Raw genomic sequence first — 442,880 nt, forward strand, 5'->3', positions numbered from 1 at the left:
TCAAGCAGGTGCCTCCCCTTGCTCCCCTTTCACCCCAGAGCCTCCTGCCCCACCACTGCCCTGGCAGCCCCATGGACCCATGACCTCCCCACTCCCCCCAGTGCCTATTGCTCCCAAAGGCAAACCTGTGGCCTCAGACCAGCACATCCCAGAGCTGCGTGGCTCCATGTACACCTCAGCCCAGCCAGCACCTTCCTCCCATTCCCCAGCTTCTCCTGCTGCCCTCCTGCAGCAGGAGGAAAGGGAGAGCACAGCACATCTGCTATGCATCGTTCCTGCCGTACATCTTTGGAGCACCATCCTAGAGAACAAGGGAGGGTTGGGGCAAGCACAGCCACCCCACTGAATGCCCCGAGAGCATCCCCTCCTCTCTGGCAACAGAGACATCAGTGCAACCCTCTTGCAGAGGACAACCTGCTGTCCCAGCTCCATCAGTCCCACTGCAGACTCCTGCATGCCCTTTGGCTTTTCCCAGCTGCCTGAACCGTGTCTCTGCTGGCACTAGTGGCCCTGTGCTGAGGTGGGCTTTGCAGAGCTGCTCTCCAGAGAGAGGAGTGCTGGGCTGGGATAGCCCAAGACGGATGTGCTGCCAGCACTGCTGTACAGCCCCCGTCTCCCCACCCCTGGGCTTGGTGTTGCTCTTCAGGATCTGGATCAGCTTTCCTGGCAAAATGCAAATGCCACAAATCTTGGGACTATCCTCAAGAGTGCGTTAGGGACAGGGACACATGCTGGCATGTTGCTTTCCAGCACATGCAGGGCCTCTGCTCTCACTGAGTTGGTGATGCAATTCCCCCTGCACCAGCACAGAGCTGGGTGCTCACTATGCAGCTGATGGGTGCTGAGCATGGCTCACCCACCCAGCCTGTGACAGGAGGCATGGGGTCCCAAAGGTGGCCAGGGCCTGGCAGGGAGCATCCTGGCCATGTTTCGCTCCTTCGCTGTGTTTCAGGAGCTGCGTAAGCAGAGGGTTAACGATTCCCACATTAAGTGGCTGCAGATGTGTGGGAAAGTCTGGGGCGACCGGACGGCATCCCTATTAGTATTCACCCAGGAGCCTGCCGCTGCCTCCCGGGGCTCTGCGGAGCACATTTAATACCGAGGCTCATCATGGGGGTTAGGAAGAGTGCGTGGGACGGGGGCGGAAAGGCCCCAAGGCAGGGAAAGGCAGCGGGCTAGCATCCTCTGCCACTGGCTAGTGCCTCCTCCAAACGGCCAAACCCAGGGGATGTAGGGGACGGGCCAGCATCTGTAGGGTCCCAGCACTGTATGGCATATGGTGAGTGCTACCTCCTGACACCACTGTCACCCTGCGGTGTCCGTGGCTGGCATTCACAGTGCTGCAGGATGCTCCCCAGCCCAGGATGCTCCCCGGCATATTGGTCACTTTGGAAGGAGCCCAGCACCTTCTGCCTCCCCTTCATCCCTGGGCCCCCCACTGCCACCCTGGCGAAGCAGGACCATGCACAGGGTAGCCGTTCCTCTGGAGGCCAGGTCAGAGCCCTGGAAAGGGCTGGATGAAGCCTCCATGAAGCTCTCCCCAGGGCCCAAGAGCTGGATCCAGCCAGGAGCAAGTGTTGGCAGCTGCCACACCGGGTGGGTTGCCCAGATGTGGTGCTGTGCTCCCTGGCACCCGCCGCTCCTCTCTTGTGGTCTGTGGCTTGACACCACACCAGAGCGATGCTGAAATTCCTGAGCTGACTTGGAGTTGGTAGAGGCTCAGAGGAACCGAAGCCAGGGGCAAGTCTAGCCCTTGTTAAACCTTTGGAGATGTGGGGAAAGCCAGCATCTGCTTCTTCTTTCCTACCTGCCTCCCTGCTGGCACATGGGACCCATTGCTGGCTCCAGCGTGGCCATTCCCAACATTGTGTTGGGTCACCTGGCTCTGGTGTCTCTTCTCCATGTCAAGTGCAGGATATGGGCTTTTCCCCGTGGTCCCAGCTCCACCTGGGATGGGGCAGGAGATCAGAGAGCTGCTTTGATCCAGGTGATGCCAGAACAATCCAAATACTGCAGTGTCCCTATCTCAGTGGCTGCTGTCCCCTCCAGAGACGTAGCACTACGTGACCCCAGTTTCCCACTAGCACTTAACGGTGCTTATTGAGGCTGGAAATCTCAGCTGAGAGTGGCTCTGGCAGCCCACACTGCAGCTGTCCCAGCCTTGGGGGAATCACTAAGTCCTGCAAGCGCCACAAACAGGGGTGCAGGCACCAAAAATAGAGGTGAGCAATGAAGGGGGGATGAGGCAGAGGTAGCTGAGCTGCTGCACTCCACCCACGCACTCACACAGACGAGTCCCTCTGGCTTCGCTGCTTCCTCTGAGCTGGCCTTTCCCAGGAGCTGCCGTAACCCCGATGTGCTGTTCTTAAATAAAGTGCAAGCCCTGGATGCTCCCTGGGGACATACAGCACGGGCCGCCGTGTGCTTGCTGGGATGCTGTCGGCTTTCCAGGGCTCCCCCAGCATCCCAAAACAATGAACCCTGCTGGCCTTTGCAGACAACTTCTGGGAGAGTGTTTTGTTTGCCCAGGTTGTCTCTGCTCCCAGCCCGGGAGTAGGCATTGGGGTGACCCATTTGCAGGGGGGAGACAGGGGAACATATCCCACCTTGGGATCAGGATGCACTGCCCTCAAGCGGGGTCCATGCTAGGTTTTCCACCCTCTGCCCACCCCAGATAGCCCGTCTCCAGTGCGAGGGGCCCAGCAGGATTGTACCAGTGGGTCTCTCCATCTCCCGCTGGGTTGGGAGCAGTGATGCTGTCCTTGGCACGAGGATACTACCAGGAAATAGCTCTGCTGGGCTGTTCCCAGCAGCCCACATGTCCCTGCACAGCGACCCGTCAGACACATCTTTATCCCTTGGGAAAAGTGTTGGGAAAAGCCATGTGCGCAGCACGTCCCCTCTGACGTCTGCCCCCCATATGAACTGCTCTCACGCTTGCTGGCTCCTTTTCAGCACTACAGCCCATCTCAGCTCTGGGGGGGCTGCCAAGGACCCCCAACACGTGGCCACCACCACACCTGGAGTAAGGGAATCTGGCCGGCCCAGCACAGGGGAGCAGCGGGGTCTCACCCAGCCACCACTGCTTCACACCCTCTCTGCCCCAGCCCAGTGTAGGAGCCCCTCCATCTCCCAGGGGGCTGCCTCTCAGCATCCTTCCTTTCCCCAGCCTCCCTCTCCTGCCCAGGCTCAGCCAGACCCGCATGTCCCCTGCCCTGCATGCAGCTGTACCTGTGCAGCGGCAGGGGTGCCACAGCTGTATCTGTGCAGCTGCAGGGGTGCCGCAGCCAGGCTCTCCTCACCTTCCGCGGTTGCACAGAACAAAGGCTTTCCCCTTTGATTTTTGGCAGTGCAAAGAAAACACTGAGATAAAGGATGATAAGTAGCAATCTCTTGGTATCATCCAGCTGGGGAATCATTAGCTGTGCCCATTGTGCAGGCATTCGTTAGTGAGGCAGAAGGGGATGAGTCTGCCTTGCAAACAAGCCAGGAACATAGATTTCAGTGATGTTGTCCTTACGGGAAGGGCTTTTTAATTCTTGGAAAGGAAAAGAAAGAAAGATAGAAAAGCATCTTTTCAGGGGAGTCTCCTTTTTCAGGATAGCCAGTGTATTTTTGCAGTTTTTCTTGTCTGGATCAGACAAAAGCACATCCCCAAGATGGAAATGGTGACAAGAACTGATGAGTCAAACAACAATTTTGATCCAAAGAGCTTCTGCACCTCATTACAGTCCTGAAACAAATCGAAAAAAATAATACTCTTTTGGATAAACAATAATGCTGTGCCTCTTGAGAGACTCTCAGAAACTATTTGGACTCATCAAATGACTCAGCATGTTCCTCAGCTGGCTTCCACCCTGCCAGAGCAGGAGGGGTGCAGGACATCTGAGATGATGGCATGGCTGAGGTGGAAACTCCTGCTGCCTCTCCCAGCTCCATGCCCCTCGGCAGCCCAAACGGCCCTGAGTCCACAACCAAACCACCGTCTGCTGCAGCATCCCAGTCGCACAAGACCTTTTATTCCCCTTTCCAAAAAAACAAAAGGGCTGGGAGGGCGCGTTGGCGGTCCCCGAGCGGCCGTGGCCAGCCGGGGGTCAGCGGGGCGGGAGGCGCAGTGCCGGCACGGCACGGGGAGGCGTCCGGGGGGAATATGCGGAGTCGGTTCAGTACAGGCCTTCTTTAATAAAAACATGAGTCAGCTGCTGGCGTGGGCAGCGGATTTTCTAAACATCCCCTCATATCCTGAGAAAGGGAGGAAAAAAAAAAAAAAGAAAAAGGGGAGGGGGGCTTGAAGCAGGGGTGGGGGGGGGTGGGGGGGGGTGGGGGGAAGAAAAGAAAAAAGAAAACAGGGAAAAAGGCCAGAATTGAAAGCAGACACAGGGAGAGAGCAGCTCCTTTCCTCCGGTTTAAGGAGGCGAGAGCCGGGCTGGTCTGGGCTCCTTTTGTTTCCCGTTAGCCAGGCCCTCACTTCTCGCCGTCATCGGCAGCCTGCAGCAAAACTCCCCTCTCTTGCAGCCCCTTTGGCTTCTCCTCCTTTCTCAATTTTTTTTTTTTTTTCCCTCCCCTCACACTCATCTGCTGGGCTTTAATCGCAAGTTTTGCTCTGCAAAGGGTCCCCGCAGAGGGTGGAGGGAGGAAGTCGGAGGGACTCCGCTCCTCATTGGCGAGGCAGCCTCCCCCCTTCTCCTCCTCCCGAGGTCTCTTTTATTTATACACGCACACACACACGCGTGCACACCCCTCAGCCCGGGGCTTTGCTCCACGCTGGGGTTCGAGGTGGCTGGACCCCCTCCCAGGTGGGCTGGGGGCTGCCCAGGGTGCTGCTAAGATGCACTAGAGGAGCAGAGCAAGGGCTTGGCTGCAGCCCAGCCCTGGCACAGCCTTGCCTCTCCTTTTGATTTTATTTTATTTTTTTTCCCCTCCTCCCCTCCACTTCATTTCTTCCCTTCCCTCTTTTTCTCCTTTAAGTGGAAAAGCCTTGCCAGCTGGGGAAAGCTGGGAGGGCAGGGAGAGCTTCGGCAGGCAGCAGATAAAGAGTGCGGAGGAGGAGAGGAAGGAATTTCGGGGCGGCCAGCGCCCGTGGGACGTGCGGCACAGGCATTTGCCGGTGAGACCCTGCCCAAGGTAAGCCCTCGTGTCACCCACCCAGGGGTCAGCTGGCCCTCCTGCTCTGCTCTGGCTCTCTGGCCAGGGAGCCGCGCGCTGGAGGTGGTACAGACCCCAGGGATCCTCTCCTCGAGCTAGCCTAGTTGCTCTGGAAGGGGCTTTGCTCGCCTGCATGGGGCTGGCACCACAAAACACCCTGCCAGGCCCTGGGGAGGTGGTGGTTGATGAAGAGCAGCTGAGCTCTGCGGCATCCCGCGGGAAAAGCCATCCCATCCACTCTCTCCAGGTCCTAGGCTGGGAAAACTGCAGGGAGCCGAGGGACTGGAGGGGTATAGTGCTGCAGCGGGAGCAGGGCCCAGTGGATCTCTGCTTCTCCCTGGGGAGCTCTCGGTCCTTCCCTGGGTCAGAGGGTTACCCTGGCTCTCGCAGCCTGGTGGCTGTGGGAGGGCTGGGATGTGCATGGGGAAGGGACTGCTCGCCACCCCTAGCAAGACATCTTCTAGAAGTGTAAGTGTACCCCACTGCAGAGCAGCATCACCGCAGCATTAGACTGTTTGAACATACCCGTGGTCATCCCTAAATGCAGGGTCTCCTAGGACCATGCTGCTTCGGTCTGTGCCCTTGGTGGGACTCCTGTCCTCGTGGACCAGGCCAAAGTGGAGAGGGATGTCTGCAAGCCCTGCTCAGGGCCTGCACCCTGGAGTGCCGTGTACTGGAGGGGCAGAGCCTTGTAAAACCCTTCTAGGCATGGATATGGGCAACCGCTCTGCTGTCGCAAGTGCCCAGGAGCTGAGGATCTCCAGCAGGCTGGAACTGGTGTGGAATAAAGCTGTGCTGACTCAGGCAGCCCTGACAGTCCAGGGACAGGGGCTGCATGACCTGTGGGGCTTTGGTGCTCATGCTGGGACCACTGCGGGCTCAGGGCATCCAGTTCCTGCACTCATCCGCCAACAAGGAGACTTTCAAAGTAGGACTTGTGGTGGAAAGGGATGTTGTGCTGCTCCATCCTTGCCCTGTTTGCAGGGGCTTGGCAGTCCCAAATCTTTTCAGAAGGTCTTCTATCAATGGCAAGGACTGGTAATGCTGAGCCCCAGTGCTCCCCAGGGGTCATTGGGGCGTTGGTTGAAGGGTCATTTCCCCCTCAGCACTCTGCAGGACAAGGTGACTGTGCATCCCATACTCTTGGGAAAGGGGCACGTTTCGTTCAGGCAACCGGAGCCAGTGGCAAAGCCATAGGTCTGCCTGGCAGAGGCCATGTGCTGGCTTGGAGAGGGAGTCGCCAGGTAGCCGCCTTGGTTGACAGTTAACTCTGGGCATGGTCTGACATGAGGCTTGAAGTTGCTCCTTGACATTGATGTCACCCAGGCTTGGGTGAGATGTGGCAGTCACCAACCCCTGACAATGTCCCTGGGTCCAGGAAACACTTCTAAGTCAGTTGGTGCATCAAGAGGGGTCAGGGGTTTGGAGAAGAATCAAGCCACAGCCACCCATTTGCAGCATGCAAAGGGATTTTCTCTCTCCCTAAAAACCAGCTGCCCCTTTCTCCAGCTCAACAACGTGGCGGGTCCTCGCTGAAGGAGCAGGCGGAGGGACTGTGGCCACCCGATCACCTGCCCTCAGCTCCTCTCCTGCATCCCCACACAGGGCTGCAGGTTCAGGCTGCCCATAGTCCGAACGGGCAGCATGATCTGAATACAAGCACGTCCAGCTGTGATGCTGCAGTCAGGGAGAAGTTAGCCATGGCTTGTTGTCCAAAGTCCTGGTCATTTCTAGTGGGGTCCCACAGGGCTCTGACTTGGGCTTGGTCTTCTGCAATCTCTACATTAACTGCCTGGGCAACAGACAAGCACGCGTGCTAAACTCTGGGCTGGCACCAAGCTGGGTGGGCAGCTGGTGTGCAGGCAGATCAGAGTGCAGGAGGATCCCAAGGGCACTGGGATCAGCAACAGCAAGCTATGACAGCACGCTGCCATTAGGAAAGAAATACTAGATGTCTGTGTGTCATCTTCGGAGCTAACAGCCCAGGCAGCTCATGCAGTGGGAAAGGATCTGGGGGCTATAGTGGACACAAACCGGATTGCAGCGTGGTGTGGGGAAACCCACAGCTCTTCCCATGGGGTGTGCCAAAAGGCGCGTGGCTGGGGGCGTCATGAACAGGCAGGGTGGGGGGAGCTAGTCCCCCCAGCAAATGATGCCAAGCACTTCATCAGGGATAGAAAAGCTCCAGTCCACAGAGTGGAAAGGCTGGGGAGAGCAGAGAGGGATCAGAAGCCCAGAAGAGGATGCAGAGGGCTCGGGGAGGGGTTGATGGGGCTCATTGGTCACTGGATGTTGTGGGGATGTAGTGCACAGTCTTCATGCAAGGGAAAGGTCACTGCAAAGAAACAAGTTAGCTTTCAGGGGAAATGTCTGTAGGTTTAAAGGTGAGAGGCTGGGTGCCTTCAGCCCTACCGGCTTTAAAAGACATGTTGGGCAAACCTCTGGCTGGGGAGATGGGGGCACTGCAAGCAGGGCAATGACCCCATGATCTCTTTCAGCCTCATTTTTGATGGGTCTGTGACAGGATTTCCAAAGCGTTCAGAACAACACTGTTAGAGAGAGGAGAGCACTGAGCCCTTCTCCAGGACTAGGGCAAGACAAAATTGCCTTGGTGAGTACTGGAGGAAAGCTGAGGTTAAGAACCTATCTCTAGCTGCGATAGTGATGCTGTACAAAGAAAGACCATGTTGGCTGGCCGAAGCATCACCCAAATGACAGGCAGGTGTTGCGGGCCGCTGCCAGAGGGTCCGGGCAGGGACTCCTGTGCCCTGCTCCACCCTGGGGCCAGGAGGCCCTGAGGTCCCACTGGCCCCAGTGCCTGATGCCGCACTGGAGTGGGATGGGATTGCAATGGTGTTCATAGGGTCAGGCTCCAGCAAAGTGTCTTCCCAGGATGCAGCAGCAAAGGGCAGGGAGTGGAGGAGCTACATGGTGGCCAAATCCCACAGGAGCACAGCTCTGGTGCTGGCAGTGGGGGCTGCCTTTGGCCCAGAGCTGGGGGGAGCTGGGGACCATGCAGGCTTGGGGCTGGTGGGATGCATCCTATCCCTGCAAGGGAGGATCTGAGCTGAACACTTCATGGAGTTTGTTTGTTTGTACTTCAACCAAGGCAAAGAAATCCCCTGGAGAGTAGTTGCAAGGGGAGGGTATAGACTGGGTATTGTTTCCTCAGAGGCTGGAGCAGCTCCAGGAGGCTCCTTCCGCTCCACCAGTCAAATTGGACATAACCAGGCTTGTTTTAGGGGTGGCTGTTTCCCCTCCTCCTCTCCCTGGTTGCCTAATTAGGCTCCCCAAGCCAAGTGCACCTCTGCCCTGCTCTGCTCCCACTGGGACAACTCCTCCTGGAAGTGCAGTGCTTTCCTGACACCATGGGGGACACTGAGCAGACCCAGCTGGGACAGGGACAGGAACACATACCAGAGATGCACAGAGGGGTGCTGGGATGGATCACGTGCTTACAAGGGTCCATTGGCCCTCCAGCCTGGCAGCAGGAGACGTACAGTGATGCGCTGCCCCTCACACCCTGCTTTTTCATTGTTCCTGGGTGCACACCTGGCACACAGGCTGTGGCATGCCCTGGTCTGTGTTTGTGCCCTTCTCTTGCAACCACCAGCCTGCAGAGCCAGAGGATCACGGTGGGGAGAGCCTGTGCAGAGAGCAGGGAGCTCACAAAAGCTCCCACAGAAAGGCTGCTACCAGGAAAGCCAGGCTGGTGTAGTGCAAATGGTGTATGTCTTGCGCCCATGGCTGGACTCATCTTCTCCAGGGCATGCCTGCAGGGGCATCTGCTCATCTGTCCAGGTCCCTGCCAACAGCCACCCTATGTTCTTCTCCAGGCTCAATGAGAGCTGGTGTGTCATGGAGCTTGCAGGATGCTGTGGGGTGCAGGAGCAGGGAAGAGCTGGAGAGTGCAGGGATTTAACTAGGGCACTGTGCTGGCCGTCAAACCCTGGGCTGCAGACTAGGAGACAGATTGAGTAGGAGGGACCACCTACCCATTATGGAAAGGGTCTTCTCAGCATGTCCCCATGGGTAGCACCAGGGCTGCTCGGAGGGATGAGGGTCCCAAAGCAGGCAGGGGACCCCATCCTGCTGGTCCCTCTGCCTTCCCCCTGTGGGCCCATCTACCACGCGGAAGGGTCTGTGACTGAAATCTTAATGCTACAGAGACACAGTAATTGGCACCAATTAAATTGCTACATTCATGTTTGAATTGCTTTAACTGGCGAGACACACTGTCTTATTTATACAAAAAAATATGTTTGCTTGTGGGTTTGTCTGAACTGGGGCCAGCAGAAAATACACCATTTCGAGCTCCACTCTCTGCAAGCGCATTCTCTGCTCGCAAACTGGAAGTCACCTCGGTTTCAGCCTTTGCTGAGCAAATGGTTGCAGAACAGAAACCCTGCTTTCCTCGGGGCCAAGCACTGCCGGCATCGTGACAGGGGTCCCCTCCGCTCTCCTGCAGGCAGCTGCCAAGTTTCACTCTCCAGCCTGGGAGCTGTTTGGGAGAATATGGTTTGATTCAGGAATTCCTTGTGCAGGGAGCAGGACTCGGCGCCCATTTTAAAGCTGTGCTCAGGGGAGGGCAGGGGGTGATGGCAGCTGCTAGCCCTGACACAGAGTCCTGTCTTAGCTTCTCCTCCAGAGGATCTGTGAGGTTTGGGGGGCAGGGGCTGTTTGCAGAGCATGGGTGCACAGGGAAGCTGATTTTTGCTCCATGACTGAGGGGAGAGGAACTGCTGGAGGTTATAGAGGACCCTGCAGGCAGGATGGCAAGAGCCTGGCCAGAGCACATAGGAGAAGGTTATCCAAGAGGGAGGCATCCCCTGTGCAACCTGCAGATACATAGGGAACGTGTTGGATTTCTGCACCCCCTGCTCCAGAAAGCTCCATCGTTGCCCCCAGGTCCTGCTGTTATAAGGAGGTGGGGGCCAGACCTACATCATATGCAATTGCCTCCTGGGGGTCTGACCCCAGCTTGCCAGCAGACAGGAGAGGGGGGATGGGATGAGGGTGGCTGCCCCACCACTATGGTTCAGCCCTCTACTGTCCTGGGTGCCACCACCCTGGTCCTCCTGCCCCACAGGTGAGCTTATGGAGGAGGGGGCAGGATCAGTCCCCAGCACCAAGAGCTGCACCAGCAGCTGCATTTTGCTTCCTCCCAGGAACCTAGGAGCAGCAGGGCCAAATTAAACACAGCTCCCCTCTGGAAGCAGCCTCTGCCCTTCACACCCCAGCACTACCTGGCGCTGCACTCTCCCACCCCAGCTACAGTGCCAGGCTCCTCTCTGGGTCCCACAGATGGGCAAAGGGTGCCCTGACCACAGAGCTGATGAGTGCCTAATCCCAGATACGAGAGTTTAAAACTCCAGAACAAAGCGATTAAGCTCGGGTCCCTCACAGGCAGCTGAGAAGAGCTGATGCATCTACAGATTATCTCCTCCTCCCTGGTAGATCTGTGTCTCAGGGAAATTGTCAGAGAAGGATCAGGTTGCTCATCCTTCACTGTTGTGTAGGACTAATAAGACCACAACATTCTGACTGCTCCTGGGACTTTGCAAAGCCCCTACATCCTACCAGGGCTCAGGATGGCTCTCTTTCTCCTGCCTCCATCACCCTCCCCTCCCAGCTGATGATTAGTGGTTAATTAGAGCAAGCTGGGACCTTTGGCTCTAGCCCTGGCCCCATCATAGCAGCCACCCTCAAATAGCAACTCTGAGCAGGTGATAGCGATGCTGACATGCTGGGGATTATTTTCCTCCTCATGTATACCTTAGCAGAGCGCTTCCCTTGCATCTCATCTCCGTGGGAAAGCAGACGCAGCTTTCTGGCAGCCAAGGTATGTGAGCAGGGAAAGCCCTGGGGGTGCCAGGACATGAGACCAGCAGCCAGGATGGTGCCTAACCCTTGGTCCCACATCCCCTGCTTGCCCCCTCCACTCCACCAGTGGTGGGGAAAACCAGCAGGCAAACAGGTGGGCTCTGCTCGGAGAGGCAAGCCCCATCCAGCCCCACGTGCTTGGGAGCTGGGAGCCCTCAATATGCCACTTCAGGGGTGGAGGGGCCAGAGAGCTCTTTGAGTCACTGCTGCCAGCCAGCCCTGAGGTGCTGCTGCTTGGTTGGAGGGGCCAGCAGTGAAGCAATGCAGGGAGCTGTGTGGGTACTGAGCCGTGGTTTAGGTGCCCTGCAGCTACGTTCATAACTCGCGTGATGCGTTCTCCTGAAATGTCTTTGCTGTCGGGGCAATGGGGAAGTTGGGGGACGGTAACGGACAGCCAGCTGGGCTCTGTTGCATCCTTTAGAGCATCTTGCTGGAGAAGGGTGCTGGGAAAGGCTGAAATGCTCCCAAGGGGCACATTTGTGCCTCCCCAGGGGATCACTGCACTGCATTGGGCCAGCCCCAAGGCTGAGCAAAGCCCTGCTCCCCACACCCGGTGCGAGCATCCCTTGTCACACACAACGCCAGACTTCGGGGCTGTGCTCCGAAATGCTGGCCAGTCCCCAGCACCACCATGGACCCGTCGTGGCATCACCATGGCCCTGGCACTGATTGGCTGCCCTAGGGAGGGTAAGGGAGACAGGATTTGTCTGGGGTGAGGAGCAGGGTATGCAGCAAGGGACAGCCAGGCACTGCCTCAGCTTTGCCTGGCACGTGGCAGCCGTTCTTCCTAACACCCCCATTCCTCCTTCCCCGACCCCAGGTGAGCCCTGGTCCTCACCCAGGGTTTTCCCACAGCCTGGGCCAAGCTCGCAGGCTCTGGGGAGCAGCCCTGTCAGCCCTGGGGCATGGCCTTTCCTCCGAAAGTGGAAGCAGGGGAGCATATGCAGCTGAAAGGGCCACAAATACCAGCACTCGAGGCTGGGGGATTATTTGTAATGCTGGCACGTCTCCAAACAGATGTTTTGTTTTATTTTGAACTTACACTAAATAGGTCGCTTTTTTCCTCCATCTCCCATGGGCTTAAAATGGAGTGGGAAAGCTGGGGGGGGATTAAAGCTGAGAGTGCAGGGCTCACCATGGTCCCATGTCCCCCTGTCCCAGGTCCTCGCAGCGAGAAAGCCCATGGCTTGAGGTTTTCTGGATCGCATGCGTGCACGTTACAGTCACCCCACACTCGGATGGGGAGGGTGGCCACAGCTGAAATGGGGCTGCATGGGGCTCACCACCCCACCCCATTCCTCACATGGCTGACCCCAGGGCTGCTGAATCATACCGCCAGGGCTCAATGCGGACTCATCATCCTCCCCGGCAGCTTCCCTCCCTACTTTGGAGTCATGATCCTCATTTTCAGCTTTCTGACAGATGCTGTCAAAGCCTGCAATAGCCCGTGGCAGGCTGGCCCGGAGAAGGCTGCCTGTGATAGCTCATGTCCTGCCATCTGGCTGCAGGACCAGTGCCCTCATGACCACACAACCACCTCCTCCAGGTGCCACTGAAGCAGGGGACCAGGATCTGAGGTCCTGGGCAGGGTCTCTGGTCACACTATCCCTGCTTTCTGCAGCAGAGGCAAGCAGGAAAGCTGTCCCCACCTGTGGCTATGTGGTGGCCCTGAGCTCATACTGCCCTGGAGGTGGCATATGCCCCTGCTTTGACCATCTCCTAAGAGCGTGGTCCACACCAGAATTGTGGCTTTAATCACATCTTCACAGACCAAAGAGCTCTGGCAAAACCACTCGGAGGGTTCAGGCGTTAGCAGTGCTGCCTCTAAGTGCTTGCAAAACCTCACCTCTGCAAGGAACCCCCAAACTCAGGCATGCTGCAAACAGGCACCCAGGGCTCTCAGCATCCCTTGGTCTCACCGGTGCCTGGGTAAAGCCTCAGAACTCCTTGGTGCTGGCAGGTGGTTGGGTGAGGCGGGTTTTGCCCCCAGATGTTCATCCCTTGGGCAGGGATGGCCTGTGGGACCCCAGGGACTCCCCTCCCCTCTGCCCCTCAGCCTGGTTTCAGATTTCCTACCTCTGTGTTTTATCAGCAGCTGTTTATGGGCCTTGGGACGGCAGGCTCCCCATGTGTGTGCCCTGCCTAATTCTAGCCATGTGCTGGGAAAAAGAAAAAGGACTCTGTGATGATAATCTGGCCTGTGAGTAAACACGGTGTCATGAGAGCCAAGGGACCCCAGAGGAGAGATGTTGCAACTCCGGATGGTTCCAGCCAAATGGAAAAAAAAAAACCACCACCAACCACTCAGTTTTATTTAGATTAAAGGGTGGGAAAGAAGCAGTTGCAGAGGCCAGAGGGAGGGTGGCAGAGGAACACAGGACAAGCCAAAGAGTTTCACTGCCAGACAAGCAAAGCTTGGGTTTCAGGAGTCTCCAGCCTTTGCTCAGGGAGCTTTTTGCTGTCGAAAGAGGGGGACGGTGCTCCCTCCAGCCAGGAAAAGCCCTCGCTCCCTGGCTGCGAGTAGCACTGATCATGGGATCCATACGGGGCTGCTTTTTTTATTGCATACGGGCACCCACGATCTCACTTAATGACTCAGATGCGCTTAGACAAAGAAGAAATAAAGTATATTTTATTTCCCGCTAATTTGCACCAGATGTCCCTCGCCTGCTTGGCAGGACGGCAGGGCCAACAAGCATTGTGGGAGCGCCTGGAAGCACAGCCCCAGCAAGAAAAGTTGCTAGAAATAGAAAGCCAGAGGAAGAGAAAGGACCAGAGGCTGTGCGAGAGGCCTGGCTTTGCTTCTCCACTCCCTCTCTCACCGCGGTCGTCCTGTCGCCAGCCGAGATGCCCTGGCAAACCGGGCTGGCAGCCAGCACCTCTGCCCAGCATTGCAGGATGAGGGAGGCTTGGGGCAGGGGAGCACAGTGAGTGTAGAAAAGCAATGTGGGGCAATGGGTGCAGGAATTGCCCTGGTAATGTAAATTTGCTGAGCTGGGTCTGTGCACCCTGATTTCCAGCAGATAGCACATCCCCTTGCTGGTGTGTAGGGACCAGAGCTCCTCCCAAGGTGGCTGTCAGCACAGCTGCGGCTGCTCTCCCCCTCCCTGGCACGCCGAGCCATCTCCTTCCCCATGCACTAGCTTTAAGGCTGGTTCCGGCTCCCACGGCACTGGAGGTGCTCGCAGGACCCCCATACTGGTTCTCCACAGGACGTTAGTGGTTGTGGAGGAAAGGCAAGAAACATAGGCTAGGCATGCTTGGGAGGAGGGCAGTGGCCTGGGAGGGCCCCCTTGGTGTGGACGCTCATGGTTTAAGACATTTGCAGTGCTGGAAATGTCCCCATCCTACATGATCCATGCTTGGGCACGGGCAGTGTCATGCGATGCTCGTGCCAGTGCTGCCATACGTGCTGTGGTGCTCTGCCAGGAGCACTGCCCCGTACACATGCTGGGAGCAGCAGCAGAGGGAAGGGAGCTCAGAGGTGTGGCAGGGCATGCTGAGCTAAGTCAAAGGAAATTCTCGCCTCGTTTCCCAGGAATAGTCAAGACTGAGCCCACACAACATATTTTGGGCATTAGCAAAGGCATCTTTGGCTTACTAGCATCATTAAAGAAGAGATAGGTCTGAAGTGCGGGAACAGTAATAAATCAATAAGGTTTGGTGATGCCTGGTCTGCTGAGCAAGGCACTGTGAAGTGGGAAGAGTGGCAGAGATGGCTGGAGGGATGGTACTTACTAAATAAAGATGTGACCACCCCCAGAAGAGGCTGGATACAGCATTTCCTCATATCCAAGACCCTGGGTGTAGCCCTGCTCCCGCTGCAGAAATTCCTCTCCAAGTTCATTAGCCACAGAGGCATCAGCCCCTGGCCACCACTCGCAGCAGCAAGCTGGGGAGTGGGAGAGGAGGTGGAGAAGAAAGCTCAGCTGTCTTCATATTTGGGATGCAGGAGAAATGAGAGGGGGCTGCTCTGGAGAAGCTGTGAAGTCATGATATGGGGAATTGGGAGACTTGAGTACTGGTCCTGGCGCAGCCGTGGCCCTGACACATGGCCTTGGCCGTGCCGTCTGACCTCTTTGCTCTGGCTCTCTCTCCTGTGTCCCGTCTGTGAGGGCATGGCTCCATGGGCCATCAGAGCCCAGGGTGCCTTCTGCACAGCGCTGCTGCTGCTGCTCAGGGATGTTGGGGTGCCCCCATTTATCCCATTGCCCCATGCAACATGCTGCAAAAGCATGAGGGTAGAGCTGCTCAGACAGGCTCTCAGCGGTGCCTGGCCACAGCCAGCTCTGGGATGCTGCCCCTTTGCCAGTGCGGCAGCGGGCTGGGAAACCCGGCAGCCCGAGCTGGCTCAGCTCTCCCATCTCGCCAGCAAACCCGCTCGCCACTCCTGTCCGGAGGAGGAGCGGCCGCATTCCTAAAGCCACACGTGCAGCACCGCTGGGCTGATGTGATTACAGAGGACAGATAAGGACAGACAATGTGGCCCTGTCACCGGGCAGGGACAGTCGCCTGTATCTGTGTCTCATTTGGACTCGAAACCCTCCCAGATATTCACTGTCCTGAAGTGCCCAGATCCCAGCCTCGCTGGGCAGCAGCGCAGAGGCGAGCAGGGACGTGGTGTGCAGGCTGGCAGGGAGCCATCCTCCCCCATGGCACTTGGCAGAGCCCCAGCATGGCCCCAGGGACCCCAGACTCCGGGAGAGCGCGGCCACCCCACAGGCATGTGGGCCTGAATGTGGGCACAGAGCTGCATTGCCCAGCCAGCCCAGCCTCCCTGCGAGCCAGCTGACCTCCTGTCTTCTCTCCCAGCCAAATTCCTCTTTTAGAATAATAAACACTGCAGCTTAACAGAAAAGCTCCCTGCCCTGCTGGGCCAGGGACAGCTTGCCCTCACATCACAGTGCCAGAGAGGGGCAGAGGAAGGTCTGTACCTGTGCTGGCAGGGAGGAGAGGATGGTGAGGGGTATAACGTGGGGATGGAGAGCTCAGACTTCACCTTGGCAGCTGCAAGGTGGGAGGCTGCTGCAGAGCCGCAGGGCTGAGGGAAGGGCGCTGGAGGTGGCATTGCTGCAGGACCTCCCTGGCTTCCAGGCATGTACCAGGATGGATGGAAGAAAGTAGTCCCATGGCTTGAAAATCCTCAGGTCCTGGCTGATGGGAAGGTTGTAGGAGTCTAAGGGGTCCATGGCACCCTGCTAACCCATAGTGTTTGGGTCTCTGGGTGGGAAAACATCTGGGACCCTGCTTTCGGATCACTGAATGGGGCTGTACCCACCTCAGCTCTTCCTTGTCTGGCACTCATAGGGTGTATCTTATTGCTCTTGCTGAGAACAAAAGCTGAGATTGAGGAGCAGAACAAGTGCTCTCAAGGCTGGCAGTGAGCTGGGGGTATTTGCATCCCTTGTGAAATGCCTGTGTGCACATGACAGGGAGAAAAAGGTTTGTCCTTCTGCTAGCCATGTTCTGCGTGCATCCTGCAGGACGGGCAGAGCTCAGCACCTCCAGGCATACGTCTTGCCCTGGCCAGAGCAGACAAACAAGGGAGAGCTCACCACTTCTTGCGAGATGTTGCCACCCTCCCACTTTGCTTGGGAAGTGTCTCCAAGAGAAATGCTTTTCTGCAAAACCAGCAGCTTTATTAAAAACAACTATGAACACAGGGGAAGCAGCCAGAGGCAGCAGGTGAAGGCTGCAGGGCTCCCACTGCTCGCTGAACCAGCAGCCATGCTAGCCCAGCATCAACATGCACCTGCAGCCAGCTCTGGCAGAGCCATGGATTGCCCTATCAGTTATCCTACAGAGATCACTGGTGGAGTGAAGGATCTGTCTTTGTGGGAAGAGGAATCCAAGATCTCACCTGGAATAGGACCAACAGTGACAGCCATGAAGATGGTGGACAGGCAGCTAAAAGCTGGGCATGAGTTTGGGAAGACCTTAGGTGCTGTCAGGAGATACTTTGGGAGGGGTCGAATGCAGCCTGGCTTGTGCATGCAGGCAGGGAGGGGTGAAAGAAGAGGATCCCAGTGGTCCTTAAAACCTTGGACATTGAATAATAGATGAATCACAAACCTCTGCAAGGGAGAATTGGGAAAAAAATCTAACTGTTCTCATGGCAGTGCCTTGGAGGGCATTGAGATTAGGTTGTCCATCATCCTCCTCTCTCCTGCAGGTTGGTGCTCTCTGAGGGTGGGTGCAGTGAAGTCATGTTCGTTTACAGCCTGAATTTCACCTTGGTCCTTTCATCCTACGCACCCCCAGCTCTTCCCTGTAAGTTCTCTTATCCCCTCTGGCAAATGCAGAAGAGAGAAGGAATCACAGAAGGGTTTTTCTGGAGGGGGGACAGGGAAGCTGCTGAATAAGCTGGAGACCTGGAAGGATTTGGTGGTAGATCAGCCTTTTGTTGAGCCAAAGCAAGAGAATAATAAAAACATCTGACAAGCTCACGTCATTTAAAAAACATTTCCTCCTTAACATCAAGCAGACCAAGAGGCCACTCCAGGGCCAAGAGGCAGCAGAGCCGCTCAGTAAGAGACAGTGCCTGGGGCCAGGTCAGCAAGTCCAGATTGCCACTAGCTGCCCTCATGCCTGGCGAGCAGCTCCGCAGAGCAACGTACCAGTGTCATGGGGGCTTCTCCTCGGGGTCTGCCTTGGGAGCAGGTTCAAAATGTCTCTTGCACTGGGAGAGGGGAGGTGGTCCAGAGGCAGGGCAGGAGCTCAGCCCTAGATTGCAGTGTGGCTGAGCTGTGAAGTTGAGCTCCATGCAGGAGCATCCCCAAGTTCAGGACAGCTGAACTCCATTTCCCCCCCAGGTTCGCCCAGGCACAGAGGAAGCCTTTCCCCTTACTTTTCCCCTTGTTAGCTTCTTCATTTTGCTTTTCAGAAATACTCATCCCCATTCCTGAGGCATGATGAGGAGGGTTGCCTATCACCCCATTACATAGGGGACAGACCCCACTGTTCTTAGAGACCTCTGGCTTCATCTTTTCTGGGCTCTTGGTTTGCATCTGGGAGGGCTAAAAATGCTCTCAGGAAGATTTCTTGAGAAATGTTGATGAAAGGGATTTTTAACCAAAAAGCTCTCTTAAATATTCCCTTTATATATATATATATATATATATATATATATATGTATATATATATATAAGAAACTCAGGTTTTTGTGGAATTTCTTTGGCCTTGCTTTATTTCATTGGAGGGAGCAGAAAATGTGGGAGGGTTGGAGGGGAATCTGCTTTCTAGCAAGTTTTATCTCACTGGGACTGAGGGAAGCAAAAACTAAGGGAGAAAAAGGCTAGCGGTAGAGCAGAGGGAGGGAGAAAGGCAGGGCTCTGCAGTGCGGGGAGCGGCAGTTCGAGCAGAGATGAGCAAGAGCTGACACAACTGCTGGAGCCTCCAGCAAAACCCCTGTTTACCAGCGGGAGATGCCTTAGAAACAGCTCCTTCTGCAGATTCAGCGTGAGGGGGAACCAGCCACCCCGCTGGGAGGGAAAGGCTGGAAACTGGAAAGAGATGGGAGGTTTCTGAGGTGGAGAAAGAAACCTGGGGCTTGGGTAGGGGCTCCGGGCCCCCCCCTGCCCGGGGTAGCCAAGGGAGCCCTCCTCTGCTGGCAGTGCTGTGCTTATCCCGCTTTGTTCTTGGCAGGATTCAGCCCCAGAGCCCGCCATGCTGCACCCCTCTCTGAAGACATCTCTCTGGCTCCTCATCCTCACTGGTGAGTACTGTGGCCAGGGAGGCGTGTGCAGGATTGGCCCCTGCGTGGGGATGCTGCCCTGGGATGCTCACTTTAGGGCGAGGGGGAGGAAAAGGCACTGCCGTGGGGAGGCACTGGGGTGCACAGCATGCTCCAGGCACATCTGTCTCTCCTAACGACTTGGGTCCATGGGCTAGTGCCACCCCAGTCCCATGGCAGGGTGGATGTAAAGATGACATGCAGCTGCGTGGAAGGAGGAGACCTTTGCAGAGGCAGTACTGCCAGGTGTGCTCAGCCCGTAGCAGACACCTAACAACCTGCATTAGGTGGACATTACCGACACCCCCACGGCAGGAAGGATTCGATCAGACCCCATGTATATTATAAACCCCCGCAGCAAAGCAACAGGACGTTTGGCTGCATCTGGGCTGTTTACAGCAGTGCTTCGAGTACCTGGGGACTGTCCCCAGCTGCCCTGCCCACCAGTGGGGACACCAGGGAGGAGCACGTGTCCCAGCCCCACTGGGACATCCAGACAAAGGGTGAAGCAAGGAAGCTGGGAGAGACATGGGGAGCCATTCAGGAAGACCTTGCCTGCTCTATTGCTTCCAAAGGATTTCCTGCAAGGTTTTGCTTTCATTCCCTTTTCACTTTCTTGTAAACTGACATTGTTTCAGCCTAGTCTGTGCCCGTCTGACACTGTCCCTGTGGAGAGGCAGCCAGCAGAGCAGGGAGTTTCATCATCTCCTCTCCCCCTTGTTTGCTAAATGCATGGCCTTTGAAGGTGCATCTGAGACCTACCTCTGCCTTTACAGGGACAGGCTCATTTAGAGGTTGGCAGTACTATCTGTACTGTACTGTCAGCTCCCTGAGCCATCTACACCAACTCACAGGATGCATAAAAGCCAAGAATGTAAGCAAATGTGGGGAAAGCCCAGGTCACCCCCCTTTCCAGCCCCATCCTTACCAAGGATGTCCCTTGGGCTGTTGCAGCGGCACCACAGCATGGCTGCGTCCCAGCGCAGCTCTGTCTACACCCACAGTTTCGGCAGCTGCCCCAAATCCCTCCTGAGCCAGCCTTCTGCTCCTCACCGCCTGATGACACTGGGCAGCACTGAGGATGCAGTTACCTCGCAGAAAGGTTGGACAGGGACAGATGGAGTTAAAGCTTAAGATGGGGGGTTCTCCACCCAGAATTGCCAAGGACAACATGGGCAACTTTGAACGTTGCTAAACCCCGTGATGTCTTATTTCCTCTCCAGTAAGGGTTTCAGGAGGTACAGGGAATGAAGGGTGACCCAGCAAGGTCTAGGTTGACAGGACAGTTTTGAGGAGAGTATGTCTGTGAGTGGTGGCTATGCCAAAGAGGACAAATCCAGCAAGGTTATTTTTCAGTGTAAAGGCTAACACAACAAACCAAATACATTGGCATGAGGTTGTGCTCTAGCATACTTCTCCTTGGACTTCAGAGGAATCCAATTCCAAAAAACAAATCCTCTCTCCCTCCTCTCCCAGGTCTGCCGGAGGTAACGTCGGGGGGCAGTGGGCTGCACATCGAACCCAGAGACACTGAGCTTGTCCTCGGCCTCCACAGCACCTTCTCCCTCTTGTGCTATGGGGACAATGTGCTGGTCTGGGAACGGGAGGGGCAGCCCCTCGCTGCATCCCTGGAGCAAAGGGATGGTGTCTTCTTCAGCAATCTCACCCTCAGGAACGTGACGGGTCGTCACACCGGGGAGTACACGTGCACCTACAGCCCTGACCATGCTCCAGAGCCAGCAGAGAGGAAAGCCCTGTACATCTATGTTCCAGGTAGGGGACAGCATGTCCTTGTCTCTGCATTCCCACACAGTTTAGCCAACAGGAGCAAGAAGGATTTGAACTATCATGCTGTCTCTAAGCACCTGGCTCCCCAAAATCCTTCCTCCCGTTGTAGGAGAGCCCTCATGGCAGGTCATCTGGCTGTGGCATGTCTTTGGTATGCCAGTTCATGAGAGAGGCCCATGGGTAGTGTGTTGGGACAAGTCAGGAGGGAGGCAACGGTGCTAGGTGGCAGTGTCTGGGTCTCTCTCACCCTCCCCAGGAGAGGTTTGGCAAACCCACAACATGGCAGCTCTACTTTTCCATGGGGAGTAAGAGAAGAAGCATCCCACTAGTCTGGAGACAGAGCCCTGTGTTGTAGTCCTGGAGGAGCACAGGGAAGCCCTGGTTCAGCTTCAAGCAGCTTTCTGTAACCAACGTTCCTTCTCTCCCACAGATCCCTCCCTAGTCTTCCTCCCTGCAATCACCTCTGAAGAGCTCTTCATCTTCATCACGGGCTACACAGAGGCCATCATCCCATGTCGTGTGACCAACCCACAGATGCAGGTGACGCTCTATGAGAAGAAGGTGGAGAACCCCATCCCAGCTGCTTATGACCCACAACAGGGATTCAAAGGCTTCTTTGAGGATAAGACCTATTTCTGCCGGACAATTGTGGATGACCAGGAGGTGGATTCAGACACCTTCTATGTCTATAGGATCCAGGGTGAGCTGCCATTGTCATAGCATACCTGTACACCTGCTGTGGCTGTTCCTTCAGCCCAATGGCAGGGCACAACAAAGCTCTCCCCCTGCCTCCTTAGTGATGCCCCTCATCAATTTGCAGGCTGAATTTAGTTTTGTCTCCATTAGAGAATGGGTTCTGCTGAAGTGCCAACTCCATCCACCAGGGAAAAGACTTCCCAGTGGACCAGTCCACCCAGGATAGATGGACTGCATGCCCACTTCATTATTCATTCCTTTCTTTCACCTTTCCCACAGTGTCATCTGTGAACGTCTCCATCAGCGCAGTGCAGACCATAGTGCGTCAAGGAGAAAATGTTACCCTGATGTGCACTGTGAGCGGCAATGAGCTAGTCAACTTCAACTGGGATTATCCCCGCAAGCAAGTGAGTACTCCAGCCCCACAGGCTCCGGGCAGCAGCTCCAGCCTTTGCCCAGATGTCCCATGACAATCATTCATCAATATCCCCATGGCAGAAACTGTGGGATACTGCTGCTGCCATACAGGGAGGCTTGATGGGGTTATCCTTGGATTAAGGCTGTTTGTCTCAGTGGCCTCTGATCAGCACATGTTCCCTGTCCCTGTGGCAGCCAAACTGGGGTCCTCTACCCCCTCCTCCTCCCTCCCTGTGAGCCTGGCTTTGCAGCTTCAATGGCAGAACATGCTCTTGACTTCTTAGACCGTATCTTCTGTCCACATTGTGCAGGCAGGGAAGGCTGTGGAGCCAGTGACTGACTTCCTACCTGGATCCACTCATGAGATCCGCTCCATCCTCATCATCCAGAACGCAGAGCTAGAGGACAGTGGGACCTACGTCTGCAATGTCTCTGAGGGCTACCATGAGAAGACAGACCGGAAAGACATCACCATCCATGTGATCGGTGCGTTGCTGCCCACATGCCCAAAGCCAGCAAACCACATGGCGTCCGGGCATGATGCCCCAGAGTGACACCCTCTTCTCTCTGCATGGCCTCCAGCTCTCTCTCCTACTCCCCTCTGCCCTAAATAACCATGACAAAAAGCCTTCCCTCACCCCACATCACCGCTGCCCACTTCTTGGCTTCAAAACATCCCAAATTTCCCACTATAGCTTTTTGTGACCCTTTAAGTCACATGAGGGTACGGGTAAGAGCTCTTCTGCACAATGCAATGCCAAGGTGATGTGAGGCCATATTGTTATCTCCAGTCTGTCCTACTTTTGTGTAATTTGAGGGAACTTGCCCCATCTCCACAAAGTAACAGCCTTTCCCCTGCATGCTGCCTGCCCCGTGAGCTCCTCTGCAGCTCTGCATCTGCACTCCTCTCAGACACAAGCCTGAAGCCTTGAGAGATGGATCTGGAGCTGCCCCACCATTTCTGGGTGTTCACAGCATTTTTCTGCAGACCCATGTTTGTCCAAAGGGCTGGAAAGGGGGTTGCTTCTCTCTCTGACCCCCTTATCCCTCCTACCCCCTCTCAGAGCGTGGCTTTGTGCGCTTCCACACCCACCTACCCAACACGGTGTATGCCGAGGTCCACAAGAGCCACACCATTCAGGTGGAGGTGGAAGCCTACCCACAGCCCAGCATTGTATGGCTGAAGAACAACAAGACTTTGACCATGGAGAGCAGCAGCGAGTTCACCATCACCAGCAGGAACCTGTCAGAAACCAGGTGAGGGCCCATCGTTCCTCACCAGGGGGGGTGTGTGTGTATAATTCACAAAGCAACCTTCAAATTGTTGGTTGGACACGGTTGGTGGTTGAATGCCTTTCCATGAGTGGATTTCAAGCATGCCTCAGATGGGTAGGAGCTGGTTGCCTCTGAGCATTGTCAGTCCCCGGGCACCTTCCCATACAAATCACTGTCTCCTCCACTCCTCCAGGTACCAGACAGCTCTGGTGCTTGTGCGGGTGAAGCAGGAAGAAGGAGGATTTTACACTATCCGGGCTTCCAATGAGGATGATGAGCAGGAGCTGTCCTTCCATCTGCAGATAAATGGTGAGGATGGGCATGCAGACATGGGGCTGAGGAGTGTGTGGGGATTTTCAGGAGGTGGCTCCATCCTTTGCTGCAGGACTCTCAGACTGAAGTCCTTACTCCTCTAACTACACAGCTCCAGAGTGGTTTTGTTTAAAGGTAGAGCATTCGAGCAAGACACATGCTCGTTTGCAATATCTCACACTTGGTCTCACAGCAAGGGGGACAGGGAGGCAGTGCAGACACCAGCAGTTTGGCCTTCATGCCCTTGCACAGGGTAGTAAATGCAGAGATGATTGTGCAGCTCTGATGTCCAGGACTTTTCTCTGTGCTTGCCTGTGTTCTCCAAGCAAGCTAGATGGGGGCAGGTCTTCTCCATAGTTCCCTCAAATCTTTCTCTTTTTGCTGTTAGCTTTCAAAAATAAAACACAATTGATATGCTGAGTCCTACCTCACTGTCTCCTAACCCCCAGGCCATGTTAGGGGTATAGTGGAATCAAGTTCTGCTTCCATCCTGCAGTCAGAAAGGAGAATTCACTGCCATCGTTCTTGGTTTCAGTGCCAGCCAAAGTGGTGGACCTCAAAGAGAACAGCAGTGCCAGCAGTGGGGAGCAGACTGTAACATGCTCTGCTGAAGGCATGCCCCTGCCAGAGATCAGCTGGTCTACTTGCAGTGACATCAAATGGTAAGTGGAGTGATGGAGCCCATGGGAATGGCTGGACCCTTGCATTTATTAGAATAATAAACTATTATTTTATTGTATTCTGCTGGCCTACACTCCCAGGCATCCCATGGTGGTACATGGTCCCAACTCTCAGGTGCCTTTATCCTCCCTCCAACCAGGTGCAGCACCAAGGGGCAGCCCACCCGGCTGCTAGGGAACGAGTCCACAGAGATTGGTCTGCAGACCAACGCCACGTACCACGCGGAGCTGCAGGTGTACCGCGTGAACAGCACCCTGCAGCTGCACAGGGTGGATGAGCCCCTGCTCCTGAGATGCACCGTGCAAAACTTCCTGGGCACCAACTCCCAGGACATCACTCTGGTCCCACATGGTGAGGCCTGAGGGGACGGTCTGGGTCAGTGGTGCGGAGCTAGACTTTTCTCTCTGTGTCTCCAGGCCAGAGGTGCTGGGAGCCAGGTCTGTCCTCTGATGACAGCAGTCCTTGAAGGCAGGAAAGCTGGGTATTTCTGCCCAAAATGAAGCCTCCTTTGGGTTGAGCAGGAAAGGCTGCTCCAGGAGGAGTCTGGAGCCCTTATGTCCACTAGACATGGACATCCTCTTGCCACCACTGGCAGGGTCATTCCCTCAGGGAGGCGAGATCAGAGTGCCAGAACAGGTCCCCGGTGCCTTGTTATGAGCCTGCGGGTCACTAGATGGTGCCACGGACTCGAACATCCATGCACTGAACATCCCAAATAGGAGGAAGGATGCTCTAACCCCAGGCCCGGAGCTTCCAGCCCTCCCCCAAGCAAACCAGCCCCTCTAGCTCCTTACACTCTACCATGGCCAAACCTCTCCCAAGGCAGCAAGCCCTCTAATGGGCTGTCAAAACCCATCACCCCAGTATCTCTGGGGTGCTGGCCCTGCCAGTACTGGGCAGGTCTGCCCAGGAGGAGAGGACAAGGACTGTCCCCATGCAGAGGAGAGCTCAGGGCCAATGTTTTTTGAGGGGAAGGTGTGTAGCAGGAGGGGGGACAGTGGCTAGAGGGGAGAAGGGGAAGGGTGCAGGGACCCTTCTGCGTTGCTGTCCCCTCCTTTGCCCAGGGTACTCAGACCATGCAGAGGTGGAGGAGTCTGACTGCTGTCCCTGTTATCATTGTAGCCTTGCCATTCAAGGTGGTCATCATCTCTGTCATCCTGGCCCTGCTGGTCCTCACCGTCATCTCCCTGATCATCCTGATCGTCCTGTGGCAGAAGGTAAAAGAGGAGAGTGCTCCCAGGCTGCCACAGTAGTATCCTTGTGTCAGTGTGGCTGGGAAGAGCAAAGCTGTGAACTCCTGCTGGCATGGGCTTGCTGATGTCCCACCTGTGCCAGGAACCATGGGACTCCATCAGTCTCTGCATGCCCCTGGCATCTGTAGGCTAGGCGTGGAATGAGGCAACAGCTGCAGGGACCAAAGACTCCCTCACAAAGCCCATCCACATCCCCCATGCCCTTTCTGACTGTCAGCCTCTCAGATATCTTTTTTCCCCTTGCTCCCCTTTCCAGAAACCTCGTTATGAAATCCGCTGGAAGGTGATTGAGTCAGTCAGCTCTGACGGGCATGAGTACATCTACGTGGATCCCATGCAGCTCCCTTATGACTCCAGCTGGGAGGTGCCCAGGGACAAGCTGGTATTAGGTAAAGGCTCTGTAGGTCCCTCTGATGGACCCCTGGGGTCCTGGCTGTCTGGGAGTGATAGGTTTGGGCTTGGGATCTCTAAAACAGACCAACCCTGAAAAGGCACAGAGATCCCTGCAGATACGATGTGATCCTGGGACCGGGGGACCATCTGAGGCCATAGTGGGAGGCCAGCTGCTCCCTTTTGCATGAAGTACTGGGTTATTCCTGGCCATCTTTTCTTGCAGCTGAAGGATCCTTCTCTTCCTAGTCAGATGTAAGCCAGCCCTAGCCCCAAACATCATAGTTCAAGACTGCCTCCGTGCCCACCAGAATGACTTTAGCAAGGCTGGTGGGGTTCCAGACAGGGGACTTTACCAAGCTCCCCTCCTCACCTCTCTGCGAGGACCAACTTTGTCTCTTTGCTGTTTCTTTGCAGGACGCACTCTCGGCTCCGGTGCCTTTGGACGTGTTGTGGAGGCAACAGCCCATGGCCTGAGCCATTCGCAGTCCACCATGAAAGTTGCAGTCAAAATGCTCAAGTGTGAGTTGCCCCCACACCACCTTTTTCCCCCACCCAAAACCCACAAGGCCAAACAGTGCCCATGCACAGCACTCCTTGTGCTCCCATTCACACTGGGCTTTCCCCAACAGCCACTGCCCGGAGCAGTGAGAAGCAAGCCCTCATGTCCGAGCTGAAGATCATGAGCCACCTGGGACCTCACCTCAACATCGTCAACTTGCTGGGGGCCTGCACCAAAGGAGGTAGGGGAGCGCTGGGTGCCTTGTCTCCTCTCCCGGCTTCCCAGGACTGTGTTAAGGAAGAGGACTGTCCTCAGAATAATTCCTGTTTTCTGGGTCAGAATGATTTACCTTTCGTCTAGGAAAGCCTTGTGGGGCTCTGAAAGCCTTTCTTTTCAACCTGTTTGAAACAGAGAAGGCATGTTTCTGTTAGCCCCCACCTCCCTCCCCAAACACAAATTTCAAATTGCAAAAACTCTTGATACCAGAAAGGTGGCTTTGCCCCCTGGCCCTGCCCAGACATCTGCAATCTGGTAATGTCCATGTGGGGTGAAGTTCTCTGCCCTGGGGAGCAAGCAGGGACAAGGCAGGGCTGATGTGGGTGCTCTCTCCCACCAGGGCCCATCTATATCATCACTGAGTACTGCCGCTATGGGGACCTGGTGGACTACCTGCACCGCAACAAGCACACCTTTCTGCAGTCCTATGGTGAGAAGGCACGGCGAGAGGCAGAGTTGTACGGGAACACCATCAAGGAGGACCATGTGCAGAGGTACCTGGAAAGCAGCACCCTCCCCTCTGGTGCCTACCCCATCCTAGCCCCCATCCACAAGGGCGACTGGTACTGCCAGGAAGAATACCTACATTTCCTCCAGACCAGTAAAATAAACTCTGGCCCAGCACTGGGACACAGCTGGCCGCTCTGTTACCTCATGAGACCAGCCCGTGTGCCAAGCAGCCACCTCCAAACAGCTCCTGGCAGATGGGGAGTTAGTGGAGGCAATCTGTGTGTCCTGGAGGCTGAGTTTGCTAGCACACATGCTGGCTGCTCCATGCCAGTTGGGAATATTCCCTGGCATCATTAACTTTATTTGCATAACCATAGCTATGCATTGAGTACAGAGGTAAAGGGTTTCCCAGCATGTCTTAACCCTTGGAGACCTCAGCTTTGCATTTTCAGGACAGGTTGCATGGCTGCCAGGCCTAAGGGAGAAGTGCTAGAAGGACTGCCTTTGCACAAGAGGTGCTACAAGGAAAGGGAAATGGTCCTTCGTCCAGTTGCCAGCTGTAAGGGATGCAGGCACATCGGCACAGAGAAACAGTCCCATGGGAAGTTAGAAAGCAGCGTTTCCTTTCAGCACGCCAAAACAATAGTAAAATAGAGCAGTGTTAGGACATCAGCACAGCTGCCCCCTCCACTTTCTGCTTGAAGGCAACTCAGATCCTAAGCACTAAGTGCAGTCTTCCAAGCCCATGGGGACATGCCCTACAGCTCTGGTCCTGCAGCAGGTTTCCCTTGCCCAGCATCAGCACATGGAAGGCCTCAAGGTGCTCCTTCCCAGATGCAGTTGTTGCTAATTCAAGGGAGAGGTGCTCAGGGGTACAGATGTTTGCTGATCCAAACAGGCGAGGTTTAGCTGCGGACAGAGGGCTGTGTTCTGCCTGCTCAGTTCAGCCGTTCAGCCTTCTCCAGGCCAGTCCTGACTAACCTGGAAACATGCACAGCCAAGGTGTAGGGGTTTGCCTGCTCACTCTGCCTTGGGTCTCATGTTCTGCTGCCCTCTGGGCACCTGGGGAGCTGTGTGGCTCTGGTTCCTCTTCCTGCCCTCTCCAGTGCCCAGCTTGTGATCCAAGCTTATGCTCTGCCAGGCAAGGTGAGCATAAGAAGTTTCAGCCTGTGGGCAAGGACACCTGGAGACCCACAAGGGAATATGGCAGGGCTGTTTAAGCTAATGCTGAGGACACCTGAGCTGTTACAAGGTGGTAGAAGGAGGTCTCTGGTGCCATTTGCACTTCTCCCATGTGTGATGTATGACTTCTTTCCCTGCTGTGTGGGACATTTCAGTGCCGGGGTTCAGCAGCTGCAGTCCCACAAATCATTGCCCCATCCCCTGTGTCTCCTCCTCTCCTCTGTATCTGAACAGCCTCTTTGCTACCCTCCACAGTCACCTCTCCTTGTCTGTTGAGAGCGATGGGGGCTACATGGACATGAGCAAGGACGACTCCCTGGATTATGTGCCCATGTCCGACATGAAGGGTGAAGTCAAGTATGCTGACATCGAGTCCTCTAACTACGGCACCCCGTACGAGCTGGACAGTTATTCCCCATCAGGTAACAGCTCAGCCACGGCAGGAGGAAGAGGTGCTTGCACTTGGGGCGCTGGATGGCTTTGCTTGCAGAGGGAGCTGGTCCATATTGCAAAGGTCACCTTTGGGACGAATCCAGCAGTGGTGGCAGATGCCCTCATACGGGAGCTCCCAGCTCTCTCCCTTTGCTGCTGGAGGCAGAGCACTCCCCAGTGGGTCCTTCTGCTGGCTGGCAGCCCATGAGTGTGCTGAGTAACACCAACATCCATCTCCGTTTGCCCTCCAGCTCCTGAAAGAACAGACCGGGTAACACTGATAAATGAGTCTCCGCTCCTCAGCTACATGGACTTGGTGGGCTTCAGCTTCCAGGTGGCCAATGGGATGGAGTTCCTGGCTTCCAAAAATGTACGTATGCTGGCTGGTCCATGGTGCCTGTAGTGGTGGAGGCCAACAGTGCTCTGCCATGTCCTGTGGTCAGCTTCTACTCACTGTCCCTCTGTCCATGCCAACATCCTCACGGGAGAAGTAGTCGTGCAGTTGAAGAGCTGCTGACCACTTCTCTCTGGAAACACAGCCCTGGGGATCAGCATGACTATATTTGCACGTGATAGCAAACCCTGGCTTAGATCTAGCTTCAGACCTCAAATTTTGTGACTCTGGGCTCCTCCCAAGCCATGTGCGGCACAGCTGTGGTGTTATATCATCCCTATTAACCAGGATGACCGAACAGTGATAGCTTCCCTGTGCTAAAGCACAGGGCAGTCTGCAGCAGAGCTACTACTCTCCATGGACACCCCTATTGCACCACATGCTCTGAGCCCCCCAGGCCTCATCAGAAGTGCTTGTTTAGTGGAAATTAATCCTCTCCACTGCAGAGGACTTGACTCTGGGATTTCCTAAGGTCTGGCTTAGCCCAGGGCAGGCAGTAATGTAGTTGGACCATGTGAAACATCACACAGGGTGGGGCTAAGAGAAGAGATAGGGATAGCATCAATGATGTGTGGAGAGAAATTCCTGGCTCTCTGCCTCCAGCCAGCCAGTCTGATCCCAAAAGTGTATGGTCAGCGCTCCCCTATAGAGCACAGAAGAGGAGGTCCCGGCTTCCCACAGTCACACTTTACAGTGGCGAAATTACCATGCTTGCTAGTAGTGTCTGGCAGGGTCTTGAGCAAACCTCGGGGCTGTTCATATGGAAAACACCCAACATGCTGGCAAACCAGGAGGCACAAGCTAGGCTGGTGTAATTCTGATGTCTTCAGACTGCTGGATTGGGCCATCCAGACATGGAGACATCCCCTCTTTGCCAGCCCACCAGCCCCCTTGCTTGGTCAGGCCCTGGCAATCCCCCTTCTGCTGGGTTTTTCAAATTACCATTGCCAGATTTGTATGCCTGTTGCTGTCACAGGGGTAGCAGTCCAGATGAGCAGTGAAAATGTGGTAGCATTGCTAGTGGCTTTGAGCCATGGCTGTCCCTAGAGATGGAGGAGATGATGTGAGGTGACTCCTGTTCCTGCAGCCCCAGGAATGTGCTAGCGCTGGAGCTGGGCTGCTTCCTTGGGCTGCATGGGGCCCCTTGCGGTGACAGTGCCTTGTCTCCCCCCTACAGTGTGTGCATCGTGACCTGGCTGCCAGGAACGTCCTCATCTGTGAGGGAAAGCTGGTGAAGATCTGTGACTTTGGCCTGGCAAGGGACATCATGAGGGATTCCAACTATATCTCCAAAGGCAGCGTGAGTACCATGAGCAATCAAGCCCCTCCTTCCTGGTGCTTTGGGCCTGGCACCCCCTACATGCTCTCCTTGTGAGTTGTCTGTTCATCATTGTGCCCAAGGGTGGTCGCAGGGCAGAACTCCCAGGAGATGGTGTCAACAGCCATCCATCCCGCACCTGATGCGCTCTGCATGCTGTGGAATAGCAGTTGCATGACCATATCTCCAGGCTCTTACAGAAGAACTTGGGCAGCAGCAGCAAAACTAAGGATCATCCCCTGTACAGCCCATCACTGGCAGCAGTGCTGCATCCCTTCCCTGCACAGCACTGAGTCCTGTCCTGAGCTGCGGGCAGGAGGAATGCAAGGTTAGGCAGCTTGACAGTGCTCCAGTGAGTCACTGGACACTCTGGGAAGAGGTTCACAGACTTCTGCTCTAACCACTAGACCACAGGGTAAGAGGAAGTGTTTTCCTGCGAGCAGCTACTTTCCAGAAAGACAGCTCCAATCTTTCTAGGCAGGAGAGGATGAGGCTTTAATTGAGCTTCCCCAGAACCTCCCCTGTGACTTCAACAACAACATGTCCATTCCAGCCCTGGGGCATTTGGGAATATACATCCCAGCCAAGCAGGCCATGTGATTCCCAGAGAAACGGAGTCTGGGGGAGCTGAGAGCAGAGCCAGGCCCCTCAAATCCCGATATTTATCTACACTATGAACTACTTGATTTCACTCATGCTTGCTTCCCTTTGCACAGGATGGCAGACAGGTACTTAGTGCCTGGGCAGGGAGACCTTCCTGCAGAGGGGCTGGGTTCCCAGTCCAGCCTTGGCGTAGCTGTTTTTCCTTCCAAAACAGGAAATGAAACTGGGCCCCTTTGCAATCCTTCCTGGAGATTATTTTGGTATTCATTGTGCAAGCAAATCCCAGGAACAGCACAGCCAGGGCTGCATACAAGCTGGTCAAGTGAGGCTCCTTTTTGTGTATCACTCTGAGTAAGAGCACAGAAAAGCTGGATGTGTCCTTCAGCTCTTTTCTGGTCACCCCATAGCCCTCTCCAGCCTGGTCTCAGGTTTCCATAATCCAGATAGGCTTGGACTCCCTTCAGGAGTGCTGTGATCATGTTGTGCCAGCCAGTGATGGGCTTCCCAAGAACTAGAGAACAGAGAATGCACACCATGACAGCTCATCATGGCAGACAGTGATGGAAATGGTTGTGGCACACACACTCTTTCCTCCTGCCTGCTGAGTTCATCCTGCACAAGGAAAGAGGAAACTGATCCTTTTGAGAAGTGGCTGACAGCAGATGTCAGCACATGTGTTCAGCTGATGGGCAGCTCTGAAGGGTCTTCTCTTCTTGTAAATTGGGTGTCAGGTCTCACCTGTCAAAACAAGTGCTGTAGATGCAACTGACTCTCTTTTTCCATTTTTTATCTCTTAGACCTTCTTGCCTCTTAAGTGGATGGCTCCAGAGAGCATCTTCAACAACCTCTATACCACCCTAAGTGATGTGTGGTCCTTTGGGATTCTCCTCTGGGAGATATTCACTCTAGGTAAGTGTCCTGGAGATCATGGTGGTGTCTATAGGTCTGGTAACGTGTTAGCAGGGATCCCTTCCCAGAGACAATAGAATTTAACTTCTAATCCACAAGTCCCAGTCCCAACCTTACCAGTCAGAGTAGCACTTCATTCCCTGTCTCCTTCTTTCCCATGCTGACATTGCCATTTGGAAGTGAAATGAAACGGAAAAGGTAATGAAAAAAGGAAACCATGGTGTGAAATGCATGTTGGCATGGGGGTGGCAGACAATGCACCAGCCTGATTTCATGCTCTCCCTTTACACCCAGGGGGGACTCCGTACCCCGAACTGCCTATGAACGAACAGTTCTATAATGCCATCAAACGTGGCTATCGGATGTCCAAACCCACCCACGCCTCTGATGAAATGTAAGTGCTGTTCATATACATTTGCCCTGGGCCTGCCCTACACAAACTGCAGAAGCTTTTCTGCCTCTGTTTTCCCCACTGCTAAGTCACCAGAGTACCCTCTCTCTTCCTTCTTGCTAGCTATGATATCATGCAGAAGTGCTGGGAGGAGAAATTTGAGATCAGACCATCCTTCTCACAGCTGGTGGTGCTTATGGGAAACCTCTTGGTGGATTGCTACAGAAAGGTATGTTCAAAGGACCCTGTGCTGGAGGTACAGAAGAAGATTAGTGCTCTGTGGAGGATGCCCCCTTAGTTAAGGCCATGGATCAGGGTTTGAGACCAGTGTTTAGTGCTGCTGTGCAAGCAGATTTTGCTGTGACTAAGGCTGCATTAGTTTGAACAGCCAGTGGAGATGGTTTGGGCATCCTGGGAACGTTGCTGAGACGACTGGCATCACTAGACAGACAGCTGGCATCTCAGCAACTGCAGAAATCAGAACTGGCAGGAGATCAAAAACCTGCCTCCAACTGTTTAGTATTTTGGAACCGTGGAGTTGTGCCCCAGATCTCTCCTTTAGGAAATGTTCATGATCTGTCTTTGGTGGAGTCAGGGTAGTTGAACCCAGCTAGAAGATGCCAGCCCTTCCAGAAAAAACCTAGCAGACAGGGAAAGCAAATAAAGCACAAGTGCGTTTCCTCCACTTACGAGACCTTCCTGCTTCTTTGTTAACCTGCCCTGCGAGAGCAGAGGTACCACCAGGTGGATGAAGAGTTCATGAAGAGTGACCACCCTGCTGTTGTTCGTACAAGACCCACAATCCCTGGGCTGAACAACACCAGGGCTGCTGCCAGCTCCCCCACTGGCAGCATCCTTTACACAGCCGTGCACCAGAACGGGGGTGAGAATGATTATATCATCCCTCTTCCCGACCCGAAACCTGAGACAATCTGTGATCTTCCTCAGGAGGCCTCCATCAGCCGGGCCAGGTAAAAACATTGCTTCTGAATGTTATCCCTTCACCTGACTGCCCAAATCTGAAAACAGGGGCCTCAAGGAAATGGGGATGCTCTGCTGAGGGATAGACCAGAGGTGGGTTTAGCAGGAGAGGAGGGAAGTGTCACCTCCATCTGAGGTGCTGTGGCCTTGCATGGGCCCGCAGGGATGGACAGGAACCAGAAGAGCTGGGACATGAGCTAAGATAGGGTGCTGTGTCACAACCTTGTACATCAGCCAGCACAGCTGGGGACTAACGAACCCACTCCTAAGGAGAAGGGCACACAGGGGCCCATGGTCTGCAGAACCCAGCTGGCTGTGTGTTGTGTTTGACGGCTGAATAGATCCAACCGATAATGTCTGTTCTTCTGTGGAAAGCTACTCGGAGTGGGGCTGCTGGGAGCCTGACACACTTCTCAGCTGTTGGGAATCCTCTCCCACCAGGACAATTGGGACAAGGCACTCATTTCTCTCTCCCTCTTGTCTCCCTTCAGCTCTATGCTGAATGAGGCCAACACATCGTCTACAATATCCTGTGACAGCCCACTGGGCCTCCGGCAGGATGAGGACCAGGATTCTGACCCACACCCAGGCTGCCAGGAGCCAACCACCAGGCACCAAGAGGTGGAGGAGAGTTTCCTGTAGTCAGAGCTGGGCTGACTCTGCATCTCCCTACGGAGAGGCCAGCTGAGGGGCTGACCCAGATGTCACAGAGCGTCATGCTTTGGGCTTGTACATTGGGACATCCCCACCTGTCCCACCATTCCTCCTTCCTTCCCGTTTCCCAGTGTTGGATGGGGAATGAAAGACTTTTCCCCATTACCATCCCCTTCTTCCTTACAAAGAAGTGGCTTAGTGCCAGCAACCTTCCAGATCACTGCCACATCCTCCTCAGTGATCAAACCACTGCAGGAGGGAGACATCTCACAGACCAACATCTTCTTTTCAAGTGGAAGATGTGGGTTGAATCTCCATAAGAGATGACACTTTCTGCATTGCTACAGATGATACTCCAGCCTCTTCCCCCTCTATGGCAGTGAGTTTCATCTCCTCTGCACCAGCACTTCTCTGATGGTTTCAGCACTAGCCACACCGTGGTTCTGTGAAATGCCACTGGGACTTGCTTGGAGCCTATTGCTGGGGTGTAGAGAACCTGCAACACCAACCTGCAGCTGCTTCAGATCAAGAGTACATTGGTAGATTCTTCTCCAAGCACAGCCAAGTCCTGGAGAGACCAGCCAGCGTCTCAGAGATCCTGAATCACCGTTCTCTTTTCTTGACAGCTCTTCTATGGTGGATAGAGTGTCACAAGCACTACAGGTGCCCCTGGCTCTGGGGCACAGCTCTGCACCCACCTAGAGGGGCTGTCACGCCCTGAACCCTTTTGTGCCCAGAAAGGCACCAGGAGCCCCGAGGGCACGCCAGGAACTCCAAATGCTCTCACAAGGACTCTGTTGCAGTAGCAAAGAGGGCAGTCCAGTGTTGTTTGTGTAGTCTGTGTGGACAGTAAGCTAATTATTCTCCATTGAAGATTTAAAGGGAAAAAAATATACTATTAATCCACTAGCCAGGGCCAGTATAAGGAAGCAATATGGCTATTCATTAACCTACTGCCACTAAGCCCAGCTCATCTGCTGGGAAATCATATAAACCTGCCAGCTGCAAAACCTTTGTGTCTTATTTTTGGGAAGCATGTGCTCCCTTTTGATAGACTGTTCACCTGAAGACCCTTTCTCAGGATGGGAGGTCCCACCGGTCCCTCCTGAGTCTTAGCAAGGCTATGGGGAGCAATAAGGATGCCAGAACACTAACCCAGGGACACCTCAAAAGAGAGAGAGGGAGAGAAGCTGGGAAGCTGTTTGGTCACAGCTGAGCTGTATCTCACACTTGCTACTTTCTGAGGGCCAGGCATAGCCACCTGCAGCCTGCCAGGGCTGTGGATGAAGCATCATGGGGAACCAAGCAGAGCAAGAGGAATTGGGGAGGATTCCTCTCTCTTGGAAAGAGTTTGGAAGAATGAAAAGGCAGAAACCTTCCTCCTGCTTCTCACCTCCTTACTTCGCACAGACAGGCCTGGGAGCTCTTGTGCTCTCAGCTGGCATTTGAATGAGGAGACTCAAAGTAGGAGGAACATCAGGCTTTTGAAATCAGTGAACCCAGCCTCCACAGAGATGAAAGCTGGACCCCAAAAAACAACAGGTCTGACACCATAGAAACTAGCAGGTTTTTTTCTGAAAGGAGAAGTTTCACAGAGTTTGCACAGAGCTCTGTTCGATGCATACCCACTGCTCCCATTAACCCTTTCATTGCCCTACTTTAGGCACATCTCTCTGTGCATCCTACGAAAACTGCAAAGGCAGGTTTAAAAATTCAGAAATTCAATCAGCATCTTTCTGGGCTTCTGCCATCTCAGAGCCACTGAGAATTTTTCTTTTCTTTCAAAAATATTAAATGTCTTCCAGAAATCCCCAGCAAAACAGCTTCTGTTTTAAGTTGTCTACTGTTGCAGTGTTGCCATTTATGCAGCTAGAAGAGGAGTAGGTGTTTTGTGGGCTGACGTCCTTGGTAAAATGTGAACAGAAGAAATAGCACTTTTATTGGCAGCCGGTGGAGTATATTTTCAGCCCATGTGGTCAGATTCTGCACCATCCATAGGAAACACACTGTGAATGACAACTATTTTTCCATGCTCTGTTCCTCCGGCTTGTAATGAAGGAGCCATTTTCTATGGCCGCAGTTCAGAAATGATCCTAACTGTGGAGAAGCAGTAACTTATGAGACCGTAGGGTCAGACCACTTTATTATTCTAACGTGTAAGGTGCTTGGTAGGATCCATGTCGCTGCAACTTGAGCCCATAGGATGGCACATCAGATCATCCTAATAGCCCCTGTCTGCACCAGCTCCATTAAATTGTCATCCTCTGTCTAAGATGACCAGAAGTACCCAGTACTCCAGGTGAGGTCAAGTCTAGACCTCGCATAGGGCATTAATAGTTCTGGTTTGTACTGGATTTGACTTGCCTGGTGTGGGTTTGGGTAATGTTGGCCTTTTCCCAGGCACAACAGAGTGGTAGTTTGGAGTCATCCTCTGACCAATCTAAGCACCTATGTCTTTCTCCTCTTCCAGCATTTCTAACCAAGATACTCCCTGCTGTTCCAGACATTGGGTCATCAGCACATTTTGTTAACAAACTTTTATTTTTGGGCTGGACTGACTAATACAAATATTAAATACTTCTAGCATCAGGAGCAACCCTAGAGAGCTACTTTTACTACCTCTGTCCAGGCCAAAAGTTTCCCCATCAATTAACCCCTTCTCACCCTCCTTTTGGCCATTTGCTTATTAACTTCACAAATCCCATACTAAACTTCACCTTGTACAGATTAATTACTAATCGAATTACTAATTCCCCACTATCAGATAGTTTCCACAGTCCTGAAAGAAGAGATCTATTTCATCTCCCTGCTGGGGGACCTCAGGTACTCTGTCCTATTATTTAGGCATTAGCTACACTTGGATGCCTGTTGCATTTTGTCCCATTTGTAGATTTCTTGCAATTATTTTTTGCACCAAAACCTGTTCTGGCTGCGGGTGGGGTGCTAACCCCACCTCGCTCTTCCTTCTTAAAGTAGGTACGCCGGACTGTCTGCACAATGGTACCATTCACCACTCCAGAGAAATATGACCAAATATTTGCCTTTGGCCCAGCGATTGCAAGGGCCTAGTCTTGCACTTTGTGGTACTTTCCTGTCCTTACTCAATTATTCCCATCACCATTCTGTGAGGTCATGCACACCCACTGCAGCAAGCAGATCTTCTCAACCAGGAACAGGCTGGCAGCTGGGCAAGGCCAACGTTGTGCCAAGCATCCCTGCAACTCTCCTCAAAGAGAGGGCTTGGCAGGGCTGGGGCTTGCAGCAGCCCCCCAGCTAAGCTCCCCCTGCTCGGGGAGCCAGCTCCAGCCCCCTGCTCCCTCTCTCTCTGCTGCCGACATTCCAGTCCCTGCCTGGCCCAGTGGGTAAGGGCCTGGAGAAATGGTCAGTTGTTCTGTGCCCATCAATTATGTAGCCATAAATTCTCCGGTGAGACTCTGAAAGGAACCGGTCCCTCTGGGTTTTTAATTTCAATGATCAGTATTTTTGTTTGGTTGTGGTTTTGTGTTTAGAGGTGGACCCAAACTGAGCCTTCCAAAAAGGGACACATGCCACAGCTTGGGCCCATCTCTAGTGCAATATCTTTTATTTGTAGATTATATTTTATTCTACAGCTGTTATGTCATTATCAGCACCAGTATATGCATAATCCTACTGCCAGTCACTATTTCATACATACCTAAGTGTATCCCAGAAACTAATGCGACACTCTGGTGTCTCCTTCCACATTTAAGATGCTTCTCAGACTGATGTGTGCACAGGTTTTAATCCTTTTGTCCTTCTCGGTTTGAGCGTGTTATTATTTTTTTAAGTGAGAATGTCACGTTTAGTGTTTGTGTTGTGTTAAGAAATCTAGAGCACAGCGGACTTTACTTGTAACTAAATTGTCTCTGTTCACCTGCCAAGGGGATTGTGGTAGAGTCCCATGGGGACGGGAGGCAGAAGTGCAGTGCAGATGTGCAGCCAGGAGGAAGTCATCCAGAAGTGAGAAATGGCTCTTCCCCTTCTTCCCAGTCAGGGCTCTGAGCTGGGGGAGAGACAGCACCGCAGATACAGGGTGCTGGGCAGTGGGTTAGGTTTGGGCAATGGGGAAGCCCAAGGTCTGCCTGTGTAAAGCTGGGCAGATCTGGAGAAGGGGATTTCACAGATGTCTCCTTTTGGGGGCTTTTTCTAAAACAAGATGTCAGCTAATGTGCTAAGGAAGCAAACCCCATGCTCCAACGCGCAGGCACGAGGAAGGGCTCTGGTTGGGCTCAGTGCTTAGCTCAGGTCCTAGGATCAGTGTTCCCAGTTCCCAGTGCAAACCACGGGATCTCCCATACAAACAGGAGAGCAGTGGGCTGCCAAGCCAGACCCAGGGAGCCCAGATGCAGCCTGGTTGCCCTCCCACTTGGAAACGTGAAGGTTGCCCTTTGGCAGCCCTCGGCAGTCTTTTGGCAGCCTTTGCCCTAGGTTGTTGCATAGGCAGAGAGCAGCCAGGGCAGCTGCAGGTCCTCACTGGGTACCCAGCAGCTCCCAGGCCATGCATAGGTCTTTCCCGCAGCAGATCCCAGCCCTGCCTGGATGATGGGTGGTCAGCGCTGACTGTAACAGTGGCAGCACCATGATGTCTACAGGACTTGCCTGGGGCAGGCCAGGTATTCTTAAAAAGTCAGATTTCATGGGGCAGCACATGGGTTGCTGGGGTCCCAGCATAATTCCCATGTTTCACCCGAAGGGCTGAAGTCTCTGGGACATGCCAAGATGGATCCAGTTGGCTTTGGCAAAGGCTGGGGAATTGCTCCAGTTCAGCTCCAGCAGCACTTTGGAGAAATTACTTTTGCAGGGGTGGGAGGAGGCAGAGAAGCCAACTCCTGCTGGAAGGCCTGCAATGTCCCATCGTTCCTGTCCTTTCCTCCTCCATGGATTGCACCAGAACTGCAAAGCTTGCCCAAAGCGTGCCGTCTGCCCTCTCCCATTCCTGCTGCGACGGCTTGCTGCATCGCACTGTTACTCTGCAGCATCTCTGAACAGAATCAGCCCCTGCCTCCATGCTGTCTTGTCATCCTGAGGGCAAAGGAAAAAACAGAGTTCAGACTAAGGTACCAAAGAGTTAACATTTTCCTAGGTTTACAGATGTATTTGTAGGATTTGTACTATGTCACATCTATAGCCATGAGATATTATTTTTATGCTGTAAACTTTTACAAATACATTTTTAAAGAAAGAGTCTAAAAATAAAGGTGTTTTTCTTTTTGCAAAGTTCCATCTCTTCCTATGTTTGCCTGGTTTTGGTTGCTCCCACTCAGATGGGGCTGGGAATACAGCTTAACCATGTCGTGGTGGAAGGTAAGCATGTTAATACGCTGTGCATGACCCCAACGCTTAGCAAAAGCTAAGCTGGGAGCCAGGCAGAGAGAAGCACAGCAAGGCAACAGCTGAGCCCAAGACGTGGTAAGGAAAAGGGGCTGCAAACAGGGCAGGGTCTGCTCAAGTGTCTCTAGTAGCTGGCCAGCTTGTGGGTTGTGTTGCATTGGGAGGAGGCAGGTGGAGGGAAGGACACCGGGAGCAGTTCCTATGTGTATTCCTAGTGTTTGAGGTTTGGGCCAGTAGCCCCAGACAAGGGCTTGCACGCTCCTTGGGAGCATTGCTGTGTTTGTCCTCACATCAGGGTAGGGATGTGGGAGATGCCAGACTGAACAGTGTTGGGCTGAAGGAAATGGGATACACCACAGAGCTGCTGACTTTTCCACATAGTTTAGTAGCTCAGGGTGGTGGGAGAGACTGGAGGTAGCAATGGGGAGGACACCAGCAAGAGCCACACAACAGTGCACAGGGCTCACCGTGTCCAGCCCTCCTCTGAGCCGGGCTCTCCTCCCCTCCGTCTGGGATGAGGAAGTTGCTGATACTCTTTAAAGATGCAACTCCAAAATACTGGCTCCCCACACTGCCACTCCCTTAGGTCCTCACGTCCCTTTGCTTTCCTCCTGCTCCCCTCACCTTTCCCCAGTCACATCTGCAGAAGTGCTGGGGTCCCCCAGTGCCTTGAGAGGCAGGCACCTCTGAGTCCAGCCCTGTTTTCTCCTCTCTGGCTCCAGTGAAACTGCTCCTCCTGGAAATGCCCCCGGCTGCTGAGTGGAGCTGTTTGCAGCCAGCTCTGAGCCACATGCTTGGAGAGCCTGGGGTTGCTGTGAAGAGGGGATTTTGAACTGAGGTTCAAATATATTTATGTTGACCCTGTTTTCAGGCTGCATGATGCAGCCCTGGTGCAAGTCACCACTGGCAGCAGACGTGCCTCCCTCAGCAAACCCCTTGTGTACCCAAAGGCTGAAGGCACTGGCTGCAGCAGCAGACAGGTCCCAGCAAGGCTCCCCCTTCCAGCATGGTCTGCTCTGGGCTCCTGACTTTGCTCAGTTTGCCGGAGAGGAGGTTTGCAGACCCCCTGACGAGCTCAGGCTGATTCTTCCCAGATATGTTCTGAGTCACCTGGCACGGTTCAGCCACAACAGGCAGACAGGGCATTTTTGTCCAGGAGCTGAATCAGCCAGGGAAAAAAAATCACCTTGTCTCCAGAGAGGCTGCGGCAAAGGCTTGGGAGGAAGGAGGGAGGGGGAACTGGTAGACCTCAGCCCTGAACCCAGCTGGCTCCCACTGCCCTATCCCTGCCTGGCAGGCCTTTTGCTTGTCAGGATGCACCAAAGAGGGGTCATGGCGCTGGGAATGAGTAGCCAGACATGGGAACTCCCAGCAGGACATTTTCCCTACTCTCAAACAATTCTCTCCAGTGATGAGACAGACACCTCATGGAAGAGCTCAGGGAAGCAGAAAAACTTGGACTGCAGATAAAAACCCTGGCCTGCTGCAACCAGGGTTTTTAGCTGTTTGGGTACTACCAGTTCACTGGGTACATGGGTGTCCCGTGTGTCCCCAGACTGCTGCAGGGCAGTTCAGACAGGCATGACACCATGGCCAGCTATACTCAGTGCAGGGGTCCTGTAGGGCTGGAATGATCCAGCCCTGCTCCCAGCCTGGGAAACAAGCCTGAAATCCCAGTGCTCCCAACCAGTGCTCACAGCAGCCTCCATTCTCCCCTCCACAGCCAGCCTGCAGCTAGCCAGGCACTGAGCAAATCTCATGCCATCTCTCAGCAGGCCTTCCTGGCCATCAGGGCCTCCACAGACATTCCTGGGCTTCAAGTTACTCAAAGTAAGGCTGCAGCTCCTCTGAGAGCATCTCTGCCCCTTGCTCAGAGCTGTTTGGGCATGCGAGCCCCAGCAGCACTCCTGTGGCTGAGCTGCTGTTTGCAACCACAGAATGTGGGGTGCAGCCTGCAGGCAGGAAGAGATGGCCACTAATGAGGGAGGAACCTCAGCAGACAGCTTGTCCCACTGAGCATCCCCAGTTGTGCCCAGCCCAGCTTGGGGACTTGTGTGTACAGGCTGTGACTTGTCACCTGTGGACCACTGCCATCAGAGATGCTCTGCAAGGGGCCCCCTCAAAGAGAAGGGAGGCTGAGAGATTGTTTCCCTTCTTTGTATTAAACCTGTCTGGTTTGATACTTGTTAACACTGGTGAGTCAGTTCTCTCTGAGCTGGCATTTGTTCCTGGAAAAAAAAACCCAACAAAACCAAACTTAAAAAGAAGAAGGAGGGAAACAAACATCCTTTAAAAAGCCCCTTTGGCTCAAAAGGAGGAAAGGATAATCAGGCAGACATCTCCTGTGGCCCAGCCACTTGACAGCCCCCCAGCTCTGGGCAGGAGCCCCCCAGTGCACCATGCTGCCTTTACTTCATGTTCTTCTTCCCCACATCCTGCCAGGAAAAACTGCTGAGAGGAAATCTTCTCTGGCCAAAAGCTGCCTTTCCTTCTCTTGGACTCCCTCATGTTCTCCAGCCATCCTTCTGGCCAAAACCAAGAGCTGTCTCCCTGTTCCCATGACTTTTAGTCATCTCCAGCAGTCAGCCATGCTCTCATCTCTTGGCCCAAGACCTTGCCTTGCTGGTACCTCTTTGATTGCCCCCTTTGGAGAAGCTCATTCCCCTCCGGTGTGCAGAGGCAACAGGGGCACTTCTCTGCTTGGCACCTTTCCATTGCAAGTGCAGGCTCAACAGCCACCTCCGTGCAGACATTTTGGAAAAGGTCATCTCTTTCTGCCCACATTTCACAGCCGGCGTCCCTGTCACCCCCTCACCGAGGTGGCTGTAGCTGGGTGCAGCTAAGGCAGAGCTGGCTGGCTCACCCCAGGCAGAACCTTCCCCCCCCCCCGTGCTTCCCAGTGCTGTCAGGTGGTGGCCACAACTTCCCACTCCATTGCTGCTGTGAACTTCTGCTGCAGCCTGAGGTTACCCAGAGATAGAGCAGAGAGCAAGGGGCACCCTGTGTCTGACTTGGTCTGCTAGCATCTTGCTGACTTGAGCATCCTTAGGAGAACTGTTCTGCTGCAAGCCTCACCTCCTGTTTTGGAAGAGGCATGGTCCAGGGAAGGGTTAACAAAGTGCCTAATTACTGCTCCCAGGTGCCTGCCAGGTTGTCAATTAGGAAACAGCTTCAAATAGCCTCCCCACCAGCAAGGCAGTATGACTGTGCAGAGGGGCTCCTGGGGAGGAAAGGGTCTTTGCTTGAGCCTGGTGCCTGCCTAGTGGTGACTGGGTTGCTGTGAGCTCCAGGCTTGGAGGTACTGGGAGAGGAGGAGACCTGGGATCCCCCTGTGTCCCCCAGCCCAGCTGGGGACAGGGAAAGGTCTGCAGGCTGCACCCCAACATGTCTCCCTGCTGAGGAGGGTGGTGAAGGCAAGTGTGCAGCTGGCTGGGCTCAACCCTGCCTCTGCGTGGGGCTGGGGGGACCCTGTGTGGCCACAGGACCCCTCTCTGCACCAGGGTGGTTAAAACAAGGTAACATATTGTCTTCAATTCTTCTCACCTGGGTGCTACCTCAGGCTGAATCATCCTTGTGGACCTGTGGTGAGGGAGTCAGCCATGTTCCTGTGTGTGCCCTCAGGACGAGGAGCCAGCAAGGTCCGCCAGCCCTGAGGTAAAATGGAGTCTCCTGCCATCAAGGCAGGTCCCAGCCAGGCTCTTTGTGTCCCCAGGCAAGAGGAGAGAGTATAGAAGTCCCTGGGGGGCTTGGGTGGCAGCAGCCAGGGCCCACAGGGTGGGTTCAGACCCCAGCTGCTGGGCAGTGCCTGAGGCTGAGCCCCTCTGAGGTGGGAGGGTGGCCCTGCAGTGGGGTGCATGCCCGGTCCCACCTCTGCCAAGGCCCTCTGTCACCAGTGACGTCTCAAAACATTGCTTCCCCCCCCCCCCCCCCCCCTCCCATTTCAAAAACAAACAACAAAAAAAAGGGAATTTCTTAACTTGTGGTCATCTCAGAAAGGAGAAGCTCCCACCGAGGGAGTGCTGGGGACGGTGCCCACAAGGAGAGGTGCTCGCTGCTTGAGAGGATCCTTCAGCCGCCTCCCTGCTTCGCGCTGGGGGCACGGTGGTCCCTGGGGACATGGGCCCTGCTCTCCTCCTGCTGCTCACCACAGCTGGCATCTGGCATGGTAGGTCTATTGGCCCACCTCAAAGCCCTCTGGTGTCTCCACATCACTCTGGGGCAGTTTTGTGGTATGGCAAGGGGTCTTCTGGGTGTGCGGTGCGAGTGCTCGGTCCCTCCTGGGGCGAGGATGGGTGGTAGCCTCGGTGGGGATGGGGCAATGCTGAAGTTGGGTTAATGGACACTCAGCTCTTGGTGGTGGAGGGTGAAGCCTGGCTCCCACTCATGTCTACCAAAAGCCTGCCGTAGGCTGGGATGGTCCCTGTTTCTGGAAGTTGCTGCATAAAGTAGCTACTGCTGCTGTGGGCAGGTTCAAGGAACTTTGGTGTGGGTAGGGAGTTGGCAAGAGAACGTGTCTGCTCCATGGCACAGCAGGGAAGGGACACCGGCTTGGCATTTAGTGCAGACTTGGCTGTAGCAGATTTCTGAAGACAATCAAGAGTTTCTGTCACTATAGAGGGATGACAGTGGTTGAAAGAGGGTGTGTTGCTAGTCCGAGCTGGCTCTGGAGCCCAGCGGTGCTGAGGGCTTGCTCTTGGCTGCCTGCAGTGCTGCCAGGGTAAGGCCAAGGGCTGTGGAAAGGTGCATGTAGCGCAGGAAGACCCTCAGCAGTGGGGAGATGGGAAAGGGAAGCTTCCCACTGTTAGGGTCTGGGCAGGGATTAGGAGGAAGGAGAGGTTCAGTGGGGTCTCCTGAGGGAAGCAGTCTCTGAAATAACGCTTTGCCCAAATGGGGCAAGAGCTGGAGGTGCTTGGCCTGCAGGTGAGAGAGTGGGGAAAGTCTGCTGCACCAGTCCTTCCAATGTACCTCATGCCCAGTTGGAGATGTTTGACAACTGCTGTTTTCGTGTGCGGCTGGCACACATGACAGGGTATAGAGCCAGGATGTGGTGGAAACTGACCTCAGGCAGCCAAGGGTAACCAAAGGAACCAAGGGAAAGGTGAATACGCCTGGTTTTTGAGGCTGCGGGGATGGCCAAGAGGCAATAACCCATCAACCTCAAGAAAGAGTCACTAAACCTGTTTTGAGGTTTTCAACCAAACAGACAGAAACCAGTATTACTAATCTTACGTCAAGTGCTGGCAGCCTCTCAGGTCTTTTGTGGCACTTTCTTTCATTTTCCTCTGGAGTTTGCTTGGGGACACAACGAGACTCTGGTGTGAAGTTCCCCCTGAAAGGGGGCAGCGTTGGGGGGAAAGCATTCAGTATGTAACAGATGTAACGGGGAGGCGGTGTCTGAGCCACTCTTGAGCCACTGCAGTGTTTGTATTTTCAGCCCAGGAAATTTGTATCCCTCTTGCTGTTGCACTGCATGGTGTTTCGCTTCAAGTCACATCATTGACGTGCTGAGCAGGCTTTTTCCAGGTCTGCTGTGCTAGGATCTGGATTGTGAAGGCTGCAGGATTTTCAATTTCATACGGTTTTTTTTAAGATAATAGAGGCTAGGCAGGTCTGACAAATCTGCAAGAGATCATAACAATAGCTGATAGGATCTCTCAGAAGGTTTCTCGAGGCACTGAGCACTGCAGGTGACTAGCTGTGACATGCTCATCAGGCCTGTCTGCCATGTCAGGGTGTTAAGACACACATTTGTCCGAGTACCACGCTGTTGGCCATCTGCAGCATGTCAAGGTTGCCCAAAGCAACAGCCTCTAGTCAAGCAAGAGCCTGACTTCCTTCTCATACCTCTTGGATTGCAAGTGCATCTTCTGAGAGTTCCCAGGGTGACGTGGTATGACCAGTCTGATGGGGGCTCTTGCTGGGGGAGTGTCAGGTGCTCAAATCTCAGCTTCAGGTCAAGCAGAGCAAAGAGTTGAAACCTGATCAGCTCACATCTGTGTTCTTGGCCATCTTGAGAGGTCTTCCTGGGTTTCTTTTGTTTTCTTATTGTGGATTAATCTAAACTTTTGAGGTAGAAGCCCCAGGCAGAGATGTGATGAGCACCCTTGTCCCCACTCCTTGCCCCCCTGATACTGTAGGTGATGGCTCTGGTGAAGGTATGTGTCCTCAGAAAAGAAGTTTTTCCTTGCCATCATTGAGAGGAGAGCTCAGGCCTGGTATGGGTCCCTCACGGGGCCGGATCTTAGGCTGGTTATCCCCCAGGATCATGTCAAGGTCCTGATGACTGGATTTTGTGGTAAGATTCTTGATCATCTGTCTTACCAGCCTTCAGGTCTCCTTCCTCACCATTTCCAAACCCTCAGCAGAGGAAAGTATGTTTTGACGGGCATGGAAGAGGCAGGGACAGAGCCTGCAGCTGTAACTAGAGGTCATGGTTACACAACCAAAGTGTGGTAAAACCTTTGGCCAGCAGTTACTGGTAATGCTGCGGAAGCTGCTGGAGAGCAGCAAAGAGACATCCTTGGGCTTCGTGCAAGATTGCACACTGGTCAGCAGGGAGAAAGCCTCCTCCAGCAGCCCTGCTTCCCCATTCTGGAAAGGGACATGCTGGTCTGTCTCATCCCCCAGCACACATGGCGCACATGAAGGTGTGGATGCTTGGGTGACCTTCACCTGGCATTGTCCTGCACTTAGTGGCTCTGCCCTGTCTGTCCTCACTCTGCTTGTGTGGTGGTTGTGCCATTGACAGGAGTCTCCAGTGATAATCTGAAGGCTGCTGGCTTCTGCACTGTTATGGAGAGTACCTATCCTGAGCCTTTTCTGACCATAGCATCTCAGTAGTAACCAGAGTTGATGACAACAAGGATGCAGAGTGACATGACTCTTGTTTTTCTTGTCCTGTTGTGGACAAACCAAGGACCAGTTATAACATGGTCTTTCCCTGAGCCAATCTGAACACAGTTCTGAGTCACGGAGCTTGGCTGCCCCATCAAATGGTGCTGAAACCTTGGATGTGGAGGGATAGCTGAAGTGGAGAGTAGGTGAGGGAAAAGCGTCCAGTGACAGAGTTATAGCAACAGAAATGTGTCAAGCCCTGCTACAAGATGCAGCTTAGCAAAAAGGGAGGAACATTGTACCTCAGACGTGTGGAAAATGTGGTTTTAAAGGATTCTGGGATATCTTTTTCTCTGCTATGGGAATAAATGAGGCTTTTAATCTTTCCACAGAAAGATAGAAGCATCACAAAAAAAACCCCACCCCACAACATGGAGATAAAATGTCAAATATTCCATACTCTGAAGCTCCCTGTCCTCTGTTTCTTCCAACAGGGTTTGAGAGTTGATCCAGGCCTTGTTTGGGTTTCCTCTGGGCAACTATATTGTTGTCATGCACCTGCAATGCTCTCCAGGGTCTTGAGTCTCATTCTTGACCCTTTGTTAAGTGGAGGGAGGCATCAGCTCAGGACCGCTTAAAAGATGCTCTTTGAGTTCTGATGGATGGGCTCTGGTGTTACAGCCCTGAGCACAGCTGGTAGCACAGGACATATGTTGGTACCTTAGACATAGTCTTCCTCACTAAATGAGCTGTGAGCAGGGGTGCATGAGGATAGGTGTGTTCTGCTTCTGCTGGCTGTGTTACAGGGACAGTGTCCAAGGCAGCACCTAGGCACAGATTTGCTTTAAACAGTCTTTGCTACCCATGACCAGAAGTAGCAGCTTTCTCTTCTCCCTGTGACCAGGGCTGCATCATCTGGCCACTGCTCCCCTTCCCTTTGAAGGATATGCAAGTGCAGCTGGACTAGTGGTGCCGTTATAGGGTGCTTTACCCTCTCCTGCTTCCTGAAAAGTTAGAGCTTTTATGTTCATTTGGACAACAAATCTTTCAACTAAAGAGCTCCTGGGAGTCCAGAGCTGTCTACTGCAGAGTTTGAGGCATCGCAAGACCAAACTCAGCCCTTGTTTCTGCTGCTGCCACCCTGGAGGAGCACTGCCTATGGTGACCTTCTCTGCAAAAAGCAACAAATTGGTAAATTGGTCGGCTACCTTTATATTTAGTTTTATTTGAACCTGTGTGTGTGTCCCTTTAAGATGTGTGGATGGGTTAGCAACTGGGAGGAAAAGCAGAAGTGGGAGAATAGCCCTGGAGAGGGGCCGGAGGGGGATGCAGAGCCCCCCGAGCACAGATAGCCATTTGCAATGTGTTTCCTGTCCTCCCCAAAGGCCTGGCGTGGGGGTGGTAGTACCACTTCTTCCCTAGCCCCGCGGCACTGATTCATTTCTCACTTCCCCCCCCCACCCTAAATATAGGTAGTGACTCAAAGAACTCGCTGATGCGGCAAAACAGGAAAAAAAATATTTCCTTCTGACACAAAAGGCTGGACTGGGGACCCTGGTTCCCCTTTATTCAGCCAGCAGAGAAGCCATCTTCAAAGTAAAGATGGCATCAGAAATCCAGCTGCGTTGAACTGCCAGTGTCGGCATGGCCTGGTGTGCTGTATGTACAACTGCAGCTGTGGGCTTTCACGAGCCTTGGTTTCCTACCCCCAAATAGGGATAGTAATGCTGACTCACTTCGTAACATTTTGGTAATATCTGCAAGGAGAATGTACTGTGTGACTGTGGTAAGGCATAAGTAGGTGTCCTTCAAAATCCAGTGCCTGGCACCCAAAAAGCCAAGGGCATGCACTGACCTCCTGCTCTGATCCTTTCAGACATGAAAGAAGCTTTCCGTGTCTGCTGTATCTCATCATAGTGCCATCATACTAACAGAGATTAAATTTAAACTTCACCAAATGGTGTTATGGGCTAACCAAGTTCATATAGTAGCTCCAGCTCTGCCACAAAAGGAAAACCATTGCAAGAAGAGGCAAAACCTGACAGGAAAATTTTCCAGGCCAACATCTGACCTAATTGGCTCCAGATGATTGCTTTTCCTGTCCCAGTGCTCTATGTTCACTTGTGGGGTTTTCTCTCTTCCTGGAAATTCATTCCTTGGAGTATCAGGCCATATTGGTCTGGTGGTATTGGGAATGGCTGGAGTGATATGAACTGAAAAGCTTGTCTGAATCCTAAGCTCAATCTCTTCCTGATGTTGAGCTACTCCATGCTCCAGACTGAAATCCAACAGAGCATCTTTAAGGATCATGTTTGCATCCTCTCTTTTTCTTTTGTAGGCTCAGCGTCCCCCTTGATCAGCCCTGACCTCCCTGCTCTGGTTGTCAACACGGGTGATCCAGTCATCTTGCGCTGCTCAGGAGAGTCTGAAGTTGAATGGAAAAGCCAAAAGGATGCATTCAGCAACCACACCAGCAGCACACTCAGTATTCTCAAGGCCACTTACAGGGATACAGGCACCTATAAGTGTGCTTATGTCAACAGCAGTGACAAGGGCATTGCAACTGTGCATCTGTTTGTGCGAGGTAGACATGCGTTCCTCTTCTGCTGGCACAATGGCCTCCTTTCAGGGAGCACAGCCATCGCTTGGGTCCTTTCTATGGCTGTGGTTGTACATGTGTTTGGGGAGCAGTGTAGGCTCCTAGTGTGGCAGGGGCTCACCCACAAACATGTAAGCCCATGTAAAACCATGCCCATGGCTGGAGCACTAGGGCAGAGTACGCAGCTGCACCTCACGCATATGTGGGAATGGCCTGGACCTCTCCCTCAGTTTACCTTGGCTTCCCTTCCTGAAAAAACAGGGTTGAAAATTTGTTCAATGTTGGAATGAGCACTGAAATGAGAACTGTATTGCCAGCACCCTAGATAAGGGAATCACATGACTTTCATCCTCACAACAGGACCTGAACCCCAAATATTCTTTTACCCCAGAAGTTACACTGTGGTAGCTCCACCACTTGAGTTCACTCCTTTCCTTGTCCTGGAGACACTGTCCTGGACTGGGAAGCTGGAGGTCTGATAAATAAAGCTAACACCTTGGTGAAAAGTTGAGAAGCGAGCATACTTCTCGGCCTCTCTTGCCTATGTACGTTTGTGAGTTGATTGCTGTGCTCCCCTCTAACGCCTTAGCTGGAGCTGGGCTGCTTGTGTGAGTTTTTGGAGGCTGAGTCAGGCAGGCATTGAGCAGGGCTGCCCCAGCGTCGAACTCCCACTGTGCAGTGGTGCTGGAGACTTGCCTTTGCTGGAATGTGTTTCTCAGCTTTGATGCCTTTTCTAATCCTGTTCTCTGGCCTACCTTGTCCCCTCTTTAGATCCTAGTAATGTCTGGTACACCCCAACTTTCCGGATCTTTGTGACCAGAGGCAGTAATGCTGAGCTCCCCTGTCTTATCACGGCCCCTGAGTACGGATCCAGTGTGACACTGACAATGGATGAAACATCTCATCTCTCACCTGGGACCAACTATTCTTTCAGTAATGAGAAAGGAATAACACTATTCAATGTGCAAAGCGAACAGAAGGGCTTTTACCGATGCCAAGCAGTGATAAATGGAAAAATAAAGAAGTCATCAAGAATAAGGCTGATTGTGGAAGAAGGTAAGGGGTTGGGGTTGCTGCTGTCCTCGGGGAGACAGCAATAGCTAAGTTAGTAGGTAGATAAGGAAAAGCTCCTCACCAGTGGCAGGAAAGACCTTATGAACCTGCAATCTTTAAAGGGTATTTGAATTCCATTATGCTCTGGCAAATTGGCTCCTTCAGGTGGGTCTCCATGGGTTCAGCAGTGTCCAAATCTTTGCAGGCGCTATCACAGAAAAGAGTAAAAAGCCAGCCTATCTCCCTGATGTTCTGCAGGTCCTCAGGCTCTGATGCTTGGGTGTAACCATGGCAGAAGGTTCCCCTTCGCTTTCAACCCATAGTGCTGACTGCTGTGCTCTCCCCTGCCTGCACTGCTTCCCATAGACACATGCACAAAAAGGAGGGATGATTGCTAGGGAAGGAGAAGGCTGGGGGTAGAGAGACTGAAGAGGATGGAAAGGAGAAGGTATCTAGGCCCTAGGGAGTCTCCAAAGCACATGGGGTCACTGGACAGCTGACACTGAATCTTTCCCTGCTTGCCTTTATGTAGCACTGGAGAAGCCTGTATCAGTGATGATGGACCCTATAGACCATGTGCGAATTGTGGGTGAACCTTTCCAAGTCACTTGCAGAGTAATTGCTCCATCCCATAAGTATGACATCAGATGGGTGACAACAGCAAAAAACGTAAGTTTTGCAGCTTCAAGGGGTTATAGGGCTTTTCTGGAAACTGAGACACAGGGTGGTAAGAATTGTCCAGACCCAAGTCACCTGCAGCAAAGCCTTGAACTGCCCAACCAAAGCAGCTATTCGAAAAAGCCGTAGAAATCTGAATATGGCCATTCCTTCCTTAGGATGACACAGGGTTAAGAAACACCTGCCCATTGTCAGGACCTTGCTGTAAGAGAGAAGTGAAGTATGTTGTTTCAGCTGAGTTCATTGGGCAGGAGCCACAATACCTACTACGGCAACATCTATCCACCCAGCTCTGCCAGGGCTTATAAGGCAGCAAACAAGTCCAGGACACACAGTTCCCTGGAGAAAAGATGGGTGAAGAAAGGGAACGCGTTTCAAAAACCTGTTGTGCTGACTTTTAACTGCTAGATGGTTAGATAAGGTTTGCTGGAAGTCCTCATTATATCTGATGCCTTTGTTAAGGAGTTGAAATAATACACCTTGTGTGATTAAAACACATCTTGTAAAGCCAGCTTATGGTCAGAAGGCTAACAACAGCTGTAAGCCTAATTGCTCTGGAATATCTGCCCTGAACACCCAGGTTTAATATGCCTCTTGGTCTCCTCACAGATGGCTTTCAGTGGCAGGGGCTCTACAACAAAGCTTAGTAGTCCAGAACAGGAGGGGCTGGGTACAATTGTCGTAAATACTCAGTTCCATCCTCTGCCCTTCCAAGAAAATGCCTAATGTTCCTTCTTTGCCTGACAGGTCAGGAGAACTAAAAAGCCTAGTTTTGAAAATGAGAACTACTTCATCAGCGACATCCTGTCTGTTCCAGCAGTGACCATGGAAGATAGTGGGAAATACACTTGTATAGCTAACAATTCAGCGGGCTTCAGGAATGCCTCGACAATGCTTCAGGTAGTAGGTGAGTGCTTCTCCAAAAGACCAGCAAGGTGTGGGCTGAATCACACCTAGACTTGAGTATTTGTCGCTTCTGCCTCCATCTTGTTGCTAGTGTTGTGGTTGGAAACATCATTCTTGCTTGTGCCTGAAGGCTCACATGAGAACCGTGTTGCTGCTGGGAAAGGAACTGGTGTTCCCTTCACTGTCTTGAGAGGCAGGAGGAAATTTTTTGGATTCTGGATGAAAAATTGGAAAGCTCTTCTCAGTTTCTGTGTGTTTATAAATAGCTGTAAGATAAAAAAAAAGAATGGGCAAGGTTATCCTGAAGACCAGGAAAGGCTGGCTAGAAGGAAGGGCAAGCCACATGAGTAGAGAACGGATCTTTGTCTCATCCAATAACAATCCACATAAAAGGACTCAAGTTTATTATACACTTGCTTGTATCTCAAGACAGAAAATTCATCCTTGCAGCTTCTAGGCTGGTGTTTGCTGATGATCCAAAGCCACTGCATACCATGGCTCAGAAAGAAGGCTTGGTCTGAGTTGTTTCTAAGTGAGAAGCCAGGAGTTTAGCTAAAGGGCCTGTTGTCTATGGACAATCAGAAGATACAGTTTTAGCTTCGTGCATCTCTTTCCCCATGAAAGTTCTCTAAGATTTTCTATCTCTCCTCAGGCAGAGTGTAATCCAAGCTGCCATGACAAAGCAGCAACTTAAAAGCATTCCTTTGGCTACTTAATCTGTGTAAGGCCTCATTCCCTCCTGCGGTCTCCCAGCTGAGCCTGCCTTTTCCAGTAATGGCCCATTTGTGAAGCTGGTATAAGCTTGTTTCAGGTCTCTGGACATGACTGCTGATGGTCATGCTCTCCATCCCGCAGAGAGAGGTTATGTGTTCCTGACCCCAGTGCAAGCCGCCAGCCAGGAGATTGCTTTGGGAGAGAGTCTGGAGCTGCAAGTCCACATCGAGGCTTACCCAAAACTTCTTCACTGGGGCTGGGAGCACACAGATCCCTTGAAGAACTCTGAGACCACCACATCCAAGGGCGTAATGATCTCTGGAAACAACTGGTATGTGCTCTCTCTCTCTTCTACACTGGCCACGACATGTTTCCAACAATGTTTTTTCCTTGTGAGACAAGCAGATCTCATGCTACTGGCTGACAGAAAACTCTCTGGTTTCAAAGAGGGAAACTGTTCTGCCTTTCTTATCTTTCCACTATTATTAACAAGCCACAGTGAGCAGGTCTGATCAGGTTAAGGGGGACACCACCTCTGTCTGACTTGGCAGCTTTCTCTTTAGAAAATGTTGTGGAAGACAGTATTACATTAGTGGTCTGGTTGTTCAAGTTCACACTCTCCTTGCAGGAAGAAATTGCAGAGGTAAATGAACAGTACAAAAAAATCTAATTCCCTTGCTGCTTCTCAGACCTGTCCCATGCCTTGAAGTCTGGAGAGTGTATGTACCAAGGGGCACTGTATGCCCCATGTCAAGAGAAGCCAGAAACATCACTGTGTGGATAAGACCTGATGGAGGGCACAGACCTGCTCCTCCAAAGCCTACAGACAACTGAGGAGAAAAGGAGTCTGAAAGAAAGAGAATAATTCCATTTGTTGGGGAGTTTTGGCAATTCCCCTTTCATTTTCTTAGAAACCAAAAAATAATACACAAGAGGAAGTGCCTCTTGGCAAGCATGATGGTTTTAGGGCAAACTTTCTTGCATCGGGGTCTGAGAAATGGGCGGGGGGCAGAGGGGAGTGGGCACTTGATGAGCTAAGAAATGGGAGGAATAACTCATTCTGCCAAAGGCAGGAGGACCGGCATATTCTGGCCCTTCAAAAGTGATGATTTAGATGTAAAACGCTTCTTTCTGAGCATTCACCCACCTGTAGCCTTTCAGAAATGCTGTGCGCTTGGTGGCAAGAGATCTTTCCTCTAAGAAAGATCAGACCCTCCTTGCTTCCCCTGAAGAAGCAAGCAGCAGGCTCCTCTCGTGGGCTGGGCTTAGTGCTGGGATGTGTTCACCCACTGCAGGGAGCAGGAAGCAACAGCACCTTGCTGAGCTGTGTGAGTGCTTGAGTTTCCTCGGCACAGCTTTCTTCACGGTGGTTACTCTCTCTGTGTGAGCAGGTATAACAACACACTCTTCCTGAACCGCCTGCAGGAAGGAGAGGGAGGTCTCTATACATTTTATGCCCTCAACAACGAGACCAACGCATCAGTTACCTTCAGTATCTCTGTGAAATGTAAGTGCTTGGCTTTGCCCATTCTTTGCTTGCCCTGAGGCTGCTACCCAGCTGGCAGCAAGTAGGGTGCAGTACCCGTGTGCTTCCAGCCCAGCACCCACAGACACACAGCCAGACTGCGTCTGGGACCCAGCCCAAACCTACATCCTGGTGTTTTATTGTTGCACACATGGGAAGTAAATCAGAGCACAAGGAATGTGCTCTTCCTCTGATCATAGCATTCACAGTTTATGTGCCTTCCCCAACAGCTCCTCCAAGGATCTGCAAAATCAAGGTGCCAGCCAATGACTCCAGCATCCTTCAGTGCATGGCCATCGGCTACCCTGCCCCACGCATTGAGTGGTACCAGTGCCCTCTTCACTCTGAGAGGTAAGAAATGCCCAGGAGACTGAGGACCTCCAAGGTGTGCACTTGCCCTTGCGATGCTGTTATTTGCTGAGTAGCACCACGTCGGCTTGCTTACAGGCAATATAGCAGAGTCTGTTCAGTAACATCAACAAGGATGTTGCTCTGCTAAAAAAAGTGGTTCTTAAGGACTGTCTGAGGACAGGGAGCAGGTACTATTCCCTAAGTCGTAAGCTTGAAGAGTTCAACCACCTGTGATTCATGTTTTCCAATGCTTTTCTGAGGAACATGTGGATGATTTGAAGTGCCTTGATGCATGCTGCTGTAGAGCTACATCCTGGCTGGTCCTAGTTGTCTTTCTGGGACCTCCAGCAGGTCTGAGGCTCTGCAGAACACAGGCTTACTGAGCTACAATGTGATGGAACTGGAGCTGCCTGGACAGAGGTTGCTGTGTCTCAGTACCAGCCCCATTCAAGGAGGGAACTGCTGGCAGAAGACAACTGTAGTCATGTGGAGGCAGTTAAGGCCCTGTCTATACAGGACTTCCGTGTTCAGGGAGAGGTCTTTAACCAGGTGGCGAGTAACGTCTCGTAGAGCTGCAGCCCCAGTCCCCTGCGCCTCCTCTCTAGTCTGAGACAGGCACCGATTCATTTATGAGCGACTGTGCTGCAGAGGAATGCTCAGTCTCTCCTGCTTGGTATCTCTGCAGATACAGCGAGGACTATCGGTTGCTATTGAATGACTCCAGTCCCCAGGTGGTGAACGTGTTGCCGTTCCGAGAGGTGGAGGTGGAGAGCGTTGTCCCTTTCCAGGAGCTGGGTGACAATTTCACCTTCTGCTGTGTGGCCATTAACAGAGAGGGAAATGCTTCTGACATGTTTCACTCGCTCACCATCACCAGTAAGATACAAACTGATAGCTTGGCAGAGTGGGGGAGAATCTGGGGACTTTTGAGGGCCCATTTTCCTATATGTGTATATCTTTAGTGTATTGCAAGAGAGGCGGAATAGGTTCCACAAGCTCGCTATCCTCACAGGAGGTGGGAAGCTTTGGCATTTGCCGGTCCTAGGAGCTATGTGGGAATTTCTGGCTGGGTGTAGCCTGGTGCCAAAGGCTGAGCTGTGCCACGAAGACTTACAACTGCAGGGTGTAGCTCCAGGTTGCAGCACAGTCAGCTGTCTATCAGCCCACTGGAGCCCAGGAACTGCATCTTTTGATGGGACTGTTCTTGCTGCACATATCTTGGTCACCTGGTGCTGTTTGTGTGGAACTGGGGTTCACAGAGGAAACTGTTGCAGCCTTGAGTCAAGAATTTCCCTCAGTTCCCAGCAGCTCTTTTGAGTGTCTGAGGCCAGTGCTGGGTTATATTGCGTACAGGGGAAGCCTAAGTGAACAGCTAGGCAAAATGCTCCCAGAGATGGGATTGAAACATGAGTGTTTTACTCATCCGCATTTTTTTGTTCCTCTAGGAAGTGTCATGGCCCCCCCAAACAAGTTCTTCAGCCCCATTCTCTCCACCTGCATAGGCACATCGGTCCTGCTGCTACTGCTCCTCCTCTTCCTCCTCTACAAGTACAACCAGGTCAGATTCCCTGCTGCATAGCAAGGGCTGCAAGGGCTGCCCAGCCTCAGAGACCACAGGGCCTCAGCTGGCAGCCATAGGCAGGGAACGTTCAGCTTGGAGGTACCAGGCAAGCTACTTCCATCTCCATTGCCTCCCAACTTTGCCCAGGGGTTTGCTGCCGCAGGACAAGGCTCACACATCAAATCTGGTGTTAACACCTCTCCCACTCCGGTCCCTCAGTCTTGTAGCCCCGAGGTCAATGAGGATATTCCTTGGTGTCAGACAAAGGTGCTCTCACTCTGTGCTGTCAGTTGTCAGTGAATCCACAGACTGAATTAAGGAGGGAAAAAAAAGTGGTTTGTAGCTTGCATCTACTTTTTATTTTCCTCCCTACTTTATAAAAAAAAAGTCTTTATGGGGAAACAGGATGATGTTAGAAGGCGTTTGTCTCCAGGAAGACTTGGTCACAATTTTTATGCAAGAACTTGCCCCATTTTCTCTGCAAGACTCATTTTCAGCATTTGGTTGGATTCCTACTTAGTTGTTTCTATAAACTGTATCAATTAGTAGCCACCTCTGCTTCATCAGTGGGTGAAAATCTCCTGGTTTTCAGCTCTCCCTTTTGGCACTTTTCCTTTGACAGCCCATCAAGGCAGCAAATTTTGCAGCAAAGTTCTTGTGCTAGTTGTCAGAAGATCCAGCAGAGTGCTCTCCCAGGCAAGCACCTACTGCTTCACAGGCAGAGCTGTCTTTAGCCAGTAGTCCAGAGACAGAGAGAGAGAAGGGTGGATTGTTTTGTAAGCACAGCTCTGAAGAAATAGCTTTTGGGAAGGTCTTGCAAGCCCAAGAGAAGCAGGACGTGTTTATAAATAATATTACCTGCTTCAGCCATGGGCTTCTTAAGCCGTAGCTGATTGCTGCAGTGCCAGGTGAATTGTGGAGCAGAAAGAAGCAATGCTCACCCTCTGGGAGCAGGCCACAGCATGTAAACTGAGTGCATGTGGCATGAGGGACCTCCACCAGAAACTGTACTGCTTGGTGCAACCTGTCTGGGCCTTTTTCAACAGCCTGCATGGGCATGGATATTCAAATCTCAGGCAAATTAAAAAGAAACAGTGGTGGGGGGAAAACAAACAGATGCTTTGCATCAAAACTGCGGATCTGTTTGCCTCAGTTATGGTCCCTCATGCCTGTGCAAACCCAGCTTTGAGCATTTACTCATATGCTGCATCCTTCTCTGCAGCTCTCCAGGCGAAGTGGTGAGGAGAAGCATTTCAGTACACACCTCCCAGTAGCTGGGGCACAAGGTGATTCATCACAGCAGTGGCCATTCCACCCATCCTTCCCTGCGTCTGCCTTCATAGACCTGAGACTACCTTTGCCCTGCTGGGGTGCAGGTCCTTGCCTGTCTCCTCGTACAGGAGCTAAGGCCACATGCAGTATTCTCGTACGCAGCTATTTCACCGCCTTTCTCTGTATTTGTGCCTCCAGCTGGCTCCCTAGCCCTCTCAATGTGAATGACAGCACCCAGCACAAACTGGCAACTGCCTCTGTTCACAGGCTCCAGCACTGCTTCTCTCTGCCTTGCCTGGCTACTTCTGCCCTGCAATTCGTGGAAAAGAGAAGAAATTCTTACTTCTCTTTCTCCATTTATTTTTTTCCCCATAAGGGAAGCAGGGCTGGGCCAGCTCCACTGTTCTGCTACGCTCAGCAACCCAGGGTACCAAGGAGGCACAGTGGGGACATCGTCTTCCAGCACCAGCTGGGCACTGTCAGCTACTTGTCTGGTGCGATGTGCTGGCTCTGCCAGGCCAAGTGAGGGCAACGCGCTACTTCTAAACAAAAGAGGCATGAGACCCTCCTCGAGTCATGGGTGATGGTTTGGAGGGACTTCGTAAGAGCAAAAGGACTGGGCTGTACAGACAAAGTCCCCCTCTTTCAATCCAGGTTCAAAGCAAGAAATATTTGGTGGGCTGAAATCTAAGTCTTCCCTCTGTGCCTGTGGGGTGAGAGCTAGAGTGCACGCTGGGCCTGGGGAACCCTCAGGACTTGAGGAACGTTGGATAACTGGACTCTCCTCCTTACAGAAACCCAAGTACCAGGTGCGGTGGAAGATCATTGAGGCCTGTGAAGGGAATAACTACATCTTTATTGATCCCACTCAGCTGCCATACAATGAAAAATGGGAGTTTCCCAGGAATAACCTCCAGTTTGGTAAGGAACCTTCCTTGCTGCTTGCCTGGTGGTGTGCAGCTCACCGCAGAGCTGAAATGCTCCAAAACACAGAGCCAAAGCAACTGGGCAATATCCAGAGCTGCATTCAGACATTTCAGTAATATCCTTAATTAGGTCTTGCTGTCCTCTTCCACACAAGCTGGTAAATGTTGGGGTACAACCTGCTCCAGCCTTCCATTGCTCTGAGGAAGGTTGAAAGGATCATGTCCCTCCTCTTGTGGGTCATTCCTAATGCACAGAGCTAGTAAGCCCATGTTTGAACATGGCCTCTTTGCTCACAGTAGAGCTCCCCTCAGATGTTAACCAGCTCCTAAGCAAGGGATGTGTCATCTTGTCTGGGCTTAGCAGGAATCCCCACCCAGCAGACATCCTCCCGCATGCAGGTGCATGCAGGACAACTGCTCACTCTTTTTCTGTAAAGCATTTTTATAAGCATACTTTTTTTCCCTCTGCAGGAAAAACTCTTGGAGCAGGAGCCTTTGGAAAAGTTGTAGAAGCCACCGCTTTTGGGCTGGGCAAAGAGGATTCAGTCCTCAAAGTGGCTGTGAAGATGCTAAAGTGTAAGCCCACAGCAATTTGCAAAGTTTGAAATCCCCCAAGCTCCTTTGGGCAGGATGTAATGCATGTTTACCACATGTGTCGGTGCTCCCAGGCTGCAACATCTACTTTTAGATGTTTCTGTGACAAGTACTAGGTGCTGGAATCATGCTGCTGTCATTTTTGTGGACACATGTGGCCAGAGGCACAGAGGACACAATTTTCTTTCTGAGTGTGTCTCCTCCTTTTGTTCCATATCTCTGTCTGCACCTTTTTCTGTCCTCACACTTAATCTCTTCTATGTCCCTCCCTCTCTCCTTCACACAGCCCTTCTCCTCTTGCAGCATCAGCAGACACAGATGAGCAGGAGGCTCTCATGTCTGAGCTGAAGATCATGAGTCATTTGGGACACCATGAGAACATCGTTAACCTGCTGGGAGCATGTACCTATGGAGGTAGGATCCCCCAGTCCTCCTTCCCCCATGGACCCCTCCCATGGCCTGCTCTGAGGCTCTTTCTTACTTCTCCTCAGTCTCACAACAGAGACAGCTGATGAGATTGGTGGTCTTTTTTTGAACCTAGAGCTTTGCAAGGGCCTGTGGGCTGGCCGTTTCCAGATATGCTTATGTGGAGTATGGGTTCTGCGGCCCCTCCCAGGGAAAGCGATCTTCAGGGCAGGTCACAGCATCATTTCTTAATGAACCCCTTCTGCCTCTCTCCCAGGCCCAATCCTTGTCATCACTGAGTACTGTCGCTATGGAGATCTGCTGAATTTTCTGCGGAAGAAGGCTGAATACATCATTATCCAGGATTCTGCCCTGGACACCTCTTTAGACAGTGCTGCTGATTACAAAAACATTGACCTAGAGAAAAAATACATCCGCAGGTAGGAGCAGAGCTCGGGTGGCCACAGGACTGAGCAATGCAGGGAGGGCCTGGGTACCTGCTGGGCAAAGTGTGCAAAGAGCTGTTCTGGAGAGATATTAAAGCCAAGGGTCTGGGGACTTGGGGAACACCAGGCTGTAAAAACCAGTGGGGTTGCCTTTGTTTAGATTCAGTTACCTCTCCGAGTTTTTCAGTCTTTGACAAGTGTTGAATATCCCACAATAAATCCAGGTTTCAGTCCAGTCTTCCCTTCCACAATCTAAATTGTTGGGCACGTGGCTTTTGTAGGACAAGAAGCTGAGTGCTCCCCATCAGCCACGGGCAGTCCCTTGACAAAAGGGGAGCAGTACTTGGAGCTCCATACCACAGGGCACCTAGGTCCCCTTTTCAAATCAGCCTCAACGCAGACTTTCCCTTTGCCCTTAAGCCCTAGCTCAGCCACTTCCTGCAGGCAGGGATGTGGTTTCTTCTCTCAGTGGGTGTGGAGAAAGGCAGAAGGTACTACTGGAGGGTTGCTAACAGGCTGCCTCCATCTCTGTTACTTCTGACTCAGTGACAGTGGCTTTTCGAGCCAGGGTTTGGAAACATATGTTGAAATGAAGCCTGTGTCATCATCATCATCTTCGGCGTCATCAGATTCTGCGCAAGCTAGGGGTGAGTTAAAGGCTCATTTCTGTGTTTCCATGATTTCTTTATTCTGGCCATCCTGTCTGGTTTAGCTCTGGGGATCCATGATATAGCATACCTTGCATTACTCCACAGGTTTGCAGCAACTCTAAAACTTTGCTTTGAATTTCAGGGAAAAGCTCGGAGGAAGAAGATGAAACCAGGGAGGACCTCTGTCCCCTCAGTCTCTCTGACCTGCTACAGTTCTCCAGCCAGGTGGCCCAGGGCATGGCATTCCTCGCATCAAAGAACGTGAGTGCCAAGAGGACAACTGCCCTCAGCACCCCAACTGGGAAACACCACTCCAGCCAGCAGGCACCAGCCATCCCCATCTGCATGAGGCTCAGGATGTTTTTGGATGGGGTGGCCAAGCTCAAGCAAGTTGCTGCTGGAAATGGGCCCCTTTGCTCTGTTCATGGGGTTCAGACATGCTGAGCCATGGTGACTGGTGTTCCCTTCAGAGCATGTGTCTCCCACGGGCTCCAGACAGGCCATAGCAGCAGGGCAGTGCTATGGGGGGGTAACTCAGGGCTGTGCATTGTGCTAGTCTCAACATTTTCTCCCCAGCTTTCACATGAGGTCAGGAACTTCGATGTGAAGCTTTCTCGCATTGACAGCTTCTCCACTGCCCCAGGGACAAGGAACTGAAAGCGGCTGTTGAGCTGTCTGCCAGAGCTGGCTCCACTTAAGAGTATCACAGATTAACTGTACGACACTGTATCCTCATCTCCGAAACAGTCAACAGCCCCTGGTTCTCAGCCTCCTCCCCTGGGGAAGATGACAGCCCCATGTGATTGAAGGACATGGCATGAAATGTCACATCTTAGCATTGCAAATGAAGTTGAAAGAGCCCATACTCCTCCTATGTGACACAGTGCCTCTTACAGGGGCTTTTCAAGCAGTACACGTCCCCCTTGTCCCTATAAGTGTTGTTTCAGTGACACGCCTGGGCTATAGGGAATTAGTTGGGACTGCTGGCGCATGTTGGCTGGATCTCAGTTGTGCTTCTTTCTCCCCAGTGCATCCACCGTGACTTAGCAGCCAGGAACGTGCTTATATCAGATGGACGGGTAGCCAAGATCTGTGACTTTGGCCTGGCCCGTGATATCATGAATGACTCGAATTATGTTGTAAAAGGAAATGTAAGTAATTGAAACGGGGACAAAAGAGGGTGCAAGGGTAGGGGCTGGGTGGAGCACAAAGGACAGGGTGGCGCAGCCTGCAGTACTTTCTGCCCTTCCAGGCCCGCCTGCCCGTGAAATGGATGGCCCCAGAGAGCATCTTTGACTGCATTTACACAGTGCAGAGCGATGTGTGGTCTTACGGCATCCTCCTCTGGGAGATCTTCTCCCTTGGTAAGAAAGAAGCAAGTTTGCAACCATCTTTTGCTTTCCATGGCTTACCACTGCCCTAATACTTCTGCAGAAAAGTTTCCAAGAAAGGAGGGTTGACAAAAATCTAGGTTTTACCACAGCCTTAAAACACTGTGTTATGCTTCCAGAGGGATCATTAAAAACAAAGAATCCTGGCTAATTGGCTCTAACTCAGAACTCCCTGAGGAGCAGCGCTGGCTCAGGCGATGCCCCAGGCTGCCTCTTCCCATCCTGTAAGGCTGGAGCAACCCCGTAAGCCGCTGATCTGAGAGCCACCTCTGCTCCTGTCGCCGTCACAGGTAAAAGCCCGTATCCAGGCATGGTGGTGAACAGCAAGTTCTACCGCATGGTGAAGCAGGGGTACCAGATGGCCAGGCCTGACTTCGCTCCCTTGGAAATGTGAGTGGATGCGCCAAGGTGCATGCAATGGGTGACAGGGTGGCTGGAACCACTTTGTGGGCAGGCAGGGAGATGGCCCAGGGACCCCGGTCACAGGGCTGCCTGCTGGTCCTGGGTGCCTCTGCCCTTGAGGTTCAGGTTGGATCCTACCAGGCTGCTCCTTGTCCCCCTAGGAAAGCAGGACCTGGGGCAGTCTGTTACGATGCTCTGTCCACTATTTCCTCCGTTTATGGACATGAAGATGGGAGAGCTCATGTTAGATGTCTACATTCCTGAACTCTGTAGGGGTTTTTCTTTTTTTTCAGTCAGCTACTTTTGACTCTAGGACTATGAGAAGACAGGCCTGAGCAGCTTACAGCAGGACAATGAGTTTAAGCTTAAAGAAAAAAGTACTGGAGGCACAAGCACAAAACTTGATAATTAGTTTGCTTCATCTGCTTCTGTGCTCACCTTTTGCTAGAGTACTACACATGCACCAACCGTGGGTTTTACAGGCAGGGCCTGGGGGTGCAGACCCTGAAGCAGCTTTCAGCAGTGCCATGTAACTGCCCTGCCCCTGTTGGCCCCGCAGGTACAGCATCATGCAGGCGTGCTGGAGCCTGGAGCCCACCCAGAGACCTACCTTTGACCAGATCAGCTGCTTCATCCAGAAAGAGCTGGAGACGCAGAAGGAGCAGGTGAGAATCTATGGAGAGAAGGGGGAAGGGACAGGTGCTTTCCCCCTACATGAACATAGCTCCTGGGCAACTTTCCTGGTGATGACCCTTACCTTTAACTGATGGGAGCAGCTTAGTCTTGGTGGGAAGTGCAGAGAGGCATCTACCTTCCCCATGCTGAACAGTTAAGTCACTCCCCACTGTGACCAAAGGAGGGTAGATGAAGAAATGCAGCTGCTTTGGAGCAGCCCCTGCGGGCAGCAGTATGGCCAGCGATACAAGTACCAGTGCAGCAGCCCTGCCCCGCTCCCCTGGATTTGGGGTGCAGCCGGACAAAAGGTGCGCTGGCTTGGGACCAGCTGTCTGCAGGCTAGCCCTGCCCTGTGGGCACAGCAAAGGGCAGCGTGAGTTAGCGTCCCCAGCTGCTTGTCTGTGCAGAAACAGATGTTGTACACCACTGGAGGGACTGAAACACACCTGAGGTGGGATGGGGTTGTGTTCCTTTTTTTGCTTTCAAGGACTACACCAACCTGCCCTCCACTGCTGAGGAAGACAGTGGCTGCGATACCTCTGGCTGCTGTGAGGAGTCCTGCGAGCAAGAGGAGAGTGGCCAGCCCCTTCTTAAGAGCAACAACTATCAGTTCTGTTAGCTGGTACCACCACCCCAGGGTAGATCCCAGTCCTCCCAGTTCTGCAGAGTGCACAGTTCTGCCCTGCCCTAGGACACAGGTGCCTCCTGCTTTGGCCCTCCTCTCTGTGATTTCCGAAATACAAGTGTTACCACCTCCCCTCGCTGAAAGGACAGTGCTGGAGTGACTCAAAACCAAGACGCACCATGGGGTCCCCAAGGTCTTACCACAAGCATAGCATAGAGTTGTTAGGACGGTAACATGCTCCATCTCTACAAGGTACAGAGAGCCCCCAAGGAGGCTGTGGAGAGTTTGGGTTTTGTAGGTTGGTGGGGTTTTTTTTTTCAAATACTAGTTGTAGCCAAGTAAGCAGTTTCCAAAAGTCACTCACATGACTAAACCCCTGTGTTTTATGAGCATGTCCTGAACTAAGTCCTGAAGCTGGAACTGCTCATGCAGCAGCCCTCTTTCTTGGTGCTCTCTTCCCTTTGTCAGTCTGACCCTGGATGTTGCAGAGTGAGTGTTCAGATACAGGTAAACCCCCTACTCGGCATTAAATATGCATTAGCCTGTGTTTCCTCATGCAATCTACCTCTCTGCAGATGATGCTTCTGCAGGGAGTGTTTTGTGAAGCTCGGGGAGACAACCCCGGAGTTATGTGAACTTGTGCCCCAGTAACAGGACAGAGGGACAGCTGTCTCTCAGGTAGAACACAGAAGTAACCAGTGCCCTTCCACAAGAGCACTGGACACAACCCAATCCAGGAAAGAATGGCAGCTTAAACAGATCTGGAAATGATCAACATAACACATCCTACAAAACTTCTGAATTATTAAACATGTAGCAATCACTGCCTTTGTCATGATTACAGACATGTTCTTGTACATATCTTCCTGAGTGTATTTTTAATAGTACAGCTATTGTTTTTTCCCATAAGCTGGAGCCTAATGCCCTTAAACTTGTTTCTTGTCTAGCTCTTGGTTTAGTTTACTAATGCCACAGCTACCTGGTCCTGTGTAGCCATCAGAAGTAGCTAAGTAACCTTCTTAGCTTCACCTTATTCCATAGGCAAAGGATCAGTATTCCAGGTACAAGCACTGACAGGGCTCAGGCAAACTACAAGACAGAACTCCTGTATCACAGGTGGCATTTGTCATACTGTGAGCAATTATATCATGAGCCACTTCTGATTATATTAAACCTGGTTTTATGCTAACACCAATTCATTCCTCTTTACTAAGTAAAAAGCTAATGTATTTGTATCTGTCAGCGTTATAAAGAATAAGATGTTTAACAAAGTAAGCTTCTTCCAGGGCTTTAAGGATTGTTCTCAGGGGGGAACAGATCAGAGCACAAGTGATGCACTGGTCCATCCTCTCACACCCTCCAGCTCTGCTCCAATTCCTCAGACACATTTCTCATTACCAGTTCTCAAAACCATTCAATCTCGTGTAATGCAGAAACTTAATAAAAGCAAGGTTTTAAAGCGCTGGGCTCTGTGTGGCCTGTGTGTAATTGGAGAAAAAAAATGAAGTAGTCCCTGTTGCACATGGATGTAATGGGGGAGCAATTTCAATTGTGATGACGTGACAACAGTCACTGCATTTGAGATGGGCATGTGGCAGCGGAATGCCAAGGGCAGGGTAGACGCAGAAGGGCCCTGGTGACCAGAGACTGACGCTTACTGTGGCAGAACCTTCTGCAGCAGTGGCTTTGATGCAGCTGAAGCCCCAGCCCAGGCTACTGAACACACCCTGAAGAGAAGTTATGTCACCTGCTGCAGCCTCTCTCCTATCAAAGTCACCTCAAGAGCTGCCCTGTGCAGGGAAATGCAGAGCAAGAGCACACAGCCCTTGGAGTTGACCATCTGCAGAAGCTACTTCATTGCCACTTACTGAACTATACTTCAGCTATATTTAGCAGGATAACTTTGACATCCAAGCAATTTTTTGAACTCCTCCCTCTCAGAACACCTTGCTTCTAAGAATACCAGGCCTTTCCCCACTGCATGGCAGTGCAGACTGGAATCCTGGTATACATGCACACACTGTTTGTGCCCTTTCCTGCTACAGTCCTCCAGATCTTGTACACAAAAAACCCAAGTCAACTTGGCCACAGTTTCACCCCAAAAATTGGAGATAATTTATTAAACTTTATCACTGACTGAAAAAAGTCACTAATGTCTCTTATAATAAGTTAATGTTCTTAACAGAAAAACCCCAAGCCATGATTACTGCATTTGCTCAGACTTAATACATTTACTTTAACAGTATGGTACTCAATAGGTTCCCCTTCACAGAAGGGAGTTTTCAACCACACCACAAGCCTCTGAATCTTCCCCACTGCTCACTCAGACAAAATAAACTCCCTGGACGGTGACTTGGCAGGCTAGCATCCTGCTTCCCGCCTCTGCAGGTCACAGCAAACATCCGTCCACCTTCATCACCAGCAACGCCAGAAGGGAGCTGGCAGCAGCTGCAGCCCAAGGCGTTCTTCCGCTGTGCTGTGGGGGCAGAGGTCTCAGCCCACCTCCTTTCAAGGAGCTGATAAAGCAACCTGGGCAGCATGAGACTTCTTTACCCCACACAGCACTGTGTGGACACAGGCAAGGCAGATAGGACATCTGACAGAGTGCTGAAATTGCACATGTGGATACAGCTCTCCCAGCACCTCCTCTGAGGATGGAACACCACACCCTGCTCGCTCTGGTGACACTGCATTCGTTTTTCCTTGAACCCACAGACAGCCTTTATGATTCTGTTCTAAGGGCAGGACAAAGAAATGCAAGTCCTTGAACAGAATGAAGCTGCTTAAAAAAAAGAAGCATCCAGGAGGACAGCACAGAAGTTTTCAGCGTCCTTCCCCTTTCCACAGCCCCCACCTTACGCAGTGGTCATACAGCCCTCCATCGAGCTTGGTTCCCCTGAGGCTCACCCAGTCAGTTCTTACCTTAACACACAGAACACACTTCACTCACTGCATGTTTCAGCTTCTAAATTATTAGTGCTTATGTGAAGGGACAGACAATTGTAGAAACTTTCTGCAGCTGAAGCATCCATGATCCTGGACCCAGGAGTGCAGTCTCCATGGAGGTTCCCCAGATACAGCTTGTTAAAGCTGCATGGCTCCTCCTCCTCCTCAACTAAAGGCTCCTCGCAGCCAATGCATACAAGACCTCTGCAAGATTTCCAAGCAGGAGTCAGTGTCCTAGACTAATCTATTCAGAACGTTTTTGGGGAAATATTAGCTTTCTGCCTTCTGTGCCTCCTCCCACATCCCCAGCCCTACCACCAATACACACAAAGAAGTCAGCAAGCAAGACTCAGAATTAAAAAACCTGTGTACTTGACCATGCATATTCCCCGTCTACCAGCAGTGCCTCTCCCTTCTCCACTCACCAGTTATAGGGAGGGCAACATTTCACACCGTTGAACAGCAGGTCTGTCACCCACCTGGGGAGGCAGCTGCCACCTTCACCAAGGCAGGTGACAGACCCATGCTCACAGCAGCCATCATGACACTACGGAAGCACACAGCTCTTTGGTCATTAATAGCAGTCAAAGCCACCAGCATCACATCTCCAACCTGTAAAAATAAACTCTTAAGCCAGATAGCTGCCCAAACCTTGCAGAAGCTGGCCCAGCCCACCCATCCACACAACCAGGGACAAACCAACAAGATGTTTTGTTACTCAGCAACCTCTATCATCCTCCTGCTTCCCCTCTTCATCCTCCTCTGTTTCCGTTTTAATCTGAGCCACTCCGAGCCGGTACAGAGCATCACGAATTACCACCTCCCCAGGCTGGCAGCTCTGTACAATCTCCTGGATCTGCCGATTCACAATTTCCCTGCTGGTGAGGAAGTCAATGAGACGGTTGTAGAGGTAATAGTGTGTGGCATTGTCGAAGGTGATGGGCCTTTGGCGGATGTTGCTAGTTTTGCTGTCATTGATAGCAGCAATGATGGCGCTGTAAGGCTCCAGCTCTCGGCACAGGGAGATGCAGTGATGCCGAGCTGTTGGATCTTGGTGGCTGTTCTGCTCCAAACCCATGTGAACAATCCGGCGTGCTGATGACTTGGTGATTGGGTGCTGAACAGAGTGCTCTGCCACAGTCATGTCTACGCTGTAGTGCTGGTCTAGCAGTTCAGGGCAGGACACATACTGGGAGAGAGAGAGAGAGAGACACAGACCAGGTAGAACGAGAAGCAACTTTCCCACAACTAAGACGATGATGACAAAATTACTGCTTGGCTGAACTCCAGCCAGCACTGCAACACACGATAGAGGGAGGGCTAACTGGCTCAGGCTTCCCCTAAATGCCACAAAGGTGGTGCTGTACACTCCCTCCTCACTTGTACGCCCCCAGAGATAATCCCAAGGCACTACAACCCTCTTCCTCTCCCATTTCTCAAATAATAGCTGCAGTTTGAGAGAATTGAGTTGCTGTGTCAAAATAAGCAACACACTCCAAAGTTCACGATTTGAACTGTTACAATGCACCTCCAGCACAGCGCTTCCTATTACAGAGCATGAACCTAACACAATACCCCAAGCAACATGAAAAGCTTTCCACTATGCTCAGAAGCTACACACTGGCAAAGCTGTGAATCAGGAGACGCTCAGTAGGTCAAATTATCTTGAGGCACAATGCATGTTACACATAATTTTTTTAAAAAATATTTACTTATTTTAAATCTCACTTGAAACTTCCATATCGGACAGGCATAGCAGAGTGCAAAGGTGGGCACAACTTACTGTTGGAGGATCCATGGGGTCAGAGAAGCAGCCCTGGTTTTTCCCCCACATCTGGGAAGTCAGGCCAGGACAGCAGATGTCTGCACACAGTGCCACTGAAGAGGCTGTATCAACAACATACACTGGAGGCCAGTGACGTGAGGAAACCAACAAGTCCACGTGATCCCGGGCATTTTCTGCTCTTACTATGTACTTTGAGCCACACACAACCTGGAAAGAAAAGGATTAAGACCAAACATTACAGTAACACTGAAAGCTTATGGAAAAAAAACTCAGTCTTAAAAAAAAAAATAAGTTCAAGCTTCCTTTCAGGTATTCCAGACAATGCAGTAACCACACAGCTACGTTCTCTAAAGATACTCTGTTTCCTCCTCATACATGTTCACATTATCTCGTTCAGGTAGAGGTGATTTTCAATTCCACCTCAGCAGCAACATCAAAACTGGGCTTCAGATCACTAGTCAGTCTTGAAATCTCCTGCAGGACCGCTCATACTCCAAGCCCCCAAGGCAGTGTGTTTCATTCCCAAGGCTCAGAGAGGCCCACTCCACTGCTTCGATTTAATGAGGGAGTTCCACACTGGTAAGTCAGGTAGTCGTCAATAGCAAGGTAAGATTGTTGACTCCACCTGCCCTTACCTGGTGTGGACAAACTTTGTAGATCTTCCCTCCTGTGTGATGAGTAGAGGCTGGTGTGATGCTTGTCCCATTCTGTACAAACTCGTAGAGAGCCAGGAGGGAGTAGCAGAGCTCATCCTAGAAAAGACAGGCCCAGAGAAAGTCTGTATGTGGCTAAAAGTAACGGACTCCTCCAGAGAGGGAGAATGCTGCAGGCAAGGTCACCTAAATCCTAATTTGCACTTCATCCAATAACTTCCTAATCCCACCCTCAGCACCATGAGGATGACAAGCAATTACACGATGCTGAGCCTGTGACAAGGTAATTACAGGCTTCCTTTCTTCTAGCCCACAAAGGTTCAATTTATTTCACCATGTGTAAGTTACCCTATAATCTGCAGGCACTCGCTTCAAAACCACCCCTGCCCTTAGTGTAGTCAGATGAGACGTTAATTATCTAGGATGGCAAGTGTGAACGAGGGAAAGTCAGGGAGGAACAGCTCCACTCCTGCGGGCCTTGAATGTGGGCAAACAAGCCATTACCTTTGTATCTGAAGCCTTCCAGGGGATGCCACACTGTGTTAGAAAGCCCTGCAGCTCTTCCTCACTGTAAGAACTGATCAGCTCAAGCCTGAAGATTTCTTCCTGAAGGAGCCTCACCAAGGCACTCCCATTACCTGCAAAGGCAGGAAACAAGTCTCAGCACTCATTCTCAGGAAGGGAAGTCACCAAAATATTTTTTTCTGAAAACTACAGAAGCAGAGACTGCACAACCAACTGTTGGCAAGAGAAAGCCACGAACAGTCCTATTTCACAAGTGCGTCACAGCCCACACTTCTCCGCAACCCTCTGCTAGTGAGGTCACCAGACTGAACCCAGCAGAGCTGGAGACTCCATGAGCACTTAACTTGTCTGCCCTGTTGTTTGTAACCTTCAAATGACTGGTTGGACTGACATGAGGATAAACAAGTGACAGAAGAGCACAGAGCAATGTGACTGCAGCCTCCCGACTGCAGCTCCAGGCTTACCCTTCACATCTCCTCCCTGGTTCTTTCTCTGGAGCTCCACTTCCACAAAAGCCCCTGTAGCCCTTCTGCAGTTCAGCTCATCAATACCTGCAGCCCTGTCTGCAAAGCCAACTCATATACTCGTTCAGCTTGCAAAGCCAGTTTTCCTTCTTATACCTCATACTCGAACTGTCAAGGGAACCAGGTGCTAACTAAATTTAGCTCTCTCATATCTGAGCTTATTCATCTCATGGTTTCTTGTTACATGCAGTCAGTGCTCTGGATATACTGAATGGTGACAACAGAACTAGCACATCCATCTCCTACTCTTTTGACAAGTTCTGCAAGAACTTAAACACCCTTTTTTGAGATCGTGGTACTGAGATACCAAGCACTGTCTGCAGCTTTCACAGTCCAAGTATCAGTCTAATACGAAACAAATACTGGCTGGCATTCAAGTTGTGCACGCATCCTTCTGCAATCAGACCATATCTCATTTGGGGTGCAGTGCTCTCATGTCCCCCATGTCTCAAATGCATCAGAGCACACCAGTGCATTCAAGCTTCACTGGGCAGGCCAAAGCTCAAGCTGTAAGTATCCTGAGAACAGCTGAACTCACACCAGTGTTCTTGCCCTCTCTCAGCAAATTCAAGAGTCACACAACGATCAATTCTCAACTCTAAACATCACACTAAAAGACTGAAGTCTCCACCACATTAAGTACTCTCCCTTAATAAGCACAACCTCAGCAGTTACCTGGCACTGGCTGCGCATCCAGGTTCTTGTCCTTCTCAGTATTGATCACCATAGCTCCTCTCATCAGTGGAGGGAAGAAAGGAGCAACAATAGAGGCATCAAACTTTGTGATGGGAATGCTAGAAGGAAAAGCCACCTGCTCAATCACCTCTGTCTCCATTGTGGACCAGAAGTCTTCCGCATTCACTTCACTCGATGGCAAGAATTCTGGCCAAGTAAACTAGAAAAAGCAAGAAACACACTGGTCAAATACAAGTAACTGTAATTCATTTGACAGTTCCATGTCAGCCTCTCTCAAGGCATGAGGACTGCTACCCAGGGGAGTGCTCAGCTCAAATATAACAAGATGGCTTCAGGCTCCTAAAGTTCCCCACAATCACTTTTCATTGAGTGAGAGTCAAAACCATTTATTTGACATAAAAGACAGATATGCTGCATACTACTAGTAGGACTTTTTCCCTCGTTAGAAAAGACAGCACCTCAAGGAAACTGCTGCTGGGAAAAAAAAAAAGCTTTTGTGTCAAGGCAAGATGGCCAAGTTTAGCAACTTTCATTCCAGGTCCCAGCTGTCAGAGGCTGCTGGACAAAAGCTGTGGTCCAGGGACAGAGTATCTTGTTTTCCCCAAATCATACATCAACACCTCTAAGAGGAAGTTCAGGCATCACCACTCCAGCCACATCCTCTTGCCAGGCATCAGCAGAAAACTGCTCACAGAGGTCTCGTGTAATTACCGTGCATTATGAAGATCAGAGTCAGCAAAAGTCATTATGATCTGCTTTGAACACTAACAGGATGTGAAGCCTGTGAAAAGCCTACCTCTGTATTTTTCAGTGCCAGGACATTTTCCACATTCCTCTGGGCTATTTCCACCTTGGGGGTTATGCCACAGATTCCACAGATCATATCATTGTAATCCCGAACTGTTAGGCATTCAAAGGCCCAGTAGCCATTGCACAGCAGTTCCTGGAGCTGAACCTGCTCATCAGGGCTCAGGCTTTTTTCTGAAAAGTAAACATGCCACTGTTAGAACTTTCACTTCCTAAAGACAGTGGAGGTAGCAGAACTCTTATATGCAGAGTAAAATCAAACCTGTCCTCCAGAGGATCATTACGAAGAACTGGTCACAGAGGTACTGTTGGGTTTAGGAAGTGATTTAACAGAAACATACCACACTACAATAGGTGAGGTTTGCCTTTTTATAACCTAACAATCAGCAGGTCACAGTTTTGCGGAAGTGTCATGGTAAAAAAACAAGAAGGACAACCCACCAGTTTGCTCCTGAACAGAGTCAAGAATATTGCCAACAGCCACTCTGGGATCCTCTCCAAGTTTAATGTGGTTTCGGATTGCAAACAGAAGATCCAAGCTCACTAGCAGCTTGTTACCCACATTGAAAAGGCCTGCAGTTAAAACAAGACTGTTATTATCTGTAGGGTTCCAGATCTTCCTCACAAAGAAAGATATTCCTTACTGATAGGCAACATACTCACACAAGCATGGTTCAGAGGATTATGGAAACATGTGAGTAGTGCTTCTGGGACTGTTCCCTCTGCACATCAGCAAGATGAGCTCCTTTCACAGACTTGCCTTTACATTTAAAAAGCTACAAGGAACAGCAGCCAATCCATCTCCTCAGCTCCACGCTGCCTTGCAGGAGGCCCACGGCGACTGCCACTCACATCTCACCAGTCAACACTGAGAAACACCACTCTGCAGAGGTGTCTCTGACTACGCTCTCAGGGGCTGCCTTGCAGAACTCAACGTTTACCACTTACACAGAGGGGATCTACATCAGCGAAGCAAGGCACAGTCTTCCTCAACAAAGTATTCACACATCTTTTTCCTCACAAATACAGATTTACTTGCAGAAGCAGCAGAAGAATAGTGCAAGTCAAAAATAATTCACAACTAATACACTTGGGAAGGGAATAGGCTCTTCTGTGCAAAGACAATGCCCTGACACAGCCCCAAGGCTTCTGAAGGGTTTAGACCAGGGGTCCTCAAAATTTTTAACCAAGGGGCCGGCGCGCGGATGAAGTGGCAGGCAGTCATCTGCGGCTGCTTGGTTTCCCCCCACAACCCCCGTCGGGGGGCGGGGGGGGAGGGTTCTGTAAATACCAGGGGCCAGATTGAGGACCCTGGAGGGCTGTAGCCGGCCCGCGGGCTGTAGTTTGAGGACCCCTGGTTTAGACTGTACTCATGCCTTACGTTGGTATGCTTACATTTTCCTACCTGTGTAAATATCAGTGAAGCTATGGAGAGCCAGGCACTGCAGGTTCAAGCACACTTTGACCTGAGCTGTAACCACCTGTAATTTATTAGCTGTCAGCAGCCAGCACTCCTGAGGACCAGCAAGGGAACTGTAACAGACAAAAGAAAACTGAGAGAGCCAAGCCAACAGGTTTTTCAGTCCAGTCCTGCAGTAACTTAAAAAGTTCTAGTTGAATTGAGCTCATTAGTATGTCAGTGAAAGCCAGTTCACATCATTTCACAGCAGAGAAAAAAAACCTTTACATTTTAAAATGGATTCCACCGGCAAAGTCAGGTCACTGCTCACATTCTTTTAACAGCACTACAGTATCTCTCCAGCTCTACAGTATTTGAACGGTGGAGAAAATCTATGGTCCCAGCTGCTCTGCTGCTGCCCGACAACAAATGGTGACTAGTAACACATTCTACCTGACAGCCTGTCCCTGCACACACAAAGATTCAGAAAGGTCTGCTCCTCTACAGTACAGCTGCCGAGGAAGAAGTTCAGACAAGAAAATGCTAGTTGTGCCCTAGTGGCAGAAATATAGCCATCCACCTGAGAAAATAGGAATCAGAGTCAAAGCTAGCTCCCTCCCACTGGCAGGGGTTTAATTAGAGCCTACGCAGGCACACATGGGAGTCCCACACACAGAGCATTGCAAAGCAGCCCAGCACAGAAGCAAGGATTTACAATGTGCAGGTTGGTAAGTCACAAGTGACAGACAGGATGCAAGACAGCACTGTTCTGCAAAAATTACTGAGTATAAAAAGTACCTCTGTTGGAAAAATCTCAATTAGTACTAGCCTGACCAAAACAAACATCCATCATTGGTATCAAGAAAATCTTTATCATTGAAGAAAGAAACACAACACAAAACTTCCCAACATTTTGCTGTGAGAAACATTTTAGCTTATGCTTTCAGCAACAGGAGGATGTTTGGCAAACCCAGTGAGAAGATATCCTACAGGCTTTTATAAAAGTCTAATTAAGGTAATCTAGCCTATACAGTGGTAGTTTCTGAAAGTCCTTCAGGTTTCAATTTGGATATTTGTTCAAAAATAGGATTCACTCAAGCCCACACTAAGCCATGAAAAGAACGAAAACACCATAAGCATCCACACAGGAAATATTCAGATCAGGAAGAGAGAAAAAAGGGAGATCACATAATGCACATTTACAATCCCACAAGTTTGCCTCTGTCAGCCTCAAAACATCAGAATGGAAAACAAAGAAGGGATGACTAACAAAAAGACTCTGTTTCAAGAAAAAAAATACTAGACTTAGCAGTCACTCTTTGATCAAGCTCTCCTGCTAACAGAAATGGTAACTATGACAAACTACACTGCACAGGAGAAACAGAATCAGCTTACTGCTAAGCAGCTAAACCCTTTTCACACACATGTAGCTTATTCATTGTCACTTACACCAGCTTCAGCACTGACGCTAAAGCAAATATTATTTCAGGCACGCTTCTAACATAGAATACCAACACGAGGTTGAAAGAGTCACAAGTCTAAAACAGAATCTTACTTCTGTCCCCCTTTGAACAATGGGCTGTTACAGAGGAGGCACTGCGCAGATGGAGACTCATAGTAGTTTGACCAGGAGGTCTGCTCTATGGTGACTGTCTCCTCACTCACGTTGGACAGGATGAGACGCGAGCTGTTGAGTTCATGGATGAGCGTGAAGACCTCAGCCAGTTCCGATTCGTTCTCTGGGATCTGCATTACCTTGCGCAGCAGCTGCAGGGTGGATTGACGCTGGATCTCTTTCTGGGATGGGGTTAGGGGCTCGCTGGTGTTCAGCACATCAGACTGACCCGGAGTGACCTCCTAGAAAGCAAGTAGAACACTCACATACTCAACTAGGCAAGCATGGGGATGACATACTGAGAAGCCCAAAGTCATAAAAGGCAGCAGAAACACAGTAACATATGTACCCAGCAGATTTGACTTCTACTCCACTGATCAATCCTTGACTCCAGACAGTAGCGTCAAGCCTAAGTTACTTCACCAAAAATACTTTATTACAGCCCAGCCTTTCAGGAACTCCTATTATAGTGCTAGACCATCACAGATTTGCCATTAAACTGGACTGTTAGTGCAGGGACTGAAGTTCAACAAGGTGAGGACAACCACCAACAGGAACATAAACACCTCAATAATCCTGGAAAACATCACTGCCTTTTCTCCACAGGTTATCAGGCACATTCTCTTGTATAACATGATCAGCCAGCCATGGCAGCCTGCACACCTCTCCAGAAGCTACAGGAAACAAGCACTAAATGAGAACTAGGTGCTGTGATATACAGAGTACACTAATAAATTAGAATTGATCAGCTATAGTCCTTTGACACCCCCTGCCCCAACACATAGGCGATCAAGTGTCATGGTTTAACCTGGCAGGTAGCTAAACACCACACAACCACTCCCTCACATACCTCTCCCCATGGGATAGGACAGAGAATCTCAAAAAGAAAAAAAAAGTAAAATTCATGAGTTGAGATAAAGACAGTTTAATTGAAAAGGAAGGAAAAGAATACTAACAATAAAAGAATTAGAATATATAAAACAAATAATGAGCAATACAATTGCTCACCACCAGCTGACCGATGCCTAACCAATTCCTGAGCAGAAACCCCCAGCCAGCTTTCCCCCTAGTTTATACACCGAGCATGACATCATATGGTATGGTGTATCCCTTTGGCCAGTTTGGGTCAGCTGTCCTCTCTGTGTCTCCTCCCAACTTCTTGTGCCCCCCAGCCTTCTTGCTGGCAGGGCAGTAATAAGAAGCTGAAGACTTCTTGACCGTTACTTAGCACGCTGATGTTTTAGTTGTTGCTATCAACATTATTCTCATCCTAAATCCAAAACACAGCACTACACCAGCTACTGGGAAGAAAATTAACTCTATCCCAGCCAAAGCCAGGACATCAAGACAAAACACACAAGCACAGGAAAGCCAAAGTCTAGGCGGCTCAGAAGAATAGCAAGAATGCAAACAGGCTTATCTGTTTAATCACTTAAACTCTTCTGCCAATATTTCAACCTGTTTTTCTGTCTAGTCTAACAGCGAGATAAATGATCGGTCCAAAGCCCAGAGAAAACAATGAACTGTGTGATAGGAATGTTAAACACATCTAGAACCAGAAAATAAGAAAAAACTAAATGAGGAAGAGACAAGCCACATGCCTCTCAAAATGCAAGCTGAGCCAAGCATGCTGCTGTTCCTTACACAGCTGCTTACGTGTACTTCACACAGGCTGTTTCAGTTTGTTTGGTTTTTTTTTAAAAAAAAAAAACACTACACAAAGTTATGTTCTTCAAAATAAAACAGAGCAAGTGGAAGAGTCATATTACCACACAGACTGAAACGCAGTCTGCCTGTATGCTGAGTGGCCATTTCAGCTAAGGACAGGACAACTCTTTTTTTTTTTTTTTAATTTCACAAACAAAACAATTCCATATGAGAAAAGCTAACCTTTGAAACTTCAAATGCAAAAAAGAAAACCCAAACAAATGAAACCCAGAAGTCTGTATTTACATCCATGCAGATCACCAGATAACTGAAAAACATCTTTCTACAACAGAAACAAAATACATCCAGAAATAAATTCAGGCTGGAAGTAGAGCTGCACTACAAACTCCTAAAAATAGGAAGCTCTAATTAAGATGCACTAACTTAATTGACATTAGCTACAACCTGGTCACAAAGCAGAGCACATTGGAAGCTTCCTGGATGAAGTCTGAAGGTCAACAAAGCTGACACAACAAATGTGTCTTCAGGGGTGATCTCCCCAGTATACACCGACACGCCGTAAGCATTTTTAAGCTACAGAGACATCCAGTGGTAGAACTGAGCGCACTCAGTCTCATTCTCAGCCTGAAGCACCATTGTTGCAGCAGTTGGAATAGCACAAACATCAACACAAGTATCTTCAATAGGACACTACTCTGTTAGGAAAGCTTACCATCATGAAAAAAGATTATGTTCCCATGGGCATTTGCAAACTAAGGTCCCTCCCTGCCAATCCCCACAATAGCCATTTGATAAAACAAACTATTCCGAACCTTACCAGGGATTTTGCCGTTTTCTCAGTTCTATCTTTGGCAAGATTGTATCCGCAGCTTGGACAGATTCGTGGCTTGTGTCTGTTTGTATACACGTAACTACAAGAGGGGTTCTTGCATTTCCCTCTGCCACGTGATGTTGCCAATCCCAAATCCTGAATGACACAGAAAAAAAATACCGTTTGCCGACCCTGACTTTCAGATGTCTTAGACTTCTAATGGTCAGACACAATCTTAAAGGTCCTTTCCAATCTAAATGATTCTATGCCAACAAGATTCTAGAAAAGTCTGCTTGAATATCACATGTTTTTTCACCACTTTGTAACACCTTGTTTAAAGGTCAAATAGCAGGCGCTGTCACTTTGCACAGAGCACTTTAACTAGCACTTGAACATTTTGGGGCCACCTCCAGAGACCAGAAACACACATTAAATTCATTCAGAAACCACTGATCATCCCCACTGAACTCAAGAGGGGATGGAGATTATACTAAGACATGGAAGAAAAAAACCTGGTTCTTAACAAGGCCCCAGACAGGACTGCAACACAGTACAGTCACCCTGGATTAGGTCAACAGGTGACATACAAACTACAGATCATCTCACATTTAATACGAGTTACATTTCTGCAAGTCAGTAAAACAGAAGTCACAGAACAGTCTCACCCCAGACATGACACTCCCTACCGTGTAAATCAGAGCAACTGCAAGATTCTCACCAAAGTTACGGTGCAGCTGTACTTGTAGGAAGGGAATATGTCTGGTTTGACCTCCACTACTTTCACCTGAGATGCCCTGCTGGTCAAAGCACTGTGGAGCTAGAGATTGAAAGCAGAAAAAGCAACACCCATAAGACACCTACTACTAAATACACACATCCTGTAAGCCTGTAAGCAATAACTATTAGCAATCCCCCCCCCCCCCCCCCCAAATCAATTAATGTTCATTTAATATTAGAGGACTACAACACACTGTTTTGCATACTAAGGCATTACAATTCAAACAGAAGCATTTCAGCACCTTGGCATACTCAGTCATATTTCACAGGTGAAAGACTCAGTACTGCACCTCAGGTTATCAAAACACTAGTAGATCCTCAGAACATCCTCTGGAAGTAGCTGAGGGGTTCTCAAAGCAGCCAGCAGAAAGGTTGTCCAACAGCACCTCCCAGTTCAGTTCCTACACTCACCCATCTAGCATTCATGCTACTTCTGAGCCATATCATACAAACTGTCAGTCACAGATTTTATCACCATAAAGCTGCTACATTTTAATGTTCTATTTCTCACCACTCAGGTCATATCCCTCATCCTGTGGGGAAAAAAAACACCCAGGAAAATAATATACATTTGAAGAACAAACCATAGGTACCTTTCGCTCCTCTGCACTTGGTGGCTGCAGAATTGACTGGCCCAATTGTTTCAGCGTACTGGGCTTCAAGCCTGATGTTCTCACAGGGGAATGCTTGTCTTGAAGAAGGAAAGGGATGCAGCAAGTTAGGAGAAAACAGGTCCTGTTTCGTCCTGACATCTTTGGTAAATGCCACCATAGTCATGTGGGATTTTTTTTTTCTCTGAACTTGAGATGACCCAAGTAAGTGTTTCATGGGCGATTTACTCTCAGTTAGAGAGCAAGAAGAGTTTTTTTCTTAGCATAGGCCACTGTCCCCCTCCAGACATAACCTATTACTTGACAGAGACCACTTCAACATAGCGAGGAAAGACAACCGCTCCCAAACCCTACCAGAGTATACTGCTTTTACCGGTATTCGCAAAGGCCTGTCTGTTGCTAGGCTGCTCAGTGCTGGCTTCTCTCCCCACGCCGGCTGGTGCGGGCAGAATGGCTCGCATGGGTCTCGCTGCAGCCAGCAAGGAGGGCTTGGGTCTTGGTTTACTCTTTACTTCTTGTCCTTTGTGTGCGGCAGCTGGAGCATCGATTCTGAAAGACAAGAGCTACAATTGGAAAAATATTCCATTGATTCCCCCTCAGTTTCAATTTTCTTCTCTTCCCTGAACTGTGCTTTATTAGCACAATAATCACAGCTATTACAGTAGAAAGATGAAAAAGTGCTAAAGATACATCTGCCCTGTGACTACAAATTAATTGTCACTTAAAAAAAATTAGCTCTGATGGACAAAATCTCAAAGGAACAATCCTGAACTGGCACAAAACAGACAGCAAACAGAACAGGTCTTACTGGAAACACTGCCAACAGCCTTCAATTTCTTGGATTAGCCTCATCAGCACACAACAGACATCATACACTCCCCTAACATATGGAAAACTGACTCACCCCGTTGGTTTTTTCGCAGAGGCATTTGGACTCAGCATCTCGGAAGATGGTGGGATCCCCAGCCCTACGCTCTCTTTTTCTGCCTGCTCTGAAGAACAGTCTCCTAGCCTTTGGCTTTCTTGACCCAGCATCACTCCAACAGCACTCCGTTTGTCTTCAGCAGGCACATTGTTCGCAAGAATGTGAGCCTCAGAGATGATCACTTCCTCCCACTCCATCTCCTGCATTTGCCCTCCAACAGGCACAGCATTCAGCAGCTGGCTGACAGCTTCAGAGCTTTCCAAGGCCGACTTGGAGGTACTCTCACTAACAGCTGCTGGTTCTATAAATGCTGACTGTTGACCTCTTTTAGCTGCTGGAGTTTTAAGAGAGGTGCCTGAATTTGGCTCAGATTTGCTTTTTGGTTGCTTTTCCTGGAAACAAAGAGATAGTCACATTTCAGAGCTTTAGGCTTTCACAGATAAGTAAGCTCCCTTCACATATGCCAGGTTTGCCATGGCCTATTTAATGCTGGATCAAAACAGCAAAATTCTAAGTATTTAAGCAATGAATTGTACAAGAGCAGGAAGACATCATCTCCTACTACAGCAAAGTCCCTGTTAACATTTTATCTAGCCTCCTGGCCCTTCATGTATTATTTTTAGACACTGTTTACTTTGAAGAATCAGTCTTTCTCAAACTCCCTCAAGTACCGTCGTTAGCATCAACTCAAACTCACCCACTACCCTCTGTAAGAAGGACCCACCTCCTACACTCCCCTTGCATAGCTTCAGCTCTCTCACACCGTCTGTTCTTCCACACTATTCAGGAACCAAAGGGAGCTAGATAGAGAACTTGCAACTTTTGGATACATGCATTCAGAAAAACATGCACTTGGCAAGTCAGGAAACAGAGGATTACTCAGGAAGGCTTTTTGACTTTTAAGAAAAGTGTTACCTTCAAGACTAAGGCTACAGAAGGCATGAATTGAGGTCAATAAAAGCATGATGCAACACTGGATTGGTAACATGCAAGAAGGTATCAGAAATGGAACCAAGAGTTTCTGGCACAATAAACACATTAATTCTAAGCTCTCTATAGAGTTCAATCTCAGAAGGATAATCTAGACTTTTAAAAACAGACATAACCAAGTCCCTTCCTTTCTACAAAACAGGAAGGTATGTATATATTTAGTTTCGGTTCTACTGATGTTATTACTGGTTAAAATAAAACTGCTGGTGCATGTTTTTCCCCAAGGCATGACACCATAAAAACAAGTGGAACTGTTTATGCAAATGTGTTCCCAGAAGAGCAGAAGAAAATTGGAAGACAGAAAGAAAGCTCCTCTAAAACCTTTCAGTTCTAATTAACGTAGGATTTAACAGGAGCAGGCATGCCATACTCTGGTAGAAACACGTTTTTGCAGTTAGCCATCTACCTACTTCAGCAGGTTTACAGAACAAAAACTAAGACACCATCATCACTATTTGTATCCTACCACGCAGAAAAGCCAGCCATCAGCTCAGACACTACAGAGTTTGTAAACTGCCTGAAAAAGTTCTTGCCCCTAAACATTTAACGGATCTAGACACAGAACTATGGAGGTTCAGAACAAATCCACATAAAGCCACTGAATGTCAGTGCAAATTTTCATATTGAAAACATCCTTTAACTTGTGCTTGAGAAGCTGTTTCAGACAAATGTAATAAACACACAGCTGTTCAGAGCAGATTAATTACCATGACATTGCCAAGGTCTAAGGAACGACTGTTTTTTGCTGTATACAACTAGTAAAAATGCCAATAACTTAAGCAAAATAGGTATTGTGTGGAGAAAGACTTTTCCACTCAAACAATTTCACAACTCCACCAACAGCTGGGAATTTCCTTACAGTCAAAGGTCACAACATAATGAATGATCAGACACATGGCCATGAGCCAACAGCACTTCAGCTTCTACTAGATCAACTTCATTACCTAGCTCCCAAAGGATCACACACCTACTATAGTTGAGAATTATTCCTTCTTTCTGCTGAAAAACCAATGTTGAAAGACCACAGGAAATCTCCACTTGTAGAAGAACTTCAAACAGATAAATTACCACAAAACAAATAGTTCAACCAAGTTCCTGAGCTTAGGTAGAGCTGCAGCAGAAGAACAGGCAATGCCTCCCAGCCACAGGAACTATAATGCAGGCAGAGTGTATCCTCTCAATGACAGAGAGTTACTGAATGCAGCCCCATCTGTTCTGACACCGTTGCAAGTGACATCTTTACCCAAGGTGTGGTGATTTCAGGTCTGTCTCACCTTGGTCAAGTGTCCTCTTCAATGGTACTTGCCCCAGCACAAGCACTGGAACCTAAGTGCAGGGATCAGTTCTGGTATATCTGACCTCCTGTTCCAAATCTACAGGTCTAGAAATATCACAGGCATTCAAAGAAACAGCACTTTTCGTCTGAAAATTGGGGAAGGAAAGGCAAATTTACCTTTGGGATCCATTTCCCTCCCAGGAAGTTCCCACACGCTGGGCATTTTGGTGGCTTATGCCTGGTGACGTAAGTGAAGGAACAGCCGGGATTGGTGCAATTTCCATGTCCCCTGCGAGTATAGGTGGTTGTCTGAAACAAAAGTTGTCAAGAATTTTCCTACAGAACTGAAAAACCCACAAAGCTAGGCTCATTGTTCCCTCTTTCCTTACAAGCACAAGTGTTATTCAGCAAATCATCAGCCTTCCACTATGATTCCTTTTACTGATCAGCCCACACACACCTGGATCACCATGAGTAAGCACCATAACTACTCGAGAGTCTCAATGCTCAGTCTATACAAATCTCCAGTGTCACCAGAATTCAGATCAAATTGCAGAGTGCAGATGAACAATGCATATAACCTACTGGAGAAGCGAACCTCGCATTTACAGTGCTAGAACAGTTCTCTTATGAATAAGTCACAGTAAGATGGTATAAAAATGATTCAAACAGTAGTCCACAGTGAGGCAAGATGTGATTAATAGACTCATGTCAACAGGGTGACAAGACTTGAAGACAAGCACTCATGAAGTAGAAACAATTTTCATCCGCAATTTGTCATTGTATGCAGTGGTCAAGTACTCCTCAGTGCTTTATTGTAACTTGCAGCATCACCAGGCACTGTTTACAAAGACAGCTAAAGCAGAATCTGTCATCTTTGTCAGGACAACCACACCAACAAATTGAGGTTTTGTCAGCACAACACCACTCAATATTCTGTACTCACTCCCAAGGGAGCTGTTGTGCTATAAGTCCCTAACTAGGTACATTTTCTTCTGAAAATGCAAGTGCTCCTCTCAAAAAAATGAGACAATTTAAGTTAGGTGCTTCTCAGGAACAAAAACCTGAGATATTTCCATTCTCCCCAAGATACCTGGAAGAATATCACACTATCTGCCACTATAAATATCTGAAGCGTCTCACCAGCTAGAAGCACAGAAGACTTGGAAAACAGGATTTGATGCTAGCTTACACAACACAAGGAGCTGCAGTGCTGACTGTACAATGAAGTCCTACAGTGACTACAGAAATACAGGCGGATGGAGTGGTTAGATTAGAGAAATAATATTGTTCTTCCTCATGCAATGGGCTGCAAAACTTTTTATGTGGGTTCTCAAAACATTAGGTCAGTAGTCCTGTCACGTGGCCAAAGCAACAGCCATTCGTAAGACTCGGGAGCTCATGTTTTCCTGTCATAAGAGCAGATTCTTGCCCATGAAAGGATGGACTCTGGCATTTTATGAGACAAACAGCATCCAAGTAGAGGACATACATGGCTACACAGACCCTGAAAAGAGCAACATGGAAACTGCTACTGGCCAGATGTGCTGCAATAGCATTATTTACTCTATCTGCTTCCAAGAACTCCTTGAGAAAGGTGGCAGCAGAAACAGGCTCCAGTAAGACACTCTAGGAAGTCAGAGACCCTATTAGCACACACAAGGCATAACACCAGGGACAAGAAATTTACAGGAGGACTCCAAATTGGATTATCTTTAAGAACTGAACCATGATTAAACCCTTCCTACTGTAGCACCTTTATGACAAACCTACGGTAGTATAGTCATGCCTTTCTATCACAGAAGACTGGATTTCTTACCAATTTAATTGATGCTGGGTTCTCCACAACAGAATGAGCTGGCAAAGGTAACATAATAAACTGCGTAGCAGGTGCAGAGGAACTACTCTCTTCAGTATCCTAAAATGAAGACAAAGGGAAAATACTTGCAGAAAACAAGAGACATTATGACCTGTGTCCCACCCTCTCATGAACACTGCTATTGAAGACAAGTCTTAAGGACTGATGAGACCAGAAAACAGGAAAGAGCAGTGATCATTTCAAAAGCAATGGCCTTACCAGGTCTACTCTGGAAACAACCAAACTGTTCACAGCTTGAAATTGTAAACAGCAGATCCGATTCTTTACAGAGTAGTTTTCTATAATCAATCCCTAACAGCTCAACTTAAAAGGACTGCCTTCTACCCCTCTGCAACTGAGAAGACAGCGATCAGGAACACAGAGGTAACATTTTTTCCTCCCCAAAATTTTGCAGTCCAACAGCAGAACCCACCTCAAGTATTGTTATAAGAAACAATTAAAAAACCTCAAGCAGTCATCTTACAACACAAGCAATATCAGCATATGGCAGAGTGCACCTGCAAGCAGACACTGTAATCACCGAGTTACAAAAGTTGCTGTTTCCCTCACCACTGAGCGTAAGCACACTGGGCAACAGAGGATCTACTGCAGCCATCAAGGATCTTAAGCAAAGTATGTTAAACAGGACTCAGGTGAGACTCTGGAAGGAGCCCAAGTCTCACTAGAAAAACTTACCCTCACCACAGTCACCACAGACACACCGTCTGAAACCTGAGGACGGGCCACAGCAATGCTCCCGTTGGAGACATCTGTGGAGCCACTGACTAGAGTCTCTTCAATAACTACCCGAGCTGCCTGATAGGGTTGCCCTTCTATTTCCAAAGAAGCCTCATCCAAGAGGATATCTCCAGCCACTTTCTCTGTCACCGGCCCAACATAGTGAGAGAGAACCTCTGACGCAACCGCTTCTTCCACAGCATCTGGCTGACCAAAGGAAGCAGTCTCTTCTGCTAGTCCTTCAATGGCGATGCATTGCTCAGAAATGCCAACATGGCTCGAGTCCACAGGAAGGACGTTTTGCACAGCATCACGGGAGACATTTGTGATGTTAGTGGAAGCTGTTAAACCTTCGGGTGCTGCCTGACCCTGTGTCACGCACCGTTCCAGTGACTGCCTGCTCCTGTCTTCTTGAAGAGTGGTTTTGGGAATAATTATATAATCTGAGCGAGGAAGAATCTTACGGAAACCTGGAATGTCTGGAACTACTGCAGTTCGAGTGGACACCTTGGAGTTCTGTTGGCAAAATCAGAGTATGGAATAAATGAATATGAGAAAAGGAACAGATTCAGTTCTCAGTCGTACTATTTTAGTGCCCAAAGTTCAAACAGTTTCCTGACACAGTCTGCTGGGAATTTCTCCACCTGGCAGAGCCTGTAGAATCCCTCCCAGCCCTGGTTTTACACTTTACCATCAATCAAACTTTACCACCCTGATGAAATGGCACAAAAATAACTACCATTCCCATCAGCAGGTACTAGACATATCGATCTTGAATTTCAAAACATTATCCCTCGACTGAACAGAAGGCAAAAACAAGGGGCAGTGGCCTCGCACACTGCTTCTTTGTAGGCTGTTGTAAGCAGAAATACAAACTGGAATCTGCAGTTAAATGATTCTCCCACACACAGTGCTGTGTAAGCAGTTAAATGCCTCTTCACATGGCAAAGAACTGCCAGAAAGATGACTTACTGGATCCAATCCCTCTTTCTCTAGCTTGGCTTTCTCCAAGTAATAGCTTTTTTCAGCCACGCTGAGCAACCTCCAGCTCTCACTGATCTTTTTGTTGATTTCAGATTGAGGGAGGTGTGGGAGCTCTTGCTGTACTTTCAAGTAAATATCATAATAGTAGAGGAGGTAAGCAGATCTGAAACAACCACAAAACAGAATATTAACTCCATTCTACATAAACTCCTTTGGACAAAGAAATCCACAATGTTAATGTTCATCTCAAGGTCAGATGACAAGCACATTACATCCAGTTCTACTTCTAAATGAATTTTTTAATCAAATGAAAACGAAGATACTGAGGAGAACCTCTGAAGCAAGCAAAAAGAACCTAAGGTAAATTATTCTGGAGGATACAAACTCCAGCACTGGTAGTACCTGTAGAAACAAGGATGTCAGAGCAGCCCCAAAGGGTCAAATTAATGTTTTATATCTCTGATGTTTTACATCATGGAGTATTCCAAGTGTACTGCAAAGCTCAGTCTCATCAGAAACAAGGAAAACTGCTCCCATACCCTACACAGGAGCTAAATGAAGACAGAAGGAACTTACCTAGGCTTTTTGGCTTTTTCTCCATGATCACCAGTACTTTTATATTTCTTTTTCTTCTTAGATGGCACCGGTGATGCGTAAGTGTAAGTGCCTTCTATTTCCTCCATTACCACAGTTACTTCAGTGCCATCATATGGAGCCTCCATTGCTAAAAATACATATTTTATGTTACACACTTGCCAAGTTATACATTTCTCCCAGCAAAAATGGCTCTTAATCATCTTTGTAAACCGACAGCATCATTGGCATGTAAGTTTGACTTTAATTAACCAATATAATTACATGTTAGCTATTTATCTATTTTCAGACAAAACCATCTTTATTACTATGACCTCAATACCGTCAGCTCCCTGCAAACATGCTGCATCTGCACGCAAAAGCTGCCATTCCCCAGGAACCTCTCGGATAAGTTTGGTAACCCAGAACAAGCCTTACGCCCAGCAAGCAGGTGTCCAGCTACAAGGTATCACAGCCACACTCACAAAAGCAAGGCCAGAGGCTGAATAAACACGGAAACCTCATAATCCTCTTACTTACCACATCTCTGGGGCTCCTCGCTTAGCGCCCGGGGTGCTGGGCGGCAGAGAGCACACCAGACGCCTCAGTAGATAAACAACAACACTACCTGTGCTCGCGGGCGGCCCACGCACGACCCGCACCTCGGCCCAATCAGCCTCTAACCCCAGGCAAGCCAAAGCCCTTTAAACCGAGGTCCTGTCCCCTCCACAGCGCCCGAGGTGAAGCGGGGCGGCGGGGCCGCCTCCGGCCCCGGTGAACCTGCCCTCCCCCCCCCCCCCCCCTCCCCTCCCCTCCCCTCCCCTCCCCTCCCTCCCTCCCTCACCGGGCAGCACCGGGGATGAGCGGCCGGACAGGCAGCGAGCTGCGGTCACGTCCCAGCCGGGGCGCAGCGGCGCGGAGGAGGCAGCGCCGGAGCTACGGGCCAGCTGCATAGAGGAGAGCGGGCGGGCGGGCTAGGCGGGGCGGGCCGCCCCGGCATGCTGGGCCGGCTGCCAGACCGGGCCCGGGCCGCGCGTCAGGGGCGGGACAGCACCGGGCCCCTCGCTTCGGCGGCTGCTCGCCACCGCCGGAAATGCTGCCCGCAACAGCATCCGGGTCACGGCGTGACGGCCGAGGGGGCGGGGCCGGGACGGGTTGGGCGGGGCCGGGACGGGTTGGGCGGGAGCAGCGCGCGGCCGCCCCGGGCGGGTTGGCGGGAGCGGCGGCGCGCGCTCCCTCTTCCCGCCGATTCTCCTCAGGGCGGCGCGCGCGGCCGGGCACCGCGCGTTTAGAAAGGTCCCGGGCCGCTGTTAGCGAGGACTGCGCTCCGCAGGGCAGCATCGTGTCCCTGCCTTCTTCACCGGCGCTGGGCAGGCTTTCGGTCTGGCTTCCCACAGCTTTTCTCCCGGAGCACAGGGTAGAGGTCCAGCCCTTCCCCTCGTGAAGCAGGGAGGCAGCAGGACGAAGCCGTGCTCCTCAGCTTTGACCCTGTCAGCCCACCAATGCAGTCAGCCCACTTCCCGGTGTTGAGGCAGATGAAGTGGCAACCTGATATTTAGATCCAGCTGAAAAAAAATATTTTTTTCCACCAGAGAAAGCTCGGTGCCACTCAGCTGAGGGGTGGTTGTTCCACAGCCAGCTGATTGGGAAGCCACCCCGGCACAGGTCCCAGCAGGAAATGTGCCTGTGGGTGCAAGACCCACCCCAGGTATGTCTTTGAGTCCCAGCATTTCTTTTATCAACATTTTTCTCAGAGTTTTGAAAAATAGAAATTTCCATACGTAACAAAGTAATTGTTTTCTCAGCTTTCATGAACGCTTAAAAAATACCGGTTTTCTCTCCAAAGAACAAATAGGGCTCTCTACCCATGTTGCCCAAAAATTAGGGTTCTTCACCCGGTGTGCAAAAGACAAATAGAAACACAGAGAGTCAAGACATATTATTTCATGTCTGCGCAGCAGGGTGCTGGGTGGTAACCCTGCAAAGCTGGCCCAACTTTTCTTGGGTGTAGGAGGTCTATATACAGTTCCACAAATGTGAATTAGTCATTGTAAAACATGACTGGCTATAACTCATTATGTAGTGTTATATACAATACACATGCCCCAGAGGGTGTGGGGGGCTACCTTTTTAAAGTCTCTGTCTCAAGGGGAGTTACTTTTACCATTATAATCATATTATAATGAGGAAAAGTTATTTTGGAGTAGCTTATTTCAGCAACTGGTGGGTCAGCAAATGTTTCTTTTGTCTTAATTCCACAACGTTGAATCTTCAGAGTCACTGTATCTGGGTCCTGTTAGCCTTATCAGTTCCTGGCATTACTTCGCAATCCTCTTTCTGGCTGTTTAGCATCAACTCCCCACTTTGAGACTTAGATATATTTTCTGATAGATGACATTATTCTTGTTTCTTTTCTTTCTTTCTTTCTTTCTTTCTTTCTTTCGTTTTGATGTCTTTGTATATCCTTTTTCTTTCTAATCTCATCGCCATTTTGTGTTGTGACTGTTGGTACAGAGACCGCATTATTAAATTTTTCATACATCCAAGAACAATGTGAAGTACCACAATAAACAATATAAGCATGATTAGATTTTGCAATAAACTCTGCAACCACGCAAAGAAAACCCTAAATTGTGGAGGATTTCATTCAACCAACCACTTTCCATACTGTTCATTAAATCAATTTGGGCTATTCGTTTCATTTGATCTAGTTGTTTATCTAGATTCTCTGTAATGTTAGGAATATGTATGCAACAGCTATAGTTTGTAAGATCTAGGAAACCACAGACTCCATGTTCATGTAGTAGAAGTCTAGTGCCAGCTGATTCTGTAAAGCTGTCTTTGAAATGGCCTGCAACAGAAAAAGAGGTCTTCCATCCCAGTTTGAGTGGCATTGGCCAACACCTCCATTTGTAAAGTTAGATTGTGTGGTATTAATGGATTCTCAAGGGTTGCAATCTGGGGTGTAAAGATTGATTCCAGTACCCAGGTAACAACAATTCCTGTACTAGGATACTGCCAAAGTTCTGGATTTGTTTCCCTTTTTGTCCTTTGCCACAAGGCAGGTCCCAAAAGTTACTTTCTCCAAAGTGGGCATAAGGTGAACAATTCTAATGTCCAGTATTGGTTCTGACCTGCAACTGGGAGATGAGTTATCCACTCACCTCCACTACTAATCCATACAGTGTGTCCTAAAGCTAAAATCCCTACCTGAGTACAATCTCTGTCTGGTCAGGTATTATTGTTCATTAAAAGAGACCAGGTATCATTCAAAGGAGTAGTATAGTTTTGACATATGCATCGTAACTGTAAAGCCTGGGCAACTGGGCCTATGCTTTGTACCTTGGGTCTGAGCTATTACAATTGTATGTCTTAGTACAATTCAAATTCTTTTTTTTGGTATTTGAGGGTGGTTTGGGCGTTATTAATACTAGGGTACACTAATTTTACCTGCAAGGGGTCCTCGGGATTTCCTTTATTTCCCTCCTATATGATACACCATTTAACTGTTTGAGCATATTCCCAGTCTTCTGTTTGTGGGGCCTCCCAGACTGGGGGAATTTGACAGCCCCATGGAGTGTTAGTGCATTGGTTTCCTGAAGGCTTATATATAAGTTCCATCACTCATGGGGCTTGGGGTTTAGTTATGTTACAGCTCATATCAGGGAGGCCTAAGGCTGGGGCTTTTTAATTTCATCAAAACTGCTTCATTCTGGGGTCCATTCCAACAGCTTACCTGTACCTGTGATTGTGGTATATAAAGGTTTAGCTATTAGTCCGAAATTAGGGATCCATATGCAACAGAATCCTGCTGTTGCCAGGAATCCTTTTAGTTGTCTCTTAGTCTTTGGTGCCACAATCCAGCATAGATCCTCTTCCCTTTCTTCTCCCAATGCTCATTGTCCCTTACATACATTGAAGCCAAGATAGCAGACCTCTTCCTTTGCAATCTGAGCTTTCCTTTTCAAAGCTCAGTATCCTGCTACTCCCAAAAAGTTCAATACATTTATCATTGCTTCCATGCAGATTTGTTCCATGTCAGCTCTGATCAAAATGTCATCCACACACTGTAAAAGAGTAACTTTACCGTCTCTTCACCACTGTTCTAAATCTTTGGCCAATGCCTTACCAAATAAAGTAAGGCTGCTTTTAAAACCTTGAGGAAGAACAGTACAGCACAGCTGTGTCTTCCTGTAGAAGGGTTTTCCCGTTCAAAGGCAAAAATAGTTTGACTCTGCTTATCCACTGGAAGGCAAAAGAAACTGTTTTTCAGATCCAACACAGTAAAGTAAGCAAAGGTGTTGGGTTTGGTACAGTGGGATGTACACCTTTTGTTATTTGGTTTATTACTCTTAAATACTGTACTAGTTAATGTTCTTGAGAGCAAGGTTTCCTTACAGGCAGGACCACTGTACTGAACTCAGGCTGACATTCTCTAAGTAGTCTATATTGTACAAAAGTATTTATCAGGGGCTGTTATCTTTTACATGCTTCCAGTCTAATAGGGGATGGATTTACCCCTACCAGTCTTACCCGTGGTTTCAGTTCTATTCTAATCAGGATTATATTTTTTGCTTTACCTGGTTTCTTTGAAGCCCACACCAGAGGGCTACCACATTCAATACCACCTCTGGGATATTGTCTTCAAGCTCCCCTGAAGTTTTATCCATCAGTAAGCAAATCTGTGCTTTCCAGGCTATATCGGATGGGATGTGGAGCAGTATGGTGTTCTCAGAGAAAGTTATTTGAGCATTTAATTTGCAAAGTCTCATCCTAGTAAAGGAAGGGGGCATTCAGGCATATGTAGAAACTTATAAGTTAATTTAGTATTTACAGTCATGCATCCCATAGGTTGTAAAAATGGCTGTAAAATTCTTTTTCCCATTGCCCCCACAATTGGGATCATAGTTTTACTGAGAGGCCCTTTGCAACTAGTTATAACTGAGTGGGTGGCCCCACTGTCTATTAAAAATACATAATCTCATTCTCCAGTTTTATTGGAACCAAGGGATCAGCTGGGGCAGCCTTAATGTTCTCCTCCAGTCCTCTTCATTTGTTATCTTAACCCTCCAACATGGTAAAGTCAGTGTTTCCTGATTGATTTTGCTCCCCTTTACCTTCCCTCTAGGGATATTAATTTTTCCAGTGTCCTTCCTGTTTACAAATATCACACTGATTTGGTCCCAAAGGTGGTCAGCCTCAGGGATTTCTTCCCAACCTTGATCCCATTCTTCCCCTTCCCCTCTTTATTTCTCCTCTTCCTCTACCTATTCCTTTGTTACCTGTAGCAGCCTCAGTTACAGCTGCTGTCAACAGAGATGCTTACAATTTAATCCTACTTTTTTTGTTTCCTTTCTGTCTTCTCAGTTGTTATATACTTTATATGCTACCTCTATCAACTGCAAGATAGACATTTCTCCCGCCCCATTAACAATGTGCAACTTTTTCTTGTATCTTGTGACAGTTATCTAATAAATAACATGTTAAACATTTTCTGATTAGCTTCCTTATCTAAATTCAAATCTGTCTGCTTTTTAACTATCTCACATAACCTTTCACAAAAAGCTGACAGACTTTATTTAGGATTCTATCTCACCTCATGTAACTTTGACAAATTTGTTGGTTCAGGCACCTTATACTCAATTCTGTATGATAAAAAACCGCTAATACTGTTTCAATTTTGGTTTGCCTAACCCTGTATTGGGATCCCATTCAGGGTTTTTCCTGAGTGGTAAATAGTCCTAAGCGTCTTCCTGCCTATTTATGGTGGGTTGTGTAGAGGAAGGAAGGCAGTGGGTTGATTAGCATTGATAATATGCAGCTGTGGCCTTGAGGAACGAAGGCAGTGGGTTGATTGACATGGAAGATGTGCAGCTGTAGCTTGTTCCTGTTAAGCAGTTAAATAGCACTGAGGATGGGGGGAGAGGGGGTTAGATGGAGGAGCTGGAGTGGGGTTTGGTCTCTGGAGAAGCAGTATGGACAGTAGGAATTGACTGGTAGTAAAGCCTTGCTGCAGCTAGTTTGATTGTGCTACAACAGGTTTGCTTAGCCAGGTTTTGGCAGTGGGGGGCTACAGAGGTAGCTTCTGTGTGAATGTGCTAGAAGCTTCCCCCACATTCAATGGAGCCAATGTTAGCTGGCTCCAAGATGGACCCACCCCTGGCCAAGGCTGAGTTAATTGGCAATGGTGGTAGGCTATCACAAAGTTGCTATTAAGAAGAAAATAAAAAACCCGCATACATCTGTGCCAGTGAGAGAAAGGAGTGAGGCTATGTGAGAGTAACAGCCCTGCAGACCCCAAAGTCAGAGAAGAAGAAGGGGAGGAGGCACTCCAGGTGCTAGAGCGGAGATTCCCCTGCAGCCTGCGGTGAAGACTATGGTGATGCAGGCTGTCTCTCTCTTCTCCCTTCCTCCCACCCTCCTCTTTAGCTTTATCTAATACTAGTCTCTTTTCTTCTGCTCTGAAGAAAGTATTCAACATAGCTTGTACATCTTCCTATTTAGGATTATGTGTTAACATTATATTCTCCCAAAGCTGATAAATTCCCTTGAGGTTTTCTCAATAAGATCTGCAGATTGTTGCCAGTTCAATAAATCAGAGGTAGTGAAGGGCGCATGTACAAAAACTGGCAAGCCCTCCACTCCCACTGCTTTTCTCAGAGTTGCTGATTGGGTTTTTCCTCCTTGTCCTGCTAGAAACAGGACTAAAATTTTTGTCACCCAACTGTGTTTTGGAAGTTTCTGATGATTTTTCTGCATTTGTACTGTATGGAGGCAGGGCTGTGAGCACCAGCAATTGTACATCCTGGTTCCTTCCCCTCCACAACATGCAGTCCCACTCTTATTACAACTGTTTCCACATACAGCCTCCTTTACTGGCACACACGGCATCAACATATCTCCCCACAGTTTACACTTTTTCTAAATATCTGGTTTTCTATACAAAGTCATGAATGCATCAACATATGGGACTTCATCCCACTTTCCCAGCTGGTGACAGAACAACATCAGTTGTAATACTGTGTTGTATTATGAAGATCCATTTTCTGGTCATCATTCACCATCGCCTAGTTTATAATTAGGCCACCACTGATTACAATACCATGTTGTCTTCTCTTTAGTATCAGATCACCCCAAAACTTATTCCAATTTTTCAAAAAACAACCCAAAGGGCTACAGGGAGGAATCATGAATTGGCCTGATCCCATATCAATCACCTATATTTATTATTTACCTGCACCTTATACCAATTACTCCCTATGCATACTCAGCTCTGACCCCACTGGTCAATTAAGGCAACCCTTGATGAGCATCTACATGCAACTTTAATCTTCGTGGAAGAAATTGAGTTTATAATTAAATTTTACACTTACCCATCCAAGGATTCACCCCTCTTTCACCCCAGTGCAAATACCTATTTGAGCATCGCACCTCTGAGTCACTCATCACCGTGACTTTGGGGAGAGTCTGGAGGAGTCCCCAGTCAATAGGTCAGTGCTTGTGGGAGCTCTGTCCAGTCCAATCGGCTGTTGGGGATGGCAAGACAGCCCGAGCAAGGCTTTATGGCTGTCCCATCTGGGTCACCAGAAAATGTTGCCCAAAAATTAAGGTTCTTCACCCGGTGTGCAAAAGACAAATAGAAACACAGAGTCGAAACATTTATTTCATGTCTGCGCAGCGGTGGGTGCTGGGTGGTAACTCTGCAAAGCTGGCCCAACTTTTCTTGGGTGTAGGAGGTCTATATACAGTTCCACAAATGTGAATTAGTCATTGTAAAACATGACTGGCTATAACTCATTATGTAGTGTTATATACAATACACATGCCCCAGAGGGTGTGGGGGGCTACCTTTTTAAAGTCTCTGTCTCAAGGGGAGTTACTTTTTACCATTATGATCATATTATAATGAGGAAAAGTTATTTTGGGTAGAACTTGTTTCAGCAACTGATGGGTCAGCAAATGTTTCTCTTGTCTTAATTCCACAACGTTGAATCTTCAGAGTCACTGTATCTGGGTCCTGTTAGCCTTATCGGTTGCTGGCTTTGCAATCCTCCTTTGGCTGTTTGTCATCGCCCGTAACCCTCTTCCTTTGAATCTTTTGGAAAGTGGGATATTGGGCAGCTATTGCTTTAACACGTTTTTCAAATTACACATTTTAGCTTTTTTTGTCTATTCATATCTATTTCTGTGTTTTACATCATGACTTCTAACTTTAGAGAAATGTAAACCACATCTATCTCGTGCCTTCTCAGATCTCTGAGGAGCAGAATAAGGGCTCCTCTTGTGTAGTAAGTCATTAATAAAACCCACAAAGCAGTGATAGAACAGCCAGTACAAAATCTGCAACCAGTTAGATATTCTCCTAAAGTCCTGCAGTCATGTATGTGCTCGGCTAGGGTTTATGTGCAATAATTGCTGGCAAACTGTTCTATGTCAAACATTGTGTGGCTTTGTCCAACCCACGTACTTTTCCAAAGCTACATACTTTTATTTGGATCAATATATGACCACTATAATTTTGTTGGAATTATTACCTAGACAGATATTTGGGAAAAAAAAGGCTGTTTGGCTTTACAGAACTAACAAACAACTGAAAAAATAATTTAAGGGGAAAAACTTGAAGAAAAGCAGCCATGTGTCCCTTGTCATTCATGGAGGAGTTTCTCACGGCGTGCATGCTGTTGATGGTGCTAGAAACTCAAACGCTTTCCTATATTTGGCATTTTGACTCTTCCATGGACATATGGCTTTATCTCAGAAAAATTATATTAACAGGACATATATAATTTTAACCATGCTGTAATAGTATTTTGAGGAACAGGGGAAGCTTCTATTTAGCGCTATCTATTGTAAGCCTGAGAGAAGTTATAAAGGAATACCTGCTGTGTCAGGAGGGGAAAGGCACTCTCCCCCAAGGACACTTTATGCATCATTACCTCAAGAAATGAAAGGTAACGATGGATATTACACAGGGATCTCCCTCTTCATTTCCCTGATAAAGTAAAAGGGCCACTTTGAAGGAGTTCAAAAGACAGGCAGGCACACCGAATTACAGCAGGTACCAGCGTTTACTTTTGAAGAGCTGACTTCAGAGTCTGCTTAAATAGATGAGAAATCGTAGCAGATTATTATTAATTTCATCCAGCTCCATCTCCCTCATCTGCAAAGCCTTCCAAGGCTCAATCCCTTCTCCTATTCAATCAACACAATGTTGTCATGCAAGTGAAGTGGGGCCGAGGCATCTTTTCTGAGTACAATTTGACATCATCTCTGTGTCAGCCCTCAAACAGCACCAAAAGAGGCTTTCATGGCACCAGCCCCTGAAACAAAAGCTGTATGAGGTTGAGACAGAGTGACAGCAAGAAGGAAAACACTGCCAAGAGCTTCAGGGGTTGTTTTCACAGTGGAGGTGGAGGGCTTAAAACCCCAATGGGACCTACTCTGAGCCTCCTCCATAGTGAAGGAGGTGTGGGGGGGATTTAGGAGCAGTCAGGCAGACCTGTTATCTGCTATAGTCACCAGTGACAGGTTTCATTAATCCTTCTAAGTCATTTTAAACCTTAAGATTTGCTAGGACACTACCCTGATGACCGTGGGGTTATGTTTTCCTTTGAGAGTAAAACCACACTGAACTCGTTCCTCTGTGCTCTGCACACATCTGCTATAGCTCCCATTTCTCTCTGCCATCCATGGTCTTTGTGCTGATAGTAACTGCAGCAGCATGATAGAGCAGCAGTCAGAGGTCTGGAGACAAAGAAGGACCGTCTGCCTGTCTGTGGAAGGCTAAAGGAGCCCCTTTTCCTTCAGAAATGTTGCAATAAAGATGTTACTATTTTTAAAATGGCACCAGTGGAAAAGTAAAACGGGATTTGTTACATTTTGGATGAATCCTGGTATGCTTGGGAGCTATTTGCAAGAACAAACATCAGGGATCTCAGAAATGTTAACATTTCCAATGTTTCTAATTATATATACAGGTTTCAGGTGGTGGGGAGTTTACAAAACAACCAAACTTTGGTGTTAATATGTAGCTGTCTTTATTGAACAGGTAACTCTCAGCACAAAATTATCCAATGAGAAAAGAGACCAAAAGTGATATACTTGATTTAGGTACCAAAAGGTTATCTTCTTGTTTTATCCAAAACAAAGCAGCCATTAAAACAGTAAGAGTTGTTGTACCACCCTCTCATTTAGTCTTCCAGGATCATAAAAATTTCAATTTCTCTGAGAGGTGGCTATAGCTGCATGTAGCACTTGGGGTTCCTGTTTATAAAACAGAACCCACCTCTCTTCTTTGAAATTGCTTTCATTTCTGAGTTGCCATCCAACCAATCTATTCAACAGCAGTTGAACTAGCACACATTTTACAGCAAGTGAAATACGTTTGTACAAAGGTTACATAAAACATTTTCAAGATATTCATTCAATTTTTCCTAAACAGTAAAATAGGAGCAATGATTCATATTACTTCTCTGTTCTAGTTGTTCCAATAAAATTGTTAACAAGGCTTGGAGGTGACCTTCCTATTTTAAACTAAAATTTGATGTCTACACAGTTTTCTGTTAAACGAGGTATAAAAGTATGATATGTTAGGTGATGAAAATAATGAAAGCTCTGAGAAAAGGCACAGTTAAAAACATTGTCTGTAGAGAGTTTATGAAGGAGAAGAGAAACCTAGTGATGCATTTGTGTAAAATAATGAACAGTACCAAACAGGCTAGGCAAGCATTCCTATTTTTTCTTTACTGCCAATAAAGGAAAGGGGATAGCTTTTGAAATTGAAAATTCTAATTTCATTCAGATTTGCAAAGTGAAATTGAAGCATAACCACTCAAAGCTCACAGGAAGAAATTCCTACAGCTTTGCTGCCAGTTAATCACAGCACAGTGCAGCACATCAGCAAGTATCCAGAACTCAAACTTCACATGGATAATGCACCTATCTAGAAAACTGCCTTGGGATGAACAAGTAGGAGCTAAAAAACTTTAAAGAATAAACTCACCACTATCTAAAGGACTAGAAAAAGTTCCCCAAGGCCTCATATCTATTGGTGAGGGTTGAATGCAGTGCTGGTGGCTATTAAAGACAGAGCTTTGACTAGGTCTGACACTTTATAGAGTCCTGAATATATTTTGTTTAAACAAACATCTCTATCCTACTCATTTCTTTCCCCAGGAACGTCAGGAACAACGTGCTGTTGTCCCTGTTGTAGCTGAAGTTCTCCCCAGAGAACTAGAAAAATGATTTTGCCTCAAGAAAGATTCTGAGTTTTCTCCCACTATCTGTAAGTTGTGTTCACTATTTGCTTGCAAGAAAACCCCCAAAAACAGTGAGGCCCTGAGGTGCTGCATGGTCTTTCTGTGGCACGCTCATGACAGTGCCCAGGCCTTGGTGCAGCTGTGGAAGAATCGGCCTGGCAGAAAGCCAGCATCCCTGGTAGTGCTGCTGCACCGTCGTCCCTTCCTGAGCAGGCAAGACTGCCAGCCAGCAACAGGGCAGGTGTGCCGGCGCAGCAGCTCTGTGCTTGGATGGGAGCAGCACCTGCGTTAGAGGAGGGAGTCATTATCTTATGGTAGTAAATGAGAGCAGATGGAGCCAGCACAGGGCTGCGCGCTGGGCCCAACAGCTCATTCCCAGCACGCATGCGAATTCTGTCCTTCCTGCCATTTGCAGCTGTGGAACTGTTATTATTTTCCAGCATTTGTGCTGTGCTGCTCTCTCTGACAGGACGTAGTGCTTTATTTCATTACAGTTTTGTTAAGTAGCTTGTAACATTTTTCTGAAATCTATCAAGATAACGCCTCCTTCCTTTAATGATGTGTTATCTATTTTGCTCCATGTTGGGTTTTTTCCTGTTGTTCCCAAAGCAATGTGTTTGCTCAGATACTTTCACAGCTTATGAAGTACAAAAATGTATTTCACTGATTATGGTACATGGTAAATACATTTGTTAATGCCTTATGAAGGCAGCTTGTGAAATTAGAGTGTCCTTTGTGCCTGGCATGCTAAGTATGACAAGCTTGACTTGGTCTATGTGGTTTGTGAAGGAAAAGCTACTCAAAGACTTGTCATTTGGGGTTGCAGCTCTAATATGACACTTAACCAGCAACAGCAGTGAAATCTACTCAACAGTAGTAATTAGGTATGTGATGGGAGGCAGGAAAACGCTGCTTCTCACTCCCCATTTTAATGATGAAAAAATTGAAGCACAAAGAGATGAAAAAGAATACCTGAAGATTGATACCTCACAAATGTGGTGAGGTCAATCACTGGTTGACACAAATTGTTGGTTCTAACACCATCTCAGTCAGTTTGGGGCCAGGGCTGGAGGAAAGCACCCCCAGCTTAACAAACAGGGAATGGCCATACAATAATGAAATCTGTTGTCCTGGTTTTGGCTGGGACAGAGTTAATTTTCTTCTCAGTAGGTGGTACAATGCTGTGTTTTGCGTTTAGTATGGGAGTAATGATGATAACACACTGATGTTTTTAGTTGTTGCTAAGTAATCAAGGCCTTTTCAGTTTCTCTGGCTCTGCCAGCAAGAAGGCTGAGAGGCACAAGAAACTGGGAAGGGACACAACCAGGACAGCTGATCTGGACTAGCCAAAGGGCTATTCCACACTACAGAATGTCATGCTGAATACACATACTAAAGGGGGTTGGCCAGGGCCTGGGGATCGCTGCTCTGGGACTGGCTGGGCATTAATCAGTGTGTTGTGAGCAACTGTGTGATGCATCACTTGGAGTTTTTTTCTTTGGGATTTTATTTCTCTCTCCCTCTCCTTTTCATTACAATTGTTGTTGCTGTTGTTGTTATTATTATTATATTTCATTTTATTTCAATTACTAAAATGCTTTCATCTCAACCCACAAGTTTTACCTTTTCCCTGATTCTTCTCCACATCTCACTGCAGGAGGTGGCAGGGGGGCAAGTAAGCAAACCACTGCATGGTACTTAGTTGCCACCTGGCGTTAAACCACATTTGTAAAGGCTTTATCCATCTGTATCCTACAGCTTTCTGTACACCTGCATCCCTGAGAGTTCAGAACAATCAAGCATGTCTTTTGGGATGCCCTAAAATATTCTCAACCTGAGATCAGTCAACTGGATCCAGATAAACATCTGTTCCTGTCCCTGTGAAACTACACCTTTCAGCACAGCTGCTCACAGCCACAGCTGTCACCAAAACAGCAGGACCCCAGAGTGGCCCCATACCGTAACTTAATTCCTTCTCAGAAATGCAAAGCCAGAAAGAAAGGGAATCTTCAAGTCAAGGTCTTGGCCCACATTCACTGGCTGAGACTATCTAAAGTGTCTCTACAACGCAGACAAAAGACCCACATGCTACATGCATGGCTGTACCTCAGCCAGCATTGGTAGGGATTTGGTAGCTGCAGCAGCAAGCTGCTCTGAAGGAGCTGGGCAAGATTCCTCAGGAAGACTGAGCTTCACTGTGTCACAGCGGTGCTGGTCCCCACCCCTGCTAAATTAAAGCTTACTCAGAAAGGTTGACAGAAGTTATGGCCACACTTTTCACTGCAGTGTGGATGTACAGTAAAAGGCAGCACAGTGCCAGGAGTGAAAGCAAGAGCCAACAGCTTCTCTCCTGGCACCGCACAGCTGGTTGCCCGCAATAAAGGGTAAAGCCTGACTGGGTGGGTGAGAGCAGAGCCTTCTCGGGGCTGAGCTGGGACTGCAAAATGAGCTCCCTCAAGACTTGGGAGCTGCAATAAACTCCACTAATTTCTGGTCCAAAAGCAGCAAGGCTGGTTTTTTTTAAATCTTGCCTCCTGCAATATAATTAAGTACATAATTTTTTTAGAGATAGCCACCAGAATGGGACAATCCTTGCACTTATCTTCCTCTGGAGATACAATGGGAGAATGAACAACAGGAGAGATGTGAATCACTTAATGCTATATTGGAAAGAGTACAGATACTGGTACAGCTAGTCTGTGCTGCATAGAGTATGTGTGAATCCCCCCAGAGTCTTGCTCATTCGCCTGCTCTGCAGTGCGTATGAAAACAAGGAGGCTCTGGTTTGCTCTCAGCGTGTTTGAGGTATGTCCGGGATGCTGACAGTGTGCACCACTGCCAGGCCTTCAGTAGCATGGCTAGGAAAGAAATCCGCTGGCTTCCCCTTCAGTGGTAGCTGATGGCTGACACCACCTAGTGCTCTGCGACAAGTACTGGAGTGCCACCCCAGCAAGGAGGCAGTTTTTCTGAATACAAAAAGCAGCTGCAACTGTCAAATACAAAAAGTGCAATCCTGGGTCTCCGGGATGCTAATCTGATTTTAAACAGAGCAACTGAGTGGAGAATCAAGTACCCTGACAGTTCGCATTTTTACAGTGACATTCAGAACAACTGCATCTCCTGGTGTTTTGAACAGGGTAATACCATTACTGCATGCAACACTGCTAATCTCATCTCTACCCTTTCCACTGAAGAGGGGAACATCAAAGCTTTAACATCTGCACCTCCTACCTGGTATCTGCCTACTGTCTCCTCTCCCCTCCCTGTTCCCCAGTCCGTTCTGAGCTGAAGCCCTTGCCTTATCACATTCAGCAGTTGTCTGTTGATGACGAGAATTAAAAGAACTCGGAGCTGTGGCTCAGCTTGCATTGACAGAGCATTTCTAAATGTCTGCAGGCCTCTGGCAAGCAGAACTCGGTGCCAGGGTCTCTTTTCACATAATACATTGGAGTGACTTGGCATATCCGTCGCTCTGGAGAGTCCCTGAACAAACTCTTAGCTGCACAGTTTGCGTGGAGAGACACAGTCAAGCTGCCTCCAGCCTTCAGACCTCCAGTGTCTTACAGAGGGTTTGTGGACTCTAAGGTAGGATGATATCCAGGAATGAAGTCACATCCCCATGCTTCCTTCTAACAAGTGCTGGCTTGTTTATACAATCCCCTCTGATAATATACTACTGGAAAGTCCCAGCCGAAATCATTGTTGCACTGTAGGGGCTGCACCTGTTTGTTAATGCCAAAAGGCATCTATCTCGTATTTATTAGCCCAACCACATGGGAATATAAGGTATGAGCTCTGTATAGCATTGTGCTAACCATGAAACTCGAGAAGTCCTGGCTATTATCAAAGGGCTATAAACATCCAAGAGGCAGTTTATTAATACAGTAGGTTGAGCCTACAGTACAACACAGATAAGAATTTTTAACTCAAAACAGACTGATAAAAGAATGCATATCCTTGCAACTCTGGATTGAAAACATCGAATCTGCACTGAGTTACAACCACTGCAACAACAAGAATATATTAAATTCTGTTTAGGAACCTAATTTTTAACTTGCTTTTATAAATCACCTGTCATTTGAATGCATAACTGAAGAACTTTTGCCACAGAACCGGCATTCTGGTTTTTGAGTGGGCACAGTGAAATGTGTGCATGTGAGGAAGTACATTATTCACTTATTTCTCCTAATATGGTGCAGGGTACCAGAAATACCAGAATACATGGGAGCATGACCAGACCTGATGAGAACACTGTTAACAAAGGGGAAGTATATGCTGAGAAACAGAAAGCAGCTTCTCTGAGTAGGATCCATTCATCTGTGGAATGGCCTTGTAAGGAACCAAGGGAAACCCATGACTTGAAACAGAACTGGAAGAGACAAAACAGTAACGAGTGCACCGGAGGGAACAAGGAAATTCTGCCCCAGCTCTTCCATTTGACAGGACTCCTGTGCGGCTGGTGCCATGCCCATTAGTGCTTGTTAATGAGAAGTCTCAACCAGAGCTCAGATTTGTGATTTGTCTTTAATAGTGGAGAAGTAGGTTAAAAATTCCAGGAGGGGGCCACAAGAGCCTTTAAGGAAAAAGAGAAGAAGAGGCTGCTGACACGCACATAACAACTGACATCTTTTAGGGTGTCCTGTGGTGAAGGGTAACTTCAAGATACAGTTCGTTAGAAAGCCAATTACCCTCATGCTCCATGGCTGCAAAATTCATGGAGAGCCAACTGAACCCTATTGAACTTTTAAACCACTTGGTGAATCTCAACAAAATTTGACAGAGGGGTCAAGGTCTCACGATGTTTTATTTGAAAAGTTTTGAGCAAGAGCACAGCAGGTAGAGAGTGCCACTTGTGTGAGCTGGTGCATTATTAGACACCAGAGAGACAGGCAGCAAGTGTAAGGCCGTCAGGAAACCTGGTTTTCCTTGTTCTGTGGCTCACTGAACTCTTAGCAAATGTATTTGTTATGAGTTGCGGCTCACACTTTCACAAGGAGCAGTTCAAACAATTACCAGGATTGACTCCAGCCTCTGGGGAATCTTGAGACCCTTGAATAAAAGGCTTGCAAGTTTGGGGTGGGGTGGGATGGTGGTGTAGTATTCTGTTAAAAAAAAAAAAAAAAAAAAGGAGAAATAAATTTCTCTTCAAATAATTGGTGCAACATGGACCATAGATGAGCAAATACATGGCCTGATCATAAGAACCATGAGAGCAGGTTGCTTTCTAGTGTCCTAATCCGGCTGTGATAGATGTTCTGCCTCAGAAGGTCACCCCTGCACTCCTCCTAAATTTAATTTTTTGTCATGCGGATTGCTAAGGTATGCACCCAATGTTGTAAATTTGCTTTGCAGCCAGAGCGCCTCATCCTTCTCTTCAGGCTGCACTGATGCTGCAGACCAGAGCTTATCAATTTCCTAAGTGGTTTCAGCAGAGGAAGCTCCTTCTTCCAACTGCACATCTTAGCAGTCATCAGGGAGGGAAGCACAAAACCGTAAGAATTGGCTAAAACCTGCTTTTTTGAATTAGTCTCATTGGAACAGAAAACAAATGTGTTGGTATTTCTTTAGAACCATTCTTGTCCAAACAATTCAGAAATGCTTATGAGCAGTGGAGCAAAGCCTGGGGTCATCCTTCAGTCAATACTCGTACTCCACGTTGAAAGCAGTAGATGCTGATGAAAAATTCCAGGCACTGTCACCATTAAAAACCTTCCCACACCTGGATTCACAAATCATTACTTTTTTGAGAGTCTAGAATAAATATTTACCCCCCTGAGAACTCGAAATTTGTTTTTCTCGGAGTATTTAACAGTACTTTGCAAGTAAGGTCTGCCTCCTTAATACACAACTGATGAAAACATAATTATTGTAAGTTGTGTTCAATAATAATGCTTTTTACTGCAGCAGTGCTATTCAGCTGGCACATATGACATGTTTTACAAGCCTCTGGGTGCTGCATTTGTCCTGTTCCACAGAAGAGGAAAGCAAGATTCAGCATTTTAAGATGAGCTTATCTAGGATTTGACAAAGCTGGAAAAGAGAACCAGCTGAAAAGAGTTTTACTTTCTATCCGTAATACAAGAAAATACAATATAAGTGCTGTTCTTCAAGGCAAAGTGGAAGAAGTAGCAATTAAAGGTCTCCTGAACAGCAGATGCCAGGGACAGTGAGAAGTCAGCACTGCCCCTCTGTTGGTGGTCCTCTGGCAGAGCTGTTTGCTCAGGCACCTCTGTGGGGCTGGGGACTGCAACCTCCACTGGTCCCACTGGATCCCAGAGTGGGGGTCCAACCACAGCCTGAAGTTTCCCTGGTCTTGTTAGTAAATGGAAGGGGGTGAGGAAGTGACTGCTGCACTCACAGCAGGGATGGGGAGTGCAGAAAGCTTTCAAGCAGCACAAGAAATAGTCCTGAGGCTGACTCAGAGAGGCACGTGTGCGAGGCACCAGATTCCTCAGGAGAGGCAAGTTTGGACGTGATGACTGTGGCCTCTTGTTGCTTGTGTCCCTGCATCCTAGAGAACAGGGCCACATGGATGGTCACGCTATGGACATACCCAGAGCTGCACATGCACGAGGTGCAAAACTCCACATGACTGATGCGACTTGTAGGGAGACTTTTGCCTCATAGTTGTTTTCACCTGTGAGGGCTTGAATAATGCTGCAAAGTGCTGCAGCTTTTACCTGTGTAGAAACAGCCATCAATGAGTCAGAACATGGAAATAGCTCTGCTGACAGCGAAACAAAGACCCTGGTCTCCTGCCATAGCGTAGAGGCAGTCACTGTGTTCAGAAAAGAGCAGTTCCCGATTATGCATTCTAGTATACAGAGTGATTGCTCAGAGAACCTAATGTTTCTGCAGAACCTTTTCACCTCCTTCAGTCTTTTTGTTTACCTGCAAAACTACTGGCTATTGAACACGGAAAGTCCAGAGGAGAGCAGCAAGAACAAACAGAGGTACAGCAAATGAGCCCTGTGAGGAAGGACATTAAAAAATGACTTGGTTTAGTCTGGAGGGGGTGGAAGAGATGCATGATAATACCCTTTAAATATATAAAGGTGAGGTATAGAAGGTAGTAAACTATTATCTGTGTCTGCCAGGAGACAAGAAGTAACAGATAGCAGTAAAGGAGATTTATTGGTTAGACATTAGGAAGGGCTCAGAACAGACTGTGCAGGGAGTGGATGGAATCTCCATCACAGGAGCCTTGGAAGAGGTGAGACACCCTGCAATCAGCAGTGATTTAGCCAGAGGAGTTCCAACTCCCTTCCATTTATTTCTTATGATCTTTTCTTATACTATTCTTATAGTATGTACATGACTAAAACACCCCAGAACATGTCCTTGCTGTCTGGGAAATCTATGAGAAGTACTTCAATAGCTGCATTTCAGAGAGAGAAGTTCTTGCTAGGCTGTTGTAGCTGCTTGGGTTGCAGTGAGATTAGCTCATGTCCTTTTAATGACATAATTAGAAAGACCAGAATTCCAAACAAACTTTTTGGTATTAGCAACCCAATTCTACTAATTATGCATGAAGCCAGTTGGAATTTCGCACAACAAAGAACTGCAGTGCCAGGCAGACCTTACAAAGACCAGTGAACCCCATGCTTTGGTAAGATGTCTTTGCCACAATAGCAGTCTCGTGTTATTGCACTCCTTGAAGCAACAGACAATTTCAATCAGTTCTTGCCATGCTAGTTTTGCTCTCTTAGCTTTACTTAATTGCGAACTGCAGGCTTGTCTCGGAGAGTTGAAATCTGCACTTTGAAGCCACTAGATTCTTTTATCTAGGAATAAGAAATGGGATTTCATATAGTGAAGTTGTTGGTAACAATGCTGGACCAAAAATGCTGAGCCACTGCATAAATGCAGTAGCTGGGGTCCACTTACACAGCCATCTGCTGAGTTCAACCTTGGAGATAGCTCCCAGCAACTGAAGCCGTAAATTATTATTTTAATAATCATGTCTGAATTCCTGTCTGAAGTCAACAGCCACAGCAGAAAGCAAGTCAAATTTTATGCTGGCCTCATTGCCTGGGTTTGCTATCACTGTGTGTACACTCACCAAGCCCGCAGGTTTGACTGCCCCCTCCCCAGTTTTCACATGGAGATCTCTTGCTGATTCCTCTTTTGAAGGTTTTTGTTTCTGGTGCTCAAATCTTGGCTGACAGGAGCACAACCGTGCTGTGTGCTGATTGCAGCTGGCAGGTGGATTAGAGCACATTCAGATGGCTGTGAAATGCCTCTATGAGACAGAAATGGCAGAACAACGGATTATTTCACCATGAAGAGCCCAGAAACTGATGCAGACAGACATGTTGAGGAGACAAGCTGAAGGAGCATGCAGACATAAAGCACTTTTTGCTTCCATGAGCTCCAAGAGATCTTTCCAGCTGAAAGTTTTGGGGATCTGCTGCCAGTTCCCTTCCTCCTCACCTAAGCTGGTTGATTTCTCTGAGGTGCAGGATGTTCTCAGATTCTTCTAAAATATGTGGGAGTGACAGTTGCCAAGTAACAAAAACTCATCACTCTTTTCCTGAAATGCACAATTCCTCGTTTTTCTGTTTTGTAGAATGGACAGATGAAGCTGTGATTTAGGACATGAGTCTGGGATCAGGATCATCTGGACTCCAGTCTTGCCCCTTGATAAATCTATTGAATACAGAGTTCAAGGTGAAGTAGGGATCTGACTGCCCTTGTGGCTCCCATCTTCAAAAACAAAACTGGGGATGCGTATCATGATTCAGTGAACTGACTTAGTGACCAGTGTAATGAGATTTCATTAAGAACACAGTGATGCTGCAGCCAGGGAAAGGCAGCCTGACATTTTATTAAGAGATGTCCTTCCCCCCCCACATACTTAAAAACACATATGGTTGATGTCAAGCAAGGTTGGAACAAAGCTGATAGATCCCACTCCTTCACAGGAATTAGGAGCAAAATGAAGCATATTGCAATATTTGTGGAACTAGAGATCCACAGAAGAGAAAATAAGATGATCAGGGATGAAGAAGCTGCCTTAGAAGAAGATGTGATGAACTTGGAGAAAGCTGAAGAAGGACAGCATCAAGATTTACAAAATGAAAGTGGCACTGGGCAAGCAGTGGTTCAGCTGCCATTCAGCAAGCCCCACGGTACTGGAAGCAGAGAGCATTTGCTGAAACTATCAGAGGATTGGTTTTAACAGATAAAAGAAAGGAATACTTTATACCTGCTGTTACTTCTTACTTGTCTCTAATTTGATAGAGGCTCTGCGCCATGGCAGAGTTCATTCTCCCCCTCATCCTGGTCCCAATAGAGCCAACAATCTACCTCTATAAAGAACTGTATTAACCTCCAGGTTTCATCCAGGGGCTCATCCTCTCCAGAATCAGAATATCTTGAAATCTTCTTCTGTGACCTATTTTCCTTCTTCCTTCCTTGCAGCAGCAAGGAGAAGCACCTTGCAGATGAGCTGCCTGCATATCCTCAAGATGAACAGTGTCTGAAAGTTCATAACACATTAGCAGAGTGACATGGTGAGTACTCCATGCTCACGCACTTCAATAAGCTGGTAATAAACAAAAGGGTTTCTCCTCTAATGCTCACAGTCTTTGCTAGCACACTGGAGAGGACTGAACTAATGAAGATCTCCTCCTGTGAGCTCCATGAGGCATCTGCACTATTCCTTCTGTACTCATTACACTGAGAAGAACATAGACCAGAAAAAGCATTCTTTGCTGGCTATAAATCATGAGTGACACTAAGGTATTGCCATTAGCAGCAGAAAAATTCTTTCCTCCCACAACCTCATTCAGCCCATATACATACAACACTTTGGCAAAGGGTGCTGGGATGTCTGGATAGAAAATTAAATAGAGGTTGTGTTGTCTGAAGATAAATGGGTACCTCCCTCGGCGTGTGTGTGTGACTGTCTTTTTCTGATTTGTCTTTTAACTTACAAAACACTGAGCCTAGAGATAACGATGAGCTTTAAAAACCTAGCCTTCTTCCCCTCCCAGGCCCTCCTGAACAAATCCCTTCTCTGAAATGAGCTCAAAGAGAAGATAAGTGTTCTGGCAGTAATATGCAATATTATTTTTGGCACTTGAAGAATCTCAAGCTAGATAAGGGAAAACTGAAAAGAAGACAAAGCTCTGTTTTTTCAGATGCAAGGGACCAAATTCTGCTCACCCATATGAACCCAGAAACCTTTCTTTTTTCTGGATTATTGCAGTAATTCCTGATTTCACCAGGTCAGCTGATCCTGAGGCCTTATTTAAAACCCAGCATTTTCAGACACCCTGGTGAAATCATGCAGTAACAGAGCCAAAAGACAAAGGCACGCAAAGAAAGCACCAGCTCCACAGCTCCTGCCCAAACAAAAGCTAATTTGGTTGCAGATCATGCTAGCTGTAACAATGATAAGATTAACACCTGATATCAGAGGAAAGGCTGAGCTGTCTGTGACCTCCTTCAGCAGAATAGCACTCCAGCCCCTCTCACATTAGCATATATTAGAGGAACTGTCTCTTTCCCAGTCTAGTATGTATTTCCCTACAGACCCTTTGTGAAAAGCTCAGAGCAATGTTTCTGCCAACATGTTTGTGGGCATAGTGAATAAAACATGTGCCATTTAACATTGTTTGCTTGCGCTGCCATGGGTAATGGGAGAGGGCACATGTTACTACAGGGCAGAGAGCCACGAGGGGATGGACCTGGCCTTCACAGGAGCAGGATGAAGCACATGCAGGAGCGTGCCACATCTTTGATTCTAACAGAGCCCCGACTGAAAGACCCAGCTCACCCTGCACTGATCTAAATACCGGCTGTATATATAGCCTCAAGACAAGGAAAAGTAAAAAGCCCAAACCTTTGCTCTCTTTACAGGCATTACCTTGTTATAGACATATATGCTTTGGAAATCAAATGAGAAGGGATTTTCAGAGCAAACCAAGTGTTTTAGAGGCAAAGTTTCTAGTGCTCAGAGAGCCTCCTGTGTCCAAAGCACTGCCTTTGCTCTGCAAATTTTTACGTGCTTTGTCAAGCCTGAAATTTTGAGAAGAGACTCTGGGACTCGAGAGCTCTTAGAGCAGCCTGTAATAGGAAACAACAGTTACTGATGCTGCTGTTTTTAAATGATGATGTTGCCATGTCTCAGCTGTTCTTGTCTTTGGCATGGGAGTAATGGCTGCATGGGACAGTTAGAGGCATCCCCACCTGCAGTGTCTACTCAAAGTTAATCATCTGCTAGGGGTCGCTTGGCAATTAAGAACTGTTCAGTGGTACATTTTATAATACAAGATTTGTATTAAGTGACCAGAAAGCATGTCCTAGCATGAGAAATAGTGTGTTTCTCAGGGAATTCAGAACCTCCCTCCTAAAAGCTGTGAAATATCCTTGAGTTACCTCAGTGAAGCAGCACTTTGAGGAGAATGTCAGCAAGAATTGGGAAGAGCCCTAGAGGAAATCCATTTGGTCACCGGGAACAGCACTGTCTTCCAGACAAGGTTTGATGAAACACTTGGTCATTTTCATTTTTGTCACTGGGCTTCTCACTCTGTAGGGAAATACCTCATCCCTACCAGCTGTTGTGCCACTGACATGAGTCATTCCATCCCATGTCAGTAACACCAGGGCCAGCTCTGCAGAGAGGAGCCCAGCTTAGCAGGCATTCACTGAGGCACCTTTGGCAAGGAGCAGGCAGTGGGAAGATGCCTTTGACTCTAAGAATATCTGTAACAGCTAGAAGACCTGCCCTTGACACCAAAAGAGCAGGGTCATACCCTGTCCTGAGCTCTGAATAGTACAAAAACTTAAAATTCTTCTGGTCTGTGGTTTCATGGAACTGGTCATGGCAGTAAGGTTGTCTTTAGTGGAGCATAATATTTGGGGAATCTTCATCTCCAAGAGATTTCTGTTTCATAGAAACAAATTTACTCCTGCCTTTGTGCAGGCATGACATTCTATAACATACTATTTATTTGCCCAAATCAATCTCCTGTAAGAAGCTTTGCTTCCTTGCTCTCCGCCTTCTCCTGTTCTGTTTGACAGTGGACGCTAGGGCCACTTTCCCTCAATAGAGGCATTGTGGTTTTCCACAGGGGCAAGTACACACAACTGAGAGCCAATTTTCCTGCCAGTAGTGGCTGTGGGAAGTTGTAACTTTTTCCAATGGCAAGGAAAAAGCAGCAAGTTCACAGGCAGAAGTCTTATCAGTAAATCTGCACAAGTCTATTAAATAAAGCAAACAGAACTTTGCTGTTAAACTTCAAGTAAATAGTTTCTCCTTCTCAGTTTGCTCCAGCTTAAAAATCCCTCTGCCCTATAAATGCCACTGCCAGTGATTATTTGCAAAGAGATGTGATCTATTTATTTGTTTATCTATCCATATTTAGTTTAAAAGTCTGGGCTCAAAATTAAACAGTCAGTCATAAAGTCATTATCTGCCTTGCTCCACAATCAGATACTGTGTGTGGTGTCACAGGACAAAACCTTTGGCAAGGCCCCTAGAAGAGCAATTTAGCTCCTCATCCATCTCAGCTGGCAGTGTGATTGGCTTCCAAGCCTGCATTGCTAAATGTGTTATTTTACTCTGACATATATTATTGAGTGTTAAATCACTTTCTGAAGTGTTTATTGGCAATAGTTGAATTCTTTCCACTCATTTAAGCTGCTTTTGAAACAAAAATATTTCCTTGTGTCTTGGAGTTTGATGGAAATATGGGGAGAGTTCTTCAAGAGGATGGACTGTAGAAATGACCAGCTCATTAGGTAGGGACAGAATTTACTAGTGCTATGGAGGAGAATATCCTCCTTCTTGCATCAGGATGAAAAAGCAAACTCCCACCACCATGGCATGGCACTTCACATAGGGAAGGTTTGCCTGTGTCTTGGTTCTCTCATCATGTCTTGGCCTGTCAGGAAGAAGATGGCCCTTTTACTGGAACATCTATGACATCCTGACAGGATTTTCATAAATCCTGAAGCTCCCTGAAAAGAAAGATGGGCTGTGATCTGCAGGATCAGGTGCTAAGAAGGTTGTTAGGCATGAGCATGCCCATGCCTCCAAGTGTGGAGTGTGGTCTGCAGCTCCTGCCTGGCTGTGATGGTCTCAGGAACCAGACACCACTTTCTTGTACCTATATAGGAAAATGGAGCAAAGGATCAGAGAGCAGAAACAAACAGGGAGATTAAAATCTAGTGTGGCAGTTGGAAACTGAGCTGGAAAACAAAGGCCAGAGGCATGTCAAGCTGGGGAGGAGGCAGGAGAGATGGATTTTCAAATAAGCCCTTTGACAATTCATCTCTTGAGGACTCCAGGTGTGATGGCCCAGCAGCCTGATCCAAGCTGGTATACTCAGTACTGCAAGTCCTCTTACCTCTTGTCCTTGCTCCAGTGAAGACCTACAAATTAAAGTTTTTCTTTCCTTTTTATCTTTAATGAGGAGGTCTGCGTTGAGTCTCTTTCCTGCATCTGGGAGTTACTTTGCAATCTGATGAACATTGACTTTCAGAGACAACACCAATGACAAGCTGCTGAGATACAGTAGCAATCAAGGCTCCTTTGATGGCAGAGCTAAAAATACGCTCCCCAGCTGACACAGCCTTTGGGAGGAGAACATATACTTTGGTTTGAAAGAATACATCTTCCTTTATCTCCATGTCTTCTTCTGCCAGAAGACACCACATCTGTGATAACCATGCAATCAGTTACCTCTGTCTTCTGAACTGAAGCACCCATGTACAGACCCATACTACCTCCGACCCCAGAAAGAGTAAAGCTTTACAACCCTCTGAGTGCCTTGGAGAATGGTGACACTGGCAGTTTTTCCTCCCTGGTCGTGTTGGCACCCATCAAGTTATCGCATGGCAGAAACCACATCTTAGGGTCTGGAGGAGATCACCTCTGCCAGTCGCCTAGGTTCTGTTTCAGTCCTCTTGATAACTGCCCCAGCTCTTTCCTTTCCTATCTGCTTCTCTGCCTCCTCTCCTCCTTGCTAAATCCAGGGCACTGGCTCACAAGCTTTCTAGATAATGAGGTGTCCTCAAAGAAAACTGTGGTAAATAGTATCACTGCCACCTCCTGGGCTTTCTGAGGACTAGAGCTCTTCCCATGGCTTGCAAATACAGATTCATACAAACGCTGTGCAAGAGATCATGAACCGCCCAGCTTCAACCTGCACCAGCCTGCTCCCGCCCCAGGCCTGTGGATCAATGGCACTAACCAGCCCCTTTTCACAGAGGAGTTTAGGTCTCCCTCCCCTTGGAGGCATTAGCTAAAGATGGATCATTAAGGCTTTTGGGTAGATGTACAGATGAACAAGCACACACAATAAAGGTTCCACATTTGTAACGCGTAATATGTCAGGAAGTAAAAGGTTGAGCAACCCACTTTGGCAAATGGAAATAGCAAAAAGGGGCATATTTTTCTGGCCAAATGAAAGTCTCCTCTGTGTGTAATTTTTCATGCTTCTGCATGCATAACTTGAACGCAGAGAAAGGAAAAATTCATTTGTTTGGTCAGACAGAAATACACCAGATTTATTGTTTTGAGAGATACAGGGGGGTACTTCTATGTGGCTGTGGTAGATATAATGTTTTAGCAACACAATGTTTTGCCAAAAAAAAGGCATTTACCCAAGAATGTCTCTGGGCTCAGTCAGCCTCAGTCCTGGAGGTGGATGTCACATCCCTAAACCTCTGTGGGCAGTGGTCCATTGCCAGGAGTCTGTTTGATGCTCCCATTTAGGGTGTTGGCCCTGAAGATGTATGACCTCCCTCTAACTGAGCCTTCAGTGTGGATGCTTTCTGGCTTGTTCTGGCAACGGAAGAACATAAGGAAGCCGTTCCGGTAGTTCTTGTTCATCCATCCGTAGAGCAGGGGGTTGACAAAGGTAGAGCACATGGCCCCGACATGGAAGACAGTGTACAGGAGTTTGTACTCATGGAAGATAAGAACCAGATCAAGATCAATGGCAAGCTGGAATATGTGGAAGGGGAGCCAACAAACTGCAAATACCACAACTACCATCACTAGCATTTTGGTTGTCTTCCTCCTCCGGCACTGGTTTTCATTCCTAGAAGTGGGACTGACATGGTTTTTCAGCTTGAACCAGATCCTGGTATAGGCATAACAAATAATTGCAAGAGGAAAAACATACTGCAGGAGGAGCATGGACAGACTGTAGATAGTGGCATCTCTGTTATTACCAGAAGGCCATTTTTCTGAGCAGACAGCCATTTTGAGGTTGATGGATGGAATTTCCTCATATCGGTACTCTCTGAAGATGGCCAGAGGACCTGCTAGGACAGCTGCTGCCAGCCACATGATAGCTATGATTGTGAAGCTGAGCCTCTTGGAAATCCTGCTGTCCAGGTGGAAAACAATACACCGATACCTATCCAGGGCAATCACGGTTAAGGTGAGAGTGGACACATGAACACTCAGAGCTTGAGCATAAGGGACCAGATGACAAAGAACAGCTCCAAACTTCCACTCGTCCAGCAGTGTGTATACTAGGGTGAAAGGCAGACAGAGTGTGTCCACCATCAGATCTGCCAGGGCCAGGTTAGCTATGAAGAAGTTGGTGACGGTCCTCATGGTCTTGTACTTCACTATGATGTAGATGACCAAAGAGTTGCCGACGAACCCCAGCAGAATGATGAGGGAGTACGCAGCAATCAGAACAACTTGGACCCCCAGGATCTTGGTGCTGTCCATCATAACACTGCGGGATCCAGAGAGATCCTGGCTAGGAGTGACGAAGTCTTTGTCATGCCAGCCCTGTGACAGCTTCTTCTCTAACACTGTCTTCTCCACGGTGAGGGTGCTGTTGGCTCCCTCCAATGGTCCCATGCCTGGCCTGAGACTTTCCGTCAGTAGGAAAAGGAGGTCTGGAACACAGACACAGGCAGAAGTGAGAGCATGGGAGACAGCAGAGCACCTGCAAGAACTGAGATTCAAAGGGCATGTCCCACATGGCATTTTGGGCTAAACAGCAGCAGCAGGGACATCCTCCTTCCTTCTCCCTTACCCCCCATCCTTCCTCACACTGGATAGCCTTCCAGCTCTCTTACACCTCCTGTTAGAGCCTATGATCAGTTGAATGCCAATTCCCCAAGGAAAAGTCAGGGGGAAATGTAACTTTTCACACAAGTTTCTGAGATTCTGTTTGTTTGAACTGAACAGGATAAAAACCCTCAACCAGTCAGAGCCAGATTGGTAGGTTCAGAAAAGATCTCCTGGTGAGGGAGCCCCTTTGCACACTGCCTTTCCTGCTTCTTCAGGCCAGGCTTTGGAAAACAGGGAAGTTGCTTCAAACAAACCAAAAATTTGGGACCTCTTGGAGCTGTACAGAAGAAATCAGTGATGATGTCAGTCATCTTTCATGAGATTTACTTGCCTACAAAAATGCCCTAATTCCTTAAGAACTGGGAAAAGAGGAAAACAACAAGACACTTAAATTCAGGGTGTTCTTCTCCACTTCCCTATAAAAATTTATTCCCAGATGATGCACCACTTTTTCTTCCCGTTTCTTATTTCTCACCTCTCTGGGTGAAAGTATGTCACCCTGTCTCTGCATGAGTCTCCACCACTGCTCCTGCTAGTGATGCTACCACTCAACTTAACCCAGTGGAGCAGTACCCCCTGCTCCCGACCCTGGTAATGTGGTTAGCATAACAAATGTCATTTCATGAGGCAAGCAGCCACTCTCTTGCTGCTTGGGTCATGGATTCATTCCCGTTCCCTCATTATTTGGCCCTAAAGGTCCTGTGAACCAACTAGATAAACCAGTTTCCTTCTTCCCCTCCCTGCCAGCATCAATGTTGCTGGGCACCAGGATGATTACTCCCTCTCTTGCTGGCCTTGAAGGTCCCAGGCACCCGGCCAGCTCGGTCTTGTCGGTGACCCTGTCACAGGACAGGGAAGTGTAACAGCACTGTCCATAACAGCAAGCAGTTACAAGTCCTCAGAGGGGAACTGCTGGACAGTGACACCCATGACCCACCATGGCCAGGGACACCCCCACTCTCTGCTTCTTTGGAGGACTGACTTGTGTTCTTTCATAGGATTTTCGAGTCTAGATTATGATTGTTATACTGATACAGCAAACCATGTATTGGGATTTGACCTGATCTGCAGAGGGTCCAGGTGATGATAAATTATAAGTTTTATTATAAATTCTGTGTTATTCAGGTGATTAGAAATCATAAGTTAAGTTGTATTATAGATCTGTATCATGCTACTCATAGACTGTACTGCATTGATTCCGCTTGTAGAAATCCTGTGCTGTTCCAATCATAAATTCTGTGCTATACTAATCATAATACCCTGTTAAGGAACTAAAGCTTTAATTGTAACCACGATTTAGTGTTGTCACCATTCTGCCAAGGATCCCCGAAAGAACCTGTCTGTCCTCTCAGTGTCAGTGACACTCAGGCATCCGCCAGCTTTGCAGAGGAGGGAGCTCCTGCTGGGACGTGCATGTGCAGGGAGCAAACTGCTGAAGCTGTGAACAAGCCTCCCGCAGAGTCGTTGCTGAGCATCCAGGCACAGAGGCCTGAGAGCCAAAGCCCCGGCCTCCTGCCACGTGGTGCTCCCATGTCTGCATGACTGTGGCTTTGGGAGCAGGGAGCCTGATTGATGAGCCAGCACTGACTCGGTCTGGAGCCCAGGACTGCCATTTGGTGCCATTGTAACAGCAGAGTGTTGTCACAGCAGGGTTTTCGTTGGGTCCAAACACAGCAGGAGAAAAGCCAGCTCTGTTACTGGCTCCTTCTCAGCCTCCATGTCTTGGAATTGCTGCCAGGGTATGTGGAGAGGGGTGGACATGGCCCCTCACATATCCCCTCTCCCCAGCACTGTTGGGGGGGCTCTCACTCCCACTGCACGCTTGACCAAAAGTAAGCAAGTCACCCTGCTGTCCCAAACAGGGGGTCTGCAGAGCATCGTGTTTTCTCTGACCCGCAGAGAGAAGGAATAACACCCTGCCACTGCAGGAGGGAGGCAAAGGACTTAGATGAAGCTGGAATTAGCAGCAGACTGCTGGGTACCTTCTCAGCATCCTTGAGGACGGAATTGGTCTGGGTTTGTACCAGGTGTGATGGGAGCACTGCTGGCAGGCTTCCCACAAGTCCCGTGTCCTGCAAGCCAAATATTTAAGGACAGCCTGTCCTTCAGAAAGGAGAATGTTTTCTGGGCAGAACACCTGCGTGTCAGCTAGTTCCTTAAACAAATAGCATAAAATAGTGGTGGCAAGATGGTAAATATGGCAGCAATTACATTGCAATGGATAATAAATGGCTGCTTGTTCTTTCATGGCTCCTCAGAGGAAGGATTGTGAGTCCCCCTTGGGAGATGCTCCTAGGAATCCACCTGACCAGCTGCAAACCCAGGTCCCTCTAGAGACCCAGGAAAGGAGCTGCCCGTGGCAAACCGCCCCTGCTGGCACACCTGCTTCCTCCTGGCCTCTCCATGTCTGTTGGCTTGCCTGACTTGCCTAACTCTGCTGGTTGATTTATGCCAATGATTCCTGTAAATGAAGTTGTTCGGCTCAGATACCATAATAATGGAGACCATATAGCTACGACTAAGAGGGGAGGAAGGTGGCTTTAAGCAGCGGGAGGGAAAAAGGGGTGGATTTGCTGGGGTGAGGGTTTGCTTAAGGGTGATCTCAGACCTCCACCACTGCCCCCAGCCCTGGAAAGGCAGCCCCAAAGACCAAAGGGAGGTCCCAGCTTCCAAGGCAGGAGAAAGAAGCTGAAAGCCACTCCATGCAGCTGACACAGCGGGAAACAGAGCAGGGGAACAGGCAGGGCCCCGGGAAGGTGGCACAGCCACAGCCTCTTCAACAGAACCCAACCCACGTGCAGCAGCAGACCGCAGGCACCCATGCTGCAGCTGGCCCCAAAGCAAACCCTACTGCCCAAGAAGCAACATCAGTGAAGGAAACAGGGCGAGTGCTGGGCATGCTTTCAGTGGCTGTGCTTTCCCTGCTTGCTCTCCGTCTGGGTTTTATACCTTCCAAATAGTCTTTATCACTATCACTCGTTATCCCCTTTTCTGTGGCTTGCCTGTCCCATTTATCTTCAGTACCCAAGTCCTGGCACGACACCATGGACGCTCCCCTCCCTTTTTCCCCATCTCACCCACCAACTCGCTGCTAATTCCCGTGTTCACATCTCAGGCTATTTCCTTTCGCTAGAGACTGGCAGCTATCCACCATCTGAGAGGAGCCAGGAACATCATGGTTATTGGAGCTGTTTCACTTCCTAACAGAATGGCCTTAATGGAGTTATTATTTGCTTTGCTTTGCTATGTTTTTTTCCAAAGGGGAACTATTAAAAATCAATTAAGGCATTTTAATTAAGAGACAAAATGGTCATAATAAATGTTCCCACTCTAGGGGCTGCCTGGAGGTCACAGGGATGCTGCTAGAAGTAGACCAAGGTCCATTCCAGCAAGTAATGGAAGTGCTGGCATATGTGTAGGCTGCTGCCGAGCACATGCTCCTGTGCCCAGTGGGCCTGCCAGGCTAGATGGAAAAATCCTTGGAGCTGAGAGCCAACTGCTTATGGGAGAAAACAGCAGGGCAGACCAGGAGGAGGCAGAAATACTACCCTAAGCCCTTTCCTCTGTGCTGAGCTGCTACGAAGGGATGCAGAAACAGAGCACTGCCTGGATCCTCTCTGCCAACTGAGGTTCAGCCTGAGGCAGGGCTGGGACCCAGGGGGATGAGTCTATGATTCTGTGGCCCCCAACGAGGCAGAGAGCTGTTCCCTGCACCAGTAGGCTTCAGCCTTTGGGAAGGCAGAAAGCACAGAGGAGGTGCAAAACCTCAGCCCTTTGCTAAGCACACTGCTGTCAATGACCGAGAGGGACAGTGACCACCGACCACTGTGATAGCTCCAAAATCCATTCCTACAGAGTGCCTAGACTGGGTGCCCCGGGATTCACACGCACTTCTGCTTCCTGGGGACACCCTGGCTCCCTCCTGTGTCCCTGCCACAGCCCCAGGGCACATCCAGACCTGGAAGAGCCATCTTCAAAGCCTGGCAGGGTTCAGAAAGCAGGACTGGAGCTGTGGACATAGTGCTGGAGAAAACAGAGCTTGTTAATTAATTTCCTCTTTTTGTCCCAAGCAGTGAGACCGGGGCTGCTGCAGCCAGCAAGCACTCAGCATAGGGACAAGGGGTGCGCAGAAGAGGGAGGTAAGGACAAAGACTGCTCTGAGCGTGGCCAGGAATTACAATTCTATCACAGTTATCATTGATTTGAAAGGAGGCAGTGGAGGGGCTTGGGCCAGCTAGGCTCTCTGGCTAATGACAGCCAAATCTTTCTACAGCAGCGCTGGGGTGTGAGGGCTGAGGCTGATGGATACTTTCACGGCTTGTCTCACTGATTTGTTTCATGCTGTGTCCTTCCCTCAAAGCAGCTCAACTCCATGAAAGCCCTTCATCTCCAGCAGCCCAGTCTGGAGCACTGACTCATCTCATCCCCAGCCCCATACCTGGCAGCACGCGGGTGTCCACAGCAAGGAGGTCTGAGACCATCCCTCATCACCAGAACCCAGCTGTCACCCTGAGGCAAGCCACCTTCTACCACCTTCATGTTCCCCTACAGCATTTGTGAGGCAGCAGCATTCAGCCCTATACCCCACAGCACAGCGCTAAAGGAGGAGAACACAATAAACTATCTTTCTTATATGTTATATATGCTTATTATATGTTAATAATAATAATAAACAATTAAAATAATATGGAGGTTAACCAGCTTGCCAGAGGCCACACAGCACATCCACTGCAGGGCTGGAAACAGAGCCCAAGTTTGCTAACTCCAGCCTCCTGTGTTCACCACCAGAGAGGACTCTGTATCTGTCAGGATGAAACCTGAATGTAGATTTCAGGAGCTGCATGGAAACGCAACATGTGAGTGACAGAGGGGAGGGGGGGTTGCCTTCTCTGTGCAACGGGATGGTTTCAGGACAAATAGCACCCCTGGGATGATTTCCTGAAGCCAAAGAACAGGCAGAAATTGTCCCAGGTTCTTCCATCTTCAGTGAAGGAGTGATCACCCTACTTTGACACTATGAGAGAAGGGAAGACCCTCTAACCTGCCTATCATCTGCTGCAGCTTTGTAAATTATCTATCCAGATCAGGCCCATTGGTGCAAAAACTAATGGCATCAGGCATGCATTGCCGCCCCTGCACTTGCAAAGCTCCAGGGCCCCAGAGCTGCTCCTGGGGAATCCCAGCATGGAACTGGCACTGGGAGACAAAGTGCAAGGAGGTGGAGATACACCAGGGATTTCTTGTGGTTCCCCACTCTAAATATTTGCATGTCCCTGCCTAGGCTGGAGCCATGGAAGACTCTGAAGGCAATGAGGCAAGGAGGATGTCTTAGTCACTCAGCTCAAGACAGGATGAAAAAGAAGGTGATGAGAAGAGATCCATTTGGCAAGGATAAACACTTTCTCCTGGAAATTTCTCCTACAGAAAGCAGGGTGGGACAGTGCAGAGCCCTCCGCCCTGTGGGATGCGCCATGGGAGTAGAGCAAGGCTGGCTAGGAGAAGGGCTCAGTGGGTGATGCTGCGATGGAGACACACCAGCTGCCGGGGCTGCAGGAGGGAAGAGACAGCTTGGTGGAAGGATCCTGGTTAACCTGGGGAGTCTCTGACCCCCTGAAATTTATGGAGTCCAGGGTAGATGAGGCAAAGGAGGAGTCCCTAACAGAACAATCAGGGAGAAAACTCAGTATCCTGCTTTGGGACAGACCAGAAACTCTGTAGGTGAAACACGAGCTACAACAGGACTAGAAGAGGCTCTCTCTGTTCAACAGTTAACATGCAGTAAGTGCAGAAAGCAAGCAAGCACGAATTTTCCTCCTCCTGCAGTCCCCTATCTCCCTTTGCATCTCTCTCTTTGAGGGCACTGATCTCTGGCAGCGAGCTGAGTGCCAGCAACGTGTGCAGTCCCAGCACGGAGGAGCTGACGGGAGGTTTGTACCAAGCCATGAGGAGGCAGATTGTGGGAGAGATCAGGATTTCTCAGGCAGCCACGCACCTCAGCCCCACACTTGCAACACACTGCTCTGTAGCGGTACGTGCCGGGTTTCTGCAGCCCCCTGGAGCAATCTGCTCTCCTGACTGCTCTTGCTCAGCATCCTGCTTCCCAGACTCCCTGCTTCTGCTCAGGGATCTTTCAAAACTCTCCTACTGGTATTTCTTGTTCACTTTCTATTCCAGCTCTCAGGGCTGTTCATCCCCAAATGCCATTTCCCAAAGATGCTTGGACCTTTTTTGCCTGAACTATGTGGCATGGCCAAGACCTGGTCCCGTCTCAGCCCTGCCACTCAGATGAGCCCTCCCCAACCCACCTGCAAAGGCCAGAGTATCCTTCTCCTTCAGGAACCGAGCTGCTCACCTTGAGTTATCGTCTCATTGCTGGCCAGGACGGAGCGCTTGGTCCTCTCCACTCACTGGGAATCAACCTGTGGCAAAGGGGTGAAAAGCACTTTTCTGCAACTGTCCTCGGAACAGTGAGGAAGTCAGGCGAGGATCTGGGCTGCCGGAGGGTGCTTCATCACCGGGGGTAGCTTCAGTACCCCACCGTGAGCATCTGGAGAGCACCCTCTTGCAGGGTGACTGACAGCCCTAGTCTCACAAAGCTGGATGCTGTGTTAGCTCCTGAATGAGAGAAAGGCAGGGAGCGTGTGTTTAACAAACAGAAATGGAAAGGGGGAGGGAGCCTGCTGCTGCTGTTTATACAGTGTTCAGCCACTGAGGGGCTTCTTGCATCGAGGAGAGAGAAGCTTTTCCACCACATCTAGTTCCCTCTCCAGGGAAAAGTGGTGGGAGCTGGAGGTCTGCAGGCTCCTCGTCCGTGCCACTGACCTGGGCAAGTGTCCATCCACCCTCACTCCACAGCTGTCCCATCTGCTCAGGCTTTAAACTCATTGGGACAGGCACAGTCTTGTCCAGAGGTGGATCTCCCTTGCAGCAAGAGGTCTGCAGGTCCTGCAACTCAGCAGAGCCTTCACAGACCTCCCCCATCCTCCTCTGCCTCTGTGTTTGTACAGTACCCTGCTCAGAGCAGTCTGCTGCTGCGGGACCTGCCTTCAGGTCCTCTTGGGATGCAAATAAAAGTAATAGAAGTTTTAGCCATTTGGCAATGGCTCGTTCTGTTTTAGATACAAACTCAGTGTGGAGCTAGGAACCCAAGTGAGTTTCTATTTTAGGGTGCTCAGCGCTGCCCACACACCTGGAGCAAGAAAGAGAGCGAGGCACAAAAGCAGCATTCTCATGACCAAATCTGTAAAATCCAAGCTCACTGGAGCCCAGGGAAGCACCCTGAGGGCAGCACAGGGAAGCAGGAGAAGCACAGCTCCCTGCCTGGCCAGAGGTTTTGCCTTCAAAGAGAAGAAGTCAGGTGTGTTCCTAGCATAGGATTTCCACCACAGTCAACATGTGAGTTAGCAGCTCACCTGGGCTAGGAGATGCTCCCAGAGGTCAGGGAGGAGGACGCCTCTCTTCACCTTCCAATATTTACAGCTAGAATTCTATCAGAGGAGTCTTGCTCTTTACCCCCACAGCGGACTTTGGTTTCCTTTTCTTTGTAAGAATGGAAAGGGGGGGGGCTTTCAATCAATTTTCTGTACCACAAAAGTCATGATACACCAGGAAAAAGAAAATACTCCAATGGCTCAGCAGAAAAAGGAGAATGAGAACATTCCTGAAGTCACACAGAAATTGGCATTTGAACCCAAGACTCAGGCAAGGGTCCTCAGGAGTCCCATCCTTCCCTTCCTCTCCCCATCTCCCCTTCAAGAAGGAAAGGGCTTGGCACACAGGCGCTGACAACCAAGCAAATCCGCCAGCTGCGCTGACTGGATTTTTGTAAGGTTTGTGTCTTATCCCACTTTGTTTTCCCTGAGGACGTTGATTTAGCTGCTCTGGAAAGCTGAGAGTGGAGGGGAGCAGGACAAGATAAACCTGCTTGGAAGGGACCATCACTGTCTCCCAGTGGTCCTCGGGGAGAAGCAAAGAGCAGCTAATGAGAAGTGAACGGTACATACTATTCCCTGTGCTCCTGGTGGATGGACACCCCTCCTCTCCAGGGTCCTCAGCAGTGGATGGTTCATTTCTGCTCAAGAGAGATATTTTTTTTCTCCTTCCTCTTCTGGTGTAACATTCTCCTTGCACATTCCCCAGAGTCCTTTGCTACAGCTCCCCACTCTTCCCAGGGCTGGAATTAGATGCCTGGGGAAAAGGCAGTGATTGACAGGAGAGAAGCTTGCTGCAGCCTGAAGATGTGAACCTTCACCAGTACCATGGGGTGAATTCCAGTCATTTTTGGCACGTGGTGTTTTCTGGATGATGGCAAATGCAAACTCTTAAATCACGGATTAGTCAGTGCAAGTCCCCAAGACCATCCTCTCCCACGGTCTCAGCAGTCCAGCGGAGAAGAAAGCACCAAAACCTGTGATGCTCCCAAACAGCAGCTCATCTCTTCAACCAGATAACCTAGTCAGCCAAAGAGCCCCCGTGCTTGGCAGAACAGGCAGAGCCCAGGAAGGGAGATCTGCCCATGATCCATGGTGATACACGCAGCTATGAGTTATTCCCCAGTAAGCAATCCTCCCACGACATGGAGCAGTACAGTGAGGAAGGTCAAACTCTCCACATGCCTGGGGTGTCACTCCAACTGGCAGCCACTGAGCCAGGGTTTGGTTCCCGCTCCCTCTGCACTCTCCAGCCCTCTCCCCGGCAGCCAGGCTCTTCTCACGGCACCGCAGACACGGCTGCCTGCCAGCCTGCCTAATCTCACCCAGCTACAACATAATTACTACCGGCAGCAAGTGCACGCAGCACAGCTCTGGTGCTGCCCGGCCCTCGGCCTCTTGGCAGCTAAGGGACACCCAGGGTCTGCTGTGCCAGAGCCCCTCACCCTCTTGGTGGGTTGAGAGGAAGAATTGTGGCGCAGGCTGTGGCAGCCTGAGCACCGAGGTGCAAAAAGACCTCCCCAGGCAACTAACAGATCCCAAAGCAGCTGAAGGTCTTCCTAGCCTCAACCTGCAACTCCACCCTGAAGTACGAGGATAGGGAAATACAAAGATGGCCCCATGCATTATTCTGGGGCGTGGAAGGCTGCACAGCCCTGAGCAGAGATGCCAGAACCCCCTGCATGCACCGCTGTAACCTCAGACCCTGGGGTATCCGCACACACAGGCTGGGTCACACAAATGCCTGCACAGGTGTCCCCAGAGCCCCATGTCCTTTCAAACATGATGGGATTGTTCAAACGATCTTTGCAGCCCAAAAGCCTTTCCCAGTGGTTGGGCTTTGATTAGGCAAAAGCAAGTCTGCTCACCTGCTCTTCTGAGAATACAGCAATGAATTTTATGCTCCAGGAAGCAAAAATGATGTCAAAAAGCTGAGAAATGGGGCAGAGGAGAAGGCTGGCTTTTCATCGGCCCACAATCTGCTCTGCCTCAGAGAGCAGGCAGGTCCTCGGTCTGAACACTTTGCAGATGTAAGCCATGTTCTGTAGCTCAACTTCTCTCATAAAAGGCATATTATCTGATCGCTCCCTGGGAGAAATCTCTAAGAAATCTGTTACCAAGGCTTCCAGATGCTCCAGTTCACCCTGCTTCATCTGGAGCAGCAACACTGACATACTTAAAAAAGCAGCTTTTCATTTTTCAAACATCTGTTTAATTCCACCTGCATATAACCAAAACATTTCCACTGCTGCTTCCTGTGGTGTCAAGCCTGTGTTTTCCTGAGCAACCTCAGAAGCATCAGCTTGTTGTGGTAACACAAAAGCCCCTTTTCCATTTGAGCCCCGGAGTTCATGGGTGCAGTGGATTTGGGAGTCTGTGATGCATTCGGGAACGAAATTAACGCAAAACTGCTCAGGGGTGGGAGGGAGGACAGAAAGCTGCCTGCACCCTCTCTGAATTTAAAAGCAGGTTCTCATTTCGTAACTGCTTTTTGTCCCCATATGAGTATTTCTGGAATTAGTGGAGGAGCAGAGACAGCATCGGCAACAAGGCTTTGCTAAAATACATGAGTGATCTGAGACCACAATGAGAGGCACTGGAGAAGCACGAGGCGAGATGAGCTGTGTGGGTTGGCCTGGGACTGCCACAGCTCTGCTCTGCTTCAGGGCAGACGGAAGATGGGGATGCTGAGCGAGTCTTCAGGACGAGGGTCAGTTAGCCAGGAAAGAGGAGATCATACGGAAAGAGATTAACGGGGTTTGTGTCCTGCTGAAGAGGACACACATCACTGTGCTTCGGCTCCTGGCAGAGCTGGGAGCAGAAAGGGACAGAGCTCCACTTGGGGCAAACCCACAGGGCTCATTTGATTAAGCCGATTAATGCCAAAGAGAGTTTACCCCTTCCACGCCCTCCCCACCTCTGGATCTCCCTCCAACATGCAAAATCCCCTTGATTATCCTCACATCAGGGTAGAAGGACTCTGGGCAGCTCGGCAGTGTTCCTGTGGGCAGAGACCGGTGCCTCTGAGCCCAGAAACAGCTCCTGCATTTAGCTGCCGTTTCTGCAAGTCACTGCACTCAAAGCTTTTCTAATTTATTAGTGGGTTGTTGCTTGTTGTTTGTGTACCGAGCCAGCTAGAAAACAGCTTCTGCAGAAGAGGATAATTGCAGTCAGATAAGCTCTTCAGAGCCGGGATTGCAAGGATACAATGTATTGTACACCAGCAGTTGTCTGGATAAACTAGAAAACTGGCTGAGTTTTTGGGTAGGAACGTATTTCCCGGTCTGTCACAGACCCCCTGTCTGTCTTTGGGCAAGTCACTTGACGTGTCTCAATTACCTGTAGGTAAAAAAGGTGATAAAAGTGCTTCACCCCAGCAAACACACTCGTGGAGCAGTGGGCTACGTGCACTACAGGGGACTGGGTGCTGGGATGTGCGGTACTGGCAGCCTTGCTGGGACAGCTGAGGGATGACACTTTTGCCCCGTGGGATTTCTAAGTCTCTCATCTCGTTTAGGCAGTGTGTTCTGCAGCCAGGGTCTTGCTCTGCCAGGCTGAATACTCATGGTTCATAGTCCCACCATGAAGTTACAAGTTTGTGGCTACTCTGTCACTCCTGAGATGACAAACGGTGCCATATGCCGGGTTGTGGCAACGGGAGCAAGCAGAGCTGGATGGGCTGATGGCAGCCCCAGCCTAAACTCTACCTAAGTGTCAAGACCAAAGGGGATGCAAGCATCTGGGAAAAATTCAGGGCATGGCAAGTTTTCTGTGGGCTTGGTGCTGCCAAAAGACATCAGGTTTGCAGGAGCTGAGATCCGGTGCTCAGCACCACTGTAGAGGCAGCAGGATTGCATTTGCTGCTTCACTACCATCTTTTCTAGTCCTGTGGGGACCCACATTAGCTGTCAGCAAGGAGCAGCTTACCCGCACCATGCTCAGCTCTGTGGTGCTGGGCTGGCAGCAGTGTCGGTGCACACCAGCACTGGTGGCAGCGCTTCACACCAGGGCGGGAGGGTCAGATCCACTCCTGCTACAAACCCAGGGATTCGGCTGGCAATCCATTTGACTCTGTGTTGCCCAGAAATGACTCAGAAGCCACTGACTGACGCTGAGAGATAGGTATGACACCGAGTCCCCCAGGAGAAAGAGCAGCATCCCCAGGGTACGAGCAGAGCACGCACAAGCCGAATGGAGACCGTGCTGGAAAGTGCAAAGCCTTATAAAGGCAGTGCTCTGGGTTTGTCCTTCTTTCAGCTCTTCCAGGCGATGAAAAGGACGACTCACAACCCTAATTAACTGGAACATGCTAATACCACTGAGCTTCCCTGGCCAGCAAATTTGGCACGAGGCGTGTGGGACATTTTCCAAACAACTGCTCAGGGGAGCGCGTGCCTGCAATTTATTATTCAATGAGCAGTGTTTCCTCTCTGCCTCCACTGAAGAGCTCAGCCCAGACACATGAGGGAGGTGAGTTTGGAGCCTGCAAATCCGCTTCGAAAGCTATTTCATGCTGGAGGGACAAAAGACTTATTTCCCCCCAGGCATTAAAGGTATTTAAGGTACCAGGGGAAACAGGGCTTTGCACTGCATCACCTCTGTGAGTGCTCAGCTTCCCACATGGAAAACCACATTCCTTCAGGGTGACATACACTCTGGGCAGAAGATGCACAGCCTGTCATGGCACTCTTGTTCGAGGACCAGAGCAGCGTGCATCGTCATTTTGCAGAGCGAAGTAGAGGAGCGCAGCCAGCCCTAGTAGCCAGCAAAAGAAGAGAGGTAGCAGAGGCCCTGACATTTTGTCTCCAGCATGGGTTATCCCTTGTTTTAACAGCTGTCCTGGGCAAGGCAGTGTCCTGGCATGTTCCCCTGGATGAAGAAAGGAGAAGGAGCCTGCCTAGCTCCTATTACAGATAAATCAGCCTGTGAACTTTGAAAGAGGAGCAAAGAGTAGGGCTCTGAAAAAGATCAGTTTATCCTCGTGGTAAGACCATCACTCTCAGTGTTCACCATCCTGTCAAAACTGGAGGCAGAAGATGCAGCCTCCTGAAGGCCACCGCCTGCCTCTGGCCTCGGTGTCAGCCCAGCTGCCTCCATGGTGGCCCTGGCCCTGGGGCTGTTCGAGGCAGCTCCGGCACAGGGTGTGGGTGGCAGCAAGCTACCCCACCAAGCACTGCCACAGCCTCACCAGTACGGACACTGGGAATGGGTTAGGAGACCTGTGCAATATTCCTGGGACCACATTGGTTTGAGCACCTATCCTTTCCCCTCCTTGGGGACAAAGGACACCTCCTCCCATATTTCTCCCCATCACCAGCAGCCTCCCTCGTGTCCATCCACTCCTGCTCCCTGGCTGGCCTGCCCCTTCTTCTCGGCATTGCCTGTGGCCTTCAGCTGTGTAGCTGGGCATGGCACCATGTGCTTACTGAAGGCACATCTCTCCCCACTCCATCCCCATCTTATCCTTTGGAAACATTTGTTGTTATGGTGACAGGTCCAGAAGGAAAATCTTTTTGAGGATCTTTGAGATTTTTTAACAAAGATATAGGCACTTTATTTTTTTTCCTTAAAGGAGATGGTTATCTCACTCAATGACAACTGAATTTCTTTCTGTTTCTGGCAACCACTTTGTTAATGCTCAGGCTCCAGCTTTCACTATGTGGCAGAAAAATGGAAGGGGGAAAGGTAAAGCCAAGTGCAAAGAGCTGCTTTTAAACCCTGCTGGGGATCACAGGAGGGTGCCTTCAGGCTGAAGCTGCTGGGCTGCAGGCAGTGATGAGTCTAAGTTTTTTCCAAAATGAGTGAGATTTTGGAGCATGTTTGCATTTTTCTCAGATAGCAAAGTCCCAAGTAAATAGCAAGGGGGAACATTTATGCCCAGTAGCATGTGCTTTGTGTGAAACGTTGCACTGAGAGATATTGTCCTTGCGGGGTCTTCTTCAGAAATATCCCTTGGCTTTTGAAGGCTGCATGGTGGTAAATGCATTCTCTCCATCTCCACTGAATGGGCTGAAGGCTTTCATATGTGGCATCAGGGGATGCTGCAGAGAGAACTGTGGTGGTTTTTAACGCAAGTAATGAATATAGCAAACAGTCTCAGACCAGCCAGGCGAAAGCAATCTGGGGATGTGATGTGACCACAGGGCTGGATTTCATGGCTACTGTGTTCTGACTGTGGAATATGGATGCTAACTGACAAAAGGTTCAAAGACCTTGAGCAGCCAAGCCTGTCCAGCCTGTTTTTGTAGGCTGAGCTCACAAAGACCTTTCCCACATCTCTGCTGTACAGAGCTGAGATCAGATACCTAAAAAAAATTAATAAAAATCCACATGCTTCAGGCCCTGCACAGGCAGTTCAACACATCTATGAATGCTCAGCAGCCTCACCATGAACGAGGTATCCAAGTACATAAGAGCGTTTAACGGGCTGGCTGGGGACCTGAAGCATGACCCATTGTGGGGAAGGCTGAGAGGACAAAGCTGCTTTGGCCAAACCCTGTGCTGTGTGTGGAATATCAGAGGAGTTTCATGCATAGCTCAGAATAAACAGGCAAATAAGCAGCAGCCAGAAATGTTAATATTTGCAGACATCTCCTGGTTTTGGCGCCTGGGTGTGGGGACCTGAAGGACGCTGGTGGAATGTAAACGTGATGGATTCCTAGCTGCCCAGAGGAGCGGCATGGGGAATCTCACATCTTGGCGTGTCAGGGTGCCTGGCAGGCCAGCTCGTGATGGTTTACACAAGGAGTTCTGAGGAGAGCAGCAGACATGTGAATCTGATCCCTAGGAACTGAGCTATTTGAGTATCCCCAGAAAAAAAGCGCCATCATTAAGTGGCATTCATCCTCCTGTGCCCGTTCCAGGACCTGTTTCCTACATGCCATCACCAGTGTGCTGTGGGTTAAACCATCCCACAGCCCCTGTGCCCCTGGAGCCATGCAACATGCAAGGGCTTGGAAGAGCCCTAGTCCCATGGTGCAAACTCCTCTCCATGTAGCAGGAGATGGATTTGTCCATGTTAATCCCTAACCATTCTCCATCAGCTCCTGGATACACAAGGGGCAAAATGACACAAACATTCAGACCACTGGCCTTACTTAACCTGGCACATTTCGTGGCATGTTTGGGATGGTTTGAACCTGCTCAACATCTCTCTCCATCTCCATCTGGCTGTTATCTGGACCATGGGTGCCAGGTATGGGGTACTTGGAGCCAGTCAGATGCTTTCAGAGCACAAGGCTCTGGCCTTAGCAAAACAGCACTATCATTTGGGCCTGGGAAGAAAATATTGGCAAATCGTGGCCTATCCTTTGGTCACCCTCATCCTCCAGCTCAAAGATATCATATCTTAGAGCATTGCTTCATTTCCTGCTCACTTTTCTAAACGAGGCCTTTAAATCATGTCACTGTAGCTGAGGTTATGAAGGGATGCATAATATTCATTAAGGGTGATGCAGCTGTTACCTTGATTCACCTATTCCCTTCAGGTTTCATTTTTTTTCTCTCTGCTGCTTTCCCTTTCCATTACTTCCTCCCTCCTGATCTCAGCACAGGAGGCAGCTGGCAGAAGGCCATCAAAGCAGAGCCTCCCGAGGTGCAGCCTGCTTTTGGGGTTGTCAGAAGTCTGGGGATTTCTGCTGGACCAGCAGCACCACAGTTCCTCCTGGCCAGGGATGCCACGGGCAGCGGAAAGGACTGGCTCCAGGCTGCCCCATCCTCACCCCACAGAGTCCTTCCTCTGGGGCTTGCCTGGGTCAGCTCACAGAAAAGACCAGGTTTTATGCAGCTCAGTGTCTGAAATGTGAAACTAAGGACTGGTGAAGGGTCCCAGGGTAAGGACAGAGGATGGGACTTACGAGTCTTTCAAATGTGTTTAAAACAAACTCCTACACATGGGCTTTCAAACCCCAGTAGGCAGCAGAGCTGGGAAGTACCAAGTGCTGCTGCTCCGTCCTTACAGCCACACCAACCCCACCACCTCGCCCCGATGCCTGTGGCTGGAGGAGCCCCTGCCTCTGCGTTTCTACTCTGCAGGGGACGGGCTGGTGGGTGCAGGGGAGCACAGACCAGCGAGCACAGGAGTCACTGCCGAGGGGCTGCTCAGCACCTCCCCGTCGCAGGACCTAAGGGCTCCAGCCTCGGTTTACCCCTCTGACCCCTCCGCTGCCCTGTGGCCAGGCACCACTCAGGCAGAGCCAAGGAAGAGAGTGGGATCTGGAGGAATCCAAGTCCTCAATGTATATTAGTACTCCAGCCACAGTGAAACAGGGAAATTGAAATGCAAATCTTCTCAACCCCTGTTGAGCTTGCCCACCTGCATTTGGGGAGCCAACACAAGGGCCTGGTGCTGTGTATCAGCATTTTCTTCCCCTTCCGCTCGTGTATTGCTGGGAGCCTGGTGAAGCCCTCCGGCAGCTGGACCCACTGCGCTTCCCACTTCACCCCCCTCCTTCTGTAAGGCCAAACAGTGCCTCTGGCACCCGTCTCCAAGAATACATGTTTACTGCACAGAGCGGAGAACCATGAAGGGTTTTGGACCCAATTCATGAGCTTTCAGCCAGACCCTTCCCGATCCACGTTATCCTTCATCTCCCCAGTGCATAATCAGGCTCTCCAAACACAGTGTTCTCAGGTCCCAGCCCAGAGCTTGGAGCCTCCCAAGAGGAATATGCTAAAAAAAGAAAGAAAAACATTACATTGCCAAGCGAAGCGAGTGCTGAAAGGAAGGAGATGCCAGGAGCTCTTAAACAAGAATTTGAGACCGGGGGGGACGCTCGGGTGTGTATTTTCAATCCGCAGATAGGAGATGTGTTCATTGGGAAATGACTGCCACTCACTGTTAGCTTTAGACCTTGTAGTTGATGTCCCAGAAAGTGAAATAGCCATGACAAGGACATCCCTGCCTGTATTAGAACTTTCTGCTGGGATTGATGGATTAGCACAGCGCGTGGTAAAGTGGTGCCACTCCTCCTTTGGCTCTGAAACCCACGTTTGCAGCTCAAACCCGCAAAGATGGAGATGAGCAATTTTACATGGGCAATTTTGGCAGCAAGAGGAGTTATTTGGGAAAATGGAGTCAAGACATCAGGGGGTGCAGGACTCCCTTGGGTGCTACAGGGTGTCAGGCAGCACCTGGACCCAGCTGGCAGTGCCATGCCCTGGTGCAGAGCATTGCTCCCATGAAAGCAGCATCCTGCAGCCCCATGCCAGCCCTGGAAGCAGGGTATCCACTGGCACGGCCCCAGCCCAGTGCCACAGTGGGGCGATGCTCCTGCTGCTCACACTGCACAGAGTGCTCAAGACCGGGCTCCAGCTGGGGCTAACAGGGGAGCTCCACATCAGCTGTGCTGTCCCAGATTCTGCTGTTTAAGGGTGAAGCTTCAGTTACCTGGCTACAGAGGGACTCACCTTCTCCAGACAACAGGCCTGCAGCTGCACGGGGTGCATGGAGGTGCAGGCTGCGCGCTGTCGTTTCCCTGGGCTCCGTAACCAGCCCCATGGGGAGGGATGAGCTCTCTGCACACAGTGCGGATGCTGATTCATGGGGACATCTCCCAGCACCAATGGCTCAGGCTGGTGGGAGAACATAACCTTTCACAGCACATTCCAGATCTCTGCTGAAAAGCAGTTATTGATGCTTTTACCTCTATGTAGAGCCACACAAATAATAGACGATGGCATTGCAAGCTGCAACAGATCAAGGAGCATCACCCCGGCTCACCCCAGGCTGTGTGTCCTGGGCTGGGTGTCTTGTCTGCTGGTTTGTGTGTGTGTCTATGTGTGTGTCTGTGCAGTCTATAATGTCTTCTGAAGAAACGGTGGCCCAGCCAGGAGATCAGAGGCTGGACACGGATGACGAAGCCATTTCTTTCTCAAAAGGATGCATCTAAGCAGATGATTCAGCTCCCATCCAAAATCCAGAAGTTCAAAGCCAGCTATTTCTCAGGGATTGCTGATGCGTACGGGAAGATGACACGTAATCCCAGCTTCTCTCCCCTTGCGCAGGTGCTACCCACTCACACAGCAGCTGCAGCATGCTGGGCTGGCAGCTGCCACTGCTCCCAGCAAGCCCCGGCCATTTGTATGGTAAAATCCAGCCTACTGGAGGCACTACCGGGCAGTGAGGTTTTGCTGCATTAAGTCACAGCTAAGCAGAGATTGTTCAGTCATCCCTGGATGCCTGGGTCATCCATAGGTCCCCAGTGTCACCATCACAGTGACATTCCTGGGGGACCCCGCTGAGCTGTGCAGTGAAGAGGGGAAAAGGGCAGCAATGGGAGCAGGTTCAGCCTGTTAGAAACAATTCCTGCCCAGCCAGCAGCTGGTGAGCAGCAGGGGCTGAGCATCCCTGTCCCACTGTCAGCATGGGGACTGGAGTAAGAGGGTGCAACCAACCCTCACCTCGCTCAGCAAGCTGGAGCAGGTCCTGAGCCCCCAGAATAACTGCATTGGGACTGGCGGCATATTTGAGCATGGTCTGACCTCACTGGTGTCCGCAGATGCCACTTGGCCACCCAGAGCCCCTTGGAGCACTTTCACAGCAGCCTGTATCCTCCCTCTTTGTCCATGGCACCTCCTGGAGCTCAGCGCTTTCCCGGAGCACCCAGCCCTGCCGCACACCAGCATTCACATTGCCTATGCCAGGGCTGGGCAGAGCAACAGGGAGCAATGAGGAGCTTCACCTTGTCACTGCCTTGTGCCCGGGTGGCTGCAGGAGGCTGCCTGAGCTGTATCTGTGGTGGTTCCCCCCTCCTCTGGGCCACTCTGTGATCTCAGAAATCCCTGTTAGGCCTTGGCCTTTGTGGAATGAGTTGGGCAGTTAAGCATCCCTTGACAGTACCAGCAACTCTTGCATGGCTGAGGTGCGGAATGGCACTGACCCTACCAGGAACTCCTGTTGCTTGGCCAAGGTGGGGAGCAAAAGCAGGAATAATCAGTCATGCCCCAACAACCTTGGAGCATTCCTGACCTGAATCACCAATCATCTTGCAACCCTATAAAGAGGAATCCTAAGTCAGACCACTTGAGCTCTCCTGGACCTCAGTGGGCTGTGACCAGCATCTCCCTCTGAGTGGGATGCCTCTCAGAGCTCACAAACTCCCAAGTGTGCAAATTTCAGAGGACCATTGCTGAAAGCTGACAACGGGGCCTGGGCTGAAACAGCCATTCCTCAAGGCTCAGCCCTTTGTCCGCTGAGAAATCCCAAGTCCTTTGATGTATTTCACTGATCTCAAGGGGAATTTTAAACAGGTATGCCTCTGTACATTTATATACATTTATCTCTTTGTGTGCCTGTGCATGTGTATGTGAACTGGTTTAGCAACCCTACCTATAATAAAGTTACTGCTGTGATTGTAGTGAATCCTACTGATTCATTTTGTAAATATTAAATTAGTCAACAATTAGCTGCTGCTAAAATCTTGTGACCTGCCTTAAAACTGTGAATAAACCTTAGACATCCTTTAGATATAAACCATTGTCCAAGTCTGAGGTTAAGGCTGGACCTAGCTGCACCTGAGCTGTCAGGAGTTTAGAAATGAGGGGGGTCTCCTCCAAAACTCGTGACTCAACAGAAGGGTTTCCCTTACCCATATGTGTCTTTTGTCTCTGTGTAAACCATTCGAGCTCGATTCTAACTCCATTTTCCTTTGTACATTTCATCCATGTAATAAGTAATAGAGCAAACTTTGCCATCAAAATTTAAGTCACCCCCCCCCAAATTCATATTCAACCTACTTTTGCCAGTACCTTTGATGGTGGTTCCTTAAGTGACCTAAACTGTTCATCCATGACAGCATCTCACCTGCCCGTGGCCAGCATCCCCCAGGACCGATTGCTTCTAGTGTAGCCAGTGATGCTTAAAGTCTAAACATCAGTGCGGGGCTGTGGCTGAGCACCCCGAGGGGCTGGTGGAGACAAGGGGGAGGCTGATGCTTGCAAGCAGGGCTGCTGCAGCCACGCGTAGTGAACAAGCACATACAGTGCAAGAGAAAGCCTGGGAAAATCCCTCAGGCAAGCAAATGAAGATGGGTGGAAACTTTTTCTGTGTTAATTGCAACCACTCCAATGGTGAGAAAACGCAGAGCAGCAGCAGGATGAGAGCAGTAGATGGACAGTGCCTAGCACATCACCCTTCTTAATGGGTGCTCTGATTCCAACAGCAGTTGCGAGATAGATCATCTGTGCAACTCTTGGCTGCCTGCATGTCTCCCCTTCCTCCAGTTTTATTTGCTTTCACTCCCAGTATTGAAAGCTCTTGTGGTTTTCCTCACATGTCCACCAGCTGCTTCCCACACCATCCCAGGGCTCACCCTCAGGTGACCGTGCAAGGATGAAAACCCTGCTTGCTTTCTTCTGCAAGCAAGCCTGCAGCCCTTGCGATCACGGAGCGAAACCTGGAGCTGTGACCCCAAAGCCCTGGTCGGAGGCTCTGAAGGGCCCGTGCCTCAGAGAGCTGCGCAGCTCCCGAGCCTGCAGCGCCCTGGCGAAGGGAAGCCCGGGAAGTGGGGCAGGCCTGGCCTCGGGGCTGCTTCCGCGAGCTCTCGTGGCTGAATGCAGCAGCGGGGCAGTGCGGGGCAGGGCAGGGGCAGGGGCAGGGCAGGGGCAGGGCAGGGCACAGCAATGCCGTGCCGCGCCGCACCGGGTCGCAGCTCCCGCCCCACCGCAGGCGGCGCGCAGGCCCCCGGCAGCTGTCCGGGCCCGCGCACACGTAACACGTCACGTGCCAGAGCCCGCCCAGCCCCCGGCTTAGCTTCCATCCAATGAGCAGTGGGGCGGGCCGCGCGTCAGCACTTCGATTGGTCGAGGCGGCCGTCAATCCGCGGGCGGGGTGGGACGGGGGCTCAAAGTGCGGAGGTCGCAAGCTGCGCGGTGCGGTGCGGTGCGGTAGCTCGGGGTTATATTTCGGGGTGGGGTGGGGGGGGGGTGCGCGTAGCGCAGCCGGGCGGGCTCTGGGCTGCGGGCTCAGCCCCCTGCGGCCGCGGGGCAGCACCGCCGAGCGGCGGGCCCTGGGGCTCCCCAGGCTGTGGAGTGGCAGGGCCCCGTGGGGGCGGCCGGCCGGTCCCCGTAGGCTGCTCTGAGTAGTTTTGCTGAAGTAGTAGGAATCAGAAAGTTGCTGCTCAGCCGCAGGACTGAGCCTTTGCCAGGGCTTCTCTGTGATTCCCACCCGCTGGGCCTTTCCAGGCGTGGATGTGCCCAGTGTGGCACCAGGGCAGGGCCTGTGCCTTCTGCCCAAGGTCTGGTAACCGAGCCCTGCCCCAGAGCACCCAGCAGAGCCCAGCGTGAGGGGAGGCAGAAGCCTGGCCTAGCCCAGGGAGACGGGATTTGAGGATGGTGATGGCAGGAAACTCAGGGTGGGACCTGTGTGCCTGCAGGGATGGCCAGCTGGAGCCAGGACCGGAGCCTGCGGGAGGACCTGACATGTGCCATCTGCTGCCAGCTTTTCAGCGAGCCTGTCATGCTGGATTGCATGCACCACTTCTGCAAGGCCTGCATCCAGGGCTACTGGGAGAGCTGTGCCCATGTCCCCTCCTGCCCCCAGTGCCGCCGTGAGTTCCCCAGCCAGGGCTTCCGCACCCACTACCTGCTGTCGGGGCTGGTGGAGAAGGTGCGGCGCTGTGGCTTCGCAGAGCACCAGCACAAGATGCGGGTGAGTGGCTTCTGCTCAGCTGGGGAAGATGGAGACAGGTGCCATGTGAGCCCTGTGCAGACATTGCAAGCCCAGCATCCCCTCCTCCTGCACATGGTTGCCCTATGCCTGCCTCACCTGACTTGAGCGTAGTGGCATCTGTATCTCTTCCCAATTTTTTCCCTCTCCCTGCTTCCCTTCAGCTGTCTAGTTTCTGGATACTTTCTTCTCTTGCATTTGTTTCCCTCACTGCTGCGTCTGACTTCCATCACAGCCTCGTTGTTTCTCGTGTAGGGTTCACACAGCCAGGGTGAGGGTGGTTTGTCCTGAGTGTGCTGCCTGAGGGGTCAGTCCCTGCACAAGCCAGTTCACAGCATGCAGCCTTTAAAACACCTGCAAACAGATATCCCAGGCTGGAGCTCCCAGTCTTAAAAATAAATCTATTTTATTATGGGCATGTATATATAGTTCTCAAGCCTGTGCATCTGGTGCTTTCTTCTCACTGCTTTCATAAGAAATCCTGTTGCAGCCTCCCTCTAATGCTGGCCTCAGGAACTGGGGTTGCTCCTGAATCACAGCAGAGTAATGAAATGGTCTCCTCACCATCTCTTCCTTCTTCCTGCAGAAGCACCTGGCAGATGCTTTGCAAGCTCGTCAGAAAGAGATGGAGAAATTCTTGGAAAGGAAGCATGCAACACAGGAAGCTATCAACGGCCTGACGGTAATGCCCTGTGATAGCTGCTTTTTGTACAGTCTCTGAGTTAATGGTCATGGAGGATCTGTGTATCGCTTCAGCTGAGATTTAGCTCAGCTTCTTGTAAAACTAGATAAATAACTATGTAGGGATCTGAACAAACTCCCCCACCTGTAGGCCAGAGCCCATCACTACTGAATATTTGGTGGAGGCTTTGGTAAGAGGTATTGAATGCTCATTAATGCAGCGTTTGAGGTGCATTGGTGCAGCAGAGCTAAGACAGTGTGAGCAGTGAGAGCTGTTGGCTGAGCAGCCAGTTCTGGCTCTGCAGTGCTGTCCTCTTGGAAGAGGGTTAATTCTTGGAAGCTCTAAAATCTTCTTGTGTGTCTGAAGGGGTGGCAGCAAAGCTGAAGGAGCTGGGTCAGCAGCAGTGTTGGTGCTGCAGAGAGCAGTGGCCTTGTAACAAGGACCATGTTTGCATTCACGGCAAAGCTCTGAGATGATGTGAGGAACCTGAGTGCTCTCTATAGGCTCGAGTGGTACCAGTCTGCCTGCCTGTCACTGATCAATGAAGCAAGAACAGCCCCAGGCTGACTGCGCTTCCTTCTTGAGTGACATAAAAGTATTAAAAGCCAAGAAAGGAGAGTGTAAGGAAAAAAAAAAGTAGCTCAGAGATGAGATAAAACTGATGGGAGACTGTCTTCTGACTAGGGTCTCTGATACCCCTTCCTGCCATGTCATACCTCTATCCCAGTGCCAGATTTGGAATAGACCTTTGAAGTTAATGAAGAAGTATTAGCAGATAAGCACATGCAGCTAATGTCCAGTTGCAGTGGAAGAACCAAGAGGTGTTTCAAGAGTAAAGGATCAAAGTGCTTATTTGAACAGGGAAGTCATGCATGTCCTTTGCGGTTCTGGTGTGTCAGCATGAGCACCTGCTAGAGCAAAAGGAAGATGGGGTGCTGTGCTGGCTGGTGAAGCTTCGGATGTACTCTGGGGAAGATAGTTTTCCTGCTGGTAGAAAGGGATGTGCATTTCAGGAAAATGAGGGCTAAAGTTGCACTTAAAGATTAAAAACTTAGAAAATAAAAGGTCATTGGCTGTCTCTTGTAAACAGTCAGGAAGGCAGTGAGAGCACCCCAAGGTTGGCTGGCTGACTAAACAACTGGAAAACAGTGAGCTCTGAAGAGAAGAACTGAATGGAATTTTATCAGCCTTAACTACAGAGATTAGTTTGTGCAGCTCCCCTGTCTCTCCCATACAAACAGGAGCCCTGAGAGACAGAAGCATCAGAGAAAAAGAGCAAGTTACCAGTGCCAGGCAGCTCTGCCTGGGGTCTGGCATGATGTGAAATAAATCCTGACTAACCTGAACAGCTGAGTCTGAAGCTCCAGAAAAAGCAGAACTGCTCCAGTCTTGCACACAAGCAACCTCCTGGTGGTGTGGGAGAGGGCTGTGAGTTCCCACTCTGTCACCTTCACTAGAAATCCCTGCACATAGCCAGAGTCATTGGTGGAATTTGGGTTTTGTTTTTCTTTCCCTCTGGCTCTGCTGCTTTGAAAGTTGTTCTTGCATCCTGTTCACCATACAAGAAGTTGTGGGTATGTCTGAGACTAATTTTTAGGACTCTCATAAGCAGAGTGGCAGACCCAGCCATCCTGTGCACCTACTTGTGTGTTTTAGCTGCCAGACTCATCTTCTGCCTTTTCCCTCTGCTCAGAAGGTGTCTGGGGAGCTGAACTTGAAGATCCGGGCAGAGTTTGCCTGCCTTCGTCAGATCCTGGAAGAAAAGGAGAGAGCTGTGCTGGCAGAGCTGGGTGAAAAAGAAGAGCAGTCGCTGGCACAGCTGCACAGGGATGTCCACTTGCTGGAGGAGGGGATATCGGTGCTGCAGAGGGACATAGAGCGCATAGAGCAGTCCCTGAGCAAGGTGGAAGAGGTGTCATTGCTGGAGGTGAGTGTGCTTGGCTGACTCTGGCAGGAGGCTGAGGGATGTTTCAGGATCTGAATTTGGAATGGGGAAAGTCCTAAACGAAAGCACTAGGCTGTATCTGGAAGTCGTTCTCACTGCCATCCCTCTGGATTATCTATCCAATCCCCTGGAGTCTGAGGGCTTTAGCCACAAGGGATATGGTGATCTCTCAGATGCGGTGGGTCTCAGGAGCCTTACTCCTCTGTCACCCCTGTGAAGTTGCCTTGGCCCCAGTGCCGAGTTGGTGTCCCCCAGACTGGGGTTCTGAGTAGGTTGGTTTCTTCTCTCTGTGCTGTGTGACAGCAGGAGGCAGGACAGGGAGCTTATTTGTGCAGCTGCACAAATTACAGATAGTGACTGCTAATTCTTTCTGCTCCTCACTGCAGGTGGAGAGCCTGAATATCAGGTACGTGTCTGGCATGAAAGAAGCTGATTTCCTTTTCAGGAGCTTATCTCTGTCCCTGGCTGGGACCACACGGAAGAGGGATCTTATCTCTAGTTTTAAAAGCATCACAAATTGCTCAGTTTGCTGCTGGTGCTGTGCCAGGTGGGGGGTGGTCCTCAGCACATGTGGGATGCTCTTCCCAGGGAGCGTATGTGTCAGTGGCTGGGCTGGAAAAGCAGGTGGAGGAGACATGCTGGTTTGGAATGGGTGCAAGAGCCATGCATGCTGCAAGTGGGAACAAGGCTGATGCAACAGACTTTGGGTGCTTTGGCTTCTCCCTCCCCTTTCTTAGCTTCTTACAACTTCATGGGGCTGCCAAACTGACCACAAGGTGCAGGTTTGCTTGAGGCTGCAATTAGCTGAGGACCAGAACTGCCCTAGGGGAGTGTGTCCCTGTCCCCTCCCTCCATGGGGGTTGCAGTGGGGTGCAGCCTGGCCTGTTCACCCATGCAGGAATCCTGCTTGGGTGTGCTGGGTGCTGGTCTGCTGTGAGTCACTTGCTGCTCCACAGGCTCTCGGGCCACATCAGGCAGAGCAAACAGCTGCCGGGGAGGCCTGTGTCCTGTTCCTGCCAGATCTGTCACGCACTGTAGCGTGCTGCAGTCCTGACCAGGCTCTTCCTACATGCCTCACTAGTAGCACAGCAGAGGGGTTGACTGCCGCTTTCTCTGCCCCAGGCCCTCGGTGCGCGTTGAGACCCAGCCTGCCTTCAGCCTGCAGCACTACAGGGACAGCCACAGCGGCCCCTTGCAGTACATGTTCTGGAGACAGATGCTGCAGTCTATCCACCCCGGTGAGCAGACTGGTGTGAGGGATGGGCGTGCTGGATGGTGGAAGAGCCAGAGATGCTCTGCAGAGGGCATATGCAAGCAGTAAAATGCTGTGCTTGATGTCTCCACAGCTCCTGCCCCGCTCACCTTTGATACTGAGTCAGCCCACCCCAACCTGGTGTTCTCCAGAGACCTGACAGCAGTGACAGAGAGGAATCGAGCCCTGCCTGTCCCCAGCAGCCCCCGGCGCTTCCTTCAGTGTGTCAATGTCCTGGGCTTGCAGACCTTTGACAGCGGCCAGCACTACTGGGAGGTTTGGGTGGGCAGCAAAACCAAGTGGGACCTGGGGGTGGCCAATGAGGCTGTGGACCGGGCGGCAAAGGTCAAGCTGTGCCCGGAGAATGGCTACTGGACGCTTCGCCTGCGGAACAAGAATGAATACTGGGCCACCACCACCCCCTCGGTGCGCCTGACTCCCCGCCAGCCCCCCCGGAAAGTGGGGGTCTTCCTGGATTGCCAGGAGGGCACTGTCACCTTCTTTGATGCCAGGGACATGTCCCACCTCTTCACCTTCCACCAGGTCTCTGCAGAGAGGTACTGCCCCTTCTTCAGCACCTGCTTCAGTGATGGGTGGGACAACATAGAGCCCATGCGCCTCTGCCACCTGGCCCTGTGAGGGATGAGGAAGAGCAGGGTGCTCTGGGGACACCAGCCTGGCTCCTTGCCCCTGCCAGTTGGCTGCCTGGGGCCATGCTGGAGGCCAGTTCTGCACACACACCTGGTGGGTGTTGAAGGGGTTGTTTCACTTTCTGTTTTGAGAGGAGGGAGGGGGACGAGTCTCTTCTTAGCTTCTGTCTGCCTTCCTTTCCCTGTGGCATGGGTTGTGGGCGATGCACTGTGTTCCTGGAGGTGCGTGGCACTCCTCGAGGAACAACCTTCCATGCTTGAGCATGGTGCGGTTCGGTGACCACAGCCACAGGCCGCTTTCACCTCTCGTTTCTCTGTACTCACATTCATAAACCCTGTGGAGGAGGAGGACGGCAGCCCCGGAGGCACCTGATGGTGCTCTGGACACCTGGCAGCGGGCTCCCTCGGCTCAGAGCTGTGGGGAAGGGCTTCAGGCTGGCGGCAGAGGGAGCCCGGTGCGCGGCGTGGGACCTGCTGCGGCCCGGGGACTGCGCTGCCTGCCCTCTGCTTGTCACCATTAAAGTTCGTTGGAAAGGCCACTGCCTGCTGGACTTGCTCAGGGCTTACGTGCTGCTGGGGGTCTGCTGCACCGCGGTGTAGGACACCGTGGGGGCACAGAGCAGGCCCCTGCTCCCGCCTGGGCTCTCCCCTCTGCCTGCAGCACAGGAGGCATGAGAGAGCCAGCTCCTGCTCTGCGCTGCCCTTGGAGCAGCCCGGGGCTCTGCAGGCATGGGGTGGAGGTGGGTGCAGGGGGAGCCCAGTTTTTGGGGAGCTGCTGCTCTGTGCAGCCTTGTTTGGGGGTCAGGGGTGCTTGGAGGAGATGTCTGGGGTTTCTGCTCCCTCCCTGCTAAGCAACGGGGCTGAACTCAGCCTCCTCTCCTGACTCCTGCCTTGTCCTCTCGCTGCCCCCCAGTCTCAGCTGGAATAAAAGTGGCGAAGAAAGAGCGGTTGGCTTCGAGATGCTGCTGTGAGTGGGGCTGTCACCCCCCTGCAAGGGCCGGCAGCCTCTGCAGGAAGGTGAGGCTGGTTTGATTGCAGCAGGGAGCTGCAGCCGGGAGGACCGAAACCCATTGCCTCCTCACCTGCCCTGCAACCGCAAGGAGTCAAGGCCGGGCAGCGGCAGGCAGCCTTCCCCGAAGCGTGAGGGGGAGTGGGTCTGGCAGGCAGCGAGCGCAGCCGGGCTTCGGCAGCTGCCGGCTCCCACTGCCCACCGCTGCCGTGGGCTGCTCTGGTGGCACGGGCTGCCAGCAGCTCGCTGCGACGTGTGCCAGCGCCATCACCGCCACATCCTACACCTTCCCCTTGGCAAAGGCAGAGCTGGAGAGCCTCGAAACCTGCTGGTCGGTCACAAATCCTTGGGCTGAGCAGGCTCCTGAGGAAGCATATCTCCTCCTCCTCCAGGCATGGCGTGCGGCTCCCGGGCAGAGCTGTGTTTTGGGGTACAGCGTCTCTGCCTGGCCCTGCCCCGTGCGCAGCACATACGGCAGCTCCTACATGCAGGGAAAATGCTGCTCTGAGCTGCTGTACGCGCAGCATCAGCCCAGCGAGGAAATGCTGCCTGCCGTTAAATGCTATCTGAAAAATGCGTTAACCGTAGCACCACGGACCTGAAACTGCAGGTGTGGTGTGAACGCAGTGACGGGCTGGGCCTGGCTCTGGGTTCAGGCAGGAGGGGATGGGGATGGGAGAGTGGGCACCCTGGGGGCAAACACCCCTCTCTGCTCCAGCATCGGGGCTCTGCACCTGCCAGGGCTGACTCTCGCCATCTGCCCCCAGGACCAGGCTGTATTTTCCTTGCAGGTTACCTTGGTCTTTTCCGTGGGTGTCCTCAGAGCCACCCCCGCGTCCCTTTCCCATAGCCCAGCCCTGCCCTGCCGCTGTGGTGTGTCTCGGTCTTTATACTGTGCTTCGGGGAAGCCTTTGCTTCCTTGGGTCCCCCCACGTGCTGGAAGGGGGACAAGAGTTTAAAATAAGATCCTTTTGTTTCCCAGGGCGACAACAATGGAAAGGTCCCTTCAGTCCCACAGTCGCCCTGTGTTTGTGATGGAAAATTCCCGGTCGTCACGGGGCAAGCCCTCCCCAGTGTCCCACCATTAGATGGCAGCATGGACGGGCTGGTCCTGGCCACCACCGCCCGTGCAGTGCCGCGTTAGGGCTACAATGGACGGGCAGTGCCAAAATCCCTTGATTTTGGGGGTGACAGAGGATCCCAGACCCAGGTCAAACCCTCTGCTCTTCTCGCACTCAGCTTCTCCAGGTAGCGCTTCAGCTGCGCGTCCAGCACCTCAGTGGTGCGATGTGACTGATCTTTCCATCGCTGCCCACACCTCGCCACCTCGCTGCTCCTCTCTCAGGTGCACAATGACCCCTGCCACTCACGGTGGTCCCCAGCGTGGGCACACTTGGTGGCAGGGAGCCCCGTGGCTGCCCCATCTCCCCGGGATCACAGCCCCGGCACCACAGAGGGGCCCGATCCCACAACCTCAGCTCTTCGCCCTGCAGTGGTGAGCAGTGCTGCCCCACCGTGTGGCCCCCAGCTCTGTCCCATCACCCGATCTTCACGGAGAATTTTAAAATCTCTCTCCAGAAACTTGCAGGGGTTTGGGCACCCACCAGGGATGGAGGGACGCAGCCGCTTTCTGCTCCTCTGGGACCAAGCAGGGAGGTGGTCCAAGATGAGTGTGCTGAAGAGCAATGGAGCTGGCATTGGCAGGGTTAAAACTCACTAATTGCGTTGAGGGGAGTTGGGTAAAACAAACTCTGTGGCTTGGGAGTCCCTCTGAGGACTCCGGGAGAGGGACGGGGTGATTTCTTCCATGGGTTTGGCAATGAGAGCAGTTGAGTGCACCAGAAGTTTTCATGCCTTTTCGAAGCTGTGAGCACATGGTTCTCATTCAGGCTCGCTCTTCACTGCCTGCAAGCGTGCGTAATTAATAACCCTCTGGGACAAAGCGCGAGGCTGTGTTAAATTACCTATTCGGTGCTTGTTGGGTGACAGGCAGCTGGTGGGGCTGTGCCACCTCACTCCCAAAGCTCTGCCATCACCTCCATCTGCAGTGTGTTCGCAGTCGGTTCGTACCGAGCCGGAGCCGCTGTCGCTGGCAGTGGCAGCGGTGTGGGGGCAGTGCCACTGGCATGCGTGGACCCATTCTGCTGCCAGCGGCACGGTTGTGGGCATGGGTTTCGGTATACACCTGCCAGAGAGGGGGGGGTGTGCCACGTGTACGCAGCGCCGGGGGAGTAACACGGCTGCTCCACGCTGCTGGCAGCCTGCACGGATGACTGGCGTGAGTGGGGACTGCTAGTGCACCCCCAAATGAGTAGGGGTGCAAGTGTGTGCACGCAGGTGTGAAAAAGCGCGTGTGCATCTTTGCGTGCCCCTGGGGGGTGCAGGAGGAGTGGAGGTTCAGGAGATGTGTGCAGGACTGTGTGTCTGGCTGTGTGCGTACAGGTGTGAGGCGTGGGCTGTGGGGGGGGCGCATGCAGGCATGAAAGTGTGTGTGCGAGCAGGTGTGAATGTGGATGTTCACGTCTGGTCTGTGCACACGGCTGTGAGAGGTTATTTGTGTGCAAGCGGGTGCGAATGTGGATGTTCATGTCAGGTCTGTGCACGCGGCTGTGACAGGTTATTTGTGTACGTTCCCTCTGGTCTGAGAGGTTGGGATGTGCGCCCAAGACACGCACGAGCAAGAAGGAGATGTGTGGGCATTTGCACGCAGGCAAGTGCACACAACAGGGGTGACGCGCGTGCACACAGGTGCTGGCGGGATGTACAGGGGCGCACACAGGCGCGCAGGGGGTGTGCTCACATGAATGTGCACACAGGTGCTGAGGTGCTCCTGTGTATGTGGGGCGGGGACGATGCACACCCACGCGCACAGGTGCGGGACACACCCACCTGCGGGGGATGCACACCCGTGCACAGGTGCGGGACACACCCGCACCCAGCTGCAGGGTTGTTCACACCCACGCGCACAGGTGCGGGACACGCACCCAGCTGCAGGGGGACGCGCGCCCACGCGCACAGGTGCGGGGGGATGCCCGCACCCCGGTAGGCGGGGGGGTGCAGACACCCCGCCGTGCCCGGAGCCGCAGGTGCGCCCCCCCGCCGCCCGCCCCGCCCCGGCCGGCCCGCCCCGCCCCGCCGCCCGCCCGGCGCCCCGCGGGCTCGGCGGAGGGCGGCGGGCGGCCCGGGCAGGCGGAGGAAAAGGAAGCGGCCCCGGTGCTCCCCGCCCGCCGCCGCGCGTTGCCGCAGCTGGGGCGCGGCGGGACCAGAGCTCGGGCGCGGGGCGCTCCGCACCGCTCCGCATCGCTGCGCGCCGCCCCGCACGGACCTGCCCGCAGCCCCGGAGATGAAGAGAGTTTGCACGCTGCCCCTCTGGCTCTGGCTCGGCATTGTCTCGGAGGCAGGTGAGCGCTGCCGGGCTGCCCGCTCTGCCCGCCGCCCGCACCTGCGGGCGCGCCGGGGACGGGGGCCGCCGCGGCGGGACGGGACGGGACCCGGCGCTGCCGCCCGCTGTCCCCAGATCCCGCAGGGACCCGCGCTGCCTGCCGCGGCGTCCCCATCCCGGGCGGGGACGTGCCGTGCCCCGGAGCTGCCCGCCCCGGGCTCCCCCGGCGCCTGCGGGGGCGCGCCCCGGTGCCTGCTCGGGTGTCCCCGACGGCTGTGACAGTGCCCCCGCAGCCAGAGGACGGGCTGGGGGCCGCCGCTGCTGTCCCTGCGGGTCCGGGTCCGTGGGTGCGCCCACACCGTGCCCGTGCCGCGGGTGTGCTCGCTGCAAGCAGGGATAACCCGCATGGGAGCCTTGCGGGAGGGATTTCTCTGCGTGGGGCAGCACCCGGCCGGGAGGGCAGCCAGGAGGCCGGCTCCCTGCTCTGCTTATTTATTTTTTTCATGCACAGTGTCATTAATTTGTGAGCGCCGGGCAGCGTGTTGGGGAGGAAGGCGCGAGGAGGCGGTGGTCCAGGCGATGCCAGCCAGCCAGCCACTGGCAGCTCTGGTCTGCCTGGGAAGTCACCCAAGGCAGATCCCGGTGACATGCTTTCCTTTCCCATAGCTCTTCTGGGGCAAAAGGCTGTTGGGCAGTGAGTTGGACCCCCTGGCCATGGCTTGGATCAGGTGGACGTGGGGTCACAGCAGAGATGGGGCTGCAATGCCCTTCCAGAGAGCAGAGACCGTGGGGCAGAGCTGAGTGGGCACTGCCAAGGCAGCAGGGATGGGGCATCAACCCCACCAGCTTCCCCCAGGGAAGCTGCTGCTTGCACAGCTAAAGCATTTACAGCCTGTAGCAGAGCAAGACCAACAGAAAGTTAGTAATGTGAGGAGCCTGCAAGGCGGGGAGGTGAATTTTGGGAGCATAAATAGAATTTTCTGTACCCTCATCTCTGACTCGCTGTCACCCATGGTGTTTGCTGCTTCGTTGAAGTGAGCTCATGGGAGAGCTGCAGGTCTGGCTGCAGAGGTACAGTATGGACGGCATCACCAGCAGCAGCACCGTTAACCTGATGTGCCCAAAACGCTGCTGATGGTTCTAGTGCCATGGGGCCGAAGGACCCACCAGGCTGCTAGAGCTCATGGGGAGCTCCAGGAGGCAGGACAGAAAGGGACTTGCTGCTGGTGGCACCACGGTGGGAGCTGCAGCTGTTCAAAGCTCTCTTGTTAGCAATTTGTAAAGCATCTTGTAGCTGTTCTCAGGTTCTTTCATCTCCCAGAGGTGCGGGAAGCAGTGCCTGGGAGGCTCTGGCCAGCGCGGCTGCGTGATGTGTGGGCCTCGTCAGCGCAGGGCTGCACAGACCTTTGAAGCTCTCCAGCGCTGCCTGATTAGTGCGGCGATGAAGCACGATGTTGAGATCAACTAGGGGATCTTACGCTGGGTATTTGCTTCCTCTTCTTTCATTCTACCTGAGACCAATTTGTCAGCGTGTAAAGGACCCGCAAATTCCTCGTTAACCATAATCCCAATTGAGTGCAAATATTTGTTTCCCTTGGAAGCAGGGATGGGGATGTGAGACTGTTCCACCTGGGAAGGGTGAAATATTTAGCTCAGGATCATGAAAGGTCTGTTCTGGCTCTGTGTCCTGCTTGTCCCTGCACCCCAGTACATGTTTAAATGGACTGGTACTAGGAGAGGAGGCCATGTGTAAGAGCACACAGGCTCTCCCTACATCCCAGCTCCGCAGTGCTCCCCGGATGGAGTGGAACTGGGGAGCTGCCCTTTGCAGGCAGTGAGGTGGGGGCGGCAGGCAGAGGTTCAGCCCCAGCATCCCGGGGTAATTCTTTGTGGACAGCAATAAAAGCGTGTTCTCTGAGTCACCATGCTCTGGGCACAGAGCAGCACTGACCACTCCACAGCCAAATAATCCCACTGGGGACTCTGGCTTGCCACTTTCAAAAGCATATGGCCCTTTGCGTGAGGGAAGGGCCCATGCTTGTGTAGGACCCAAGCCGATTACATTGGCTGCCGCTGCCTGCCCTCTAAGATCATGTAGACCTCCCTGGCCGGGTGCTTGGACAGCCAGCCCTGCACTGACCGTGCCAGCAGCATCATTTGCCTTTACAGCTGGGATTTAAAGCATTTAAAGCAGTTGCTTTATTGCAAGTAATAAACATGGGCCATTTCAGCAACACCCTTTCATGCAAAAGCCCATGAGTGCACAACAAACCCAGTTCTGGCTTAACCCAGTTGCTTGTTAGTGATGAAGCAGAGCCAGGGCCTCCAGGGAGGAGGTGGGTGATGTGAGGGCTGTGGCCTGTGGTCCCCAGGGGATGCTGGGGATGGGGCAGCCACAGCCCTTGTGCCCCGCTGTCTGCTTAGGGATGATTCTGGGTGAGTGGGTTGCAACTACCACCCTGGGATCTGGTTGGGGCACTCAACCCTGCAGCTCGCTGCCTGCAGTTTGTTGTTGAGCTCAGTTTGATGTCTGGTCAGGGGGACGCTCCCCCAGCAGCACAATGTCCCCAGCAGTGCAGGCAAGGCAGGAGGGGGCTCGCTCTGACATGTCCCACCTGCCTGACTGCCTCTCTCCCGTGGCCTTGCTCTGCGCAGCATCGCTGTCTCTGGGGTGTCTCTTGGCCCTGCATTGGTGCGGTGTTTTCCAGGGCAGACATGGGAAGGGCAGGTGCTCCCAGCCAGGAGGGAACAGGCTGTTCCCGGCGTCCCAGGGCAGTTCCTGAGGAGGGAAAGCAAGAACGGGATCTCACGGGAACGGGAGCAGGAGGGGACCGTGGCCAGGCAGCAGTTTCTCTGATGGGGCATCCGCAGCGCTCCAGAGGTTGCTTTGCAGAATGGCTGCTAAGCAGAAGGGGGCTCTTGATGGGTCCCCAGGTCTGCCTGGCGCTCAGCAGCTTTGGGGAGCAACATGAGTCCTAGAGATAGCACCCATCTCGCCCACCTTCTCCCCAGCCACTCCAGCTGGTGCAGCAGAGGCGTTTCCAAATGAGCACAGCGTCTTTGCATTCAGCCTGCTGGACCAAAACAGCCCCAAGCTGTTTGGGGGGGCTGCGTATTTAAACACAGTGGTGGGGAAAAGCTGCAATAAGCCTGGGGATCTGGGGGGTCCTGCAGGTGTGGGGAGAAGCAGAAAGCCCTGTCATGGCTGGACCCCACAGGCTGCAAGGCCCATGGAGGGTGGGGAGCTGGAGTGGAGGAGCAGCAGTCGTGGTGGTTTCCGTTTGAGGAATGACTAAACATCACTGGGCTTTTCCGCTGGGAGAGACGGGCTGGGGCATTGCGAGAGAGGGCTGCAAAATCACGGCTCTCCTGAAGAAGGCAGTTCCTGGTGGGTTCCTGTGCTGGGAGGACGTGGAGTGGGCGGGGTGGGGGACTGGTGGCTTGTTGCATGCTGCTGTGCAGTGGTGGAGCTTGTCGCCACAGGGCCTTGTGGATGTTAGATGTTTGCCTGGGTCCATGGGCAGTTGTGCGTGGAAAAATACATGGGGTTGCATGGAAAAAAATCCACAGGTGGTTAGTTAAATCTGAAAGCTCCTTTCCCGCCCCAGACCATGAGCCAGAGGTGCCCAGTGCTGTGTTTTGCCTTGACCTGCCCCAGCTACCCCTGTGCAGGCGGCTCCTGCAAATCTCTACCTGGGCGAGGGGCAGCAGGGAGCAGGCACACAGCCCCCCCTGGGTCCCACACCAACTGGGCGCCATGGCAGAGACTGCGACCACCTGGTGTGTCCCAGTGTCTGGTGGGGAGACCGGAGCTGAGCCCTGCCCTGGGCCCGAGCTGGAATTATCTTTTGTCCCTTCGTTAGGAAAAGAAATACTGCTGCAGCTGCACTGGCATCTAGTGACTGGTTAAATTAATTCCAGGGTTTTTATTGCCTCTGGCTATCCCAGACCTTTGTTTCTTGTTTCATGTTGTTAGAGAGAGGGTTAGCCAGGTCCCAGGGGGGCTTTTTCTCTCTGGTCAAAATAGTTCTGATGTTTTCAGCACACAGTATTATTGCCCATCTGCGGTGCCTCATTGTTAATGCAAAATAGTGGAAGCGGAGATGGCCTGTAGTCAAGCCAGTGAGGAGGCACAAGCTCTTGAGCACAGCGTGACCGCTTATTTTGTTGAGCGGCTGCCGGCAAATTACTCCATCTCTAGGTGCAAGTTCAGCAGAAGGAGGGTGAAAACCTGGCCCCGTGGCAGCCGGTGGCAAAACTCCCGCTAAGTTTTATAAGCTGAGGATATTAAGTGGGGAGTCTCTCCTGGAGTCATTTCCCTGCTGAGGTAGCAGAAACAGGTTTCAGGCAGTGACTTGTATTTCATCTTACAACTTCTCCCACGTGAGAATTGTTTTTCTTGCTGCATTTCTGCCCCTTTCTTCCAGGGCAAGGATCTCCAGCACAGGCTTTGCGGGCCAAACCTGGAGGTGCCGTGGGATGGACGTCACGTGCTAATGAGGGAGGATCGGGTTAGGGTGTCAGGAAAAGACTCAAACTGGGGAAATGCAGAGAATGGGATGGTGGGGAAAGGCAAGAGATACTCTGAGCAAGTGCTGTGGTCTCCACTTCTCTGAGCACATAATAACCAGGTGGCCGCTGCTCCCCTGCTCTGCTTCTGTGCAGTGAAAGGCAGCAAGGACCCCAGGGCTATCCCCAGGAAGGGCCATGGGAAAGGGCTGAGCGGGTTGCAGACCAACCTGGTCCCCGTTACTGATGGGCAGAGCCCTGGAGTGAGCAAAGAGCTGGCTGCAGCAGCCAGTCTGGAGCTGGTTATGACTCTGGGCAGAGCCAGGAAAACCCCAGTTCAGCTGCAGAAGGATAAGTGAGAAAATAAGCTCAGCCCTGCTCCCAATCTCAGTGCGTGCGAAGAGGGAAGCAATCGGAGTAGCTCAATGATGCTTTCGGGACCCATTGCCGCCATGCAAGGCGTATCCACCCACCCTCGTGCAGGAGCGGAAGGGTTAAGCCTTCTCCTGGCCGTGGCTCCAGTTAGCTGGGCAAATGCCAGCCAGTGGGCCGAGTCCACCCGCCTCAGCCTGCGGTGCTAGTGCTGGTGACGCAGTGCCCGCGCACCATCCACCACGGCCACGCCGCACAGCATGGCGAGGCCGCCCGCCTGGGCAGGCTGTGGGGTCCAGGGCATCCCCCTGGGGAAGGGTTAAGTGAAGACGAGCGGTGCCGATGCCAGGCTGGGTGTCCAGGTTCTCCCTTGGCGGAGGTCAGTGGTGGTTCATGGGAAAGGAAAAATTGGCAGCTGGGCCGGATGTCCCTGCATTTCCCCTCTTCCTGCAGCCGCCTGAACGACGTTCCTTATTTAGCTTTCCTGACGGACAGGAGGAATCTGATGGCGGAAACTGTCACTGCCTGATAACAGCTCAGGGACCCCTTCATGATGGGCGGCACGGCAGGGAACAGGGCAGCGCTCCCCCTCGCCAGGAGGGCAGAGCCGGGCAGCCGGGGCTGCCCTTTGCACCGGCTTTTTGGGGGCGGCCCGGGGAGGGAGGGAAGGGCGCTCGCAGCCCTTCCCTTTGTGCTGGTTTGTGTACAAAACCTCTCAGTGCCGTTTAAAAGACTCTCAAGGTCAAGAAGCGATGGCATATATGTATTATATTGGCATTTTTTTCCTTCTTTTTGGTGAGGCATCTGAGCTGGTGGAAAGGGCCATGGATGGGGAGAGGGGAGGCATGGAGCCAAGCCACCTTGCCAAGGTCTGAAACCAGCTGAGGCTTTCCACTCACTGGTAATGAGGATGTAAAGGACAGCCAGGACTGGGATGCTTCAGCAGGAGCTGGGAGTGATGACCGGTACCGAGAGCTGAGCACACGCATTAGTACTGGGACCAGTTCCCGTATAAGGGAACATCTGACCGAGCAGATAAACACTGCGAAGGAGATGTTACTGCATGTTTTATTGTGCCCAGCTTTCTCTCCACACAAGATGGTGTCTGAGCCATTCTCTCATATCTACCCATGGTGACCAGCCTCAAAACCACAAAAGGTCCTGAAATACAGCCTGTATTTCAATGTATCCATTGATTTTTATCTTGCATTTGTGGAGGCCAGCAGGCTGCTCCCATACCAATAACAGCATTGTTTCCATGGCAATTAATGTATTTAAAAAGGGCAGAATGTACAGCGAGACTGTATTTTTTTTTAAAGACCAAGCCATAAGCCAGGCAGCCCTCGTCACTGGCCTGGACATTGGACTTTTAGTCCATGCAATGTACAGACTGGCGTCGCTGTGCTCTGTGCTGGGATGCAGGGCACGGTGAGCTGGCTCAGCAGGGCTGGGTAGCACAGGGCTCACACAGACCTGTGCAAAGGCCATGCTGCAGCCACACCACCCTGAGATCATCGGTCCGCTGCTGCTCAGAGTTTTGTGTTCCCTGGGGTAGTTAGAGCTGCAAGCTCCCAGGTGCGTGTCTGACTCTTTCAGTTTTAGCTGAGCAGTATTAAAAATCTCCCTGCGAGACGGAAGACCTCAGCAGGAACTCAGAGGAGTTGTTTCTCTGCTCTCTGAGCAATCTGCTATATGACCAGGGATGGCACCTACCTGAGCATCCATGAGTTGCAGGACTGAGGTTTAGGTCATCAAACTACGCTGGTACCTTGGGACCAAATGCTTCAGCTAAGTTCAAATTCCTTTTGCGTTTGCTTTCTGTCATCAAGCAGCACAGGCAGGGAGATTAGTGCAAAGGGAATTGCTGTATCTGTCCATTTGTGTTCATATATTGCTCTATCAGTGCCACAGGTGTGAGCAAGGCTGGTAGACATGGAAAAGGAAGCAGGAGCTCCTGCCTCCTGCCCCAAACCCCGATGCATGTTTCAGATGGCTGTGGGGGGGATGAGGTACCCATGGGGGATAACAGGACTTTGCATTCTGCTGGCTATTCTGAGACAGAACATGCAGAAAAATTCATATTGCAAGTTATTTGTTTAAAATTATACATGGTTTTTATGGTGTCATTTCCTAGTACGATGCATAGTTGCCATTGCAGCGAGATGAGTAAACTTCCTGCTATACCTTCCTGGGCAGCAGTCATCTCACCCAGTCCCCATCACGTAAAAGTTTATAGCGTATAGCCTAAGGCGCTTGCTCTACAGTCAGCAGGGGGAGAAAGGCTTTTTTGGAGGCACTCCATCCCATCCTCAAAGAGGTGCTGAAGGAATTGCCTTGGGGAGGTGATGGTTGAGACTGCTCCCAGCCTGCGTGGTGTCTGCACACATGCATGTCCCCAGGACCGGCACTGCCCCTCTGCCGGGTTGCATTTCATCCCGCAATCCACCCTTGTCCTCGCCGGCCACCCTGGCTCGCTCCACCTCAGCGGTCTGCAGCTGCACGAGGGGACAGGTGCAGTCTTGGGAGAGCAAAACGAAAGAGCAGCATCAACCAAAACAACTGATGGCCCCAGCCTCGGGAGACGTAGCCAGGAGTAGGCTGGGAGGTAGCGGGATCATGTGGAGTGAGCAGTAGACAAAGGAAGGAAGTTTTTATTACGGGGCCAAATACTAAAGTCCTTCAGTTGTAATTAGGCCAATGCCTCAATGACTTCAGGGAGACTGGTCTGAGTAAAGAGAGAAGAAAGAGCTCCAGGATCTGGCCCCTGGGTAATTGTGTCACGTGGAAAGCTTATAAAGAATTTGCAAGCTCATGATGGTTTTCCTGAGTGACCAGCACTAGCCAGCGAGCAGTGCCCATGGCAGCCAGGCCTCCCATCTGGGTCACCCTCCCCTTCCTCTCCAGGGGCACAAAGCACCCACCCTGCAGCAGGTTCACCACTTCAGCCGCTGGCAGAGCTTGATGGGGCTCAGCAGACCCGTGGGGCCCGGCCAGGTGCCCCAAGTTGGGTGGCTGCTCCACAGGTTTGTGAAGGTCTGTCTGCACATTCATGAGACCCAGCAGAGACCCATGGAGGGTTTTGGGGTCCTGCAGCAGCTTTCTGAGTTAGAGGCATGTGGGCTCTTCATGTGGCAGGGAAGCCTGTAAAACGTTTACTGGTTTCATGTGTTCCCAAAAAAAAACCTACAAAAAGTGCAGGGTCGCATAGCAGAGCCTGGAAAACCCTCCATCGGTTTCCCTGCATGTGGAAGGTCCAGCACTGGCTGCAGGAAGCGTGTACATATCTGCACAGACACACACGTGTGCTGACAGGGAGGTTTGGCCCCAGGCTTGGCTCTCCATCTGTGACTTGTTTTCCCCATTTCTGAAATACTGGTGTCTGCTGAGATGGATGTTAGATATAGTGACCTAAAAAAATAAACACGGATGGAAGTGAAGGTCAAGTCAATAGTTTCCATGGACAACAGCAAATCTTGGTATTTACTAAGGCAAGAAGGTTGGGTGTGAATTGTGGTTTATACTCAGATTTGGAAACTGCCAGCTCAGAGTGGTGGCAGCAAGCAAAATCACATCCAACAGAAGTGACGGCATCCAGCGCCCACAGAAATCCATCACTCGCATGGTAGGTTGTCCTACCCTGAGCAGGGTCCCCAGTGAGGCACCATTTGTCTAAGTGGCCATCATCCCTTCACCACGCTGTAGCGCTTGGCCCTTGGGAAGCAAAGGGCAGAAGTTTAACAGCCTGTCCCGAAAGCACGGCGGCTGGCTGCGGTGTGGGATGCTCCCGTGGGAGCTGCATGCGTTCACACGCAGAAAATCCCCCGTGCCGTTGGGCAGGCAGCACGTAGTCCTTGTGCTGGGGTGAAACGGGGGGTAAACAACCACCTTGCCTCCAAATGGAGTTACCCAGGGATGCCTCTGTAAAGCAATTTAGCTAATGTAGCGTGCGTCTGGGCCTGATGGCTCCTCGTTTGGTTTGGGGCTGTTGCCAAGCTATCAGGCTCAGCAGGTCCTGGGCTGCTGTCTGTAAGTGCTGGCTGTGGCAGTGCCACCGGTGCTGGGATCACATCAGTGCGTACCCTGATCTTCATCTCCTCTCTGTGCTGGGACATCCCAGTGCAGAAGTGAAGGGGAACGACAGCGTGCCCCGTGCTGGGCAGACAGGCTCAGACGCAGTAAGCGTCCCCTTGGGTGACAGGGTTGTGATGGGATTTTCCTGCTTGGTCAGGTAGATCCACCACTGTTGGTTGCTTATGTGTGGCAAGGACTAATGAAGGCAACCAGAAGGCACGGGTCGTAGCTTGATGTCCCCAGTTTGAACACATGAGGATGGTTTTGATGTCCCCCAAACCCCCTGTGTTCTAGGGAGGCAGGAACCTTTCCAATAACATTCGTCACGCCAAAACTGCACCCAGCCAAGATGTGATGCCTGCTGCCATGATGCCTGCGCTGCCCAATGTTGCCCCTCCACCACACTCAGCATTTTACAAAATTTATGGCCGTTCCTCACCCTTAGCTGCTCAGACAAATAAAGCCTAATGCAGCTTGAGGCAGTTAATCCCTGGCTCTCCAGCCTCCCAGCAGTAACAAGGCCTGGGTGGCATTTCAAAGAATGCACTGGGGGAGAGGGGGAGTGCCAGGATCTATTTTTTTTTTATAAGGCGGTGGAAATACAAGCCTGCCTTCATTGAAGATAAGTGACGTTGGTCAGGCTGAGCTCCTGCTCGGAGTTTATAGTGGTGATGGAAGGCAGGAGGCTCCATACAGCATTGGCCCCACAGTAACCTTTGCCAAAAGAAAAACACTTCTTAATACAATAGTAGATTTTAAAAAAAAAAAAGAGAGAGAGGAAAAAAAAAATAAACAGGGTTTCATGTGAACTTAGGAAACCTGTACTGGCATGAAGAGAGATGTGCGTGGTGAAATGGCCTGAACAGCACCTGGAAGGGCTCTGGCCCCAGACCCCACATTGCTAGGAATGGGAAAGGGCCCGTGTGTGTCCTCAGCCCCTTGGTCCAGTGTGGTGCCAGAACAGCCCTGCTGCCAAACAGCATCCCCTGCCTTTGTGGTCCAAACCAACGTGTCTGTGTCTTCCCTTCGTCCATACCTTGGCTTTTCCCATGGGGCGGGGAAGGCCATCCCCAGCCGAGCACCAAGTACCTTGCGGTGACCAAACAGGGGCAGCCAAGGAAGTGGCGTGTTGTCTCTTCAGTACAATTTCCCTGTTAGTACTTGTGCTCCTGCAGTGGAAGTCATTAGCATGTGTAAACGTTTCCTTCCCATTGCGTCCGCTTGCGTGCTCTCCCCACTGAGCTGCGTGGCAAGGGAAGCACCTTGGAATGGGAAAACAACAGTCAGCCTCTGAGTATTAACAAGAGAGTAACAGGGTGTTTATGGAACTTGTTAACCCTCTTGTAAGTTCTTTTTAAAAAAACAGCATAAGGTGTTTTAGCTTACTGGCCTTCAGATAGCACCAGAGTCTGATACTGCCATTTAGGCTGGGTGTTTCATTGTAGGAATTGTGGTGTGATATACAAAGTGTGACATTTCCAACTCAGCCTTTCTTGGAAGGGAATTAAATGAGTTTCATAGCTGCGTGAGGGGTGTTATGTGGAGGTGGAGAGAGAAATCTGTGCAGATGTTAAACAGCCAGCTAATCTCAAGTGACGCGAATACCCTGATACACTTTGGCTCTTGGAGATGATGATTATCATCTCCTGCTGCAACGGGTCCTGGCATGCGGTCACAGCTCTGTGCCAAGAGAAACTAAGCGTGTGTGTAACTTGCCATCGATGCCCCACACAGCCCCACAGGGTTAGCTTTCCTCCCAGTGCCCTGAGTCTCTCCAACTTCAAGGCCCTTTGCCCAGCGGGGAGCAGACAGAATCACTGACCTGCGGGTGAGAAGCAACCCAGCAAAGCCCCATGGCGGGGGAGAGCTTTGCTGCACTCTCTAGAGCCCATCCCTCTCAGGGGTCCTGCAAAGAGCAGTGTAAGATTTTTATTAACGACATCAGGGAAGGCTCTGGGTTTGGCCAGCTCCAGCTGCTTTCAAGGATGGCAGAAAGCCGAGCTGTGCAGTGTTTTCCAGGAGGGTTGAAATGTCTTATTGTGTACGTTGCTGTAGGTGCATTTACCCCAGGGAATCGCACCTCCTGTCCTGCTCGCGGATCCACAGCAAGTGCTCAGAGCTCTTCCAGCAGTCCCCTCTGCTTGTGCTTGTCTGACCTCGTACCTGAAGCTTCCTTCCTCTGCTGTTACCTCTGATGACTAATTCTCCTTTGAAGAGCATGTGCCTGTGATCTTCCTGCCTCCCCTTGTGCCCACCCCGTCAGAGGCAGCCGAAGGAGTTGTGCAGATGCATGGATGCGCACGTGCGGGTGTGCATGCAAGAAGCTGCGCCGTGGAGGAGGGTTCATGCTCTCCCGCTCCTCAGGCAGCAGCTCCCTCTCATGCCCAAGACCACTCTTCCCTTTGCTTTTTTATTATTATTATTTTTAGTTTATACTTGATGCTTGAAAACCCTGCTTTGATAATCAGGAAGTTTAAATTCTTCCTGTACTTTGCTTGTGCTTCCCACTTTCTGGGCCCATCCACATCTAATGTAGCTTTTTCATGTTGCATTGGCTCTGAGATAAATCCATTTTCTTTGCTCCCTGTTATCTTTCTTTGGAAGGAATAAGGATTCCTCCTTTCTTGCTAGAGTATCTGTTTTTCCTGGCCAAAACATCCCAGTTTTTGCTGCCCTACCCTCTGTGGCTCAGGCAGGGTTGGAGGTACAAAGAAGCTGCATGACAGGCTTGCAGGGAGCCTTGAGCAGATGGGGAATTGAATCCAGGTTTTCCAAGGCCAAGATAATCATCTAATTGCAAAACTGTTTTTTCCCCACTGACTCTGTTCATCAGCTTCTCTCACACTCAGTGGCTGGAGATCAACTTGAGCATGGGGTTTGCTGCAGAGAACAGGCACTGCCAGCTCCAAGGGCAGCTGTTTGGTTTGAGGGCTCCGAGTTAATTTCAATTGACAGCTAAGTAGCAAACATCTGGATGCAAACTCTAGGCATGCAAAGACGAAGAAGCAGGTCTTTTCCGCTTGGCACGGTGCCTCCCAGTCCAGCTGCGTGGCTTGCAGACCCCTGAAAAAGCCCAGCACAGTCAGCCTGGCTGCAGCGGTCTGGGTGGGAGGGAGGCAGGCAGGGTCCACAGGCTTTGCTCACATCAGGGAAACCTGCCCTGAGCGGGGTACGGCCGTTTCTTCAGTGTACTGCTCAGCGTGTCCATAAGCAACAGTCTTTGGAAGAGCTGAACTTCAAAGGCCAGCAATTAAGCCCACACACATCAAGGAAAAAGTAAACCTGTGACTTGCTTTTTCCTTTGCAAATGCTGCTGCCCTTTTCCTCAGTGCTGACCCTCAGGCTCTGTTTGGCTTCCCGGGCAGCTGCCTCTGCCTCCTCATCTCCCAGCGAGAGCTGGATGCCAAGGTCTTGCTTAGCTTGAACTCCATCTTCCTCCAACAGCACATCTGTGGCTTACTTCAATGGGAGCTTCACCTGAGCCTCTGGGAATGGCTCATGATGGAGCCATAATTAATGATGTCCAAACTGAGGGTCTCCACTGCTTCTCAGGCTTTTCCTTTCCTCTGTGTCATGTGGCAAAGCCGTGGTGCTTCAGGTGGAAGCCCCTGCGCAGGCACTGGAGCTGGTCCTGGCTCTGCCCAGGCTGTCACCAGCCTCAGCAGGGGCACCTGGGGTCTGGGAAAGGAGACGATGCCCTGATGTGGGCAGGGGGATCCTGCTCTGCTTTGGCAATGGGCAGTTTAGGGACTCCTAGACCTGGATGTCTCACCTGGACCGCTGTGCGTAAGAGCTGGTAATGACTTGCCCTCCAGGAGCTTATGCCTCTCTTTGGGAATCTCTCTGTGGGTATCACAGTGACAAAATCCACAGTTTTGCTGAGTTGCATGAAAACATATTTTGTCACCTGCCTCATAACTTCATCAGGTACAGTGTTAGAAGCAGTGGATAATGATTTCCTTTAGTCATTTGCCCATTGTCACTGTATAGGCTATCATTTCTTCTCAGTGGCCAAAGATGTCTTTTTGGTGTCCCGTGGGTTTATGCCCACTGCTGCCAGAGGTGCTTCAGCCCGGTAAAGCCCCTGGGGTTACACATGGATAGACACGGGGTGGAATTAAACCCTGAATCCTGCAACGGTCAGGCAACCCCTGAGCAGTCCCAAACAGGATAACTGGAGGTAGCAGCAGTACAAGCTTTTCCCAAGCCACTTGCCCAGAGATCCCAAACCCCCAAGGCAGGATGTCCCCGACCCGTCCTGGCCACCCGTTTGTGCTGGTAACGCCTGTCTGCCAGGTACCAGCTTTGAACCGACACTCATTTCACGTGATCTGTGGACCATTCATTATGTTCCTTCGGGTTAGAGATGTAATGAACGGTGCTAATTTCTGTTACTAGTCCCCTAAAGCCATCTGATGCCTCTGCTCTTTCTACGCCACGTTAATCACATCCTGCAAGGGCAGAGAACATGAGCAGGGCAAGATTTTGAAAGAAATAAATTAAAACAGGAAGAGAAACAACCTGACAGTCCTTAAGATGTGGGAGGATAATTTTAATTGAGTTTTTCAAGGGTTTAGCCATGCAGTTAATAGGGGCCACTGGAAGAGGGGTGGCTATGTATGCTAAGCAGGGCAGCTTGCCTTGGGCTCCTGCAGAGCAACAGTGGTGGCAGAGTGGGAGCTGCTACAGGCATTTTGGCAGGTCTGAGGATTTCTGCCCATTGGGGAGAGAATCTTGTGGACAGAATAGGTTCTGTTCCTGTCTGAAGGCCCTGGGCTCCCCTCCCCATGCATCCCGCTGAGCCGGAGCTGCCCTCCGAAATGTCAGGGAGAGGAAGCAATCCTTGGCTTGTTAGTTTCTACAAGGAAATAAAACGCACAGATGGCTCGAGCATCCTCTATCTCAAAGGCAGGAAAAGGATTCTTCGGGCAGGAGCAGGCAGCCAACAAACCCAGAGCGATTCAGGGAATGGGGGAGCGAACAAAGCGGTGTCTGGCCAACCCCTGGCCAGCAGCAGAAAGGGTGGGCCGGCTGCCCACCGAGGGGAAGCGAGCTCTCTGATGTGCAGGAGCATCCCTCGGCCCAGCGAGAGCAGCAAACAGCTGGCTCCCCTGGGGCCCGGGGAGGCTGCTGACAGCAGAGATCCTGGAGGAGGTCTGCAGGGTGGCCCCGGCTGACCTGCTGCCCCAGGCCGGACATGTGGCTACCTGACAGAGGCTAACTTTGGCGCAGGACATAGCCTCTCGGGGAGGATGGAGTAGGGAGCAAGCATGGAGGGGGGGGTTAGGGAGAGGAAAGACGGCAGGAGACAGAAATGCAAACATGGCCTGACAGCCTTGGAGCAGGGGGAGGGGAGGAGGAAAAAGCAGGGTAAACCTGGCAGGATGGAGCAGGAAACCGAGCTGGAGTGAGGCAGGGCAATGGTGAGATAGTGCTTCCTGCTGAGGGAGAAAGGCAGACAGATAAACACTCCCAGATGGGCACTTGTTGACCCCTCTGGGATGCTTCGGGATGCTGTGGCAGCAGATCCCTAGGCCATGTGTGCCTATGCCCCTGCAGACCAGGGTCCCGAAAGCAGGTGCCAGCGTGGTGGGGCACTGGGTGTAGCCACCCTCTGCTGCCTCAGGGCAGCTGGCTTGTGGAATACTCTGATTTAAATCCCTGCCTGGAGGCACCAAGGGATGAGGACTGAAGGGTACAAGGGTAACTTTGCTCCTCTGGACAGCCTAGCTCTCTTGAAAGTGGCTCCTGCTTTCAAGCTCCTGTTTCTGTTCTCTGATGAGACTGCAAGCCTGGAAGTCCAAAAGCTGAAGAAGCCCAGAGAGCTCATGACTTTCTTTGCCTCATTCCCCATTCAGTGCAGGTGGTTATGCAATTTTTGTGCCTTGCCAGAAAAGAACCAGTTAATTAAAGTTTATGAGCGATGAGAGGCTAAGTGGACCCGTTGGGGTGCGTGCACTGAGGCCAAAGCAGCATTTTGGACTGGGGCTGCAGGGCTGTTTGGCCAGACCCACAGGTGCTGGGTGCGCGGCTGTGGAGCGCCAGGGGAGCAGAGCAGAGCGCCCAGCCCCACAGCGCTGCTGGTCTGGCTGTGACTTCTGCTTGTGTCAGGGTTATGCTGCTGCTGCACGATGTGCTGCTCACATCCCTGCCCACCCCATCCCACTCCCTGCTTGGCTGGCAGGCAGCAGCTTTGGCGAGGGTCTCCCCTGGCCGCAGTTGCTGAGCTGGAGGCGAGCCCTGAGTTTTGCACTTGGCAAATGCCCTGTCCATTTGGGCGCACATCCTTCCTCCTCACCTGGCATCGCTGCAGACCCATGGCGCTTGGGGCATTTCTTGAGCCCGGTGTCAAGAAAAAAGCATTTCCACCGGCATTGGTGGCCCCTCATATCAGACCCTGCTCGGGGGGCTCCTGCCTCTGTACACCAGCTTAGCCATAGGTGTCTTGGGCCAAAGTTAAAGTCTTGTTATGCTTTTGGTGTTGGACAGGAGGGATCAGACACCCAATAATGATCATCACCTCTGTGTTTGTGAGTATTGACCGAGTACCTATAATTGTTAGTCCCTTGTGTCCCCTGAAAGAGGACAGCCTGCCCTGGCTGGAGCAAAGGAACATCTGATGCTTTGGGTATGTCCTCACAAAATGGTGAGGACACTGATCCACCACACTTTGGTAACATTTCAGGGCTTTGAGGTCTGTGGATGAGGTCAGGGCTGATCCTGCGCAGAGGAGTACAAGCCCTGTGGTTAACCCCTTCTGGGACAGGTCTGAAGCGACCTAGGACCTAGGTCAATCCTAGGTTGCAGAAAAAGGGGTATCTTTCATGAGCCCCATAAAAGAAGGGACCTGCTTCCTTTGCCCCTGTGCCAATACATAGGGGTTTGGGGGGATTTCCAGTTTTCTATCATTATTGCTTTTAATGTATTCATTGCTTACACCTTAGCCTGTTTCCATTTTGCCCACAGAGCCCTTTAGCACACCAACTCCCTGTTCTTCCGCAGCCTCACCGTGGGCATGGGTGGCTGTCACTCTGCCCTCGCAGCCCCCAGGCCCAGGCTGCTGGGCAGAACCTGCTCCATTTTGGCGTGAATTCCCACCATGGTTTGGGGCTTGCCCTGCCCGCTGTGAGGCTGGAGAGAAAACACCTGGTGTTTCATCCCCAGTTTGGCCGGAGCCTGCCATTCACTTCTCAGCCTCGTGCGATATCTCACCTCTCTGCAAAACAAGCCTTCCTCCGTGCTGGCGAGCACCAGGAGGAGGAAGAGGAGGAGCTGACAGCCCTACGTCCAAATTCCCCCTGCTGCTCTGCCAGCTGCCTGCTCCTTGCATGACGTGACACTCACACTTTGCTGCTCCAGCCCACAGCTGGATGCTTGCCCCAAACGTGAGGAGTTGCTGCTCCATGCGGGAACTTCAGCCCTTCAGCTGGGAAGCTGGCCTGGCTTTACCTCCAGCCCATGGACTTCCCGTGTGTCTGTGGGTGGCCACAGGTCCTCTGGGACCAGACCCCAGGGCAGCCAGCTGTACCAGCACAGGGCAGGCAGGCAAAAAGTAACTGGGGCAGAAGAGGAAGATGGCACCTGCGGTGCTGGCTTAGTTTCTGCAGGGCAAGGGGGAATGGTGCATATGCAGTTTCACCAGCAAATGCTGCTAATTTGGATGAGACCATCCTGAAAAGCCAGAGGAGAGCTCTGCAGAAAGGGCAGAGCAAGGTTTCTCTTCGCTTTCCCCCAGTGCCATCTGTGGCTCCTCTTCTGCACCAGAAATGGTCATTCAGTCCCTGTTTCCCCAGTTGCCAGCAAGGTTTTATTGTTGGCTGTCCAGGAGCAGGTCTTTGCTCACATAGTAACGGTGGTGCATGATTGCATGTCTTAAGCGCGTGCCTTGCCCTGCTTGCAAAGGAAGAGCCACGCCACTGGCTTTGCAACCTGCAGGGGCAGCTCAGGGATGCCGAAGGTTCAGGCTGGGAGTAAAACCTAAGGAAATCAGGAGATGCTTTGCAAAATGAGCCACATTGGGCTGTATGGCAGTGCTGGGCCCTGAGCAATGCCAGGGCATTCAGAGTGCTGTGTCCCCAGCCAGGGACAGGCCAGAGCAGCTGCCTGAGCCCAGCGAGTTAGCAGAAGCTCATCCATGGTGCTTTGCATTGCAGACTTGGGACGTGGGTCAATTCAGGGGCTCCATCCTGGACATTTGGTCTGGGGATTCAGTTAAATGGTACAAATCTGCCAGAAATGTCTTTGTAGAAAGTCTTCAAATCTCAGTTTCCTGCTGTGCTTTATCAGGATGCTGATTGACTGGGAATTTTTGCCTGAATAGAGCAAAGTAGAGATGGGGCAGTAGCAGGGTCAGTGTAACTTTGCTGGGGGAAAGGACACTTCTGCCTTTCAGCCTATCTTTTGCCCCAGTACAGCCCTGGGGTGGGCAGGCTGGGTTGGGCCGGGTGTGCGAGATGCAGGCAGACAAGTTGGAGCACTCAGCCTCATCTGGACCTGCTTTGCTCTGTGCATGTTATTTGTAGCTCTGGTCACAAAACCCTGAAGCAGTAACTTTGGTGGCAAGAGCATGAGGTGTGCTGGTTAGCTGGGGACACGCGGTGGCCAGAGCGATCCAGTCCAGCACCGGGGAAGGAAGTCAGCGAGAAGGACAGAGTGTGAACAAAATCCCTCTCCGGAAAGGCGCCCCGTTAATCAGTCAGCGGGGCCGACTCAGCAGAGAGGGAGGGAAGGGGAAGCGGAGAGGGGCTGAGGTGGTGTGCCGGCGCTCGGATGGAGGATCCGGTGCAGGGCTTCCTGCGACTGGAAGCAGGCGGAGAGCAGGAGCTGTGTCATGCCATGCCATGCCATGCTATGCCTGTACCTTCACCCACGCACAGCCTTCGCACAGGTTCCCAAAGCCGTCGCTTGCTGCAGCAGCACTGGCTCTGGCACAGATGCAGCTCTGCGGTCATCTAGCCATCTGCAGCCATTGCAAGGGAAAAACAGCCCCACGCGAGGCTTTCCCGCAGCGCGCTCGAGGGTGGAGGGATGAGGTCAGGCACAAGGCTGGGCCCTGCGGGCTGCTCAGTCTCTGCAGGATGCCCTAGGGTGGGTAGCACTTTCCAGGGTGAGCGTGACTTCCCCACCAGGCAGGGAGATCCAGACCCCAGTGGGAAGCCCTGCTGCTGTGCTGAGAGCAGCAGTGATTTCAGGGTGCAGAAAGAGGCAGAGGGAGCTGGAGAAAATGAAGGAGCAGCCAACAATAAGGAGAAGGCTCTCGGTGCAGCCTGGCCCCTTTCAGAGCGCGTGCTGAGAGATCAAGGCTAGAAAAAACGCTGGGAAACGCACTTTTCTGAAAATAGACAAGGTGTGAGTGGCTGTGGGATCCTGCTTCCTCTCACCGCATCCCATCAATCCCCCTCTGTTTATTTTAATATCCCGCTGCCAACTTGCTTGGAAACCATCTTGAAACAACAAAGCTCGCCGGGGCTGCCGCATGCCTTTTTAATTACATTAATGCTCTCCCCGTACAAGGGCACGATTTGGTGTGCATGAGAGAGCAGGATCTGCTCGGAGGGCTGAGGAGATAAAGCATCACTGGGGTTGGAGGTGGAGAAGGAGAGACTTAGAGGAGAGGAGACGCTCCATGCTCTGGAGACATCTCCCTCACACCCTGTGATTTGTCAGAGACACAAACCATCTGTATGTCGGTTAGCAGAGATTTAATGGCCAAACCCAGCACCAGGTTCAGTGCTGAGGAGAGTGAGACACAGGACAGGAGGGAAAGGGCAAGGGCAGCAATGGGGTGGATCTGTCTGGCAAGCACAGAGAGGGATGGAGAATTTGTGAGGGGGGAAAGCCGCTGGCCTTGAAGATGCTTTTTCAGGCTGGGAATGGCTCTGTGCATCCCTTTGCCTGCCCTGGATGCCACAGGTGGCTGTGGGCATTGGCATCCCAAGATGCTAGCCCTGGTGTGGGGCATCAGGGTGAGCAGCAGAGCGTGCCTGATGTGGGGAGTCCTTAAAGTTGCCATCAATCCGGCTCTGGCGAGGAGGCTGGACGGCTGCAAGAGCCGGCCGGGCGCTGGCTGCCGGCAGCGGGAGCGTCCCCAGCCCCGTGCCGCGGTGCTTTCAGAGGGAGCAGTGGTTCCTTTTCCTGTTGTACTCGCGAAGGGCCGCGGACAGGATGCATCTGCAGGAATCCCACAGCCTCAACCTGCACAGATCGTACTTTTCCTTTCTTCCCCTCCACCCCCTGTCGTTGTTTGCTATTTGCTAACAGGTCACCGGGCAGCACGTGAAGGCAGGCAGGGGGTTATTTCTGCAGCCGTCCTGCTCCCCCCGAGCCCAGCAGAGGGGCAGATGCAGCACACAGCACTGGCTGAGAGGCTCCTGCCACCTTGGGCCACTCGTTCACTGGTTCAAGCAAGGGGGACCACTCCGGCTTTGAGACCCCCTTCGGTGCCTGCTGCAGCCAGCCCCGGGGGGTGCCACGCCAGGGGTTTAGGGGTTAGCTCTCCGCTCGCTGCCCCGGCGTACTGCCGGTGTGAGCGGGACTGCTGTCCCCGCCGGCGCCACGGCAAGCCATACCTTTGGCATTCCGGGCTGAGCACCGTGGGGGCGGCAGGCACCCCTACCAGGCGATGGGCTGGCTGGCCGTGGCCATCTGGGGAGCGGTGTTTGTACTGGGATAAGTGTGTCCGGCAGTAATAGGAAATGCAGCTTAGCGGAGAGATTCCTTCCCCCCACCCCCTTTTTTTAATAAACCTTGTTTGAAGGGATTTTACCAAAAATGCGATCATTTATTTTCACAGCCCCGGGGTGCATTTTTGTGTGTGACATCTGATGTGTCTGGCCTCAAGGAAGGAGAGGTTGGAGGCACGGGGCAGGGTGTCCTCCACAGGGGCCTCGTGCCACCCAGTCCCAGGGGCCATAGTGACACCACTCCGCCCCGCGTGTTGAATGACAAGCGATGGTTGCTGCTGTGGTTGAGAGAGGTGTCTGTAGGACGGGCCGTGGGGAGTGGGACCCCCACGCAGGCGGAGCTGACGCTGCCTCACGCGGGCAAGGGAAGAGGAGGCGGGAGATGGTGGGGGAGATGGCGGGCGCCCTGCCGTTGCCATGGGGGCAGCCACGGGGACACCAGCTCGGAGCCGTGCGCAGGCGGGAAGGAAGTGGAGAACAATCGGGGAGAACAAGGCCGGCGGCCCTGGCCTGGCCATGCCGGCGGTGCCGCTCAGCACGTCCCTCCACTGCCGTGTCCCCCTCAGCAGCCTCTCCTGGTGGCGGTGGACCCTGGGCACCCCAGGTTCCCCACGGGCCTGGCTCCTCATGCTGCCTCGGAGGCCTCGTGTCAGAGGGGCTGGTGGCTTTTCACCACATGGCTCTACCGCAGGGCTTCCAAGGCCCTTAGGACACAGTTTTGGAGGAGAAGCATCCTACAGCATTCCTGCTGCTTGCAAAACCTATGGAAACACCATGTCCTTGAGAGCTCTCCCCCTCTGCCAGGCGCCCTGATACATGCGCTGGCACGCTGTGAGGGAAGGAAAGAGACACACACAGAATGCAGTTGCAAAACCCTCATGTTTCTGTAGGAAATCAAGCTAGCAACATATTTTTGCATTCCTTTCTTCCTCAGCATTTAGCATCTACCTGAGTCACAGCTTCACATTTCGCAACCTTTTTTTTTTTTTTCCCCCCCTTCTATTTCTGGTTAGTTGGCTTGCTTGTTTTTGCAGTCACCGAGACTTTTCTTTTGAATTATCTCACATCTCCAGAAGCTGGAGTTTTAAGATAAAGATCATGGAGTAATGACAGTCAGCAACACTGTGCTAATGAAAAACAAGGGGTCCGTCTCTGAGGGTAACCGGTACTTCAAGATGTTTTGTCCATGAGGAGCTCGCTTAGGGTGCGTGTCTGGCATGCCGGAGATACAAGCACATCAGAACTGGGACTCTCCCAGACAAAAGCTGGAAAATGTGTGTGATAATGTTTAACTGCCCGTCCTTGAGCCTGGATAATTTCAGTCCTGGAATGCCTGTTTGTCTGTGGTGCAGGGAAGGGGGCCGCTGTAACCCCCAAAGGTTTGGTCCTGTTCGAGTGACTGCCTGCACCTGAGAGTGCCTGGCAGAAGGATTCAGTGGATGCCTGCTGGCTCCTGAGAGCACCTCCATACAAATGCAAGAGTTTTTCATTTGTGGTATCTGGGCACCCCTGATTTGTCCCTGTGATTACAGAAAATGATGTGTGTACAGAAAAATCTCTTGGCAGACTCCCTCCAATTACAGATAAGATAATTTCAGAGCCCTAGTCCAAGCGAGCTCAATCTCAGTCACCTGGTGAGGAATGGCCACACCTGGATTCTCTGATTTCTGGTCTTCCAATCTTTTTCTGGCTCTCATCTGTGTGAGCCCAGGGGCTGTCTGGCCCTGGCCCAAGAGCTGAAGAGCTGCTCGCTGTAGCCAGGAGGGCTGCAAAAGAGCCACTTGTGTCCCAATGAGCCAGCATTAAACTATCTTGTAGGAGCAGACTCCTACGAGATGTTTCCTTCAAGAGGCTTTGCCCCTCTCTGGGCTCCTGATACCAAGCTAGCTGCTGCCCACAGCGGTGGGTCCAGGCTAGCAGATGTTTGCATCATCCCTTCTCTCCCCTCTCTCCACAGATCTGGTGAGCAGCTATTCTATGACTCCCCCTACTCTTAGCATCACCGAGGAGGAACACATCATCAACGCCAAGGATACACTGACCATCACCTGCAGGTAAGGCACAAGCGAGCATGGCTCTGCCTAGACCACTTTACCTGGCCAGTGTTGGAGGACCAGGCAAGGAGAGCCCACCAGGGATACCTTGGCTGCAGTACACCTGCAGATCGGCACAGCTGACTAGAAATCTTCCATGTTCACCGAGTGTGAATTCATCTAATTAACTAATTGAGAAAGAAGCTGAAGACGTCTCAGAGGAGATGGTGATAACCTCTGCTGTAGTCTTACAGGCATAAGGTAGAGAAACATTTATGTGATCTGATAGCTTCCTTGTAAGCTTTTTAGGGAAACTGGCCTTCCTGACTCTCCTTGTCTTTACTTTGATGCTGCTTATTCTCACCTCATCAGTGGCTGCTAGGGTTGTAGTTCTGGTTTATAAATCTGGTGGGTCATTTTGGGGGGACACTGAAAAATACCCATGGGAGAAGGCAAGGCTGCATTTAGTGGTGGCTGTCAGAGGCTTCCAGCTTTTCTAGGAAGCTGGGATTTAATGCTCTGTCACGTGCACGTGGCAGTGAAGAGAAGCCCCGGCCAGGCCAGGTGAATAATTCTGTGAGAGGAGCTGGAGAATCTCTGGTTGTTTTGGAGACTGTGGCTCTGAGGAGGTGATGTCCCTGAACCGATTTATCCTGTGCTGGGACAGTTGGCTCTACGTGTTTTCAGCACCACCCCCCGTCTTGGAAAGACAAAAAAACCCAAAAACCCACCAAAAACCAAGTGGGAGAATTGACTGAAGGTTAATTTTCCTGACAAAGCTGGAGCTTCCCTTTAGCAGCTGAAAGCAGATCCACGCTTGGGATCCGAGTGCTAGGGCCCGACGGGGGTATAAATTCAGCGTGGGCCTCAGATGGGTGTTCCTCAGTGTTATATATAACCATGGTGCAATTACTGCAAACACTTGGCTGGCATTGTGTTCATGTCTTGTCACAAACATATTTAACTTTTCCAGGAACAGATGGCATTGCTTTTACTTTGTGAATCGGTTCATAGCCAGGGGAGAGGGACAGCGGAAAGGCTGTTGATAGCAGTACTGCACTGATTTCACTCAGTCTGGGAAGCTAAGTGGTTGTGGGCTTGTCCATACGGTGACCTGAGGAGCCATGGTGTGTGCTAGGTTTGGCAAGTGTGTGAGCTGGAGGACTGTGGAAGAGGAGGGAGTCTGGGGACTCCAGTGCTCTGCCACAGTAGTTCACTCCACAGAGGGATGTGGGAACTGACACTCTGTAAAACCTCAGAAGAGGGGGCATTCAGTGCAATTATTCTGAATAAGCTTATAATCAGGCCAGACCCTTTCTCAGCAGTGGCCCAGGGAGGGACACAGAAAGCGGTTTCGAGACTGTGTTGCTTGCAGATTGAACCAAGGCTAAGGGATGTACTGGAGTTAGAGGTGTGGTTAAACAGTGTCTTCTGCAGTCACGCATGAACGTACCTACCTAGCACCATGAAGCGGGAAGCCTTTCTTTTGGGGTAACCCTCCTGCGCTGCAGCCGAGATTGGCCTTTCCTTGTGCGCTTGTTAGGTATCGATTAATATGAACGAAAATCACATGAAGTGGGAAAAGTCTGCGCTGGAAGTCCTTGCAGGAAGCATAGCACAAGCTACCGAGTCTTCCCGAGAGGCACCAAGCTCCCTGTCTCCTGCTGCAGTGCCAAGGCTCGTCTCTCAGTCTCACTAGGCGGCATCCAGACAGCGTGCTGGTGTGGACACAGCTGAGACAAGGAAGATCCCTACCGCTGGCTCCTGGGTGCTGTGCAGGACTGAGCTGCCCAGCCGAAGAGCAGCAGGGCCATCCGCAAAGAGTACTAAAACCTATGAACCCTCCGCCCATGTTGCTCCCAGGTTGCCCCCCACCTCTGCATCCTGCTGTCCCAGATGTGCTCCTCAGGGGTCGTACAAGTGTCCTTTGCACCATCTGCAGGTAGATAGGTCTCAGCATCTCCTGTGTGGCTCAGGGATTCTCCTTCTCCCTCTGAGCTCTCAAGCCTGTGTTTGTCTAGTGTCTTGAGGAGAGGATTTTGACTGTGGGACACTATTACTTCATTTGAATGAAAAGTAAATCTTTCCTGGTCCCTGGATATCTAATTACACTCAGCTGCTTCTCCAACCTCTTCTCTGGACCATGGCCCACACTGGGAAGACCTGGCTTGTTTTAATGGGAGCTGAAGGGAAAAACATGCAGACCACCAAGAGAACAGGCAAAGGAGAGGATGGTGGGGCAGGGTAGGGCAGAGACAAACACGAAATCAGATCCAGGATCCAGGGATTTCCTGCTGAGCATCTTGTTGGAGGTGACTTCAATTTGACCCTGGTCTTCCCTTGAGAACAATGTCCTCTGGCTGCTCTTCGAGCTGCCCTGGAAGCCAGGAGTACAGGCCTGCTTGAAGCAGTGCTGCAGGCAGAAAGCTGAGCTCAAAGCCCGCCATGTGAGACTCCCTGAAGACCTTTCAAGTTTCACCCACCGAGCGTGAGAGTCCCGCAGCCAACTGCGCTCTCAGGCTCCCTTGCAGCAGCCTGGAACTCACACACCCACAGCTCTGCATGCTTCTGCTCCACAGCCCGCCTAGCCTCACTGGTGACCAGAGTCCATGCCAGGCCATGTGACAAGTGATGCCTCTGGAGCTGGACATGCTTAACAGAGACCCAAAGACACAGCACACCCACAAGGAGCCACCAGATGCTGGGGCTCTGCTTTTGCAGATGGCATCACATCAAGGCATGTTCCCTTGTCACCCAGTACAACGCACCCTTGAGAGGTCCAGTCAGAGCAGGGGACCAATGCAGGAGCATCCCCTAAAATACAGATCGTGCCAGGGCTGGCTGAGGCCCCCAATGATATTTCGATCTAAGCATGTGGCAGAGCAGGGCAAAGGGGCTGATGCCCACATGGACAGTGCATCTTTTATTAGGTCCCATCCTGAGAAGGAAGGAAAGAATATTGTGAATCTCTGTATTCATGCCCTCGGCAGCCTGCGCTGGGGGAAGCGGAGAGCTTGTGCTGTTCCAGCTCATGAATATTGGAGCAGAGCCCACAGGAGCCAGCTGCACAACAGCAGAAACTTCCAGAGGGATCAACTTGGTCCTGGCTGTGCCAGCCCCGCTCCATCCCATCCCATCCTGTCCCATCCTACAGGTGGCGGGTGCTCAGGTGGAGAGGGAAGGTCGCCCAGCCATGGTATTTAGAAAAAGAAGGGCAAGGTTGTCCTTTGCTGCCCAGTGTTAACAGATCTGGCTTGCAGATGCATAAACCCCACTCTGGCAGAGAGGAAGTATTTGACCCTGGAGCCCTCTTGGCTTCTGTGGAGGAAAATGAGTGCGGTGGCAGGTCTGAAGGAGTCGAGGGTGAGGCAATGCCCCACCACAACTGCTCTGGAGCAGTCTGGGGACATACAACACCTGCTGCTCTTTCCTACACGTGTGTGACTGCTGTGAACATCCTCTGTGGTGCTGAGTGGGGATTTGTCTTATCCCAGCTGAGCCACAAAGCCACAGCCAGCTTTGCCCATCACACCACACTTGGGAGCTTCAAAGAGGATTGAAGAAACGTGGTGCCAATTGCAACATCTCCCTTGAAGAGCATCCGTCCTGAAAAGATTTAGGAAAACAGCTGTGGAGAAGCCTACAGTACATCTGTTTCCAGCTGGCATCAGCAGGCTTCATTGCCCAGAGGCACATTATCACAAAACTGAAAGAAAACAACTTGGGAACAAATACTCAAAGGTGGCAGATAGGAGGGAGGGAACCATGCAAAACTGCTGCCTGGACCTTCCCCCAAATGCAGATGGTAGATTCAGAAATAAATGCAAGTGACCCTGGCTTGCCCTCATCCCTTCCTTCTTCTGGTCCTCTTAACACACCAGTGATGCTAACTTGGACTCACACTAATGCCTACACCTTGTGTCCCCACTGAATCTGGTCAGCAGCACATGATGCAAGGAATGCCTTAGTTTAGAGCTGCCCGCAGGCAGGTCTGTTTATACTGGCCCATCCGTGTTTATATAAATACGTGTCACTCAGCTACTGCTAGCCTTCTTGGTTAATAAAACAAGTGCATCTGATAATGTGTGAAAATCCCAGTGGGTAAACAAATAGAAAGCGGAAACACTGGAGACTTGTACAATTACCCTGCTCCACATGGAGTGCCAAAAATGCCTGAGCAAATGCAAGGGGCTTTGGGGCTCCTTTGCACAGTTGGGGTCTGAAGCTCTTGGCTGTGGGTTGAGAGTGGGGCCAGCCTCACGGTCTGCACCCAGTGCAGGGGGGCCATGGGCGCAGTAGCAATGGGCATGGCAGGCGCCACTGTTTCTTGTTTGGTGATCAGATTTACTATTATTTTCACTGTGCATGCACAGGGTGGGAAAAACTCAAAATTCAAGTGTTATTTTTATTGAAGAGTTTGTGAGACTGATACTTTGGAAAAGCCTGCCTGTGAATCATGGACTCAAGCCTGTGGAGCTGTACTTCCCGTCCTGCCTCAGGCACTGATGGCATCTTTAGTGAATGCAGAGGTTTGAGCTGGGTCAGAGGGACTGTGTGGCTGTCCTCAAGGGCTTGCCACTGCCTCCAAACCCTTGTGCCTGGTGACACGAGGAGAGCGCAGCACACTGTCTCTGAACTCATTTGTAGCGAGCTAGGCAGCAGGAGCTGGAAGAGAGCAGTCTGCAGGATGATAAATCAGCTGCTGAAAACAAACACAAAGGAGCAGGTCTTTCCCCCACACTTGGACAGAAATCCTGTCCTCATTGCGTCTGAGCCATTGTGCCCTCCGATGGCACCTTATCTCGCTTCCTCCTTGCTGTCCCTTGCCGTCTGTATCCAGCTATTGGTGACAGTCACGGTCTGGCTGCACTTAAAAGCATCAGCCTGCGGAGCTGTCCTGGCAGAGGAGCTGCATGTGCCAACACGCCTATTCCCAACTTGCATAATAGATGAACCCCGTTTCCCCTAATAGAGCAAACGGTGCTGACAAAAGGCCATTTTTACCCCCACAGCTGTCTCTTGTGATGTCTTCTTTTTTCCTATTTCTTTTTTTTTTTTATTTGCACATTCTTAAGTGACTTTCAGCTACACTGGCAAACTTTCAAGTGGGGACTGGGACTTCCTCTGAAAGGGGCTCTGATTTCACAGAAGGAAACTTCCAGCATGGAATAAAAGCTTGTTTTGTTTGTAGTAAACAAGCACGGTTACAGCAAGCTATGGTGTGTGTGTGTGTACATGTGCATATGCAAGCCTCCTGCTCTGGAGATCCTTGGCTATATATAAATACACATGTGCACGCTTTGTCTGGGGGTTTCTTGCAGTTCGTGGCCTTTTCCATTTGTCTTTGGGCTGCTGGTGAACAGGCTCTGTGGTCGTGCCTTCAGAGAGGTGTCTGTAGTGGTGGGAAGGGGCAGCAGCCCCAGGCCAGCCAGAGGAGCGTGCCGCGGGGGTTGAAGGGGCTGCAAGGTGCTGTGCAGAGCAAGGGAACCCCCTCCCACAGCAGCAGGGAAGGAAACAGCTGTCTGCGGGACAGAAGGCGATCAGCTGAGCATCCCCTTGTTTTCTCCTTGCTGTCTTTTATCCCTGACTCCCTCCTGCTTTTCTCTTTCTTATTTTCTTTCCGATCTGCTCTCCTTCCCTCATTCTGCTTCCCACTCCATTCATCACACTACGAGCCCCAGCCAGCAGTTACAGTGAGCCAAGGGAACTCATCATGTCCATGTGTTTTCTAAATAGCTCTGGACCCCTTTTAATGATGTGATGGAATAGAGAATAGATGGAGCCTTGCCCTCACGGTCCTATGTGGCTCCTTGTCCTGGCATCAACACCAGTAGGACAAAATCATGGGAGAGGGAGACCCGTTTGTGAGTGGGCTGATACCTTACAACTTAGCATGGCCTGACAGGTGGCCTGGGGAAGGGGACAAGCCTCTGCTTGCCCAGCAATTAGTGAAGCTGCTTGCTGTTTCCCTGTGCCTGTTTTTCTCCTTGGAGGATGGCTGTTCCTCCATGCTGTCCCTACACATGGCTGGCAGGGCCATATGCAGATGTGTGTAGTCACACAGGGCAGTTAAATCCCCACCACGTTCACCCTTGCTCGGCCCAAAGCTAACTGTCCTCTTTGCCCCTGTCTAGAGGCCAGCACCCGTTGGAGTGGTCGTGGCCCGGGGGCAAGGTGGACCCTGCTGGGAAGGAGAAGGAAACCGAGTTGGTGGCCTCAGCAGCCCCCAGCAGCGGCCGGGCGATCCAAGAAGAAGACTGCGAGGGGACCAGCACGAAGCCATACTGCAAAGTCCTGGTGCTGACGGAGACCCAGGCAAACGACACGGGTTACTACCGCTGCTACTACAAGTACATTGATGCCAAGATCGACGGCACCACAGCAGTCAGCACCTATGTGTTTGTGAGAGGTAAGAGCCACGTGGCGGTGTGCACCTTCAGGCTGGGGGAGATCAAGGCAGCCTATGCACCAGCATAATATCGGAAAGATTAAAAAGCCCAACATGCCCCCCAGCCCCCCAGGGCAGAGCCTGGCTGCTGCAGGCTCGGGGAAGGGGCAAATGCTGTCTCCCTGCACTTCCAGGGAACCAATATCCGTCCATGGCGGCAGCGCCTGGGATTCAATTACGTCCCGGCCCGGGGGCATCGCTCCAGCCGGGCTGGAATGCAGGAATTTAAGGAGTGAGAGCCAGGCCTCAGAGATGCTTCAGCGCTAAAAAAAGAACAAGAGTTAGCTACTGGGCAGCTGGGGGCTCTCTGGGATGCTAGCAGCTAGGCTAGGGATGATAATGTACCTTAAAGCTGAGACTGAGACAGGGAGGGGAGTGGTACAAACCCACCATGTGCAACCTCCTCCTGTCCCCAGGCTTGATGGCCCTGGAGCAACTCCACAGTGGCAGACCCAGATGTTCCTCTCTGCACTGCACAGGGACTCCCCGCACAGGCAGGGTTATGAGATGTGTTTTGGAGGAGGAGGGCTCGCCACTGGGCTTGGAGCTGGAACTTCAGCTCAGCAAGTGGCTTCGAGGCCAATATTCAGCTTCTCCATGCCCCAGGGGCTCCTCCTCCGCAGTCTCCCCCACTGCTCACAGCACACTTCAGCAAGATAAATGAGCACTGTCCCCTGGAAACAGTTGGCCGAACTATTTCTCTTTCCACCCCCATTTATTAGTTGGTGCAGTTGTCACGAGCCAGGCAGGTCATGACACACAAGATGCATTTTTCAGAAGTCCCAGAGCAAAGCCAAATTTGCCTCTGCAACTATGCAGAGAAAAATGCAGGGGCAAATCAGAAAAGCTGGGCAGCTGCTGGAGAGGCATTGAGGTCTGTTTGGGCAATTTCCTCTTGCTGTAGGCTCTGCTGCCCATCCTAAAACAGGAAAGAGCTTCCCTGGATCCCAGAGCTGTTGTGAGGAGACATCTGTGAGTTGGACTGGGGTGTTCAGACACTCTAGTGCGTTGTATCAGGATGGAGGCAGAGAGCTTTTTACACGAGCTGAAAATAAGTACAACCGTACAAGCTTACATGCAGAGAGTGCTTTTACAAGAGTGATTTTCTTTGTTATCCAGCAAATGCCACTTTGACCCCTTGTCCACCTTCTCTCACCTCCAGCCTCATCTGCAGCTCAGTAATGGCTCTCCTGTTTACCAGAGAGCAGCAAGTGTGCACGTGCGGTGTAGCTTAGGGGCAATAAATCCCACGCTGTCAGGGCCCATGGGACTCACTGCCCGTGGACAGTGTGTGTGCAACAGATCCAGCCAACACCTCACAGTGTTGCTGTGCACATGGCTATGCAGCACATGTTCATACTCATTCCAGTCAGGCTGTGCCCTGTTACGGCTATCAAGCATCCAGGAAACCTCAGAATCCGCCTTTCCAGACAGGACAGGCTTTCAGGCAGGAGAAGGGACATGTCAAGAAAACCCAGGCATACGGTAACTGTAGCCATTGCAGAACATCCAGATAAAGCTCTGCCTGTTCCTGCTGAACTGGGCTGCAATGTGAAACTGTCCCTGGAGAGCTTGTAAGGGCTGATGTAAGTGTTGGGGATGTTTGGAGACGGCATGATCAGACCACAGGTTTATCCATCAACCTCATTTCTCATGTTAAGAGCTTGGTGGAACTGCCAGGAACAAAATATCTGTGCTTGGCTGGAAAAATGGGTTCTTCTGTATTTTACCTGCAGCTCAGTTCTCAAATGAACTCTCCGTGCATATGTCTCATTTCCCATGTGTCTGGTTAGGTGTGTATTATATTACAGATACAGATAGCACTGTAAACATACAGAATGCCTCATCAGGGTAGAATAGGATATGTACAGCCCCCATCTCATAAAGCTTAGCATATATTAATGAAGAAGATGCTAAATTATTCCCATCCGACCCATTAAGACAGCCTTATTGAAAATATGTGATGTGGTCAGAGAGGGGAGTTAGTGCATGAATCACAAGCTCATTGGCAGCAGGACCAGCCCAGTAAATCAGTTCTTGGCTGCCATCTGAGCTCGGAGGGGACCTCACAGTCTCTCATCTCTGGCAGTTGTGCACCTTCTCCTCTCACGTGCCCAGGGCTCAGGAGAGGAATGAGGAACGTGTTCACACTTGGAATCAAATCTGTGATTTCAGAAGACAGCAATCCGGTGGCAGCGCAAAACCCCAGGAAACAAAGATAAGAATTCTCTGGGCAATCTGTATTTTCGTAAGAGCTGACCAATGTGTTTCCTGTGTATGGCTTGTTTAACCTAAGCTGTAGAAAAAAGTGCTTCACCTTGAGTAGGTCTTTGCAGCGTGACTATCACTGAAGCAACAGCTTTACAGATCAAAAATTAAAGGAATTCCCTTGTGCACTTAACAGTGGGAACACTGCATTGGGTTGAGTTGGCCCCAACGTGATCTGAACAGCCAGAATGCCCAAATGGGGATCATTACTAAATCCACTTGTCATTTTAGACAGGCAGCTTCAGGGCTTGGATAGTAGAGGGAAGGAGTCTCAGGGCGGAAAAACAGATGTCCTCATGCTACAGTCTCTTAAAATCAATGGTTTAGCTGCAATCCAGGTGAATAAAGAGTAACTTTTAAGGTCACTGGGACCATTTGGTCTGATTCCAGCATACCAGAAGCCATAAAATCTCTCCTAGCAGATCCCAGGGGCAGCCCCACATCTCCCAGCTGGGGACCCACCACCTCCTTATAGAGCCTGCTTCCTGCAGGGGACAATTTCCATGAACAGAACTGATCATGACCACATGCTGGGTGGACGTTTCCAGAGACACGACTCTTAGAGAGGAAAGACACTGGCACCACCAGGCACTGGAGACACTAGGGACCAGTCTCTATTCAGAGCATCCTGTGAGGCATGTGTCCCTGTGGTAATGGCAGGCAGGGGCTGGTACTACAGAAGAAATATCTATCAGTGAGGCACTGACAGAGGACACCAAGAAGCCTCGCAATTCTTTGTCTCTTCCAATTTTATCTTGCTCACATTTAGTCAGCCTGGGTGGGTGCTGATTCTATGCCCTGTTTGGGAGAGGCCAAAGAGTAGAAAATCCCTCAAACCAAAAGTGCTGCCAAGCAGGCAGGTGAGTAGGTGCAGCTGGCATGAGGCACTGCAAGATAAACCACACATTTCTTACCCTCTGCCCAGCCATGGCTTGGGATACAAGCGTAATTGCATCCTGGTCTCACCAGTTCTTTCAGTGTATCTGAAAAAGAGCCAGGAACGGGGTCTGTGCTGCCCTGTTAGCTTGCCATCTCTTTGGGATCAGGTAGGTCTTTGCACTCTGTGTCTGGATGGTGCCTAGAATGATGGGTCAGGGCCACAACACACCTGCTTTATATGCTGCCACCAACCCTTTCCACCGTGAGGCCTTGCTTGAACTTTTCTCATTTCACACAGGCGACACGCTGAGCAGGATGGGGCAGCCCCTTCTGCAGACGCTCTGGTTCTTGGTGCTACCTCCACATAGAGTTTAGCGTAACGTCCCTGGCCTTGCTAAGTCATTTCACTGATTAATTTTGGGTGGTTTTGTTCTTCCTGTCAATATTTGTGCTTGCAGCAGTTAGGAGGCGATGGGGTGGCAGCCCTGGAAAGCTCAGCTCATCTGTTTATCTGCCGGTTGGGATGGCTGCAGGATGACATCTGCATACCATTCTGCTGCGGATCACTTCCTCACCCTGGAAGGTCGAGCTGCCTGCCGCTGCAGCAGGGCGGCACAGCCCTGCACCATCCCTGCTGTGGGGCCACGCACAGTCACCAGCTGGGCAGGCACTGAGCCTAGGACAAGACCTGCTGGTTTCACGAAGGGTCAAACCCAAGCAGAGACCTTGAGGGGGCCAGGAAAGGGAGGCAATTTCCAGCACTACCCAAATGTCACACAAGTGCCGCTCCATCAGTACAGTGTTTGGTGTGGAGTAGCCGGCTGGCCTAGGCGCTAACCTTAGCTGCTCCCTTTGCATTCCCAAGCTCCAGGTGCCTCCTCTGACTGTCACACATTGTGACAACTCCCTCTGGCAAGCTCATGCTGTGTTAAAGAAAGCCAGAAAGCCTCCTTTTCTTCTGGTTGGTCTCCCTTCCCAGTTCTTTTCTTGCCTGTTTAGTTGTTCTTCTCCTTATATCTCTTCTTCAGATTTTGAACAGCCATTTATCAATAAGCCGGAGACCCTCCTCATCAGCAAGAAGGAGAACACTTGGGTACCGTGCCTCGTGTCCATCCCAGATCTTAACGTCACACTGACCTCGGTGAGAGCTCGGCCAGCGGGAGACTCTGGACCAAGATGTATTGCATTTGTTCTGCATTTGTAATTGCCTCAGTGGAAGCAGAACAGGCACTGCCAGGAATGGGAAATGCAAGGGATACACTTTCCATGGAAAGTACAAGCCACTGGCTTCCTCATTTTATTTGCTGGTTGAAGCTGTGCTGGCCAGTTCCCTTGGGCAGACCTCACGGGTTTCCTGCCAACCTTGCTTCTCTTCCGTGGAATTCTATGAAACAAAACCAGACTTTGTTTTAATCCCATTTCCCTACAGCATCCCCTGTTTTCTCTGGTCTCTGTGATCTACAAACCCTCTAGGTGGTCAGCATCCCCACAAGGGAGGAGGCTGCAGTCCTGGGGCTGATGACTAAAAACAGCTCTGTTATCAGTTTGCTTGTGTCTTTTTTTTTTTTCTTCTCTCTCTCTCTCTTTTTTTTTTTTTTTTTTTTTTTTTTTTTTTACAATGCAAATACATCCTTCCAGGATGAGTGTTACCATTGTACAAAGGCCTCCAGGGACACTCTGGGGTCCAGGGGCCTTTCCCTTGCCCGGGAAGGACACTACCCAAGGTCAGCACTCATCCCAGTGGGGCTGATGTTTGGGATATCAGCATCAGTTTCCTTAACTATCACTAGAAGTTTCCATTCCTGGAAGTCTCTGGCCCACTCTGCAGACGGAGAGGCTCATGGTGCAGGATACGGCTGCTAGGGGTGTAGGGGAGGCCACCATTCCTAGATGACAAACCCTTGGGGGGAGAGGGCAGGAGGCCAGCAGAGCATGATGCTGCATCTTCTTCCCACAAAAGGGATGTGTTAGCTAGCATAAAGCCTGGAAGGGGTGGGGTGGGAATGCTGTCACCCTCTTATTTCAGTTGGCAAAATGTTGATTTTTCCAGCAAAATCCCCTCATCCACATTGATGGGAAAAGCACTTTCTGGGACAACAAGAAGGGGGTGCAGGTACCCACACACTTGATCAGGGACTGCTTGTTTGTCCAGTGTGAGACTGTCATCGACAAGAAGGTCTTCAGATCCAATTTCTTCATCATCCATATAACAGGTGAATATTTGGGAAGGTGCAGGTAGGGCAGCCTGGATGACTCTGAAGTCCGTCAGTGTGGCTCATGGGGTTGTTATGGTGCTTTCTAGTTACATAGACTCTGCACGGTGCTTATATCTCTTCTACTGCGTGCCAGAGATACACCAAGCAGAAGGAGGTCATACCCAAGCTTCCTGTAACTGCATAGTTGAAGTCAAATTGTTAATAGATCAGAAATGTCTTTTCATTGCCTCTTCCGCATCAGGGAGTGAGTTGTATGACATCCAGCTGTATCCCAAGAAAGCCATGGAGCTACTAGTGGGAGAGAAGCTGGTCTTGAACTGCACAGTGTGGGCCGAGTTCAACTCTGGCGTCCGCTTCCAGTGGACTTATCCTGGCAAACAGGTACCGGCAAACAGCGCGGCTCCCTGCGCACTGAACCACTTCCCTCTGAGTCGTCCCCTCCTGCCCCCTCATTGTTCCTCTTCACATCGTTGGCAGGGCCTTCATGATCTTAACCAAGATGTGCCCTGGACGTCTTGGTCAGAGTGCTTCCCATTTTTCTGTCCCACAGCAGAAGGCAGACAGAGGGAAGACCCCTCTTCCTGGCAGAAAGTACCCTCCTTGCCAAGGTGTTATTGCTCTGGAGCATTCCTGGGCAAACAGTGGCTTCATTTCCACCAGCGCAAACATCACAGGCTTCAAAGGAGCTATTCTAGTCACACAGCCCTGGTTACGGAGAGCCTGTGAGGAGGTCCCTTCCCTGCTGTGTCTTCTCCCTGTTGTAGCCTCTGGCTCTTGTGAAAAGTGAGACAGGGGAGTCCCCTGAGGGCATCACTGTTCACTTACCCCTAGGCTCCCAGCCTGGTTACCGGCCTGTAGACCAGAGCTAAACATGTGCTAAATTCTGACCCCAGCCTCAGGCAGTCAGTCACATAGGGCTTGTTGCCTTACCATCCCTGAGGACGGCAGTCAGTGGTGGAGATGCCTGTCCAGGGAAAGGCAATCGCTGGGCAGCGAGAAGCAGAGGCATGAGGAGCCCGTCTGCACAGCCTCATCCCACTGATGTCTCTCATCCCCCTCTCTCTGTCCTTTCCCACAGACACAGCGGGCAGTGATGGAGCCCGAGCGCCGGTCACTGCAGACACGCACAGAGCTCTCCAGTATCCTGACCCTCCACAATGTCAGCCAGCAGGACCTGGGCAAGTACACATGCACTGCCACCAACGGCGCCCAGATGTTGGAGGAGAGCACTGATGTCATTGTGCACGGTACGGCACCTTCCACTCCCTTGCAGAGCCGCAGCCAGAGCCGAGCTGCAAGCAGAGCAATCCCCAGACTGCTTAGGCAGTGCTTGGCCCAAGGCTCACCAGAGGGGCTCCTGCACCTCCATCCCACTCTGATTTAGTGAGACCCCACCTTCCTCCATTCCCTCAGCTCTTCTGTGCCCCAGCACCACACTAGAAGCATGATCACATTCAGTAAAGTGCCAAGATGATGAGAGAGAGAGAGAGATGCAAACACCAAATTGGCCCAAGTGCCAGTGGGATGGCAGGACACACGTCTCATGGCCCTGCGGCAGATGCAGTGCCCCTGTGGCTTGGCTGGCCTGGAAGGCACAAGCAGGTGCACGAGGCACCATCAGCACTGGGCGGCTGTCTCGTGGCAGCCGAAAGTCACGGGGCAGCGCAGCCTGCCTGCGTGCCTGCTGGCTCCCAACAGCGAGGCAGAGGCAGCTCTTTAACTGCCAGTTAACGCAGCACAGTGCTGTGCTGGCCTGCCCGACCCTGCCCGGCACCCACTCCCTTCTGCTCCAGGGAGGGGGCCCTGCTGGGAACAGGGATGTGGAAGAGAGCTTGGGGGTTGTATGGGCAGACAAGACAATAGTGGATTTTGGTTATTTTGACAGTGGTAATTATCATTATGAATGGTTGTTACTGTTGTAGAGAAGTAGTCGTGTTCAACTGCAGTGCCACAACACCACACCTGTCCTTGGTCCTTGAAGTCAGGCCCCGTAGAGAGTAGCAGAGCTTGGTGACAGCCTATCCCTTTGTGCTCTCCTCTCCCATATTCACCCTTTTTTCTTGCAGAAAAGCCCTTCATCAATGTGGAGTGGAGGAAGGGCCCAGTGATAGAAGCAACCGCAGGAGATGAAGCCGTGAAGCTGCCGGTGAAAGTCGTGGCTTACCCCCCACCAGACTTCCAGTGGTAACGCACCTTTCTTAGCCTGAGCCACCTTCTCCTCTCCTCCTTCCCTCTGTCAAGTAGGGAAGCTTAGCCTGGCCTCATTGCTAGGTCCCTCTGTGCCAAAGATTGTCCCATGTGTCACTTTTTTCCACCCATGGGGGTCATTTCTCCCACCTGACCTGGCTCTCAGCTGCACAGCTTGGGACAGGAGGAGGTGACATCTGGGGGAGAAGCAGCAAAGGTCCTGGCTTGGCTTGGCAGCTCTGCACTGTCTGGAGGGGCCAAGTGGAGCTCCTGCAGGAGCTGCCCCTCTTGTACCCCTGCCGCGAGGATTGTGGCTGCCCATGGGAGCAAGGGAGTGGGCCAGGCTGTGCACTGCATTGTGTTGCACTTTCACCAGAGCTAGCTGGGATCGAGGAGCTTTGCACCTGCACACTGCTCAGGGCACAGCTACAACGTCCCTGACCCCACACACATCCGTACAAGACAACGCACAGACCCGTAACTTGGGTCCAGAGAAAGCCCAGAGGTGTCTTCAGAGAGGTCCCCAGTGCTAGAAAGGGGCACCCTGACTGCACCTTAGTGGGGACCAGCAAACCCCTGCCCAGCTGCCAATGGGACACTTCCTCCCTGTGGCTGCATTTTCTCTCTGCCTCCCTGCAGGTACAAGGACGGGAAGCTAATTCCCAAGCAATCTCAATCTTCAATGCAGATCAAGGATGTGTCGGAGCAGCATGCTGGGACATACACGCTGGTTCTGCGGAACAGGCTGGCAGGGCTGGAGAAGCGCATCAGCCTCCAGTTAATTGTCAACGGTAAGGGAGGGGGCCAGGTCTAGAGCCAGGGGGAGAGTGCTGCATCCATGGCCCCAGCCTTTGGGCTGCTCCAAGATCAAGTCCCCATTGCTATCCTAAAGCAGTTGGTATCTACATCATCTCCTTCTCCCCCATTGCTGAAGGATGCTCTGGTTACAGTGAGACTGGTTCCTTGTGGTCTGTGTGATATGGCACAGTTTTGTTCCTGGTTCCATCACTCTGGGCAGGATATGGCCTTGCTCAGGGGCAATTTTCCAGCTGCGGTTAGAGATGCAGCTGAGGGTGACTGACTGATGCAGACTGGAGGGCAGGGCAACTGCAACAACACACACGAAACCTGGAGTGGGGGCAGTTCCTCTGGGTGGGAAGCTCTTAGGGAGCTTTCCCCCAGCAGAAACTGGTGCCTGTCATGCAGGAACCAGATACCAGCACAAAAGCATTGGAAGAGCACTGCTGCTTGGAGATTTGTCTCTGGCAGTCTCTGTAGCCCTGTGCTGGGGGCTGCCAGACAGTGCTTTGAGCCCTGCAGCATCCAGACAGTCACACCCTGCAGAGGAAGGAGAAATGACATCACTTGAATTTGCCTAAGTATAACTTGCTCTGCTTTGCAGGCCTGAGCTCCCCAGGAGCTGCCCTGAGTGCACATAGTGCTTTAGTGCCCAGTCTCTATAGACGGGCCTGGGGAGGGCTGTGCCTGGCCTGGGGATGCAGCAGCTGAGCCTGGGGCCGCTCATGATGTCACTCTGATCCTTGCAGTTCCTCCGCGCATCCATGAGAAGGAAGCCTCTTCCCCGAGCATCTACTCCAGGAGGAGCCCCCAGGCCCTCACCTGCACAGTCTATGGCATCCCAGCGCCAGAGGTAATCCAGTGGCAGTGGCGGCCGTGGATGCCCTGTCGGATGTTCTCCCGACGCAGCCTGTAAGTGCCATTTCTTCCAACACGCATGTCTTATCAGGCCACCAGAATGGCATTAGAGCTCCTTGTGACCATGGCTGTGTCCAGACTCTGTCTTGCTTTTGCTCTCCCAGCCACAATATGGCAAGAGGAGGACAGCACTGATAGCTCAGACACCATATACCCACTCACCCTGTGGGGAGGCAGTGGAGCATAACGGATTCTCTTGTACTCTGTGTGAGAGTTTTGCCCAGCCTGGCTGGCGTCAAGGGCTTCCATAGTTTCCCTGCATTCTCAGCCATCTGCATGCAGCAGGGAATGTCTGTGGCCCTGCCACACCTCACAGCACCTGCAATAAAACCACTGACCACTGTGCTAATGGCGAAACTGAGACACATTGCAGGAGAAATTGTCACAGCCCCTTGGTAAGACCCTGAGAGAGCAGCTGGGGCTCACCCCATTCCTGCCCTAAGGTCCCTGTGTTTTTTTGGTCCTTCATCTTCTGCTGGGTAATGATGGAAACAAAGGCACTCATAGGCAGGTGAGCAGAACTGCTGCATGTGGGGAAGAGTTGCTGAATCCAGGAGAAATGCCAGATCTCCGCCAGCTGCTAGGATGGTTTGCCAGGAGGGTGTCTGTGCAGGCAGAAAGGGCGCATGACCACTGCCTGCACCCTGGGAAGCTGAGGCAGCACCAGGCAGGGCTGCAGTGGCATTTTTTAGTGGTAGCCTCACAGGAAGAAGGAAAAGGGATGCTGGAGAGTTGTAGCCAGAGCAGTCAGGGTGGAGGACATCAGGGTGCCTGGAGGAAGCCAGGTCCTGCAGCCCTGTGCAGGCTGTTGCTGAGCCAGGGATGCCAGAGAGCTCTCCATCACATGCAAGTGCACTGTGGCCCTGTCAGGAAGCAGAGGCCCATGAATTATGAGCACTGTCTCCCAAGGCCACCGTATTCCTGCCTAGCATAGCTCCAGAGGATGCAGGAGGCTTCTTTCTAGCTTCCTGTTGTTTACACAGCTCACTGCTGTGCTCACCTCGCCAAGCGCTCTGCCCTGCATTGCCAGCGCGTGCCCTTGCCCCTGCTCTCAGGCTCTCAGCTCCCCACTGCTTCCCTGTCACCATAAGCCTTCTCTCTTCACACCTCCCACCCTGGATTTTGGGCAGACCCTCCAATCTTCCTGCCCCATCTGCATTTCTGGAGCACCCTGCAGGCTGCAGCATCTGGGGTCCCTGACAGATCTCGGCACTTCCTCCCACACGCCTGTTTCAGCCCAAACAGGTACCACCCTGCCCTGTCAGACACCAGCAGCATCTCTACTTGCGATGTTTCTCTCCTGGTATTTATTGAATCAGGGGTAGCAGGAGCACCCTTGGGTGCTGCACTGTGTGCTCTCCAGGCCAGCATCCAGCCAGTCTGTGATATCCCTGACTCAGTCCCAAGCAGGGGTTTAAGACCTTGTTGCTGAGCAAAGGCATCAAGAACTTCCTTTGGCACACACGAACCAATTTCACTTCTGCCTTTCTCCACCATTAACATGAAACCACAGGCCTGGGGGTGAAGACACTGCCTGGGACACAAGTATCTGTTCCCTGCCTCAGTTTTCACATTTATAGGTGTTTGCCTCACTCATGATTGCAGAGCACCCTTATAAAGCACATCAGAACTGTGTGTAACCAAAAGACCTGGGAAATTGTGCAGCGATAGAGGACAGGGGCGTCAATTCTCAGACACAAAGCTATTTTTGCCACCTTTTCCCAGCTGACCTTCTCTCTGTCTCTCTCCTCTGTCTCCTGCTCCTCCCCTGCTGCTGGATTAGCAATAGCAGGCACCGGGCAGCAAGGCGTCATCAGCGGGACCGGATGCCCGAGTGCAAGGACTGGAAAGATGTGTCGCAGCAGGACGCAGTGAACCCCATCGAGAGCATTGACACCTGGGTGGAGTTCGTGGAGGGGCGGAACAAGGTGAGGCTGTAGCCCCAAGCCTGTCCAGGAGCAGGGAGATGCAGACAGCACCCTCAGACTGGTCCTTTGTAATCAGCCAGCAATAGTGGCCTGGAAAAAAGCCTGGCAGAGACAGATTTGGGGAGGGCTTCACACCTCTGCTGCTAAAGTAAACCATCAGCGGCTGTTCCCAGCTCTGGGGCTCGGCAGTACCAGGCAGCCCCAGGGCCAGGGAGAGCTGTCATCTTTGAGAAATCACCCTGCGTCCAGAGAGGCTCCCTCTGGGGCTGACTGCGCAGAAGGATTTACACTGGTTGCTGTTGAACACAGGGCACCCAGCTGGGGAGGGCATGGGGAGCGTGTGCTGGGGGGGATCCCATGGCCATTTCTGAGCACTCTTGTGTGAGCTGTTCCAGGACAACCAAACCCCACAGAGCAGCCTGGGCAGCTGAGAAGGTTAAGCAGGAGTCACAAACTGACCAGGAAATCTCTGGCCTTGGGAACATGCAAGTGTGTGGTGGGTCTTTTCATCCAACTGTCCCCATCCCAGGGGGGTGAGGGTGGTATGGAGATGCTGGCATCCAGCCGCTGCAGATTTATGAGTGAGAGCACGTGTGCCCCACAGAGCCCACTTCTCCATCACAGCATTTCCTCTCTGGAAAGAACATCTCTCCCTCATTGCAGCATATGACCTGCAAACAGCCAGACACCGCTTTTGCTGCCTGTTTCTGTGTCTGTCTCTCTGGTAGCTGTGAGTGTCAGGTCTGGACCGTGACGGGGTTCCTGTTCCCACTGGTGTCGGGCACCAGCCGCTCACAGAGGGATGCAGAACAAACAAATGGGCCCCTGTTTCCGAAAGTCACTTCCTGTTTTCCTACACACCTCCAAAGGCACTTCCCGTTCCCTGGCCTGGCCAGGAGGAGTTCATCACTCTGCCAAAAGGGTGGCAGAGGCAGATGCTTCTCCTTCCCAAGCAGCCAAAGCTCCTTCGTAGAGGGTCAGAGACCGGCGTCCCTCAAGGAGGCAAACAGGGGTGGTGGGAGCTCCTGGGTGAGAAGCCCTTGTGTCCCCTTCCAGATGTGTCTCTCATCTTGGTCGCTTTTGATCTTTCCCTTTTTTCCTTATTCTCTTCCTCCTGTTCCTCAGCTGTGTCCTTGTCATTCCATCTATTTGGTTGTAACTGTCCTGGAGGTTCAACTTAGGTTGTGCAGCCCAGGGATGTGCAAGAGCTCTGTGAGAAGAGAGCTCTTCCATTTGTGATGGGATGTTATGTCCTCTTTCTCTGCTTTCTCTCCCTCTCCTCCTTTCTGTCTGTCTTCTCTTACCATCCTCCTGTTTTTTATTCTGTCCAGAAAGGCCGAAATGAGCCACAGTGTGTGCAGTGCACAGCCACGCACTGCAGACAGCAGGACGATGCCAAATCCAGAAACCCCAACTCAAACATAACGGTGCACATTAGAAGGAAAATCCCCAAGAAACAGGAAAAGCAACGCACAAAAGTGCCAGCAATAGGGTCACTTCAGCTGTATTGAATAACCCCAAGAAACGGAAAAGGCAATGCACAAAAGTACTAGTAATAAGGTCACTTCAGCTGTGTTGAATATGCACTGAATGAATGACTGTTCCTTCTGATTAACACAAGCTAATACATTGCCACTTAGAACAGAAATGCTTCCCAAAGTCTATGGGATGAATAGTAAAGGTAAAGTAGTTTCCCTGTAGGAATGCTTTTTTTTTTTTTTTTTTTTTCTCCATTTTAAACATTGTTCCATTAGAGGGATTTTTGCATGTAATGAACTTGTCATTTAAACCAGGAAGGAGGAGAAACCTGTGCTTTAAACTTCAGATCTCCTCTAAGGGGAGTGCTTGTAACATATTTGGCAGCTCACACATGTGCCGTGTGAGACAGAAGGAGGAGAGCTGCCTTACTCCCCAGCTGCCTTTCCTGGCTTATTTGGAGGCAGCATCTCCTGGGTTTGTGCTCCCAGGGCAGCAGCCTGGCTCTTTGCCCAATCTTAGTCATGTCTTACTGGAAGGAGGGAGGGTGAAGCTTTTAGGACTGTGTCTATGTACACCTGGAGTTTAAGGACAGAAGATGACAACTCTTCCTGAAGTAGTGAGAGCTGGGATGCTTTCACAGGTTTGATTTCCTTACAGATAAAAGGAGTGCTTGCAGGTCTGTAAATACCTGTAAAATCCACTGAACTCTGTGGGACACTAAGTAGTCATTTAACTGCAGAGGGGCTCAGGGAATCAAAGCCTTGGTATTTTTTTCCTTTCTCTCCGCTGTATAAGCTTGGCAGGAGCTTAGCCTACCCCTCAACCCTGCATCTTGTTCATGTCCCCCTTGCTGGGCACAGGCCTGTCCCCATGGTGGCAACCCAAGGGGCTTAGCTCCCGATGGAAAGCCATCTATGCTGGCTGGGCTCTGCAAAAAAGGAGCAGAGATCAGGAATAAATCCACGTCACTGTTGCTAGAGCTAGCAGATGAGGCTTAAAATGCACAAAGGGCTACGGAATAAGGGGCTATTTTTGCATAAACTTTTCCCAGGTACAGCTGCCACCTGGGGCCAGGCTCACTGTGTGCTTTGCTGTCTGCCAGAGAGCAGCACTGATGCTGCTTCTCTTCCCTTTTGCTCTTCCTAACTCCTTATGCTCTCTCCCTCCATCAGACAGTCAGCAAACTGGCCATCCAGGAGGCCAACGTCTCAGTCATGTACAAGTGTATTGCCTCTAACAAAGTGGGTCGAGACGAGCGGCTGATCTACTTCTACGTGACCAGTAAGTACTGCAGATGTCCCCTTGACATGCATTAGCCGAGCTCTCTGCTTGAAATAGGCAGGTCCCTAGACCTGTCAGGTGCTGTCATTCGCAGCTAGCACCTTCAACAGTGGCTAGGAAGCCAGCAGGAAAGCAGGGCTGCTCCAGAGCTCTGCTGAGTGGCAAAAACCTGGAACACTGGCAACAGACAGCACAGGCAGAGTTTGGCAGGCAGACCTGGGAATGAACCGGTGCTGCCTGTGTCTAGGTCCTGGAGAAGCCCTGGCAGGTCCTGGGCTGGGGACATCCTGGGCTGGGCATGTGCCTGGTCCAAGAGCATCCTCTAGTGGCACTGCCCGCCCTGCTCCCAGGGAGGGTCGTGCTGGCCCGAGCCCCCCCAGCAGTGTCCCCACGGGATTTTGGTGGTGGGAGGAAGCCGAGTTTGTAGAAGCCAAAGCCCAGTAGCGTGGGCTGGAGTCATGACCCGTCAGGGGCTGCATAAGCTTCCTGCCAGTGGTACCCCATGCTGGCAGGAGTCTGTCCCTGTCTGCTGGGGACAGGGAGCCCAGCAAGGGCACAGCAGGGGCTTATCTTTGTGCCTCTCTGAACAGACCCCAGAAGCCAGGGCTCATGAGCCTCATACATAGCACCTGTACTGTAAGAGCCACCAGCTTCTGCGGAGGCAGATGAACAACATCTTGTCCAGCCTGGCTGTGTAACTGTCGGCACATGTAAAAGCAGGTACATGTGCAACCCAGGATGCTGCAGCTGAGCTGAGAGTCGTAACAGCCTAATTCAGACCTCCCAGACTTGTTACACTTGTGACCCCTCTTAATTTGACCGCGGGACTTCAGCATATCCCGTAGCACTCACTGGGCTTAAGCTGTCGATTGCTAGCAGTTTGCGTGTCACAGTTCTGCTCTCGATCAGTTTCCTTTACCCTGGCTGAGGACAGGGGGGTCTCAGAGAGCTGAGCCCAAGGAGACAAGTTCATTGTGTCTGGCAGCTCAGCCATAAAAACTCATTCACATGTTCATTTCCTTCCTGAAAGCCATTCCAGACGGGTTCGAGATTGAGTCCCAGCCCTCGGAAGAGCCCATAGAAGGGCAGGACCTACAGCTGAGCTGCAATGCGGACAATTACACCTATGAGAACCTGCAGTGGTATCGGCTGAACCTTTCCAAGCTCCATGACGAGGAAGGCAACCCCCTCGTGCTGGACTGCAAGAATGTCCACCACTATGCCACCAAGATGCAGGGGGAGCTGCGCTTCCAGCCTGACTCCAACGATGCAACCTTGCTGCTCACCATCCCCAACATCTCCCTGGGCGAAGAGGGAGACTACGTGTGTGAGGTGCAGAACAGGAAGACCCGGGAGAAGCACTGCCACAAGAAATACATCTCTGTGCAGGGTGAGGGTCCACAGGGCAGGCGGGAGTGACAGAGGAGAGCTGATGCTCTTGCTGCCATCAGCTTCCCAGTCTTGTCCCCAGGGGAAGCCACGCAATCAAGCTAAACTCAAGGTGGCAAAGGCAGGGCACCTGGGTTCTCAAGACACCCTTCAGCAGGGGTCAGAGACCCAAAGCCCCCCAGGAACACAGATATTCTTTTGATCAATCAGTTTCCCGTTTTCCCCTCCTCCTCTTTGTGCTGCTCCTCCAGCCCTGGAGATTCCTCGCCTCAAGCAGAACCTGACAGACATTTGGGTGAACATCAGCGACTCCATAGAGATGCGCTGTAAGGTGGATGGCAACCACGTTCCTGAAATCAGCTGGTACAAAGACGAGAAACTGGTTGAAGAAGTGTCAGGTACAGTGAGCTGGGGATGAATCAAAGGCAGGGCATCATGTCCAGCAGCTGGAGAGCTGAATACTGCTGGGTTCTGGGAGTTGCTGTACCCAGGCAAAGGCAGCCATTCTCTGAATTGGCTGAACTCTAGTCTTAATCATGTTCTATCCCAGTTTGACGCAGTCTGGTTGGCCAAGTCTATGCCCTAGGGCCTGGCTCAGCACTGTCTGTGCATGTGCACATTCAGCTGGAGAGCAGAGAGAGGTAAATCGTTCATCTTCATACTCTCAGCCCAGTGCCTGGCAGCTGTGTTCATGGAGGGACCAACCCAGGTCCCGTGGAAGGAGCATGGGAGGGATCCAGGCACATTGCAGAGGGAAAGGAACAAGCCCTGACACACCAGCTGGACAGCCTGGCACCATCCCCGCCCCGCCAGCACTGTCTGCGGGGGTTTCATCCCCTCCATACACTGCCTGGGGAAGGTCCCTCCAGGGTATTTCTGGGCCATCAGGCCACAGAAGAGAGCATCTGCCAGCTGGTGCAATTTCACTCTGCCATCTAAAATAAACTGGGCAAAAAATAGGAGCCTTATTTTAAGTTTGAATGAGTCCAGCATACTAATCCCCCCTCCCTGTGAGTGACCACCACAACCCTCCATGCCTTACAGGGATTGACCTGGCAGACTTCAACCAGAAGCTGAGCATTCAGAGGGTGAGAGAGGAGGATGCTGGGCTCTACCTGTGCAGTGTCTGCAATGCTAAGGGCTGCGTGAACTCCTCGGCCAGCGTCTCTGTGGAAGGTACCAGCAGCCACGACACCCCTGGGGATGAAGAGGTGGAGTAGGAGTGTGGCCAAGGTCCCATGCCTCTTCCCTGTGACACTGAGCAGCAGGAGGCAGTCAAAGCCCCTAGGCCTGGCTGGTAGCATGGTGCTCTCACAGGAGGATGTATAGTCCAGAGCATGTTTAGCTCAGGCAAACACACCTCCCCAGTCTCCCCACATCCTGAAGCAGGCTATAAGGGGTGGCCGAGCTGGGGCATGGAATGAGAATCTCTGAAGCTGCAATTTCCCTCCCATCCCACAGGCTCTGATGACAGGACCAATGTGGAGATTGTCATCCTGATTGGGACTGGTGTTATCGCTGTTTTCTTCTGGATCCTCCTTATTCTCATCTTCTGTAACATCAAAAGGGTATGTGATTGTCTCTGTCCCAGGGCAGGGGAGGTGATGTAGCAGGGCTTGGGGCAACACCATTGCGGTGATATGGGGCTGTATGACAGCATCTGCTAAAAAGAGGTCATTGAGAGCTGCTTCAAGCGCTGTCACCACCAAGGACAGGGTGTACAAGGGCTGTGGTAAAGGAGGTGACAGGGAATGGCTTTTGCCAGGGGGAGGCAGGTCAAGGCAGGCAAAGGAACCAAATCCCCTCTGGGAGTCAGCACCCAGTACAGGCAGGGCATCTCCTCACCCTTTGTGTTGGCTGATTCCTGCAGCCTGCCCACGCAGACATCAAGACAGGCTACCTCTCAATCATCATGGACCCCGGTGAGGTGCCTTTGGAGGAGCAGTGCGAGTACCTGCCCTATGATTCCAGCAAGTGGGAGTTCCCGCGAGACCGCCTGCGCCTAGGTGAGCTGGACTCCCTCCCTGCCACTGCGTGCAGTAGCCAGCATTTCCCACCAGGTTTCTCACCTCTGTATTTAATGCCTTCTCTCTGCCTCAGGCTTCCCCTCTTCTTCCCCAGACTGTCCCTAAAGCCCAGCTGTGCCTGGGAAATCTCTTTGGGTCTGACTCTATGGACAGGTCTGAGCCAACTGTAAGCCCAGACTCTCCCAGTGTACCCACACAGGCATCACTGAGACCAGAAGACCTCTGGGCATGCTTTAAAACACATCCCCATATTCTCCAAGTGGCAATCTGGACAGAACACACAGTCCACAGCAGGTACCACAAGCTCCAGACCCAAGACTGCATCCATTATCCTCCTCATGCTGAGATACCCACCTGCAGTCTCTTGCCTCTGTCTGGAAGAGTTAAAAGGGCTGCAGACTGCCTTTGAGGCACAGAGCACTGGCATTAGCCCTGGTTGCTCTGCTGCAAGGTGTCACGTTTACCTTGCCCATACGCTCTGCTTAAGGGCAACAAACAGCCCCTCACTTCTGCAGGGCCATTTCCTTCCTCTGCTTTGTCCATGCCAGCTCTGCCTCAGTTCCTCCCATCATCCTTTCTCTTATTCTCACTGACAAAGCAAGCAGCCACCTGGGAAGGGCACACGTTCCACTCCTTCCTTTTCCTTTATGATGTTTGTTCTTTCTTCTTCCCATGGTTTCCTGTTGGGATTTTTGTTTTTTCATTCCATTCTGCCTGTGCTGCACCTGCCTTCCTTCACACTGCCTCTCTCCTTGCTCATAGGTAAAGTCCTGGGTCACGGTGCCTTTGGGAAAGTGGTGGAAGCATCAGCATTTGGGATCAATAAAAGTAACAGCTGTGAGACCGTAGCAGTCAAAATGCTGAAAGGTATGTGGACAGTGAAGCAGAATATGCAGTCTGTGTAGACAGCAAAGAATGAGGCACCTGCCAGGGAATATCCACCCTGTAAATACCTGTCTTTTGCATAAAGCATTTGTTAAAACTCTGGAAAAAATGTTTTGTCTCCCACAAGCACTCCTGGGTGCTTCTGCATAAGCCAGCCCTGAACTAGAGGAGAGGAGCTGGAGCCAGCCTTTTAATTTATGGCTTCTTGGTCTCAACACAGTTGATCCTCTTGGCCTCCCCTCATGGATGCTTTAGCCCCATTCAGCTGCACTGGGAGGCAAGTGGCAGAATAGACAGCAGGAACTTGAGGAGGTCGGCTTTCGAGGAAATTTACCTTGTCTGCAAAGGCAAAGAATGAAATCTGTCTCAAAGGACGAACAAGAATCCAAACCCCCTCTTTGGCAGGTCACTAAAAGAAGTGTTTCTTTCAGTTGCCTTCTTCCAAATGTGCCTGTATTTTGTGTTTATGGGCCAGGTTCGGACCTGGGTAAGGAAGCAGGTTGCAGTTCTTATCCAGTTCTGAGGGCTAAATTGGCTTTGCACCCAAAGCTTGGTCAATCCAGAGTGAAATTTTAAGCTTTTATAGCCACACTTTCAGACAGGCATCCAAAACATTATTTTGCAGTTTGGCACCCAACAAAATACCGAGGCAGTCTCTGGCCGGCAGTGACCTGTATGTGGAAACCAAATCATGGCCCATCTCAGCAGTACTTATCACTGCAAGTGTACAAATGATCTGCACAGAAATCGCAGAGGGCATCCTGGACATGCAAGTTTGCTTCACAGTCCTTTAAGGCATGGCTCTCAGCTGGCCCATCAGTTGCAGCTCACAAGGATGCTTCTGTCTCAGGCTAAATTTACCAACTCTTAAGTAATGCAAAATGCATGTGGGGAAGCCAAGAAGTATGAAAAAGGCACACAAAACCACAGAACACCCTGAGGGTAAAACAGAGGATCAAGAGTTGATGTGAATTAGGCACTCAGAGAGAAAATGCAGTACAGAGAGCTGGCCAGGGCACAACACTGTTTGCTATTGGAGAGGAATCATAAAAAGATATTCTGGGTTTGAGCTGAGACAGCTCCTATCTTCAGTCATGATCAAAAGACTCAGATGCCTTTTGTTTCTAATTTTCCTTCACATTGTTTTACAGCTCTTTATCTCTGTTCTAAGGCCAAAAGGGCAAAGATTCAAGTGTGTAAGCCTCAAGTCATCTGTTTCCCCACACAACTATCACAGAGAAAAATCTGTCGGGCACAGGTTATGTTGTCCTTTGCTCTGGGTGCCTGCACCTGGAGGGAGCACCCTACTCATTACAGCAGGGATGTGGGATCTCCAGACAAAGCTCTGACATTTCACATGGAAACATGCAATAACAAAATGTACCAAGACTCTGGGGTCACAGCCTTCTCAGCAAGACTCACATTAACACTCTGCTAGAAGAAGGGTGGCGAGGGGGAGTGAAATGCCGCGAGGAGGCATGGTGATGTGGCATGTCTGTGTTTCCAGAGGGAGCTACCGCAAGTGAGCACAAGGCACTGATGTCAGAGCTGAAGATCCTCATTCACATCGGGAATCACCTCAACGTGGTGAATTTGCTGGGTGCCTGTACCAAACCCAATGGTAAATATTTCAGAGCAACAGACTCTGCCTGCTCCCAGAGATCAGTGCTTGTCCCCTTGTGTCCTTTCTGCTGGCCACATGTGCCACCACAGGGGTATGTGGGGATGTTATCAGTGTGTCTGTGTGCATTTAGGACAGGTGCCACAGCTCAGTGGGGCCGCACGTGACATAAGTCAGGGCAAATTCTGACCATCCCAAGCCCTTACCTCTTCCCCTGATCTTTGGTGTCTTCTCACCAGGTCCACTCATGGTTATTGTTGAGTTTTGCAAGTATGGAAACCTCTCCAACTACCTGCGGACCAAGCGGGAAGGATTCAGTCCTTACAGGGTAAGTGTCTTCCTTTGACCCTAGAGACCTGTCCCATGTCTAGGGAAGGAAGATGTTTAGTGTGAAATATGATCTGACAATGGGACAAAGACACCCTCTGTCTAGCAGCAGATCAACTTTACACAGTGATCTGGGTTCACATGCCATCAGGGAAGTAATTTCTTTCTGCAAGGGAAGATAGGTGCTTCCAGGCCAGAATTACATTCCAAGAACAGGAAAAGACTGTGCAGCTTGTGGGTGCAGGGGTTACAATGTGTGGTGCCTCCTGAGGGTTTTGGTTTGGTCTCCTTGCCAGGAGAAGTCTCCCAGGCTGCGTATTCAGGTCCAGTCCATCGTGGAGGCAGTGAGAGCAGACAGGAGAAGTCGTTCCGGGACTAGCGACAGCGCTATCTTCAACCGCTTCCTGATGCACAAGAACCAGACAGCACAGCCAGTCCAGGAAGGTAATACTCCAGCCTCAGCAGCAGCTCCTCACCTGGCCCACCAAAAAAATGCCAGACTTGGCTAGCTTGGGGAATGGGTAGAGCATGACACTGGCAAGTTAGGACCCAGCCCTGCAGCTGATCACTCCACTGTGGCATGGCAATTCCCTGAACAAGGCTACTAGAGTCGTCTGTTGTCTTGTAATAGTCTCAAAACTCAGAAGAGAGGGTTAAATCCCCTTGGATTTTTTTAGCCTAAAGAAAGAGATTTGAGGGGGATCTCAGTGGGTCCTCCCTAGGACAGGAATGACGAGCTGACCCTCAGAGTCCCTTCCAGCCCTGTTCCCCACATCCCTGTCTGAATGACATGTGCTGGAGGCTGGGCTCATTCTCCTCACACTTGAGCAGGTCCCTGCCATGTGCTTTCTGCCACCTAAGCAGAAAATCCTAGAGGGGAGCTGGTTACTCCAGTTAGCACTGAGGACTAGCTGTATCTCACCAAGGGGCTGGCTGTATCCCACAGTCCTGGAGAAACGGAAGAATGACAAAAGACCTCTCTCTCACTGTGTAATCATTTTCTTGTACTCCCGGACAGTGGATGACTTGTGGCAAAGTCCCTTGACAATGGAAGACCTGATATGCTACAGCTTCCAGGTAGCACGTGGCATGGAGTTCCTGGCATCCCGAAAGGTGAGTTCACCCTTTCCTTCACTCCCCTCTTCTTTTGCACATGCCTGATCAGAGAAGGCCTGCCTACAGCCACTTCACAGGTGACACACAGAGAGGTTCAGTGACCCTGCCTCACACTTCTCAGGAAGTCTGAGGTAGCCCTGCATGCACAAAGATGGGAAATTAGTCCTCTTGTATTTCACCCTCTCCTTAACCACCTCCTTTTGCAATTGTTATCCTTCCCACTTCTACCATTCCCGCATTACAGCTCAGGTTCACAAGGGAAGGGGGGTGCTCCACACTTTCTGATGGTGGGTGCTATCCCTCTGATTTTTCCCCTTCCTCTTTGTGTGCCCTCAGTGCATCCACAGAGATCTGGCAGCTCGCAATATCCTGCTGTCGGAGAACAACGTGGTAAAGATCTGTGACTTTGGCCTGGCCCGGGACATCTACAAGGACCCTGACTACGTCAGGAAAGGCAGTGTGAGTGCCATCTTCTCAAACCCTATACAGATTAGGCCCCCTTGAGGTGTTCATAAACTACTCTCGGGATGGAATAAACTGAGGAGAAGATGAAAAAGGAGGAGTGGAACCACTTGTGTGGCTGGGACCAGGAACTGTTGGTCCAGTGATGTATGTGCTCTCCTCCTCTACCACCAGCAGACATCTATCTCCTTCCTTCTGCCCCTCAGCTTGTCGTTAACTTACTCTTGTTTCTTTATACTCTTTCCTCTTCCTTTCGGTGTCTCCATCTCTCCCTCTGGCCTAACCAAACCTCCATTTCTCCATGGAGAGAGGAGCAAGACTATCGGCTCTGATTTCCATTCATCCCTTTCATCCTGTTGCTACAAGAAAGGCTGTCCTGGGAGATGTCCCTGACTGAATGTTTGTGCCTTGCCTCTCCCTCCTGCAGGCCCGTCTGCCTCTGAAGTGGATGGCTCCAGAGAGCATCTTCGACAAGGTCTACACCACCCAGAGTGATGTCTGGTCCTTTGGGGTCCTCCTCTGGGAAATATTCTCACTAGGTGAGTGCTAATGAGGGTCACATGCTGCTGAGGAAGACCTCCATTCCCATGTAACGGTTTGGTGGGTGAGTCTCAGCAGAAGGCCTTGACCCTCTGAAGCACACCAAAGGAGTGATGGGAAGAGACATCGATGTAGGCAGAAAAAACATGGAGGCCACATCCACCCACAAACAGTGATGGGGAGATGGGCATGCAGAGGTGGCCTCCAGCTCACTGAGGCAGAGAAGCCTGCCTCAGGCAGCATCAAGGACTTGGGCTGTGTATGAGAAGTGATCACAACTCCCAGTGTTTTGGGAGGAAAGGCAGTCTCAGGACTGGTTTCTGATGGCACATTTCGTGTTCCCACTACTCTTCAAACATCCTTTAGGGGCATCTCCATACCCTGGAGTCCAGATCAATGAGGAGTTCTGCCAGAGGCTCAAAGACGGTACCAGGATGAGAGCCCCAGAGTACGCCACAGCAGAAATGTGAGTCAGAAACCTCATGGATCCCAGCACAGGGCAGGACAGGCCCCTTTGTGGGATGCAAAGGCCTTTCAGCCAGGGTGGGGAATGAGCCAACGCATTCTTCACTCCAGGCAGCTGCCTGGAGGGCAAGCCAGATGGTACCCTTGCATACCCATGCTGGGATGGGTCTGCAAGTGGGCAATGTGCTTTCCCACTCTGAAGGGTATCAGAGGTGTCCGAATTAGCTCTTTGTGCACTGTTATACTCAGAGCATAATGAACGAGGGATCCCTTCCAGTAGGTCTACATGGCCAGTGGGCTGGGGAGTGCCAAGCTTTCCTTCACAGTGCAGGTGCATGCTGTCCCAGTGGGCACAACGTGGATGTGAGCTGCAGAGTGGGGTATGAGGGGTTTTCTGTGCTATAAAACCAGCATCTCTTCTTGGCAGTTACCGTATAATGTTGAGCTGCTGGCACGGCGATCCCAAGGAGAGACCAACTTTCTCTGACCTGGTGGAGATACTGGGGAACCTTCTTCAGGAAAATGTCCAGCAGGTGAAAACTTCTCTGTGTCCTTGCTCAGCTCCAGACAGCTCTTTCTTCTCCCGCTGCTAGCTCCCTCACTTTGCTGTCCTCTGATGCCCTGGCCAATGCAATACCTTTGCGCAGGCCAAGGGATAACAGTGTTTCCTGGATCAGAGAGGTCTGTTTCCCAGAGCTGCTGGAGAGCTCATTTCTGTGGTAGCCCTCTAGCTGCATCCTAATATAGCTCCACTTCCTGCAGGGCGGGTGCCCTCTCAGTCGTCATTACAGTATTTCGATCCTAATCCCCAGATGATTTTTTTAAATTTTTCAGCTGAGTCAAGGTCCTAGCGCTCCCGCCTCCCACACGCCTGCATAATGAAAACCAGGACTTCACCAGGGTTTCTGAAACTCTACCCTTAGATTTAAATGTCAGGACCATGTGAACCAAACAATTGTTCCATTACAGCAGTCAGACATACAGATTTCTTTGAAGCTATTACTAATCACTGCCATGCAGTAACTCACCAGGACTTTTAACTGCGATGAGCATGCAGCTCTGATTTTAACATTTTCTTGATGTTCCGTTTCAGAAAATGATAGCTAAATGCTTAAATATGTGTACTGTCTCATCCTGACGTCCCTGACTTTAACCTTTTGGCACTGGATCCCAGCACAGGCATGACTAAGCCACAGTGATGTGCCCCCAGAGCACAGTGCTCTGTCCATGTAGGCTGGAGAACTGTAGGTGCCGTAGGACTGGGTTGTTTTCCTGCTCACATGCACCTCCATGCACCGGCAACAGTTGCAGCTACTTAACACAGAGGGCACAGAAATCTCCAGCCAGATATTTTGTCCCAGAGAAACAAAAGATACAAAGCAGAAATTTTCCTCCCCAGCTCCGACAGCTTTTGCTTGTAGAGCCCTTACTTATGGGAAAGCCCTCCCCTTCTTGTAAAGCTACTCACTGTTCTTCCTACCAGGAAGGGAAGGATTACATCCCACTGAACGATTCTCAGAGCTCAGAAGATGACGGTTTCTCCCAGGTGCCTTCCTCTGCCCAGCAAAACTCAGATGAAGAGGACTTTGACATGAGGATACGCTGCCACAGCCTAGCAGCAAGGTGAATCCCCTCTGAAAAGGGCAGCAAGAGCACAGCAAGCAGCCAGAAGCCTGAGCTGTAAAGGAGCCTGAGGGATATGGGGAGAACCCAGTAGCAAAATATTGGAAAAATCCCAGGTGGTCAGGTGTGATCCAGGCATTTAGGCCATAGCATCTTGCTTATAAAAGCAAAATCACTTTCCTTTGCTGAAGAGAAAGAGGCCTTGATGTGTAAGCCTATGACATTCCTCCAGCTATGCTGCCGGAGCATCAGGTCCCACTAAAGGCGGTGTGGCCCATTAGGTAGATGAGGAAGGGTGTCAGCTGCATCTCTGCCCTTCTGCTAATGCAGGAGCTTCATCCTATCCGTTCCTAACTAACCCAAACAATTAGGCCTAGGCTTCTCATCTCTGGGGAGCTGTGATAGTGTGATGCTTGGGATCTACATGACATTATTCTGCTATTCCAAAGTGGAGAGGTAATCGGGGCTTGATTTCATCAGGAAGTCTGGGTGGTCCCCATTGCAGAAGTAGTATGGGGTTAAGAGGTCTAAGATGACACCATTGCCCTCCCAAAATCCACCATTCACCTCCCTCCCTACTTTGATTGCATGGAGAGGTTGGGTTCAGGTCCTGTTTATTCATGACACTGACTTTTGGTTTTACTGAACGCAGTACGCTTCTGTTGGCAGATACTACAACTGTGTCTCATTCCCTGGTTGTTTGACGGGAGGAAATCAGATCAGGTGTCCATCCAGGATAAAGACTTTTGAAGAGTTTCCCATGACACATACAATGTACAAGGCACACCCGGTGAGTAGCATCTGAGTGGAGTTGAGCAGGGGGCAAAGAAATGTTCAGCTGTTTCCTGACACCTTTGCTGTTAAGATCATGGAAGGAAGATCACTCCTACTCCTATCTAATGTCAGTCTGTCTGTGTCATTCCTGTTCAGACCATCCAGTCCTATGCACATTCATTTCTCCACCTGGCACATAGGGGTTTCTGTACAGCACAGCTCGTACTGCCTGACTGTGAAATAGGTTAGATCTGCAAGCAAGGGGTCTACAAAGTACCTCAGAGAAGAGCCTGCCCTTCACCCTTCTCAAATCTGTGAACATGGCCTGGTTAAGCATACTGAAATCCGGCCAGGACTAGATAAATCCAGAGTGCTTGTCTGCATCTCCCATATCTTGACCCACATGGCAGCATGCAGTAGGGATCCTTCTGGCATCTCTGAACTAAGCTGGTACTTGTATCTCCTCTAGTGGCAAAATTGAAGTCATACCTTTAGTCTCAGAGGAAAATCTCACCTCTCACAGATTTGATGGTAATATATCTTCCAGGCAGGGAGGGTTTGTTCCCACCCCACCCCCCAAAAAGAAGTGGCACTGAACTGCACACACAAATCCTACCTATGTGCTGCTTTTAAGAAGGCGCCTAAAAAAAAATCAGTTCCAGCAACACCATGGAGCATGCTGGTAAAGTGCCCCTACTTCTTTTTCCCCATCACAGATACACATGATCTCATCTCCTGAATGATTTCTCCTCCCTTCCCACTCTGATCAGTCGACAGGGATGTTACTGATAACTCCTGTTGCTTCCTTCCAGGACAATCAGACAGACAGTGGGATGGTTCTGGCATCTGAGGAATTTGAGAGGATAGAAAACCGACACAGAAAAGAAGGTGGATTCAGGTACTCCTTAAGTCTAGCCACTCAGACCTCCCTGCTGCCAAATGCACTGAGACCAGGAGGCAGCTCTCAGTCTCTCCCCATAGGGTATTCAGCAGCAGCAGGGCTCTGGGCGCTGAGCCAGAAAGGTCCGTGCACACATTAACGAGAGGCAAAACGCACAAAGAGCAGACCTGCCTGCTGCTTCCTAGGGTTTACAAATATACACTGTGCCTATTCAATGAGAATGTGTCTGTTAAGATAATGAGGCACAGTGGAGTGGTGGTGTTAATAAGACTCTTAATGCTTATTGACATTTTCTGATTAAATGTGTCAGGCCTTGTTCAAGCAGAGGCAGGTGGGATGGATGGAAACTGTGGCTGACACCTCCCTCCCCCAGCCCTGACCCATGTGGTACAGGGCCCCGATGTGGCATTGCTCTGGGATGGTACAGGCCTTAGGTCTTCCCACGTGCTGGTACTGAACCTGGCAGGTTGAGCTGGCGCTCCTGGGGCTGCAGATGTTATGGATGGTTATGTCCTTGCCCCAGGCTTGGAAACTGGGAAGGGACCTGTCCAGCTCATCTCTGCTTGGTGCCAGAGCAGGCTGGGACCTTGTCTCTGTGACAGTGTGTTGAGCGAGCCATGTCAGCCCATGTGTAGACAAGACCAGTCCCAAGCCCCTTCCTCACCTCCTCTGCCTCCCCACATCAGATCAGACTGGTCATTGTCTTTTCCCTCAGTCATAGCCCTGTGGCCTCTGCTCTTGCATCAGACTGTCTCCTGCTTCTTGTCCTTGTCCTCTTTTCCCTAAGGCACGTTCCTGTTATCTCCTACACCATGGGCTACCTGGTGTCCAGTCTCCTGGAAATCACTGCCCTTAAACCTCTCCTTGAATGTGTCCCTGCCCTCACTCTTGTGACTTCTTGCCAGTCACCTGGTGTTGGCAGGTGCTGAGATGGGGTTGCTGATTTCCTCCCACATCTTCTTCATCATCTTACTTCATTTCCTTTCCCCCATCCTGGCTGTTGGTTTGTATTAGTTTCTGTTACTCCTGCCAGGTCTAAGAGCAATTGAGGCAATGTCTCTTGTCTCTGCCTGCTCATTGGGGTCCCGACCCTTCCCTGGGCTTCCCAATGGTATCCAGAAAAGCTGAATTAACTCTGTTACCAGGTTACGTGCAGATTTTTCACAAAACATACAGGCTGTGCTTAGGTTTAGAGAGAGGCTTGGTGTTGTGCTTTGAAATGGAGGTGTAGGTCCATTCCTGCCTTTGCCCCGTGCATTAGCAGATGATGTTTCCTGAAGGTGGGATCTCTCTAAGCAGGACAGAGGCTCTCCAGGAGTGCTCAGATTGATCTTTTCTGTCTCTCTCCCTCACAGCAGTAAAGGGCCCAGCCGAACTGCAGAGCTGCCGGGGGAACAGTTGGACCTGCGGGGCAGATGTCGGCTGTTGCATGGGTCCCAAGTCGGAGGCCAGACTTTTTACAACAGTGAATATGGGGAGCTGTCAGAACACTCTGAGGACGGCAGCTGCACCCCACCTGGAGAGGGGGCCAGCCCCCCCACTCTCCACGCTTCCTTCTTCTCCGAGCAGTACTAATGGCATCAGGCCCTGGAGGCGCCTACCAAGGCATCCCCTCTCACCCTCCAGGCATGTCATCAGGGTCACCCAGAGCTTCTCTTCAACCTATGCCCAACCCCAACAGGGAACCTACTCTGAACGGATGGGGAACACCAATGTCCTTGGAACCGCAGCACGATGGCCCATGCAGCATCTCCAGCTGCAGCTTCCCCGTGCCAGGACTGGAGAGCACGCCTCACTGATTCCTCGCATTTCTTTTCTTCCTGCGGCTCAGACAGATGCATTCTGCCAGCAAGTGGGTGCCTGTGTTCAGCACTACAGCACCTTCTGCCTAGCATCCAGCCTCCACTTAGATCAGCTTCCCATTCAGAAAGCCCATTTCAGGTCAGATATAAATAGATCTGTCTTAGTCTCAAGTTTCTTCCTGGTGTGCAGCCTGAATGTTTTTCCTTGGATTGCTTCCTCCTCCTCTCTTCATGATGTCAGACGCTGAGCTGTGGAGCAGAATCAAAGGGAAGAAATCCCTAGTGGTATTAGCAGCAAGAGCAGGACATTTTAAAGAGGTATATGGAGAGATCCCGAGGGATCTTTGTAAATGTTCATGCACATTGCTCATTCTGGGTAGGTGCCAGCCTCTCCATCTCCTCTGCGAGCAACACCCACACCCCTCTCATCTCTGCTGGGGGGAAACCTGTCAATCTGCCTTATTTTAGCCATCTTAACACAGCTAGCGCTGAGTAGGTCATCAGCTGATGGCTACAGACCTCCCAGTGAGATAAACAGCAACTCTTTTTGCAGGCCCTGTGCAAAACAGGGTTTCATATGATCTGTGCCGGGAGCAGGTTCCTCACAGGTCTGCTGGTCTCACCTTCCTCTTCTGCCAGAGCAGTGCTGAGATCATTTGTTGCTCGAATGAGAAATTAAAGCAAAGCTGTGTTAATTTCAGCTGGATTCTAAACATAGAGTGAAAATGGGTTGTTTGCTGGGAGGAAAAGGATCAAAGTGGTAGGGACTGAAATGTTTATTTTCAAGTTGCTGCAAAGGTTTTGGAAACAATGGAAGGAACAGAGCTCCAGCAATGAAGTGCCCTGAGTTGCATCCCCTTGTGTGCTGGCATCACTGAGCACATGGAGGGCAGCACCTGGCCAGGGCTCATGTTCCAGTTCTCCTGGATGAACAGTTCTGCACCATGACCTTTTCTGTTGCCCTAGTTCCCTAGCTCTAAGGAGACACCCTCTGCCCAGCGTGGTCCTCTCTGGTTTCTGTTGCAGAGCCACCAGCACAGTGTACCTGCCTCTGGAGGATTGAGGAAGATTTGTTTGCTGAGGAAACATCTCATCACTTGGGCCTTTTGTTTCTAAAAGATACCATGCAAATTCAGAGCTCTGGGGAGCCTCTGCAGCCCCTCTCTGCAGATTTCTGTGCTGCTGCCTCACCACTTCCCACCTACTTCTTTCCATCCTGCTCACAATCTGAGAGCTCAGCCACAGAGCACGGTTACATCACCGCCAGAGGAGTCTGGGTGAAAAGGCTCATCTGAACAGCTTGTTATATCTTCTCCCACACTCCTGTGGCTGGCAGAGTCTTTGTACCAGGGCATCTCAGCACCACGGAGTTTCTGCTTGTGGGCCACACCTCTGTGCACAGAGCCAAGGGTTTGATTTGGACTTTTAAAAATTTATTTCCTGTCAGACGTACTGCTTTCCCAAACTGTATTTCTTTTCCAGCAGAGGGTTTCATGCGTTTCCTGATGTGAGCCTGCGAGTCCTTACGGATGACTTTCCAAGTCTTAATTATAGTTCTCCTCACAAGTGTAACAGGGAGATTTATTTAGCACATGGGAAAAGCATGCCTGTCATTCAGATTCTCTAAGCCTGTGCAGAGCGGCCAATATTGCCCTCCCTTTTCACGTCAGCAGAATGACATGGCTGCAATTTCCATGGCAAAAAAGAGGCACAAAACCAGAACAACTTGAGCCAAACTGGCTCAGGATGTGGAATTGGAAACTGCATGTGACAATGAATTCCTTGACTTCTACTGGTGTCCCCTGAAGTTGCCAGGAATTTAAGCATCTTTAAGTAATTGTTATGACTCAATAAGAATCCTCTGGCAGGAGATGCTGAACAGCCAGGCCAAGGAAGTAAGACAGCCAACAGGGTGTAGGCCAGACCAAATTCTCCTGCTCTCATCTTGCCCTGGTTTTCAAACTGGTGGTTCCCTTCACAGAAGGAAGGCTGCATGTGACCTGTGCGGCTGGGGGTCTCCGCCAGCGTTCATATGGGTGGAGGGTGACAGACAGCTGAGCTAAATTCAGGCTGCTGGCTGGGTGATATTCATCCATAGGACCCAGGCTCTCATGTTTCCAGCGCTTCACAAGCAGTTATTTGCCTGGAAACACAGCCCCATCTGAGAGAGGGCCCAAGAGAGGGCCTATAAATAAATTAATAGTTGAAAAACAGAATTCCAGAGTAGCTGCAAGTCCTTGTCCATATGTGAAGGATAGAAACGTATTAGCAAATCCCAACACTTGTAGGGCACTGGCAGGATTCCTCAGCAGAAAGGGGGCAGAGGCATCCGAGTGCCCTGGCTGTCCCAACCAGCCAGGGCAGCTGCACTCGTCTCTAGGTTCAGCTGTAAATCGCTCCCAAGCATCCTTGTGGAGAAGGGTTACTTCATTAGAGCCATTGTTAACAACCCCCTGCTTCACTCTGGGGAAGGCGCTGATGTGACATCTGATTTTTGAACATTCAAATCATTGCATTCCACAGAAGTTTATTTTCTCTCTTTTGCACTATCTTGACAGGGGGGTGGAATCAGATACTATTGTATCTGTGTCAACAGCGTTGCATGAACAATGCAGCCATGATACGAGCAAATGCTGGCTTCTCTTCAGACACTCCTGATGATGAGGAAAACGGTTGTGTGCAATAGCTGTTGAGACAATTGTACTTTCACCTTCTTAAAAGTATACTAAAATTAGAGTGTACAAACCTGACACCCTTCCCCACACTCTTGCATTATTCCTGGCATATTTTTTTTTTTACAGTCTCCAGATAAGCATGAGCATGAAATGAAGCTGGTCTGTATTGGTTTTAAGATGTGAAGTAACAGTGTTGTCTGTCATTCCGCAGTGACAAGGGAGTATTTCAACTTTTAAACCCCAGGGTTCAATAATTGTGCCTGCTCCGTTCACAATGCACTCCCTGTTTTGTTTTGTTTGGGCTTTTTATTGGAACTCAGCACTGAAGCTAAGCTATTTATCATCATCCTCCTTCAAAATGACTGTTGCCGCTCTGTGCACAGTCTCATTTTTCCTTACAAAGTGTTGGTGTTCAGAGGACATTCCTCCCTCATGAGAACAAAGTGTTGGGTCCCCTACTTGCAAATACACGTGTGTCTCTGAAGAAAAAAAAACTGTGTATCAAGTAACACTTCATTTATATTGCAATATTTTAACCTGGTACCTGTTGTTGCTACAGCAGCATTCAATGTTTCAGTGGGCTGCCTTCGAAGCAAGTAGGTTACAACATGGGTTATGTGCGAGTACAAAATTGTGGTCCGTGTGTGTGAGTGTTTTGTGGGTGAGCGTGTGGGTGTTTGCACGTGAGAAGTTTTCCTACCAGTGAGCGTATGTGAGTGTTTATAACTCACGTTGAGTCTAGTCTCTGGAAGTTCACGGTTATATATCAAACCAGTTAGAACACTGCTTTCTTTCCTCTCCTCCTATAGTACTTGTTATCCTTTGTCATTAAGAGTTTTGTTGTAATATCTAAATGTGAAAATGAATAAAGTCGTAACTGGCAGCTGCTCCCTGGTTCCTGGAGGCCACGGCTGCCGCACAGGGCTGCTGGCTCCCTGCGCAGCGCTGGCCAGGCCCGCTCTGGCCCAAGCAACGAGCATGTTTGGGGTTTATTATTTCTACTTTTGCATCTCTGCATTTCCCCGCATCCTCTAGGAAACAGCTGGCCTCTGTGGCATTTCCATCCAGGATGATACTCGGTCTTTCTCATGATGAAGCCGGATGCGCAGTGGTTGCACTTGCAGCCAGGAGCCGGCGGCCCAGCAGCCAGCCCCTCGCCCCGCTGCTACCTCCCCCACATCCGCGACCCTCCCTCACCGCCCCGGCCCCGCGGCCCCTTCTGCCCCTTCCCCACACCGCGGGGCCGGGCGCCGGCAGGGGACAAGGGCGGTGGAGCCCCCAGGCCCGTCCCTGCTCCCGGAGCCCCCCGAGGCCGCGGCCAAGCCCCTCAGCGGGCGGCGACTGCCCCGCAGGTGGCGCCCTCAGCCCGGCGGCGGCCGCGGGGCAGAACGCGGGCGGGAAGATGGCGGCGGGGCGGCCGCAGTCCTGTTGCCATGTGAAGGCTGACAGGAAAGCGAAGGGCGGGTATGAGCCGCGGCCGGGAGCTGAGCTGAGGGAAATGTTCCGTGCCCGGGGAGCGCTGGAGATGGGATGTAAGTGGATTTATGACCGTTTCCCAAAACAAAATCGCCAGGAGCTGGAGTGAAACCTGAGGCACGGTTCCCTCCTCACCCCTGTGGTGACCTGTGAAGACCTCGGTGCCACTCCTCTGACGAAAAATGGTGCCCTGAGGCGTGGGCGTCGGCAGAGGCATGGCTGCCCTGTGCAGGGTGGGGAAGTACGAGGATGTTCCCTCAGGTCCAGCCTCTCCGCCACCATCCCTTCATCTGGCTTCGCCCCGGGGTGAAAGCAACCAAAAGGACGTTTTAGCTCTCCTCTCCCCATCCAGGGACCAGTCAGTCTGGGGAATGAGGCGGCTGAAGCTGCTTTTCTTATGAAATAGCCCATTTTTGAGCAACGTGGAGCAGCACTTCGCTCCTCTCCTGGGGCCGCAAGCGCTCGCGGCACCGAGCAGCCTCCCAGTGCTGAGGAGGGATGGGGATGGGACCAGGAGGCAGCCCTCGCAGGGAGCTGAGTGCAGCAGGCCACCTCTCTCCACCAGAAACGCGGCCGCAGGAAACCAGCCAGGGCAAAATGAAAAGCAGCCTTTTCTTGTGGTTAGCAAAGGGAACTGGGAAGTCACTGGCTGGGTCCTTCGGCTTGTTTTGCTTCTGGCATGGCCAGCAAATATTTTCTCAATGCTTTTCAAAAGTGCTTTTTAAGATCCTTCTCTGAAGGTCAACACAGTAATAGCAAGGAATCCTTCGGTCTCCTAGGACTCCCTGGCCCCTTCTGAGGTCATTTCAGCAATAAAGCACATGACTTTGCATCGAAATGATGCAGAGCTCTTAGTGCTGAAAAATCAAACTACCATCTGCACTGCAAGAACACTGGCTCCAGAACAGGTTCTGCACAGTGCAGCATGTTTGCCACAGCTTTCGCAGTCTGGCTGGGGTGAAAGTTTGAGTGAAATGTTGAGGTGTAATTAATAGCATGTAGTTCCTCACCCAGCATTTACCAAGAAGACCAAATTTAAATAAAGTGGAAGTAGAACATTCAGCTGCTGCTTCAGGAATATTTTCTGGATTGTATTAACATTTCTATAGGGCTTTTCATAAACAGCTTCTCCGAGGATTTTACACACACTACATGCCTTTAGCAGAGCCCATAGGTCCACTCTGTTCCGAGACACAGGTCTGCAAGCCTGCTGCTTTCCTTGGGAATGGCACAGGTCTCTCCAAGGGCAGAATTAGACCCACCACTTGCATCTCAATGAAATAAATAGACTGTGCGCCAATGGTGTTACCTTACATGCGTATGTGACCAGGTGCATCACAAATGGATAAACCACAAAACCTTCCAAAAGAGAACAGATGAATAAGCTCAGGTTAAACACCAGGCTTATCTGAGGGCCTTCCCAAGCTGCTGGGGAAGTCACCAAGGAGACTGTGTCTCAAAAGAACAGCAGTGCAGCTATTTGTTCAGAAATTTAGAAAATATTGTTAACTCACAGTCCTGCAGTACTTGCTTTCTTTCCATAAGTAATTTTCAGAGTTTGCCTTTCAACATCCAAGGCAGCCATTACATTCATTGTGTTACATCTCTGAAGAGGCCAAAATCCTTCAGACTATGATGTTACTTAAAGAGAGAGCAATTCATCAAGTCCTGTTTTAGAGTATTTCATGGGATTAATATTAACAATGCCTGAGTATTTGTAGGATTTCCCATTTTAGTATGCCAGAATTAACTCCAAATTAGGTAGGAGTGACGAAATCCCGGCACAGCAGCCGTGCTGCTCCGGCCTCAACACCCTTTCAGCGTTAACTGGACCGATGAACATACCCCTTCTCTTTTTGACACGCACTGCCCTTCCCCCCGTTTCGGACACGCATTTAAACCATCGCCCGTCTCTTCCTGACGGCCAGCGCTCCTGATCCGGAGCCTGAAGCCGCTGCGGCGCCAGGGGAGCCCGCACGTGTGCCTGCATCGCAGCCCCTGCGGAACGGCGGGTGGCCGCAGCCAGCGCTCCGCAGGGACGCGGGTGACGGAGCACCTCGCCCCGCCACCGCCCCGGCCCGCCCGCGGTGACGTCATGCGGCGGGTCCCGTCCCGGTAGCCCCGCCCCCCGTGGGCGCGGCTCTCATTGCCAGCCCCGCCTCTCGCCCTCGTGGCGTGGGGCGGGGCGGGCCGCGCCTGCGCAGTGTGAGGAGCGCCGGGCTGCAGTCGAGGCGCCGGGTGCGGAGCCGGCGGCGTGTCGCGGCGCGGCTGCGGGAAGGCGTGGGGGCCCCGCCGCCCCCGGGGCGAGCTGAGCATGGAGCGACGGCTACCGGCGGCGGCCGCCGGCCTGGGCAGTGGGGTGCGTTGCCCGCCGCACTAAGGCGGTGACGAGCTCCGCGGCGAAGCGAGGCGGTGCGGCGAGCAGAGGCGAGGCGAGCCCCGCGGCCGCGTGTGAGCGCGACTGAGGCGGCAGCGGCGGCTCCTCCCGGCGGCCTCCTCGGGGTTGGCGCGGGGCTGTGCGGGGAGGGGGCCGCGGCGCCGCCCCCGCCTGCTCCCCTCTCCTCGCCGGCGCGGGCAGAAGGCGGCCGGCCGGGGCTCCCCCGCGGCGGCGGGCGGGCGGCATGGTCGCGGAGCCCTGAGGGGCCGGCGCAGCGGGGCTCGCCCCGAGCAGCTTCCCCCGGGGGCCGCGGTCGACGGATCGGACTCGGCTGGGACCTGCCATGACTCCCCTGGCTCCTCCCATGGCATGAGCCCGTGCTCTCCTCCCCCCTCCGCCTTGCTTTTGGCCTTTCTCCGCTCCGGGGCTGTCAGATGGGATAAAATACACCCGGGCGTGCGGGGCTCGGTGCTGCCTCGAGGGAGCGGGGGGAGCGGCGGAGGCAAGCGGTGACGGCCGTCGGCTCGCCCGGAGTCGAAGATGAGCTGGCGGTGGGCTCGCCGACACCGGAACGGCGGCTCCCCCGTCCTGCTGCTGCTGCTGCTGCTCTGGCACTGCTGGGTCCGGCCGGCCGGCGCTGACAACGCCAGCCAGGCATACTACACCGCCCTCATCAACGTGACGGTGCTGAGCCCCGAGCGGGGCGGCCCCACGCTGCTGAGGATCGACCGCGGCCGCTACGGGCAGGATTCCCCCAAGGTGGAGGTCAAGGGCCTGCTGGTGGCTCCCGTCCCCATCAACGGAGGTAACGCTTCCCTCGCAGCCGTCGGTCGCTCGCTGTCGGGTTGCCCCCCTTACCGGGTGGGTGGCCTTTGTCTGGGCTCGGCGGACTTTCCTAGAGAGCTCTGACAAAAGAGGGGGAAGAACTTGCCCGGAGGAAAATAAAAAATAATACAAACCCGTGATCTGAGAGTGCTGGCATGAATAATGCTTCTGCAAAGCATAATGTGTTTTCCAGCATGGATCCCAGTACGCTAGTCATATTGAGTGATGAAGGTGTTATTTCTAAACTAATTACAGATAGTCGGTAGCAATAGTTAACAGCATTTGGTTACAGCGTCGCCATGAATCTCAGAGCAGCTGCATCGCTATCACTGTGATGGATCCACATCTGGATGGCCTCTGCAGCTGCATGAAGTCACAATTGTGCAGTGTATGTTTCTTAAAAATGCTGTTTAAGCTGTCTGTCAAGACTTGGAAGGGCCGAAGCCGTCAAGTTGTTACTGTCATGGCTGGTCCAGAATGCGCTTGTTTGTGGTACTGAAGGCTGTGCAGGGCTTCCAAATAAGTTTTCTGTTAATTAAGTGAAGCTACTGTCCATCAATTGTTTTTCTGACGAATGTTGGGGTTTATAGAGAACGCTAATCTAAACAAGAGTATTGTCTTGAATTTTTTGCCTGAAACGAAAGCACTTGTTTCAGTCGTAATGATGTGGTTTTAGCAGTATCTTACTTCAAAACCCCTTCTTGATGTTATCTAAATAGCCATCTTTAAGAAATGGACTAATTGATGGATCATAGTGGTCCCAACCTGTCTCCTGGACAGTAAACCTCTGAATAATGCATGAAGTGAAATAATGTAGTCAGTTAAAACTAGACTCTAAGTGGTGAATATTAAGAGTTTTTTAAAAGAATTGTTAACACATAGCTACTGTATTATTAAACGCTTTTGAGAATTTAACAAATCTGAAGATCAGGAAAATACTTTGATACTCCTTCAGAAGAAAATGCACCCTGCCAGGCAGCCTGCTATAAGCATCTAGTATGTATGAAGCAGACCGTGCATCAGCATGCGTCTGCCAGTTTCATTGAACTTTGGTTTCATTCACTTTACAAAGCGTTAAACTAAGAATATATTAATACAGTATATTTTTAGGTGGAAGGGTGAGGAAGCGGAAATCGTTGAGCAAGTCTACTGTAAAATGATTTTCATTTTTACTTCAAATCCCACCTTCTCTATGCTCCGTGTCAGCTATCATCAAACACGCTCAGGCTTTCTTTCTTCTGCTTCCTGGTATTCCTCACTTGAAACACACACCCCCCAACTGCAGTATGAAAGGAGGCTGTCCTTGCAAGTGTTAGGCACATAAACACTGTTAATGCAAGTAGTATTTTTAGGGTTTTTAAAACTGCTACCTACTATATGCAAGCTATCAAAACACTTTATTTTTCTAGTAGGTGTATTACTTATCAAGAAAAACTTTCGATATTAATTAGTTTTTAACCAGCTTCTGTAACTTTTTCAGCTTTCTTCTGACATGGTCTTCACTAAAGAGGGAAAGGTTGAGGGAGTCAGACAGCATTTTCACTGAAAGCTAATAATGAGAAACAAGCTAAATAAAATTCTGGGCAGTCCATAAACAGCTTTTTTATGTCTTACTGCTAAGTCTTATGATGAAGAACTTCAGTGGGAAAGCACAGCAGGAACCACGAAATGGCAGACCTCGATTTCTTCAGTTTTGACATTCTGCAGTCATTAAAACTTCGCTATCAGTTGTTTCAGTTTTGTCTCTCTGTCAACAGAAGGCTGTCAAAGTAAACAGTGCAGCAGTTGTTTTCCTTTTAAGTTCTTCTGAATTGCTCTGTGTAGGTTGTTATATAATATACAATTTATTTGAATTTTTGATGAGGCGTGCTTAGTGTTGCTTGAAAATACTTCATGTAGTAGGAAAGACTGGAGTATTTATGTTTTTAGTTAAGATGTTCTTGAACGCTTAAGGGTCTTACGTTTATGATGTTCTGCTTTTTTAGATCTAGATTTGATAACAGATGATGCTGTCTTGCTGAAAGCAGTTGCTCTGCCTTTTTATCAGCCTGTTACTACTGCTGTAGAACTTGTTTGCAAATTTTTTTCTAATACCTCTTAATGTGAATAGCTGGCACCAGCCCCTGCTGTTAGAGCAGTAAATGCTCTACCCCAGCTTTCCTGTGTCCTAAGAAGAAAAGGACTCTACAACTGTTAACAACTACGTTTGAAGACACCTTGATTTTGAAACTGCTTTGCTGTCAAGTATTCTCCCATTTATGGTCTATCCCTTGAAATTTCCACAGATGCGAGTGATCTGTTAGCACCTTGATGGCATAAACTGTTCTCAAGCTCAAATGTCCTTAATGTCACATCTTTGCATGCTGTGTTAATATCCTTTATTCATTGCCTGCAGGGAAAGAAATGAATTTACTAATTCAAGATTTAGGGCCAACAGTCTGCTGCTGAACATACACCACTTGTAATAGCTTAGTCTGTGGTTTTAAGTAGTGTGCTCTGTGGTGTATTTTGTTAACTTGGGTTCTTGAATATGCCAGATACTTTATATACTACTTTTTGAAGTTGCCAGTGCCATGTGATTACCCATCCTTTAAATCTCAGTGCAGAATGATAAATTCAATCACTCCTCCCATTTCTTTAGCAGAATTTCTTTAATCAGATGCAACCTTGTCATGTTAATATATGTATTAAAACTTTCCCTGTTCTTTTTATAGACCCTTGTATGAAGTTGATACTGGCTTTCAAAAGCAATGTTCCCCTGGAAGTAATAGGGCAGTAATTTTCGTGACCGCTTGTGAATGTGACTTGTGAAAGTGTAGCTCCAGCAAGCTGTTGGTCACAGTTGGCTGCTGGGTGTAAATACCGCACCTGTGTATGCGTTATCCTTCCAAGTGCAGTAAATGCGTGACAGCAGCAGAGTTTCTCTATTATTCTTCTGCTTCTAGCTCCTTTTCTTAGTTTCTCTAACTTGTTAATCTTTAGTCATGACTTAAACTTCTTTTTAGAAGAGCGTTTTAAACAGCTTCTGCTTGCAGATGATGGAAAAATGCTGTTCTTGGTCTGCATGGAAGGATAATAGTGAAATGCATCTTCACAGCTTGATGCAGCTTTTCTGATAGTTCAGGTTTATCTCTTCTGTGAGGTTACTGAGCACTCCTTTTTCAGTCCTTTACTGTGTTATTTGGGATTTTGTGGCACCAGCTGTTTCAGCCCAAACTTCTCACAGTAGTTGCCTAGGTACTTGTGGCAGTGTCTGTACCTGCACCCTCTAAGCATTCAGTCCTGTGCTGCTCTATAGTGACTTCTGCTTTTAAGCATCTTTGATATTAGGTGCCTGATGCTAGTTGCGGTCCTGACCTTTTGGTGTCAAGCATATTCCTCTTGCTACAACAAACCAAGCTAGAAGCCACTGAAAACTTGTTTTAATGGTTCTTGGTAGAAACTGCAGCACTTTGTGGCTTGGTTCCCTCAGAAGAGTTCTCCATGGTGAACAGGACTCTTCTGTAACTGTTGAGTCTGGGTTATTGCATATTGTTCTAGGTTTGGATACACAGCTGAGGACTGGGAATGTCAGTCGTGGTGCTCTCAAAGTCCCCTTGCAGATGGTTGGATCTTGCCGGGAGGTGAAGTTTTGTGCACGTTGGCTGGCTTGGGTAGCAAGGAAGCAGACGGGGTGATTAGGGCTGGAGATGGGACTGACAGGAAGTAAAATAGCAGCAGATTCAAAGCCAAACTTGAAAACGTTGACTCACTGAGCCAGTAAGTCAGGAAGAGGGGGTGAGGAGGGATGGAAAGGAACTGGAGTCTAAAGGGTGTGTGGGAGGGTGATGGCTGTATGAAAGCTGCACTGGAGAAAGAACTTGTGGAAAGGGAAGGTCTCTGCTGAAGAAGTAGTAGGGTTGTGGCTGGGCAAGGAGACTGAAAATTTGAGGAAAAACATGTTAGAAAAAGGTGGAAGTGGGGAAGAAACAATATTGACTCAGTGTTAGGAATGGAGGTGTATCTTGTGCATGGTGCTGTAACTATAGCATTCTGTAGCATCTGACACTTCATGTTGTGTGAACAAGTTTTAGCTGCAGAAGGTTCAAAATGCCAGTTTCCTGGTAACTGCAGAGCTTGAGGTAACATTCAGACAGAATTTTGTATTCCTTTCTGGCCCAGAATCCGAAACAATAAGCTTCAGGAAGATGCAACAAGCACATATATCAATAGAGTTGTAGAAGAAAAATCTTGTGCCATGCATCCATCCTTTACCATTGATCTCAGTATCCAGCTTAATTTATAGTCATAAATTGATTTAAAAAGTGGAGATTATATATTGGAGTTCATAGCCATAATTGCAGTATACTTACTGAGCTAACGAGATTAAATCTGAACTATTACAGGACTCTTCTAAGCTTCAGTGATTTTCTTTTGTTTAACTTATTCCCTGAAACAAGATTACCTCTTGTTCAAAGAGTTTCTTCTAGTGTTAAAGCCAGCTTTAGTCAAAGTAATTACCTGAAAGAGCTCTTGAAAATAAAATGTGGCTGTATATAACTCATTGACACAACTTCTAAGAAGTGGAAATTATAACTGGCTTGGGTGAGCGCTATATTGATAACAACAGAAATAGTAATGCTTTGAAAGAAAAGATATATATTACAGATATTAAACCCTAGTGGGATAGCAAATAACTAGTATCCTTCCTTGAAATAAGAATCAGTCAGTGCTGCTGCGTTGCTTCTGTAAATCTCCCAGCTGAATTACTTTTCTGGAAATTTTATCACAGGATTATAATTAATGTGTTGCACAAGGCTGGCTGCTTTGCTGGTCAGGTGTGCTGGGCAGTGCCTGCTGGAGGGAGGGAGTGCTTTGGGGCACCAGCTGCATGAAACTGCATCTTCATGAGTGTTGTTTCTTTCCCAATGAGTCTCTTGATCTGCTGTGTCTCAAAATATTGGTAGTGTCTCTCTACCTATTGTATTACAGTGACTGAAGGTCAGACTTTAAAATGATTTCTGTATGTGTAGCTGAGACAGACCAGCTCTGGCAACTGGGACTAGCCTCAGAGAGCAGGGTGTTAGCTAAGATGCAATCAATAGCAAGATATCTGACCTCTTTTTTGAAGAAGGAAAAAAAAAAAAAGAAGAAAAAAAAGGAAAACCAAGTGGAATAAAATAGTTAATGCCCAAGGTGTGGGATCATAGCACCGGCCTTTTTCTGTGAAAAGGGGACAAAGTCTGATAGCAGTCAATGCAGCAACCTTGGCTGAAGTGGCATGTCACAACTGCATTCTAAGCAATCCAAGAGCAACGTAAACTCATGGTATTTGAGACAAAGCCAACCCAGTCGCAGTTTAGAAGTAGGAGACAGTCTGCATTCAGGCAGGTGTGTACTCACTTTTGACAAAGCCTGTGACAGTGACCTGTTGATTTCATTTTGGCTCCCACAATGTGGCTTGCTTTCTTGTAGAGGGAAGGCTAAAGGACCTGGTCAGGTGTTCGGAAAAGATGAGGAGGAAGGTACTGTTGCTGTCCTAGTGTGAGCTTGCCAGTACTTCAGTAGTTGAGGAAGCCTGGTTGGATCTGTTGCATTATTAACTATTTCTTTCACATGATTCCCTAAAATGCTGTCATAAAGATTAGTCCTTGAGCAGGAAGGGCTCTTGAATTTAAAAGAAAAAAATACTTAAGGGGAAAGTTATATGCAAGGTGTGAGCAGTCCTGTGTGTTCTGCAAGAGGGAACTGAAGCTCTGTAAAAGTTGGAAATAAACGTGCAGCCTAATGGTAGATAGGTAAATCACAGCTGATCCTTCTGTAAAGAGGCTCTTCTGTGGCATTGGGGCTTACAGGAGGAAGGGAAATATTTACAAAAACATTGTACATAGCTCTTTAGCCCAGCAGGTTGCCACTTCTAACAGAAAATTGTTTCTTTGCCAGCACATTCATGGTACATAGGTAGACATGGAGAAAGGAAAGGCAGAGTAAATAACTTGTATTTAAGATAAGCCAGAGGAGTAGCACGCCTGTAGGGAAGCATGCTTAGATGGCTTTCTGTATGCTTACATCTTCTGAAATTATGAAATTAAATGAGTGAATTCTGATTGTATCTTTTTATGTACAAGTGATTTGTTTTAGAATAACTTTAACGTGAAGTTGCTTTTCATTCTGGCACAGACATCAGTTTTGGGCCGTTCATGAGAAAGACACTGAGGGTCTGGAGCATGTCCAGGGGCAGGCAACGGAGCTGGTGAAGGTTCTGGAGCACAAGTCTCATGAGGAGTGGCTGGGGGAGCTGGGGGTGCTCAGCCTGGAGAAAAGGGGGCTCAGGGGGGACCTTCTCGTTCCCCACAGCTGCCTGACAGGGGGGTGTAGTGAGGTGAGGGTCGGTCTCTTTTCCTAAGTAGCACAAGTGACAGGACAAGAGGAAACGGCCTCAAGTTGTGCCGGGGGAGGTTTAGATCGGATAGTAGGAAAACTTTCTTCATCAAAAGGGTTGTCAAGCGTTGGAACAGGCTGCCCAGGGAGGTGGTGGAGTCACATCTCTGGAGGTATTTAAAAGATGCTTAGATGTAGCATTTGGGGACATGGTTTAGTGGTGGGCTTGGCAGCGTTGGGTTAACGGTTGGACTCGATGACCTTAAAGGTCTTTTCCAACCTAAACAAATCTATGATTCTATGATCATCCAGGTAATACTTTCAAGTCCTAGTCTTTTAGATCTTGATTGGACTTTGGACAACAGAGCATAGATGGCATGATAGTGGAGAACTATCAGGGATGATTCTTCTAACACTGCACTTACCTGTGTCCCTTATGGTGCCAACTGATGCGCCTGGCACGTTAGGTGCATAGCAGATGTTTTATTTTGGCTAGCTTGCTATGCTAGAAGAGTGACTGTGATTATAAGACTTTCACTCTTTTCAGAGTGTATTAAGCCTATTGAAAAGGCAAACAGAAAAACTCACTTTCCACTATTGTTCCTGAATTTTATTTAGTTTAAAGTGGAAAAGATTATGTAACATTTGTGTGGTGTAATAGGATGCTAATGTAAAGAGAAGTGGGTTGTGACATTAAATCTCAGGTGACTTCCAGTTCCTCAGTTCAGGTTTATCTAAAACAACCAGATTTTCCTTAATGTTTTTGCAATGCTTAAATAGTGCTAAAATAATATTGTCAGCTGTTGAATTTTCATCAGTGCACACTGAATCCACCTTGTCAGGAATAGCGTGTGGTATGCGTCTGAGTGGTGTTTGTTGGTCTATATCTGGAAAGCTTTTATCTCTTAATATCTTGTTTCCTAATCCTGTTGCTCTATCCAGTAACGTTTCATAGCTCTGTCCACAGCTAAGAGGGACTTTGATCTCTATCGTGGTAGAAAATTTTGTAGTACTTTTCCCACAGATGCAGTTTCACTTATCTCTTACTACTTTCTCTGTTGGTTTTTAAGCTAAAAATTTCAAGCTGTACAAATTTAAAGGTGCCTACATACATTTTTGTAAAACTGAACTGTGTAACAGACTTCTCAGAATGCTGCCTCCCTTTTCAAGGTGTCTTTTTCCTTTTATTGGTTTTATGATTTTTGATTCTAATAGTCCGTTACCTTATTTTTGTGGCCATTTTTGTTTTCACTTAGTAGTTTTGAGCAAGAGTGTACTGAAACAAACTGTATGTAATCCATAGGATTACTGCTCTTCATCCACGCCACATGTTTCAAGGAAATTTATGTTGGCCATAGTGTCTACTTTCAGAGTTATTTTTAGCAGTTTGAGGAGGTTCTGTGAAATTGTGGCCATTTATTGAATGGTGTTTTCCAAAGGATATATGATCTCACTGGAGAAGGATGGGTTTTCTAGTTTTCAAGGCTTGAGAAACTTCCTATCACAGTCTGCTGGTGCTTTTCCCCTCCTGCATTTTTAAGTGGAAATGTTCTGAACAAGGGGGAAGTGTACATTAAACTGCTTTTGTCTTAACAGAGGACGTCAGGTTTGGTTGCACACGTGCAGTCTTACGGTTCTATCACATCTTCAAAAAGGATTGTAATTCCTTTAAAAATGTACTGTTCTCTTAAATTTAAGACTACAAAGGCAAGCTACAAAAGCACAGTCGATACAAAAGTGCACTCATATGATCATTGCTGTTCATGATGCCTGTCACCAGTGCTCCAAAACAATGTGTGTGGATCAGCGCTAGCTAGCAATTTCCAAAGGGATTCCAGTAATAATGTCAGGGTAACGGAGGAAAATATAAAATTCAGCTTCAGGCATCTATATTAGATTTTCCCTAATCCCTGTATAAAACAAAAGCACAAATACAAAAATACTGCAAATAGCCCTCCATGTCTGAAATGTCTAATAAGCCTTGAAAAACAATTGTGAAAAGGATGTGCTTGTATCTGGCTCCCCACCCTCCTTCCAGGGGAACAGGGAGAGGCACTTCTTGTCCAAATTAAGAGATGCAACGACTTCCTGCACGACTACCACAATATAGATTCATCTGCGCTAGTTTTCTTTACGCAAGCAAAAGATTTTTTTTTTTCTCAGTTCAGAAAAGATCCTTTAGCTGTTTGAATCTCCTTTGTTATAGGTTTTAACCTGAGCTATGTTAAGCTGAGAATGCTTAAGAAAGATCTTCTGTTTTGTTTCCAGCTAATATGTTAAACTGGATGGTTTTTGTGGTAGATCTTTTGCTGAAATCTCATAGTCTGTGCTGAAGAACTTAACTACTTTAAAAGAAAAAAAAATCATGGGGCACTTCATTTGAATTGCTGTAATGTTTTCAGAGCTATTATGCAAATAAATTGTTTATGTCTTGAAAAATCATTGTTTATCCCAACCATTTTCTGTAGCCAAAGATTCTTATACTCTTGGCATTTGAAAGGGTAAATATATTTATATTCTAAAGTTGCTGTTGGCTCTAAATTCTAAAATCCTTTAATGGTATGACCAGTGTATCAGCCTGAAATGTGTTTCCAGTTGTGTAAACAGAAATGTCTTTCATCAGTTTCAGCTGCTGTACCGTGAAGTTATCTTCTGTGTTGTATTTTGTGCCTTTTGTACGTAGCTCTGTGTGGGTTTGGGTTGTTCTAGGATACATTACAGCATCAGGAAGGACAAAAGAGCTTTGCATGCTGTTGAATTCATACATCTGGCATTTGCCGTTTCTGTTACTCTTCCTTTATACCATCAACACCTGTTTTGCTGACAACTTCAGTGTATCGTGTTTGCAAAACAGTTTGTTTCTCTGAATTTGTATGCACTTCCTTCTAGACAAATGTGCATACGTAAAAGGCTGATGTTGGCTGCTGGGGATTTATAAGATCAGCTTTTAGTATTGTCCATTTTTACAGTGGCCTGCACATGGCAGATAACTCTGAAATCTTGCTTTCACAACCTCTTTTGTTTAGTTAATGTCCCACTGCAGTGACGTTTATGACTGGATTAGAAAGAAAAAAAGAAGTTACACTCTCCAGTATGGCTGATATACAGCTGTTTTGTAAATGCCAAATAGCATATGAACCATATTCTAATGTTTTTCAACCTCTAGGCAGGTATTGATTCAAATGTGAATTAATTGTTCTAGCCGCACTAGAGTTAAAAATAGCTTGTGTTAGTGAGCCTAATTCTCAGGCATATAGTCACAGCTTTCAATGTGTGAAACTTGGGGGTTTTACGGACTTTGTTTCATAACAATGCAGTTATCGTCAGGCTTTATTAACAGGAGGATAGTGGTTTCCTAGCGCGTAACAGTTGAGTAATTCAGCAAAACTTGGAGTGAGTGTTTTCTTTTTAACCTGTTTGAACAAATTGCCATCTGTGTAAATGTATTTCCCATTTCAGTTGCAGATCGTCTGGGCTGTGACCCTCGAACGCGCTTCCAAGTTCCACCAAACACCAAGCAGTGGATCGCTTTACTACAGCGAGGAAACTGTACATTTAGAGAGAAAATACTGCGAGCAGCTTCACATAATGCCACAGCTGTGGTCATTTACAACAATATATCCAGTGAAGAACCTGTCACGATGACTCATCAAGGTAAATGAAATGTCATCTCTTTCACTATAATTATTTTTTGCCCAAGTACTCTTTTGCCATATAAATATTGCCAAAGAGCTCTTGGCAGTGCACAGATGCTATTTGAAATAGCCTCTTCTCTGATGATGTTTATATGTATGCAATATTGCAAAATGAGCCAATAATTCGGAGAAGTTGTTTTCCTTTAGCATACGTTTTATCCAATGAGGAACACTTTCCTTTGCAGTGGGGATATGGGTGTTTTGGAGTGAGGAAACACCTGTAAGACCTTAGGAGCAATCAGTTTCAAACCTTTCTGAAGAAGAAAAGCTAACATATAATGGAAGGTCTAGAATTTTGCAAAGCATCTGTACCTGAAAAATCTTTATAGTAGCATGTCTTCAACTGGCTGTTATAGTGGGGGCTTTCCAATGTTAAGTTACATCAGGATCTGAGCTTGCATGTTTGAGTGCCATACAGAAATCAACAAGAGTTAGTGATACAGAGAGCAGTTGCCTCTCTAAGTTGTCTAACATTAGACTATTGCTGTTCTAGAATAATGCTGAAAATCTGGATTTCTATGCATTTCTACTTTTTTAGGGCTATTGCTGTAAAATTTCACTGTTACTAGTGAGTTACTTTTAACTAGTGGGAGCCTCATACGTAAACATTTTCCTTGGTTGAAAAGGGTTTTCACAACTCTAACTACATTTTTCATTTTCCAAGAAGGTTTTCTCCGTTTATTTATTTCTCCGGAGTTATTTAGCTTAATCAGAAAAGGCAGATTTTTATATTTGAGGGCTGTACTGCCAGCTGATTATTTTTCTAGAACGTTTTCAGGTTTTTTTTTTAAGTATATGGGGTTGCTTGGAAACTGGAATTTCCTAATTATTGCTCTGCATATTGTCACACAATTCAATTGGAATTGAATTCTTTTTCTAAAGAAGTGCCACGGTTGCTGCTTTCCCTTTGATAAGGGAAATGTCTTGTGGCTTCTTGTGGAGTTTGACCTTCCCAATTCGTTATACTACAGGAATTTTCCAGGGAGATTTTGACCTCTGTATAGCAATTCAAAGCCTGTTGACAGTCCATTTTAGTCTTGGGTACCTTCCTTAGACACTTTTGCAAGTAATCTGCAGGCAGAAAGTCCCCTATTCTAGTGAAACACTGTCACCTTCCTCTTGTGTTTTTTTGCCACTTCTCTCTTTGCTGATGTAATACCCTCCTAAACCTTCAGGTCCGGTCTCTCTTTGAAATACCTGTAAAACTGTAAAGTCTGCAGTCTCTGTTTAGCAATGATTTGTGACTTCTCCTGTGGCCTGGAATACCTTACTGTGGCATAAAAAGAGACTACTAATAAAAATACAGCACTACCATTGTTTGCTCTATTGCATGTTAAATCATATAATAGGTTTGATTATAACTTAATATCTCCTTTCTCGTAATGCTGTTAGATTTGGCAGGTGCTTTCGTAGCAGGGGGATGGTATCTGTCTTTTATTAGGAAATCCTTGTTCACTCAGTGTTTCAGCTCTGAAGACCGGTGGGTTGTCTTTGAAACTGTATCAGTAGGTCCAGTGGTTCTGGGTGGTTGAAATAATGCCTCAGGCTTTAAAACATGAGCGCTGCTGTGAGTAAAAGGGTGTCTTGTAAGCTAGCCAGGCAACTATTTGGATACTTGGTATTTGGAAAAAAGCTAATACTGTCTTCAGCATGTTGACTTCCAAATATTTACTCTTACTCATGGCAAGCATAAAAAATGTAATTACTGGCTGTGATGCATATTTTGAGTATTTAAAATACTTGGTTTTAGCTGAGTGTACTTAGTCCCTGGTATACCAGAATCTCCATCGCTGATTTGGGCTGTAGGCCCTATCTCAAAATTAATATTAAACTTGAAGTGTTCAAGCTATGCAGCAGGCTAAAAGTAATTATCTAGAACTGAAGTACCACCTTAATACCACACTGTAATGAAGAGGAATGTGGCTCCACAGCTTTTGTTTTGATTGCATTATGGTCATGTAAGGGATCTCCTTAGCAATCTGTGCTTTGCAGAGCTTCCTATAAATAAATTCCTGTTTGCTTGATGTAGGAACTGCAAGTGTGTGTAACAGAGACGCAGATTAGTCCTTTGGTGTTAGCCTCAGCACAGGGAGTGCTTGGAATCTAGTATTCCCCTCAGTGAGAACTATTCCAGTGGGATATAGATTCATGAACCTATGCTTACACGATGAGCCTATTCAAACAAAGGTCATGTATAAAGCAGTCTCGTGCACATTCAAGGCACTCTGGGGTCTTCTGTTTTCTGCCTTTTCAGCCATATCGCTCGCTGCTTGTATGCTTTTTAGATGGTGAACAATCACATCATCTACTAATTAGATGTTCTGGTGCACTACATCTCTTCTCTTTAATATTTTCTATCCCTGAAGGTTGGGAGGAGTTGACAGTGTGTATTTGATAGTTGTGCTGGAAGGTGAGACACTGAGTTGGTCTTCCATATTGTATCTAGTGCTGTGTAGTATTCCTCTTTTCTTTTAAAAATGCGTTCTTCACAAAACAATTTTGCAACTGTATTAGGATGACCAGGTTTATGGCTCTACATTTGCTTCCATAGAGAGGTGAAAATAGACCTTGTGTCATTTTATATCACCGTAACATAATTCTTATACTGCAGTGTACCAAGCCTTAGGAATATTTTGTCTTCCTGGTGAAGCAGAGAGGAAAGCAGCAACTGCTCATAATGCACACTGTGAACTTTCCTACTTCTTGAACTATTGTTTGCCGGAATTCCAATCACCCACTTAAGCAATGCATGTGCTAAAAATAAGTAAAATTATTATATAGAAATATGTATATTACCCACCTGCAGAGAGATGATTCCCTGTGAGAAGAGTTCAGTAAGCAGTTCACGCCTATGGGATTAATATTTTATCCAAGTTATTTTATGCTTGAACAGACACTTGAAAACTTTAATCTTATGGAAATTTGTTCGTACTTAACATATTACTTAGCAGAATATAAACTCCTTCTGTTGGCTAGGTAATAATTGTTACTCTTTAATCGGTCTATCATCACCATTTCAAATGAACAGTTTTTATTGCTAATATCAGAATTTGTTGCTTCTTGTGTGGTAGTTCACTGTCTCTGCCTCATCGACTTAAAGTTGAGTTTTGACATAGGTATTGACCTTAAGGAGTTAGTGAACTTTAAAAAAGATATATATTTCTGTTAATGTTATTTGTGACATTTTTCTCTTCTCTGTGTATATCCTTGTATGTATTACTGTGTGCATGTAAAATATGTTTATTTTATACATTCTCATAGATGTCCTCTATCAACCTAAGCGAAGGACATCTTTCCCAGCATAGCTTATGTTGGACTATGATATCACTGGCAGGAAGGCAGTTTTATGAGTGGTTTTGCTTGCTACTTCTGTTAAAGCAGAAAAAATAATTGCCTAATGTAAAAAAGAGCCTATGTGGTAGAGGAAATATGTAGCAGCTGTCGTCTTTATAATCAATTATGAGAATAGGAAGGAAAGGCAGGTAAAATAGCATTTTAATTCTTTTTTTGTTTGTGTGTAGTGGAGGCAGTACTGTGAAGTACACTATCAAATTTAACTGTTTTGATCTTCTTTATTAAAATCTAGACTTCTATTTGGATTTATAGAAAAGAATATAAGCCAAAAAAGCCTCTAAAGTTAAAATTTCATACTTGGAATTTATGGAATAAATGTAGACAGAATAAGATAAATATAGAAGAGTGTGTGAAAAAGAAGTTGCTGGATTCAAGTAACTACTGTCCATCAGTGCTGAAGAAGCTTCCTGAAGTATTGAAACAACTTCCAATACCTTTTTCAGAGGTAAATCTTTTAGTTTTAGAACAAGCTGCAGATGTCTCCTCAGGTTCAATCTTCGTTGCACTTCTAAAGAAACGATGCGTTCGTTTCCTGCCAGAAGGTGTTTCTGTCCTGTGATGTGTGTCCTGTAAGGTGACGGTCTCCCGCTGTAGTACGACGAGAGCTCCCCAACGCTGGCTCCCAGAAACAGTTTTCCTTTCAAAGGGAGGATTCTCACAGCCCTGTATTCGCTTAAAAAGCACACTAGCACAGGAAGCAAGGTCTGTACTTGCTTTGAACTCTGATAAAACTGCATGTATTTTATGTGGCTTATTTTAGGTCACTGGGTCAGAGGCAGGAGGGACAGGAAGCAATTTGGAGTTGTTGCCATCTAATGGCTATTTGGTGTTCTTGCCCTGATTCGGAGTGGGTAGGCTGCAGAGATCCAGCTCTTGAAACGCTGCTCTCTGTGCCACGCTCGCTGCGTGCGGCACTTCTCTTCCTCTGCTGCTTGCCTTTCTCTCACGGATGTCTCTTTATGTAACTGTAAACAGAACTGATGTGTGAAAGCTATGGCAGGGTGCATTGCAGATTATTTAGCACAAGTGTGTGCTGACGAATACGGTCTATACCAAATCCGTTGCAAAACTTTCCCTGGATTACGGAGACCTACTTTTAATCCACAGCTCAAAACTAATCTTATTGTATGTTAGAGTATTCTAGTTATAATTTATTATTATTAATTTACCTTGGAATATTAGTGAAAAGGTAGGAGAGATGAGTCATTAAAGCTGAAGCTTGAAAAAAGGCAAATCAATAGTCTAACCACAGCTTAGGTATTTTTTTGTCATTTTAGATTGTTTTTTATATTTGCTAATTGAAAATGTGGGGAGCAAGTGTCAACAGCAGTATAGTTGATCCTATTTCCCACTGCATTTCTTGGAGATGCGTTCATCGGGAAGATCTGTCCCACAGTAGATGGGAGTGTCTGACAGTTAACAAGATGTGGAGCGGAGTGTGTTTGAAGCACAGATTCTGGACCATAAGGAAGCACTTGCCTCTTCAAGATAAGCCAGGGAAACCCCTTTCCAAAGCTAACATAGCCTCAGTGCCTTGCACAGTTCCTTACCAGCATGTCTGCGTGGTGTATGCCTCCTCCACAACTGAAATAACAGCAGTTAGACTCATTTTTCCTTAGCCAGCTGAAAGGGTAATTAGTTCTGTGACTGTGAAAAGGCCCACGGGACTGTTAGTGACTGTAAGTAATTACATTCTTTTTCTTATCCAAAGTCTGAGCTCCAGCAGCAGAGTAATTCCCAAAATCTATGGATTCAGTGGAATTAAATTTATGATATTAATCTGTGACTATGCTTTTCGTGATGCTCTAAAAATATTTTGTAGTGTCCTTGGGTAAGGTTTGCTTGCCACTGCTCTTTCATGCTTTGCTGAATTTGATTGGAATGACTGTCCAGATTGATGGATCTGTATGGAAGTTGTTTGTAGATAAAAGAAAATACATGAGCATGGCAGATGACCCTTCTAGGAAATCTCTGGGGGTTTTAGCTCCAGCTTCCACTAGTGGGAATATGAACTGCTATCCAGAAATAGCAAAATGGAAGTCACCTACTAGCAACTGGTCACACTACAGATTGCAAGATTATGGAGACCTTTAGTTATCAAAACCCAAGTGTGTCTTAAATTGATGAATAGACCAGTAAGGTCTACGTTACAGTAACACTATTGGTTAATCAAGAATGTGACACTGTAATCAGTGATTGGGTGTTAAATCGGATGTAGCCTAACAGGTTTTGGACATTGTTCAGACGTATGCATGGAGAAGGGTTGTTTTGAAATAAGCAGAATTACCTTCTGAAGATTCAAGACTTGCATATTTCAAAAATATGTGAAACTGACATGAGGAACCTTTTTTTCAGTAGTGTCATGTGTTAGGATTACACCATTTCCTTAGTCAAAGCTTAATGTGACCCTTCTGCTTTTTATTAATTTGCATTTGTTCAAGGTCTGAATATAAAATTTGGTCTACTTTGTTAGCATACTAATACCTTATCAGTAACAGTATTCGTTATATAGGATTGCAAATAGTTTACTCACCATAATACATAGTTAAATGCCTTGTAAAACTGTGAATGACAAAAAAATATATCTGTGCACAGATTGTGGAAAGGGGATGATAAAATGATAAATTCCTTTGTACCAAGTATTTTTATTCTTCCAGCATTATTTAAGTGGACTGTCTGTTTCCTTTTCAAAAAAATTGTTGTGCAAGTAGATGCAAAGAAGCATTGCTAAAAGAGAAAAAAGATGTGTGAGATGTCTCTGTAAAATCATTGCAACATCTGTCAGCTTTTCCCTTATCTAGGCTTGGTTTTCCCTAGTGTTAAGAACGCAAAAGGTCACATGCATTAACAAATATATATATAAATGTAATTTCCAGAAGATGAAAGTCCTTCTACAGAAACAGAATATGTGATATAAGTAGAATGATGAAGGCAGTCAAAAGTGGTGGTGGGGGAGGAATCCATAAACTCCTGAAGACGGTCTCCTTACCATTTTAAGTGAACTCTGCTGCAGTTCTGGCTCCAGAGATGTGTAACTTCTGCTGGGTGCTCCTGCCTTCTCAGCCCAGCCATGACTCTGTCTTCCTGGTGCCCGTCAGAAACACTGAGGTAGCACATTTTTGCTTTCAAAAGTCAAGATGGGGCAGAGATTCAGGAACTTGTGGGATGCTTAGAGAAGAGGTGGGTGCATCTTGTAGCTTAATAGAAGGATCTTAATTTTTCTACAGTGCTTAGTTTCATATGACTTGTAATAGAAGACAAAAAGGAGCTCTGAGGGTTAGATTGATGGAGAGGAAATCCTGTGTAGCGAAGTCAAGGTCTAACACCTGTCTTCTACATACCGATATTGTCTTGCATCTTTGCAAAAGGCTGTTGGTTTTCTTGAGTTGGGTACACTGTGTGTAGCAGAGGGTCAGCTGGACCTTGTCAAGTTTGAGGAAATCCAGGGGCATAGCTCCACCATCTCATGTGTATCAGTGCGATTTGGACTTGTGAATGAAGCAGGAGCATGTAGCTGTGACTACCTGTTTTGATCTTGCGCAGATTTCTCCGTAAGAAACATCTCCCTGAGTGCCAGAATAGAGCAGTTGGGTTATGAAATAATGTGTCAGCAGTTGTCATCTAAATATGGCCCAACAGTTCCTCAACTGATTTTGCTATTTAGCACTCCTTTTTAGGAACTCTTGGTCATAGTAGATTATAAAGCTGATTGAAAATATGGCAAGAATATTTTACTGAGGCATCATTTCTAGTGAAGGAGGACGGGCTTTGGAAAGGTAATTTCTGCTTAATAAGAAGATTATTTATCACATATGGACTTGGTGCACAACAAGAATCTGATTAGGCTTTAATATTTGTTTTGAAGTTAATTGTCACACCCATCTTTGGAAAGCTACTCTTGCTGTTTCTGATTTTCTAATCATATGCTGCAGTCATACGCCTGTTTTTCTTAAAGGAACAGAACTTTTGTGAACGTCCATCACATGTCTGTTAGCAGTATAGCAATGCATGGTACGTTGCAAAATACTAAAGGGTATTTAATCATATTTAGAGGGCATAGTGCAGTGCCCTTTCTTAGCCTGGCAGAGTAAAATCTGTTGAAGCTCTTTTTGCTGCAATCAAAGAATAGCTTTGAGTGTTCTTCAGACATAAATTGACTGTATTTTGGTTGCAATTCACAGAAGCGTGATCCTCACTGAACTTTGAATAATCTGCTGCTTTGTTCTCTTAGGCACACAGTCAGAATTCAAGTTTTAACCTCAGAAGATTATTTTTTTAGATTGTTTTACACAGGTTTATGCAGCAGAGACAGTTGTGACTTCTGCAAATATCTGCCCAATATTTTGGGGTAACAGTTCCATATGCTGCTGTCCTTCACAATTTTTCCCATGTTATTGTTGTAATACCTGTTCTAGTGTCTGACACTGCATAAAATAGGCATCCTAAAGTAAATGTTCATGTACAGACAAGAATTCAACATTTTCATGTTTCAAAGGCAACAGGAAGACAAACATTTTTAAATGCTGTCCAGTCTCATTTAAAAATTGATGTATATTCTTGGCATTTACTACTTGCCTTACTTAAAACCAAATAGCTGACAAATACTATGGTGTTTTTTTCTGTCTTCAGAAGTATTTGATTTGGGACATCTCAACGTATTTTACTCCTGAGGTTGCACTTGTGTGTTGACAGCTCGGATGTGCTCTTGTTTACATTTTGATTAGATCAAAATAAAAATATGTGCAGCTAGACCTGTTTTAATCACTCTGAAGATATGCCAAGGGTTGTTGTCTTGGTGTCTGCTTTTCCAAAAGCCTGGTTTAGAATGTAAGACTTTGTTCTTCACTATTACCTTAACTTCTCTGGTTTATATCAGAATAAAATTTTATCTGAAGAATTTGTGTGTTTTTCCTCAATGTTGTTAAGTACTATGGAACTTGTATTTAAAAGCTACATTCCCCAAAGCCCACCTTTTCTGGCAGTGCAGCTTTGCATACAGCTCAGCATGCCTTTTCCCTTGCCCTCACCTCATGGGTGCCATGGATTATATATTCCCTGTGGCTAAAGCCCTTACCTTGTAGGGGTAATTCTTGCTTTTGCCTCTTCTCCCTTGCAGCTCAGACATCTTCTGGTGTTTTCACAGAACTTGTGATCGCTGTCTCAAAAATTCACATGTAACTGTGGCACTTCATTTGTGCTTTCCTGTTTTCTCTGCTGATGTTTTGTGGGCTCCCAAATTCTGTTGCCGTGGTTTCACAGTTACTTAATGTTGTTCCAAGAAATCTGCCACTCACAGTAATAGGACTAATCCCTTTCCTGGGTACTGAATAGTGTGTGTTGCTATATTTTTATTTCTGATATAACATGTTCAGAAATGATAGCATAGTTGTGGGCGTTTAATAGAAGAATAGGGAAGTCTGGTTTGTGAAGATGGGCAGTTTTGTTTCAAAGTACATTTATCATTATGATCTTCCAATTGTTGCAGTCAAGCAATGGCATATCAATGTCTGAATTGTGCCCTGAATCCAACCTACAAATGCCTGTCTGCTCCATGCTTTATTAGGAAGGTGAAGATTTTGTTTGCTTTTTAAGTACTCTGAAATTTCCACCCAGCAGAATAGTTCAGATAAGAGTGTGTTAAGTTTAGGTTTTTCAGAGTGAAGTCATAAAAGGATTCAGTTGCAATTAAGTATTGTCTGCTATTTAGAGAGAATGATATTTTCACAGGTGTGAGATGAGTGCAGTCCATCTGCTTCATGCTGTGTCTGCAGCATCAGCAAGGCACTATGAAAGACTTAGGAAATTACAAGGACTTTAGCTGCAAATATCAGCCAACAGAAAAGTGCTAACCTTGGTAATGAATGTGTGACTTAATTCTCAGTTCTCTGCAGGCCTTGTTACATCAAGTCCAAACAGTTCAGTGCCTCTTACAGGTGGCTCGATGTTTGCCACGCTTGAGATGGGATCTAAGTTTTTGCTTGCCCCATCTGTGAGAAGGTGGATGAAGCATTGCAGCAGTAACAGCAGTTTGGTGCCAAGTTGCTTATGTGCCCAGGAGGAATTGTCTCACCTGTCCTTCTCCCTGAGTATTGACCAAACAGCTGCCTGGGGTGTTCACAAGCCCAGGACAGAGGGGGCGAAAAAAGAAGAAAAAAAAAAAAAAAAAAAATCAGCTGTTTGGCCGTTGTGTTTTGCCAGGCTGCCATTTCCTGCATCCTCCAAGGGACAATAGATGGATGGAAGCTGTCTGAAGCCTGCCGTTTGAACCATGCCTGTCCTGAGCTTGGTATCCTGGCCAAGTTGTCCACATTTTTGAGCTTCAGACAAACATTTGATAGTCAAGAATCAAAAAGCAAACACAAAAGGAAACAATTATTTGCTTGTCATGAGTGAGACTACTAGTTTTTCTTTGAGATTACTTTCTATTGACTTTCTAAAGAGTTGTATAACTATCCTAATTAAACATGCACATGGTAAAATTGCAAGCTAGAAAGAGCTGTCTGGGCTTGGATGATAGCAATTAAATGATTTATTTTTACAGGCATCAATATTTATCTTTTGCCTACCGTCTGTCCTAGCTCGTCATCTGTGGTTGAGTGTGTAGTTCGTTTGGTTTAGTTAGCATTCCAGCTTCTTCTCTCTGAACAGAGTTCTTGGCTGAGAAGAGTATTGTTTTTTGTAAGATTATGTAGTAAGACCATCTTCTAACTTTTGCACAGTTAGTGTTTCTGTGTTCACCTGAGGATTTTTTTTTTCCCATTTACATTTCAGAAATGCAGGGTTTCAAGGTGCTTAAAATAAACGAGTCAGTGTCTCCTCCTGGGCCCAATTGTTCTCAAACAGGGAGCTCTCGCTAAAATTATTTAGGGTGATGCCCCTGACAAAAATATGGATGAACCAAGTCCCAGTTTCCGCTGAGCTTCAGTATGTTAAACGGCACAATTTATTTTTCTTTTCTGCAGTTCTCCTTGGCTCTTGCAGGGTCAGAGGCAACAGTAGCACTTGGGCTGTTCCCAGTTGAGTGACTTGGAATGCAAATCACTTTGCAGTGATGCCAGAGGTTCCCTTTGTGCTGGGCTTTATATAAAACACATTACAGATTGTCAGCTTTGTCTCATTCCCTCTGCAGCAGGGAATAGGTGGAGGCTTCAGCTTTTGATGCAGACAGAACTGGACTAGTATTGAAAAATCATGGTCAGCTTCTCTTTGCAGATGACTGTAAATCATGTCAAAATGCTACACTGAGTGCTTTGGACTGATATTTTGATACTAATATAATTCCTCGGTGCAAATAAATACCTACTGGGGAACCTTAGCAGAAACACATGCTCTGGGAAATACGGTCCCTCCTGCACCCTTCCCTGCCTTCCTTCACTATACAAACTAGATACGCAGAACAGAAGTGAAGCCTAGGGAAAATATCAATCAGTATAATTTATCTGCTCTTGATTGATCTTGCACCATCTGAGCTGCAGGGGTTTGGGGTTGCATGAACACATGCTGCATCTACAATCAGAATCTTGCAGGAAAGGTGGCTCTTGTTCTGTAATTAAGTGCTGCACATCTGGGCAGGGACTCTTCCCAACTGGACAGACAGGAATCTGAGCGGATTTCCTCTAAAGCAAGTAATGGATTTTTGCTCTGTTTCTGAGCTTTGCTGCCTATCAAATATCTTGGTTAGTTTGCAGGAAACCTAACTCAGTACATCTCAAACTGAAGTGTCTCTAGAGAGCTGGACTGAAGTGGATCTTGTGTGAATCCGTGGTATATTAGTGATTAAGTAAGTTGTATCCGTGAATTGTGTTGGGGTTTGGTTGCTATTTAAAGCTTTTGAGTTACTGTGACACTTATTTCAAAAAATATTCAGAAGGTAATGTTAAACATTCTTTTCCCACTTAGACCCATTACTAGGACAAGGTGTTAATGTCTTTACCATTTCAATTTTAAATAAATAAAAGTTGAAATTTCTTGCAGGAAAACAGCTCTGGAGCTGTGGAGTATTCTTTTAAATTATTGTGCAAATCTTAATTTCTGCGATTATCTGATTTGATTCTTCTAAGTACTTCTGTCAGCACAGTGTACAACACCAATGTTGGGGAACTTGCTCTGAAAACTGAGGACAGGGACTGTAAAAGTTGCTATGTGGCATGGTGAATGGTAAGAGTGATAACATTTGAGATTGCTACACAACTCTGGTAAAGCCCCCATTTTGGCAAACTGTATAGCTGTCTGGGTCCTTCGCCCTGACTTATTGTGCCCTGGGTTTCCAAGATGATGTGCTTTTGCATCTTCTGCATCATTTTGTGCATACAATAACTTCTTAGAAATCAGATTTTGATTAACACAAGTAATGTGTTCAAAGTCTTTTAAAACAGGACCTCATGTTCTCTCTTTACTGTCACAGTAGGTTGTCTGTAACTTAAATCAACTCTAAATCCAAAACCTCAATACTGAAGTCACTTGCATTATACGGTTTCTCTCTGAGGGAATGTCAATTGGAGCAAGCAGATGGAGCAAACAGATGAGCAGATTTTGCAAGCGTTTTGAAAATAGGTCTTGAAAGCGGTTTTAGTATAGGAAGCACATAGAGCTGGATGAATGAGAATAGCACTCGCAAGGATTTTTTCTTTTTGGCTTTGGTTTTCCTATAAACTTTGCTTTCTTTTGAACGTCTATCAGAATTTCAGAACTGCCCTGAGTTCAAGATCCTTTTTTTTTTTTTTTTTTTTTTTTTTTCTCTCCCCAATGCGGCCTCTGCTTTTAAAACATAGGTGCTCTCTCTGCTCTACAGGTGACTTTGTTCTTTTTTCAGGAAGTCTTGTGGTTTAATTCTTACTCTTGTACCGATAATTTTCTCTTTGGGGCAGGAGGTAGCTTAGAGGCAAGACACTATGAAAACCAGATGGGCTACGCATTCGAAATGGAGCTGATGAAGCTGACAGCCTCTTTGTGATCTTATCAAGCATGTCTTTGTATGAGTGATAAAAACAGCGCTCAAACCTCTCAAGTTTTTTTTCTCATTTCTTTTCTACTTTGCAACCAGGCTTATTCACTTTACTTTCACTTCTCTCTGAAGTGATGTAGGTAGAAGTTTGGCTTTGCTTCTGTGCTGGAATTGTGATTTACAGATCTTTGACAACCTTGGTGGCCTGTGAAAGCTGCCCAAGCTTGCAGGGGACCTTGCGTAACTCTCCAGAGCAACTTTAACACAGCACTGTGTGTACTAAGACCACTCTAGCAATATCATTGAACTCATCTGCTTTTCTGTGAGTGGCCTATTCAGCTATTCAGAGCCTCAAATCTGGAATAAATGTACTTTTGAAAGCTAGTTCAGACTGCATACAGTAATTAAATTATGGGAAGTACTGTGTAACCACTGGTAAAAGATCTTGCTATGTGTGGAGCTGCAGACAGTTTGCATGTTAGTGCCCTAATTTGAAAACCTGGGTTTGAAGGACAAGCAATGAGTTGAGTGCCCAGGAACATGTTCCATGTGCCATAAGTGGATTAGATTAAAAAACCTCAGAGGTTGTTGAACAGCTTTGCTTTTGGAAAATCTTGAGTGGCATGCCATGTTAATTTAAAATGTAAATTAAATATTTTTTTCTTTTTTATAGGAACTGGAGACATTGTTGCTGTCATGATTACAGAATCAAAGGTTAAGGAGATCCTGAATTACTTGGAAAAGAATATCTCTGTCCTGATGGCAATAGCAGTGGGGTCCCGTGTTCCTCCAAAAAACTTCAGTCGGGGCTCTCTAGTCTTTGTGTCAATATCATTCATTGTGTTGATGATAATTTCTTCAGCATGGTTAATATTTTACTTCATCCAGAAGATCAGGTACACAAGTGCACGTGACAGGAATCAGGTAAGGGGACTCCTTTTTCTTCCCTCCCCCCCACAAGTTCTGGAGGTGATATTTCTGTATACAGTAGTCAATAGAGAACAAATAATTTCTAAGGAATTTCCATCAAACTAGCATTCAGAACCTCTTTGTTCCAAGGCAAAGCATGTTGCCAGACAAGGATTTTTACTTAGTGAAGTGTGTTTGTCCTGAGCAGCACCAGTTCAAGATCTTATTACATGACAGGAAAGAACAGAACTGAAGCTAAATGTTTGGGGGTTGGTGAGTCTAAGTCCAAGAGGAAGACCAAATCTATGTTGACTGAATATTGCATACTGTATGTACTTGGGAATGGGGAGGAAAGTTAAATTGTGAATGAATTTGGTAGTGTAGGAGAACACAGAGCTAATGTTATGAATTCTATCCATGTTCTTAAGGATAGCTTCAGTAATAGTTAAGGTAATTCAGAAGTTGTATAAAGGTATTTCCAAACTATAAACTGTCATGAATGTTAGGCTAAGAAAACTTAGGTATGGAGCTACTTAGTGATCTCAGCTTTATTCAAGATCGCACTTGGTATGGACTGCCTAATTCTCCTGGTCATACCTTGTAATTACAATTTTGTCAAATATGCCTTTCTTACATTCTTCTTCAACTCCTAATTTAATCTGAACTTAATTCAGTTCTTACTCAGATCTTGACTAAATCAAGTCATCAACTCAAATACGGATTAAACTTTAGGAGTAAATGTTTTACTAGTGTGGACTTAATGGCCTACTGCCTCCATGGTGTGCCTTGGCTTTTATTGAGAAGGGTCAGTAAACCTCAGCAAGTCCACTGTGCTGTCTTTGCTTTTGTATCTCTCCATCAGGGCTAACTTACAAAGCTGCTGACCTCTAGTCATTGTCCCCCCCTTTCCCCTGAATTATGGATAATGCATAGGAGCTCACTGTGAAGCAGTGCTTTGGTGTTTTGTCAAACTTAAAACAAATACAGACTTATAAAGCCTCAGTTATGACAAAGGATTTCCTTTTTAGTTCCTATAAATAGTGTCTGATGCTGCAGGTCCCATGGGCATCCTGTAGATTTTCCTAAGGATGTCATTCTTAAATGACCACACTGTAACCAGTACTTAGTGTGGTCCCTTGGGATGGTGAAAGTTTAAATATAACCGTTATTCAATGGATGTCTGTGGAATACTAAATTGTGCCTTCTCTATCCCCTACATGGTTCTAGGCTTCTTCCAAATGTCCATGATTCAAAACAGTTGCTCCATGGGGAAAGGGCTCTTATGACCTTTTTTCTTTCTTTAGATTTGTACAAAGGTCAGGAGAAACTTGATGAAAATTTTATGCAGTTTAAAAAGCTGAGCTTATTAAACTTTAATAAGAAGGTGGCGACAGCTGTGGCTTATTTTTGAAGCGCTTTGAGAGCTTTCACAGAGAGAAGGCTGTACTGTTAGTGATGAAATAACTTGGTTTAGGCTATGATCTTGTTTTTAAGTTATGTCGAGAGACACTTTTAAAAAAAATCAAAAACATGCTGTTTTGTAGATAGTGGTATTCACATCATTGCTCTTGTGCACTTCCGCCAGAGGCATGAAACTCTTGCATGTGGTGGTGGCCTTTTCCATCAAGACAGTTCTGGTTTTAAAAGCAAGCATGTGCTGTATGCCTGTGCCTTAATTTATCAAAATAGCAAATCCCGAGCATTTCCAATGTTACCATTAAAAAGTATTTGTTAAAATTAGAAAATGGAAGAGGTGAATCTCTTAAATGAAAGTGAAGGAAGTTATTGTTTAGCATACTTATGTAAATAAGAGAAGATGTATACTTTTTGGAAGAGTTTTGCTGAAATGTTATGCTTCCAATAGGAAAATAATCCTTCTTTAAGATTTCTTGTAGTGCATATACAGTCATATGTGGTACAACTAAACGAAAATACTGCCCACAATTACTTAGTTGGTAGTGTTGAACATTTAAGTTAAATGCTTTCAGCCTTATTCCTTTCTTAGTAATCACACTTTTGGTTATGGTTATCTACTCCAGCAGTGTGCCAGCATGTTCTGTGTCATTAAGTACTCTGGCCTATATGCTTGTTCCAGGACATGTAATTTAGATTTGCTTAAATTGCCCAATTTCTCACATGTTGAAGTTAGGATGAGATTTCTGACTTCAGGAAGCATATAATTTCCCCATCCCAGCTCTGTTTCTGGTGCTGCATTTCCTGTGTGGTTATGCTTCAGTAGTTCAAACTGAGTGATTTTTTTCAAGTCCATGCTCTAAAAAAACATAAAAAGAGCAGGTTTTCTGTAGAAAGCATTAAAAAAGCACATATGTAATTCTAGAATAATAATGGTACTGTTGGTTGTGGTGGGCTTCTGAGGTTTTTGTGTTTCTCAATTAAAAGCAGCCACCTTAGTTTCAGTGTGTATGCAGAGAAAACGTATGGTACAAGGGGGTACACCTTATGCAGGATTTGATTTCCAACTGTATAGAAGGTGGGCACAAAAACCCCGCATTTGTTACAAGCTATATGGGAGGTTTTGATAGGCACAGTTTACATTCTCTGAAAGAGCCCATCTCTTTCAAAGGCAGAATATTTAGTACAAGGTGGAAGTGAAGGATGAAATACATGAACTTCCCTTTATCCAGTCAATGTAAATGAAATCTGATGTCTCTTGGTCCTGAAACTAGAAGACATGAGCTTTGTTCCATTCAGTGTCCTCTCTGGGATCCCATGGACCAGCTGGCAAACAGCCATTCTTTGTTGGCTGGGATCAGGGCATTGCAGTAGGAGTTGGCACTTGAATTTCAGAAGTTGCTTCTTCCATCCAACAGTGGTGGTCACTAAAAACAGTATAAACAACAAAAAAGTAGCGTGGCTTTTACATTCAGATAGAGGTTCATCTTCAAACCAGTATTCGTTTCAGCTTTATTTAAGTCTGTATTGGCTTATTTAGATTTTGTGACCCGTATTTTTTTTCTATTTGAGATCCTGGTGTTTCAATAGCAAGAGAGAAACTAGGTTACACTGAGAGGATCTCTTACATCTCAAAACAAGATCAGCCTGCTTAGGGGAAGAATAAGAAAATAAAAATGCAAGCTTAAGAAAAGAACAAGGGGTATACTACAGCACACTGAATAAAAAACCAATATGAACAAAATATAGCTGAAATCATTGGGAGGGCATGTTGCTTCGGCTTTTATCCTGCAGGCTGGGTTTGATTAGTTTTGTCACATAAATGTTGGATTGCTTTTGTGGACTCTTACATGGTCCATGAGGTTTATGCCCATGCTTATTGAGTGCATTTGTGGGCTCAACTGCTGGCTTTTTTGAGCCTGACAAATCTGTGTGCTTGGCTGTATATGCTTTTTGTCTTACGTGTTGGCCCACTGCCATAGTGTGTATTGCAGGCTTAGTATTCAGCTAAGTCAGTCATTATAAAGGACAGTAATGAAGCTTCATTATCAGGGTTAACTTGTGTTCTCTTCTTTGTCACTTTATTAGCGTCGTCTTGGAGATGCTGCCAAGAAAGCCATCGGTAAATTGACAACCAGGACAGTAAAGAAGGGTGATAAGGTATAATAATAAGATTTCAACATCGTAAACTTGAGCATCATGTTTTAATTTTTGCCAAGGGAAACAATCTGGTGTTCCTTTCTGCTTCTGATTTATGACCTTGCCTTTCTTGGTGGAGGCTTACTTTGTCCTGTAGCACAGTGTTTTGTGTACCTGTTGGTATCAATGGATACTGCAAACCTGTATGTTTCAAAGAAATTTTTCTTGCTTAAATACTACTTGCACTTTGTCTGGCAACTGTGACAGAGTGGTTTTGTGTGCTAGCTGGCTGGGGTTTGTGCTGGCGAGTACGTAGGGCTAGCATTGTTTATGTGAAATTCTGTTAAGCTTAGAATCATTCCATATGTAAGTTGTGTAAAGTAAAAATAAATCTAGAAGATGGGTAATAAAGGACAATCTCTAACGTAAAATATGAATATCCAGTAATCTGGGTGGGGGAGTATAAACAGGTATTTCATTAAAGATAGTATATGTTTATTTTATTTATTGGTTGATTGATAGTAAATCAATAAAGATAGTAAATCCAAGGATAGGTTTTGCCAGTATATAAACTAAAATATATGGTGTGTTAAATCCTAAACTTTTTCCACTTTTATGAGCAGTAGTGCTTTGTCTTTGATTCTGAAAGGCAAAAATAGTCATTTAATCTTGCTTAATTTTTGCTCTTTAATTTGCAAAAGGCAAGGGAATTCTGGCTATGATTTAATTTTTGAGAGAAGATTATTTCTTTGGGCCTTTTTAGTGTGATTCCTTTTTATCTTCCTTATCAACACTATCAGCAGTGGGAGATTAGGAAGTGATGGAAAAATTTGCTTCCAGAAAGAAGGCAGAAAAACTGTCTTCCTGCTCTTTCTCCCTCCCTGTGTGGTTTTATTTCAAGACAGCCCACTGTACTAAATCTTTCCTGTGGGTATGGGAGTACATAGAGATAACAGGAACTTTTCCATATTGAAAGAAAAGATGATGTTTTGACAGCATAAATTCAAAACTGGTAAGTGACTTGGAGGTTATGGTACAGATGGCATGAAATGCACACACAGGTGAATAGAGTAGGAGAAAACCTGTCCTTCATCAGAGCAGCCCATCGGAATTCTCTGCATGCAGCCCTGACCGGAGCTGACCAGGGAGCAGCTATTGTTTAATGTGGTTCCTGTCTCGGTGTCTTGCTAGTAGCTTGCTGACATTGAAAAGAATAATGAACTTGAACTAAGAGAAGGCACAGTCTATTTTGTGTCACAAGCACAAACATTTTAAATACATATTGCTGATGCCATATCTACATCCAAATGATGGCAGTCCTTTTCCATTAGAAACTTTAAATTCCCATGTTTTTAAAAAAATAATAATTTTTTAAAAAAATCATAACTTCTGGAAAACAGAGGAAAAAGGGAGCCAGTCAGTTAGCGATCCTCGTTTTCATGTCTGAATAAGAATGATAATTCTGCAAGTAAGCACAGACAAAAAAATGGGACTGCTCTGAAATACGTAAAATTTGCTAGTTCTGACTATGAAAGGGAATACCAGAATTCTTATCCTGCCAAAAAAAACAAATCCTGAATAAAATAGAAGGTTTAGGTCCAAGCTGAAGTAAAGCCTCTAGGAAAATTGCTGCTACATTTTATAGTGATTCAACTGAATATTAGAATCATCTTGGGTCTTAGCTTGTTTCAAATGATCATTTACCAGCTCCAAATGAGGGGAGAGTTTTGTGTGTATGATACTTTTCTTTCTCAAGATGTGTTGGAATATTAACAACCCAGTCACTGCTTTTGTATCTTAGTAACAGCCACCCGGCACAATACAGTTCATGTACCAGTCACAGCTACTTTTACGTTTGTCATAGCCTCAGCTCTTGACTTGAATTTTCATTCTATTCATTTTAGGAAACAGACCCAGACTTTGATCATTGTGCTGTCTGCATTGAGAGTTACAAGCAGAACGATGTTGTTCGCATTTTACCATGCAAGTAAGCTAGTAAAGTTGCTTTGTTTGGAAACTATTCTTTTTGTGCTCCTTTGCTTCATTTCATGTAATACATGCATTGTAATTTACACATCTGTTAATGTTTCCAGTCCTAATAACAGCCACTTTATTTTAGACTATAATACCAGAAGATGTGAAGTTGAGTGCTGATCTTAAAGATGGACAGTTTGGGTATATCAGCACTGGAGATACTAAGATTGTAAGGGATGGGGGGGCACATGTGCAGATTTAAGGACCAAGCAGTGGGCAGACACAAAAACATTAAGTATAGTCAACCAGGCACAGCTGCAGCATTCTGCACAGTAGATGTGCAACATTGGCTGCTGGCTTCTGAAACAGTGTAGGAAACAGAAATGCGGTCTTTCCACCCTTCATATCTCCTCTGACATCAATCAGGCCCTGAGCTGTCCACTGCAAGTGCACTCTTGGTTTGTGCCTGGAGATTTGTAATTGCTGGATATTCTGCACTGGTGCTTAAAATGTGGCAACTTCCTCCTTTTATGCCATTCTGTTGACACTTACAGATTTTCAGTTTGTTTCCATTCCACTTCCATTTTTGAGTTGTTTCAGGGTATTTGCTCTGTGGGAGGTGCATTTAAGTACTTTTCCATCTGGTGATTGGTTTTGATGAATTGGTACGTTTTGGTAGCCTGAAGCATTACCAAGAACATCTTTCCCTTTCATTCTGAAATGCAAAACTTTCTTCTTATTTCCAGACACAAATAACACGTGTAAGTTATGTTGTGTATATAGAGCCAAATCCAGTAATTTGGCCTGTGCTTGGTATATAAATAGTGTTCTGCATGATACTCTAGAAGCAACAGTGTCATACTGTTGGAGTCAATCGTCAGTCATGCAGCAGCAGTGCGTAAGAGCTCATTATTGGTCTTCTAAATCCTCCTGCAGGCTGTTCTGAATGGCTGGAATATTTTTCTCTATTGCATAATGGATTTCGATCATCATAAAAGGAAACCAGTATTATTTTGTATCTTACTGATCAAAATGTGGATTTTTCTTCTGAAGCCAGAAGTTTAATTCAGTTTACTTTGCTCTATGTTCTTTACCTTTTGGACTCTGGGAAACGATGATCTGTTTTAGGTTCTCAGTGTGTTGTTCAGTTAATATACCCTACAAACGTTTGTTTAGAAACTCCATTAAAATATTTGGAAATAGAAGATTTTGATCTTAGATCTGTAAAGATGTGGGAGCTTTTGGACGTGAGGATGTGTGTGCATTTGTTTATCAGAATTCTGTCACTTCTACTCAAAGGTGATGTCCTCTTGCCCCAAAAAATGTACTCCCAAGTCTTAACATTCCAGGGAGTTATGTCCTATACTGTAATCTCAAGTGAAGCTTGCATATATGAATTAAACCCTAGTCTTTGATTTATGTAGAAGATTATTTGAAAGTTAGAGGAGGAACTTTGGAAACTGCACACCAGTTTTGGACCAGTAAGATGATTGTTTGATAAACTGCCTCTTAGGAAGACTTCGCTTCTGTAGTACAGGGTGGTACTATGAGGTTCAAGGATGCAGAATGGAGGTTCACAAGTTCAACTCCTCTGTGACTGGTTTTCTCGTACTGAACAGAGGTCATAGGCAGGGCCTTGCCAACAAAGAAAGAAAAAATCTTTATCTGGTCAGAAAGCATCTTCTCCCACTAAGCACAAGGCAGAATCAACTTTCATAGTTAAGCAACGGCCACAGTCCAAGCAATGGATATGTTGCTAGTGTCAGCAGATAAGACACAGACCATTTAACCAAGAGGATACTCAATTATTTTATTAATTAAAAAAAATGAAAGTCCATTCTCTTCAGATACCTTTGAGCTGCAATCCTGCAGACGGGAAGCTCAGGGATTGTTACAGCTGCTTCAGAGAGCTGGATGAAGGTGCACCTGGCTGCCAGCTCAGTACAACCTTCCCCAGTGCAATCTCCCATGTAAAGGAGATATCAAAGCTCTTGTGTAGATCCTTTTCTGCTCTGTTTTTTCACAAGAGTATAAGGTCAGTGAAGGCTCAGGTTACATTCCTGCCGAAGGCTGTATGACAACTTTTATGTTCACTTTCTACTTCTCTTTTTTAAAAATCTTACTTTTCATCTGCTGCAGCTCAGCTTTGTTGAGTGCAAAACCATTTTGGCTAGACAGAAACATTGAGAAGGATGTTTTCCACAAGACATTTTTCTATTTGTAGATGAAGAGCCAACCAGTACCTGCAGAGAGGAGCCCATTAAATTTCAGATTGCATGTAAGACTTTTCAGTCCTCATCATCTAAGATGCTTCTCCCCAGATCTTGTTTTGGAGGTTTAATCTCTTTCAGCTTCCTGATACTTCAACCTCTCATTTTAGTGCAACATGCAAAGTTAGTTAAAAAACACAAAACAAAACACTAAACAAGAAACAGCACATACATGAAAAAAAAACCAACCTCCAAGAGAATCTTTAAGCCTGATGAGAAAATAAATTGCAAGACAACCATGGAGAAAATGGCTCAACCAAAGGGAGGCAAATGAAGGGCTGGAAGTTTTTCTAACTGTGCCTGTTGAGGAAGCTATAATCATTAGGCAGTAGGAATTGCTGACATATGACATCCTTGCTGGCTTTCATCAATTTAAAAGTAGCGTTTACCTTTACCACAATTGTTCTCTGCAGTTAAGTATGGTCTGTCACTCTGTACCTCAGCAGAGAGGAGTCTGGTCTGGGCAGATACACAGCAGGCAAAACCTACCAGCAGCTGAGTGAGTTGCACCTAAAATTCTGTGGTGAAACAGCGTATTTGTGAAGTTTTGTGGCAGGTAGGAAATTGTAGCCAATTTAAAAATAAAGTGAAAATGGTTGCAAACAATGCAGTTAAATTTATCATTAATTCTGTGCTTCAGAGAGAGAAGTATGTTCAGCACCAGCAGCCTATGGGCGTACCTATAGCTTTTAGTGCACAGAGGGATAAGGCAGCCATCTGTCTTAAGCTTACAAGCCTGAGGGATGTCTCTGTCTTTTGTGAGTATCATTATGTAAGCTAAAAATAAGTAGAGCAAGCAAATGTCAGAAGGATTCTTGCAAGAGGCAAATCTCCTGGACAGTTCTCTTTATTTGGATAGTTGTACTTTACCATCACAGTGCTGCATCTAGCAGGTGAACGGGCACCAGGTGAAAAGTGAATCAGGAGTGGGGTAGTGTGACAGACTAGTGAGAGATAAGAGATGGGGGAGAGCAAAGTGACAGATCAGAGGGAAGCAGAGAGATTGGAAAGGGCAGAAAGATGGCCTGGGAAGGAAGGAATTTACAAGGCAGGAAGAGAATTAAGAGTAGTGAACATGTTAAAATAAATGGCTTTTGAGGCAAACTCTTAATTCCTGTACTGGGCAAGAAGGGGGAAAGTGACTAAGCCAGATTGTCACCTGTTTGATTCTGTGCTGCTGCAAATAGCTGCCTTTTTTTGGGTTGGTGTGTTTTTTCTGAAGACCAAATTAACACAATATCTCAATGCCATCCTTTCCAATTACTGCAATGCCTCTGCACAGCTCCCATTTTCTCTGCTACCTGCTTGCGAGGGCAGCCTCTCCTTTCCCCCAGCAGTACTAGGTATTTGAAGAGCGCTGAGGCTGCCTTGCCTGCCTGCAGGAGATGCGCCTTCCTCCCTGCCGCAGCAGGCCGGGCATCTCCTCAGCTGTGCTGGCTGCAAAGGGCTGCCTGCAGCAGGGCAGGAAGGACCTGTGTGCTGCTGGACAGGCTGGCTGGGGGGGTTGTACCCCAGGGCGAGGGGGGCAGCAGCCTTCAGCAGTAGCCGAAGATGCTACTTTGCAGCAGCACGTTGATCAGGTCCCTTCGATGGGATGCTGCCCTGAAAGCAGGGAAGTGTAGTGAGCTCTTGGGAAACAGCACTTGTAAACTTGCTCAAATGCTTCTCCTTATGTGACGTGTGAATTCAGAGGTGTTACGCCACCAAAAGAGATTTCTAACTCGGTTTTTTCCTATGAAATACTGCAAAGAAGCTGTGTTGTACAACGGAGTTGACATTATGGTGTTTATTACAAGCTGGAGGGCAACTGGCTTGGGTATGCTGACAGAGTGGAAAAATACCTGCAGGTCACCTGTTTGGCATTTTGCCCACATGGGAGACTCCTTCAGTGCTACCAGCCTGGCTGCCGGCCGTGCTTCCTCCAGCCCCAAGGCTGGACAAGCAGCAAAAGCTGTGTCACACTTGCCTCCCTGGTGTGTGGCTCCTGGGGGAACATCATCAGCTGCCATGACCTAGAGCAACTTACTAGGAACTCCCGATTTATCGTTTTGGAAAACAAGTGACAGAAATATGACTATAGAGAAGTTTTATGATGGCAGAAAATGCAAGGGCTTACTTTGTCAGACTGTTTTGAAATAATTCATGTGTTTACTATCTTCATTGCTGTATAACTGCTTTTTAACTCTTCTAAGCAGAGAAATCCAGACAAAGCCTGAGCCACAGTGATGGTATCAGCAAGCTTTTTAAGGAGTAGATAAATGGCATAAGTAGTAGGCAGAGCCATGCTGATCTAAATCAATAAATAACCTTCGGAAAACTGCACTTTTTTGAAACACATTAATAAACATCCTTGAAGGTTTAGGAACTAAAAGCAAAGAATTACAAGGTCACAAAAATAGTCGAGCTGTTTTGGTGCATTTAATATATGAAACTGCTAATGACTTTTTTAAAAAAACTCATAATATTTAGAAGATGCATGTTGGCATCCATACCAGTCGCCTGCTTCACTTGATCTGAGTGCTTCTACAGCACTGATTAGCCGATAACAATATATTAAAGCTGTTTTCATACTTCTGTGGAGTCTTGAAGTCTGCTGTTTCTCAAAATATTAGATTTTCAGGTTTGTCCTACTCTTAAAAAAACCCAATACAACAACCAGACTTCAGAGACTTAAAAGGAAATATAAGCAACTAAAAGCCATGATATGCTTAATATAGAAAAATAGCATCTCTGTATGCTTCAGAAGATTTCAAAATTTTCTGTCACCCAGGATTTCTGAACATTGTTTCCTATAGTTTTGTGAGCAATAAAGGAAATGTGTTAAGACCTAATAACAATAGAAGTGAATGTATTTTGTGCAATTATCTGAACAGTAAGCACTGTACATATCCTGTTTTTTCAGGATTGCCATGTTGCTTAAGGACACAGGCCAGCAAAAAGTGACTGGCTGGGATTCTGTTAAGTTTCTATTCCTGCAATATCTGGGATAGATAAGCAAAGTTCTTTTGCTTCCTGTCCATCTTCTGTTGACTGTATTATACTGTGTAAGTCCATGCATCTTCAGTTAGCACAGGTAGGATATATAGTTGTAGCTGACTGGAACCTAATTATGTTGATGTATTTTAGTCGCTCCATCAGTCTTAGTAGCCATGGATGGAACATAGTTATATATTGTCTTTTTCCATGTTTGTTAACAATTTCAGGAGGTCCTTCTTTCAGGTCACTTTCCAGAGATTTAAAAGATAATTATCTGGTAACATGCCTCATTTGGCCTCTGGTTTTCAAATCCCAAGGGATAGGGAGCAAAGAATTCTGAGACCTTGTGATGGGCTTGCTGAGGCACAGAGCGGCAAGTATAACCTGAGAAAGGAGGGGATGGACAGTATCTCGACTTTCTGCTGCCTTGGGGGCATGCATGACCTCTTACAGACAGTGCTGATGCCTAAAATAGATGGCAAGAACTCCTTGTTCTGCCACTGCCCCTTCTCCTGCCAGTTTCAGAGCACAGTTCTTTGCTGGCTAAGCAGCCCTTGTAATTGCTGATCTTTGTCACGATCACCAGTCTTGTCGCGTTTGGGTGTGTCTGCTCTTACTGGCTTTTTGCTCTGCAGTCAGTGCAACTGGAAATGAAAGATGTAGTTATTCAGACTAGGTTATTGTGAGTATTTGCTAAAGCTGTATTGTATAGAAAGTCTGGTGATACCCATTTCTGCCACAAATATGCTCTGAAAGGCCAAGAGGACATTTCTTTTAATTCTTTAGATTAAGATATGTTGTTTTGGTCTCTGCATAGTCCTTCCTTGTTCCATTGGTTTATGTCAATCCCAGCGCTGTTACAAAATCTCAGCCACATACATGAATATAAATGTATGCAATATAGGTGGCAGTTCAGACTGTTCTCTGTTGTGGAGTTCCCTGACATGCAAGTAGAAGCCCAGTTTGCCTTTTCATCTTTGAAAGAGTCATTTGTGGGGGGGTTTTTATGACCATCGTATGACAACAGATACGTTTTCCTTCCTGATACTGAGAAATACGATTGCGGGACAAGCTTTTTTTTTTTTTAAACTTAGATGTGATAATTATAAAAGTCCTTTCAAAATCAGTCATAAGTGTGTTTGGGTTGGTTGCACTGAGTTTTGAATAAAATTGACTGCTGGTGGATCTGTGCTCATCCTACCCATTTAATGGGCAGGTTCTACATAGAAACTGAGACAAGACTTTACATAAGCTTATGGTAGAGACTTTGTTACCATAGTTATTCTGCCCATGTGCATACTCATATCCACAATAAGGGCGGGTGTGTGTACATTTAAAAATCTTCTTTTTAAGTGTTTCTTCCTAGTTGAACTCTTGGTAAAAGGGTGGCAACAACAAGCAAGAGGTTTTTTCATTTATTTATTTTTTATTTTTTCTTATTGCAATTAGTGCAGAATACTGGCTGTTCCAGAATTTGTTCTGCAGGCTTAATTAAAAAAGAAACTATGTAAAAGTTTGTTAAACTCACTGTACGAAATAGAATTGTTTGCAAATTATATATGTGCCTTGTCTGTTCTTCTAGGCATGTTTTCCACAAAGCCTGTGTGGATCCATGGCTTAGTGAGCACTGTACATGTCCAATGTGTAAACTGAACATTTTGAAGGCACTGGGAATTGTGGTAAGTTGTACTGTTGTGAGCTCTGCTTCCATGTCTGAGACCCAGAACAGGAGGGATAATTGTAGGGGAGAAAGGGGGAAGGGTGCTCCAGTACCCTTAGAAAGTTTGTTGTTGGTTTTTTTTAACAATGTCTTTGCTGCTGATAAAGCAGATTTTTTTCTTGTTGTTATTTCTTTCACTGGTTGGTCATTGAGAATATATGGTTAAATTTGCATTTATAACAATCTTTTGTCCACTGGAATATTTGATTAGGGTTCTCTATAATCTTCCCTTTTCTCCACTTCTTTCAACCCTTCTTTGTTAAATTTACCCTGTAAATCTCTTGTTCTTGTTGTGGATACTCTTACATTGGTTTACAGATTAAAAGCCATGTCCTAGCCAAAGCCAGTGAGCTTTCCTCAAGCAGCTCATGGTTTATGGGATCCCTGAGGATTGCTTTTGTTGGCCAATTTACAAAGGGATAGAAGTGAGGAACCTCAAGAAAGATATTTCTTTGATTATTCCTATATGAGGAAAAAAAATTATAAAGTGTGATTCTTTTTTCAGAAGAAAGGAAGAAGGAAGAAAGAGAAGAGCACATGAAGATAGTTTCTAAAGCAGCTTTAGACTTTTTTGGCTGTGTCAGTTGCAAATTTTCACATTTTTCTAAGGAATAGTTGCAGGTATATTGTGGATGACCTGTTTTTGCAATTAATTTTTAGAGGAGGATACAGTAGAATTCGGTGCAAATTCATGCCATCATTGCTCAGGGTGGTAAACCATACAGGCATAGGCTGTGATACAAGCGTATTTGAGTCATTTTCTTGAATCTTAATGCTTTTTTCTGCTTCTCCCTCCACCTCTTTAAGGTGGACTGAAGGAGCGACTTTGGGTAGAACTTGCTAATTCATGTATTTCTCTCCTGTGTGACTTGAAGACAGCCATAGCAGCTGGATAAAGTGTGTATGTGTGGTTTTACTCAATTTATAGGTCTGCTGCATGTAGAATGTTCACCATTGTAATGTGGGATTGCTTTTTTTTCTCCAGCCAAATGTGCCATGTACAGATAATGTAGCCTTTGACATGGAAAGGCTCACAAGAGGCCAGCCAGCCAGCAGGCGATCAGCACTCGGCGATTTTGCCAATGACAGCTCTCTCAGCCTGGAGCCCCTGCGCACATCTGGGATGTCACAGCTTCCACAGGATGGAGAGCTAACGCCAAGGTCAGGAGAGATCAACATTGCTGTGACAAGTAAGTTTTCTTTGGCTTCCAGTACAGTTCTATGGTTTTCATGGTATGTGGTGCTTGCTGTGCTGTAGCTCTGTGCTGCAGGGCCACGGGAAAAGATTTCCCTGCAGGGGCAAAGGTGACCTCAGTGTCTCTGTAAGAGGTACACGGTCCATATTGAAACCAATAACTCTAGGTACAACAGTGCCAACACTTTCATTATTAATGGTATATCCATTTAGATCTGTATGCAAAGAAAACTGGATGAACTTAAATGGCAACAAAATAACCCTCCTGAATTTGGTAACCAGTACAAGAAGCTGGATTGCCAAAACCATTATTTACCCTTTCAGAATACTGTACATGCAATAATTTATACAAATATAAATATTTTAGCTGAATACTATTTCTGCAGACTTCTTTTTTTTTCCCCCTGAGAACATTACTACTGGAATTCTGATGTCTCTTAACAGATGTTTTTTCTTACAAAATTTGTGAACTTAAAAAAAGTATTTGATGTACCAACACTTGAGTATTGTCCAAGTGTTTTGTGACATCAGAAAACTGTTCCTGCAGCAATTGCAAGCTCTTATGCATAGGAACAGCACGGGAAATTTCCACTCACGGGATTTTACCTAGGGTTTTTCACGTATAATAGCACTACAATGAATACAGTATGTATGGAATTGCATCATCTTTCCGTATGTTGTACAGTCTTAATCTGATGCATGAATGGTTGTTTTTCTGGCTGAATCACAAAAATAGAATCCATGCAGTACAACAGTCTTATTTTCATCTTGTATTTTGCTTATGTGCGTCTATGATTTAGATCTTGAACTTGGTGACACTGTTTGCCACTGATACATGTATAAGAGGCAGCATAACTGATGCAGTTCATTAGAGTGTTTCTTTCGATGCTGTAGCAAAGTAAATGCCTCATTAAGAAAATCTCATCTTAAAAAAAAACAACAGTTCATGTCCAGAAATGTCCTGATCTGAGACGGAAAAAATCCACATACAAAACCTAGATTCTTTACAAAGCCAGTAAATCATTTTGTCGTGCAGTGTTCAACATCTGATTCATCTTTAGCTCTGTTGAACAGAGTGTTGGTGTGCTGCTTTCCTTGTCATGGGTGGGAAAACTGTAGTTTTACTGGAACTTTTCACTAACTGGTCTTACAGAAGGTATTTTTACTTTCTGTTCCCAACTGGAGTTCTGCTCTTGGGCAGATGGGATGCCAGGGTAAAACAAGAAATAATCAGCAACGGTTCATTCTGACAATGTTTATAAAATAAAGCTTTAGAAAAGGCTGTTCAAATGTTTGGATTTTGTGGATGACATGTGCATTCTTTAATGCATGACAGTTAAAACAAAAGCCATATTCAACAAAGGTGTTTGTGTTCCAAACTATTGCTATGTGCCAAATTGGTCTTGAGGAGGGAGAATTTTGAATAGCAAACATTCTTTAATAGCCGCCTTTATACTACTTTTTTTTTAGTATGTTTACATGTGTACACTAATGTTGAAATTATTTTTCCATGTTGTATTGCTGTCTACTAAATGGAAAACTCTAGTTATGTTTTACTATTGAACAAGCTATCCTATTTTTTTCTTGTCTTTTTTAAAGTAACACTATAGCATTTATTCAGGAGGGAGGGGGCGAAGACACAAGTTAGGTGTGAAAGTATATTGGGTATGCTTATGTGAAGAGCTGCATCTCAGCAAATCTAAACCAACCCTGACAATCTTCTTTCTGACTTGGGGGCGGACAGAGTTTTCATTACATTTTCCCTTGTTCCTGCATTTCACTTTACATTGTTAAATAATCTTTCTTTACCACTAACCCTTGGGCTCAGCCAGGAAATATGTTGTGCCATGCTTTTTTTTCCACACCTCTCTCCACTTCTTCTTTGCTAGCCTTCTCCAGTCAGTAACTCTGTGGCTAACCTCCTTCTGCTTCACCTCCTGGTGCCAGTCATGGCTTAGAAGCCTCTTGCCTTCCGCCAGTGGTGTTTGAGGGAAATATTGGCATCGCTTTGACATAAGCCTTCTCCCACGAGTGATTTCCTCCCTTTCCTTTGTCAACAGAAGAATGGTTTATTATTGCCAGTTTTGGCCTCCTCAGTGCCCTTACACTCTGCTACATGATCATCAAAGCCACAGCTAGCTTGAATGCTAATGAGTAAGTACATATTCAGATGTTTCTTGTATATTTCTGATGGGTGTATGTTTTGGACAACATTGGGAACAAATATCAAGAGAATAGACAAGGAGGGAAATGCAGTTTTCAGAGACTCAAATGCCTTTTCTGCTTTTCTCAAATGTAATTCTGTTAACAGTAGGTTCCAGGGTAACATCTAAAGTCCCTCTTAATCTGTATTTACCTGGATTGTCCAAGGAAGTCTCCTTGCTAAGTGGAGATGTGGAACAGGGAAAAGAGAGAATATTTATATTCAGGTTTTGATCAGTGGTCTAGGTGAACATTCAGGTTCTGTCGTTAAATACCCATGTTCAAAATTTGCCTGGTAGAGCCAGAAATTGCTGCCATCAGTTGCCTTTGACGGTTTTCACTTCAATTTCATAGTCAAATTTCACACTGAAAAAAATAAATCTGTATTTCTAGTTGGCATGCTTTCAGCAAAGGGAAAAAAAGGTATTAAATTGAAAAGTACCTTTTTGATCTTCAGAAAGGGAGACGTGAAAGCATTGAATACACTAGTGTTTAAGTGAAGAAAGCAGACCAGTCTTCTGACTTCTTGTTTTAGTATGCTTAAGAATTGTAGTCAAAGGAGTGCTTAAAGACATCCACACTTGCTTAATTTTTGTAGACACCCCCAATACTTACCTTCAGACAGGCTGGATGACATTACTCTAGCACATGACTCTCAATCTTTTATTTTTTTTAAATAGTTCGGGGGAGGGGGGGAGCAAGTATAAATCTGTTGTGCAGATGTATTACCTAGATACATCTAGCTATTTTCATTTAGGTGTATGGAACATCTGGCTCATGATACATATCTAATCATAATTTGTTTATTTCGGGAGGGAAGGTGTCAACATCTTTGTCTCTGAATGTCTTGATGCAGCTGAGTTTCCATTAACGTTGATCACTTACCAAAAATGGGGTGAGATTCAAAGGCAGTCTCCTGTGCAGCCTGGAAATATAGCTTTATAGGCATAATTTATTTTCTTTTTTTTCTTCTGTTTTTTGTAATAAGAGAAAAGTGGGGTTTTTTTACTTGCTGTCTGGAAAATATAAGGTGTCTTCCTCAGTAAGATGGAAACATGTCTTAATAATCTTCAGTGTAAAATTTTAGACAATCTCAAGCTAATCTTCTTCAAGAGGGGCCATAATAAGTTCCTGAAGCTTTTGGTCATCAGGGCCCTTTGATTACTGCTAATTTGCAAATTTTCCCTTCCTCCTCTTTTCAGATGCTAATTCCAAAAGGGCTTAATGAAGAAAAGTTTTAGAATTTCAAATAGCCCTTATCAAATCTGCTGATTATTATGGTTTTTTCCATTTGTCAAAATCCTGAAATTGAAACTATCAATCAGCAGCTCAGCAACATAGCTGTAGATGAATGTAGTTAATCTTGGGAAGTTAAACAAGTTAAAGCTTGGGAAAGCATGGAACAAGATGCGTTGTGGAACGGGAATGTCTGCATTTCTGGGCATTTCCACATCATTAGGAAGATGACAAAGGAACTGAAGCCCATGTAGTATCACGCAGATGTGGGCACTGATAGCAGTTACATTTCTGCCTTGCCTTGCAACTCTTCTTTTTGTTCTTTTGCTCGGTTGGATCTGGATTCAGTTATTTTTAGTGAAAGGGCAAGCTTCTTCACATTGGCAGGGAATGAGGGCCTTCGGCAAAGTGTTTTCACAGTGATGTTCCCTTAGTACAAACAAAGGGTGTGCCGATGGAAGGAGAGCTCCTTTCCCCAGTGATGGGAATGAAAATGCAAGCATATGCGAGTGTATACTTTGAGGCAGACATAAGAAAACTAGCAACCGCAGAAACCAGAGCTGTAAAAATCACTTATTTAAGTAACTGAGGTACCTAGCTATAGCCCTTAACCTCAACAGCTTTTCAGCTGAGTCCTTTGGGATCTAAGCAGCCTCTGCAAGTGCTGCTAGGTTTGAGTACTCATTTTGGACAGTTTAAAATGTGTATGTATGACACTAATGCTTAGATTTATTGTTTCACTGACACCTTACGTTCCCCAGTGCCAGACAAAGCATCTCCTGTGCTGAGTATCATGCCAAATATATGGCAGCTCCTTCTCACTGTGATTTCCATTAAATGTCACAACAGCACACCTGCTTTTTATGTTGTTCTCTGTATAAAAAGCAATGCTGGCATACACTACATTTGTCACGGTAGTGTTTCAAGAGGAAGCTGAGGGCTTTTTCTTATCAGAAAACAACAGCAGCAAGAACGAGGCCATGTAATATGCTGATGCAAGTAAAAGGTGCCAAATAATCTGCATTAAAACTCTCACCTAAAAAACATGTCCTGATCCTTTTTTTTTATTATTTTCTATGTCCTTCCTGCAGCTTAAACATATTTTAGAGCAGTGGTTCTGGAGTTTTGTGTATACACGTTTCTAACTGTGCATGTGCGTTTTTAAATAGTTCCTGATAAAAGTAAACACTAAGTGATAAAATAAGGAACTAGTTGCTTTCTCTTGGTCTTATAATATTTGTGCACTATTGCTATTAAATGATTTAGGTAGTGATTTAAAGAAACAAAAGAAAGACATGTTGCTTTGCTTCTTAGAGAACAGTCAGAAATTACTGGAAAACTGTGTTTTGAAGTCCAAAAAGCCCAGATGTTGGATAGCACCACTTAGAGAAAGTTTCCAGTAGCAGATGGAGTTTCCTGAAAAGTTTAGAAACACTCGAACCCCCTCTGGCTGTCCCGTCTTTTACTGGTCCTGTAAGAGTGATGTAAGGAGTACAGACATCTTTTAATGCTCAGGCCTGTATAATTAGTCATTTGTCACTATTTTACAGGAAATTTTTAATTTATTTTTTTTAGTATTTGGCAGTATTTAATATAAATATTTTGTTCCTCTTTTTTTTTTCTGCCCCACAGAGCAGAATGGTATTGAAGAAACGCTTTCCAGCCGATTGCCTTGGAGAGAGACACCTATTTTTATGCATCATTTATTGATCATGCAGCACAAGCAATTATTTAGTACATTCTATTTTTTCATAAAATTTGCTGATGCCAAAGCTTTGTATTAAGGAAAAAGTGAAGAAATAAAAAAAATTTAATTATGAAATCTTACTCTGTGAGAATTTTGTTTTTCTTGGACTTTCTGTGTTAGTACTTAAGTCTGACAGCCTTTTGTAAATTGTGTAAGGTGCTTTATTTCCTTTGAATAACTTCATCTTTGCAGATCTGTATTCTCCTTTCATTTTGGGACGCACAAGCTAACAAGTGGAAATCTCATGCAGTGCCGTTCTTATGATGCTACCCAGCACTGGTATGACTAACAAGAGTATTATTATCAATCACTCCATACCGGCTTGTTAGAGGGGCAAAAAAGCAGGGCCAAGCATTCTGATATGTAATGGGTTTACCTTGACTCCATCTAGCTGAGAATTAATTTGAAATAGGAACGTTTTCTCCATTTCTCCTCCAGTAACATTCCTGTGTCACACAGGGAGGACTGCAGTGTGATTTCTGTCTTCAGGTCAGGCATTGCTGAAAGTTTGCAACGCTGTTTTATCAACACACAAATCATAAACCTTTTCTGTCTTTTCCTTTCACCCCACCCTTTGTTCTGATAAAACCGAAGCTACTTTAAAGCACTTCTTCCTTCCTAATACCAAGCGAAAAGGTAGCGTTTTCCCCCGCTGTCATCTGTGAAGCCTCCTTTCATATTGTTGACAGGGGTTAGTTTTTGTTCAAATTCAGATCATATGAAAGATTGATAATGGTCCTTACCATAATGTAGAAACTCTGCAAGCGTGTCCCTTCTTGCCATGGCTTTTTTACTGGTGAAAAGGCAGAAGGAATCTCATTGCTCTCCTCACTCAGGCTGTTTCATGCAAGTTTACTTATGCAAGCAGTGTATGAGTAATTTCACAACAGTCAGTTAAAACATGTGGATCTGATTTGCAGCCAAATGCTAATGCTTGAGTTAATGCGATGGGTAGATGGAGGTAACAAATGGGTAAGAAAAATATAATTGATGGAAGTGAAAAACCTCTTCTGTGTTTGATTGCTTTTGTTGTTGTTGTATCAAGATGTAGACATTTGAAACTTAATGCTTTCTAATTTAATTAAATGAAGAGAGAACTAATTTTACTGTAAGATTTAATTTTTTTATGTACTGGGAAATAGGGGATTTAATTTAACTTTATTTTTATGTATAGGCACTTTTAGAATTTAGGAACACAGCCAGAGTCTACATTAAAATAGTTTCTTAATTCTTACTTGTCCAGCAGGCTTCAGCTGAGAAGGCAGCTTTTTTAATAAGAAATGAAGTATGTGATAGCTCCAGTACATTTAATAGAATTATTGTTCAATGTGTCCTTGTGAATTTTTGTTTTCATGTTTCTTTCAATCAATAGAGCAGTAAGTGCATTTGGAAAGACTGGAAAACCCCACTGGACGTACTCACAAGGAGGAAAAAAAACCAACTCAAACATACTGTGTCTGAGGACTGTCTCCTTGTAAAATGCAGTGTTTTTGTCAACTGAGCAGTTGCTAAAAATGGGGGAATGGTTAGAGCCTGATTTAGGGTACAGGCTATGAATCAAAAAGGTGACTTTTTTTTTGCCCGTCTCTCAACAGCAGTAGTAAAATTGATAAGTTTATGCTTGCCTCCTGAACCAAAAATCTTTAAGTTCCTTTTACTGCTGTCGGGAGGGATGCACAGGGACAGCCTGATAGGGTGGTGACCCAGATGCAAAAAAGTTGAGCGATATTAGGAACAAAATGGTTGGCAGGGCTTCTAGTGTGTTTCCATCCATAGAGGATATAATAACCCAGGGCCATCTTTTTTTAATAGTCTTTTGAGCCTCTAACAATTGTCTGAACAAAGTGTTAATAAAAATGCAGACAGTATCTGCTAGGTCAATTACAGGTCAGGCTAGCAATGTAAGTTTATCCTGTAAATGAAATAAATATATTCAAAGATGGACTCCACAGCATCCCAGAAACTCAGGTTTTAACACTGCATAGAAGGAAGTTCTGGAGTTTTTCATAGAATCATAGAATTGTTTAGGTTTGGAAGGGGCTTCTAATGTCATTGAGTCCAACTATTAGCCCAACACTGCCAAGCCCACCACTAAACCGTGTTTAGTAGTTCCCCAGTGCCCCATCTAAGCATCTTTTAAATGCCTCCAGGGATGGTGACTCCACCACCTCCCTAGGCAGCCTCTTCCAGTGCTTCACAACCCCTTTGGTGAAGAAATTTTTCCTACTCTCCAATCTAAACCTCCCAGGCACAACTTGAGGCTGTTTCCTCTTGTCCTGTCACTTGTCACCTGTGGGGAGCGAGAAGGTCCCCCCTGAGCCTCCTCTTCTGCAGGCTGAGCACCCCCAGCTCCCCCTGCCGCCCCCCAGCAGGCTGGTGCCCCAGCCCCCTGCCTGTCCCTGGACACGCTCCAGCCCCACACAACCAGCCCCAGCCCCTGGGCCCGGCCTGCCCAGCCCCCCGCAGAGCCCCCTGCCCCCCGGCACATCGACGCTGCCCCCAGCCCGGTGCCACCCGCAGCCACACTGAGGGGCACTGGCTGCCCTCGCCCGGGGCACTGACAGAGACGCGGGACAGGGCTGGCCCCAGCCTGAGCCAGGGAACACCCGTGTGCCCAGCACCAGCAGGATGTGACTCCGTGCCCCGGCCGCTCACCCGGGGACAGCGCCCGGCCCGGCCACCAGCGCCGGTTTCCTCAGGAGATGCTGCGGGAGGCGCTGCCAGAGGCTCTGCTGAAGTCTGGGCAGACATCACCCACAGCCTGGTCCCCCGCCAAGCAGCGGGTCACCCTGTCATGGCAGCAGGTCAGGCCCACGGGGCAGGAGCTGCCTTCCATCACCCCAGGCTGGCGGGGCCCGATCCCCCGGCTGCCCTGCCTGTGCCGCGCGATGGCACTGGGGGCGAGCTGCTCCGTGGCCCCCCGGCACCGAGGTGGGGCTGGCAGCCTGTAGTGCCCCGGGTCCCTCCAGCCCTGTCTGTAGGTGGGCGTCACGCTGGCTGACCCCCGTCACCGGGACCTCCCCGGTGCGCCGGGGCTGCTGGCACGTGATGGAGAGCGCTCGGTGAGCACTTCTGCCAGCCCCCTCGGCGCCCTGCGGGGGTCCGGCTGCCCCACGGACTCGCGTGTGTCTGAGTGGTGTGGCAGGTCACCGACCATTCCCCTTGGGCTATGGGGGCTTCATTCTGCTCCTGACCCTCCCTTCCAGCTCAGGGGCTGGTACCCTGAGAACACGTGGTCTTACTATGAAAGACTGAGGCAAAGAAAGCATCAAGTACCTTGGCCTTTTCCTTACCATTGGTCACTATGTTTCCCCCTGCATCCAATAAAGGATGGAGATTCTCCTTAGCCCTCCTTTTGTTCCTAATGTATTATAGAAACACTATTGTCTTTTATGGAAGTAGCCAGGTTAAGTTCTAGTTGGGCTTTGACCCTTCTAATTTTCTCCCTGCCTAACCTCCTGACACCCTTGTAGTCCACCTGAGTGGCCTGCCCCTTCTTCCCAAAGTCATCACTTCTCCTTTTTTCCCCTGAGTTCCAGGCAAAGCTCTCTGGTCAGCCAGGCCAATCTTCTTCCCTGCCGGCTCATCCTGCAGCACGTGAGGCGGCCGCCTCCTGCGCCTTTTCTCCTTCCGTGAGACTCCAGCCTGCCCGGAGCCTGGGCCCCTCCGTGCTGCTGGCATCGCTCCTGGCAGGCCAGAGGCTGCCCTTGGGGAGCCCAGGGCGGCAGCTCTGCTGACACCCCTCCTTCACTGAGAATCAAAAACTCATCCCGTGATGGCCGTGTCCCGGGTGGCACCAGCCGCCACGTCGCCCACTGCTCCCTGTTGACAAACGCCATGTCCTGCGGGGCAGGGAGGCCTCTTCCTCCGCTCTGGGAATGTCCTGAGCTTTCCTTCCCACTGGACTGTATTTCCATCGGACTCTGGTAAGTTGGAAGTCCCCCATGAGAACAAGGGCTAGCGATTGTGAGGCTTCTCCAGCTGCTTACAGAGTATTTTCTCTTTTCACCCTGTCTGGGTGGTCTGTAACAGACTCCCACCATGACAGCTGCCTTGTTGGCCTTCCTCCTGATTCTCACCCGTAAACACTCAACCCCATCACCACCATCATTAAGCTCTAGACAGTCAAAGCACTCACAGGGCTACCCCACCGCCACTCCTCCTTGCCCGTCCCTCCTGAAGCATTTATGGCCACCCGCTGCAGCACTCCAGCTGTGCCAGTCATCCCACCGTGTTCCCACATGGCAACTGCATCGTAGTTTTCCTGCTGCATGGTGGCTTCCAGCTCCTCCTGTTTGTTGCCCGTGCTGCGCAACTTTTGTTGCCTGCCATGCTCTTCGATACCCACACATAAAAGATGAGTAATGTTACTCTCATATGCATAATCATAATAGCGAGGCAAGGAGAAGAGCTGGTGCCTCTTTCCAGATGTTGCAGAGGTGGCAGGACTGGGCTGACAGGAGGATGTAGTGGGGTGTAGTTACAAGAGGGAGTAGAGGTGCCTCGCTAAACAGCTGGCTTTGAGGAAAGGATGCTTTATGAAATAGTCCTGCTCTGTTGTTCCTTACCCGAGAGGGTGTCTAAAACAGATTGTCTGGAATAAGGAGTGCTCTGGTCAGATTGCCACATTAAGAAGCTGTTGTGCCAGAGGAGCTGTGGAGAGATGGCAGCTTGTGGCAGAAGATGGCCCTGATTAATGACCAAGGGCATTAAAATACTTGATGGAAAGGGAACACCAGGTGATACTTAGTCCTGATGCACCCGCAATGCTACAGCAATGCCATGTGTCTCTTTTAATTTTTGGCCTTGGTATTGTGCATCCTATGACAGGTATAAAGATCAGTTCTAGAGTAGTATTTCTGTTTTCAGACTCAGTACAAATTACCAAAAATGTTCTTTGTAAGTATATAATGAAGAATAGTGGCAGAGAGCACTAAAAGATTCATTTTCATGTATTAAAACTGAATGCAGACTTCCCATTTGTTTTCCATACCTAAGGGATAAATCTTGATCTTTCTTGGTGAGTGCAAAATAGAACAGATTCATAAACTGAATTTGGAACTGTGGATGTTTCTACTTGTCCTTAAAATACATTTATTCGGTAAATTTATCAGCTGGATTAGTGCCACATTTTTAAACAAACACTAGCAATTTTCTGCATTAAGGTGAGCGTAGCTGGGTCACTGTGCCCTGCTGACTCTGTTCCTCTAGCCATAAGCTGTGGGCAGTGATACCAACCTGGTTATGAGCACACCTGAAGATCAAGTGTCAAAAAGCACTGAGCAGCAGCTAGATTTTCAGCACTGGGTGGGCTGCGCTGAATGGTAGATGAGAGAGACATCTAGGAAAACAGTGAATTATGTGTCCCCAAAGTGGTACGAAAGCCGAGAGATTTGTATCTGTATGGAAACATGCAGCCTCCCTGGAAGTGGGTGGCTTAAATTTCTTTTGCCAAGAAGCAAGAAAACATCACAGTAAAGAATTTTAGAGGTGCTGGATATATGGTGCCTTTTTCCAGATTAATTTAAAATATTTGTTGTCAGATGACCTGTCTGCCTGCTGATTAAATCTCTCTCTTGAATTTGCTAGAGTGGAAGTCTGGGTGCATAGAGGAAATGACAGCCTGGGCTGTCTGCTTCCTAATCCCTTGTTTGATTTTTGTGTAATAAAAACAAAAGCAACACCAAGCTTTCAGAATCCCCTTTGTTTTGTTTTGGCATTGGCTGTTCAGTGTGTAACATTTCAGTGGGTGGAGGAAAGGGAGATGAAACATCCAACAACCATGGCTTATTTCAACTGCAGGCTGAGATGCAGTCATCAAAAATCAGATGATCCTGACCCACAGCACATTCCAAGAAGTGTCTTGAAATCAGTTTTATCTGGTATAATTTCAAAGTAAGTTCAGATTTTTTGTTTGAAGACAGACTGTGATCAGCTGGAAGTCGTAGTTCTAAGTTTATGTTCCCTCAAGAGCTCAACTTTTTTTATTTTAATTTTATTTCTTCTATTTTAAGCATTGTCCAGTTTTAGAAACCTGTAAATTTGGGAAAGGGTTCAGATCTAGAAAGTAGGTGTTCATCATGCCTGCAAACTGCTTCTGCAAAGTATATTCCAACACAGTACACTTCTTCCAAATACCTGGATATACATTCCTGGCAGAATGAGCAATTCCCTCCTGTGCAATGTAATTACTGATTTCACTCTTGCTTCAGTTAACTACAAGATAAAAAATAAATTAATTTGCATATGAGAAGTGCCCCTTCTTAGTGTGAATGATGGAGTGAGCTTGTGTACTGGCTTTTGGTAATAAAAGACAGGTTTGGAGGGGGTTTAGGAAACTCGTAGCAGATACGTTACCCAGCTCCAGTTTGCTGCTGTTCCTAACAAGGATTTGACTAGGGCACAGAACTGCTGTGCAGCCCAGGCCAGATTTTGCGGCAGATCAGGATGGCAGCTCAGCTTGCTGCCACAGCTTGCAAAATGAGTTTGTGTGGAGCCCATCTACAGTGTCCCTGGCTCTTCCAGCCAGTGCTGTTATGAGGCCTCTGCTTTGGTAAGTGCAGAACTCACCTTCACTTTTGCTACAATTCTACACATTTGAATATAACTGGCTTTTTCTTTGTAATCCTAATAAGGACTTCTGGGGTTTTTTTCTTCGCTGAGTCTGTCTTTTGGCTGAGTGGGGAAGGAGAAAAGGTGTTTTGAACAGTAGCAGCTGAAGTCTTCTCTCCTCATATCTTTTGTAAGCTCTTCATTTCAGAAGGGCATAGGCTGGACTCAAAATTAGCAAAGAAAGGAGGATTTAAGCACTTAAACTGTGCTAGAGGTAAAACTGCAATCTCCTAAGCATCTTGCTCCACCGATGCCTGAAACTGGAGGCACCTTGGTGCCTTCTTGATGAACTCGGAAGCTTTTCAGTTGCCTCCGATTTGGCTCATGTGGCTGCCTGGCATATTGTAATCTAAGCAGCCTTGCTCTCAGCTAATCCCCCCTGGGATCAAGAAACTAAGTAATGAAACGTTTTGGCCAAGGGCCTGATCTGATAGATGCTTTCAGAGAGAACCATTTGTACAGCAGTAGGGCTAGACTCCTTGAAAAACACATCTGTGGGTTTGGAAAGCCATGGGAATGCCAGGCTGCCAAGGAAAAAAATGAACTTCCATTCCCCACTCTATCAACAGGCACTTGGTGCTTGTTTCAGGTATTACCAATGTTGAAGAAAAGTGTTTCGTCTCCTTTGGTTCTGTCTAAGGAAATACATAGGTGCCTGTTTCTAGAAGGTACTCTGGGTGGATGGAGGTTGCTGAGCTCTGGAGGAGGTCAGGCTTTCAGCAGCATCAGTCGGATGATCCTTGGTGACCTCTTTGCTCAGCCTGCTTGTTACTTGCTGGAACACCTTGTGCTAGTGCATGGCATAGGGAACTGGGTGCCTACCAAAAGTTTCTGGGTTTCTTGAGAAAGCACATGCCTGCTTTACAAGGTTGTAAATCAACAGCAAGCACCGAGTGCAAAACTCCAGCCTGCCCCAGCCTTGCTCAGACTTGACCTGTTTTATCTGAAAGAACCATTTGAGATGGGATTGTTCATGCAAATGGAAAGCAGTTGCTTTGAACTGGCAGGGGAGCACATGAACAGAGGTGAACTATTTCATATGGCTGTTACTGGTTTGTGTAAAAGGGTGGCTGTTTTCTCCATGCAAATTGTGTTTGCAGTTTGCAGTTGTATACAAAGATGCTTTATGCACTTCTTGGGTTGTTTGCATGTGTTCCTAACGAGGTTTTGTTCTAACTCTTGTAGGCAGTCACTTCTTTCATCGTAACTCTCTGTCCCCTCGAAGCCTGGTCTACGAGAGCGAGTTCTCAACCATCGAGCCTGCCTTGGACATGTATGATGAGAACAAAACCTGAAAGGAATCCATGCTCCTTCCTGGCCCTTTTTCCGTTTTTTTCATTTCTCATTCCTATTGTTGTGTACTCTTTCCATGGATCTCCTTTGTCTGAAGAAGAGCTGCTTTTTCCAGAACACGAACCCGCCTTCTCGATTGCAAAGACGAAGACCAGCTGTGGTGGTTTCTGAGGGTGGCTGACAAAGAGTTGCGCGCAAGCAAGGTTGTCTGATGGAAACTGCTGAGTAACAGCATGGGGAGCTGTGTCGGTCCAGCCGCGGCGATGCAGAAGAGGTTTTGCGGTGGTCCTAAGAGTTTGTGTTGTACTGCAAATGCGTCTCTTACACAGGCGTCTGCTTTTTCCATTTTTTTAATTGTCCAGATGATTGGGCAATGTCAGAAAGGGAACTGGTTGTAGAGGAGATGGCCGGTGACTGGTAAAAGCACTCGTGTATCTCGGTCAATCCATAACCTTACTGTGAAATAGCCCCTTCTGAAAGGGACCTTTAAAAGTGCATTGAGTTTCCTACAACCCACGTAACCCCGGGCAAGCAAGCCAGTCTGACGTTAAAGCTGCAGAGAGGACCTCCATTTGCAGAAAGATTTCAAGGAACTTGTTGCTTGTTTTTTTCTCCAGTTCGATTGAAGCAGGAGAAGAACAGCCTCTACAGAGTATACTTCTGGTCCTTCCGTGTGCTCAAGTCAAGTGAGTCTCTTTCTATAGAGAGGACATTCACAGAACCAGCACTTGATCTACCTGAAAACCATTAGACTTTTTGAAATATGCAGGAACCTAATTAGCTTTCTTTCTCACTTAACTTTTTTTTTTTTTTTTTGGGGGGGGGGGGGGGGGTGGGGGGTTAAAAAACCACCGAATTTTTCACTGAGGTTTTTTAAAAGCCAGCATGTTGGCATTACACAGAGAAGAGGTAAGCTTCTTATCCTGTTCTCCCATTGAGGTTTGCAACAGTTAAATAACGAACACATTCTCTAAGCTGTGCCCTTTCCCACTGACATCAATAATGGGAATGCAGAAAGCAGAAGAAGAAAGGAAAGCAGCAACCACTTTGACGCGCTGCAGGAATAATCAATTTTTACCGGCATGTGACAAAAGTGGTGGGGAAATGAATATTGTTTGCAAGGTTCTGAAAGAGTAATGCAGAAATGGAGAGCGAGAGAGGAACCTCCGGAGTCATGGTCATCCACCATGTTCCTCAAATGATCAGACACGGAGGAGTGAACGCTTCTGCTCCACCTTTTGCTACCAGACAATGCATAGCTGTTTAATGAATGTTTGGATTTTTCTCCATTGCAGTCTGAGTTACTGTAGGTGTAGAAATGCATTTGTGTCCTTGTAATGTGAAACAAAGTTTCATCCTCTGTATAGGAATCTTGAGAAATCGGTTAAGCCAAAAAGAAAGGTAAGACGTACCCTGCCATTCTTTAATTTCATCTGCTTTAAGCAGGGGAATTTCCCCTCCTTTATTATGTTCTTTAATTGTATAGCAGTCTGCTTGACATATATCCTTAGCTGAAGCGTGGTTCAGCTGTGTCTTTAACACAGATGTTTAACAGAAAAAGAAAAACCCAGCTCTGTAAAATGAGGAAATGATCCTCTTTGCTGAGCATGCTTTGACTTTTGTTGCTGTGTGTCAGCTTTATTTAATCTGATAATTCAAGAGTGGGTGGTGTGAAGTATAGGGAGATTTTTCTCATGATACCTACATTTATATTTACCAAACGCACTTTTATTGTCATTCAGCTCATTCTAGAAATATGCTTAAACCCCAAACTTTTTAAAAGCACAATTTTAACACCCACTTTCTCCTGCAAAGCAGAAGTGAAGTTTGCAGAAAATGCCAGCCTGTGGCTTGAGCGACAGCAGGTCGTGGTCAGCATTCTTCCTCTCCTTGCGGATGTGCAAAGGGGGTCAGCTCCCAGCAGTGCCAGCAAGCCCGGGCAGAGCTCCCAAACCCATCCTGGCTGAGCTGCGCTCAGGCCTGCACAGGGCTCGGGGGTGGCAGAAGGGCTGATTGAGCAACCCCTGTTTTCGTAATTACGTCTGTGAGATCACAGCAGGCAAACCCGTGAGAGTGGGGGGCCTTCCGAAAACAAATGCCTGAGAGAAAAATCACTGTCTCTCAAGGATGTTCTAGGGCTTGTTTTTATCTGTGGTGGGCAGTCAGGTTACAAAAAAATGACAAACATCTGGGCGTTCATGGTGAGATACAAAACTGTCTGGGTGTCTCTAACAAGCAAGCAACACGTGCATGGTGCAGAGCCCTTCCAGCGTGGTTTTGGGTCGGAGAGCCTGTTGTAGTGCTGTGTGGGGTGTCGATGCTCTGAGCAAATTCTTCTTGTAGGGGCTGCCTTGGTCCGATTCAGGGATTTGCCCCAAGGCCACCAGGAATGACGCCAGAGCATGGTTTCGGCACAAAAACAAAACCAAGGGTTTCTCAGCTCCCACTGAGACGTTTGTACCAGCTGTGTACCAGGGTACAGAAAAGCTAGAAAAGGCATGGAAGGTAAGAGAAACATTAGAAAGTACAAAGCCCCCAAAGATAAAATAATAAGTAGTGTCATTGGCATTTTGTTAAATCTCCTTATTTCTAACCGAACTTCTTGGTTCTAAGCAGGGGGAGAGAGGGTTTGCTTTTGTGAAGATCAGGATCTGGCATAGTGATATAAAAATGGATTTGTGCTGTAGCATCTTGGATGAGGGAGCTGAAAATTATCATTGACATCCTGGATTTGGACAATCTTGCAACGCTGGAAAATTGAGTGCTAGTTCAAACAATTGATCACTACATATGTGCTGGGACGTGCCATAGCAGGCGTTCTTCTACTTAGTCATATTTAGGATGGGGAGGAGTCGCCACAGCAACGTGGGTGATTTTTCTGGGCTGTGCTGGTAAGTTTGAGGTTTTCCTTTTAATATTAATCAGTATATAAAAAAAGCTTGACGAGCATTGTTGTTCTTGTTCTGCTGCAGTGGTGCTGTGTATGGTTGAGTCATTTCATAGAAGTAAAATATACTGCAATTACCTGTAAAGAACTGTAAGTGCCAGTAACTTGGGAAATAATTTTTAAAGTTAAAAAAAAAAAAAGCTTTGAACAGAAAACATTAATTTTATGACTTCTACATATAAAAAAAGCTTTTATCTTCAAGTCTTTCACCAAACTATTTAAACCCTAGCATTTCACCTTCTCTTTCCCAGCCTCATGTTCTATGAAAGTTTTGCATGTTCCCATAAGACATTTGTAAAATCAAGGTTTGCTTGTGTTCTTAGAGGATAATTGCCAGTTAAAAAAAGAGACTGTAAGTGTGCTTTTTGCCTATAATACTAACATTAAGTATTACATTTGAAGCATGTTAAAATTTACTTAACGACACTCACGATTACTCCCTCCAGTGAGCTCATGTGTTGGTATCTGCACTGTACCCTTGCTTCTAGAATGCTTGCTTTGGCACCTGAGGATGCTATAGGAATAGCCAGATATCCTACATAAGCCAAAGAAAGACAAAAAAATGTTAAATAAATGCATTTAGGACTATGTTATGAGACTTTTACACATCTCCTGTTTTCTTTAAACACATTCATGTAAAACAGTGCAAAGGCTTGGGAGAGCCAAGAGCTTTACTAGCTACTGAAAAGCAGACAGAGGTCTGCAGGAGACAGGGGTCATGCTGAGGCTCGAGGACTCATTCAGCCCAATTTAGGTTTGAGATAATGCCACAGTCATAGGTCATGAGCCAAAGGATGAAGGCACCAGGGTTGAGCTGAAGTTCAGGGAACTCTGCAGCCTGATTACTGGGGAGTGAGTTAACCTAATTATTAAAAATATGTAATTTTTTGCTTAGCTAATAGTCATATCTGTTTCACAGCAAAGAAAATAGCACGGCAATGCACAAACCAAAGCACGGCGGGGCAAATACAAGAGCCACGGGGCTGCTGCCAGCCCTGTGGCTTGAGGGGAGAAGAGCAGGAGGTCTCAGTTCAGGGACCCCAGGAAACACCTTGAACTTCACAAGTGAAGCTTCCACTCCTTTTTCACCCTGTGTTACACATCCATATGTGACCTAATTTTCCAACCTGAACCATGCGAAATGTGCATAATGTGCCATGACAGCTTGCATATGTGGTGTTGTATTTCAAGATACCTTTGCTTTTTCCTTTCCCTGCTAGACATGCTGCACCCCAGGGTACTGCCGTAAGGGCAGCCCATGCTCCGGCACACTGGGTGGAAACTGCTGAGCAGGGAAGGGCGTGAAAGAGGGAAAGATGAACAAAAAGAACCCCCTTCTGCAGGGTGGTGCTCATTTCTGCTTTGTTTCCAATGTCTTTGAAATAAGCAAGAGAAAAAGTGGTAACCCCCACCCCTTCCTTGTGGGATGCAGTGACAAGAGCAGGGCTCAAGCTGGGATTTTGCTCCCAGCACGGGGCTGCAGTGCTGCATAACCCCCAGCTGGTGATGTCCTGACCTGCTGGCCAAAACCCTAACCTCACAGGGGCAGGGCAGGTTTACTTGGTGCTTGTGAAGTGCTTTGGGGGGATCAAAGCCACTCACATGAGCCTTTGCAAAGGACCGCTAATCGACACCTTTTTATCTGTGTTAGTTGTTTGATCCTTTTGTCCACCTACTCTCTTTAAAAGCCTGTAATGTTCCCAAACACTCTTTATTCTCCCCAGTTAATCTCTGCCCTTCCATCCCATCAATTATTACTGGTTTCCTCCTCCTTCAGAAAGCCAGGTGAAGGTCCCTGTTGTGCAGGCACTGCCATCCACCCAGCCTCTAGCATCTTCTTCATCACTATGCTGTCACCATGCCAGCCAGCCCCTCGAAGGGGATTCATCTCTCCAAACCAGCATCACGGTCCGTGGAGGCGGAGGTTCCTGGTGGGTTCTTGGCCAAAGTAGGCTGTGTGGGACGTGGCGGCTGTCGTTGTGGGATACTCATTCCGAGGATCCCTGCGTGGAGTGTCTTTTCATTCCTCAGCTCAATAGCCTTAAAGAGGTGCCCAGATGAACAGAGATGAATGTGTAGGTTATGCAATAATGTCTGAATATTTTTTTTTTCATTGCAATAATGTCCAGGGTCTCTGGGCATGGGGGCCCTGTGGTATAAGGTGTTGCCCAGAAATAGTCCCTTCCCTAAAGAGTTAATACTTAAGTATTAATATTCCTGCAAATTAAGAAGTACATAGGGTTTTATTAAAAGCTGAAGCTATTTAGAGTGATTTCATTGCAAGGCTGAGGTGTGACATGAGCTAATGTCATATAGCTGGCACTGGGGTTTCACAGCCCAAAAATCTGCAGGACTTGCATGTGAAGGCTCCCTCGCTCCTGTTGGGCGTGGGCTGTTCTCTTCTCCACTTGCATCCACCTGCAGCTCACTGCCGCTGAGCCCCTCAGAAGCAAGAAGCTTTTTAATCTTTGCCCTAAGCTCAGCTCTGTGTGTTTCCTGTGCTGTTTTGCTTTTTTTTTTTTTTTTCTTTTTTTTTTGCTGTTTCCCATGTTCTCCAGGGCTCGCCTTTGCTTGGCTCTGACTTGGTCTTCAGCTGCCCAAACCCCTCAGGGGGACAAGGGCCTTAATTCCCAATGGAGCAGTTCTGCCGGGATGTGACAACAGCATTGCATTGCTAGATTTGCTCTTGATCTACCATGCCTGTGTCTGTAACACCCTCTGGCTGTCTCGGGCAGTAACGGCTGTATCTGCCCACAGCCTTTGTACAGAGCTGGGCTGCACTGGGAGTAGCTTCTAGAAAACAGCTCAACGGCTCAGCAGCCCTCCCATGCTCCAGCACAGTAAAGTCTGGGCTTGAAAATAAAGTTGATGCTCTTCACTGCTCTCAAGCCAGGAAAGTTTAATAGGGCGTCTGGGGCCATTAACGCAAAGCTCCTGTTTGCAGATTTGTGCGGTTCCTGCATTGCAGCCAGCAAGGCAGCATCCAGCCTGGCGCCTGGCAGGGCTCGCTTTGTGCTTGCACTGGAAGGTGCTACATGAAAAAGAAGCCGCCTCGGTTGTCACCACGTCAGCAGGTAGACTTTTCCACCCTGTATGTCTAGACTTAACTCCCAGCACTGCTGAGATCTGTCGCACTGGTCCTGTAAAGGGGAATAACCTCTCTGAGCAAACTGAGTGGTAGCATCACTCTTCTGCTTATCCCGTCAGCCCTGCTGTAGTTTGCAATTAGATGTTAAATATTAAAAGTTTTTCTGTACGACCCTGCCTATTCAGGATCACCTGCTTGAGGCCATGGTTAACTATGCACAGAATCTACCGAAACGGGATGGTTTTATCCCAGCAGAGAGGGAACACCCCAGCCTCTGGGCTCAGGAGACTGCAACAAACAACAACAACAACAACAAAAACCAACACAATTTGCGTGCGTGTGAAATGAAAAGTCTGTTTCAACTGGCTTGCTGCAAGGCAGACCACACCGGTGTGACCACGTAACCTAAAAACGCCAGCAGCTACCAGGGGTCTGGCCAAACGACGGGGATGCTGCGGGGATGCAGGTGCGGCGGGCGGTGCAGTGCCCTCCCGACACTCAGATCTTTCCAGCCCTTGTGAAATTGTAGCTTGACAGCAGCAGAACTTCTTGACATGTTTTGATGTAAGTATAACACTGTATCGTAGTTATGTGGTATATGCCAATATGTTAATAGTGTATACTGATTAGTTAGGGTTTGCTAATGTACTACATTTCAATAAAAATCAATTTAAAAATACAGAGTTTGAGAGCTTGGTGTCTGCCAAAATGCAGGAGGATGAGAGCATTGCCCAGTGACTCCAGTCCCTTCAGTATTTCTTATATATACACCTTAAGGAGACAGCGTGGAACAACATCAAAAGATCCATTTTCAGAGAGGATTTTTCTTACTCTGCAGTAAATACTGGTTTCATTTTGCTACGCTAGTGCCTAGAAATCTCAGGCCATTAAAGGCCACATGGTTCAAAGTGGCTTATGAACATACAGGAGACACTAATCCACCTTCCCACAGGATTTGCCACCTGAAAGGTGGCACATAGCGAGCACGAACAGAGGTAGTAACACAGAAGGATCCTTCAGCATCTTCTCCTATTGCTTGAACCCTTCCCACAGGGCATCCAGCCTTCCAAAACCACCATGCTGCTCTCAAACACGGGCATGTCACAGGGATGAAGGCAGAGCTTTGAAAGCCAAGCCAGCTGATGGGTGTTTATTTATATTAGTGTACAAAGGCTCCAGCTGGGATTAGGGCAGGGCACTAACACAGAAGAGAGATCAGCCCAGGGTTAAAGGATTTATAGCCTAAAGAAAACACAGCATTCCCACCTTCCTGGGAGCGGGGCAGTGAGCACAGAGATGGTAGACATCCACGTTTTTCTGCTGTTGTAACACTTTGAGAGTTTGCAGGGAGCCTTTCTAATGGTTATTAAAAAAAGAAAAGCTGTTCACTGAGTTACTCGGAAGCTGCTCTTTGGCCAAGAGGCGAGAAGGAACCACATCTTCTGCTCCTGTTTGCTGCAGAGACCATCCCTGGACTCAACTGCAAGCCCTGTGTGGGCTCCAGAGCTGCAAAATGAGGAAGAAACTGAGGGGGGCTGCCAGGCGTGGGGTGCCTGGCACATCCCAGGGCTGAGCAGGACCTTGCCAGGGCTGAGGTGCTGGAGGGGCATGTGCTTTGCAGCAGAAAGGGCACATGGAAAATGGATTTCCATCTCCCCAGAAGGGAGGGGAAGGTATTGCCAGCCTGGCAGGAGAGCTGGACGTGTCCACGGTGCGCGGGGCTGCAGGTGAGGGCAGCAGCGGGGGCAGCAGTTTGGGGGAGGCTGCAGCCCTCTGCAAAGCGGCACCGGGAGCTCACCGCCAATCAATTACTGCGTGTACGACGAGAGGGAGCGTTTAAATAATCGATCTTAATGGCAGCTTCAGCTGGTCCCACAGGGCTGCACAGGAAGGCTTCTCATTTGCCTGATATTTTACTATATAAGCCCATTGCTCCCGTCAAACTCAAGCCGCCCTGGCAAAGGTCTTTTCAGTGCAGTGCCACCGAGAGGCAGCGGAGGGGACCCGCTCTGCAGGGCCCGGAGGTGAACCCCAACTGCCCACCGAGGAGGTGGCACGCGCCGCACCCCGGGGAGCGCGGCTCGAACCCGCAACCCTTCCGCTGCGGGGCCGCGGCCCACCCTCCCGCGCCACGGCGGCAGCCGGCGCCGCCCCGCCGCAGTGAGGGAGCCGGGCCGCTAGAGGGCGCCGTGGCCGCCGGTCGCGGCGCGGCCCCGTGACCCGCCGGCGCGGCCCGGCCGCTCCCCCCGCGCCGCCTGCCCGCTCCGGCCGGGCCGAGCCCAGCCCCGCCGAGCGCTCCGCCGCGGCGGCCCCGCCGCGATGTGGCTGGGGCCCGAGGAGGTGCTGCTGGCCGGCGCGCTGTGGGTCACGGAGCGGGCCAACCCCTTCTTCTTGCTCCAGCGCCGGCGGGGACACGGCAAAGGGGGCGGCCTCACGGGTGAGGCGCGGCGGGGCTGAGGGGAGGCTCCGGCCTGGCCCGGCCGCCTCGGGGCCGGCGCTGCGCGGGCAGCGGCCGGGGGGTGCTCCTGCCCCGCTGCCGTGTCCCCGCAGGGCCCGGCCCGGCCGGGGGAGGGGGCTGCGGGGCCGCCCCAGGGCCGCGGCGCGGGTCCCGGAGGGCGGGGCGGGAGCTGCCCGCCTCGGGGCGGCGGGGCTGGGACTGGGGGCGGCGGGGGGAGGTGAGGGCCCCGCCGGCCGCGCTGGGCCCGTTCCGCCTCGCCCCGGGCCTCTCCCCGCTGTGTGTGGCCCCCGGAGAGCCCCCGCCGTCGGCGCCCGGCCGCTGGAGGCCCTTGGGGGCGGTGGCCGCGCCTGCTGCCCCCCGGCCGGGCCCTGCAGCGCCTGGCACGGCGGGGAGGGGTGCTGGTGGCCAGGCCTGCCGGGGTGCTGGTGGCCAGACAGGGCCAGTGACTAGCGGGGCGGGGGGGGGGGGGGGCGCTGGGAGCATCTTCCCTTCTCAAAAATGGCTTCTTGGTCATTACCTTGCCATGAATTATCGAGGTGTTTTCTTTCTATTGTTTGTGTGTCTGTGTGGGTTTTCCAAGGTTTAGAGGATGAAAGTAAGATGTAGTTTTGAATTAATATAAAAATTGCGCTGGGCCGAGGGTGAAGTTCTGTGGGTGCAGCCCACTAAAACCTGCCCTGTGTCCATGTGCCCGATAGCCATGTGTGGTGACACAAACAGTTAAAATAATGTAACCATCACCAAGGCATGATGCTAACAACAACAAAAAATGCCCTCACTTTTAAAATACCCCATGTCTGTGCAAAATGCTTACAGTTATGTGAATAACAGAAATGTGCTTTTTACAGTTGAGAATTACGTGCAGCCAGTTTCATGCATTAGCCCTATTAACCAAATAGACTTAAGTACGCAGCTGATAAACATGCTTAGCATATTTCATCTTTTCACAATGTTCCAAATCATTCTGAATTACTCTTGTTTTATGTAACATAACTTGTAGCATTTGTCATGTAGATACGTAATTGTACGACGGAATTTCCCATGTTTTTACAAAAAGAAGTGACACCTGGTGCCATTCTGGCAACATTTAAACACCTATTATTAAATGGTTGATGCTTTGAGCCAGTTTACTTCTTGAGCTCGTTTAACTCAGTGGGAGATTCTTCTTCAGAGCTCCTAGGTGTTAGAAGCCACGTGTCCTCTTTAAGGAGCTGCACAACTGCAAGTTGACATTTTAGAGTTAGAATGTAGATACTCAGCCAAGCTGGAAAGGTGTTTTAAGTTGCTGTCATACTCAGGTTCTTAAACGTGTCTTGTTACCAGTCCATATGTCGATATCTAACACGTTCAGTATTATTACAGGAAGTGTTCAAAATGACTTTTTAATTAGTATTCTGCCTAAAACTGTACACAAGAAACCTGGAGCCAAAACTGAGATCCTGCTGTGCAGGGTACATATGTGTATGTTTTAAGGATTACCAGATGAGCTTTATGGATGGTGTTTCCCTTGGAGTATAGTCAGTGGTCTATTCCTGATCTGTTACTTGCTTTTGGATAGCCAAGAGAGAGAAAGGGGAGGAAGTAGTGTGTATCATGATAATGAATGAGATATGGATGGGTACAGTTTGCTTAGACTTACCCAAACCATAGGGAATTGAGCCTGGGCCTCCCAGTGATCCAGAGGAGCAACCACGCTTCTCTCCAGGTTGTAATGTTAGAAAATTTTTAATGGTGAGGTTGTTGCAAAATTAATTTGCCTTAAAGATGCTAATAGTATGTTACCTAGACTAAACAAAGCAAAGTATCATCTTAAATATTTTATTCATCTAGTGAACAGACTTAATTGAAATAAACGGATTTGCTTTACAAAGCCTGTCAGCATTTATTTTGGAAGTGCCTGCTTTTTTGTTTAACATCACGTAAAAATATTTTGACTTCTCTATTACAAAAATTTTTGATTCTATGCCTTCTTTCTTTCTTTAATTGAAGTACTTCTAGAAACATCACTGAGACCTGTGAGTACCAGTTTTTCTAGAGCTATTTGATTCCATTTTGGATGAGTTATCTTACCTACTGTTTGCATAGTTGATGCTGAAAGATACAACATTGAAAACTCTTCTGTGTTTTAGTTTAGTAGACTTAGAAATCACTATTAGCAATAGAAACCCCAGAGAGGAAAATGCATCTCACTTCTGTTGGAGAATTCTCCTAGGAAGATAGAGGATTATAATGAGGTTTAGTAGACATTTAATTGCCATCTAAACTTTATCCATTGCCAGTGGGATTGGCTGTAGTTGGTTTGTAGGTAGTTTGCCTGCAGTGACTGGATGTATGTCTTCGTTTTCTTGACCGAGTGTCATTGCTCTTCCATCACAGTGTACGTAATACGTATATTGGCATTTTTCTGTAGTGTTGATCCTTTATTTTTACTTAACCCAATTCTTCTTGGTATTGCATTATTTTAATTTCTCTCTTTTTGCCTCCTAGGCCTTCTTGTGGGAACATTAGATGTGGTTTTGGATTCCAGTGCCAGGGTTGCCCCATACCGTATTCTGCACCAGACTCAGGACTCTCAAGTGTATTGGGCAGTGGCGTGCGGTATGTATTGATGTGACTCTTGTCGGGGGCTGGATTTGTGTTATTCTATTGGGGTTTTAGTTCAGATGATGAGAAACCCCACATAGGAGTATTCTGTGACTGCTCAGGAAACTTTCCAGAGCTTCTGGTGGGGTAGTGGAAGATGTCAGAAATGACAAAACTTCTCAGTGTTGTTTAAAGTATAGTTTAGGAACTTAAGGCTCTGTAAAAGCTTCTGTTTCTGCAGGTGTTAGGAATTTTCTTTCTTCCAAGGTGTATCTGTTTGCAAGATCATAGTGACATTGTTCAGAGAATAAAACCGTGGTAAGATTGCTGTGGGATGATGAGGGTTGTGCCAAAACCTGCTTACCAAGAACATGGTACAAGATGGAAACATGTAACGTTGTTCGAAGCACCAAACGCTCTTTGAGGAATCTCTTTACTGTCTTGATCCAATTTATTTTTTTCTGCTATTTCTAGCCCATAATAGATGTATAGGTATACTATATCCATAAAATATATTACAATAACATTTTTTTAAAACATCAAGAATCCTTGACCTCTTCTATTTGAGAAATGTAACTGCTATGTTAGGATATCATGGTACAACCTTCTAATAGCTGGTGGTGAATTTTGATTAAGGTTTTAGGTCCTACTGGTTACTAAAAAGAAAATAACTTCAGACATATTTGTAAGACTGACTTCGTTTATAGTAAGAATCTTCACTTCTCACTTTGTGGTTGAGACATAAAATATGAGCATGAAGTAATCATTTGCTAAGCCCACAGATGTTCGTGTCTTGCTTTCCCTGGTCCTGTCTTCTCCCCTGGCAACAAACACAGTATCCTCCCTTGAAGAACTACTTAAGTTCTGCAGAGGAGGAGTGTAGAAGTTGCTGTGTTTCACAGAAACTCAGTTTCCCTTGTGAGGAAGGTGGAGGCAGAGAGGAAGAAAGACAGAAAGACAAGATGACAGGCCAGAAACTGCATAGGGAAAAGCAGAATATTTAGTGGCTATATGGTGTAAATCTGAAATTTTATAGTATCTTGACACTCAGTGAGTGAGTTATTTTGCACAATTTTGGGAGTGTTTTAGTTGATATTCTCTGTATCTCAATTACTTTTAAGTGATGCAGGATGGTAAAATGAGGTGGGCTATATAACAGCTGAATGGAGTTTGATAAATTATGCTGGAGTAAATATATTGCCTTCGACCACAGTATTTTTGTAATCATACCTGGTTCTGATTTTATTGTCAAAGTAAGAGTACTGTCATTCACTTAAAGTTATAAAATGTATAGGGCTCTCTAGTTGAAAAATGCATATCTTTTATTTGCAATTTATCGTGTGTAGATACTAGCGGGCAGCGTTCTGGTCATGCACAGCTTCAGCCTGTCAGCACTTTGTTCTTATAACTCTCTTCGTAGGAATTACAGATTTTTACTTCTTCATGTATGTCGTCCTAACATTGTTCTTAGAAAAATGTCAATTATTGTGGCCTGGCTTATTTTAGCAATTTGTCTGCTGTCACTAGATGTGAGATGCAGCTCACAATACAAAACAGAATGCAGAGTTTATTGCCCTGCCGTTGTTGCTGGATCTGTGGGTTTTTTCCACAACTGAAGCATCCTATAATTGATAATTCTGTGCCCTTAAAATAAGCCATTTTGTATTACTCAATCATTTATCCTTTAAAAACATTGTCAGATGGCTAGTGTAGTTGTCAAGTAAACTTATACACAGAGGCAAAAGAAAAAATATTTGTTACCTAATCCATTGGGGCTGTACACACAAACTGAAATTTACAGCCCTGCAGTCCTTTGAGACAAGACAGCTTACTTGCTTCTAGTGTTTTGGTTTCACGTCCTGGAGGGGTTTTTTCTTATGAAACCACGGATTAGCTGGCATTGGGTTTTGTGGTTAGGTGTCCAGCTACAAATACATGAATACTATTTCATTGCTGAAGTTGCCTTCTAAAAAATTAAGTCAGGTAGAGCAATAGCTTTAGGGAGCTGCTTCTGTTGTTTGCTGCTTTCTTCTTTTCCATCATTAACCACACAGAAGGGTCCAGCCTACTCGCAGAGAACTTGAGTAGAGGGAGGCATGCTGCTAACATTTTTGGATATCCCACTGCTTTGGTATGAAACCTCAAAATATAAATCTACTGGAACTTGGCAAAGAGAAACTTGCAAATAGCTTTGACTTGCATTTAAACAGATCTCTTTTTGTCTGCATTTAACAGTGTTTCTTACCTTATTAAAATAAAATTGATTTTTTTTTAATATTTCTTCTGCATTGTTTATCTGTCTGCTAGAGAGTGTAGTGATAGCTATCAATAGAGAGGAGGAAATCTTGCAGTAAATACAAATCTTAATTAATGGCAACTAGCTAAGGCAAATTTCTATAGGAAGGTTCTTTAAATTGTTATACAGTGAACCTTATCTTTTGTGAACTGCTGTAGACTGTACGGTTAAAGACAACTAACTGATAAAAAGTTTGCTGAGACATTTTTTATTTAAGAAAGCAAAGAACTTACGTTAATATTTTGGTTGCTTTTTGTTTTGGAATTTTGTGCACTCTACTGACCATTGCCCATGGGTAATGGAACCTCTTTGTAAGTGTAAAAAGTTCAGTTGTTCTGAAATTTTGGGGTTCTTCTGAAAGTGTTGTTGGGGGGGTTTTTTGCTTTTTTTTTCCTTTTTTTTTTTTTTTGTGTTCTCAAATACCAGGAATTTAAAAAGTACTTCTTGCCTGGAACATAAGAATGCTTTTTGTCTGGGAAAAAAAGCTGTGTTTAGTGTGCACCGGCAAATAAGATGATCTGTTGATAGTGTGCTGATGATCCTTGGTGGCAGTGGAGACATTTCATTAGGAACATAATACATTGTTGTACGTGAAATACCCTTGACGTGTATGCAGTTGGTGTGTTTGATTTGTCCTGACCATTGTTTCATAATGATTAGTTTCCTGCTGCGAACCAGGATGATAAAAGACCTTGTCCTAATTTCTTTTTTCTTTTCTCTTCCCATCATCTTTCACCCCTTGAATTAGGATCATCTCGTAAAGAGATCACAAAGCATTGGGAATGGTTGGAGAATAACTTACTGCAGACTCTGTCCATCTTTGATAATGAAGAAGATATCACCACCTTTGTCAAGGGCAAGATACATGTAAGTGACATGTTTCCCTGAAGGACTTCCAGATCCTGCGAAAGAAGGGGGAGGTGGTTGTAAGAATTTTTTACCCAAGGGAGGCAGCAAGAGCTCCATTGCAAAAGTTCTCTCTGGTCCCGTTTCAGACACATGCATTTGAATTTGCCATGGAATGCATACAGTATTACCAGCATCATGCTACAGTCATAACACTGGACAAATATATTTGGAGGGGAAAAGGTTACAAGCAGTAGATCTGAAGGAACAGCCTGCTTAGGATCCTCCTACTAATTAAAATACAATACATTTTCAAAATCCTTGCCAATTATACCTTTGATGCAGAAAGACTGTTTAGTGAGGGTTCATCTGGCAACAAATATGGGAGAATTCTAGTTTGCTAGCAATGTACTTGCCCTGCCACAGTGGGCTAAAAGGCATCTAGGTTGTAAAGGAGCTGCACCCCAACTTCCACTGACTTCTGAGTCGGACAGGTGTCTCTGCTTATTGAGCAGGTAACACACTTCAGAGTCCCAGCCCACAGATTCTCCAGAGTAGAAACTTAGAAATACAGGTTTTTATTGAACATCAGCAATTGAGCTTTTTCAGTACTCCTGTCAGACTCTTTGTATTGTCTGTGTGTGTCTGTGTGAGAGAGGTCGTGGTCATTTGTTTTTCCTTCTGGCCAGTCAAGATCTGACAGACTGTAAAATTCTGCCCTTCCTGGCAGATTATCTTCTTCCTGTTGAAGAAACATGTATGCAAGTGAAAATAGGCTTCAGTTCTTCTGCAGGGTGTTCAAAGTGTTACCAGGCCAGCCGTAAGAAACTCAGTCAGATGTTAAACATGAATGCTTTGGGAGCAGATCCCAGATCCTAGACTATCTGACTGCTCTTCCTGCATGTCTTTACTATTTCTCTAATGTGGTGAGAAATAATAATGCTGTGTTGTATTTCTTGTTTCTCTGCCGGACTGCTGCTGTGGCTTTGCTGTGTATTATGTCTGTCAGCAGGCATGTTCCCTTCTGCTTCTTCTTTTTCTCTTCTCATGAGCAGCTGAGGGAACTGGGGGTGTTTAGCCTGGAGAAAAGGAGGTTCAGGGGACACCTTGTCACTCTCTACAGCTACCTGAAAGGAGGTTGTAGTGAAGTGGGTGTTGGTCTGTTTTCCCAGGTAACAAGTGATAGGACGAGAGGAAATGGCCTCAGATTGCCCCAGGGGAGGTTTAGGTTGGATGTTAGGAAAAAGTTCTTGACCAGAGGGGTTGTGAAGCACTGGAAGAGGCTGCCCAGGGAGGTGGTGGAGTCACCATCCCTGGAGGTATTTAAAAAATGTGTAGATGTGGCACTTTGGGACATGGGTTTAGTGGTAGGCTTGGCAGTGTTGTGTTAACAGTTGGACTTGACCTTAAAGGTCTTTTCCAACCTGATGATCTTAAAGGTCTTTTCCAGCCTAAACAATTCTATGATTCTGTGTCCTTTCAGGGAATTATTGCTGAAGAGAACAAGAATGAGCAGCCCCAGAGTGAGGAAGATCCAGGTAAATTCAAAGAGGCTGAAGTGAAGATGCGGAAGCAGTTTGGGATGCCTGAGGTGGAGAAGTTGGTCAATTACTATTCCTGCAGCTATTGGAAGGGGCGCGTGCCCAGGCAGGGTTGGCTGTACCTCACTGTCAATCACCTCTGTTTCTACTCCTTTCTGCTGGGCAAAGAGGGTGAGTTACAAGCCTTCTAGTTGTTTTTCTGCCATTTCTTTTTGATTGCAAATGATCTTGTGTGTGAACTTTTTTTTTAATCTTACAGGTTTTTTTTCCTTTTAGCAATCCTTTGAGCTCTAGCATAATGCATAGATCAGTCCTTGCAGTTACAGGCACTTCAGTGATGTTTAGACTGAATGCCTGAGTTCCGAATCACTTCTCAAGTTGTACAAGTACACCTGAAGCTTTACTTAAATTGTATTAGAGAACTAAGCAATATTTTTATTTTTACCTTGGTGCGTTTTGTTTGGAGCTACTGCCAGGACCCAGTATTTACAAAGCTTCAGCTCCCGAGTCTAAAGCTGGAAGGAATGAAAACTTGAGTAATTGTACTTGAAAGCATTTACTGGATGAGAGAGAGACCTTTTGGAACTGCATTATTTCTAGTCTAGTTATTCCCAAAGATTATTTCCAAGTATTTTTGGAGAGCCAGTAAATGTATGAGGAAAAGAATTGTCCATGTGTAAGAGGGGAAAAATGCTGCTACACTGAGAGCTTACTGGCTATTTGAGCTTCATTTCTGATAGTTCGTTGTTCTGCCTCAAATTGTAATAGTAGGTTTTTCTGAATTTTTCTCCCTCAGTTACACTGGTGATCCAGTGGGTGGATGTAACCCAGCTAGAAAAAAATGCTACACTGCTGTTCCCTGAGTGCATTAAAGTAAGCACAAGGGACAGTGAACTTTATTTTTCCATGTTTCTCAACATCAACGAGACATTCAAGCTGATGGAGCAGTTGGCTAATATTGCTATGCGGCAGCTGTTGGATAATGAGAGCTTCCTACAGGACAAGTCCCTCCCAAAGCCCAGGAAGCCTCTTAAGAACATCTCTGCACTAAAGAGGTATATGTTTCCAGCAGTGAGAAGAGAAAAAAGATGATAGGGGTTTGTAATAATAAATCTGCATTACTGTGTAGCTCTTTGGTGCCACTGGGGTTTTCTCACTCTAGGGGCTGCATCACTTATTTCAGTCATTAGCCCTCTCGCTATTCTTTTTTTCTCCATCCCAAATTGGAACTGAATACACACACACCTCATGTCTTTCTCAGGCATGAGTAGGCACTAGTCAGAAGGAATTTTCAACTAGAAACTGTTGAAAATCTCGTTTTAAAAAAATAGTGAAAGAAGAAAATTACATCAGCCTCTTTGTATGAAGTTGAACATTTACAGAAAGTAATATACATTTGTATTGTAATAAAACCTTTGGCTGGGGACTGTTCTCTGCAGTTTTAGAATCTGATGTAACATTTAAGTCTCACAGATGCACTTGCATATTTTATCTTGTATTGCAGGACATACCTTGTCAGTGAAGTATGTCTGAAGGCTGAAAGAGGAGTCAGATAAGGGGTGGCATCTCAGTTAGAGAAATGAATACTTAGAATACGCAGCACAGTCTGAAGGTTATGATTGCAATGAACACTTAAGATTAGTATTTGAATGGGGTTTTCAAGTGAGAAAAAACCTCTGGGGACTACTCTTTACTTTTCTCCAGAGACCTGGATGCTCGAGCCAAAAACGAGTGCTACCGTGCCACTTTCCGGCTGCCCAAGGATGAATGCCTGGATGGACATACAGATTGTACCTTGTGGACACCATTCAACAAGATGCATATTCCTGGCCAGATGTTTGTTTCCAACAATTACATCTGTTTTGCCAGCAAGGCAGAGGAGGCCTGTCATCTCATCATTCCACTCAGGGAGGTGGGGATTTTTTTGCCATATAATAAGGCTACAGACCTTTCTTGTCTTTTGTGTGGTTCTGTCTTGTATGTGGTGCTTTACAGATAATGGAGAATCTGCTAGATCCAAATGGCCCTTGTCTTTGTTTTCTAGGTGACAATAGTTGAGAAAGCAGATAGTTCCAGTGTCTTGCCCAGCCCTCTGTCCATCAGCACTAAAAGTAAAATGACCTTCTTCTTTGCCAATCTGAAAGACCGGGATTTCTTGGTACAGAGAATCTCTGACTTCTTGCAAAGAACGCCATCCAAGAAACCATGTGGCAGCGACAGAGAATGGAAGTGGAATTTGGCCGATCCTGGTTCCGAGGTACTAAGGAAATAGCTGGGAGGAGCATTTGCCAGCTTCTCAGAGTTATGTTAACAGTGTTCATTGCCAGCAAGTGCTGTCTCTTTGTTAGGCAGTTAGCAGAGCAGGGAGGCTGCCTCATCTCAGATGCTTTATGTTCTGTTGTTCAGGAGGTTCCAGAGTTGCCTTCCAGCAGCCCGCTTGCAGTTAGCCCCACGCCTGCTCTCAGCTGTCGACCTGTCAACTTCTGTGCGGGGGAAGTGCCAACAGCCTCACAGGGACTACTCAAACTCTTCAGAAGAAATTCCGAGGAGCTCTTGGGACCCAAAGGGGTAAATACTATTTTAACCTAAAACAAGTGAGTCTAAGTAGCTTGCAGTAGGTTGCAAATTTGCTGTCCTGCTCTAGGGCTGAAGATGCATTTTATCCCTCATCAGTCCTGCAGTGTCACTGCTGTGTCTGTCACAGTGATAGTGCTGCATAGATGTAACCTGACCATCAGCTTGCTTTACCAGCACTGAGGTATCTGAGATACTGGAGGAGAGACTGAGAAATTAGTGTTACGTGCTTCTGGGATGTAAATTCATGTCTGGGAAGAACTACTTTTTCTTCAGATCAAGAAAGCAGAGAACTGGTATCTGCATGCTAATTAATCATCATAGGCCATGGTTCTGCTTCCATTTATGTGGAGGTTTGCACAGTGTAATGCTGTCGCACAGCCCACGTTAGTGTTGTAATGACTTTAAGCAAGGTCAGAACTGATTCAGAACAGTGTAGATTAGCGAACACCCTTTCATTCAGCAGGGAGGAGAAAGGCTTTACATGTCACAATGCATTCCTCTTGTGAAGCACAGGCCTCAGTATACCCAGAAATTACCTTTCCTACAAACATAAAAATGCATTAATCTCCTAAAATGGCCATATTTGTTCCTGTGAAGGCAAAGGAGAAGATGAAGGAAGAGTCTTGGAACATTCATTTCTTTGAATATGGGCGAGGGATGTGTATGTATCGCACTGCCAGGACTAGGGAGCTGGTGCAAAAAGGAATACCAGAGAATCTTCGTGGAGAGCTGTGGCTCCTTTTCTCAGGTAGGATGTTGTGCCGGATATTTGACAGGTAGCAGGAATAAGCTTTCTGCACATCTCAAAGGAAAAGGTATAAATCTTAGCTTGTTTCTGAAGAAATTAATTACAGGTTAACTCCACATGAATGGATGGTTTTGCTAAAAATGCTTTGCAAAAAAGTGATTGCATTGCTGAGATGACTTTCTTCATGAGCACGGTAGCTCTTTGGCCTCCTTTGTCTGGGTTTCAGTGTTGGTACATAAACTCTTAACATGATGATTTAACAATGAGTTTGTTACTGTACTTTCATATCTATTTGTAGTTGATGAGTTCATGTAGTGCTTCCTGGCTGCCTCGTCTCGGAAACTGTGGGCATGAAATCTGTATTCCAGAGCTCAAGAGGTGAAGCAGTGTTTGTCATTACAGGGGCTTGGAATGAGATGGTGACTCATCCTGGTTACTATGCAGATCTTGTGGAAAAGTCAATGGGAAAGTACAATCTTGCTACAGAGGAAATTGAGAGAGATCTGCACCGTTCTATGCCAGAACATCCTGCCTTCCAGAATGAGCTGGGAATTGCTGCCCTCCGGAGGGTCTTAACAGCTTATGCATTCAGAAATCCAACAATTGGGTACTGTCAGGTAAGGAAGAACTCTGAGGCTTGTTAGTCCTACACAGTGACCATGATTGACTTGGCTTTTCCTGCATTTTTTTTTGTTCGGTTTTGAGCTTTTCCTTCATGCTGTCCATGTGGTGGCGTGAGAGTAGGAAAGAAGTGGTTTTGTTGCAAGATCTCTTACCTATCCTTTGGATGCAGCATTTAAATAGACGGCACATTTCTGTTAGGTGTAATAACAGAGTCTGTTGCTAGTTTTCCTGCTAGAGGTTTTCCTAGTTCAACAAAACCATCTTCTGGTTTCATTAAAAAGAGCAATTAAATAAGTGGTAATGCATATGGGCAGTGTCATGAAAATTGAGCCAGTTGCTGGTTTGTGAAACAGCTCAGTGGAAATTCAGATTCATTTTGTGTATTGCTCTGGTATTGGAGGATCTCATGTTGCTCTGTTATGACTAAACTGTTACAAAGCTTTCTATGAAAACTTTGAAAATTATACTTAGTCACATTGAATGAAAGTGCTTGAAAAAAAAGTAGTTGTATAATTTGCTGCCTCACAAACAGAGAAACCAAAACAGGAAGGTAAATCGGCTCAAGATCATCTATTGACTCAGATACTAGTAACAGCTGGAAACAAATGTGACTCTTGGGGACAGTTTTGTTGTATTCAAGCTTTTTAAGTTTAGCTGGTCTGTAATGACAGAGCTTTCATGAACATCTTCATGTTTTTCTTCTCTGTGTATATGACTCTGCTGGCTTGTAGGCCATGAACATTGTTACATCAGTGCTGTTGCTGTACTGCAATGAGGAAGAGGCTTTCTGGCTCCTAGTGGCTTTATGTGAGAGGATGTTGCCAGATTACTACAACACAAGAGTAGTGGGTGAGTCTTTGTCAAGTTCATGCTGGAGCCTGGATTTTCAGCTACAGTTGCGCCAGCATGTCTCAGGAACATTCTGTTGTTCAGAATGAATTAAATGTGATGCGTTTTAAAGATGATGAAGCACAACCCTGTTCCCTTTAAAGTTGCAGGTGTGTGATGGAGACATAGGAAGAGACACTACAGACTACCAAGGTAGTAGTACTACCTTGTAGTAACAAGGAAGATGAAGTCACTAAAAATTGGTAGCAGGAGGGACCCTTAGCAATAAGGAGGCATATCTAGAAGAAAATTATTGGGTTATTTTTTACCCATCTGAATGATGTATTAAATCTTTGGAATAGGCTCCCAGGAAAGGTTAGTGAAAGCACCGCTTCATGAGCTTTTAAAGTTGGTCTGTGTAAAAGAGTATAGTTTGATGTAAATATCATAACACCAGTAATCCTCCACCCCTCCTTTCAGGGAAACTGTATACATCAATGAGAGATTCTGTTTCTGCATGCTCTGCAATGTTGGAATAGTTTCTATCTAAAGGTGTTGGTTTTATTGAGAACAGGGAACAAATCTAAATAAATGTGTTAATTTCAGTTCTCATGTAAAGAGACTTATATGAAGTCAAAGTGAACTCACACTATTTTGTTTAAGTAATTGATCAGCTTCAGTATAGTACCATAATACCACCAATTTGAGTTCTACCGTTGGTTTTGTTTGTTTCCCCAGGTGCATTGGTGGACCAAGGCATCTTTGAGGAGCTTACACGAGAGTATCTTCCACAGCTGTCAGAAAAGATGCAGGACCTAGGAGTGATTTCCACCATATCTCTTTCCTGGTTTCTCACTCTCTTTCTCAGTGTTATGCCCTTTGAGAGTGCCGTGGTCATTGTTGACTGTTTCTTCTATGAGGGAATCAAGTTTATCTTGCAGGTGTCATTGGCCATACTTGATGCCAACATGGAGAAGCTGTTGCAGTGCTGTGATGAAGGTGAAGCTATGACTATTCTGGGCAGGTACCATTTGTTGTTCTTTTTTTATAACTGAATAGTAATGGTACCCTTTTAGTCATCATCTCTTCCTACCTAATTCCATTACATAGCAGGTCACAGGTAACACTAGCATGAAAAGTGAGCTCCAGAGAGGTTTGCTATTGCTTTCTACAACAGCTGAAATTAATTTTTGGCTCAAGTGTGGAGGAATCCTGTATTTCTGGAATTAATTGCTTTGCAGCATAATGCATTCTTGCATCTCAGTTTGAATTTGAATTCCAAAGAGTTGTTTGTCTGAAATTCACAGAAGAATTCTGATCTACTGTTAACAAATCCTGGCAGGTATTGCCTTCTAGAAATATAAAACTTTTCCAAGCAAGTATCTCCCAGGTCTCTTAAATGTAAGGTTTTCTTGTTTGAAATGTGAATCTCTTCTATATGCAGTAAGATCTTCAGCTTACGACTAGAAGCCCCCTTTAAAAAGAGTAAATACCCCCAAAACCAGGGGGAAAGTCAACTTTACTTCAGGTACATTGAGGGTAGGATTGTACCTTAGCTGAGAAAAATTAGATTTTCCTACATATTTAAATCAGTGATACAAAGAAGTTGGGAATGATGTGTTTAGGGTATTATTTCTTTGCCTAGACACTAATCCTGGAGTCTTGCATCTGTTCTGTTTTTTCCCCACAGGTATTTGGACAATGTAGTTAACAGACAGAGTGTCTCTCCCCCTATTCCCCACTTGCATGCCTTATTGACGAGTGGAGATGACCCGCCACTTGAAATCGATATCTTTGAACTCATCAAAACATCCTATGAGGTAAGATTCTGGCTTAGTTTTTGCCCAAGAGATTTTTGTCGACTAACATCCAGTTTTATACTTTGTTTTATACTGAACAGTGTTCATAGCTTGATGTGCTTGAGTGCAGGCTCAAGCCACTAATCCACCTGCTTGGTATGAGTAGAGCCTAACGCTGTTGGCTGTAGCAGATCTGTATTTCTGTCAGTCCTGACAGATGCATTTTCAGCTGTTCTTTAGAAACCTCTGATGCTGGGTTTCTCATGAATTCTGCATGACTTCTTTTGCAGGACAGGGGTGAATAGGGAATAGAGCTCAACTTTTTTCTCATCTTCTTGTTGCTTGTAAAAAGCTTCTAGGGATTTTAGATCATCTCTGAGGGGATAGTATGCTTCTTTAAGAACATGTAATTGAACAGGGATTATTCTTTCTTTAGGAGATGATGTTGACCTGGTCTGCTTCCTTTCTTGTAGAAATTTAGCAATCTGAAGGCAGATGACATTGAACAAATGCGTTTTAAACAAAGGCTGAAAGTGATCCAGTCTCTGGAGGATACAGCCAAGAAGAGTGTGGTATGTGACTCCCATATTGAATGAGCTACCAAATGGTGTATTGATGGAATGTGTTTTGCTGTGAGCATCTAGAACATTTGTGCTGTAGCAGACCCAGTTTTGAGTGACTTGAAGAATTGCAGTTCCTGTGAAAACTGGATTTACTGGCTGGAATAATGGATTTTCAGTTTTCTTCTTCACATGGTTCTAGTTAGTCTAATAAAATGGGTTGAAGTGCTTAGGACATGATTGAATTAGATATTTGGCGTGGAAGGAGATAAAAACTACTTGTAGGCCTTGTAATAGCCTCCACTGCCTAGCGCTGTCTGTTTTACTGCTTGCCTGGAATCTTTGAGGAAGAGTAGCTAGCAGATAATTGTTTTCCTGCCATTTAGGAAATATGCTAGCACATTAGGGAATTTTACAGAAAGGTTCATGGCCAAAGGGGAGTATATCTATTGCATTTATTTTCCATGTCCTAGGTGGAGAACCTCATCCACATGCTTCTTTCACTGTTGTTTTTCAATGTATCTGAGTCAAACATCTGAAGATAAAAACAAGAGGGAGGGGCAACACAGTCTTGCAGGGTCAGATCTGCACAAACAAGAAGTAAGCGCAGCAATTTTTTCTAGCTGTGCAAAATGTCAGCAGTTTCTGCTTGACCAGAAACTGTCTTCCTGACCTGTAATCCATAGCAATAGAAGGTATTAGAATGGTTATGTTTTCCCTCCCATCCTGTGTTGTATCCCCTTGCACTTGTTTTTTTCTGTTACACAGATTTTTCAGTGAGTTGTATTTAATTATTCCTAGCTTTGAAGCAAATTGTTCACTCTGTTTTCTCCCTAACTATAGGTCCGAGCTGTGTCTGGTGACATTGGTTTCTCTATTGAAGAACTAGAAGAGCTGTATGTAGTGTTCAAGGTAAGAAATTAGAGTGAGGAAGAATGTTCTGACACAGAGAGAAGAAATACCAAAATAAGTTGGAAGGGAACCAGTAACTTTGCTTTGATTCTTGATCCAGCCTGTCAGAAACAGATGTGTCATTCTGTTAACAAGGTGCCAGTAAGACTGGCCTTATTACTATCTGATTGATTCCCCTTGCTCAAAGATGGCCAAAACACGTTCAAATGATATTTGAAATGATTTTCAAACACATATTTTAACCATTCTTATTCAGAAAGAGATTGTGGAGTCAATAGAAAGGAATGTCGCATAGCATTGCAGATGGGGAGCTAGAATTGACTGTACCTCAGTTTTCATTCTCAGGTTTGCCATTGACTTGATCTGTAATTGTAACAAAATTACTTAAGTACTTTGCCTCTATTTGTCACTGTATGTATTTTTATAACAGTGTTATTACCCAACTACACTTACCAAAGTCACTGTGAACTGAGTTGCACTGTGCTGTAGGCTCAGAGAGGCTTAATTGGCAAAGCTGTATGTTGCCTTTGCAGTAAAGCCTGACTGTCATTTTGTTCAAACCTGAAGTCATGTTTTTTGTATTTTTCACTTCAAAGTGCTTTTTGTGAAATCCCTGTCTCTTCCTTCATTTTGTGTTACTTTGTAGTGAAGTAACGCTCGGAATAATGGGGGAGATAAACTGTGTCCTGAAATGTCTCCTCTTTGCTTACTCGATGCTATTCTTGAGCTATAACCGTCTCCACTCGTGGGCTGTTGTAGTGTAGTATAATCTGACCTGTTAATCCTTTCCCTCCAAAGGCAAAGTATCTGATGAGCTGTTACTGGGGAAATAATCGTGCTGCAGCTGCCCGCCGAGATCAGAGTTTACCCTACCTGGAGCAGTATCGCATAGATGTGGAGCAGTTCAAAGAGCTGTTCATCAGTTTGACCCCCTGGTCCTGTGGCGCACATACGCCTGTGCTAGCAGGGCGTTTGTTCCGGCTCCTGGATGAGAACAGGGATTCTCTCATTAACTTCAAGGAGTTTGTGACAGGGATGAGTAAGTGGTGTTTTCAGAGATGATGGAATATTGCAGTAAAGTGTTTCTGTCTTTTTCCAAGCAGGGAACTAAAAGGAGATAGTGGTGGTTGCACTGTCATGAGGGGAGGGTTGGCAGCCTTTCAGGAAGCCTCAGGCAGAACAAAAGATGCCTTTTTGCTGCTAGGCAGTTTCCCATTTTGGGAAACCAACAAGATGCAGCTTTGCTCTGGATTTCTTTACTGCTTCTGCGCAGGGCTTTGTGCAATTAATGTTTCCTCATTGCATGTGAACTCGTTCTGTTCCAAGTCTGTGAGCAGAGGATGGTTCTTTATCCTAAGTGTTATTTTTCCTAACCTTTTTTTTCTTCACAGGTGGGATGTACCACGGTGACCTCACTGAAAAACTCAAAGTACTCTACAAACTGCATCTGCCTCCTGGTGAGTGATAGCTTCTATATACTGCTACGATTGAGCATGGGTTGTTCCGACATGCAAATCAAAAGGGATGCCTCGTGGATTTTGGTAATGAAGTGAGTGATACTGCTGTTCAGTTAGCTTAGAAATCCTAACATTTCCTTCTCTGTAAATACAGCTCTGAATCCAGAGGAGACAGAGTCTGCTTTGGAGGCCACAAGTTACTTCACAGAGGATGTTACAACAGAAGGTAATGCAACACTGCTGCCTTTACCTCTCAGTTTGGGCAGGAATTGCAGCATAAATCCACGTGCTGTGAATAGTGATTTTGTACAAGACATGGTCTCATGGTGGCAGTATGTTAAGATTGCCAGTGTGTTGGAGTTCGCTGTCTTTGTTGCATGATGGGAAAGAGGTTTGGAGCTTAAACTCCTCAGTGCCCATTTCATCCAGGACACAGCATGCTCTGAAGCATATTCGTAGACTGCCGAGGAGGAGCAGTGTGCTTTTACCCAGCCCCTGTCTCCCACCATGATTTAGGGTTTTCATGCAAGTCTCATTGTCTTTCTTCCTGTTTTTGTTTCCTTCTCTTTGTCTGTCTGTGCCTGGCCTTTTCTTCTGTTTTATCTGGGATACTGTCCCTTCAACCCCTTTTTCTGCTGCTCAAGTATCTCCTTTTGTCTCAGAGCTGGATTTCTGCCTGCACTGTGAGTCTCAAGGTCAGTCCATGGATTATGTGCATGCATTGAGCATGGCTATAATGCTGATATCATCTGCCAGCACCACTGTGCTCTTTTAAATACTCTGAAGTTGTTGCTGCTGCTCCTCTCTCATGACACTCCCACTATGAATAAAGTGCTATAAGTAATTAGGTATCTTTCAATATATTCTGCCTATTGAGTTTCAACCTTGGTCAAAGTAGGTTTTGTCTGGCTTCTTTCAGTGGAATTTATTTCACCACCAGAAACCGGCAGGCAGAAAATACACCCAGAGTAGAGTGCGAGGGATGCTAGGCCTGCTGGCCTGGGTAGGTGATACCTGTACCTACTCCACAGTCTTCTAATTTAAAGGAATAAGGATGCATGCCTTTGAATTATAAAACTGTTAGTATAGACTCATTTACTGCATTTCTTAAAATGCAATTTGAGGGATTATCAAACAGGAAATCAAAGTATGCCAGTTGCGTTAAATGTTTACCAAAACGTAATAATGCTCAAAGAAAAATCTGAGTGAAAAACTACAAGGCATGATTGTGCTGTTTGGTGCTGGGTGGCTAACTTTAACAGTCTGAGTTGAGCCAGGACTTCCCTTTTAGTCTAGTGACAATATAGGGAACCAGGAGCTAAGTTCATGAAGTTAGGCTCTACAAATAACTCCTAAAGTGTTAGTTCAGTCAGTGAATAATGGTGAGTGTAGGTATTAGTCATACATCTGCTCAGTACTGGTTTGGGGTTTTTTCCATTCATTATCTTGCTTTGGATAACAGAACTTCTTTGTTTTTAAGCCATCACGTTGCTTAGCTGTCTTTCATATCTGTGTTTCACCCTTTCTTTTAAGAGTTCTGCCCTCTATCTCAGCTCTTCAACCCACTTTTCAGTGTGGCGCTTTATCCGGTTCATCCCACCAGCCTCTTGCTTCCATCCTGTTCTGTTCACTCCTCCAAACATGATGTGGGAGTGTTGAGATTGAACTTCTGTTAAATATATTCTTGTATGATTTCAATTTGTGTATTTTGAGTTGTCTTATGTTCTTTATGGATTATATTGCTGAAAATCAGCTATTAATCATTCTTCTATAATTCCATAATTTTTTAGAAACCCAAGATGATAAAGGAAGGAGAAATGAGAATGGTCCAGAAAAAGGTAATTTCATCATCAATAGACGACATTCTAGTCTTGTCTGTCTCATATTATAAACTGTTCGTCATCCATTGCTGTATCAAGGAGACCTTTCAAAGTGTCCCTCAAGGACAGAGGTAAAGTGGGATGCAAGCTGGGAAGTAAATCTCTCATGCCTTACTGCTCTAACTCTTACATACCAAGATCGTAACATTTGTACATCATGTTTGTTAAGTTGTCAACTCAGAGTTATTTATGAGAAGTCAGACCAAGGCAGCAGTGTTAAAATATTTGCTTTACTGAACTGGATCAGATAAACCAGGAGAAAATGGTACAGCCTTCCTGGTAGATGCATTCCTGAACTGTCAATAAAACCTGCTTCCAGCATGATTTTTGCTGGCACAGCGTTCCATTCACTTCTTAAGTCTGAAACAGTTAACCACCTGACACTAGCAGCTTCTTGTTGCCTTGCAGAGGAGAAAGGTACCAGTCCACAGGACTATAGATACTACCTAAGAATGTGGGCCAAGGAAAAAGAGTCCAAGAAAGAAACCATTAAAGATCTCCCCAAAATGAGTCAGGTAAGAAATGAACGTGAAGGTTTCCAGTTAGACAACTGGCAGCTTAGTGGGGAATTCAGCAGTACGTGCAGCCATTTTGCCAGCATACTCAGTCCTTGCCTGTAGATTGCCCTGCTGTTCTGGTGAGCTTTAGAAGCCTCTTAACTCCACACATTTGTGTTGACTTCCTCGGTGGACATGGACAAACTGCTTTTTTTCCACCAAAGGTATTTGATTCTCTCTGCCTCCAGACCAGTTTTTCCTATAAGAACTGCAATCTGTGTTTTCCCTCCCAAGCAGTATGTTTCAAATATGGCATCGGCTGCATAAACCTGTCTGGCTTTTTTGGTTTTGCATTGCCTCGAGTTACAGCTGCTTGGTGGAGAGTGAAGAATGTGGTTACAGCAATGAGAGTCTGATGACTGGTGTGATCTTTTCTGTCTCTAATTTCCTTGATGGGTGCTGCTTAAACCAGTTTGGAAATGCTTAGAAGCTGACCACAAAAGTGTAGCAGGACAGAAGTAAAACTTTATGTTTTCTCAGATGTGAGTGTGTGAGTACTCTGTTCATCTGTCAGCAAAAAAACCCCACCGCTATTAAATTGCTAGTCATGTCTCAATTTAGCTGCTACAGCAGAGAGAGAAACGTTTGCCTGTATTGAACTGTTCTGAATCAGTACAGTAAGTTGCCACTTACTTGGTGGGGAGGCAAATAAACAAGGAGTCAGTCAAGATGGTGCGCTGTCAAGTTTTTTCAGCCTGAAGTATGATTTTTTTGGTCTTTGTCTTTTGAAGGAACAATTCATAGAGTTATGCAAGACTCTATACAACATGTTCAGCGAGGACCCCGTGGAGCAAGAGCTGTACCATGCAATTGCCACTGTAGCCAGTCTTCTTCTGCGAATTGGGGAAGTTGGAAAAAAATTCTCCAACAAGCCCATGAGGAAGTCTGAGGACTGCAGAGCAAACAATACCCAAGATCCTGTGAGTGAAGAGGAGTCACCAACATCTGAACACAGTCAGAATTCAGCAGTGGAGCAGCAACCCCAAGCTGACCATGAGGACAAAACCTGTGGAGATGTTCAGCCTGAAAAAGCACAGCAGGAGAACCAAACCTTAGGAGATTCGTCAGCGGAAGGACCAGGCTCTCCTTTACAGCTGCTATCAGATGATGAAACCAAAGATGATATGTCCATGTCTTCCTACTCCATGGTCAGCACAGGCTCCTTGCAGTGTGAAGACATTGCAGATGACACGGTCCTGGTTGGCTGTGAAGGCAGCAGTGCAGCTGCCAGGTATGGTAGTACCATTGATACTGACTGGTCTATCTCCTTTGAGCAGATCTTAGCTTCCATGCTGACGGAAACAGCCCTTGTAAACTACTTTGAGAAAAAGGTCGACATTCTCCAAAAGATCAAAGATCAGAAGAAAGTAGAGAGGCAGTTCAGTTCATCCAGTGACTATGAACTTTCCTCCGTGTCAGGGTGAACTCAAAAAAGCAGGAATTGTCTTTGGGAGATAAAACGGAGATAATGTGGCAGATGGCAGGATGGTTCGGTATTTTGTGTTGGGGATTTTTTTGTTATTGTTGTTTAATCAGAGACCAGTAACTACACAATTACAATAGATTCCAATTGATAAGGGGCTTCTGACAGCGACTGTTTTTTGTAGGTGCTTCTTTGGCTACTCTGGCTGACAGAATTAGATTTACATTCTCAAGAGCCATTAGAACCTAATAGCCCCTGACATATAGAATTACCAGCATAAATTATGCATGTCTGCCTTTTGCTATCTTTTATTTTAATGAAGTTCTGTTTCAGACAGTAACCGCTCCTTGCCTGCCCTTCCTTGTTTGCTGCAGGTTTCCGAGTAACTTGCACGGCAGATGCAGCCTGGCTTGAAACCATGTTCACCTCTGGCTGCCAATCTGAGAGCTAATGCAGTGTAGTCAAGTCCTGTAGGACCCTGGCCTATAAATAGTCTTGTAAGTTCTTCAGTGCTGTTCTGTGACTCAGCAGCTATAATGCAAATGTGCCCCACTGCCCCCAGCACCCTAAGTTCTAAACACAGACGTTCCTCGGATCTGCTGGTTTATTTCAGATGTGATTTGGCATTTTCATAGTGTATGATCACTGTCTCCTTCAGCATTCAGGAGTTTTCAGACAAGCCTGGTTTTCTAGCATTTGCTTTTCTAACTCTTTGAAAACCCTTGTTTTTCGTTTGTCCGGGAAGCCACAAGCTCCTTGACTTCAGTGCAGAAGAATATTAAGTCAGTCAGTGGGCTCATGACAGTTGTAACGAGGGAACAAGTTCCTAGATGAGAAGTCAGTGAATCAGCCTCAGCGTTACAGGGCAGTGACACACTGGTCTGCTGGACTTTCCCCATCGGTACAGAAAACATTCATTGTTCCCTGCTAACTCTGTTTTTACTAGCTAGTGATGGGTCCAGTTTTTAGGAGGACCCCTACAAATACTCTGATCCATCAGCCCTCACAAATGCTTGGGCCAGAAGATGTACAGGAGCGTTGTGCCACCTGCAGCTGCTCAGTGTGTCCTTTCTGAACATCTCCTGTACAAAGAGTCTAGCAATGGATGTGCTTTTAGAAACTGCTATACATCAAAGGGCATTTGTACCTGAAGAGGAAGAATTCATAGTGCAGCCCTCTGCCATCAGCCCATTATGGGAAACCTCAACAGACTAGATCTCTTTCCAGTTAGAGATAAAATAACTGGGAGACTGAGTTAATGCTTTTTTTAATCAATTAAGACCAGAAGAAACTAAAGAGTTAGCCTTCTGGTAGCAAGGTGTGCACTCCAAGGGAGGAGAATTAATGCTGTTCTACAGATAAATTCATCTCAGTACGCAGGCATCTGCCTCGCAGGGCTGGGGAGAGCTGCTGCTGGGCGAGAGCAGACCCCGCACTGAAGGCAAGGTTGGCTGCAGCTTTTGGCTGGCGTTTGGAATATAAAGGATGGGAAAGACACGTACAGGTGGATGTTCCCATTTAACACTACTTTGTGTGCTACTCAGTGTTAATTCCTCCTTGTGACATTCTCTGTATGTATTCGCAGCTGGTACATACTTCTCTGCCTCCTCTGTCCTGTATCACTGGAGAGCAGCCATTAGTAAAACTGCTTTTACTAATTATTCAGTAATTTATTGTAATTTTTTAAAAGTACAAATAATACATGTGATTTTACACTGTCTGTCTGTCTTATCTGTCACGTACTCAATAAAGGAACCAGAATCCTGTAAGCTACTTTGCCTTTTATTTCTCTGGGCTCATGGTATATTGCTTGTTCTTTGTCCGTGGAGGTGATCTCAAAGAGCACACTTGGTGTGGCTGGAGTCTGATCTTTCTCTTTTCCCTTCCTCCTTTTCTTTTCCCTTCCTCCTTTTCTTTTCCCTTCCTCCTTTTCTTTTCCCTTCCTCCTTTTCTTTTCCCTTCCTCCTTTTCTTTTCCCTTCCTCCTTTTCTTTTCCCTTCCTCCTTTTCTTTTCCCTTCCTCCTTTTCTTTTCCCTTCCTCCTTTTCTTTTCCCTTCCTCCTTTTCTTTTCCCTTCCTCCTTTTCTTTTCCCTTCCTCCTTTTCTTTTCCCTTCCTCCTTTTCTTTTCCCTTCCTCCTTTTCTTTTCCCTTCCTCCTTTTCTTTTCCCTTCCTCCTTTTCTTTTCCCTTCCTCCTTTTCTTTTCCCTTCCTCCTTTTCTTTTCCCTTCCTCCTTTTCTTTTCCCTTCCTCCTTTTCTTTTCCCTTCCTCCTTTTCTTTTCCCTTCCTCCTTTTCTTTTCCCTTCCTCCTTTTCTTTTTCCTTTTCTTTCTTACTGTTTTTTCTTCCTTCTTATTTTTCTTTTTTCCATCTTTTTTCAGTTTTTTTTCTCTCCTTTTTTTTTTTAATTTTTTTTTAATTATTCTTCTCTGTATTTACTTTCAGTGTGGCAGAGGCCGATGCCGCTTCAGTGCACACACGCTGCCCCGCGGCAGGGGGTTACCTTTGCAGCCCCCCCACGCCCCCCAGCTCCCCTCGCACCCGTTGGTGCTGCGGTGATCCCGCCGGTGGGAGGACCGCGGCGGCTGTCCGGCTTTACAGAAGGAGCGGCGGGGGCTGTGGGGAGGCTGTGCCGCCAGGGGGCGCTGGGCCGACTGGGGGGCAGAGCGGGCGACTCGCTGGTCGCGGCGGTCACGTGGCCGGAAGCGCGCGTTGCCATGGCGAGGGCGGGCGGCGGGATGGCGCCGCAGTTCTGGGTGCTGCGGTGCTGCTCCTGCCGTCTCTTCCAGGTGCAGCAGGTGGGTGCGGGCCGGGGCGGGGGGCGGGAGCGGGGGGCGGGCTGCCACTGACCCCCTCTGCGCCCTCCTAGGCCAAGCGGAGCGGGAAGTGGAGCTGCAGCGTGTGCGGCCAGCGGCAGGCGGTGCAGAAGGTGAGAGGCTGGGCCGGGCCTGTGGGGAGCCCAGCGCGGTGGCACTGGGGAGCCCAGAGCGGTGCTGGGGAGCCCTGTGGGGTGGCACTGGGGAGCCCAGCGCGGTGGCGGGGAGCCCTGTGGGGTGGCACTGGGGAGCCCTGCCCAGCACACCACCCGCTCTCAGCCGTGTGTCGCTATTACCTGGGGGAGCCTCACCTTGCGCCGTTTCCTTCTGGCTGCTCCCGAAGCTTTTTTTTAATTAATTTTTTGCAGATTTACGGCCAAGGATCTGGCCTGGACTGTAGGCACCATGTCCAGAAATTAAACTTGCTGCAGGGAGAGGCGGAGGAAGCAGTCAGGTGGACATCTCGGTAGAGTGTTTAATCTTTATCTGCTTGTTTCTTTTGATGTGCTGCAGTTGATGTGCATCTTCAGCCTGTTGCCTAATTTGAGCTCATGGAGGGTGTTCTGTCCTGTAAAGCCATGACACATGCCAGTTTTGTGGTCACCTCTTAGGAACAAGCTCTTTGTTGGGTTTAGTGTCTTGACACGTTTCTTTTGACAAGGAATTTTTTCAGGTAAGTTTAGTTATCAATAGTGTGGGTTGGTCAGGCCTTTACCCGTTAAAAGATAGGCAAAAGGGTTTGGGTTTTGTTTTGGTTGTGCTTTTTTTTAATGGTCTTTCTTATTTGCTGTTTGATGAGCTGACTGTGATGTCCATCTTACGGACTGACAAGCAGTGCAGAGGTACATCCTTGGAGAGAAAACATCCTCCACTCTAAGCTGTTGCTACTTAACTTTTGGCACTTGGGGGTTTCAGACTGTTGAATCTGTTGAGTAATCACTGCTGCTATTGATAAAAAGACTTGTTTAGTGCAAACACTTGGATGTAATTCCTGCTGGAAAATCTGAGTAGCGCTTTCCTGTTTATTTCCTTCTTGAATCTGTTTACAAATCGCCTGGTCTTGAACTGGTCTTGAACTAGTCCAGCTTCCTTTTTACTCAAGGTTGTTTTCAGAAATCAGTCATCTATCTGGTCAACATATCTAGTTAGATAACATAGTTGTGTAGTACTTCAGGGTTAAGCTTTGTGAAGAACAGCCACTGTTGTTCACTTCGTCAAAAAGGGTTACTATTTCTGTTCTCAAAACGTGGTGGAATAACTTCCCTTTTCCTTCAGTTGTTCGGGATATACTTAGTGGGTTTAAGCTGCTGCCCCAAAGACATGCTGTTATATCCCTTGTTATGATCAATTAGAATTTGTCTTGCATGATTAACAGCTTTAGATCAAACTTGCTACTCTATTTGTATAGAAAGAAGGAAGGCTACCCTCTAACTAGATTTTTTTTTCAAGTATTTGGGCAATATATCTTGCAAATCTTTCATTTGACCTCTGCTTTTCTACAGAACCTTTGTTTTTCTGACATGCCTGCTATCCAGTGTTCCTATCCATGCTTTCTGTCCAGTCCCTTGTCCTGTGACTAGGTGATTTGAAGATCACAAATCAGCAGAATTGTATTCTAGAAACATTAATTTAAACCTCTATTCTAGGTGCATAGAAGAATCTGTAAATGACAGCAAAAATATAGCAGCAGAACATGAAGGCAGTTCAGTCCAGCAGGTAAGATACCTACAAAGCTGAGGTAAATACCAACCCATACTGACCTAGGTGAATCCAAGCGAAATCAGTGATCCCTTTATCTGGGTTCAGACAGCTGAACTAGTGTATATAATCAGAGCAGCTGCAGCAAAGAGAGACTGAGATGTATACAGAAACTCTCTGCTCCACCAGGATACTGAGCCTGGGAACATGGCCTAAACTTGTGATTTGAGGCATTCAGCACATGCTTAACAATTCCAAAAATGAGAGCCCTGTATTTTGCTGTTTTCAGTAATTCTCCTGTGTTGTAGGAGGGAAGGGCACAGGTCAGTCGCTGGAGTAAATATCTGGACAAGAACAGTGAAGATCAGGAAGATGGGGAGGAGGAGGCAGATAGAGAAAGGCAACAGTTCTGTTCCCGGAAGAACACAGTGGAGGAACAAAGGTACGAAAGTTTTTTTGGTTGAGATTTTTTTTGGTAATTCTTGCCCCCAGGTGGTGACATTTGGTTTGGAGGTGTGGGAGGTGGCTCACTTCTGATAGCTGAACAAAGTACAGGTTGCAGCGTAGACCTGAGTTTGTTACCCCACATCTGGGTTCTTTGCCTGGTTGTGCAAGAGCAGAACCACACACAGAGCCGAGGTATTTGTTCATTGCATGTCTGCACAGAGATGGGTGCTAGGTGGTAAACCCACACAGCTAGCACACCTCTTAACACATAGTAAACTGTTTTATACACATCAAAAAACTGTTCATAATTACATTTAGTCAGTTAATTCTCATTGGTTCTTACGAGGCTTGGCTCCTTTTAAAGATACAGCATTCTTGGTTTTCACCGCCCATGTTCTGTGAGGAGGGGGCTTTCTTTGCTCGAGTGTGGATTTTTAGTATGCTAATTAGGATAGTGCACGCACAGTTCCAGTAATTTTCTGTTTGGTCTCATTAACCATTTGGTTCTCCTTGAGCTTATCTTGTTGTGTCCCAGCTTGACATATTTATGGTGTCTATTCCTTCTGCCAAGGCCATGTTTTGTTAACTGTAAGGATTAACTAACATTCTCTGTTTTCAAATTCTAAATTCTTTCTTGTTTTTCACTACAGATATTTACATATTTCTTTTTTCTCTCTCTTTTAAAAAAATAAATAGCTGAGCAGGGATTTGGTATTAGGGACTAAAACTCCTCTTATTGCTAGAGCCATGCATTTTATGAACACTTCTGGTGATTTGTGAAAAAAATCCACAGTGGAGCTCATCTGTCCTCTTTGTGAATGGTTTTCTTGACCAGGAAACACCAGAAGAGCTTCCTCTCCAGTGATGTTGCAGAGTATGTAGAAGAAAATGGAGTTTTCCATCTTGCCTACCAAGCCAAAAAAGTTAAAACTGCTGAGGTATTTCAATTGTAGAAAATGCTTCCTACCAGTAAAACAAAGGTCAAGGGAACACTGCTCTTTTGTGTCATCATAATTTTGAATTTTTATGAGTCTTTCTCTGCTCTTCTATTTGAATGCCTGGGGAGGAGAAGAAAATTGTGTCAGGAGTTTTGTCTCTGAAAGGCTTTAGTCAAAGACAATGCCACCTTGTGTAGACAGACTGGTTGAGCCGGATTCCTCTATCAGCACAGCTGCAATCTATGCTGCCTTGCCTTACTGAGCAGTGGCACCTGCTGCAGTCGTTAAGGTTACTGTGATTATCTGCAGTGGTGGTGAGGTTGGCCTGAGTCTTCGCAGGCCCACCCAGCACGAGCCTCAGCTCTGCCTTGGAGGCCTGGTGAGAATTTGGGTGCATCTGAAGGACCCGAATGCTCCTTTTTTGCCTGCTTCTTGGCTGTGTGTGCTGGATTTATAACCAATCTCTCTTTCTTCTTTCAGCGCAAGAAATGTTTAGTGGCAGTGCCAGATCCAGATCATGGAGATGCCGTTTCTGGAGACAGGATGGTTCCTGTTGTCTGCAAGTCTGTAGTGCCTGAGGAGAATACACAAACCCCAGCTGCTTGTAACAAGCCCTCAAAGTGGGAAAAATTTCTCACATGTTCTGACAACTGTAGTGGAAATGCTGCCAGGGTCACCTTGTCACCACAGGAGGGCAGTGGAAGGTTGGGACTACGCAGCACCAGTGCAGCGGCTGCTGGTATGCCCAGTAAGTGCTCAGAACAGGCTGGAAGAACTCGATGTCAAGGTACAGGTTTTGAATTTGCAGAGTGTGTTGTTGGTACTGGGCGGCTTGCCTCAGAATTGCCTGGCACCATGGTCCCCAGTGCCAGTTGCTCAATTAAGGAGGATGTGTTGTTGAAAGCACCTCAAAGCTATTTGATAGGGGCAGGATCTGGTGGTGTAACCACTGCAGGAGGGTGCTGCTTGGATAGCATGAGCAAGGCAAAGGCAAACACCCTTACTAACTGTAATGCTGGGCCAAGGCCTAGCAATATTTCTTCTGAACGACTCTTCTGCACAGGGGAGGAGTTTGATGATGATCTCTGAGTTCAGGCCTCTCTGGTGTTGCTTGCTTGTCTGTCACTGTATTTGAACTCAAGTTAGCTTTATTTGAAGCCTTACAGAACTGTACTATTAAAGCTGTTTGTTTTATGGCTGTGTTTGAGAGTGGAAGAGACTGATGCAGTGGGCAAGCATGAGGGTTATGCAGTTTTGTTTAGCAACCTTATCAGATAGGATTCCTGGCCAATACAATTCTGTGATTACCTCCCCATTAGAAACTACAGCCCCCTCTACTATGCTTTGTTTCAATCTCCCATAGCAATCCTTTCTTCTAGAACAGGCTTCAGAGCCAGCAAAGCATTTCATTTCTCCTCAGAACTGTAGCCCTAAGGGTATAGCACAGTATGTGCTAAAAGGCAGGCCTGCAGTCCTAGACTGCCTCCTTGCACAGGGAGCACTTGGTAAAAATCACAGACTCTTAGCCTAGTCCCTCTAGTCTTTTAACTAGGCTACATTAAACCAGGTAATACAGCTGTGATACTTTAACACCCACACACGCTCAGCACATGAAGTAGTATTTATTTTTCCTCTGTTCTACAAGCACTTAGAAACATGAGACACAAACCCTTAGCAGGAAGAAAGATGAACCGCCGAGTGAGTTGTACTGTATTGTCTGCTTTCAGTTAGAAGGAAAGTGCTTTTTGTTACACAGACTACTACACGTGAGGTGGCTGCTTGGAATACTGGATGGCATCTAGTGCTGCCCCTATGTCACAGTTCTTTGTCTGCAGGAGTCGAGTGAGCCATCCCCCCTCATCAGAGAAGCCCATAGACAGCATCTGGGACAGAGATTCAATGAGGCGAGGGTCTGCCTCTGTTAAGAGAAGAACAGTTTAAATATTTCATGTAATTGGCAAACCAGCCAAGGCTGTAATACCACACAGTAGGTAGGCTGGCACTACTTCTAGTAAATCTAGCATAGCTGATTGAATGCTGGAAGACACACTCTCCTTTGTCAGGAGGGCAGATGTCTGAGATAAAAGAGACATAACCAGCTAAGAAAACTGCTGAGTCAGACTTGCTGGCCTTGCTGTAGGACTCTGCTGTTTATCTTAGTTAAGTGGCCTTGTATAGTGTTACTGCCTCCCACCACAAAAATGCCATCTTAAAGCCACAGGATGTGTTAGTTTGCATCCTGCATTACAAGAGGCTCTCCTCAAGAGTATGCAGCAAGGACATGATTTAGTATACCATCTTTTTTCATGCTGCTCAAATGGGATATTAGTCTAATGTCTGAAGTCTTGTTAAAACTTAGCTGCCTACATTCAAGAGAACCACCTGGCTGCCTCTAACAGGGTGCAAGAGCTGCCATACCTGCTACCAAAGTCACAGACAAGTTTAGCTGTAACTTATGTGACCTTGGTTTCTACCATTTCTAAAAGCAGGACTACTTATGTCAGCCACATTGGCAGCTCTGCAGTGAAAAATCACTCTCAGCTACAAAACCCGGACACATTCTCATACCTGGTGGGAGATGTGGGTAGAGTGCAGCTTCTCGCAGTCCTGTAGGTCCTGGCTGGGGAGGATCCTGAGATACATCCAAGGAGCTGGGACCCTCCGTCTCTGGCATCTGCAAAGACTGTAATTCACCTGTGGAAGGATCCACTTCTTTGGAAGATAAGTGGGTCCAGTCCTCATCACCCCCTGATGAGCTGCTAGACTCACTGTGTTCCTGAAATGGAAAGAAAAAAGGTCCAGGTGCTGCAGTGCTTTCCAGGCAGGATGCATGCTCCTACTATCTGCCTTTAATACAGGGTTACACCCACAAGAAGTCCCATACCTTTGCTGCAAACATGTAAAGCAAACATACTGTGTATCACAATCTGCTGAGATCTTAATACTCAGTCCCACAATATGTACTAAATTTTATTACTTTCCTTTTTAGTAATGCCTCAGCAAGCATCATTAAATTAGCATCATAATTTTTGTACCTGGGACTGGAAGCTGCCATCTTCCATTTGTGTAGGCACAGGATCTATCACCATGTCTTGCATCTGCTCTGCAACAGTATTTACTTCTGTAGCAGAATCAGTGTTATTCCAATCTGGTTTGGTCTGAACATTCCGGTCAAAAGTACCGCTGCTTGACTCAGCATTGTTCTCCTGACTGGGAGAAGCAGGAGTCACTTTGCTTCTCTGTCCTCCATGTTCCACATCAATATCAACTTCAATACCTAGAATGGCATTTGAGATGGAGGAAGTCTTAGAAATTTCCAAAGCACAGTCCTCAATGAGCATGAATCAATGCTTGTCTGAACATTGTAAGATTTCTGTAATCCTACAGTTTGCCAGGTAACACGCAGGAATTAAAAAGCAAAGCATTCTTTAAACAAAGAATAGTTAAGCACCAAATAGTCCTCTTCCTCTAGGCTGACGAGACATACTTTTAGAGGGTCAGGGCAGAAGTTACCCATGTCCATATAAGCCAGGCAAAATCCTAAGTCACTACCAACTTAAAGTTAGTGTTGCAGTGGTGACATGTTAATGAAATCTTTCCTCATTTCCTCCCAAAGCAGGGCCCTGAAAAGGTACCAAGTGGCTGTTCTAAGCCTCAGCATTATTAGTACCAGGAATAAATTAAGCCTTCAAGGCTTAGCGGCATGAGGTAGTTCCAGTATCGGTCACAACAGCCGATTGCTGCTCCTGTTAGAAGGATCTTTAAGCCAGTCTCAGGGATTGGGATAACAAACTAAGTCACTTACCCAGGGGGCTCAGAAAAGCTGCAACACTCTCCCCAACATTCTTTAAGAAGGTGACATTGGGGTCCTGAGGGTGGCTGTTAGTAGAAGCTTCTAGAAAAACAATTTCTGTTAGCACACATGGAAGCTCAGAAGGAAGGAGCACCTACAGAGTGTATCCCCAAGGAGATCCTGGTGCTCGTTTCCTGTCACTCAGATACACTGCACAACAAAGGCAGTACAGAGACAAAAACTAACTCTGAGCTACCCCTGGAACAGAAAACCAGTGGCATTAGCATTGTTAAGGCTCATTAGCCATGCTGAAAGGCAGATCTGGAGTAGAGTAGTGCCATGCTTGACCTAACAGCTCAGCTTGGTTTGGTTCCAGATACTTTCTCTCTGCATCCTCACTGACTGCATGGGCCCAAGCATGCCTTAAAATAATCCCACTCTGTGCTGAAAGCTGCTAATTATTTCAAGCAAGTTAGATTCATTCCTATGTTGACTTTTTCCACCCAGATTCTACCCTATGCTGCAGATCCTTAGCTAGCCTGGCTCCACCACCACTTTGTTTACTAGGGCATCTCCTCTTACCTTCTGCAGCAGGTGTACTGGAGGCTGCAGCACTGGCTTGGGCTTGTTCAGAGTTTTGGCATGGACCTGCCGGGCCAGGATATCCCCAGCAGTGCATCCATGGGAAAGGTGGAACACCATGCCGCATTTTACGGAGCCAGCGTCCTCGGGGAAGCCACTGTAAAGGGTAACATTCATGTGACTCTTCACACAGTAACAAACTCATGACTTAAATTTGAGGAATACCCCATTTGTTAGTTCCCCTCCATGGATTTTGCTCACCTCAAAAGGATTTAGCAATGGACTCTGAAACATCACCATGTTGTGCTCCTTGTGGATACCTTTACCCTCACAGGTGCTGCACAAGTCATAGTTTGGACAGACAGTGCACTTGAACCTGGCACCCACCACCGGTCCGTCACAGCCATCACAGATCACATTGGGGTGCACCATCTCACGGGAAGGCTCCTGGCTGCATTGCGCACGATGTTCCCGCCGGCACTCCTTCTTCTCTGTATTAAGGAAAGGAAACTTTGCATCAAGAATGAGGTTACTATTTAAAGGCTGGAAATCAGGCACAGGAGGAAGCACAAACAGCCCTTGTCAGAGCAGTATTGACTTACTAGGTCAGTTTATTTTTACACTGGCTGCCAAATGCAAGCCAGGGGCATGTAAGAGAACTTAAACCAAGTGCAAAGGGGTTTTGCAAAGATACCTGCTCCTCAAACTGAGCATGCCTGATCTGTAACACTCCCCCAGCATGTTTATTTTAGATTAGTGCTGCGCTACCCCCTTTGGCTTCTTATCCTACCTTCCTAAGCACTGCAGGAACAAAATGTTTCTGGAGAGGCAGTTAGGAAGAAATGCCAGGAGACATAACACATGAGAACAGGGACAACAGCCGCTGGCTGGTGTGACTCATTAGATGGGCTGCAGATAAAGCTTTGCAGGTATTTACGTGAACAGAATGGACGAGGTAGCAACTATGCACTGAATAAGCCGGAATTAAGGCTTCCTAATGCATTGTGACTATTAAAGACACTCGTGCCAGGCCACCGTTTCCAGGGAGCCAGGATGACAACAGTGGCTCGCACTGGGCCAGCTGAGCTGACAGAGCTAGGAGGAAACTTGTGATCTGTTTACCCCACCTCAGCAGGGCGGATTCATATTCTGGCGTATTACCCTGCCCTTTATTTCACCTCCCCCCAGAATGTTACAGGTTATGCCAGGCCCTCGAGGACAAGGACAAGAGCTGGACCTTGCTGCTCCCATTTTCGGAGCGCTGCCAGCCAGCAGCGTGAAGCCAGAGACCTGCAGCCGCCCTCCGGAGCTGCACGGGTTACCTTTGATGTAAACACGAAAGACGCCATCCTGCACGTAAGGCATCGCCATCTCCAGCTCCTCGTCGGTGGAAAACGCGATCAGGTCGCCGTCTTCATCTAGAAAGGGCCAAGTGCAGGATTAGGTGCCTGGTCAGGCATCACGGGAGGTGCCTGGCGGAGTAGGGGGGGAGCCTGTGGGGGGGCTGCGGGGATACCCCGCGCCCCGAGGCCCTCCCACCCCCAGGGAGGCCGATCCCGCGGGGGGCTGCGGGGATACCCCGCGCCCCGAGGCCCTCCCACCCCCAGGGAGGCCGATCCCGCGGGGGGCTGCGGGGATACCCCGCGCCCCGAGGCCCTCCCACCCCCAGGGAGGCCGATCCCGCGGGGGGCTGCGGGGATACCCCGCGCCCCGAGGCCCTCCCACCCCCAGGGAGGCCGATCCCGCGGGGGGCTGCGGGGATACCCCGCGCCCCGAGGCCCTCCCACCCCCAGGGAGGCCGATCCCGCGGGGGGCTGCGGGGATACCCCGCGCCCCGAGGCCCTCCCACCCCCAGGGAGGCCGATCCCGCGGGGGGCTGCGGGGATACCCCGCGCCCCGAGGCCCTCCCACCCCCAGGGAGGCCGATCCCGCGGGGGGCTGCGGGGATACCCCGCGCCCCGAGGCCCTCCCACCCCCAGGGAGGCCGATCCCGCGGGGGGCTGCGGGGATACCCCGCGCCCCGAGGCCCTCCCACCCCCAGGGAGGCCGATCCCGCGGGGGGCTGCGGGGATACCCCGCGCCCCGAGGCCCTCCCACCCCCAGGGAGGCCGATCTCAGGTCCGGACCCGCTGCCGGTGCGTGGCCGGCCCGGTGCGCAGAGGACACCCCCCCGTCCCGCTGCTCACCCTTGTAGTGCATGCGGAAAGCGGGCGGCGGCCCGGCCCGCAGCAGCCCCTGGAAGAGCTCGGCGACGCGGTCGTGGATGGCCTGGTAGCGGGCGGGCGGCGGCAGGGAGAAGCGGCGGATCTCGCGGGCCGCCTCCTCCTTGCCCAGCAGGTAGGCTTTCACCGTCAGCGCCGCCATGCCTGTGGCGCAGCAGGAATTGCCGGCGGGGGCCGAGCGGCACACGGGGCTACGCCGCCGCCTTATAGCGCCGCGGGGGGCGGGGCACGGCGCTCGCCACGCCCCCGGGGGGACAGGCCGTGCCCCTACCACCGCCCTCCGCGCACCAGGCCACGCCCCCGTGACAGAGGCTCCGCCCCCTCTGGGCGCGCCGCGGGCCGCGTTCGGTGCGTTGCGTGCAGCGCAGCGGGGTGAGTGCTGAAGCGGGCGCTTCCCGCAGCCGAAGGAACGCGCGAACACTTGGGACGTGCCCGCGTGTGCTCAGCCCTGCGCGGCCGTGCGGCAGTTTGGGGGCGCAGGGCCTTGCTGAGCGCAGAAGCACCGGACGTGCCCGGGCAGCGGGCAGTGGGCACAGCATCACTACCCTCCGGGTGGCCACGTGGCCTCCGAGACCCACGGGGTAGCCCCGGGCTGAGCGGGTCCCCGTCACTGCTGGCAGTAGCCACCAGCATTAGCTGGGGCATGTGCTAATGTGGCGCTTGGCCACCCCAGTCCTGCTCGTCACCCACATCTTCTGCGTTGGGGCCAGCATGGCCAAGCAGGCTGGCAGTACCCGTCACAGGGGTTTGCATGCTCAGCGTGGCTGGAATAAGTAACTCTTCAGCTAATGCTCTTCCCTGAACCCAGTGTTTTGGAAGGGGGGGGCTAAAAATAAAGATACACACAAAAATAAACACAACTGACATTAAGGAGGATGTTCTGGGGGCTTTCCAAGTCGGTTGGCAGCAGTATTTTTTTGTAGATAAAATACAGTTGACAGGCATCTTAATCTGGCCACAGGAGAGTCCAGCTGGCAGAACACACCATCTGTGCTGTCCAAACCTAATTAAATAAAGATGGATCAATGATTATTACGTTCCTCATTGGTGTTAATTTCCTCTCACCCAAGGGCCTGACCACTCTGACTCTCAGTGACATATTTCTTCGTTTAAGATAATAAAAACTTAGGAGAAACTGTCATGATTTATCATCTTCTGCAATCAAGAGAAGGGTGATTTTTAATTTCCACAATGGGGGGCAGTTTATTTCTTGACCTAAAGTATGTATGTTTAACACTCAGCCTTCTGTATAGATACACTTTTGGCATATGTGTGGCAATTTTGAAATCACCACACTTTTCTGGAAAATAGTATTTACAATGGAAAGGGTTGCCCTTTTTAACTTCAGAAGTTTTCTAGGAATTTCGATTTCTAGGTATGACGTGGCAAATATTCCACTGTGAAGTGCTGACTTAAAGTTTAAACATAAGCAGACTCAGGTTTAAGCATGAATGATGCTGCACAGGGAATGATTCACCGGCTTTTACAGCACAAGATATTGAAAACTTTGGTCTCACACCAAAGGCATATTGCACTCACCTTCCCTTTTGCCTCTTTGCTATGTATATCCTTAGTTCTGAAAATGTTGGTGAAAGTTGCTGACTTGACATAATTTTTTATTTTTTTTTTCTCCATAGAATCAGAAAAGGGACCAGCGGTAGCAGGGCAGGCGGTACAGGACACTCTGCCAACGCTGAATCTGCTTTGCCAAGCAGCACCTCCAGCATGTCCACCTCATGGCCTATTCCTGAGGACTCCAATAGCCACTTTTGGTCTCATTTACAGAGCGAGAGGTTTGTATTTTGGGACCCAGTCCCAGCATGTTCATTCCTTAGGTGCCGAGTTGCTGCTGTCCCAGACAGGACCAATCCCTTATTCCCCTTTCCATCACTGCCCAGGTTTTTGAGGCACAGTGTGTTGTCTGTCCTCAAGGTGCTGGGTCTTTTCAAGCCAGTTGTGTCTCCAGATTAATTGACGCATTTATAATTATCAGGTGACACACCGAACTGAAAACAGAAATCTTAAGTTTTCTTCCATGTGACCTTTAATCCAGTTGACAAATACAGAAGGGGCCAAAGCCAGAGGGAATTTCTCTTCTCCTGGTGGAACATGCTGAATCATGCTCAGCTTTCTGGTCATGACATCACGCACTTTTACAAAACATGAGGAAAACAAGGCTTTCACCAGCCTGCTGTTAGCTTACCTCACCGGTCACAGGACTGGGGTGACTCAGTGAGTTGTTGTCTCCTCCTCTTCCTCGAGGCCGGGGATTTCCTCCCAGTGAGCCCTTCCCTGGCACAGACCCCAGACCTCACTCTGCCATGATTCCTATAGCCCTGAGCCCTGGGATGCGCCGCTGGATGCTCCTCGGCCCCCTGGAGAGGCCATGTGAGAAGCTGTGCCGGATTCCCACACATATTAACTTGAGATGTTTTTCACTCCGTTTGCTGGAGGATCTGGGTTTTGGCATTCTCAGCATGACGCACTGGCTGTGTGGATGTTTTCTTATGGTTCCTTAGGAATCCCATAGGATCATAGCAACCCCTGCCCAAAAAGTGGTTTGTCAGCCCTAGCTGCTGAGCAGCCAGCTTTGCAGATGGATGTAGTGAAGAAACAGCAACGGGGATGGGAAAAAAGCTGTTTGAGTTTAAAATTTCAAAGTTATAGAGGAAAGGCTCAAAAAGGAGCAATTAGCATCCCTGCGGTGCTCTGATTTCTCTCTACACCCACTTTCTGCTCGGAAGTGTTTAAAAATATTTGGTGAGATTCTTGCTCCGAGGGCACGATCACCAGAAATACTCCTTATGCCCAAACTTCTGTTGGCAGTGAAGTCCTGGCAGGATGAAGGCAGGGGGGTGTCCAGTCTTTGCTTGCAAATGACAGCAGAGGCTGATGATTTTCCAGAGGGCATTGTTTCCCAAGTCACCACTCCAGCCTGAGGCCCCCATCACTGCCCCGTCAATGCCGGTGAGGAGGGGAGGGCTTGGCCCCCGGCCCTGGTGGGACAGTGTACGGTGATGGAGGGACGGCACAGAGCAGCAGCAGCAGGTCCTCACTGGGCTGGACTGGGTGCCACAGTCCACGCACTGCTGCAGTGACATGCACACCTTCCAGAGGCTTCTGGAGAGGTGCGGGATGCTCCAGACACATCAGGTCAGACGCTGGTGACTCAGCCTGGTCCCCAGCTTCCTTCCTCCGCCAGCCCAGCGAAAACACTGTTCGCTGTCTCCAAAGCAGAAACCCTCCTTCCTCAACAGCACAGGCAGCAGGGAAAGCTGAGCAGTGGGGTGGTTTTATTTTTTTTTTGCTGTCTCATTGCTGAGGTTGAGTCTTCCTGAAGGTTACCTCTGCCACGTCAGGTGTTTACATAGGCTCAGCACCATTTCTCATTGGTGCAACGTAAAACTTTTAAGGGCAGAAAACCGTGGGTCATTTTTTTCATTGAGACAGAGGAACAGATAGGGAAAACAGGTGGAGGGGAGGCACAAAGCACAAGCACGCTAATCGGTGTTGTGCAAATACATAAGGGTTTTGTGTTCCAAGGTGGGAAGGCACTTTTTGCAGCCTACACAAATTGCTTGGGGTGAGCTTTGCTTTGAGAACCTGACTTGTAGCTTTTGCCCTGAATTAAAGCATCATGTCAACACATGGAAGGTAAGCACCCTGTTGTGATTGATCTTCATCTCTGGTGGCTAAGGAGAATTTGGAAACATTTGTACTGCAGTGAAACAAGCCCTGGTGATGTTTGAACACAGCAGCCTATAAAACACATAGAAAATGAAATTACATTGTTTTATGAGAAGAACAGCAAGTGCTCTTTGCTTAAAGCAGCCTGGGAAGGACCGAGCCTGGCCCCGCTCATGGGTGGGCCAAACTCCAGAGCCAAGCTCTTTAGAGTGCTAGATAAAATCAGCTATAAATCTGGATTATTTTTTATATCTAGACCTAATAAATGTTTTCTCTTTCTAATTTCTCTAATGCCCTCGGGACCTATGGATTGCTATCGGAGTGCTTTCTGCAGAAGGCCCTCATTTCTACCACGTTGCCAACATCAATTGTTCAAAGATCATGGGATCACCTTAAAAAAAACATCTTCCCTCTGTTTATTTGCTGCTGGGGTTTCAAGTCTCTGCGTATTTTAAACTTTACACTTTTAAACTTTAAACTATTTTAAACTTTGCTCTGCAGAAGGACCAAGGCTGAAAACTTGCTTATTGAAAACAGAATAAAAGCCAAAACTGGGATAAGAGGGAAGGACTTCAAGAGTAAAAGGGAACTTTGCAAGTCTGATAGAAAAACTGCAAGTGCTGGCAGTTTTACTTAGCCCCTCATTTTTTTCCAGGAGAGCCCAAGGTTTTTGTCATGTGAGTGGTATAAAGCTCACTCAATTCTGCAGACTTTTATGAAGACAAAGTGTAACAGCAGAAATCAGATTAAGCTTTATCCTTGGGAGTGAGTCTAATTAATTGTCTTGGAGAAATTATTAATGTTATTCTGTTCTCTTCTGCTGCAGACACACCACATATCCCGAGCAGTGGGAGTGTTTTGCACATCTGAAAGTAAAGAGCCAACAGCCAGTGCACTAAAACGTGTCATTTCTCCAACTCTTTAACGGCCGCAGGATTTCACACGCCTTCCCCACAAGCAGCTCTTACTTGCCAGTAATTCCTGTGAACCCTCTGTGGGCTCCTGGGTTTAATCCATAGGTTTAAGGCGAGAAAGCCAGCAGGCTGGGTGGGATGGAGCTTCTGGGATTGTTTGCTTCGCTCTAATGGTGGAAATGCCACTGGTGATGTGGTTGCGGCTTTCCCTGCGGCCGAGGAGTGAGGCAGGGGTGGGTGTGCTGGGCTGGGGGTCTGAGCCTGGGACGTGGCCGCTCTCCGTGAAGCCGGCCGAGTGCTCCAGGGCTCGGCAGCCCCGAGACACGGGGCCGCTGCTGGCTCACGGCAGGTGACTGTTGCTTGGGCAATGCCTTGCAAAATCCCGGTGAGGAAGCACAGATCCAGCCTCCCTCGGTTATTTTCAATAGTCCCAAGAGTGATGTTCGGTGCAATTCCCTACACAGGGACGTGCCCAGCGGGAGCAATGGTCTGTGCTGGGGTCCTGCAGCTCCTTGCTGGCCTCTGGCAGCCAGGCAGACACTGTCCATGCCATCCAACGTCCAACTGGCTCCCTCTGCCGATTCCCTTCCCAGATTTCCTAATCGCTGGGAGAGGCCATTTCAAGACTGAAAAATAAGGTTTGTTTCATAAACGAGAGAAAAGCCTAAGGATGCAGGTAGGTGAGACCATCTCCTGCAGAAATGGGCAACCCGTGCTTTCCCTCACACACGTGCACGGCGGTCAACGAGGCACGTATGTCGCCCAGAGCACCCCAAGGCAGCCCCTGCGCCCACCCCTCCTGGGTGCTGCACTCCCTTCTCGCCGCTCCAGCAGGAAAATTTGCCAGATTTCCCCATTTCAGAAGGATTCCTGTGCCAGCTGGAATGCTGCCAGGAGGAGACGTGCTGGGCTCCCAGCGCATCCCTGCCGGCCGCCTGCCATCCAGGCTGTGGGGGAGCATGGCCACGCGCCTGGGTCACTGCTCCTGCCCCGGCACGGCGTGTGCGTCGCTCTGCCTCGCTCTCCAAGGGACCCAAACCTTCTGAACAACAGACTGTGATCACTGGAAGCCAGTCCTACAATATTTATACATCTGATAAATATTTATATTAATAGTATTAACAAACAGTATGTGTTTATAAATAATAAAAATATATTATATAATAAATAATAAAAATATTAAGCACTAAAAGAGCTCCAGGGAATGGAAGACAACAACTTTTTCCGGAGGATTTATGTACCCACACAGGGGGCACAGGAGCTGCCAACTCCTGCCTGACCTCACGACCAACCGCAGGAACAAGTTCAGGCGTTGGAGGCGTGTAAACGCCGTGCTTCGAGCCAGCCCTCGCTGTACAGCTCCTCCCGGTCTATAATGAAATAAAGCTGGACCCATTAAGAGAAGAAAATACAAGGAAAATAATTTAAAAATCTGATTTCTTCTGTCATTCATCCCGGCAAGCAGCTTGAGGCCATAACCCCTGAATGCCAGGTCCTTTGGAAGAGCAATGATGTCCTTCCAGACGGCGGCTTCCACTTGCAATATTCATCTGGCATCGATTTTCTCTCCATAAACATTAGATGCTGTTTCCTTAACCAAGATGGAACGCTTCTGTGGAAATGGCAGTGCGCACGCCTGGCAGGGCTGCGGGGACTGCTGCCCCCGACGCCACCCCACAGCCCCACACCGCGGCTGTGCACAGCCCCCCTCTGAGGGCACCGGGACCCCCGTGCACAGGGGCTGAGCACGTGCCCCGTCCATAGGCACCCGCGCACAGCCCAGGCGTCGAGGGTCATTTCCACACCACTGCCCGGGCACAGCGGTGCGGACGTGGGGGTCCACGCGCACACTCCGTATGTGCCCCCACGCACAGAGACGCGCCCCCCCCGTGCATATATACATATGGATGTAGGGGCCCAGGTGTGTACGCACACGGAGGTGTATGGACACCACCCCCCCCACATATATGGGCACACACGGGCACACACACACACAGAGATATGCCACCCACACACACACACACACAGAGCCAGGCGTGTGTGCACACATACACACGTGCACAGACCCGTGCAGGCACCCACAGTGATGTATGTATTTTTGTATGGACATATGTATGTGCACAAGTATCCATGTCTACATCTATGGGGATAAGCCAAGTATTTGGATATGTACATTTATATATGTAACCCATGAGTGAGCGCTCATGTACACACCCTGACACACAGATACACACACACACATACACAGAGACACAGATACACAAACACACACACACACACATACACACACACAGAGGCGCGCGCACACACCCTCCCCCCCCCGCCCCCCCGCCCCCCCGCCCGCTGCCCGCTTGGCCCCGCGCTCTCCGCACGGGGGCGCCCGCCGCCCGCCGCCGCCCCGCCCATTGGCCCCGCCCCCGCCCCGCCCCGCCCCGCCCGCCCGCCCCGGCGCGGCCCGGCCCGGCGCGGGCGCTGCATGCGGGCGGTGCGCCCCGCTCCGCTCCGCTCCGCGCTCGCCGGGGCCCCGGGGCCGCCGAGGCCGCGCCGCGCCCGGGACATGCGGCCGCCCCCGCCGGCGAGGAGGCGATGAGGCTCCGCAGCGGCACGGCGCTCACGCTGCTGCTCGGCTGCCTGTGCGCCCTGCTCTCGCTCTCCTGGTACGGCGCCTTCGGCGGGCACAAAGGTAGGGGGGCTCGGCCGCGACCCCCGCCGCCGGGGCGGCAGGTGGGGCGGGGGGGCGCTGCGCTAGGGTCCGGACACGGCGGGGTCCTGCGCGACCCCGGGGGATGCTGCCCGGTAGCATCCCGCTGGCGCCGGCGGGGGACCGTGTGCCGCTGGTGACCCCCGGTCCCCGCGGGACCGGGACCGTGGGCTCCCCGGGGCGGGCGTGCGCGGGGCAGGCGGTGCCCGGCCTGGGGGTCCCCGCCCCTCCCCGGGGCGCGGCGCGGCCTGGGGGGCCCAGGGAGGGCCGGGGGCTGCGGGTCGGGGCGTGCTGGGCTTCGCTTCCCTTAAGCCCCCGCGTTTATGGCAAAAACCCTCGCGGGCGCGGGGGACCCGGCGGGCTGAACCCTCGCGGGGAGGTGGTGGTGCCAAAACCCGGGGAGCCCTCAGATGCTGGGGGTCCCTGGGCGCACTGGGGGTGAATGGGAGCAGCTCTGCCCTCCCCGCACCCCACACGGCTGCTGCGGCTGGGTGCTGAGCCCAGCACTTCGACGGGTGCGGGACGGGTCCCGTACTGGTGCTGGTGTGGCACGGAGCGGGCGGCTCTGGGGCAGGGGCACGGGGCCCCGTCCCGTCGAGGCTGCGGGGGAATCCTGCGGCGGCATCGCAGGGATGCTCGGGGCTGTTTTTTCCTGACAGTGTACCAGTTGCGTTTCCCCATCCTGTTGCTCGCTAAAGCAGCGCGCCGGATTTACACTGGCCTGGGGTACGATTCTGGTAGTTGCTTCTGAATTGTGTATTTGCCTCGTGTATGGGTGTGCAGGCTGGCGTGCTCGTGCTGGTCACTCCGCTCTTCCAGTTCTTGCAATTTCGGAGGTCATTAAAGGCGGGCGGTCTGGCCGTCCAGCCCTTGACCCTCTCTTCCCCCTCACCAGATAAGCATCTCTCCCCACTACAGGTGAGAAGCAGCTTTTGCCAAGTGTAAGACGTGACCTGATGGCTTTGCAATCCCGTGGCACACCGTGCACACTCACAAGGTGCAGCTTGCGCGTGGTGCCAGGCTGGCATGGGGGCAGGGCAGCACTGGGGGAAGGCTTTTTGACTCCAGTGGGCAGGATGACACGAGCCCATGTAGGTACCCATTCAGCTCAGCCCCTTCCCCAGCAGCAGGGCAGGAGCCCCTGGGATGTGCCACCTTTTCCTGGCAGCTGTGGGCACCTGACAGGCAGCTGCTTGGACCCCTCTGCCTTGTTCATCACCAGCAGGGCTCTCCTGTCGTGCTGCTAACACGATTTAAATCCCACCACAGCTGCCTCCCGCAGAGGTCTGGGTGATGGGCACTTGCAATGCAGGGGTGCTGCCAGGGGATCGGTTTGCTTCTGCTGGTGAGATTTTTAACTGGACGAAATGTTTGCATAACTGGGTGGTGGTGTATGCGCTTTCAGCCAGAAATGCTAGACCGTGGTAAGTTGTGTAGGGGCAGAGGAGCCCTTGTGGCTACCGCTGAGCAGTCGTCTTGCTCGTAGCTCCCTCACGTCAACGAAGCGAAACCAGCGTGCGGTGCTGCACAGGCTCCAGGCAGTCGCTCCTGGTTTCTGAAGCAGGGCGGCCAGCCCCGCTAGGTAGTCTGTGCTGTCTGGACTGTGTTGGCCTTAGTCAGCCTTTAACTCACTTCTATTTTTTAACAGGTAGCTTTTCTCCATTGCTCATTCAAGTGCCAAAACAACCACTTTGGGTGCCACTGTCCCTGTCCTTCTTGGTAGGACCCTCCCTGGGATATGCGTTTCCCTCTGACAGCAGCACATCTCTTGCAAAACAGAGTGCTACAACAGGTCACAAATAACGCGGGGCAGGCTGTGTCAGCACACCAGGTTTCCGGCTATTATGGTCATTTATGTACCGGCCTGTTATTCAATACAGAGCTGGAGAAGACCTTGAGAGGTCATTCAGTCCATCTCCTGCCCCTACACGGGACTGGTGATAACCAGTGCCTTCCTGACAGATGTTTACTGTATTCATTCTTAAAAACCTCTGGTGACAGAGATGCCAAAGCTCCCCAAACGATCTGTTTGACATTTAGTGGCCCTGCTATTAGATTTTTCTTATGATCTGAACAGAAGAGGTTTTTTCCTTCAGTTTGGTTTCATGATTGCTGCTCTTTTCCATTTATTGGGCACAGGCAGAAAAGTTTCTTCCTTCTTTGCAGGAGCCTGTTAGATATTTGGAAGCTGCTACCGTGTTTCCTCTTAGGCCCTGCTAATACAGATTAAACCAGGCTGGTTCCTTCAATCATTCCATCATCCTTCATGAAGAGTGGTGCTTAACCCGTGTTACAGGGCTGAAGTCGCTGCCTTGTTTTTGCTCAGAAGAATAAGGGATTACTTCAGGTCTCCTACACACAATGATCCTATTTATACATCCCAGTGTGTTTGCTTTTTACTTTTGCCGCAGATGACTGGTGTTTCATTTTCTTTATCTCACCCACCCTTCAGCCATTCTTCTCCAGAACTTTTCCTGCTTCTCTTTCCTTATCTCGTATTTGCTTGGTTGATTATTCTTACCAAATGGCATTACCTCACGCTTGTCCTTGTTGAACTGTGTCCTTCTTTTTTTTTTTTTTTTCCCCAGACTGCTTCTTCTAAAGTATCAGGATCATTTTGAATTCTGATCTTGTCCTCCTGCATGCTTGCAGTCCCTCTCAGCTTGGTGTAGACTTCAAAGGCAGTTGGCTTGTTTTCTTTGCTGTCAGCCAAGTCATGGATGAAAACACCAAACGGTATCAGATCTGGGATGGGCTCCCCTGGAACCCGCTTCAGTAAGGTCCTCCCAGTCTGTGCTCAAAGAGCGGCAACGACCAGCTCACCAGTAGTCTTCCCACCAGTTGTGAGCCCACCTTTGGGTGGCTCAGTCCAGCCTCTGTGTCCCTAGCTGTGTTACGGGCACATGCATGGAGGCTATCAGAGGTCCCTCCAAAATCTTTGTTTCTTCTCCCCTTCCTGCAAGTCGTGGCACACTGTCACAGAAATTCATGATAGATTGTTCTTGTTAAACAGAGGTTAGCTCTCGCTGAAGTTCTCCTTGTCTTCTAAGCACTTCAGCTGACATTAAGCTGATGATTTGATAATTTCTTGCCTCTTCCTTATCCCCATCCCCTTATTTTTCAAAGACTTTGTGTTTACCAGTCCTCTCTAACACCGGCCGCCCCCCGTGAGTGACCAGAGGTAATTCCCGGTGATCCTGAGCTGCTCTTGTTGTGGCACTCTGGGGAAGGCTGGCAAGGTGTCTGCATTGCCTCCGATGGGAAATAAAACAATACGAAAAACTCACACATACAGCATCACAGAGCCTGCTTGTCTTGCCGCTCTGTGTTGGGAGGATAAAACAATGAGTTGAAAGAAAATAAACCAGGTCAAACCAGCTCCAGAGCTGCTTTTCTGTGACCAGCGCAGGGTTTGTTTACCCCCTAACCGTGTTTTGCTGTGCTGTGCTTATTAGTAAATTTTTGCCCTCGTGGTCTGCAAAAACAGATGCTGCCTCTTTCCAATTATAAATGAGGTTTGAAATAGTCTGCTGGAGCGGGGAGAGAAGCGCAGCCTCAAATAGCACCACCAGTCACCGGCGGCCGATGTCCAACGTCACGGGGTGGTTTGGAGCTGGACCGCCTGTGTGCTGAGTTTAGGTTTAAGTAGGGTTTAACTTTCAAAAGCAGCTGCCTTGGAAGAAGCTCCTCTGTAACCTGCTGTCATGGGGTGGACACGAAAGGTTTCGCTGTGGAAGGCGACCTGCCGCTGGAGGATCAAGCCTCCGGGAAGGCTTGGGCAAGCGCGGGCATTAGCGTGACCGACGTGGGGATTACAAGGGGGGGTCTTACGGAGGGCTCAGTAGCACCAGGCAGCTTGCCTGACTAGATAAGTCAAAGCTGCAGATGGGGTGAAGGCAAACATTTTAACCTAGCTGCAATCAAATTTTGTGTGTTTTTTTCTTTCCAGTGATGAAAACTGTTCAGTTCTCATCCATAGTGTCTGTTCTCATTTTGACTGACCAACCAGCCATCTACCGTCTTTCCAGCCCTTCTTTTTGCCCCTTGCAGCCTGCTCCAGGGCCATAAATGCTGCAGGATATTTGGTCTTTAAGTGTTGGGTGTTTGTTTTTTTTACTGAATAGGAAATGCTAAACCTTGGGTGACCCTTTGAGGAGACTCCCAGTATGCTGCCCCTTGGAAATGCTGCATTTTGAGGTTGGGGTTGGACCTCCAGGGTATGGCTCTGTAGCTCAGGGTGGGCTCTGTGCCCACGCTGCCTGTGCAGGCTTTTCCACCCTCGAAGATTTATAGGTGCTCAGTATCAGCCAGCTCCAGGTTTCCGCTATAAAGCCACAGCTGGTAGGCACCTCTGTACCTGTTTACCTGCGAAGTGGGGTTGTGCTTTACACAGCAGCTTTGCACCCCTGAAATGAGTTCTGATTGTGCGGTATTTTGGATGCTCACCCCGTGGGAGCTGTCCTTGCCGTGGGCGTTGTGAAAGCCCTTCGGGATAGATGTGTGCAGCTCCTTGAAGGCCTTTCCCCTGGCACCCCAGGTGGGTATCTCGGTGCAGGTCTGAGCATGGGGTCTCTCCTGTGGCTTGCAAGTGGGATGTTGGGGTGCTGGGGAGCGGGATGTTGGGGTGCTGGGGAGCGTGGGGCACCAGCTGCAGTGTTGCTCCAGTGCCCGCTGTGGCAGGGCAGGCTCAGGCAGCATCTCCATAAAGGAATACTGCTTGTTCAGTGCTGCACGTGGCAGGATGCTTCTCTTGCTCGGAGTGCCCTTTGTGGGAAGCAGACTTCGACCCGGAGGGCTGGTCCTTGGGGTGTGTTTACAAAGTCTCCTTATATAATGCATAAAAGCCGTGGACGCTAATCCGCTCCAGGAGCAGCGGAGTCAAAGCTTGTGATACTGCGAAATACGAACCTTATCTTGTGGCATATGGTTCCTGCTGCTTTTCCATTTCTGTTGCCTGCATCAGCTTGACTTCAGTGTTTGTAGTTTCTTTGAGGTCTTGGGCACTGGCTACAGCCAGATGAGTGCGAGTGACAGCCTGGGTCTGCGCTGGGGTCATTTCACTACAACCCTTGGAAGCATTTACCAGGAGGAGAGATGCCAACAGCAGACCCAGCATAAGCTTCTGATGGCTGAGGAGGTGCAGTGGGGACCTGGTTGAGGAGCTGTAGAGGTTTGAAATCTGTTATTAAAAGGCATGGTGAACAAAAAGGTGTGCGGGAGCATTTCTGAGAGCCTTTGTGGTGCTCAGCAGATGTTGTGTGGGACTGGTGGCTGGAATGCAGCAGCGTTTGCAAAATTATCCCATGTATGATTTGACCAAATTCATCTTAAGAGCGAGGGACACCGTGCAATCTGTTGATAATCATTTATCAAATCCTTAATTGCCTGGAGTCACCTGTATTTCTGGTTTTATTTCTTTCCAGTTTTTATTAGGTCTTTAAACGAGGCTCTTGACCTGCACTGCACGTGCACGTGTCCCATTGCTGCTCCAGCAATCAGAGCTGAGGTTGCGTGATGGGGTTGAAGTTGCTGGAAGTGGAAGAGGGCTTTCTCCTAATCAGGACAGTGTTCCCTAGCACAGGAGACTTGGATTTGGGTCCTTGCTATCCATATCCCTCTCAGTCTTGGGAAAGTCAATCAGTTGGTTTTGTACCTCAGTTCCCATCTGCTCTCTGGGGACAGTGACATTTCTTGTCACTGGGGTCTGGAGGACACAGCCGTCCTTCTGTGACAGCAGGGTCTGTGTTGGTGTGTAGGAGAGGAGCAGGCAGAGGTTAATACGCACATCCCCAGTCACATCAAGTACATCTCTTGGTTTACTTCTGTTACAGAACAAAACCCTTTCTCGTTTGTGATTCCTTTGATTCATCTAAAACAAGTCATTGATTTGTGCTTATATCCTGAATGTTCATTGATTATTCACTTAGTGTTTAATGTAAAACACATCTATAGCTGGCTAGTTTAAGTGAAGCTGCCAGTCATCTCTAGAAAGCTTTGAAGTCTGCTAAGTGATGGAGAAATGGCTTTAGCAATAGATTGGGCAATGCTGGCAGGCTGCTGCGGGTGCGCTGGGGTTAGCCGTGGTTCTCCCTGGTCACAAAACCCAAACCAGGCACCAAAGCACCAATTTCTCAGTTCACGGTATAAAGAAACACGAACAAATATCCGTCCTGGGGCAGCCGCCCATCTCAGTATTCAGAGACGAAGCTTTATGTGTCACGTGAAGGTTTTCTCTATCGTTATCGTGCCAATTCTAACGGTGACACTTTCTTTCACGAGACAAAGCCCAAGGGATCTGTGGGGCTTGGTGGGTGAAGAGGGCTGCTGTGGTGACAGAAGTCACTGGTCAAATTAAAGAATTATGGAAACTATTAAAATAAACAGAGGGCTTTGGCGGGGGCTGGCAGGTTAAGGCTGTTAGGAGGAGAGGCTTTTCGGGGAGTGCTGACCAAGCGTTGCTTAACAGCTTCCTGATTCAGGGAGAGGATTGTTGTCTTTGATGGGAAGAAATGCATTTTTTCTGCCTTTTTTATTTCAGTTGAAGTGTAGGGGGCTGTTTATCCAGCGATGCCCTTCTTGAGTTTGTTTTTGAGCTCACATCAGGCTTCTCTTGCAAAGCAAGAAAATTAGGAAGGGCAGATTCCTGTTTTAAATCATCTCTTTCTGCATTAATTGTAGCACTGTCTGCTTCTCCGTCTGTTTTTCTCCCGGTGTCAAGTCACATTCAAGTCTCCAGGTTCCGTGCATTAGCATGGACATGCCTCTGATGCACAGAGACGGCTCCGTAGCTCCTTCTCTCCTGCCTGCCCCTGCCTTGGAGTTGCTCCCCTAATATTCCTGCCCTCTTGCTCTATGTACAGGATAAATACTTACCTAAAGGTTAATGTGTATTTTGAAGTGACTAGACATGTTTGTGCAAGGCGTTTTCATTTCTGCTTATATTAAAGTGGACAGCAGTAGCATTAAAATGTAAATTATTAGGCTTTAAAGAAGCTCCTATGCAAAAATTTCCCTGCCTTTTATTTTCGTAACGAGTTTTGTTGCGTTGCAGTGTCTGTTTACTTGTGACTGTAATTGTTGTACTCATGGTTTAGGAGCTGTGGGTAGTGGGATGGGTGCTGAGCTGGGGGAAGAGCATAGTGTTGGCTTGGGTCCATGCCGGTACCTGGCCCGCTCCTGTTCCACAATGAGTTTTTAGACCATCCTGATCAAATTTTCAAGACTACCTTAGAGAACACAGGTTTTTCTTCTCTCCCTGATAGTGAGAGCTTTCTGGAAATAAGGTTTAACCTGAAGACCCCTTTTTGTCACTCACTGCTCCAAGGAATTTCACGGCTTAGATAAGAAGCCTGTGGTACCAAAAAAGTTGTGTAGCCTTCAGAAGTCCTTGTAAATAATCAAAGAAACACTCCCAATACTGAGACAGGAGCTACTTAAGATACGTGTAATAGCACTACGTGTTTGTAAAGCCTGGTTTAGTGAAAGCATAGTAGCAAGACTAACCCTGCCAGTATCAAGAACTTCATGCAGAAGAAGCTGGAGGAGTTTTCCGAGTGAGAACTAAATCGCTGTATTCCTCCCAGGAGAGGGGTGCGCGGGGAGCTGAGCGGCTGTGCAGCGTCCCCGTGGCGTGTCCCCATGCTGGGTGTGAAGAGCAAGGGCAGCACCTGCCCGTGGGGGTTGCCTGGTGGGTGGCTGGACCTGGGCAGTGTTGGACTCTGACTCAGCCGTGACCACAGACAGGCACCTGTCAAATGAGTTATTCAGTTGATGCTGGCAAAAAGTGGTGGTCTCCCCTCCCTCCTCTCTGTGCCCAGACTGTGATCTTTTGCTTTTATTTGATCTTGCCTTTCGTGTTCTAACTATTCCTTCATGCTGTCTCTCACCGCACTCTCTCCGGAGCTGGCTTTGATATCTTTTCTCTTTGTAATCATTTCCCTGGGTTTTCTCCTTTCCTTCCTTTGATGTCACAGAAAACGACCAGGATGGGCATCTTCTCTCCCTCTCTTAATCTTGTCCAGTTCCAGTTACCCACCACTTGAGGAACTTCACCAGATGATGAACTAATAGTGTGGCATCGTTATCTCGAAGCAATGATTTTGGGTGGAAGCTGGTAAGGGTTGGGCTGCCTGGGGAGGAGGTGGTGCTGGTCCTTGCGCTGGGTGTCAGGGGTTGCTCCAGGTCCCTCTGGGTCCCAGGAGTGATGGTGAGGCGGGGTGTAGCCCCCCAGGAGAAACCCCCTGGCTCCCAGAGCGGAGCTGTGCTGTGGGGATGCTCGTGCAGGCACTGTGCGCAGGTGGCTGGGCAGCGAGAGCTCATCCTGTGGCATGGGGCTGAAACCAAACTGAAGGCAGAAGAAGAATTGTGTTTAAAAGCAGATTAATCTGCTGACTTTGAGGAGCAAGAGGTATTTAGAAAAAAAAAATTGGAAATGCAAATTCTAGCTGAGCAAAAACTTTGTTGTTTGATGGCTGAAATTCTCTGCTCTGTCGTGCCAGTGAATCTGCGTGAACCGTGTATTTTCCCTGAGCTAAAGAGCTGACCGGGGGGGCGGGGGGGTGTTAAGAACCCAGAGTGGTGGATGAGCATAATTAGGACATGGATTATGGGTTGGCTTCGTATAGATCAGTTAGTGTTTCGTTAATGTCTGGTTCCACCCTGTCTGTCTGTTTTATTAGATTAATTTATTACTTTCTGAAAGCGCCTCTCCAGTGAGCTGAAATATCTATTTACTGGAAGTATTTGGTTACCATGAAAAAGTCTATTTGGCGTGTGTTTGGCAATATTAACTACTTTCTTCTGTTGCTTTTGCAATTTAATTGTCTATTTATTTTGGGTATTGATTGCTGAAGGCCTTGGTAATTATTTGCTGATTTTGGAAATAATGATTTTAAAGGCTCAGATTACTTTTGTAATATTAATCATTACCTTGGCATGCTTGCCTCGAAGGATGGGATCTCTCTGATGGCTCCAGTTGCAATGTGGACATTTACTGTCTGAAACTATGCCGCTGTCTTAAAATAACAAAATCATTACTGGTGGTTTGTTCCTGAAACTAAGCAGATATTTGGAGAGATGCAAACCTGACAGTTGCAATTAGCTCACAAATTTGCTGTTCCTGTTGGCGGGAGGAGTGGCCAGATTCTGGAGTCAAATAAAAAGATAATTTTATTTACTTTCTGCTGTTTCGCTCTTTCCAAATTAATTTTAAGTTGTGTTGGTCTTGGCTCCGGTGCAGGGGTGGTGGAGAAATGGGCTGCCTTGCTCCGGCAGCTGCATGGCAGCGATGTAGCGATGCCTGGTGGGAGAGGAGCAATGCTCCGAAAGGGTGTTGCACTTGCAAGTAAATGTGCTGCCGTACAGCGGCACATCTTGCTTTGGGGGAAGGTGAGAAATTGGAGAGTCTCTGCTGGGAGCTGAGTAATTGGCACCTGCTATTATTGTGTCCCTCCTCCCCCTTTTAATAACTTGTTTATAAGGATAGCTCTCCTCCAGATCTCACTACACAGCCAAAAAGCACGCTTTTTTTAAAATAATACATGCATTCCTATTCACATCAGGGCTGGAGACCTACCTCCTTACTTTTTTCTGAGGAGGAGGGACAGCTTTTGTGTCATCCAGACGTCTCTGCTCCCCGCTGGGCAGGCTCGCAGATGCCCGTGGCGAGACGAGCTGCGTCTTTGCCATACCTGGAAGGAGATGTAATTCTGCCATTAATACAAAACCTGGCAGGCGGCTGGAGTGGCTGGGAGGGGAATTTTGTCCTCTTGTTGTTTTAGGCCTTGGAGCAAGGGATTGTGTTGGCTGTTTGAATGATGTTGGCTTTATCTCCATTGGAGCTCGCGCGGTGACATGTATTAACCGGAGAGCACGGAACGCAACGTTTAGCTTACGCCCCTGGGATCGCTAGTGCAGTGAATCCCACTTCTTTCTCCTGCATCAAGTGATTTGTTTAATTGGTTCTAACAGTTTCATCCTTGTTCTTTTATTAGTGGATCATGGTGCAAAAGGAAGCTGGGAACATTTTTGGATCCTGTCCTGGGTAATTTGATGACTAAGTCTCATCGAGCTTCATCTCTCTGCAGGTGCAGTGGTGCATCTCCTGCAGGGGATGTGGTGGGAAGAGCTTCTCCTCCGTCTCCCAAACGCACACGTGGGGAGAGAGGGAGGAGGAGGAGAGGGCAAAACCATGTCCGTGGCAATTGTTTTCTGATTCCTTTCATCACCTTATAGAATGAAAATGATAAAAGGAGCCTCAGAAAAGAGGGCATTGCAGCAAGCCCTGGCAGGGCTGTAATCTCTTTTCTTCATACTGAGGTATAAAGATAATTCGGTCAGGATTGAAACAGCGGATGGCAAATAATTCTTGAACAATCTGCTTATGGTGTTCCAGGATGCGAATGAAAACCACTAATGGGATAAAGAAGGATCTAGATAATTATCTCAGCTGCATTAAATCCTGTCCTTTCAGGAGAGTACTCTTGTGTGGACACTAATTTCATGTGTATGAGAAGCTGAAGTGACTAGACATTTTCAGAAGTTAGCTGATTCCAAAATAGCCATCATTGCTTGGTGATCATCTATCTTTTACCTATCTGGATGGTCCTAATAGATCTGATTGCTGGTCTCTGCTATCCTGTTTCCCCTCTCCCTTGCAGCAAGTTAAAGCTGCGATACACATTCTCTCCAAGTTGGATTTGAAACCTCCTTCATCCTTTTCCTTTTTCATTTGGTCTGCTGTTTTGGGAGACTTCCTGGTTGTTGTTTTTTTCCCTTTTACAGCTGGTAATGCTGTTTTGAGTCTGATGGAAGAGCCACTTGCAATATCAATGTATGCGAGATATTTTTTTAACTTCATCCGTATTTCCCCCCCCAGGAAGATCTCTGCCTTGCAATGTGGGGGGCAGCACTGTGCTCCAAAACAAATCCAGTTGTACAGTCAGTTAACGAGGCTCTTGTTGTAGGCTCTTTGCTGCCTTTGTGTTTGAACCTAATGGATGCCCCATGGATGAAGTGGAAGATGGCAGGAAGAGAAAGGAACAGGTTTGTTCCTTTGACAACATTGACAGCAACCGTGACATTCAGATGGGGTTGGATCAATTAACAGCGTTCAAATATCCGTGTTATGGGATCTCTGCTCTCTATGAGCCCATGGTCCAAGGAGATCTGCTGTTCGGGGGTATGGGCAACAGAAACATGCTTCTGAGAAGCGCCGGTTCTTCGTTACCCCCCGCCAGCTGCAGGCAGCTGCCTTTGCCAGCTGTCGGAGCCTCGCTCCTCTCCGGCCTCCCACTAAGCACACTGAGGCATGCCTGAACTGGCTGCAGCATCTTTCGGTGAGCCAGGCTGTGCATCCGTCAATGGGAGCCAGGTCTGGGGACGGGACTTCAGCTGGGATGGCTGCCCACGAGCTGTCCTCCTGTTGGAGGAGGAGGATGGTCTGTCAGCATCATCCCCTTCCACACTGGAGGACAGATGCTGTGCGTCACTGTCTTGTCAGGGAGAGACTCCATCATTCACAATGTGGGGAGTGCCCAAATGTAGTTTCTCAGCGGCAGAGCCTCTCAAATCACAAGGTTCCCATCTTTTCTTGCTGCCATGGTAGTACAGTTAAGGTTCAGGTGTCTTTTGGAAGTACGGAAGGGCTTCCTTGCTTTTAATGAGAAGTCAGACAAGAAATGCTGTTCTGCTCAAGGTGGCCTTGGGTTTCCAGTCTCCTTCCTATGGCACCGGGAGGTTACAAGGGCCAGTCTTGTGCTGAAATCAAAGAAGCCGGAATGTGTATTTTTGCTGTGGACTGGAAGTTGCTCTTGACACCAGGTTTGCCGTTCACACCACCATGAGTTGTCACTTGCCTGTCCCAACCAGAGGATGTCCTTAGAGGCACATGAAGCTCAGCCCTCCCATACCAGGCTTGGTTTTGGGACAGGTAGGCTGCACAGGCTCCGATACACAATTAGGCACACCCTGATAAAGCACTTGCCCAGCAGGGCTGTGTGTAGAAAAGAGGCTGCGTGGGATCCTTGCTGCCTCCGGAAGGCTCTGTAAGAAATGAGTCATGTTTAAGAAATGTGGTCACCTTTCATCTTGGTGACCTGCTTCTTGAACAGCAGCTCTTAAACTGAATTGCTTTACAGAAGAGTCAGTATCAAAACTTCTTCACCTCCTGGTCAGTTGCTAGCCCTGAGGCTCCAGGAGCAGGGCTGCACTTTAACAGCGATGCCTGGTGCAGGCTCTTGCTCTGAAACCACTGACATTCTGCAAGAGGAATCTGGTGAGGTCTGGCAGTTGACCCCTAAAAATTGATTGATTGCTGTGTAAGGCGAGATACCCATCTTATCTCTGAGAACACCAGCCCTCTTACATGCTCTTGAGTTGCACAGAGATCTTAATGGGGATTTTTACCTGGTTCTTGGTATCACTGCACGCCCTTTGAATGAACTGCTTGCTAAGAAATCCTTTACTTGCCCCTCATCAAAGGTGTCTGGTTAGCAGAGTTGCTAGTTGAAGTCTCCTTTCTCCAAGCCTGTGCTGTGGTGAAGTGGTATCTGGAGCTGTTGTGCCAAGTGTTGCTCCGTAGAGCACAGTAAACTCCTGCCACCTCCTGCCTGAGTGACCTGTGCCCAACGAAGCGGTTCTTGGGATGTCTGCAGAGCTCTTGCGTACATCGTGCGAGTCAGCTGGGAAAGGCAGGTATTTCATGTCTCCTTGGGAACCTGTCAGAACAGCAGCAGATCGCTTAGCCTGAGTAGTGTTGTCTGCTCCTAACTTCTAAAATGCAGGTCAAGATGTATTGCTGAAATAGTTAAAGGTCAGGCAAAATGATGACCTTTAGCCCTTCATAGAAGCTGTGGTCATCAAAGAAGGTGTTTCACTGCTGGTATGGAAACTTCAAGCCCTTGCCTGTTGTTCCAGAGTGCTGGTTCATTATCCTTAATGCCTTCAAACCCAAGGTGGTCGTCTCTGCAGCTTCCCCTGATGGTGACCTCACGGTGCTCAGAAGCCCCACCTGAGAGCAGGATCCTCTGCGGTATGCCCTGAGCGTGCTGGATGCACGGGCAAGCCTTCCACACAGCCTCCCAGTGAGAGGCTGGGCTGGGAGGAGCGGTCTGTGCAGGTGAGGCAGTCATCAGTGGCAGAATGGGCCACTGAAAACCCACATCTACTCGTCAGCATCATTTGGTGACCAGGATTGCTGCAGTGCTGGGGACCAGTGTGGGGGTCGTTTGCATCAGACTTAGAGATTTGGTGGCAGAGAGGAGGAAAGGGAAGATGTTGGCAGGAGAGGGCTGGTAAGTGCATAAGATCTGGATTGCCAAACGGTGCAAAAAAGGGCAAGGACCTTGCTGGTGCATGGCGCAGCGCGCAGGTGGGAAGGCGCGGGGTTTGTGCGTGCACTCTAGTTTGGCTTCCAGGAGAAACCCTTATCTCTCCTCCTGCCGCCAGCTCCCTGAGTTGCCCTCTTTCCCTCTGCTCTGCCTACACTTCTTGCTGTGATTTCAATTATTTATAGTATTTCTTCTCCCCTTAAACTGCTGGGCTGCCTGTGCGGTATTTAAGCAGCCGTCACTCCCCGGCCCGTGCTGCTGGTACAGGGAGAGGCGATGCGAGCGCACGCAGCTCATTAACAGCATTTGAGGGCTCTTCAGGATGAGCAGCAATGTGAATGTAAAACTGCAATTGGATTTCATCTTATGGAAGGTTTTGATTGCAGCTGGTGAAATAACGATCTGCTTATTAGTGGAGAGTAACAGGAGGAAGCTGCTGAGGGGAGAGGAGGAAGAGTTTTGCAGAGGAGCGTGGCCCCGTTTTTTTGGTGACACTTAAGCAGCCTAGAACAAGAGGCGTATCCTCTGCATTACATCAGTGTACATTTGGAAGAACCTCGTTAAACAATTTAATTTCTTTTCCATGCAGGTGGGTGTCGGAGGGGAGCCCTGGGTGACTGGGAAGCATGGGCTTACTGGGCTGGTCGGAATTCGGAGCCGAGGCTGGGGGAGACTAGTCTAGCTGTACAATTTAGTGCTCCTTTGTTTTTACCTCGATGGTATTAAGCTTGGAGAATAAGCAGTAAATGTTTAAATCCCTTTCTTCATTGCTGCCATGTTCAAACTGAATTAACTCTCATCCAAAGGAAGCCAGTGCTGTAGGAAACATCTGCCGTGGTCCAAATTGCGTTTGAGGTTGGAATTAAAATGTATGTAACTGTTCAGTGGTGAGCAGTGAATACACAAATCCTGCTCTTTGCCAACAGTTGTTTTGCAGGACATGATTTGTACGCTTCCCTTGTACCTGTGCGGTTACACGGATGCGTTATTGGAATACGAACCAGCGCCATGTGTCTCAGGAAATAATGATTATAAGGTGAAGCAGCTTGCTAGAACGTCAGATAATTTCATATTTCAAGCTTACGTTTGTTTGTTTGTTTATTTATTTGTCCTCTACAGATGGTTTTTCGGGAGTGTACTAGTAATTGATGTGAGGATGTAATTGTAGTCATGGTGCATCTGTGTCGGGGGCAATATTTATGTGCCGTGGCTGCTCCATGAAATATTTGTTCTCTTCGCTCCTCTGTCCCATGAGTTGACGTAAGCTCTCAGGGAAAGTACAAACAATTTTTAGAGCTGTTCTAGACATAGTCCTTACAGGTTTTTTTGTGATTGTGTAACTGAAAAGAGCTTTTGAAAAGATAGAACAAGTCTCAAGTACAGGCTGGCTGGGGAGAGGCTGGTGCGTTGCCTTTTCTGATGAGCTTTCGGTCTGCTGAATTAAGAAAAACTGAAGCTCCCATTTCATGGAGTGCTGTCTGAGGGCTGGGATTTTTGGGGTGTATGGGAGTCCCTAGGCTGCCTTCTGGCTTCTTTTGGGTAAAGACCGACAAGTTTGAAAAAATTGTTCAATTGCTTTAAACTGTGCCCTGTCTTTCAGTGGGAATTGCAGAAATAATTGCAAAATAAACTGAGGAGTGCCTGACAAAACCGGGTAAGGCAGAAGTTTGAGCTCATTGAGCACACTGATGCTGTATTTCTGGTGCACGGTGGCAAACGTTGGTGCCACCTGTATTTTGGAGATTAGTTACAAGGTACTGCCAAATTCCCAGTGGATTAATGGACGTTTTGGTTCGGACTGACACCTCCCAGAGGCCCCAGAGCAGCAGCATGAGGGTGGTGGCACCAGAGTCCTAGACCTGGAAGCGGGTTGATGAAGTGCAAAGCTCTAGGTGAAGTTGGCTGAGTATCATCAGCCCGTTTCACAGGTGGGAAGTCAAGGCACAAGAGGGGTTCCCAACCTGGAAGGCACGTACAGCCTGCTGGAACCACCCTCTGACCGTCCCCCCCGCAGCCCCCCAGAGCCAGCGGCCGTGTCTGCAGAAGGATGGGCTTGCATCTCTCTGCTGGCACGTTTGCTAGCCGAGGAGTGGCGTTTTTCGGGTGGCTCTGGGAGGTCTGTGCTGGCACTGGGCTGGCAGGGCTGTGGGGCTCCGGGCAGGCACCCCGAATGCTGCGGCAGGTGCTGGGGGGACACCTGGAAAAGCATCCCCGCTGTGGCACCGCGTCCCACCCAGCTCTGCTGCCTTCAGCAAGGCGCCGGCACTGGGCAAAGTACATGGGGGGGGGGGGGGGGGGGGGGGGGGGGGCAGAGGGTGCCCGGGTGGCTCCAGTTGGCCATTAACGCACTGGGAGGCTGGGCTGGTGGATGGGTTCTGCTGCTGTGGGGCCCCGGGCGGATGGAGGGGCAGGAGCACGGGGGTGGCAGGTCACACCAGGGGCTGCTGTTGCCGCAGAGGAAAGAGGGAGATTTTTATGTTTTGTGGCACCTCTTTTCCTGCTTTGGAAAAAGCTTCCTTTTTATGTGCCTGTGTAAAGGCTTTATAGTCCGAATGCTGCGACTTTGACTAGCTCCTCAAAAATGGTGAATTTTGACCGTGTATAACCAGTGCCTTCGGGTTACTGAAGATTCTTCTCTGTGATGGATTTTTTACTCATTTAAATGAGTGATTTTATATAACTTGTGAGTATTGGCAGGCTTACCATCACTTTCTTCCCCCCCACCCCCTTTTTTTTTTTTTGTTCTGTTTAAGCTTGTTTTTTCAAAGGGACTGAAGCTATGTCCTTCCCAACAGATTGCAAACTTCTCATCTCACTTTAGCCCGGTTGGGCCATGGCATGGAAATCCCAGAGGTGATCCAACATCCTCCAGGTACTTTCCAAGGGAGAACAGGAGGGCAAAGGAGAGAAGGTCTGTTGGTGGCTTTGCCGGAGGATGGTATGAACTCCTCCATCAGGCATGGGTGAATCCATACTGAAGGTGTTATCTTCATAAAGCCCCAGCCACAAGAAATGCTTTAACCAAAGCTTTTGGTTGAGTTTGGGATGCCCAGATGTTGGGCTTCCCCTGGGCCGGGGGGTGCTGGGGTGGCCGTGGTCAGTGCTGCTCTGTGCCCCGCCAGCAGCGCAGCCGGTCCCCCATAGAGTCCTGCCACTTGCAGAAAATAAACAAGACCAAGTTTTGGGGTTTTTTTCCGTCTCACACCTCCAGTAAGCGTTAGAAGTAAGCACAAGGTGAAAATAATTGTCTTTTTGGTTTTGTGGGGTTTTTGTTTGTTTTGTTGTTTTGGTTTTTGTTTTTTTTAATGGGACCATCCATTTTGGTATTCCTGCCTCTGGCCAATGCCTCATTCTCTAATTTTTGTTGCTGCAACTGCTTTGCTTTTTCTTCTTGCAATCAAGATAATGCAGTACAATATTGCACTAAGAATTTCAGCTATTCAATTACCTTTCAGAAGTTGACTTAATTGGCTCTTTAAGTGATAGCCCTCTATTGTGTGCAATCAGCACGACTCAAGGAGGGAGCAGGAAGAGGATAAGGACTTTGTTGCTAATCAATAAATAAAGGTCTTTGAAATAATACTGCTTGCAATTTGTATCACCGGTTAAATTACACCGAAGATGATAGTCTGCGTGTTCCTTGCAGAGCACGGCTATAACAGAGTCATAAGGCTTTGCTGTCAGCAAGCATGTGGGCTGTTGTACTCTGTGTTTCCAGTAAATCCAATATTTTCCCCTTGGATTTTTTTTTCCCCCTCAAGTATTAGTGAAAACCAAACCAAAGCTGCTGCAGAGCCTGGCACAGGTAGTTTGGGAAAGTCTATAGTGACCGATCATTTGGTTTGCACCTCATGAAGTATGCAAATGAATGTGATACCCGATGATAAATAATTCAAAATGGAGATGCAAGGCAAGGGAAGATTATAGATGCAATAGATATATGGTAAAGCAACTTTAACAAAAATAAGCAATCCCAAAATCCTAAGTTCTTCTTCTAAGCACTGATCCACCGAAGCAGCTGCCGCTCGGTGCAGGTTTGCCGCCAGTGCAAGGGGTGCAGTCCCCGGGACTTGGATATCCGTCTAGAGTTTGCAGTCAGGGTTTGGCCAAAGCTGCAGCTCTCAGGAGCTGCTGCCCCTGCACAGCTCTGTTGCACCTCAGGTCATCACTGAGCTAGTTCCAGCCTTGGTTTAGGCAGCAGCAAAGCGTAGCCGAGCATACCAGTTTTCTTTTAGGTAGGTATATTTTATTCCTTTTTTTTTTTTTTTTTGTTCCCCCTAGTTAGTGGTGTAAAAGTGACTGGCTGCTTCATACTTCTTTTTAAAGCTGGAGTTACTAATCATAATTCATGTTTTAGTCCTAATTAAAAATATTTTGAATCCAGAAAGGTCTTCTTGAGATTGCAAGAGGTACAAGACTGGAAGCAACCTTCAGTCCCCTGGTGCCGCAGCTGCCTGGGACAATTCCAGCTCCTGTTACCATGGTCCCATCCCTGAATCCATCCCCTCCCAGCCAGGGGGTTAGGTGAGAACGTGGGTGCAGAACTGAGTAGAGCCACAGGTTTTCATGTTTGAGCATCCAGCACACTCCTGGGTAGGGTGCATGCCTCTCTGTGTTCCATTTCCAACACTTGCATGCGTAGGGAGTTTTGTTTTGTTTGGGGGAGCAACCAGGGGATCGGCTGACTCGGACTGAGCTGGGATTTACTCGATTAAAGATGCTTCTTCCTTTGCTCCCTGCCCTATCCTGGTAAGAGATGGGTAATTGCTCCTAAGTGTTGTGTTCTTGCTGGGGGGAAGACGGTGGTGATCCATGTTTATAATCCTGCACCGAGGAGCAGTTTTAAGGCCATGTCACATGCCAGTTTGTAGGATTTTTCACAAAACTGTGGAGGTAGATTGAGTTCACCCTTTTATCAGCTGGAAATAGTGATGCTACAGTGTCCTGGTCCAGCTCAGCATTAAGCGGGTCCTTAAATTGCCAGCAATCTTCTCCTGGCAGGCGCTGGCTGGTGTCAGGCGCCTTCGTGCCCAGACACCCCGACAAGGCTGTGTTTGTTAGCGGAGGGTTGGTACGGTCTTGCCTCAGTGGAGAAGTGGAACTGAATGGTCATTTTGTGATGACAGTAATTGCAGCATCCGTGTAGTTTCACCATCCAAGAGTTCTTCTAATGATCCCAAGTGCAGGGTTGATTCCATATTGACTCTGCCGAGGACTGCAGCGCGGGGAAGGTGTGTAGCATCTATTTCTGAGATGCAGTAACTGCTGGTTTGCTAGTAATTTTGTCTGTAGTGAGTTAAGCAATATAGGGGAAGAAGGGAAAAGACACAACTCTTTTGTCGTAAATTTACTCTGTGGCTTCTTTTGCTCCCGGGAGGGGCTGTTATGATAAAGTCTGATATATTTTCACATCTGCCTGTGAAGAATGTAGGATTTATCTTTCAAATGAAATTTGCTTTGCTGCGCTGCCAGCAGTTTTGTTTGGTTTTGGTTGGTTTGTGGGTTGTTTTTTTTTTCCCGAGTAGCTATTTTTGTGAAATACAACCCAAGAATTTGTATTGGCTTAACACTTAAAATGTAGCCAGGGGAAGGTGGAATATTCATCTTTATTGTATTTGTTTCTCCCATAATGAGACATTACTGTCTGTTGTAAAGGAAGCGGTCCCCGAGCCCACGGAGCATGCCCAGTTATTTTCTGCTTGCTCCATTAGCTCGTGTGCAGACCTCCTGATTTTTTATGTGCATGTGCTTTTCTACTTGTTTAATCCTGCCAACTGCTCTTCTGGTTGGAAATCCATTTCTATAATGCCGGGTATTACACAAATTTGTTGAAGCTCTTAATGCAGATAACGGGGGGTGAGGCTGGTTTGCCCAATCGGGCTGTGCCAACTTTCTGCTTTCCATCAGTCACACAGAGAGCTTTACGTTGCAGCTCACTGAGGGCATAAAATGCACACAGTAAAGAAAAATAAAGTTTAAGGAATGACTAGGGTGCTGTAAACATCGCTTGGATTTTGATTTACAAAGTCCAAGCACAGCACAAATTGTATGGCTCACTGTGCCCTGTGGAAATCTCTCTTTGTATTCTTTTTTTTTTTATTATTTTTTCTATTTCCTTAACTAGTAATCATGGGATTGTAGCAGAGAGCCCTTCTGTAAACAGCTTTTTGGTCACCGTTGCTGTTTACTATTACTCTATGCAGCATGGTGAAGCTCCCCATTCACGGGAATATTCGTAACGGGATGCAGCAGGGATGCAGGCAGTGGAGCTCTGCAGCCCCAAATTTTGGGGGTTTGCGGTGTGCATGATGCTTTGGGGACCAGAGCTGGGGTGAGTGAGAGGCATCATCTCTCTCCAAGCGCTGCATGTGATCCGCAGTGTTTGTGTAGCCGTTTCCAGCAGAACCGAGCACATCCATGCCTGTTGTACTGTTCTGGTTGTTTTAATCTGTTGAATTTATCCGTGGCGCTTTGCCTGGTGGAGAGCAGTGGGAATGTTGTCAGCAGTGGCAGAGAAGGATGCCAGGCTGCTTTTTTTTTCATTATTTGTAGTGAAGCTGTACAAAGTCCATCCAGGACCTCATGGCAAGGGTTTAAGTAGCTCTCAAGCATGCACGTATCCTGTGTTTAAGTAATGGAGTAGGGAACCGGTTCAAAGTTTAGTGTGAGTTTATATACTTGTGTTAACTTCTGACTTAACTATCCAGTTTTATTAAAAATAAAAGGAACTAAATCATTCTGGCACACTTTGATAGCTACAGCATTTGGAAACTCTTCAGCTTCTCTCTTCTCTTTCCTGATTTCTTCCCAAGAATAGTTGCAACACTTCTTCTTTAGGGCTTTGCCCTAATGATTACATCTGTGAAGATCCGCTGGCGTGGATTATCCTGCAAGCAGGATTGTGCCCTTAAATGGAAAATAAGCCGCCACAACAGCCACAGTTCGGGGCAAAAAATATTATTGTGGGAAAGCCAAGCTGCTAGATGTGTTATTCCATGTCGTGGAGCGGCACAGTCAGGAAATGCTTCTTAGTGCGGAGAGGAAACGCTCGCGTCTTCTGCGTGCTTGTTGCATTCTTTTTTAATTGTTGTTAAAATAGGAAAACACATCTCTAATAAATACCATCTAATACACCCTCTGTAAAAGGGATGGGAGGCGTGAGAAAACATTCGAGGGAGACAGGGAGGCCGGTCATGCTTTATGAACTCTTTAATTTATTTGCTGGCTTCTGCTCCCTCCCGTTTCCCCACGCTCCGGTGGCAGTGCAGGTTCTCTCCTGGCTGCCCGGCCGGTTCCCCAGCCCCGCTGCCTCTCGGCCAGCGATTTGGGCTAAATAATCCAATTGAGCTTTGCAGCTTATATAACTGTCTTGGCTGGAGGCAGCAGCCGGCCTGACGGGGATAGAAAACACATCTGGAAGTGGTGTACTGAACATACTACTGCGGCCAGAGCCAAACCAATTTGGACAAATTTGCTCATACGCACAAGATGTCCTTTGAACAGCAAGACGCGTGTGTATGGTCTCCTTGCGGAAGAAGTTGAAGTTAGAAAATACTCCCGTCTATAAATTGTTGCGTTGCCCTGGCTGGGAGACTTCACTGGCTTTTCTCCTCTCCTTTCACCTTTGGAAGATCTTCTGGCTCTTCCTCTTCAGCTCCAGAGGATCAGCCAGTCCCTGTACTATGCTGATGATAAATAACACGTATGTTTATGTATTTCAAAGGTGGGAAGGACCTCCAGCATCATTTAGATTGACTCCTTATCTGATACCCATCATAGGAGTTGCTTTTTATTTAAACTGAAGTGTCACTTGGTGTAGAACTGGAACACAGCTCCGAAGAAGAAACAATCAAGTTTTTTTCCGAGAATTCATTATAACCCTGGTAATTTATGCTAATGGTTAATCACACTATTAAAATGTGGGCATTTTGTGTCAGCTTGAGGGTTGGGGAGAAAGAAGAACTCAGCTATTTTGTATTTCAAGTAGCGTGCCCAGCACAAATGTGGAAAAAACCCAGTGCACATTTTAGTACTCTCAGATGTCTGTTCCCCTGTTGATCTCCATTACTCTCAGTAGGGAAGTTATGGGCATTAGCAGCAGAATGAATTTCCCTTCATGTGCAGTGATATGCTCTTATAGCTTCGTTTTATAGTCTGCTGTCTGATGGTAAAGGATTTATTTGTCTTTGCAGGTGTGCAAGGCTGGTTTAGCACGTGCGTCCTGCCTGTTCCTGGGTGCCTGCACACCTGCCTGCTCAACACCTTCCAAACTGCGCTGGGGAAGGGGTGTGAAACTGCCACACACACCCCTGAAATCTCATGTGCCACACACACACACAGAGCTACTGGGCTTGTCCTCTGGAAACATGTCCAGGGAATTAGCTACAGTCAACATGCACTGGCCAGGTTGCACGGGAGCGGTGCCAGAGGTAGTTTGGCAGAGGGTGTGTTTCCATCTGGAGAGGGGACATTGCTGGGGCAGAGTGATACCAAAGTGGTGCTCTGTGGCATCCTGATCCCACTTTGGCTTTTGGAGTGGTTTTGCCATTTCTGGGTGCTGCCCAAGGATATGCACCCAGGCAAAGCCCACAGTGCCGAGAGGTGGTGCAGAGTGCTGGGCAGCTCTGCTTGGGGCTGCCCTGCTCTACACCAATGTAGGGCTGATAAACGCTTGACCCACACTGACAGCCTCCAGGATTCCTGGCAGGCCTTGCTCTGGTTTGTTATGGAAAACTTAAGATATTTCTTCCAGTGTGCTGGTTTGTAAGGCTGTCAGAATGCCCCTGCTCTCACCAGGCGTTGGACAGGCACGGGAGCCTTCTAGGAATATCTTGGTAGTCATAAATACCTACACACAAAGTCACAATCTTATAGTTTGTACGTTTTATTTTTTTCCATGGTCATAAAACTAAATAGTGAGTTCCCCAAAAGAGGCTGTGTATCTTGACCCACTCCTCCCAGCCCAGGGCAGCATTGGAGCTCACCCATCTGCACTGCTCCTCTTCAGACCGGGGTTTGCTGGAGATGATGCCACAGCTCTGCCTCCACTTCTTCCACATCACTGTTGTGTCTGACAGACTGACTGCCCTCTCTTGATGTTTTATCCCTAAAGAAGAAGAAAATTGGATTAGATTTTTTGCAGCAGGGCACAGTGGTGATCCTGGGTAATGAAGCTGCTCTATGCACAGGGAGCTCTGGGAAGCTGGGTACAAGGGTGAGTTATTAACAGGGGACTCGCCCAGGGTGATTCGCTTTATGGACCTCTCATAAAGGCACTCCAAAGGATGAACTGATTGCTAAGCATTTCTTCATGCTCACATGACAGCTTTTGCCCTCAAAGAGGTGCTGAGCAGCCTGCGTGGCCGTTGAGAGACCAGTTCCAAAGCGATGTTTGGGGTACCTAAAGCAATCGAGTACAGAAACAGCCTCCCCAGGCACTGCAGTCCAACAGTAAACCTCTTTGTACAGATGGAACGGGAGCTCGAATTGAGCTCTGAACACTCGTGCTGCAGCTTTTAAGGGCAGTTTCCATCGGAGTGAGTCATGCTGCTTGTTTTCCCTGTGCTGTGCCTCGCCTTGCTCCCCCGCGGTAGGATTTTTCCCTGGGTTTTGACCTCCTGGCACCCCTGGGACAGCAGGACTGCAGCAAGCGGGTCAGGCCCTGCATTCTGTCACTCCCACTGGTGTTGTTTGCTGTGATTTTGTGCAGTTTAACTCCTTCAGTACGAGCTGTGGCGTTGCTCAGCTGTGCTTGGGGTTAGGCTTGTGCAAAAGCCCTCACCCTTCTGTGCCTTTGCTGAGCAGCTGTGGCTCTTCTGGGGCTCCTCACTCTCTCATCTTCCCTTCACACCTCCCCGACTTTAAAAACGTCTGGGCTTTTGGTTTGAGCGTTTCAGCGAATCCTCCTGTCCCAGTATAAAACCAACTGATGGATTGGTTTCATCCCAAGGAGTGGCTGGGGACAGTGAGCGCTGCCGGGAGAGCCGTGCTGGGATACTGCAGCGTTGCTCTCCCAACAGCCCAACTCAGCATCATCCTGTGCCTGCTGCTGTGAGCATGTACAGCCATGCTGGTGCTTTCTGAGCTGTGTAAGATGCAAGTTTAGTCATGGAAAGCTCCAGCTGTGGGCTCTGACGCTGTTAGCTGGGCGCAGCTCACGGGCTCCCAGCAGGAGGCAGGGGCTCTTCTTTCAGCAGGCAGCCTGTCCATCTTGTGCTCTTCTTGCATTTAAAATTGAATCTTTCTGTAACATAGGTTCCTTCTGGGTGGAAAGTCCGGAAAACCGAGCCGCGGCAGTCCACATACCAATTGGCATTACGTTACACGTGCCACCAATAAAGGTAATGGTGTGTGAAAAACTGAAACCCCAAATGCATTCCAATAGACATGTTTGGAGGCAATGAGAGGCATGAACGGCATATCTCTGCTCACAGGGAGTGTGAGGTGTCCTCTGCCAGGGCTGAACAGCACTTCAGGAGTGGCTGTGAAATTAAGCATAAATACCATGGTCTTGTGGTCCGAGGCTATGGGAAGCAGACGTATTTTGGGAGGTGGTAAGCAGCACACCGTGAGGCTTGGTGCATTGTCTTTAAGCCATCAGGTAAACCTGACATTGCAAGAAAGCAAAACCTCTAGGGATGTGGTTTCACAAGCCATTTGAACTGCTGTCCGTTATGGGCTGTCGTCCAAAAGGGCGTCCTAGTTCCCATGTGCTTCCTTTGCACCACTGGCTCGCTCAGTGGGATGATCCAGCTGAAAATTAAGCCTGCAGTGAGGATGCTTAATTGTGCAGCTGGGTCAGCCCATGGATACGGTGGACCGTGGGGCTGCGTGGGTGTCAGTGCCATGGCAAGAGGCATGGCGCAGGGAGCACCCTGCCCATTTCAGCGTGCCTGGCTTGCGATCGCCCAAAGCCACTCGTGACACGCTGCCTGGAGCTCGGCATGGGGGCAGCGGGAGATGCCAGTAACATTTCAGAGCAGCAGCTTGTTGAGAAGCTTTCAGGCATCATTTAATAAGCAACTAAAGGTCTTAGCAGTAGGACACCCGCGTAGTCAGCATCCTCCTCCTCCCCCAGCTGTTTATTTTCTACCCTTGAAATGTCCTGCAACCCCCACCTTGTGCTGTGCCATCGCCAGCAGCTGTGTTGCCTCACGGCAGAGGGATAACGCTGCCGCTGGCACGGGGCTGGCAGGCGGCATTCCAGCTATCCTGCTGGCCGATGTGGCCCCCAGGCCTCCAAGCACTGCGGCAGTCCCTGCATTTTTGAACAGGGAAAAGTTAAATTACTGCAGGTTGCTGGGAAGTCGGGAAGTCCATCTTGCTTGTACTTCCAGTGATGTGTTTTCTGCCAGGGGAAGAAATGAGGAGATTTTGCACTTTACAGCAGGCTGCTGTGGTTTTGCGGGAGGGGGGTGCCAGCATTATTTAATAACCCTTTCTCATGCTTTCTTAGCTGCTGAATGAGAAAAGGGAGAAGCGAGTCTTCCGACTCTTTTAGCGGTATGTTTTTCTTCCTAGGAATTATCCTAGCCTATAAAATGAAACAAGAACCCTCAGACAGCATCAACGCTTATAGTTGGTCTAAGTGTGCTGTTTAATGGCATTGTCTTGTTTTTCTCCAGAGAGAAGAAAATAGACCCCATTAAGTGCTCATGTTACAAGCCTGCACCCTGGGGGATAAATATTTCAAATATTAATGCTGAGTAATTTTTAAAAGGTTCTGCATGCATTTTATTTCAAGTATCCTGCAAATTATTTAAGACTACTAAAACAAAATGCAATTCAGAGCAGCTCATCCCATGATCAGTATATGGTGATTTTAAAATCTTCTTCTACCCAGCAGCACAGTCCTGCATTCGATCAGGCATTGGTACAACAGGGAAACTATAATCTGTTTGCTGCTGCGGATCTGTAGTAGACAAAATGTACAATTTACATAGACAGTGGAGCGAAGGGAACGTTCTAAATATCCTTTCACTCTAATACAGTCACATGCATTGCAAATGAGTTACTGTTTTGGAAAAAGAAGTCAAACCTGACTTGCATTGAAGTTCTTGGCTATTAACATCAGTGGAGCCAGGGACTCCAGCCAGAACTTCTGTGATTTCCTTGATATCCCTCTGACTTAGGACGTCGCTCTAACTTTTCCATATGTGCTCTCTGATTTATGACACAGCCACACTTTATTTTGCTGTCGTAAAATTCTTTCATACGCTCAGCCACGCCAAAGGCTTCATATGTTATTGATTAAACAAATACCCCCTGTTCCAGGATTTCAGCTGTTCTGAGTCTGGTGGTAACCTTAGTGGAACGACGAGTGCGACGGTCGATTGTGCGAGGAGGTGGGGAAATGCAACGCCCAGGCACTCACTCTTGCTGATCAATAAGCTATCCTTCAGGTCACACAGTGGCACTGCTTTTTCCACCGGCCGCTGCATCTTTGAGATGGGCTAAGCTCGTCCACCAGCTACGAAGTGCCGATGGCTCGTGGTCATTTGTTGGGGGTGATGATGATGATTCCCCCTTTTTTTTTTATTTTATTTTTTTACTAATGTTAGGAGGGAGGAGGGTTAAACAAGAATTTCATTTTGACTCCTTCGCAGGCAATTAGCAACAGCTGCTGCTAGGGGAAGGGCGTGATGATTAACACAGTGACCTTTCCAAAGATCGGCATCCCTTCTCAGAGGGATTCCTTTCGGATGGACTTGTGAGCTGTTAGCGCGAGGCACAGAGTGGGATGCCTGGGTGCTTAAGGGTTTGGTGGAACAAGGTCTCTGTCTCACTATTAACATAATTAGGTTGTAATAAAAAGGAGGCTCCTGTTAGACTGTGAGGCATTTGCTCTGCTTCAGGATTTTCTGTTTCCTTGAAGCTCCAGAGCTGGGCCTTGCCAGCACCCACGGGAATGTGGTCCTGTGCGCGCCAGGCATCAGCTGTTTCTTCCGTGTTGTTTCAGTGCATGAGATTGTACTCACTAGCTTTGGTACACACTGTGACAAGGTGAAAGGGAAAGCGATCTGGTCTGGAGGTTTGCAGGTGGTGAGAAGCCCAGCAAATCCGATTTGGGTTTGTACTGTCTGTGATGGCTTGCAATCCACCGTGAAGCTGGTAGCCACAAGCGACAAGTAAAAGAATCCATGGCATGATCCTGCCGAGACTGATGTGCCTGGACCCTGACGATACACAGCTGAGGCTGCAGGGGGTCCCTGCAAGTGCATTTTCAATACAGCGCAACAACACGTGTTCCGCTGCAAGTCTGTTCCCGCTGCCCTTAGGTGCATGCGAGCGTGTTTTCCCTGTCTGTGCCATGGAGGGACGGTGCATTGGCCAAATGCATCTTCTTTTAAACCATGCACAGGTGTGCTCAGTCAGGACAGACCATGGGTGCAAGCCCCCAGCCTTTCCCCATCACCTTTTTTACCCCTTTCTTTCCACACATCCCCTTGCCCGGGTTTGCCTTGTGTGATGTTCTCACTTAAAAATCCTGTAAAGCTGCAATTATTTTGAGGTTTAATGACCCATGATTTCTGTAATGCCTTATTTTGTTCACTTTCAGCACGTTTTTATTCCCTAATCAAGTAAAGAGTATTAAAAAACCCACCAAGAACAAAGCCTTCACTTTCCATTTGAGAGAAAAATGCTTCGAAAGCTGTATTTGTGCTGCACAGGTAAATAATTAGATTGCCAATGAATTAGCTTTGCTTTGAAGACGAAAGCTGCAGTGCTCCTAATTAAGTTGTGAAGAGAGAGAAATGTGGGACCTTTCTCCCAAGAAATGGGGAAGAGGGGGGTTCCCAGCCCAGACAAGGCTAGGGACCACTGGCAGGGTGGCGATTTACCCCACTTTGGTCTCAGCCCCATCTCGTGGTGCCTCTGTGCTCGCAGCACCTTTCAGCTCTTTGACATTGTTTAAATTCCTCATTTCAGTGTTTTTCCATGGCAGTGAATTCAGAGAAATAATATACTTTCTCTGGGCAACGTATTTCCTTTTATCAGCTTCAAATTAATACTTGAATGGTTACTTATTCCTATATTTTGAGACAAGGAGAATGGAAATCTGTGATATATTTTCATTATATTGCTCTATTTTATATGCTTCTCATCGTAAGCCCTATTATTATATGCCCATCCTAAGATGAATAATCTCATATATTTTTTTCTTTCCTCACAGAGCAGAGGTTTTTTTCAGGCCTTTGATCATTCTCATCACCCTCTTCTAAAGCCCCTTTTAAGTCTGTAATAATATTCTTTTTCAGATGAGGTGAAAACTATTCTGGGATTAGGCAGCATCATTTTAATAATGTTATAATCTTCATACTATTATTCCCCGTCCTGTTCACTAAGCAGACTAACATCTTGTTTGCCTCCCTCTCCATTCCCCTTTTTATCCCTGGATTGCTGCTGCCTGCAGAGCAGCATCAAGACTGATACTCTGGTCTCCTTCCTAGTTAATATTGTTATTTGAGAAACGTGAAAAATACCTCGATTCCCCTGCTGATTAATTTGCATCTATCAGCTTTGGCATCAGGTTGCCATTTTGTTGCCTTTTCTCCTGGTCATTTGCTTATTTTGTGGCTTTGATGAACTTATCTCTGTGTCAGCTCCTGTTTGGCTGCTTCGCAAATTCATCGCCTTCTCCAGATCCTCACTAAATCTATTAGACAGTGAGTTTAATGCCAATCTGTGTGGCTTCCTCTTGATAGTTAACCTTTTGCTATGATGAAAATTCACTATTTAATTACGTCTTCTTTCTCTTTTAGCTCAGTGGCAGTGTTTGCCCTCTCCCCTTCTCCTCCTTAGCTGTTTGGCAGCAATATGAATTGCCGTCCGATTTCTCTGCCTTGGTTAAATCCCTTGGAGGGATTGATAAAACCCCAGGAAAAATCAGGACTAGTTCCTTTTGCAGGAGCTGATGGTGGTTCGCACCTACCAGGGATTTCCTTGCCCGCCAGCGCTTTTGTTCACAGCACGGTGAACCCCAGGGACGCACCGTGATCTCGGAGCATTCTGTGTCGCTCCATGCGATTCACCACGGAGCTGGGCTGGAGAGGGATCCCAGACCGGCTCTGCAGGTGCCCGAGAGCCGTCTGATGGCTTCTGCTGCCTCTGCTGCCCTGGTCCTAGACATTTTAGGCAGAGGTGATGGGCATCACTGGTTGCTTTCCTCATTTTTGAGTTTCTGCAGCCTTGCTCTGGAGCTTGCAGCCCTCCTGCCCTTCCCTGGGGAGCGTTTTGGGGCTGGGCGCAGGCACCCCTGTGACCTGCTCTCCTTCTTGGCATTGCAATGGTCGCCATCCATGTGGTGGTTCACCATCCCCATCCCTGAAAATTTACTACTTAGGGCTTTAAAAGAAAAAAAAAGAAGCTTATTTTTGGAAGCATCTGTGTGAATGTTGTCTGAACGGGATCTTAAATGCAAACAGATGCTCCTACTTCGGAGTAATAAGGCACAGGGGATATGTATTTTCCTCTCTCCTTCTAGAGGACTGAATGTGCTGAGACAACATCAAACTCCAGCGAGGAGACATGCAACAGGATTATGATCAACACCTACTGCTGCAAAAAGAAGAAAGGGTGACTTAAGGGTGCCCATGTTCCCTCCTGGGTAGAGTGTCAGTGGAGGGATGCATTGCATTTCTATCTCATTACGTGGAGCTGTGGAAGGTTGAAATGCTGTTAAATAATACTGCAGGCTCTTATTAAATGGCTATATTTAAAAAAGAAACAACCCTAACACACGCATTCACACAACTCATTGCAGCCAGTGGAAGTACTTTATTTGAGAATCATTTTTTCAGACAGGCTGACTTTTAATAAGCCTTTTGTTGCTGCTGATGTGTTAGCTCGGTGCGACAGCGGTGTAGTGGGATGCTTGAAGACAGCAGCCGCAGAGCTGAGCGGCTGCGTGGGTGCGGGCTCTGAGGGATCGCTGCCATCACCCAGCCTGGCAGCCAGCGCCTTCCGCTGGGTTTGGAGGTCAGTTACTGGTTTTTGTGACGTGCCGCAGGCTGGTGCTGCAGAACGGCTCTGTGTCTGCTCAGGACAGCGCTCGGGCACCGGCTCTGAGTTGGAGCGTAGCGATGGCACCGAGGGAGGCAGGCGCTGGGGCAGTGGTGGCATCGAGATGCGTTATTCGGCCACGATTCAGGATAGTTCTAGGCAGCGACTGAACTGGAACAAAGTGTAAATAAAGGGACATAAGGAGCTAAACCACAGGTGCTGGCTTTGATGACTGCTTTAACTGCCCACTGCGCTCAAGGCCAGGCTGGATGGGGCTTGGGGCAGCCTGGGCTGGTGGCCCGTGTCCCTGCCCATGGAAGGGGGGTGGAACTGGGTGGTCTTTAAGGTCCCTTCAAACCCAAACCATTCTGTGGTTCTCTGATTATTATGACGGGGCTTGCCCATCAGTGCAAACTTGAAAAAGTTTCTTTAAAAACTTTTTTGCTTTAAAAAAAAAAAGTTAAAGAAGCTTATAATAAAGGAACCTGGGGTGTATTTTTATAAGCAGCAACTAGAAAATGTCTGTTTTGACTCAGTATCCAGGCAGTTTGGGACGCAGGGGAGATGTAATTGTCACATAATGTTTACTGAACAAAGCATCCATGTTTGCTGTGTGGTGGTAGCACTGCTGAAATGCTCGCTCCTTCTGAGGGGGTGAATCAGCCCCAGCAGGGTAGTTGCAACTGCTGGAGCCTTTTGGGAGGTTCACCCTGCCAGATACCGTCCGCTCCCCCAAATCTGTCCTTGATGGGGTTTCATTGTTGCTCAGCATGTCTTGGTGTTCAATTCCTTAACGCAAACCAAGTACTCGGTGGCTGCATATATCCTACACTGCCAAAATATTTATGATTTTAAAGGATGAGTCTGAGACTGGGAACAACGGTCCGTTGACTCATGGAAGGGGAGGCGATATATGTCTCATCTTGCTCATCAGGAGCACAGTTAGTGTTCCTTTAGATTTGAAGGAAAAGACCTGCTCAGTCTTCATCCTGCCTGGAAAAGGCAGTGACTTTTGGGGAGTATTTTGGGTGCTGAACTATCTTCTCTTTTTCTTTCTGCTACTTAAGAGAATGTTTTTAGTGTCACAACTTAGCTGTAGCAGCTCCACATACCCCAGCAGAGTTGCTTCCCAGTGGGTTTTTAGGGGATGCTTTTTGTTGATCGTGAGTCTCTAAAGCTGGTTTCTTCCTTCTACAGCCAGATAAGCAAAGGGCAACATTTTGTTTTTAATGGTATGGAATGTTCACTGTGGAGTTACTGCTGAGCCCTGTGTACCTGTGTGCGAAGTGTCTAACACCTGTGTGCTATGCTAGCCATCAGATTTCCATGTAAAGCAGGACTGTCCTTTTTGTGCATCTCAGGAGCTGAATTTAATTCACTGATATGGCATGGTAAGTCCTTATATCCATTTTAATGGTCCAGTGAAATTCTGTTAGCAAAATACCTAATGCATGTTGTGATTCAATTGGGGCAATCTAGAGTGTAATGCGTGGAGTGGTGCCAGCATTATATAAATCATTAAACATCAAAACGTAGAAAAAAAAAATAAAATCCCTATTCATCATCTAACTCCAAGAGCTCCTGTAAATGGCTGGGGACGAAGCCAGGCGTGGGCAGCACAGGCGTCTGGCTGCGACGGGGATGGTGGCGAGCTGGGGTGGGGTGGCTCGCCAGCCTGGCTCCCCATGCTTCACCAGCTGCATTTTTGGGTAACGTAGGTGCTGTAGCATGGGGAGGGGGTTGTTGTGTGCTCTAGAGTGCCCCCAGGCCTTTGCAAGTCCTAGAGGGAGAACAGTTATTTGCTAAAGGCATGCTTTAAATAAAACAAAGGAGGATAGTCATTGCAGAGAAATTTTCTGTAGGCAGTTTGATTTTCTGCTCCAACTCTGTTTGCGTTGTGAACTGGGCACCACACTTTGTTTCGGCTCTTTTGGCCCTGAGAACTTTTGTAGCAGACAGGTCAAAAGGTGCTGTTGTGCTCTTGAAGCCAAGATTTTATAAAGATAAACGGTTTAGAGGTTTGTGGGTTGTTTTTAGTTTTTAAACAAAGTCTTTTGAAAGTCTTCCTAATGAGAAGCAAATCCAGCTCTCAAAGACTTTGCATTTGCTTTTGAAATTATTGAATTGGAGGGAAATCGCTGGCTTTGGCGATGGGTCTGCTCTGCTGGGAGAGGTTATCTGCAGAGAACAAAACCAAAAGTAATTGGTCCTGAAATACAGACATGTTTAAAATGCACCGCAGGCTCCCTGGGAGGTTGGAGTGCAATCTGAAAGACTAACGCAGAATACAGAATTACAATGTTCCTGACACTCTGTGTGTGTATATATGTGTGTGTGTATATATATATAGGGATGATCATGTGAGATTTCAAGGTGGGGGGTTTATTGGCTTTATTTGTGCCCATCTGCTGGTTTAGGATCAGATTAGGTATTTTGCTTTCACCTGAAAACTGACAATGGACAAGCTGAGTGGACACAGATGTCCCAGCCCTCACCTCTGCTAGCAAACATGGTTTGCACTTGATAGTCATTTAAGTAAGAACGAGGCCACAGTATTGTCCATGATGGAGAGATATATATAAATATACTTTTACATATATATATATATAATACTTTTTATTAAATGGGTGCAGTCTTGGATGGACAAAAGCCTTTGGGAAGGCTGCAGAAGATCAGCTCTGTGGACCCCCCATAAGGCTGCTGGGGGGCAGCCCATAGCCCATACCAGTGTGTGCCCACCCGCTGTGCACCGCTGCATCCCGGCTGCTGGGAATGGCACCCATTCGAGCCGCCCCTGCCTGCCGCTTCCCAGCGGGTCCCATCCTTGCTCAGCAAACCCGGCGCAGGGTGCTCGGCTGGAGGGCCCCCACTAAAAAAATGAATCCTGGCAGCCGCATCTGGGTGCAGCCAAGGGGCGAGAAGGCAGCAGGGTGGGGAGCTGCCGGTCAGTGAGTGATGCTCAGCCGGCCGCTTCCTACAGCCGCTGTCCCTCTGCCGCAGGCTGCTCCCCCCTCCAGAGATGCTCCCCCAGATCTGCTCTGGTGAGCGCTGGGATGGACAGATGGCGGCCAGCGCTTGGCGGTGCCCAGCGCTGCCTGCCCTGCCCTGCAGAGAGCCGGCTTGCGGGGAGCTGCTGGATGCAGGCTCGGAGCCTTGCACCCAGCCTGTTTGCAAAGGCGGCGTGTGGGAGGCTGGGGAGTGCAAGTACTGGGCACGGCAGGGTGAGACGTGGGTTGTTGGCAGGGACTGGGCATGCACGACCTGTGCGGCGAGTACCACAGGTCTGGGAGGTTTCTGGTCTCCCAGCTCTGTCCTGCGGACCGTCGCCTAACACCGACTTTCCCTCTTTATTAAACCAGTGTATTTTAAGCCCGAAGCAATGTGTTATCTCTCCAGAAAAAGTAAGATGAGTCTTTTTTTTTTTAATATAGTTATAGCTAGGAGTTCTTGTCCTGCAGTGCTTGAGTCTGGAGATATTTTAAGAGCTCTGCTATCTTGTGCTGGGAGGGAATACAATAAATATGTAGATCGGGAATGCTGCTGCTGCTTTGGAAGGTGAGGAAAGAGTCTGTGCTGAACTGACACTAGCTAAAAAATTTGTTCAGCCCAATTAGCAGCAAATCACTTCTGCGTCCAGCCTTGCTTGTAGAGGTGGGAGCCAATTTCCCCCCGCCCTCATCCTCTGCTGCCCTTGGTGTTTTTTCAGAGCCCTCCCTGGCTGAGCAGCCGAGGGCTTTTGCGGGGACGGCAGAGCTGCATCCACATGTCATTGCGGACTAACAAGTGCAAAATGGCATTACTGGAAATTCATGGGAAACTGTACACCCAGCTTGGGCTTTGTCTCGGACTGCTCAAGCTGTCACCAGAACTGGCCGCGATCGATCAGCTTTTAAATTTCATGAAATTTTAATTAAAGAATGGAAAGCCTACGAAGACATCGTAGGACAAGAGCACTGGAAACAAATACAATTTCCCTTCCAACCATTAGCCAGAAAAGCAGCAAATGGTTGACTGCACATCACCATTGCAGTCTAATGAAAAGTACAGCTCTTGGCTTCGGCGGGCAGGTCATTAGTGACTGAATAATCAGTGACATTTCCCTTCTAAATCTGACACAAACGAAGTGCAGTGCTCTGGAAAAAGCCATTAAGTGCAAAGCCTTGCCTTTACTCTGCTCCAGGTGTTGCAGAACAAGATCTAATGGCAGCCTTTAGCAGTGATTTGGCTTTGATAGCATCCATGGGATAGTAACCCCTCGGTACGCCGAGAGCTAAATGCTTCTAGCCTTGCACAAGCATGGTTCCTGCCACCGTGTCATGCAGAAACAGAAAGGGAGACTTGTTCCTTGCTGGTGTTCACAGATGCAGCCAGTAAAAGATACAAGTAGGAAAACCTATGATCTAGAGTACTGGGAAGCTGAAAGGTAATTCATACATCTGAGAGGTACCAGCAGGCAAAGGTCCGGCTCATCATGGAGTCAATTTAAAGCCTGGCATCCGCCTGTGAATTCCTGTGGCACCTCCCAAAGCTGGGTGTTAACATGTTTTCCTGCAAATTTTTAAATGCTTTCTCGATGGGAGTGGAGAGCAAGCAGCACCACACAGGAAAAAGGAAGGACTGGTCTTATTTATGTCTGTCCCTCGGCTTTGAATGATGTGTTGTCAGATGGACGGAGTAATCAAATGAGTGTAACTTCCTCTGCTCCTTCCCCCCGTGCCAGTGGCTTTGAAAATAATGCTGAAAGGTTAATAGGAGCCAGGCTGTCCTGGAGAGAGTTTAAGTGAGTCTTTAAGAAGTTTTTTTGGGGGGAAGAGACCCCATGGGGGAAACTTTTCCTAGGCAAAAGCATTACCAGGAGCTGGACTGGGAAGCACCGTTGTCTTGGAAACTCTTGTGTTTTGGAGCTGGGTATGTCTGATCTTCAAAATTCCTTTTTCTTTTTCTTTATGGACCCTAAAATAGAAGTTGTCAATGCAGTCAGTGTATCTTTTTTCAATGGCTCTGATTTATATTTAGCCCTGTGTTGGGAAGTTTCAGTGCGGTATTTTTGGTCATTAGCTCTCCTGGTCGTGTTTGGGCTAAGGGTCTACTATTCAGTGGATAAATCTGGTTTGGGTGTAGTTCTTTGAGTTATAGCCTTACTGAAAACACATGAGTGACCACAGATAAAAGTGTATTTTTAATGAGTAGTTTCATTACTAATGGGGTAAAAAAAAGCCTGGGCAAGTTCATTACTGACTAACCGATTCCACTCCCAGCTACTGTATAGTTAGTTCCAGTTGAAAGCTCTTGATAGTTTTCTTTCTTTAAAAGGGCATGGTGATAAGATGTTGTTTCAAAATAAAAAGCTTTGTTACCCTATTTAAAAATGTCTTTTTTATATATTACATTATGATGCATCCTTAAGACGCATATCCAAACACTTGGATCTATATAAGCATCCAGGCAGCTATTGCCATGTGATATTCTTTATCCTGCCATGTTTTGGAGAGGTTAGATTCCCAAAAATCCCTTTTGGCCGTTAGAATTTGGGACTGTCTTCCGAAGCTGGAGGAGGTGCTGTCCCTGCCCTTGTCTCACTGCAGAGCAGCATCCCCCTTGCCAGCATCTTGCTTTCCATCACCCAGTGTCATTTGGGAGATGTCCTGTGCCATCTGGAGAAGGCTTTTGAGATGTTGTCCAGAGGTTCTCCCAAATTACCCATTTGAAAACCCTTTGATGTGTGCTCTTAAAACTCTTTTCTTTTGTGTGCCATAAGGAAACCAAAGCAAGGAGCAAGGCGATTAAAAATACTGAACATGTTCCTTGGGTTTGTCATGGCTTTAACAGGCCGTCATCATCATCACCAGTGCTTTCAGTTCTTTTTTGCTTGACTCTGGTTCCCTGCTGCTTGTTCCAGTGGTGGCTGTCTCATGCACCCAAGCTTCTGGAGCTACAGAGAGATACAGAATGCTGCTTGTAAAATTAATGCCAGAGCTGACTCCCCTTTACTAAGTATATAGTGAAGAAGAACTACCATGCAACTTTTTTTTTGCTGTGTGCTTTGCTCACAGAGAACCAGGTTGTATTTCTGCATGACCTGGAAACCTAAGTTAAAGAGAAAAATGGGAGTTGCTTTTTAATTGTAGTTCTGCAGCTTAAACTGGCCTCTCTCCAACTTGGTCACCAGTGGGTGCGTGCTGGACCACAGCTCCCTAAATCCATGTTTTAAGGATTGTGGAGGTAGGAGTGATGGGCTGATGTGCAGAGTGCAGGGGAAAACACTGCCCTCTCTTCTTCACCCGCAGGTGACGTTGTGGACATCTACCAACGGGAGTTTCTCGCCCTCCGGGACCGACTGCACGCAGCCGAGCAGGAGAGCCTGAAGCGCTCCAAGGAGCTCAACCTGGTCCTGGAGGAGATCAAGAGAGCTATCTCGGAGAAACAGGCCCTGCGGGATATAAACCGGACCTGGAGCAGCTTATCTGGTGAATAAACAGAGAAGTTGAGGATCTCGGGCTGTGTTGAAGCTGTTGCTATTGAGGAGGTAGAGAGGTGTGCGTGCGTGTGCGTGTGTGCGGGGCTGCCCACAGGACGTGCTCTCCTCTCCCCCGGCGCCAGCAAATGGTGGAGTTCAGAGGGACTTGGGAACTCTTAAACTCCTGTTTAATTAGAGGTGCATATGCATCATTAAACACTGAGATTTGCCTCTGCCGAGATATTTGCCAATTTGCTTGCTTACAAGCTTTTTCTTTTTTTTTCTTGCAAGTCATACGTGCCGTTTCCTATGGCTGTATTGAATCCATATGGAAAATGGGTATCCAAAGAGAGAGGAGAGGAAGGAGTTAGGCTGGCTGAGCACCCCTCGCCACTTTATTTGTTCTTTTTTTTTTAAGTTGCTCAGTTGAAGAAAATTGGATCTCTATGTAAAGATCCGATTTGACCTTCATTTTATCTTCATTCTCCCCCTTCCTTCCCAAATATTTTGGGACTTCTTTAAGGCCCTCATGACTCCTGCTGAACTTTAATTGGGTTTGTGGTAGCATGTTAAAGGTTGGCCTGATTTTTTGTAACCCAGCAGTAGTCTCGGGTGGCCAGGCTGCTCTAAAAAGGCTTTTTGCCTTGCAGTCTTTTCCGACCTACCGTGCCTTGCAATTGATTCCCTTTTCCTTTTTAAGACGAAACCAAGTTAAAACTGTGGAATATCACCAACAAGAATGTGCTGCACCTTCCCACCATCTTCCATCATTTGCCACATTTGCTGTCAAAGGAGAACAGTCTGCAGCCAGCCGTGCATGTGGGACAGGGGCGCACTGGAGGTAAATGGGAATTAGTGCTGCTTCTGGTGCTCTTCCTCACCTTGGTGCCTGTCCCTCCCCTTTCCTCCGGGCCTGGCTGTGGTACAGATACGAGCAGGACTGGAGGAACGGCTGCATGCATCATGCAAGCTTCCTTGGTATGGTGACACACGGGGTGGGTAAGCCATGTCACAGCTGCGAATCTACAGGGAAGTGCTGTCTGTGCTCTCAACGGGCACTAAAATGTTCCCGATGCTTCTGCCAGATGTTTTGTGCTGCTTGCCATCTCCAGAGTGCTCTGGGCTTTGCCTGGAAGGTGGTCAGATGAAAGCATAGTTTGCAGAGTGCTTCATAAAGACTGTAATCCATTTTACGAGACAAATCCCTTCTGGAATAGGACTTTGATTACTAGATGATTGCCCCCTGCTCCCAAATCCCAACCCAAAGCCAAAGACCTGACTTGCCCTTCCTAAACTGAGGTGCTTCTTGCCACGGGAGGGGTTTGGAGAACAAGAGTGGTCTTGAAGTTGCCGTTCATAGGCTGAAAAGGCCCCTAGGAGAGGGAAGGGGTTTGGCTGTTCCCTTAGGCTTCAGTCTTTCAGGGAGAAAAAGAGTCTGTCTGGCTGTGCCGTGGGTGCCCTGCCAGCCTGGCACACTGGGGTGCTGCTGGTTGGTACTGGGCTGGGGGACAGGAGTGTGGGAAAGCTACGTAGCACAGAACCCGCCAACCTGCTGATCACGGCTGGTTATTAATGACGGTGTGGCACTGAGCAGGTGAGCCGCAAGGCGGTCACGGGAGCGGAGCAAAGTGTCTTGTCCCAGCACACACACCCCCTCTAAAATCTCTCCGTGGCCCTGGGCAGTGTCCGTCGTGATGGGAATCCCCAGCGTGAAGCGGGAGGTGCATTCCTACCTCACAGACACCCTCAACTCCCTCATCTCAGAGCTCACTCAGCAGGAGAAGGAGGACTCCGTCATCGTCGTCCTCATCGCCGAGGTAAGACGGAGCTTTGCCAGTTTACCCCGTTTCCCTGCCCCCCATCCCATGCCATCCCATCCCGCAGCCTGCCCCGCGGGGCGGCTGCCCACCCGGAGGCCAGTCTGCGCTTGCCAGGGCCACTGAGCCCAGCCTGGGGCTGCGTCCGACCGGGATTGTTGGGTGCATCCCCCGAAGCACCGGCTGAGCAGAGAGGGTCAGGCTGTCAGCAGGCAAACCCGTCACGTTAGCGGCTGCCAGCACGGCACGTGCCTTTGTCTTTCCGATCTAAATTGGGGTTGTTACAAGGTGCTCGGGTGGTTATTCCTAAAATGTGTCGGAGCAGACGCATGGCTGTGCCCAGGAGCCTGCTGCTCCTGAAGCAGCTTCATTTCTCCACGTACCTGTAAGACAGCACTAACCTCCACTCAAAAGAGCCCACTGATTCGGGGATGAAACTAATATCCCTCTTTGTACTGGTGTCTGGAGCCCAGAATCAGTTGCTGAATCCCAGGGCTAAAGAGCCTTGATACGTTAATCCACAAGAGCTGCTTTTATCTATGCGTTTAGATGGTTATTTTTCTCCATGGCTTCTCCCTCAGGATTATTTTCTTGAGCCTGAAGTGCATTTGTCTTAATTTCCAGAAATCCGGTGAGAAAGATAAACCTCAGTAACATGTTACTGGGAGCAGAACAAAGATAAATGCCTGGGTTTGCTGCCTGTTTATCCGTAATTTGATGGTTTGATTAGCATTTGGCCATCAGGTCTCTGGCTGTTATCTTGTACAAGGAGAAGGTGTGCACAGGTGGGTGCAGCCCGCAGTGCCGGGGACCGGGGTCGGTCCTGGCTGTCATTTCCCCTTGAGCCAGGACAGCTCTGATGGCTGTTTTCACAGCGGGTGAGTTAAAGCGTGAGGTGTGTTAAGCAACATGACCAAAAACATCTCCTCTTTTAGACTGCGGTTATATTTTTTTAGTTGACTTGAAAATAGGGTGCACGCTGTGCTGGCAGCTCCTGACTCCGTGTGTACCTGTGATGAGGGAAGTGAACAATGAATAAATTAATTCCGATACCATGAATTGCAGGAGCATACACACCATATCCCAGTAGCGCCAACAGTACTAGTTGCAGATCACCACCGTCACTGTCCTCTCTTGCCAAGTTTGCTCTTGCAGCTACACAACGTCCTCCTGTGCAAGTGCCAACCACCACTGTGCTGGCTCTGCCTCTTCCCACGGGTTTCCCGATGTACCTCCGCTTGGTGATGCTTGTTAGGGCTCCTCAGGCATGGGATAAAGCGTAAATAGTGGGTGAGGTGGCATGAACCTGGTTATGGAGCTATGATGCTGGTTCATGTGGAGATTCAGGACAAGTGGAACCACTGAATGTCCTTCTTGGAATGGGGGACTCCTCATTTCCGAGTGCCACCACTAGCCACCATGGGTACCAGTTGGGCTGCCTGGGAGAGCTGGGGGTCCTTGGCTGGCACAGGAGAGCCCCGGGGCCAGCTGGCCGGCTTGGCTGGCACCGACCCACCATTTCAGTTATGAAAGTTATTTCAACTTGGAGCAGAGCTGCGTGTTTGCTCCCAAAACCAGGAGCATCTTCACTGCCTCTGTTTTTCCCATTGCTGCTTTATTGACAACACTGGGGTAAGAAATCAGTCCAGCACCAGGAGCCTGAGCCCTGTTTGGGAAAGGGACCTTTTTTATGTTGAGAAAACCCTCCTTTGTCACTGTCCCGGAGTAGGAGCACTGTCCTCAGCTTGTGACACACACCTCTGGTGTCTCCCTTCTCACCTCCACCCCAGTGCCAAGCACAGCAGCTGCTGTCCCAGCTTCTGCAATGCTGCATCTGCATATCCACCCGGGACACATGATCCCATGATCTGTGCAACCACCCAAAACAATGCCGCCACCAAGAAACAGGCACCACTTTTGCTCCTGGGTCTCCTGCCTTCCTGGATTTTGTTTTCCCGGTCACTGTGCAGATGGTTTCTGTCTGGTGCCTGTCCCTGTGTTTGCACTTATCTCGCCTGCAGATAGCAGCATGCGACCTTTGCCTCCCAACTGTTAGGGGTTGCCAGGTTGATTGTGGGAACAAACTGTATTTTTTTTTAAGGAAGAAAGGCATCAAAATGAACCTGAAATGAAAAATACACACTTATAAATAGACCCCTCTTTTTCACAAAAGGGGCGGAGATCCTTTTCTGCCAAGAGTATTCACTTGGATGAAAGCCAACATGTATAGAGAAAAAAAAATAAACAGCCCAGGAGTTAACACTTTGTGCAAACACGGTGCTGGCAGGGGCAGAAGGGCGGGAGAGCATGTGGGGAAGATGTGCAGGGTGTTGAGTCCTTTGAGTGGATTTTGGTGTGTGATGCCTTCGGTTAACGCTGGCCACAAAGGGGGGCTCCTGGGAGGTGGGCAGCAATGGGGAGAGCGGTTAAACTGGATAAAGGAGACGTGAAGGTGAATGAGGGTGGTGCAGAGGTGCTGACAGTACCCCTGGGGTTGGGTCCTCATGGGGGCACAGGCTGAGGCTGAAGGATGTAACACTGCTTATCTTTTGTTTTCAGACAGATCCGCAGTACACAGCCGGAGTGGCAGAAAATATCAAAAATTTGTAAGCACTTCCAAATGACTATAGTGGTAAAGTCTGTGCCTGTAGCAAGGCTAGGGAATGGCTTCATTAAGGAGCAGATACACACTTTTCTGCTTCCCTTTTGTATTTTGTTGTTGTTGTTGTTTGGGGGGTGTGTGTCTGTTCTTAAAACTCTGGGCTGTCTTTGCTTCCACTTTCTGTTTGTTCTAAAATGCATCCCCTATATAGCTTCCAGGAGGCTGCTTTGTGCTCATAGTGTTTAACACGCATGGTCGTGCCGTTTCATTTTGCTCTTTCTGTCCTGTGGCGTTGGGAGAAGATGGATTATGTAGATTTCCAGAGATCCTGGCAATTGTTTCTGTGTCTAGTGCAGCCCTCTACCTGCTCTGCGGAGTCAGAGCAGCTGGGCAGCGTGGTAAGCACAGCCAAATGCCTCTGTTGTATTTTGCTTTGCAATCCATGATCCATTTTTCTTCCCACTCCAGCCTGTTTGTTTTTCCCTTGTTCTGGGCACTAGTTACATTTGTCTCTCACACTAGCTGCTATTTATGTCCTGGAGTCTTAGTGGCTTTTGCAGCTTTGTCTGTAGCTGCTTAAGCAGAAGCCGGTGATGGATTATTAACTGTGAGCCCGGCCAGGCATTAGCAGCATCAGAGCTTGGAGGCAGAAGAAAAAGGTGGTGAGAGAAGGGGCTGTGACTCCCGTCCAGCTCCTGCGATTGCGTGTTTCCAAAGGATCGCAGTTGCCATAAGAAGGAGATGCAAAAGGGCAGCACATCCTCGCGGCGCCCTGCATCCCGAGCCAATGATGGGAGAGGGGCTGGGAGCTGCACGGAGCGTGGTGTTCCGGGCCCTTGCAGAAGAGCTGAGACAGAGCCCTCCATCTTGCTGTGCCGGAGCTGGCAGAGCTCCCCTCCTTCTGCCTGCTGGCAGGAGGACGCACTTATCCCGGGGATAATGGACTGATTGTCCAGTGGATCCCGATGAAATTACTGGGCGCTGCTGCAGAGAGTGCCTCTGCGTAGAAGGCCTGAAACTTTAATTGACTTAATGATTTGATTTCTCACCGCCCCCCTCTCCAGCGCCTCCTGCCCCTCCCTGATTCACAGAAATTATTTTTCTTCCAAATTGAATTGCGGTGGCGTGGGGCCAGGGCAGGCTGAGGTTGTGTCACAGGAGGGAGAAAGTCATTGCTGCTTCAGTACAGGTTTTGTCACCTCTGTGAGAAGCTTCTGTTTCACTGCTGCTCGGGGAAAGGAAGGTTTGAAAATGCTAGCTGAAAATCTTGCCAGTCCCAAGGAGGGAAAAAGGAAGGGAAAAATAAGTGAGAAGTTTTTGGCAGTCTCGCTGCTCTGTCTCCCTCTGCCCCATCTCCTGTCCTCCAGGCTCTGCACAAACAAAGGAAACCAGCCTCACTCACACCCTGTGTTCTCAAAAAGGCAGTATAAAAATAACTGGTTTTCCTGCTTATCTCTCCCAGTTACGGTAATCTCTGGGTATTGCTTGCAAAGCTGTTGTAGGTACCTATGTTCCAGATGGGTGACTTTTTTTTCTGTTTGAATTTGACTCTTTAAAGGGTTTTTAACTGCATTATAGGGAAAATAGATGCTGGTTTTATCAGCATAAGGGAACTAGGTAGAATTCCTGCTGGCCGTCCTAACTATGGCACAGCAGTGTTTTAAGTAACATCAGAAATGCATAACATAATCTCTGCAAAATGGCTTTTAATTACTGATGCATTTGGAAAATCTCTAAATGCTGGTAATGCCAGCAAGTCCTTTCACTGGTGTACCAGTCTGCCGGTCCATTTAATCCTGTAGAGAGTACATGGTGCTCGGGGATGGTCTTTAAAGCTGACCTGTGTATGCGTGTGGCAGGGAGGAGGGATGCTGCTGGGTGGGGGGTGGGGGGTGGGGGCACACACATGTGGGGCTATTAGGGACCATGGGAGGGAGAAAGCAGCTTTAAAACTCTGTGGCAGTCCCTGCTGATGTTCTTCCATGAGGCCTGAAAGTCCACTAGCTGCTGGGGAAGTTTTATCTCTGGCAGTCCCTGCTGATGTTCTTCCATGAGGCCTGAAAGTCCACTAGCTGCTGGGGAAGTTTTATCTCTGGCAGTCCCTGCTGATGTTCTTCCATGAGGCCTGAAAGTCCACTAGCTGCTGGGGAAGTTTTATCTCAGAGGTGGTATTTTTTGTTTGGTTCTGTGGCTTAGTGTTTACGCAGCAATTTAGTCTATGAGGTGGTGTGTCAGACATGGAGGTATTTGTTTACTGCTGCTTTTCTCCCTCAGATTCCCAAAGGAAATACACTCAGGTCTCCTGGAGGTAATTTCCCCATCTCCGCATTTCTATCCTGATTTCTCCCACCTGCGGGAATCCTTTGGGGACCCCAAGGAAAGAGTCAGGTAAGAATCAATGAATGAGCTTCAAAACAAACAAGCCCTGAATTAAGTTACTGCAGCATCTTCCCCCCTGACTGCAGCAGGGAAATCTCTTCAGCAGGGCCAGGCGAGGCCCTTCAGCTTGTGTTGTCCAAGAGCTGGAAGGAGGTGGGGGAGGGGTACGGACTGGCACTGGGGTTGCAGGGTTTGCCTGGCGCTGCGGTGTTTCCATCACTGAGCAAGGGGGTCCTTTTAACCCAGATGATGTTCATTTTGGAACTCTGGAGTTTTCCAGTAACTCTCAGCTGACCAGTTTGAGACCAAACAGGAGAGGCTGCGTGCCATCCCCTCCTCCAAGAGCCGTGCCACCTTCCCAGCTCAAACCCAGCCTCGGCTGGCCCCCCTGCGCAGCCCACATTCCCAGGGGAGATTGGCGCTCCCATCACATTTGTCTCTTGCAGGTGGAGGACAAAGCAGAACCTCGACTACTGCTTTTTAATGATGTATGCCCAGTCCAAAGGCATCTATTACGTGCAGGTGGGTTCGGTGCAGGGGGCGAAGGGGAGGGGTGTGTACCTGTGAGTTCACTGTGGCTCGTACCCAGCTTAGAGAGGGCAAGGAGCGTGTCCAGTTGTGTGATGCCGCAGAGTGGGAGCAGGTTTTAACAACAGCTAGGTTTCTAAGATGCTTTAGACCTGGAGGCCTTCTGCCTAGGGGGAGCAGGAATCCTTGTTTCGTTTACCTGATAGATTGGGTGAGAAAGATCTGCTTGGAGCATCGTCCAAAATAAACTGGGGCTGTGCCAAAGCTTTCCTCTGGTCTGTGGTGTGATTGCTCTACACAGAGAGGTTCTTTACTGGAACCTGGATGGGTCCTTGGCATTGAGTGTCCTTTCCTCTTGCAGCTGGAGGATGATATTGTGGCCAAACCGAACTATCTCAGCACAATGAAGAACTTTGCCTTGCAGCAGCCCTCTGAGGAGTGGATGATCCTGGAGTTTTCTCAGTTGGGGTTTATCGGTAATGATGTTCTCCCCTGCTCACCCTGGTCCCATCAGGCATGGGCACAAGTGCCTGCTGGCTCTTGCAAGCACTTCTGCTCTATGTCCAGTGAGTTGTCCCCACAAGACAGTGAAATACTTGGACTTGATCCCTCCTTATTTTTGCAGTGGCCCTTGTGATTGCACAGGGGAGAAAGATCCTCACAGCTGGTACTGCTGATACGCACTTTTAATAAAAATAAACCTGGTCGGTGGCCCAGCTGACAGCCAAACATTTGAGATGTGACCAGTAGCTTTCAGGCTGGATGAGATCTGGAGTTGCCTAAGAGTGTACAAAAGGAAGTTTACATCAGCACAGAACTATTTTGGGAACGGCAGTACGTGGCTGCAGTAGCAGTTTGATCTGTTATTTTGGATACTGGTTTGACTGGCTTGAAACTTGTAGTTTTGGGGGCAGGAAATGGTCTGTCCTGCAGCTGGCTGGATGTTTTTCATCCTTATTTCTCCCTACTGAATGGAAGAGCTTTAGACCTTTTGATACTGCTGTGACCTGTGAGACTAATGCTTTCTAATTCTGCAATGAATATTAAATCCGGAACTGTATTAGCAATGCCGGCAATACTGGTACATAAAACAGAGCTGCATGCTATTTCCTTTACGTAGAGAGATGGACACATCCAGCCTCTGCAGCTCAGTCTCCCAAGTTTTTTCTTCCCAGCTCTGATTCTTGACAGTTTCATACTGTAGCTGCGCTCTCTCCTCTCTTTCTTGGTGCTGTAGGAAAAATGTTCAAGTCTCTGGATCTGAGCCTGATCGTGGAGTTCATCCTGATGTTCTATAAGGACAAACCCATTGACTGGCTGCTGGATCACATCCTTTGGGTGAAAGTCTGCAACCCTGAGAAAGATGCAGTACGTAAACAACCTCTGTTGAAGGGAAACCTTCTGTTGTGTGTGGGCAAATGTATACTCTGTCTGTGTCTCCAGAGGATCTTTTCTGTGAGCTCTGGTGCTAACTGACTTTGCACTGAGCTGTGCCATCCCTGTGGAGTGTGCCACAGGGTGTCCTTGTGGATTGTGTAAGCACAGACCTGGGAGTTCAGGCTTTTGTAGTCTGCAGCTGCCAGAAAAGGCATTATTTCTGCATCTGAGCACTAACAGGGTATTCCTCCTCCAGTCCTTGAGGAGAGTAGCCGTTCCCCATTCTTCTGTGTTGTTTTGCATTCTGGTGTGCTTCTTGCCTTGAAGCCATTCCCCACTCACTGTCTATAACCCCAGAATAACCCTTTGGCCCTGGGCTCGTGTGCCGTACCCATCTGGAGCAGACACGCAGGCTGCCCAGAGAGCTCACCCCAGATAACCCAAGAGCAAGCCCGCCGTGCGTAATGTGCCAAAACGAAGCCAGAGCATGTGAACCCCTTGTCGGGGTTTCTAGGAGGGCGCAGAGCGGTGACATGGGCTCCATTTTCATACTGACATGTCATTTGCAGAGCCGTGTCTGCACAGAGCCATGCAGACAGCAGCGCAGGAGCCCCTGTGCCCTGCGGAGGTTGTGTTTGAACTCCCAGCAGCAGCAGCAGCAGCGAGGGGCTAAAGCGAGTGGGAAGGGCAGAGGAGGAGTGTGTGTGACAGCAAATGTAAGATGAGCTCATCACCAGATTCTCTCCTCTCTCCTCTCTGAACATATTGTATTTACTCATACACTCATTCACCCTCCTCCCCCGGCAGAGAATGAGCAGCGGAGCCCCCGTGCAGAGCCAGTCGCTTAAGACAGACCTCATGGCCACGGGTACTTAGCGGTGGCAAACGCCAGAGCATGTGGTCGCTCTGGGGATAAATGCTGTATTTATGTGTTGGGGTGAGGGGACAGGGCATCCTCAGGGCTCTGCAGAACTCGGGCAAGGATGTGGTTTAGTTTGGCCTGATCCTTGGCAGAGGCTGTGACATTGGCTCCAGTCCCCCGTGTGCAGCAGGACCAGTCTCAGGTGATGTCCATTGTGTCCTCCTGGCAGTTTAACCCACGTGCTCAGGTGCAGCAGAGCACTTCCCAGGCGTGTCTGGCAACCCCCAGGGTACTCACAGCCCTGGGCGAAGCTGGGGTAGCAGGATGGTGGGATGGAGCTGGGAACGATGCTGCTGTCTGTGCCCTTCCTTCAAAACCTTCAGCTTGAGTGTTGATTAAATGCAGATCCTGCTGCGCAGGATCATCTTCTCCTTAACTCATCTTCACTCATCTTCTCCTACCTGGCAGAGCCAAGGTTTTCCCAGGGGAAACTGCAAACCTCTTAAATGTGTTGCCTTTTTAAAAATTAACCTACTTTCTGTGTGAATTTCTGGCTCCTTTCCCCCACTGTTTGCATGATTAACTCTGCACAGCGCCCTTTCAAACATGGCTTTCCCTTGTAAATCCCACTGTGCAGAATCAAATTGGTAGCAGGGAGGATTTGTCTTTTTGATTGAAAGTTTGTTTGACCTGTGCTTTTGGTAAGTGCTTTGCCTGCTCTGGATGTATTCTGCTCTTTCTTTTTCAACTAATTTTAGACTTACCTGGGGTAGAGCTGTGTGAAAGGATGACCTTCTTACCACCAGCTGAGCCATTTCCCCCTCCTGGCTTGAGTGACGGCGCTGCCTTCAGTCAGCAAATGCTTCTTTAGCAGAAGGGGGAAAGGGGAGAAAGAGAAGTCAGGAGATGCTGTAGTTCCCTCCGGTCCCCTTCCTCCTCTCCCCATCCGGAGATCAGAACCGATGGGGTTGCATCTAGGGTTTCTGGCTATGAGTAGAGTCTCTCCCATTAGCATGGCTAGTTTTAATTTTCTAATGTAACGTGAGCTGGATTAGGGGATTATCTCCTCTGCAGCTCGCAGGGGTCATGCCTGGAATTTCCCAGCTCCCGGCATGGTGGCGGTGGCGGTGGCCGGTGCAGGCAGCCCATCGCAGGGACTCGGTGTGGCTGGCTGTCCCTGCTGTGCCTGCTTGGTGCCAGGCAGCCAGTGACACAGCACCTGGCAGCGGGATCCTGCCAGGGTTTCTCTGGGGTGGGAGGCTGCAAGATGGCAGTAGGGGTGCGCATCCATTTCTGTTCTTGGAAAAAGCAGAAGTCAGAAAAAAAAAGTTCCCTCTCCCTCCAGTTTTTAACCCTGTATTTTTGTCCTGCTCCCCCAGACTGAGAGGAATGAACTATTTTTAAAACGTGACCTCTTGTCTTGGTGCTCTGTGTTTTCCCAATTTGTCCTTTATTCCCTTTCTGTCATCTCTCTCCACTCCGTGGAAAATCACTGGCTGGATCGGTGTTGCTTCTCAAAGTTTATTTACGTGGTGGGATGGGTGTGAAACAGTCAAACAGCTTTGACAACAGCACGTGCCATACATCTGCTTAACAACACCTGCCAACCAGCTGGAAACTCTGCCTGTCTGAAAAGAGCCTGCACTCGCTGCCTGCTCACCCAGGCTCTGCATCGTCCTGGGACTTACTGTACCTTCAGACATCGGTGATCCCGAGCTCTGAGTTGTAGGAAAGAAGCTTTCCCAGTAAGCCAAGGACAAAAGAAACTAAATCCTCTGGCTATCCTCACCTGACAGCACAGAGGAGATTTGCTCAGCGTTCATAAAGCTATGCAAGGAGAAATGAGCACATAAACTGGGGCGCTCCGGCTGCCCAACAGAGCCTGGTGGGTGAGCGGCCAAGAGGCACGGGCAGGTTCCCCCAGAGCGCAGCTAAAGGCTCTCTTGCCAAATTGAAGCCAAAATAACACAGAAAGGCATAGAGATGGCGAGGCAGGGTGTTATCCCTCCTTGTGCCCTTGCCCACTCCTCTCGTGGGTCACGGTTGACCACAGAGGTTTAAGCATGGAGCACTGTGGGGTTGTCTCGTTTCAGAAACACTGCGACAGGCAGAAGGCAAACCTGAGGATTCGCTTCAAGCCCTCGCTCTTCCAGCATGTGGGAACCCACTCCTCCTTGGCTGGGAAGATACAGAAGCTGAAGGTGGGTACCAGCTGCCTGTCCGAGCCAGAGATGGCCTTTCTGCCAGGCTGGCAGGAACTGGCTGCTTTTGGGGTGGGGATATCAGTGACGGCAACTGGTGGGACAGTGGCAGCTGGATTGCTGTGCAGTGGTGGTCTTCTATTCTGAATTACAGTGAGGTCACGTAGCTCCTACTTCTCGTAATGGCAGTGACATGTACTAAGAGTCACTGCAAGCTTTTAAGCCTTGGTACTGGTCCTGGCCAGCCATCCTGAGTAACGAACCATGGTCCGGGCAAGTGATTTTGAAGCATCTGCTGAAAAACCCTGGGGAGAAAACTCCTGGATTGGTCTGACTTCCTTCCAGCCCCACTCCTTGTTGCTGGGATTTGCTGATAGGCAAACTAGAGCTTGCTGTGTAAGAGCTTAATTGTTTGTGTGTGTTGAAATGTCAACAAAATCGGGCTTCCCACAGCTATAGTGCAGGACCCATAGACAAGCATCCCTGGGCTACGCTCAGTCCTGTGTCTGTCCGATCCCCAGGCACATGGATGGTGTAATCCGGTTTGTATCGCGGTGCGGTCCCCGTCAGGCCATGTAATGCAGTAATTTTATGTTGTCATCAGCCTCCCAGCCACCTTCTCCTCTGGTGTAAGGAGTGTTCGCAGAGCTCCTGGGGCAGGGACATGCGTTTGGGGACACCTGGACAATGAAAGGTTCTTTGGTGCTGGATCAGAGCGCAGAGCAGTGGTGCTTCCCTGTGCTGCCTCTCCTGAAGTTGTGTCCTCCTGGGATCCAGCCACACGTTGCCCTGGCTGGTGCCCTCCCCAGATCACTTCCATCATTCAGTGCTGTGTAAATTGAGAGCTTTTATTTTTTTAAAATTTTAAATTTAATTTAATCCTTGTCTCTGGGACCCCTGTTCCTGAATGAGTGAGAGCTTTTTTTTTTTGCTTTGCACCCACCAAGGACAAGGACTTTGGGAAGCAGGCCCTGCGGAAGGAGCACGTCAACCCTCCTGCGGAGGTAAGCACCAGCCTGAAGACCTACCAGCACTTCACCTTGGAGAAGGCTTACCTGCGGGAGGACTTCTTCTGGGCCTTCACTCCCACTGCCGGAGACTTCATCAGATTCAGATTCTTCAAACCACTCCGCATCGAAAGGCCAGTGCTTGGGGGGGTTGGGGGGGGGGCACCAGGGTGTGTGTGGGGACACTCTGCTTTTGCTCTTCTGGCTCATGTTGAATTTCTTGCCCATCTCCTGCTTGGCTGCCCAGCAGGAGGGAGCGGTGTTCTTCCAGGGGGAGGATAATTTCACCCCTTTTTTGGTGGGGCCATGTTTGCCAGAGCCCTTTGCTTTCCTGCGCTTGTGAGCAAGCCATGATTTAGCTAACCTGGTGCAGGTCTCCTTCCAAACCACGTGCCTGTGGGCTTTCTGGGAAGGTGCCTGTGAAGCTGAGCTGTTTGATGGTTTGGCTGGGGTGAAAGCCACTGTGCCCCCCCTCCCCCCTCGCTCAGTGTGGGTATCTGTGGCTTTGGTCCCTGTCACAGGTTCTTCTTCCGCAGCGGGAACATCGAGCACCCAGAAGACAAACTCTTCAATACGACTGTGGAGGTTCTGCCGTTTGACGTAAGAGTTTTATTGAGAATTGAGCCGGGGGTGGAGTGGGAAGCAAAAGAGGTTTGAGAGAAGGGAACTGCTTAAAGCCGTCCGGGAAATCTTTACAAGACTCGAGTGCCTTGGAGCGGCGCTGGCTGGGAGCCAGGGGTCGCGCCTGCTGTGGTGCCACCTTGGGAGCGGGACCCTGCGCTGAGCAGTCGCTGTGGGAGCTGTGCCAGCCTGCGGGGGGGATGCTCAGGGGAGGGGTGGGACAGCTGCGGAGCTGGAGCCAGGATGGTGCTGTGGAAGCCGCAGCATGAGGGCAGCAAACGCCTTCTTGTTTGGGGGCACGAGGCTTGGGGTGACGGGCAGGGGGACGAGGTGCCACGGTGCTGCTGTGGCTTGGGACTTTTGGGTGGCTCTTGCCACTGGCCTTCCACAAAGCTCATCTCCTTCTGCAGAGCCTGCAGTCAGACAAGGAAGCCTTGCAGGAGGGAAGAGGCACAGCTGTCAAATACCGCAGGATGACGGATGGCTACATCCAGATAGGTACAGCAGGGCGGGGGGTGGTAAACTGCCGGCTGGGTTTGATCACCCAGCCCCTATCCTTCAAGTGAATTGAGACCCTTGGTGCTGTTTGCTTGGCAAAGAGTAATTTCTGCTTGCCAGGAGCCAGGTCAGAACGGGATTTGTCATTGTCTTCTCCCCTCTTAGCCTAGGTGGCCTCTTCAGATAGTTTTCAGTCCTATGTTTCTGCGCATCTCTGCTCAGAGCTGGGGCTGAATTATTCAGATTATCCTTCTGCCTCATTTGGTGTTAAAAATCAGCACCGTGGGTGATTTCTGCTCTCCCTCCACAGCCTGTCTCGGTACTCACACCACTGGCAGCTGGGACTTTGTCTCCTGCCACCTGAGCTTGGTTTAGTGCTTGTCCTGCACTGGCCAAAACCCAGTGACTGTAGCCTACAGGGACCTGCTGGTACATGGTAAAGCCCTGGTGTCCCTGCTAAGACTTTTTTTTTTTTTTTTAATAGACAAATAAGAGGAAAATTCCCTGGTCTGGGTAGCTTTTTGCCATTTTAGGATTCCTCTGCCCGCTGTCTGGTTTCTCCCAGTTGCATTTAAAAAAACAAAAAACAAAAAAAACCCCCAAAAATCACATCCAAAAATGGGACATAGCAACACATTGAAACCTCGGTAGCACTATGGATGCAAGACTTGCCTCCATGGCATGGATACTGAACTGATACTTGCCTCTCACAGGATGGTGCTGCCCTCAGGCTGCTCTGCCCACCTCACACAGCAGTGATGTGTAGCCAAATACTCCTCATCACAGCAGTGATGTGTAGCCAAATACTCCTCATCACAGCAGTGATGTGTAGCCAAATACTCCCTATTTTGGTTTTAGCTGATCTTGCTGTTCCCCTAAGCCTAGCATTTTGCACTGTAGCGATGTCCAGGCTGCTGGTTTTCAGCCTGGCTTGTGTCGGGGCGTTGTGGGCAGGGGCTCCCACGGCTACTCCTGGTCCCTTTGGGGGGCCTGGATGCCAGAGAACCGGCCCCACATCACCGTGTGCTGTCCCCACCAGGCTCCTTCTCCAAGGGCATCGCAGAGGGCGAGGTGGATCCATCCTTCGGGCCGCTGGAAGCCATCAGGCTGTCCATCCAGACCGACTCCCCGGTGTGGATCATCTTGAGCGAGGTAAGCCGGGCTTCATCTGCAGAGGGACCCAGCCCCAGCTTCTCACTGACCCCAGCCCTCTCTTCCTGCAGATTTTTATCAAAAAAGCAGAGTGAAATGGGCCTGAGGAAGGGTGGACACACATGGATCCCTGGTCCTTCTCCCTCCCCTCCTGCTCCCTCCTCCCTGCGGCACCAGGACAGCGCAGGACAGCTGCCGGGGGACGGCTGCGTGCTGTGGGGCCAGGACGTCACCTTGTCACCTTCTCCGGCAGAAGAGCAAACAGCGATGCCCTGTGCAGAGGGCTGGCTTTGCTCGGGCCGCACCGGCACAGCGAGAGCTTGGCGTCGGGATGAGCTTTAGCAAGTGTGCGGGATGGAAAGCACCTCCAGCCCAGGACAGGGCCACCTCCAGCCCAGGACAGGGCCACCTCCAGCCCAGGACAGGGCCACCTCCGGCTGCATCTGGGGACAGAGCGGGGGCTTGGTCACGTTGAGTCCTGCTGGGACAGAGGCGGTGGGGGACCCGGCTCTGCCTTGCTTTCGTCCAGGCAACAGCCCTGGCCACAGCCGAGGATTCAGTGGGGGTGAAGACTGACCCTCCTCCGGCAGAGGAGGAACGAATCCAAAGGGGTTGGAGCTATGAGTATGGCAGGGAAAACAAAAAAAAAACAAAACAAAACAAAAGCCACACTGTGCCTGCCAGCATTGAACACAGCCCCGTAACTCACGGTGAAGTCTCCAGTGTCTTCATGCCTTGAGGTGGAGTGCAGAAACCATCTTTTTTAAATAACGATTTCAGTTATGGATTGGTGTGAATTTTTGGGGGGAGAAAAAAAAAAGCAGAAGTAGCCCAGTTCAAAAATAGTAGGGATTAGTGTAAATCCCAATATCTTTTCAGCTATACACTGGAATGCATTATACTACTTTAATGTGCTGTATTTTTTATTATTGGATACATTTGATTTTTCCAGTACATCTCTATATATAAATATATAAAATAACGTGCACTGTAATAAAAGCTAAATTTAAACCTTTGGTGCAGCAGTGAGAGTCACTCGTGGCAGGAAGACACTGGCTCTGCTTGCCCAGGGCCAGTGGGCATCCCTGGGGGCCAGGGACCAGCTGCAGCCCCTGCACCCAAAAGGGGTGTCATTCCTCAGTGCTCACCAGTACCTGACATTCCCAAAGCATTGCTGGTGCTGGGGAAAGCTCTTAGAGCAGCCCGGTGGGAGACTGGGTATTTTTTGCCACAGGAACCTTCACCGGTTACTAAAAAAAGAAAAATTGGCTGGGTCTTTCCTTGGCAGGGCACGAGGAAGGTGCTTGGGCACCAGCACACCTAAGGGTGCAGTTGTGGAACAGTTGTCTTACAAAATATGTTGCTTTTTTTATACACACATGCAACTTCACAAGGATCTGCCTGCTTGATGCCTACATGAGTTACCTGCGAACACCAAGTTTGCAGTGGAAGCTGAAATCCAGAGAGAGGGCAAAAATCCTGCTGTGGGTCAGTGACAAATCAAAATCGTTCAAGTCAATGCCTGACACAGACTTTAGCATTTGGACTAGACTCACACTTTTTTCCCCAGAACTGGGATACAGTTTTAGACAAGTGTACCCATCCTTTCAAGTTTGTTTTAATTGCAGCAGCTTTTCCCATGCAACCCAGTCCCCTAACCCTCGGATGTTCTCACACCCAGTCCCCAAGCAGCTTTGACAATCACAGGTGATTTCTACCGAGAGAAGGAATTTATTTTTTGTATACCCATGGTGTGGATCCTTCAACATAGATCGTTACAGCAGTAAGGAAGAGTGACAACAGCGTACGGGTCCATCTGTGCTCTGTGAGGCAGAGCCAAAGACAGGAGTTCTAGAGCAGACGGTGCTGCAAGAGCTGGCGGTGAAGGCCATCAGCAGGGGCAGAGGCTGGGCAGTGTTTGCTTTCTAGAAGGGAGAATTACCTGTGAAGTAGTGGAGCTTCACGAGCAGAGGAACGCCAGCATCCACCGCCCTTCAAAGGTGAGCACAGAGCTGGGGAGATGCTTGGTCTCTGACATGCTGTGTGACTCTCCCGCGAGGGCACGCCCTGGGTTCTGGGGGGAAGCAGCCCCCCTCACCAGGCACCAAGCAGCTGGCGGGGCCACACCAGCACCGTGGTCCATGCAGAGGAGCGGGACAGCAAGAAGTGTGCCAGGAGCCCGGCCACCGCCAGCCCCAGCAGCAGCCAGAGCAGCAAGGCACTGGCGTACAGCGGCCCCAACCTGCGCGGGGAGAAAACACCATCAGACACCACCAGACCCCCCCGGGGCATGAAGTGTGCTGGTGAGGGCTTGGCGACCCTCACTCTCCTTTGAGACTGAGCCAGTGGTGTGGCCACGAGCGCAGGAGGGTGATGCAAATCTGCCGTCAGTCCCACCACAGGAAGGAAACCTGCCCCAGGGGCCACATCCTGCACCCAGCCTCCCTGGGTTGATTTGGGGTGCCCACAGCCCGGCCAGGTACTTACCTTCCCTGTGCAGCCACGCTGTATCCCTGGAAGTACTTGAAGCGCTTGTAGAGGTACATCAGCCCACACGCCGCAGCCACACCTGCGGGGGGGAGGGGAGCAGAGTTGTGATGGGCCTGGGGTTCCCCAGACGCTGCCGTGCTCAGTCACCCATGCCCCCATGCCCCCCTGCAGATGGGGCACAGCCCCGAGAACCGAACGCAGAGGGACTCAGCGTTAGAATGCTGTGGGAGCTTAGGTGGGGTTTCTTCTTTCCCTTTTTGTGAGGGCTGACCTTCTCTGCCCCCCAGAAGCTGCCCTGGGACGTGGGTTTGCAGCAGTCCCTTCCCTGGTCCTTCCTTGCATCTTCCCCAGGGTGACAGCCAAAACACGCTCGGGACAGGACGGACGGTGGGTGACTAATCGCTGGGGTTATGGTTTCTCCCGACAGCAGCGTGGGTCTCGCGTGGCAGCTCTGCTGCAGCTTGCTGCTGCCCTGGCACCGCACGCCAGCCCGACCCTGTCTAGGGGAAGCAGTGCTGGGGGACAGCCGGGCTCAGGTGAAGGTCAATGCCACCAACCCCCCCCTCTGGGCTGGAGACCAGCCCGGCTGCCACGCTACCAGCAGCTTCATGCACGCTGGAGCTGGGGTGCTCCTGGGTCTGTCCAGCCAAAGGGGAACTTCGCTTTCCCCGAGTAACAGCCCATGGGCACAGAGAGCACATGCCTGAGTCGCAGTGGGATTCAAACGGGTTTTTTCAGTTTGTGCATGTGGTTTGGGTTGGGGTTCCCTCCCTTACCTTGATGAAAGAAGATTCCAGCAACCCAGAGGAGCGACATGAAGATGGGGAAGTACTCTGAGCAATTTGCCCTGGGTAAGAACCAGAGATGAGAGTTAAAACCACATCCTCGTACATCGGAGAGCTGGTTAACCGAGGCCAGAGAAACGAGCTGGAAACACGCGTCGGAGCAAACTGAAAGGGCCGATAAGAGGTATTGCTGTGCTGTGGAGAAAGGGCCTTTTCTGCAACCGCGGGCACCCAATTATCTGTATTTTGGAGAAGAAAAGCACCCAAACACACAGTGTTCACCTCACACTCACGTGGACCTTGCAAAAATGAGCCACAGCCGAGACAGAGCTCTGTCTTTGCTGGACTCTCCGTCCTTGGCCCTGCGCACAGCGCCGTCACAGACACCTAGTACAGCTACGGCATTAACGCTGCATGGGCAGAGGTTCCTTATCGTTATTTAAGGAGCCTTCTCTTCCCCTTGAGTGGCCATGGCCCAAGTTTGGGTGTCACACAAAGCACGTGCTAAGAGCAAGCCTTCTCCCAGGTCGAACGCAGCAGAAGGCAATCACATCTGCAGCCAGGTTTTCTTCCTTTTTCTTTCAGTAACAAAAAGTACAGTTTTCTGCAAGAAAGGACAGGGTGAGCTGTGGTATTAAAGACAAGGGGGTTGTTTCTCCATTTCTCTTACATTTTACCATTCCCTAGGCAATTTAATCTTAAATTTGGCCAAAAATTTACCAAGCCTTAGGGAATGGGGCCAGATTGGGAGCTGGAAAAAGCCTGAAGAACCTTACGTTGCAAATGCAGTTTGAGCCTCAGTGAGGGGAGTCTGCCAGGTTTCCACGAGTGAGTAATAAATCAATACCTTTGTTCCCTTCTTTTTTTTTTTTTTTTTTTTTTTTAATATATCAAACCAAATTATCCATTTGTATGCTTTTCCACAGGGAAAAGAACAAAGAAGGGGGAAAAAAACCTACGAGGAAGAAATACCTTCTCAGAAGCGAGTGGCTGAGGCCACCTCCTCCACAGAGCATCGCGGCAGGCTCCCCGGCACCCCACAGCCCGCATCCCCGCTCTGGTAACACACAGCCCAGTATCGAAAAGCCACATCATCAGGTACCCAGCCAGCAAAGGCTGATGCCTCCCGTACAGGCCGGCCTTCCACTGCATCACAGAAGGACCAAGGTAGGTGGTTTTGTCACTTCACAAGCGGTTCCTGCATGCTGGCAAGGAAACGCAGCTGCTTTGTTCAGGATTTAGTGCCGTGCTCAGGCTACCCTTCAAACCAGCTCTGGCCAGCTCCTTTCAATTGCTTACGAAACAGGACGACTGAGATGAAAGATGGAATCTAGTGCTTGCTGGAAGCTGAAGGGATCTGTGAACCCTTGCAGTTTAGCTCCAGCATTGCTTTCTCCATAGGAACAGAGCAAAAAGAAACAGCCCTCAGCGTGGGCCTGCGAGTGCCAACTTTTGCAGTAGAATGGCTTAAATAAGGAAAAAAATTAAAACATCCTCATAGCTGGTTCTTCCAGCAAGGCCCTTTGCTTCAACAGCAAAAACTTACAAGCAAATATTAGGTTATTATAGCTTCAGCTACTCTCACAATTTAGAGCTAAAATTAATATTAAACGTCACTGTTATAATGCGTTAATGCTCAACACTTCTTCCACGCAGCCACTGACTTGTAATTCGGCTGCTTCTCGCAATACCAGGAGGGTTACTGGGGGGGGACAGAAATGCTCCAGCCATAGCCAGATGCTCCAAGTCAAAACTCAGACCTCTGCTTGCAAAGGGTTAAAAAAAATAAATAAATAGTAGCAGTAGCAGTAAGCGAAAAGGTGACTTGAGGGTGACTTCTGTCTTTCCTGGTAGGGACACCTGACCAAGTCATACATAGATGGAGTCACCCAAAAAAGTTAAAATCTTACTGAGCTCTGAAGATCCGCTCAAATTCAGGGTGACCTCTTGTCTCAGGAGGGGAGATCTTGTACTTCCGCCGGGCATAGATCACCTGCAGCACAAAATAGGCTAAAAAAAAAACCAAAAACAAAAAACAAAAAACGAACAACACAGGAATGGTGACAGCCCAGCAGTGTTTTGTTTATTGTTTAGCCAAGCTTTATCTAGCTTGGAATCAAGCAAGTGGTTAGAGCCGATACTCTCTAGGTTCATAGTCCAGGGCTGTCACACACAACCTGGAATAAACATGCCATTTATTTCATGCTTGTTATTTAAATTCATTTGGTTATCCTGGCAGAGCTGAGGTGCTGGCTGGCGTTTTGCATAGCCTCATGCCCAGCGGCGGCAGCGGAGCCCTGGGCGCTGCTCCCAGCAGATCAAACACACCTCGGTCCTGCAGCAAGGCCAGCAACACATGCTAAGACCTTACTGAGTCTGCACCCAGACACACAATTACTCTTTTTTAATCTTGCACTGTGCTTTTAGAGTATTAGTACACCCTCAGCCAGTCTGGGGGGAATGGCGTGTAACTCTGCTACATCTAGCAAGCACAACGCTTTTATACAAGGATGGCCCCATATCAGAGAGCAGCATCCAAACTGTGAAGCCCTGGGATATCTATCATCAAGTCAATTAGAGATGCTTGTAATCATGGCAATAGAAGGGAATGGGGTTGGCTATTTCTTCCACTTCATTCCTGCAGGATAGCCCCAAGGCTCGAGCAGTTCAAGGCGCAGACAACTGCTACCAGCGGGTGCAAATCTGGGCAAAGGTACTAATTCGGTGTCTGCTCTTATCGCTCCTTCCTACATTTGTAAGGGATGTGGAAAATCACTTCAAAACGATGAAAACTTGTTAACATGAAGATTTGCCCTGTTTCACTATTTGATTAAAGTTCTTACTCCCACAGGTGATTGCTAATGTTTCAAGTGTTTATCTTTAGGTGCTCCACTACATTTCTCCCTTTATTGAAAATAAGAATTTTCATATAGGAGTAAACTAAATTATAAAAACAATTACTCTGGGGACTGCGGCAGCATGCTGCTAAGTGAGTCACCTGGATTAGCAAGGTCCTAACGTAGCAACATTTCCAGAGCATTGGACAGAGACACAAGGAGCCAAGCTGCAAGGACTGCATGTGGACTGCCTTATTCCAACAAAGACTATAAAAGCAGAACAGCAGGATAGAGAAGGGAAAGGAGGGACAGATGTTGCAAGATTAAAGACAAAACAGATCCATGCATGCCTGCAGAAAAGCATTAGAACATATGTAGAAGGGAATTAGAAATGTAAATAATCTGACACGATGTGACCTTGTGTATTACACAACATATTATTCATTTAAATACACATAGACATTAATTTCAGGAAACTTTTGTGTGTTCTAGTGTCTCCCCCAGCGTGCACAGTGACCCAGCCCTGAACAAGGGGTGCTGAGGAAGGGAGGTGGGGAGCTCCCCCCTCGGTTTGTTTGCAGCACGCTGATGATGGGGGCGGGGGCGGCCATCATCCTGCCCCCAGGTCCGGCAGAACACAGCACCTGCTCTGCGAACCCAGGCAGCCGGGGCGGCAGCAACGCACGACTGGCAATTCAGCAGCAGCTGCTAGAACGCTGGGAGCAAGCTGATGAAACCCACCCTGACCCATCCTGTTACCTCCTCTGTACATCAGATCAGCACCTCTCTCCTGCACAACCATTTTCACACTCCCAGGGTCTCATCCCAGCCACCTCTCAAGAAAGGGACTGAGCTTGTTACCGCATCATGCACAGCTCTGGCTCGTGGCATACGCCTGACTGTGCTGGGCAGCGGTGCTCATCCTGCTTCGTGCCATCTGCACCCTTCCTAGTGCAGCCTTCTCGCAACTGATGAGCACGGCAAGAATAATTTCAGGCCCAACCTATCAACTCTACACTTAATATTGCTTGTATACAGGGGGCAAATATCCAGACAAGTCCTGCAACAAATCCCTTATGCTTCAGGATGGATAATATGTAAAACAGCCACCCAAGAGGAGCCTTTCGGAGGACGGCTCGCTGCCCTCTGAGCCTGGTGTAAGGATGAATCATTAAGGATGAAGAATCACACTCCAAAAGCACTTCTCAGAATGAGGTGTTATAAAAAAACACACCGTACAACCCTTCTCAGCATGAACTTTTAGGGAAAAAAGTGCAATCTGCTCTGCAGAACCTTTCAAACTAGTCTGTGTGATTCATGTCTCCAGGTTAAATATCTGTGTGGATTCCCATGTGGCTCGTAGGGGCTGAGCTCTCTCCGCACTTTGCTCCTCGGTGGAGGTATCAGCCAGACCTGTATTCTCCATTTGACTCTGTCCACAAATTTGTCAAGCCATATTACAGCTGCTATCTGCCACATTTGAGTGAACCTGGCAAACAAGCTCTGTGGGGACTAACAGCCAGTAACATTGCATAAGCATTATTTCCTTTGAAGCCATAAAAAAAAGGGGGTGGGGGAACCCAAAAACTGTGGTGGCATTGTTCTGCTCTCTGGTACAGCGTTCAACACCGGGCAGGGGCATGTAGCTACAGAGCACTAAGCTCAGAGCTTTGCTAATCTGAGCACAACTACATTAAAAAGAGGAAAGTTACTTGAAAGAACCATGGGCTCCCAGAAAATTAAGAAGAAGAAAATAAAAATCAACCAGCACTGTACTCAGCCATTAAATTACACCACCTACATCAGGATGCGATGGAAGAGCGTTTGTACATATAGCGCATGGCCATCTTTCAGTGCTCTGCCTTCTCGGAACGAGCCTCAGATCTGTAACTCGCCTACAAAATATCCTTTCAAAATATGCAAGAAAAAGCTACGGCACAGCTCCAAATCCAGGTGACATGAGCAAACATGTTTTGTACTAGTAGAGAGAAAGGAAACACATAATATTTTGCAATTGTTGCTTGGCTTCCCTTGCAGAGTAGTAACAGGAGGGTACTTTATCTGACCTAATGTAGATAAGAGGGTGCCAATGCTTGCTACTCATCTGCTGGATTCACACCTATGTATGGTTTGCATAGCACGCAAGAAAAAAGCCTAAGGCTGCAACCTTTAAAAAATACTTTTAAGTTCTCATAAAACAAATATATTTGAGACAAAACTGCTATCTAGGGATTTGCAACTGAGGGTTTTCCAATGCAAAGGGCTCAGCAACATTTCCATAACCCAATTTCACATTTTCTTTACGTTTTCTCTTTGCACATTAAACAAAAAAATCGTAAGACAAAAGTATCTTCCATTTGTAGTTGCAGATATTTCTCTGTAAATTTTTTGAAGGGGAACTACTGATAATTCAGAAGTCTTGAACTCTTATGCTTCAAGTAGCATATTTGTGTTTTAAATCATGCTTATATTGAGAGATTTATCATCTGATAGCTGAAATTACACCAGGCTGCTCAGAGAGTCACACCCATTCATAAGCAGAGGTGAAAGAGCTCTACGGTGAATTAATTCAGTAATAAATAAAAACATCCCTACAGACAAACCTTCCCTTAGACAAATTTGAAGATTTTAATGACAGGGGGACTCTATCCCCACCCTAGGCAGGGGAAGTGCCCCCTGCTGCGACCCTCCTGAAGCCCAAGGGGAGAGGCCTTTGCCCAGAGGACCCACAATTAAACACAACAGGCAGACAGGCTGGCAACTCCACTGCTGCTGCTTAAATGGTCTAAACCAAACACATCTATTTAAATTATGAGAAGTCACCGAGTTTCTTTAAAGATGTCTGCGTCTATTTCTGACCAGAAAGGCTTGCATTAGTTCCCAAATGACTGTGTGTGGCCAGCTCATCTTGTCATCTGCTTAACTGTATGGACACATAACTACACTGGTCACAGAGGAGAAATACCTGCGTACATGATGCTCTTTTCTATATAGATACGATGCATGCCCATTCACTGAGCTCTTCATCAGCCTATTTATTAACCTGCCTTTACTCTGGCTACCTCCAGTCCCTCTGAGTTACAAATTACCTGCTAAAATTCAATCACAGAAAATATTTTCAAGACATTCTATTGCTGAAATTGTGTTAAGTTTTACTTTTAAACTTACATTTCATTTCCTTCTAGGATGCTGGCTTTGAGGCTTGCAGATCATTTTAGCCCCTATTACAAAATGAACATCAGGCATCTCAGGCATGACACTTCCACCAGGAATGGCCAAACATTTGCATCATTTTGCCAAGTTGGAAGACAGCAATTTCCATTCCACACAGACTCCAAAGCAGAACACAGCAACCAAGTTCCACAAAGCTTGATGTAATTAGCTTAACACTACCTAGCATTATATAAAGAACATTTACCTTGCTCCAGGACTCCCAAAACTGTGACAGTGGCCAGCAAGTCTATCTGATTTCTCATGTCGCTGACTGTGGACCAAAGCCCTAGCCAGGTAGATGAGCACAGCTGCTCTCCAAACCTCCCTCCCACCACTGCACACCCTACAGCTGAGCCTCCTCATCACCCAGCACCAACACGTGTTTCCTCCACCGCCCATTAACTCTCTCCCCACCACACAACTTGCCAAAGCAGCCAGCCATCAGGAACCGTCTATTCCAGACAAGGGCCTTTTGCTGAACAACATAACAGCAAGGGGTTTGCACATGCAAACTGTAAAATCCTTGCATTATATTTACAGATTTTTTACCATGACTGACTGATATATTGCTGGCAACTGAAAGATGATGGGATTTCTTCCAGCTCTTTTGTTGCTGGTTTTAACCAGCTCTAAAGCATCTGAATTATGTGTGAGGTTGTAAAAATTATTATCAAGCATTTACAAATTAACAACTTGACCTTCTGCTCTTATTCCAAGTAGTGAAGCTGACCACATGAAAGATTTCTAGACTTCAGTTGGAATAACTTAATTCTGGTTACTGGATTCTGAATTATTAAAAGAGCATTCAAATGCTTTATCCTATTAATACTGTAAGTTTACCAAATAAGAATATGGCTCTTCTCTAGTGCTCAGTCACTTTTTGTAGTTTTCTGATGTTTTTAGAACTCTGCGGTACAAACCTTTTCCTGGCTAACATACAAAATAGAAGTGCTCAGTTCCCAGTGGAAGGCAGCAGAGGATGCAGAAACACACAGACCCTCAGAAATGTTACATTGACATCAGAATTAGAATTTTAAAATGTAACATTTGAAAAACCAGCAATACTTCAGCCCTGAATAACTTTTTCCCCACTACACAAAAGCAAAACATGCATCATTTAAAAAAAGTCAGCCTGTGTTTTAGAGCAACTTTGTATGGGTTGTATGTACTCCAACTTTTAAAAGCAAAAAGGAGGGGGGGGAAAGAAGTATCATTCATGATCAACTAAGGTTTTCCCTTAATTTTGGTGAAGAGAGGGGACAGGATATGGTTGAGCCATTGCATTTCTCTCTGTACAGTCACACCCACAAAACCTCAATACAGATCTGTGCACAGTACCAAACAAGAAGTGACCAGACCTACAGTTTCTCCTAAGTATGATGCAGCAAGTTTTTTCTGGTTTGGCTCTTCACTGCCCCAAAAACCCATTGTGACAAGCTTATGAAGTTGATGAAGTTAATTAATTCAAATATACACCTGTACACTTTGTCCAATAAAAACCATGCATAGAGCATAGCAAAGCCACTCCCTTTCTCTACAAAACAGTCATATGTGACTTTAGACCCTCCAAGCTGCTGCCAGACCCAGACTGAAATAGAAATAACACAATTAACCTTAACAGAATCTATTAGTGATCCAAGCTGTCATCTGGGGTGTCTAATATAGAAGTCAGAGGGGAAATATGACCAGGAGTCTACTTCTGCTTACACCGTTTCAAAAAACAACTCTGGCTTTAGAAAACACTGCTATTACAGATTTACACTAGCCTCAAGGAAAACACTAACATCAAGGGGAAAAAAGAATTTTTTTAAAAGGTAGTTTCCGAGCAATGGTTGGTCACAAGCTGCCACTGACTCCTTAAGATCTTTGGAAATACAGCCATGCATGTCACTTCAGTGGGGGACAGTTTGGGAAATTTCTGGTTTACTCAACATTAAATACAATGCAGCATTTTTAATGAGACAATAAAGCAAAAGTTAATAAAGTAATAACTTCACAGTTCCCCACAGGCTAGAGGCAGCTCATCCTGGTATTGTTACTTATTATTACATTTGGTTCTTTATAAGCTTAAGTTACTGGTCCCCTCCTCCCCCCAAACTTGCACAGTAAAGATATACTCAAAATAGGTAAGTCGGGACACACTTTGTGAGAAAATCTGAAGGCTCTGAGCTGGGGCCTTAAACACAATAGCTATATAAGACACCAACTTCGATGCTTGGAGAATGATCCTTCAATGTTTGAAGCAGATTTAAAATTCTTATTACGTAGGGGGATGCTTGAAATTACAGTAACATGCAAAACTAATACAGCCTTAGCAAGAAACGCATGTGTCACACTGCAAATTCTTTATCGCTATTGCTATATCTGTGGTTAGAGAGATTTGATCTTAGTTTAGAACTTCAGGTTAGTATCAGCAGTAAAAAGGCACACTTGACAAACAGGAACTACATAAATAACTGAATTCTTGGGTCTGCTGCAAGTGGCATGATTCACTAAGAGAACTGCTTTGAAATGTTCAATTCAGAGTAATTCGTCAAGTAACAACTTGTTAACAAGCACGCATTAACATCCAAACACACACCACTAAAGCCAGGCTCCTTCAGGCACCGATGAAGCCCAGATCCTTGCTTTACTTCTAACCAACATACAGGCAAGTGTCCATCTTAAGAGGTTCAACAATCCAGCAGGGTCTGAATGACCGATTTTGCCATGATTTTCCACAGCCTCTTCAACCCCCCAGCTCTACACAGTGGCTTAGGGACCTCGCCAGCTTTAAGCCAAAATGCTCACGCAACTTGCTGCCAGTATGTTGTTCCTTGTTCAGAAACTTAACTCATGCTTGCAGTACATGTTCCTCATTTCTCAGAGGGGGGGGGTGGGGGGGGGCGTTGGGGGGCGTTTGTGCACCATCTGCCTGCATCAAACACACACAATCTTTGTCATTTTACAAGTTGTAAGGAAACCACTTTGAACCTCTAAGGCCTGTTACTTTGAGGGAATCCGAGTATATTTCTGGAACTCTGCAATTCTGCACATGTGAAATCTTTGTACGTATTAACATCTTTTTCACTACTAACAACAACCTCTGCAGCTGTATTTCCCAGCTTAAGGCCTACTGCTGCATTAAGCTGCATTAAAAAACAAGTCCAGAAGCAGTGGGTGTAGCGTAAAGCCTTGTTTTTGAAGTAAACTCTCCTACAGCCTCTTTATCCAGTTTTGGCCTGTTTAAACGGACGCTCTGAAACTGCAAGAACTGGTAAGACGCAGCAGAACAACCTGAGCCTTAGCGACAGGCTGACTGAAAGTGTGTGTTGGGATGAAGGGAACCATCTCTCCAGAACAGCAATGCTGAACTCTTCTCAGCTCACACAAATGTATAAAGTCACACCATGTATGTTTAATACACTAGCAAAATATTTATTTTATAATGATAAAACAGAAGTGAAGGATTTCTTTTTGGTGTGCACCAGTAATTGTAGTAAAAGAATAAGGGGATTAATGGACTCTTTATACATTTCAATGACAAAAATTCATAAAGGTTAGCATCAAATTCAACTGTTCTCCATTTACAAGCATAAAACTTACCATAATACCCCCGAACACATATATAAAGAATTATAGTTTTTAAATCTATAAAAAGTAAAAAATATACAGTCAGAAGATCTAACTCTTATTCAAATCTTTAATATAAAATTGTAAACATTTATTTACACAAAGGAAATGTGTATAACAAAATTTTGAGCACCCTTTTCAATTGAATCGTGGTTTTTGGAAGGCAGTGGATGTTGCACAGTGACACTCTCACCTTTCCTACCTAACCAAAACCGCAGTTTATAAATAAAGCCATGGACGGCTGGCCAGGTACAGTTCAGGGGAGATACATCTTATTGCTCTGAAGCTGCAGCAAATGGAAAGCCCAAGTGCATATATAACAGCTACACGTTAAAGGGCACAAAGGCAAAGCCCAGCCCTACCCATGCACCTATGTACACCTAAACCGTATTTTCATTTCCATTGAACTGTTTCAACTTTGTTACAGGGATACCGTATTTTCAACAGCCTGATTGCATCACGTGGACAAGGACCAAAACCAGAAGCGAGGGCTGTTTCTTCTATCAAGTTAAATGCTGTTTGGATCCTGTTCACATATGAAGACCAATGGGCATCATAAGCCAGTTTGCCTAGAATCACACTTAATTTTACTTCAACAGTACCATGCGAAGGCCCTGTCATCAAATCTAGGTACCTTCCTGAACAAACCCTCTGGTCAAGCAGGGCAATATCCACCTTAGCTTCCAGAAACAGTGGAGGAAAGAGTACATCTGCTTTTTCCTGGACACGTATCTGGATTGCCTTTTTGGTAGTAATAATGCAAACAGCAGATGTTCTTTTCCTCCAATTAAGAAATCACAACTGGATGGATTGTGTTTTGATTTACTCAGAACAAAGCCCGTGTGCAAAACCTACTGCAAAAAGTAGCAGATTTCACCACAACCTAAACAGGGAAGAAAGAAAAGTTGAATCCTACTACCCTGTTATTCTCTCAAGTGTTTGTACGGGGGAGAAAAAACTAGTGACACTGAAGGATGTCACTTGAAATTATGAGGTCCCAAGCACCCCCAACAGGAAGGGAAGGCACACTGGTGCAAAGTTAACCCTTAAAAATAAAAATACAGCAACACTCCTCCCCCTGCCATAGCTAGTTTATATCTATACTTTTCTAATGACACTTACCTTGGACCAGTTTTTGGTTTAACTTACTAGTAAACCAAACTCACTGGCTCTTTTCTTAGATTGCCAGTACAAGGAAAGTTAGCATTGGTTATTTGCATCTCAACTACTTATTCTAGAAAATATCAGAAGTGTCAACAACCAAAGTCACTAACACCTTCCTCTTCCCATCCAAAGATAAATCTTTATGGGTTTTTTTTTTCCAAAAGCTCTACAAGGGATCAAATCTGCTTCAGCGAAGTTTTATCCACTATTCAATGGTGGGATCCACTGATCAATGCATATCTTTCACCAACAGTTCAACATGATACAGTATCAAATCTGTTCAACAGAGCGTAATTCATCCACACTAGGTAAGTGTGCTGGACAAACAATGTTCCATGCATATTTGGAAAGGGTTAAAGTATTAGTGTTAAAAAGCAGTTTTAAAAAGTGCAAATTGTCTCATAAAGGAGCTGCAGATACAGTAAAATATTTTCCTTCTTTGAAATCAATGTTAACTTTCACTTCCCTTCACCCACTCTGGAAAAAAACCCTCTCTCGCTCATCTCTGCAGTGCAGAAAACTCCTGAAGAAGCCAGTCTGAGTTAAAGGAAATTGCTTTTAAATCACAATGCTGGGTTTCGTTAGAAAGTTTAAAGTTTTCCAAAAAAGTGGATTTAGAAAGGGAAGAGGTATTTGTGCATTTAAAAAAAAAAGCTTTCAACTTTATTTTCATTTTAAAATAAAGGTTAAGGCAAGGTGGTTTGTTGGTGGATAAGGGATATTTTTTTTGGTAGACAGTAAAGACTTTGGAACACTGACTGTTCCCATTGTGGTTTTTGTCCTTTCTGGGACTGACCTCAACATATGGATAACAGGTCTCCTTGGGCTGAGCTGAGGAACCAGCATCTGCTTCAAGGGATATTAAAGAAGTAAATCCACCAGTCTATAGAAAGATTATTGAACTTGTAACCCAATATTTAAAAAAAAAAAAAAAAAGTATTTAAAGGGGGAGACTTCCATATTGGAGCAACCCTGATGTAAGTATTCTCCCGGCTACCTGTGCTATTATTGCTGATAAGGACTTTCCACTTCTCAGCCAAATTCTTGTTTTCTCATTTTTATCCTGAAGTGACAAAGTCTTGTGCTCAGTGTGTCATTGCTAACTTTGGGGAATGAACTGATCACAAAAGTTAGTTTTACTTTTTACAACAAAGAAAACTAGATGAGCTGTCATGAAGCAAAGCCTTCATTTAAATACAACTACCTTTGGAAATAAGTTATGAAGAAACAGGTGCAAAGTAAATGGCTTTACAATTCATGTTAAACCTACTATAGTTTAAAAGTTCTCCTGTAAGAAATTCCCCCTTTAAACACATAAGCCAAGAACTGTGCCTCTCTACAACAGAGTGCAAACTGCAGCTTAGAAGACTACAATCTATTAAGATGACTACTACCTAGACTAACTGGCCAGGTTTTAATACTTTCTTTCATCTATTACCAGCATCTAGAAATATTTACTGTGAAATATCATTTGCTTATTGAGAGTACAGGCACATGCTTCAGCAATGGGGAAAAGAAACAATTCAAAACATTTTGCAAGCGTACTCAGGTGCATACAGCCTCTTCTCAAATAAAGTCAGGTTCCAGCTATGAACAAATAATTATTGCAAGTAACAGCTGCAAGAGACTAAGCCCTAAACACAATTTGTGCAACTATTTGCTTTCTTTCTGCACTATTTTTGCGGAATTCTGTTTTATTTTTAAATAATTAAAAAAAATTAATTTTAGAACACTGCAAGTGAGATTTCTGAAAGGCTGGCTAGGACACGCACAGTATTTTTTGACCTGTTCAAGTGTGCGACTCCATAGAGACACCAAGATAAAGCACACTACTCCTGCAGACCTGCTTGGTGTGCCATTACCATGTATCAACACCCATTGAGAAGCAGTTCCAGTCCCCTTCCCAACCATTTACCTCTAATGCCTGCAAGTCTCCTCAATGCCACAGGTTTTTTGGTCCAAGTGTTGTTTCTATTTCATGAAATAATTAAAAAAGTAGAATCCCCCACCCCCGGGCCCCATTTTAATGAGTTCCTAACAACTCATCCAAATCATTCATCCACTCCTCTGAAGTCCTGTTTTTCAGCAAAGAGTCTATCAGATCTGTGTCACCAGTTAAGTTCTGAAGTCCATTATTGCCCGACTGGCCACTGTAGGCAAAAGGCAGCTCCTGACTGGTTGTCCTCACAGGGTACCCTTGACTACAGTGCAGATTACCTCTGTTGGGCATTTGCTGATTTGGATTCTGGTTGAAAGCGTTCAGGTCTGGAACAGTCTGGTTCATGCCAGGCAAGACTTGCTGTGAGGGTACCTGCTGCGGCGTCGGTGGGTTTGTCCGCTGCTGTGCGCCTAAAGATGACGACAACATCTGCCCAGAGACTGCAGCATTCATGGAGGTCATCGGTCTGCTGGTGCTTAGGCTTACCTGAGGCATTCCTTGGGCAAACTGTTGGTTGGCCATCTTTAGGTGAGTTTGCTGCATGTGGAAGGAGGAGCTGGCAGTAAATGGTCCTAAGCCACTGTTTGCTTGCGTCTGGTTGTTAATATTAGGGATACCTTGGTGTTGCCAGGATGGATTTTGAGCCCCCATAGCAGCTGGTACTCTTGCCATCTGTGGCTTAGATAAGGTTGGATTCAGTGCACCTTTATTGTGCTGCTGAGAAATACTGGAGTTTGCTAAGGTATTCTGCCCATACCCAGCAGCAACAGCAGCACCCTGGCCCAAGCTGCCTTGTCTCTGCATCGGTGGCTGTCCATTGGCACTTTGAGTTGCATGCTGGGGAACCATCTGTGTCATACCAGACGCCAAGTTGTATAATCCCCCTCGCTGAATGTTTTGCATATTGGCATACTGAGTCACCCCCCGATCCTGCTGACTGGAACCTGACTGGAGTGGAGGAACAGAAGCATGTCCAGGTCCCATCTGAATCATGTTCTGGGTCTGAGGAAACATCCGTGGACTACTGGAGCTGGACTGTCCTAAATTACTGACCCCAGGCATGGCTGAAGATGACCCTGAAATACAAATAGATATTTTGTACATTAAATACCCTGGTTCAACCAGAGCCAAGCTAGGCTTGTAAACACTATAATCCAGAATGGAGGTGCAGCTGCATTTTTATAGACCAGCCTATGCAACCAACACACAGGCAGCAGTATTTTAATTAAAGTGTCAGTTGTTGCTCCAGTTAGTACCTCCACCTTGATCTCAAACACAGATATGCCAATGTCCTAAAAGATCTGAACACCACTTCTAAGAGTTTGGCATCACTGGTTAAAAAAAACAATTAGACTTTAAAGGCAGGAATCCAATATTTCTTTGAACAAAGGTACGCACATACTTTGAAGTGCATGCACAATTTGCTAGACTGTTAAAAAATACCACTTACTGCACACACACATTGTCAGTTATTCCATGCATACACTGCATATCTTTTATGGTACAACTGTAGGGCTTCTAGTCCTGTGTTTTCCCAATTTCAGAAATTTCTTCTATTTTGTATAGTTTTCAGAAATTTTTGGTCAAGTATCTTGGAATTCCACAATGACATATTTGCTATGTTAATATGCAACTCTGATAAACATGCAAGATTATTTGCAGAAGTATGTCTTCTCAGCAAAAAGTTTCTTCCTGTAGAAGAAAGAGTCCCCTACTTAAAGCAAAAAAATAGAAAAGCACTTTGAAGTGTAATGCATATAATCCCCTCTACTTCTTACAGTCGACCATGGGAAACCTACCTACACTAGTACTTTCTCTACTTCCAAATCAAAAAGCAAGCTGCAGATTTTTTTTTGTATTTTAAGATAACTGAGGAATATTGGCTCTCCATTATTATTAATTTGATTTTTTAACTCAAATATAATTCAAACTATATTGAATTAATTATCAACAAAGAACACCATAAAAAAAAAATAATGTTGGAGGGGTGGGACGCATGGGGGAACAGTCTTACTAGACCACCACAGTGAAGAGGTAGCACACATACCAGGAATTAAGATGCAAAAAATAGTTACAATCATCATAACAAGGAAAGAATTGGTTTAATACTACTGATGCTCACTATAGCAAAACATACTCTAACTACTACACTACTGTATTTCTTTAGAAAAGTAGCGGGAGAAAAAAAAAGTTTCAGTGCAATATCTGAAGGAAGCTACTGATCACACTGTTAACACAATCCTTTTGTATTGGTATCAAGTTTTTTCAGTTAAGTAACAAAACCCAGTCATAGCTCTACTAGACACTGCATAGTCACGAACACTGTCAGAATGAGGGTATCATACTTCTGTTTGCATATTTTCCCTTCAGTATTTATTTCTGTGAGAACATAAGAGACTAAGGATACAATGTGAAGGGAATAAGCACTTTTTTGTACTCTAGGTTTACGAAAAAAGACAAGTGGCTTCTTGATGCCCTGTTAAGTAAGGATTTTTCAGGTAAGGAGATGAGTTTTTACTGTTCTCTAGTTCTTCCATATTCATGAAGCTATTTCAGCTTAACAGTTACAACATCTTTTATTTATCAGCATTAAAACACTAAAGACATACCAAGCTGCTTCACCTACCAAAAAAAACATGTAGGACACTAACATGTATTGAAGAGAAATCAAACTGCATTCCCTTCTAAGGACAGCAGGGATAAGAATATTGGAGAATTTTAAATTCATCCTAGCAGATGAAAGACATAATACATCACTTATTTTTCTTTAATGAGGGCCTGTGATAGATGCAAGCAGTAGTGATGTTAGGCATCAGGAAATAAAGAATCCTAATATATGAAGAAGTTAAGGAGAATTTCCAAGCTGTAAAGGGAAATGGTATTATAAAAAGGCCTTCAGAACAATGAAGGTACTTCAGACTCTTATCCATTTCCAAAGCAATATTAAGGATCACAAGTTTAAGTTGTCCCACATACCTGGGACAGGGGAAGCTGTTAATTTGCAACTGAATCAGAGTACAGGTCTAAAAGTTTTAAGGTGCAGTGAAATGGACAGATGGTGTAATAAATTAATTAAAAGCTATACAGTCCAGGAAGTTTGAAGACACCTTATTTGCTGCTCCTGATATTTTTTCAGCCATTATTTCAATTGCCACGTTTACTTACCTGTGAACTGTCCAACCTGTTGCTGGTATGGATTCTGTGGTTGATCCTGATATTGGGGAGGTGGTCGAGTCAGATGCCGCTGCAGTTGCTGCTCTTGCTGCTGCCGCTGTTTCTCCTAAGGAAATTCCAATGTGAGACAATTATAAAGCAAGTCAAGCTTCTTCCAAGGGTGACTATCATGGATAAAACAAGCTATCTGCATACTTTTATGCGGAGCTGGTAATTGAATGGGTTTCTGCTACCTTAAAGTCACTTCAGACCTTTGCTCTCAAGGTTCAAACATAGACAATTTATTCTGGTAAGTGACAAGACCAGGAACTCAGAGACAGCAGGGCAACAGAAGTTACTGCAATGCACGTCTGAAGCCTTTAAAAAACTGAAAATCAGGGATATTAGTCCTTTAATCAGACATCCTTAGCAATACTCTGAAGACACTAACAGGTACAAAAAGAGCAAAAGTGAGTGTGTATAAAAAAATTCACATATACTTTTTTGCTCTTTACCCCCAGATCAACTTATTTTAGATCTCTCTTTAGGAATTAAATAGAATTACAAGTCATAAATATCAGCAATGTTACACAGAAAAGTAAATACTGAATATGTAGATTTTTTTTAGCCCTTGTTTTCAAAAATGAAAAAATAAACACAAACGCAAATTCTTACATACTACAGGTTTTCCTAGATTATGGAAAACTGCAGAACTAAGTTTATAACAGAAGCTATACAAGTTTTGTAATCATGGTTCAACACCATTTTCTGAACAATGCAGCAATCAATCAAAACAAACCCTACTAATGATTGAAAATAACCTTGCCTCTCCAAAGGAGCAGTCAACCCCTACCACTTTATGATAAAATCATTTGAAAAATAAAACGAGCATATTTTCTATTAAGAAACTTTTGGGGACTATGAAATTTAAAGCCTTGAGGGAAATGTCGAGTGTATATACATGCATGCACCAATAGTGCGTTCAGAGATCCTCACAGTGCAAACAGCCAACAGGCTGCTTTTACAATATGAAACATACCAAGCACATTATTTCTGGCTCTTCTTCCACAGGTATCTTCAGCCAGACTGCAATTCTGAGATAACTAAGTTGTGATACAACGCACAACTACCTACTTATCTGAAAAGTTACGCAGCACAGAAGGGGACAGAAATTCCCTTCTAAGAGTACTGGGGTAAAGACACAAGCAGTAAGTCTTTAAAGGAGAGACTAATAGGCAGATACATGTTACTACCATCCTTTTGAAATGTCTACAACTAAGAATTTGTTGAGACATGCAGAGGAATGAAGAGAGCAGGCTGCTTGACAGAAAGGACCTGCTGCTTGTAGGACCAGTCAAACCTGAAAGAGGCTGACCACAGAAGCCAAGAAGAGATGCCATAGTTCTGAGAGAAACCAAAAGCTCCAGAATCCAGCTCAGAAAAAGGAAAAAGAAAACAAAACAAAAAGAGAAAAAAAGCGAAAAAATTAAGAATACCAAATGTAAAGACAGCTTTAGAGTTGCAGGGTTTAAAGGTTATAAAGGTTCACACAAGGAGCCTGTTTCCCTGCAAGAGGCTAAAGCAGCTTTCTGCAGTCTGATGGATAGCAGTTAAATTATTTTGGCAAGATAAGATGCAAGTGAGATGCAGATTTTTCCCCAAATAACAAAGTGAAAGATGTGTTAAGATTCGAAACATGAACTGGTGTGGATATCACAAGGAAGAAAGGCAGAAGGCACAATGAGCTTAGAGAGTCCCTTTCTCATTGCTTCCAGATTTTTAAAGCTCTAACAGAACACATCAATGGTAACCCAACTTTATCTTTTATTTTTGCTCTGATTCCATTTGCCTTTCTTCCACAAAGAATTACACCATTGTGGGTATGATACATTCTCCCCATGTAGGTATTGTCTTGTATTTCACACTACTCAATTCTACCTATTCTTTTCATTCACCACAATGCCTTGTAACAACAGGAAAAATAAGTCTCAGCAATGAAGTGCCACATGTTTGGGTTGCTTTTATAGAAACACAAAACCACTATTATACTTATGATATCAAAGTGCCTTGTAGTTTACATTCCCGTTCCCTATTTTGTAATGTGATAACTGTTCGATAAAATCTCAAATGCTGTTTCGTCCACCAAAGCAAATCAGTGCAAAGAAAAAGACTGCTGGCCCCTCACCTGCTCTGCCAGAAGATGTTGCTGTCTCTGTTCCATTAGGAATTGCTGCTTCTGTTGCTCCATAAGCAAGTGCTTTTGTTGCTGCTCTCTCTGCTTCTGCTGGTCCATCAGCATTTGGTGTTGCTTCATCACTGCTGCTTGCTGCTGATTGCTGAGATAAGGTGAGTTGCTGTGGTTACCTGCCATGGAGACGTTTGGAGCCTGGGCACCCACGCCAGGGCCCGGAACAGAAACAGGAACACGAGGAACATTAGGAGAAGGGTTTTGATCCTGCAGAATATACAAAAAGTGACATGAGTTACAGGAAGAGGCTAGCCCTCCAGAATTGAGAAATTTTGTCATTACATCAAAAGCACTTTGATGGTGATGATCACGATTTGTATTATTTTTATCATTTTACAGGATAAGGAAGAGAGACTTTATAAACAAAGTCTACAGAGGGAGGTGGAATCACTAACACAACTCAGAAAAACAGAAATCGGCAATTGTTCCTTATTCATGCATTTACACTATTTAATAAAAATTAGATCAGTTCCTTTTATTTTGCCATCATTATGCAACAGTTTCTTTACCTGTGAAGCTTCTAACAGAAAAGGTGAAGTGTGATACAGTTTCCAGTTCAGCTAATTAAAGACAGACAAAACCCCATCCATAAAGTGCCAGACACAGAAGTGACAGTTCAGAGTTAAGGTCAGAAGCTCCACACCGTTCAGGAATAGAGGCTTTAACTTCAGTCTCCAAGTGCTTCCCAAAGTCCAGCTCAAACAGGTGAGTATAGTTCTGCGTGCTTCTGCTCAGCCAGAGGAGCAGCACCAGTTACAAACGGCACTTCAAACACACCAGCTTCAGCTTACGTTGGTAGCAGCTTTTCAAACACTACACCTTACATTTTCATTATACAAAACATTTATTTAAATCCTGCTTCTTCTGTCAACATTTAATTCAGCAAGTGTTCATGCCACACCTCCTAAAGTTGCTTTTTATAGTATCAGAGTATTTACTATTTGCAGGTGAAGGGGAAGAAGGCTATGACTGATCAAAATGGGTCTTCTCATTCTTACAGCAATCCAACGATTTCCATATTCCACAGAGGAAAGTCCTACTACAGATTAGCCTTTTGTTACTTATTTTTCATAAGCCTGCTTTTTTTTTTTTTATATCAGAACCTGTGATAAGCAAAACTAACATGGAAAGATCATCATTCCAGATGTGATAGGGTCCTCTTTGCACAGACAAATCTATTTGAAATTTGACAATTTGTAAAATTTTTAAGCACAGTTCAGTCTCATTTCTAATTACACAAACAAATACTACTTTCAAGTTTCGAATTCAGCTAATGTGTTCTGCTGCTGGTTCTCATTCTCTGCCGTTCCATAAGAAATCATGAGCCAAATATAGGTAATGCTGTGCTAAGTGGTTCTACATGCAAGCTTTTAAGAAATTCTCCACAAGTGTCATCATTATTTCTGTTAATTTAGTGCAAGTGTGACAGTGTAGATGCAAGGTCACCCTCTTGTTTTTCAGTGAGGGGGAGATGTGACATACACAATCATCTCTATCCTTTCTCCTTCTTCCTTCAAAATGTTGTTAGTTTCTTTAAAAACTGGCAGAAGTAACAGATTAAAATTTTTTTGTGCCTTACGAAGCACACATTCATCTCAGATTTTTATTTGGACATCAGTGTGGTCTTTATGACGGACTGATCAGAGCTTTTTTTGTTTTGTTGAGAGAACATACAACTAGAGTTGGATCTCCAGCAACTTTTGCTACAAGGGCTTTAATCCTTATACAAAGACCTTTTTTTTTTACAACAAGCCCTCTAATATGTGCATCACGGGCACATGTTATAGAATCCCAACAAGTCTATACCTCCATCCAGTACATAAATTTTCACCTGCAGCATACCTGTAGTATCAGTTATATATAAGGCAAAGCAGCACCATCTGGAATTTTCCTTTACAGGAAACCCTAAGGCATATTGCTTCAAGCAGACAAATACTACTATTATTCATTCTTAAAGATATATTTCTCTCCAATCTCATGCTTCCCCAATCCCCAGAGACTTAACCAGTAACAAATTCTTAGATCTGAAAAGGCCCAAGGAACACTCAAGACATCAGGAATGCAGCCCCTACTCCCATCTCTCTTCAAAAAAGTAGCAACCAAAGGCACGTCTTTTTATAGTAAGCCAATTCTGACACAAGCAGGGACTAAAAACGAGGTAAAGAAATCAAAGCTTCTTTGAGAACACTGTTTAACACTACAGTTTTATATGAGTTATTTTAGGCAAAAGTTTACAAAGCATCTATTTATCTTTGTAAGCAGAAGCTTCTATGAAGTGTGACATAATCTGGTGCCCACAAAGTATATTAAGCTGGAAATCACACGTTACCACATGACCTAGAACCAAGTATTGAAAACTGCCCCCAGTGGAAAACAGAGTTCTTGATTCCTGTCTCAGCTTATTGCATAAGAGCATTTTCTTCTTTAAAATCATGTGGCAACTACTTTTAAAAAATACCAAGTAAATTGTACTCCAGGCTTACCTATCCAGCACCTTCCTGCAAAACCTTAAATCTGCTGCTAAACAAAAGTAACAAAAACCAGAACATTCACCTGACTGTGCGGTAGCCGGTAGGCGATGTTTCCAGACTTGGGTTTCAACAGGATCATCCCATTTTGGTCATCACTCACATGAGACAGCGGTGGCTGCTGGCGCTGTTGTATGTACGCCAACATGGGAGTCTTGTTTTGACCAGGTACTGTAACCCCCTGTTCACATTCTGCTTTGTAATGTGAAAGAGGTTTGGTGTTCCCATAGTCTAGCATAGAGCCTTGACTATTCACAGGGTTCTGGTTCAAACTGTTTTGCTGATGACCCAAAATGTTCACATGGTAATTGCCTCCAGCTCTCGGTGAGCTTTTATTTCCCATGTTAGGCATCATGAGTTTCTGATTGTTGAAGTCTGGCTGGTAAACTGATGGGCTGGTGGGATTTTCCATGGTATATGGGCCAGCCAGTGGGCTATGAGAAGGCCCAGACTGTTGCCACGTAGACATCTGATTTGTTTGGTGGACTTGTGAAGCTTGTTGCTGGTTCTGCAACATCTGGTCTCTCTTCTGCTTCGCAGCAATCTGCTGAAGTTGATGAGCAGAAGACATTTCTTTGGCACTTCCTGCACCCTTCCCAGGTAACAACACACTGGGGAGAGGCCTCTGGACGTTCTGAGAGTGGTTTGATGCCTGCATCATGGGCTGATTAGGATTTTCAGTCATTGACTGACTGGAAGGCTGAAACATAGCCTGAGAACTACCAACTGCTGGAGAAGCAGCACTTACAGGTACAGAAGCAGCACCAATAAATGCCGGACCTGAAGAAGTAGATCTAACCTGGGGAGATCCCATCTGTTCTTGTTCAAAGGGCGCTGGGGAAAACTCAGTCTTTATGTTAATATCTTGTGGCAACGGAGTCTGTGCAGCTGAATTTGAAGAATCTACATCTTTTTTCTCTTCAAAGTCTTCGTTAAAGAGATCCTTCATGTCTTCATCAGGCACTGATCTATTAAGCTCCTCAATAAGTTCTTTCCATTCTTGCTCATTAAGATTAAGATCAGGCATCAAGTTATTCTGAGATATAGATCCCCCTGCTCCAGCAATCATACACGGAAGATCATCTACGGGCTCCTGCTTCAGTTCTTTGTTCAAACTCAGAGGAAATGAGTCATCAGCATCACCACCTCCATTCATGTGCAGGCTGGAATCTGGAAGACACTTCTTGCTGATGCCGTCTAACCCCATTGAATGTTTTCCATTAAGTTGTAAAGTATCTCCACTGCCAGATTTCTTGTCAAGATGATGGAGCGGAGACACAGGGGGCATTCCATTGGACGAACCACTCACTCCACCAAGACCATCATCACGACGTAGTTTCTTGGACACAGAAAACACATCACCATAGCCATTCTGCTGGTCTCCGTTCTGAGGGGAAGCAGCACTATCAAGCTTTCTTTTCACAGTCTCATGGAGCTGCTGAAAAAAAAGGAAGGTTTTAGTTATTTTACTTCTTACCAAAACATTGTCTAGCTCTGCATAAAACATTTTAGGAAAAAAAGGTTAAATCTTTGCTCTGATAATATTTGTTTTACAAGTCAACACATGAGATCACTTCCTTACTACCATCTCTTTGGGTAAACTTCCAAAATTACGTACAATCAGAGCCCCCTCCTTCAAACAAAACCAAACCTGCCATATACTTTCACAACAACAAGAAGTTGAGAAATAGCTGGGAACTGGAATATATTATGATGTTTCCTACTCAAAATAAAAAAAAATATTCGAAGAATGTTATGATTCAAATTTTAGATGAGAACAAAGCCCTGTATTTTTTTTGGCCCATGTAACATGGCATAGTTGTTCTATAAGATTGCTTTAGAAAGCAGTCTCACATTTAAATATTTAAAGAAAATGAGAACCACTTCCCTTGTGATTATAGTTTTTAGAGAAGAACTATATATACATGTAAATTTTGTGCACAATTATCTCTTTGGTTTTTCGCTAAGTTTTTCCACTAAGCGACCCCTGTTTCACACTTATGTAAAATGCAATTCAGAGTTCAGTCAATTCCATCACAGCAGAGTAAGTTTGTTCCTTTTCTCCTTTCTCCTGGAGCACTTGCCAGCTGCTCCTCTTTGCACTATGATCACCAGAGCCCCAACCAGCTCAACTGTTGGCTTCTCATAGCTAGTGAATGCACGTATTATTTTACTTGTAGTGCCACCTAGAAGCAACCAGAGGGTACAGCAACGGTTTTAAAACCAGAGCTTGAGAGCCTTTGTTCAACTTCTCTTTCCTGGCAGCATTCTTTCAAATACAAAAGTTCTTTCCATTGACCTCAAAAACATCTGAAAACAGAATTCATGCACACATCAAAGATGACTATAAGCTTTTCCTTCCCTCAGGTGCATTCTGTAAAAGAAGTTGTGCTTTGCTTGTGCTGGAAAGCTACACCAATGCAGACAAACCTGTAGGGCAGAGACACTGTTTGAACAGAGTAGTGTGCTTGAAGAGGGAAAGCTCCCATCAGCTCCCCTGACCTGTACGAGATGCCTTTGTACATCTCAGCAGGACACACGAGGAGAATCCCCACAAAAAGCCACCCCTCAGAAGTGTGGTTCACTGAATGACAGTCCTTTCAGATGGCAGAAAAGCAGCTCATTAAACAAACTTCAAGACAAGTATGCTTATTTTAATATTACTTCCAGTCTCCACAACAGAGTCCACTAACCCTTGGGGAAAACTGTCTCATCAAAGAACAAACAGGGGAAACCTCAAGATCTCAGCACTTGAGCAAGAGGTTGTATGTAGAGCCAGCATAAATTATGAGAAGAATTTTGCAGCACTTGCCTGGGCAACAGCATTCTTTGATTTAAGGACAGAAGGACCGGTTCACAGTTAATTGGTGTAATTTTTTTTTAACAGTCTACAGTTAGCTGATCTTCAGAAAAAAACCAACCACACACACTACTTGTTTAACACTTGCATAGGTAGCAGCAAAGTCCTTTTATCTGAGGGACAGACTACAGCTTCCCAGGAGACTGTGACCTTCTACATGGTTCATGGAAGTTGCAGCAGAGTAGCGACATCAACAGAAGCCCTCGTAGGATGAGGTGAGGTATAAATTTGGAGAGGAGGCTGTAGGTCTAAGCTTGGAGTAGCAGATCTAGACTGAATATTTCAAATACTGGCTTGAAAGAATAATGGATATCTACTTCTTTGTAAAAAGGCAAAACAACAGAAAGCAAGGAAGCCTCAACTCAATCACAACATTTGTCTTTCAGCAAGTTTCTCATTGTTTACTTAATACTCCAACTGGGAAAACCAAAGCTCAAGGTGGATGACTAACTTGCCCAAGGTCATATGATGAGTCAATCACTCAAAGTTTAGGAATGGATCCTCCTTAATTCTAAATCATTAGGGAAAAACACACTCCCTGAAAACTGACATACAAGTAACAACTTAGTTTTGTACACTGAACATATTTTTCTCATAGCTGAAGCAAATGTCTATATTAAAACAGAATATATGCCCACTGGGGTCACTGCTGTAATTATAATTCATATAGACAACTCAAGACAGCTAGGATTTTGGTAGCATTAGAGCTATAACTGCACACAGCCTTTTACAGGCTGCAAAACCCACCTGGGTTGCTAGACAAATATCCTAGAAGTCAATCTGTCCCAAGGTCTTTGCTACTGTACTACACTGTTTGCAATATATGTAGCTAACCAGTCTAAGATTAAACCATCCATGCCTATAAACTACAGTTATGCTAGTCCAGAAATAGATACAGAGCCCTAATATCCATCACAGGCTCTTTCTGTCAGAAAGAATACATAGGAGCTTTCATATCTATATGAGTTTTAACAGCCATAATGCTCAGATATCTGATTCTTGGTGACATCTTGACTTCAGTTGCTCTAGACAAAATCCTTCTTTCATCTAGAACTATATTCCTTTGTCCAGAAAAAGGAGAATGGATGAAAAATAACTTTAATGACTTCACTAATGAAGTAAAATTTGGGAGTGACTGCTTCCAGCCTTGCTTCAGCTCAGCTAAACCTAAAATTATTTGAAAGATATCCTACCTGTACATGACAGCCAATAGACATGTAGATAGGAAGAAAATCTGCTTATCTTCTGTTGTATCAGAAAAGATTGAGCTCAGTTCATGACCAGGACACTTAACTTCCGAGTTTTAGAAGCTATTTACCAACTGCACTTGCATCCTAGCTCAGTTTTAACATTAAAAAGTCAAAAGCGTACCTCGATATTATGGCAGTATGTCTATACTGAGATTTACGCTACTATAGTTAGTACCTACAATACAGCCAGCTAACCGGCTTAAAATTAACCTAGTAACAGTGTTCCATTTTCTACCTCCTTTCCTCTCTAAACAAGACAATGCTATAAAAATTTGTGGAAGACAGAAGTTACAGGTTCTTTCTCCTCTGCCATTAGAAATATATCCTGATACCTTCTATTTACTTGTGTTTAATTTTGAGTAACAGAACCTGAAATTCTCACACCAAATACACTCATGTAAGTACTCTGCAAATAATGCAACTTTCTCTTGTGAAATTCCTTTCTTATATGCATTTCTTACATACTATCTCAGTTCTTGGTTTCCTAACGGAGAAAGAAATATTAGATTCAGTTCTCCCCCAACTTGTCTATGTCTATCCAAGTAATTATTGGGGGGGGGGAGGGCGCAGGGGATAACACAAAGCATGTGAGATACAAGTCAGACTGCAAGCTATCTACATATCAAGCTGTTCCAACAGAGTTCTCAGGGCAAGAAAAACCTGTTCTCCTCTGCCAAAACTAAAAAAAATCTCCACCACTAAACATGACAAAGTAAAGCATAACTCACTACTCACCAAGAAAATCCCTTTAGCTTTAATTTTATTGTCCACTATCACTCTGTAAGGCACAGTGGCCCTCTGGTATGCCGACTATGGTTTCCTCAGCAGAATCAATCAATTTTATTTATAACACAAGACAATCCTTTCCACTGTCACAAGATAGGATACAGAAATGTATTCCCACATTTTCTCAGCCTACTCAGCTTCATAACAAAAGATGAACCTCCAAGACCTCTGCTATTTAGGCCTGAAAGTATTAAACCTCCAAAAGCATTTAACTAAAGTATTTAAAACAATACAGGAACAGTGCAAAGAAAGGGACGTAAGCAGGCCTCAGTCCTTCAGCCCAAGACGGGACATACCATTTCTCAAAGAGACACTCCTCCACATCTATCATCAGAGCTGCATTTTATTCACATGAGCAAAACAGACAGTCCTCAACACAATAATAAATACACTTACTTAGCAGGAGCACACATGCAAGCCAGGCCATAACTGTGGATTCCCCATGTGAGGAACAAAAACTGATAAAACCCAGGTGTCATCCATCACAACAAAAGAGGCTGTCCAACACAAGCAGCCTCTGACCATGTAATTCACAGGACATACACACTACACTTGACTACGACCGGACCACAATGGCAGAGGTGGATGCATGTCGAGTCAAATAACGAGGCTTCCATCAGAAAACAGGCAGCACACAAACAATTTTAATAAATTATATTCAATCTCTGTCTTAAACCCACCAGTTACACCACAATGATGCTCAGCCATATTGTGGTCTTATTGCAGGGGTGAGTTGGCAGACTTCATAAAAGCTGTCCACTAACTACCACGGAAGCCCAACAAAAAGGAATTTGAAAAGCCTTAAAACTTTATTTACAGCTTTGCTGTTAGCACTGACAGAGTTCACAACTTCAGAGCCCAGTGCAGTGCTCTCTTACTGCCTCGGTGGGAAAGAGGCACCAGTCACTGGTCAAAATAGTGGAACAAAGTTGTTCTGGTTTTTTTGTTGCTCTTTTATGTTGTGTTTTTGGGGCCTGGTTTGTTGGGATTTTGGTTTTTTTTAAGAGAAAAAGATTATTCCAGAAAGCAAAACATCAGTGTGAAACACTCAATACCTGAAACTAGTTTTAGATAATAATCTGAAACCAATGACATTTCAGTGCATTTGAACTTAACAAGCACAAAAGTTTAGTTCATATTGTCTGCTTGAAAGCAAGAAATCATTCACAATGCAGAATTTTTAAACTGAGGACAGCCAACTAAACTACTTTTGTCAAAATCCAGTAATCTCTTATACTTATGAGTCCTGTAACTGGAGACAGTAATTATACATACATTAAAAAACAAAAACCGTATGCAAGTTGCATTTTTTCTGAAAAAATACCTAGTGAATATGGTAGAAATGAAACTTTAAAAAAATCTGGTTCTTAAACTGTGCCTTTCAGTCTCCATATAATGTTCTTGTTTAGTCTTTTAAAGCATCTGTTACAGAGATTAAAATATTCTTACAGGATTCAACAGAGCTTTACATTTTTTTATTTTATTTGGAGTAAGTTTATCATTTCAGTCTCAGAATTGTGTCTTAAGTTATGAAACATAATAAAAATCTAGTTCCAACATGCCTCCTAGCTAGATACCAGCATTCTCACCTAGAAGGGAAAACCAAAACAGAATATATCTGTTTTTCTGCCATGGAAGTGGTAATATCGCAGCACATATAAGCTCCCATGAACCAGAGCATACAGTAAGTACAGATTCTCCTCTCCTGCCTTGCCAAGGACAGAAGCAACAAAGATGAAGACCTTTTAAGCTGGAACAACAATGCAAGTATCAGAAATTGTAGCACATCAATTTTTGACAGAAAACCTAACATTTTGACTACACAACATAGTAAGAACTCCCCATTACTGTGCATCTACCCACAGCTTCCAAAGTTGCACTCCCCTGCAAGGAAAGCATTTTATTACCCAATGTGTTCCTGCATTCCACTGCGTTGTCAGAACCAAACTGCTGGACTAATTTTAATTTTGACTTTTACTTTCATTCCAGAAGACTTTTGTATTTGGGTGGCTGCCTGCTGGAGTGAAGAAGGGCTGTGGATATGCATGTCTATAAATATCTTAAGCCTGCATTAGTCACAGGGGGCAGCTTCGGCTACGGGAATTGTTCTGCTGAATCAAAAAAAACCCTGCTGTGCCTTCAGCTGCAACGCCGGATCCTCCACCTCACTTGAACTTAAACAGCAGCAGCAGATCAGTCACTCCCAGATCCTTACAATTTAGGAAGCATCACAGCATATCTAACTGATCTAGTAAGGGAAATGTTTCAAACATACAACAATACATCACATAGAATTAAAAGGAGACAAAGAAAAACCTGTTGGAGTTGTTGAGCAGCAAACTATCAGACTTGTCAGCAAAAACAAACAATGGTGGCAAGACTACAGTGCACATACTGGTTATGTATAAATAATGTGGAAATAATTTGCTATTTTTGTGGTAAAACATAATTTCACAATTTAACACCCTTATACCACAGCTTACACTTTAAAAATTAGGTCTTCTGAATTGTTAAGTGTACCAGCCAGAGCTTCATTAGTGGAATGCCATTAATGCTTGTCAGTACAATCCAGGCAATCTATTGCCTTTACTTTTTCTTTAGGTCTTTTCAACCAATAAACATTACGTTGCCCTCCTTACACTTAAATTTCTTTTTAAACTTTTTCCTTCGTGCTTTTGTTTAAATCAGAATTTTCCTATTATTAATGTAAAAACTTCTATCACTACCAAATAAATGCTGGTCTGTTTTTCAGCTTTAATACAAAGCATTACCAAGACAGGCCACTGACTAGACCTTCTCTGCCCATTCCAGAAATGTTGTTTGTGGTTTTGAGGCAGTCCTAGACAAAGCAAGCCATCTACACAACAACTGGTCTGGGGAGGGGGTTAATGACATTCAACCAACCAGTAAGAAACAGGGAGCAGGTCTCCTTCCAAGAAACCACATCATAAAACAAGGAGTGGAGATGAAAATCCAGATCTTGCCATTCTCCTCATTCACATGTCAATGAAACACTTTCTGTTCAGCTCAGTGATACACTACATTATGGTCTGTCAGAGAAATACAAGGGAGCCAACATTTCTACTGCAAAGAATTTAAACAGCATTATCAAAACGAACTTTCTCAAAACAAAACCTGTCAAAGAGGAAAAAATGTTCTAGTGACCAAGTCCTGTATCTTCCCAACTTCCCTGTTTCTCAAAAATCGAAGATTAACACAACAGACAATACATTATCCAAACATAAAGCATCTTCCAGTTCGAATGTAGTCTTAATAATGTCATCTTAAACAACAGAAATGTGAAGTAAATGTCAACACTTGAATCTCCCATTAGATTATGGTCTCAAAATTTAAAAAGAAAGCAAGCTAATGTTTTTCATCTTTTTCCTGAAATGAAGGACAGGCCTACATGGTGCACAAATCATCCAAGGTATTTCTGTACCAATACCGTATTCTTTTGGTTTCTGTGGCTCAAATTTTAAAGCTGCTTAGCAAGAAAACAAAGGAAGAAGGTACCCTTTACTTCTGCTTGTAAGCAAGACCCATCCAACTTCAGGATCTACTTCAGGATCTAACATAGAAAAAAGACTAACAGAAGAGAAAATCTGATTTTGGCCACGTGAAAAGTCATACAAGACATTAAGGAGGAAGCAGCGGTGCTATCCTGTTCCCTGTAATTCTTCTGAATTTGCAGAAGATGCTCTTAAGCATAGCATCTGGGAGTGCTCACATTGTCCACTGTCCACACTTGTGGCAGTGTAGATTCACATCCTTCTACTACAAGCCCTTGAATGCTAAATCATAAACCTTTTACCTTTACATGAGTTGTTTTATCTTTCAAAGATACATTTCAAAATAAATGCTTCATTAACTTTCAACACAAACTACCAGTTTCCAAGAGAAGATTCACATGTAGCTTCATGGAAACCTCTGGATCGTAACAGCAGTGATAGCTGATACAATGCATGTTTCTCTGCTCTAACAGCATTCTTTTGAAAGGAATGTGTCCAGGATATTTTACAATAAGGTAATTTTGGTGTTCATCCAAACATTATTGAATATTGTAAACCAAACCCACATCCTTCCCATACAAGGCACATGCCTGCTCTTGATAACAGCTACACGATTGCTAGAGGTAAAATACCAGCCTAGAGAGGTACCTCTTACACCAAAGAAATTCAGATTTTAGCAGCAGAGGTTTGTTGTTGTTTTTCAAAACTTGAATTACTAAGCAAACCAACTTTATACCCTAGTAACGAGGTGATGAATCAGCAGCTGCAATTAAGCTTAGAGTCATGTATCCTAGGAAGGAAACAGCAGGCCAGCACGAGGAGGAGTCATTCATACACTTAAAACCCTCTTCTGTTGTGTAAATTGGCCACTGGCAGCAGCTTCCTGTACAAGAAGGGCTTCCCCAGATGTGCAGTGTATTTCAGAACCTCACTGCTGTTGAGAGTCGTCATTATAATGGACGCTAATTAGGTCAAATCCACATCCAAAGCAATTTAAAAGAAACACCACCAATGAATTAAAGACATCTTTCTTTTAGAAGATCAATATGAAGACCTGTGGTGGCAGTTTAAACAACAGGATTTGACATGCTAAAGAGCTCTGTGTGTAACAAAAATACGCATTATTAATGGATAGAGCCCTATACGCAAAAGGCCTTAGAGCACAGACAGGAAATAAGCAGAAATCCCACCAAGTCTTTAGATAACAAAATACAAGTTGATTCAGAACAAAAATGACTCCAAGTTTACATTCAAGATCAGTCTGCTGAACAACAGCTACCTGGAAAGCTTTACAGAATCACTGTCAGGAATGCACAAGGTTTCCTCTCTTCCTCAAGCACCCTTTTTTAACAACCATCTGAAGTGCTCTAACTGTGTCACCACTGCCTTACTCTTCTGAAAAGTCTGCAAGCCCTAGATTCTTATATGTGTATTAGCAAGAACAGAAACAATTCAGCTGAATAACATTTTCAGTTCATCTTGTAAATACTACAAACTGCACACATACTGCCTAGTGCTAGTTACATCGAGAGATGACACTGATGCACCCCCTATTTCAATATTTTACTTCATGTTCAGTTACACCCATCCGCACAATAAGCTCTAACTTTATTCTATTTCAAAAACTAACTAAATGAAGTCCAAGAACAGAATCACATCTTCCTTCCCTTCTGATCTGGTCAAACACACAGACCACCTTAAAAATATGATTTAATCTACACACTAACCTAGAAATGTCTCAGGTTAATCCAGGATCCCCTTTTAAAGACAGTACAGTACTGTATCATTTTCATGCAGGCCACCATTTAGAAAGACCTGGTTTTAAGGAAGAAAGGTATTAAGACAGGCAGCCTTTAAGAGGTTATCCTACTAACCTACATTACTGACACATTAGTACATAGCAGTGTTATTTAAAGGGCTCAGAATAAGTTAAGCAATAGCTATCTTGATATACAAACAGGACTGTATGAATATACCCTAACAACCAGAAATGCTAGAGAAGCCAGAGAAACATTAAGATTTTGAGCTAAGCCAGTTTTTAATGGGTGGAGTGGGATTCCCATAGTGTTCACACCCACTGGAGTGAGTGGCAAATAAGCAGCTGCCTTTCCACTGAAATTCTTTCCAATACGTACCAGAATTAATGGACACTTTATGTGTCTTAAAAATTCCCCCTCAGTAATAATTATATCGTTATCAAGTAACACCACTAAGCCCCTACAGCCTAAATTAAAGACATAAGCAAGCAAACAAAAAATCCAAAGCCACCACAGCATTAATTTCTGACAGTTTCTGCAGGGACATTTTAGATGAATTAGCCAAAAACACAATTCACGGAGCGCTGCTCTAAATGACTGTAACCATCACAGGCGGCCACCCCCTGTTCCCACCTCAGCAGGCCGCAGTTTTTATGTACTTTTCCAGCACGCAAAGGCGACGAGAGAAAATAAAACAGCCCTTATCAGCTGCGAATTTGTAACTAAGCAGGCAAGAGCGCTCCGCAAATCGACGCCAACCCCGGCCCCCCTCCCCGCCCCAAGCCCTCCCTCCACCCGGTGCCAGCTCCGGAGGGGTCACGGTGCCAGCCGGGCACAACCGCGCCGGCCGCCGGCTCCCCCCGGGCCCCGCCGCTTACCGCGATCAGCGTGCTGCTGCGGCCGTGCTGCTCGCCGCTCGCCGCCTCGGCGTCCAGGCCGTTGGCTCCGGTCCTGTCGGCGCTCCCCGCGACGGCGGCGGCCGGCGGAGGGGGCGCGGGCGGCGGCGGCGCCGGGGGCGGCTGCCGGTGCTTGCTGGCCCGCTTGGCCTTGGCCTGCAGGCAGCGCTGGTGCAGGGCGAAGGTTTGCTGGCGCTCCAGCTCCAGGCGCTCCGGGGACACGGCCTGGTAGCGGGACTCGCAGGCGCTGTGGTGCCGCCGGCAGAGCTCGATGCGCCGGCGGAGCCGTTCCATCACCGCGCTGTGCCGCGGCACCACGAACTCCGCCATGGGGCAGGGGGGCAGCACCATGGACCGGAGAGCGAGGGGGGCGGCCGCCGACCGTTCACCGGCTCCTCACGCCGGCCCCCGCCATGGCGGGGGCTCCCCCCCTCGGGCCTTCCCCGGCCTCCGCCGCTCCTCCCCCGCCCGCGGGCCTTACCTGGGCTCCCCGCCGAGCTCTCCCCCTCCCCGGTTCCTCCCCCCGGCCCGGCCCGGCGCCCGCTCCGCTCCCCCCGCCCCACTTCCTCCTTCTCCCCCGAGGCCGGTGCCGCTTCGCTCTCCCCCCTCCCTCAGCCCTGCCCGGCGGCCGTTGCCCACCACCCCCGGGGCCCGGCAGGAGCCCGCTCCGCTCCCCCCCGGCGCGGTGCGGCCTGGCGGCCGCCGCTCTCAAACGCGGGCCGGCCCGAACCCCCGACTCCCCATTGTTATCCGCGCCGCCGCCATCTTGAAATTGTTTTTCCCCTCAAGAGCCGAGTTGAGACTAAGTGGGCGGAGCTTCCTGGGTGGTGGTCTACGTCACGTCGCGTACAGCGTCACGAGCCCTGAGGGACATCTCTCCGAGCCAATAGAAAGGCGCGAAACCGCAAAGGCAGCAGCGGAGGCGTGGGCGGGGAGGGCGGCTCTCCGGCGGCGGCCTTCGGTGCGTTTAAAAGGCACGGGCAGAGGGGGCGGGGCAGCGGCGCAGCCATTCAGGCGCGCCGGAAGGCGGAGCCAAGGGTGATTGACAGGGAGGGGTGAGCAGCGGCAGCCCGGGCCGGGCTCACCTCAGCGGCCGGCAGGGTCCCGGGCAGCGCCAGGGGCAGCTGTCGGGTCCGAGGGCGACCTTACCGGGCGGCGGCGGGCGGGGACGGCCTGTATCGAAGGGGGAAGCGACCCACGGCCTCCTGGGGGCGGGACGCTGTCGCCTCCTCTTCCTCACGTGCCGAAGCTGATTCCCAGGCCGACCCGCTCCGTTCACTGCCAGCCAGCCACCAGCGATGAAGACCTAGTTGGTTTTGCTAATTAGACTAAGAAAGCTGAATGGAGTTATGTCTTTTTATTGATTAGGTTTTTTACATACTTTTCTGAGTTACACTTACATGTACCTTTTTGAAATGGACAGGTCTTTTCTGCAAATGAGGTTACATCCTTGTTCAGCAACACTGGGGGGGGTGGGAAACAAAAACCACACAAACCACAAAGAACCCACAACTTTTTGAAACCATGAGGTAATAGTAGCAGTAACTGTGGAACAGTTATAGATGGAGAGAGTAACCACAGCCTAAAGCAGACCACTTCTTTCGAGGAAGGAGTAAAGAAAGAGCAAGAGAGGAACCATGAAAATGTACATCCACCAGCAGCGAGCACCTTGCAAGGCTCTCCTTGGGCCCTGGGGTCAGCCTCCATCCAGACACTTGGCACACTGCACAGGTCACAGCCTCACGCTGCCGTAATTCCGTTAGCCCAGCGGAGAAAGGCTCAATCACACCCAGCACTGCTGCATCCTCAGCAACTCCCTTTATCAAGCACCAGCTCCAGCAGAAAAACTCCTTTCAGCATTCCTGCTGCCCTGTGTTTCAGACCCTGCCTGCACCTACTCGCTGAGGATTTTGTTTTGATTCACCCTCTCAATCTAACACCCACCAGCACCTTCAGACACAGCACATTAAGCAGAGCACCCTCGTCAGAAGCTGCCACTCCTGGGTGCATAGGCACAGAAGACCCAAAACCACCTTTAGGTACGTTTACCAGTTCCAAACCTATTTCACAAGTACTTTAGTACTTCAAGAAACACAGCTACTCTTTAGAATTATGAAGGAAAAACAACTATTTTTTTTTTCCTCCAAGGCTTTAAAAATAAGAGTGATTCTGAAGTTTAACTGAGCCACCCAATTCAGAAAGCACGATAAAGAGTAACTTGAGTTGTCTATCCATTTTGGAAAGTCTTCATTTATTGTAGTGATTACTTAATAAGCATACACTATGGTATCAAAAAAAGCCATAACATGCAGACAGACAGGAGACCTTTTCAGGAGATTTAGCAGAAGCAAATGTAGATTTACAGTTAGCTTTAATATAAGATCTGCTATCAGCTTTTAAATAGTATTATATTCACTTTTGATGCTTTGAAAGAACATGTATGCACATGAATTGTTCAGGAATTTAAGGCAATTTGCATATTAAGATAAAAAACATTAGGTTAATAGATTTTTATGTTGTGCTCAACTCAGCTAACATTTTGAAACCATTTACATATACTTCATCTCAAAGGACTGAGAGTCATAAATAGCAGCTGCTCCTTGATAAAAATACAGTCCTGAGAACAAGCTAGTAGCAATGCTTAAGCTATGACATCTTCCATGTCAGAGTATAAGCTATTTTTGCAATAAGGAGCAGTATTTACCAGGTATTCAAACAGGCAAAGGCATTCTAAACATGCAATAGCTCCCAACAGAAGTCTTGAAATTACTTCCAGTATCTTGCTTACAATAGTTTATTTGCACACTGCAGAAAGATCAAGAAATCCTGCTATGAAATAATCATGATCACAAATGCAAACACAACAACCAAGGGATACAACGTAAGAACAGGCAGCAAAAGGTGTTTTACAAAAAACCCCAAAAAACAAGTCTTCTAGTAACTGGTTGGATTGTTTGCAAGGTAATTGGAACACTCTTCCCTCCCCTACCCCCGGGAATTATTCCCCACACTATACCTATGCTATGACCAAACAACACTGGAGTGTTTAAATTCAGTGCAAGAAGAGTAATTTCAGGACATTTAATTTCACTCTAAACAAAGGCAAGTTTATCTATATAGACATCCAAATGCCAACATATTTGGTACAGTGTAATGAAGTTACATAGATTTCACCCTCAGAGGTATGCTCTTGTAGTGGTCACCTGCATTCCACACAAAAAAACAAACAGAAGTGTTTGAAACAGTATAGTATGGTAGACTCAACACTTTTAAAAAAATTTATTCAGCTGGATTTGGAACTCCCTAATATTCACAATATAATTTAGGATGCATTTTTTACATGAAGAGCAGATAAAAGACTTAAACAGTTTCACATACCAGTTCAGATATTCCACATGCTCCTTCCCCACCTACAATACTGACATCTTGGCTGTCTGGTTTTTTTGTTGCCTTTTTTTCTTAACAAATACTTAGTTCAACTTGTCTGCCTGACTACCCCCCCCCCCCCCATTTCTACAGGAGTAGACATACAGTGATAACAGTGAGAGGATATGGGACACTGTCCTATCCAGTGTTTGGACCCTGGAAAGGAGTAGGTCTAGCTATAAAAATAGAGAGTTCAACAATGAGCTGAACATGAAGCGCTTCAGCAACTGAGGCAAAGCTGCACTCAGAAAAAGCTGTATAGTCAGAGAAAGGAAAGCATCAGTGGCCGAACAGAGGGGGAAAGGGGAAGTAGTCTAACCCCCCCTCAACCCATTAGCTCTACAAAAATAGTTCAAGAACTAACAAAATCCATTATCTGCAAGGTCTGCAGGATTAAATGCCACATTAAGATGACCCACTCCAAATCCCAGATCATTTGTCAACACTTAACAGGGCTTTAGCCATGGACAGTATGCATATTTTATAGACTGGGTAACCCCTTCCTTCTACCCCTTCTTCTTTCCCCTCCCCCCAAAAGAATGAAGTTGATTGATTAGTTTCACTACTGGTTTCTCCATACAGCCCCCCCGAGTTTTCTTTTCCTTTGAGGACAAAGGGGTTGTCAAATACATTGACAACTTTTTCTTTAAAGAATTACCAAATTTTAAGGGATATAAAGACATTGATGCATTTAGGAATTTACATATTTGTAAAAAAAACTAGTTATAAAACTGCATTTTTATCACCTAGCACTTTCAAGATTGTTACTTTTCACTAATTAATATATTAAATTAAGCCAAGGTTTGAGACTGGAAAAGTTCTACCAATCTACTTAAAACCAGAAAATATTTAAAACCAAAAGTGAAAAGGTTAGTTATGTTACATTCCAAAATCCACAGCCCATTATATTAAATGCATTCTTTCTACAGGAATGATGTTCTTTAAAACATATGATTGCAAATATTTTACTGCTAGACACTCCATTACATTGGATAGTGACTGGAACCTGTGGATGGTGAAATCTTGAGGTTTGTCCAAGTTTCAATGTAAGGTGTCCAAGGTCCTCTCCCAGAACCGTGTTTGAAAAAAAAAAAAAAAAAAAAATCACAGATCAAGTTCTTATGACTTTTTTCAATCTTTCCTTGGCTTTCTGTTTCTGGGTGATCTATTCACAGTTTCTTCCTCCTGCAAGAAAGTAATTTGTGTAAACAAGAAGAAAAAATCTAATACCACCCTTAACTATGTTGAGCAAACCTACAGATAATCTACTTTCACTTCTCATTAGGTTATCATTTTTGACAGGACCTAGTGCTGTTACTACCCTTCGTTTCTACACATGGCAAACGGATACTCTTGTTTTCACAGTGGATGTACAATATTTGCTGAGAGTACTCAACAGCTGCTGTGAGAATCCCTTTGAAAATGGATGGAGTGTTGCTTGAAGTTAAGTCAGCCATTATGTCAGTGTGGAGCACATAAGAGGTCACACCCTGGCAAAGCTGAATAAGCCTTTTGCCTCAAGACTACTTGTTCCACACAATCCCACTCCTCTGACAACGCGGGGTCTATGGCAGTGCCCTTAGCAAGGTGCCCTGCTCTGCTGAAGTTGGCCACAGCAATTCCTATTCTGTAGGGTGACTACGTTTTCCAAAGTTCTGACACTGGGAGGGAGTATCAGATGAGCCAGGTTAACTTCTAACACTTCAGTAAGGTTTGTTCTACATGACATAAGGAAAAAAAATGCACAAGACTACCCTCAGATTACACACTCTTACCTCTGATGCAGGTTTCCTGTCCTCTTCCTCCTCCTCTTCCTCCTCCTCTTGACTAGCACTTCCTAAATCAGCATCACTTTTCTGCTTCTCTTCTACGTGAAACAGAAGAAATAGTTAATTCTCATTTCTGACTTATCTTCAGTTCACCATTGGCTTTCTCCACATCTGCTAATCCTGCTGTTTTACTCTATCAGAGAGAAAACTCAATCGTTTTCAGGGTTATCTAGTTTACCTACCTAACTTTTCCTCATTTGCTTCCTCTTCCTCCTCCTCCTCCTCTTCCTTGTCCCCTTTGTCTTTTTCTTCTTCTTTCTCCTCATCCATCACATCAGGCTGAGGAGCATCAGTCTTTTTGTATTCTGCAGCACTTGGCTGTTTCTAAAAAAAAGAAAAAAAATCACAAACAAAAAACCCAAAAAAACCTCAACCTGTCAAAACCAGGCAATTATTTGTGATATTAAGGCACATTTTGCTCAACCTCTTTTTAAAGATTATACTGATTATCAGAGGAAATGCATACCTTCCCAGAACAGCAGAAAAGGACAACAAGAAATACTGGCAAAGCCACAGTGAGGATGTAGACTACCCAAAGCCAGGGACGCTCTTCAGCAGCTGCCATCATCTGACCCACAACACCAGGCTGTAACATAAGAAGAACTGTGAAATTTCACCCCATAAAGCAAGTTGTAGGAGTTACATTTAAGCTACAGAATTTTCAAATAAGCTTTTTGCCACTTTGAACTTTGTTTCATACCTCAAAAAAATTAAAGCTAACCCGCACAAGTACTTTTTCCGTAGTTTAAAAATTAAGAACTAGGCTAAAGTTAGCAGTCCAATTTTCAGAGCAAAAACCTCACAGAAAAGCAATAAATACTTACTTGCAACTTATAGCAGCTGTTACCATATTATAATTAGGATTCGAGGTTCCAGTCTTGTTTAGCGTAACTCCTAACCTTGGTACATACAGGTCTATATATGTATTGATAAAAACTGTACGAGAGAACAGCAGCAACGCTCCCACTGTTCCAGTCAGGAGCACATAATTAACCCTTTCTTTCTCACCTCTGCAGCACCATCCGCTGCCTTTTTCAGTCCCCATCCATCAGTGGCCCAGTCATCAGCCACAGCTCTTTCAGTACAGATGATAAAATTGTCAAAAAAAATGTCAGAAGTCATTGACCATAATTCAAGTCCCACAGCACTGAAGGGAGTCATCTTGAAAGGTTCCAAGTCTTCAAAGAAATCTGGATTTGGGATCTTCCTAGGTTTCCATATACCCTAGGAAAGACAAAAAACATTCAGCCCTACCTGCTATAATACAATTTTCAGTTTTCAGCCCATTTCAAACTGAGAAAGACCAATCCATTGCTCTTAATTACAACGTCGACAGGTAAAATCTGTCAGATTTGGGGAATCAATTTTCATCTGCACTACAAAGAAGTGAAGCCAAGTAAGAAAGCACTTGGAATCTGTCCACTTGAAACACAGTACAATCCTGACAGTATCTGTATTCTTAATTATATCTGCTGAATCTAAATCATTCTGCTTTTTGTAAGAAAAATGCTGCACTGGCCTGCAGTTTAAGCAGTGAAAACACCAACCTGATAGTTCACGTTATCAATCATAGGAGGCTTCCATTTGCCTTTGTAGTTTGGATTGTCAATCATTGGACGCTGCCAGGTACCACAGCCAGGGGCTGTCTCACATTTAGGATTTGCAATCTGAGGTGCCTCCCATTCACCATCCATATCCTCATCCCTAAAAAAGGAAATCCGTTTAAGTCCACCCCTTGCCTTTATACAGAATAAGATTTAGACAATGTCTGATTTCTGGGAAAATTAAAAATTCCTACCATTAAACAGAGATACTGAAACTTTGTACAGCACAGGTCTGTCAATAAAGACACTACAGAAGGAATGAGGATTTCTAGTAACTTGGAAGCACAGAAGCCAGTCCCTGAGCACAGCCTTCCCCACCACCCCTTCAAAGTAAGATGCAACTGCAAGATGACCATCCCTCTGCCCTGTTCAGCTTACAGCCGCAAGAGAGTTGAAAAGTATGCAGGTGAACACAATAGAACAAGACCCCTCAGACCAGCTTTGCCTTCTTCTGAAGCAAGATAACTTGAATCAGTAACTTTGTTGGCAAGTATAACAATAGCTTGTTCATTGTTCCATGTAAAAGCCAGTACTAAAGCCACAAAATACTTGCTGTCATTTGTAACAGGCAGTAAACGTACCAATCTTCAGGCTTCTCAGCATCAGGGTCAGCTACGTATTCTGGCTCATCATCTAGCCAGCCTTCTGGTTTCACAGCATTTTCATCTGCAATCTTTGCAGGAGCATCCTCATCCCTTTGGAAGAGAATATTGTGTATTAACACACACAACACGCAGAAGTTCTTAACCCCAAGGCATGATTCTACAGACTCTGAACAAGCCTGCTGATCTAGACAGCCAGCCAGGTTTGCTTCTGATACGGTGTTACACCTGCCCTGATTTCAGAACAGAATTGCCTTGTGATCTCTTACCTACACGTGCCGCACGGCACAGTCATAGCACCAACTATAAGGTAATACCACTTAGTTTTTAACACCAACCTAGAAGGGGATTTGCTATAATATGCCCTTAGCTTCATAGTCACTGCAAACATGCATTTGAGCCTGAAATTGAGTCTATGGTTCACAAGGCATTGGTTCAAAGACAGAAACCCAGTATCAGTTTCTGATTTAGGATGTCTGATATTTCAGTCACTTGTAACTATGCATTACACAAACATCTTACAGTTATACCTTCTGCAGCTCATCTTTTGATCTCATTAAGGATGAGAACATCAGCTAGTATAGCCATTTCAATTAAACCTTTATCTGTGGCCAGCACACTAAACAGTAATTCCCAGAGGACATGGATCCTGTCTGCCTTTGTCCCAAACTGCTGCTCAGATCCATAAACTGAGTTTTGATTACAAGGGTGAGACCCAAACCTTTCTGTAAGTCATCTGAGAAAGACTTTTTCATCAGGACCAAACTTCACACTAAGGCTTCCCCCAATTCCACCCCTCCAACAGCTTACCAGTCATCTGGTTTAACAGCATCCGGGTCCGGGATTTTTGGTCTTTCATCCCAGTCCTCAGGCTTCTGGTCATTTGGGTCCTCAATCTCTCGGGGTGGATTCACAGGAGGAGACATATCATTTAGCAAATTCCCACTGTTGACAACTGTTTGATCAACCAGTATTTCAAAACTATTATCAGGATTCAAGACTGTAAGGAAAAAAGTTGATGTAGCCATTACATATATGACAAAGCATCACTCATCCCCACTGTACAACTAAAACTTCACCAATCCAAGCTATCACCTACACTGCAACCATTTTAAAGAATTAAGAACATTTATCCTTACGCCAAAGTATAACTAGTGATGATGTACCACACATATCACCTTGTGAAAAAGACGACTCATTGCAGGAGCCCTACTTTAAATATGCTAAGCACAGAGATGCTTGTGGAGCAATTTACCAATTACCACAGCAAGTTGACTTTGACACAGTAGGTATTGCTTTAGTAGTAAGAATGTATGTATTCATGTTCTACTCAAAAACAGGACTCCCTGCTACTGACTCACAGGATTTTAATCTCACTCCTTTATTCATTGCTGCCTTAGTAGGATAAGCTAGAGAGATCCTCCTGCGTACTCCTTGAAAGTTTTTAGTCACAGCTAATATACCAGACCAGACACTGTACTTCCAAGAACCACCGAGTTTTGTTTGGTACTATGAAAGTAGCAAGGGGGAAAAAAAAAACCAAACAAACCACAAAACAACAAACTATACCTCTAAATCTAAAGCCTAGTACACCCCACATTACTAGGGGGCAGCATTCAAGCAGTTTATAAGTGCTGATAATTATTTTGGATATACTTAGGATATCAGGTTACTCACGACTGCTCTGAAATTCAGTTCTCATGACCTTTCTTACACAAATCAAGACTTCTTGCAAGGAAAAAAATAAGCCTTTGTATATATAATAAGACTAGGTTTTGCATTCAGAGCTTTCAAATGGTTTTTAGTTGTATGGTGTGTTGACACAAATATTCAGTTGTTCATACGGCTCGTTTTATGAGCTTTTAATTCAGGAAACACAGTAGTAAATTAACATGCATAGTTAACAGTCACCATACCTAGAGTATACAGATGGGTCTTCTTATCAGTAAAGTAAGTCTTCAGGTCTGCATCTGGACGCTTTGCATGCTTCTCCTCATATTTGCCAGTCTTTGGGTTTTTGTGCCGGAAGATGAAGTGCAATTTATAATCCTCTCCACATTTGTCAGGGCCGAACATGATTGTATATGGAGTTTTGTCATGGAACTGATCCTTTAAAAACAATGCAGAACTTCATTACCTTATTTTGAAATATAACTTAAGTCACTGCCTGGCATAAGAACTCCTAATTAATTAGAAATCATTCTACAACTTTGATATACAGGCTTTAGTGTGGTTACTTCACTGACTTGATGATGAATACAAGCCTCTAGAAAAAAACACCAGAATTATCCCAGCTATTTGATTTTTGTACCTTTGGTCTCTACTTCCCAGATGGAAAGCAACAGCTTTATCAAACATAACAGTGTTATCAAAGAGGTAAGTATAAGTAACAACCACAATGTTAAGTATATCTCTCCATTACAATAAAGGATTTTAAAAGCTATCAACATAGAAGTATCAGTTACCAGTAATAATGAATGACTAGCTAGTCCAGTGAGTTTCTTTCATACGAAGTGATAACCAGCATTAGAAATGAGGCCAAGTTGTATTTAGTTTACATTTATAAACTGGGGTACTGTCTCAATCTGAGCACTAACTGGATGTAAACTCACTATTGAACACTGCAAGCAAGTCCACTCATTCTTGCTAATGTGATCTTAAAATTCAATGCACATATGAAACTGGTTAGACAACCAAGTCGTCTTTTGGGTGGTGTTTTTTTTGGGTTTTAGTACGTTGGAATCTATATTAGTAATACAACTCCAACACGACTGCAGAAGGAGAAGGATGAGTAACAAGTCATAAAAGTATTTCCTATGAAGTCTATTGGCTAAACAAAACCCACAGGCTACAAAAGCCTATGCAAGGTGACCCTGCAGTTAAGCTTTGTCTGAATAGGCTAAACCACTTTAGGTAGGTATATGACTGAGAGGAAAGAAAATTATTCTTAATCCTTAGGAGCTGTAGCATGGTCTCTTCCATTCACCACACTTAAGACAACGCATTCAAGGGTCGCTCATGAAGCACACTGTTCTATATAGCTTGTTTATGCAGCTGAACATATAAAGTTATATCAAGTCCAACCTCCAGTCTTTTTTTAAAAACTCACTCACAAGTGGCTTCAGATGTCAAAAGCACAGCAATAAAAGCAAGGTGTATTTTTAGTCATTTGCATTAGTCTGTTTTAGAAGATGAAACGGAATCTTGCTTCTGCACAACAACTTCCCAAGAAAGTTTCTTATCGTACACTGGCTGCTTTTGACATAAGGCTTTCTTTCGTCCTAGAACCTAAGGAAATCTCAAGTCTGAAGACTTTAGCAAATGTCTAGAACTACTCAGCTAGTAAGGAACTCCAGAGTTTTCACTCAAGAGGCCAGAAAATTTCAGCACTTATCCTCTCCAACTGAAAATAGTAGGAACTGCCGAGTTCAAAGCACTCCGGCAATCAAGCCCTAGATGTGCCCCGCTGCCTTTACCAAAGAGGCTTCTTCAGGAAGAAGCAAAATGAAAAAGCTTTCTTTCACAGCTAATACTCAAAGTAGCAGCATTACTCACCAGGTTCAATTCAGGGGTTTTGGAAAGCAATTTCACATAGGCCCCACCACACTCTATTCCATTTTGGAAGTTTACTTCATACCTAATTTTAGTTTCACACACAGAATGGGAGAACATGTTATACATGAGGAAAAATTACTTCTGTAATACACAATTGCAATTTTCAAGTACAAGTTAAAGAACAGGAATTTTTTGTTGTTTGCTTTAAATCACATGCCCAGTAAACATTAAAAACACATGCTGCACTTTTAAGGACTAAGCAAATATTCATAAGGGCCTGAGAAACAAGAAAAATTGAAGATTTTGAAGACTTCACCTGACAGAAAAAAAATAAAGGAATTGAATGCTGGTCTAGAAGATTATGATCTAGATAGTAGAGAGAAGGAAGAAAAAGCTTTCTAGTATGTAAGACACTGCAACAGAGATTAAGGCAAGCCCATTATTTTTCCCACAACTACTATGGCAGACAGACAACTCCATTTGCAAGATTAACTGAACAGCAACAATTAGATTCTAGGAGAAGCCCCTTTATGGTTATAAGCATACAACAGTATATCCAAGGATGCCAAGGAGTCTGAAAATGGCAAAACAACTGTCAGGAATAGCCTAATTATGCTTCGGCCTCTCTCAGTGCCAGCAGCTGGAGTGGATGACCACTGGGATTTATTTTTAGCCTTGCCTCTTGAGCCAAAACTAAACAGTCATGCAAAGCAAAGTGACCAATTCATTATCTTGTGCAAATACATGTGAATTAGTTTACTCTTTGTTTAAAACTGATAAAGTAGATTATCCACAATTCAACTGTTCTCACTGAATGATTTTTTTTTCTCCTTCCTGACTTGCTAGTGTAACATACATGCAAGAAGATTATTCTACATCAGTCATGGCCAAACAGGCCAAGGAAAGCTGTTCATCTTCCACGACAGATGAACCAAAACAAAGAGAGGAGGAAATAAGTGTGTCTTCACCACTCTGTCCACTCTACCTTGGAAATGGGGCAGTTTACTGCATAAAGAAGTACACTGACCTACATACAGACCAGCCTTTGTTCAAAAGGACAAGGACTTCCACAATTAGCAGTACAAAAGTCAGTTGCCTGACCTTGTTGCTACAATTAAGTCAAGTGAACTGAAGTCCCAAGACAGGTTACCAAGTCTGGTTTTCATAGGCTTCTTTCCTTTTCAGGCTTCAGAGGGACCCATGCTGTTCCTGACTTCCCACTCTGGGAACACAGGTTGCGATTTTACACTTACTTAAAACAGCATAATAATAGGTTACAGCATCTTGTGTCATCTAGACCCCCAGTCAACAAAAGCTCAGTTATGGAATTAACCTCCCCCTGCTATCATGTCACCCTTGAAATAACAGAACACTAAGTTATCCTTTACTTACTGTATAATAAGGGGCTTGGTATCAAACACAAAAGGCTTTGAAAGTTTTGACGAAATTGCATGGTGCTTGGCTCGGGTCACCAATACAAGCCCTTTGTCTCCTGGAAGCTTAGTGTCCTTCATGTCTTGGACTTCCCATTTACCTGGAGAGAAATTAACCAAACATTATCAAAACTTGTTCAAGACAGTCTTTGTTTAGCCCAATTTTGAGCAAGATAGCCAGTGTTCTGCAATAACAGCCCAGCAGGGTACCTTACCAAGTTATTAGCATAACATCTTCGCTAAATATTCTTTTAAAGTCTCCAAGTAGATACTTTGTCTAAATCAGAACCACACTTTATATTGTTAACCAGGTATATAAACATCTCTCCCATTTTCTTCATTGAATATAATTTTAACTGGGAAACAGGAAAACAAAGGCTTATACCTCTTCTTCAGATATGACAAAAAAAGAGATCAGAAACATCTATCACCAAAACCTGGACTGGACTCACCATCGTATTTGGCAATCTCATCATCTGTATCATCTTTTTTGGCTCTGGAAAGGATCCATCTGCAAGACCAACATCCAGTGGTTAGAAATCCAGACTTTCACACAGACACTAAAAATCGTGCCCTTAAGACAAGGCAGCCCTTGCTGTCCTATGACTATACCCCAGTGTCTTGATCCCCTGCATTCCAACCCTAACCTTGCAAAGTCTTCTGCGTTTGCCGCTTCCCACCCCACCCCCAAAGTAGGATTACGGCCTCAGCGTCTTACTCTTGTAAAAAAAATAGCTTCACATCACATGAGGGAAGTCAGATGAGGATTAGAACATTACATATGTATAGCTCACCTCCCCCTTTTACTACAACTTAAGGAAATACTAGTTTAGCTTAGCACTAACAGCCAGCCTCATACTGTGACTGTCGTTAATCCTTACCAACCACTGCCCTTTGATGCAATTTTGACTAACACAAGCTGTAGAGAGGGTTTCATCGCCTTTCACCAAAGTTTTTAATCATTTGCTATACTGAATCATTCTTCAGATTATACTCACCCATCCAGAGTTCCTTTATCAAAGGATTCTGCAAAATACACCTCACCGGTTGGGACTGGGGGCCTGTAGGTAACCTATTGGAAAAGAGGGGCATTTATGCACCTTTCAAGGCACATTCTCTACCCTAAAGAAATACAGGCATAGACAGCTCACATTCCCCCTCTAGACTCAAGCAGAGCTTACCTGGGACACCCTTGCAGCATAATACAGAAGTTACATAAATATTGCTGCTTGTGCCAAGCCACTGTGCTCTTAAAATTAAAGTATATAACTAGCTAGAAACATTAGCATTAACTCCTCATAAACACAACACAGATTTCAAGGGTGGATCTAACTCTTCAGGAAGAACACGGGGGACATGAAAATAGGAGCAACGCAGATAAGCCTAATTCCAAGCCTTACTCCCAGATAACATCTTTAATAACATTGCAAAATATTACATGTTAGCAAAGCAAAGGCAACTCTGATCAGGCTACCATTATCCACAACACAAGCAGTAATTCAACTTTTAAAAGAAGTTCCATGCCAAACCTTTGGACTTGGAGGAGGAGTGCTTGTTTCAGGCTTTGCCTCTTCTACCTCCTCAATGCCATCATCCAAGTCATCCTCGATATCAACTACATCATCACCATCATTGTCATCATCCATGTCATGTGCCTGGACAACAAGAGTCCCAAGAGCTAGCAGGGTCACGTACATCAGCCATTTCAGCTCCATGATCTGAATAAATAAGACAGGGCAAAGAGGTCAAGCCAGCACTGCACACAGAGCAAAGCATTGCTTCTTGGTTCAAAACCGAGCATCCAAGACAACAGGTGAAGTGACTAATCATACCACTGAAAGAAAAGTGCAATCTGTTATTTCCTGCATCTGACTGGTTGGGACAGTTCTAAAAGCTGGAGAGGAATACAACAAAGCATTTAATACAAAACAGATAACTGAGTGGAGGACCATGTGCAAGTTCTGCAGATCATGCTGCAGAAGTGCCATAATTTTGTTCTTACACTGCCACAGACCACAAGCAGAACAGCAGACATGTACACAACACCCCAACCCATGTAACAGCAAAAGCCTCAACAGAACACCCCTTTCTTTCTTATGAAGGGCTTTACATACATCATGCAGAAACTGAAGTTTCCATTCAGTCTGGGAACTGAAATACAATTAGCTATGGAGTAAGCAAGCTTCCATCTCCTGTTTAATAATTTTTTTTGTCCTTTCAAGTGTGTGACACTAGCATTTTCATTCCCCAGTCCCCTTCCCGAGGTTTTATTCTGGAACTACTGCCAACAGTCACCGATACTACTGGCAGATATCTATAAGCAGTTGAGGCTACTATGGTAGACCCAGGAGAAAATTTTGCTATTTAGCAGACAGCTGGTTTCATTCCCCAATTCCGACTCCTAATTAAACAGGACAACCAAAGAAAAAGAGTATACGTTAACTGAGGCTTTACAGAATTAAAATATCACACTTCAACTGATTTATCAAGTGCCCAGCACATTGTCACAGCTAAAATATGGCAGACATCGGTGAGCTGTAGCTTAAAAGATCTTTTAAGTTAAATGGGTTTCAATTTGATTTTCTTGCTAGGAAAACTTCAAGATCACTGCACCTTTACGCTGACAGAAAAGCCAACACTCCTAACACGCTACTCAGTTTCATGTGCTCAAAAAACCAACCCCACAAAAACAACCTGTGCCTTGCTCACCTCTTCTCCTTTGAATCACATTCAAAATTTTTCTTCCAAAACCAGAACTGTAACTGAGACTAACACTTTTTTGAAAGTAAGTATAAAACCAAATATCCCCTCGTTCCCTTACACTCCTGCCTCAGGCTGCAGCCCTGTAGAGACTTACAAACATAACTCAAGCAAAGCTAATAGTGCCTGTAGGGGCATAAGATCATGCTAGAAAACAAACTTTCAACTTTCCAAAGCGTGTTTAGGCAATAAAAGAATTTACAGTCTTAAAGGCTTATCAGCACTATCCAGTACTCCAAAACTACACTGCATACCAGATCTACGGTTCTTAGACTATTCATTAACTTCTAGTAACAGAAGGGATGTTTTAGAACTACAGCAAAACTGTATTTTAAAAACTTGTGCTGAGATCATGTAGAGTTTGCCACTACAGCAACATGCAATTGTAGCCAGTCTTCTAACAATAGCTATGGCCTTGAGGATTATTGTCTAAATGCATGCTCAGAACCCGCCCCCTCGCAGCTGGGGGCAAATGCACTGCAACACTTCTGAGCCAAAGGACACCACTCACAGCACCAACAGCTGACAAAACCTTTCAAGTTGTTATATACCAGCAAAGCTTGTCTGCTTAATGCACAGTATACAGCCAAAATCTGAAACAGTTGTAGACCTCAGAACAGCTCATAACTCTCATTACTAAGGTGGGAACCACAATACAAAACCAAGGAATGAAAAGTACCCTTGGAAGTTCAAGTTCCTCTTGCAGAGATAGCATGTTCTCTGAATAAACTCGTGCCCACCAGCATAAAAAGTGTACAGAAAACAAGAGCCTGAAACTTCATTCAGAAGTGACCTTTTACACCTCTGGATGCATCCTGTGTGACTGAAGCAACTACAGATGAGATGGCACAAGGACACATCTTTCCAAGGGAAGGGTTGAATTTTGTCTTACCAACAGGATCTCACCAAATACATTTTTAACAGACCTAAATTCAGGAAGATTTTACCGCAAGTTGTATAACTGCTTTCAAATTATATCGGGTGATTTGGAAAGTGATAAAAGGAAATTACACTTAAAAATATAGCAAGATGAAAAACAAGCCAATTCTCTCCTCTCCTTCTAAAAGGAGTTTCTGCATACCTCCACCTAAGCAAAGGATATTAGTGATTTAGCATGCAAGTAATCCCTTAAGTAATCTTACCACTAGACAAAAAGCAGTAAATTTTGGTGAAAGAATTAAATCATACCCCCTAACATTCATGACAGTACTAACTCCGTATGTAACAATCACCTACTTCACAATCCCACCTCAACTACACCACTTTGGTAATATTTGGCAGCAGCAAATGGACTTTGGTAAATGCTAGCACAAAGCGGCAAAGCCACACAGCCTCATATTACAGGCAAGGTTGATCCAGAAATGCTTCTGGCAAAACATCCTAGCTAAACCAGACAATTCTTCCAGTGACACACAGAGCAGGGGCAGAAGCCATGCCACTCTGCACACCTGTGCTCCTGATACAACCACAGGTATCTACCCTGTAGGTCTACATTTATCAGTTAATGCTCTGTCTGAATTTGAGGCCTCGTTGAACCTCATTTTGAGGTAGACATATCTGTTCAAGTTCCCAAGCAAGCTTCCCCCCGCCCAAAAAACAGAAAGCTAAAACCATGAAGATAAGCTAATCCAGTTTCATGTCCTTGCCTCTTTATAATCATTGGCAAGCAGGATTCTCAAGTTTATACCCCTAAAGAAAGCTGTTTAGGACACCTCCTACATATTAAATCAGTCTCAAATTCAACATAAGCTACCATTCATACACCTTGAGTACACACTGGAAGCATCTCCTGCAACTGCCAGTTGTCATGTCAAGCTCCTTGTTCTGTTAAACTGTAACAGTATACAAACTAACTAAATGATAAGAAATAAAAGACATTGTGTTCTCAGAAGAGTTAATTTAAGTGAACCACACATTTGTGATATTTAAAAAACTACTTCTATCTGTAATGGATGTACTGCTGGAAGAGACAGTTTAAACTTCACTTCACACAGTCCTTGGGGACATAACATAAACATGATTATGCCCTAGTAAATCTTGTTATTCCTGAATAGAAGATAGGGAGAGGAGGGGAAGAGAGAGAGGTTTTGTAGAATACAGGCATCAACCCATTTTTCAGTGGAGCTTTAACTTGCTAGTAACTACAGGTGTTCAATTAGTCACTAAAATGCAGTCTAACCTTCAGATGCACAACCACCTACTCCATTATGACCAGATTTCTCCTTGAAGTGTCTGCTTTCCAAGCAATTATCATCATTAGCCATTTTTTCACTCTGCCTGCACTTCCCTTCTCTAGGTTTAACTGTGTAATATTTCTAAAGGTTAGCGTATTTCTGATCATGCAACTGCCAAAAGCCTTTAACAAAGGAACCCTTTCATAATAGGCAAGGGCTTCTAATGTCTCCATTCTACTTCAGTGCAACCTCGTTTTCACCATAACAACATTTCAAGTCACAGATGACTAAAACTTCATCTGCCTTTTTTTTTTTTAAATAAGGTCTGCAGACACTTCTAGACACTGGCACATGGCTTGGAGCAAAGGGAAGACTACTGCAGGATAACACCAAAGTACTAACCAGGAAGAAAGTTCATGACTGCCCGGGCTAACAAATCACTTGTTCCCTGTGTGTCCATCCATAGTCAGCTTCTACACTGGAAAGATTATAGCTGACATTTAAGGACTGTTCACCTGGCTGTCAAAAAAGGCCAAAGCATTTTCCCCTGGAATGTACAGGAGCTATAGCAGAGCACTGAAAACAGACACCTGGAACAGCCACACTACTCAGACTTCCTATAAAGTAAAAACTAAATCAAACTGGAGTGAGATTCAGCTTCTTGCCATAGAAGAGGCACTCTTAATTTGCAGGGCTAAGTGATTGCTACATTTGGATCTCAAAGCTTTCAGGAAAAGTCATGCAGCTTTAGAGATTTATTTTTATTTAGAATTCCCCTTTTACTAGGCATAAAGGGGAAAGTTGTTCTTAATTATTGTCATGACACTGTAAACACTTGACCCATACAGCAGAGTTGTCACCGATCTCTCCAATATACACATCTCTGAGAAGGACAGACAGTGAAAGGGCCCACACAACGGATGTTTAAGTCTCTTGCTATCGTACTTCCAGAACATACCATTTAGAAAGCAACTCCCCTGTCAGGTCAAAGAGAGCCTGCAAAACCAGTTTAATCATCTCCTTGGATACTAATCTATTGGAGTGGTTCATCAAGCCAGTTCTTAACACTGCATACTTCAGAACGTATAACTACATCTGGATCGCTACTGGCTATCTAGTTTACTGCCCTTTTTTTTTTTTTAAGAATTAACAGTCAGATGAAATGAGTCTCATTAAAAATAAGTCACTTAATGTGGACTACACCTCAGCAATTTAACTGGATGAGCATCAGTGGTTTCCATTTCAGCCACATCTGAAATACAGCTGAATGACATAAGTATAGGAAGAGCAAAATTTTCTAGCAAAGTCCTATATTCCATAAACTTGATTTCAGTATGGTATTTACAGTGGAAACACCAATAAAAACAAGCACAATACACCCTCATGCAAGTCAAGGATTGTGGAATTAAAATTTGAAGTCACAAAAGAGAATTTATCACAATACAAAAAATGCAAGGAGACAAGATCAGAAAGGCAGACACACAGATACTAATTTTCCATCTCGAAGTTTTTATGGTTTCTGAGCAAAGGCTTGGCTATCCTACTTCATAGCCCATTAGTTTCTTAGTCAGACCTGCTGAAGAGCAACACAAATCTCTTCTACATCTCACAATCCCTCTACCTTCCACATCACGGCTCTTCTGCGGTGCCAGGGTAACTGTTTACACAGCCTCATGATGAGCTAGCAGCTGGTTTAAGATGGCTCGAAGTCCTTTTGCCATGTTATTTTAACCCTGAATCAATATCCCAGTCTAACCCAGCACGCAAAGGCAAAAAGAGTTGTAGCAGGACAAATTAAAATACTGCAAGATAAAATAAGTAGCCAAGTAAAGGAAATAAAGCTGTTGGCAGCAGTCAGCTTAATGTCATTGTTTCAAGTGCAGTTCTGTCATCCATACTTGTCCAAGACAGACCCGTCTTGACGCAGATTTGGGAGGTCAACACTCTGCAAAGCAAAGCTGAACAACTGTGTGGCCAAACACTAGAATTTCAGCAACCAGTACATTACCTCACCACCCCTCTAAGTGGGATATAATAAAATTATGTTCATATATATGCAGCAATTAATATGATGCAGACAACACATTTTCCCCTTAAATGCTTTGTCCTGCAGCTAGACAACTTCCAGCATCATGAAGATTCTACCTTTAACATCATAACTCAATGAACAGCAGACAAGGCTCAACTAAAACCACCTTACTTAAAACAGGTCAGAAGCAGGAGCTCTCTGTGTGGGTGGTTTGGCTTTTTTTTTTTTTAAAGGATGGGGCAGCTAGGATACACTGCTATGTATGATTTGAGGAAAGTCTACTGGAAAGGATTAGCCAAACAAGCCTCTCCTGGAGAACTCAACAGCCCCACAGAAAAAAATCTGCCTTTTGTTTGGGTTGTAAGAAGCACAAACCAGGCAAGATAGCAGGTCTGAAAGGTGACAGCAACAAAGCTTGTTTTTAATAAGCATTTCAAACATGCCAGCTTCCAAAAATCAGCGCAGATACAGTAAGGGAAAAACCCACTATGTACCATTTGTCAGCAAAGAGATCATTCCTGCAGAAGTGGAAGTCCTTGGAGGGCAAAGACAGAACTGCAAGGCTTTTTGACCGTAAAACAGATGAGCTGCTAGAAAAATTACATTAGGTGGGGGGAAATCTGGAGGTGCCCCAAGATCTTTCAGACCATTCTGCCTAGAAATTAATCAAAGTCTGCCCTGCTACAGAATGGATTCCAGCAAGAACAGGCTGCCATCATGATCACTACTAAAGGCAGAAAAATGAAAACCCAGAAAAGGAAGTAAAAGGCAAGGCTAAGAACAAGTCACAGCATACTTCTAGTAAAGGATTTTTTATTTACTTAGGGCGATGTGCTGCAGCACATCAAGTGAGAGGGTAATCTAACAGAAGCTGCAAGCTTTCTGAGTGTTTTCCGTTAAGCTTCCTCTCCTAGGAGGGCAGTTGATAGCAGGAAGCAGTTTATATCATCTACACAGCTTTTGATGCTGTCTGTGAATTGTTTAAGTATCCCTTTATTTTGGGGGGGGGGGGGGGGGGGGGGTGTTAAACTAGAAATACTGAGACTTAACATAAACACAAAGTTTAACTGAAAGCTTTTCCTAGTTTTCTTAAGTTTTGGGTAAGCCCATGTAACATGACCAAATCAACAGTAAGGAGGTTTTTTAAGTAATTTCAAATGTTGCTCTAGGTTCACTCTGATACACATTTCAACCTATATTTAACCAGTATTTTATCTGTCTTATCTCACACATTAGATTAGCTCTGCTATCTCCTTGCAGTATTTCAACAACCCAAACCACAGTGGGTAAAGTGTCCCATCAAACCTGTGTGTTAGCTATACTTATTTAACAATGTCAAGAAAACATACTGCATTTAAAAATACATTACATTCCTAGGTAATACTTTTCAAACATCTAACATAGTCTAAATAAGTTCCAGAAAGAGTTTTCCATTATGTTATACAGAAATGCTGCAACATTAATTATGTTAACACCAATAATAAGCAGCTCTGGACCTTCACCATTACTACTAATACATGTCTGCTTCCCTTCACAACCAAATCACCAGCAGGATTTCCCTTTCGACAGCCTAGAAAGTTCTTAACCACAAAACTGGATGTGAAAGTTCACTCTTTAGAGTCAGCACCGACAAGAAAGCAGTAGGCTATGTATGCTTTAATTCAAAGCAGTAGGGGGTTTTGTTCTAAAAGCATGCAATAAAATCCTCAGCCAAAAACAAGATGTCATTTATGTATTATTTTGAAGACACTCAACACGAATGATGTTCAAGTGATAAAAATCAAATATATTTTAAGTCCTCCAAATTCTCAAACCCTGCTGCTGCAGTCTCCTCGTCTGTACATCACCTGTTGGGCCTCCAGTTCTGCACCCTGAACTCCCCCTTTCCAGAGACTTCTACCTCCCCTTGCACAGCCCGAACCAGGCCACACGCTCTGCTCTGTGCCCACCTCCTCTTCTGGCTCTGCGAGGCTCCCTACTCACAGGGAGCATTTTTAGGGAGCTCAGGGCTATTTCCACACGTTAGCCGCCGACATTAGAACAAGAAGCCAAATAAAACCCCAACTACAGCCAACCTACACCCACCTCCAACCCCCGCCTCCCTCCCCATCCCACCCCGGAGCGGGGGGAGACAGACGAAGCGCCCCATCGGCCCCACTGCAGCCTCAGCCCTGCCACAAGCCGCTCCCCTACCCAGAGATCCCAGAACTTACCAGAAGACCCGCCGCTCCCCACCAGGCCTCTCAGAAGCCTACGGCGGCCGAGCGGGCGGCGGTAGTGGCCCCGTACCCGCCCCCCGCCGCAGGCCCTAGCCAGGCACGGCCCCCACACCCCCAGCCCCCCGGGGGTCCCCGTCTGCCCCCGCCCCCGGGCGCCCACCGCCCTCCCCACCCCAGGCGTCGGCCCGGCCCCCCCCCCCCCCCCACCTGCCACAGCCGATGCCCAGCAGCACCCCGCTAGGCCCTGCCCGCCGCACGCCCCCCGCCAGGCCCAGCTCCCGCCGCCTCACCCCGCCAATCCCCCGGCATGCCCCGGGGCGGCCCACTCCCCGCTCCCCCACCCCGGCGGTGGCGGAGCCGCCCCGGCAGTCACGGTCAGAGCCGGGAGGGGGACAGGCACACTCACCCCCAGCACCGCCGCAGCCCCACGCGCCCCCGGCCACCGCTGCCGCCCCCGGCCCCAGCCACCCTCCCCTCCCCGCCGCTGCCCTCACCTCCGTCACGTGTCCGCACGCCCAGCGTCGCCGCCGCCACCCGCCTATCTACCGCGCCAGCCCCTCCCCCGGCCCACCTCGCTCTCCCACTCCCATTGGCGGACAGCGCATCCGCCCGCCCGCCCCGCCGCCATTCCTGCATTCTGACTGGTTGACATCACCGCCGCTCAACGTCCCGCCCGCCTCAAAACACGCCCCAACGGCGCTGCCCTTCGTGGAGCGCTATTATTGGTTGGTAGGGTTGCAGGAAGTGTTAGGTGATTGGCTGGTTGAAGGGAGGCCGTTGAAACGTGGGCGGGGACACAACGGCCCCCTCTCCAGGGGCGCTGCGGTGGCTGACAGGGCGGCGCGGCGGGAGGGGCTGTGCTTAACGGCCCCCTCGCCTGTCGGCCCGGCCGTGGAGAAGGGCTGACTGGGCCGTCGTCCCGCCGCTGCCCCAGGCCGTGAGACCAGACTCCCCGCTCCCGGGCTTTCCTCACCCCGCGCCGGGGAGGGGCCCTGGGCCTGCCAGGGGGGCTCACCCGGGCCTGTCGCGGTGCCTGAGCACCACGGTATTACACAGCAAACTCATCTTTACGTCTGCCTCCTCAGCTCCTTACAAAGGGTTGTCAAGTTTTCTAGCCTATTCATCATTTTTAGTATTTTTTGCTCAATTACAAGCTGAGAGTTTAAGGAAAACATAAAAAGAGAGATGTGCTCTGATGTGTTTAGAACATGGCAGTGCTGCTCAGGCAGTTGCTTGTTTGAAGGCCTTGCTGTAATACCAGAAGCTTTAAGCCACGCTGTATTTCCAAAATTAACATAATGGTTTTTTGTAATGGTGAAATGCTGTGTAAACACCCAATGTTTAGACATCGAACAAGTACAGAAGTATGGGGAAATGCAGAAATAACCATTCTTGCTGTACCGATGGGGAGAGGCCAAAGGAGGTCACTGGTTTGCGCAGGACCATGGGAGCGACTGTTGGAGTGAGATGAAGCTTCAGGAGTCCTCCTGCTGCATATGTACAGCAGTGTGGGATGGTTGTGAACAAGGCCCTGTGATGAGGAAAGCAGGCTCCTGTTACCCTATCAGTAATACCACTTTTTAAGTTTTATCTGAGCTGCTCCAGCTGAAAGCAGTTAAAATGAAAGCTGTATCTGAACTACCCAGTTTAAAGCAAGCTCCTGCGTGGTCTGTGGGCTGCAGCCTGCTCCAGCAGATAGGAGGTATTCTGTAGGAATACCAAATTCAATATTGCTAGGAGGAGTAGGAAGAAGGAAGAAAGAAAAGGGGGGTTTTTTGCAAACATAAATCTGGTTTGAGTTGATGCAATGAGTCAGCAACATAAGTCTCCCCACAGAGAAAATTCCACCACGTTAGGACAATGCAAGCAGGGCCCCAGCATTCAGAAATAAGGCTCAGCATAAATGAAATCAGCAAATCCCTGTTTACACTGAAGTTTGGAATCAAACGCTCGCATTTTTCCAGAAAGCCACGAAGCTGGCTCCTAAACCTCCCTGTTGACTGAGCTACACCGAGAAACCAAACAGAAGATGCAGACAGGCAGGGAAACAACCACAAACAACAGGCAGCACAGGAGATACCAAGTGCTTTAAATAAGAAACTAAAAACACCACAGAGGAATACTTTAAAGGGTAACAAAGCACGATACTTCAGCAGGCTCCCTTCTCAACCTGGGAAAAATCCATTTTTCCACCAAGTATCTTTCAAGCTCCTTTCTTGAAACAGGTTATTAACTCCAACATAACTCGCAGGGCAGCATTAACACCACCACTGCAATCACACAAGCACTAGGAAGTCAAATACACACACAGAGGCCTGTCACACATGCTTCCCCTTTCTCTCCCACCCTTTCCCAAAAAAGAAGACATTCTTTCCTTTTACAACCTGCTGAATCATGGCACAGGCAGGCAGCCCTGAAGCCAGCTCCTGCCTGTGCTGCTTTGTGGTCTATGGGAACAGAACAGTGTTAAGTTACAAAAAAAAAAAAAAAAGCTGCTAAAAGCATATCCTGCGCTGTGATTTTCAACATGTTTGAACTTAGATAAAAGGAATACAAAATCAACACAAAAGAGACAGATAATCCAGAAAGAAATAAAGAAAAAAAGAAAGAGGGATGAAAGGAACAGAAGAAACATGCACAGAGATTTAACTGCTTTGGCAGCTGATAAGGTGATATTTTTAGATTATAGAGTGCCAGGGCAGGGGCAATGAAAGAAAGAGGGCTGGCAGATATGACACAGCAAACGTGACATCGTCAAGCAAAACCATTTAGGTGTGTTTAGACTTTGCTGCAGGAGATTTGTCTCATTCCAAATGCTGTTCTCTGATTTTGGCAGTAAATTTGGAAAGGCAGAAAACGTGCAGTGTGGCAAAGCTGCCAGAGCTTGAACACTCAGTTCAGACGTGAGAGGCAATCCTCAGTTTACAAGTGAACCAGAGCTTTGAATAATTGTCTTTTTTGGAACTTTTCTTGCCCCGACTGTTACCAGACAGAGAAACCTCCTGCACTTTCAACTGGTACTGTCCATTCTTGATTCCCTCTAATCTCAGTCTCTGAAGAATTCCTCCTTCCTTAATCCCTGCAGGGCATTGCCACATCACTGGCCCTCTCCTTGCATTTCAAGCATTAGTAGTACATCTTTTCAGACTCATTCTCCTCTGGAAAACTGGCAAGAAGTGAGTGGAAAATCAAGCAACTCAGAGTGGCGAGACATTAGTGACACCATACTGACAGATAGCAGGCAGTCAAGGCAGATGACCAGCAGGAGAATGCTGACTTTTGCTCTTTCAAACTTTGAACCGCAGGAGGGAAGGCAAGCTCTCATCTCTGTACAGGGCAATGTCCATGCACCCTGGTATGCTTTTCAAGGAAAACACATTTCTTTAAAATGACATCTCTGGAGAACAAGCCTGAGAAAAGGATGGAAAAAGAAACATTGACATCAAAATGAGGGGAGCTAAGCATCAAAGCAAATAATAAAGTCCTGCCATTTTCAAAGCTTATAAATGTGAATGTAAGAAGTGTTATAAATTAATTGTAATAAGAGGAGGCAGATAAGTGGAAAAAGGAAGAAGCAACAGGGAAACAGAGCAGAGCACTAGCAGATGGATGGAAGGAGGCAGGGAGACCAAGTACTGAGATGGAAGAAGATAACCCATCCACCTGATAGCATTCACACAAGCTAGGAAGTGCCCCTGGGAACAGGAGCTTTACAGAAAACTTTTGGGACCCAGAAGCTCAGAGTTACTGAAGACAAGCCAACAGGTGCAAGTCTGGTCTGGACATAAGGTAGGGAATCCTGATGGTTTCCATGGGTTGTACACAGCTTTTGTGGCTCCCTTAGGCATTGCACCAGTTTGCTGGGCACTGTTTGGTTCCCACTGTGCCCCTTTCTACCAGTTCTTTCACCAGACCAGATGTAGGTTTGCTTGAGAGTGGCCTTCAAATATCCCCAAAATTGTGTCCTTCCTGAGGGTCTCACACTTGAGACATTTTTATCTGAGCATGGTTGCAACTCATGCAACAGGAGTTGCTCCCTCACCAGGGAAATGCAGATTACCCTTCACATGCAGACACAGCATCCCCCAACTAGCAATAGCAAAAAGCAAGACTTGCCAGCAATAGCAACAGGCTATCACCACCTTAGTGGCCTGAGTGCATCAGCAATGCCCAAAACCCTTTGCAAAGAACAAAATGCTCGTTCCACACAGCTCACTGAGTGCCAGGGCACAGGGAGAGGCTGAGTGTTATTAGCAACGAGGCCAAAAGAGAGAATGCTGTGCCGAAACAGAAAGTCTTTCCGCTTTAGCTCACGCATTTCAGATCAGCTGGAGCCGATAGTGACTGACAATAGCTCCTCTCCCCCAGCTGCTCATAGCTCCGTGGTAATTCCTCTAGGACTGGTACAGCAACTCGCAACTCCCCCTGTGCATTTGTACCGCCTTGCAAGTGACCAGACCGGGGTCTGTCTGGCTCAGGGCTTGTTCATTTATTTGTTTGTAAGCAATTGTTTTGCCAAGGAAGCTTTTTTGTTTGGTTTGTTTGTTTTGAAGAACAAAAGACGTTTTGCATTCTCAATGGTCAAGTTTCCAAATGTCTTAAGTTTTGATGGACTGATTGGGTGTAATTAATGGCAGTTGAAATGCCATTAAAATGTGAAATATCACAGGGTGAAAGAAAAGAGGTGAATGTGTTTATTATTTATGGGAGAGGGGCAGAACAACATTCAGACTGATTCTACAAAAGAAGGAAGGCAGGAAACCTCTTCCTCTCCCATGCCAGCATGTGATTCCTCCAGGGCAGGGGTCCTCAAACTGCGGCCCCCGGGCCGGATACGGTCCCCCGGGGTCCTCAATCCGGCCCCCGGTATTTACAGAACCCCCCCACTCCCCCCCCCCCGCTGGGGGTTGGGGGGGGGAAACCAAGCAGCCACAGATGACTGCCTGCCACTTCATCTGTGCGCTGGCCCCCTGGTTAAAAAGTTTGAGGACCCCTGCTCCAGGACATAGCAGGTCCCATGGCCAGGATTGCCCAGGAGACCCCCACCCACTCCCCACTCACCCCTTGGCTTCAAGGGACACAAACACCTTCAGCCCTGCATGAGAAGCCAGGCATCTGGGGCCAAATGCAATCCTGGGGTAACTGAGCTGGCTTTAGCACAGTGCTCTCCAACAGCAGCTGCCTGCCTTCCCCACTGCATCCTCTTCTCAAAAACGTGCAAAAATCGTGGTAGAGCAGCTGCATTCCTGACATGCCATGTAAACAGCACAAGGCCACCTCGCACCCCTGGCCCGTCCTAATCCCAATTTGCTGAAGTCAATAAACAGGGAATTAGCAGCACTTAACTCGGTGACCTCTCCAGACGTGCCACCCTCCCGCTCACAGCCATCAGCTCCTGGAGCTGAAGAGGCTGGGTCGCAGGAAGCAAATATTTCAGTAATTTTGCCTTTGTGTCTGACCAAAACCCTCATCACTCTCTTCTTTTAAGGAAGACAGAAATCCTGATGTGGTTGTTAGTCTGTGTGCTGGCTTTTGAGGTTTGGTTTTTTTTTTACTCTTCTGTATTGTTTTCACTTGAATCTCACACGTTTCACACGGAGCCCGTTTCTCTTTATATTACCAGCATGCCACCCTCCATGTGGCTTGCTCCTTCATGCTCGTGTGGCTGTGCTATGGCTGAAGTTGGGTGCCTGTCCTGGCTGAAAGCAAATCAGCTAAGAGACACTTGGTTTGATCTCAGCTGGATTAGCAGCATTGGCCTTTTTAGGAGCAGCACAGATGTAGGTATACTTGACCAATTTGTGAAACTGTATCTCTAACACCCAATGTAATTGCTGATGAAGGTAGGTTTGTGCTGAAATACTGCACTATCAATCAGAATGGCCAAGGTGGGACATACGTCCTATACAGTTGCCCTTGCTATGGAGCATCATCTTTTGATAGATGGCCCAGGTGGAAGACTGAGCTTGGCAACCTCTTAAATTGCCATTTAAATTGCTATCAAGACGTCTGTACGCTTTAAGAAACAACCCTCCCAGGGAAAAATTCCTCCTAGAAACAGCGCCTTCCTGCCATGTGTGAGGTGCGAGGAAGAGCATATGCCCACAGAGTGGGTCACAGCAGAGCTGCAGTGGCTGCAAACAGCCAATAAGGATTTCATGTGTGCTTGCTGCGTCCCTAATAACGCCTTGGTCATACATCAGAGCTGCAAGGCAGTGACTTTGCACATCTAGCTCCCCCTCCAAAAACAGTAACAGTGCTGCTCAGGAGGGTGATCCGTGCCAGGGGTGGTCCATGCCTGTGCTCACGGCAGGAAGGTTTCAGCAGATGGAGAGGCAAGGTAAGTCTGGGTGTGCTGAGGATTTAGGCCCATATGTTAGTTAGAACGTAAAATTGTCATTATTCAGGTGGAAATATTTCCCTGTAAATTGAACCATTCTCTGATGCTAGCTTCCAACTAAGGTCACAAACCCACTGGAGCCATTACAGAAGCTGCAATCACCAGAAGCTCTGGTCCTTGCACTTTTCCTTGGCCTGGCCAGTGGTGCTCACTCCAAGCTGCCTGCCAGAGCTGGTTTCAGATCCCTGGACTGCAGTGGTGTCTGTGTTTCCTTCCACTGCTTGGGGAGTTCCCTGGCTTAGCCATGCCTGGCAGGAAGGTGACCTGTGCAGCCACAGAGATGGTCTTCCCCAAGGAGCATCTGGAAGGTCTGTGGCACAGCCATCCCAGGCAGGCATCCCTCCCTCTGCAGGCAGGACACTGCTTGCTGCACCAGGGGGGCTGCAACGCTCCCAGCTAAAGCACCACCGACACATTTGCTGCCCCATGGCTGCTTCTGCATCCCGGCCCCCGGGGACCATCTGCATCTTCCCATTCTGATGGTTTTTCCTGTCTCGTATAGCTATTACACACAAAAAAAGCTGATGCACATTTATTTTCCAAAGAAAATGATAATGAGACTCTTTTTGCAAGCTGAGGTCTCCTGTGCTTTCCTAAGGACAGCAAAGGGGGCTGAACGAGAGAACTATGCCCAGGCACAGCGGAGAGAGGCTCTTGTTTCTCCCATCGGAAGGACCAGCTGAACACCCACTGTTCCCATCTGCAGCTCCCCAGTGCCTTCTGGTGGCAAAAATGCATTAAAATCTCCCTCCCAGACTTTGCTTCTCTCGAGCCGGGGCCAAACACTTGCACTGGGTGTGTGGTTCGCGGCCCGTCGTGCCCCATTCCTCACCACCCCGCAGAGTCCTCTGAAATTCCTCCTCTCTTCTGCAGAAAAAGGCTCCATTCTGTGCCAGAAAGGAAGGTGGGGAATAAGCAAACCCTGCCCTTCTAAGGGTCCAACAGCCTCTAGGGGTGAGACGTGTCCCCAACATGTATTTCCCTGCCCCACAGGGGCTCTCAGCTCCTGGCAGCCCTTTGCCAGTGTCCCCAGCAAGCGCAGGCACCTCCGAGTCTCGATCCTGCTCCGGCTGCCCAGCGTTAGCTGGTCAGGAGTGGTGGACGGATTTCCATCCCTGGTTGCCCGGAGCAGAGCAGCCAGGAGTGAGGAGTTTATAGGATTTGCTGCTGCTTGTGTTTGTGATAGTCATCTCCCAGGAAGGGATTAGCTGCTGGGTCGGGAGGTGGTCCTGCGCCTGCCCGGCCTCTGGAGTCCAGCAGTAACAAAGGGTGTGCTAAGATCTTTGTCACTGCTGGAGTGACCGGCTTGCCAAACCACACTGTAACCAGGGACGGCAACAAATTCGGCACGGATGTGGCAGCAGGACAAAGGAGAGGACCATGGGTAGCCCCTACTTCCCACCCGTTGTGTGGAGTTGTGTGCAGTGAAGGTGAGCGACCTCAGCAGGTCTAACGTGGCGGTGGTGGTCTGCCAGGGTTCTCTGTTGGAATACGCTGCATTTTCTTGCATTGCTGTGGCTGACAAAACCAAGATAATGTTAACAATGATGTATGCATTCCCTCCCTCATTAGAATGGTTACAGAGGAAGATTTCCTTTCATTCACTTGTTCTTCACAGTCTGAACTCTTGCCTGAAAGCATCAGATAATGGGCAAATGTGTGCACTATGGAGAGGAACTGGAGGTTTCTTTCATGAGAAAATCTATGTTTATATTGCACCTGAGCCAGCTGCTCCCAGGAGCTCCCCAGAGTGTAAGGTGAACCTTAGATACAGCCTGTGGTGTCCGTATTGTCTTTGTAGATATCTGAAAACCCTTTGGATGGGAAGCCAGGGCTGTCCACATCACTGGCAAGCGCCTATGAGAGCTCTGCAACCCTCCCCAGTGTCAGGCCAAAGGCTCTGCTTTGGAGCTGCTTGTGCATGACAACGTGGAGACAGAGGGACTTGATGGCTGTGTTTCTCCTTGCATTAACACCAAACATTTCTGGCCATCCTGACTCAGACCAAGGGAATAGTAGAGCCTGTCTCTAGGCTTACCTGCTGAGTTTGGGTCTCGCTGCTGCTGCTGTTCGATTACGGGGGAATTAAAGGAAATGATGCTTAATGTTATTTCAGAAATCAAACCCCTTTTTTAAAGCAGATCTAGGCAAGAGCATGTCAACCAAAGAAGATGTGAGAATCCGGAATCCACTGAGTTTTTCTTCCAGTTTGGAGTAAGGAGAGTGATTCATGTGGCCCTAAAAGTGTGATATTCTCGCTGTTCTTTACTGTCCTGAGCTCAGATTCACCCCAGTTTTCAGTGAAGCTGGCTGAAAAGCTAGAATTTGTTAAAATACCCTGAACATGGCTGTTCTAATAATGTTTCCAGGGAAAATGGTGAGTCATGGATTGGAAAGCAGCACTGTGGCTGTGTGGAAGTGCAACAAGTGGTGCAGTATTCTCTATAGAATTAGAAGGTGCAGGTGCTTTCTTATGTAGAAACCCAAGAGAGTGTGGGGGTGGCAATTTATTGCAGAACTGGCTGGCTATTGAAAAATCAAGCAGAAGTTGGGGGATGAGAAGTTTCCTTTGATATATAGGCTGATAGGACAATGAAGGTCATCTAGAATCAGTTGCAGAAAATGTCTGCCTGGCACAAGAGTGAGAGGAATGGTTAAGGTGACACAAGTGAAACATGACAACCTTTGCTTGCATTTTCAAGTCAAATAGCTTAGAGTTAGATCTTATCATTTAAGACCTGAATTAATCATGGGGGGAGTATTATAACAGAAAGAAATAGATCAAATTATAAAGGCAAGCTGCTACCAAGCATTTCAATGGAAACTCAAAAGAATGAGGAGGAATGAAGAAATAGATCTGATTAAGACTAATAAAAATATCAGCTGTGCCTCAGGGAATGCTGTTGTTCTCAAACACAAATTCCAGAGTCAAAAATATGGTGCTTTAGTTTTCCATCAAAAAACAGGCTAGGTGAGAGCTTGAATTCTTTCAGAGCGTGCTAACCCCACCAAGATGAAGAGGCTCGCAGCTGAGTTTGCCTTTGCAGAAACTGTGGTTTATAACTATGCAGTGCATATCAGACAAGCTCACTATGCTGGTTTTACATTTCCAGTTCGTTCCTTTCATTTATTCTATGTGTTTCCTCCATGAAACTCTCCTCTTTGCAAGTGCATATATGTGGAACTGGAATCAGTCACTGGCTGACATAATTAGCTTCTTTTGCAGTTTTTGGATATTTTGATCTAAGACTTTGTCCTGTGAACAGGTACATTTTTAATCTGTCTATAACTCTGTGACAAGGGTCTTTCCATTTGTTCCTGCTGGGCAACCCCCATCCAAGGTAAAAGTGGACTGAGCTGCGAAGTTTCTGTAATCCTAGATAGACTTTTGTTAGAGGTTGTTTTCTGATACCTTTTTACAAGGCAGCAAAAGGAATCAAAGAGATCCTCCTCCCTTCATGAATATAAAGATGTCGATCTGAGGCAAACTCAGAAAAATCCTCAAAGTAAATCTAACTTGAAACCTGTTTCTAATTGTTTACTGATTTTTAAACTGATTACAAAAACAGTGTCCGCTAAAGCAGCTCTTCATAGATTTTTTTATATATATACACACACACGTATATATATTAAAAATCTGTATATGTATAATAAAAATTGATAGGTAATAAAATACACATATTTTAAAAATCTATCTGTATGTATGTAGTTAAGAAACCCTGTATTTAGGGTTAAGAAGATCATTGGTACAAGAAATGTTAAATACTGAAAGGGTTGATCATTAGAGGACTTTGGGAGGAATTTGAACTCATTTTCACTACAGTTGAAAAAAAAAACAGTGTCCTGCAGATAGCAGCTGAATGTGTGAATATATTGGATTAACCTCTGGAAATTATGGGTGGAGATTTTTTCTGTTTGCTTTAGTGACAACCTAAGCACTGGTCCCTGGTAAGTCCTGTACCAACAGACTGGATTGTGTATTCCTGAACAGCAACATCTTTCTTTGACAGAAGTTAAAAATTCCAGAAACTAGTAGTCTCCTAATAAAATCTCCCACAAAAACTTGAATTAAGGATAACAGTGCAAGGACCTTATTGTCTGCTTGACATCCACCCTGCTATTTATCAGACAAAATAAAAGATTTTTTTCTTGAAGTGTAACCTGTTGGCATTTCTTTATAGAACAGGTGAAACTGATCCTTAAAGTCAGCTTACAATAAAAGCCCTTGTAGGTGGGCAGATACACTTTTCCAAGTGGAGGTTCAAGCTGACATCCCAGTTCTCCTGCCTGTCCTCACTGCCACAGGTAGCTAGCTCAGAAGGGATTTTGCTTGCTTGGTTGGCTGTAGCCAGTCCCATAAGCTCTCTGGTTGCTTCATAACCATCACTTCTAGTCTTGCCTGCACTAGAAAGTCTGGCAGACAGGCAGTTATAGACAGCAAGCAGTTACTGGTTTGGTGAGTCAATGAATTGAAATCCCATTTGGCTGCCTTGGCCCAGGCAATATCCTTATAGCACTAGGCTATATCAGCAAATGATGAGCAGTCACATGGGTTATTGTTAATTCTCTTTCTGTGGCACATGGCTATTAAGATCTTTTAAATAGATTGTAAGACACCAGTGCTCGTCTTGGGGGCAATTGCAGGAATTTGAGATTGAGCTCCCTTAAATCCCTTTCTTGTATATTCTGCTTTTATTTTTAATTTCTAGTGCTGTTATTCCTGCTGCCAAAGGCTTAGTTGTCGCACAGATACCAGAGCTCTTTTTTCCACGCAAAGGACAAGGCAAATTGTTCTTTGGTATTTGCAGAACTATAGCAACAGCCAAAAATTTAAGAGGGGTATTCAGGAGAAGACCAAGACAGTGAATAAAGTGCACAAGCTGTTACATGTAATCACTGAAACTGTACAGGGCATAGCATCCATTTGGGATCTCTGCAGGTGCTAAACAAAAGGACTAAATTGTGATGTAAAACTGCAATGACCAGCACTAATGTCAGGGCTTGCAAATACCAAAGACCAAGACCCTCTATGCTGTGTTCAACTGTGCTTTGCCATGCCAGACACTGGATAAAAGTCTACTCTGATCATGCAGAGCTAGGGGATGAATGCTGTCCTGCAGACAGAAACCTCTGTAGCCAGGAGACATCAAGCACTGGCTTGGGCACTGAGAATTTTCTTAATAGAAGTGGCTACTATCAAGACATGCAAAATTATTAGGCAGCATCCCAGTCCTGTGCAATGTGGAGCAGATGGATGGATGCTGGAAATTGGGTTTCCCTAAGTGTGATGCAACAGGCAGCGGGATCCGCATTCCAGTACTGTCCATCTTGCTTATAGCCGTCACAGGCACAAATCAAAAAAAAGTATGTCTATGTGGTTTGCAGACAATGTATTGAAAGCATGATGTCTTTTGAAGGGTTGTATCACTAAGAAAGCAGGTTTGCCTTAAAACAAACATTGAATGCACCTCACTGTAAGAAGGCAGTGGAATTACATGAGGAAACTGGAAGTAGTGGAATACTTCTTGTGCAAGGCCTACAAGAAATCTTCACATTATGGCAGGTCCTCTCTGCCTTTTTCCCCAGCAGAGCTTTGGGGTACTGATCATACAGCTCTAATCAGGAGGTCAGCATCTGCCTGGTATCACTTGGTGAATCTTCTTGTCAGCGCACTTACAGGCACCATCCATCCCACCGCCAGGTTTTGGGAGGCAGATAGTCTGCAAAGTAGCATGACTTCAATTGCCATTTCAGCCTCCCAGTGGTTAAAAGCAAGGCTGTGCAGGCAAGTTTGGTATTTAGCGCTGTTTCTGGTCATTCTATTCTTTTACACAATTGCATCATGCAACCACTTCACACCCTAAAAATAAACTCAGCTGGTTTTAAAGCAATTCCTTTGTCCCAGTGTGGGACTGAGCATGGCTTTGTGATTGCTGAGAGGCAGTTTCTCACATTTTTCAAAAGCTCCCAGTTCTTGATGAACTCATCAGCTACTTCTCAGAGGCCTCTGGGAAGAGCAGGATTTTCTAACTTGGAGCACCTGTCCGTCTGTCCTGGCTTCCCACAGCACAGCCCCCAGCTGCCTGCCTCTGTGGGCCAGCACTGCCGTAGCTGGAGAGGCTGAAGTTGCTCTGAAGATGCTGGAAGATGACTGATGTCAGGATGGGTGCTTGGTCCCAGTGTCACCTCTGGGACCACTTTTTGCAAGACAGGAGCAGGGAAAAAAGTCTCAGAAGGAGAATCTGCTTTTGATACCTTAAGTGGTGTCCCCCAACTTGAGACGCTGGGAGCAGGAGGTATCTGTCCTTGCTGGTGGACAGCAGAGCTGGGGCAGCCTTCATGCAGCATCCGGGCTCCACATGAGGCTGGAGGAGTTGTGTTCCTGTGGCACCTCTTCCCAGGGTCTGTCCCCAGCCCCACTCTCCCTATGGCTGCCACCATCGAGTATGTGCAGGTCAGCTCAACCTTGGCCAGGTTCTGACATGCAAAAGATACAGAAGAAAAAAATAAATAACAGCCAGTAACCAGAAACCTGTCTGTTCCCAAACTCACATCTTGCCCCCATGACCTGTAGCTGCAGCCATCTTCCCGGTCCTGTGCCAGCAGGAGGTGCAGAGGCCAGCTGTTGAACCTCTCCTTCAGGGATGGGAGAAGGGACAGAGCCCATTTGAGTTTCTCTGGGCTCAGCTGTTTAAGTGACCCAGGCAGCCTCTCCACACTGCTTGTGCTGCATTTGCAACCTCACAGCAGCAGCACAGTGTGTGTACTGGCAGCGCTGGTGGCATCCCACTCGGTACCCAGGCTCCCTTTCTTGTCTGGCTGCCCTGTCCCCTCAGGCACATCACTCAGGGCATTTTCTGGGCACACAAGAGCAAACGAGCTCAAAGAACAGCAGTCCAAACAATGTCCTGCTCTTATCCACAGTATCTGCCTTTGGTTCTTTCCAAAGATGTATTTCAAAACCTTCCAATACTGCTGACACCAGAGAAGATTTACAGAAACATCCGTCTGTCTTCTAACGCATCTGGCTGTGCTGCTCCCAGTACCTTCTGCTCTTGCATGAGCTCCTCTGCAGGCCTTGTTACTTGTCCCATGCTGATGGCTGGAGACTCTGCGGTCTCACCCTCCATGCTTGTCCAGCTCAGCTGTGGTCCAGGTTGATGGATAGGGTGACACGGAGCAGGACACTTGGCAGGACACAGGCTGCCATAGGGTGCAGTCCCACAGCGCCAAGCAAGGAGAGCAGAGCAGCTCTGGTGAGGATGACCAGGACAGACACAGCCCAGAGATGGCTGTGCCAGCCTATCACAATAAGTGATGTCCAAGGAAGCCAAGTTCAAGGGCAAGGCATATGACTGGACACAGGTGGCCATGGCAAAATATGAGTGGGACGGCTTGAGGTTAAATGCAGCTCCCGACCGAACCAGGGAGCCCCCACAGAATTTCTCTGCAGCTCACATTCTCTTCCCAGCCGTGTGGTCCCCACTTAGAGCTGGCCTTGAGCACGGGCAGCCCAGCCTGCATCTCCATCCACATCACATTCCACCTACTGCAGATCTCCCCCAGCACCACCTCCTTTGCCTCCCTGACATTTCTCCTTTCCCCTAACCCCGTGTGGGAGAGGACTTTGGTGTGAAAAGTGACGGTAACAGCAGAAGGACCACTGCCCTCCCGACTGCCCGTCCCTGTAGATATGACCCTGCAGAGCAACACCTCCCCAGTTCAAGCAAATTCCCCCCACGCTTCCCCCCTGCCTGGCAAGCTAAGGGTCTCACCTTTGCAGGAGACCTACCAGGAATGCCAGTCTCCCCCCTAGAAAATGTCCCCTCAGAGCTGCCCTCGCTGAGCCCCTCTCTGATGCCCTGCCCAGCAGTGTCTCATAACTGGGTAGTGCTGGCTGCCACCCGCCTTTCTGCTCCAAACAAGATGGAAGAGCTACATGGCTGTATTTCTTCGCCCCTATAATTTAGGAAAAGGGAAGCTGCACTCCATGACCACTCTTCAGCCTTTGATGTATTTTGATGTGCCCTGTAGCCTTGCAATTTTTTTCCCCACATCATTATAGGATAATACTAAGTGTCTGTTAACATAAGAACTGCCACAGATGTTTGAAAGGCTTGTTTGTCCCTCTGCAAAGGGAAATCCTCCCCCTCCCTGCCATATGCACTTACTGCTCCAGAGATTCGTTCTTCTTTGAGCTAACCAGAGATGCATCTGCCTTTCTGGCTTTGTTCTTCTTGTTTATTTGCTATTTCTGACATTCTGCTGAAAAAGTAGTAGGAAAATTGGCAAAATACATGGAAAGGAGTTTCCTCATATGACAATAACACAAGACAAGGCAGGACAAGGAAGGGTTTTAATTTGCCTGTTTTAATATTTTTAACAGATGTTGACCATAAAAGAAAGGGTATTATTCATTTGCATGTATCAGTGCCTTTTGATGATGGGCTAAGGGGAGGATATTGGCATTGCTTTTATACTCATGTGCCCTCTAGTCAGATTTAATATGCGTACAGATAAAGCTCACCAAACTCCTTCAGAAGAAATCTTTAAAAAAAATTCTCCAAATTATCCCTAACTAACCAAATTAGTATATATACTCATTTATGTAGTTTCTCAAAGACTCAGCTTTCCATCTTGGTTTTTAGAAAATGGCTTTGAATGTTTTCCCCATTTTATCTTCAAGACGAAGCCCTTCACCTTTACTGAGATGAGAAACACTGTCAATAGGAGCGCTTGGCCACGGTCCTGCTCCATGCAGCGTCATTCAAGCAGAGAGCCAAAGCAGCCCAGAGATTTGTTTGGCCCTTAGAAATTTTGCTGTTACTAATGATTTGAGAGCATTTATGTGACCTCTTTGATATGCCACCAATATAGAAATCTCAGGATTTGTAAATCAGTCTGAAATCTGCCTAGATTAACAGGCTAACACACATCTCCAATATATACTGAGTTTGTACTCTGAGGGATGCTTCACACGGTGCCAGCCTGGATGTTGCTGCCGAAACCAACCACCTGCTATTTCACTTTCAGAGAGGAGAAGCCTCTGTATACATTCACATTTTAGGAAGACATGGTAATTCCTGTCATGCAAAGTTTTTATGGTTATTGCAAAATGCAGAACCCAGGACACATTTCAAAATTCTTAGGAGATCTGAGTCAGCTTTTGCCTTACTGGGCCTTGGTGGGAACCGCAGAGCAGAAATAGACCACAGCTGTCCCCATTCCTTGGAATGGCCCCATGGGGCCAACTGCATCTTTGTAAGGGATGAAATGCTCAACTGGCCTTTTCTTACCATATTTTTAGCCTGTCCTCCCACTTCAAGCTGCAAAATCCAAGAATTCCAGGAAAATCTCAACACGTGTTGGTTTAAGAGAAGCCTCTGCAAGCATGGGAGGTGAGGAAGGCGTGTCACCAGCCCCACGATCCCAGCCTGAGGGAGCTGCTAGTTGAACAGACTGAGGTGCTTGGGGCTGAGCTCTCTTTCATTCTCTTGAACTAGAAAAACTCTTTTTCTCTGTGTAGCTTTTAGTTCTTTTGAAGGAAAACCCCTGTCTTCTTTTCTATGTGGCTGTTAGAGTGACACTAAATGTTCTCTCAAGCTGTTCCACAGCCACGGGTTTGAGTGTGCTCAGTGGCTGCAAAAGAACGCAGAAAGAGAGGAAACACAACTGCCAACTACATTAGAAACTACTTCCATATTTTTACAATACGATTGGAAGGACGAGGAACCTGCATGCTTCACAGCTGAAGGGTAAGTTGCTGCAAAACATTCCCCATTCCACTAACAGAAAGCTCTTAGCCCATGGTACTCCCATGAAATACATTTCTAGGGGGATGTTATTGCATGTAAATGGTGCTGGACTCAGTGCTGCTGGCTTCTCCTTGCCCCACTGCTCCTGGGGATTAATAGGTGGTGCAAACTCTGTGGATGCTTAAAATTCCTCCAAGCCTCTTGTGTTCCTTGTATTTCTTCCCAAGATTATTTTAATCTCAATTGGTGTTGCAGTCCAGCTCACAGTGTGGCCCTACGGTGGTAATCAGGAGGAAGAAAGGATTAATGGCTGCAGAAAGAGGTAGCGGAAGCAACCATGGGCACAGAGAAACACCTCTAGCAATGACTCAGTGGGAGGTGTGAAGAATATGGACCGTGCCAAATCCAGCTGCCCAGTGATGCAGGGCCACATTCACATGGTGTAACCTGGAGAGCAGAGTAACCACCAGGGAGTGGCAGAGGGGGACAGCTTTTCTTTAGCTGCTGCTCAGCAAACGCATCCTGAGGTGCGCCTGGTACTACAGGACTTGGCTTTGCTTAGGAGGAAATGCGGCCGTGTCAGCCTTGGAGGGTGAGGTTTTGAAATATGCTTATTCCAGTGTCATTGCAGGTGGATGATGACAGTGGTGACTCCTTGTCCCCACCTCCCTACCCTGGCTGTCCTCCTGCCCCTCTCCTCCCGCAGAGCCCAGGGATGCGGTGGCCATGTAGCCAGCTGGGCTCACCAAGCTGCCTGCAAGCAGGTCTCCCTTTGCTTGTGGACCGGGAAGTTTTCTGCCTGATCAACGGTGTGATCTGAGTCACCGCGTGGCTGCCGTGGCTGTAGTTGTTAGGTTGGATGCAAACAGCAGGGAGGTGGTGGAGGCTGTGGAGGGACGAGGGGGACCATGTATGCTGGCTGGAGCCTGCTGTGGCATCCCCTACGCAGGGATGCCGGTGGTCACTGTGGTCTGCAGGGTGCTGAGGCTGTCCTCTGGTGACAGTCCCATCATCAAAGGGCATTTAGTACTGGGAGGAGGGTACCTGTGTCTGTGTCTTGCAAACACTGAGTGAGAATGGAAAATAAGGAGAGTTCTGATGGTGACAAACAGGGACAAGAAAAATGTTGTGCCCTTTAGGAGGTAAAGACAGCTTGAAAAATTGTGCTTATGGGGGAGGGAGGAGGAGGGGAGAGACATCTGTGCTTGTTTATTCATTCATGTTTCTACTAGTCTTTATTATATTTAGACTACGCTAGATGATACTGGAAGTATTTTGCATCTAATGATGACCTGGGGAGCAGGAGTGCTCTGGGGCAGCCTTTACAGCTCCTCCTGGCCCAGGTTTCCTTACACATATTTGACACTTGATACAGGTTATGCTGCACTGTCATCTGATGGGGGTGTAAGTTTGGATCTTTTTTGTTTGATTGTATTGCTTTATATTTTCTTTTGCTAGCAGGCTGTAATCAGACAGGAGCAGAGGGAAATGAAACATCATTAAGCATTGCGAGACCTCTGCCCTTTTTGAGCTGACACAGGAAAGTCCTTAATTTCTTTGACAACTAAATGGGAGAAAATGAAAACACAATGTTCCTTGTTTTTCTAAACAGTTGCTGCACTGAAAAAGGATAATTTCAGAGATGAAAGAATTAATCTTAGAGCTGTTGGTTGAGAAGCGGTGCTGTCTGGTATTTGGAGAAATACTAAGCTGGGACATTGTAATAGCCTCTTCAGGTGCCTTTATCCCTTACAGAGAGGCAGAAAACTGGAACCAGTTTATTGCTTCTTAGAAAGTCTATCAAGGAATCAACATACAATGTAATTTCTGTAAATTGCTTTAATCTGATCTTATTTTCTATAATAGTCATGTTTAACGACCACTTTGTCTTAACCCACTTTCCTTTTTCCCTGAATGGAAGGCAAAATTCTTCAAACAAAGGAGAGGAAGGAAACAAAGCCAGCAGTCTCAGCAGCTCACAGCCGTGCCAGCTTTGTGCTGTTAGACAGGAATTCGCTGAGTGGGGTCTCTCCTGATGTGTGAAAACATCATTTTCCTTTTGCTATATCCTGATGAATTCTGCAGTTTTTGCCCACACAGAACTCTCTCTGTGTTTACGATGAAAGTTAATTTGGCTGAGGAATGATCAGAAACCTTAAGTGCACAGCTCCCAGGCTTTCCAGTACAAGGCTGGCTCTGAAATGCTTGCAGTGTCTGACAGTCATTCTGCAGGACCTACGCCCAAATGAAGCATCACTGTGCAAGACAGATCTATACCTTTTATACTTTACCACATCCTGTCTTATCGTTGCAGTGGGTTTTCCACTCATGGGCTTTATTCAATGCTGTCTCAGTGTCATTCTCTGTGCCCAACACGTGCTTTGCAGAGTCCATGCATGCAGTGATATGTACCATGAAAAGCCGCCTGTCCTGATGCTCAAGTGGTGCAGAACAGCCCCAATGGGGCTGCGGTTTCTCATGCAACATCAGCCAGAGGGATGTGCCTTGGCCTTTCTTAGGAGCGGTTTTAAGACAGATACCCCAGGGCGAGCACATTGCTGGGCTGTTGAGATTTCTCCCCCCCCCCAGTTCAGCTGCCAGTTCCCCTCTCTTATCTCTCATGTTTGCTCTCTGCTGGCTTTTCCGCTTCCTCATAACTCATTCCTGGAAAAGGGAGGGTGGGAACAGAAATATTCCATTAAGCTTCTCTCTGCTGATTCACATCTGCATAATGCACATGGTAACAGGCAAACCAGACTCCTGGGTTTAAGCACCACATACAAATCTTCGCTGTTTCATTACAGCAAACCTATGCTACCAGCTACCACCACTGACTGCCACATCAGCAAGGACTAAACCGGGGTAGAGGAGCTTCTGATCAAGAAATCAGATTTTCTAGGGTCTGGAACAGTCAATATGTTGGATCAGATTCATCTGCTGGCTGCCGTGACAGTCCTGGGAGTCCTGGAGCAAGGTAGGGACCATTGGATGCACATGCCCAAATGCTTGCTGGGAAGTCTATTGTATGTACCTCCACTGATTTCCTTTCACTTCCACATTTCATTTCTACTGTTGCACTGGCACTTGCCTGCTATTCGGACAGTAGACTGGTACCTTGTCTGGGTTTTGAAAAGTACTCAACAAAATGAGTGCCTGGGAAGCCCTTCACTGCAGTGTGGAAAGGTGGAAGAATGGGCTGCGATGGGTCTCCCAGCCTTGGTTCCACACTGCGTGACAATTTAATTCACCATCTGGGTGACTTATCAGTGGCATCAGTTCCCTCCCTATTCAGCTATCAGGATTTAGAAGGGGAAAGAATTAGAGATTGAAAAAGTCCTTGAAATTGGCAGTAGCAAAGTGCATCTGAACTGTGTAACAACTTCTATGGGTAAGAGATGATCTGTTAATCACATAAGAGAGAAAGCAGGTATCCACTAGTGGCATGTTACTGCATCCTCCTCACTTTGCTGTTGCACTGGGTCATTCCTTCTCCTTGCCTGAAACTATCTGGGATTTTCATCCAGCTTTCTCTGCTATGTGGGCGTGAAAGGTTGGGAGGAGACAGCAGATCTTTTGCCCCTACCTCTGGCAGTCTCCTGACCCCACCGTGCCCAGCCAGAGCATTATCCCAAATCTGGGTTCTTCACACATCTTCACCTGGTGTGCAAGAGCAGAACCACACTCAGAGCTGAAGTGTATGTTCATTGCATGTCTGCACAGAGATGGGTGCTAGGCTGTAAACCCACACAGCTAGCACACCTCTCAACACATAGTAAAACTTTTGAGCAATTGTTTATATTTAGTTGTGGTTAATTCTCATTGGTTCTTACAAGCCTCGGCTCCTTTTGAAGATACAGCATTCTTGGTTTTCACCACCCATGTTCTGTGGGGAGGGGGCTTTCTTTGCTCAGGGGTGGATCTCTTAGTATGCTAATTAGGGTAGTTCACACACAGTTCCAGTAATTTTCTGTTTGGTCTCATTAACCATTTGGTCCTCCTTGAGTTTATCTTGTGTCCCAGCTTGACATATTTGTGGTATCTACTCCTTCTCCCATGATCAGTTTTGTTAACTGTTTGTAAGGATTAACTCTTTTTTGTAAGGAAAATCCTTGATTTTCAAATTCTTTCTTGTTTTTCACTATAGATATTTATATATCTTCCCTTTCCCCTCCCCTCTTTTTTTCTTTTTTAAAGTAAATAATTCTTGTATCAAGAGGACTGACCACTGTTACTTTTCTCTCTTTTGCCGCAGCCTACTTCTTCCTCCAGGTCATCTATGCTAGGAGGGCATTTGGCATTTCTCCTCCAAAGAGCTCAGGCCCCCCTGAATTTGAGAGGATCTTTCGAGCACAGTAAGAAGCTTCTCTTATAAGATGCATGCCAGATCTCTTGTCTAATGGCACTGCCCCATCCCTGCTTTGCAATTCGTTTCTCAGGACTGTAATTCAGCTACTCGCCTTCCTCGGAGTTAAGTTAATGGGCTTAAGAGTTGGCATCAGGGCTGGTTGGCTCATGAGTCCTAAACACAGCAGCCAGCTGCTGATAGAACTCAGACGGGAATCTCTGCTGTAGAGTGCAGGGCTGCTAAAGACAGTTGTTGGTGACTGAAACTTCAGCTGGCTTCAGCCAAGTGGTGTCAAAGCCTCAGGCAGCTTTGTCACCAAAATCAGGAATAAAACCTCTTTAACACCACCTCAGGCACTCCTTTACTGCAGCGCTGGGTACTCCGTGGCATCTCCACAAATCAAGTACACCTATGCAGATTTCACTGTTATATTTATACACAAAAATTACAAGGTTGTACACTCCCAGTTACAATGATTGGTTAGTAATTTGCATATAATTATAATATCTGCTGTGTCAGCCTCTTCTGTTACTACGCTTGTGCAGGGGAAGGATCTTCACCTTCACAAGGGTCTGCTTGACCTCTGGGTGTGTTTGTTAGTGTTATAATGAAGGTAGTTCACTTTGGGACACCTTCAAAGTAAGTTTTGTTGCCAAGTTGGACAGCTAGATATCGGCCTTGCCAAGCTGTCCAATAACTCATCCTATACACAACAGAACCTAGGTTGCTCTGGTTATGGTCTAGAGAGTAAGCACTAAGGTTATTATGGTCTATAGGATAGGGACTTCAAGTAACACAGTCTTGGATAACAAGCAGCACAGCAACCCATATGTCATTGCTTAATAAGTGCTAACGTAATGCTAACATGGAGGTTAACTCCTTAAAATCAAGATGTTCCTATAGCTAACTTTCACAAATAAACAGAAATATAGAAAGATTCAGTAAAACTTTAAGATAATCTGCAACAGTTTCAGCCCTGCTCGGAACCCAGCTCAATGGAGAAGGGCAAGCTCCCAGAGAGTTCTCACCTGGGGCCGGGCCGGGATAGCCACAATCCAGCACCTCTGCTGTGACTTCTGTGCTAGGGCTGCAGTGGGGAGGGAGGCAGAGAGGGAGGAGGCTTCCACTTTTGGTGTAGCTGAGCACTGAATAAAAAGCAGCCGGGCAGCAGGAGCAGGATCCCCTCAGCCGTCCCCTTCCCTGCTCCTTTGCCAGCCCAGCCCAGCCTCATCCTCATCCAGCATCTCTTAGTCCTACTACTTTGTCTTTGGGGGGGACAGGGCATGGTGTACAAACAATCCAAACAGCTAAGTAATCCCTCCTGCTCCTGCACAAAGCCCAAGCTGTTCTGGCCTTATCTGCTTAAGATGCACTTCATCCTCAGCACATCCCTGGGGCAGACCTTCCCTGAGGCTTTGGGGCTTGTACAGCAGGGTTTAAGCTGTAGCACTTGGGAAGGGGCAGTGGGGCTCGTTCATGGGGTCTGTCTGTGCATGGTCTGACCTGGACATCTTTTATTTAATTTCTGGTGCCTTGGAGACCCAGTTTCTTGCACTCTTTAATTCCTGTGAATAAAGCTGGGATGGGAACTGCAAGGAAAGTTTTTTGGTGACATCACCTCTAAGAAGTGAAAGCCTCCAGCCTCTGGAAACTGCCAGGGGAAGCAAAAAAGAAGGATCTTCCTCCTTTCCCTTGTTTATGACATTCCTCTTTCCTGCCAGGGTGAACTCCTCTGAGTATTTTCCCATTTTCCTGGCACTTCTGTGGCAGGCTGGCCTCTTCTTCCATCAAGGTGAGAATAGACTGTTACCTGGTTTGTCACTGGATCTGTTCCCCTGAGTGCTGGCTCAGTCCTCAGGTCTTGCTCACCTTCTGAACAACAAATCTGGCAGTAACTCTGCCTCTGATGGGAGGGTAGAGCCAGAGGACACAAAGCCTCTGTTCCTTCACTTTGGGCTGCCTGCTTGACTCCAGGTAGCAATAAAAAGCCTTTGGAGATGGTCACCGTGATCTCTCTCATCTGCAGGTGTGGCTGCAGGCTTGGGTCTGCTCTATCTCTATGCCCGCTACTGCTACTTTATAGGATACAGGACATCATCCTCAAAGAGGTAAACACCTCTGCCAGCCTGGAGTATGGGGTAACCCCTGGGGGTTTGCATTTGGGAACATAATGTGTTTCGGGGAAGCTCAGGACTCCTGACTGCTTTGGGGTCTCTGTGTGACTCAGCCTTGCTGAGCTGGCCCCGACACATAACGTGGGCATGGGTACCGGGCTGGGGCCAGAGACTAAGACGTGGGGCAAGGCTGGAGCTGCCTGCAGCCCTTGCGGGTGTGTGTGTGCTCCCTCGAAGCAGGAGCAGGGCACAGGACCCCACGCGGTGGGCAGGGGACAGCCAGGGGCTGCCTTCCCACCTGTCCTCTGCAGAGAGGGAGGGACCACTCCCAGGCAAGAGCAGCAATGCTCAGTCTCAGCAGGCTCCCTCTCTCCCACCAGGCTCCCCGCAATATACTTTGGCACTGGAATTCTCTGGATTCTCATTGCAGCATCAGCCCTGGGCATCATTCATTTCTTCCTCTCTCACTACATGGGGCTAAATGTCCTCCAGCTTCTCACAGTATGAACCACCCCTCTGTACCTCATCAGTGTCCTTGCCTTTGAGTCCTGCTCCCTCCTGCCCACAGTAATAGACTGGCTGCAACTAATACAGCCCCCAGGGACAAATCCACCCTCACCTGAGTTTTCAGCACCTCCTTCCCTGATGCCCAGCACAGCCATGAACTGCTGAGTTCTTCAGGAGGCATTTTTCCACCATGGCACTCTTTGCCAGCTGCTCCATGCCTGATGTGGAAACAACAATGCTCCTAAACAAGGAGAATTTTAGGAAAACTGAACACATGAAAGAAAAATCATTGAAAACTCATCTCAGCCTAAGCTTCCCAGTGAGCTGTCCCAGGGAACTGCCATGTGTTCTCCTTCCTCCAACAGCTTGTGCCAGTTTTCCAAGGCCCACACCTAAGAAAGGCATTTGTTTGAAACCAGGTGTGGGCTGAGGCATAACAAAAGAGCCAAGGGGTAAACAGGAGCAACCACCAACCTGTTGTGCGAAAGTCTATTAGTGCCCTTGTGATGGTTATTAGCTGTTTCCTGTGGGCGATATTGTAAATCAGACTGCGCAAACTCATAACCACTACTGCATGTATAACTTTCAATACTGCTGAACGACAATGTGCACAAATAAAAAGGCACTGAGCTTGCTGTGCTGGGTGTCTCCTTGTGGGTCTGCAATTAGCAGGGAACAAAACCATGAGCATTTTAGTGCAAGGCAGCTGCCTTGGTTTCCCTGCCATGCAGTGCAACCCAGCCTGCAACCCTACATCCCACAGGAGGAGAGCTCTGTGTAGGGAGAAGCTGATTTTCACAGGTGCCGAGCTGAGCTCCCAGAAGGGCTGGATTTTCACAGGACCCAGCATCCACAACACCGATGCTTTTGGCCATTGGTCTGCTCATGTTAGCAACAGAGCTTAGAAAACGCCAGCAGTGCTCTGTGCTGTCATCACAGGGGGGTTCACACCAAACCCAGAGAGCAAAAATAACTGCATTAACATGCTGCCAGCCTAACCACATTTTGAAGCCCACCGTCCTCCCCTCCCTTCCCCAGCAGTAGGCATATCTAGACTGTAAGAACAAAAGGCAGGTGTTTTTTGGAAGAAGTGATTAATTTTTCACATTGTTTCATTTCCTCGCCTGCATCTTAAATTGGCTTATCCAGTAAAGCCTCTAGTCTGTTTCCCTTTGACCTCTCCTGCCTTGGAGTTGCACTGCTGTGTTGCGGTTGGCAAACACTGGAGGAGAAGGCTTAAATCCAAACAAAACCAACGGTACAACACTTGTCTCTGCAAAGTTTTCAGTGCAGTGGGGCTCCATCCTCACAGCAACTGCCAGGTGTCACAGCATGATAAAAAACTAACTTTTTTCCTAGCATCTTTGGTAATACACTTTGGAAAAAGCTGAGTGTCGATTAACCTTGCCTCAGCAAGGCTGGGCAGGAACAGAGATGCTACCTGTCCCCAGTGACATTTTAGTTAGACTTTACATTAAAACATCTCACCATCTCTTGAAGTTAATTCTCAGTCCTCACTTTTTTACCAGCGTAACCAGTCACCTCCCAGAGGGTTAATACAGAGGGACCAGCCCCAGCTGCTGGTGCAGGTCTTGGCTCCTTGTCAAAACCCTTCTGTCTCGGCTTAGTCCAGGTGGGTGCTCACCGGTTCTGCAGACACAGCTTCCATCTGCTACCCTACAAACAGTTTTCTAACACCGCTGTATCAGCCTGGAGCCACTGCCCACCTCAGCCTCGCTGATCTCAGCTCCGTGTGTGACAGGGCTGCAGAATGACTCAGTGGATGGAAGTTAATGATTCAGCAGCGAGGCCGTGGCAAGCCAGCATCTCCCCTTGGATGCACAGAGGACCATTAAATACCCTGGTGCAGCACAGCTAGGCTCTGGCCCCAGCTGCTTGCCATCGCTAGTTCTGCCACAGGAGAAATGCCCAGCATGTCACTCCCCTCAAACAATTGTCAGAGGGGTCGTTCCAGGTGCCTCTAGCAGCAGGAAAGCTCCTCCATCCAGGGATGCTGTCATCGCTCAGCTACTTCGGGGAAGCTCAGGGCTCCTTCGGGGTCCCTGTGTGACCCAGCCGTGCTGAGCTGACCCCGGGGCACAAGGTGGGCTTGGGTACGGGGCTGGGGCCAGAGGCTAAGATGGGGGGCAAGGCTGTATGTATGCTATGCGATATAATAACTGTAACCAAGGGAAATCGCTTTGCACCGGACCAGGGTTCAAAGATACCGTCGATGGTTTTACCCCATTCGGACACTAGAAACGCATCTAATTCGTGTTTATATTGATGCTACAAGGAGGATTTATGCAGCCGGAGCCGCCGCCGCCGCGCAGCGCGATGCCCCCCGGTGCCGCACGGAGCCACCGCGCCACCCGCCCGCTGCAGGGGGCGCCGGGGGCTGCCGGCGGCGCGGACGGGGCTGCCCCTCCGCCCACCCGCGTCTGGCCGGTTTAACGGCGCTGCCACCGCAGCGAGACGAGGGTCCCCATGCCCGGCCCGGCGGGGCTGGCCCACGACGCCGGCTCCGCTCCCCGCTCCCCCCGAGCATGTGCGTCCGGGCTGAGCGTTCCCGGGCCCGGTGCGCTGCGGGGCCGGGGCCGGCCCGGGCGGGTCGGGGCAGCGGAGCCGAGGCCGGGCTGCGGCGGCCGCAGGCGCAGTGAGCCGAGCCCGCAGACCTGCCCCGGCCCGCCCGGTGCCGGCCCGTCCCGGGCTCCGGCCGCGCCGCTCGGGAGAGGGCGCTGCTGCCGCGCGGCTGCAGCTGCCGGGCCCGGGGGGGTTCCGGGGCGAGGGATCCCGGAGGGGGGTCCCGGCAGCTCCCAGCCCGCCGCCCGTGCCAGGGCCGTCGCTCCCCGGGAGGTGCCCCGGGCGTCCCCGGCCATGCCCCGGGCGGCGTCCACGTAGGCACCGGGCACAAACCCTCCCGCCTCAGGTGCCACCCGCGCTGCGCCGGGCCCTGGCCTGGGGGCTGCTGGGTGGGGGGAGGCCTGCAGCCTCGCAGAAACCCCTGGAGGTGGCTTACTAAGGGCCTCCTGCAAGCGTCTGACAGATTCTCGAGCTCCCTCCCGCTCCCTGCCCTCACAGCCACCCCTCCGCATCAGCAACGGGTTGGAAAAGTTTTGGCGTGAGATACGTGGAAGCAAATCCCCCCGATACTGCCACAGCCCCCCGGGCGAAGCGCCCAGCCGGATGGGAGGCCAGCAGTGAGCCAAGGAAGCTTGCAGAACCAGCGAGAACTTTTTTTATCACAAGAAACGTAGAGGCTGAACTTGTAAACAAGCCTCCTTTCCCTGATGGGGCTGGTTCCTATGCGAGCAAGCGAGTGACAATGACAGTGTGCAGCTCAGTCCCCAGATGAAGCAAGGTGCCGCCCGCTGCAAGGATCACCGGCATGCACACGTTCCCTTTCCTGTGTCTATAGGAACCTAGCCACCTTTCCATAAGGCTTTCGTACCACAAGGTGCACAAGGTTGTAGCTTATTTTTATCTTGGGAACTTCAAGGGCATCCACGTGTACTTTCCTACCGGTCATGTGCAGGATACATGCACAAACAGGTATGGTGAGCAGACAATGGCGGGTTTACACTTGGTCCCCAGCACAGAAATGCTGTGCGCTGGGACCGGGGAAAAAATGCACCCAGGCACCCAAGCCCAAGGAGGAGCGCCCCGCTCCCTCTGGAGCATGGCTTGGTGGGCCGGATGGAGCACACCCTTGAATTTCCCCTGGAAGCAGCACTGGTAACTTTCTTTAGGGTTGTGTTTTGGAGGGAAGCTCCTGTGGGGCTGGGGGAGGAGGGTGCAGCTGGTGGCCCTGGATTTGTGGCACTGGCATGTCACCCAGGTTTCCATAGCACCATCATCCATAACACAAGGGGCCAAAGGGAGGGAAAGAAGTAGGTCAGACAGGGCTAACAATACCCAGACATGTCTATCTACGGCTCAGCCTGATCCAGGAAAGGGGGTGAAACAGAGGAGTGAGAGAGAGGGGAAAGAGAAAAAAAAAAAGGAAAACACAAAGTGTCCATAGTTCGAGCAACGCATTTCTTTCCCTCAGAAAAATAAGGACCTTTTAAAGCCACCTTTGTGTATCAGTACCGAGAGAGACGGAGACTAGCACCCACCTCCTGCCCATCTGACAACAGACTACAAGGGAATTCAAATGCTAATTTGGAGCCAGACTTCTCAATGGGTCTTTATTCCTACCGCAGCTTCAGGATCAGAGTTCTGGGGAACCAGCTGGCTGGAGCTGTGAGGATGCTAGCCTCCAGACCAGTACTGCGGGGCCCTTTCCTTTCCCCTCTCAGTTCCTCACCCTGATTTTGTTACCCCCTTGTCTTAGTTTCACTTGTTTACATGCAAGTGACTTGAAAGGCAAGGAGAAAGAAAGGCAAGCATGCTGGAGTTGTGTAACTGAAATAACCACAGTAGTGACCCATTTTATGTGCTGAGTCTGCAGAGGCCTCGCTGTCAATATTGCTGCATTTTGGTGCTCTCCTGCTTGCGGAACGTTGTTTTGAACTGTGTGTCCATCAATGCCAAAACTGAGAAGAACATAATGGGTAGTAAGATCCGGAATCCTCTTGATCCACGTACACATATGGACAGGGATCTGCTGGGTGTGTGACAGGGCAAGATCAGAGGAAGGAATGCTTTGCTCAGGGGGAGTCGGAGGGTGTAGGTGCAAGAGCACAGCCCTCACTGGAGATGCTGAGATGGCCTGGGGTGAAGAGTGTGACTGTGGGTGACCTGTGTCACACTTGTGATTTGACAGCATCATGTCTGGCTGGAACGCCACACTGTGGATGAAGAGATGCAGCCGTGGATGGAGTCAGACAGGCCTGTGAGAGCAGCCCCTGCCCGCAGGCAGATACTCCCTTATCCAACTTAGTTATCCAACTCCCACAGCCCTGTGCAGTGAAAACTATTCCTTGGTCAGACAGCAGGGTAAAATCCAAGCAAGATCAAAGCTATCTGCCACTTTATATGTTAGCTGATCCAGACAGGGAGGCTAGGAAAATTCATGCTCCAAGGTTATAATTTGCCTCATCTCCACCAGTTCTATACCTCCCAGCAATTATTGCCTACAAGAGGGCACTAAGAATTCACCTTTGCCCTGGTACAGGCAGAGCCACTTTTTGTACAAGGTAGACAGGGCTTAACATGCCCTTTTGGGAATGCCCTCCCTCCAACGGAAAACTTGCACATTTGCTGTGGTAGCTTAGGAAAGTGCATGCCCAGCTCCAGCCCTCACTGATGTTGTGCCTGGCTGTGCTCAGGGATTTCCAGGGTCTAAGAGCTAAAGGCAGACGTTGGGTATGAAGAGCAGAAGTAGGGTCAGAGCTTAGGACTCACAGAGCACTCCTGGAGTGAGCAAGTAGAAGAGCAGGTGCATCAGCTGCATCGCATTGACATCGCACTAAGTGACAAGAGAGGGCTGGGTGACCCCAAACAGGGAAGGCAACATTATCTGCAGGGCGTGAGAGTCAGGATCGTCATGTAAGCAAGAATGAAACCAGTGAGCTGCTGTGGTGTCTGCTCCTGAGCCTGCAGCTGGCGAGTGGCTAAAATAGGCTCCATTTCATGAACACAGGTGGCTAGAATAACAAGAGCTCAGGCAAAGCGTTATCTGCCCCGATACAGATACTGCAGCATGCTCTCCCAAGACTGGACCCAGTCACCCCGCCGTAAAGTATTTACAGCTTTACAGCTCATGCTCCTTCTGGGAGGGTGTGAGGAATGCAGCAGGCTCGTTGCAAGGGATGCAAATGGACACACGCCCTCTCTCCTGGCGGGTACAGGGCTGAGCTGCCAAAGAGCTGTAAATGTTCTGCCTGAGCGAAGAAACCTTCTCAGAGAGCAGCCTGATGAGCTCAGAACAGCACTGCACGGCCAGATGGCTTCTGGATCAGAGCTGACTCATGCCCACCTAGCTCAGGCTTAGGCAAAACATGCCGTTACCTAAAGGATGCTGGCAAACGACACCTCTTCCACTGCTGTAACTGCATTCGCAGCGTGGCAGCTAGCTGTATCGGTAAAAAGCAAATGGTATTCTGCCAACTGCCATAATCAGAATGCTGCAAAACCAAAATGGTAACAGGCCTGAGTTACACTAACGAACAGAAAAAGATCAGACGGGTGAACTCCTGAGCCCCTAGAGGATGTGATCACTGAGGGAGCAGAACAGAGGCAATTATTCCATTTTTGCAGTGACAAAGGATGGTGAGCACAGCCTGTGGATAAGCTGGTGGTATAAAGGGAAGGGTGATAAATTAAAACAGGGCAGCAGTGGCCTCGGAGAGGAGCAGGAACTTGAGTATCTGCTTTTCACTAAAGCAGTGGCTATCAACCTCTCCAACTGGTTTCCAGACCAGCTTGGCTTCTTAGTGAACTACAGCCTAGGAAAGCTGGGAAACATGAGCTCTGCCCAGTCCCTGCTGCAGACCATCATTTTCAGAGTGATGAATAAAGATTAAAAGGTGGAAAGGAAGAAAGTAAAGGTGAACTGTCAACAAAAAGCCTCTTAAATTGGCCAAAGCAAAAGTGAGAGGGAGGGCTGCATTAGCAAAGCTGTGAACTGGCAGCATTAGCAGGTGATGAACATGGCCATGTTATCTAATATGGTAGAACACACCATGCATATTTAATAGCATTATTGAGCTTGTATTTGTCACAGCATCACAGCTAGAGGCTGTTTCTAAAGCTATATATAGTGACAGAAAGGTTCTAACTGAATTCTAGAGCTTTTGACTGGATGTCACACATACAGAGAAACCTACAAAGCATTGGTAGTATAAGACTTCCATACATTCCCCGTTTCCAGACCTCAGATGATAAAGCAAGTCAGCTACCAGCAGTATTTGTTGAGAGTTCATCAGGTTTGCAGATTAACTATGAGATTCTGAATTATACATGTTTATATACAAATGGGAGGAACATGCAACATGCATAGCTGAGGCACGAAGGATGAAGCTTATGACGGAGGCAGAACAAACGGATGACATCTGGGTAGGAAAGAGAAAGAGAAGGTGCATAAAGCGGTGGGGTCAGGATGATGGATAATGAGTTCTGTCATCTTTTCAGAGTGGCTACTTAAATTCTGAGCATGGTTCTCCCTGAAATTGCAAATTCTGACGCTAAAAGAATTATTGGTGATTATTTTCTGCATTGGAATATCACCTCCAAAACCTGCTTAGAAATCAGCACCTGCATCACTTCCAGACATGCAAAGTGTGTCCATATGCTTAGATGCCTATAAAACCCTTTGAACTAGAGCTGCAGATTTTCTTTATTATTTTCTTGCCCAAGAAAGAAACTTAAGCAAGCTAACACAGATTTATGGCTGGTGCCAAACAGGAATATCCTGAGCAGGTAGCAGGCTTCAAGGAAGAGCTGTACTCTGGTCCAGCTTAACACCTTACACGTGTCGTTGCAGATGGGGCTGATGCTCATGCTGTGCTGCTGTGGGTCTCTGCTCCCAGCCCGCTCACCGCAGCATAGCAGAGACGTAGCCACAATATAGCAACACTGTAGCAGAGCTCTAGCAACACTAGCAACATTGTAGCAGAGATATAGCCACAATATAGCAACATTGTAGCAGACACATAGCCACAATATAGCAACATTGTAGCCAAAATAGTCCCACAATATAGCAACATTGTAGCAGAAATACAGCTACAATATAGCAACACTGTAGCAGATATACAGCCACAATATAGCTGAGGGAATCTGGGGACCTTGCACAGGGATGGACTGACCCTCTGACAAATAATGTCTCCAGCAGACTTCTACCCAGGAGGCCACCTCTTTGCCCATTTTCTACCAGGTGGACTACGAAATGCAGCAGGCTGG

General features: G+C 47.9%; 15 protein-coding genes and 2 long non-coding RNA genes across 38 annotated transcripts; 9 read left to right on the top strand and 8 right to left on the bottom strand.

Annotated features, from left to right (window-relative positions):
• The first annotated feature begins 4,613 nt into the window (after positions 1-4,613).
• Positions 4,614-38,902, top strand: PDGFRB (platelet derived growth factor receptor beta). 2 transcript variants are annotated; one of them, XM_027807344.2, is made up of 24 exons: positions 4,614-5,124; positions 17,201-17,298; positions 18,673-18,742; positions 20,237-20,533; positions 20,979-21,248; positions 21,524-21,651; positions 21,973-22,147; positions 22,726-22,918; positions 23,130-23,245; positions 23,784-23,910; positions 24,069-24,280; positions 25,052-25,146; positions 25,439-25,571; positions 25,990-26,094; positions 26,205-26,315; positions 26,691-26,844; positions 28,238-28,404; positions 28,666-28,784; positions 29,986-30,108; positions 31,527-31,638; positions 31,933-32,032; positions 32,153-32,258; positions 32,762-33,000; positions 33,502-38,902. In XM_027807344.2, exons 3-24 carry the CDS (start codon positions 18,694-18,696, stop codon positions 33,650-33,652), a joined length of 3,282 nt encoding a protein of 1,093 aa, XP_027663145.1. In that variant the 5' UTR covers positions 4,614-5,124; positions 17,201-17,298; positions 18,673-18,693; the 3' UTR covers positions 33,653-38,902. The 2 variants fall into 2 exon arrangements, with proteins under 2 accessions (XP_027663145.1, XP_005440664.1); XM_005440607.3 differs by lacking the exon at positions 17,201-17,298 and having other exon boundaries at positions 4,618-4,796; positions 4,969-5,124.
• A 4,095-nt stretch (positions 38,903-42,997) lies between these two features.
• On the top strand, positions 42,998-64,086 carry CSF1R (colony stimulating factor 1 receptor). Its single transcript, XM_055717973.1, has 21 exons — positions 42,998-43,181; positions 48,189-48,434; positions 49,221-49,505; positions 50,035-50,171; positions 50,928-51,087; positions 51,942-52,131; positions 53,192-53,307; positions 53,556-53,676; positions 54,362-54,552; positions 55,122-55,234; positions 57,304-57,430; positions 57,907-58,011; positions 58,333-58,443; positions 58,712-58,874; positions 59,427-59,527; positions 59,673-59,791; positions 60,559-60,681; positions 60,783-60,894; positions 61,212-61,311; positions 61,883-61,988; positions 62,486-64,086. The coding sequence occupies exons 1-21, from the start codon at positions 43,133-43,135 to the stop codon at positions 62,615-62,617; spliced, it is 2,907 nt and encodes a 968-aa protein (XP_055573948.1). The 5' UTR covers positions 42,998-43,132; the 3' UTR covers positions 62,618-64,086.
• Positions 64,087-64,709: 623 nt separating this feature from the next.
• Positions 64,710-85,887, bottom strand: HMGXB3 (HMG-box containing 3). Of its 2 annotated transcripts, none has more exons than XM_055717971.1 (20): positions 85,630-85,887; positions 84,789-84,936; positions 84,201-84,375; positions 83,187-83,744; positions 82,452-82,550; positions 80,810-80,941; positions 78,346-78,758; positions 77,815-77,990; positions 77,424-77,521; positions 76,772-76,870; positions 76,060-76,209; positions 73,515-73,816; positions 71,966-72,093; positions 71,002-71,133; positions 70,550-70,734; positions 69,733-69,952; positions 68,513-68,646; positions 67,991-68,107; positions 67,353-67,562; positions 64,710-66,758 (listed from the first exon to the last, which is right to left on the bottom strand). In XM_055717971.1, exons 1-20 carry the CDS (start codon positions 85,736-85,738, stop codon positions 66,288-66,290), a joined length of 4,056 nt encoding a protein of 1,351 aa, XP_055573946.1. In that variant the 5' UTR covers positions 85,739-85,887; the 3' UTR covers positions 64,710-66,287. The 2 variants fall into 2 exon arrangements, with proteins under 2 accessions (XP_055573946.1, XP_005440666.1); XM_005440609.4 differs by lacking the exon at positions 85,630-85,887 and adding an exon at positions 85,326-85,557.
• Positions 85,888-110,597: 24,710 nt separating this feature from the next.
• Positions 110,598-118,680, bottom strand: LOC102053239 (neuropeptide Y receptor type 2-like). Its single transcript, XM_005440610.4, has 2 exons — positions 118,447-118,680; positions 110,598-111,916 (listed from the first exon to the last, which is right to left on the bottom strand). Exon 2 carries the CDS (start codon positions 111,876-111,878, stop codon positions 110,715-110,717), a length of 1,164 nt encoding a protein of 387 aa, XP_005440667.1. The 5' UTR covers positions 111,879-111,916; positions 118,447-118,680; the 3' UTR covers positions 110,598-110,714.
• Positions 118,681-132,320: 13,640 nt separating this feature from the next.
• LOC102053413 (zinc-binding protein A33) lies at positions 132,321-138,256 on the top strand. 6 transcript variants are annotated; one of them, XM_055719317.1, is made up of 7 exons: positions 132,321-132,409; positions 132,898-133,172; positions 133,777-133,872; positions 135,566-135,799; positions 136,204-136,223; positions 136,940-137,055; positions 137,164-138,256. In XM_055719317.1, exons 2-7 carry the CDS (start codon positions 132,900-132,902, stop codon positions 137,706-137,708), a joined length of 1,284 nt encoding a protein of 427 aa, XP_055575292.1. In that variant the 5' UTR covers positions 132,321-132,409; positions 132,898-132,899; the 3' UTR covers positions 137,709-138,256. The 6 variants fall into 6 exon arrangements, with proteins under 6 accessions (XP_055575292.1, XP_055575289.1, XP_055575288.1 ...); XM_055719314.1 differs by having other exon boundaries at positions 132,344-132,394; XM_055719313.1 differs by having other exon boundaries at positions 132,362-132,404.
• Positions 138,257-141,875: 3,619 nt separating this feature from the next.
• FLT4 (fms related receptor tyrosine kinase 4) lies at positions 141,876-201,669 on the top strand. Of its 2 annotated transcripts, none has more exons than XM_055718764.1 (30): positions 141,876-142,129; positions 163,702-163,798; positions 169,912-170,186; positions 174,401-174,513; positions 175,423-175,585; positions 175,830-175,969; positions 176,667-176,835; positions 177,655-177,772; positions 178,415-178,566; positions 179,323-179,485; positions 181,275-181,419; positions 184,071-184,179; positions 185,210-185,569; positions 185,820-185,966; positions 186,613-186,744; positions 187,030-187,136; positions 187,439-187,574; positions 188,358-188,462; positions 189,988-190,101; positions 190,341-190,429; positions 190,725-190,872; positions 191,447-191,541; positions 191,881-192,003; positions 192,434-192,545; positions 192,913-193,012; positions 193,439-193,544; positions 194,495-194,634; positions 195,304-195,424; positions 196,221-196,306; positions 197,668-201,669. In XM_055718764.1, exons 1-30 carry the CDS (start codon positions 142,072-142,074, stop codon positions 197,882-197,884), a joined length of 4,140 nt encoding a protein of 1,379 aa, XP_055574739.1. In that variant the 5' UTR covers positions 141,876-142,071; the 3' UTR covers positions 197,885-201,669. The 2 variants fall into 2 exon arrangements, with proteins under 2 accessions (XP_055574739.1, XP_055574738.1); XM_055718763.1 differs by having other exon boundaries at positions 141,877-142,129; positions 197,665-201,669.
• A 2,827-nt stretch (positions 201,670-204,496) lies between these two features.
• On the top strand, positions 204,497-247,678 carry RNF130 (ring finger protein 130). Of its 2 annotated transcripts, XM_005440613.4 has the most exons (9): positions 204,501-205,444; positions 215,284-215,478; positions 228,491-228,741; positions 232,228-232,299; positions 234,183-234,265; positions 241,081-241,177; positions 242,204-242,408; positions 244,474-244,567; positions 247,484-247,678. In XM_005440613.4, exons 1-9 carry the CDS (start codon positions 205,180-205,182, stop codon positions 247,497-247,499), a joined length of 1,278 nt encoding a protein of 425 aa, XP_005440670.3. In that variant the 5' UTR covers positions 204,501-205,179; the 3' UTR covers positions 247,500-247,678. The 2 variants fall into 2 exon arrangements, with proteins under 2 accessions (XP_055574094.1, XP_005440670.3); XM_055718119.1 differs by lacking the exon at positions 244,474-244,567 and having other exon boundaries at positions 204,497-205,444.
• Positions 218,101-224,394, bottom strand: LOC129736616 (uncharacterized). The gene is made up of 3 exons (XR_008733498.1): positions 223,948-224,394; positions 221,407-222,439; positions 218,101-219,838 (listed from the first exon to the last, which is right to left on the bottom strand). It is a non-coding gene; the product is annotated as an uncharacterized LOC129736616 (long non-coding RNA).
• A 16,067-nt stretch (positions 247,679-263,745) lies between the features above and the next one.
• TBC1D9B (TBC1 domain family member 9B) lies at positions 263,746-286,396 on the top strand. 2 transcript variants are annotated; one of them, XM_055717812.1, is made up of 22 exons: positions 263,746-263,975; positions 266,484-266,594; positions 269,624-269,742; positions 271,205-271,433; positions 272,059-272,317; positions 272,967-273,174; positions 273,307-273,519; positions 273,669-273,830; positions 274,437-274,587; positions 274,990-275,204; positions 275,943-276,060; positions 276,778-277,063; positions 277,730-277,859; positions 278,312-278,410; positions 279,242-279,310; positions 280,109-280,349; positions 280,702-280,767; positions 280,922-280,993; positions 281,412-281,462; positions 282,558-282,605; positions 283,056-283,162; positions 283,936-286,396. In XM_055717812.1, exons 1-22 carry the CDS (start codon positions 263,858-263,860, stop codon positions 284,626-284,628), a joined length of 3,765 nt encoding a protein of 1,254 aa, XP_055573787.1. In that variant the 5' UTR covers positions 263,746-263,857; the 3' UTR covers positions 284,629-286,396. The 2 variants fall into 2 exon arrangements, with proteins under 2 accessions (XP_055573787.1, XP_055573788.1); XM_055717813.1 differs by lacking the exon at positions 281,412-281,462.
• Positions 286,397-286,539: 143 nt separating this feature from the next.
• Positions 286,540-292,084, top strand: MRNIP (MRN complex interacting protein). Of its 3 annotated transcripts, none has more exons than XM_055717814.1 (7): positions 286,540-287,422; positions 287,494-287,553; positions 287,809-287,906; positions 289,087-289,156; positions 289,447-289,580; positions 290,421-290,523; positions 291,004-292,084. In XM_055717814.1, the coding sequence occupies exons 1-7, from the start codon at positions 287,084-287,086 to the stop codon at positions 291,610-291,612; spliced, it is 1,413 nt and encodes a 470-aa protein (XP_055573789.1). In that variant the 5' UTR covers positions 286,540-287,083; the 3' UTR covers positions 291,613-292,084. The 3 variants fall into 3 exon arrangements, with proteins under 3 accessions (XP_055573789.1, XP_055573790.1, XP_055573791.1); XM_055717815.1 differs by having other exon boundaries at positions 286,540-287,413; XM_055717816.1 differs by lacking the exon at positions 287,494-287,553.
• A 42-nt stretch (positions 292,085-292,126) lies between these two features.
• SQSTM1 (sequestosome 1) lies at positions 292,127-297,327 on the bottom strand. Of its 3 annotated transcripts, none has more exons than XM_055717819.1 (8): positions 297,085-297,327; positions 296,221-296,316; positions 295,160-295,389; positions 294,899-295,055; positions 294,329-294,415; positions 293,559-293,800; positions 293,092-293,299; positions 292,127-292,441 (listed from the first exon to the last, which is right to left on the bottom strand). In XM_055717819.1, the coding sequence occupies exons 1-8, from the start codon at positions 297,260-297,262 to the stop codon at positions 292,284-292,286; spliced, it is 1,356 nt and encodes a 451-aa protein (XP_055573794.1). In that variant the 5' UTR covers positions 297,263-297,327; the 3' UTR covers positions 292,127-292,283. The 3 variants fall into 3 exon arrangements, with proteins under 3 accessions (XP_055573794.1, XP_055573792.1, XP_055573795.1); XM_055717817.1 differs by having other exon boundaries at positions 294,329-294,418; positions 297,085-297,326; XM_055717820.1 differs by lacking the exon at positions 294,329-294,415.
• A 6,839-nt stretch (positions 297,328-304,166) lies between these two features.
• MGAT4B (alpha-1,3-mannosyl-glycoprotein 4-beta-N-acetylglucosaminyltransferase B) lies at positions 304,167-356,269 on the top strand. 4 transcript variants are annotated; one of them, XM_055718438.1, is made up of 16 exons: positions 304,291-304,404; positions 320,546-320,622; positions 340,040-340,219; positions 340,910-341,050; positions 341,893-342,026; positions 344,586-344,632; positions 346,903-347,016; positions 347,454-347,529; positions 347,897-348,011; positions 348,773-348,903; positions 351,868-351,975; positions 352,923-353,116; positions 353,504-353,582; positions 354,014-354,101; positions 355,141-355,253; positions 355,325-356,269. In XM_055718438.1, exons 2-16 carry the CDS (start codon positions 320,589-320,591, stop codon positions 355,346-355,348), a joined length of 1,578 nt encoding a protein of 525 aa, XP_055574413.1. In that variant the 5' UTR covers positions 304,291-304,404; positions 320,546-320,588; the 3' UTR covers positions 355,349-356,269. The 4 variants fall into 4 exon arrangements, with proteins under 4 accessions (XP_055574412.1, XP_055574413.1, XP_027663080.1 ...); XM_027807279.2 differs by lacking the exons at positions 304,291-304,404; positions 320,546-320,622 and adding exons at positions 326,716-326,964; positions 328,005-328,090; XM_055718437.1 differs by lacking the exon at positions 320,546-320,622 and having other exon boundaries at positions 304,167-304,404.
• On the bottom strand, positions 313,573-314,610 carry LOC114016247 (uncharacterized). Its single transcript, XR_003560601.2, has 2 exons — positions 313,997-314,610; positions 313,573-313,720 (listed from the first exon to the last, which is right to left on the bottom strand). It is a non-coding gene; the product is annotated as an uncharacterized LOC114016247 (long non-coding RNA).
• A 692-nt stretch (positions 356,270-356,961) lies between the features above and the next one.
• Positions 356,962-367,409, bottom strand: LOC102054340 (leukotriene C4 synthase). Of its 2 annotated transcripts, XM_005440617.4 has the most exons (5): positions 364,784-366,194; positions 360,439-360,538; positions 358,520-358,590; positions 357,741-357,822; positions 356,962-357,495 (listed from the first exon to the last, which is right to left on the bottom strand). In XM_005440617.4, exons 1-5 carry the CDS (start codon positions 364,839-364,841, stop codon positions 357,348-357,350), a joined length of 459 nt encoding a protein of 152 aa, XP_005440674.1. In that variant the 5' UTR covers positions 364,842-366,194; the 3' UTR covers positions 356,962-357,347. The 2 variants fall into 2 exon arrangements, with proteins under 2 accessions (XP_005440674.1, XP_055574414.1); XM_055718439.1 differs by lacking the exon at positions 360,439-360,538 and having other exon boundaries at positions 364,784-367,409.
• A 561-nt stretch (positions 367,410-367,970) lies between these two features.
• Positions 367,971-390,828, bottom strand: MAML1 (mastermind like transcriptional coactivator 1). 2 transcript variants are annotated; one of them, XM_055718475.1, is made up of 5 exons: positions 390,266-390,828; positions 379,248-380,660; positions 376,632-376,901; positions 374,459-374,573; positions 367,971-372,369 (listed from the first exon to the last, which is right to left on the bottom strand). In XM_055718475.1, exons 1-5 carry the CDS (start codon positions 390,632-390,634, stop codon positions 371,378-371,380), a joined length of 3,159 nt encoding a protein of 1,052 aa, XP_055574450.1. In that variant the 5' UTR covers positions 390,635-390,828; the 3' UTR covers positions 367,971-371,377. The 2 variants fall into 2 exon arrangements, with proteins under 2 accessions (XP_055574450.1, XP_055574451.1); XM_055718476.1 differs by having other exon boundaries at positions 379,248-380,657; positions 390,266-390,772.
• Positions 390,829-392,513: 1,685 nt separating this feature from the next.
• CANX (calnexin) lies at positions 392,514-412,479 on the bottom strand. Of its 3 annotated transcripts, none has more exons than XM_055718222.1 (15): positions 412,409-412,479; positions 404,262-404,450; positions 403,731-403,804; positions 403,185-403,243; positions 402,692-402,833; positions 401,300-401,381; positions 399,661-399,853; positions 398,555-398,744; positions 397,724-397,837; positions 397,086-397,242; positions 396,547-396,762; positions 396,005-396,124; positions 395,721-395,862; positions 395,485-395,576; positions 392,514-394,894 (listed from the first exon to the last, which is right to left on the bottom strand). In XM_055718222.1, the coding sequence occupies exons 2-15, from the start codon at positions 404,445-404,447 to the stop codon at positions 394,841-394,843; spliced, it is 1,821 nt and encodes a 606-aa protein (XP_055574197.1). In that variant the 5' UTR covers positions 404,448-404,450; positions 412,409-412,479; the 3' UTR covers positions 392,514-394,840. The 3 variants fall into 3 exon arrangements, with proteins under 3 accessions (XP_055574197.1, XP_055574198.1, XP_055574196.1); XM_055718223.1 differs by lacking the exon at positions 412,409-412,479 and adding an exon at positions 412,321-412,343; XM_055718221.1 differs by lacking the exon at positions 412,409-412,479 and adding an exon at positions 411,909-411,929.
• Positions 412,480-430,760: 18,281 nt separating this feature from the next.
• Positions 430,761-435,630, top strand: LOC102055824 (leukotriene C4 synthase-like). The gene is made up of 5 exons (XM_005440718.3): positions 430,761-431,043; positions 432,322-432,421; positions 434,136-434,206; positions 434,441-434,522; positions 434,909-435,630. Exons 1-5 carry the CDS (start codon positions 430,986-430,988, stop codon positions 435,033-435,035), a joined length of 438 nt encoding a protein of 145 aa, XP_005440775.1. The 5' UTR covers positions 430,761-430,985; the 3' UTR covers positions 435,036-435,630.
• The last annotated feature ends 7,250 nt before the right edge of the window (positions 435,631-442,880 follow it).

This window comes from Falco cherrug, chromosome 8 (assembly GCF_023634085.1).
Source record: "Falco cherrug isolate bFalChe1 chromosome 8, bFalChe1.pri, whole genome shotgun sequence".
Classification (NCBI taxonomy): domain Eukaryota; kingdom Metazoa; phylum Chordata; class Aves; order Falconiformes; family Falconidae; genus Falco; species Falco cherrug.

Bases quoted from the DNA above. Each gene is read 5' to 3' on its own strand.
- PDGFRB (XM_027807344.2), top strand. From the start codon at position 18,694: ATGCTGCACCCCTCTCTGAAGACATCTCTCTGGCTCCTCATCCTCACT. The intron at 21,652-21,972 runs GTGAGTACTCCA...CACATTGTGCAG, and splicing joins GGGATTATCCCCGCAAGCAA to GCAGGGAAGGCTGTGGAGCC. The intron at 32,033-32,152 runs GTAAGTGCTGTT...CCTTCTTGCTAG, and splicing joins ACCCACGCCTCTGATGAAAT to CTATGATATCATGCAGAAGT.
- CSF1R (XM_055717973.1), top strand. From the start codon at position 43,133: ATGGGCCCTGCTCTCCTCCTGCTGCTCACCACAGCTGGCATCTGGCAT. The intron at 59,528-59,672 runs GTGAGTTAAAGG...TTTGAATTTCAG, and splicing joins AGATTCTGCGCAAGCTAGGG to GGAAAAGCTCGGAGGAAGAA. The intron at 60,895-61,211 runs GTAAGAAAGAAG...TCGCCGTCACAG, and splicing joins CTGGGAGATCTTCTCCCTTG to GTAAAAGCCCGTATCCAGGC.
- HMGXB3 (XM_055717971.1), bottom strand. From the start codon at position 85,738: ATGCAGCTGGCCCGTAGCTCCGGCGCTGCCTCCTCCGCGCCGCTGCGC. The intron at 76,871-77,423 runs GTACCTATGGTT...TTCAATCTCTAG, and splicing joins CAAGTGCAGAGGAGCGAAAG to CTCCACAGTGCTTTGACCAG. The intron at 66,759-67,352 runs GTAAGTTGTGCC...TCTCTCTCCCAG, and splicing joins ACCCCATGGATCCTCCAACA to TATGTGTCCTGCCCTGAACT.
- LOC102053239 (XM_005440610.4), bottom strand. From the start codon at position 111,878: ATGGGACCATTGGAGGGAGCCAACAGCACCCTCACCGTGGAGAAGACA.
- LOC102053413 (XM_055719317.1), top strand. From the start codon at position 132,900: ATGGCCAGCTGGAGCCAGGACCGGAGCCTGCGGGAGGACCTGACATGT. The intron at 133,873-135,565 runs GTAATGCCCTGT...CCCTCTGCTCAG, and splicing joins AAGCTATCAACGGCCTGACG to AAGGTGTCTGGGGAGCTGAA. The intron at 137,056-137,163 runs GTGAGCAGACTG...ATGTCTCCACAG, and splicing joins GCTGCAGTCTATCCACCCCG to CTCCTGCCCCGCTCACCTTT.
- FLT4 (XM_055718763.1), top strand. From the start codon at position 142,072: ATGAAGAGAGTTTGCACGCTGCCCCTCTGGCTCTGGCTCGGCATTGTC. The intron at 190,430-190,724 runs GTAAGTGTCTTC...TCTCCTTGCCAG, and splicing joins AAGGATTCAGTCCTTACAGG to GAGAAGTCTCCCAGGCTGCG. The intron at 196,307-197,664 runs GTACTCCTTAAG...TCTCCCTCACAG, and splicing joins AGAAAAGAAGGTGGATTCAG to CAGTAAAGGGCCCAGCCGAA.
- RNF130 (XM_055718119.1), top strand. From the start codon at position 205,180: ATGAGCTGGCGGTGGGCTCGCCGACACCGGAACGGCGGCTCCCCCGTC. The intron at 215,479-228,490 runs GTAAATGAAATG...TCTTTTTTATAG, and splicing joins TGTCACGATGACTCATCAAG to GAACTGGAGACATTGTTGCT. The intron at 232,300-234,182 runs GTATAATAATAA...TATTCATTTTAG, and splicing joins CAGTAAAGAAGGGTGATAAG to GAAACAGACCCAGACTTTGA.
- TBC1D9B (XM_055717812.1), top strand. From the start codon at position 263,858: ATGTGGCTGGGGCCCGAGGAGGTGCTGCTGGCCGGCGCGCTGTGGGTC. The intron at 263,976-266,483 runs GTGAGGCGCGGC...TTTGCCTCCTAG, and splicing joins CAAAGGGGGCGGCCTCACGG to GCCTTCTTGTGGGAACATTA. The intron at 278,411-279,241 runs GTATGTGACTCC...CCCTAACTATAG, and splicing joins ATACAGCCAAGAAGAGTGTG to GTCCGAGCTGTGTCTGGTGA.
- MRNIP (XM_055717814.1), top strand. From the start codon at position 287,084: ATGCCGCTTCAGTGCACACACGCTGCCCCGCGGCAGGGGGTTACCTTT. The intron at 287,423-287,493 runs GTGGGTGCGGGC...GCGCCCTCCTAG, and splicing joins GTCTCTTCCAGGTGCAGCAG to GCCAAGCGGAGCGGGAAGTG. The intron at 289,581-290,420 runs GTACGAAAGTTT...TTTCTTGACCAG, and splicing joins AACACAGTGGAGGAACAAAG to GAAACACCAGAAGAGCTTCC.
- SQSTM1 (XM_055717817.1), bottom strand. From the start codon at position 297,262: ATGGCGGCGCTGACGGTGAAAGCCTACCTGCTGGGCAAGGAGGAGGCG. The intron at 294,419-294,898 runs GTAAGAGGAGAT...TTGTTTTTCTAG, and splicing joins CAGTACACCTGCTGCAGAAG to AAGCTTCTACTAACAGCCAC. The intron at 293,300-293,558 runs GTACAAAAATTA...TTTCCATTTCAG, and splicing joins ATGGCAGCTTCCAGTCCCAG to GAACACAGTGAGTCTAGCAG.
- MGAT4B (XM_027807279.2), top strand. From the start codon at position 326,918: ATGAAGCTGCTCTATGCACAGGGAGCTCTGGGAAGCTGGGTACAAGG. The intron at 340,220-340,909 runs GTGAATAAACAG...TTCCTTTTTAAG, and splicing joins GACCTGGAGCAGCTTATCTG to ACGAAACCAAGTTAAAACTG. The intron at 347,017-347,453 runs GTAAGAATCAAT...TGTCTCTTGCAG, and splicing joins GACCCCAAGGAAAGAGTCAG to GTGGAGGACAAAGCAGAACC.
- LOC102054340 (XM_055718439.1), bottom strand. From the start codon at position 364,977: ATGGGCGGTGGAGGAAACACGTGTTGGTGCTGGGTGATGAGGAGGCTC. The intron at 358,591-364,783 runs GTAAATGTTCTT...GTTCTTACCCAG, and splicing joins TTTGGGAGTCCTGGAGCAAG to GGCAAATTGCTCAGAGTACT. The intron at 357,823-358,519 runs GTAAGGGAGGGA...TCCCCCCCGCAG, and splicing joins TGGAATCTTCTTTCATCAAG to GTGTGGCTGCGGCGTGTGGG.
- MAML1 (XM_055718475.1), bottom strand. From the start codon at position 390,634: ATGGTGCTGCCCCCCTGCCCCATGGCGGAGTTCGTGGTGCCGCGGCAC. The intron at 380,661-390,265 runs GTAAGCGGCGGG...CTTTTTTTTCAG, and splicing joins GCAGCAGCACGCTGATCGCG to CAGCTCCATGAGACTGTGAA. The intron at 372,370-374,458 runs GTAAGTAAACGT...TTTGTATTTCAG, and splicing joins ACAGGTTGGACAGTTCACAG to GGTCATCTTCAGCCATGCCT.
- CANX (XM_055718222.1), bottom strand. From the start codon at position 404,447: ATGGAGCTGAAATGGCTGATGTACGTGACCCTGCTAGCTCTTGGGACT. The intron at 397,838-398,554 runs GTAAGCTGTTGG...TCTCTTCCAAAG, and splicing joins GCTGTTAAACCAGATGACTG to GGATGAGGATGCTCCTGCAA. The intron at 396,125-396,546 runs GTGAGAAAGAAA...CTTATGTTACAG, and splicing joins CAGCGGATGGTGCTGCAGAG to CCTGGTGTTGTGGGTCAGAT.
- LOC102055824 (XM_005440718.3), top strand. From the start codon at position 430,986: ATGTTGGATCAGATTCATCTGCTGGCTGCCGTGACAGTCCTGGGAGTC. The intron at 431,044-432,321 runs GTAGGGACCATT...CTTTTGCCGCAG, and splicing joins CCTGGGAGTCCTGGAGCAAG to CCTACTTCTTCCTCCAGGTC. The intron at 432,422-434,135 runs GTAAGAAGCTTC...CTTTCCTGCCAG, and splicing joins GAGAGGATCTTTCGAGCACA to GGTGAACTCCTCTGAGTATT.